Source organism: Saimiri boliviensis, chromosome 15 (genome assembly GCF_048565385.1).
Source record: "Saimiri boliviensis isolate mSaiBol1 chromosome 15, mSaiBol1.pri, whole genome shotgun sequence".
NCBI lineage: Eukaryota > Metazoa > Chordata > Mammalia > Primates > Cebidae > Saimiri > Saimiri boliviensis.
This window is the reverse complement of record NC_133463.1, coordinates 37,979,328-38,556,043: the sequence shown is the minus strand read 5'-3', so window position 1 is coordinate 38,556,043 and position 576,716 is coordinate 37,979,328. Positions and strand designations below refer to the sequence as shown.

At 35.3% G+C, this 576,716-nt stretch overlaps 3 protein-coding genes across 3 annotated transcripts; 1 reads left to right on the top strand and 2 right to left on the bottom strand.

Moving 5' to 3' along the window:
* Window positions 1-40,600: 40,600 nt before the first annotated feature.
* Window positions 40,601-43,863, bottom strand: DCAF4L2 (DDB1 and CUL4 associated factor 4 like 2). Its single transcript, XM_003940504.3, has one exon. It carries the CDS (start codon window positions 43,821-43,823, stop codon window positions 42,636-42,638), a length of 1,188 nt encoding a protein of 395 aa, XP_003940553.1. The 5' UTR covers window positions 43,824-43,863; the 3' UTR covers window positions 40,601-42,635.
* A 156,748-nt stretch (window positions 43,864-200,611) lies between these two features.
* On the bottom strand, window positions 200,612-473,973 carry MMP16 (matrix metallopeptidase 16). Its single transcript, XM_003940505.4, has 10 exons — window positions 473,842-473,973; window positions 334,955-335,103; window positions 324,827-324,949; window positions 313,246-313,550; window positions 278,185-278,346; window positions 276,004-276,215; window positions 242,972-243,110; window positions 224,208-224,358; window positions 215,516-215,631; window positions 200,612-210,301 (listed from the first exon to the last, which is right to left on the bottom strand). Exons 1-10 carry the CDS (start codon window positions 473,971-473,973, stop codon window positions 209,967-209,969), a joined length of 1,824 nt encoding a protein of 607 aa, XP_003940554.1. The 3' UTR covers window positions 200,612-209,966.
* LOC101028999 (small ribosomal subunit protein eS10) lies at window positions 263,696-264,270 on the top strand. Its single transcript, XM_003940506.4, has one exon. It carries the CDS (start codon window positions 263,726-263,728, stop codon window positions 264,221-264,223), a length of 498 nt encoding a protein of 165 aa, XP_003940555.2. The 5' UTR covers window positions 263,696-263,725; the 3' UTR covers window positions 264,224-264,270.
* Window positions 473,974-576,716: the final 102,743 nt, after the last annotated feature.

The following is a 576,716-nucleotide window of genomic DNA, read 5'->3' as shown; positions in this document are numbered from 1 at the left end:
GGTTGGAATGGGTGGGTAACTAAAGAGTGTGGTTGGCAGAACCGGCAGCCATCTGGGGACAATCATGCCAAAATCCCTCTTTGTAGTTGCTGACCATACCTAAGAAAACACCATCATGGTAAGTAAGTTACTTTGTGGAAATAGATCTAAATTCATTAGCTGAGTCTGCATCCTTAGTGACTGAGAACGTTGTGCTATTTAGTCCTGGGGCTAGCAGCACTGTTACTGACTCTTGCATGTGCCCATCTATCAGTTTGAACTATTTTCCAGTATGAGCTCTATCTTCCAATTTTTGACAGGAATAATGAAGGAGAGCACATATTTCATTACTGATGCAGATTTATCTTTTAAAGATGAAAAAGCACCATTTGGTTTATCTCTGCCTGTCTCAGGATGCTTCCTGACAACTTATCAGGAAGCAGTCTGTTACCCAGGTCACGTGCAGCTCTGCCTCATCCCAAACACAGGTTTTAAAACATGGACAGAATCGCCAGATATACATGCCCTGCAAATTAGGGATAAAGCACCATCTGCCTGTGCACTGGCTTCTTCTGCTTTTCATAAAGAGAGCAGTGACTTTGCTATCATTTTCCCCCTTTTTTTTCATTCATGTGCATGACTGGTGAGAAGCTTACACAGACTAATTCCGGGACACACAGTGAAGCTGGTACACAAAAGAAAGCATTTGAAAAAAATGGATCTAGACATTACATTTTCACCCCAGGGACATTTTTTTTTTTTTGTCTGTCCTCTATTATATTTGTTAAATGGCTCACAAAATCAGTGATATTTTAAAAATTCAAAGTAAACAAAAGGAAAATAAAAAGACTAATGTATTTCTATGCTCAAAAATAAAATATTGGTATATTTCCTTTCAGGATAGATTAAAATACAAAAGTAGATAATCAAATAGTTATAAAATTAGGTCATGCTATTTTTATAAAATGTAATAATATTGTATACAGTCACTCTTCTAAGTGTCTTACACAATACCTTACACAATGCAATTATCAAGTAGATATTATTATTATGCTCATTTTATAAAAGATAATTGAGGCACATGTTCTCATTGCTGCTTAGTGGTGGAACTGTGATCTCACCACATTCTTAAGTAATTTGCTAGGCCACATCTACATTATCAAATTCACTGGCAAGATTATCTTAATGGGTGAATTCAGCATTAGCTGGTATAGATATTTGAACCATTCCTTTATTGTAAGGCATGTTAAGCAATAATTTTCAAAATAAGGTAAAATCATGACTCAAAAAGTTTTAAAAATAAACTTGTGATAAAGTTTATTTAATCCACTAAGGAAGAAACTGGTGAGGTATTCAAACATCTTCAAAAAAGAATCAAAACCAGAGAGAGAATGAGAGAGAGAGAGATTTGGAAACCAATAAATAAAAATAAATGCGCAGGCCGGGCGCAGTGGCTCACGCCTGTAATCCCAGCACTTTGGGAGGCCAAGACGGGTTGATCATGAGGTCAAGAGATTGAGACCATCCTGATCAACATGGTGAAACCCCGTCTCTACTAAAAATACAAAATTTAGCTGGGCATGGTGGCGCACGCCTGTAGTCCCAGCTTCTCGGGAGGCTGAGGCAGGAGAATTGCTTGAACCCAGGAGACGGAAGTTGCGGTGAGCCGAGATCGCGCCATTGCACTCCAGCCTGGGTAACAAGAGCGAAACTCCGTCTCAAAAATAAAAATAAAAATAAAAATAAAAATAAATAAATGTGCAAATAGGAACAAAACTAGTCTTTTTCATGGTATGGGAGGGGAGTCAGTTGAACCTCCAGAGGTAAAAATTTACACATCTATAGACAATAATTATTTTGCATCACTATGAATTATCTACAATTTACAGAGTTGAAAATACTTCTGGAATACTATAATGTTGGAGGCTACACAAAAATACATAGTTTTCCATGGACCACAGACGTTCCCCTACAGATCTTTAAATTGTTTCTAGTTTTTGTTATTATAAATAATCTCCAGTAAATAGTTTATATATATATATATATATATATATAGTGCACATATTTATTAATTATAAAATAAAAATTCTGTTTCTTGAATTACAGATACATGCTACCAAATGACCCCCAACAAGGTTATAAATCAACTCCCAAAATTAAGGCTGTAAGTGCCTATTTTTATACACATATAAAGACAGTAGATACTAGATTCTGACTTTTTAATCTCCAAATTTTTATTTCACTTCAACAATGATGAAAGATGCATTTTATGCATCAGAGCAAAATTAAAGTTGCAACATTTTGCAAGCTGAAAGCTTAAAAAACATTGCCTTGGGTAAAAGGACTTCTAAATATTTGAAGTCATTCAATGAATTTATCATAGAACCATGTTCTTTGAGGAGATAATAAAAGGGCAGTTGGTCCATTTTATTATCTCTTTGACAAGAAAGATTACATGTAAGTTACCCATAAACATCCACACATGCTCTTGTTCATTATTCCTACCAATCCACACACATACAAATATACATGAAGATTCAGGAAATAATAAAGAGGAAAGAAAATCATTGTTATATGAATAAATTAGATGAATACTGTCTGTACAAATAAGAATGTCTTATGGGACTTAAAATATACATTGAGTAATTAATACACAGTAAAAATCATAATTTGAGGGTTTAAAAAAGTTAAAATGCTTTAAGGTCTTTGCATAACCAAAAATCTCCAAAAGAATATTCCAAGCATTGTTGAAATACTATGTGTATTCAGTTGAATTGAATCCTCCAAAAAGATATGTTCAAACCCTAACAGCTAGTACCTGTGACTGTGACTGCATTTGGAAATAGGGTATTTACAAATGTAACCAAGTTAAAAAGAAGTCATATTAGTTTAAGGTAGGACCCAATCTAATGACCAATATCCTTTAAAGAATAGAGAAATTTGGATGCAGAGACATATAAGAATGCCATATGATGATTGAGGCAGACAGAGGAGTGTGATACATCTATGAGCAAAGGAATACGAAGGATTACTTGCAACCACCAATAGCTTGGAGAAGCGTGGAACGTATTCTCCCTTAGAACACCAAAAAGGAACCAAATTTGCTGACACTTTGATTTTGGATTTCTAACTTCTGGAATTGTGGGTAAATAATTTTTATTGTTTTAAGCTCCTCAGTTTGTGGTACTTTGTTATGGCAGCCTAGGAAACAAACTAATAGGCAATATTGCCAAAAAAGTTTCCTGACATCCAATCTCAAGATCTCATATTTAATTTTCAGCAAAATTGTACTAAACAATTTTTACATACTTTAAAACTGAGCAAATTTATTCTTTTTTTTACAAAAATGCCCATTGTGACTTTTCATAGATACTCTGAAAGAATTTGTTTTATCTTAGCTCCTTTAAGTTTTTCTCATTTAGATATATCAGATAATCCAGATTTCAGAGTATGTTTGTGCATATGTGTTGTATATTATGTAGCTAAGTCCAGTTTAATCAGTAGAGCCAATCACAAGCTACATTCTTCTAATATTTCCTTTAATTTTATTACTCCATTACTGGCCTCCAAATCCTATTAATATGTTTTCTTAAGATATAGACTCCATAGTCCACAAAGGAAAATAATTGTCATAAATCAGGAAGAATTCATCAAGTTCAGGTTTCATTTATGTCAACATCACTTCCACTCTTGATCCCAATTCATTTCTCATCAGCCAAACTTTGTAGATTTTAGACATCAGCATTAAGTTCAGAGTACAGGTGACAAAGGGTCTTCCACAATCAATTATACAGTTTGAAATAATTTCCTGGTTTGGTCTGACTGAATATACTGCTGACCTTCAGATCCATAACAGAAGAACCATTTGTTTAACCAAGATTTTGTCAGACAAGATGAAGGAATTAGCTGGAAGTCAAGAACCTGACTTCTTTACTTATTAAGATTAGCAATACAAATATACAGTAGCCCAGTAAATCCACATATCACTTACAAGACTCTGTTAAGAAAATCTATAGAAAACCAAGAAAGAATATAGGACACATATAACAATATATTTTATTTGGTCCTTCATATGACATTTGTGCTGCATCATGTTTAAGGTTTTCTATAAAAACACATTTTAATCTCTTTGCAGTAGAAATAAAAAAAAAACATGACACTATTCGAAAAAATAAATTGACACTGAGATTTGGCATATTTAGTCAGTTTTTACTTCAATGCTTAGAAAGAATGGTGTTAATCTCTCTTTTCTTGTCACTGCATGCTATATAAGGAACAGCAAATTGCTTGTATAAAGTTCAAACTAAATATAAAATCGTTTTGTTCAGAATATGCCTTTACTCAGTGGTTAGATGGCATTTTCTAAATGAGCCCTCTAAACAGCATTGAAGAAATTTTCTCTAAAAGAACATTTTCTACCACTTGAAAGGTCATTTTATCTTGTGAATTTTTCTGTCATGCTTGTGAGTGCACTATCTACCTGCCCTAGGGCTTTTTGGCCTCCACCAAAAATAATTGGGCGAATTTAATTTCTTGGTCATAACTCACATGTGCTACTCTCCCTAAGTGACACCGTTAATGTCAGGTCATTTTATGTGGAAAGTGAGTTAAAAATTTGTATATGAAATTGCTGGAAGAGCACTTTTGATCTCTACTTTCCATTCAATATTCTTCTATAGTCTTCTTTTATAAGCAAGAGTAATAAAGCAATGATTAAGAGGGCATGAAAAACACAAGAAACCAAAATGGCAGTAAGCCTTTTAAGCAATGGTTCTCAACTCTTGCTGCATATCAGAATCACCTGGGGCATGTTGAAAAATATTAATGCCTGTGTCTCACTCCTAGACATTTTGATTTATTTAGTCTCGGGTGGGACCCAGGCAGTGGTATACTTAAAATCTCCATAGTAAATCTAAAATGCAACCAGGTTTGATACTTACCTTCTGTACTAGAAAAGTTATCCTCCATTTTTTCCTTGATCACTGAGATCTTTGAGAATTTGTTGAAAGCTATCCTTCAATATCCTCCCAAGTCATACCTTAAAGCCAGGGAGACTATGGATCTCTCCCCCTCTTAAACTGTATCCAATGATGCTTTTAAAAGAATTTGGCATATGCCCAAGTCTCCCAGTGAGAATCTATATTTTAGTGGACAAATAAAATGATAACAATATATTATAGCAGTCTGGATCCAATCAGCTCTAGAACTGTTCAGTGATTTAAATAGGGGAAGGTTAATATGAATAATAACTAAAGTGATAAAAGAGTAACTGGAGAGATAATGAAACTCTGCATGGTATCCTAGGGCTGAGAGATAGTACATAAGGAAGGATGAACGTGGAAAGAGGATCCCTCCTTAAGACTAGGGTACAGACCTCAAGGATAATGTCGAACCCATTGGATAGCAGCAGTTCACTAGTTTGCCAGATGATATGGTTTGGATTTGTGTCCCCAGCCAAATCTTATGTTGAATTTTAATTCCCAGTGTTGAAGGAGAGGTCTGGTAGGAGATGACTGGATCATGGGGGTAAGGATGAACTTCCCGCTTGCTGTTCTCATGATAGCGAGTAAGTTCTCACAAGATCTGGTTGTTTAAGAGTGTGTGACGCCTCCCCTTTTGCTCTCTTTATCCTTCTCCAGCCACATAAGATGTGCCTGCTTCCCCTTCACCTATCACCATAATTGTAAGTTTCCCGAAGCCTCATCAGCCATGTTTCCTGTATAGCCTGCAGAACTGTGAATCAATTAAACTTCTTTTCTTTATACATTATCCAGTTTCAGGTAATTTTTTATAGCAATGTGAGAACAGACTAATACACTAATGTACAGCTGATCTGTGGTTAAGGGACAGAAAGCAAGCAACCCTCCAGGAAGCAGGAAGGATAGATGAGTCACAGCTGTGATTGAAGTGTCACTGAATAACAGGAGTGGAGGCTCCATCATGGCTGGAAACCTACAGCACAGGATGTCCATATGGGGAGGGCTGAAAAGGGAGATCCCTAAGATAATCTGAGGCTGCAAGGTCAATGTGTATTCTGGGCATGTGGCTAAGGCAGAATTCCACTAGATGTCCCCACACCCATACCACCAACCAACAGTATTGCATCAAGATACCACAGGCAAAGCCTTTTTTCATCCAATGTCCCTCCAGCACCTTTTCCTAAGAAAGCTTAACATTCTGCTTACTTTTAAGAAGAAATGTGTAAAGGAATTACACAATCTATTATGACCAAGAAGGCCTTAACATTCCCCTCAGTTTGATTAAACTTTCCATAGATTTCTTCTAGACTCTAGATAGCTGACTTTCCTCTTGTTAGAGCCTTTCCTTTAGAAAACTTGCCATTGTAAATTCTTTTTCTGCTCCTTTGAGATGTAAAATATTCTCTGGGCTCTTGCCAGTTTCACAACACAGGACTCTTTCTCAGGGACTTGGGTGCCATTCCTTTGATATGTACTCATCAGGAGAAATAGCACAGCACCCATAATTCTCAGTCCTTATGGGCAGGGAGGGTTCTAACTTCTGTTAGTGCTGTAAGTGTAAATTAGCATACATGTGTGGTGTAATCATATTGACAACTTTCCCCCTAACTTTTCCTCCAGTACTTTTCCACTAGCTCATTCCAGCACTTAAACTCTCCCAGTTTTTGTGTCTACAGAGTTCAATTTCTATATCGATAGCAATATTCTTGAATAAAGTCTTCTTTGCCTGCTTAACATGTCCTGCTTAAAATTTTTTGAGAATTATTGCAGAGTATATATTAAAACACAAATTTGAACCTCAGAGGCAATAAACTGAAAAGTGATACAAATACTTTCTTTGCGTTTATTTAAAACACGTGATTCAAAACTGACCATTTTCATCATTTATTAAATGTACTGAGCTGTAGTGTTTAAAGAAATATTTCCAAAGTGGCTTTGATTATTTAAAAGCATAGAAGAAAAAGAGAAATTGACACCAATATAATAAACACTAAAGAAAATTAGGAAGGATATAAAGTTTTGCAGTTTTGTTCCTTCTCCATTTTGACATTTCTTCTGTTACAGTCTGAACGTTTGTGCCCTTAGAATTCATATGTTAAAATCCTAATCCTCAAGATGATGATATTAGGAAGCAGGGCCTTTGGAGAGGTGGTTATGTCTTACCACAAAGCCCTCATGAATGAGATCACAGCCCTATAAAAGAGGTCTCAGACAGAGCTGGCATGCCCTTTCCACTATGTGAGTACTGAGTGAGGTGTCATTTATGAAAAAGAGGGCCTTCACCAGAAACTAAATCTGTTGACACCTTGATCTTTGACTTTCTGGCCTCCAAAAATGTGATAAATACATTTCTGTTGTTTATAAGCCACCCAAAATGTGGTATTTGTAATAGCAGCCAGAGTGGACTAAGATGTTTCCTTACTAAAAGTTTTTTCTTTTTTTTTCTTACTGCAAAATTTTTTTTTATTCTGTCAGTTTTTGTAGTTTCCCTCTTGATTTTTCTTTCACTTTTTTTCTTTTCTTTGCTCTCAGTCAAATCCTATCTGCTCCATGTGCCATTCTATCAGGACCTCACTAATTGGATATGCTATTTTTACCCAGGTGTTAATAGCTAAAATAATTATTTTCCTATTGGCATAAAAATTTTAATTTGGTGAATTGCCTTAATGCAAAAAAATGACTATAATGGACATTTCAGACACTAATAAATGTGGTATTTAAGGGCAAGGAAACATATTCAACAGTTTTAGAATAAAATCATTAACTGCATGCTTTCTTAAGGGGTTCCCAAGCATTAAGTTCTAAACCAAGCTTAAAGATGAAAAGAGAAATAATGAAGTCTCACTTCCTACATGGCTATAAAATTTACCTCTTACTAAATCTTTCTTCTGGATTCCCTGGAGTTGTCAAAACAATTATGTGGGACCTCACATTATATAAAAAATACAGTATTTTATTTAAAAAGTATCATAAAAATATAATATTTTATTTATATTTATACATATTTTATATAATAATTATATGAGATTGACCCATAACATAAAAAATCATCAACCTACAACCTTATGGAGCTCCCTACACTGAAGCAAGGCATGTTTGTTTTAAAGCTAAGTGTGAGTAAATAATAGGATGTTCAAGTTGTGCCTGTGTTCAGGTGAGCTGAATGGAACCAATCCGAAATCTGACCAGCAGTGAAAATGTTCTCAGAATGTGCTGCAGCAGGCCTTTCAACTGTGACATAGAGATTATTAAACCTCTGTGTAACATCAGTAGCAAAATCCATACCAGACTAAAGATTAATCCAAAAGAACTCCCTTTATTTCACCCCAGCGAAATGCAACCTATAGTTGCTCTAGGTGGAGAGGTATGTGTTCTGCTAATTCTAAGAAAAATGACTCTACAGATTCCAATACAACCAGCACATATAATTTTTATTTTTTGATGACATTCAGACCAGATACAAGTAAGGAGTAATCCTTGAGGATAATCACTGCAATAAGGCCTCTTATCATCCATGTAAAGGAATTTCTAAATAAATGAATGAATGAATGAGGCATTTTATTTTAGCGAAAGCTGTAATGAAGAGTCATTTAAGAAGATCCCTCTGCATATCTTCAATATACCTTTACTTTAGGTTTAAGCAATCCCATATTATATAGGAAGATAGGTTTCTGGAAGTAATTTCTTTGTTTTCTGGAACTTGATCTCATGTTTTGAATACCCCAACTCTCTCACTTTCTTCAACATTCTCAACTTCCATAATAAGCAAAAGGCATCTTAATTAGAGACATCTGTTATTGTGAAAAATTACTTTGAAATGGGAAAAAGTACTACTGGAAGTCCTGTATAGCTCACTCTTTCAGGTTATCTCAAAATGTCATTGTTTTTGAGCTAATTTTCAACTCTGTAAGTCACAGAAAACTTATAACATAAATAAGTATCATCTTTAGAAATGCAAAACAATAATGTTTGAGGGAGTGCAACTGATGATTGCCTTTACCTGTAGATAGGCTAGATTTGCATCTGAATGTAAATTCATACCAATATTCTTTATTGTCTAAATATGTGTGGTCTTTAAATTCTACCTTCAAACAGTTTTACCTTCTTACTAGTTCTTTCATTAATAAATTAAATAAGACTTCTGACATATGTTAATTATATATATATATATATTAGATTATAACCTTTATTATTATTTGTATTATTTACCTGTGAATAAATTTATCTTTTAATATCCTCTTGCATTTTTCTACAGTCCACTCTCAAGTACTTTGGTGCTATTCATCCATTAAATTATTCACTCTGCTCCACCACCACCTTCCCAAAGTACCAAAAGGAGTACTGCTAAATTTCACCTCGGGAAGGAGATTGTGTGGTCACGAGGGTAAAGATGTCAGGTAAAATCTCTATGTGTCAAGGGGGAAAAAAAAAAAACCAGTTTGACCCCCTCAGGGTAGATTATTGAAAAGGAAATCAAGACTTCTCTGCCTTTAATTATATTACCAATGAGTCTTTTTTATTACCTTTATTTCAATTTTACCCTCTAAGAAGTAGAGAAAGAGGACATATTCTGATATATAAATCTGGCATGTAAGTTAAGGAGGTTGTCCAAGTCAATTAAGAATCAGAAGACATTTGTGATGGAGACAATCAGTTCTAAATTCAAGTTTGCAAGCTTTCATTTAAAACTTTATATAGGTGAAATTCAAGCTAATTTTCTAGAATAGCTCTTTGTTTCTAAGTTTGGGGTTCTATTATGCCTTCTTAAATTCATTTTTATTAAAGAAAAAGAATTGTGGTATATGTACCCTATAATTCTTAAATGTTTTGAAAATATATTTTGAAAATTAAATAAAAACATCTTTAAGGCTTAAAAACAGAATTTTTATTTGCATTCAATTTTTTTACAGCTTAATTGTAATGGAATTTATATTTAATAAAATTCACTCATGTAAAGTACATATTTTAGTGATTTTTAAAAATATGTCTATGGAGTATGTTCCAACCCTCACTATAACCTAATTTTATAATACCTGCATCACTATAAAAAGATAGGCAGTCATCTCCCATTTCCACCCATATGTCAACCCCAGGCAACTACGATCTACTTTCTCTAAAGGAAGGCTTATCTATTCTGAACATTTGTATAAATTAAGTTATAAAATATGCAGTGTTTTATGATTGGCTTCTTTCACTTAGCATGATGTTTTCCAAGTCCAACCATGTTATAGCATGTATCCGAATTTCATTCCTTTTTATGGCAAAATAATATTCCCTTGTATGGATGTACTATATTTTATTTATCTTTTTATTAGTTAATAGAACAAAGTTTTTGTATGAACATGTATTTTCCTCTCTCTTAACTCTATATAACTAGGAGTGGGATTTCTTGGTAATTCTGTTTAACATTTTGAGGAACTACAACAGTTTGCCAAAGTGACTAACAATTTTACACTCCCACCAGCAATGTATAAGGATGCTACATTCTCGTCAAAACATATTATTGTGTTATTTAATTATTATGGTAATTATACTGGACATGTAGTGCTATCTGATTGAGGTTTTTATTTTCATTTTTTAAATAATTAAGGATGGTGAATATCTTTTCTAGTGGTGATCATCAGTAAGCATCTCTGCTTACTGGCCTTTGGTGCTCTGATAAGAAAATGGCCATACAAAGACATAGATACTCAGGTAGAATCCATGATGACAAAGGGGGTGAACAGAAGCATGCAGTTGCAAGCCAATGAATTCCAAATATCGACAGAAAACCACAAAAAGCTAAGAAGAAGCAAAGAAGGATTCCTTAAAGAAAAAGCATGTCCCTGCTGACATCTTGATTTAGGACTTCTAACTTCCAGAATTGTGAGAGAATAAATTTATGTTGTTTTAAGCTGCTTTCAAGTTTGTGTCACTTTACTACAGCAGTGCTAGGAGACTTATACAGATTTTGGTACCTGAAGGTGAGGTGCTACGAAAAAGATACCTACAAATGTTAAGTTTTTTTCCACAATGTTGCAGTGAAATTAGGTAATAGGAAGAGGCTAGAGGAGTTTTAAGTCACATGGTAGATAAAGCTTATATTGCTTTGAAGAGACTATTGGCAAAAAATATGGATATTAAATGTGATTCTAGTGAGTGCTGAAGAAAAAAGGAAACTTTAGAGACAGTTATTATCATTTTAAAGAACAAATATATCAATAAGAGAATATTGCTACAAATATGAAAGTTACAGGGGCTTTTGATGGGGCATCAAGTGAAAATGAGGGACATGCTATTAGAAAATGGAGAAAGGAAAATACTTGTTATAAAATGACAGAGAACTTGGCTGAATTATCTTTGATTGCAGGGAGTGATAAACTAGAATATTTAGTTGAGATTTTTAAGCAAAGTGGAAGATAGAGCTAGGTTGTTCCTTGCCACTAACAAGAAAATGATAGAAAAGTAAGATTAATTAAATAATAAATTACTAAGCAAAAGGAACCAGAATATGAGTATTTTGAATACTCTCAAGTTATTTATATTGGAAAAAATAAGAAAGTATGCTATGGAGAGCTGCACAACCATTTGATAAAGAGATTAGGCATTTGACTTATGGATCCAATGAACCAGATTAGCAGAAATGTTACTTCCTTAAACTGCAACAGCTGAGTTAGGACCAAATAAAAGGAGACTATTTGACAAGACCCAACTGTGTACTGTCTATAAGAACCTTATTTATTTCACCTGTGAAGGCACACATAGCTGGAAAGTGAAGGAGCAAAAAAGATATTCCACACAACTGGAAGCCGAAAGTGTGCAGGATTTGCTATACTTATATCAGACAAAATAGATTTTAAGTCAAAAAACATAAAAAGAGACAATGAAGGTCATTATATAATGATAACATGATCAATTCAGTAAGAGGATATATATATGCACCCAACCTGGAGCACCCAAATATGTAGAGCAAATATTATTAGAGCTAAACAGAAAAATAGACCCCAATGCAATAACAGTTCATGACTTCAATGCCTCATGCACAGCATTGGACAGATTATCTAGGCAAAGAAACATCAGATTTCAACTACACTACAAACCAAATGTGTTTAACAGACATTTGGAGAACACTTCATCCAACAGCTACAGCATACACATTCTTTTTATCCGCACATGAGACAGTCTCCAGGATAGACAATATATGATGCTACAAAACAAGTCTTAAAAACTATTTTTAAAATATCAAAATTATGTAAAGACTGTACCACAAAAAAACTAGAAGCCAATAACAAGAGGAACTTGGGAAACTGTATAAATCCATCAAAATTAAATAACATTAAAATTAAATCCATCAAAATTAAATAACATTTTTCTGAATGACCATTGATTAAATGAAAAATTAAGAAAAAAAATTTAGAAACCAATAAAATGGAAAGACAACATATCTACAGGCCCAGCAAAACCAATGGGCCCAGCAAAATCCAGGCAAGGACACAACAAAAACAGAAAACTATCGGCTGAAATCCTTGATGAATATAGATGCGAAAATCCTCAATAAAATACTAGCAACCTCATGCAACAACATATTAAAAAGATAATGCATCATGATTAAGTGGGATTTATTTCAGGGATGCACGGATGATACAATATGAATAAGCTAATAAAAATAACAGATCACATCAACAGAATGAAGGACAAAGACATGATTATCTCAATAGATGCAGAAAGAGCATCTGGTTAAATTCAACATCTCTTCATAATGAAAATTCTCAACTAACTAGGTAAAGAAGGAATATGCATAAAAACATATATAACAAACCCACAACTAACATCAGACTGAATGGGAAAAAAATTGAAAACCTTTCCTCTAAGATAGAGACCAAAACAAGGATGCTGACTTTTGCCACCTTTATTCAACATAATATTGGTAATCTTAGGTAGAGCAATTAGGCAAAAGAAAGAAATAAACATGGATAATCCCAAGGGACTTTATGTTAGGAAAAATAAGCCAAGCCCAGAAAGACAAATACCCTATGTAGTCTCTCATGTGTGGGAGCTGAAAAAAGTTGGTCTCAAGGAGACGGAGGTTGGAAAGACAGTTGTTTGAGCTAGAGAGAATAGGGGAAATATGAGATAAGGAGAAGTTAGTTAATGGGCACAGAAATAGGATAGGATGGAAGGAATATGTTCTAGCATTTAATAGTACAATAGGATAAATGTAGCTATCAATAGTGTATTATATATTTAAAAATAGCAAAAAATGAATATTTGGGATATTCTCAACAGAAAGAAATAATAAATGTTTGAGGTAATGAATATCCCAATTTCTCTGATTTTATCATTACATATTATATGCATGTATCAAAGATCACATGCACCCATAAATAAACACAATTATTATATATCAATAAAAAGGAAACATATACATAGGATTACCATTTGATCCAGCAATTCCAATTCTGCATACATACCCAGGAGAACTGACAGCAGGATCTCAAAAAGATATTTGTATATTTCTATTCAGAGCATCATTATTCACAATTGCTAAAATGTGGAAGCAATCGAAGCGTCCATCAGATAAATGGGTAAGCAAAATGTGTTATATATATAAAATGGAATGTTATTCAGCTTTAAAAAAAAAAAAAAGAAAGAAATTTTGACACATGCTGAAACATGGATAAATCTTGAGGACATTATGTTAAGTGAAATAATCCTGTTACAAAAACACAAATACTATATTATTCCACTTTAAATGAGGTATCTAGAGTGGTCAAAACAATGGAGACAGTAGAATGGTGGTTGTCAGGGCTTGAGAGAGGGACGATTGGAGGCTCAGTACTTAAGTACAGAGGTTCAGTTTGTAAGATGAAAAGCATTATGGAGATGGATGGTGTCAATGGTTGTACAATAGGAAGATACTTCACACCACTGAACTGTACATTTAAAAATAATTAAGATGATACATTTTATGTTATGTGTATTTTACCACAATTAAAAAATAGGAAACAACTTTTTAAAGAAAGGAGGAAGAGGAAGGAGGAGGAGGAGGAGAAGGAGGAAAAGAAGGGCAGACTTCTGTGTCATCTGGTATTTTACAAGCAGGAAATGCGCCAACAGAATGACTTAGCTCTGAACAAGTGTTATCCTCCAAGAAAAAGAATGAATGTGCCAGGAGGATTATTGTTTTCACCACAGGCCCAGAAAGCACAAACTCAGGGATCAGGGCTGCCATGTCTTTGGTCCCGGAGGCTGGGCTCATCTCCTCCTTCCAGAGGGCAGGTTCACCGTCCAGGACTAAATGCAGGGGCTGTCTCCCAGTGGACTCAGAAGATACAGCATCAGTCACAAATTATTCTCAAACCTTGAAATCTCCTGGAATTTTCCCTGTTTTGTTACATTTGAGACTTGCTTGGGACTCATCACTCCTCTGTTCCTTGCTATTTCAAATGGGAATGTCTGTCCTACACCTGTTCCACCATCATATTTTGGAAGCAGATAATTTGTCAGGTTTCACAGGTTCACAAAGTAGAGAGAAATTTTGCCACAGAACAAATCATACCACAAGTCTCACTTATATTTGATTTAGGTAACAGATGAGATTTTGAACTTAGAGTTGATGATAGAATGAAGCTCATAATACAAAACTAAAACACAAAATGGAAAAACATTTCTCAGAAATTCCATTATCTTACAAAGTCATAAAGAATATAAGATCAATTTCTTCAAAATGACAAAAAATAAAGTGACATAAAAAGGTAATAAGTCAATCATAATAACAAAAATACCTTATATGACTACAATAAAACAAAATTCATGACTAAATTTTTAAAACAAATAAAACATACCTTTCAAACTTTAAAATATACATTCCTATATATGCATAAGTGACAAAGAATTTATAATAACATTTGAGAAAAAATATTTATATAAACAATAATTTAAATACCACATAGCAAAATCCATGGGATGAAACAAAAGCAGCATTTGAAGGGACATGCTTATTTTGGACAAGAATTAACCAAATAATAAACTGTTAAGCATTCTAACTTACAACTTAGAGAACAGTAATAATAATTGTCTATATATTTGAGATAAGTCTCTCAATAAGTATGGCAAAAAAAATAAATACAAATCTAAAATGAATGGAAAGATAAAAGAGACACTGCTTACAACATTATTTTTATTGTGTATTTACACCCCCATAATCTAAAACATCTTATATTTTAGAAAGGTCAATATTTAACAAATATTTGTGCTTACATTTATCTAGGTATTAGCAATACCTAGATATAATGTATCCATTAAAAATGTACTATCTATAATATATCAAAATTTAAAAGCACATAGTATTTCATTTTCTAAAAAGGGGTGTCTAAGGCTTTAAATCAAAATATAAAATTTATTTGAAAAACACTAAAGAAGGTCTACATAAGCCATATTCAGAATAAAATGACAAAAGAGGCCAATTTTTCCAAATTAATTTTGGAATTTAATGAAATTCTAATCATCTCAAAAGGTTGGTGGTTTTTAGTGAATCAGTATTTGATGTGATGCTGACGTAACATAGTCTAAATGGAAAATACACGAATATGGAATCACAGATCATGAACTACTAAAAGTAAGTCACCTATTAAAGACAAATATGAAAAAGAGTAGTTACACAAACTTAAAAAGAAAACATGAGAAAATAACTATCTTTTTTTGTATGGGAAAGATTTCTTAAACAAAACATTTAAAAACTCAATTCCATAGGAATGAGTTGATAAAATACACAGTACTCAAATTAAAATCTTCCATACAGCAACAGACATCTATATAAAAAAAAAAAGAGACAAGCTACATAATGGAAGATGATATCTGTCATGAACATACTAACATGGGATTAAGTATCCATAAAATATTTTAAGAAGAAACTTTCACAAAGGACAAAAATAAATAAGAAAGATGAACAATGGAAAAACAAAATGGGTAATGGAAATGGGAAAGTGTTATAGGAAAAGAAACATTGTATCCTTTCCTATGGAAAAGATGTTTGGCCTCCTAATATTTTGGGAAACGCAGTCACAAGACACAGAGAAATGTCATTTCTCACACATAGATTGGCCAATGATATAAAAAGTCTGATGACAGAAAAGTATTCCTAACAGTAATAGTAATGCTCAAATAAATAAATAAATATTGGTATACATGATAAAATTGCATGATATAGGGTAATAAAAATATATGAACTAGAGCTATATGTGATCACATAAATAATCTTACAAATTTATCTTTGAGGAATATTAGCAACTTATAAAATGGATACAGAGTATGCCACTTTATATAAGACGAACATATATAAGATGCACATGAAAGTCTGTCTCTGTAGCATATATTAATACAATTATATGCAGCAAAAGTGTAAAGAATGCATGAGGATAAGTTCACTGAAGTGATTACCTATACAGGGGAGAAGGAAGAAAACAAAGGTTAAGACATAAAATGAAGTAGAGAGCAGCTTCAGTTCTATCTTTGGTTTCCAAGTGCTTATAATATTATATGTTTCGAGTACTGTTGCTTTCCACAAAATTTCAATATCCTCTTCTTCCATAGAGTAGAATTTAAGCTAGTCATATGGCACAGTAGCCAATTCCTTGCAGTGAGCTGTAGACCTGTAATTCAGGCATAGTCAATAGAATGATATGTATCCATTTCTGGCCTAAGCATTAAGAATGCCGATATGTTACACATTCGTCATCTTCTTTCTTTTTCCAGTGGGATTTAACCAAGGTGTGATATTAAATCAACTTCAACACCAATCTTTAGATGGAGATAGCGGAGACACAAAATTAGTGAATGACTGCAGGGAGAAGTCTATTATTTTTCAACAGCTGCTTTGCAACAGTACCAGTAATATCAGTAGTAACACAAGATGATGAAACAAAATTTTCCCTTGTTATGTCATCTATTTTTGTGTCTATTCATTGCAACTGTTTAGCTTTAGCTAATATTAATAATGAATTTTACTTCTAAAATACTCTATAATATGAGAAAAAGCTTAGGACATTTGCTATTCTGTTCTCAATGTCTTAAGTGGTTTAATGCATTAAGCTTTAAAAATCCAAAATGTATAAAAATAATAATAAAATAATTTTGTTTGTGATATGTACAGAATTTTTACAAATAAAAGTATATAAATAATTAAAATTATTATTAGCTGTGAAGATGAAAACAAATTTTAAAAACTAACAGAGATATGAAATTTAACGTAGTTCTATCTGATATTTCTCTCCATTAATCTCCTAGTGAAATGATAGATATAATTTTGTAAATTAAACTGAATATAATTGCTCTTTGTTAAAAATAAATGCTAACAGACTTTATAAATTACTGCTTCCAATAGCTGCATGTATTTTCATTGAACAATGCAATGTATTCTACCTTTTATAACACAGTAAAAAGAAAAATACTTAGCAACATTCCTTTTCCCATGTTAGTCCAAAAAAGAAGTTATATGTATATCTTGTTCCTCTAATATTACTTCTATATCTTTCTTTTGGAAATGTCCATGTTTCCATTATTTGTGACTCTGTTGTCTGACAGTCAAAAGAGTCACATTTACAGCAAATGTGGGGAACTGCCTAAGGCTGAGCCTAAACAAAGTGATTTTTTTCAGGCATTGGCAAATAATTTATGAAAAATTGATGTTTATTTCATGAAATTCATATGAACACTGAAAGAAAGTGCTTTACCAATTCTTTGAGAACAGCTATAAGGAATGCACTGTATATATTGTATCTATCAGTATCCTTTCAGGAGAACCATAACTTCTCATTTTTTTAAGCAGAACTGAGTCAAGGACAGGTTATTAGAGGTTTTACACAGCGGTCTTAGTAAAATAAGAAGTGCAGGATTTACAAGCAAGCATTCCAGTGATTTCAAATGCTGGCAGCAATAATATGGATGATTCTAACAGAATGCCAGGAAGTTAAAACTCATATCTTAGACTGTCTCTCTTCACACACCTGATCACAGCTGGAGAATGATAGCTTTTATTTTTCTTAGTCTTTCCAACCTTTCTGAAAATGTGCTACTAACTGGACTCTAATAGGAAAATTTGCTGAGAAGGAGCTAAGGAAAATGTAGTTTTCAGACATCATTCTTATAATGTGGTAGAGAGTATGGGAACCAATAGAAATGATGCTGCTGCAGCAACAGGAAATCTGCTACACAGACTGGGTCCATACCCATCTAGCTTCCATGTAGACGAAGCCTGTCTGCAACTGTATGTCATTAGTCATAAAGAGCTGAGACCTCGAATTCTAATAATATTTTTCAGCCTTGTGACTCAGCCACCTTTAGATTACCAAATGATGTATACCAGTTGGCCCTTCTATTTCATTAGTTGTTGTGCATGTGTTGAGTTTCTGTCTGTAAAAACCAAGAGAATCCCAAATAATGCAAACAGAAACAGAACAGTGTAGTGGACTATGAATTTAATATCTTCTTCCTTTGAGTATGGAAAGATAGTGCCTAACAAATAAATGGTGTCTTTGTTAGCTAGAGCTGCTAAAACAAAAAGCCATAGACTTGGTAGCTAAGACAACAGAAATTTATTTTTGCACAGTTCTGCAGTCCTAGAAGTTTGAGATCAGGATGTCAGTATGGTTGAATTTTGATGAGGGCCAGCTTCCTGACTTATACACAGCTGGCATCTCATTGTGTACACACAAGGCCTTTCTTCTGTGCATGTGTGTCAGAAGAAGGAGAGACAGCAAGTTCTGTTATGTATCTTCTTATAAGAGTACTAATTATATTATAATGGTGCCACCCTCATGAATTAACCTTAATTATCTCTCAAAGGTCCAGAGATGGTTAATTTTATGTTTCAACTAGTCTTGGCCGTGTGGTGCCCAGGTAGTTGGTTAAACATTATTTCTGGTTGTGTTTCTTACAGTGTTTCCATGTGAGATTAGCATTTGAATTGGTATACTGATTAAAGCAGGATGTGGTAGAGAGTATCGGTATACTCTCCCTAATGTAGGTTGGCATCATCCAATCTGTTGGGGGCCTGAAAAGAAGAAAAAGTTGAACAAGGTGGAATTTGCTCTCTCTGCCTGACTCCTGGAAGCTGAACATCAGTCTTCCCTTGCACTTAAGCAGAACTTACATGATTTTCTCTCCTGGATCTCAGACCTTGAGACTTGGAATGGAGTTGCCCTTGAACTATATTATCAGCTCTCCTGGGACTCCAGCTTGCAGACAGTAGCTTGTGGGGCTTCTCAGCTATCATAATCACATGAGCCAATTTCTTATTCTATGTATATTATTGGTTCTGTTTTTCTGGAAAACTTTGAAAAATGCAAGCCCTGTCTCCAAATTCCATTATATTGGGTATTAGGGCTCCCATATATAAATTTTAGGGGACAAAATTTCATTCATACCATTCCACCAATAGCTCTGCAAAATTTATATTCTTCTCCCATGCACAGTTCATTCATTCCAACCCCAAATCCCTTAAAGTCTTAACTCATTTCAGGGTCAACTCTCAAATCTAAAGTCCAAGGTCTTATCTAAATAGCTCCAAACCAGTTGAGTGAGACATGAGGTACTATTCATCCTGAGGAAAAACTGCCTCCTCAGCTATGAACCTGTGAAGCCAGACAAATTATGTGCTTCCAAAATACCATGCTGGACAAGCATAGAATAGACATTTCCATTCCAAAAGGGATAAATGGAAACAGGAAGAGGTGATGGAAGCCTAAGTAAGTCAAAACATCGGAAAATTATTTTAGATTTGTAAGGCTCTGGAATAATGCTTTTGGTCTGATTATCTCCCCTCCAAACCCGCTGGAGTGGTAGCATCACCCCCAGAGCTCTGTGGAGCTGCTCTGACTCTTTAGGTAGGGCATAGGTCTTATTGCTACCTCTGAGGGCTGCACCCTCTAAAACTGAGGAGGAAACAGCCTTTTTCCTTAGGCCTATGTTTAGCATGGTAGACCTGGTGATATGTAAGTCACCTTTGGTGTCATGCTTCTCTTGAAGAATAACACATGTTAATGGAAGAATAGCTCTATAGTCCTGTCCTGTATCATGAAGGTCAACAGCCCCATTTCATTTCATCCCATCTCCATTTCCTTCAGTTCAAACAAGAATTGTTTTTGCTTGTATGATCCTATCCCTATTCCTGGCTTCTGCAGAGACTGATAATTAAATACAAAGTTCACACCCGTGACCTCTTTTTCAAATGGTTGTTCAGCCACATGCAATATTCTCTCAAGAACACACTTTCTCAGTTTTTGCAATATAGATAGGCTACAACTTTTTCAAATATCCAAGTTCTGGTTCCTTTTTTGTTTAACAATTCTTTCTTCAATTCATCTCTTTCCTATTGAATTGTATTATAAGCAGTGAGGAAAAGCTAAACCACGCCTTTAAGACCTTGCTTGGAAATATCCTCAACTAATATCAAAGTTTATCACTTACAATTTCTACATTCCATTATATACTAGAACACATTAAGGGTTAAGACCTCAACACATGGTTCAGAAAAAAATCTCAAGAGAAATTTAAAAATATTTAAATGAAATTAAAATAAAACTTTAAAAAATTTGTAAGCTAGAGCAAAAGCTGTTCTTAGAAGAAAAGTTATAGCATTGTATACATATGCAATAACAGACAAAAGATCTAAAATAGAAAAAGAAAGATTCCATCTTAGGAAAATAGGAAAAGAAACTCAAATTTATTCCAAGTAAGCCAAAGAAAAATAAAACAAAATTAAAGCAGAAATCAATGAAATAAAAAATAAGAATTCAATAGAAGAAAGTCAAGAAAACAAAAGCTTGTTCTTTGAAAAGATCAATAAAATCAATAAGACTCTATCCAGTCTAACTAAGAAAAACATAGAGAAGATACAAATTGCTAATAGAAGAAAAAAAAAAATAGAGGACATTACTACAGATCTCATGGACATTAAAAAAGTAATAAAGAAATATTATAAACAAAATCATGGTCACAAATTTGATAACTTACATAAAATGGGCCAATTCCCTAAAAGACACATCTGTGAATTCATACAGTAACAGGCATGTGAATGGGCCTACATCTTTAATGGGCCTATGTCTACCAAAGAAACTGAATCAATAATTAGAAATCTTCCAAGGCAGAAAACATGAGTCTCAGATTAATTCAGCAGTAAATTCTAAGAAGTCCTTAAGGAAGAAATTACACCAATTCTCTGCACTCTCTTCCAGAAGACAGATGCAGAGGAGGTATTTCCTAACTCATTCTATGAGACCAGCATTATCATAATATAAAACCACACAGGGAAATCACAAGAAAACTAAAGGCAAATATCTTTTATGAACATAATGCAAGAATACCCAATAAATTATTAGCAAATCATTTCAACAATGTATAAAAACAATTAAACACCATGACCAAGTAGGTTTACCCTAGTTATAAAAAAAATGTTGATTTTCAACATTCAAAAATCAATTAATACAATCTATCATATCAACAAAATAGAAAAGAAAAATCACATAATTCTATTAACATACACAGAAAAGCAATAAACCTCAACAGGAACTTCACCAAAGAAGATAATTAGTAGCATAAGAAGATGAAAAAATGCTCACATCATTTGTCATTAGGGAACTGCCAATTAAAACAGAGATACCTTCACTTACATATTGGAATGGCTAAAATTTAAAACACTGGTAACACCAAATGCTAGCTAGGATGTGGAGCAGAAAACACTCTTGCTTTTTGGTGGGAATGCAAAATGTACAACCACTTTGTAAGACAGTTCAGCAATTTCTTACTAAACTAAACGTAATCTTAACATGTAATCCATCAATCACACTCTTTGGCATTTAGCCAAAGAAGTTGAAAACTTATGTCCACAGAAAAACCTGCACACAGATGATTATAGAAGGTATACTCATAATAGCCAAAACCTGGAAACAAGCAAGATGTCCTTCAGTAGGTAAATGGATAAACTCTGGTACATCTAGAAAATGGAATATAAATTAGCATTAAAATAAAATGAACTATCAAGCCATGAATATACATGGACAAACTTTAAATATATGTTATCGAGTGAAAGAAGCCAATCTGAAAAGGCTATATATACTACATAATAATATATGTGACATTTGGGAAAGGCAAAACTATGGAGAAAGTAAAAGGTCAGTTGTTGCTGTGGGTTACAGGGAAAAGAGGAATGAACATGCGGAAAATGGGATTTTTAAAGCAGTGGAACTAATCGGTATATCACTATAATAGTGGAAACATGTCATTACACATTTGCCAAATTCATAAAAAACACCAAGAGTGAACGTTAATGTTAACTATGCGTTTTGAGTGATAATGATGTGTCGATGTAGGTTCATAGGTGGTAACCAATATATCACTGCAGTGAGAGATTCTGAAGAGAGAGAGGTTATATACGCATAGGGAGGTACGTATATATGAATGTTCTATACCTCCTGCTCAGTTTTACTGTGGAACTAAATCTGCTGTAGAAAATAAAGTCTATTTTGTTAAAAAAGTTAAACACATACTTAGCTTATGACCCAAAAATTCTATTCATAGAAATGTACTTAAGAGAGATGAAAATATATATCCGCACAAAGATTTACCTGCACATGTTCATAGCAACATCAATCACTGATGTCAAAAATTGGAAACAAACCAAATAATTATCAACAAGCTAATGGATAACTAAATATCCATATCATAGAATGGAACATTATTCAGTAACAAGAGGAAGTGAAATACTGATGCATGCTACAACATGAGTGAACCTCAAAAACCTCATGCTAAGTAAACGAATGTAGGTGCAATAACCACACATTGTATGATTCCATTTATATGAAATGTTTAGAATAAGAAAATCTAGAGGAAAAAAAATGATTAGTGCCTGCCTGGGGCTGGGGTTGAAAAAGAAAATAGCCAACAAATAAGAGGAATATTTTAGAGGGATGACATGTTCTAAAACAGAAATTAAATGGTTGCACAACTCTATAAATTTAAAAGTCATTTACTTGTACACATAAAATGTATGAATTTTATGTTATGTAAATTATACCTCAATTGTGCTGTTAAAAATGCCAACAATTTTTTTTAGCAGTTTACAAGCTGATTCTAAAATCCACAATGAAGTACAAAGGACCCAGACTACCCAAAACAACTTTGAAGAAGAATATATTCTGAAGGCTAACACTACCTAATTTGAAAACTATCAAACTATAGCAATTGATACAGCATGGTATTTGCATGGAGACAATTAAATAGATCAATGACATTAAACAGAGTCCAGACTATGCCCACATATATAGAAAAATGATCCTTGACAAAGCAAAAAGGCAAATCATTGGAAAGGGTAGCCTTTTCAACAAATAATACTGAAATAATGGAATACTCTTATGCAAAAAGTGAACTTTGATCAATACCTTGCACAAGCACACAGTCAAACTTGATCACAGACCTAAATATAAAACCCAAACCTAAAAACCTGCGGAAGAACACCTAAGAGAAAATCTTTGTGACCTTATATTAAGCAAGAATTTTTTAAAAATATATGATATATATAAAACAAAATCCTGCAGGAGGAATACATTCCAGTGTTTTATAGTACTGTAGGATAACCATAGCTATCAATAATATGTATTTTCTAATAGCTAAAAGGAGAATATTGAATGTTCCCAACACAAAGAAAATGATAACTATTTGAGATGATGCATATGCTAATAACCCTGATCTGATCACTATATATTACTTGTATTGCAAAATCACTATGTACCCCAAAAATACGTATAATTATTCTGTGTCCATTTAAAAAATGTTTTAAGAAGAAAACATACAAAACAAATAGGCCATGAACAAATTGCTGATTAACATTAAGCAATTTAAACAAAACAAAATCCATGAAAGAAAATGAATTGGGCTTCATTAAAGTTAAGAAACATCTGCTTTCTGAAAGACACTGGTAGGAGAATTACAAGTTTAGCCACAAACTGGGAAGAAGTATTTGCAAAGCATAGATATGATTAAGAGCTCATACCCAGAATATATGGAGAACATTCAAAAACAATGAACACACAGAAACCCCTAAAAATAAGTCCAACAATTTGAACAGACTCTTCATCAAAAGGATATGTTAAATTTCAAATAAACATATGAAAAGATGCTTCACACCATTAGTGATTAGAGTAAAGCAAATTTAAACTACAGTGACATACCATTACACACCTAACTTTAAAAAACTGATTATACCAAGTGTTGGTTAGGATATGAAGGAAATAGGGCTTCTTTCCCAACTGGTAGAAATATGAAATGCTATAACCACTACCAAAACAGTTTGGCAAATTCTTAAAATGTCAAGCATACAACTACCAGATTATCTTGCCATGTTACTTCTAAGTATTCTCCCAAGAAGAAAGTAATGTCTTCATAAAAACTCGTGCACAAATATTCATGGAAATTTTATTTGAAATAGTCAAACACTGAACACAACAAAAATATCATCAGCAGGTGAATGGATAACCAAACTGTGGCATATTAATACAATGGACTACGACTCAACAATGACAAATCAACAATTACAAATTAACTATACAGTTAACATGGATGGATCTCAAAAATAATTATGCTATGAAAGTTAGATAAAAAAGAAGAGACCCTGCAGAGCCAAGATTTCCAGAAGGAAAAAAAAAGAGTACAAACTGTTTTATTCAATTTTTATAAAACTCTGCAAGGTACAGACTGAACTAGAGTGACAGAAGACTTACCAATGGTTGCCCAGGGAAGGGAAAGAAGAAGGTTGGGAGGGAGAATTACAAGAGAAAATCAGGAAGCTCTAGTGAGTGAGATAGAAGTGTATTATCTTGATAGTGATAATAGTTTCACAGTTGTATGTCTATGTGAAAACTTATCACATTGTAAGATTTAAATATGTGTATTTATTATATGTCAATTATACCTCAATAAAATCATGAGGACATGAGAAATACAAGGTAAATTTAAAAAAGAGATCAAGGGCCAGTTCAAGTAGGCCTAGAAGGGTTTTTAAGGATTTTTAAAATTTTAAGTAAAAGGAGAAATCATTGGAATATTTTAAGAAAGAACAATAAATATTTCAAATAGCACATTATTTGTTGATGAAGTTAGGAGAAAACAACTTGACCAGGGAAGATCATTTTCTTTTACAAGTAGAGTGATCCTGCTGATGGAAGAAGAGTACAATCCCCGAAGAGCTGCTGCCATGAAGACATCGTTTCCTCAAAGGCTTTGAGATTCTCTGGGAGTTACAGAAGACCTTTGAGTAATTGCAGTATGTATGTTTGCACCAGTAGCGTATGTGACTGAAGGCAAAGAGGAATAAAGAATAGATAGAGAATGATTAGGGTTGGTGTCCAGGCAAAAGAAGCTGCCTGACTTCTAAATTTTGTTCATACCCCTCTTGCAAATACCTTACGATTCCAAAATATCTTTTAAAATAAGCTTGGTCCTATCATATTCCAGTAAGTGTACTTTGGACAAATTTTCTGATCTACTGAGAGACTTAGTATTACCCAAATCAACCACCATACTTCTTAATGACAATCTTTTGCCCCTCTGTAGTGTATGAAATGTTGCCTTGAGAATATGTGAACAAGTGAATTCTTCTTCTCTAATGTATGAAAAGTTTAAATTAGCAATAAACCAGAAGGAAAAATACACTGGAATGCAGTAATTATGAACTATTATAAACAGCTGTGCTAAAGTAGAATTTGTATAATTAATGATTACCTAAACACAGTATTAAAGGTTCTCCTACTGTTTTGAAGTACTAATGTAAATCAAATACGTAAAGCCAAGGTCTTGACTCACTAACCAATACAACAGTTTTCCATGTCCTCTTTCCTGCCAATTTACTCAGAATAGCCTGTTTTCCCCAAGAACAGAGGTAAAAAGGACACATCTAATGAAAACCATTTGTAACTAGAAACAATCTTTACTTAAGGAAGAAAAAGTTCAATAAAGTAATTAGGAAGCTAAAAATGCTCTTTAAATTACACCTTTTGAAGCCTTCACTTGATGTGTTTTGCATCCAAAGTTAGTGGTTTATATCCTAGGCTTGTGGAATTGATTTTTATCCTCAGGATACATATGCAAGGTTCTACTTACTAAACAGATCCAGGAATTTGCAGGATTTGACTGACAAAATAAAAGCTAAAATGTTAATCCCATTGCTGACCTTTGTACTACTGCAAAAATTTGCCTTGCCTGGCATTTTAAAAGCTAGATATGTTACTTAGTAATCATGTGTGCATAAAAATAGGTTCATGTGATAATTAGCAAACAGAACTCTACAAAGTATAGACAAAATTTTAATTCTCAACTTAAAACAGAAAATTGTCCACATATTTTTTAATGATATCTCAGAGATGCCCTTGTGGGGTGGGGAGTGTCATTACACTGATTGTTTAAAGTAAGTAATATTTTTTAAAATTTTGTGTTGAAATGTCTTTAATTGGTTTATTTCTATTACTGTTTTAACCTTATTAAAATCCTCATAAAACTAATTTTTGAGGAATGCTAACTCTCCAAAATGTTAGCAAAAAATATGTTTATAATACAAAGTTATTTATTTATAGCACAATTAGAAAGAACACTGCCTTAATAGAGTGTGATAACATCTCAGTGAAGAAAGTCAAAAACTGGGGTATTTATTATGAAGACATGAATTCTTGTTTAAGGTACGTTATTGCAGTGGAAATAGGACTGATCGCAATTCTCTTTTCATATCTATATTTTTAATATTATGGTAGCATCAACTTTTCAATTTATATTTCAGTGTTTTAAATTTCTCTTTTAGTGGTGGGATAAGGATTTTTTGTCCAATAGGTTTTGAATACCCTACCACACTTAGCACCTTGTTCACAGTATATAATTAATAAAGACATATATTAAATTACATATAAATTAAAAATAATTAAAAAGAAAAGATTTTGATGTTCCTTTTTTATTTACTGAAAATGTCACCATCAAAAAATGTTATCCTTAATAATGTATAAAATAACTTTGATACATGTTGAATTTCTTTTAAGACTTCCTCAATTGGATTGAAACATTTATCTTGACTTAATCATTGTGTTTATAATCTCCATTGTAAACACAACAAATTTTCCTAGTCAGAATAATTCAACAATGGCCTACATAATAAATCATCAAGTTCCTCTATCAAAAACCTCTGAAAGCAGAATAATGAGATGTTCTTCAATCAATATAATGAGATGTTATTTGATGGAAATAACCAAATGCTTAATATTAGAGTATTGATAGGTTATTAAGCAATTATGTGATATCTAAAATCAAAAGAAACACTTATAAAAGCAAATGAGAATTTTCTTTGATGAAATTTTCCACAGGAGACTAATTTAGTTTACCCTTAAATGTCTAAGCTCAGGTTTTAATCTTTGCTCCCTGGGTACCATACTTTAGGAACAAGAGTTTTTATTTCTTAAACCCATAGAAGGAATTGGAGTCACCTGTGAATACCTGATATTATACATTCTGGGTAACTCTTACACATCAAGTTCTTTCTATATTTAAGGTTACAAATAGATAACAATTGCAATTGCTTTTTTTTTTTTTTTTTTTTTCTTTTTTTTGACAGAGTCTTGCTCTGTCACTCAGGCTGGGGTGCAGTGACACCATCTCGGCTCACTGCCACCTCTGCCTCCTGGATTCAAGCGAGTTTCCTGCCTCTGCCTCCCAAGTAGCTGGGACTACAGGCATGCAAAACCATGGCCGGCTAATTTTTTTGTATTTTTAGTAGAGATGGGGTGTCACCCTGTTTGTCAGGCTGGTCTCAAACTCCTGACCTCAAATGATCTGCCTGCCTCCCAAAGTGATGGGATTAAGGTGTGAGCCACCATGTCCAGCCTAACAATTACTTTTCAAAACAGCTTTCCACATAAGATTCTTTTCCAATGTTTCTTTTTAATATGAGTTTAATATGCACCTAAAGTAAAATAAATAATTTTTTTAAAAAAATATGAGGAGTTTCACAGAGAAAGTGGACCATCAAATATGCTACATGTTTATCTTCATTCTTCTGTTTTCAGAAGAATTTGTCTAGGCTTTCATGTTGGTAATGGGGAATCAGTCGGCATAAGTTCTAATTTTTCTTAGCTGCAACTTGTTGATTTTTTTTTTTAACTATTTTAAGCCTCTTTTCATTGTCCCATAAGGGAGGAGATCAGACAAGATCTGAGTTTTCCAAACTGTATTCAGCAGGGTATATGTAACAAATAATTTGTCCTTCCTTAGCATAATTCCTTGAATATAGTTTATACAAGATTTTTAATTGCTGAAATGCTGTCATTGCATTTTTTTCTTTTCTACTCAAAGACAGCATAATAAGTGATAGTATCACTATTTCAAAGTTAACTTTGAATTTAGTACACAGGAAGTAAATTGTTCCAAAAGTACTAATCTACTGTGACACACATTATTAGTGTCTATGACACGAGGATGTCATATCATGGTTAAGAGCCAAAGGATTAAATTATTTCTTAAATTATTTCTAAGGCCTGTGAAATCCACAGGGCCTGTGGATTTATGTATTAAAATGTTTATAACATAACATGTCAAATGCAATATATAACCCACAGAAGCACACTCCAAGTAGCATGCAAAGATGTGGGTCCTGTAGTTAACAGGGCACATGACAAGTTGTCGAGAGATAGGGCAAGGGAGAATTATAACAGCAAGTCGATTTTGCTATACCTTCCTGCAGTATCACAAAAACTATCAAACTATCTTGGCTTCAAATGATAACAGTCTTCTATCTCAGGAGGTTTTACTATCACTCCAGCTAATTTGTGCGTAAGTCCATTATTAGCATCTTAGTCTTCTTGCATGACTAAGAATTGTGCAGGGCCATTATGACCTTGGGTGAAATTTCCTACAATCATGGTTTCTGTACACTAAGAGTTTATACTTCGAATTAGGCTACTCCAGGGCAGACAAATAAAAAAAATAACACATATTAGCATATGACTAAAATAACCTAAATTTTTTTTTCATCAAAGTAAGTTTTCCAAAAAGTGTGACTGCAGTGAGTGTAAATGACATTTTAAATATAATAGACAGGCAGAACAAATAAATTTTACCCAAAAAAATAGATTTAATATAAATCACTAGGGCAGCTGTGACTATAACATTAGCAATGTCAACAGAACTTTTTGTGTTCAGCTAAATTATCTAAAAAGAATTTCCAAGAAAGTCTACTCACTTCTGGCTGGACACAGTGGCTCATGCCTGTAATCCTAGAATCTTTGGGAGGCTGAGGCAGATGGATCACTTGAGGTCAGGAGTTCAAGGCCAGCCTGGCCAATATGGCAAAATCCCATTTCCACTAAAAGTACCAAAATTAGTCAGGCGTGGTGGTGGGTTCCTGTAATCCCAGCTACTCAGGAGGCTGAAGGAGGAGAATGGCTTGAACCAGGGAGACAGAGGTTGCAGTGAGCCAAGATTGCACCACTGCACTCCAGCCTGGTGACAGAGCAAGACTCTGTCTTAAAATGTTTTTAAAGAAAAAAGAAAGCCTATCATTTATTTTTTCAATGGAAAGCCTCTCCATTATAGGATTAAGAGCCAATGTTTGCAATTTTCTTTTCAAATTGACCTATCCCAGAGATTCTTGCCTAAGGAGGCTGGAGAAAAGAAAAAAGAGGTACTATGAAAGGATTAAAGGACTTATGGAAAATTATTTCTTTTCCTTTTTATTTATTTATTTATTTATTATTATTATTATTATTATTATTATTATTATTATTTGAGACACAGTTTCGTTCTGTCACCCAGGCTGGAATGCAGTGACACCATCTCAGCTCACTGCAACCTCCACCTCCTGGGCTCAGGTGATCCTCTCACCTCAGCCTCCCGAGTAGCTGGGACTACAGAGGCACACCACCATGCCTAGCTAATGTTTATGATGTTGTCCAGCTAGGCTAGAAACACTGGGCTCAATCAGTCTGCCCTCCAGGACCTTCCAAAGAGCTGGGATTACAGGAATGAGCCACCATTCCCAGCAAAAAAATTCTTGTTCAGAATGATTGCTGTTCCATGTGAGGAATTTGCCAGTCAGTGTGAAGAGGAGCATCAAGTGGTTAGGACTGAGTTTCTCAAAAGCATGAAGACTGTACTCCAAGAGCAATCAGAGAAGATTCTACCTGAAGGTAATATAATGGAGTGGAAGGACACTATAAAAATTTATTAGTTGGTAAAATAGCTAAAAGCACATGCTAGTACAACTAACTAAACGCTTATATAGGCCTTAAAGATGACAGTAAGCTTGTAATGAGGCTCCTCATTATAAAGTGCCTAAGACTGTCATTCTTCTCTGAGAGGAGAGCCCTAAAGTTTCCTCTTATTATAAGTCATATTTTTGTAACCCTGAGAATGGCAATATAATGACCTTACTAGATTTCAGAGTTCTTCCATGAAACAGTGTACACAATGGACAAAGGCTAATTTTCTCCATAATATAACCGATGGGAAGTGAGTTGGTGGGAATAAGAGCTTCCCAGGCTTTAATCTGTTTCTGGTTTTTAACAACTCTTTTGAGGGAAAAGCAGCACATCATTTTACAATGGATAAAAAATGGAACAGATTATGGAAACAGTCTAATAATAACCTGCACCACTTGGAATCATTAGCTAACTTATGCTGCTTTCTATTAAGAGAAGGCAACACAAGTTTTATCCCCATTTTATAAAAGAGAGAAATATTCAGAAGGCCAGCAGCTCAAAGAACATCACATGATATCTGATTTATTACTGAAAATTGTGGGAACAAACCTAGTTTCTGGTCTACATGAAAATACTTCTTCAACTTAAAAATCAGTTGATACTTGATATGCTTGTTTTTCTGCAGATACTGAAAATCATGTCTACAATATTATTTTCTTCTACTTTAAGACATTATGGCACATACATTCACATTTTAATAATATAAAGTTTATTGACATTTAAAGTTAGAAATTATTGTGTGCATATTTTTAAAACTCTGGAAAACAAAAAAAACAAAGTGTCAAAACTTAAAAAAAAATAGAATCCTATCTCTTACCACCAAGAGACAAATACTGTAATTAGTTAATTTTGCATATCAATTTGGCTAGTCTATGGGTGCCCAGTTGTTTCCTACCAACAGTTCTTACATGTTGCTGTAAGGTATTTTATATTTCACTAGACTTTAATAAGGCAGATTACCTGCATAATATGGATGGGCCTTATCCAATCAGATGAAAATCTTAATAGTAAAAACCGTTTTTTTCAGAGAAGGAGGAACTTGGCCTCAAGACTATAAAATAGAAATTCTGCCTGTTTTCAGCCTGCTGGCCTGACCTATAAAATTCAAACTCAAGACTGCAAGTTTAACTTTCACCTGAGTTTTCAGCTTGCTGTTTTATCCTATGGATCTCAGACTTGCCAGCCCCAAAAATCACATAAGCCAATTATTTAGAAAAAAATATTATACACTATTATATACACATGAATAAATAAATATATATGAATAAATATTTACATGATACACATGTATAGATAATATAGATGATATATATGACATATTTACATATGTATAGTAATAGGTATGTGTATCTGTATATATATATAAATATATATACACATATATAGATATATGTGAGTGTATGTGTATACTGCTGTTTGCTGCTGGTAAGTCACAACTAAGTCCCTTTCTGATAACTGTAGTAAGCCAAAAGGTATTAACAGGCAGTGCCCAAGTTTACTCTAGGCATCTTGTTCCCAATGGTGAGTTAAAGTGAAGGTAATACCACAAGCCAAAGAATTCAAGAAACCACTAGAAACTGAAAGAGGCAAGGAAGTATCTTCTTCTAGAGCTTTCAGATGGAGTGTGACCCAGGTGACATGTGATTTCAGATATGCAGCCTCCAGAATTGTGACAGAATAAATTTCTGTTGCTTTAAGCCAGTAACTTGTTATAACAGCCTTGAGAAACTAATATCACTCCCCAAGAAAAATCTTGCATGTAAGTCTATCTGAATCTCATGCTGAGACACATGACCCCAAACAGTGGATGCCAGAAGTGGTCCCAGAAAATAAAAACAATAACATCCCCAAACATGCTATAAGTGTAAAATTGTTACATTTTCACCCATGGTGAATGAAAATGGGATACTGGTGGAAGTTAAGGTGCTAGTTGATGCATATGTCAGGCTTGGGAAATGAGAGAGGAACTGTAACTCTAACAAACCTTACAGAAACATGAAATAAGATAGTTCTTGATGGGAGTTATTGACATTGTGTTGGCAAATGAAGGTTGAGGGTAATTAATCACCAATTAAAGACCTCTTTGGCAGCATCTAAAAGCCAGAGGACCCCCTTGGTAGCATACAAAACCAGAATACCTCTTTGGTGGCATATAAAATGGCTTCTATATCTTGCAACCAGAAGGCAGGAAAAGCTGAAGACATAGTAAGAACTACAGCAGGATGCCCAGATGTCCATGTTATCTACCACCACTACACCAGAGTCTCTCCTTCAGCCCACATTTCGAGAGATATGAGGAATCCTTATAACTAGCTGAAAGAGGAGAGAAACGGCAGAGTTTGGTTTATGGGTAGATTGGCTCAATGTGTGAGTCCAAACCAAAAGTGCATTACAGTTTCCTGTTAATACAGTTTCCTGATGCTATGGTTTCCCAAGTCTCCTATTGAAATGTAATCCTCAGTGTTGGTGGTGGGAGATGATTAGATCATGGGGTGACACCATCCCTCCTAGTACCATCCTCACAAGATGGAGGTAATCCTGTGAGATCTGGTTGTATAAAATTGTATAGCACTTCTCCCCTCACTCTCTCGACCCTGCTTTCACCATGTGACATGGCTGCTACCTGCTTCACCATGATTTTAAGCTTCAGAAGCCTCTGCAGATGTCATAATGCTTCCTGTACAGCCTGCAGAAATGTGAGTCAATTAAACCTCTTTTCTTTATAAATTACCCATCTCAGGTATTTATTTATAACAAAGAAAAAAGAGACTAATACACCTGTCAACTCACTTAAGAGAGGGTACTGAAAGAGAGTGGTGAGGAGAAGTCTATCCAATGGCCAGAGTTTTGGGCAATGCATTTGGTTACATACTTTGTTGGAAAGAGAAGTGTTACAAGGTAAGAATATGCATGGATTCAATTAACAGTGACAAAGGGCTTCATTGATAGTTAGATATTAGGGTTGTGTAATGGAGATCTGTGAACATATCTATCTGAGTGGGACCGAAGTGTGAGGATCCTTGTATCAATGTGTTATTTTCCAACAGTGTGCATCCATTATTAAGGAGCACTAATAAACAAAGTGTACAAAATAGCTCAAGTAGCTTAACATGGCTTGTCTTTTCTGTGAACCATTCCAGTGTTGGCTCCATGTGCTCATGTAACTATGATGTCAGGGAAGGTGATGCCTGGGCTCAGTAACATAGTGTCATAATCATAAGGCCAATCCAGATCCTACAACTACTGAACGTCTAATGTACTAGTCACAGATTAAAAAAAAAAAAAAGTTAAAATTCACCAATAAAGTACCATTACTTTGGAAGCAAGTACCAGACTAGTGTTGGTGGCAAGCTGACTTACTCTGGATTCATTCTACTGTGGAAGGAGAAAGGATCTATCTTGACTGGAAAAACACAGCTATCCCATGTATAGTTTGTGTTTGCTGCCTCTAGGGCCTCAGCTAACACTAATAGTTAAAAGTTTACAGTGTCAGATTCACCTGCACAACATTTCACAAAATGACACCTTGAACAAAGAGATCCATTGACAATGCAAAAATTACACTGGACAAAGTTAATCAGTCAAGAAAACTTTTGTCAAAGCATTTACAATTGGGGAGAGAAGACAGCTGTCTAAGTGAGTGATGTTTTCTGATTACTGGGGTGAGTACATTGAAAAACATGGGAGGATGTTAGAGGGGAGGTTGATCATTGAAATATATAAAAAACATTGAGTTATTCCTCAGTTTCCAAGTGTTTTTTTCTCTGTGATTAGGGCCCCTCTATTTGCCAAGTGGTGCTTATTAAAGGTAGGCTCTTACCCTCCCACCTAGACTGGGAGATAGGGATACTCTATTCCTCAATGATTTTATTTCAGAGGGATGGCTCCCAGTTCCTTAAGACATTCTGGGATGTAAAACTGGCAGGAGGCCTTTTTGAAACATTTATATCTCAAAGGGAAGAGATAGAACTTACTTTTATAAGTTTTCTAAAGTAAGTGTTTTAAGAAAAGGGAGGTCAGGCCCTAGAGGAGGGGTGTCCAATCTTTTGGCTTCCCTGGGCCACACTGGAAGAAGAATTGTCTTGGGTCACACATAACATAAAACTAAAGATAGATGATGAGCTAAAAAAAATTTCAAAATATTTTTATAAGTTTACAAATTTGTATTGGGCTGCATTCAAAGCCATTCTGGGTCACATGCAGCCCACAGGACACAGATTGGACAAGCTTGGTCTACAGTTTGTCTAATAGTAGCTTAGAGGAACATTCTAACAAATAAACTGATGGCATGATAGAACAATGGAATAACCTTTTGACAAGAAGCTTAAAAATTGGCTTAGAGATACAATACTGAAAGAATACAGAACCATCTTCCAGAATGCAGTATATATCCTAAATCAATAAATATCATATGGTATTCTACTCCATAAGTAGAATATCTAGGCTCAGGAAGCAAAGGGTAGCAGTAGGAGATGCTCAGCTTACCATCACTCCCTGTGACTCATTTAGAGATCTGTGATTCTTATCCTTGCAAATTTAATTCTGTGGGAAATCATGATTTAATGATTATAATTCTTCAAATGAAAATACACCTGCAGCATTTTCCCATTCAATGTTGAGGTATAGCACTGCTCTGTCACTTCAGATGTCTCATGCCAAGAGACAGTGCAGAGCCAATGATGTACATCTCTTCTCAACATGTAGCATCACATTAACAGCTTGAAATTGTCCAAAGTGGGAATACTTACACCATGAAAATTGTAAATGCTACAAATCAGGGCTCCCACCCATACCCCTAGAATTGGCTGTTAAACATTTACCAGCACAACACTGACAGCAGGTAAAGAAATGAGTCTCCATCACGCAGGAGTAATTGACATTAAAATCAGGAAGAGAAGGTATTTCACTGGCAATAGCAGTGGTATCTCTTTGGACTCAAAGAACCTTGACCTAATCTGAAGGTCTTGCAAATATCTTGATTATTTCCATGTGTCAGAGAACTAGTTATTACTCCCACACATAGCCAAGGAAAAGCTCCAGATACTTCACCACAGAGTCTCTCAACCTTTTGGCCCCAAAATGTGGAAAGTTTTTTTTCCTCTTTATTTTTCTGAAACCACCGTTCTCTCCACAGCAGGAAGGACAGTGGGAAGGGCCATTTCCTCTAGGGAAAACCCCCTCCCTCACTCACAGGATGCGGTCACACATTTAGAGAGGGATTGTTTTGGGTTTTGTTTTCTTCTTGGTTTGTTTTTTGGTATGGACAAGGCAATTTCTGAAATCAATGTTGTTCTGAATAAAACCACGTGGGGAAAAGCAGCTCTACAATCTAAATCTTTAGGAGAATATTTTCTCTAATTCCACCCGCTCCCCCCTCCAAAAAAAAAAAGGGTTTGGCTGAAGATACACCCAATTTATATTACATTTTTCATCTTACTTCAATTTATATTAGATGAAAAATGTCGATTTATATCAGATGAAAAATGTAATATAAATAGGGTGTATCTTTAGCCAAACATGTAGAATGTATCTATATTCAAAATTATCATTCTTAAATTAGGTAGCTAGTTATGTTACTTTCTTGTAACTATCTTGATAATTTTTTCCAAATCAAAGGATAGCTATTTCACTTGATTTGGCCAAAATTACAAGTTCACTTGCTTAAATAAACGTCCCTCTTTCACTACATATACATAATTAACTTTTTCCTCTCTAAAATCATTCTTTTCATGTGAAGACATCTTAGGTCATATGACAATTCTTACATTTAACATACTAGTTCTTTCCTTCCCCTCAAGCTCTTATAATATAATATTGATACATTTCAAATGATTGTATGTCAGAATGGCATATATAAAATGTGTATTTTCCTATCAAAATGTATTCTTGTATATAGTTTATGTATCAAGTTGCATGTTGTATATAGGAAAATAGTAGAAAATAAACAAATATCTCTGTATGTCTATTAATTTAGAGAAAGGGGACAAATTCCTAGAAATGAAATTACTTTGATTTTAAAATTATGCAAAGTTCTAAAATTTTGCTACATTTTTCAAAGTTAACCTCTACAAGTATCTAAATTTTACATTCCTCACAACTGTGTATGTGCACACTTTTCCCCTTTCCCATTTACAACCAAATTCTATCTTTTAAAAAAAAGTGTGGTGGCAATCATTCTGGCTCCTATAACTTAGGTTCAGATAAATGCAGGAGCACTTAGGAACCATGCATATTAGCATCTTCCTGGTCCCATGAAATTATCCAACTGTAGTGGTAAGGAGAGCCCTAGGTGTATATTATGGACAGAATTGTGTCCCCAACAAATTCATATATTGAAGCCCTAACCCCCAATGTGATTGTATCTGGAAACAGAACCTTTAAAGAGTTAAGTAAGGTTAAATGAGACCGTAAGGGTGGGGTCCTAATTCAACAGGACTGGTATCCTTATATAAAGGGGAAGAGATACCAGGATTGGACACACACAGAAAAGCCACATGAGCACACAGCAAGAAGGCAGTTGCCTGTAAACCAATGAGACATGGTTCAGAAGAAACCAAACTTGCTGACAAGTTGGCCTTGGATTTCCAGCCTACAAAACTGTGAAAAAATAAATGTCTGTTGTTTAAGCCATCAAGTCTGCAGTATTTTGTCATGGAAGCTCTATGAGCCTAATATAGTGCCTGATTATGTGGACAGAATTTCAGCCATGGCAAGAAGTGCTTGGAGAGAAACTGGCATGGTTGTTTGCAGATTAAAGACTAAGGAAGCAACTTTTGAATGCAGTGATTGTGTACATGGGGTGTCACATGTCAAGGCTTCCAAGACAGGAATGTCTACCCAGAAGGCCCACTCCAGTGCCATATGTAGTCCAGTTTGGAAGACATTGTATACATGAGAGAGGCTTCTGGTTCAGAGCAAACCTTTACCAAAACCAGACGCTGCATGGTGAATAATAAAAAAAGAGAGCAGGGACTGAGTTTTGAAGAACTCCAGAGTCCACCTGTCATAAAAGCCCTTCATATGTAGAAAGGGTAAGAAGGATTTTCTGACCAGCTTAGGTTTTCTCAAGCATCAGGTCCCTCACAGTGTGGAAGGGGTGACCCACCAGAGCACCAGGTGGGAGGAGGCCATTCACATTGGACAAAGGCACTATGGAAGTCCTGAGTATTAGAAAGTCCTCAATCACAATAAATACTTGTTAAGCACCAGATAATACATATTGAATAAAATCCTTACGAAAACAGCAAAGGCAGAAAATTACTTACCCAAAAATACAACTTGATTATGCATGCGAGCGTTCACAATGGAGAAACACCTTATATGTACACCCACTCTGGGAATTTCCTTAGCCAGTGCTTCAACTCCACTCAACACAAAACAGTTCATATTAAAGAAAGGTCTTTTGAGTGTATCAAATGGGAGACATCAGTAATCCACAACCCCATACCTACTAAGCACTAGAGAGTTCACACTGAAGAATGTGAAAGGACATTTGGAATACAGCAAATGTGGAAATTTTTTTTTCATATCTCCATCCCCGTTAAACATCAAAGTATCCATAATAAAGAAAAGCTTAATTAATAGAGTGGATATGAGGAATTCTCTAATCATACTCTAAGCCTCTTTCAATAATAGGGAATGCAGCAAAGTCTTATGAGTAAAGCAGATATTGGAAATGATTTAGTAAAAAGACCAACCTCGTTTGACACCAAAAAGTTTACTAGAGAGAAAAGCCTTATGTGGGAAAAGCTTCAACTAAATGTCTGCTCTGATTGAGCAGCAGAAAATTCACAATCCAGATAGGCATTATAAATAAAATAAATTCAGGAAAGTCTTCAGCCAAAGACTTAACTTAATTTGGAACCAGCAAGTGAATACTGGACAAAGACTTTCAGGAATGAAGGGAATGAAACAAAACCTGACATACACCAGAGAGATGCTCTGCAAGCAGCCTTTATAACTGAATCCCATTCATACAAATATGCACACTGGAGAGATACCTATGAGTATTGGATATATTGAACACTTTCTGGAGCTAAGCTGCATGTCCTCACCTGTCCAAGGACTTTACCAGAATTATGTAGCCACTACTATCTGTGACAAAATCAATTTTAACTCTACCAGCTGGCAAGTGTTCATGGTATGCATCAGCAGATTTCTGTACCCTCTCTCCAATTTCTGGAAGAAATTTTGAGTAGCCTAAGCCCATTAGGGGTTCCAGTTTTTGGAACCATTGTTTTACTGATAGGTAAGACCCATCTGTTTTAATTTCTTCTTGTTGTACTGATAGGTAAGACTCATCTATTTTAATTTCTTTTTAGTCACCCCATTGGTGAGGAAGGATTTCTAACTCTAGGGTTATGGAGATAGGTGGCCCCTGGATAGATGAGATTGATAGCAGTTTATTAGTCACATTTACTCACAGCCTGAGGGAGGAGGACACTGCACATTGCACGGGGTCACACAGGTTTGCATTTGAGAACAAAGTGAACAATCAGGGAGACAGGCATTGTAGTTGTAAGATGGTCAGGTGACTCTTGTTTGCCTTGGGAGAACAGGATTGGCTTGTTTTAATAATTCCATGGGCTTGCAGGACCATAAACCTGCTTGTCAGAAATAAGCAGGCACTGTGCCTAGTCTCCTTGATAAAAAGGGTTAACAGGCTAAGAAACTTATCTGTGGGAGCAGAGTGGGAAGAAAAAATATTCATTAGACCATCAGCGTTCCTCTTGACTGCACCAGATGTCAAGGCATTGCATAATAATAGACCTTAATGGCTGAGCCCCCTGGCTTATATTTGTAATTCCAGCATTTTGGGAGGCCTATGTGGGTGGATCATTTGAGGTCAGGAGTTTGAAATCAGACTGGCCAGCATGGTGAAATCCCACCTCTACTAAGAAATACAAAAATTAGGCCAGGCATGGTGGCTCACGGCTATAATCCCAGTACTTCGGGAGATCAAGGCAGGCAGATCAGCTGAGGTCAGGAGTGTGAGACCAACCTGGCCAACATGGTGAAACTCCATCTTTAATAAAAATAAAAAATTTTTAAATTAGCTAGGCGTGGCCTACCTCTAATACCAGCTACTCAGGAGGCTGAGGCATGAGAATCGCTTAAACTGAGGAGGCAGAGGTTACAGTGAGCCAAGCTGAAACTGTGCCACTACACACCAGCCTGATTGACAGACCAAGACACTGTCTCCAAAAAAAAAAAAAAAAAAAAGGGCTTAATGCCTTGATTATGTCTTACATCATAACATCATTAGCTAACAGGACTTGAACATAATTCTACTTGCAGCTTGAAGGGAAGTTTTGTCTTCTTCACGGACGTTGTTGTCTTAGTGATACTTCTCAAGAACAACCTGCTCCACATTGTTCTGGTTTCTGTGATCATAACTAATTTTTTAAAATAATAATTATTAGATTTTTAGGAAGTGTTAGGTTAACATGAAACTGAACAGGTAATATAAACAGTATAAAAAACTGAGCATTTGCCACTTCTCTACTCTACAACTTACCCTATTATTAACATCTTCCATTAGTATAGCACATTTGTTACAACTAATGAACCAATATTGATAATTATAATTAACTGAAATCTATAACTTACGTTAGGGTATATTCTTTGTGTTATACAGCTCTGAGTTTTGACAAATGCATAATGTCAAACATCCATCATTACAGTATCATGCAGAATGATTTCACTACCCTAAAAATCCCTGGCCAGGTGTGGTGCACTTTGGGAGGCTGAGGCGGGTAGATCACAAGGTCACCAGCCTGTCCAACATAGTGAAACCCCATCTCTAGTAAAGATATAAAAAATTAACTGGGCGTGGTGGTGCACGCCTGTAATCCCAGCTACTTAGTAGGCTGAGGCAGGAGAATCACTTGAACCCAAGAAGCAAAGGTTACAGTGAGCCCAGATCACACCATTGCACTCCAGCCTAGGTGACAGGGGAGATTCCATCTCAAAAAAAAAAAAAAAGAAAAAGAAAAAACAAAAACAACATCCCTGCACTGCACCTATTGACCTCTTTCCCCTCCTGCTGAACTCTGGGAAATCACTGATACTTTTAACCATCTCTATAGTTTTGTCTTTTCCATACTTCCATATAGTTGGAATTTTACAAATATAGCCTTTTGAAATTGGCTTCTTCAAAACAAGTACTTATGATTTGTCCATGTCCTTTTGTGGCTTAATAGCTCATTTATTTTTATTGCTAAGTAATATTCCATCATATAAGTATGTGTACTAGTTTGTTTAACCATCACTTTTTGAGGAACATCTTGGTTTGCTTCTAGTTTTTGGCAATTTTAAATAAAGTTGCTACTAACAAAAATTGTACTAGAATAACAAATGAAAACAATACATAATCATTGCTTTATTCGCATTTATTTTATTTGCAAGTGAGGGTAAACAGTTTCGCAAGTTAAGTAGTCATTACATTTTGTCAACTGCCTATAGCTGTTTTTGGACTTCTTTTAAAAGATAACATCTGCAGCTAGTTCTTATTGAATGCTTATAATGTAAAAGAGATAATGTATACATCCTTTAAAACAGTGTCTACTTTATGAGTTAGTTTTATTATCTAAGACATTTTACAATGAAAAAATGGTAACAAGTAAAGCTAACACAATTTCTCCCATCATACATCAAGTGAGTATCAAAAACTAATTTAACTGATTTCAAAAATCTATGCACCTAACCACTCTTCTGCATCTTCTCTACTGATCTATTCCTCTATCAATATGTAATTACTATATTAACCTCATCTATGTCCTGACATCACCTCCGATCTACAGAATTAGATGTTTAATAGTTGCCTAAAACTTGGCATTATTCCCTTCACCTAAAACTTTTTCACTTCAAATCCTCCCCATTTTAGTAAATGACACCACCATCCACCAGTCCTAAAGTTAACAAAAAAGCTGCAATCTTTATTCTGTCTTTCACTTTCTAGATTACTCTCATCAGCAAGTCTTATTAATACTACCTTCAAATGATCTTCCAATGAAATCATTTCTGATTTTTCTTATTATTTTTACGTCTCATATTCAGGTCCGAGCCATCATCATTCCCTTGCCTGACCAATTACAAGAGTGTTCTGCTTTCATATTTTTATTTTTGAGGTATTATATAAAGTGTGAAGTGTATAGACATAGAAAACATGTATGTATCAAGGATCAAGAAAAATAAAACAGCATTTTTAAAGTTTCCCCATGTTACTTCCCAAACAATATCCTAAAAAGAAAAAGAAGAAAAAACCAAACAATATCTGTTCTTCCTTCCACAGTTACCCTGTATTCATAGGTAAGTTTTTACTGCTTTTGAATTTTAGAACTGAATCACTTTGTAATCATTTCTACCTACATTTACAATCAACATGTTGAGATTAATCCACACTGTTTCATATAGCAATTGTGCCTTATTTCATAATATGCTTTATCCAATTGTATGATTACAGCACAAATTATTTATCAATTTTAGCATTTTGCAAAGTCAGATCACTTCCAGGATTTGGCTATTAAGAAGTAGCACTAACTATATTACATGAGTTTTGTGTTTTCTTTTGTCTTTTCTAGCTTGTTTGGTAGAAAACAAGCTCTTTAACACTTTGAATAAACATCTCACAAACTGCTGCTCCTAAATTACAAAAGTCAAGGCCAATTACCTTTGACACTGAGCCCTTGACTCTGACATTCAAGTCATCATTATAGAAACCAGAGCTGCATTCTGGAAGAAACTTTACATTCTGGAAGGTGGCTCAACAAAGGCACGTTAAGGACGGTTTAAAACTTCCATTATTTAAAAAGATCCACTTTTCCTTCCATTGTCTATGGAAAATAATAAAAGAAGAATCTCAGAGATATGCTATTGAGATTGAGAAGGCCAAGTTTAATGATTCCAAAATGTAGCCTCAAAAACTTCTGTAGAAACTGAGAGAAATGATCTCCCCCTCCTCTCCTCTCCCTCTGGACTTCTCAAGCACTGATGTATATATTTCCAGAACCCAGATAGAACTAGTCAAATAGTTTCACCGGTGCATTATTATGCTTCTCTAAAGGGCTTCTGGTGAAAGAAGCAGTTTTAATTTTAGTTTTTACCAATCTTCAGTCCTTAGAAAAGTATTTTTTGTTTAAAAAAAGGGAGAGAGGGTAACTATTCTTAAGGTATTCAATAAGAAAAGGAAGTAATAACCTTTTATGAAAAGGACTTAACTCTCTAAGCCCACAGTTTAACTGAAATAACTTTATAAAACTATCTTCACATAAAAAAGCACCTTACCCCTAGCAGCCAGATGAATGGGATCTACAAACATGGAACAGCTCTTAAAATGCGGTCATAGAAACGGTAATACCATACTCTTTACTTTTTCAAGTCAAATCCACGTTCCTCTGGGCTGCACCCTGAAGAATTAACTGTAGGAGAAACAATAAAGGTCCTCCCGGACAGCCATGAGCAGCCCTGGTGCTCCTCGGAAGCCGCCAAGCTGAGAAGAGAAGGCCACACTGGGAATGTCGTCCTCCGAGGCAGGGTATGGGGAGGGTATAGTTGTGAGCAGGTGGCCATGACGGAGGCTCCAGATTCTCGTGTAGCAGTCCTGGCCCACGGCCGCCACAACACCTTCTTCCTCGTTCACATGCACGGGCAGGTAGGCGGACTTATTCACATGACCTTCATACTGTGTTACACATTTAGTGGCCCTAATGTCCCACAGCTTGATCGTTCCAGTCATGTCTGACGCCAGCAGGCTATGTCCGTCTTGGAGGATCTGCAGAGAGGTCACTGCTGAGTCATGGGACAGACAAAGGGCCTTCCATCCTCTGCCTTGATTTCCACAACGCACATCGATGCCAAAAAGCTCCCCAGAGCGACAGCCATTGAACAACAAAGGAGTCATAATTGCGAACTGCTGGGCCAAGACATCACTGTTAGTCCCAAATGACTGCTGGTGTCCCGTCACCACGTTGGTCAACAGGACCTGCCGAGACAAACCTGTACTGAAGCAGTGATATGCGTGGACACTCATAGACCAGGCACAGGACCAGGCATCCGGGATCTGGAAAGTGCAGAGCATGCCAGGCAGACACATTCCTGGGTAGCTACCTATGAACAGTGACGCTGGGAGCAGCACGGCACAGCTCGGAGTCTCTGCAAATCCCACGAAGCACAGCAGAAGGTGGGAATCCAAATGATTCAGCGAGGCCCAGCATGAAGAATTCACCTTTCGGTTAGGGACGTACAGGTATTTGTGCGAGTATACATTGAGCTCAGGGGTCCTCAGACCTCGGATGGTGATGACGCCATACTTGAAGCCGCCAGCTTCGATTCGGTGCACTGTGAAGAGCTGGTCAGTGTTGGTATTTGCCAGTATTAAGTTAAATCGGACGCCTATCAAAGAGGATGGATCCCAGCTATAAATCTGGACCTTCTTCCGCTGCATGCACCTGACACGCAGCTCACGAGCTAAACGGCAATAGTTGGTGAATCCGAGGAAACCCAGCTGGTTCTTTCGTAGCATGGAAGGTGCATTGAGCGCCACTCTGGCTACTGTTTTCTGCTTGTCCTCTTCCTGGAGCAGTCGCGGTCTTTTGCTCTCCATTTCGATCGATGATCTCCTTCCTAAGAGGAAGTTCCGTACCAGGAGCAAGCAGAAGTACGGCTTCTTACCAGGCACGACCGGTCCCGGAAGAACTTTCCGCTACAACTGCGCCTGCGCAGCATGAGGTCGACCCGGATGAAATTCCTCGTCACCTTGCCGAAATCACGAACGCGCTGACGTGCCCTGATGCAACTCTCGTTAGAATCATGCGATCTGGGCAGGGCACTGTGGTGTCCGCAACCGTAATCCCACCATTTTGGGAGGCCAAGGCGGGGGAATCACGAGGTCAAGACATCAGAGACCATCCCGGCCAACATGGTGAAACCCCGTCTCTACTGAAAATACAAAAATTAGCCGGGCGTGGTGGCAGACGCCTGTAGTCCCAGCTACTCGGGAGGCTGAGGTGGAAGAATCGCTTGAACCTGGGAGGCGGAGGTTGCAGTGAGTGCAGAATGCGCCACTGTGCTCCAGCCTGGTGACCGAGCAAGACTCCGTCTCAGGGGAAAAGAAAAAAAAAAAAAAAAAAGAATCACACCATCTGATACAAGGGTTCCGCTTCTTCTCTCAAGTTTTCTCCTACTCTGTCAGCTACTTTTATTCATTTCTATTCCTGTTTGAAGAATCCTTTCCGCTCCTCTTACACGTCATAATAGCTGTATGCATACCTCGCTTTTATTTACTAAGAAGTGAAATTGAGCCAGAAGTGGTAGCTCACACCTGTAATTCCCCTAAAGTTCATACCTTTAGGAGGACAAGGTGGGCTGATCACGAGGTCAGGAGTTCAAGACCAGCCTGGCCAATAGGGTGAAACCCCTTCTCTACTAAAAATACAACAATTAGCAGGGTGTGGTGGCGCGTGCCTGTAGTCCCAGGTACTCGGGAAGCTGAGGCAGGAGAATTGCTTGAACACGGGAGGCGGAGGTTGCAGTGAGCCGAGATTGCACCATTGCACTTCATCCTGACGCCTGGTGACAGAGCAAGACTCTGTCTCCAAAGAAGAAAAAGAAATATGGGTAGGCGTACATTAGATCATGCAGTTTTGATGTGGACTTTCCACAGAAGTATGGGTTAACACTTTTTCATGTGCTTATTGGTTATTCGGACATCCTCTTTTTTGAGATTCATGTTCAGGTATTCTTTAATTTTCAGATATTTGGAATTTTTCAAGTTACCTTTATGTTGTTAATAATTAGCTTAATTCAACTATGGTCAGAGAACATACATTGTATAAGTTAAGACCTTTGGAATTTCATAAGGCTTGATTTATATTTCCATGTTCACTTGAAAAGAATGCACAGTCTTCAGTTACTTGATGTAGATATACAGAGATGTAGATATGAGTAGAAATATAAATATAGACATATATAAGCAGAGAGGGAGAGAGATATAGTTGGTTAATACATTTTTCAAATTTTTTATAATTATATGTATTTTGTTTATCTCTTCTGTCAGTTTCTCAATAAGACATTTCAAAATCTAGTTAAGATTGAGGAGTTACATATTCTATTAAATTTGTCAAAGTTTTTACTTTATATATTTTAAGTTGATGTTAGGTACATAAAATGTGTAATTGTTTTGTCTTCCTGTTGAATGATTGCCATTATTATTATGAAACATTCTTTTTCAACTTTTATTTTTTAAATCTATGTTCCCTTATATTATAGTATCCTTATCGTTAAACCCTTCTTTGTCCAATAGTTATACATGCAACCAAGATTTCTGATTGATAGTGTTTGCTGTATCTTTTCTCACCTTTTACTTTCAATTTAAATTTGTTCTATTATATAAATGGGTTCATATAAACAACATATTGCTGGTAAGTTTTTATCCAATTTTTACCTTTGCATGTGAGTGTCTAGGCAATTTAATTTTTTAAATAGCACCTTTAAAAATTCTGGAACAGTCTCAGATTTACAGAAAACTTACAAAGATAGTATAGAGAATTCCTGCATACTCCGCACCCAGTTTCCATAGTATTAACATTTTACACTAGAATGATAAATTCATTATGTTAATTAACCAATATTGATACTTAATTATTAACTAAAGTTCATGTTTTATTTGTATTTTCTTAGTTTTCATCCAATGACCTGTTGGGGTTTGAGGATCCCATCCATGTTATAATATTAATCATGTTTCCTTATGCTTCTCTTGGCTTTGACCTTTTCTTAGACTTTTCTTGCTTTTCATGTCCATGACAGCTTGAGTAGTATTGGTCTCATATCTTATAAATGTCTTTCAGTCGAGAGTTGTGTGATGTTTTTCCCATGTTAACACTGGGGTTTTATGTTTCTGGAGGAAGACAACAGAAGAAAATGCCATCCCATTAAGAGTATAGACTATGGACACGACTTATCATCACTGATGTTAACTTTGGTCACCTGACAGGTAATGTTTCTTGAGTTTCTCCACTGTATGCTATAAACATCTCTCCCTCTTTTTTTATACTGTACCCTTTGAAAGGAAGTAGCTTTGCATATCTTTCACTTCAGGAGTAGGGATTTATGCTCTAGTTTCTTGAGGGCAGAGCATCCACATCAATTATTAGGAATTGTCTATAAGGGAGATTTTTGTAGGTGTTTCTTTATTAATTTATTCATTTATTTATGTAGTAGGGCCTCTTGAATATTTATTTTATACTTCATTTATTTATTTGCTAATATTGTTTCAGCTTTGGCCATTGAGAGCTCTTAGGGCACCCATGATTGATTGTCTAAGATCACATAACTACACATAGTGGATATGCTATCCAAACTTAGACTGCATGGCTCCACATACAGTCTGTTTCTGTTTTACTGGAAACAGATACAACTGTTTTAAATTTCTGTTTTACTGAAAAATTGTTAACTGCACTCTATAAGCTTGAGACTACTTGACACCAGACCCTTATCTTAGACTTAAATATGTGATAAAAAAATTACAATGTTTTTCTTACAGCTTGATTTTGATGTGCTATATGTTATGTCATTCCAAAAAAATAGACTTTGGGTGTGGAAATATTTGAAGAAGAAATGGAGAGTTTTTCTAATGGTAACAATTTTTATTAATAGTATCTGAGAACTACCATATATTCTTAGGATTTGTAGACTCCCAAGAAGTGGAACTAAAAGCTTTAACATTAAACAAATATTTTCTTTTAAATTTTTTTTTCATTTCAATAGGTTTTTGGGGAACAGGTGGTATTTGGTCACATGAATAAGTTCTTCAGTGGTGACTTCTGGGATTTTAATGCACCCATCACTCGAGCAGTGTACACTGTACCCAGTATGTAGTCTTCTATTCCTCACCACCTCTGATTTTGATTTACTATATATTTTGTCATTCCAAAAAATAGATTTTTGGTGTGGAAATATTTGAAGAAGAAATGGAGATTTTTAAAAACCAAACTGAGACACACCCACATACCTTTTGGAATGGACAAAAAAAAATGGTGATAATATGGAGCAACATAAACTCATTCATTGCTGGTAAGGATGGATATAAAATAGTACAGCCACCTTGGAAGACAGTTTGGCAGTTTCTTAGAAAACTAAACATATTCTCACCATATGATCCAGCAATCATGCTCCTTCATATTTATCCAAAGGAATTGAAAATTTATGTTCACACAAAAACATCCACACGGATGTTTACAGCAACTTTATTCATAATTGCCAAAACTTAGAAGCAAACAAGATGTCCTTCAGTAGATAGAAGGATAAATAACTATAGTACATCCAGGCAATGGAATATTATTCAGCACTAAAAATAAGTGAGCTATGTAACCATGAAAAAACATAGAGAAAAGTTAAATGCATATTACCAAGTGAAAGAAGCCCATCTGAAAAGGCTAAATACTGTAAGAGTCCAACTGTATGACATTCTGTAAATGCAGAAACTATGGAGGCAGTAAAAAGGTCAGTGATTGCTAGCAATTAGACGGCATGTAAGAGAAGAATATTTTTCTTATCTGGGTATTAAGAGAAGAATGCTTTTCTTATCTAGATATAAAGCACAAATAGAAAATGTTTATAGGTATGAGGAGACTGACTATTTTCTGAAGAATTATGGATAGCACTCATTAATATTTGAAAATATCACTGAGGAGCACAGATTACCTTTATAAATCTTTTCTACTTAATACTGAAACCAGAAATGCATGTATCTTTTAAAATCTAGCTATTTACCTATTATGTTTATTTTTAATCGGATGTTCTGATTACTAAAGGTGGTTTTAATTGTATTATCCATCAGGATGCAGGGAGAAAAAAAGCCTGGAACTTCACTTAATTTCTGTGAAAACACTGTCTTCGGTTTTATAAGCTAATAATTTAGGAGGATAGGTGGTAATCCTTATATGAAACAACACAGTTGCTTGAGTAGCAGGCCATTCATTTATCCTTGGCAAGACAAGGCAGGCTTCATAATCTTAAAAACTCATTTGAATGTACTCAATGAGCATCAAATTGCTTTAAATGGGCTGTCCTGTTATAACATAGATATATTAGCTTTCAGCTATGTCCTTTATCTCAAGACATAGTTTGAACTGTCTTTGAAGAAATGTCCTTTTCTAATAAAACTTAAGTGCAAACTTATATTTCATTGTTCTCTTTCTCACATAATGTACTTTCTTTTAATATAATTCTAGCAGATGGATAGCATTTTCTGTTATATCAATGAGTATGTTTATAAAAACACAAATAAAAATTTATATAGCATATACCTAAAGCCCAAAAGAAGAAACGTAATTCATAAAACAAGTATAAAATTCAGTCTGTGTGAGTGACTGCCTCCATTTTGCCAAAAAACATAACATGAACAGTTGAATATATGGAAAGTTTAGATTGAGATAATATTTGGTAGCAGTAAATGTATGCAACAGTATGTATACATTTTGTATATTAGCTAAATAATCCTTAACTATTTTACTCAATCTAGAATTTTTTTTCTCATCTTGAGTATACTAAAATTGCTCTTATTGTCTATTCTTGATTTTTGGTCAAAACATGAATCACTGTGACATAGAAGAAAGAGATTTCTCTGTTGCCCAGGCTGGAGTTCAGTGGCACTATCTCAGCTCACTGTAACCTCTGCCTCCTGGGTTCAAGTGATTCTTCTGTGGCACCTTTGGAGTATCTGGGATTACAGGCGCCTGTCACCATGCCCGGCTAATTTTTGTATTTTTAGTAGAGATGGGGTTTCACCATGTTGGCCAGGCTGGTCTTGAACTCCTGACTTCAGGTGATCTTTCTGCTTCAGCCTCCCAAAACGCTGGGATTGCAGATGTGAGCCACTGCACCCAGCCAGAGAAAGAGATTTAATTTTGAATCAAGAGATTCAATTTTGAATTCTACGTCTGTCATTTAGTATTGGTAAGACATAACACAAGTAAATTTCTATGTGCCTTGCTTGCTTTTCTCATCTTAAAAATTGGGATTATAATATCTCACTAAATTGTTAGCTAAAAAGATTAGCATAAATGTATGCAAAGTACTTAGCACTAGTCTCAGCACATTGCAAATATGATTAATAATATGGTAAATATTATACCTAAAAGCAGCCATATTTATAAAAACTATTATCCTTTTATATGAACTATTACAATTTCTGCTCTAAAGCATACCCTTTTTGAAGCAAATAAAAGTAGGTCCTTTTTTTTTTTTTTTTTCCACAATAATGAATCTAAGGTATAAAGTATTCACCGGCATTTCATAATGGATTAGTAGAGTGTTACCTATGAATCTTCATGTGTTTTTGATGTAATTCTTCACCCACTGACTTCTCATATTAATCAAATAGCTTACTGTAGATGAAAAGGTCACCTCTCTTGGGGATTTATTAAATTCCATGTGGGAACTTGGAAATGCCCCAACTGTGATTTTGCCAAGATAATCTCTTTAATAAATCTTACATCCTATTTGCTAAAGGTATGCTGTAAAATAGCATGCTTGCTTTGGTGAAACAGAGAAATGAAAAGGCTGTATTTTTAAAACTATGGAACTATTAAGCTAAATTAAGGTAGGTATTTTTAAGTCCTAGTACTAACAGTCTCTTATATGTGCACACACTCACACATGCATGAAAACTTATACTCCATACGTAAGCCTATCAAATTAAATTTTAAAATCTTACTATAATTGATAATGATTTCATAATATTGAGAAGTTTTTATTTTAGAGTAATGCTTCCTCCTACATCTCTTACAAAGCACCAGACTTTCAAAAGTCTTCATAGTTTAATATGGGAAAGATATAAGATACTGTGTTTTTACTCAAGTATTAACTCAGTGGCTTTGCCTTCAGCCTCATTTCTGTTTTCTGTGTAATCAAAGTTGATAAATACTGTTTTTAGAAAACATCCCTTTCCCTTGAACCTATTTTTCTTGGTGTCTTTGTATTTATGTTTTTAATATTAAATTTCATATTATATAGGTCCTATTTATATAAGGCTTAGATAAAATCCATATATCTAGGGGGAAAGTGTCACTCTTTCTACCAGTCGAAACTTAGAAGTCTTTAGTTGGATATTCTTTAGCATTCACTTGTCACTTTAATCATAAGGCACAGAGTTGGCTACTTGTATCTGTGGCTGTAATGTGTTATTCTCTTCTGATAATCCAGTTGTTCTCGTTTTTTTTGTTTGTTTGTTTGTTTTTTTTTTTTTTTTTTTTTGTCTCAGTATACATATATACAGTCCCAGCAAAAAGCATGACTCATCACAGCAATGATTCTCAACAGAAAACTCATGTGGCTCTTGTTTCAACAATGTCTTCCCTTATATACCCAAATATATACTCTGTGATGAAATTTATATATATGTTTTTATTTTTTTTGATGGCAGATGCTGTGACAACCAATATTTTGACTTTTGTGCCTTGCATATAAAATTAGTTGAGAAATATTTGTCCAAGGAAATTAAAGCTTTATAGAAGCAAAAATACTCATGTGGAAATCAATAAAAATTAAGGAGGATATCTTTTAGTGTAATGTCTTAAGGCTTTCATGATGTTGTCTGACAAGTCTGGGTTTAAATTCCTCATCTATCTGTTACTAACTTTACTACTGAACATGTTATTTAAATAATTTAATACTCATTTCTCTAATCTGTAAAAGGTAAACAATAATAATATCTATATTAGTTGTTTTAAGAAGTAAAATAATACAGATATGGTTCTTGGCAAGTGGTAAGTGTTGTATAAATGCTACTGTGATGAAGATGAGCACAATAGGGAAAAGAAAGATGGAATGAGAAGAGAGATTTTTTAAAAACAGAATATATTTCAGGCAAAACTATTTTTTTAAAAAAGAACATATTTCAGGCAAAAGTAACCTACATTGTCACAACTCAGAATACAGGCTACCCGGAGAGTGAATATAGTGACAGAATAGTGCATAATATGGAAATTTAGAAGTCTAGAAATATATTTCTTGATCCAAGTGCTGGTTATGTAGGTTCTTCAATTTTCAAAAATTCATCAAGCTGTATAATTATTATTTAAGCACTTTTTATATGTAAGCTGTACTTCAATAAAAATATTATTTTAAAAAATGTTCCTGACACTCCCACCATCAACTGCTCTGTGCCTTACACATAATATTTACTGTAGTCAATTAACACTTTTGCATGGCACTGCTTACCATTCTTTAGGCTTTTTAAATTATCTTGATTTAAAAAAACATTGTTTTCATGATTCATTTCTCAGACTCTGCCTCTTGAATTTTTTTCCTCTGATTTTTTCATTACTAACTTAATATCCTTCATCATCAAATATCCACTGAAGAGTTATGAAACAGACTGATGTCAATCAAGGGGTTGACATTTTATAAAAATCAGATATTTTGATGAATAGAATCATCATTATTTAAGATAGAGCTGTAAGTAGGTAAATAAATAATCTTAGTGAGGCAATAATAGCCTCATGTTTTTAAATTAAATGACATTACTCAATGCTTTGAATTCAAAAATAATTTAAATAAAAAATATTTTAAGTTATTTTCAATTGCTGATTTATCCTGAAATAAATTTCAAATCCCCCTTCAGTACACGTTTAGTTCGGAAAATTCAATTGTATGCCAAATATGCAAAAATGTATATCTCCCTAAATTAACCCATCTAAAACTCAGTTGTTGTTGTGTTGTACAAGCATGTGCACAGCTGACCATATTTGCTTTTCATTAGCCTCATACTTCAGTAAGGGAGAGACCAATACACAAAAGCAGCTCATTCTACATTACTGGAGTCAGCAAATAGATGAGTAGGATGAACCAGACCTCCTGCCTTCTTCTCACTTCCGTTCTCTCCCACATCACTCCTCAACACACACAGGCACTCCCAAAAGAACAAGCACAAAAGGACAATTATCACATTTTAGTTCCACATTCCTCCTCATTTTTGCATATAGATCTACACATATAAAAGGGTCTGCATGCCCACATGCCATATGCTAAGCAATCCTGGCTTGCAGAGACTGGAGTGCTTGGTGGAATTCATAGATGTGCATTTATTTAAACTTTGCAAGCTCCCAAGGCTCTGCAAAGTTCCTTGAGCTGCCCTTGCATTATCCTTGCAATAAAAATGTGATTCCCATTCTTTGATATATTTTACAACTCTGTTGCATCCTCAACCTCTTCTGATATTTTGAGAAACATAATTTGGATATTAAGCAGTTATCTCTGTAATCCCAACTCCAAAATGTTGGCTTCTTATCTATTTCTCTGAGCAGTTCCATCCTCAGGCTCAAGCACAAATTTATTCTGGTTTAGTGATATTATCCTCCCATCACCAAGCCATTTCACATCCTCTGCACCATCTGTTTGTGGTATATCTTCACTACAGCATTTGCTACCAGGAGGAAAGTATTTAACTGGAGTTCTTTCTTTCCTTGATAAGCACATTATTATAACTTCAAGAGACCTTGAAATTACTGTACATTATATGTTCAGAAATATTAATATTTTAAATGCTTTGGTGTTATGGTAAAACAAGGGATCATCTGCCCTTTTTGTTGTAGGCATACATGTTTTGTCCCATAAGCATTAACAGTAAGAGTTCTGATTAAAATTTGTTTTCCTGTTCTTTCCAACAGCTTGATAACTGTACATAGTCCTGTAAATGGTTGATACCATAATATTGCTGTTTCTAGAGGAGAAAAAAAAAACAACTAGATTTGATTTAGTAAATGTTGATGAAGAAATAAAGCTGATATGAAGACTATATTATAGGTTCTGTGTTAAAAATTAAGGGGAGTCCCTTTCCTTTAGTCTCTATAGTTCATGCAGGTGACTATACTTTGCCAAATAATGGTTGTTTTATTTGTTAGGGAATTCTCCTATTTCATTTTACTTCATCCTAAACTTCACCCAAACCATTTTTCCTCTACCTGTAAGAACACAGTGGCGATTTCTCATTAGCAGGCAATTCCTATGATTCCCTTGCAATTTTACACACACTCATACACACACACACATTTAAAATGGTAATTCTCCATGTAAACTATTAGATAATTTCTGTAATTAATAGATATTGATTATGTTTGTGATTATGTTTGTGAATTAGGGTCTCATGCTGGTAAATGTTTAAATCACCAGCTCTTAGAGGAGGAAGAGGAACAAAACTGATTTGACACCTGTTAGGATTTTCCTGGAGTAAATACTCCTACCATAGCCTAACAATATCACTAACATCATTGAATGTGCAGTTGGGATGATGTCCACAGAGGACAGGTTCTGGGGCAGAAAGTAAAGAAAAAAAGGTGGATTGCACATCTGAAGTGTCAAATAAAAGACACCTGCCTATATATGAAACAATGAATTTTATGAATTAAAGAGATTTAGTAGTTGAAGTTTTTGTGTTGGAATAAGTGATTTTGTTTAAAAATACTCATATTCGATTACTATGATCCAAACATACTTGCCTGGGGTGTGGTGGCTCATGTCTGTAATCCCAGCTGGGGCAGGTGGATCACCTGAGGTCTGGAGTTCAAGTTCAGCCTGTCCAACATGGAGAAACCCCCTCTCTACTACAAATATAAAAATTAGCCAGGCATGGTGACACATACCTGTACTCCCAGCTACTCAGGAGGCTGAGGCATGAGAATCTCTAATCTCTTGAGCCGGGAGGCTGAGTTTACATTGAGCCAAGATCATGTCACTATGCTCCATCCTGGATGAGAGTGAGATTCCATCTCAAATAAATAAATAAACTTAAAAAAAATGCTTGCCTTCTTTCAATCTTGTATGTATGCTAAGGTCTTTTCTATTGAGTCATATACAATTTTTGAACACATAAGGAATTTAAATAATTTCATCATTTTTGTATGGCATTTGACAGTGTTCTCTAAGGTTAAAAAAGCATTTAAATTAATTTTTTACTTAAATTATATTTTAAAATTAATATGTAAAATTTGTGGTATATGAGAAATTTTAATGTAGCTCATTTTACAAATGGTGAACACTATTTCAATTTTTAGTTAATTTTACAAGCATAAACGTAACCTGTTGATAACATAAAATTTATATATTTTATAGTTTAAAATATAAACTTTGATTTTATAATTTTTGTGATTTGATTTTAAATGAGCTGAGGTAGAACATTTCAATCAGCCATTTATAATTGCTTTCCACAAAATACTTTCCAATAAAAAAGTTTAGTAACAATTATATACAGTTTTGATTTTCATATTGGAATGTGGATATTTCATATTGGAGTAATATAAAAATCAAAACTGTATATAATTGTTACTGAACTGTTTCTTAATATTGATATTTGAAATACCAGACATTTTGATATGTCAATCAACAGTTTTGATCAGAGGTATATCAATTATGTTCCTGTTAAAATATTATTTGTGAAATAGTAAATATATTTTCATTTTTATGTTTACTCTTATGTTACTTTTTAACATCAATTTTATGACAAAGGTGGATGTTTTAGTGGAACTAAAGGCAATATCTGACTTCTTCTGTACATATTATATGTCGTCACTTCAAACTCCAGGATAAATTAGCAGTTTTATATACTCTATGTCATAGAATAATGTTCTACTTCACATCAAAGAGTCTGAATTAAAAGTTAAAAAGCACATATATTCTAATCACAAAGTAGCACATGCAAATTATTAGAAAAATATTAAAGCAGAAAAGTTTAAGGAAAATTTATGAAAAGATACATGGTAACCTCATCATTAACATAAACATTTGAGTATACAATTTTCAGTAATTCTATATTTATATACTCACATGCACATAAGTACTTCCTTTAAAAAAATTGTTTTATGGTGTACACTCTGTTTTGTAGACTCTAGCCCAATGCTGTGAATATTTTACAATGGTATTGGAATTCTTTCATAACATGGGTTTCATTTTATATAGGGTTGTCTGTTGCATGAGTAAACTATTAATTTTCTTAAATAATTTCTTTTTTATTCATGATGTAGGTATCTTTTATTTCCTTATTTAAAAAAAACACACACACAGCTAATAACTATTTCTGTCTTTGTCTACATCTGTATTGATGTCTTCGGGAAGATATCTAGAGTATATGTCACACACATTTTAAGACTTTTGATACATAAAAACAAATTCACCTGTGAAAAAGTCTGCCAAACTATACTAACACCAGCAGTATCTTGAGAGTTCCTATTCCTCCATGGGCCTTACTATTTCATCTATTTCATCATTGTCAGTTTTATCATAGCAAGTTTAGATTATTTTCTATGTATCAATTTTTTTGCTTAAGATGAAAATAGCATGTAATCATATAGCAGAGGACAAAAATTCTTTTCTCTACATATACTGTTAGTAACTCTTTATCAATACACTCTCTACCATTAAAAGCATAAAGGATCAAGTTGACCACTTTTTACCACAGTAAGTAAGGATCATATTTACCACTATTTGATGGGAGACTGTTCTACAAAGTTCCCTCTCATTGCTGCATATCTTGCCATCCTTTTGTTCTGGATTATCTTTTCAAAGACATTTGTATAGGAAACAACAATTAGTTAAAGATAAGGTCTCTTTCTGGTGAACAGGGAACACTTAGCAGCCATCCAGAGTAAGAAAGATATGTATTCTTTTGTGGCAAAGGTTGGGTAAGTTAGCTAGTAGCTGTTTTAAAAGAAGGGGGTTTCCTAACCTGGAGTCTCCTCAGCTGTAACACAAACCCACTTGCAATGCACAGCATCCTCTTGGCCCTCCTTCATGTTGTCCCTACTGGACATGGGTGGCAAAAGGAGCCAATGCAAACATGAAGTTTATGATGTCTGCTCTGCTGTGAGCAATAAAGCCTTTTGTCTCTGTTTCAAGAGTCTTGTGTCTTCTGTCAACATCCATGAAACTGTGGCAGGCTAACTTGTTACCTTGCAATTAGGATAAAATCTCAGATATTTTAGAGACACAGTTGAGACAATCTAAGTCTTAGGGATGGACTTGTTGGAATGTAAATATACTTCTAAAAACAATTTAGGCTAGTGTATTATGCTAAACAAATAATTCAGCCTTTTAGTAATCTAGTTATCTTGGCACAGGTAGAGAGAGAGGGGAAAGGAATGAAAAAAAGAATAAAAGTAGAGAGGTAAAGAGGAACTATATAATGTTTGGGGCCATAGATAGGTACTTGACTCTAGCCAGAAAATTTATAATTTATTGCCAGGTACAAAAAAAATCTATAATCCCTTCCCAGAGAAACAACTTAGGCACTGAGCTACCTTGATTCCTGTTTTGGAAAGGATACAAATGAAAATTCCATCAATGGATCAGTAACACAGGTGATATCTATATGCAGAAAATATCACTTTTGAATATGAATCATTGATTTAAAAATGTATTGCTTCTTAAAATATATGATTATACCAGGAAATTTGTATGAGACAAAGTCACCAAAAGGACTATAGATAGGCCTTTAGAAGAAACTGTATTTCCAATCTAAAGCTGGTTCTAGTTTACTGTAATACTGATAGGATGAAGTAGCAGGTGTTGGATTAGTATTTTAATTAATAAAATGTAGAGAGCATTTTGTACATTACTATGTATCAATCATTGACACCAAGGGATTCTCCTTTTGTCCAGAAAAATAAGCAAGTTTCTTAGAAAATAAGTTGTTAGTATTTGCCATATCATTTTTGGTTTACTTATTTCTTTGTTTTGGTTTTGTTGTATGTGTGGTTTTTGTTTGTTTGTTTGTTTGTTGTATTGTTAAAAAATGCAATGTCAGAAAGTATATCAATAAAATAAATGGTGAATGTTTTAAAAGTCGAATTACAGTGATTTATCTTTTGCCTAAACAGAAAAATAATTCAGATGCTTGCTTACTTTATCAAGGGTGTTTGGGACATACTCATTTCCCTCAGTATTTCAGAAACTTCTTACAAAATGTAGAGCTTCTACTTGTTCAAAAAAAATCTTTTAAGATGAAAGAAATAAAGAATGCTAAGAATAGGTCATGTTGTGACTCTATGTTTAGTGCTACATTCTGTTCCCAGAATTAATCTAGGAATTGAAGGACAAACAAAATTAGCAGTAAGCTTCACTTTTACTGTTATCATTAAATGTATCACCTCCTGTGTTTCCTCTTTAAGGTTGATGAAGAGTATATAGATGTGTTATGAATTCACAGTATGGCACCAATTAACATAATGTTCATGACAGTCACTGGATATGGATTAGAAGACCTGGGTTCTCGTTTCAGTAAGGCAATGACATGTATGTGTCTTTTCATCTCTCTGGTACCCATTTGTAAATGCAGAGAGATGATTTCAGTAGTTATTGACACCTTAGGTGACTATAGAACTATATGAGAAGAATATACAAAAGGCTCTACAGGCAGAAGAAGGAACACAAATAAAAACATTTTGCATGTAAATTGAGAGGGATCATCAGCATCTCTAAATCTATAATCCTAGTACAAAGAAGCCCTTAACCAGATCATCCTTAAGGTAATATGATCTAACATTTAGATCTGTCCTAATAAGTCCTTGAAATATTAAATCAATCCACTGATGCTAACAAAAATTATTTCTAAACCAGAAATTGTCACTATGATTAAATCCCTGAAGATTAGATTAAAAATGGTCAACTGCATGTCCTAGATGATAAATATAAATATATCTTGTTTTGCAAGAACAGTGTAAAGAGCTAAAGATGTATCAGGTATAACTAGAATTCCTTCCATTGCAATTTTCAATATTTATAATAAATATAGAATTTGAAGATCTTTTCCACAATTTAATAACAAGATTAAATTTGTAATAATAATATAATAGAAAAATTACCAACTATTTGTATGCTGAATACTGAAGTAACATCTTTAAAATAAAATGTGCACATTGTATATCACCATGGTATTCCAAAATGAATCAGTATTTTGTTATTTCCAACATTTCTGGATACACAAAAAGCGAATTTATAAAATATTCTATCAACTGGAAAGCCAACTCAGTACTATTTATTGAATGCCTACTATATTCAAGATATTAGTATGGGGGAAGCAAAGTATATGTTATAATTATCTATAATTATGGGTGAAGCAAAAGCTACATAAAATGCCACCATATATGTGTGTGTGTGTATATATATATATATGTGTATATATATATATATATATATATATATATATATATATATACATATATATATCATTAAGCAGCTGCTATGTCTCCTTTTTACATACAAGGGCATTTCAGGAGGGGTTCAAACAGGGAGAACAGAAAGGAGGAAAGGCTTTGATTTTAGCAGAGTCCATAGGCTACTCCTGTTAAAGAAACAAAATTTATTTGCTGTCCTGCTGAAAGTCATATTCCTTTATCAATGGAAATTTCTTCTTTAATAATTAAAATGTACACACCTTAAGTGTATTTTTGATTGTGGTTATATGTTTTCTTTTTACTTTGGGGTTCATAATGGCTATCACCAATTAAGCAGCAATGGAAATCTGAAGCAAGGAAATAGACAAATGCACAATGGAACAGAGGATATTTGGAAGTAAAAGAATATAATTTTGCAATCTTAGAAGAGACGATAATTAATTCCACCTGAAGGAATTGAGGGACACATATGGAAAGCTGGAATTTGATCCACCTTATGAAGGACTACTAGGATATTCATTGGTAGAGATGATGAAAAGTAGCATTTCATAAGGGGGAAAACCATGGAGCAGGTACAAAGGAAAGCTCGGGACGTTTCCAAAGAATTCTAAGTTATCCAATTTGCAGTTAAAGCACAAAATTTAGTGGATGAAAAGTAAAGGAAATGTAGATTGAAATTCATTTATGGAGATGTCTGCTAGAGGTGTGCAATGTATTTGATGTATAACGGAATACCCTCAAGGTTCTGAGCAGGCTGGGCACGGTGGTTAACACATGTAATTCCAGAACTTTGGGAGGCCAAAGTGGCAGGATCACTTGAGGTCAGGAGTTCAAAACAAGGCTGGGCAACATGGTAAAACTCCATCTCTATTAAAAAATAGAAAAATTAGCCTGATGTGGTGGCGCATGCCTGTAATCCCAGCTACTCAGAAGGCTGAAGCAGGAGAATCACTTGAACCTAGAAGGTGGACCATGCCACTGCACTCCAGCCTGGGTGAAAGAGACTCCACTCAAAAAAAAAGGTTCTGAGTTTCTGAGCAGATCACCACCGAGGAAGCACTGCCTGAAGTATAATTCCTGCAACAGCCTTCACACTTACCGTCTTTATGCACTTTACCTAATGCCTCTGAGTATGTTTCCTCAACTGTAAACCTGAAATATTCATCATAAAAATTTTATGACAGAGACAAGGTCAAAATGATTTAGCATATGTCAGATCCTAGTATAAGCACAGATTCTATAAAGTTTATTTCCTACTTGCAAAAGTGTACAAAAAAAAAAAACAACTAAGATAAAACATTAAGTGGAACTGCAACTCAGCTATACCTAATGATGAAAGCATTTGAATCAAAGAAAAATGATCACACTGATCTTTATGTTCAATATAGTTCTTAAAAAATTAGTAACACACATGGGCAAAGTATGGTTTTTTTTTTTTTCATAATATAGTAACTTTTTAAAATAAAACTTTCACAAAAGAGAACATTCTATACTCTGGCCAGGCTACATAGCATTTATGCACAATGTGTTAAACTGGCATGACCATCTGTCCAGATAAATGACTCCAACTTTAGAAAAAGAACATATATATTCTGTACAAAATCTTTAGTCCAAAGTTAAGATCTACATAAAGTTCACTGAGGCAGGAAAATGGCAAAATAAAAGTAATAGAAAGTAGATTTTGGTGTTTCTAGGAAAGAAGGATAATAGTGTACAAATCAGCGACTGTTGAGTATTGAGTTTTTGCTATAACAGTCTAAATTCATTCCTTTTACTCATCAGAAATCAATTGTTCTTTTGCAATGTAGAATTTACAACAGTATATTTTTAAAATAATGTAACAGCAAACCAGTCCAAGTTCACAAAATAAATCCTGTATTCACTAGCTGCTTCTTGTATAGCTCATTACCTTTCAAAGTTATATCAGTTTCAGGGAGAACAGAGCTGTTTTCCCCTGCACAGCTTCACAGAAAAAGTATATTTGATGCACTTGATCACTACAGATTTCCAGTGTAGCTTAATTGGTGATGGTCATTATGAATCCAAATGCTAAAAGCAAACACATAACCACAATTAAGAATACACTTAAAGTATACACACTTTAATTATCAAAGTAGGAATGCCTTTTCAACAGGAAAGCAAATAGATTTTGTTTCTTACTATAAATAGGACTAGCCTAAGGACTCTGTTACAGTCAAAACCTTGCCTTTCTGCCCTGTTTGCCATCCATTCTGGAATGCCGCTGTATGTAAAAAGAAGACATATTAGCTGCCTAGGTGAACATCTGTAACCAACTCATATACGCATACTCATGCTTTTGTCATTGTATTCTACCTGATATCCAAAAGTGTACTTTACCCAAATATCATTTCATTTCATTTCTCTCTCTCTCCCCTTCTCTCTCTCTTCTGAGACAGGGTCTTGCTCTGTCACCCAGGCTGGAGTGCAGTGGCATGATCTCTGCTCACTGCAACCTCTGCCTCCCAGGTTCAAGCAATTCACCCAACTTCAGCCTTCCAAGTAGCTGGAACTACAGGTACATGCTACCACGCCTGGCTAGCTTTTGCATTTTTTTTAGAGATGGAGTTTCACCATATCACCCAGGCTAGTCTTGAACTCCTGTACTCAAGAGATCCACCCATCTTGGCTTCCCAAAATGCTACAATTACTGGCATGAGCCACCACCCCTAGCCCTCATTTCTTTTTCTTTTTCTTTTCCTTTTGAGACAGGTCTTGCTCTGTCATCCAAGCTGAAGTGCAGTGTTGCAATCTTGGCTTTCTGCAGCCCAGACTACCCAGGCTCAAGTGTTCCTCCCACCTCTCAGCCTCCGGAGTAGCTAGGACTACAGGCATGCAGCACCACACCTGGCTAACTTTTGTATTTTTGTAGAGAGAGGATTTCATCATGTTGCCTAGGCTGTTCTCATTTCTTATTATTGAATAGGAACAAATCTTAAGAAATAAAATAAGCAATACTTTTAAATTACATAAAAGCAGGTAAAATACACACATAAAACAAGAAAAATAATCGCTATTTTCATCCTTATTTCTAAAGTTTCAGAGTTCAAATTGGGCTCAATTTAGAGGAAAAATCTTCAAAATTGCATCATTTACCCAAATCTCCAGGGTCTGTAAACCTCATGGAAAACAATATATAAGACTGGTTTTGCTCAAGAGATTTGTGGCATTTTTCCCTGTCTCTAGAAATAGTAATGCACTGGAGAATAATGAATCCTCCAGAAGTTGGCACTGCTGAGTCCAGTACCTGCCAGCAAACAGAGGTGCTATTGAAAAATTCCAGCCATCAGCCGGCCCGGTAGCTCACCCGATAATCTGAGCATTTTGGGATGCCGAAGCAGGCAGATCGCCTGAGGTCATGAGATCGAGACCAGCCTGACCAACACGGAAAAACCCCGTCTCTATTAAACATACAAAATTAGCCTGGTGTGGTGGTGCATGCCTGTAATCCCAGTTGCTCAGGAGGGAGGCTGAGGCAGGAGAATCGCTTCAACCTGGGAGACAGAGGTTGCAGTGAGCTGAGATCACACCGTTGCAGTCCAGCCTGGGCAACAAGAGTGAAACCCCATCTCAAAAAAAAGAAAAGAAAAATTCCAGCCTAAAAGTGGATATTCCCAAGAGTCAACAATTGTCATTGTTAAACAAGGGAGTGGACATCTTTTTCTCACCGCTTTCTTCTTTACCTCATAGGGTATCAGCAGGTACTATGCGATGAGTCTGACATAATTATTAGAACCATTTTTGTTGTGAATGACAAGTCTTGCTTATATTACTTTTATATAGAGATCCAGTACCGAAACCACAGAGATCTCTGAAAAACCTGCCACCACAATGACAATTAACTATACTAAAATTACCTCCTTTGCTTTGTTCTAAATCTACAATTTCTCACTTTGTTGGCTCTCTTTTGTAAACTAGCAGAGAAATTGATCAAGCTGTGAGCTCATGAAAGCAAGACAGGAACATGGAACCAAGTTCAGATTTCAATCAGGATGCCAGTGGATTTGTAAACCTTTGGACACCTCTGCCTTCACATAGAAAACTTTTAATAGACTCCTTTCCACAGACAAAATTTTCTTAGAGATAACGTTTATGATTTTGTCAAAGAATAAAGAATAATGGAGACATGATGAGAGTCTCATTACTTTGCCAATTTGTAAAGGAATTTGGACATCAATTAATATCTATTTGGGCATTAGGGAGCAAGTAACATCCTGGAAATTACACTACAAAAGGGGAATCCCAGACTGCATCATTCCATGTATCTGAGAAGCCTTTAGTGACAGAAACAATCTATAATGGTCTGCACGTTGCTGCTACTGAATCATAAATTTCTCGTTTGCTGATTTGTGTGAATCATTTCCATTTTTAAGAAGAGACGGATAGTCAAGCACATTTTCACATATTTCTAATCTGTGTTTTTATACTATGTAGATTCCCATCAAGATATAGTTTAGCTTCAAAAATATGGTTTAACTAGGAAATCCCTGAGCTGCCTCAATAAATCAGAAAGAGAAATTTTAAGAGTTACATGGATACAATTGAACCTTGAAATTCATTTCTACAGGAAATCAATATGATATTTTTGAAGGATTAAGAAAAAATTTAACATGAACATAAACTGTCACTTGTCATAACATTAAATAGACCAAAAGTGACACAAATTATATATACTTGTGCTTTATGAAAGATATTTAATATGTGACAGATGAGGCCATCCTTCTTTGTTTTATGAAAACTTTGCTTAATATTATATGGAAGAGAATCCAGAGACTATACGGTGTGTGTATGCCTCTGTGTGTGTAAGGGTATATTGTGGTAATTAAAACAAAACAAAACAAAACAAAAAAAAAAAAACTTGTGAATATTGTGGTTAAAGGAAACATTTGATATTGAAAAATAATTTAAAATGTACCTTTATCTTCTTCTTTGTGCATATTATCATGTCATTGGGAACGTTAACAATCCAGAAAACAAAATTTACACTCACACTAAGCTTCATAGCAGATGATGGTAACTGGTTATTGGATGGCATATGGAAGGTTTACCATCCTAATGGAGAAAGGGATTATTTGCTAATGGAGATGTAGGTAAGGGGAGTGAGGAGGCGGCAGTGACTTTGGCTGTTGAAGCATTCATATCAAAACATACCTGCTTTTTCATATTGTGTCTATTATGGAGCAGAGTGTATAATAACATTATTTTCACTAAATTAAGATAATAAGACTAACTGTGATTCTCTCCTGTGCCTCAGTCATGTGTTGCTAGACAGTTATAAACTATCAGACAGTAGCTCAATCAGCATGCTGGTTTAATTATATATTCAGATGTTACCATAATGCCTGGAAGTAATGTCCTTCAGAGGCATCCAAATGTTAAACTAAGTGCCTTCACAATTAATTGTCAATCCAGTGATGCTTTATTATGTTCTTCCTTTAAAATCTTTTCAGTATGTGTGTATATATATTTTCATTCATGTGTGCATATAATACCTTGAAAGCTTCATTTTGTGTCATTTACATCAAGTACATCTTCTTTCCCAAAATATATTTATTCTTTTCCTTTATACTCTGTTTAGCATTCAAGCATATCATTAGAAATAAAAGACTATTAAAATAAAATATTTTCATATGGAAGATTCTGGTTTACCTTGATGCCAATATCAGACATTTACTTCATACTTCCTAATGACATCTTAAGAAAACTAGTTGCAGCTGGTTATTATTATTTCTAGTTCATATAAAGGAAACTGTCATTGAGGGGAAAAAAATGTGCCCTAGCAATCTCGCTTTGAAAGGTGGGTTTAGAAATGTGGACTACTAGCAAAGGTTTCAGCCTAGAATCTGGTATACTTCTGGTTTACTTGCTATATTACTGAGGATTGAGTCGGCCAACAAGTATTGGGGAATCCTGATAGTAGTGTTAGATAAACAAAATCTTTTGCTCTCTCATGTGAAACTCCTAGCAGGCATTCCAAGGTGAGCATGGTGCACCACAGTGCAAGGCCCAGGTCCCTTTCTACCTAAACGATCTTGTCCCCCTGGTCTAAGATGTGTTCTAAATATATTGTCTATCTTCCATTCAAAGGAAGCAAAGAAGAAGCAAGCAGTCTCCACAAGCTTGCATGAGTGATTTCCATTTGTATCTCCTTGATCAGAAATTACAGCAGCTTGACAGGTTCAGAAATTCAGTCTCCAACCTGTGCAGCTATATGTCCAACCAAAAATCATGGCTCTCCTTGATCAGAAATTACGGCAGCTTGACAGGTTCAGAAATTCAGTCTCCAACCTGTGCAGCTATATGTCCAACCAAAAATCATGGCTCTATCACCATGAAAGAAAAGGAGAACAAATACTGGAGGACAAGGGCAGTTTCTACTACGAGCCAATGTATAGCATGCAAGTGTAGGACAACGTAAACAAAACCTGTGACCATTTGACATCAAGAATGGAAACAATTTTTCTTTCACATACCATTTTGATAAGACAGCCATTGCATATTATGTTAATAAGAGATTAATATTATCATTTCTGTAGAGTAATGCTTGAACTCAGATACCAATTCAAGGGCTATAAGTCATACATTATTAGAAAATTAAATTGTCTTTAGGTGCTAGAAGATCGTAGCCTATTGTTTCAATTATCTTTTTTCATAAATAGCAAACGATTCCCAAATTTAGCAACTTTAAATAACACAGTTTTATTATCTCTTATAATATTATAAGTGGTCTGAACTCTCCTGGGCAGTTCTGTACCACGTGATGTTAGCTGTGGCTGCAGTCACTGGGAACTCAACTCTGCTGGTATGTCAAGATGATTCACTTAAATGTCTGGCAATTGTCTCTGGCTTTTAGCTGGTAGCTCAGCAGGGGCTGTTGATCAGAGACAGTACCTATCACATTCCTCTCCATGTGCCTTGGGCTCCTCCCCAAATCAAGGCTTGATGCAAGGGACAGGAAGGAAAATCTGCTAGTCATCTTAAGGCTTTGGTTCAGAACTCTCAGAACATCACTTCTGCCATCTTCTTTGGTTAAAACCAGTCACAAGACCATTCCAGACAGTCAAGTTTAGGGGAAGTAAGAAAAGATAAACTCCACCACCTTTGGATGTAGGTAGAAATATGTGCATAAAGCAAGGAGAAAACTTGTTAGGGGCCATCTTTGGAGACTATTATAGCAAACATAATATCTATTATACCAAAAATAATAGAAACAGGACAGAAAAACACAATTAATTTATTAATAAAACTAAAAGAAAAAATTCTACCAGAAAGCGTTGCTTGACAGATGTGATGGCTAATATTAGATGTCAAATTGATTGGATTGAAGGATGCCTAGATAGCTGGTAAAAGTATTGTTTCTGGGTGCGTCTGTGAAGATATTGCTAGAGGAGATTGACATTTGAGTCAGTGGACTGGGAAAGGAAGACCCACGCTCTATGTGAGTGTGTACCATCCAACTGGCTGCCAGCACAGCTAGAACATTGCATATGGAAGAGGGTAGGATAAGCTGGCTTGCTGAGTCTTCTGGCTTTCATCTTTCTCCAGTGCTGAAAGCTTCCTTCCATTCCTCCTGCCCTTGGACATCAGACTCTAGGTTCTTTAGCCTTTGGAAACTTGGACTTACACCAGCGGTTTGCCAGGGGCTCTCGGGCCTTTGGCCATGGACTGAAGGCTTCACTGTTGGTATCCTTGCTTTTGAGACTTCAAGGCTGAGACTGAGCCACTACTGACTTCTTTCTTCCCCAGCTTACAGATAGCCTACTGTGGGACTTCAACATGTGATCACGTGAGCCAATTCTCCCTAATAAACTCCCTTTCATATATACCTCCCTTTCATATATACATATATCCTATTAATTTTTGTCCCTGTGGAGAACCCTAAATAATACAACAGATAATGTCATTGGAAATACCCTTAGGATGTCCCACTTAGGGTCATCCATATTACAAAGATGATCCAGTTCTCTTGTTTTATCAAATAATTCAATTTCTATAAAAACAAACTGCAATCTAGCTTATAAAAATTATTGTTTTCATCTTAATTCAATCAGCATTTCTGGGTGCCTTTCACATTTCAGAAATACATTTCATGTTGGGTTTATAGGTCTTCATCTACTTACCATAGGTTTTGTGTACATTATAGCAGAAAATGCAAAGGTCTAGAGCAAAGAGGGACACCAATTTGTGGAGCTGTGACAAGGTGAAGACTGGTCTATCTCACAACGTCTTCATAGAGGAGACCAGGCAAATAAAACACATGACAGGCTTTCTTTTTCATTTAACCTTTAAGGCACTGAACTAATCCTGAAAGAAGCAGGGAGGATAACCCTTTGGAAATCTGATTTACACATAGTTAAAGATCCCAGATGGTTCACTGCTAATTCTTAGATCCATATTCAATAACAAACTTTAGGAACTTAAAACCCTGGGACAAATTTTAGATAAATTGGTTTATTACTTATCTTTTCACAGAACAAATCTCCCACATCTTGTACACCTGTATTACTTATACACATACTGTGTATCATAATCTGCAAGGAGGCGATAAATGAAGTGGTGCTAATCTGTTTTATGACTTCTCAAGGACCGATTTTTTCAAAAATCCAAGTTCTTAAAAATAAGTTGGAAATCTCAGATCATTTGAAGCCACATGTAAAATTAGTTTCACATTTTGCCACAAGAATGCTTTGTTTTCAAGAAACAGATCTATCCTCCCTGTTCCATAGGTTTTGAATCTCGGTATTCAGTTTTTGTTGCAAATACTTTCAGATGTATAGATACTTCTATAAGTAAAAATAATTTGTCAACAAAAATATTCAGACATCTACTGTGAATATACATTGGGTAAGTTTATTATTTGGTATAAGAGCAAAAAATTAAATCTTGTAAACACCGTCAATATAATATTTGGACTGTGTCGTAATCAACATAAAAATTACTCTTGCCTAATACTTAATGAACATAGGATTTTTGAAAAGCGGAAGGAGAGAACCTTAGTGAACATTCTACCCAAAATAAAAGGAAGATGCTGAAATGGAAAAGGCATTTGCTTGGCTCCAAATACAGGAAGATGTAGATTGGCAGTGTCAATAAAGTTTATCTGTGTTTCATGTAGCCTATAAATGCTATGGGATAGAAGTAATTTTAATTGATTTTGTTGTTTAAAAGACTGTTCCTTATTCTTTATTTACAGCTATGTTTTCAGGCATAAACACTGTAAATTACAAGGTCAATATTGAGTATTCAACATAAAATCAGCTTCTTTGACCTACTGCTGCTTTCAGGCTGAAGTTTTAGTGTAAACCAAGTTTTTGTTCTATATGCAAATGCATCTTTATTAACCTTCACGTTTCAACTTAAGATATATGACGAAATTATTCGTTGAGTTATCACATATAAATAATAAATATACATTTTTACTAATAAGAGTTCTTGACAGATTTTTTGCTTTCTTTTTTCCTGGCAGTGATCAAGTTCTCTCAACCATCCTGTGCTGTTTCACAGCCAACACCAGAAATGGAATCACCCAGACCATTTCCTCTCTACTTTTTTCTGCTTCAAGAGAATTGAACATTTTCACTATTTACCTTCTTTACTTTCACCTGTTTTCCTCATTCAGAACATAGTTGATTCCTTCTCTAGGAAAAAAAAATCTACCTTTGTTCAACCATGTCTCTATTATTACTCAACCAAATGAATCTGTAGTTATCTCAACCAAATTTAACCATTGACAGTTTTGCACTTTAAAATTTCTTCCCTCATCAGAACTAGCATAAATTAATGTAACTTTTACCTCTTAGATTCCAGTTTTTCCCTTTGAAATCACATAGAATAAATTGATGTTTTTTAGAATAGCTTACTAGGAAGAGTAAATGTTTGGAATCAGACTGTGTCTGTTCAAATATCATCTCTCCTCAGCAGACATAAGATTTTGAAAGAAATTATTTACCTTCTCTTTGTTGCTATTTATTTTATATGGAAAATAATAAGAGTATCTAGCTCTTATAATTATATTGAAGATTAAATGAGGAGTAAGATCTTATTTTTAAAAAGCCTAGCATATAGTATAAAAGTATAAGCAACTAAATTATTATTTTTCATATCTGTGAAATATATCATTGCAATTATTATAAATTCAACTCAATTTACCCTTTTCAAAATAAATGTTCTTAGTTTTTTCAATTCTTTGTAATACAACATACTTTCAACCTCTTATACTTACCTGTCAATATCTTATTTGAATCCTGATTGTTTCATCATGCTTGTATTAGCTTCCTGTCCCTGAAGTAACAAATCACCACAAATTCAGTGGCTTGAAGCGATACAAATATATTATCTTAGAGATTTGCAGATAAGAAGCATGAAATGAGTCACTCATCTAAAATCAAGTTGGAGACGTGGCTGTGTTTCTTTCTGGAGACTATAGGACAGAAACCATTTTATTGTCTTTTTCAGCTTCTATAAGCTCCCTGTATTCCTTAGCTCATAGTTTTCTTCCATCTTTGAAGCCAGCAATGGCTTTTGAAGTCTTTTTCACAATTCCATATATTTCCTTTCTGATCCCTCCACCTACATCTTCAGTCATTTAAGGGACATTGTATTATACTCAACCCAACCAGATAAACCCGGATATTCTCCCTACCTTAATCAGCAATTTTAATTCAATCTACAACTTAATTTCCCTTGCTATATAACCTAACATATTCACAACTTCCAAGAATTACAATGTGGATATTCTCAGAGAGTTTTTATTCTGTCAGCCACACCACTCAATCCTATATTTCATTTTTATCTTCATTTTTATTATTTTATGTTGCCTTTGGCTCCATTAATATAATTCACTATCAGTGTCAGTATTTCACGCCTAGTGAGAGGTTCATTGAATGCTTGATTGTTGTAAAAAAAATAGAGCTCAATCTGAATATTAAAGGATGAGAAGGATTTAAATAGATGGAATAGAGAAGAAAGGTCATTGGAGACAGAAGAAATTCATGAAACAATAGTTATAAGAAAGAATAAGCTAAACATAAAGTTCTTGGAGGAAAAGCTTCAGTTTAGAAACTGATAAAAGATAAGGAAGAATGGTTAAAGTGAAGCCAATTATAGATGTCTTTAAATACTAAGTTGAAAAGATTATACATAGTATTGTAATCATAATAAGCAATTATATGTGATATACTTATTTGTATTATATAGACAATTATTTTATATAATATATAATTGTACATTATATATATTTATATTGTATATAATTATAATATATAATATGTATATAATATAAATGATTATATATAATTTCATATTACACACTATTGTAATTATGTAAGTAATTGCTCATCATGATTACACACCATATATATAAATGGCCTGTATGTATATAAATATTTTGTTTAATAACATAAAGTCTTCTTTGCCAAAATCATCTCTCCTGTACTCGCTTTAGCAGCACATATAAAAAATTGTCTCTCCTAGACAAATTTGCAGTAAGCTTAGAAGTCTCTCACTATTTCTTGGATTTAACTTTCTTGTCTTTTTAAATTGATACATAATAATTGTACATATTTTATGGGGTACAAGTGGTATTTTGATACATGCATACAATGTATCAAATCAAGGTAACTGCACCATCCATCACCTCAAAGATGTATCATTTCTTGTGTTGAGAACATTCCAAATCTTATCTTCTAGCTACTGTGAAATATACAATAAATTATCATTGACTATAGTTACTCTACTATGCTATCAAACACCAGAAATTATTCCTTGTAGCTAACATTTTTGAATCCATTAACCTACCTCTCTTCCTCCTTCATCCCCCATACCCTTTTGCCAGACCCTGGTAACCACCATGCTTTATACTCCTTACTTGAGATCCATTTATTTTTACCCTCTACATAAAAATGTTAAAGTCAACTAGTCCTGGGGATGAGGAACTTTTCACTAGAAAATGACTTTCTAAGTTATATCATGAAAGTATTGAGGCTGGAGATTGGCTTAGGGGACTGGAAGAAGCTCATAAACAGGGATTGTGGTTGGGGAGGAGACTGAAGGCCCAAGAACCAAGAACACTGGTATCTGAGGACAGGAAAAGGCGGCTGTCCTAGCTCAAAAAGAAGATCGTGATTTCTCTATTTCTGTAGCTTTTTGTTTATTTGGGCCCTTGGTGGATTACATAATGCCCATCCACAGTGGGGAGAGCAATCTTTACTTAGCATACTGATTCAGATGTTATTTCTTCTGGTAACAGCCTTCCAGACACATCTGGAAATAAAGTTTCACTAGCTATCTTGGCACTCTTATCCCAGTCAAGTTGAAAGATAAAATTTATCATTACACACCTTTCTAATGGAATTAGTGGAATTTTTGAAATATAAGCCCTATAATTATGGTGATCATATAATGTGCCATCTAATATAAGCCCTCATTTCAGACTGAAAGGAAACAGTTCATATATTGAGACAAAAGGAGTAAACTAAGACTTTCTAGGACAAATTAGAACATAAGATACCCTATGCATAACGATGCTGCAATCTGTGTGTGAAAACAAGGTTATTAAGTTTATAATCACTTGTTTAGTGGAATATCATATTGCTGATTATCATAAATGTAAAATTCCTGTATAGAGAGGGAGGGGAGCAAATGTGTTTTCCTAATTCCATTAATATTGTATCAACCTTGATTTGATTGACCATTTCCAGAGGCTGGAGGAAAAATACAATACGAATTTAAGAAGCAAAGCCGTATTGACCCTAGGTAGTTGATATCGGAGAACAGAAGGAAACTATCACAAAAACAGGCTAGCTAAGCCTCAAGTTCAAGAATGTCTCGAGAAGCATAAATTTTGGAAAACAGGCATTATGTGAAAACCTGCTGGAAAAAGGCAAAGGAATTCCATGGAACAGGCAGTGAGAAGGACACAGAGAGTCTTTGATAATGCTGGAAGCTTATATAAGCATTTGAAAGAAGTCTGGAAAAGTAAACAGGAAGGGAAAATGAGCATCATTGAATTGGAGATTTACAATAGTTGAATTTCATAGCATGTAAATTATAACCTAATAAAGCTGTTAAGAAAAAAATTTTTAATTTATGACATAACATTTTGCTTTTATTTCATCATGGCATTTTAGATTTCAGTAACCATATTATTATTATAAAAATTAACTAATGGACACACCTTTTACATGACTTTGTTTCAATAATAGTGCCAGAAAACAGTGATAAATGGCTAATCGTCATATTGAGGAACTGTAGAGACATGTCAGAGGGCTCAGTTATTGCATAATCAATAATTGTGTGCATTATTTGGATTAAGACATCTAAGGCTACTTAACAAAATGTTCAAGTGACCCCAAGCTAAAAGACATTGCTAAGATAGTGACAGAATCAGGATTCAAAATTACTCTGATGACTTGGAAAGTTAGACTAAAACCAATACAGTGAAATTAAACAGAAATAGATAGAAAATTCTACCACTAATTGAAAAGAAAAAAAAAAGTTCAGTGTGTCTTAGTTGAAAGGAGAAATTTTCCTGTTACAGCAGACATGAAACTTAATGATTTCAAGCAACAAAGGTTATTTCTTTCTCATGCCACATGCCTGTCATGAGTGGGCAACAGGGCTCTGTGCATCAGAGTCACCGAAATTTAAGAGCAATGCAGCCCTCTTCTCAGTCATTGCTGGTGATTGTGAGAGAAAGAAAGAAAACTTTGCTAAATGCCTCATCGCTTCTTAAGATTGCCATCCAGGAATTATACATATAGTTTCCTCCCACAATCCATTAGCCAAAGAATGTCATGGAGGCACATCTAATTGCAAGGCAGCAGAGAAGTACCATTATATCTGTGCTCAACAGGTGAATAATCACAAATACGTGGCCACCAGTACTAACACCTATTGTAAACTGCATGAACAACAAAAAAAATTAATGACTGTAGTAAGCAGAATTCTCAGATGGTTCTCAAGTTTTCTGAATCCTACCCTCTCTCCCAGGGATACACCCTGTGAAATCTCTTCCCTTTGAATGTTGCCTGGACCTGTGTGGTACAATGGATATTACCCCATGACTAAATTTTTTTTTACGACCAGGGTTGGAAAATTTTGCATATGTAATTAAGGCGTTAAATCAATTGATTTTGAAATAATCAAAAGGGAGATTATCCTTGCTAGACCTAAGCTAATCAATAGAACCCTCAGAAAGAAAAGGGTCCTGAAAAATAGTGATTCAAAGCACAAAAAGTATTATTCTGCTGACTTTTAAGAAGTTAGTTGCCATCAGAGACAGCTGAAGACATTGGAGCAGCCTTTTGGAGCTGAGAATGACTCTCCCAGCCAACAATAATAAAGAAAATTGGGACCTCAGTCCTATAACTGAAAGAAACCAAATTGTTTAACAACCTGAATGAGCTTGAAAGGCAAAACTAAGCTCTAAATGAGAACACAGCCCAGCTAATATGTTGATTTCAATCTGAGTTCCTGAGAAGAGAACCCACTTTCAAGTCCAGGCTATTGATCCACAGAAACTATGAGATGATGAAATTGCATGTAGTCTTAAGACATTAGCTAGGCTGGGCACGGTGGCTTACAACTGTAATCCCAGCACTTTGGAAGGCCAAGGTGGGTGGATCACAAGGTCAGGAGTTCAAGACCAGCCTGGCCAACATAGTAAAACCTCATCTCTACTAAAAATACAAAAATTAGCCAGGCGTGGTGGCGCATACCTATAGTCCCAGCTACTTGGGTGGATGAGGCAGGAGAACTGCTTGAACCCAGGAGGCAGAAGTTGTGGTGAGCTAAGATCATGCCACTTCACTCCAGCCTGGGCAACAGAGGGAGACTCTGCCTCAAAAACAAAACAAAACAACAACAAAAACATTAGCTTGTGGGAATTTGTTGTACTGCATAGAAAATGAATATAATTACAAAAGAACAAGTTCATAATATATGATGTTTTAAAAGCCAACCACACAAAATACAAAAGACCATTCAATTTTGCTTTTAAAAAGGCATATTGTATATTTGCCTAGGAAAATAATTGTGATGTTTATACAGTTCTGAGTAGAAAAAATTACCAACTGTTTTTCCACTGCTATCACTCCATAAACAATCAAATCAACACTGAAGACTTCTGTGACCAAGTGTGTATGGGATTTTCCCACATACACAAGCAAGCAATTGATTCTACAGTAGATGCTGCTGGGTGTCCTCTAATTCAGCTCCAATACTATCTAACCAGAGACAGCATCAGACCCCACAGGGTGAGGGCTCAGTCTCACAAGACCACCCCTCACATATGATGTCAACTTCAAGCCATAAGTTGTTTTACCTAGGCTTCTGACTGGCTATAAATCTGGGTTCCACAGTCTCTTCTGTTTCGAATAATTTGCTAGAGCAGCTCATAGAACCCAGAAAACACTTACTTATGTTTACCAGTTTAATATAAAAAATATTGCAAAGGACACAGATGAAGCAATGAATAGGGCAAGACATGTGGAAAGGGATCTGGAGCTTCCATGCTTTCCCCAAATGTGCCCCCTCCAGGAACCTCTGCATATTCAGCTGTCCAGAAGCTCTCTGAACCCTGTCCTTTCAGGTTTTTATAGAGACTTTATTACATAACACGGTTGATTAAACCATTAGGGATTGGTGATCCACTTACCCTTCAGCCCCTCTCTCCTCCCTGAAGTTTGGGAGTCCAAAGTGAGACTGAAAGTCCCAACCCTCTAATCATGCTTCAGTCTTTGCAATGACCAGTCCCTATCCTGAAGCTACATTGAAGCTGCCAGCCATCAGTCATGACATCAAAAAAGACATCACTTTGGAGATTGCTAGAATTTTAGGAGTTGAATTCAAGGACATGGGGATGAAGACAAAATATATATTTCACAGCATTATACCAGTCAAATGATAACAATTATGGTGAACACTGGAAGCCACTTTGTCCAATATATGCTGTCATATATATGAAATCTTGTTTTCATAATATCTTCAATGATGATTTTTATCATCAAGTAATTATTATAAATCAAAAATAAAATTCTAGCTCCCCAACTGACTGAATAGATCCCCTTCTTGGCCAAGGGAATTCCAAAGAATCCTGAAAGAGTAGTTCAGGCCACGATGGGAAGTGAGGGTTCAGACATACCTCATTATATCCTCTCTCTTTTGAAATTTAGACATAGCTGACCAGCATTAACCTTAAAACAGAGATCTTAAAACTAACAAACACTCTTTATAGCAATAAGATACCAAATTCCGACCTGCCTCTGGTATAGCATAACATGACAGACAGCAGACCCTGAAAGAAACAAAGTATTTTACCCCAAAATATATTTATTTGACATATTTTGAAATGGCCCTTCAAAGCTGTCACTTGTGGAGAAAATTTATATTCCGTAGAGAATCCCCTTCCCTTTCCAGACCTTTTTCTGATTCTAAAGAGATTAGCTGAGAGTCTGTCACCTTTTAAATGTCTGAATAGGAGATATTTGTCACCTATTGCCTCTAGGGCAGCCACCTATGAGACTTTACTTGCATAATATGAACTGTGGTCTCTACTTCTTATCTTAACCCAGATACTCCTTACTATTGATTCCAGGTCTTTAGATAATAACTTGACTCTTTCCACCAATGACCAATCAGAAAATCTTTGAATTCACCAATGACTCAGACACTCTCAAATCCCCCTTCAAAATGTTCTGCCTTTCCGGACCAAACCAATGTATACCTCACAGATATTGATTGATGTCTTATTTCTCCCTAAAACATAAAATCAAGCAGTTTGGGCACATGTTCTCAGGGCCTCCTAAGGCTGTGTCATGGATTATGATCTTTATCATTGCAAAATAAACTTTGTGTTGATTGATACCTGCCTATCATACTTTTAGGTTTACATAATGAATCAGGTCACTGTTATTTTTCTTTGTCATGTTTTCATGTATTTTCAAAATTTAATAGAGCAAACCTTTTTTTCAAAAGCATATTTGTTCTGTTAAATTTTGAAAATACATGTAAACCTGACAAACGTTTTCATGAAACAATGTTCTAAAACGCAAGTAAAATACATGAAAACCTTTGAAAGGTTTACAAAGAAAAGTAAATTTTGTATTTAGATATGAATAAATAAAATACATTTTTATTAAAAAACATTTTCCAAATTTATGGAAGAGTAGAGAGCAATTTACATTTAGGACAACCTAAATGTAAATGAGGTACAAAATACAATTTTTAAGTGTTTTCTTGAGCTAATATGAGGACAATATTAGCTGCCTGATAAACACTTCCAAGTTGTCTTGGGGAATGTTCGGTTCAGCCTTTGTTTCTAAAGGAGGTTTCCAAAGACAAAAGGAAACAAAGCTGAACTAAGCTGGAATTCTCATTGGTTTTCAGAAAGAACATTGAATAGTGATTAGCTGTACACTACTGAACTTTAACAGGGTAGGAGTTATGCTGTGCAGCATTGTCAGGTCAATTTATGGCTACTTGATGTCAGTCTATCTAAAGCCTACATAGCAAGTAGCTTTAAGAGGTGATAGTTAACTCAAGGAGAAGTGAGATGTTCCTATTTAAATGCCTCTCTGGGCCCGATCATTTAAAGAAGCTCATATTTCTCATGTAAAAAGCTTCTTTTCTTTCTCAACACAAACTGTGAACATGGCCACAATCCAATATGATCTAGTGTTTTAAATGAGACCACAACATAACATTAGCTATCTTAATCTAATAGTCTAATAGTCTTTCTTGCACTGAACTGGATAGTTTAGTATGTTTATCAAATTCCATTTCCCCTTTCTTTTAGTTCACTTGTTTTAACCATATTAATCAATCTCTCTTGAACTTTTACATGATCCTGTGAGTCCTAGTTTGTACAATAGTATTCAAAGTAACATATGCCACTGCATATATGCTAGATCTGACACATAAAAGCCTCCCTTTCATGACCCTCTGTTATGTTCCGTCCTCCTGCTGGCTAAGTAGGAGGTTATCCAGGGTGCCCCCTAGAAGCCTGTGTTAATAATAGCAGAATCTGAGTCTCCGGAAGCCTATTGGAGCTTAACCTGCTAAGCCACCCATTCATCTGTAACTGCCCTAGATGGTTACATGAATGACACATGTATTTCTTTTGTTTTGTGTAATTATATTACACCTTAGGACTGTTATTACAATTAATTGAACACTTACTCTATTCCAGATCATCTGTTGAAATTCTACACACATTATTTGCAATCATCATCATCCTAATTTCACACATGATGAAACCAAATCTCCAGAAATTCTAGTCAATCATCTCAGATTGGCCCTCTAGTTTGATAATAACCAAACAAGGACTGGAACCCAGGTCTTTTAAAATCCAAATCTATTTAAACAATGCCTCTGCTGTATTGCCATAATTTTAGAAGGTTAAAAACAAACTTGACTGAATTCAAGAAAAAGAAACAGAGAATTGCAAAGTGTCCAAACATTTTCCTACTAGAAGCATTTTTAGGAACTGGAGTTATATGACCTGAAGATCAGCTTTAAGTATTTGAAGGCTTGCTATCTGGGAGTAGGAATAACACTCTTCTCTGCAGCAGAGTGGGAGATCTAAGGAAGAATTTCAGTTGAACCTAAGAAATTTTCTAATAACTAAAGCTATCCAACAGTGAGATGTATTGTCTTCATTTATTAAAGCTTCCATTCATTCAACTAACATTGTATTTACATTTTATGTTAGGCATTCCACCAGGTGCAGATGATACTAAGTCTATTAAGACTTGGTTTACGTCATTAATAATTTACTTTCTAGAAGGAAAAACAGCATGCAAAAACAGAGAAATACTAACAGTAGAGAACAATAACTGTAACAATTGCCTGAAGTAGAAAGCAATTGGCCCTATATGACTTTGCTAGGGAAAATGTTCTAAGACACTGCTCTATGGAATAGTGGCTGTTTGATGAAATTTTTGCTACTCCAAAATAAAATGTGAAAAAATAAGAAGCAGAGAGATATTTTCAAAAGGCTAATTTATTCTTTTTGTGAGATTATTTACATTTTTCCTTTTTGATGTTAAATATTCTTATTTATGAAATGATGTGGTGTAGCGAGTGGCTTGTTTTATGTTAATATCTTTACTTTGCAAAATAAAACTTTAGCAACCCCATGTTGCCTCAAAAATTGTTAAATGAAATGTCACCAGCCCATTATAAACCATAGTCTAATTTGAGCTGGATGTTGAAAGCTAAATACAAGTTCGCCAGATAAATGTAGGTTTTCCAGATAGAAGTGTATAGTCACGAAAGCACAGAGATTCAAACCCTGCCTGAATTATATTGTGATTCTTAATTAATTCTCCCTTGCTAGAATATTGAATATCCCAAGGAGAGTGACAAAAACAGTAAGCTGCAGAAATTGATAGGTGCCATGTTCACAGCAACTTTTTGCACCATACTAAGTTTGATACATTTCTATAGGCAACAGGGACCTATCAAAGAAGTTTTCAGGGTGTCAGTCAGTGCAACAGTATTTTTCATATGGATCCTTAGACTGTTATTCAGTGTTCATTCCATTTTCTCTTGTACTTGGGTTTTTACAGTCTGTGATTGTGACATTTTTAGACCTGGCAAGTCTACACAATAAAAAATAACATTCATGTTAGACATCTTTTCCTCCCCTACTCCAAAAACAATACTTTCTTATGGTGCTCTTACTGACTTATTTTTAGTAGAAAAGATGAAAATAACATGATCTTGTTTATGTTTTAGAAAGAGCACAGCCTATGTAGAGGCTGAATTGGAAAGGGACGGTACACTGGGACCAACTGGGTGATGAGTTAGAAGCCTGATGCAGCAGCGAGTTCCCTGCAGTTGGGAAGATTTGCAGCACTAAATATATCATCAGGGCTCACAGCCCTTTCACTGAAATGATCCTTTCAACTCTTAAGAGGATACGATAATTTCCAGCTTAAAGGAACATGGGCCAAGCGCAGTGGGTCACGCCTGTAATCTCAGCACTTTGGGAGGCCAAGGTGGGTGGATCACCTGAGGTCGGGAGTTTGAGACCAGCCTGACCAACATGGTAAAACCCTGTCTCTGCTAAAAATACAAAAATTAGCCGGCTGTGGGGACATGTGCCTGTAGTTCTAGCTACTTGGGAGGCTGAAGCAGGAGAATCACTTGAACCTGGAAGGCAGAGGTTGCAGTGAGCTGAGATTGTGGCACTGCACTCCAGCCTAGATGAGAGCAATTCTCCATCTAAAGAAAAAAAGAAGCCAGGTGCGGTGGCTCACGCCTATAATCCCAGCACTTTGGGAGGCCAAGGCATGTGGATCACGAGGTCAAGAGATCGAGACCATCCTGGTCAACATGGTGAAACCCCGTCTCTACTGAAAATACAAAACATTAGCTGGGCATGGTGGCGCATGCCTGTAATCCCAGCTACTCAGGAGGCTGAGGCAGGAGAATTGCCTGAACCCGGGAGGCGGAGGTTGCGGTGAGCCGAGATCACGCCATTGCACTACAGCCTGGGTAACAAGAGCGAAACTCCATCTCAAAAAAAAAAAAAAGAAAACATAAAAGGAATATGGACATTGAAAAACAGATATATATCTAAGAATACTCATAGTGAAAATTACAGAAAAGTTGCGTTTCAATTTTTGTTCTTGCTTTCCTGTTTTCTCCAGGCTGACAGATTCTGCATACTCCTGCTTTTCCTCTCCTAATCTGAACTTTTTTTAAAAAAAGGAAGCATAGGACACTTCCTGACATTGTATCTTTAAAATGTATGGTATCTTCCTACACATTATGTACCCGCTTCCATGCAAACCTGACTACAGTCTGCTAATGCATAGACAGTCTTATCCAGGCAACATCTATATTGCAAGTTTACTTAAGCTCCTTCAGCAAAATAAATTTATAAAAGAAAATAAGACCCAGAATCACAACAAATCATCATTTTGAAAAGCCTTATTAAATGGATACTTCAAAATAATATTGAATTTAAATCTCTGAAATGATATGATTTGAATGGATTTAAGCATAGCATAGCTATTCCAGCTGAGATTCATATATAATCAATATTTCAATATTTCTTTGCCTAGATGTGAGTTATGTTAGTTTTCCTCAAACCGCAATCAGCACCATCCACAGCTTAACCTCCCCTCAATCAATTACTTCTTGATCTCTAGTACTAATAATCAAGAGGCTATTATAATTGTTTCTGTAGCAGCTAAGATCTCAGTTCTCAGCAATTATTGCTAACTTTTATATTCTATAATAATGAACATTAATCTCTTGTTTTTTTCTCTGTTGGTTTCAATTGCTGAGAATATATAGAAACTATAGCTGATATTATAATACATTGTCAAAATTATTTTCAACATACCAAATCAAGCCTAAAAATATACTGAAAATATAAATAAATTGGTCAATGACACAATAGTTTAAATGTGGGTATTCAAACTACTATTCAGTGTTCATGTTATTTTTAACTTGGGTTTTACAGTTGAGATTATTACCTTTTGAGACCTGGCATCTACCCAATGAAAAATAGCATGCATATTTATACATCTCTTCCTTCTATAGTTCAAAAACAATACTTTTTCAGGATTTGTCTTTGTCACCTATTTCTGCATAGAAAAGATAAAAATCAACAGAAATGTGCATAGCAGCCATTTTGCCAAAAAGCAGGACACAGCAAAGGGAGTTATGAGTCAGGTCTACATTGTGCTCATTCTCATGGTGATCCCAGCATAATGAAACTAAAATCCTACATGGCAAGTTCCCTGGAATTTTACATTTTGATCCTGTTCAGTCAGTAAATGTTATTTTGCTTGGTGCTTAATCTTGTTAAATAAGGAAGAAATTTCCACAAGGTTTGGTACCACATCCAAAACCAACTTTCTCATATGAACATAAACATTGATTCAACGGCTCTAAAGGTCCTGAACTTCAGGGCGTGGGATGAAACTGCTTTGTGGGTTTATGTCTGGTGTTTGCAATTTTTCAATGTTTATGTATCAGAATCTCACCAGCAACTAAGTGACATGTTGGATAAACAAGGTGTTAAATTGAAGTCAAAGTTTGATAATAATCTGAAAAAAAAGCATCATTTAAATTTAAAATAAGCAAGGCAAATACTCATGTGTGATCTTCAGTTAGGTATGTACACAAAGGTCTACAACAGACCTTAGCTTCTCTATATAAACAGGTTTTCCTTCTACATTCACTGTGGTAATGACATGAGGTAACATATGTAACCTCCAAGGTCATGTTCCAACCATAATCCAACCATTCTGGTGGCTCCACGGTAGCAAGCTGTACAGTCTTTGTTTTTAACTTAATGGCCACACGTTATGCCATTTTGTGAGACACAGGTTCATTAGACCTTCTGTTCAAGTGCCTTAAGGCCACAATTCATTTCAACTCTGCAATTACTGGTGACAATTTTTATATGCAGCCAAATTTTTCAATCTCAGTGGGAAGGTTTGCATAATTTGTGGCTTTTTGCTCTTCTTTCTGATAATCTCATGTTGGGGGAAAAACATTAAAGATGCATTCTGGAAAAGTATCCATGCTGCATGTGTCAATTTACTGTTTTTCAAAAGAGCAAACTCTAGGAAAGAGATTATGGGGAAAAAAAGATATCACATATCTGCTTTTTTTAAATAAACAGTTTATATCGGGTTGTGATAGATATAAACCATGAGGAAAATAGCTGGTAACTTTCCTTGTTTGTCATATCATGTAGAAGCACCATTCTTCAAAGCTATTTAGTTATTTGAAATATACTGACTGTAAGTTACACTTTTAGGTAAGTTCTCCTAAATATATAGTGCTTTCGAAATTAATCTTGAAAGCACTCAACTAAATTTTTAGATTATAAGTTATTGTCACTGAGCATCTTCTACTAATTTAAGAGATGCTGAGTCAAAGTCTGTCAGGCAAGAATTTAAATCTCTCTGGCCAAAAACTTGGGGTGAATCCATTAGAAACCTGATGTTACAGAGAAACTCTAATTGGAAGACAAGTAAAGAAAAAGCTATACCTATGCAGGATCCTGGGGTTTGATTTGTAGGTTATCAGTACATGCTGACCTAGAACAGATTTTACAAGAGAGAAAGAGTATGTGCATTTAAATAAACAAATATGAAATCATGTCAACTGACCGTTGTTTTCAAAGATTACAGTCTGAAACCATAAAAGCCTAAGAGACATTATTTCTACCCAGAAATTTTGTAACTGTTTGGGTAGGTTCAAAGTGCTTGAAAAACAGAGATGAGCTAGAAAAACTATGTTGAGAGGTCGCAATATGAATTAAACTTACACATTCAGAAGAAAGAAAAAGAGAGAGAGACACAAAAGACTGAAACGTGGTAGCAACAGTAAAAGCTTTCCTTGAGAACTTAATTAAATTGTTTTGACCAAAATGCATGCATCCTTTAGACTGGAGGAAGAACCATGTATTAATAGTCCCAGAATTTTGGTTGAGGGGAGCTCTGTGTTGACCTGCAAACCCAGAGGTGAACGAAACTGATTTACATTACACACAGCATATTTATCTTTTCTTTTGATCAGCAAAAGGCCAGCAGGGCAGCTGTGTTGCTCTGATTCATAACCAGTGACCTGAGTTCCAGTCTCAGGTAGGCTAGTGACTGGACAGGATATTTCAGATAAATCACTTAGTCTTCATTGCCATTAGTTTTTCTCAGCTTTAAAATGTGGGTAAAACTGATGTTCAAAGACTAGGACAGGTTTCAACAATATAATATGCGACTGTTGGGGCTTTCTAGTAAATATTCACTATAGAATTTGTTAATTATTCATTAATTTTGGGTAGAAGCAGACTTTTTTTTTATGGAGAAAAGGCACAAACCCAAACTCTGGTGATCTTTTGTTCACTGAGGAAAACAAAATGAAAGAATACCACCTGGCATATAATAATTATGAACTCTCTTCCCTGGCCTGGCAATTTCCCCATTGTAACACAGGCTACTGCCACAAATTCCTGGAATTGATTCAATGCACATGTCCTTGTTTCCAAGACCCTAAGTAAGTTGCTAGGATACCATTGGGACCTTTTAGCACTTTATTTTCCTTTTCTCAATATATTGTTGGAGAGGTAAGTCCTTTTATATATTGGAATATAATATATTTCTCAACTTGACGCATAATGTCCTACAAGTCTGTGTTGCATATAACTAGCCATGTTAAATTTAACAGTACTAAGCCTGTTAGGTGATAATTGCTGGCTACATTAGGTCTGTATTCTTTAACAGTTTAACTTTAGGATATGTTTCAGACACTCAGTTTTTGCTGCAAACATTTCCTCAACTACTGACAATTAGTGAACACAAAAATGTGGTAAAGGAACAAAATTTTCAGGTAAAACTGGTGTCATTTATGTCACCAGTTTTTATGTGGGTTCCAAATATTTTAATTATGCTTCAAAAGGAGGTGCTATATTATCCAGGTGAATCTACAATGGTATCATTTTCTAGTTTTCTTTCAAACTAAATGAATAACCATCTATGGAATCTTTAGCCCCACCCTACTTCCACTTTCTATGAAGAAAGAAAAAGGGAAGTGTACATGTTACTTGGCTGTTAAACAACTGAGTTGCCTAGCAACAAAAAACAAGTTTCAAAAGATTAGGTCAATAATGTCCAACTAAATTTAATAACAGTAAAAGAGTATGTCCTTGGTTATCAGACCCCTATTTAGCTTCTAGAGTTCAAATACTTTCAATAGTATCAATTTATTTAAACTTGAATTTCAAACAAAGGTCATGGCAAAATGATAAAACTAGAGTAACACATGATAAATTCATTTCCATAGAACCTCAATGTTGTGGCTTCTCCCCTAATGTTTAGGTTCAAATTTTCCTGTACTTTCCATGACAGGACAAGAATTTGCAGTAGAATTTGAATGAGAGAAGTCTGCTGCATTAAGGTAGTCGGCTGTTTCCTTATCTGAGCAGGCTGAATCTTTCTCAGTTTGGGTCAATGAATATGTGTATGGGGACCATTTGACTGTTGTCTACAGGAAGTCAGATTTACTCAGCAGCTTGTGAATTTTGAATTCACAGAAGATTTTATGGATGATGTAAAAGAGATGATTCAAATCCTATACCTCACGTTAATTGCATTGAGTAATCTGTTTGATTTGGTTTCTTTAACCTATCCTTTGGCCACTTCTCGTGGTCCCTCAGTGCCTTCCTTTGACAAGCCCTCAGCCTTTGATCTGCTGTGTGCCAAGTGTTTCATCCCTTGCCCAATTCCTCTGTCACACTCATCTAGAACTCAGGAAGGCCTAAGGCAGTGTAGCCTTATGTTGCAACTATATAATCGTGGGAGAAAGGGCAATCACTGCCATCACGACAAGAAGTTTAGTGCCATTTCTAAGAAAAATCTCAAGTCCTAGCTTATGTATCACCTGGACCATTTGATTAAAAAAAATGAAAATATATGAGGTTTGAAGAATAACTGTTTGCTAAGACATCAAAGTGAACATGACTGTTTCCTACAGAGATGAGTCCTAGTGTCTAAAATATCCTCTTCTCATCTCATATCCACTGGGATATGAATGTAGATTCACAAAGAAACTTTCTAATTAGTACAAAAAGGGAAATTCTAGGAAGAATGGAACTCATATGAATAGCATGAAAAAAGCCATTCGGCTACCTTTGAATCACAACTTTTTCCTTAATTTCATAACCTTTTCTGTAAACTCAAAACACACAGCAAAAAGGCAACAGAAGCAAGGAAGGAAGAACTAGGAGACCTCAATAGTTGATTAAATTCCTGAGGTTTTCCTACCTAGGGGGTGTTCTGGAATAAAAAACAATTGGAAAAAATAGTCAAACCCTCTGATTTAGTATAGGATCCCTCCTTTCAAATACAAAGATTGGACTGATTCTAATAAGAGTGCTGGGAAATGTCAAACTGATACTGTTGATGCTTCTCTTTCCTATCCATAATACTTCCACACTGAGCACTAGGTTAAATAAAACAGCTATTCTTTTCTATTTTTTCCTTTTTATTTCATTTAAAGAAAAACAAACAGTGCATCATTTGAAATTAACTTGGCATATTAACCATGATCATTGCTACATGCACTGTTTTATTTCTCAGAAGTTCACAGCAGGTCTCTTCTTTCCTATTCTCAGAAGCTGTGCTAAGCCACACAGATCACTTGAGGACTCATATTCTAACCTTCTCCCATAAATTACAGTCAGACCTGAGGAATTAGGTCCTGTTGGCTCTTTCCCAAGACTACAATCAAGACTACTCATCGTTTGCTCATCCTCTTCAACCAATCTATTTCATTGTCTCTTTGGTTTACAGCAGCTTTATCTTACAACTCTCCCAAGTTAGAATTAACAGTCAAGTTTCCCAGAACACTAATCAAAACTAACTTGCAGAAAACACATTATCTTCGGTTTCCTGTAACTCCAATCGGGAAACTAAAAAGACCCGATTCATTTTGCATTGTTCTATTTGGATCTATAACAGATGTCAGAACTTCTCTAATAATATGAGCATTGTCCTTTAAGATGGTCATATCTAGATATTGAGTGCTTTCTCTAATAAAGTTGCCATTATTAAAACTGGGAAAAATGCTTTGAACATTCTGTTTTGGAATTACCCTCAATATCCATTCACATGTAATATGAGGGATATCCACACTACTTTACGACCATGCCTCACAAAGGTCAAAAATTTTCTTAAAAAAATTAAATGGTGTGGTTTAGACATAGTCAAAATTTTGAGTGTCTTTGAGAAATAATCCAGTATGACTATTCAAGACAAAGGCTGTGGAAATCTTAGACCAGAGTTATGAGTTAAAACAAAAATAAAGCAAGCTGTACCTTCTATATGTGCCTGAGGCTATGTCTCCAAAAATTCCCAGTTAAGTGTAAAATATTTAGCCAATTATTTTCTTATGCATTGCCAAAAAATCTTATTTGATTTGGTTACTTATTTTACATTTTTATGTTTTTTATATCCAATCAACTAGTTATAATATCTGTACAAACTTAGTTTCAGGAAAATCTCTGCTTCAGACTCAGAGTTTAATCATTATGATATTAACATAATCAAAATCCTTTCGATAATTTTTATTACTTAAATATTTATTCTAAAGTAAATTCTTTGTAATCATGATGGTTTATCTCAACTCTACAGAGCCTGCAAAAAGCAGTAAGACTTGAAACTTCAGGTGCTTCAGCACCTAAATTTCCTACAATAAAAATTTATATAAAAATTATCTCTTATTTTAAGTTTTTAAATGTTCAAGTGTTTGGGTAACAGTATAAATTATCATGTTCATCTAAAGGGATAAAATACTCTGCAGAAAAGCCAGGAGGATATAGAAGTGAATGTCAATGTCTAAGTTTTATGTGAATGAAACAGAGTGCTGTGTATTGAAATGTCTTGAGGAGTGCAGGCAGCAGTAAAAAAGTCTCAGCAGAGAAAGTGACTCATTTGTTATCAGAATTTCAAGGTCATTGCATTGGTCTATTATGGTAAGCGTGAAATAAATTACTTCTCTTTCAGATTTGACAGTAAGAAGACAATAAAGCGTAAGTGGAAATAGACATACATAGTCTAACACATGTAGTTCAGTTCATTGAGACTGAATTGTACTCAGTCATAACATGACCATGGTTGATTACAGCATTAACAATCTAACCATGCATATTCATATATACAGAAAATGTACATGCGCTCACATACAGAGGATGGACTATGTGATTGAGAACCTATGGCTTATGATACTGTGTCATATTTCTTTAAGGAACATTAACTACAAACACCATTCAGAAGTGAAAGAATCCTTTGCCTACCAAAAATATTCTTGCAAATGGAACAGAGAAATTCAGACATTTGAACAAAAATTAAACATTGAAATGGATAGGTCATGTCAAATATTATTGATGATGATATGTACAAACAATTTATGATGAACACTAGGAATTTTCTTGCTTGCATAATGCAAGATATCATTATTAATATCACTATTTATCATCATTTGTATATGGAAGACCTCAGATATCCTCTTCAAATTAATTGAATTTTAAGTATTTATCTACATAGGATTTGAAAAATTGATTCAAAAACGGTGATAGAGTATGTCTTCTTATCCTAGTGTATTACTGAATGTGTCAAAATCCTGATACATTGAATGTATATTATCCTTAAAAACAATATTTAAAATTTGTTCCACCCTTGCTTATATTTTTGGGGTGAGTGAAGGCATTCCTGATTAGTTAGCAGGCATGACTTTGCTTTCTATAAACAAAAGTCCAACCAAATTGGATCTTATTTAGCCAATAGAAATCTAGCTGTCAAAATCTCCTCCAGTGTTTAATGGTTCGGAGTTTCATTTTCTAAGTGGACATCAAACTGAAGTTTGGCCTAGTCTCCAAGTAAGAAAACTGCCACTCTAAATGTTATTATCTTCATGCTGCAGTCCAGTGATCATCCAGTGTGGTGTAGTAGAATAAATGCAGGATAGGGAGTCAGGACACTAATAAAAAAATCCCAGATGTGGCCCGGAGGAGTGGCTCACACCTGTAATCCCCGAATTTTGGGACACTGAGGTGGACGGATCACAACGTCAGGAGTTTGACAGCCTGACAAAACATGGTGAAACCCTATATCTACTAAAAAAAAAAAAATACAAAAATTAGCCAGGTGTGGTGGCATGTGCCTGTAATCCCAGCTACTCAGGTGGCTGAGGAGAATTGCTTCAATCTGGGAGGCAGAGGTTGCCGTGAGCTGAGATCGTGCACTGCAGCCTGGGCAACGGAGACTCCATCTTGAAAGAAAGAAAGGAAAGAGAGAGAGAGAGAGAGAGAGAGAGAGAGAGAGAGAGAGAGAGAGAGAGAGAAAGGGAGAGAAAGAGAGAGAGAGAGAGAGAGAGAGAGAGAGAGAGAGAGAGAACATCGTAGATGTACAAAACACTCTTCAGAGATAGCTGTGTTCCACTGGTCAACTTTGAGTCTTCTAGCTGTATAACTTTGGCCAAATCACTTGCATTTCTGGCCTTCTATTTGTTTTGCAATATAAAAAAAAATGGAGATTTTATCATGCTTGCATATATCTAGAACAATCCATGCCATAAAGAATAGATTTGAAATGATAGCTGCTGTGATAGTTAATTTTAGGTGTCAACTTGACTGAATTAAGGGATACCCAGATTGCTGGTAAAGTATTATTTCTGAGTGTGTCTGTAAGGGTGTTTCCAGAAGAGACTGATATTTTAATCAGTGAGCTAAGTAAGGAAGATCCATGCTCACTGATGTAATCAGGCACCACCCAATCAGCTGAGGGCCCAGATAGAACAAAAAGAGGGAGGATGAATTCTGTCTCTCTCTTCTGGAGCTGTGGCACCCATCTTCTCTTGCCCTTGGACATAAGAACTCCAGGTTCTCTAGCCTTTGGACTCTAGGACTTGAACTAGGGGCCCACCCCAGATTCTCAGTCCTTTGACCTCTGACTGAGAGGTACACCACTGGCTTCCCTGGTTCCGAGGCCTTCGTACTTGAACTGAACCATGCAGGCTCTAGTCTTCCCTGGTTCTTCAGCTTGCAGAGAGCATATCATGGCACTTCTCAGCTTTTATAATTATGTGAGTTAATTCCCTTAGTAAATCCCTCTCATCTACCTATACTATTGTTTCTGCCTCTCAAGTGAACCCTGCTTCATAAGGTTTCCTTTTATAAAACTATTTTCTCAGTAGTAATATACTTTTTATGTTATTGAATTTATGCACTCCACCTCTCAAATACCTACAAATGCCACACCAGAATTTCCAATGGTGTCTTTGCATTACATCTATTAAGATATGTACATGTATGTGTGTGTGTTATGAACTGAATGTTTGTGTCTTCCTAAATTCATATGTTGAAGCCCTAACCACCAATGTGTCGGTATTTGGAGATGGGTCTTTGGGAGGTAATTACGTTTAGATGACATCATGAAGGTGGGACTCCTATGATGGGATTAGTGTCTTTATAAGAAAAGGAAGAGAATCAAGAACTCCCTCTTCTCCCTACCACCTCCTGCCTCACCCTGTGAGGAGACAGTCAGAAGGTGGCCATCTGCAACCCAGGAAGAAAGGCTTCTGCTACTTGGATCTGGGACTTCCCAGCCTCCAAAAATGTGATAAATTCCTATTGTTTAAGTCACCTGCTCTACGGCAGCCTGGGAGAACTAAAATATAATTACAAACACAGGAGCACACACACAAATACACACACACACACACACACACACACACTCAGACATGTGTATTTTTTTTCAAATTTCAACTTTCAAAAGGAAAAATATAATCCCAATACCCAGCACAAATTTAGCCTTTTCAATCTAAGTCTTTTTCTACATGCCTTTTCTTTGGGTTTAAGGACAATAATTATTTGTCTCTTCTTGTCACTGAAAACTTCTCAAGTTAACCCACAATGGAGAGAAGGAATTTGGATTTTATCTCACAGGTAATAAGAAATCACTTTTCATACTTGGACAGGGAGTTAAAAATAAAGAATATTTGTCTGGCTACTCTGTGTAGGATATCCAAGACAGACCAGAGGTAAGAAAAATGATAAAGGGTAAAATAGAGTTGTGCTTATAAAAATAAAAATAATTGTATTGATGCTTTGGAGTTGAATGTGCCTGAGTTTAGTTCTTACTTCCATGATTACAAGCTCTATGGTATTAAGTCTCGACTTCCCTACATCTTAGGATTCTTCTTAAACTGGGATTAATAAAGATAATCTACTTCAAGGTTGGTACAGGGTTTTATATGCCAGAGCTGTTAATAGTCAGAAGTGATATTGGCAGTCAGTCCCAATGACTAGATCTGTATCCAAGCAGGTATGGAGAATAAATGTGATGGTTAATGCTGAGTGCTGAGCAAAGTGGTTAATACATAGTGCTTAATACATCTGCGATTTGGCAGTTACTGGTGTTATGCACAGAAAAATTGAAGGGAGTTGGCTGTCATAATGTTGAAACTGGTTGGATATAGAGAATACATGAAAAATAAAGCTTAGAAGATTTGATATTTGAGATTTGGGTATCAAATTGAATCTGAATCTACTGGTACTATTAGGTCTTAGAGTATATCAGCAGAATTGTAGGAGGAAGTGAAAAACCATATGCAGATATGTCAAATCCTTTCTTCTTAAGGAAAGACACATGATGATTTTTATGCTTCAGCTGAGAATATTAACGTCATAGTTGAAAACCAAGCAATTGGAGAAGTTGTAGTATGATAACTTCTTGAGACAGAAAATAATAAATTTAGATAAGGTATGTTAAACCCCAGATAATTGAGAGTCTTATTAAGGACTCAACCACCCACCCACTACAAATATAAAAATATCTAACAGAAATTGAAAATATAAGAATATATAAATGGCAAATTAGGGAATTATTAGAACTCAGTAGGTGATTTTATGTGTAAGTATAAGAAAAACCTTGGATGAAATGACTTGAAATTAGGGCAAAAGGGCTTCAGTACATTTTGTGCTTTGTATGAGCAAATTTTTATTTTGTCCAAAGGAAAATTGCATTAAATAATAGAAAGCAGTAGTCACACATAAAATAATGTATTATTAAAGAGCTTTATTTTCTCACACACATTGTTTCCTATGTTCCACATTGATTAAATAAGATAATTAATAGCAGAATATTTGCTTAAAATAACGTAATAATATTGTTAATATGTTATCACAAAAAGACTATTGTGAAACCAGAAATGTTTGATATGGGTTTCAAACATCATATGTTTGTTTGTTATAAGAAGACATTGGGTTATACCATGTTGAGATATTACACTTATTAAAACAAATTATCTCAGAGATTTTTAATCTATTAGTAAGTACTATACCACATGAAAAAGGAGAATTAACTCAAAAGGAGAAAAATATATTTTAAAAAATCTAAAGATAAAATATAACTTTCAGAATTCAAAAGTAATAAAGTTGAGTTTAAAAATATCTGGTAAGAACCTATAGTTGCAAATTAATGAAAGTAAAATGACCTTGGCCAGGTGCGGCACTCCCAGCACTTTGAGAGACCAAGGCAGGCAGATCACATGAGTTCAGGAGTTCAAGATCAGCCTGGCCAACATGGCAAAACCCCATCTCTACTAAAATACAAAAATTAGCTGGATGTGGTGGTGCACGTCTGTAATCTCAGCTACTCAGAAGGCTGAGGCAGGAGAATCAGTTGAACCCAGGAGATGGAGGTTACAGTGAGCTGAGATCATGCCATTGCACCCCAGCCTGGGTGACAGAGTGAACCTCTGTCTCAAAAAAACAAAACAAAAAACAAAAACAAAAAGAGGGAAAGAAAATGGCCTTAACTCATTAAAAAAAAAGTTACCTCTTCTATAGCGGAAATATATTTGCGAACAAACTTTAATTGTTAAAATTGCAAATGTCTGTTTCAGACAATGGTTTTAGATGTTTGTATAAAATAAACCCATATTTCCCTTTGTAATATGTAAATTTGAATCATTTAAAATTAACATTTCCCATCCTCTATTTTCATTTTGATGTTTTGTTTAGAAGGGTTTGTGATAGAAACATGTTTTCCTGTAATCTGCACAACTTAATAAATACTCGTATATTGCTAATGTATATACTGTCTATGTAAGGTTCATCTTTTAACAATGGATGTGAAATTTTATAGATTACAGACCTCAAAACCCTGAGCAGAGGCAGTCTGACTGAAAAACTACATCAATCCAACATAAGGATTGTGGCTTAGACAATGAAAATGTCTTTATATTAATTCAGTCACCTCATTGATTTGTCTACCTGATGACCCTAACCAAATGGACACACAACAATAAATTTGGGTCACTGAAAAACATTTTAACTAAAATTCACCAGATGTTGGCAATCACTCATTCTCAATCCACATCTTATCTCACTGATGAAAGAAGAGAATCCCACAACCCCTTAGCAATTCATTAACAAGTCAAGCAGCTTTCCATGGAGGCAAGCCCTTCGCACGCTCCATGGCCCTTGCTCCAATTGCAATGTTTGTGCATTTTTCTTCAGCACTAAAAAAAGAGAGAATTGGTCCCAGGGCTTCTGAACATTTCAGGTGTTTATAAACTGCCCAGATGGGGACACATGGTCTCTATTACTCTATTTCTGTTTGTGTTACTTTTCTTTTTTCTTTTTCTTTTTAGAGGAATTTACAATTCCTTCCCTACCCAGAGGACAACATGGAATGACTTTCACTTCCTTAATTCCCACAGCCAGTCTGGCAACTCTCTCAGTCCACCCACCCTCTACAGATGCTCAGATGTGTTCCCTCTCTTCAATTCCTTATTACCTTTCACCTGAACTACTGAAAGAGCCTTTTATAAATACTCACATGAAATAGTTTTTTGTTTCATTTGATTTTAATTAATTCATAGAGTTCTATTATCTGTCTGGAATTAAGTTTTAGGACTAGCATAAAGTGGTCACTGAGGTTTACTGTTTTATATAGGGCTATCAGTTAGTCCAGCACAATTTATTGAAAAAGCTTTTCTTTCTCCACTGTATTGTTGTGTTATCATTGTAATGAAATGGAATGACTATATAAGCCTATTTTTACATTCTCTCCCCTCTTCCGTCAAACTACTTGATGATTCTTATTTCAGTAACACAAAGTGTTGACAACTACTAAATTTTGACTACTAAATCTTTATATTCAGTGAAGACAAGAAGTCCACCAACTGTTATTTTTCAAAATTGTTTCAACTATTTTAATTTATTTCTCTGTCCATGTAAATTTCAGGATTGGTTTGCTAATTTAATGAGTGCTAATGTAAATACAAAGTTATCAAACAGTATATTTTAAATATGTGCAACTTATTGTACGTAATACTTTTAAAAAATATTGTAGGTTTTCACTTCCAGGAAGACAGAACAGATGTACTTTTCTCAATTCCATCCACTAAACGAAATGAGAAATCTTGAATTATATATATAAAATAAACATAAAAAGATGGTTGAATGGTAGAAAGAAGGCAGGACCAGATAGGAAATCTGAGACCTGAAGAACAACATGGTAGGGAGTTTCCTGAGTTTTCTTTTTGACTCAGACTTAGAACTGAAGAAGCCAGTAACCTGGAAACATCAATGTGCAGAAACAAAAACAGTAAAATAGCAACAAAAATCAGCTGTCTCTAGCCAAATGGCCAGAAAAGGTGCAGCTCTGCAAGATAGAAAACTTTTAAACAATAACCACTCCATTCAAGCCAAACTCTACACACACACACACACGTACCTCACCCACATCCACATCAGCAAAGTCTGATTTAAGAGCCTGGACTTTCACCCTTACAAGGCTATAACAGCGTAGTCTAAAACCTGAATAGAAGTGGTCAAGAACAGGCACTTAGAAAAAAAGGTCTTTTGCCCCCACCAGACACTGGTGAGGATCCCCCAGAAGCCCTGATGAAGTGGGTCAGAGAAGGCCTAAGGCCTAGTGGAGACCCAGGATTATGACTGTGTGGCTGTGGTGCCACAAGGGGCTATGTGAGAATGAAAATGAAGCATTAATGAGTTACTAAACCCTTTCCAACCAGTGGGAATAAGTGGAAGCTTACTGAGGAGCCGAAACTTCCCTCTCTGCCCACCAGTAATAAGCAGCACACTACCTCAGGTCTTAATGGATGCCACGCGTGGAACCTGGATTTCACCCAACCTGGCAGAAAGGAAGCAGGGACTTTATTCCTCTGCTGGAGGGGTGTCTGAAGAAGCAAGTCAAAAAGAAGTTTAAATAAGATCTAGAGTCTCATAACATAAAACGCCAAACATCTAGTTTTCATTCAAAAACACGTATCACACCAAGAATCAAGAAAACATCGAACAGAATGAAAAGAAAGGAAGTCAACACATACCAACACCCAAATGACAGAGATGAAAAGGTTACTAAAAATTATTTTATTATTTATTTATTTATTTTTGTTTTTTATTTATTTATTTATTTATTTATTTGGAGATGGAATCTCTCTCTGTTGCCCATGCTGGAGTGCATTGGTGCAATCCCAGCTCACTGCAACCTCCACCTCCAAGGTTCAAGCGATTCTCTTGCCTCAGTCTCAAAGTAGCTGGGATTAAAGGCGCCCACCACTATGCCTGGCTAATTTTGGTGTTTTTAGTAGAAGTAGGGTTTTGCCATATTGGCCAGGATGGTCTTGAACTCCTGACCTCAAGTGGTCTGCCTGCCTTGGCCTCCCAAAGGGCTGGGATTATAGGCATGAGCCACCATGCCTGGCTTGAAAACGATTTCAAAGTAGTATCATAAAATGCTTAAATAGGTTCAAACTTATAGTTAGATAAAATGAGTAAAATCTAATATTTGATAGCACAACAGGGTGACTGCATCAACAATAATTTACTGTACATTTTAAAATAACTAAAAGTATAATTGGATTTTCTGTAACACAAATAAAGGATAAATGCTTGAGATGATGGATACTCCATTTACCATCATGTGATTATTATGCATTGTACGCCCATATCAAAATATCTCATGTATCATAAATACATATGTACCCATAAAATTAAATATAATTTTAAAAAATTCTTAAGCAAATACATACATGATTAAAACAAGTAAAGCAATAGGAAGTCTCAGCAAAGAAACAGATGACATACAAAAGAACCAAATGGGAATTGCAGAACTGAAAAATATAATTGAAATTTTAAAAGCTTCAGGAATGAGCTGAATAGCCGAGTGGATGGGATGGGAAAGAGTGTGCGAACTGGAGACAGAAAAAGAGAAAACATCCAAATGCAAAAAAAGAAAAAATGTGGACTTGTTAAATATATTTCCATTTTGTTAATTGGTTCTCTAGTGCAATATCTGTTATCCAAGTGTTAAACAGATTCTGCACTTTTAATTTATATATAATATAATTTGCTGCTACTATTTGAAAGTTGTAATGAGCACACTTTTTTTTACTTTAGAATTAACATATTGTCCCATTGAACAGTATTGTATTAAGGAACTGAACAATTAAATGAAGTAGATGAAAAGATGAGTCTTTTACTGAATATATATATTGTCAAATAAAATATATCAAGTGATTTATTTTCTGAATGAAAATGCACAAATTCATAATTATTGTCAAGAAAACATGGCCTTATAATTCAAATGATGTACATATCTGTAGTAGCAAGTTTGGAAAGCTTTTTCTAATAGCCCTCAGGCACACACCCTATTTCATTAGTGTGTAAAGTTAATTTATTTTGATGAGGAAAATGACATAAACACAAAGTATATGTAACCACTCTTTCAATCTTTTAAGGCATCCTGAAATATTTAATTAAGGATATCTATGGCCTCAGAATTTAAAATCATGAGTGAAAGGAAATTTTTTTTTTTCTCTGACCAATGAAGTGTCATTCAATGCAGCCATCAATAGCTGCTATTCCTATTCTATCAAACATAATATATGCCAAATGGAAGAGTTAAAATGTAATCAAAAGGATTCAATCATTGCTTGTGTTACAAACAGATACTTGAGGAAAACAATCTATATGTGTTCCTTTGTTCCAGTTAAACCTCATTACCAGTATTTTAGCCTCAGCAAAAAATATCCCAAAAGAGAGACCCTAAATTAATGCATTTAGTAGGAACCAGCTATAACAGCATACGCTGGTGCAAGGGCTTACTCATGACAACTTCTGCCAAGAAAAGAGCAACCAGGTATGGGGTGCACATAAGGATTCTGTTGTGCTTATTGTCATAATATTCCACTTAGCCACAAATTGCCAGTGAATGATGCCCAAGTGTCTTCTTGCAATGCTTGATGAAGCCAAGCAAGTCAGGGAAACTACTTCTCTAGTTGGATGATAAAGAAGCAATTAAATTTTTGGAAGATCACTGTGAAATTTTTCTGGCAATGATATATTCCTGAAATGTCTGTAGAAATGTCTGTAAATCACATTTTAGAGAATAACTTCCAACTTTAAATAATGCAGCAATCCAATATTTCAAATTATTCAGAAAAAAGTACAATTTAAAGTTTAAAAAGTATGTTGGAAGGTACAACCCCAATAATCTGTTTTCCAACTTTTGTTTGAATTAAATAATATGGTTTAAAGCAGGACACACCTATGATGGAAATTTCAAAAATAGGAATTAAAACTCTCATCTCCTAATTGTCACTTCCCTTTTTGGATCAGAAATTTGATTGACACTATGAGGTATAAATAAAACTGCATGCAATATAATATGCTGAGAAAATTGCCTAAATCTTACACAAACTTTTTATTGAAGTAAAATTCACATATTAAATTAGCCATTTTAAAGTGAAGAATTTAGCAATATTTAATACATTTACAATGATATACAACCTCATCTATTTAATTCCAAAATATTTCCATCACTCCAAAATAAAATCTCATACCCATTTAGCAGTTACTCCCCAATTTCTTCTTCCCTGCCAGCACCTGGCAACCACCAACCCGCTTTCTTTTTCTATGGATTTACCTATTATGGGTATTTCATATAAAGAGAATCATAGAATGTGTGACCTTTTGTATCTACCATTTTTCATTTGGAATATAGTTTTCCAGGTTCATCCATGTTGTAGCATGTGTCAGTACTTTGTTTCTTTTTTTTTTTTTTTTTTTGAGACGGAGTTTCGCTCTTGTTACCCAGGCTGGAGTGCAATGGCGTGATCTCGGCTCACCGCAACCTCCGCCTCCTGGGTTCAGGCAATTCTCCTGCCTCAGCCTCCTGAGTAGCTGGAATTACAGGCACGTGCCACCATGCCCAGCTAATTTTTTGCACCTTTAGTAGAGACGGGGTTTCACCATGTTGACCAGGATGGTCTCGATCTCTTGACCTCGTGATCCACCCGTCTCGGCCTCCCAAAGTGCTGGGATTACAGGCTTGAGCCACCGCGCCCGGCTTAGTACTTTGTTTCTTTTTATGGCAGAATAATATTTCATTCTATGGATATAACACAATTTGTTGATCCATTCGTCTGTCAATGGACATCTGCTTTATAGCTATTGTAAATAGTGGTGTTGTGAAGATCTATATACAAGCTTTGGTTCAAGTAGTGGTTTTCAATTCTTAAGGGGTATATGCTTAGCTGTGGAACTGCTAGGTCATTTGGTAATCCTGTGTTTTACTTTTTGAGAAACTGCCAAACTGTTTTTCACAGCAGCCAAACAATCCTATCTTCCCACCAGAAATGTACAAGGGTTGCAATATCTTCCTACTTCACCATTTGTTTTGTCTTCAATTATAAACACCTTTTTTTTTTGCTGTTTGAAATCAACAATATATACTTAAGAAATAAACTTATAGAGAGCTGGTTATTGTTGGTCATGTCAAAAGCAATCTAAAATATTTCTGCACATATTGATATTTGTTCTTTCTTAGAATAAATATTTTTTAAAAAGAAATGATGTTATTTGTGAATGAGCATGAGAAAATTCCGGAGTATATTTCTCCAACCTTCACAATTATCTACTAAGAGTGGTTTGTGATGTTTGTTCACATCCAAGCATAAGGATGAAATGTAGAAATGATTTAATTAAAGGGAATGCTTCTGTCCTGCTAAATACTAGAGTATAAAAATAAAACTAATTCTCAAAGTTGGTGTTGCCTTTCAAGATCATTCCTTGAGAAGAGGTTTGAAATTAATCAGTGTTATACATCTCAGTGGCTGCCTCCATCATGTTCTACAGCTTGGATTTCAAGGTTTTTTTTGTGTGTGTGTGACATGTTGAGCACCATCATCCTCCATGTCCTTGCCATCACAGGGGAATAGAAAACATGAAATTAGATTAGCAAAGATTACCATAGAGGTATAAGGGTGAGAATTTCAGATTCAGAAATACAAATGATTAAAAAACATCAAGTGGAAAAATAATCTTGCTTGAAACTGCCAAAGTGAACTTTCAGCTTAGTTGATAGCAGCCGAACAATTCTGCATTCAGGCTGCTGCCAGGATCCTGACCTATGGCAAGTCTTCTTTCCTGTACAGGTTTCACTGTATTAGGAACCTCCTTAGGAGCTGGATTCATGTATCAGAGAAAGAATGTTATATATCCTATTTATTCTTTGTGATAATAGCTTTACGTAGACCCTATTTCCAACCTCACACAATAATCCCATAAAAGAATTGATTGGGGTAAAGGTTGCATTTGAAAAGATGTGTAGTCATAAAAAGATGACCTATTGCACTTGGAAAGAAACATTGGCATTATGCCACATGGGTCAAGAAGCCATATAAAATATGTGAAGTATGTTATTTTCCAATTAGACTATATAAGAAATTTGGCAATTTTATTCATGACATTTTCTATAAAACGAAATCTGTTGAATGTTTTCATCATCTTCTATACTTATGTCTACCTCTCAAAATGGCCTCTTTGGTATTTCAGGATACTTTTCAGGGAATATTCAATATGCTTTAAGCATATGCAATACTCAGTAACCCCTTTAAGCCTCTCACACCCTCTAAACTAAGTGGTCCATGATTCCCTGAAATAAGAGGCTCCCTATTCACCATTTCCTTTGATTGGAAACACAGTATTATTAAACTGGAAGGAGGTTGGAGTGAAGAAGGCATTACAAGAAGGACCTTTAGGAAAGTTGATAGTGCTGAGTCAGCAGTTTTCGCCTTCCTCATATTTTTCTTAGGGCTTTCCATAGCTGAAAGGTGTTTAGAGATAACCTAACCTATTTCTGTATCCATTCTCATGATGGTACGTGCCTAGAATATATAAGAGAATAGCAACTTTTTTTTTTTTTTTTTTTTTTTTTTTACCAGTAAGTCCTCTCTGAAATAATTCTGGGATGTTACCAGGGACTTGGCTATTTCTACTCTCTCCAGTGAATTCAAATAAAGAATGTGAATTTGAAAATGTCAAGTACTCTCCCAAGTCAACTAAAATCTCATCTTGCTAAAAGGTGTGAAAGTTAGTCTTTTAGCATGGAAACAACTTTTTATTCCATTTATTTTAGAAGTTGCTTTTCTAGATAGATGGCAATGCAACTATAAACAATAAACACAGCATATCAAAACTCTATTTGAAATTTAACTCATAAATATTTTGAATTCAATTCACCTCTGCTATTTATAAAACTAAACCCCTTACAATGTTTTCCAAATGGCTGAAACAAAGGAAAACACACATACGCAATCACAAAGTATTTCAAAAGCAACGTGATCAAGGGTTGTATCAATTTTACTTACTCTTTAAAACTGGATATTTATGGGAAAATGAAATGTGATATTTGTTGGCCTATAATGTTTCATCAACTCCTTTTACATCATCTGTTTTGTTGGTTTTTCTATTGGTAGAGTAGGCAAATGCCACTGCTAACTTCTATGAAGGTAGGTTGTAAGCGACTGCAAGGCCTATCACCACAGTATTTTGAAAATTTATTTTGAAAAATAGCACTGATAAAGCCTCTTTCATGCAATTTTTTAAATGTCAATGCCTGAACATAAAGAGCCACAAACTACATAGATACTCAGAGCACGCACATAAGACAACACCAAGGGAACTATATATCTACACAAATTAATATGTCATCAACTTAGAAAGACCTTTCAACAAATGAATAAATTATTTCCTGAGAAGTGAGTTCTCCAAAAGTCCCTGGAAGTTAAAGTGTAGAGATTTTATTACCAATGTCCCAGACATTTTACACTGAGATATTGAACTATGAGATCTTTAAGGTCTCCGGCAACTCCAAGAGTGATGACTGTGGGAGTACATTAAGATTAATGATTCAGGATACTAGAAATACAATTTTTACTGTTTAATTTTTCACCACCACTCTTAATCACATGAAAGCTGGCTTTCATCCATTTAGGTATACCGAAACTGCTCTTTTGGCTGACACTTAAGGTTTTGTTTAAAATTCAGTCGTTATTTCTCTGCTCCATCCTCCTTGACCTTTCTGCTGTGTTGGTTACTACTGATCATCCATTCTTCCTGAAACCCACCTGCCCTAGACATCCCCATTAATATACCGTCCTTGTTCTCCTTCAGTCTTCAATGGTTCCTTCCAGATTTCCTTCATTGTTTCATCTTCTTACGCTGCTCTCAGGTGGTGTAGCCTGCCCATGTGCTTACCTTATATTAAATCTTTTTCTCATTCATTCACAAAATCTCTACTGTGCTGATGGGCTGTTGAATTTTAAAACTTTGAGCCCTATCCTAATTCATTATATGAGTTTTGGGAGGCCAAGCATGGGGGCATTGAGACAGTCTCGCTCTATCCTCAGACTGGAGTGCAGTGGCATAATATCGGCTCACTGTAACCTCCACCTCCCAGGTTCCAGGGATTCACCCTACCTTAGCTTCCCTAGTAGCTGGGATTACAGGTGCTGCCACCACTCCCAGCTAATTTTTGTATTTTTAGTGGGGATGGGGTTTTGCTATGTTGGCCAGGCTGGTCTCGAACTACTAACCTTAGGTGATTCACCTGTCTCGGCCTCCCAAAGTGCTGGCATTACAGGCATGAGCCACCACACTTGGCCCCCCACATAAGTTTTAATCGTGTATTTTCAACCTCTGACTAAAAAATTCTACCAGGTTAATCTGCCATAATCTCAAATTTTACCTACCCTCAACTAATTATTAATCAAATAACTTTTTTTTCAACTTCCTTTCCTAGCGGGGGAACTACCACTCATTCAGCAACACCCAGAACAGTTTTTGTCTCAGATTTTGTGACAACTTTTTGTACTTAGCCTCTTGAATATTTCTCTTCCTCTTTATTTCCCACTCCTGCAATCTTATTCAGGCTATTGCTGCCTAGTAAAGCCTCTATGTTTACTTTCCATTGCACAGCTAAGAGAATTTCTTCCTTTTCTACAGGTCCCACTTTATGTTTTTAAAAATCAGTCCTGGTCTGAGACAGAAGATATCTAAGACCCTAAACAAACTCTACTTAGAGATTATTTATATTGCATTACTTAGGATACAACTGTGCATGGTTGATTACTCAGATTCAGATCAGGGAGGGATAACGCTGATGGAGGAGATTCAATCTGACTGTTGAGATGGCATTTAAAATGTATGGAACACTCCAGTATTAGACAGGCAGTGGATCAGAGGGTTGGGCATGGGCAATATAAAAGGAGAATGTCAGGGATAAGATAAAATACATATAGCTCAAAGACTCCAAATCAGGGAGGCTGAACACCAGGTAACAGCCCCATCAACAAAACTGTGATGTAGAACAGAATTCTAAAGCCTTGGTGGGAGAAAGTGAGCACATGTCCAAGTCACAGTGCTGGGAAGGGGCAGCAGTGGGTGTGTCGTTACCAGCAAAAAGAAACATAATTTTTAGGAAGGAAAACAACTTCATGACAAAAGACGGATAAAGAAAAAAAGGCAATATATATATATATTTTTTTAAGAAGGAAAAATGAGTAACAGGGATAAAAGAGAGAATTAAGCCTTGGGGAAGGAGCAGAAAAAAGGGGCTATAGTAGAGATTGATGGTGTGCCAGTGACTATGGGTTTGGAGAGGATAATGGCTAGTATTCATTCGACATTTACTCTATGCTAAATACTATATGGATATCAGCTCATTTCTCAACAGAATCCTATGCATTAGATACATTACTATACCTATGAAGAGATGATTACAGGTACTTTATTCAAAGTCAAAAAGCTTATAAGAGGGGATATAGCAAGTTGGGACTACAGTCTTTCTGACTCCAAAGCCTATTCCCTTAACCGCTAAGTTATATATCTCCAAAATCTTCCGCAGGCAGAATTTGTTTCGGGGGGTGTAGGGTCCTGATAGAAAAATGAAAGTAAGGTAAAACATGGCCTTATCTGTTGGGCAGAGACAGAAGAAGGGGTTTCAGAATTAGCTTAGCCTGTTTCTCATCTCTCATAAACTTAGAATTCTAAGCCTGTGTCCTAAGAGAAATCATCCACACATCAAGGAATTATGTAGTGGATTCTTAAGTCTTGTCAAGGCAGAAGTAATCAGAACAGAATCATGTCAGCCCAATATTTAGTTAGATACTTAGCTTGTCTGGTTCAAAGATCTATGAATTCCTGTTGAAGCAACGTCTTAATTCATTTTGGGGTTGCTATAACAAAATTCCGGGCCAAGTGCAGTGGCTCAGGCCTATAATCCCAGCACTTTGGGAAGCCAAGGTGGACAGATTACTTGAGGCCAGGAGCTCAAGACCAGCCTGGACATCATGGCAAAACCCCATCTCTATTAAAAAATATACAAATATTCGTCAGGTGTGGTGGATCACACCTGTGGTCCCAGGTACATGGGAGGCTGAAGCATGAGAATCACTTGAACCCAGGAAGCCTAAGTTTGTAGTGACCCGAGATCGCACCATGCAGTCCAGACTGGGAGACAGAGTGAGACTGTCTCAAATAATAATAATAATAATAATTAACTGGGTAGTTTACAAAAAATCAGAAATTTGTTTCTCACAGTTCTCAGGCTAAGAAGTCCATGATTAAGGTGCTGGCAGATTAGGTGCCTAGTGAGAGCCCACTTCCTCATAGATGACCATCTTCTCACTTTAACCTCACGTGGAAAAAGGGTGAAGGATCTCCCTTTTTTAACAGAGTACTCATCTCATTCATGAGGGTGGAGCTTATTACTTCCCAAAGGCTTCACCTTCTCGTCCTATCACCTTGGGGTTAGAATTTTAACATATAAATCTTGCGGGGAGACATAAATTCAGTTTATTGAAGGCAAGAACTTGAAGTTGAATGTTATACCTCAGCTGAGTCTTTGAGGTGTAAAGTGCAGTTGCTGGTAGTTGAAGGAGGAACTCTATTTGCAGTTATATTGAATTTTTTGTCAAACAGTATTTGAGCAACTCCTATGTGCAGGGCTCCAGCATGGGGCTGGGCGCTGTGGCTCACGCCTATAATCCCAGCACTTTGGGAGGCTGAGGTGGGTGGATGACCTGAGGTCGGGAGTTTGAGACCAGCCTGACCAACGTGGAGAAACCCTGCCTCTACTAAAAACACAAAATTAGCTGGGTGTGGTGGCACATGCCTGTAATTCCAGCTACTTCGGAGGCTGAAGCAGGAGACTCACTTGAACCCAGGAGGCAGAGGTTGTACTGAGCCAAGATGTTGCCATTGCACTCCAACCTGGGCAACAAGAGTGAAACTCCCTCTCAAAAAGAAAAAAGAAATTCCAGCTATTATTGCTGTGTAATGAACCATCACCAACTCAGTGGCATTAAACACAGAACCACTGAATTATACTCATGGCTTTTGCAGGAATTTGGACAGTGCATAGTAGGAATTTCTTGATTTTTGTTTCATGGTTTTGAAACAGGAAAAGGTCCCTTATCCTCCTCACAGGGACTGTGGCTTGCTTCTTCAGTGACCTGCTGTTCAAACCTCTAGCAGGAGCATGCAAACAGGCAGGTTGTGGGGCTCTGACCCCACAGCAGTGTCTAGGGGTGAATGATTACAGTTAAAGCCCCAGAGGGCATGTCTTACAGTGTGCTCTTTCAATTTAGCCATTTGTAGGCCACTTGTGTTTGCTCAATTAGACCCCCCTGTGTTATCACAAAGACAGATGGCTTTATCACAAAGACAGAAACCTTGAGTTTCTTGCCTTGGTGTATTCGAAGAATCAGATTACACGTGGGCTTGGAGAATGAGTGCAAGATTTTATTGAATGGAAGTAGCTCTCAGAAAATGAGGGGGATCCAGAAGGGAGATGGAGTAGGAAGGTGATTTTCCCCTGGAGTCAGGCCTCTCAGGGCTGGGCTCCCCCCCAGCTGCCCCAAACTCCATGTTGTTCTGCCAGTTGATGGCCTACTGGCCTGCTGGAGTCTGTTGGTATGCTCTTACACTAGTGCATTCCTCTGGACGTCCAGTCACTTGTGTCTTCTGCCACCAATGTGTTCCTGTCATATCCAGCTGCTTGTGTCTCTGCCCTTAGGGTCTCTGGGTTTTTATCGGATTTATTAGGCACAGGATGGGGGCATGGTATGCCAGGGTAGTCTTGGGAAATGCAACATTTGGACATGAATACAGAAATGCCTGTCTTCACCTAGGTCCATGGGCGTAGACCCTGGGGGTGGAGCCCTAGCCAGGGACCACAGCTTTCCCTTCCCAGCTCTTCTCTGCCCCACTCTTATATCAGTATCTTTTGCATGGTCTAGGAAGGTTTGAAAGATTGAGGATTAGAATCATCCTGAGGCTTTTTCCCTTGCATATCTAGCACCTAGCTTGAGATTACTTGAAGGACAGGCTCAGCTGTGACTGTTGATTAGAGCACCTGTATTTGGCCTAAACTTTTCACAGAATGGTTTCTATGTTTCTATAAAGAATCTCTCAAGAAAGAGCAACTCAAGAGGTCCAGGAAGAAGCTGCTTGGAGTTTTTATGACCTCATTTCAGAAGTGAGGTGTCATGCTATCATTCCATCACTCACTACTGAAGCAATCATAAGCTGTTACAGTAGGTAGCTAGTCAGGCATAAGCAGGGCAGGAGAGGGCTCTGCCTGACCAAGAATGGCAGATGAGCAACAGTGATGGTTAGGCAGTTATCTGTCTTTCTAAAACAATAATTGCTTTCTATAGACAGAAAAAACCTGAAACTGGTGATCAGTAGCTTCTTGATAAAATCTCAGGAGTTGGGTGAGTGAGCTCAAGCATGTGCATTAAGAGGCAAATGGCAGAGTTTAACTGGTAAATGACCTTCTAGGAGCATTTGGCTGGTAATGGAAGAGTGCCTCAAGTGAGCATGCGTACAACTCCAGTAAACACACGGCGCATGCTGCCCTCCCAAGCACTGGGAGGTCATTGCACATGCAGACAGCCCACTCCAAGGGAAGAATCAGGGGAAAAGGGATGCAAGACCCCAGAAGCATGCCAACATATAAAACCCCAAGTCAAAGGTCAAACCATGCACTTTAAGTCGCCCACTTGGCGCTTTTCCAAGTGTACTTTCCTTCTGTTCATTCCTGCTTAAAGTTTTTTAATGAACTTTCACTCCTGCTCTGAAACTTGCCTCAGTCTTTCCTTCTTCCTTATGCCCCTCAGTTAATTTTTTTTTTTTCCCTGTGGAGGCAAGAATTGAGGTTGCTGCAGATCCATACGGATTCAACACCAATAACGCAGATACCTTCCACCATTAGCAAGCCCATGTGGATTCACAGGGAAGGATATGTATCCCATCTCTTCAGAAAAGACAAATAGCTCACTGAGGCGGGTAGATCATTTGAGATCAGGAGTTTGAAAACAGCCTGGCCAAAATTGTGAAACCCCGCTTCTACTAAAAATACAAAAACATTAGCTGGGCATGATATCATACCTGTAATCCCAGCTATTGGGGAGGTTGAAGCTAGAGAATCACTTGAACCCGGGGGGTAGAGTGTGCGGTGAGCTGAGATCACACCATTGCACTCCAGCCTGGGTGACAGAGTGGAACTCTGTTTCAAATAAAAAAAAAAAAAAAAAAGCTCAGAGGAGTCTGAGTCATGTGAGGTTTACAGGCCAAGAGAAATGTGAGTAATGGGGTTTCAGTCATGCTGTTTCTGATTCCTGAGAGCAATTGTTTAAAATTATTTGTTCCTGACTATCTCCCTGTTATCTTCAAGTTCTTGGAATTCATGACACAAAGAATAGCATAGAGTCAATGAGTAGCTTATGTTATTTTAATGTAAGTTCTTGGTAAACATCTCAGGAACTACCTCTTCTTCCCCATTAAGAATCCACTTGTAACTGCTTTTAACTGAGGTCTATATTCAAGGCTATTTGAACCTATGCTTCCAGCTTGCAATCCTCAAGCCTGGTCTAAATAAACTCTTTACTTACATTAATTTTGCCTCAGCTTCTTCCTTTCAGATCGACACTCTGAATAGACATGTCAAAGAACTTTTAAAGCTGCCACAGTCTACCCTCTGGCAACAAATTACTTATATTCTTCCACTACATAAAATATATTGACCCCTTTAAGGCCCGCTAAATGTTTCATCCCATATAAAACAGCGTTCAGCTCAGGCTCAAGGTCCAGGATCTCATCGTCAGGTCTAGGTGTCAATGAGGCTCTTTGGAAGTGACTCACAGGTTTTTCTTTGGTCTAAAGACTAGTGACTAAAAGTCAAGTTATCTACTCATCATGCATCAAATAAACAATGGTGGGAAAGTCCTGCATTTGCGGGGCCCAGTGCAAACATAACAGGCAGGGTCCTTTCTTCAAATATTATTAAGAATTTCAAGACAGTGACAGCAGAGAATTAAGCTAAACCCATGGCCTTTCTTAGGATGGGCCCCGGAGCAATTGCACAGTTCACACACTCATGAGACCAGCCCTTCTTCCATGCAGAAAGTAGGAAAAGATGAAAGAAAGAGCAGTCACTGGTCTATAGGAATTCTGACACCCAGCTGAATCCATGTTGCTATTTCCTGGTCTTGCACTCAGAAGACTATCTGGGAGCTGTTCTCCAGGGCTCTAACTAAGCCCTGCCCTCTGGTATTCTATCTCCACATTCTGAGTCATTCTTCCTTTTCCATACACATAGCTCTTATTTGAGTAGCTTTCTCAGTCTGCTTAGCTTCAAGTAATTCTCTCCGTTTTTCTATTGGCAGACATTTGGGATTCCTAAAGTCTTTTTGTTTTGTTTTGTTTCTATATAACAGTCTGAGATAGAAGAATTCTTTTAAAATGTTGTGGATTTTTTAAAATTTATGAAGTTATAGTATATTCCATTAGACAAAAGTCAGACCTACAAATATTTTTACACAGACCTTTCTCTACTTTGGGTACCCAGAAGCCTGCTGTGAGATAAGACCCTTAAGATTCTTAAAAGTCTTAATATTTAAAGGACAGTATCTGCAAGGCACATCCAAAAAAAACCCTTAGAAAGTCTTTGGCCTTTTATCTATCTCAAGGGGTCTATAAGGGACCAACTTAATTTTTTTTTAAGTCCTAACAAAGGGTTCTATAGTCACACCCTTGACCTCATCTCTGACCTGCCCAGAGGACACGTTTTCTTGACTGCACCCTGGATTTGATCTTTGCCCCAAATACTTTTTTTTAAAGTGAAGATATATTGTATGGGATGGGGAGAATATGAAGCAGTTTTAATATCAAATTCAGTATGTCTTGGGTCCTTATATATCTTAACTTCTGCTTGAAACCTGAATTATTTTCTTCCTTACCTTAGCACTTCTTTCTCTATCTGTAACTGATAATATGCAGCTAAAAGGAGCTGGCTGACACTGTAAATATTCTGCCAGGAAATTTCCTTAATCACCTCCATTAGTTCCTTAGGTATATTTTCTATTTTCCACATTATAGCAGGTAACACTTTTACTCAATTTCCCCCCACTGCTCAACAGAGTTCTTTCTTCCCATTTTCAGTAGCATTTTCTACTTGCCTCTAAGCCTCCCCAGCAGGTTCCCCCTGTCAGGCTTCTGCTGTCTATTTCTTTTGTAGCCTTCAGGCCCTTCCCATTTGCCTGCTCTGAAAGCTACTGCCACTAAGTTTAAGTTCTTTTGTTTCGTGACATTCCATTTCTGATACTCATTTCTGCATCAACGAGGTTCCAATCAGAAAAGTAAAATCAGTGTGAGTGACATTAAACGAGAGATCTTTTATTAGAATTAAAACGTAAACAATTCAGCTTGCTGGCAGAAAAGTCCTTGCAAGACTTTTGTCTCATATTTAGCGTTGAGTCTGACAAGACTGCAGATCAGCTAGGCCAAGATTCAGGAAAGAAAGATGGACATAAGATGGAACAGAGCAGTGACAAACTAAAATCCACCAGGCAAAATAGAATCTGTGAGAACAAACTCGACCCCTTGTGAAGAAGCTGGAAAGATGCAGGGGATGTGTACATGCAGCCGATAGCTTTTGCCATAGAGATGCACTTGCATCTGGCATAGGACTGAGAGCAGATGAAGAAGCAGAGAAGGTGAAAGCTGATAGTCCTAAAGGCCCAGGTGCTACCCACACCAACAGGTGAGCCAGCAAATCAGTGGTAGGGAGGAGCTGCCACAGCGCCTGGTACCCACACTGACCTCCAGAGCTGCTGCTGCTTCTTTTCGCCTTCCAAATCTCACACAAATTTCCCTTGTGCTCAACACTGTCTTGGACCAACCCAGGGAAGGGAATTCTAGGAAAGACAGCTCAGCTAAGTTGGTAGAATACAGAGCTACTATTGAAGACTTTCTGGAAGACATGTTATTTGAATTGAATCTTTCACAAATTAGGACTTAGCCAAGCAAAGGTGGAAAGGCAAAGGGGGTATCATAATAAAAGACATGCATTCAAAGAAGAGCAGGATAAATTCAGAGAAAAAAATGGACAGTAGAGTATCAGCTCAACAAGAGCAGAGATTGGGTCTGTTTCGCTCCACAGCCTACAACAGAATGCTACACTTAGTAGGTCCCCATAATTAGATGTTGAATAAATAATCATGTAGATTAAACACACTGTCAGAAACAGACAGTGGAAGGATTTGAAACGCCAATTTTGCCATGGACTGAATCATGTGAGATCTTATATATGACTCAAAAATAAAAGGTAGGCAAAAGATTGGTGAATTATGGTCTGGTTTAAGAGTGGGTTAAAGCAATGAGAAAGTTTTTTCACCAGTCTCGGCAAAAAATAAAAAAAAAAAGTCTTAAACTAAGGCAACAGAGGGAGACTTTGATATTGGCTGGGAAAAGTGTGAGAAAGCTGTGGCTAAAGCTAAGTTTTAACAGAATGTTCCAAAGTGCCTTTAATAAAGAAATTTTCCTTGCAACTGTTCAAACATTTCTTGTCCCATTTAATGGGAATAAAAACAAATCATTTTGATCATTATTTCTGAGAAAATCTGTTACATCTAATGCTGACCACCACCTGAATATATTAAACTTTTTCTTTCTACTTTTTGTGGCATTTTTTTTTTCGCCCAGTTCTCTCATTTGTGAAACAAAACAGATTTCTTTGTCAGTGGAGCACAGTATATTATATAGGTAGAGTGTTTTTTTTTTTTTTTCTTACACTTGAAGTTCATAATTCCTAAGGGGCCATCCAGCTGAATTTATATTTCCATATGGTTACAGAAAAAATGACCAGCCATTGAGAAAGATAAAGACATTTTCCAGTCAGCCATTAACATCTGAACACATATAATTTGTTTTATTTGGCAGTTGGTCTTTGGTTTTTAAACTCCAAAGCAATGCTAATTTAATAACACAGAAGACAGTTCAATAACAGGAAAACTATTCTGCCCTTACCAGAGCCCCTGCACAATTTAAGATCTTTTTAATTCTCAGTCAAGACAGGCAGAAATCCCTTTGGTCACAGGAGGAAATGGTTTCTGAATCCTCCCTGGCAAAATACAGGAATTACACCCACCTATCATGTATTCATGAGGCCCCTGCTAAACCCATTTAGCAGCCTACATCAAAATTTACCTTCTGGCTGGGTGCGATGGCTCCTGCCTGTAATTCCAGCACTTTGGGAGGCCAAGGCAGGTGGATCATCTGAGGTCAGGAGTTTGAGACCATCCTGGCCAACATGGCAAAACCCTGTCCCTACTTAAAAAAAAAAAAAAAAAAAAAAAAAATTAGCCAGGCATGGTGGCTCATGCCTCATGCCTTTAATCCCAGCTACTCAGGAAGCTGAATCTGGGAATTGGAAGTTGCAGTGAGCTGAGATCATGCCACTGCACTCCAGTCTGTGTGACAGAGGAAGATCCCATCTAAAAAAAAAAAAAAAAAAATTCTGCTGCGGTTTTCTCTGAGAATATTTTCAGGTAAATATGCTCTCTACATATTCTCACTGTTTTTGGCAGAAAAATAACTTGTGATAAGCTCTGGAGGGTGGACTTCTTAGTTCTCCTAGATGTCTTTCCTCTGTTTAACAAAATCAGGGTTCAGGTTTTAGGGCTTCTGGCTTCTCTAAGCAACATGAACAGTTTGTACAAGTGCTGATGCCAATCATAGCCTTTAGCAAGCATACTGGATTGATATGATATCAGATCACAGACATTTAATATATCAGCGTACCTGTATCAATAGGTTGCTCTCTGGATTGCAAATAAACCACATTTCCCTTCTCTAATTGTCTTCAAAGTGTTCTCAAGACTTACTTCCCCCAGGAATCTTGAATTCATCACTCACATTCAATTATCCAATAAGATCACAATTCCCACTGTTTCCCATATAGCCTTCTTACCCTGGAGAGTATCCTTAACACGTGTGAATGTGTGTGTTTGTGTTTCTGCTACCGTTATTTGAAAACATACATAGTCACTACTCAGCAATATTAACATATATTTATGAAGGGTTTTTAAAGCACAGACAATATTATTTTCACACAGATCCATATATTCACCATCATTGGAACTTCATCAGGAAAAATTAGGAAGATTTGAGAGCTGACAGAAAGTGTCAGTGACTTCAGTCGCCAAGATAAAGTAGAGCTGCCAGAGAAGGGGATGGGCTCTGGATCCTAGCTGCAGGGAAATGCAGATTGATGTTTACAAATGGCTTGCATCTTCACATCTTCAAGCCTTGGATGGTGATTTCTTCCTCAGCTGCATTCTGGGTATGGGCGTGGTGTCAAGGTGAAAGGATACTTGATGCAGGCTAATTTTCACTAATTTAAGAAGGCCTGGAGATAGAAGATAAGCTGATGTCTGAAGGACTTCAAGAAAGAACTTTATGTGTGTGTCCAGGGGGTATTCTGGGAGAAAGTGAGAAAGCTTGGAAAGGAAGAGAGCTTGGAGATTTTCCCCTGAGGAAATCTGTAGAGTGAATAGAGATAAAAATTCCTTTTATGTTCCTATTTGTTTGTATTCTTCTTCGGTGGGACAAGCAAGAGGCAAAATTGGAAATTAAGGAAGAATTTTTCCTCTAGCACCAGTCACCAACACTTTCAGCATTTAAAACATTCAGCAGTGCCACATAATATGTTTCCTGTCCTCTGGGAGCTCATAAAATGTCAGGGGATATGTGAGGTAAAATGAAGTTAGAAGTGTACATCACGCTATGGAAGGGAAGCAGGAGGAGCCACAGATTCTAGCTGAATTCCTCCCTGAGATAGCGGAGTGATCATGTGGGAGGTGGCATTTGACTTGAAGATTGCAGCATGAGTAACTGTCTGACTCAGGAGAGTGGGAGAAGGGCTCTGGACACTTGAGTCTAGGCAAAAGTGTGTGGCAAACAACACTTTGTCTCCCCCTTATCCTCGAAGGTAAATTTCAAGTTTTCTAATTCTTTTGTACTTTCTTGACTAGCCTTTATGGGCACACTCAGTATCTTAGAGAATAAAACAGCTGATGGAAACTTGCCCTAACGGTGTTCCTGTGCTTGTCCAGAACAGGAACATTGTCATGGCTTCTTGTTTCGCACAAGGAGTTTCCTTGTACGAGTGCCACTACACACCCTTGAAACCATCATAGCTACAGGGAAAATGGATTCTTTAAATGCTAGAAACTTTGCCCTCAGAGACTTCCTATCATGTCTTATGAATGTTGGTCAGAAAAGCCCAATATTGCTAATGTATAAAGAAGTCTTAGTGAACCCTCCTAAAATATCCCAGTGTTTGAGGACTCAATCCTTTTAAACACTGCCAACAGGAAATGCAAGGTGTCCCTCAACCAATTTTGTATTGGACCCTGTCGGTGTTTACCAGAGTCCTTCAGCCCTGACTAGTCGCAGGGGGGCATCTGCTGTTACCATCCATGCCTCAGCTATTGTCACTACAATCTCTGGCTCATCAGACACACCAGACAGGGTCACATTCAAATTAAGGAACTGTTCTTGACCTAAATAAGAAAACAGCAGGACAACAGTCATATAGGTATCTTCAAGTGTGCAGTATTTAAAGGTTAGATATCATCCATATGGGTGTCTTTTTTGAAAGGAAACTTTTACCTTGTATTCCTCTATAAAATCTGAACAGAATCATATAATAATAACAACATAAAATATTTTGTGATTTTTAAAGTATAGGTATAGAAATTTTCAGATAATTGCCATCTTTAAGATTTTTTTTAAAGTTGAAATATGTTTTCAGAATTATTCTTTTTTATCTTTTTTCATTTTTATTTTTTGTGTTTATTGATGCTTTTGGCAGATTTTGCTTTTGCTTGAATATACTGATGACCATATCTATCTCTTAAATTCTATAGAAAGTCTCACAAACTTGTTCTATAGAAACTAATCTAGGAAGGATATTGAAAAATCATTTCCACATTCCACCTAACTGTCCCTTAGCTTTGCTGCACAATTAATGCAGTCTCCAAATAGAAATCGGAACTGCACTGGAAACACAGAAGAAACTTGCAGCATTTGTTTTTATAATTAAAAAAAAATAGGCCGGGCGCGGTGGCTCAAGCCTGTAATCCCAGCACTTTGGGAGGCCGAGGCGGGTGGATCACGAGGTCGAGAGATCGAGACCATCCTGGTCAACATGGTGAAACCCCGTCTCTACTAAAAATACAAAAAATTAGCTGGGCATGGTGGCACGTGCCTGTAATCCCAGCTACTCAGGAGGCTGAGGCAGGAGAATTGCCTGAACCCAGGAGGCGGAGGTTGCGGTGAGCCGAGATCGCACCATTGCACTCCAGCCTGGGTAACAAGAGCGAAACTCCGTCTCAAAAAAAAAAAAAAAAAAAAAAAAAAAAAAAAAAAAAAGAATAAAAAAATACTTTTGCAGTTTAGCTTGGAGTATAACATAGGCATGGAATATTGCTCATGTAGACATGTATCTTAAAATGAGTTTCCCAAGAAACAGAACACCTTCCTAAGAACCATTTGAACTCTTTCATTTGCTTTAGATGCTGACACCAAAGAGCAAAGCTATGCCAGAGATAATTACTGTGATGTTTATTTTTATATAATTGTATACGTATCAACAAACATTGGTTGCTACGCTTCTGTTTATTCCTATATTTATACCTTTCTGGTCATATGAGGCAAACTTGTATAATGCAATGTGCACAAAACAAAGCCTTCTAAACGAGAATTTGTTGCTCTGCCCCTTTGTACACCAGCTTTGTTTTGTGCAAATTGTTTCTCTTTTTTATACTTTATCCATTAAAAGAGGAATTTATATGAATCAATTCCACAAATCTTCTGCCTTAAAAATATTTTATTGGGTGTGTCCATGTCATTTTATCTAAACTGGCATGAGGACTAAGAATCCTGGTGTTCCTGCACTCATTGGAGCCATGTCATTTTGGTGCGTTGGCCGGAAAGGGAAATTCATTCATCAGACTGAGTCAAGGAAACTTATTTTAAACTATTTATGGACTTTAGTAATTTAGTAAGGTGTACTCCTATCAACAAAATTTGGAGCATGTCTATTTCTCTGCCTGGTTCCTCTAGAATTCGGAAACTGTCTATCTGGGAGCTCTGAGTTTATCTTGGGACCTCAAAAGGAGAGAATCACCCAACTCACAGGTATTGGAGGATACAAAGTCATGGCTGGGCTGGGCTTTAATAGTCTTATCTGAAATTCCTTGTGAAACAGTTTCATCAAAGCCAATACAAAAGGCATATGTGGTAATAACCCTTCTTGCTGCACTTTATGCAAATAATCAGGCCAACTATAGGACTACAGTTTATTCATAATTTGTTTTTACCAAAAATGAGGACTAGAGAGAAAAATTGTGCTCCAAAGCTTATCATACAGTTGTCAGTCCTAGTCTGACTCACTGTTTTCAAGCTTTTTGCCTACATTTTAGACTAACTCTATTTATTCCTATGAATCAAGTAGTGATTTCCTGTAGCTTCGAAGAAAAAGTAAGGGATGGGCAATGTAAAAATCTGGATCAATATACTAGTTCTGGGCAATTTTCTTGCAAATTTTCCCAGGTAATAAAATGAGCAGGGTGCCCATAACCTGGAGGTTTCTCTGTTTAGGAAAATAAAACTAAAGAACTTCATAGAAAAAGGGGGATTCTGTATCTTGACAACTAAAATTGTAAATGGAAATTATCTACCACAACACACTTATGGAAATTGCTATGCTCACTCTATTATTTGCAATAAGGTTATACATGGTAGCACCTTCTAACTGAACTGTTAAACAGAGAGTTTCCATTGCTGTTGTATTTTGCTTGGTTATTATTCTTATAGCAAGGATAATAGTTACTAACAAAAAGGAAGCATGAAAGTTTTACTATCACCGAATCTGCCCGGACTTTTTATTGGGTTTAGTGATGCAGTTTTAAATGAAACATGCTTTTGCATTAACACCTCTAGTAAAGTAAAGGAAAATCTACAGGTACTTAAAAATCAAATCAAAATTATCAACAGGCTCAGGGGAAATGCCGGCTTCAGTCCAAGTGACTACAATCCCTCTTTAACAAATTCCAGTCTTCGTTATGGAATTGGTTAGCCCCTTTATTAAGCCCTCTCTTGCGTATATGTCTTATATTGATATTTGGACCCTGTATACACAATACTGTAACTCAAATTGTTTCTTCTTGCCTAGAAGCAATCAAACTCCAAATGATGCTGTAAACTGAACCACACATGGACATGCCATTCTTCCAAGGACTCTTAGATTGACTCCAGGAGGAGCCCTAGCTGCTCTTCCTCATTGGACACCCCTTTTCAGCAGGAAGTAGCCAGAAGAATTCATCACCTAAAACCCCCTAACAGCAGTTAGTGTGGCATCTCCACAGCCAGGAATCTTGTAGGAGTTTTTACAAAATTATTTTAGGCAGATAGTGAGGAAAAGGGGTCCATGGGAAGTTTTCATTTTTTAAAGCATCTCCAGAAAAGTTTCTTGTAAAGCCCCAGCTCACAGAGCCAGACCAGCAACCTTTGATATGCAAATACAAGCCCTTAGAAATTGTGTCCACCTAAACATGGCAATTCCATGGCCTTCTTGCCTTTTCCCCACATGTTCCTGGCAACAGTGGTCATCCCCACATGTCCCAATGTGTGTAGAACATCACAGTGCCCTGTATTTGCATATTAAAAGGCTGGGGTGGGAGGGCCAGCTTTTACACATGCCTAGTGAAACCAAACGGGTGAGCCCTATGCAAATCAGACACTGCCTCCTCCGGCCTCTTGGTATCTGTGGCAGGTGGGGTTCCCTCTCTCTGGGCTTTGGAGCCTCCCTCCCTCTGTCTCTGTACAAGGGAGCTTTTTCCTTCTCCCTTCCTTCTTGCTCTTTGCCTACTAAACTCTCTGCTCCTTAAAAGTCAAAAATATACATTTTTCCATTTTTAACAGTTGAACTATAATTAATGTCCTGAGCCTCCATAAATCTAGGTAAGTGGTAATTCCTTAATTAAGAGATCACATTTTCCAGACTTGTCAGGAACGCCTACTGAATTTGTGTACTAGCTCTGACTATGCCAACAAAAAAGGAAAACACAACAAAACAAATGTATAATCATCTTTTATTAGAGAAAGAAAGTTTGTGGAAGAAGAGTGTAGGAGAGCTAAAAATATAATCCAAAATTATAATGTAAATAAATTAATTCCATTCTGTTTTCCAAGGCATATGAACCTATTGTGGATTGACAGAGGTCAAGTTGCAGCAGTAATGAGGAATGAAGACGTGTCCCTGGGTAATTAGGCAGAATCTTCTGTGAGCTGAAAGTTTGGATATGAGTATGGGTAGTGGGTGGAAGGGGAGCAGCTCACCACAGGAGAAAGGATCAGAAACCTAGTGCCTCCTTCCCCTCCAAATAGAAAAAGTTTGTTTGCCTCTTCTTAACTTTTCAGACCACTAAGTACAATTATCTGATCAACTGAAATCTGCTCTAAAAGAACGTTTGGCCAGGCATAGTAGCTCAAGCCTGTAATCTCAATATCTTGAGAGGCCAAAGTGAGCAGATCACTTGAGGCCAAGAGTTCAAGACCAGCCTGGCCAACATGGCGAAACTGGATGTCTACTAAAAATACAAAAAATTAGACTGGTATGGTGGCCTGCGCCTGCAAACCCAGATACTATGGAGGTTGAGGCAGGAGAATTGCTTGAACCTGGGAGGCAGAAGTTACAGTGAGCAGAGATTGTGCCACTGCACTCCAGCCTGGGCAATAGAGCAAGACGCTGTCTTAGAAAAAAAAAAGGGGGGGGGGTACTAATTCTGTCTCCTAGTGATTCTCAAGTGTGTGTGTGTGTGTGTGTGTGTGTGTGTGTGTGAATGAAAATGAGAGTTAACACTTTACCCTGGCCTCAGACACGCCCTAAGAAGATCACCTGTATACATTTATTCATTTAATTCTTTGAGCAATATTTAGATTGGTGCAAAGGTAGTTGTTTTTTGCCATTACTTTCAATGGCAAAAACTGGAATGACTTTTGCACCAACCTAAGTATCAGGAAGATACCATTATCATCTCCGTTTTACAGTAGAGACTTAGAGGCTTAAGGAATGTCCTCATGATCTTTCAGCAAGTAGAAGAACCAGAGTTTGAATCTAACTTTAACTGTGTACTTAACCAGGAGGCCAAAAACTGCCTCCCTGTTTCACTATTCTTCAGTGGAAGGAGGGCTGTTTTGAAAGGCCATGACTGCCTTACTGTGGCAAGAGTGAAGGTTTTAAAGGAGATTGCTCAAATTCAATTTCAGTGAAACTTGAGAAACAGAACATGATCACTTTTAAACTTAGATCTAAATACTACTTTTGTTATGCACCTCGATTTTTTATGTAGGTAAATACATGTTTTAACTGAACATGTATTTTCAACAAATATGGAGCTTTGACCATTGTTCAGATCTTATCTGCCCTTAAGTGTAGATTACGTCAAAGTTTGTGTTTTTGAGTAGAAGCCTTGAGAAAAAAAGTAAAGAAAAAGTAAACCTTAGTGTCTTGAGCAGAAGGAGTTTTTAGTATCCCAAAAGTACAGGAGAAATATGGGACCAGAAATTAAATTGTAAATGCTTGGTCAGAATCAAGTTGTAAAAAACTCTTGAAAACACATAAGGACATTTCATTCAAAGAGTGTTTCAGGGTTATCCAGAGATTTTTAAGGAGTGGACTTGCAATATGTAATTACGCTTCCTACATATGATTATATATAGGTTTAGCTACAAGAATGCATTGACCAGTAAACTGATCAGCCTCTTATACCCTGTGCTTAACAGACAGTGTTTTAAATTTGAAATAATAAATCAACAGCACAGAGAAAGCTTGAAAGAAGAAATAAGAGAGTATATGAAAGATGAAAGAGGCCTGACCTGGATTGGTGGTAGTGAGGCGAAGAGAAGGAAACTAACAAGAAAATCTTTATAGACTAAGTGAATCATGTTGATTCAGGATTTTAGACATCTCCTGGTTCATTCTCAGGTTTGCTTTTCCTCTTTCTCTGCCACTGCCTCTCTGCTGTCATGAAAAAGAACACTGAGGTTAAATTTGGAATAACTTCTCTTCTAGATGCTGTGTATCAGGTAATGAGGCTATGAATTTTTGTTGGGCCTTAGTGTTCCACACCTCTGAGATGTGTTAAAAGAAATACTCAACTAACAGGGTATTTATGAAGCTTATGATATGCCAAAAAAGTGGAACAAAGCCTTCCATGATTTGCTTGATCTGAATATGATCTATTATGAAGGAAGTGTGATTTAACTTACAGTCAATGCAAAACCCTTGTGAAAATAAGCATATTATAACACAGATATTCTTACATGTGTATCCATTAAGTATACTTTGTTAAAAAATTTTAAATATAAGAATATTAATAAGCAAAACATTTATAAGTTCCAAACTGTGGGAATACGAAAAGTTAAAAATTTGTGTCACTCTGAAAGGTTAGCTTGACTTATTCAAGCCTTAAAATAATTAGTGAGGCAGGAAAAAAAAAAAAAAACTTTTCTAAAATTCATATGGTACCAAAAAAGAGCCCAAATAGCAAAGCAATCCTGAGCAAAAAGAACAAAGCCAGAGATATCATAATACCTGACTTCAAACTATACTGCGAGGCTACAGTAACAAAACAGTACGGTACTGGTACAAAAACAGACACCCTACACCAATGGAACAGGATAGAGAACCCAGAAATAAAGTTGGACACCAACAACCATCTGATCTTCAATGAAGTTGGCAATAACAAGCAATGGGGAAAAGACTCCCTATTCAGTAAATGGTGCTGGGGTCAGAGCTGCCACATATGCAGAAGATTAAAACTGGACCCCCACCTTCTCCATATATAAAACTTGACAGAGAACTATAAAAAAAAAAATCCTAGAAGAAAATCTAGGAAATACCATTCTGGACACTGGCCTTGACAAATCATTTATGACTGAGTCCCAAAAAGCAATTGCAACAAAAACAAAAATTGATATATGGGACCTCATTAAACTAAAGATCTTCTGCACAGCAAAGGAAACTATTAACAGCATAAGCAGGCAACCTATAGAGCAAGAGAAAATATTCACAAACTGTATTTGACAAAGGTCTAATATCCAGAACCTATAAGGAACCTAATTCAACAAGCAAAAAGCAAATTATTCTATTAAAAAATGACAAAGGACATGAAAAGACACTTCTTAAAAGAAGACACATATGCAGCCAACAAAGATATTAAAAAGTGCTCAACATTTCATTAGAGAAAAGCAAATCAAAACCACAATGAGATACTATCTCCTGCCAGTCAAAATGGCTAATATTAAAATGTCAAAAAATAGCAGATGTTGGTGAGGTTGCAGAGAAAAGGGAACAGTTATCCACTGTTGGTGGGAATGTAAATTAGTTCAGCCACTGTGGAAAGCCATTTAGAGATTTCTTAAAGAACTTAAACTGTCATTTGACCCAGGAATCCCATTACTGGGCATATACCCAATAGAAAATAAATCATTCTACTGAAAGACACATGCACTTGACTGAAAATTGTAGTACAATTCACAATAGCAAAGACATGGAAGCAACCTAGATGCCCATCAACCATGGACTCGATAAATACAACGTGGTACATGTATACCATGGAATACTATGCAGGCATAAGAAAGAATAAAATCATGTTCTTTACAGCAACATGAATACAACTGGAGGCCATTATCCAAAGCAAATTTACTCAGAAACTGAACACCAGAGACTTCACGTTTCTACTTATAAGTGGGAGCTAAACACTGGGTACACATAGACACAAAGATGAGAACAGTAGGTATTAGGAGCTACTAGATCGGGGAGGGTGGGAAAGAGGCAAGAGCTGAAAAACTCTCTGGTTCTATGCTCACCACCTGGGTGACAGAAGTATCCCTGCACCAAACCTCAGCAATGTGCAATTTATCTATGTAACATACCTGCACATGTACCCTCTGAACCTAAAGTAAAAGAAAAAAACAATGAAAACAGTAACAACAAATCAGCGAAGTGATTAGAAATACAGGCTTTGGACCATGATAGGCCTGGTTTTTTTCATTAGTAGAATATGTGGATCTGTATCAATTTCACAAGGTAACTGCAAAGATTTAAAAACATATGCTTTATTAAGATATAACAGATGCTCAATAAATGCTACTTTTTTAGATCTGAAGTTAATATACATTATTTTTTCAAAATCATTATCAATTTGTAGAATCCTATCTGATAAATTTTGAATATTTATTTAACTAAAGTGACTTACAGATGACTCCACAGACATTGTCTACAGAACCAAGGTACCAGTGCACAGGTGTTTTGTTTAATATGAATGTGTCTTCTGAGCCTAGGTCATTACTGATGGAGTTCCAGTTACCAGTTACCAGTTCCAGTTACTAGCTTTGACACACTACAAAGGGCGTATATAGAAGCATTTCAAAAATAGTTACTATCCCAAAGCTTTGTTGGTTGCAAATTTAGTTTCTGTGCTCCCTCCATACTATTTTTTGAAATGTTTATTTTTTTTTTACCAGAAAACTTTTCTCAAAAACATAAACTCCACTTTTAAAAATTAGAATCTATAAAAATGATGAAATTCTAGCCCCAAACATACACATTATTCTTTCTTATGTTTTAAATCATTCATAAAATTTTTATATGACCAGAATGGCCCACAAAAGGTAAATCCATAATTACTTTTTGTATTTTGTCTCTTAACACTTAAGATAAAATATTGCAGCTTTTCTATTTATTTTCTTAGAATATATCCATACCACACTTTAGTAGGGAATCTTCTTTGAGGAATTCTTTCCCGAATTTAAGTTTTGACTAACAAAGGAGTACAATGGATGGCAACATTATGCTTTACATTCGTGATTCTCTAACCAGGCCAAATAGTAATACCACTTGAGAACTTATAAGATACACTTCTTCCAGCAGAACCATCCAACACCATTTAAATCTGAATTCCGGGGATAGGGCCCAAACATGGATTTTATTTTTCTATCCTAGTTTCCCAGATAGTTCTGATTTATAGTGAGGAAAAAGTCACAAAAACATGACTAAATTTTATTTCAGATTTTAGAGAATTCTACACCTACATGTTTAAGTCTTCCCATTTCAGTTCTTTCCCCGCTTTTACTCTCACACAGTTTGTTTGCTACAGGGTTGCTGCCTATGGTTGGCACATTGTGGAATCTGGCTGACAAGACAGTGGAAGAGATAGAAATCCAACTCCTTAAATGCTCACAACCATGCAATCTACCATTCCCCCATGAACGGATGCCCTTGTCCAACTTATTACATAGACTAGCTGCAGCTCTGTGAATATGAATGCTAATTCGTGGGTTTCTGTTTTCCAGTGACTATTGTTCAAAAATTCAATTTCTAACCAAACTCTATGTGTAGAAACAAACAGAAATAATCAGTTAGGTGACTAAGCATTTGTTAATTTGGTTTCATGTTTTTTTTTCTCTACCAATTGAATTCCTATATTAATAAAGGAAGTTGCAACTTGTAGTTCAAAAAATAGTTGTGAAATATTAGACAGCTCATTGGACTAGGAAATAGAAATCCAAAACACTAGTTGCTTGCCTTGTGATTGTGTACAAATCACTCGAGCCTCTAAGCCTTAGTTTCTCCAACTTTGAAATGAGAGAAAAATATATGCTTTCTGGTCAGTCACAGTATTATTATCAGAAAAAAGTTTTCTGGATACCTTTTATAAAATACAGCCATGTTTTTGAACGTCCCCTGCTCAAAAAGCCTTCAATGGCTCCCAGTTGCATGCAAACTGAGCTTGGCTGACAAGGATAATTACCAGGGGATGGTAAGTGTCTCTACCTTACCCCTCAGAGATTTCAATTCTAATTTAGTAGGGCTGTAATGAGACCAAGAAATTCATATCTTTGAAAGCACACTTGAAGATTTTGAATATTAACCAGATTTAGACACTATTCAACTATAGAACATAAAAGCAAGGATGAGGTGTAAGGAAGAACACGGCTGGGGCATCATAGAAACTGAAAGCCCTTTTCCAGTCACCCTCACTTCTAGACACCACACCCAACCTGCTGCTTTCAGCACCATTCAGGATTAATAAATCTCAGTTGAGACTGAGAGCTATGTCATTTGGAAAAGCATTCCTCCCGATTTTAATTACTCCTTCCTTCTGCATCCTGTTAGGCACCATTGCTTTAGTGTATAATTGTTTAATAAAGCTTTATTACAAAGCATGTCATTCGAGGTCATCTGTGATTGGCAATGACCTGCCTTTCCAAGTTTATCTTCACTACTAATCCTCATATATTCCACAATCCAGCTAAATTTGTTTTCCTAAACAGATCCTAAATGTTCCCACCTCTTTGTGTTTGTACATTACTTCCTATAGATTGTCCTTCCACCTTTACCTGTGAAGATTTAGGTATTTGAGTTTGAAGTTCACGGAATTGATGGGGGATCAGTTAAAGCAGGCCCTTTTTAAGAAAATGTATATAAAATTAGGTACAACAGTAATTATGTATTTAGAAGGGGTCCATACAGGTGAGAAGTTCTAAAGTTTAACTACATTAACTTTAGAGTAAATACGTTTTTAACTATTATGAAACTGTATGAACCATTCCAGACCTAGCTGTAAAGCTACCCAGCAGGTACTTTATCTGATCCTCCTTAATAGATTGTGCAATATGTGTTGATTTCTCTCTTCTGGTATTTACTATATCCATTCTTGTAGAGTGCTGTAGTCATACAGGGTAGTATCATGAAAGATTAATGAATAACACTTTTTCTGCAACTCCTTGAACCTTGTGGCTCTTCCCCAGTTCAGAAAGCTGGGATAATGCAAAGTTATAGGTAGGAGAAGTGTCCTACAGCACATTACAGATAATCTAGAAAGAATTCTTAGGTTTTTAATTTAGCCATTCTTAGGACAGTCAGAAAAAACTTAACTGTACAGAGGAGTGTCTACAAACCAAACACATATGTTTTATTCAGTCCTCTCTAAATGAATTCCCAACTTAATCCCCTTATCAGATTCCATCTCCCACTGCTAAGACAGGCAATAGAAACTTAAAAAGCACTGATACGGTTAGGCTTTGTGTTCCCACTCAAATATCATCTTGAATTATAATCCTCAGAATTCCCACATGTCAAAGGAGATACCAAGTAGTGATAATTGGATCATGGGGGTGGTTCCCTCATGCTGTCCTCATGATAGTGAGTTACTTCTCATGAGATCTGATGTCTGATGGTTTTATAAGTGTTTGGTAGTTCTTTTTGCATTCATTATCCCTCCTGCCACCTTGTGAAGAAGTTGTCTTGTTTCCCCTCTGCCTTCCGCCATGATTGTAAGTTTCCTGAGGCCTCCCCAGCCATGCTGAACTGTGAGCCAATTAAATTTCTTTCGTTTATAAATTACTCAGCCTCAGGCAGTGTATTAGTTCATTTCTCACTGTTGATAAAGATGTATCCGAGACTGGGCAATTTACGAAAGAAAGAGGTTTAATTGGACTTACAGTTCCACATGTCCAGGGAAGCCTCACAATTATGGCAAAAGGCAAGGAGGAACAAGTCACATCTTATATGGATGGCGGTAGGCAAGAGAGACAGAGAGAGAGAGATAGGGAGAGAGAGACAGAGACAGAGAGAGAGAGTGAAAGAAAGAGAGAGAGAGAGAGAGGTTTTTTGTTGTTGTTGTTGTTGTTGTTGTTTTTGTTTTTTTTTTTTAGACGGAGTCTTGCCCTGTTGCCCAGGCTGGAGTGCAATGGTACGCAAACTTCACCCACCAGGTTCAAATGATTCTCCTGACTCAACTTCCCAAGTAGCTGGGATTACAGGCACCTGCCACCATGCCCAGCTAATTTTTGTATTTTTAGTAGAAATGGGGTTTCACCATGTTGGCCACAGTAGTTTCAAACTCCTGATCTTGTGATCTGCCTGCCTCAGCCTCCCAAAGTGCTGAGATTACAGCACTGTGCCCAGCCAGAACTCCTCTTTTTAAAACCATTTGCAGATCTCTCCCATAATATGTGGGAATTCAAGAAGAAATTTGGGTGGGGACACAGCCAAACCATATCATTCTGCCCCTGGACCCTCCTAAATCTCATGTCCTCACATTTCAAAACCAATTATGCCTTTCCAATAGTTCCCAAAAGTCTTAATTCACTTCAGCATTAACTCAAAAGTTTATGGTCCAAAATCTTATTTGAGATAAGGCAAGTCCCTTCCACCTTTGAGTATGTAAAATAAAACCAAGTTAGTTACTTCCTAGATACAATGAGGGTAGAGGCATTGGGTAAATAGAGCCATTCCAAATGGGAGATGTTGGCCAAAATCAAGTCCAAAATCCAGTGGGGCAGTCAAATCTTAAAGCTCCAAAATGATCTCGTTTGACTCCAGATCTCACATCCAGGTCATGCTGATGCAAAAGGTGGATTCCCATGGTCTTTGGCAGCTCCACCCCTGCAGCTTTGCAGGGTACAGCCTCCCTCCTGGCTGCTTTTATGGGCTGGCACTGAGTATCTGTGGCTTTTCCAGGCTCATGGTATAAGGTGTCACTGGCTCTACCATTCTGGGTTCTAGAGGACAGTGGCCCTTTTCTCACAGTGCCACTAGGTGGCTACCCTGTAGGGACTCTGTGTGGGGGCTCTGACCCCATATTTTCCTTCCACACTGCACTAGCAGAGGTTCTCCATGAAGGCCCTGCCCCTGCAGCTAACTTCTGCCTAGGCATCCAGGCGTTTCCATACATCTTCTGAAATCTAGGCAGAGGTTCACAAACCCCAATACTTGACTTCTGTGTACCCACAGGCTCAACACTGTGGAAGCTGCCAAGGCTTGGGACTTGCACTATCTGAAGCCATGGCTCAAGCTATACATTTCCCCCTTTCAACCATGGTCACAGCATCTGGCACCCAGGGCACCAAGTTCCTAGGCTGCACACAGAATGGGAACCCTGGGCCTGGCCCACAAAACCACTTTTTCCTCCTAGGCCTCCTGGCTGCTGTGCAGACCTCTGACATGCCCTAGAGGCATTTTTCCCGTTGTCTTGGGGAATTAACATTCAGCTCCTCATTACTTATGCAAATTTCTGCAGCTGGCTTAAATTTATTCTCAGAAAATGGGATTTTCTTTTCTATCACATTGTCAGGCTACAAATTTTCTAAACTTTTATGCTCTGCTTCCTTTACAAAATTGAATGCCTTTAACAGTACCCAAGTCACATCTTGAATGCTTTACTGCTTAGAAATTTCTTCTGGCAGATACCCTAAATCAGGCGTCCCCAAACTTTTTACACAGGGGGCCAGTTCACTGTCCCTCAGACCGTTGGAGGGCCGCCACATACTGTGCTCCTCTCACTGACCACCAATGAAAGAGGTGCCCCTTCCTGAAGTGTGGTGGGGGGCCGGATAAATGGCCTCAGGGGGCCGCATGTGGCCCGCGAGCCATAGTTTGGAGATGCCTGCCCTAAATCTTCTCTCTCAAGTTCAAAGTTCCACATATCTCTAGGGCAGGGGCAAAATGCCACCAGTCTCTTTGCTAAAACATAACAAGAGTCACTTTTGCTCTAGTTCCCAAAAAGTTTCTCATTTCCATCTAAGAGCACCTCATCCTGGACTTTTATTGTCTTTATTGCTATCGGCCTTTTGGTCAAAGTCATTTATCAAGTATCTAGGAAATTCCAAACTTTCCCACATTTTCCTGTCTTCTTCTAAGCCCTCCAAACTGATCCAACCTCTGCCTGTTACCCAGTTCCAAAGTCACATCCATATTTTTTGTTATCTTTTAAGCAACACCACACTCTACAGGTACCAATGTACTGAATTAGTTTATTTTCTGTGGCTGATAAAGACCTACCCAAGACTGGGCAATTCACAAAAGAAAAGTTTAATTAGACTTATAGTTCCACATGGCTGGAGAAGCCTCACAATCATGGAGCAAGTCATGTCTTAAATGGATGGCAGCAGGCAAAGACAGAGAGAGAGCTTGTTCAGGAGAACCCCTCTTTTTAAAACCATCAGATCTCATGAAACTTATTCACTATCATGAAAACAGCATGGGAAAGACTTGTCCCCATGATTCAATTACCTCCCACCAGGTTCTTCCCACAACACGTGGGAATTCAAGATAAGATTTGGGTAGGGACACAGCCAAACAACATCAGGCAGTTCTTTATAGCAGTGTGAGAATGAATTAATACAAGTACAAACTAAAATTCTTAACCCTTCCCCTATTTCACGACTCATTCTTTTACCACTAGTCCTCCACCATCTAAGCTGTTGTTTCTGTCCTGCCACCAGATCATAGGTCTTGCTCCTCTTGGGACCTCCAGACTGGCTTTTCTCTGTTTTTTGGCTCCAAATATCTGTCTTATTTCTAAGAAATCTCGGAGTTTGAGTCAGTGGAGGAAGCCATAGTCCATCCTGTCACTAACTCTTATTTTTTAATCTTTTAAGACCAAGTGAAATGCTACTGCTTCTTCAAAGCTTTTAGGAAATTCATTTATTTATTTTTCTTGGTTGATTTTTTTCATAGTGTGTTTACTCCCATCCATTCCAAACTCTCCAGATTCTTTATGCTTTCTTTCCTCAGGGAGAATTAAGTTGCCAGGCCCCAAGCAGTACTTAACCAAAAATACTATCTTTCTTGGATTTTAAGGAATTAAGTGTTGATCACAAACTCAGATATCTACATGAGCCATGCAAGTAACCAGGATGAAGCAGTATTAGTGTAACTTCCAACTGGCAAACGTACACCCTAATTAAAGAACACAACTCCAAATAATGGTGATCACATGGGCATACCATGTTTTCAGATTTTTCAAAAGAAGGTAAAAATCTGTGTTTAATGGCAAATCTACTGAATTTAAAACAGAAATTCAAATGTATGCTGATCGAAACCAAACCTATATGCTAATTTCAGCCCACAATCCACCAGTTTAGAACCTTTTTCCTAAATGCCTATCAGAGCATTATGCTGAAATGACTGGCCATGGCTAGTGGCAATCACAGAGGAAAAAATTACCTGAGAGGTAAACTGGTAGGAAAATGTGGATTGATTATCCAGTAGCTGAGATCTTCATGCCTTTCTCTGGAGTGGTGTGTGCCAGGGCCCCAACCCTTGGCAAAATTAATTTTCTACAGCTACTGTAAAAACTACCACAATCTTGGTGCTTAAAACAACACAAATTGATTCCCTTATCATTCTGGCGGCCAGAGGTCTGAAATCAGTTTCACTAGGTTAGAGTCAAGGGTTTGCTGCACTAGTTCTTTCTGGAGTCTCTGGGAGAGCATATGTTTCCCTGTCTTGTCTAGCTTCTGGAGGCTGCCTGCATTTCTTTGCTCATGACCCCTCCCTGGAGTCACTCCAAGTTCTTTCTTCCATCATTGCATCTGCTACTTTCTTCTTTGACTTGCTTGTCACTTTCTTATATATATATCCTTGTGATTACATTGACAGACCATCTGGATAATAAGGATAATGTTCCACCTATAAATCCATAACTTAATCACATCTACAAGATCCTTTTGTCACATTAGGTGATACAGGTTCCATGGACTCGGATGTGTATATCTTTCAAAGGGCCCTTTTTCGGCTTACCTCAAAGCACTAAATTGCCTAATAAAGTATTATGTAGGTTTGGACAATGATAGATGATACCTGTCACCCTTTTACGGGTAGCAAAGAGGCCTATTGAAGTTTTCTGTAATCCTAATGAAAGAAACTGGCCACCTAATAACAAGTGAGATAGGATTTTCCTTTAGTCCAGAGGGAGGAAGGCTGGAGAAGCATTTAACTTAATTTAAAGTGTGACACTTCCTGCCTTTGTGAAGTAAAATATATATCTACCACAGGAATGCTGACTTCCTCAAAGGGAGCTTTGCTCTCCTCTGTATTTATTTGGAACCAACTCCGTAGTCTACATACTGCACTGTAAAGCTTGCTACATTTGCTAAAATTGTGTTTACCTGTGTGTCTGTGTTCTGGACTAAAAGTTATTTTTGTGTTAAAAACTATTCCCCAGGGCCAGGTACATTACATAAATATTAAACTGAATCAGTAAAGAAAGAAATAAGCTGAAAGGTAAGAGCATTTGAAAAATGCTGTAGACACTGTGTTTTGATTTTTCATTTTTATACTTTACTAAAAAAAATAAGTGGAGAGCAAGATAGAAGGGCAGAAGATAGTTATTGGGGAGCCTGTCTTTACTCACCTCCAAAACAACCGTCAGAAGGGTTATTTGAATTTTTACAGATCAGAAAATTAGGTAATTTGTCCAAAACTACTTAGGGACTAAGTAGTAAAACTGGATGTAGAGTAGTTATTATGTTGTTCTTGACACCGTATTTCCTTGACATTGCATTCTTTCCTATTGATTTAGAACATGATATTTATGTAGAATTTGTTCATCAGATCTTTTTTTCTAGTTTCCTATGGCTTGGTCAAAGTATGGCTCTATTTGCTGAAAATAGTGCATGCTCCTTTTCCCTCCTGTTTTTGAACTTTCCTCCAGCTCCCACTGCCCCTTCAGGGATGAGGCACAGTTACTTCCTGGGGCCAAGTGGAATCCTGCTGTGTGTGAACACAAGAAAGAAGCTGTGCTGCTTCCTTTCCTTACTCCTTCCCCTGCATAAATCCTGGCTGCTCCAGAGTGTTTATTCAGGCGAGCATTTCTACCCCCCAGGGAGAAAACCAGGCTCATTAAATCCTGAATAGTACTTAGTATTGCTTGGATAATTTTTTTAAAAAGAGGATTTAGTTATGAATATTAGAAAAATAATAATATGAACTGGCACATGAAATGATCTCCTGAGGGAAGTGTTGAAATCCATAAAATTTAAGTTACAAATTTTAGGAAATATGTCAAACAAGCAGATGCTGGCTGAAGAATGAAGTACATCTCTAAATAAGATTCATTCCCATTTCCAGTGATTTTAAAATTCATCCCTTAAATGACCTTAAAGTATATATTTCAGTCATCTCTTCCACTAAAGATTCCTGTTACAATTGGAAGTTCATCCTGATTCTCAGCCTGTTTTCTCATGTAAAGACAGCAAGCTTCGTTGCAATGCAGTGATGAGATTGGACTCTCACTGAAATGTTCAATCCATATTGTTATAATTACTTCATTTCAAAATAATATTTTTTTATTCTTTTAAATAACCAAGATTTCAGATATAGCCCACCAGTTGTCTTGGAGCTACACTGGTGAAATAAATGTACAAAATCACCTTGACAAATCTCAACAATCCTCCACCTTTTTTTTTTTTTTTTTTTTTTTTTTTTTTTTTTTTTTTTTTGCTGGAGTGAAGTTGCCTGAACACAGCTCACTGCACCGTCAACCTTCTGAGCTCAAGCGATCTTCCAACCTCAGTCTCCTGAGTATCTGGGACTACAGACACACACCACCACCTTTTACTAATTTTTTTAAATTATTATTTTTTGTAGAGACGGGGTCTCATCATCTTGCCCAGGCTGGTCTCTTAACTCCTGGGCTCAAATGATCCTCCTACCTCAGCCTCCCAAAGTGCTGGGATTATAGGGCTTAGCCACTGTGCCTACCCAATCCTCCACTTTTAACTACTGAAAAGAGTTGGTAGTCAATAGCAATTATTTCAACAAAATTTTGTTTGAATTTCTAACCTTAATAAATTTAAATTTCTAAGATATTTCTCTCCTAGAGCTTTCTTTAAAGTCTATTTTTTAAAGAATTATAAGAAGAAATATGCTTTACTGTCTGAAGATGATTTATCACAGGTATAGTCACTCATGATTTTGAAGTTTTTATTCTTCATGTAATTTTTAAGTAGCTTTTAATTCATTTTCATAATACTTGATGAATTGTCAAACAGAACTTTTCTTCCAGAAAGACTCATGGCCTAAATGGAATTAAAAAGTTAAAAATTAAAGTATGTGATAAATTTTATTTTTATCATGAAAGCTAGCAATTGCTTAACATTTAGATGATATGTAAGTTATAAATACACAAACAATCCCATAAATATTAATGTTATATTGTAACCTTATCCGTATATTTTACCTCAAATTAATATTTAATATTTAGAAATGTGCTGGTTCAAAATGTTTTTAATAAAAGTATTGAACTAATAATCCTCATGATAATTACATTAATTGTCAATGATTTTTCCTCTTTTAATTATGTTGAAGTTTCTTCACAACTGTTTCTATACACAGAGCTAGAATTTTTCACCATCTTGAAATTTTAGGTACAATTTACATTTCATATGACTGATAAAATTTTACCATATAAAGTACAAAAGAAAATTTCACTCCACATTACATTTAGAATGTTAATCATTAAAAGTAAATATTCAGATATTAAAAATTAATGTGTATGACACATAGTAATCTTAATATCAGTGCTCCTGTGCTTTTAGATATGTCGTTAGCCTATGCAATCACATTAATATTCATTATGCACAAATTCGAGGTTACCAGGAAAATATTGAAGTTGGTATTTGGTTACTTTTGACTTTCCAAAAACTGAAATTGCACCTGAAAAGCAGATTTTGGCCCTAAAGTAGATAGCAGAATACTGTGGCCAAATCCAAAATTGGATGCAACCAAACTAATTTTATTAACCAATAAAAAGGAGTAGCCTACACAATGGAAATTCTCATGTATAAAGCTACTGACAAAAATGTTAAATCTTACTAGTCTGAAATGCAGAATAATAACATGTTTTACCGGCTTTATAATGAATGCATCATAAATTTAATGACATCCTTTTTTTACTCTTTTTTAAGACAGGCTTGCTCTGTCACCCACGCTGAAGTGCAGTGGCACCATCATAGCTCATTACAGCTTTGAACTACTGGGCTTAATTAAGTGATCCTTCTGCTGCAGCCTCCCAAGTAGCTGAGACTACTGGCACATGCCACTGTATGGCTAATTTTTTGTAGATACAGGGTCTCACTTTATTGCCTAGCCTGCTCTCAAACTCCTGGCTTCAAGCAATTCTCCTGCTTTGGCCTCTTAAAGGCTGTGATTACAGATGTGAGCCACCATGCTCAGCTAATAATGTCACATTTTACTAATAGTTCAAAAACGCTATTAAAATACAGATTATGTAAATCAACTGCTCCCTTTATTTTGCAGATTTTAAAAATAATGTTCTTCAATTTCAACCTCACTTCAAGCATTCCGACGTTCATGTAACAAAACAAGCAACAAAATGTATTAGAAGAAAATAGATCTTCTTTATGGGGAGAAGGAACACTGGTAATTTCAATGCTCAAATCTGTGTGTTGCCTACATACAGTAGATTCCCCAGCAATTAAAAAAGTACACTCAAAATGTCAGTAAACCAAGACATCTGTGTTTACATAGTAAAACAAACTGGACTGCATAACAACCATGACAAAAAAAGGCTATGTATCATATCTATTGTGAATACAATCATAAGAAAAGGATATGTACCATATCTATTGTGAATATAATCATGATGCCCTGGAGTTGCTTTTACTGACTCACAAAAGCCAATTGTTAACAATCAAGAACTATGTGAGAATCTGTTGAGGCACTGGTGACTTCAAATCAGCCACAGTGGGAATATATATACTACGGTAATTGGAAAATCAGAGCTTCTTTTTTTTGTTCTTTTTGTAATGGTGGTGATGTTTCATCCTTTGTTTTCAGCAAGACATTTTACCAGCACACCCCTAACTACAACCTAAGTATTCAATTCCAGCATTTAAAAAAATAGGCATGAACTTGATCTTGGGTCTTATTTCCACAATTGTATAAAATTCATAGATGCCAATTTGGATTTCATTTTTTTATACTTTGTATTCACAATTTGTTCTCTTTGACCCTCATCAGAAAAAGCTAGTAACTTTTCGACTTTTAAGTATGAATTTCATGAGATTTTCCACACTGTTACAAAGGGGAAAAACAATTTTTGATCAAAAGAAAAACATTTTAATGCTCCATACAACAGATGTTCAAAGACAGCTTTGGAGTAAACAGCAGTACCATCTGGTTGACCTGTCACCATATGCAGATGGGAAATTGCTACTTAATAGTTTCTATGAGAAGGACAGTATAAAACATTACAGTATTTAATATTAAATGATGTTTGCATACCCAAATTTGATACCATTTTCAGATATTCTTCAATTCACTGATTATTACAATTTATTCCAGACATTATTTGAAAGGAAAAAGAGTAAATTATTTTTTATAATAGATTGTTTATTTTATAATAGATTAAAAGTTTATTTGTATTGAAATAGTATACTTCTTTAAAAAAAAGACGTAATGTGTAAGTATAGATGTCTAGGACAAACAAAACATGAAAGACCTCATCAAGATCTCTAATGCATTATTTATGTAAACTGTTACATAGTTTTCACAAAAATAACCACTTGATCTGGGTTCTGAAGCCATAAAGAAAAAAAATGATTATTATAATCACAGTGAAAAAATTCTCTATTTTAGTGTTCACCTTTTACCACTCTTTATTTCTTATTTATTTTTCCATCTAACAAGAAATAAATTATTGGCTGGGTGCGGTGGCTCATGCCTGTAATCCCAGCACTTTGGGAAGCCAAGGCAGGTGGATCACCTGAGGTCAGGAGTTTGAGACCAGCCTGACCAACACAGAGAAACCCCACCTCTACAAAAAAAAATACAAAATTAGCAGGGCATGGTGGTGCATGCCTGTAATCCCAGCTACTTGGGAGGCTGAGGCAGGCGAATCACTTGAACCCGGGAGGCTGCGGTTGCAGTGAGCAGAGATTGCACCATTGCACTCCAGCCTGGGCAACAAGAGTGAAAACTCATTCTCAGTAAAAAAAAAAAAAAAAAAAAAAAAAAAAAGAAAGAAAGAAAGAAAATCTTAATGATGAGGAAGAATGAGGAAGAATTTTTGAAACTGGAGAAATCTTACTGAAACTAGGAGACCAGAAAGCATAACAAGGTATGCAGCAACAAATGTAAATAAATTTGCCATCTAACATTTAGACTTTCAGCCAGATCTGTTCTTTTCTTTCTTTCTCTTATTTCATTTGTTGTTGTTGCTGTTGTTTTTGAGACAGGATCTTGCTCTGTCACCCAGGCTGGCATGCAGTGGTGTGATTATAGTTCGCTGCAGCCTCAACTTCCCAGGCTCAAGTGATCCTCCTTCCTCAGTCTCCCAAGTAGCTGGGGCTACAAGCTTATGCCACCACAATCAGCTTATTTTTAAATTTTTGGTAGAGATAAGCTCTCACCATGTTGCCCAGGCTGGTCTCAAACTCATGAGCTCAAGTGATCTGCCTACCTCTGCCTCCCAACGTGCTTGGATTATGCATGTAAGCCACTGCACCTGGCCCTAAATCTGTTCTCATTTGTATGAAACTCTATCAACTCTTATTCAACAACTATTTGAAAGATAAAGAACAATGCAAACTGGAAAATCTTAATTATTTGTATATGTGACTTATCGAAAAATAAAGCTGTTTACAAAAAGTAGTGAATCAATTACATTATTAGTAGTTTCCAAATGATTATGAGCATTCCAAAACATCCAATCTCTGAACAATTTTTTCTTTATTTGTGTAAGAAATGACATGTCTGGCAATTTAAAAATGAACTTGATGCACTTCGTAATATGTAATTAATGTGTTGTCAATACGTATACATAATATATGTGATATGCAGTAACTATGCATGCACATATGTACAAAAAACAATAAAATCATAATACTTAAGCTCCCTCTAAATTATTAGCATTCAAGAGAAAATTCCATATAAGGGGTCTTCAGGTACCTCCCCTCCCTAATTCTTTACACATAGGAGTCTTTCAATAATCATTTTATGAAAGAAGGAAGCAATGAATAAACAGGAATTATATTCAAGGTTTGATTTTTACCATTAAAAACACAACGACACACACAAACTCTAGATTACAAATTTTCCATACTATGTCATGTTTTCAAATATATCTCTAACTCAAAGATAGCATCAATGGCTGTATTCACAAAGCTGAATAACCAGAAAGTAATCTGTAGGAAAAAATGATTCATTATGTTGTGCTTCAGTACCCTTACTCTAGAAAGGAGCTTATTCACAGTTAGTTCCACTTAGAACCAAGGCATCTGAAATACTATCTCTCAGTATCCTGGCCTCTAACCATTGTGAGAGAAGATAGGTAAACTACTCTTTTGCTGAAAAGTGTTATCCTCTATGCGATGAAAGAAATAGTGTTGGAACTCGAACAGTGCTTTCCTGTAAAGCCTGTGAAAACACTTTAAGTCCTATAGGAACTGAATCAAAATCTCCTTTTGAGGCCACAGGATATCATTGTAGTGAACTACAGTATCCCTTTCAGCGGATTATACACTATTTAACTGTATTTTTCAGATACACAAAAGAAGCTGTCTGAGTAAGAGAATCCTTGTTTTTTCATGAACACATCCAAAAGACTCTTTTCCTCAAACAAGGCCAGAAGCATTTAGGTTAATCAGTCAGTAGGTCAGTCTGTCAAAGTATTTTTACCTTACTTTATAGTTGGTAACTATATTCAGATGATAAGAAAAAAATCATCAAAATATGCTGATTTAAGGAGTTAAATTAGAGATGTACAAATTACAGAGACTTTTAAATATTAGGCATATTTTAGCAGTACTAATCTGCCTATGCTATTTCCCTTCTGAAGTCAAAATGCTTGTACAGACCTCCAAATATTTATATGAGCTGTTTCCCTCTACCTGAGATGCATTTTTATCTGCTCTCTCTCAGACATTATTTATTCATGCTTTAAACCCTGGTTCATATGTTACTCACTCTAAAACATCTTCACTGATCAACCCTTTCCCTCTTAAGGGTTGATTCTTTCTTTATTTAAATATAATATAAATATAAATTTTTTAGAGCAGTTTTAGGTTCATAAGAAAATTGAGTGCAAAATACAGAAAGTTCCCTTATAATCCCTACCCTCACACATGCACAACCTCACCTCCCCCACTATTGACATCCAGCACCAGAGGTTACATTTATTTACACTTGAGGAACCTACATTGACATATCATCATCTCAAGTCCATAGTTTATATTAGGATTCACTCTTGGTGGCATACATTCTTTGTGTGTTGATAAGTCATAATAATAATAATAATATATCAATCACTATAGTATCATACAGAATAGTTTCACTACCGTAAAAATCTTCTATGTTCTCTCGTTTCTCCCTTCCTGCTAACTGGCTAACCTTGCCAACCACTGATCTTTTACTTTCTCCATAGTTTCTCCCTTGTCAGATTGTCATATAATTGGAATCATCGAGTAGGTAGTCTTTCAGATTGGCTTCTTTCACTTGATAATATGCATTTAAGGTTCCTCCATGTCTTTCATGGTCTGATGGCTAATTTCTTTTTAGTGCTGAATAATATTCCATTGTCTACATACACTACAGTTTATTTGTCTATGCACTACTTGAGGACATCTTGGTTGCTTCCAAAATTTGGCAATTAAAAATAAAGCTGGTATATCCTGTGTGCACTTTTTGTAGATTATTTTTTTGATTCAATATGTACACAACGAGCTGCCACTTTCTTGCAAGCACTATAGCACCTATTGGAACATATGTGATATCTACTATTATATCAGTATGACCTTTAAGAAGATAATGAGAAGTATGGAAACTTCACATAAATATAGCCATAATAATAGTAACAAAGCAATGAATACAACAACATTTATAACAGTAAGATATAGTAGATGTGCCAGACATATTGTCAAGGGCTTGACATGAACACAATGTTTCATTCAATTACATGACATTCTGAAAACTCATAACTGTCTATTCATAGATCTTCAAGGAAAAAGAAGGTTTCAAACAGAAGAAATAAAGTCAACATGACACATACCACAGAGAGGTCAAAAAAGAAAATTACCAGAAAGGTTTTATTGAATTTTGTGATTGGAAGTTTATTAGTAAACTTAAGAAGAATGTTTGGAGAGCTGCTAACAAAGGGCTGGCTGCAGCAGGTTTAGGAGTGAAATGACATAGAGAAACAATATAGAAAGGTAACTGTCACAAGAATCTTGTAATAAAATAATTGCAATAAAAACTAAGGGCAGCAAACATTGGTTGAATGCTTAACTATTTTCTGGAAACTGTTTCTGTGTGTCAGATATTATTCCAACGATTTTACATTTAAAAAGTGACTTAGCCATCACAATAAAACTGTAGATAAATATCACTTTCTTTAACTTGCAGATGAGAAAATAACACTGAAAAACAGAGAAGTTGAGTAATTTGCCCTATGTAACACAATTAGTCCCACAGAAGTGAAAACATAACCTCAGGCAGTTGACTCAAGAGCCTCATGTCCACTTGCTATATATACACCACTTGGCTTATATCATAATAAACATCCCCAGGTAAAAATTGCTCATGCTACTCGGTGAATATCCTAATAGAGTCAATTTGAGCATTATCTTCCAGCACGATTACATTGTAATTTTTTTCTCACCTTTTCAACATTTCAAATAATTGTTTCTGCCTCTTCACCCAACCCCTCAAGAACTTTCCAAAGCAGTTTCATTCTAATTTATTTTAGGTCATTTTTTCTGCACCATAGGTAGGCTATGTAATCTGATGAAACTGCTTTTGCTAGCACTATTATAATATCTAACACCACCACTACTGAAATTATCCTTCAGCAAGGTTCCTTTGGTATTTAAAAACAAATACCTTATTGAGAGAAACCAATGGGCCTATTTGAAATTGAATGTCTCTATGAAACAGATACTTTTATTTGAATCATAATACATAAACAAGACATTGCATTGTGTTGTTGGGGTCAACACAGGCTTTGGAGTCAGATCTACTCAAACCTACCACTTTCTGACTAGGGGATTTCAGACGGCTTTAACTGAACTTAATGATTTTTGTTTCTGTTTTTTAAAATATTCCATGCATACTTCATAGGGAGAGCTAGAAATATTTTTTTAAAAAATCTGTAAATCTCTAAGAATAGGATTTGCAGCTTTTTGCAGGATTCAGTATATATGAGATGGAATTATATTAAATGGACTTAAATAAATGTGTCTTATTTCAGCTTTCTATCTAGAGTACTCATGAACATTGGCTTGATGGATCAACACAACAGCCTAATAAGCTGAGTCTTATTTTACAGATGAAGAAATTGAAGATCATAGGAGTTAAGTGACTTGCTAGAATTTGGAATCTAGTGAGTCCAGGTGTTACAGGTATGAGTGGGGCAGAAGAGGGCTCTCCCCTCAGCCCACAAGAAGATCAGGTGATGGTTCAGCAATTATTGCATTTCTTCTCTAAGAGTGATAAATAGGTAGCCGGTGACAGGGAGAAGCCATTTCCTGATGATCCACACCTTTTAACATTAAAGAGTTAATTAAAGGCAGACCCCAGGGAGAAAAATCTTCCTGGGCAAGCACATTAAGAGGCAAAAATGGCAATAATCTTTGGAGTACATGCCACAGGAAAAAGGAAAAAAAGCCTTAGATGGGCATGTGTGTAACTCCACAAGCACACTGTGTGCACTCATTTCCCAAGGGTAAGGAAAGCACTGCCTATGTGGGATGCCCAGCCTAAGGGAAGAAACATGGGAAAGAGGTTAGCCTATAAAGTTTTGCTGTCTTCTCCTCTCTCTTGGACCTTCAGGCACCCACTTGGGTTTGTTCCAAGGGAATTTTCCTTTTTTGCCTGTTTTAAAGCTTTTTAAATAAATTTCCACTCCTGTTCTGAAGCTTGCCTTGGTCTGATTTTTTTTTCCTGCTTTATGCCCCTCAGTTGAATTCTCTTTTCTGAGGAGGCAAGGACTGAAGATGCTATAGATCTGCATAGATATGCTGCTTTGATAATTTGGAATAACTCAGTTCTCTTCCAACACTAATTCATGGAAGCTAGAATCTAACCATGAATGACTCTTCAAGCAAACAAGAGTGAGATTGAAATGTACTGGCAATCTCTGAAAAACAAAAGCAAAAACAAGCTCTGTCTCTATCTGTATATATATTCACATACCTATATATAGTATATATGTATATTCAAAACATTCAATATTATTTATCTTGAATTCAATCCATTATATTTTAATATTCAATAGCAATATTAATACTCAATATTAACACTCAATATTAACAATATTCAATATTAAGTATTCAATATTATTAATCTTGAATTCAATTCATATTTATATACACATTTTTTGTATAACTGCATTTCTGTGCCTACTCTAAAATCCATTTTAAAAGATCTGAATAATTCAAACACTTCTGTAAACTACACTTCCCTAAAATCTATATTTATAAAATGTTTTGCAGAAAAATATAGCCCAATTATTTTTTCTTCTTCTTGGATACTTATGTCATATACTGTTTCTTACAATGTGCTGCTACTTCCATGCATTTTCAGATTAATATTAATAAGGCAGTCTCAAATGCACTTTGCAATTCTACATCCTTAATTGTTGATTTGCCCTCACTTGAATCATCACAGAGGATTTTTGTCATTGGTTTTAATGTTCATTACTGGCCACTGAAACAAAATAGATTTTACTTTATTTAAATAAATTAGGAGTCTGTATGTTGAGGTTTTTCTGTATTCATTTTATGATTCTCAAATACTTTATTGCGTAAGGAGTATTGTATATTCTGGTTTTTTCCATTTCTCATTACTTAAGGAAAGGGTTTTCATTGCTAACATGGAGAAAATGTTTATAGATGTGATAGAAATAATGATCATAAGGTTACCTTATAGCAACATAAATTCCACCCAGAGATCCATAAACACTTCATTAAAATTATAATACAATTATGTACAGTTTTCATACCCAGAAAACTATGTAGATAAAAATGTAATTATCTTAATATAGCAACATTATTGATTTGCATTAACCACATTAAAGTTGCATAAATATGTGAAACCAAATCTTTAACTCATTTCTGGTGTAAAAGATTTAGAAGTATCCCAAGCTTGCTTGAGGGAAAAGAATAAATACTGAAGAATTGTTCCTTAAATACTTTACTCACTTCTTATCACCTTTATTTTTAAAGGGTTCTAATTTTTAATTACCTAAATATTTTGAATTATCAAAAGCACATCTTTTTCACATTTTTGTTTTTCTGTGTACTATCTACTTAAGAGAGTTATTTCATGGTCACTGCTACCAAACATGCTAATCAACCACGTTCTTTTGTAGCACTGTTTTCCTAGCCTTATTATTTTCCTGGATAGCTCACTAGGGAAGATACTTTGTATCTGATGGAGGTGTTTATGTATGATTCCCAGCAAGACTTTTGGAGAGTACATATCAGTTTCTATTTCAAGAAGGGAACTGATTTAATAGGCAGTGTCATGTTTAAAATTTAAAATTCTGTTTAATTATTAAGATCTGGTTGACACTGTCTGACTGACCCACTTTGGGCCCTGTACTATCACCGTGACATACAGTTATACTTTTAAGAGACTTCTGCTTCATGGAAAGAACTACTACTAGTCTTTGTAAAAATAAAAAAAGGAACTACCTCTGGATTAGAAAAACAAAAAACAAAATGTTTATAGATGTAATAAAAGTAATAATCTTGACGGAAGAGTCTCCACTAAAAGGGGGAAATGCCAGGAATGAATATGACTACAGTTTAACAGTTGCTTTCTTAATAATTTTGTCTCTGAAGAGCAACTATACCAGTGAATGGTTGATGCCCCATTAATTTGCTTGGCCAAATGTGCGTCCTCAACCATTTAATCCAAAAATAGTCAACTGGTAAAAAAAAAAAACAGACGACGTACACAGGCATTTTGAGCTGGTGTATAAAGGTGGATAGATAACAGCAATTCATTTAAATATCCTGGTTCCGTGTGCATGTTAATAGTGACTCAGGAACACTCTCTGATACTCACAGTGTGTCAGTCACATTGGGATTCATTCATCAGTTCCAGGAGCAAGGCAACTTTTCAAGGCTAGGCACTCAACAGGGGGAGCTTTGTGAGCGTCTAGACTCCTCTGCCGGCCACCTGCTCTTCCTCTCCTTGGCTTCCACATAAGTTGCTCGTTCCAGCGATGCTGGCACGTGCTCAATGCCGTTTAGAACAAGATTAATACTGTGATCTGACACAGCTTTCCCGGCAGCCCCTGTCTTGTCTTTTCTCTAACACACTCCACTCACTTCCTATTCTAATATCACTGCTCACACCACAGGGGGAAAACGGTCTCTCTTTCTGTCTTCATGCAACATTTCACCTGAAAATCCTACAGTTATTGAAAGTTTCATCACTTTTGAGATACATACTATAATAAACAAATCCTGACACGATGGACCTGAAAGGGAATTTAACAATAATATGGGGAGAAATACCCTCATCAGTCTATTTATCCTGGCCCCAAATAGTCACTGTATAATTCTATAAAATGTTAGATTCTTAATTTGACAGAGTAGTCTTTTAATCAAAGGAATATTAAATTCGTTAGCCTATGTTTGACTAGAAATCATTCTTGATTATCTATAGGAATAGCCTATACTGACTGTGTTCAGTTGACCATTGGCTTACAAGTTATCACTGTCACAGGAAACAGAAGGATGTGGAGACGTGTCAAACACTTTGTTATTGATTCTCTAATAAAAAGCATATTGCAAATTAAACACAAAGCTGATAACACAGCTAATTGAAAAGAAGTAAGAAAGACAAAATCTCTTAGTGATCATGTCCTCAAGTGGGGAAAATGGCAGATGCTGCTGCTGGGTACATTTTTGGCTCAGTGAATGTTAGCTTAGCTCAGATAAGAATTTAAAAAAAGAAGGGCCAGAGTCAGGCACAGTGGTGTGCACCCATGGTCCCAGCGAGTCAGGAGGCTGAGGCGAGAGTATTGCTTAAGCCCAGGAGTTAGATGTGGCAGTAAGTCATGATCACACTGCTGTAACCGAGCGAGTTAGAAAGAACTCGCCACGCTCTGAGTTCCAAGTTCCAAATTAAGAGTTCTTTATTGATTTCCCGGGTACTGAGAGACGGCTAATGCTTAGAATTCTCTAGGCCCCAAGGAAGCGGCCCGATTATCTTTTGTACCTTGATTTAGGTAGGGGAAGAGGGTACCTAGCTGAAACAGAATTTTACAGAAGCAGAAAAGCAGGTTAGAGGAAGGGGCTGCGGGCACAGGTGGTTTCCATACGATTACCAAGAAGGGGGGTGATCAGGCTCCTTCTACACAATGATCAAAATCTTCCGAAAAGACAGGACTGAGATGGCCAGCCCAAACGACTAACGATGGATTTGACTTCCTGAGATAGGCAGTCTGCACTTTGGACCTTGAAAAAGTTTTCACTCAATCGTCTCGAGTAATAAGGACAACGGGACATACAAATTCAAATGCTAGAGACAAACAGGACAACAGACACGAGACATACAAATCCAGAGGTTAGGAACAAAACAGGACAACAGTCACTGAGATAGATCAGACACTGAGATAGATAAATGATCATGGTAGTTTTAAGGACAAACAAAAGACTGGATCCTTAGACGCAAGCCTCTAAGGTTCCCATGTGCTAACATATGCATTCACACATTTATTCAGAGGTTATTACAGTCTTTTTGCACTCTGTAAACCGTTTAAACCCTGAAAAAAAAATTTCATCTTATGTGTAAATATTTCAAATTAGACAGAAACCAGGGACTCCGTCCTCCAGCGTCTTGCAGTATCATTGGAGCCCGGGTAGGGGGTGCCCTCGTCAGGGCTGAGCCCCTCTAGATTAGGCAGAAGGACAGGACCAGGGACCCCGGACACCCGGAATCCAGAAACTGACAGCCAAAAGTCGACAGAACCAGGAACTCTAGATCCCTAGAATTTAAAGACAGAAAAACCAGAACCAGAACTCTTCCAGAGTCCAAAACCAGAACCAGGACCAGGGACTCCGGGGCACGCAGAGTCCAGAGACCAGAACCAGGACTCTTCCAGAGTGAGTCCAAAACCAGAACCAGGACCAGGGACTCCCGGGCACCCAGAGTCCAGAGACCAGAACCAGGACTCTTCCAGAGTCCAAAACCAGAACCAAGACTGAACCAGTACTCTTCCAGAGTCCAAAACCAGAACCAAGACTGAACCAATACTCTTCCAGAGTCCAAATCCAGAACCAAGGCTGAACCAGGACTCTTCCAGAGTCCAAAACCAGAACCAGGACCAGGGACTATGGGGCACCCAGAGCCCAGAGTCATAGGAATCACCGTAGTCAATTCCAGCGTCCCCGTAATTGGATGATCCCTGTAATTTCCAGGAATAACCAGATGAGGCCTGACTTACCTTCTCAGTGGAGCAGGACCGGGGACTCTGAAGAATAATTTGGTGGAGCATGCCAGGAGTCGATCCGCTCTCCTCCGGCAAGGGGTGGTCTATGCGGCCCTTGAACGTCCCAGGGGGCGCCTCCCCTGTGGTCCGCCTCCTCCCCCCAGGGAGCCGGGAATGAGCCCGCTCTGCACCTGGTGGTAAATTTCACGCTCGGGCCTCCAGAGCGAGTTGGAAGGAATGCCGCGCTCTGAGTTCCAAATTAAGAGTCTTTATTGATTTGCCGGCGACCGAGACGGCTAATGCTCAAAATTCTCTGGCCCTGAGGAAGGGGCCTGATTATCTTTTATACCTTGATTTAGGTAGGGGAGGAGGGTACCTAGCTGAAGCAGACTGTTATAAAAGCAGAAAAGCAGGTTAGAAGAAGGGGCTGCGGGCACAGGTGGTTTCCATACAATTACCAAGAAGAGAGGCAATCAGGCTCCTTCTACACAATGATAAAAGGGAAACTTTTTTCTTACAATAGCAGGGGGGAGGTATGCCAAGCAGGATGCGGTAACAATGGTTACAAGCGTTAAGAACAGTACTCTTCAATGCTTCTAAGTGCAGCATGACCCAGTTATGCTCCCAAGGGGCTGTGGTAAGGAGGGTGAAGCCAGGTTGGAGTTTACAGCTAAAATGGAGTCAGTTATGCTAGCCCAGGGTAGGTTATTACAACGCCACTGCACTCCAGGCTGTGTGACAGAGCAAGACTCTGACTCTTTAAAAAAATTGGGGCACTGGGGTGCTGCCTCATTAACAAATAACAGACATTCATCTAGCAACCCCAGTTATTCATTCATCTCCCAGAAAGTCAAATTTAATTGGAATGGACCCTCCTTTGGTGGGAACTAGATACAGATAATCTTATAACTACTCCCAGGAGATTTAATGTGCCGCTAAGCTTGAGAACTAAAGATCTAGTCTATTCACTGGGCCTCTATACAGGACCTGTTAATAATTGTTTCAACTGGTAGATAGTCATTTGTGTCCAGGTGCGGTGGATCACACCTGTAATCCCAGCACTTTGAGATGTCAAGGCGGGCAGATGACCTGGGGTCAGGAAATCGAGACCAGCTTGGCCAATATGGTAAAACCCCGTCTCTACTAAAAATGCAAAAAATTACCCAGGTGCGGTGGCATGTGCCTATAATTCCAGCTACTCAGGAGGCTGAGGTAGAGAATTGCTTGAACCTGGGAGGTGGAGGTTGCAGTGAGCCAAGATTGCATCACTGCACTCCAGCCTGAGCAACAGAGCAAGACTCCATCTCAAAAAAATATATAAAATAAAAAGATAGTCATTCGTGTGAAATTTCTCAATCAAATATTGGTGATTGATATGTGCTGAATGAACAAGTGAATAAAGGCATTCCTTGAAGAACTATTTATTTCAGAAATATTTAACATATGGCAGCCTTCTTAAATTGGCTGCACAGATAAAATGGTATTCTCTGTGCAGATTTAAGACAGCCAAAAATTCAGGTCATTTGAATTAGATAACTAATATTCTTAGACTCTTCTGATATGTTCTTTTCCATGTATAAGTCAAAAACAGGAATGAATGCAAGTTGTACTATTCCAAGAAATTGCCTTCTCAATCCTGTAATCTTTTTGGTAAAAAGCCTTGATTACGTCATCTTTCCCAAAATACAAGGTTTCCATTGCAATAGCTCCAGCAGCATTGCTATTTAGGATAGTAGATGTTCAGTTCTTTCTCTTCCCCAAGGTTGATGTCTACATGTTTCACCTACTATACAGGTTTCTATGCATCATTAAGAAAAGTTTATACAGAAGCAAATAACTAATGCCAAGAGGAAATACTTTCTAATTTAACATGATGAATTCCTAAATGTTATTTGTATTTCTCTGCATATGCATCATCCTCTGCAATGGTAATTTTTAAATCCACATTTTCTTTATATATTCTTCAAAAACATTATTTTTTTAAGAGTGCTGGAAGTACAGCTATGAATAGCATAGAAAAAGGCCTTGCCTTCAGGAAGATCACATTCAGCTGGGAGAGGGAGGTAATAAGCTAGCTACTAACAAATGAATAAAAACAATCTCAAAAAATCTAATTTAAAACAGTGGTGTTCCTTTTTCCCTTGGAATGCCAAACTATTATATTTCAACATATACATTCTTTCCTTTTTCAGCACTCACTTCACAGAATGATATCTTTAACAACACTCACTTCTCCAGAATGATATCCTGTTAGTTGTTTTCTTTTTTAATTTCAAGGAGCATGTATTGTCTCATAGCTCAAAGAGGTTGTTTGCTTATTTGTTGTATTTGTTTTCTTCCTTCTGAAAGGATACAAGTGGAACAAAACTGAAACTTCTGCAAACTATTGCAACTTAGAGAATCATCTGCTTTCTCCGCCCTTTTTGGGAACATTATCTATCTCTTCTCTTCATATATCTGCCCTCATTCAAAGAAACAATTTTCTTTGTGTACATCTAAATTAATCCCCCATGTATTTATTGGGTAGCTATTATGTGCAAAAGTACACTATGTGCTAAACCAAGTAGATTTGGTCCCTGCCCACATACACTGTAAGGTTCACCAGAGGAGACAGGACATTATAAAAGGAAACACATATTATCAAAATGCGGCAAATACATGAAAGTTCCTCTAAGAGAATGTAACAGGAAAAGCTAACATAGACTGGGCAGTGAAGGAAGGAGTCTTTAAAGAAATGCCTTTGCAAACTAAACTGGGGCTGGGTGGGAGAATTCTCTGGGAATGGCCCTAAAGTGAAATAGAGCTTAGTATATTTGAAGAACTGAAAACTAGGCCATGAAAGTGAATGAAAGTGAGTGAGGGGGTGGGGCATGAGATGAGGTTTCAGGGGTGGGTGGGCAGGAGATCTTGCACATTTTATAGGCTATGTCAGAGTCTGGATTTTATTCTAAGCACAATAGAAAGCCTCTGAACCATTTTAGGCAAGTAATTGGCTTGAGATATATTTTATAGAGATCATTCTGTTAACTTTGTGGGAAATGGATGGAGAGCAGGTAAAAGTAGAAATCGGAAACCACTTAAGTTGTTGGAAGCTTTTCTTGTCCAGTGGAGAGAAGATGGGAATTTGAGTAAAGGCTGGCAATAGAGATGGTAAAAAAGTACTGGGATCTGAAGGGTATTTTGAAAGTAAGCTTTATGGGGTTTGCTGATAGTATGGAACTGAGGGTGAGGAAGAAGGAGGATTCATGAATGACACCCATCCTAGTTTCTGGCTTGCATATTTGCAGTGTGGAAGAGAAAACAGATCTTAAACATGTCATTATGATGAGTGGAACGAGAAATCCATTACACTACAGGCAAGGAGATTAAATTCAGTCTAAATGATGAAGAAAAATCTCCCTGAAAAATTCATGCTTATGCTGAAATTTGCGTGGCAAGAAAGTTTGCTAGGCAAAGAAGTGGCCTTTCTCTTTATGTAAGGACTTTATTTAATTCCTGCTAGTAATTCATTCATTTGCTTCTTATTTCTTCCCTCAGATTTTTAAGATAGGAGGTCTAATTGACTCATTTTATCCTTTCCAATCCAGGCCACAGATCCTGGGTCCATAGCCAGCCTATGTCTGGCTTCTCTTATACCAAATCTGTACAGCAAAAGCCAGTCGAGGTTTCATTTAGAAGAGAAGGTATATACAGTATTGGTAGGATCATCAGATGGACAGCTCTAGAGAAGGAGAGTTCTGGCTCTCTCTCCTATAACATTAATTAATGTGTTACAAGATAACTTACTTGTCTGCTCTGCTTTCCACTTGACCCAGTCGGAAGGAACTCTAATTTTTTTCTCATGTTTAAGAAGGGCCTGGAGGAAAGGTGTGGTTCTCTTCAAACTGCTTCATGTTAAACAGAAAATAAACCATTAGTCATAGATGAATTTGGATATCTGAGACTTAGCAAGTCTGGGGTGGTCAGGAAAGTAACACTCTGAGTTATCATTCCCCTGAGGGGATGACTGGATGGGCAGGGGCTCTAGGGCCTCATCATCTGGTCTGCCAACCCATTTTTCATATACTTCTTAACATCTGTGAATAGTTCAGTGTTCTAAGCAAGGAGTCATTAAATCGGTATTGTTTATGATTGATCCAGAAATCTCTGATCCTGTATAAATTCAAAAGGCAACTAAAAGTTTTCTCATGTGCTTGGTCCAAAAAGTTATATTAAACATTTTTACAACAGATTTCATATCTATAATTCTTGATGATGTTAATAGCATATTTCTTTAAGATTAAGCCACTATAGAATTTCTTTAAAGAATAATAGGGGTAGCTAGGTCAGACCACCAAGGCTAGTGCCCATGTTTTAGACAGACAAAAATGACAACTTGGAATTTGCTGGGATTACTTTCCCTTGGTAGAGCTATTGCTTTGGCTAAAAAGCCAGGCTGAGAACACAGGCAATAAATCATACAAAATGATACCAACTCACGGAGATCCCTCGTGCCTCCTTGTTTTCCACTTAGGCACACTCTTGCTGGATCCTTTTCATAAGCGGAATGAATGGAGGAAGGCACCAGGTGAATGGAGGCTGAAGCTGCAAGCTGCCTAGGGACGTGAGGCCACATCAAATTACTACAAAAGCAAATTCTGCTTGCCACTCATTGCACAGCCTTGGTGTTTTAGTGCAGCAGTCTATGGTGGCCTAAAACAACAGGACTCTATAAATTAGGGCAGTGTTTTCCAATGTTTCCAATGTTATGACCCACATGAAAAGGAGAAAGCAGAAGCAACTCTTTGAAAAGATAGGGACTAGCCTAGGGGCTCTAGCAGCTTAAGGCTTGACCCACCTACTCCAAGGCCTAAGGAAATCAATATCTTGGCACCCTATAAATTCATTTGCAGCACATCAGTATTTTCTGGTGCACCACCAAATTAAAATGAATTAAACAAGGTACTACTTTATTTTCCTTACAGACAAGATGGTGGTCCTGAGATTGTATGGCAGTCAGTAACTGAGGCCAGTTCTAGCTCATAGTTTCAGTATCCCCAGAGCAGTTTCCTTTTCTACGTAATCCAAGGTGGGTCACCACCCACTTCACATTTCAGGAAGCAGAATGAAGGGTCAGGAGAAGGAAGGCATACCCTCCTTTTTTTTAAGACTATTACCTAAAAGTAACACAAATTACTTTCTCGCATACCATCAGTAAATTAAGTGAAATAGCCATGCTTGATTGTAGAGTAAACCGCAAAATATAATCTTTAGGGAAAAAGATGTTTGATTTTTATAAAAATGATATTATGGAAGAGTAAGAATATTGGGAGTCTTTCTGCTGTCTGCCCCTTTGATCACCTATATATGGCTATGCATACACATGCTTAGGATCAAAGGAGCAAACTTTGGTACACATAGGTCATATTCATCTTTAGTCCAAAAGGTAAAACTCAATATTTCCATTAAATTATTGGATTTAGCTCAAATCATAGGATCTTGGTGATATACAGCCACCTCCATGAGTTCCAGAGACCCATTTGGGGGGTCTGGTGACCTCTAAATCAAAAAATAAGTTATGCAAATCTCCTCCTCCTCACAAACACACATGAAATAACTTGTATACAACTGTAGAGTCAGAACAAGATAATTTTTCTAAAAGATTATATTCAGAGAAGGAAGGAATGGGAAATACATAGCAGTTCTGTTTTCGTTATGATGATCAACTCCCACTAGCAGGAAATTGCAAATATGTTTCTGCCTTAACAACTGAGTAAATTTTCTGTCTGTTTCATCTCTGAATCCCCTGGTTTTGTTTTCTTGGAGGAATACCTTCCACATTGTCCACAGGTCCCTGCATTTTCCCCTGGAAAGTCCTTCCTGTGAATTATCCTCGATGACCACATTTGAAGTGAACAATGGAGAGAGTCTGCCCTTCTTGGCGGCCAAACAGCTTTTATAGTCATGTGTCTGCTGTCGCACTTCAGAGGGCGCAGGCATTGCTTAGGTCACTCATCCTTTGGTATCCAGGATTGAAGTTTCTTTGTTAATACAGGACTCTAGAAACTTAATAGGCTTCTAGCATATTTGTTTCCAACAAATTCCATGGGCGTGCAGCCAGCACTGAAGATTTCATATATATATGTAATCCAAAGACTTTATCTTTTTTTATTCAGTAGTCTCTCTGCTTATCTTTCTTGACTTAATAGAAGCTGTCTTAAAGCAATCTGGATATGGGTTTATACGAGAAAGACAATTCCCTTAATATGATTTCTGTCCTCAAGATAACTGCCTTTCTCTGGCCAGAAAATCTTAAACAGGAGGTGTTTAAGAAATAGTTTGAGGTTATCTCATGGTAGCTTCAGAGTCACCTCATATAAATGTTTACTTTAAACTACAAAATCAACTTCAGCATTTACCTTTTAGGACACCCACACGCCAGCCATGCAGCCAATTTGGATTACTGAGTGCAGGCAGAGAGAGTGGCCCTTGTCCTAGCCATGCATATTTGAGTTTATGCTTGCAAGCTGGTTAGTGAAAGCCTGAGTTCATTTTTCCTTTGTAGGATTTGTCAAGAAAATCACTACAAGCCAGTGTCTATGGCATTCAAGACGTTTTTTCAACTATTTTTTCCTAGAGTTATAGTCAGTCTGATTTCCAAGATATCACTAGCAACAGTTTTGCCAAATACTTTGCAAGAGCATTCCAGTTTTCCAGTCAGAAATATTTGTGTTTTTGCTGCCCACCTCTGGACAGGTTAGATAATAGATAAAAAATGTTACCTATTTCAACTTCTGTTATGTGAAGACATTATTTTCAGGTACCATATTTTATAGTAATTAAAATATAAGTCATCTGTTCATAACAAAGATCCAAAATAAAAGAACTCAAATAAGACAGAAATTTATTATTTCTTTCTTAATACCAGTTAGGATACAGGCTGCCCAGGGCTACTTTATAATATTAGAGACCCAGGGTCTTTCCAGAGTGTTGCCCCACCTTTCTTAGTGGGCTATCCTCATCCACATAGCATAAGCTGGCTCACCACTGGAGCCAGAATAGAGAAAGGAGAAAAGAAAAGTGTGCTCTTTTATGATCACGACTAAGAAATAGTTAAAACATCTTCCTTTCATAGACATGATTGGCCAAGAATTAGTAACAAAGACAGAACTGGCTACATGGCATCCTGGGAAATGTAGTTTTTGCTAAGAAGTCATATGCTCACGTTGGAATTCTAATACTAAGGAAGAAGAGAAGAATTTGATTTGGAGGGACTGTGTCCATCTCCTTCACAAGTTCCTTTGTATTTTAAGAATGCCTTATTTAAGAAGAGTTAGTTTTGTTTCTTTTAGTTAAAAAAAAGCTACTACTTACTTGGAGGATTCATGACATTTAGAAATGGAATTTCTGAAAATAGAAAAATAAAATTGAGAAAAGTTCCAGATGATCATCTTCTTTGTTTTGCTTAAGATTTTTTTCTTTCTTTCTTTCTTTTTCTTTTTTTTTCTTTTTTTTTTTTTTTTTCAGATGGAGTCATGTTCTGTCACCCAGGCTGGAGTGCAGTAGAATGATCTTGGTTTACTGCAACCTCTGCCTCCTGGGTTCAAGCAATTCTCCTGCCTCAGCCTGCCAAGTAGCTGGAATTACAGGTGCCCGCCACCACACCTAGCTAATTTTTATTTTTATTTTTTAGTACATATGGGATTTTGCCATGTTGGCCAAGCCGGTCTAGAAGTCCTGACCTCAGATGATCCACCCACCTTGGCCTCCCAAAGTGCTAGGATTACAGGACTGATCCACCGTGCCCAGCCATAAAATTTCTTAATAGATATTTGTTAGGAGCTTAAGCTATGTGAATCATCCTCTGAAACTGGTCCTCTTTTTTATGGCTTTCTAATATTGATATATTTTTAATTCTTGCTACCAAATTTTTAATTAATTTCTTAGCTTAATGAAAGTTGAAGGCTTGTTAGGTTTTTAAAACACACAGAAAGCTGCTATTATATATTGACTTTTTCTAAAACTTGTTCGGTATACAAATTATAGTAACTATTGGGAAAGCTGAGGAGAGAGCTGCAGTGAGCAACTTTTCCTGAATATTTGACATATTTGTATAATTTCTGATTTTCAAATCTGAAAAATTCAATTAACCAGAATGTGGGAATTAACAGTCTATTTAACTGCAGAAAAAGGAGCTTTTTAACTGAATTATAAAATACATGTTATACTATTAATGCTTTACATTAATATAATACTTGACTCCACCCAAGCATCAAGTATATCTCTTACAGATCAGCCAAGTCTTGGTGAGCTCTCGGTATGTCTAATATAGGGAAGTATGGCCATGTCTGAGGGTTCAGGCTTTGAAGTTATAGACTTGACTTCAGACTCCCAGTCCAGCAGTTACATTTACACATCCTAGGAAAATTATTTACCACTCTAAGCCTTCTAGTTCACAACAGTAAAATTCATGTAATAGTACTACTGAAGAGGGAAATTAAATAATAAAAATAGTAGTCTGTAATTGCTTCATAATAAAATAAAGTTTACTGTGTTGTGTTCAAATAAAACCTAACACCCAGCTCTGCTTAAAATTAACTAACTCCCTGTAAAACCTACCTTATCTATTCTCCCCACATTCTAGCAAATTTCCCAAGCATTTCAAGACTCCTGTTTCTCTTGCTGACCAGCTGCAAGTTCACAGGGCAAGATAACCCCAAAGAATGTAAACTGTGTTACTCAAAAAGCTATTTTTCAAATGTAAGGTACATGTTACAAATTAACATTTCTTTGTTCTAGCTGCTACTTCATCCTGGATGTATAAAAAGTACCCCATTTTCTTTGTCCTTTGCTCAGCCTTGGTATGCTAATCCGCTGAGCTGGTAGCCACCTTAATAAAATCCTCCTGTTTCACTCATTGGTCTCTCTGATTTCCTGAATATTCTGCAGCACTACTTGCTGTTCAGATTAATACTAAGTTTAAATGAGATTATCCACAAAATGTATTTAGATAGCCTACAGCAAATGGTAAGTATTTAACATAGGCATACCTTGGAGACACTGCAGTTTTGGTTTCAGATTACTGCAATAAAGCAAACATCACAATAAACCAAGTCACACAAGTTCTTTTTTTGTTTCCAAGTGCATATAAAAGTTATGCTTACAATATATTGTACTCTATTAAGTATAAAATAGCATTATGTCTAAAAAACCATTATTTACCTTAATTAAAATTACTTAATGTTAAAAAATGCAAATGATCATGTAAGACTTCTAAAAATTCTAATCTTTTCAGTTGTGGAGGGTCTTTCCTTGATGTCCATGGCTGCTGACTGATCTGGATGGTGGTTGCTAAAGTCTGGGAAAACTGTTGCAATTTCTTAAAATAAGATGACAATGAAGTTTGTCATGTGGATTGGCTATTCTTTTCATGAAAGATTTCTCTGTAGCATGCAATGCTGTTTCCTAGCATATTACCCACAGTAGAACTTCTTTTGAATTGGAGCTAATCCTCTCAAACCCTGCTGCTGCTCTATAAACTAAGTTTATGAAATATTTCAATGGCTTTGTTGGCACTTCAACAATGTTAACATGATCTTTACGAGGAATAGACTAGATCTCAAGAAACCACTTTATTTGCTTATGCATAAGAAGCAACTTCTCATTTCTTTAGACTTTATCATGAGATTGCAGCAATTCAGTTACATCTTCAGGCTACACTTCTAATTCTAGTTTTCTTGCTATTTCTACCACATCTGCAGTCCACTGAAGTTTTGAACCCCTCAAAGTCATTCATGACAGTTGGAATAAACTTCAAATTCCTGTTAATATGAATATTGCGAACTCCTCACATGAATCATGACTGTTCTTAATGTCATCTAGAATGGTAAATCTTTTCCAAAAGGTTTTTAATTTACTTTGCTTAGATTCATCAGAGGAATCACTGTCTATGCCATTTATTGCCTTACAAAATGTATTGCTTAAATAATATAACAAAAGTCAAAATTACTTCTTAATCCATGGGTTGCAAATGGGTGTTGTGCTAAAGGGATGAAAACAACCTTAACGTTTTTGTACCTCTCCATTAGAATACTTAAGTGGTCAGATTCATTGTCAATAAGCAGTAATATTTTGAAAGGAATCTTTTTTTTTAGCAGTAGTTCTCAACAGTGGGCTTAAAATATTCAGTAAACCATGCTGTAAAAAACAAACTTTGTTGTTCCATTTACAGTGTAGATTTATCTTCATTCTTAAGGGCCCTAGGACTGTTGAAATGATATGTCAAACCATTTGAATCCATAAGCATTGGATTCAACTTAAAGTCACTAGCTGCATTAACCCCTAACAAGAAAGCCAACCTGTACTTTGAAGTTCTAAAAGTGAACATTGACCTCTCTCTAGCTATGAAAGTCCTAAATAACATCTTCTACCAATAGAAGGCTGTCTCATCTACACTGAAAATCTATTGCTTAGTGAAGCCACCTTCATCAATAATCTCTGTTGGATTTTCTGGATAACTTGTTATAGATTCCACATCAGCACTTGCTACATCATCTTGTATTTTTATGGCATGGAGTTGTCTTCTTTCTTTAAACCTTGTAAACTAACCCCTGCTATCTTTCAACTTTTCTTCTGCAGCTTCCTCAGCAGACTTCATAGTATTGAAGATAATTAAGGCCTCGCTCTGGACTATGCTTTGATGTAAGGGAATGTTGTGATGGGCTTGATCTTCTATCCAGACCACTCAAACTCTCTCCATATCAGCAATAAGGCTATTTCACATTCTTATTCATGTGTTCACTGTAGTAGCACTTTTAATTTCGTTCAAGAACTTTTTCTTTGTATTCACAACTTGGCTAACTGATACTGGAAGCCTAACTTTTGACCTCCTTGGCTTTCAACATGCCTTCTTTCCTCACTAAGTGTAATCAAAGATCACTAATCACAAACAATCACAATAGATATAATAATAATACTAAAGTTTGAAATATTGCAGGAATTAACCAAAATGTGACAGAAACATAAAAGTGAACATATACTGTTGGAAAAAATGATGCCAACAGATTTGCTCAAGACAGGGTTGCCATAAACTTTCCATTTGTGAAAAAAAAAATGCAATATTTGCCAAGTGCAATAAAGTGAAGCACAATAAATTAAGTGCAATAAAATGAGATATGCCTGTACTTAGTTTTAATACCAGTGGATAGACCTCTACATATTCCTATGGAAAAATATTTCTAGTAAAATACTACGTGATATAAGCTGAAGACAGAGTAGTACATATTGAGTAACTCTTACATGTAGTTCAAAAATAAGCAAAGCTAATCAATCATTAATGTTAGAAGTTAATGTAGAAGTTATCCTTGCAGTGGGCAGTGATTGGCAGGGAGCAATTAGAAGGAAGGCTTCTAATGTTATGTTAATGTTCTAATTTTGGGTGTGTGTGCCGATTTAAAAAGGCATGCTACATTTGAAAAAATGCATCAAGCTATAGCCTTGTGATCTGTGTGTTAACTTTTTTGTCTGTACGCCATACATCAGTCAATACAAATTTTTTTAATTCTTTAAACAAAAGAGAATAACTACAGACTAGAAATTTTTTCATGCTGTTATTTAAAATAAATAACCTGACTTCTGGGCAAAAGGCATACAAAAAAAGTAGTAGGGCAATAAGATATTTATGTAAAGTATGTATTCTTGAAGACTTCATATTATTTAAAACTTACTTCTAAGAAAAAAATTAAAAGTATTCACATTATTTTTGTCAATTTTGATTCATAAAATAAGATTTTATTACTGCTTTATTCTGAATTATTTTGAACTACCAAAATTTGAACTAACATAAAATGTATGGACTTCATAATTATTAAAATGTCAATAGTAACCAGAAGGGATTGTGTTCTACTCTCTTTGGAGGAATTCTAGGTATCTTATCTACACTATTTAACAGAATATTTGGTAAATGTGTTGACTTTTGAAAGATGGTTACATGCTAATATTTATTAGAGTTTATAAGACAGCAAAGAAAACACAGAAAGATACTAAACTAAACCCAGTATGAAGTTAACTCTGCAATTCAGCTAAATGTCTTCCATATAAGAATCAGTAAAAATAATAGCTAAATTTTATCAAGTATTTATGATGTGCTCAGTCACTTGTCTAAGGAGTTTACCTACATTTTTGCTTTTTAATTCTCACATTCAATCTATGAGAAGTATCTCCCCCATTTCTGAGATCATGAAATGAAGGCAAGGAGAAACTAAGAAACTTGGCCAAGAACACTAGCCCAAAAGGGTGCAAGATTTGAACCAAAGCACCCTGCAACTAGAAGGAGTGAGCATCATTTACACTGGTCCGCCAAGAGCGAGGAAATTCTGGATGTGTATCCCAACCTCCCCAGAAAATCACTGAAAAAATATTTCTACTAGATAAATATGAGTTTTCATGGAGAAAAATGCAAACTTTGTATCATTTTATAAAACTAAAAAGCATGAAAAATTTTCAAGCCTTCTAGGCGGCTGCTCTTTGGTGTCTCTAGATTTCTCCAGCAGATATTATGGTGTAAAATTTTAGGGAGCTCTACATAAAAGTATTCTTCTTAATAAAGCAGTTAAGTGAAGGCAGAAATAAAGAAAATGTGACTTAGTCATGTGGAAGGTAGCAGATAACTAAAGAGATAGTACGTCAAGCAGACTTACGCCTTCAATTGAAAAGAAATTCTATTTTACCTATGAGTTCAATTTACATTTTCTAATTTGTCTTCAGTATTTGGAATTCTATGCCATGCAGAAACAAGAAATGCTTGATTTAAAAATTGATGAACTCTCAAAGAAAGTCTTTATCATTTAGTTGTAAAAATATTTCTCCTGAGGTTTAAGTTAACCTGCCTGATGTTAAATCAATTAACCAATCAACAAACAACACAGTGAGTGAATTTACAATGTGATTGCCCCTATAAAGATGCTGTAGATGTTTTCTAATTCTTTGCCCCAAGGAACAAAATAATAATAAATATTATGTTTCAAACATGAATCAATTGAGCAGTGTGAAAAAATTCTCAACCCCTTTTTCTCCCTTTTATTATGTAGACAAAATAGCTGGCTGAGTTACCGATAAGGATTTTTCACTTTCCACTGATTATTCCAGCTTTGCATAGACAGTGCCTACGACTAATTATATTGCTAGTTGATGTCCTCTGGATTTCTTACACCAGCTTCTGGAACCACAGTCTTTCCTACCATAGGCTCATTTGCCTGTTAGCAAAAAAGCAATGTGGTCATTTTCTTTCCTCTGCTACTGTTAATTACCCCTCTCTCTTTTCGGATCTACCAGCTGCTGTCACTACAATGAATAAACAAATCAATCTTATAAGATACTTAAGAGAGAATTTAGCAAGATGTCCTCAGAATGCAGAGGCGGCAAACTGAGCAAAGATATCATCTTGCCTAATTCAAGTATGGAGTTCAAATATTTAGAAACAAAAGTGTAGGGCCAATAGTCATTCATGAAGACATATCAACTAAAGAATTAATTTTAGAATCTGAAGGGAAGTCTGAATTTTAAATTCTGAATTCTGCTTATCCTGTACATACATAATAATGAAAATACTCCCTAAAAATATAACAATCCTAAATTATATTGCTCATCAGGATGTGAAGCAATTGCATCCCGGAAACATTTCAGTGTTATTTTACATTTTCTAATATTTCATGAACGTGTTTAGCAGGTTATTTAGGAATATTATATATAATTAACAAATAGTAATAAAAATGATGCAATTAATTTAGTCAAGTTATCTTAGAAGCATCTTACACTTCACAAACTGAGTTCTTGGTCTAACGGAAATAATGGGGACATTATTATGAAATATATGTTTAGCGGTGGAATTTTAAGCAGGTTTTGTGTGCTTAAAATGTTTTAAAATAATAAATTAATTTATTTTCTGTGTTCCTAGTTATTAAAAAGAACTTTCCGAATTATTAAAAATAACTTTTTTCCATACCAGAAAGGATATACAAAAGGCTATATTTGGTTGTGCTTTAAAGGATTTTCTCAAAATAAAACTAGTTTAAAAATCGCTGAACACTTCCTTAAAAATAAGTTGGAGTTCTCAACATAAACTTGTTTAGCTCTAGTCTTCATAATAAAACTGAGCTGCAGGTATTATCCTGCCCTTACTTAGTGACGAAGAAACTGAATGGCCTAGAACTCTGAAATGAGAGCTCCCTGGTTAGAAGCTGAAGGGCTTTCCATCTCCACTGTGCATAAACAGACTGTCTATCTGTGGCACACAAACTGCCATGGCCTTCTCCTGAATCCATGACAGACATTGCTAAGCAATTTCAATACTTTTGTGCTCCAAGCTTCCACATGGTCCCAGAATCCTTTTCCACCCAGTACTTCAAAAGCCATTACCAATTGATTGGCATTGGCCTGCAACTTAAAATCCGTTTTCCCTCCCTGGCCCTTGCATTTTCCACTAGAACAGGCTGCCTTTTGAAAAATGACTAAAGAGCGGCTACATCCCAGATGCTCTGAAGTTTAAAATATAAAAACCCAGATCATCATGCAGCTGATTAATGTTTTCAAAGTCTTCTGTGAGTGGATTTTAAATAGATTCCGCTCAGTGCATCAACTACTCTCTGAAAGCATATTTTCCTCTTTGGAAAGCTGCTTTGGGATAGTTCATTAACATGTCATAAAAAAATTGGTAATTTTGAAAATGAAACAAGAGTCCTTTAGTACATTTAAATGCTTTGAAGTAATGTGGACTCTCAGGGGCAGTTGATGATGTGTCAGTATATGGAACGAAGGAACTGAAAAATACATTGGAGCAGGATTGTTGAATTTATTTTGAGGCTTCAAGAAGGATGAGATTAGAAAACAGACAGTGCTGAAGGAAAATCCCCTTAGCTTGAGCAGTTTTGCAGAGGTGAGTCAAGTCCTGATCATATTCTGGCTGTGACAGATTTGTTACATCTTTGGGTTTTGTTTTGTTTTGCTTTTTTGTTCGTTTGTTTGTTTTTGATTTTGGTTTTTTTGAGACTGAGTTTTCCTCTTGTCTCCCATACTGGAGTGCAATAGTGCCATCTTTGTTCACTGCAACCTCCCCCTCCCAAGTTCAAGCTATTCTCCTGCCTCAGCCTCCCAAGTAGCTGGAACTACAGGGGTGCACCACCATGACCAGCTAATTCTTTGTATTTTTAGTACAGAGGGAGTTTCACCATGTTGGCTATGTTGGTTTCTAACGCCTGACCTCAGGTGATTCACCCACCTCAGCCCCCCAAAGTGCTGGGATTACAGGCGTAAGTCACCATGCCCAACCCACATCTGTGTTATTTCAGGTACCAGAGACTGTGACACAGGCAGTGTTACAGGAAAGGGATCCCGATCCAGACCCCAAGAGTGGGTTCTTGGATCTCACGCAAGAGAGAATTCAGGGCGAGTCTGCTGTGCAAAGTTAAAGCAAGTTTATGAAGAAAATAAAGTGGTGAAAGTACAGCTACTCTGTTGACAGAGTAAGGTGTTCCCAGAAGTAAGAGGAGGAATTCATTCATCCTACACACGATGCTTGTATGTATGGGGAGATGTGTTCTGCTACACAGGCTTGTGATAAAGGATTAATTTTCTTAATTACTATATTTTGCAGGGATCAATATTATTATCTTTACAGCAAAATTAGGTGTGCCTTTGTTCTTCAGATATTGGGATATCTGGACACTCCCAAGTCTGGGTCTGTTTGATAAACATTATTAATCATTCCCTTAACTGTAAAGATGTAGAGGCTAGGAAGACCTAACTCTTTGAGAATGCAGCCTAGCAACTCTCAGTCTCATTATTCCTAGCTCTCACTTAAAATGAAGTTGCTCAGGTCTGAATGCCTCTGACAGTGGGGTTTGGTGGAGTGTGCCGGAGGAATCCCGTACTGGTGCTGTCTAGTAGAACTCTCACCATGATAGGGGTTATGATTTAATTTAAGTATTTAGATGCTTTATTACTTTCACTGAAGCATTGTTAGCTTTCAAAAAGGCTTTATGATAACACGATTATGTTTCAATGAGAGCTCATGTATAAACTGTTTTCACAGTTTTATTTCTTTTTCTGGGCTTCTCAGATATGCACTTCCTACTTTTGTCACATTGATAGTTGAAGGGCATCAAAATGGGAGGCTAAAAGATGTCTTCAGGTATGTGACTACATATTCCAGTACATTCATTCTTAACCCTTGTCCAGGTAAGGATGGTGCTTCCAGTGAATTCTATGAAAACATTAAAGAAATATGTAGGCAATGGAGAAAAATACAATTTTGAGTTCCATCCTTTCAACTTTGGTTTATTTGCATCCTTCTAATTGCTCTCTTTATGAGCCGTGAAACTTTGTGGGTGCCATCAGTTGTCCAAATGAAAAGTCAGGTGCATGTAAATCACAGATACTTTGCCTAAACAAAATGTGTTACTAGGTATTTAATTGTCTTCTTTGCCTTCACATAAATTAAAAATCTCGGCAGCTAAAACCCTTTTACCAATTCGATGGGTTTTATAGTGGAGGTTCTTGATGTAATTTAATATTTAAATACTGCTATTTGGTTGGTGTTTCCTCTTTCCAATCTTTGAGGAAATGTGAAGTTTATATGATTTTTCTCTCTTTAAAAAAGTTTTAACACACATAATGATAGGGCAAGAAATGTGAAGGCAACAAGGTAAAAAAAGAGACAAGCATAAATGCTGTACAATGGCTAAGCAGCATGAAACATCTAGAATTTCTGACCATTTTAACAGTTGTCTTTGCGACTGGGATGTGCATAGAGCCCATCTTTGATTTAACAAAAATTTAAAACATTTTCAAATGATGATTTTTATGCTAGAAAAGAATAAATGTTCTTCTCAACTGCCCATGACATCGTAAAGCTTGAACTTTCTTCAGACCTTCAGGAAATGATCTTGTGAGGAGATGCCAGTGTTCTACCCAGGAGAGATTAAGTTCCTAATGATCCTATTTCAGCTATTTTGAGAACAGGGAAAACTCTATACTCTAGTACAAATGTGCATGTTTGTTTGATGTCTGATATCCTTTTCCATTACTAGTTTTCTCTTTCTTCCTAGGCCTGTTTCTGTGACTCTAGGTACCAGAGAAATAAATGTGCTTTCTTCAAAGGCAAATCATGCAAGTCCTTTTTAAACTGTGCCCTTTCGTAGGGGTCAGTCTGTATTTTTCCACATTCAAATAATCTAACAGTTTTCCAATTAGCACTTTCCACTCAAAGCACAGCACATTCTTCAAACTGGCAAACATTTTTGGCTTCTTTTGTCACACATGAAACTGCAAATATTTGGAGTTCTTTTTTTCTTCAATTTGAGTAATAAGATAATTTTATCTATTCGTCCAGAAAATGCACATAGTTTTACAGGGGCTTCGACATCCACCAGTGCACAAAAGTATGGGTAAGTGTCAGATACAAAGAAACAATACGATTAAACTCATGCCTGCACTCATTAGTTCATAACTACACACACTGTCCCATCTCTTCTACAAAAGTAAATCAGGAATTGGTAACAAACCACCAGATAATCAGAGAAAGTAACTCTCTTGAACATGCTTGTTCACTATATAATACAGAGCAACTAAATACTTTATAACATCAGAATTCAATGCATACTGTATTTAAGTTTGACCCTAAATAAATTTCCATGATCTCTAGGAAGAGCACAAAGGTCTTCCATTTATTAAGCGTCTGCTCCATGTCAGGCGCTGCTCTCAATTATTTTGCCCTGATTTCATGGCATTCTAACCACAGCCACAGGACATACATACTGTTATCCTTTTGTTCTTAATGAGGAAGAGGAAAATCACATAGGTGCACACATCTGGATTTGACCCTAGTTTGTCAAATCCAAAGTCTACTCTTGACTCTATTACTTGGTTTGGAGGGTGGGAGATATTGCTCTAATTTATTTTATGTAGTCACTCTTCTAAATATACTAACTTAATCAATGAAGGTTACTTTCAGTTTATGTTCAGAAATGACAGCTACTGAGCCTTGCTGTTAATATTTCCATTTAAACATGTGGCATACTTTGAACTAAAATAGTCTAAAATATCTGTATAGGAACAAAATATACTGGACACTAAGTATATAATATCTCACTGGGCAGACATGGCAAGAAACAAACAAATCTAAAATTGTTGACCAGTAACTTAATTCCAAGTCACTAATTCAAAGGAAGACTTATTCAAAAGGAGAAAAAATTTAAGAAGTCATAAACTGTAAATTTTTTCCTCCTCTTCCTCCTCCACCTCCCCCTCCTCTTCCTCTTCCTCCTCCTCCTCCTTTTCTTCTTTTGTCATGTTAAGGGTGAGGAAAGAGATAAATGATTTAGCAACAAAAAAATTGATCAGGAAAGTACATCTCCACTGACTTACTGAAGATGTAAAGACTTTAAAAATATAAGGTACTGTTTAAAATATGTATCTGGGGCCAGGTGTAGTGGCTGACACCTGTAATCCCAGTACTTTGGGAGGCTGAGGTGGGCGGATCACCTGAGGCCAGGAGTTTGAGATCAGCCTGGCCATCATAATGAAACCCCATCTCTACTAAAAATACAAAAATTAGCTGGGCATGGTGGCAGGTGCCTGTAAGCCCAGCTACTTGGGAGACTGAAACAGGAGAATTGCTTGAACCCAGGAGGCAGAGGTTGCAGTGAGCCAAGATCATGCCACTGCACTCCAGCCTGGGCAACAGAGCAAAACTCCCACTCAAAATAATAATAATCATTAATAATAATAAAATAAAGTAAAATATGTATCTGGATAAGAAAGGTAATTAAAGATTACCTTGAAACAATAAAAGCAATGACTATATTACAATGGTAGAGAGGTGGCTATTTTTTTTCTTTTAACATTTTCATTTTAAGTGTCAAAAATTTTAAAAAGTATTGTTTAAAAACAGTTATTGATATCTAGCCTTCCATATTGCAAATACCATGTGCAAAATTTAGTACCATTTTGCATGTTCTTGCAATGTACATTTATTCCATGTAGTCTTGACTATGTTACATACTTTTAAAAACACAAGAGAATTGTAGGCAATATCTCTTTTATATGATATTCTATCTTGAAAAATATACTAATAAAAAAATTGCAAGGGATTTCTATAGTTAGATTACTTGCTCACTTACCAACATGATCCTCCTCTCAGACTCAGAGGACAAAACATATATATTAAAGTAAATGTATTCTCTATTATTTCAGAAACTTTTATATCTAATATCTAAATCAAATTATTTTTTAAAAAGCTATCTTAAGTGAAGTTTTTCCCTTGTTCCTTCAAATAAATAAAATCAACTATTAAAATATTTTGCTTATGATCAGATGCACACAATTCTAAGAAATTCACTAAAATTTCCCAAAAGTAAGGGTCCACTTGAATTCATTATAAAAATATGTTAATTTTTCCAAGGGAATCTAAAAGCACAGTCTTCCCTAAATTCTTCCTCAGCTTTCTTTTCCATCAGGATTAGATCTAAAAACTTAGAATTTTGCAGCTTGCCCTCATTCTTGCATTCAAATGCGGCAAATTTATATATATTCCTTCACTGTAGCTCCTGGAATTGTATCTTCCATGCAGCCTAATCTTTTTCTCTTACTTTTCTCTACTATCTGTCTGGTAATCATTTATCCTCTAAAACATCTCTGTAACTACAAGAATTGAAAAACTATCCCTGAGCTCACAGCAAGTTTTCTGAAACCTCAAGAAAACCCATTCTTTCATAATTCACAAAGGTAAGTCCTGGGGACCTAGTCTCTATAATAGCTTCTAGAAATCATTTTTAGGGTTTTCTTAAACTCTAGGATATCAATTTCTCCATTGAATCTGATGTCTGAAGAGAGGTCTTCAAGCTTCACTTTTTCCAAGATGTTCTGAAATTAAAAAGCCTAGTTGAGAGAAACTCTCTGGGGAGATTATGTCTTTCTAAGGCCTGTTTAAAATTGACCACTGAGTCTTAGCTCAAAGCTTCACTGCCAGACTAAGGGTTCAGGCACAGGCCTTGGAAAGCCTCGTGATGGCCCTTTTCTCTAATTTCCTGTTTTTGTTTTTGTTTTTGTTTTTGTTTTAATCTATTCAACTTAGCTTACTTAAGAAGTTATCCTTCTACATCATAAAAACTGCTTGTATCTTCAATGATTTTGCTTAAAAGTCACCTCCATAAAACAAATCCATGTAAGTAGAGTTTGATGACAGTGACCCACAAATACCTCTACCACACCACCTCTCATCATTTAGACAGTTCAAGAACCCAACTGAAGAAGCTTCAATCTGTGATTTCTTATTTAAAATCCCCTAGTTACTTGGTATTACTATTGTCTGTAACTGATTGTATCAGTTAATTTCATCACAATGCATATAAAATCATGGTCATATTTGGAAGCCTTATTTGGGCCAGCAAACTTTCCCCACCTGGCCACTCTCAATGAGATTTTGTGTATGTTGTAAATTAAAAATATATTGGACAAAAGAATATGACTAAAATAATGAAAGTCCAGCCTGGAGTGGTGACTCACAACTGTAATCCCTGCATTTTGGGAGGCCGAGGCAGGTGGATCACCTTAGGTCAGGAGTCCAAGATCAGCCTGGCCAAAGTGGTGACACTGTGTCTTTACTAAAAATACAAAATTAGGTGGCTTGTTGGTGGGTGCCTGTAGTCCCAGCTACCCAGGAGGCTGAGTTAGGGAGAATCACTGGAACCCAGGAGGCAGAGGTTGCAGTGAGTCAAGATTGTGCTACTGCACTCCAGCCTGGACTGAGTGACACAGCAAGTATTCGTCTCAAAAAAAAAAAAAAAAAAAAAAAAGTCCATTGACAATCATGTAGTCCTTCAGGAAAATAAAAATTAAAGAAAAAAGAAAATCCAGTGGATGTAGATAAATTTAATTGAATTAAGTAATCATCAATCTGGATTTTTTCCTTTTGTAGCTTGCATGTTCCAAAAGAAATAACATATATTCTTGTTTAATCTCATGGATCATAGTATAGTATCATTCTTTTCTCAGAAGTGGAAAAATATGTCCATGACTATGATTATGACTTTACACAAAGACCATCTAATGAAGTCTTTGTTGATGCTAACTGGCTCATACCAGGATAGAAGTCACAAGAGAGTGGGAGAGGAATGAATTACCCAGGCAAAAATAGCAGTGTGAGCAGGACAAGTTTTTGAGACAAGTAAGATCACAATGAATGCATAGTAGGAGCAATATGTCTTTATAATTTAAATGTTGTGCTGCCTGTGTTTATTTTTCTGTTAGCCAGAGCTAAGATATATATTGTGTTGCCTGTCTTTATTTTTCTGTCAGATGAGGTATATAAGAAAACCTTGTAGAAAATTGAGATTGTACATGACACTTGGGGGAGAGTAACAATGTTTTTCCAGATAATAATGCTCAATGTCTTGTTCCCTCTAATGCCCCTTTAGACCAGTGTACGGACACCTTACTAGGGGTAGGTATTCTATAATTGTGGTCTTGTCCTATATTTAAATTGTTTCATTGTCAATATTTTACAACTTTATGTGCTATGAAAATATTTTGTGAATTTAACGTGGGATTAATTGATATATCTTAATGCCATGACAGTTTTAGAGATCAAAAGATAGATAAAAAGATTCATAATCAATAGCACATGATTTTATAACAAAGCAAGAAATACAATATATAGAACTACCTGAAGTTCTGTTTAGCTCACATTATGAATAGGAAGAGTGTAGTCAGGAGCCATAGCAGATTAGGTAGAAGCACAAAATCAACTCCTTTCTATTCTTTCCTCTGGCAGTCCAGAAAGAGCCATCTCTCTCTGGATGATGGTCAGTATGTGCCTGCTACTGGACCGTACTGACCTTCACTCATATGTTTCTCCCTGATGATCAGACGTCCAATAGAGAACGCAACGTCTGATCTTCCAAGAACAGTATTTACTTAGCATGGCCAAGAGGAGGAGCAGGTGATCCCTATGTCTTTGATGACTGGGATGTAGATGAAATATTCCCACTGGATCAGGCTCTAGTTGAAAGGTTTCTTTTTATTCCAGGATAATTGACATATGGAGTGGCCATGAGGTGGAGGTGGCAAGGAATAGAATTTCATTTATTATAGTTGGAAATATTTTGATTTCTGCCTTATTTTCTGGAGGGGGTAGGGGAGGGAATTTTGCTCTTGTCACCCAGGCTAGAGTGCAATGGCTCAATCTCGGCTTACTGTGACCTTCGCCTCCTTGGTTCAGGCGATTCTCCTGCCTCAGCCTCCCGAGTAGCTGGGATTAGAGGTGTGCACCACCCTGCCTGGCTAATTTTTGTATTCTTAGTAGAAAGGGGTTTCACCTTGTTGCTAGGCTGATATCAAACTTCTGACTTCAGGTGATCCACCTGCCTTAGCCTCCCAAAGTGCTGGGATACAAACATAAGCCATGTCCAGCCAATTTCTGTCTTGTTTTGACAAAGATAGATGAACTTAGCAAACTCTTAATATTTACTATTTCTTTGACTAAAAGTTTCTTCTCAGTTTTACTTGGATACAGCACTGATACTGGTTTCTCCTCACGGATAGGCTTTAGACTATAAATGAGACTCAGAGCAGCTTTATACATTCTTCCTCATCTGTGTAAATTAATCATGAAAGAAAATATTTGCTTTCCCTTCTTTTTCTAAAGGATAACAAAGACAAACAAACAATAACTCTCGGGGACAAGCACAACTGATGTAAAGCCTAAAAATGAGCAAAGGAGACCAGACAAAGAGATGACCTTACTCCCTGAGATTAAGTATCTACAAATGAAATGACAGCCATTTTGTAAGACATTTATTTGTCAAGGCCAATTTATGTAAAGTAATCATGTGCTTCTTTTATAGCGGATTTTTCAAATGTGATAGATGTTCAGTTAGCTTTAGAGTATGGTCTCTTTTTTTAGTAAATGATTGATATGTGTCTATCAAGGTTTGATGTTGAAACATTCTAAATATGTATACATATATACATATACATGCATATATATGTAAATGTAATCACACATTTGAATATAACAATTATTTGTCCATAGGTGTGTTACTAAGCACTCTCTGAAGATCTACCCATGGCTGTGAATATCTCATGTGTATTTAACATGAAAGTGAAGTATGTCATGAATATATACTGAGAACTTAGTGAAGTAGAAGAAATATTATTTTTCTCAAAACATGAACGTTTTCCAATCTCCTTTTTCCAGAAATAAAATTTAGTTATTCTTAAATAACCTGCTATGAGCTGAGCCAACTTCTTTATGCGAAGCATCTATTTAGGGCACTAGCCACATATAGCCACAACCTTTACATAGTCTTCCCTTTGATGTTCTGTACCTCCACATAAAATTGCACACTTGAAATGGATGATGCAAAATGATTCCTCAAAATCATCATAGTTTCACTTGAGCCAGCCTAACCGAGGTTTTTTAATTATTTTATGACTTTCAAACTCAAAGTAAATAAATTCATTTGTTGAATTCTCCTAATTTCTTTCACAAAAAAAAAGAAAATAAAGAAATGTTAACCTACTAAATTGCTTATGACTGGTGGTTCAAAATTATAATTTTTCTAAAAAATAACTCCACTGTGGGAGGAACCAAATTTCGACCTTTATGTGCAGTTACTCGAGATGATGTTTCATTATTTTAATGTTTATAGAATTCAAAGAACTTGAAATTTCTTTTCTATTTAAAACTTACATTGTTATAAATGAAGTACTCTGAGCTAAACAGATGTGTTCCTCGTTTTAAGGCAAATTTTTAACATTGGGAAACTTAGTGAGAAATGATGATGATTATTATTAAAAGACTCAGTTCCTTATTATAATAGTGATCTTTATGCTATATAACAGAAATACAGCTTTAATTTGATTAACTAATATAAGAAAATAACAGACATATTTATACCTCTGAATCACAATATTTCAGAATAAGATCATGTGATCCATTTTGGACACTTTCATCTTACAGATGGTGGAAGGCAGTAGAGTGTAATGGCTAGGAGCACAGATTTTTGGACTCTGACAAAACTAACATTGAATCAGCTCTGACACTTCTTGGCCAGCATCCCTAGATACATTATTAAAATTATTCATTGTACACTTATCATGTATCAAGCACTGTGCTAACCACCTTATACAAATACTCTTATTTAATTCTCACAACTTTATGAGGTAGGTACTATTATTATCTCCAATGCATAAAAGGGGAAATGAGGCTTGGCAAGTTTTAATACTAAAATCCTGTTAGTTTGACACTAAAGGCTATTCTATCATGTGCTGCCCTATTCTGTCCTTTTTCTTCTCTGAGTCGCAATTTTCCCAACTGTTATATTGTATAACTTTAGAGCTTGTTTGTAAAAATGAAATTAGCACATATGTGAAGTTACCTGGAAATAGTGAACTCAAATTCTCAGAAATAGTGAACTTCTATTTCTCAATATCCAGTCCAATCATAGTTTTGTTTTGTTATTATTGTTACACATAGAGTATATCCCTTCTGCTTCATGTTTACTTAATGCCAATCACTATATAATGGCAATTAATTTTATTCATTGAGAACATATTACTTCAGATTTCTTCTACCTTATCACATTTCTTAGGGCACACAAAAAATGATTTAAAGCAATTTCATATTCTTTAAGAAAATGAGATAGCTTTAAATATTTAGAAAAAAAGGAAATGCTTAGCCTGCTCCTATAAATTGGACAAATTGAAGGCAAAGGGAATTAGAGTTTCTTGAACCAAATGGGGACAGAAGCTTTTTGGATATGAATTTTTCATCTTATTTTGCGTTTCTGAGAGCTGTAATTTGGAATTTTCTATAGGAATTTTGAAGTGGTAAAAGCTGGAAAATTAGAACATCCTAAAATCTTGTTACAGTAAATGAATAAAGACTCCACATCATACTGCCTGGTAGGATCCTGTAAATGGGTGCACTCAACTTGCTCTTTTAGAGGGGCTTCATCTTGATAATTTTGCAGGCTCTGAGGAAGAGGCAAAATTATAAGGTGAACTCATCGCATCTGGGGTACGCACAGAATGAACACTGCTTTCGGCAGGCTGCGGAGTGGTGGTGTACAAGGCATTTAACACCTCACAATGAAATAATATGTGGAAAAGTTGTAAAGTGCTAGTCAGCTGAGAGTCATTATGGCTAATGCTAATCCAATTCTATTTCTTTTGCTCTACAATGAAGACTAAAACTGGGAAGCACTTGGTAAACATACATTGACTTACGAATGTATAAAGTAATGAATTCTGCAGTTTTCATTTTCACTTCATAAATGTATTCAGCAAACACTTATTGAGTGCTTAAATGTTTTATGGCCAGAAATATATTTCATTTGCATGTCAAATTAAACATTTCAGAGAGGATAGGAATCACTGAGTATTTATTGAATATCTTCTCTAACTCTGAAATTATTGTCCTAATCTCTACTCTGGCCTCATGCCTCAATTATTCTCCTTTAGAATTCTCAGAAAGCAAGGAATTATTGCTGCACAGCTAGCCACATGCTGCATCCCGCTTTCTGCTGCCAACTGCTTCTGACAAACCTATTTTTGATTTATATTTAGAAATGGGAGACTATATAGAGGTGTGGAAAAGTATTTTTTAAATTATGTTCTGTGAGATTAAAATGTATAACCATTTACATAAAACAGAATTTTAAAGAAATGTTCTGAACTTGTTATGACCATTCATTGATAAGGATCTAAGAATGAGAAGAAATAAAAGGCAAGTCTTTCTAGTCTACATAGAATTTCATTTTTCACCAAATATTGGCTGGCACTGGAATTTATATATATTTATAATATATTTTCTTTATATTAAAACACATTTCACTAGAATTTTTTGACCTATCTTTTAGCAGGTTTATAAAAGTTCTTAAAACTTTTTTAAATTTAGCATTAATTTCATAAACTTACAGTCCTTCCTTTTAGAACTTTTTTTTTCATTAACAGTCTTGAAAAGAATTGGAGTTTTGTTTAACTGCTTTGAGTGGTTATTATTAGCACAGTCTATTAAAGCCCGGTGTTTACCTTCTCAGAGGGAGTGAAGCAACAGGACTGAAGTTTTGATTCATTTGACTTGAATCAAAAGATTGCAACGCAATGAGGACATAGTGCATTTAGCTGGAGTCTGAAGCATCTGTCTGAGCATTCATTTCTATACAATGTTGTTCATAATTGAAATTAGAACTATTTCGCTGTAATGCTTTTTTAGGGTCCATTACTGAAATTGTAACACTAATGTCAGTGTGTGATTAAGGCTTTGAAATACAGAATAGGAGAATCTGCTTCCTAATTGGCAAAGTTTCAGGAGAGGAAGAACACTGACACATTCACATCCATAGACTGAAAGTGCAACGGATTTGTCATGTCGTGTTCTGCAATCCAAGAAAGTCATGTTTGCTGACAATGGATTCATTAGAACCTCTCTCCTACTGCCAACAGGCACAGGAAAAAAATGAAATTTTTCTGGCAGTTCCCAATGTTGATGGAAGAATCAAAGTGGCCTTCAATGGGCCCTTGGTAAAAGGAGAGCTTTGTTTTGTGTTCCAATTGGCCTGAAAACGGTCATTTTGAAACTCAATAAAGGTGTGTGTTTTAGGAAGTCAGGGTTGTTTGTTAATACACTAGGTTCCAGCAGAGGAAGTTGGGTTAAATATGTCACTAGAAAATTTATGATGCATGCAGAAGGTTTCCTGACTTTAGGTCCCTGAGGGATTCTGAATTAATAGAGAAAAATCAGAGGGAAAAGCCTTTATTGTGAGTTGAAAAATAGGATGACTCTGTGAGCTTTAGAATTAATTTGGGACACATTTTCTCAAAATCAAATTTACTATTGCTTTTTTTGAGAATGCTTCAATGATTCAGTTAGTAATTTACTACAAGTAAATCTTGAAAAGTGTGTGTGTTGCTGGGTGCAGGGGTGTTTGTAACCAACATTGTCATTAATACCTTTTGTTTATTGAGTTTGACCAGCATCCTTAGCAGTGGAGGAAGCTACACACACTGTAGCATATTTTTCTTGCATGTTTCCACAAAATGTTACCCTACAGTGATTTCCAATACCCTTCATTCACCGTGTCTTTTCATTCTGCCTCTCTTACTTAAAAAAGTTGTTGGTGATACAAGAAACATAGAGAAAGATCTCTAATATCATAACATAGATGCCTAAGGTTGTTGAGATATAGAACTTTCTCTCTGGGTAATTATCCCCACATCTTCATCATTACAAGAAAACTTTAAAGGTTGTTTTGAATATTTTGCATAATAGTTATAAATTATGTGTTAAGGATTAAATTTATCCATGAAACGCAAAGTGAAATTATTGCACAGTCTAAAGCTATTCATATGTTCAGTTTCTATTGACTGCACTGATTTAGATAAGAATTGAAGTTATTCATGTATCAATTTCAGCACTGAAAAACTGTATAACTGGCATCTCCAAGCATTTAACAGTCTGTGGATTAAAAACAAAGTTAGATTAGCAGTAATAACTCAAGACATTATTTTACCTGAGCTCACAAAGAGCCCTCTTGTTCAATGCTCACAGTGAACAACTGAGTATCCTTAAGATATTGACATGTGTAGCAGCCACACTTGCTGCTGTGATCAGAACATTTGTGCCCCTCATGAATACAATTAGTGCCCTTATAAGAGAGACCCCCAGAGAGATTCCTTGCTCCACCACATGCGGACAAAATGAGAAGGCACTACTTGCAAGCTAAAAAGTAGGTCCTCCTCACTAGACAATGAATCTGCCTTGATTTTAGGCTTCTTGGCTTCCAGAACTGTGAAAAGCACATTTCCGTTGTTTATAAGCCATTTAGTTTTTGGTATTTTTGTATAGTGGCCTGGACAGACTAAGACACCTGCCAGACTTTTAACCCTAGGGTCTTTAAGCTGCCAAAGCTGCTCCATTTTTTATTGAAAGGTAAAGACTGTCCCTCCACCTCTTCTATGATACTAACTTTGAGGACTCTAAAGGCAGTGCTGCTTCTTACTCTTAATTTTGGCGAAGTAGGTTTTTATATATGTTATGTGTGACAGCGAATAATTCGAAATAAATTTATTTTGTTTTTTACACATTATCCATTATCTTAAAGTGAAGAATTTTAGGTAACTTGTCTAAAACATTTTCAATAACACTAAATACTACTTATTTCTTAACAAAGTTATTAAAACTAAGTTAAGCATGTCCAAAAAAAATCCTAAATCTGTTTATCTTTTTCTTTTCATATTTTTTTCCAAAGAAAGACAATTTCATTTTTCCAGTCATTTAGGCCAGAATCATTGAAATCACACTTGACTTCATTCTGTCTTATACCAGATTCTACAAAGCAGCAAATTTTGTTAGCCCTATCCTTAAACTATATCCAGAATATGACCACTTTTTGCTATCTCCATTGCTAAAACTCTGTTCTCAGCCTTCATCTCTTCTGCATGGATTATTGCAACAGTCTTTTTAAAGTGATTCCCTTGCTTTGGTCCTCTGCCTCTAGAATTCGAAAGATTAGGAGTGTTCCTCTCAATACACAAGTTGGATCCTTTGTTTAAAACTCTTCAGTGGAATTTTATCTCACTTAGAACAAATGCCAGAGACTTTACATTGTCCCGTCTTCCACCCCTACCCCAACCACCTACAATGCACCCTCTACTCCTCTTTTTCCCATTGGCTCCACAGCACCCACATGACCCTTTACCAGTTCTCTTAGAGGCCAAGGTGTCTGCTTACTTAGTTTAGTTGGCACAGAACCACTCTCCAACCACCCGTACAGGAAGTGACTCCCACACCTAGCAAACATTCTCCATCTCCTTAACCCGCTTTTTATGTACTTCTTATGTCATTCACCAAACACTCACTACAGACTTAACATGTTTCAGGCATCATTCCGTGTATTAGATCCAAAGCAGTCAACAAAAATAGTCAAAAACTCTGTTCTCATGGAATCTATATGCTGGTGGATCTTAAATTTTGTATAAGAGTATTACATGTGACAAACTATATCTACGTGTTGGTGTTTTTGCTATTTTTAAAAATTATTATTGCTTTTTCTCCCTGAAGGAAGAAAGCTGTATGAGAGCAGCGAATTGCTCTGTCCAATGCTGATCATTATAGCTTAGAATACTGCTTGTCACATGGTAAGCACTAAATAAATATTTTACAATAAATAAGTAAATAAATGGACAGAAATAAACCCAAAATGAGTTCTACCTTTGAGTTTCCTACAGATCAGGATTTGAAAACTGCTTCGCTAACCAACCTACTTTCTAGACAACAGACAAGCTAGAATTCTCACCTATTATCTGGATCTAGAGGTTTCTGGATTTAGAAATGTTTTTCAATGAAAGGTCAATCTCCTAATTATAAATTATAAAAATGTTGATTTTCGATTCATAAAATTATATACATATATATATATATGTTAAATAACAATGTACATTTAAAAGATTGTCATGCACTGGCACTCACAAGGCTAGTAGAAGAATGAGTTCAATGAGCTTTCTAGAAAGCAAATTTCGTTTTAGGTATACATTTCCCAGAAATTTAGCACCTATAAATTTATCCTATATAAATAAACAGAGAAGCCTACAAGGTAGGTGCAAGGGTAGCCATGAAGTTAATATTTATAGTAGTAAAATCTTCAAAGTAATATACATATTCAACAGAAATAATAAATGCAACTGATGGGAGGCTGAGGCACGCAGACCACTTGAGGTTGGGAGTTCAAGACCAGCCTGACCAGCATGGAGAAACTCCAACTCTATTAAAAATACAAAATTAGTCAGGCATGATGGTGCATGCCTGTAATCCCAGCTACTTGGGAGGCTGAGCCAGGAGATTCTCTTGAACCCGGGATGTGGAGGTTGTGGTAAGCTGAGATTGAGCCATTGCACTCCAGTCTGGGCAACAAGAGGAAAATTCTGTCTCAAAAGAAATAAAAATCTTCAAAATCAGATACTTCAGTTATTTTACTGTTTTCCACAGCCTTTTATAGAGCTTTGAACACAGTAGATGCTATGAGACTATTTGCTGTCATAAGTTAAAATGATCATAAATTATCATTTGTTGATTACCTAAGTATTTAATTTGCTGATATGATTTTGATTGTTTCTGGATAATTTCTTCCATTATCTAATATACTTCAGTATTGATGGCCCTAGTATCAGACTAAAAGAGATGGCATTTTTCACACACACACACACACACACACACACACACACACACGTACACTTTGTACATATCACTCTTTATACTAAATGTGCAATTACTACTGTAGAGGAATAGTGAAAGGCTGCTTTCTTAGGTTAGCTGAGACCTTCCAAGCATCATGCAGTGTCTAGTTACCTCCTATTCCAGGATGTCTATATTAGGGACAGAGATTTTGGCAACTTTCAGCATGCCGTATGAAGTGGTAAGAAAATAGATGAGGTTTGAAATTAACCATGCCAGGAAAAATAATGAAAATGTTAGAACTTAAAAGTATTGCCTGATAAATATATTATAAGCCTGTGAACCAGCTGAAGGTGTTCCTGGCTTTGAGTGATGCCTGCCTGTATCCTGCCTTCTTGATAGTCAACGGCCTTGCCCAGCTGAGCTAACAAATTCCCAGTTCTACACTTTGTAATCTCAGTGCACTTGCTGCATACCATTTCCCTTGTTTAATGATAATACACATCACTGCATGACTTTTGTGGGAGATGGTTCAACCTGATGTTAAATACGCAACTTTAGTACCTCTGCTTACATAAAGCATTGAAATGGTCTAGTTCACAAGTGAGGAGTCTTAGAATGAGACGTATGTTTTATCACAAGAAATATGTTGATGACTACATGGACAGCTAGCTACAATTCAATGAATCTGAAGCAAAACCTCTCAAGTTATGTTGCCAGAAGTCAAGAATGTTGATCAGCACCTAAGGCTGTATTTCTTTTGTTTTCATTTTGAGAGACAGCCATAGCAAGGGAAACTCTGAAAAAGCAGAAATATTGCATTTTCATTTTGTTGTCATTTTCCTTTCATTGCTGTTTTATTTTGTATAGCATAAAAATAATTCTGCTGACAGAATCAATTTTTATTATTTTCATTGATACTTTTGGCAAAGCTCATGAAAACCCCAGACTATATTCTTTAGATTTCACTCAAATAAGTTTTCTTAGTTGTTCTTCATTTCTTCTTTTGCTTTCCAACTTTGTTGACAAAATCCATTCCATCAGAACTGAAAATATACCATTCAGCATCTGGGTCCCTTCTTATCTGGGCCCAGGCTTATGAGAGAAATTTTAAACTAAGCAACATGAAATAGTGTTTAACTATATGAGGCCAGCCATCATACTAAACTTTACACATTCTACAGATGAAAGTGAGTTTTTGTAGTTTAACCTCCAAAGCAAGAGCAGCTGGAACTAGAACTATTTTCTTTCTAATAAAGATAAAATCCTATTATAAACAACCCTAGAGAAAACCTGAGTTGTTCCATGTCAGTGGAATTTTACTAAAGTAATACAAGTCTATAAAACACATTCTAGTCTGCATTCATAGAATATGGAAGTGAGTAGGGGCCAGTCTCTCTACAGTGAATTAATACTTGGAACAAGAAAGCAAGCATCCAACACACACACACTCACTATACTTTCCTTTTACCTCTGATTTTTGCTTTCTTTACTAATATTTTGTGAGTAATGTAGACTGCTTAGAGTTTAGACTAATGGGATATTTACAGTTTAGGTTGGTGGAATATGGTGGAAAGGAACTGGGTGGAGGTTGCAGAGGAAATTAAGAACAAAGGGCTTAACTGCAAGAGACCAGTATCCCTATACTTTCCACTATGTAGTAAACTACTGAATGAAGCAATTTGGTAAAAACAGGGACTATCATTTAGAAAGAAAAGCAGATAACACCCAGACTATTCTTTGCAAGAAAACAATGTAATTAGTTTAATAAAATGCTGCTCTTTTCATGGGCCATCAGCCAGGATGTAGGCCTCATTTGGCTGCATGAGAAGGGTTTTGTGCTGATGTTGTGGACTGAGATTTTACCTGTAGTTTCTCTAGTCTTGCCTGATGAACAACACCTTCTTATCTGCCCAGGGCCTTAAAAGCAAAGGATGCAAGTTCTTTATCATATGTATTTACTTGCCTATTGATATCATTTGTGTGGAAGCACAATTCATTTTCACCACTTTATTGCACAGAGAGAAAGAAGGTAGAGACGGAGGAGCTGTCTTTTCTATGGTTCTATTACCAATTTATTAATAAATCTATCATAGCACTTTCCATGGGTTATGTTGTAATGACTACACTTCTCCAAAACATTGTGTACCTTTAGAACTGTGCCTACCATAGTACCTGGAGGATCTCAATTTACAGTTATTTATTAAGGGAGAAAATCTTTATTTCTTTACACATTGTCATGTGTAAAGACATGACAGTTTACACATGACAGTTCTGTTGTCATATGCTCCTCATGTTGTCAGGCTGAACAGCCTAAATGTATTTACTTAAAACAGAATTTGGGAAGTTTCTTTAAAGGAATGGACACCAAGGTTTTAGGATTCAGTTTTGTTTTTTACTTTAAAAAAGTCACATATTAAATAAACCACTGTTAAATATGTGCCAGGTTATCTGCCTGCATAACTCTCTTAAAGCCCATAAAACTCCATCAGGTAAAGATTGTGGTGTCTGTCTTAGAAATAGGAACACTGAGGTTCAGGGAATTGGGTAGCTTATCTAATATCTCTCTATTGCTAAGCAGCCCAGTTAGGACTAGTACTAGAAGCCTCAGTGCAGAGGGGAGAATTAACTTCTCCTCTGGGTATACTCTCCAGGATGGTGACTTTTCATTATGTTTCATGCTGAAACATAGGCTGCTGGCTTTGAAGACAGAGGAAGGGGCCCTGAGCCAAAAATGAAGGTGGCCTTTAGAAGCTGGCAACAGCAAGAAAACAGTATCTCAGTGCGTTTGTGCTGCTTTCACAGGATACTTGAGACTAGGAAATATAGGAATAATAGAAATGTGTGTTCACAGTTCTAGAGACTAAAAAGTCTCTAGAACAGGAAGTTTCTTAGGCTTGTGGAAAAGGTGTTTCAGCAAGTGATATGAAATAAACTATTGAAAAATCAAGTCTGGAAGATCAGAAGAATTTATGTGTACGTGGTGCCTTTTTGTTGTTGTTTTAACTTGCTTGCTCATGCATCAGCCAGAGAATTGACCTCTTTCTCAGGCTTGCTCACTAGTGTAGTAAGATTGGAACCCACATTTTTCTATGACAAAATCCCTGCTCTGATGAACTGCATCATGTTGTTTTCCTACTTCCGCATTCTGATTGAGCTGTTTCTTTAGGATCTACCATTTGTTTCAGTCACCATATCATCTGAAGACTGAAAACGGGAAGAAAGAATGGATGTATGTTTTCTTCCTCCCTGCATATATTTTGAGAAGTGAAGTGGGCTGAATAATGTCTACCCAAAGACATCTACACTGTAATCCATGGACTTGTGATTTTTTAAACTTTTACAGCCAAAGAGAATTTTCAGAGGTGACCAAGATAATGATCTTAAGATAGAGGAGCTTATCCTGAAGTATGCCAGTGTACCAGATAATAATCAGTAGGGTTCTTATAAGAGGCAGGCAGTAAGGCTAGAGTTATTGAAAGAGATGCGACCATGTTAGGCTGCTGACTTTGAAGACAGAGGAAGGGGCCCTGAGCTAAAGAATGAAGGTGGCCTTTAGAGGCTGGCAAAAGCAAGGAAACAGTGTCTCAGTGCATTTGTGCTACTATAACGGGATACTTGAGACTGGGTAATATAGGAAGAACAGAGATATACGTGTTCACAGTTCTAGAGATGGAGAAGTCCAAGATCAAGGCACTGACATTGGGTGAGGATCTTCTTGCTGTATCTTCACATGGCAGAGAGAAAAAGGACAAGTGAGGACTAACATTGTGTCCTCACAGGGTAGAAGAGCAGAAGAGAGCAAAACTAGCGGAAATCTGTGTAACCCCGTTTTAAAAATACCTTAATCCCATTAACAAGGGAGAAGCCCAGATGGCCTAATTGCCTCCTAAAAGCCCTGCATCTTAATACAATTGACCCCCGAACAACACAAAGCTTAGAGGCACCTCATCCCCTTTTTGATACAGTCAAAAATTGAGGTATAACTTGGGACTCCCCTAAAACTTTACTACAAATAGCCTACTATTGACTGGATAACATGAACAGTAGATTAACATATTTTTTTTGTATGTGACATGTTTTGTATACTATATTCTTCATTAAAGAAGGCTAGAGAAAAGAAAATGTTATTAAGAAAATCAATCATTAGAAAGAGAATGTATTTACTACTCATTCAATGGAAGTGGATTATAATAAAGGTCTTCATGTTGAGTTGTCTGATGAAGAGGTGGAAGTAGAGGAGGGGTTGGTCTGGCTGTTTCAGGGGTGGCAGTAGCAGAAGAAGATCTGTATATAAGTAAATCTGCACAGTTCAAATCCATGTTGTTCAAGAGTCAGCTGTACTATCACATAAGCGACACCTGAATTTTGGAGGGGACACATTGAAACCATAACAGGTTTGCCTTAGAGCCTTCAGAAGGAGACATTCCTGATACCTTTGTTTTAGGCTTCTGACTTCCACCACTGTAAGAGAGTAAACTTGTGATTATTTAAACCACTCTTTGTGGTAACTTGTTATGGTAGCAATAGGTTACTACAAAAGAATCACTTCCTTTCTTCTCCTATGAGCTGTGGAAAAGAGAGAAACCTAGCCGGGTTTAATTTCATCAGAAGTATTATATAATCCCCCAAACTGTGAAATAATCATAAGTTTTTGTGAACAATAGATTGAACATATGAGAAATGATTCAAGAACCTAGGTAAAGGTGTGACTTTCTACTTTCCCTTTTTAACTATAATACTTGACACCTTGAGTCTTTTCTGATTTCTGTATCTATACATGAGAGTAAAGCAATGGGCTTGCCCACCTCAAAGAAGAGCTGTTGAGCTTCATTTGTTAAAGCTTGTAAAATGCTGTGAAGATAATAAATGCTAATCTTTATTTAATCAACTAGGCAAGAAGACAATTAAATGAAAGACCAAGAGTGTGCCTTGCAGTATACTATCTGATAGAGTTCTTGTAGCTCAAACCAACAGAGACCTATATTTAAAATACAATTTCCATAATCTACCCATCAAAGTGATAAATTAAGGTTTAAGCCTTCCAATTTCTTGTTTATCTCCACTGCTTAAATTCAATTGCTTTAATTAAAATTGCATTGAGAATGCATTTTCCAATTTAGACGTTCAAAGGCCATTGGGGGTTTTGTTCCATTACATCCTTTTCATCTTATAATGTTTGAAGGATCACCACTTAATTTTCTCAACAATAAAAGGAATTTTTCCTTCTTAAATTAATAGTTATTGTTTCAACTAACACATCATAGAGCAAGTCTGAAAATTGGCAGTTGCTAAATTAGCAGTGAGTAGAGATATTTTAAAACCATTTTAGCTTGGGAATCTATCTTTATGCTGTTCTTGAAACATACAGAGACTTTATTTCACAACAAAAAGAGACACTCCAATTAATAAAGAGAGTATAATATAGTAAGATTATAATATAGTAAGAATACACCAATCACCTGAGGACAATTTAGCATTTGTTTGGTGACCCAAGAAGTCATCTGCATTTTATTATATTTTCAGGGCCAGTAGTCAAGAAGGGGAGAGCAGCAGAAAACCACCAAATACAACCCGCTAGCTTCACATGGGTGAATTTAAATGGTTGTGATGTAACAGTCCCACCCATTCATCCCTTATTTCTTCACTCCAGACATTAAAAACCACCAAGACAAAAGAAATTCATTCCATTTCAAGGCTGTGGCCAACTTGCCTCCATCCTTCCTTCCTTTTTTCTCTTTTCGTTTTAATATGATTCCAGATTTACAGAACATTTCAAGAATAATATAAGGAACTCCTAAATAGCCTTAATCAAGATTCAAAAATTGCTTTAATTCTCTGTTCTCTCTCACTGTCTCTCTCTCTCTCTCTCTCTCTCTCTCTCTCTCTCTCTCTCTCTCTCCCATTTGACAGTTAGGTGGAAACATCATTGATGCAGGATTTTTCTTGGTCTCCTTCCCAGTTGGGGACTTCTGGGTGGTGATGCTGAAGGCCTTGCTTGGGGCACACTACCTGAAACAGGAGGTGCCCCAGCCAATCAGCCTGCCAATTGTAGCTGTGCATTGGTTCCTGAGTTATTGACCTGTGCCCATGAAGAATGAGGACGTGCTGACCATTCAAGGGTGAGGAGGGCGGAAAAGAATTTTACTGAGTAATGAAACAGCTTTTAGCAGAGAGAGGACATGGGCGTGGCCCCCTACCTGAAGCACCCATGTGGCTGGGTCCAGGACCTTTTATGGACTAAGAATAGGGAATGCATGATGATTGGTTTATGAGTATGCAAAAAAAAGTTAAAGTGAAGACACCACTCAAAGGTGGGCACAACTGTAGAGAACCAATTAGGAAAGGGCAGGTGTGTGTAAAATAGGTGAAAGGTTTGGATCAATCAGAGGAAAGTGGGCCAAACAGAAAGACAAATTCTCAATTTGGTCCAAGTATTTAACTTGTAGCTTGTTTTTCAGACTCTAAATTGTCTTTGGCTTTGAGGTAGAGTTTACCCATCCCTATCTGTCTAGGCATTTGGCTGCCTCTGGCTGCTCTTATCATGACCCTTTACTTTTTTTTTTCTTTTTTTGAGATGGAGTCTTGCACTGTCACCTGGGCTGGAGTGCAATGGCACCATCTTGGCTCACTGCAACCTCTGCTTCCTGGGTTAAAGCGATTCTCCTGCCTCAGTCTCCTGAGTAGCTGGAACTACAGGTGCCCACCACCATGCCTGGCTAATTTTTTGTATTTTTAGTAAGCATGGGGTTTCAGTATGTTACCCAGGCTAGTCTTGAACTCCTGACCTCATGATCTGCCCACCTCAGCCTCCCAAAGTTCTGGGATTACAGGTGTGAGCCACCACACCCAGATGATCCTTTACTTTTAAATACTTCATTGTGTATTTCTTAAGTAAAAGTATATTCTCTTACATATTTTCTTTGACAGATTATCCAAATTGAGAAATTTAACACTGAAGCAAAATGTTTTTGAAATTTATAGCGCATATTCAAATTTTGTCAAATGTCTTAATAAAACACTTTCTAGATATTATTTTCTTAGTACACAATCAGGTATTTCAATTAGCTATCATGTCTATGCAGTCTCCTTTCATTGGAAAGAGTCCCTTAGTCTTTGTTTTTGTTGACCCTGGCATTATTAAAGGGTACAGACCAATTATTTTGTAGAAGAGTTCCTGTCTGGTGTTGCCTCATCATTAGGTTGAGGTTACGTTTGACAGAAAAACTGATACATTTTATCCTCAGTGCCTATTAAAAGGCATGCACTATTTTTCCAATATTGGTAGATTTAACATTATCACTTTCTTATTGTGGTATCCATGAGGTTTCTCCATTAAGTTAATACTAGTTTCCCTTTGTAATCAATATGCAATTTGTGGAGAAGATAACATAAGGCCATATAAATATCCTATACCTCATCAAACTTTAATCCTCTGTTTTTTTAATCCATTGATGATTTTTTAACTCCTATATGCTTCTATATTTACTGGCTAGCACCCTACCATAAGAATGTTCTCTTCTACTCCATTTAAATATTTATGTATATATTTCCATCAGTAGGAACCCATGAATTTTTCCTTTAGATGATGTATTATAATCCATTATTATCTCTCTTCTTTTCTACTTAAATTGTTTCAGATTTGACCACTCAGAGCTCTTTCAAGATAACTCTTTTGTCTTTTTGACATGACCCCATCCCTCTGGGAGTACTTCTTTACTTTCTGGCTTAATAGAATATTCAAGATTCTTTTTGTACTTTCACTGCTTCTGCTATAGAATTGGCCTTCTCCCCAAGGAATTATGGTTCATTTTAGTAAATAATGTTATTTTGACAACAAAATTTGAGTACTGTAATTTTGCTCATTGCTACTAGTAGGTCACTGGTCAAAGGCCCTGTCAGTCAACAGAGCTAGAAAATATGTATTTGTATATACATGTATACATACCCGTATCTAAGTGTATTTTCATATCCATCCCTCTGTAAATAAATATTAAAAACCATGAACTCATACTGATAAATTTAATGTCACCCCATCATGGCACAGTCTATTCTGTCCCAAATTGCCAACCTATTCAGTGAAAGAGCTTGAAATTGATCTTAGATTTCTGTGACTCTAATAGTCAGATTCAGAACCTCTTAGAATAAAACTTACTGCCCAAGTCTCATCCATTGTACAGATACACCCTTCACTCTACTCTCCTGAATATTGATTACCCTACTCTAGTGCCTCACATCACTATTCATTCTTTCTGAAGACAAACAGATAATAAGACAAAGTTTACTTTAAATGATCATATCTGACAAAGAGTTACAGTTCATGTTATTATCAAGGTCTAAAAAGAAGGCTTTTAATTATTTTTAATTCATTTCTTGACCTTGATGAGTGTCACAGTAGATTCAGAATTGAATTTGCTCTTGAGTCTACTTCCAGCAACTCTAAAGTGATATTATAGAGCATCCTTTACAGATATATTAATTAGATGACTTCTTCCCAATTTCTGTAAACCAAATGTGCTCTCCTTTAAAATGTGAACTATGTAATTAAAATAAACACACATCACATTATTTCTCCTATATTCATTTCATTCATAACACACTGGAATTTCTTTTTCACACCCGCTTCAACAAACCGTCACTGGACTAATTGAATAAGGAAGTATTTACACACACACACACACACACACACACACACACACACATATATATATATATGTGTGTGTGTGTGTGTGTGTGTGTGTGTAAATACTTCCATATATATATATTATATATATATAATATATATACTGAGAACATCATGAAACTCAAAAGTGAGCACAGAATATTAATTAGTTTCAATCCAAAACATGCAGATTATTTTTAGGACTTCAGAAGCTCTCTAAGATGTCTGGAATCCTCCCCAGTGTTCCCCTAATCATGCAAATTATCAACACAACTCAGTATTTACATCCAGATTTTAGAAGCCTTTTATAGCTATTAGCCTTATTTGCTTAGGAGTCTGTTAAAAGTGTGTATTTGAGTCCAACACTACCAAGACTTCCAGAAATCTGGGGTGATAAAGACTATGACTACAAGAAGTTCAAGCTGAAACTGAGTAAAGTAAGTTGCCAAACAAAGAAATCAACGGTTTAGAAAAGATGGACAATCTATATTTTTAGCAAAGTTGATAGGATTGAAGTGTGAACACATACGTATAATAACACTTACAATGGCACTGTGCCAATATAAACTCAAATACTGCCTGTTTTACTTGTAATTAAAAGCCTGTAAAATAAACAACCCTTTTTAAATACTAATTTTTGTATTGTTTCACTCTGATTAATATTCTAAAACTATTTTTGAGAGATTTAATTTTTTAAAATAAACTGTTTCTGACTGGGGACAAGAGTTAGAGATCAGTTTCATTTTTTCTTCAAATAGATACCAAAAATATTTTACTTCTCTATGGAATTCATTATTTTTCATTAAAAAATACATTTCTGTCCTCAGCAGACATAATGAGAGTATATAGAGCTCTGAAAAAAAGTACTTCATTAATAGTGGAATTCAGAGTAGTGTTTAACTTGTAAATGTACAGTTAACCTTTAAACACACAGGTTTGAACTGTGCAGGTTCACTTCTGCATGGATTCTCTTCATCCTAATACAGCAAGACCAACCTCAACCTTCCTTTTCAACTTCCTTCAAGTGAGGGTGACAGAGATGAAGACTTTTAGGGTGATCCAGTTCCACTTAATGAATATTCTCTCCTTCATTTTCGTAACAACATTTTCTTCCCTCCCCTCCCCACTCCTCCCCCATCACCTTCCCCTCCCCACCCCTCCCTTCCCTTCCTTTCCCTTCCTTTCCCTTCCCTTCCCTTCTCTTTCCTCCTTCCTTCCTTCCCTCCTTCCTTCCTTCCTTTTCTTCTTTCTCTCTTTCCTTTTTTCTTTATTTTTTTCTCTTTCCTTCTTTTGACAGAGTTTTGCTCTTGTTACCCAGCCTGAAGTGCAATGGCATGATCTCAGCTCACTGCAACCTCTGCCTTCTAGGTTCAAGTGATTATCCTGCCTCAGCCTCCCAAGTAGCTGGGATCACAGGCACCTGCTACCACTCTTAGATAATTTCGTATTTTTTGTGGAGACTGGGTTTCACCATGTTGGCCAGGTTGGTCTCAAACTCCCGACCTGAGGTGATCCACTGGCCTCGGCCTCCTAAAGTTCTGGGATTACAAGTGTGAGCCACTGCACCTGGCACAACACTTTATTCTCTAATTTATTGTAAGAATACAGTATATAATACATAAAACCTGCAACTAAGTATTAAACTGTTTATGTAATTGGTAAGGTTTCTAGTCAATTGCAAGCTATTAGTGGTTAAGTTCTGGGGGAGTAAACAGTTAGATGTAGATGTTCGACTGCACAGGCTTAGTGCCTCTAACCTCCACATAATGTAGTGGTCAACTGTAATTCATGTAAGTGTTCTTAAAATTGTTAAACTGAAAAACTCCAGAGAGAAAAAAGGGAAGAAGAACATCCGATTGTGAGACACAAAATGTAAAGGCCAATGACTTCTGCTTAGAGAAATTTGGTTAAAAGACAACATAGACATTGTTCTCTTCCCGTTCTAAAGCTAGAACACTCTATATAAACTCTTCCCACCACTATAGTGAGCAAAAGAGATAACAATTATTTTGATATCTTATCTGTGGTAGGCATTTTGCAGAGACTAGGATCCTGTGCATCAAGCACTACATGGAAGTATATCATAGAAGGTAGAAAAATAAGTAGTTATATATATGTATATATACAGAGTATTTAAAATGGCACTATAACCTTTTACAGAGGGAGAAGAACCAAAAAATGGGTTAGTGGACAGCATAGAAACATAATAATGAAAGTATACAAGTATTTAAATAGTTATAGAATAGAACAGTTCTTTAGCCATATCCAGTTCTGCTCTTAGACCTGGACTCTGCCCTCAGCCCCTGCCTTTTAAGTATTTCTGGCTGTACTTTTCATAACGTGTGGGGTCCACAGGACTGAGCTTATGTGCCCACCTGAAGATGACACATATGCATGCCCAGAGCAGCTGGGCAGCTTTAATCATTCATAAAATCACACTTTTGAATCGTGGTAATTATCTACAAGTGTGTTGACTTAGAATCTATGTTATTAAATCTGTACTGAATAAATGCTAGGAGGAACAGCGAGTAGGGTTTGGGTAGTTGCAATCGCCCTCTGAGAGCAGCTGACAACTTCTCTAGCCTACTTGTTCACTGGACATGGCGTGTGAGTGTATTTTATTCATCCATCTTGGAGTCAGGGTTTGCAGGACAGACCCCAACAGTGGTGATCAATGTCTCACTGGGTCATTGGGGTACCTGAGGGGTAGCCAAGAGATGACTGTGGGTAGCTGGCAGAGGGAGTTTGGAAATATGACTTGTTATGGCACAGAATTGATCTGGGGCAAAAAGAGAAACAGGGCAGTCACAGGCTTGGTTTCATGTGCGTGTTCTCCTCGTGTTTCCCCAGTCTGGGCTGGAACTCTGAGAAGTCAGAGGCAGATGTTTGAGAATTCAAATTCAATCCTAACTTCAAGTCGTTAGAAAGGTAAATTTTTCAAGGAAGAAGACAAGATATGTTATCTTGTCTTGATTGATAATGTTTAATATCAGGTTGGTGCAAAAATAATTGCAGTTTTTGCTATTATTTTTAATATTTAGAGATTTGGTATATTGGTCTCTTTTTGTATTTTGGCCTAGGCCCTACAAATGTTGGGGGTGGGGGACAACTAACAAAATCTTATTTTTAGTTTCACTGACTCCCTAGAGAGAAGAGAATTGTAAGTTAATACAAGGATAAACTAAAAATCATTTCTAATTTGCTGTCTTTTTGTTTTGGTTTTAAGTGTGTGTTTGATTTGTGTATTTGAATAATTGCTTATGTTAACTTTTCATGAACACTATGTGCTTTCTTGTAGAAAGGGCTTTGCTCATGCTCAACTATTTTTTTTTTCTTTTTTTGTCATTATAAAATCCTTTAGAGAGATTCAAATGTCAGACGCCATCAAGATTCTGATGCCCAGGCTGCAGATGAGCTGGTCAGTGCCCTCTTATAGACTGCATGGCCATGTTCTGTGTGACCTATGAGGAAGCAATCCTCTGCTTAAGACCTTGTAATTGTGTAGCTGAAAGTGACTTTGAATAATCTAGTTCAATAATTTTCATTTTACAGATAAAGAAACTTACGCTTAGACATCTCTTAACAGCGATAACCTGTCCTACACAAAAATAACAATGATTTATTTTGCCTAAAGAGTAGAAAGCTCGAGTTTTTAAAGTGATTTTTTATTTTTTTTTTATCCCACTAACGTGTTTAGCTTTGAGATGGAATGAGTATTGATTTTCAAAGTTCTTATCGAAATGCAGATACTTCTAAGGACAAAAGCCTTATGTATTGTAAGCTAAGCTAGTCAATAGCTGAGGTCTTGGAAATTGAACACAGCTCAGGAGCCTGCAGGACGAAAGGCAGGAAGCAGGGGCAGATTGAGGAGGTGTGTTGATCAGTGAGATGGGAGACAGCCAGAAAGTGTAGCCTCCAAGAAAATTTTGCCTAAGGCCAGTCCTGTATGCAGTAAGATGCTGACTGGAGAAAAAGTGGCCCAGTTGTTGGATCCGCAGCACAGAACAGGCCTTGTAGCAAACAGGAAGTGACAAAAATAACTACCTTTTCAACACACACAGCAGCTTTAAATGGTGCACAATGAATTTTTCATCTATCAATTACATTGCAAACTAGAAAGTCACAGATAACAAGGATGCTTCCTTATGTCACTTCAGGGGACTGTTTAAAAATAGAAGATTGCCGGAAAACAGGAGAAGCATAATCAATACTGTGATTAATGGCAGTAATTTCACACAAACATCTGGGCAATTAAATATGCTCTTTAGGAGGTGTTTCGCCTGGTGACTAGTGAAGGAATGAATGAGTTTCAAATCAAATATCACTGTCAGTATACTGAATAATTCACAGCCACAAACAACTTCAAACTGGAACATTCCCAGCTGTCAGATCTATAAAAAGTCTTATTTAAAAGAAAATATACTGTAGGTCAGCTTTTCATTCTGCAATCCTTGTTCATTTTAATTTAAAGACACTCTAACAAGTATATATACACACACACTGTCTATTTGAACTCAAATGTTAGCTATGCATTATGGAAAATAAAAGGACTATGTCACAGTCACATGACTTCTGCTTCCAGCAAAGTTAACATTTTTGTTGACTAAGCAAAGAATATCCCAGGAAACAATTAGCAAGCTATTGTGTTTGTGTTTCCAAACCTGGGCCAACCATAAAAACTATTTGAGATGTTTGTTAAATTCAATTCATCAAGTTGAGTGTAGAACTCAGGAATCTGTATCACCACATATAGTCCATCTTTAAGAAATATTTCAGTACTGTTTCTAAGAAATCATGACATAAAATCAATACCTAAAATACATAATCCAAGAGATGAAACGATTTGACCAAAAAATAGTCCCAAAAGGCACTGCCATGTTAACACCTTATTTTGGGCAATTTACTAAGAGCTGCATTACTACACATATTTTTTTTAAAAATAAAACCTTGTTATTCTAACAATTTCCTCACTGCAACCATCTGTAGAATCTTAGAAAAGAGAAGGGCTTGTAAAATAATCATTTTTACACATGGGAAACAAGAAAGTCAGGGAGATGATTTTCCTGGTCCCGAAATTTAGTTAGCGATTCTCTGGAATTCTATTCAGATCTATTCACTATACCACACTGTCCCTCTCCATAAAAAGTGCTATCATTAGTTAGAACACTTTGGTAGCTTTGCTGCAAGTTCAAATACTTGGATATCTACTAACAAGCCAGCTGACAATGTTATACCTTTTATAGCATTCAAAAAAAAAAGTTCTTACATCTAAAGTATTATGATATTTTATAGTCAGAAAATTCAAACCATGAGCAATGTTATCAGTTAAGCAGATATTGATTTTAATTATGAGAAAGCATTGCTGTGGAAAGAGATTACTCCACTTCTAAAAACTGAAACAATGAAGAATGTCCACCGGTAAATTGGTTACTGTGATTCCAGTCGTGTCCCTTTCAACTTCCAGATCATCTTGCCAAACAATTATCCACCATCTATGCATCAGTGCAGACACTTACTTCAGACCATCTCTCTCCAGGCAAAGTCGAGATTTATCATTTGAAGAATTTCTTTTCCTCACTCTCTTTCAGAGCCACCTCTTAGTTGGACTATTTCACTGCAACAATCCTCTTCAGTAGGTGACAGCCTTTCAAGTAATCCATAAAACAGGTTAAAAAGTTTCTTCCTCAGGCTACTGCTGCAGCTTAAGGGAAGTGTGACCTTGTAGCAGGTGCAGGTGAATCGGGAATGTGTACTGCTTCTTCATGCAACTTGAACATTCAGGGCCTGCTTGGACCTCATCTGGTATATACCACTTCTGCTTGATAATGGAGTTCTACTGGCATTCTTGACCTTATGGCATGGTAGATCAGATATTCAATTAATAAAAAGCGTGAGTGTCTTTGTGGTTTGTGGTTCAGTACCTTGTAGGACACAGTAGAAATTTAAGAATGATTTTTCAATTGAGAACAGTTACTTGCTGAATGGTACATTTTTTTTTTTTTTTACAGAACTTTGAAGACTTTGCATATTACAGATTTCTGTTGATTGAATCTGCCAAATACAGTTTAAGTAGATACACTGGGTTATGACAGCAGTTGTCAATGCTATGGACAAACATTTCTTTCTTTCTTTGAGTCTTCAGCACATCCAGGAGTCTTTTGTATTATCGAGTGAACGGGTTGAAGAACCACATCACAAAGTATTACATGAGTGTCTCTTTTGATGGTAGTGTCTGCAAAGTGCAGCAACTTCTGTGTAAATTTAGAGGAAATATTCTAACACACCCTAAACAATTAGACACCCAGACATTTCCTTGAACAGAGCGTACTTCCTCATAACATTAATTTCACATTTTTTGGCATGCATGCATTTATATCTCCTAGTTCTCCTTAGCTAGGTTCTATGGACATTCTGTCATCAGTGTAGTTGTCAAGTATGAATTCTATATAAGAGGCAGAATGATTAATTTGGCCGGGTGCAGTGGCTCACACTTATAATCCCAGCACTTAGGGAGGCGGAGGCGGTGGATGACTTGATGTCAGGAGCTAGAAATCAGCCTGGCCAACATGGTAAAATCCCATTTCTACTAAAAATAAAAAAAATTAGCTGGGTCTGGGTCTGGTGACAGGTGCCTGTAATCCCAGCTACTCAGGAGACTGAGGCAGGAAAATTGCTTGAACCTGAGAGACGAAGGTTGTAGTGAGCCAAAACTGTGCTAATGCACTAAAACCTGGGAGAGCTGGAGCAAAACCCCGTCTCAAAAAAAGATTAATTTACCCTTAAACTAAATTGTAACACATAATTTGACAGAATATGGTGGCAATGTGGTAAAGGTGTACTGCTATCCTTGCTAAATGAGATAACTGAATTTGATGTTCTATACTTATTGGAATACATTAAGAAATCATCTGCCAGATCAGTGGCTACACATTAAGTGACAGAGACTATACAAATTATTTCAGTAAAGAGATCCACATACGGAATAGGTGTGGCAGTTTAAATTACCATCTATTATCATTATGATAATCTATCATCATTTTCCAGATCCCATTCACATTTTCTACTAGCTAAAGAGGAGAGTTAAATGTTAGTGTGATACCAATCACAATTCTTCAAGTTTTTGATGACAGTCCTAGCTAATTCTTCTGCATTTACTTAAGATGTGTAGTTTTACTTTTGTTATGTAGAGAGAGCATTTGTAGCTTCTATTTGGCCCTACTTACTGTAATCACTCTTCACTTAGGTCTCCGAGATAGAGGCTCTAACAGATGCTAAATGTAATATTCAAAATTCACTAGGGAAATAATCATAGCATATGTTGGAATCAAAGTGGGACTATCTTGAATGAAAATCTCTCTCCATAAGATCAAAGTTGTTATTTAAGACTTTAAGAATGAGAGTTAGAGCAGAGTCAGTGTCAAAATATTCCCGAAAAGTCTGAATATTTACCTTATTTTAGAACATAATTACATTGTGAAATGGTCACAGAAAATTGTGATAACATTAAAAATTTCTTCCTCAAGGATAACTAGGTGCATTGCTTTACCTTCAAATTTCAACAGATGCTGAGTCTATGGACTGATTCAGGTCTGATAACTGGGAAAGAGCTCTAGCTCTCCAAAGAGGTGCCTTGAGTCAGGCCATAAGGGGCTTTAATGGTTAAATAGCTACCTCCAAAGATCCACAAACATAACCACACTGCTCTTGTTCCTGGTGGCCAATGACAGCTACTGCTACTGGCGCCTTTCAAATCTTGGGACCTATTGTCCTCTTTGAGATAGTAAGTTATTTCTAAAGTTGTTTTTCTCATTGGCACCCCTACTTAGCAGATAAGAACTTTTAAAATACTTTTTTAAAGGGGATGTTGCTCTTCTCCTCATCATAGGAAATGATGGGGTATATGACAGGGTATATGAGTGAGTCAGCTATGTGTGGATACAGAATTCTAACACTGCCATCTTATTTAGTCTTTGTATTTCTTCTTCTTTATCAAGGAATTTTTGGCATCTCATTTTTAATTAGTTGAACAAATAATGATTCCAAGCTTACAATATTCCATGCTGTTTGATCTGGCTCATTTGTTACAGAATATGTAGTAGTTAAACTCACATTGGTAAATTCTGCCAATTAAAAAAATGTTTCTCCCTTCTTGGTCTAGCACCTTCAGAACACTTGCCCATATGTATCAGAACCTGGATGGCATACATTTTCTAGTTTTTTGGTATATAAGCTGTTTTCTAAATGTTTGATATTATAATTACTTTCTTCTCAGGGTATGTTAGAATATGACTCTAGGTTTATATCTGGAGACATTAAAATGTGCTAAGAACAAGGCAAAGATTTTATTAACTTGTCTTTACAGGGTAACTCTATTGTAGAAGTCACTATAGAGCCTTTCAACAAGGCAGGAACCACCTCATCAGGTTGGGAAAATGAGATATTTAAACTCACAGTGGGCTGTGAATTGTGAAGTCATGTGAATCCTGTAAGTTCTCCAATATCCCTTCATTTTAATTAGTAGGTTCTGTTCTTTCCCAGCCTTAACCTTTAGGGTTTATGTAAGAGATCTAATGTGGCTATGAATAATAGATGGTGGAATGTGGCAGCATACTGCATCAAATCAGGGTTTTGTTTCTAACTTGCTCAGAACAGTGGCTGCAAAAGGTAAGGAATTCAGAAATATTCCATGCTCATGGTTAGGAATAATTAATATCTTGAAAATGGCCATACTGCCCAAAGTAATTTATAGATTCAACACTATCCTCATCAAGCTACCAATGACCTTCTTCACAGAACTGGAGAAAACCACCTTAAACTTCACATAGAACCAAAATAGAGCCCACATAGCCAAGTCAATTCTAAGCAAAAAGAACAAAGCTGGAGGCATTACACTACCTGACTTCAAACTATACTACAAGGCTACAGTAATCAAACAGCATGGTACTGGTACCAAAACAGAGATATAGACCAATGGAACAGAACAGAGGCCTCAGAGGCAATGCCAAACATCTAAAACCATCAGATCTTTGACAAATTTCACAAAAACAAGCAATGGGGAAAGGATTCCTTGTTTATTAAATGGTGTTGGGAAAACTGGCTAGCCATGTGCAGAAAGCAGACACTGGACACCTTCCTGACACCTTACAGTAAAATTAACTCCTGATGGATTAAAGCCTTAAACATAAGACCTAACACCATAAAAGCCCTATAAGAAAACCTAGGCAAAACCATTCAGGACATAGGCATAGGCAAGGACTTCATGACTAAAACATCGAAAACACTGGCAACAAAAGCCAAAATAGACAAATGGGACCTAATCAAACTCCACAGCTTCTACACAGCAAAAGAAACAATCATTAGAGTGAACTGGCAACCAACAGAATGGGAAAAAATTTTTGCAATCTGCCTGTCTGACAAAGGGCTAATATCCAGAAACTACAAAGAACTAAAACAGATTTACAAGAAAAAAACTAACAAGCCCATTCAAAAGTGGGTGAAGGATATGAACAGACACTTTACAAAAGAAGACATATATGAGGCCAACAAACATATGAAAAAATGCTCATCATCACTGGTCATTAGTGAAATGCAAATCAAAACTACATTGAGATACCATCTCACGCCACTTAGAATGGCGATCATTAAAAAATCTGGAGACAACAGATGCTGGAGAGGATGTGGAGAAACAGAAACACTTTTACACTGTTGGTGAGAGTGTAAATTAGTTCAACCATTGTGGAAGACTGTGTGGTGATTCCTCAAGGACCTAGAAATAGAAATTCCATTTGACCCAGCAATCCCATTACTGGGTATATATCCAAAGGATTATAAATTGTTCTATCATAAGGACACATGCACACAAATGTTCATTGCAGCACTGTTTACAATAGCTAAGACTTGGAACCAACCCAAATGCCCATCAATGATAGACTTGACAGGGAAAATGTGGTACATATACACCATGGAATAGTATGCAGCCATAAAAAATGATGAGCTTGTGTCCTTTACAGGGACATGGATCCATCATTCTCAGCAAACTGACACAAGAACAGAAAATCAAACACCACATGTTCTCACTCATAGGTGAGTGTTGAACAATAAGAACACATGGACACTGGGAGGGGAGCATCACACACTGGGGTCTGTGGGAGGTGAACTAGGGGTGGGACAGTGGAGAGTGGGGAGTTAGGGAGGGATAGATAACATGGAGAGAAATGCCAGATATAGGTGATGGGGAGAAAGGCAGCAAACCACATAGCCATGTGTGTACCTATGCAACAATCTTGCATGTTCTTCACATGTACCTCAAAACCTAAAATGCAATAAAATCTATATATTAAAAAAAAAAAAAAGGAAAATACACAAGAAAAGCCTGACATATCATGGAATACCAGAAAGCAAGGGAGATGGCCAAGACTGAGGTTGCCTCAAAGGACTCAGAGCCATCTGAAGGGGCTCCCACCAGCAAAGATGACTTAATTTGAGCACCCATGGGATAATTATCGGAATGGACTAAAACCCATAAAATGTTTAAATTTACAAATTCATACTGATACTATTTAGAACATTAAATTAATTTTTAAATGATTACTTATTGTAAATCACATTTGAAAGATGTAAAGGACCTAATTCAGTATTTTGAAAACCAATAAATACAGGGCAAAGATAAACCAGTGGCCCCGCTTTCCTCTGCGATCCAAAGCCTAGGAACAATCTATGTGGTTCATGGCGGGGGTATGTGGGGGTGGGGTGGGAGGGATTTAAGCATTGCAGTTAACCAGCAAGGATGGACTGACAGGCTGGAACGTTTCCACTTATCAACCCCTGATAAATGCATGAACCTAACAATGCGAGTGCCACACGCGTGGAGACAATCACACATTTTGTGTCACAAAGAAACAAAACGTGTGTTTTTTTTTTTTTCCTTGCCAGGAAAGAAACCCAAACCTGAATCTCACCAAACCTCCCAACATGACCACCCATCCACAGGAAATCCAGGAGACAAAGTACTCACCATGACACGGTGGCAGGCAGGCCTCCAGCAAGCTCAGACTGTGGGGACTCTGCAGGAAAAGTGGCCTAGTTTCTTTATAAATAAAACAAGGAGGAAAGGGAAGGAGTGAGGCAGAGAGGGAACCCGTAGATTACAAGAGACTTGGGAGGCTTATGGACCAATTACAACGCTGGCGCTTATTTAGATGATTTAAGCAACCAATTTGTAGAGAAAATTGGGAGAAGGCTGAATTTTATCTGTATAAATGATAGTATACAAGAATCATTGCTATTTTGTTTGAATGTGATAATGTGAGTTTTTAATAATGTAATTTTTAAATAAAAGGAATCCATATCTTTAAAAAAATGTTAAGAAATTTATAAAAAGTTCTTAGTTTTCAGTAAATACCTGATACGATTTGTCTGTGTCCCCACCATAATCCCCACATGTTGTGGGAGGGACCCAGTGGGAGGTAATGAATCATGGGGGCAGATACCCTCATGGTGTTTTTGTGGTAGTGAGTTCTCACAAGGTCTGAGGATTTTATAAGGGGCTTTCCCCCCTTTTTCTTGGCACTTCTCCTTCCCGCTGCCATGTGAAGGACATGCTTCTCTTTCTGCCATGATTGGAAGTTTCCTGAAGCCTCCCCAGCCATGCTAAACCGTGAATCAATTTAACCTCTGTCTTTGATAAATTACCCAGTTTGGGGTATGTCTTTATTATCAGCATGAGAATGGACTAATACAAAGCCTGACCCAATAAACTATCAATTTAGCTTACAATTTTCCTTTTTAAATCTTTCATGTGTTATTAGAAGTAAAGTCTGCTGGGCTGGGTGCACTGGCTCATTCCTGTAATCCCAGCACATCGGAAGTCTAAGGTAGGTGGATTGCTTAGCTCAGGAGTTTGAGAACAACCTGGGCAACATGGCAAAAACCAACCTTTACAAAAAATACAAAAATTAACTAAGTGTGGTGGTGCACATCTGTAATCCCAGCTATTCAGGAGGCTAAGTTGGGAGGGTCACTTGATCCCAAGAGGTTGAGGCTGCAGTGAACAGTGATCGTGCTGCTGAATTCCAACCTGGGCAACAGAGCGACGCCCTATCTCAAAAAAAAAAAAAAAAAAAAAAAAAAAGAAAGAAAGAAAGAAAGAGAAGTAATGCCTTCAGTTCATAGTCTTTGAGACGTTTAAGTTTTTCATACAGTTATATAGCAGCAGAGCCTGGGTCTTCTAAACCCTTGCCTTCTATTGTACCCAATTCCAGGTAATGAAGCATAATAACTTAGCTGTTTTCCTCCAGTGTGGCATTAGCTGTCAAATACATACCCCTTTAAGATCGGTGAATTTTTACTATTCAATGTCTAAACAGGACAGATATACAATTTTTAGTCCTTCTATTCCCCCAAGTTGCTACTGACAACCACTTCAGTTCGGAGTTAGTCATATGCCAGGAAACCAACTCTGACTGGCTTTAACCAAAAACAAATTCATTAAAAGACCTGGTGGGTAGTAGCTTACACAGTCACCAGGTGGGTTGGCTGAAAAAGAGGCATTAAATTCCTTTTTGATCTAACTCTCGCCTATATCTTTGAATTTACTTTTCACAATTCCCCTTTATGTACATTGCCCTTTAGTTCTCGAATAATTCAATTCCCAAATGTGCTATGCTCTCAAACCTGTGTGATTTCCCATAAGCTGTACTTTTTGCTTAAAGTGATACTTTTCTACTTTTAAACTCTTAATCTCCTACTTTTGTTCATGCATTACCTTCTTTATTAAGTCTTCTCTGATAATCCCAAGTAGAATTGCCATTGAGAATCTGTCATGATCTTATATCCATTACATGTTATCATATTGTGTACTATATTACATTGTGCTATGCATTTTATGCTATATAACTATACTAATTACAATGAAGTATGATAATTTAAACAAATTTGATTCCCCTGCTTGATTTTGCTTAGCTTAGCCTCTGTTCTAGCAAATATTTGAAATGTAGCAAATATTCAATTAATATTAAATGAAAAGACAAATGAGCCAATAATCATTTTTCACAAAGGATAATTTATGAATTCATAGTAACAGATAACATGTTACTGTTACAAGTATTTCTTTAAAGCATATAAAATTTTCTCTCTCTGATTTTAAATCTCACCCATTTCTTCAGGATCCTCACTTTCTGGTTGTGGAGATGACCTGCAGCTGGTTGGTATGTTGTTCTAATTTAACTTTACTCACTGCTGCTTACCCCATTGATCCTTTCCTTTGAAGAGTATTTCTCACACTCAATAAAATGGAAAAATTTATCATCCCTAAGCTCTTATCATCCAAAAACATCTGACCAAATATCCCCCTAAGGCCAAGCTAACTGTTCTGACAAGCAGTTGCAAAGATTTTCATGACTTCTTTTTCTCTGCCAAGTGAGAGACCACAAAGGCTGTAAAAGAGGAGTAGATAATTGGGAGGAAAAGACTATGCTGGGACGTGGGTGAAAAGAAAAACAACGATCAAATGAGTCTGATTAATCCCTAATGACAGACGCAAAGCAGTGGAGTCATGGTCAGAGCATTCCTATTTCCGTGAAAATTTTGGGCGTTTTCACCACAGGTTGCTTTTGTGATTTAAACTCTCTACTATTGGATTAATAAAGTTACACCATTTAAAACATTGCATAATGGTAAAACAATACCATAAAATATAATTATTCCCAATTCCAGCCCCATTCATATAGTCTTCCTCTGCAAAAATCTTTTCTGATGTTTTGGCTGATTTTTTCCTTGGCATTTAGCATGGCAGAATTCCTAAGTAATACATAAGTATTTTAACTTTATAGCAATATTAGACATCATTTCTTATAATGTTACATGAAGATTAATCTGTCTTCTGTGTCATCTCTTCTGCTTCTCCTCCCTATTCTCTTGTTTTATTATAATTGTTGCTTAAATAAAAATCCAGTTTGCATATTTTCCCGCCTATCGCTAGAACTGAGCATTAATTGGATCTTTATTAGAATTAAAACATATTTCTTAATAAACGCCTTGTTTTTACATTTGCTTCATTTTTTTGGTAACTAATGGGTTAAATCTCTATACACTCCAATTGCCTCTAGGTACAATTTCCCACAAGGCCTATCACATCAAATAATTAATTGGTTTCACTTTGTGTATTGTTTCACTCTGTGTGCCTATGCATTATACTCACACACACATACATATACATAGAATTTCCTTACAGAGTCATTGATTCTCCTATTTAGACTAGTTATTATCTAGGTCTGCTATGCAGGATTTACCTTTGCTTTTATTTTAGGAGTTTTTTTTTTTCTCAAGAAATGAATTCTCTATTCCTTAGATCTTAAGTGTTCTTATTTTTAATTTATTTTCTTGTTTTGATGAAGCCTATTCTAACATATCATTGTAGGCTAAAAATAATGCTATAATGACAAAGTCACGTATAAAAGTTTTTAACATGCTTATCTCTTAATCATGCTGCTCCAGTCTGAACTGCTTATCTTTTATGGTTACTATCAGTATGAACTGCTTATGTGCACAGCTGTAATCTTGAGGTACCCGTCGCCATACTCTTGGCCTTTCAGATAATTCCTTTACTGCTTTCTTTCTTTTCTTCTGTTTTTTAAAACTCAATTTGTTTTGTTTTTACTAAATTCTATGTCTCTTTTTGGACTTCTCATTATTTAGGGAAGCACATCTTTTAGTTGAAAACTGCAACATGAGAGTAAAATACTTTTCAGAACTCACCTGGCTTTATTCTACTCTACAGTTAATATTTGCCTGTATATACACTTATAGATTAAAAATCGTTTTCAATAAAAAATTTGAAGACAACAATCTATAATATTCAAATTGTCAGTGTTCTTTTGAGAAAAAAAAAAAACTAAGGCCATTCCAATTTGTTATATTTGTAAGTGAATTTTCTACCCTGCCTCTGAAAGCTTACATAGTGCTTTCTTTCTCATGCATGATCTGAATTTTTGCTGTGATTTATTGTGTGCCCATTTTTACCCATTAGACTTGACATCTCTAAGTTCTTTCAACCTGGAAACTCAAGTCTCTAAATTCCAGAAAATCTTACCAAATTGTATGGTAATTATTTCTCCCCTTCCTTTTCTCGTTCTCTTTTTCTGGAACTCCAATTACTTGAATGTTGTCCCTCCTAGATCCCATTAATGCAGTCAATGTTTCCAATCAGCTTTTAGTTTACTCCTGTTGAATGACATCAGATAACCAAGGGCTATCTTGGTTATACACACACACACACACACACACATCGAGAGAGAGAGGGAGAGAGAAAGGATTTTGAGATAGAGTCTCACTCTGTTGCCAGGCTAGAGTGCAGTGGTGTCATCTCAGCTAACTGCAGCCTCCGCCTCCTGGGTTCAAGTTATTCTCCTGCCTCAGCTTCCTGAATAGCTGGGATTATAGGCACCCACCATCACACCTGGCTAATTTTTGTATTTTAGTAGAGATGGGGTTTCACCATGTTGGCCAGGATGGTCTGGATCTCTTGACCTCATGATCCACCCACATTGGCCTCCTAAAGTGCTGGGATTACAGGGGTGAGCCCCCATACCTGGCCCAGTATGAAATTTAATAAAAGATAATCCTGCTAGCCATTTGTTGAGAAATTACTGGGTACTGAATTTTATTATCTTTCCTCTTGAGTTGTCAGATTCACTAGAAAAGAATGTTTCACTTTCTGACATAGAAAAATAGAGACAAACAAGACAGAAATTTCAATGCTGATGTTCCTGTGGTGAGACAGAGGAAGAATTCTGCATTGGTCTCAGAATTCAGCATTGAAATATAGAACAGGGGGTTCATCTAATCCTCTGTTTTGATATGGAAAGTCCCAATTCAGAGACTTTATTTTACCCTTTCTATAGACCAAATCTTTGAGTTTTGGGCTAGAAAGAGTGAGTTGATCAATGGCAGGAAGGCATGGACAGGATCTGGGGTACTTAACTCTTCCTTATAGTTGTATATTCTTATTTTAGTCAACTTCATTAACTTCATGTCCACAGCTGCTTAGGTGCGTCCATTCCCCCAGCATTCAGCACATATGTGTGATGGAGTTGCATTTGCTCTCTGCTTGCCCTGCCAGTTTCTATGATTTGGTTTCCTTGGTTCTGCTAAGCCAGTTAACAGGTGTCCCCCTGCTTTCAGCTTCTCAAATGTTGCCATGTTCTCCTCGCTTGTATTTCCTTTTCCTAGGTCTTTGAAAATAAAGAAAATGAAATAGATTTTTCTACAGTTTTAGTAGGGTTTTGGAGAGAAGGAAATTATATACCTGCAGCTGACCTATCATTTGACCTAAAAATTTGATGACAGCTCTAAGGTGCATGTCACACAACAGGTAAACAGGTAAACTCTAGAATGAGTTCTTACGTAAAAATTATTGTAAGTATAATGGTCCAATAACTTTTCAAGGTAACAAATAACTTTAAAAATCAGCTTCTATTGCTGCTTTGAAATGCTTATTCATATCCTTTCTTTCATTCTTGACTTGGCTCTTTCTCTTCGGATCACCTCACCAATCTTTAGTTTCCTCCAGATTAAACACCATGCTTGATACACTGTCCTGTAGACCCAACATTAGACCTGGAACGCATTCTCCTCTGAATAGGTAAAATTACTCCGATTTCGGTCTTTTCATAATGTCTGTTTTATAAGGGAATTTGTCCTATCACCTTATGGTAACAAATATTTATTTGATGTCTATGCACAGATTTGAGAAAGTAGAATTTGTTTTTTGAAAATTTTAAATTCTGATAATTGATCTGCCAACAAAGAGGTTTCCCACTTTATTTGGCTATTCTAAAAAAATTTCCTCTTGGTTTAAAAGATGATTATTAGAAGTAAAAGATTAAGGCAGGGCACAGTGGCTCACACCTGTAGTCCCAGCACTTTGGGAGTCTGAGGCAGGTGGATCACCTGAGGTCAGGTGTTCGAGACCATCTTGGCCAATATGGCAAAACACCATCTGTACTAAAAATACAAAAATTAGCTGGATGTGGTGGCAGGTGCCTGTAATCCCAGCTACTTGGGAGGCTGAGGCAGGAGAATTGCTTGAACTCAGGAAGTGGAGGTTGCAGTGAGCCCAGATTGTGCCACTGCACTCCAGCCTGGGCAAGAGCGAGACTCTATCTCAAAACAAACAAACCAAAAAGAATTAAACGATTACTATAAAAAAGATTAGTCTAAACTTGAGGCTTTCTTTATCATTTAATGAGCAATAAAAATATTTAAAGAACTTTGGAGAAAATAAGTAAGGTGTTAGAAAAAAATCAAGGTCAAGTGCTTAAAATATTTGCTCTTGTAACACAAATGCTTTAAAATATCTTAATTCATAAGATTCTTAGAAAGCGGTTTGGAGAATACAACAATGCAAAATAAAGTTTCTGTAATTCTGGTTATAGTAAAGAATACAATTCAGTTTAGTATAGTAAACATATTTTTAGCTCTGTTCTGTGTAAGGCACTGCATTAGATGCTGTAGCAGGAGAAAAAGAAAAAAAAAAGCAGTAAGAAAAATATAATCCCCAGAGGCTTAGACATTAACAAGAAATTAATTTTAAAAGTTGACCTAAAATTAGAAGCTTTGTCTAAAATGTTGGCTAAGAGTATGTTCATATAACTTAAAAAATTGGAATATTTTTCAAGAAAAAGGGAGACAATATTAACAAAACTAGGAGAATCCTAGCAAAACACAATGCAAACAGATGGCATAAAGTTTCAAAGGTGGGGGAGTTTATATCTATTCACTGAGGTCAGGGAAGATAGGGAAGCTGGAATTCAAAGTAGAGAGCACAGCATGTGCAAAAATATGGATAAGAGATGACAGATAATTGGATGGCTTTAGGTATAAAAATATATAATGATATACCCTGAGGAAAAAATCTTGAAAAACAAGTAGAGAATAGATTTTGAAGGGTCTACGTATAAAACCTTTGTTTTTAAGATTTTAAGAGGAATGATATGATTTGAACTCTAATTTGAGAAGACTGGCCAGAAACGTGTAGACAGAATGCAAAGTAGTGATTGAATAACGCAAGAACACTTAAAAGGCAAGAAATAATGAACCTGAAATAGGATATGAATGCCAAGGAAATCAGATGGAAATGATACCATGCAGAACTAGAAGTAGAATTCATAGATACGGTAGATATTGAACGGGGCATGTGTGTCAAAGGGAGAAGGAGAAGGCCAAGTACTTGTGAAGTTTTAATGGGTAAGTAAACAAGAGAATGTAGTGCCATTAAATAGATTAGATAATTCAGGAGGAATTTTGAAGGAAGAGAAAGGATGGTGGTGAGTTTTAAATTTAGTAGATTGAAGCTGGGAAGCTAAAAAAATTCAAATCAATTTGTCTAGCAAGTGGGTGGAAATTGTGAATCTGAATTTCACAGCACACCATAATCATAAAGCTAAAGCCATGGATGGGAACAAGGGTCCAGAAAACAGGGTAGAAATAAAGGAATTTAAGAACATGGTGGTGGTGGGTGTGGGGTCATGTAAACTCACAAGAATTAGTTAAAAAAGTTAACATAGTGAGGGGAAAATCCTAAACTCTAATGTCTAGAAGCCAATAATGTATTCAAGACTATGAGCTAGGTACTCTACCAGCCTCTGGGGATGAAAAAGGTAGAAAAAAATGAATAGTCCTACCACCAAGGAACTGCCTAGAACAAATATTAATGGCAGAGCAATTATTAGTACTAAATACTGTGAGGAAGTCCAGTAAGATAGGAAATACTCAATTTAGTGATCACCATATATTTAATTTACCTTTGATAAAATTAGTCTAGTGAAGTAGTGAGGAGTGCAACAAAATTATAAGGAAAGAATGAGGGTGTGGAAAATAAAAAAAATGGATTGTAAATTTTTCTTTCAAGGAATAATGCAATTGAGAAATAGAGAATGAAAGAAAAGAAAAAAAAAGGGAGGGAAGAGAGGAAGGAGGAGAAGGAAGAGGAACAGTAGGAGGGGACAGCCAGTGGCCCAATGGGGCAACTAATTTGAGAGGGTGACTGAATGCATCGAATTAGGTTAAAGTTATGCCCATTCAAATACTTTTAAAAAACAATTTAAAATATGCAAACATTATAATCCACTTCAATAAATAATATCTATTCCTACAGTGAGCTAGGTGTATTACTAGACTATCTATATCTTTATTTGTATTCTTCTTTTTCTATATAAGTCGTTATTCTAATTTAGTCCTTGATTGTGGCAAAATCATGTAATATATACCATATAACATTATATTTTGATATTAAATACCAAACAAACACAAAGAAGCTTTGTGTTTGTTTCTAGCTTCTCTCTGACAATAGAAACAAAGGAGACTGATTCTTGGATTCAGATATTTATGGTTTAATATTCTTAATAGTTTTATAAAAATCAAGTTTATCTTTTTTTAAAAAAGCCTTCGACAAATAAAAATAAACTATATTGTCAGGTGGCTCACCCTTTTAGATTCTTTGACATGTTCTAAAAGCCAATAACTCTTATCTGCAGTCTTCCTTGAAACTCTTGATACATCTCCAAATTCCCCAGAACTCATTCTAGATTCAGAGCTCAACTTAACACAAAGGATCTCTATCCCTCTAGTCTACTTTTTATAACTTTAGGCAATTAAATCTCTGTAATCATCTTAGTTAACTCTGCTTCACAGCTCCTCTTTCCTATGCAGATTAAAATTTGTAAGATTAATTTCTTGGTGGACAGGTGTAGCTTGATTTTTGCATAAGAGAACAACCTGTTTGCTTTATTCCCGATATGACTTCCTAAAATTCAGATGACCTTTGATACTATTAGATTTGATCTTCAGAAAGTTCTTGGTTTAGCACTTGATTACTTGCAACTACTTGATATTCTCAGAAAGTGATTTCACAGTTTATCCTGTGTACAAGGTAATTTATTAAGATGTTAGATATGAAAATATTAGTCATTCCTCTTGCTTTCTTTCTGTGAGTTGGTTCTTCTGTTCATGGCCATCGTTTACTATAATCCTTTTTTCTTTTTTTTAATTTAAATGGAGACAGAGTCTTGCTCTGTCACCCAGGCTGGAGTACAATGGCACAATCTTAGCTCACTGCAACCTCCGCCTCCTGGGTCCAAGCAATTCTCCTGCCTCAGCCTCCTGAGTAGCTGGGATTACAGTCACCCACCATCATGGCTGGCTAATTTTTGTATTTTTTTTTTTTTTTGTAAAGACAGTGTTTCACCATGTTGGCCAGGCTGATTCTGAACTTATGACCTCAGGTGATCTGCCCGCCTTGGCCTTCCACAGTGCTGAGATTACAGGTGCGAGCCACCATGTCAGCCAATCCTATTATTAAATGAAAAAAAAAAAGGGGAGGGGGGATTTTTTAGATGGGATTTTGCTAAACACTTAATATAAAAATTAATTTCTGTGATTAAATTTGCCTAGACAACTATGATGTTTAACTTTAAAAATTATACTCACCTATCCAAAATGTTGTCTTTTATTCTTGTCAAGTCTTTGTAGAAACCTTAACATATCCTATGTTCACAGGCATTTGCCTGAAATATATTTGATGCAATGATTATTTATTCTCCTTTATTTGATCACAGTTATAAGCATCTAGGTAGCAACTAAACAATTTCTCCAGCTGATGTGGCCAGTTTAATATACTTACTAATCCAGGTAGATGCACTGGTGATTTTTCCCTAGCTTAGTTTTCATTTTGTTTCATATGGATTAGAAAGACATAGATAGTAAAGGCTACTGTTTATAGATCATATCTTACATATTGGTCATAAATGCATGTAAATCAGTCATTGAGTAAAACCACAATGTCTGTGAACCATTTTTCTGTTCTCTTATTTATTGACAGTTTCTTTTAATTACAACACAATGAATTGATGGTAAATACAGAAGATGCAATAGTATAAAAAGCCATTTAACCCTTCCCTAGGTTAAGACACTTACAGCAGACAAAAACTGCCCCACCCCAAACCCCTCCTTGAATGGAAATAAAATAAATATAAATTAATAAATACAAAACAAATCACTGCACAGCCCTTAACTCTTTGATTGCCACGGCAAGAACCATGCTGATGATTCTAGCTTGTGACATTTGTGTGGTTAAAGGTTGCCGCAGCAGTCAAAGGGTTATAGCATTGTAAACATAAGTACTTTGTGGAAAAGTTCAGTCATGTTAATGGTCTATAGCAATGAGATTAATAGCATGTCCCCTTGACCTTTAATGACGCAACATTATAAGGAGTTAAAAGAGATAGTAGCTTGGTGAGCTGTTACATAAACTAGTCAACCACTTTATTTAACAATGTGCTATGAGGCCTTGATTTACTAATAAAAGACAACTTGTGAATAATAAACACCGTTCAATGCACTGATCAATAAAATCAATGAAAAAATTAATTTAAGCACCACAAAATTTTTGCCTGATTTTATCTGACAGTCATAATACACTTTAGCACCATTTATTTAGCCTTATATTTGCACACAAACAAGCTTTGTGTTTGTCAGTAGAAGCTATCTGAAAAAAATATATGCCAGAGTTAAGATGGTATAAATGTATAGAATTCTGTGTGGGCAAAAAATCACCACAACTTGCACACCTTAAAACTCATTCAGCAAATAAATGTGTTATTTATTTCTTTCCTTGCACACAGAAGACTACATATTATCAAGAACTTAATGAAACAGTGTGAGTATAGTGAGAACAATGCAGAAACTTAGAAGTGAGATTTTAATATTCTCTTCATAACTGAAAACATCATGGGGAATTAAAATAAAGGTAAAGTATTGTCAGACAACCACAAGATAATGGCCTAAATATTTAATTTCCTGGAGTTTCTCTCTGCTTCACAGTTGAATGTTATTTAAATAAAGTCTGCATTAATTTTAATTCTTTTACTTTCCCGTAATCACAATATAGAAAGGAAAAAATTATTTTCATAAGAAGCTATACAATGTGTGTTGTTTAACCAAGAGATAACTTCCCTTTGCAATTACTTCATGTCATTCTGACTCTGAATGATAAACGTCTGTGCAATTTTTTAAATATACGGTATTTATTTGACAAACTAAGTTTATGGGGGCTTTTTCTCCTTTATCTATCTAGTAAATAAATAAATATATATATATATATCTCATATATACTATATATTTCCAAATCTATATTACCAGATAGCTTATATGGATGTCATAAATCTGCATTATCACACTGATCCACCACTGGAATCAAGATAATGTTAATATAGGTATACAAGTTTTAAAACAACTTAAAGACAGGTTACTATACTGATGAAGCAGGCAATTTTCTCAAGGTCAATAATTGATTCTTTATAAAACCATCAACCAACTATGAACTAATTAGATTTTAGTTTTTCTTTAAAAAGTTAAGTTTATTAAAAGTATGTTAGCGCAAAATTGAACCAGTAAACTCCGTTTATTTCCCTCCTATAATATAAAAACAAGATATATTTGTTTAAAATTAGATATCTAAAAAAAATTTCAAGACTTTTAAGCCTAACACAAATCTTTATGGCTGAGTCTCTAAAACCCCTTAAAATAGAGGTCCACAATAGAAATGCTGATACAGTCAAAACCAAGGCAGCAAAAGCTGCCTCTATAACACCCCAAATTCTTTTATTCTATCTCTCTTTCTAGTATATATGCAATTTTACACATAAAGAGAAATAGACCAAAGGATGAAGGTTTTAGGCATTTATGTACCCATGACGTACCTTAAACAGAACACTATACTGAGAGATTTACGTTCCTGTATAATTACTTAAGATACATTCTCCAAAAGCAAATTTTCTTAGCTGTCTTATCAACAGACAATAGCCATCATACTCAGCATTTCTCTTTTCTCAGGGATATAGCTCTATAAAAAGTTAGAAGCCAGTGAGAGAGATTGGGATGTATGTGACCTTTACTAGGATTGTCTTTGCCTGGAATTTTTGAAGAAAAATACTGAGGAACGAAGACATTTCCTGGGTACCATCTCTGATGTACAATGCTGCTCAATTCTGGTTTTCACAAAGTGAAAGGAAAATCAAATCTGTGTTTAAAAAAACAAAAGACAAGGTAGAAATAGAAGGAAATGCAAATATAGACAGAGACTGCATAAGACAACTCAATAAGATGTATCTTTCCCAAATATCTGTATTTTTGGGTGACAAACAGAAGGCAAACAAATAATGATCTTAGAATTGGAGGAGCAGAAAAACCAGGCACACACATACTTGCTTGGAAATTATGATTGTTTGGAAGTAATTAAGATAGTGAAATTTTGTACTTATGAACATATAAAGAAATAATTGATTCCGTATCAGCTATAAAGGAAGTAAAAGCCAAAAATACCTAAAAACCTAATTTTGCTCAGGCAATGGTGTATGCTAAAGAGCTGTGAGAAGACAGCCAATAATGTGGCCTCTGTGATGATATTTCAGTAATAGCAAAAACTATAACACTGATTTAAGGCTAACTCTCACATTACCACCAAAATCGTTCATTCAAGCAAAGTATATTTTATCTTAACAACTGGGTTGTCCATATATAGAGAGGAAACAGGTTCAAATTGGCATTACGTAACAGCAAATGAAACATGCATCCTAGTGACATTTCAAATAGACAGCTCACACCAGGCTTTATTCATCCATATCTTGGCAAGACAGGCCAATGTAGCGACGTACATTCATATAAAGGGTGGCAAGTACACGCAGCACCATATCCTATCCTAGGAAAATGCATCCTACCATGCAGTCACATCTCATCAAAGCTTCATCACATATAAAGTATGTATAAAAAGGCCTGTGTCAAAAAGTATTCTACCTGGGATCCAACCTACCCACAGACGAAATACTACAGAAATGTCTGTATTTTTTTTTCATGGATAAAAACAAGTGGAAAAAATTCCCAAGAAACATCTCTATAATCCAAGTTTATCATTGTATTCTTGTTCATCATTCTTTTCTTTCAGTTTTTCTCTGTGAAATAAAGGTTAATGACATTTTGCTATGAAGCTAAGCTACCCAACATAAGTATATTTTCATATTTATATTTAATTGATTTATTATCCCTTCTTAAGGGCATATACATCCAGCTCTATAGCAGAGCACATGACAAAGTTATATGAATCTGCACAACATTCTAGTTTATGATGTATTTTCCTATACTATTCAATGTGCCTTTTAATGTGAGAGCATGTTGAGTGCACATTGGAATATTACCCCCAGTCCAATGATATATAAAATAAATTCTAAGTCACACTGATCTTTAAGTTGAAAAGGCATAGAATCCTCAGAAATCTCTATAAATAAATGTCTTTCATACATAACTTTTATACTCACTATGCACTGACCACGAGTTCTGGGTTATGCCCTCATTTTCCTTAGAAAGCATTAGTTATGAACGCCTGTGAAGTCTCGGTTACAACACTAAGCTTCTGTGATCTTGTATTCTTACTGTAGTATAAAGAATTAGTATTGTTCTCACAAATGATGCATGTCACGTTCAGTTATAAGCTCATAATTGTGTTTAAAAATTGATAACTGCTATGTGTGTCGTATTTTACTAGAAATTTGACAGGAGTTTTACAATATCATTTTTCCTTTAATTTCTGTGACTGTCTAATCAGTGTTCATTCTTAAGCTTTCTATACTATTGGTTGAACTTTCAAAGTACACATATGTATAAAATATTGAAACATATTTGTAATTGGATGTTATTAATCTTACCTGAAATATTTCAGAATTGTGTCAAAATCACACAAATGAAAAAAATGGAAAATAATTTCAGAAGTACATGAAAGACAGAGGTCATAATTAGATGAGACTAGAACACTAAGGCAACTTCTTTGCTACTATGCCAAGTGTTTTAGGTTACATGATTATTGAGGTAAATTTCTATCTCAGGGAAATGGCTTGTTTCAGGGGATTCTAACATTATATGTCTTTCCAACTGAGGTTACTGAATACCTACCTCTTAGATTTTTAGCCTGTAAGGCAATGCATGAGTATCAGATGTGTTTAAGCATGGTAACATCTAATGACCACTGGCTAAATATATACAATGATATATCACATAATCATCGTTAGTGTGAAGAGCTTAAAGCTGCATTTTTTCTCCAGTATTTTATGCTTGCTAAAGTAAAATTTCTAGTTGTATTATCAAGGAGTGCTATAGATTGTCTTTATATTTAACAAAAGACTCATTTTCCCCCTCCTCCATTTCTATTATATTTATTAAATATAATAGTTTTCATATTTATGGTGTGGTACTATTCCTGGTTGTTGCTTTATTACATAAAATTCTAATTTTTAGACATAACTGTTAAACATTTCCTGATGTAATTATGATTCCCTCCCAGGCAAAGTGGAAACTGTAACTTAGCTACATACGTTCTGGCATCTATTTCCTGTAGTCACAATATATCAACATCATGAAAGTGCATGAAATCCATCTGAATGAGTAGATCCTCTAATATGATTGACTTGACACATTTTGTGATATTACATACTGGCTGAGATTGCTGTAATAGGTCATCAGAAATTTACATTTTTGGTTTAGATAGCATATGCTATTTGACATCTGTGATACTTCGGAATATGCCCTTGAAAGCATCAGAAGTGAAATAAGCTCTTTACTGTGTTTGCTAAAAAAGACCTTACCACCATCCAGAAGATTGTTTCAGTACATGCTACAATCTCACAGACTTGATACTACCAGTAAATAATTCTTTTTATTAGTTTCTGGAAATGATTCCAAAAACTTTAAAATATATATATTTTTGTGACATATAACATCCATTCCTCTTCAGATAGCACTTTGAGTTTAGTTAATATGGACACACTATTTATTCCACTGTAAGATTCACGAAGTGTGGGTGTGTTTTTGTACCACACCAGAGATATCACCATAATATGTAGAACTTGCAAATATTACTACTTCTATCATCCAGTATATATACCATCATCTATGCATTGGAACTAGCAGTGAATTTCAGATGATGTTCTTATCCACCACATTGTGTTTTTTAATCACCCACAGAGAAGTAATGAAAATAGGCATGTAGTATATGAAATGACCAAATTACGTGTTAACAAAAAAAGATTACAGGTAATTTATTAAATATAACACTTACTTATTTCAGTAAGCCAGTCTATATCCTTCATTACTTAGTAATTATTTTTTGGTAATCATTACTTAGTAATTTATTACATCTGATTCAGTAAAGCCTTGCCCTCTGATTTACAACAGAAGTTGTCTTTGCTAGTAACACATAATGCTGTCTAATTTATCTCTATAACCTTTGCAATCAGAAAGAGTGTCTGTATTCACCTGCTCTGACTGCCATGTCAACAGACACTGTTCTGAAATGAGTCAATAGTTAAATTCACAACCTTATCTACAATTCTGATGTGGAATTTCTGTTTTGCAGAAAATTCAAACTGATCAGCTATTTTAATACTTTATTGTGTTTAATAATATGCAGAGCAAAAGTATTTTACTAAAATTCTTAGCTATATGGTCATTTTATGTAAAGAACATTACCTTTACATTCGTGTTTATATTAGATAAAGTAACGAGAAATGAAGCAGAAGGAGAATTATTTTTGCAAGCATGAATGTGTTTTCATTTCGATTTGGGAAACCCTATGTCTGAGCTTTTCATGTTATTAGTAATGATGTGATAAAAATATTTGATGCCTCACATATCTCTATGAATACTGAACTGGCACCTTATATTATTGACCTATGGAAATTTATTTCACATTGGTTTTTGAATCACTATTCTTATGTGCTAGATCAGTTTTCTTTTCACTGTTCCATTTGGATTGAGACTTTTTTCCCCAAACCCCAAGTGGAAGAGGAGTCAGGAACCATACCCACAAAGTACCTGTTGTACAATAAACAAATGGAATCCCAGGGTTTGTGATTACATTGTACTTAATGTTTTCTTATCTCTTGTAATTATACAGCCTGATAACTGAAATGTTCTAGTCAAAAGAGCAGCCATATATGCCTTTGCTTATCATGTAAATCTTGTCTCATATTCAAGTAAATACTACCCAACCCTCATTTATGACATTTGCCAGAATTCAAACATAATGATAGACTCCTTCCTTCTTAATGCTGTGATTATTTTCTAGCCCTTATATGCTTATAATCTTATGACAAATCAGGATATTGTGATGAATGAGTAAAGAGGCAATAGATTGCTTATTCAGTTTCTTTCTCATTTTAGAGGAAAAAAATCCATTTTCAATGCAGGTTGATGGAGTTTCTCAATGATTTGCACATGTCCCAAAATGAAACAGTTCCTCATTTCTATATTTAGCAAAATATAGTTTCCAATTATTTTTTTCTTGACATCAAGGCCCAAAAAGGATTAAACCCTCCCACAAGCAAACACTGTATAAACGAGCTTATGTATATAGTCCTCCATGCTTAGCAGCAGTGACTAACTCTTTATAATATCAGCATCATCTAGAATGGAAGCACTGAAGTAAAGCTACAGGGCTGACTCTGGTTTTCTTTTCTTGCTTTCTTGGCCCTTGCATACATAATCTCCAATATCATCTTAAAATATCGTCTACATTGTATAATATTTCACTGTAAAGCCATTCTTTTCCTGCTGTTCTTTTTTCTTAGCCTCACAGTATATATGCCCAGGTCGTAAGAAATAACAATCTGCAAGGCTTTGCAGCATGCCACCCACAATTATAAAATATTTTCCCCAACCAAATCATAAACATGTAGTTTAACCAAAAGGCATTCTACTTTTCATGCTATGTTGAGTATAAATATAAATTCAAGGCAGCCAAACTATCCATTTCCAAATAAGAATGTATACCTACACTCATTAAAAATCATCTGGAAATGTGTTATATTAGCAAATGAGTAAGAAATTTTTACTAGTATAAAATTCCTGCTTTATATAAAAGCCACACTGGCCATTCAAGTATTTGAGGTTTTTTTTTTTTCTCTATAGTTTTTGTAATTTGTACTAAAATGATGAATTTAGACTTGAAATTATATTAAAATAAAATTAAAATTCACTTCTACCTATAGGGCATTTTCAGAGTGTGCATGTAAAGAGCAAAGTGTCCATCTGCAGATCTGCCAACAACACTCTTTTCACTCTAAGGAAACAGCTCATGCTTACTAGGTTTTATAGAACAACTAATCCAATGGAGAAGCAATACCAGATTTCCTTCAGTTTGTGCCAGTTTGCAAGTTAAAGGTCAAAGGGCAAAGACAAAGAACAGGACTCTTCAAGGAAAATTTTCACAGAAGACAATGTTTAAGTTGTTGTTAATGACAGTCAATAGATCAATAATCAAGTTCAAGGCAAGCTGTTCATTGTTTCAAAAGCTAATCCCCTCAAAGCTGGCTTTCACACAAAGCCAATGTCTGACTCATGGGGTGCATTCATTCTGACCATCTCTAATAAAGTTCACAGCCCAGTGGCTGTAAAGCCTTTCACTGCAAGAAGCAGCTCCTAAAAATCAATAAAGAGGTCTGTCAGTTGCTGACTTTTCTCTAGGAAAAAAATATTGATACAAACCTGCTCTGCAGGTCACATGAAAATGACAATACTGCTGTTAGGACAAATTACACTCAACAATGAAATGCTTTGGTGGTCTCTTGGCTCTGTCAGTGATCAAATGGATGGCTAAATGCCAGAAGCCACACTAACCCTTTGAGAACTATGGTGGACATGCAATAGGTAATGCACTGGAAGATATTCATGCAACTTCAGAGTCATCATTTTAATTCATTTTTAAAATGGCAATGCTAACTGCATATACCAAGGCAAATTGAATTTTCATGCAATGGATTTTAAAACAGAAATTCAGTATGCCTAAAAAAAAAAAAAAAAAAAAAAAGAGTTAGGCTGTTCAGTTTTTCAGATAAAATTTCAGTCTTATGACAGTCTTAATAAAATACTTTTTTTTTATTTGCCAGAAAAAATTTGGCAAGTAGCATCATTTCTGTTTGTTATAAATGCATTTATGTAGTTGTGTAAATCATTTAAAAATCACATGACATTACAGGATATCTGTTTTAAAAACCTGAACTTCTTGAACTTGTGACTGTTTTTACCATTGCCCAGTTCTATAATTTATCAGTTCACAAGACCAACAATCCTAAGACTCTGAAAGCTGGTCTGATAGTTCTCAAAGGGTCACATAGGTATATTACTAGTGTCACAAATCCTTGTAAAGTAACTGTCACAGTAATCCACTTCAGCGACATACTGCTTCTTGATCTGCTTTGTAATGAATATTCCTGACAGACCCATGGAAGGCCTGGGGCAATGGCCTAATACAATTTGGGAAGATTATCACAATGATGGAGGGGTAAGGTGGAAAGAAGAGGTTTAGAAATACTTCAAAAACAATTAAAAGGTCGTGTTTGAAGATAGTTATGAATATAAATGTGATGAAACATTGAGGACATAGCTGAGAACAGCTGTATAAAACGAAAAATGGATGTATTATTAAGGCTGTTACTATATTGCAGATATTTTGGCCCCTTGGTTGTTGGAAAATGGCTGTCCCAACAGTCTAACGTCCTGCATATGTATTCCAAATCTCCCACCTGACAAAATGGTGCGTAGGAGACTATCCAAAGCAGTCAGAGAGCTATCTTCTTTGGAGACAAAGCTGTTTTGGGTCTTCACACTTTCCTGGAAGTTCAATTGTGGGGTTTTTGTTTAAACTCTTTTTTTTCCCTTTGTTTTAAAGCAAAAAAAAAAAAAATCGTGGATTTTTTGATTTGCTTTTTTATAGTCCCCCCAGAAATGGGCTCAGACTTCAGAAGGAAAAATAATATTAGAAATTTTTAAGAAGAATCTTTTCTTCTTTTTTTCCTCTTCTTTAGTTAATCCTGAAATTTGATTGGGCATTGCGTGCAGAGGAAAGGCCTAGAACTGAATGACAAAGAAAGACAAAGGACTGAAGAACAGCAGATACTGTGCATCATGGAAGCTTCCCCATGAGTGTATTTCCACTCATGTGCAGGACCAGCAACCCTCTGGGTTTGAAAGGTCAGCCCCGAATCAGGCTGCCACAAGCCTGCTCCTAGCTAGGAAACAGCATAACAGCTCTTGTCTTGAATCTCAAGTTACCACAAACTCCTGGAAAAGAAAGAAAGAAGAAAAAACCCTACATCACACCCACTCTTGCATAGAGCGTTTACAGTACAGTATGTGGCGGGGTGTTCCTTTCCTCTTGAACTGGAACACAGTGTAAACCAATACAAGGAGGCATAAGGCCAAGATGCAGGGAATGACAATAGCTATGGCTTTCACAGTGCTGGCTGTGTTGTCCAGTTTGATGACAATGTCTACATCATCTGGTGGGCTGTGTCCTTCTTTAACTCTGTCTGTTGGTCCATCACAGCCCATAAAATCTTTGAGGATGGATCTTGGATATCCAGGTTCTACCTTGAGTATCTGGTTGTTGAATTTCCAATACTCTTTTCCTTTGTAGAAATATGTAAAGCCTAGGGGGAAAAACATACACATACACAGGTACCACTTATTGTGAACGTGTATTTGTAGAAAAATGTTATTAAAATAGGCTATGTCTTAAAAGATGTCTTTTAAGGACATTCACTTTCTACAGGAAGAAAGCACTATTTTTGGTTCAGCTGTCTGTTAGGATGGCTGTGGCTGCTGTGCTCCAGGAATGATGCCCTCTAATGCCTATGGAAAACTCAGCCTAGAGAGGGAAATATCATTTACAAAGGACTGCTCAAAGACCGTGCTAGGCAATCTACTAGTATTCCAAGCTAGAAAACATAACCTTATCTTTTTGCTGGCTTATAGGACTGCTGTTACAAAATTAACACATTAATGTTATCACATTAGTGTGATAATATCAACCTATATGGAAAGATGCTGACACAGCCTTATAAACTGAAACCCTGTTTACCCTCAGGCTGTTACTGGGAACATTGTTCAATATATGATAAAGAGGCTTCTCTATGAAACACCTCAAGTGAAATTTCTAATCATCTTAGTATCAGGAATCTGTGCTCCTTCTAAACAACAGGCTTCCTTTTGTAATTTGGATGAGAAATTATAATAAAATATAAATCATAAAACTGGAGAGGCTTTCATTTGTCTGCAAGAAATCTTAACAAGTAAAGAGGATTCATAGCATTTCGTACTCTAACCTCATTTCTGGCTCTAGGTCATAAACATTTTCTTCCTTCTCCTTTTGTCCTCTTTATTTTACTTTATTTAATGTTTAATTTGTGTCACCTAGTTATATTTTATAGAACTTCAAAAGCCATTATTCATTATTTTAAGAATAAAGTTGAACATAAATCTACAATTCTATTTTTAATACTTCCTAGTACCTTACATTTCATGGGAGGAGGTGGGATGTGGGAGGCTCAAGTAACTCAGCAATACATACAATTTATTTTCTAAAACATTATGAATGCATACAATAGACTTTGTAAGCTCCCGATGATTAAACTACAAATGTAGACATTTTTCTTAGGTCTATTCTCCAAATTTTATGTTTTTGTTGGGCACATATCCAGTTTTTTTCTTTCTGTCCACAGTTCATTCATGTCAAGTTTCTATGTGACTATAGTACTTTGACTTAATTTGTCCTTTGAGATAAAAAATCAAAAAATCAAGAAGAAATGTTTTAATTCTATAATTACTTAAAACTATATTTTGGGAGTTATCCATTTTTGATAGAGGGCACAATTCATAGTTTATAGTCATTAATAAAGGTGATTTTTTTTCCTGTATGATTGAGGATTTATTATGGAAGAAGCATTGTGTTAAAGTTTAGTATGTGGTCTCTCTTTTAATCCTCACAAGTAGTCTATCAGGTAGAATTTATTATCCATTCTTTTTAGCCCAAGATATTAAGGATCAGAGACAAAATAACATGCTCATATTCTGGTGAATACAAGTTTTAAATCTTGATCTAGATCTGGAGCCTGGACACTTAATTTTCTAAGACTGGGTGCTTTAGAAGGCTCCTGTCTTTTAAACATCCAAAGGTGTGACAGGTATCATTCTTGAATGAAGAACTCTGAAATCTCTCAAGAAATTTCAAATAGGACAGATGATCACTTCAGGGTCACTTCATTTGGAAATCATTCTGTTCAATGCCATAAAAACCTACTGCTGCTTTTAGTTTCAAAGGACAGTTTTGCAATGGGAGCAACTTGCCAAGTGAAAACAGGTGTATGTAGATTCCAGTTTTTCAGTCGGGAGTTGTATTTGATCACGTTAATAAAATTCAATATAATTACTCAACAAGCTTGGATAAGGAAACCTTGAGGGCCTGCCAAATAACAGTACTTTAGATGATCATAATTGAATGACATTGGTCTAGAATTAGACCTACAAAATGGGTGAATGTACTTCTTATATTTATAAACTGGAAAACAACACCTGGAAGTGTCCTCATCTTCAATTTTTAGCTAAAGCCAATTACTACAGAGCTACTGGGCATTACACAAAAGTTAAGAGGTTTCTATTTACATACTAAGCGGTTCTGCGGGCCAAATTTTACAGTAACACACTCCACATATAAAAGTAGAATTGTAGTTATTGAATACACTTGTTATAAATAAGAAGTCTAGGCCTGATGTGGAGGCTTATGCCTGTAATTCCAGCACTTTAGGAGGCTGAGGCAGGAGGACTGCTTGAGCCCTGGAGTTCAGGAGACCAACCCGGGCATCATAGTGAGATGAGACCACCCCCCCAAAAAAAATGTCTCAAATAAAAAAAAAATGGCTAGCTACTAGGAGATAGATAGTATAAGCATTTGAAAAGAAGTAGCCTAAAATATTGGTAATAGAAATATGTCAAACCTTGATTCTGCAAAATTCATCTTGTTCAATAATTTAGGTCTTTTACATTTATGAAAGGTCAGTGGTTGAATCAATGTTTAGGTATTTATATTTTTTTCCTTTTAAAAGCAGCTTTGACATATATTTTTGTATACATGCTTACGAAGAACAACTTCCGGTGAATTCTTACCTATATTTTCATTGAGAAATTCTGGAAAATAAATTAATGAGGCTATATTTTATTTGATGATCCTTTATGCTTGACTGAACCTTACTGGACTTTTCTATTGTTTCATCCTAAAAATGTAATGAGACATAATTCTCCACAGCTGGTACTATTATACAGCTTAGTAGATGTTCCTTGAGAGCAGTACCTCTGTGTTCTATTTTTGACCCTTAGGTGTTTACTAGTAAGAAGTTGCTATTTAATACATATGAACAAATAAACTGAATCTTGTGGAAATATTTGTTAGAGTCAAACTTACAGAGTATATATTTGTATATAGTCTGTGATAACTCTTTTTTTTTTTTTTTTTTTTTTTTTGAGACGGAGGTTTCGCTCTTGTTACCCAGGCTGGAGTGCAATGGCGCGATCTCGGCTCACCGCAACCTCCGCCTCCTGGGCTCAGGCAATTCTCCTGCCTCAGCCTCCTAATTAGCTGGGATTACAGGCACGTGCCACCATGCCCAGCTAGTTTTTTGTATTTTTAGTAGAGACGGGGTTTCACCATGTTGACCAGGATGGTCTCGATCTCTCGACCTCGTGATCCACCCGCCTCGGCCTCCCAAAGTGCTGGGATTACAGGCTTGAGCCACCGCGCCCGGCCTATGTGATAACTCTTTATCAAAATGTAGTGTAGAGCAGTGGTAAGGCCACTGTACATGTTAGCAAGAAATTGGTTTTACCTGGGCTGTAATAAGCCCTTTTGGTTTACCTTCAAAAAAGCTCCCCCCTTTATTATTTAATTCTTAAAAAATACTTTTTATATCATTGTTCAAGTTTCCTCCTTGGCAACAGCTATTATTTTTAGGGATGATGGCAGTTTTCTGTCTTCTATGTGATCATCTTTCACACTTTTTCATTTCTTTGTCCTTTTCATCCATGTAGTTTCTTAAGTTTTAAGGTAGATTATTAATCTGATTTTACTGCCTTCAGTGTGACTTTATTGTGACTTCCTTCATTCTCTTATTGCTTTCCCTTTTATCTCGGAAAGTTATGTTTTAATCTTAGTCTCACTGTCCTATGGATTTCTTCTTTTGTCACATATAAGTCATACCTTAACTTGGTCTTTTAATTTTCTGAGCCAACAGAATACACAAAAATTATTTTTCTCAGCAAGTACTCTGATAATGACTTCAAGGTTCTTTTTGACTTTGCCTCTGCCTACAGTGTTCCACTTGTGGGACACTATCACACAGAATATAGTAGTATATCATTATCTATGCGGCAGTGCTCAAAAAAAAGTACATGTACTTCAATTTTTTTTATTGGTATGCATTTATCCTGGTTCTCAGTTCATTCAAGTTTATACTAGTATATTTCCCTTTCTTGCTTCCTTCCTTTCTCTCTCTCTCTCTCTCTCTTTTATTCATTTATTTAGGGATAGAGTCTGGTTCTGTTGCCTAGACTGGTGTGCAGTGGCTTGATCTCAGCCAGCTCAATGCAACCTCCTTCTCCCAGGTTCAAGCAATTCTCCTGCATCAGGCTCCTGAGTAGCTGGGACTACAGGTGCACATCACCATGCCTGGCTAATTTATATGTTTTCAGTAGAGACCAGGGTGTCACCATTTTGGTCAGGCTGATCTCAAACTCCTGACCTCAGGGGATCTGCCTATATCAGCCTCTTAGAGTGTTTGGATTACAGGTGTAAGCCCTGTGTCCTGTCAGTGTAGATTTTTCTTAATCTTCCAATATGCCTATGGTCAATCACAGTTTTCAGTGGTAGTGTAGTATGATTTTTTTGTTTTCCCCTGATTCTTTCATTAACCTTGCCTTTTCTTCCCTGCCCATAGATGCACTTAGTTTTGTTCTTACATAAGATGCCTATTTTAGCTTATATTGAAAATACATCACAGACTGTTCATGTTATTGAGGATGTACATAATATATTATTTTCTTATGGTTCCTATTGATGATGAGGTAATTTTTTCTCTATTTCAGAATGTCATTTTCCTTTCCTTGGTTCTGAAATATTACACATAAATTCAATTTCAAATTATAATTTATTTCTATTTAGTAAACCCTGGATGACAAGAGGCATGTTCACATTTCATATCTGCCAAAAGACAGAGGAGTATGGATTATCCATAGTTTGGCTAACTTTCCACTCGGGATCTAGCAGAATCTGAAATCCTGAGTAGCAAGTAAAGGAGGCAGCTCTCAGATTTGTTTCTTGCTGTTATGCCATCATACATCCACTCTATTCTCACTGTATTGAGTTGGAATCTTCCTTGATTGCTGACACTCTAAGCCAAAAAATACATAAAAATTATAATCCTCAATATGCATTATTACCAGATATAATACCTCAACTGGCACCTGTATCTTCCTTGTGACCAGTTCTGTCCCATGTATTTTTATTATAATCTTTACGGGAATTTCAATAGAAAAATAGGTTACTTCAAAGGTATACATACATAACTTCCATATTAAACTATTATCTGTATTTTTTTCTAATGAGTTTTTACAAACTAAAGTAAGTTGAGGTTAAAAAATGTCTAACAGCATAATATTACATGTAAATCTAGGGAAGAAATTTAATATAAATGGAAATATAATATTATATAGCTCTAGTATAGCACTTTCCAATGGTTTAATTTAGCAGAGTGAAAAAGCCTAATGCATTACTAAGACAGCAAACTTATGAAATGTAAAAAACACATGTTGCATACCATTTTCTTTGTGTACAAATGCTCCCTGAGGAGATTCAGGGATTCCTTTCCAGACTGTGATTGGCTTGGGATAGCCAGGGTCCATCGTTTTCATTTCTTCACTGTATCTCCAATATCTACAAAGGATAAAAACACCAACAACAACATATAGGGAAAGGTTATGCATACAAGCAATAATAACTAACATTTATTAGACCTTTGCTGTGTGCTTGACTTAGTTACTTGTGCACCTGTTAATGATTTACAGAACTCCAACTGGCAAGCTCTGATTTAAATCACTGAAATACAATGAGCATAAGGCATTTATTCTGTTTCTTCTCCTGCATATATTAAAAATGGGCAGCTTATTGTCCATATCCTGCCTGTGTTAAAAATAAGTTTTTATTCAGGCTGCTAAAATGAATAAAAAGTGCTAGCTAAGTATATTTATAGTTCATCTGGACATCACCAACCTGCATTTGTGTGTGTGTGTGTGTGTGTGTGTGTGTGTGTGTGTATATATATATATATATATATATATATATATATCTATCTATCTATCTATCTATCTCAGAGGTTTTCATGAGTTTTTAAAAAACCTTTCTTAGGGAGCAGAACATTTTAAAAAATAATTTTAAGTAGAATCTTGATTTATTTATTCATTCAGTACATATTTAATGAATATATATATTAGGTTTCTGGCATTACGGTGTGGCCAGAGATTCAACCTTGCACAACACAGATATGCTGTGGCTCTCACTGATATCACATTATAGGATATGTGAGGATATGGAAAATAAACCAATTTATGAATAAATGCATACTATGATAGGTGGTGATAACAGCTATGAAAAAAGCAAAGCAGATAAAGTTATCTAGGAATATCAAAAGCTATGTTAAACTGGTGGATGGAGAGGTCCTCTCTGATAAGCGGACATCTGAACAGAGAAAAGTGAGGAGCAATACATGTAGTCTTTGGGAGAAGAACATTCCAGGCAGAGGAACTAGGAATTAAAAATTCCTGTGGCAGGCATGTGCTTGGAGTACCTGTGTCTACAAGAGGCTGGGGTGACTGGAATTGAGTTAGTAATGGGGAGACAAGGTGAGAGTGAGAACCAGAACTTAAAATAAGATAAGCCTTTACACTATAGTGAGCCTTTGGTTTTCCTCTAAGAGAGATGGGAAGCCAATATATATTTTGAACAGAGGAGCTTAAACTTATGGCTAATTGTTGAAAAGAATATACTGGTTGCTATGAGTAAAATAGCTTGAAGGAGGTAAGGCAGAAGCTGTAATGCCAGTTGGGATGTCACTGCAATAATCCTCGGACTAGGAAGTCAACAACTATAGCACTGATGATAAATCAAGGGATTTGGGATATATTTTAAAGGAAGAGCCAGAGGACTTACTCATGGATTAGATGTGGGATGTGAAAGAGAAGGAAGCTGAGTATGACTCAAGAATTGTGAGTCTGATTATCTGGAAGAATAATGCTGTCATTTAGTAAGATAATGAAATAAGAGGAGGTAAGTTGAGACAGATTGAGAAATCATGAATCTGGTGTTAGCTACATTAAATTCAGACTTCAAAGTGGAGCTGCTGATGAGGAAACTGGGAATGGGAGTATAGACGTTAGGACAGGTCTTGATTGGAGTACTCAGTGTATAGACGTTAATACAAGTAAAAGCAAAGCTCACCAAGAGACTCTTTTCCCTTCACATGGCAGTCCTTGAGCCACTTTCACAGAATCCTAGACCTCCAAGGAACAAATTGTGAACATCCCTACTTTGGATCATTCATTTTTGTCCATATATTCTAAGACTAAAATGAGTTTATATTTTGAATGGTCACAAAAATTGACAAAATAGGGTAAAATCATTGGGAGTTCACAGTGATATCATCTATTTCGGGCAGCTCTATTGCTCTATGCATTATTTTATTTAATCACAACAAACCCATGAGATAGTCATCATTGTCTCCATTTGAGAGAGGAGAATTCTTGGAGGATGCTGAATGATAGGAATAAGTATAACCATGTTTGTCTGATTTCAAAAGTATCTGCTATTTCACCATAAAGGCAGTTTCCAAATTCGTTTGATGCCACCAAATATGTTTTCCAATTTTATTTGTCAATGCTTTTCCCCTGCTACATATCTATGATGATATACTAAAGCTAGTGTTTCACCAACACATATTTGGGAAATGATACATTTTTTAGAAATTATCTTTGACTTAGCCATTTTTTCTGAAATTTGAAAAAAATAAATACGTTACAGTTCGGATATTCCTCTGCCAGGCCTATGAAGGATTCTTTACCTACAGAGCTCTGGGGTCCTGTGTAGAAGGTTTTGCTACAGATTCCTAGAAACATCACTTGAGTAACATCTGGAATTCCTCCATCCATTGAAGATGCACTTCCTCAATCTTCAATGATCACATAGATGGGAAAAAGATTATTTCAGGAAGTGTTCGAAGAAGTACCCCAAAGAAGAGTTTATACCAAAAGGGAAGCTGTCAGAGGTATTTGTCACAGGTTCTCATCACATGAAAGATGAGAACAGATCTGATGGACAGATCAGGATTAGCTTCTTGGAGATGCACTGAGCTGAAAGAATGGTGCCTGGACTGCATCTTTCTGAAGAGGACAACGAAGTGGAATCATTAGTGCAGCACGCCACCAATTCTAAAATATATTTTCTTTTACATTTTGTGCATGGAAACATTTACTTTTAAATTAAAATACTTAAATAAACATAATTTTTGAATATTCTTGTTACACAGAACATTCTGTGATGAATGGTTAATACAGTTGAGATTTGCTCATAATTTAAAGATCTCTCAAGTAATAATAATAATAGTAATAATAAATAAAATTAGGAATAACTTAAAATCCTGAGGATGATGGTATCACATCCTGCGTGTGATTTAAGTAACAATAATACATACCTAGCAACCAGATTAGTTTTCTGAGAAGTAGTTATGCTTTTGATGTAATAATACCTACACTTTATATAGTGTTTTATAGTTATAAAGTAAATTTATGTACATATGTTATCTCGTTTTGCTTAAATCCCTCAATAGCCTTTATATCACATATTACAGTTTTCTCTATAATAATGTCCTAACGATAGATTTAGTATGAATGGTCACTCAATTCAAGCAATAACAGAGCATTGGGCATCATATTATTCAAAGACAATTGACTTAGTCACCTTTACTGTGTCTGAATGTGGCAGAATTGAAATTCAAATGTTATTGCTAGTGTCTGCCTGTGTTTTCTTCTCTCTCAATGCTGCCATTCAAATAACTTGTGTTCATTGTTTGGTATAGCTTTCCTTTCTCCCTTAGTCTGTTTATTCATAGATTAATTCACTCACTGATGCTTTTCTGAGCACCTATATTATATGCCAGACTCACAGGATTCAGAAAGATCTCATTTCAAGAAAATGTTAATGGAATGTCAATTTTATTACACTCTTTTGTAGGAAAATAATTCTGGTATAAATTTGTCAATATAAAAGCATTTTCCCTCTCCTAGCAGATAATACAAAACAATAATTTAGAGTCATTTTACAGTTTTAAAAAAACTCAACATAGTCTTGACCCCAAAGCTTGTCTGCTTTGTGTCAGCTTTGTTATACATCCAGTAAACTGGAATGCAATCAGAATTATCTATAGTTAGCACTGTCTTATAAAAGGTGCTGAGGCTTATTCATAAATACTGCTTTGTATTTTAATTTCCAACATATTTGAGCATATGACAATATGAACAAAGCTCATTCAACTGAATTTTTCTCCCTGAAAAATAAGCTTATAGATTCAATGAGAAGTATATTAGCATATTCAGATCAGAACACTATGTAAACAAACCATTTTGGGGCTTTAAAATGTAGATTTTTCATGGAAAACATTGACATTTTATGTGGGTGGGTCAGTAAGTGATAAAAGCTATTATAAATGAACATCATAGCTCTTTCTTCTGATTCATCAGTTATCTCTACTGTAGAACTGTGACTTTAGTCAGATGATTCTTTGAGATTTGCATTCTTAATTAAGGCCTCAAAATCCCATTCCTCAGGATCAGTCTTAAAAATGCAACAGAATAGACAATATCAGTCTATTAGTTTTTGCTCTATTTTTGAATGATTCAAAAACATATACATTAAGAAATTACTTTATAAACATACCACTTAAGCTGAAGGAAATAAACGTATTTTTTTTATTTCATTATTAGAGATGATAATTAAGAAAACAAGTCTACATTTTCCTATTTTTATTTGAAAATACCTTAAAATTCTCAACAACTAAGCTTCTTATGAAATATGGCAGTAGAGTCTTAGATATGATTGTGAGATGTTGAGAGATGACTTAGAAACATAGCATTTTAAGCTAAATGTTATGAAGATCAAAACATATCCAAGTACCAAAGCATAGTATATTAACAAAAGGGCAAGTAGGAATCTGAGGTACTGAATTCCATGCTGTATGAAAAATAGTACAACACTAGATATTTTAATCTGAATTTACAGATCTATTTAAAGAACCATCATTTCATCTACTCTCTTTAGCTATCCCTATACTTATTTCCACTGGGCTCCTGCTTTCAATACCATTTATATGTCAATAACTCTGAAATCTGTGCCTCCAACTAAACTTTCCATTAAGATGCAAACTCAATTATCCAACCACCTACTTGACTTCTTCACTTGGTGTATAAACAGGCACCTCAGTTAAGCATGGACATTTCAATTTCTTAATCCCTTTCCCTTAATATTCCTTTCTCTGTTTTTTTTTTTTTTTTTTTTTTTTTGTTATTGTTGTTGTTGTTTTTAACTCTCCAGATAAGGTACTGTCTACTTAATTACTTGAGTGAAAAGCCTAGTAGTTGTCCTGATTTATTTGTTCCTCCTCTAAAATCCAACCCCTGAGGACAACTTGTTATCACACTCAAAATTATCCTGCACCCACCCACTTTACTACTTCTCCACCACTACCATCATGTCTTCCTGCAGTCCTTCAAAAGTCTCTCAGTTACCCTCCAATTTTGGAGCTCATTTTTCAGACAGAAGCCAGCACAATCTTTGTGAATACACATAAGATCATGTCACTTTCCTGCTGAAAATGATCCAGTCCCTCTTCCTTGTACTTAGAATAATCAAACTCTTTGCCATGGGCTATGGGGCCCTGTGTAATCTGGTCCCTATTGACCAGTTTGACCTCTCCTACCACTTTAACCACTATGCTCCAGCAACACTGTTTTTAAACAATCCAAATTCTTTCCTAAGTTATTGCCTTTGCATGACTATATCATCCACCTGCAACACACTGTCCTGTATAGCTTTCTATGGCTAAGTCTCCACTCAGGTGTCCCCTTCACAAGTGAGGCCTTCTTCCAGGTCAACACTAAGTCTCAACCTGTCCTTACCACCAGGAGTCTCTCTCGCAGCAACACCTTATTTTAGTTCTTTGTAGCATTTCTCACTGTGAAAATTACCAAGGTTATTTATTTGTTTACTGTTTTTTATTTGTCTCCTCCAACACAGTCTAAGTATCATGAAAGCAGGAGCTCTGTGGTCTTTTTTTCTACTACTCCATCTTCATTACCTAGTACATGTCACATATTTTGTGTTCCAAAATGCATGTTTGAATCAATTAAATGAATGCTAGGGTAGGACAGGTGCAGAAATCTTAAGGAAGCAGGCAGGCATTAAAGCTACTGAGGATAGAATGGGCTGCCTCATGTTCATACTGTAACAGGCAGTTTAGTGGAGAGGGAAGGGTACCCTTGGGCTGCAATTGAGGGTATCTACATTTTGATAGGAAGTGAACCACATTCAGGGCTGATGTATGACAGCATCTAATTTAAAGATGTGCTTTGTTTGCCTAGTAGATTATTTGAAGTGAACTGGATTTTGAATGCTTTTCTAGAGTTTTTGCACTTTCTGGCTCACAGGAGTACTCGTTATTCGCTATTGCCTTAAATGTACTGCTTTACACAGGTACAGCCATTACTCACCTGAATTACAGCCGTTATTTACCTGATCTCTTTAAGGACCTGAATCTTTTATAACGATTCTAGATATAAAAATCCTTTTTGCTCTTAGTATTAGAGAAATAGAAAACTGTTGACATAACTTTTTGCTTTTTTGTAAGCAGAAAAATGGTAGTTGGTAAAGAGAGGAGAAATAATGAAAAATAAATTTTCATATAAAAGTGACAACTAAATTGTTGTTTCTATGCTTCAGTTAGAGAGTTTAATGTCTTTTCATCTACTTTTAAAACTAGAATAAATTTATTGATAAATGCTGTTGACTCTGGAAATATGTAATTATACAACTATAGAGTAATCTGTTTATAAAACATCTATAACTCGTGACATCTTACATAAGATCACACACATGCAAATTAGTTTAAATCCTGCTTTCAATTTCTTAAAACCTATAAAACTGTAGTTGTTTATATAGAACTTAAAAGTAATAAAGGCATTTCTACACATTTGCCGTATTTGTCATGCAGCTTTTCAAGCACGGAGTAAATGAACTAAAAACCCTTTTCCCATTTGCTATAGTCTTTTTTCTTCTAAATTTTGGCATCTAATCTCCACTGATTTCACAAATTTGAGGGACTTCATGTTTACTCTTTAAACTTAAATGTTCCAATAAGAACTAAATTTAGAGAGTGGAAACATTTTAAATATAATCCCTACATTTGTGGGAAAAAGAGCTATCTGATAATGAAATGGCCATTTTTATTATCATCTATGAAACTAATTAAAACTGTTACATAAAACTAAGCTTCCATTTTCTGTCCTGTATAAGCTAACTTCTTCAAAATATCTCCTCAGCCTTTAATTTCTGCCCTTTTTTGAGAAAAAGAAAAAACGTGCAACTCTGTATAGTACTGAGTCCAGCATGGGTACATTTAAAAGCAGCTGATAAATTTAACAACCTTAAGGGTTATACCATTTTAAAGAATATATTATAAGTCTGTAGAATTATTTTTATTAGTGGTCACTATGCAGTGGCAATGAAGTTCTTCCCATTTCATTCCCTATTACATTGACATCCTGTTAAGAGTCATTATTCTTTATTATTCTTTTTGTGGCTTTAAGTAGCATCTTCTCTTTTAATCGAATTTTTGTTTGGTATATCTCTTTAATTTGTGATTTAGTAAGAAATATTTTAGCACAGCCTAGCCTTATTATAATTAATTAATATCTATGAGCACTTTGCTATGGAAAAATATAGGAATATTGCATATAAAGTTAGTCAAAGAATAAATTTAAAAGTGTACCTTCGTATTCATGGAAACCAATTATAGGATCTTTTGTTCACACATAAAGCTCAATGTTTGAAACTATTTGCTATTAAAAATTGTAAATTTCCAAATAAACAAGGTTTATAACCTTACTTACTTTTCTCTTAGATTTGGAGACTTTGCGTAGGGTTAATTTATGCTAAGATAATATGGCAAACTCAATACTGGCATGTTGGACATTAAAGACTGTATTTTATATGTGTGTATCTTTTTAAAAATGTATGCATAAATGGTAGAACAATGGCAGATTGAAGTCCTACAAACCAATAAAGACTGCTTACGAAGTTCTCATTGTGAGCTAGCTAGTGATAGGGTAATTAAAATTTGATTTTTGATATTTTTCTATTTAATATTTATTTAAATTAATAAAAAACATAGGCTTCAACTTAATTTGTAATATCTGTTAACAATTAGGCAGGGATAGGCTTATATCTGCCTCATAGCTACTGTAAGGTTTTTTGTTTTATTTTTGTTTTTGAGACAGGGTCTCACTCTGTTGGCCAGATTGGAGTACAGTGATACAATTTCAGCTCACTGCAGCCTTTGCCTCCCTAGTTCAAGTGATTCTCATGCCGCAGCCTCCCAAGTAGCTGGAATTACAGGTGTATGCCACCACACCTGGCTAAGTTTTGTATTTTTAGTAGAGACGGGGATTCTCCATGTTGGCCAGGCTGGTCTCGAACTCCTGACCTTAAGTGATCCACCCACCTCAGCCTCACAAAGTGCTGGGATTTCAGGCATGAACCAATGCGCCTGGTCCTTTTTTAAGTTTAAGACTACAACTTTCATTTTGTGAACTCTATGAGTAATATCATAAAAGGAAAAAAAAAGAGGAAAATAAAAATAAAATACCTGGGAAAAAAATATTATGCTTCAAGCTAAAAGTATTTAGCCTAGTAACAGTTTGACTATGGTGTCTAACTAAATGGCTTCTTAAGAAATAGAATCTATGACTAAACTGAAATTCTTCGGAAGTCTTCACAATTTATTGTATACAAAGTATAAAACTTTAACTTTGAGTATGAAAACACAAAAATCCTGTGCTGAAAAGTATTTTTTTAAACAAAATCAGTAAAATTCCCCAAAAAATGCATTGCAAGGATACATATATACACTGCCTACACCGTATTTTGAGCATGTTGCAATTATGGGGAAATGAAAAAAAAAAACATATGCTAGGTATACACATTCATAAAAAAATCACATTAGCTGAATATATTAGAGGAAGATTTATCTTAAATACTATTTGAAATATAAAAAAAAATTTTAATTGCATCAACTCCTGCGTTAAATCCACCAAAATTCATCAATAGCTCATGCCTCTGATAGTTTAGAAATGCTGGCTTTCTAAACACTAGTCAATTAACTGTTTTTCTCATGATAAGTGTATACTGACCTGTCTCCCTTGAAGAAATAGGTTTTCCCAACGTCCTCCCACCAAATGGCTGAATCAATACCATGAGGGGGAATTCCACTTCCAAGGGTTATCAAGTCATGAGGGTAACCAGGTTGAAGAGTTGTGTCCTTGAATACCCAATATTTGTTACCTGTATGAAATAAGTGTAAATGCAGAATATATTAATTTAATGTCAGAAATTAGAATATATCTATTAACATAATACATTTAAACTCATTATATTAAATGTATATTATACATTTAAAATTATTACTCTAAATATATATTAAATATATTATATAAAATCCTTGAAATAAGTTAGAATATTAGTGTTATTTTTGAAATATCATTCCTAAGTGGATATAATGAAAACAACTTATTAATATAATAATAAAACCAAAATTTTGGGAGTGAATTTAAAAAATGAAATACATCTATAACTTTGCCATAAATAAACAGTTCTGAGTTAAGGATGAAGGATTCTTCCCCTAAAATTTAGAGGTCCTACTTGTTTTTAAAGGCTAAATCATTCCTGTATTTTGAGAAATGGGTATGCCCTCAGATTGGCTTCACGATTATAACCTCTACTCAACTGAAACACTTCCTCTGGGCTGGTCCTTTCATTATATAAACATTCACAAGACTCCCTAGTCTTATAAATTCATCCTCCCTTGACCCCATGCCCTCTTCTAACTGTTAAACTCTGTTCCTGTCTTTAAGAGTCTTTAAGAGTGGTAACAGAGGGGAGAAAAATTTTAACCTTAACTGTGTTTGGAATTTCTGGAGCATGGCATGATGATACTAAACAGCAAACAGGCTTTAGTCAGTTTCACTGCTGTTTCACAATTCTCTACAGACAGCATACTTCCTCATGCCTTCCCTGTGCACCTGGCCAACTGCACCCACCATTTCACTTTCTGGTATGCCTATCAAGTTTCAGTCCACTGAAGCTTTTAGTTCTGGAGTCACCAATGCCCTCCAGCTAAACAATTCTCCATCCTTATCTATTGACACAATTGACCATCTTAAGTACTTTCCTCCCTGAGCTACTAGAAAACCATTTTCTTTTGATTTGTTTGTTCTCTAGCTGCTCCTTTCTGGGCTTACTATATTTTACTCAGCCCTTGATGTTTCCTAAGACTCTGTTATTTGCTGTCTTCTCTTTTATCCCAAATAAGGAGGGGTCAGAAACTCAAATAACTACAAGGGCTAAGTTAGGGATGCTAGTAGTAGTGCAGTATCTCCACAAATACTGAGATAGTTCCATAAAAGTCAGTAAATATCCATTATCCTAAAGATGTGTTTCCTTCCTTCCCAAGTCCTCTTCTGGGCCTCCTGAATCATTCTACAATCCAGCAACCTCTTGGATCTCTAGTATCTCCTGGGGTTAATATCTGGCAAAGAAATGTGTCCCGATGTCCTTTCTACAATATTCCAAAACCATCCATAGATGAGAACTATGATAAACTGTACCTTTCATATAATACCTAAGGGTATTCCAAAACATTTAAACAATGTGCTGTTTTAACACAAAACAAGCAAATAAGACCCACACATCTTTAGGCTAGATTTAGTTAGGAATTTCTTCTAGTTTGTAACCATGGGTAATCTCATTTACTCCAAGACCTTCTACCACCATCTGATATCATTTCAGTTAAAACAACATTTATTGAGCATCTTCAAGTATCTCAAGTATCATGGCAGGTACTAAGGATACCGAAGAGGATTAAGACAGACCTGATTGCTACCCTGATTATCCTACGTGACAGCAGAAGAGGCAGATGAAAACCAAATATGCCAATATATAACTGTAGTAATTGAAAAACTAGTGAAGGCTAGGAAAAAAAAAAAAAAGTTGAGAAAAAAAATAAAGAGAACTTACTTTAAGTAAAAAGGTCAGGGAAGACCTCTCTGAAGAAATACACCAAAATCTAAAGAAAGAGAAGGTAATAAATATGCAAAGAATATTGGGAAGTGCATTCAGAGCAGAAGACAGTTTGGGATGATCAACAAATTGAAAGAAGATCAGTAATTTGTAATAAGCAAGTACAAAAACATTGAAAATCAACATAATGCATTGGAATCTTATTTTGAGTGTACTAAAGGCCATCAAGGAGATTAAATTTTTATTGGGTTGTGATTGATTTTATATTTTAAAATGATGATTTTTGGTGAAAAATGTATTATAAAGGGAAGAATGAAAATGAAAGGACCCATTAAGAGTCTTTGGCAAGAATTAATTGAATCATTCACTCAACAATTACTTAGTACATATACCAGGCACTGTTGTAGGCACTACAGATAGAGAAGTAAACCAGAAGGGCAGCATCTCTATCTCATGAAGCTTAGATTTCAGTGAGTGATTATGGAAATATTAACTTGAATCAAACAGATAAATAAATTCAAACTCCAGAGAGCAAAGTGCTATACAAATAGAGAAAAAAAAATGTTATTAAGGTGACAGTGATGGGATCGGGGTTACTTTGTATTAGACACAGGAAAAATCCCTTTATTCAATTGTGACATAATTCAAAGGAGCCAGACCACTGAAGATTGTTTAAGGTAAAGGAAACCTGAAGAATAAATTCCATAATGGGAAGAGGCTTGTTGTACACCTAGAATAGAGTATGATAGGAATGTATAATAATAGAGGTGAGGATCATGTAATCCTGTAGGACTTGAACTTTATTCTAAATGAAATATTAAGTTATTGAATAGTTAAATAAAAAAATTCTTAGACAGTGGTTTGGACCAATACAGCTGTAATAGAGGTGGAAAGGAGAAAATGAAGTCATGACATATTTTGGAGATGGAATTGATAGGCATTGCTGAGAGAAATAAGATAAAGATAATATCAAGAATGGTCCTCAAGTTCTGGCTTGTGTAGATAAGTGAATAACAGTGCTATTTAATAAGACAATGAAGACTAAAGGTGGGTGGGCTGTTGGAAACTTAAATCAAGAGTCTGAGATGTCAGTGAAATATCTACATAAAGAAGTTATGTGGGCAACCGGGTATTTCAGTTTGAAAATAAGTTTGTAAGATACAAGTATAAATGTGGCATTTATAAATTTAGGATGTGTTGAGATTATCCTGAGAAGAGTATATACAGAAGATAAAGAGAAACCAGAACTGGATTTCTAGAAATCTGTGTCCATTAGAAAAGATCACATAAAGGAAGAAAGAGGAGGAGACACATGAGGAGAAAAAAGAGGCAGTATTGAAGACAAAAGTAAAAGAAAACATCAGAAGCCAAAAAGAAAAAAGCGTAATCATAAATGACTATCTCTGGTCCAAATATCTCTTGAAAGTCAACTAGTATCTATAGTTATCTGATAGGATTTTCTACAAAATCCAAATTTGAACTCATCTGAAAACTTTATTTTCCCTCTTTGGGTAGGTGGAATATGAGTTATTCTGTGGCTGACATTAGAAACCTCCCTGTTCATTATTTTCCATATTGAATGGATCATGACATCCAGCTGATTCCAGTTCCCAACTCTCACTTATAACAGTCCTTTGAAGTCTGTTCTTTTTACCGATGGTCCTTTCTATCATTCCTTCCATCATCCCTTCTAAAGGTAATTGCTTTGTCCACAAGCTGTAAGGTAGGTGTCATTGTTCTCCACATCCACTCTCTCTACTATCACTGTAAGACTAGAACCACTCAAAATGCTGTGCTGCAGAGTAAGCTGTGGAGACATGGCTTCATCTGATGATAAGCAGAGATAAGCAGAACTATCCTCGTCTCTATCTTGGGAAGATGATCCAGAGAATACTGAGAGACTGTCCCTCTCAGCAGAGGGAAGTATTTTTTATATAATATGAAGCCTGAGAAGCCAAGATGGCCAGAGAAAGTGGATATTATGAGAAGGTAGAAATTGAATAGATGAGATGGACTAAAAGAGAAAAGAGAAGAAGACGACAAAAGCATCACAAAGAGCAAAGCTATGAATGAGAGAGGGGCCAGCAGGCAAGTGCGGCAAGTTCCTGGCTGTCTGAGTTCCTGTTACACACCCACTCCTTACCATAAGTTCCCCATAAGCTCAACTAACCTTACTGGGTTTATTTTTTATTTTAACTGAATGAGGCTGTGCAACCTAAAATCATGTACACTCAAGCATCATGTAAGTTGTAAGGTGCATCTGAGCCCAAGCCTGTTGGCCAGAATTTTGGCTTTAGCCAGTGGTACCATGCTGTCTTCCAACCATGAGACTTCAGAGGAATCTGTTTATTTCCTAGTTTATTTCAACAGTTTCCTTTCCTGTTTACCTGTCTCTAGTCTGTTTCCCTTTTATCTATCCCCAACAAAGTCAATACAGGAATTTCTTGAAAATGCATACTTGATTTTTGTTCTCTTTTGTTTAAAATTTTCAGTGGTTTCTCACTGAATTCAGGATAAAATCCAAATTCATTATATGTCATTTCAAGGTTCCTTTCAGTATGAGTCTCTTATCTCATCTACATTTCACTTAGCTCCATTTATGGAAAACTAGGATGACACTTTCAAAACGTAGTTTAGCATGATTTCTCTTAAAAGCGTTTCCTATCCGAGTATGGTGGGCATCTTACATTGTCAGAGTACTGGCATTTACCTTAATCTTATTACTTAGTACATTGTATTTTGATGAATCACAAGCCTGCCACCCACTCTAGGCTGTGAGTAACTTGAGGAAAAACGCTACATTGAACACATTATTTTCCTGCAGCACCTTATATATAGGCTTAGAAGGTAGGTGCTTAATAAATGCTTACCGATGCAAAGAGCCATGTTTAATATTACACGACTAATCAAATACAGGATAAAAAAAAATCTAACAAGGCACAATAAAGGCTACAATAGAGGCTACATAAATAACATTGTGGGCATTAGCCTGGAATCTTATTAGTATAGCAATAAAAATAAATTTTATAATCACTAGCAAGTATGAGAAAATATAAGGTATGCCCTGGTATTGTGCTGATAAACCGTTTAAGTGATTATGTTTAACCAAGTGTTGGGAAATACAGTCATAGAAATGCAAACTTATCCTGAGCCCTTGTTTAATCTGAATATTACACACACACACACACACACGCTAACCCCAAAGGCCCAGATGGCTTCCTTGCCAGTGTCAGTGAGTTGGAAAATCCAGAGAGCTGTTTCACAGCATGCTCTATATTTTAGTCAAATCTCTGAGGTATTTAAAATAGAAAGTCTTAAAACAATAGAAGAAAGAGAAAGAAAGGCCTTTTCTGTTGGCCTATACCTCAGTGACCTACTGCACCCTTTCCTTTCATCTCCTTTTTAATCAGGAAGGAGTGCACATTTTCTATACCTCTCATGCTAGCTATTTAGGGTACATCTTGTATCAACTCAATCCAGTTGGTTGTCCCTTTCAAGCAGAAGCACTCTAGTATGCTTTCGATCGCTTCCTTTTGCAGTCCTAAACTTGATTATCATTTGCATGAAAATTTCTTTCAGGCTTTTTTCAGTAATGACACTAGGCTCAACAATAACCAAGATGCCTTGGTATACAGAGCAGGGGAAATAGTTCACAGAAGTTTAGTTTATATAATAGTCCCAGTGTCTTAGTAGAGGATAATGTGTGAAAAAAGAAAAGGAATTATAGTTCTTCTAGAAAATTGTTATTATTCTACTCAAAAAACTGTTGTTGCTGCTGTTTTTAAAAACTATGCTTTGAAAATACTTTCCTCTATTGTTGGTCTAGTATTTTCCATAAACGAAAGGGAAAAATAATCAGTCTTTCACTTTCACTTTTTAATGATCAAGTCCTTTGTAAAAAAGAGCTCGATTAGCTTTTTTATTTTTAAACTGCTAGGAAAAAAGCATTTATATTCCCTTTATGAAAACAAAGCAAAATAGCTTATCAGCAAACATTTGCTGTAATGTTACATAACAGAATTCCAGCAGTTATTCACACAAAATTAAGAAACACCACCTTGCCTGCTGAGTATTTGTGGCATAGAATTCAAGGAAATAACTCAATATTAATTATGAATGATAACATTTATTTTCTGAGTGTTTATTGAGGAAATACAACTATTTAATTCCTTTTGTATCTTGATGAGTTAAGATTTTCATATGAAAAAACTGAAATGACTTTGTTTCTACTTTTTAGTTTTTCAGTAAACTATGTAAGATTTATGTTAGACTCTTTTTACTGTACATATGACAGGTGGTTTTTTAACTCCCCTACCATCAGACAGTCTGGTTCTGAAGGAAAATATTGCCTTTTTGGCAGAATGTAAGTATGCCCTGGATTTCATATGAGTTTGACATATTCTGGAGCAAGTGGAAAAAACTAGTTCTTACAGACATCGTACTTGGCAGAATGCAGAGGAAAATATCAACAAGTTAGAATTAAAGGCCAAAAGGTTTTACAAATAGAAGAATAGCTTCAAAAATATTTAGAGTTGGAGAGGACTTTATAGATCATCTACTGCAGTGGTTTTTCAATGATATTCAACTATCCATCCATCTATTCAATGGATAGATGATATTCAATCATCCATCTATTCCATCTATTCATCCATCTATTCTATTCAATGTCTGTTTATTAAGAGCCTATTACAGTCCATCACTCAATTAGGTGCTGTAGAAACACTGATGAAGGCAACACAAAAGGTTCCTGTCCTTGTGAAACAGATTAGCAGAGAAGATAGACAGTAAACAAATAATCCCCCCCAAATTTTTAAACCAAATGCTGTTTCGATCAGGAAACATGCAGTATCTAATTACCTCCCCGCTCCCCACTCCTCAGAAGGACAATCCTTACTTTGGAGGTTAAGATTTCTACCTGCTTTTTAATCCCCTTGAATTGAGCCACTGTTAATGGTGGTAGTGAACTACATTGTTCAGAGGTACTGGATCAGAAAAGTGGCTGTGAATCCAGCCTAAGACATTCGTTGATTTCCCAGGTCAAAGAAATGGTGTGTCTAAAACCATACTGCCAGGTGCTAATAGGTTTTGCACTGTGGTCCAGGTCTCTTGATTCAGTGCTTATCTTACTATCCAAAATGGATTCTCAGAACAGAACAAGTTACACTCTGGCTTTCAGAATTGCTCATGATTCCCTGCTTCCTGCCTCCTGTATCAACTAATCACATAACATTTTTAATGGGAATGTTTATTAATTAACCCACTGTATCCGCCTCATGCTTGTTCATTGTATCCTGAGTAATCAGATATCTTTTGTGCCTTAATACTAAAGAAATTACAAAAAATCAACTGTATTTTTGTCTCCTCAAAACTATTCATACATTTATATTTTATGTCTTCTATTACAACAGTGGTCAGTAAATGAGGACCACTAGCTGCTACCTGTTTTTGTAAATAACACCTTACCAGCAAACAGCCACACCTACTTAGTTACACGCTGCCTATGGCAGCTTTTACCCTGCAATGAAAGAGTTTAGTAGTTAATGACAGAGTTCATATGGTCCACAAAGCTGAAAGTATTTACTATGTAGTCTTTTACAGAAAGGATCAGAAAACAAAGTCCTTAATGATTGGATTTTTTTCATAACACAGAGGTCTGTACATAGAATACTCAATAATTATTGTTTTTTTGGGCTGATCACATATATAAAATATATAAATGTTCAACATTTATATATTCTTTGAGAAGACATCAGATAATTAAAACAATTGTTAAAAAGAATATATATTTTATTTGTTAGATTATGTTATTTAATGGAGCATTCAATAGCTTTGAAGTCAGAACTAGGAGGTGATGACAGCTCTACCAATAACCAGCTGTAAGATCCTGGGCAAGTCATGAATCTGAGCTCCCCTTTTGTAATTTGTACATAAGATGCTAACTTAATGCTCACCTGGAATTCTGGAAACACTGAGAGATCAAACACATGCAGGCTGAATATGTTTTAGGATGCCCCAATAAATAGTTCTTATTATATAACACAGTATTTCACTGAACAAATTTGCTTACCATCTACTCAAATAAATAAATGATACCAATAGTAAATAATTAAGTAACACTAATCTCTATTTGGGCTCAATATTTGGAATATGTTTTTATTTCCATATTGTTTATAGGTAGGTTGCTCAGGAAATTTGAATAAATGCTCAACACTTGAGGTCCTGTGACTTTTTGCTAGCAGCATTTTGTTTTCCAGATTCCATAATATTAGATAATAAGCAGAAAATTTTGAACGCTTATGCAAGTGAAGTTGCCATTGATGTGTGCAGCTCAGATCTTCCTTAGAGAAAGAAACTGTCATCAGCTGAGTGTCTGGGTCTGATGCATCAGCTGGGCAAAGGCTATAATCTTCAGCATCCTCCAACCAAAGACTGAGCACAGCTGAGTATTAACTAAAGCCTGGCCATTTTTGCTCTGCATGCAAGCCCGCTAAGAGGCATTATTGGATCTGAAGCTTGGCATCAGGTTCACCAAGACTTTGTCACCTACTGCTAATCCTGCTTTCTCCCCTTTAATTTTTCATACATTTACCTTCTTCCCTGACAAATTCTCAACCTCCTAGCTTAGTCTCAGTGTCTGCTTCCTGGGGAACTCAAAAGGGCTCAACAACAAAACAAAATGATGTGATAACAGTTTTTGAAAATGAGAAAAACTTTTAGATGTACAAGTAATACTGATAGGAAAATATTGCAGTCTGAAATATAAATGAAAATAGCCATAATAAAAATATACTATAGAGTTTTTGGATCATTATAATAAGTAGAGGTATATTAGCAATAAAAGTTTCAAATATTAAACATTTGGACCTATGTTTTAGATCAGGCGTCCCCAAATTATGGCCCGTGGGCCGCATGTGGCCCCCTGAGGCCATTTATCCAGCCCCCGCCGCATTTCAGGAAGGGGCACCTCTTTCATTGGTGGTCGGTGAGAGGAGCACAGTATGTGGCAGCCTTCCAACGGTCTGAGGGACAGTGAACTGGCCCCCTGTGTAAAAAGTTTGGGGACGCCTGTTTTAGATGATCATTTCAACATACAATAAAAGCATTAATATTAAAATTCTATAAATATTTATAATTTAAAAAATAGTACTATTCACTTGGTCTATATCTATTTTCACATATACTAAGATTACTAAATATAAATTTCTTAATCTAGTATAACTTTTTATACATCAATTTTCTGTTATATCCTATAAAGAAATAAGTAATCACAGCACTATTTATGGAAAATTTTTCTTTTAGGTTTCCTATTGTACTACATAATGAACAATGTATTTTGACCTCAAATGAACTTCATGAATATTCTCTAAGTGGTTCAAGAAAAATACTTTGTGAGCAGTATAAAGAAATTTCCTGTTTATCAGTACTATTTGAAATAAAATAACAATTAAAGCCATAAAAATGATTTCTTAACAAACAATTTTCTTTGCCATTTTCCAGCACCAAGTATTTTAGACAACTCCTTTCTTTTGATACACAGCTTCTGTACACCATTTTTATTCATAAATTTTATTGACATTCTCTTTTCTACCTCATATATTTTAGTTTCTATGCCATAAGTGATTTGTGCCTCTTGAAATGAAACTGCCAACCAGGGTGATAAGTACTGCTCAAAGTTATTAAGTGATAGCAACAATTTGAATTTTGAGACAACTTTTCAACTACTTGATTTTATTTTGACTGTTACTGATTTTGACAACACTACGATCTTTGTTTTAAAATTTGTTTCCAATTCTTGAAAGCGAATGCACCAGCTCAATTTTCAAGATAGCTTTTTTTGATACTATTACCTAATAACCATTCAGTCTTAACATGCCTAGTAACTGAGAATGTGCATCTGGTGATTATGCTTATAAAATGTTATTCTTTATATGGGATATACCTGAATGATGGAAAGATAGCTAACTAGCACAAAGTGCGGAGTACATTCAATTGCCGGAAAAAAGCATATTACTTCGTCAAGGTGTGATACATTTTCTATTTCTAGGTCTCTCTAAATAAAAAAGAAACACCTTGTGAACATAAATAAAGAAGAATGATTCACTGTTACTTACTAAATATCAAATAGAGGAATAAAGGGGTCTATTCGGACATCACAAGTATAAATGGTGCTAAGTGATAGTCACATACACCAAACCATAAAGTTGGCTAACTTTCAATAAGAAAGGCCTGTGGTTTGTACATCTACACTCAAATCCAAATAATAGCCCTTACAGCAAGCAACTTAACGAGTGAAGGGAAACATTATGCACCACCTTCTTTTAAAAAAACAAAAACAAAAACAACTAACTTAATACTCACTTGGAATTCTGGAAATACCACCCCCACACACACGTATGTCTACACGTGAGGCTGAAAAAAAATATCTAAAATACTTGTCTACTTACTTGTATCTATAATGATTTCACAAAAATTAGAGGGATCTGATAAAAATGTGATACAATGAGAAAACATAAATTAAAAAACAAAAATAAGATGGGTAATTACAGAGCAAAAATAAAACACAAACAATATAAAATAATAGTGAAAAATTATTCAAAATGTGGGCATCAAAAATTTTTTGGTAGTCATTTCTAAGATAAACGCTTTTTAGAGAATACTTTATAACCATTATAAATTGTAGCATCTAAAATTAAGTTGAGATGATAGAATATTTGTAATATTTCTCCAGTAAGTGGATGAGTTCTTTACTAAGAGTTAAATTTTCTTTCTATTGGCTGGGCAAGGTGGCTCATGCCTATAATCCCAGCACTTTGGGAGGCCGATGTGGGCAGATCAGGATGTCAGGAGACCCAGACCATCCTGGCTAACACGTTGAAACCCTGTCTCTACTGAAAATATGAAAAATTAGCCCAGCATGGTAGCACACACCTATAGTCCCAGCTACTTGGGAGGCTGAGGCAGGAGAATCGCTTGAACCTGGGAGGTGGAAGTTGCAGTGAACTGAGATCGCACCACTGTACTCCAACCTGTGCAACAGAGCAAGACTTGGTCTCAAAAAAAATTTTTTTTTTCTATCTACTATTGTCAATAATACTAAAACTTTAATGTAGAGAGAAAAGTTGCTGGGGAATGATGTATCTCAGCTAGGAGGGTACATTGGACTTGATTATCAATGTCCTCAACTAAGACACTAAAATTGGAATAGTATTAATTTGGATATTCATAATTAACAAGCTCTGGAATACTTAAGGAATCAAATTCTACTACCCATGTCATCAGTATATTTAAATGTATAAAATATTTGCATAATCTATTCTAGCATAAATTTATGTGTTTAGTAAAGCTTCTTGTTAAAAAAACAGTCTTATTCTGGTATAACTGACATTCTATAAATTTAACATGTATAATTTATTAAGTTTTGACATAGGTACATACCTATGAAATTATTGACATAATCAAGAAAATGAACATTTCATTATTCTGAGAAATTTTCTTAATGCTCAACTCTTGCCTATCCTCAGGAAACCAATTAGGCACTTTTTGTCACTATAGCTCAGTTTGCATTTTCTAGAATTTAATACAAATGCTATAATAGAGTATGAACTCTTGTTTTGTCAGAATTATTTCACTTCAGCTAAATTATTTTGAGCTTCATCCATGTTGTAATGTGAATCAGTATTTCATTCCTTTTTATTGCGAAGTCTTCTACTATATAGATATACCACAGTTTATTCATTTATGTGTTGAGAATATCTGAATTATTTCCAGTTTTATGTTATCACAAATATAGCTGCTTTGAATATTCACATAGAGGTCTTTGATTACACATAGGTTTTCATTTTTCTTGGGAAAATACCAAGGGGTAAACTGGTTGGATTATACAGTAGCTGTATATTTAACTTTTAAAGAAAACTGCCAAAATGTTTTCTAGAGTGTACAATTTTACTTTCTACCAGCAGTATATAAGAGTTACAGTTCCTTCATAATCTTGTGAACACTTGGTATGGTCAGTCTTCTATTTTAGTCATTCTATCAGGTGTGTAGTGGTATTTCACTGTGGTTTTAGTTTACATTTCCCTAATAACTAATAATGTAAAACATATTTTCATGAGCTTATTTGACATCCATCTATTATCCTTGGTAAAATTTTTGTTCAATACTCTTTGCTCATTTTTATTGAGTTGCTTGCTTTCTTTTTATTGAGTTTTGAGTGTTCTTTACATATTTTGAATAAGAATCCTTCATTATATACTAAGCTTGCAAATAACGTACCCTAATCTGAGGCTTTTTATTCTCTTAAAAAAGTATTTTGAAGAGTAGAAATTTTTAATTAAGTCTAATATATCAATTTTTCTTTTATAAATGGTAATTTTGGCATCATATCTAAGAAATTTTTGCCCAGATCAAGGTCACAAACTTTTATATTCTATGTTTTATCTAGGTGTTTTATAGATTCAGCCCTTAAATTTAGGTTAGGACCATATTGATTTTTTCATATAGTATAGGATATGAATTGGAGGTTTGTTTTGTTTTGTTTTGTTTTACATGTACCTTTGTCAAAAATTACTTGTCCATATATGTTTTCAGTCTATATCCAGATCTCTGTTCTACTAATCTACTTTTTTCTATTTTTATGTCCATGCCAAACTGTCTTGATTATTATAGCTTTAAAATAAGATTTGAAGTCAAGCAATATTTTCTTTTTTCTTTCTTGCTTTTTTTTTTTTTTTTTTTTTTTTGAGACAGAGTCTTGCTCTGTCACCCAGGCTGGAGTGCAGGGGCATGATCTCAGCTCTCTGCAACAATTTGTCTTCCAGGTTCAAGAAATTCCCTTGTCTCAGCCTCCCGCGTAGCTGGGATTGGTGGCATCTGCCACGATGCCCAGCTATTTTTATATTTTTAGTAGAGTTGGGATTTTACCATGTTGGCCAGGCTCGTCTTGAACCCCTGACCTCAAGTGATCCACTCGCCTCCCTCTCCCAAAGTACTGGGATTATAGGCATAAGCCACCACACCCAGCCAAAATCAAGCAGTATTTTCACAGTGGTTTTGCCTATACTAGGCTGTTTGCATTTGTATATGAATTTTGGAATCATCTTGACCATTACTACAAAAGTGCCTGGAAGTATTTTGATTGGGACTGCCCTGAATGCAAACATAAATCTGGTGATAAATGTCATTGTAATAATACTGAGCCCTCTGACCCATGAATAAGGAATATTTGTCCAGTCATTTAGGCCTCCTTTACTTTCATTTAGCAATGTTTTGTTGTTTTCAATGTAGAGGTCACATACATTTTGTTTTTTGTGCAGATTGATCCCTCAGTGTTTGGTATTTTTGAATGCAACTGTGAATGGTCTTTTATTTTAAAATTTCAATTTCTGGTTGTCCTTTGTTAGCATGTGATGGGAGATAATTCTTCATAGGTTTTGTGCTTTTCAGTTTGTCTTTAAAGTAGAGGCACTAACTGCCCTTGTTCTAGAATCCATTTCCAGTGATATTCGAATACCCAATCATCTTGCATTATAGATACAGTATCTCTCTTCACTGAAATGGCAAGGTTTGTTTACTCTCTAGTGTGATAAAGAAAATATCTTCCTTTGGTGAAAAATTTAGGCAAGCTTATCGCTAATTACAGAAAAATTGTAATTCATGATTCCTTTCTTGCAATGAAACTAATTTCATGTAAAGTGTCACCTCCTTTTCGTATCACATTTTTTTTTTTTTTTTTTTTTTTTTTTTTTTTTGAGATGGAGACTCCCTTGGTTGCCCAGGCTGGAGTGCAATGGCATGATCTCAGCTCACTGCAAACGCAACTTCTATCTCTGGGGTTCAAGCTGGTCTCCTGCCTCAATCTCCTGAGTAGCTGGGACTATAGGCAGCTGGGGTTTCACTATGTGAGACAGGCTGGACTTGATCTCCTGATCTTGTGATCTGCCCACTTCGGCCTCCCAAAGTGCTGGGATTACAGGCATAAGCCACTGTGCCCGGCCTCGTATCACACTTTTAAGACTGGGGTTTTGGGAACAAGTACAGATGACTACACTATGGCTCCTGCTTTTGGTTTCTGTCCTTTGCTCTGACTCAGGAATCTCATGTTTTCTGTCAACATCCACGAACCTGAGGCAAGCTAACAGGCTTTTATTAGCTTGCAAGGAAGATAAAAGTCTCAGACCCTTTACAGTTCTTAAAAATATGCAGAAAATACAATTACATCTTTATGAGTCTTGTATCTTGTAACTTTGAGAAATTCACTTATCATTTCTGAAAGCTTTTTGGTTGAAGGCAAAACTATCTCTTTCTACATAGACAATTATGTCCATGGACACAGTTTTACTACTGTTTTATATCAGTCATGTTGTCTGAATACAGCTTTCTTTCCTTCCAATCTGGATTATTTTTATTTATTTCACTAGATAAAACTTGTTACAATGTTGAACAGACTTGAAATAAACATCTTTGTCTTCTTCCTGATCTCAGGGGATATGCAAGATACTGTGAATTTTGCCTTGTTAGGTCAATATCTCTGAATCCCTATAAATATTCTTGAGCTTTGTTCTAGACTGTTATTTGGAAACCATTTGATTGCGTCAGGTCTTATTTTGAAGATTTGCTAAGTGGAATTCAAACAGGGATATTTCTAGGATAATTATTCCCCACTACTGAGGTAAGGCCCTTTTCAATATTCTATCCAATGCCTGTGAACAGGTGGTTGGGGGAAGCAGGTACTGTTGGCCCTCTTTGAATGTCAGGCACTGCTCCTTTTTTTCACACTGATTGATTCATTTTCTAGATTTAAGCAGTTTCCTTACAGACATGAGCTGACCACTACTCTCTCCAACACATATGGGGTCCATCTGCTAATCTCCGGGCCCTCGCTCTTGTGTAGTTCTCTCCTCTGTGTTACTGTCTCCTTTTCACTGAAGTCACCTTGTTCTTCCTGAATTCTCAGCTCTGTCTCCTCAACTCAGAAAGTCTCTGAGCTCTGCCTGGGTTCCCCTACCTTGTGCCACAACCTGTAAATTATTCAGATGGGAAGCTGTGGCAATTTCAGGGCTCATCTCCCTTTATTTCCTGACTCTCAGAATTCACTGTCCTCTGTTTCTTGATGCCCAGTGTTTCCAAAAATCATGCTTTTAAATACTTTGCCCATTTTTTATTTGTTTCAGGAGGAAAGATAAATCTGATTCCTCTTATTACATCTTGGGTAGAAGCAGAATCCATCACTTTATTATACTATTACATAATATATTACATTATATTCTGATATACCATATTTTAACATATCAAAAAGCTAAGATTATGTTCAGAATATAGAATTGGACACATATATAAAGGAAATTTTTATGTTTTTATAATTTATGTACTGACAACTCCCATTCATATGATGTACATGTACACATATAATTTGGCTAAAGTTCAAAAAATATCTAAATTACACCAAAATATAAATTTTTAATTGTATCTACTGGTTTCTTATTTTTCTTATAATTTATAAAGGTTCAAATGAATGAAAGATTTTATGCTTATATTTATATTACTAACACAATAGTTATATTTAATAACTGAACATTTATACACATAGTTGAATCTACACCTTCAAATTCTTATGCAAAATGAAAACAAGGTTAATACTCAGTACCTTTAGGAAATACATAGTTAAATATATTTATATCCAAACATAGACTTTAGTTATATAGGGGAATAAAAGACAAAGATACTCAAATATGTCATAATTTTCTAGTACAGATTAGAAGAAAAAAATACATAAAAGATGATCTCTGTAAAGAGAGAGAAGGGGAAAACCAAGATAAATAATGTAAGGCATAGAGGCTAAATAAAAGAGTAAATTAAAGAAGAATAACTTCTAAATCACTAGTAACAATAGTCTAATATGGTCTAATATGGCTTGCAGAGGTTGAAACCAACTTGTACAGGGCTATAAATACAGGATGGGCCTTGAATCTTATTCTTGGCTCATTCAATCAATCTTTGTCAAGTGTTTACAATATTCCAGGTATTGTTTAAGACAACAAACTATGACAATGGCCTGCTTCTGCACAACCCATGATATAAAAATAGTTTTTACATTTTTAAAAGTTAGAACACAACACAAAATAAAGAAAGGTATATAATGGACATCATATGGGTGGCAAAGCCTAAAATATTTGCTATTTTATCATTATAGAAAAAGTCTGTCAAAGCTCAGTTTAAGATATTGGGGAAAAAACAGTGTATAAAAAAAAAAAAGAATACTTATCCTTTATGGGATTGATATTCTAGTGAGAAAGATAAACAACTAAAATACATAGTTTTTCAGATGGTTTGTCATGAGTAAAGCATAAGCAGGGAAGGGGATCGACTGCTAGCAAAGGGGCAGCAACTGCCTTATGGCCCATAGAGCAAACTGGAGTGACAACGTAGGATGAGGAATGATGTAGGTTTCTGGTCTTTTGAGGGTGATAAGGGCCATAAAGAGCATGTCAAGGAGAAATATTTTGATTGTGATTGTTGTGGTGAGGGTAGTGGAGGGGGTCATTTCACATCAGAAGCCCAGGGTGCTGGGACTGTCACTCCTCTCCTGTCAGTCGTGAGGTAGAGACTAGGGAAGAGTGTGGTCTCACTGGGAACACCTAGAACTTGACTGTGTCTGAATAATCAGTGCTTTATTGAATGGAGAGCTACAGGTCATCACTGGGCTTTGAGAGGGTTTATTTGATGGTGGTGGTGAGAGTCAACTGGAGGAAAAAGCCACCACAGCACGGTCCTCAAAGTGACAAAATTTGTAAGAGTAAGCATTTCCTGAGGCTGACAATGTACCAGAAGAGACCACTGACAAGCTCAACATTCTGGAGGTGACATAAATCTGGGACAAAAGACAAAGTGATTGCTGTCGTAAGCATCATAGCAAAGGAAACACCATACTGAGTCAAGTCAGTATTCAGTGATACTGCTTTTACTGAAATGTTTACTGAGAACCTACTATGCACCCAGCACTTTCAGAAACTGAAAATAAAATGACATGTAGGGAAATATAAACAAGTTCCATCTCTCATGCAATTTCCATTTGAATGGTATGGGTAATTCCAATTTTTTACAAATGCTTTGTGCAAGTTAGAAGGTGGTACTTACATAGAGTGGGCAGGGAGGGCACTGGAGGACAAGCCTTTTATGCTGGCTGTTGAAAGATGAAAAGGAGCTAGCCATGCCGCAAGAGAGTGAGGCACAGCAAAGCGAATAAAAGTGAGAAGGCCCCAAGGCAATAAAGAGCTGTCAGAACAGGAATTTATGACTGTGGCAGTTTCTCCTCAGGCAGTTTTGTCAGAAGGCACTACTGGTCCTGTGAGGAGACAGGGCCTCCTGGGACAGTCTCCAAGTGGAAGGCTTGTCGGGACTTAACCTGCCCTTCTTTTTGTTGCTACTACTCATGGGATCCAGGAAGGGTGTAGGTGAGGGGAATTCCCCTCCAATACTATGTCGCTAAGATTCTCAGCCTTTAGGTGGTATCCTTGCTTTGTCCATAGTGGTGTGGTGCAAGCTCACTTTTTTTATATGCTTATTATAGACAGCAGGAAGGCAAGAAAATTAGCAGCAATCTTACCAGCAGCAACAATAGCTGGCATTTACTGAGGGCTTAAACATGCCGGGCTCTTCACATGTAGTAATTAATTTAGTACTCAAAATAATTCTGAGACGGGGAATAATACAAACGCCTTTTTTTTTCAGATGGGGAGACTGAGGTAAAGAGAATTGAGTAGGTTGTTTAGTTCATAGAGCTAGTGTTTAAAGTTGGCAACATGGCCACAGAATTATCATGTTCTTATAGCTAATGTACTGAACTGCCTCTTTAATTGAAGAACAATCAGTAAAGATAAAGTCCAGGTGTATACTTTAATTTTATATAGGTAGTTTGAGCCTTACTTTAAATATTACAAGTGTTTCCCAAATTCCATGTTTTCATTACCCTCATCATTACTATGAATTATTTTAGTTTGATTCTGGGAATAATTGCTTTTTGAGGGATTAAGATCCCGCTTTGCCTTCCTTCAGGCTCTAGTTCTGTATAAGCTTATTTTCAGGCCTTTAGGCTCTTGGGTAATATGTTCAATCATGTACTTTTACACTCAAGTTCTTCTCAGCTTCAGCTCAAATACATTCCCTTCACAATTCCCTCAGTCCTCCAGCTCAGTCTGCCTCTTGTCTCTGTATTTGCCTCTACAGATTTAAGATCAGTTGTTTTGAATATTAATAAGTTTTGAGGATAAAATAACAGGCAATTGACCAAATTCACTTCATTAGGTAATCTCACTTGCATGCCAGACAGTTGGTAGTAATTGTGAGGTTAAAATTTGGCAGTCAGATACATAACAGACAATACATTTAATGATACTGGTAGGTGGATAATTCTAAATTCTTCTTGCCTTTATTTCTCAGTTTACTAGAATCTGTTTATATAAACTGATTAAATCAAGTAAAATTTCAGAGATTACATGTGAAAATTGGAGTGTAATAGATTTTATTGCTTAAAGCCCACAAGCAACTCCAAATACTCCAAACAAACAAACAAACAAAAAAGCAAACCTTTAGTCAGTGGAGTAACGGCTATTTATGTATTAATTTATTTTTTGGTACTTTTAAGTCAAATCTAAAAGTTCTAAGAGAAAGAGTATCTCTTAAATCTGACATGAGACTACCATATCAGAACAAATAAAACAAAAATTGAAAATTATTTTTATTTCAATTATATTTCTAGTCAACATACTTTATTTCATTAAATCAATTAGTTATTTAATCTCACCTAATGACTTCTGTGTGCACCACAGGGCCCTATACAGAATGACTAAAATATAACATAGCCAGATATAGAAAACATCCTTACCTTTAAAGAACACAAAATTCCCGTCACTATTTTCATAAACTGCATCGATACTAGGAGGCAAGCCCCTCCAGAAGTAAGTAATTTGCATTGGGTATCCATCCATCACCCTGTTGTTTCTCACTCGCCAAAACCACTGGTCCTGCAAACCAAGCAAAGGCATCTCTCAGCAAGCACGTAGGCCTCCCTGGCATTTCACGGTGCTATGGCTGTACGCTTTTGAAATTAAGCTGGTTACTTATTATTGTCTTACATTAAATTAGTCAAAGAAAGAGCTACACAACTTGACCACAATGTTAACAAAAATTTTTGTAGCAAACTTTTTAATGTCTAAGCCATACAGTGTGATTACAAATATAATGTCAACATACTTAATCTTGTCATTTTACATTATCTCCAAGGCTTTCTAGATGGAGGGAGCACAGATAAGTCCCTGCCAGATTTGTGGCTATGTCAGCTTCTTGAATATGAGATCAGCGCTAGGGCCATGCATGCTTCCTAGCATTTTTAGATATATGCAAGATCACCACACCCACAATGCTAAGGATGAAATAGAGTCCATACCTGTCTGTATTCCATGCCTATTGTTGCAAATAGTTATAAAGTAGAGCCCTCTTTCATCATTAAATGTATTTTTGGATGACATATTTATGCACAAAAACCAAGCAAAATTATTTTGAAAAAAAAAAAATCATCACAGAGGATTCTAGTCTGGGTTAATTGCCTTTCCTATCTGCTCTGGGAATACTCTGTATTTCGCTCAGTCATAGCACAGGTCACTTTATACAAAAAGTGTCTAGTCACTCTTATCTCTAGTGAAGAACACATGGCTTGACCAATAGCAGGTTTTTATAACATTGTTGAATTAATAAATGGCCTACGCACAATATGTTTTACCATAATGCTTAATAAGGGCAAAAAAAAAATACCTTCTAAACCCCAAAAAAGATACATCTGATGACACTAAATAGTTTTTTTAATTGAAAATTTGAAAATAATCAAAAGACTACTCTGTTCTAATATTTTTAAAAGTATTTTAATATAATTAAAATTTCACATTATTTAAATTTTCTGTACATACAAGCAATATTTCACTTGGAAGTTAAATATAGCCACTATTTAGACAAGCATAGATCACAAAAATACTTCAGTTTTAATTCTCTGCTTTCTTTCTTGCTCTTTTCACACAACTTATATATTAATAAGTGATTTATTGTAGGGTCTTCTCATGCTTTGGGTTAACATGCTTTTGTTAATAATATGTAAACTGGGTGTTAAAACCATGCCAATCTTCAAATGAAGTATTCTTAAATTATTGTAATGTATATACCAAACCAGACCTTCTAGGATTTATCAATTACTCATATACTCATATGTTCATATGCAGACACACACACACACACACACACACACACACACACACACAATCTACCGAGGATTCTTGGACTTCAGTTAATATGACAACAATGAACTTTCTTTCATGCAAATGAATCCAAATATTAAAATAGTCTTAGGAGCCTTTAATAGTTGTACTTTGTTTTAGTTATCATGCATTGTCTTCTTTTCCAACTTCTGTTATTTTTTTAAAAATAGGAGGAAAGAGCTTAATTAATGGCTCTAAGTTCATATGCAATTCTTGTTCTGTCCCCTAACAACTGTGTCACCTTGGTCAATATACTAGTCACTGAGTTAGTACAAACTGATATCTAATTTATAGCATGATTAACTACTGCAGTACATACAAAGAACTTTCTGAGAACCTGGTACAGACTAGTACCAAAATTTTTGGCTGTTATTATTGTAAAAATTATATTGAAACGAGTAATCTACTTTCCTGTTCATATTTCTGTTTACAGTTTTGTCTCTTGTTCATTGTTTCCTCTTTGGACATCAGCTATACTATGGCTCTAGCCGTGTATCTTATTCCCACCAATTTAAAAAAAGTGTTATTCACCTTTTCTTGATAATTTTCATGGTGCTAGGTGGGGTGGATTAATAATGTTTCAATCCATATGCAGTAAATAAAAGAAACAGATTTTCAAATGCAATGTCATATAAAGGTTGAGACAGAGAAATACACAGGGGCATGAAAACCAAGAATTTTCTGCCCAGAAAATATAAGTCAGTGATATTCAAATAACTTAAAAGAAAAAACAGAATTTTTGTCTAAATATAACAAGGGCTTCTAAGTGGGTGTTAAAACCATAAAAATCTCCAAATAAAGTATTCTTAAATTATTGTAATGTATATACCAAAATAATTAGTAGAAATTAGAATAAACACCAAATGGATACTGATAAAGAAATAACTGATCATGACTATATATGGAACAATGAAACAGAAAGCTCTCCAAGCTGAAGAATGGGAGGAAATCCGGTGAAAAAACCTGGACCACATTCCGATTTTTCCCACAAAGGCCCTTCCCATTGCTATAATCTCACTACATACGGGGCCGGGCTAGTGGCTCTATGGGACAGACACATGTTGCAGTCTGCAGATAGGAATACAAGCCCAACTTGCCACTAATAAGAGGGGAAATGAAAGTTCTACCTCAAGATAAGCATAGTTAATTTGCAAAAACTCAGAAGGTCATGTGAAACTGTAGATGAATTCCACTAGCTTTTGTTGACAGCCTTGGCAGAGAGTCATATAAATTATAGATATTCAGGTGGTGCCTCTATTCAACTTATCCTTAGTTTAGCAGAGAGCAATGGTAAAAATAATTTAGAAAGCATTCTGTCACAGTGAATGTAAACCCATGCCATCGTTACTATAGACTGCCATTTCAGAAACAGGGATTGTGAACACTTGATAGAGAAAGGATACTTAAAATGGTATTTAGGTCTCTGTGAGAATTTTCCTTATAAGTGAGACATTCTCTGACCATCCTATCTAAAACTGAAGTCCCTCACTGCACTCACACAGGTCTGCTGGATCTCTTCACCTCACTTTCCTGTTGTATTTTCCTTCATTACATTTATTGTTGTTTTATACAATACATGTTTTACTAATTTTTTACTAGTAATGTTTTACTAATTTATTATTAGTTCTCTCTCCACTAAGTATATAAGCTCTCTCTCTGATGGCAAGAACTTTGGTCTTTTGTTTACGTATGGTTCCATATTTCCAGAAAAGGACCTTATACCTAATAGGTGGATAATAAATATTTATTAAAAGAAAACAAAATATAAAGAGAAAAGAGCAAAGTAAAAGTAATGATCCTTTTAGAAGCCAAAGTTTTAAAATTAAGTCTCAGTTTTTTTCTCTGTTGTGGTCAAGATGATTTCTTATTTAAAAAATATAAAAGCTATGAAGGGATCACAAGAACATAAACATTATATTGGAATAGGTAGATGTTTAGCATATATTCTGCTTTCTAGAAAGGTATAATATTTAAAGGTCTTTGAATAATAAAGAAAATGCATTTGTTTTCAGCCTTCTAAACAATATAAGTTTGGTTTTTGTTTTAGGTGGGGAGGAAAAGAAACATAATTAACCCTTGGGGAGCTCTAAATCTGCGATTTGTGTGTTGCCTCAAGCTTCTTATCTCCTTCCTTCCTCCTTCCCTTACCTTCCTCCTTCCCTCTCTAGCTCTCTCCCTTTCTCCCTTTCTTCCCTCCCTCTTTGTTTTATCTCTTTCTCTCTCTCTCTCTCTCTCTTTTTGCTACAGCCCTTATAGAAGGAGGTGGAAGGGGAAATAATAATCATAACTAGCCTTTGGGAGGCTGAGGTGGATGGATCACAAGGTCAGGAGATCCATACCATCCTGGCCAACATGATGAAACCCTGTCTCTACTAAAAATGCAAAAATTAGCTGAGTGTGGTGTCACACACCTGTAATCCCAGCTATTTGGGAGGCTGAGGCAGGAGAATCGCTTGAACCAGGGAGGCAGAAGTTGTTGCAGTGAGCTGTGACTGCACTACTGCACTCCAGCCTGATGAGAGAGTGAGACTCTGTCTCAAAAAAAAAAAAAAAAAAAAAAAAAAAAAAAAAAAAAAAAAAAAAAAAAAATCATAGCTAGCTTACCTGCAAAGTCAACCTGTGGAAAAAGCAGTACTTGAACATTACCAAACTGGAATCTTACTTAAACACTAATTTTTCCCTGAAGATACAAGCACTTATGGTCTTATATGTAGATTTATTTTCCATGTAGCAGTAACACATGGGGAAATTCTGTTTATTATTCTTTTACATCCTTTAAAATTCTGGCTCATGTCAGGCATGTTTGCTGAGAACTATATAGAAAAGGCCTACTGTATCTTGTATGTTCTTCACATGTACCCCCAAACTTAAAATGCATTAAAAAATTAAAAATAATAATAAATAAATAAATGAATACGAAATGATGATGTTAATGATCTAACATCAATTGAAACTGCTGTTTTCAGGACTCTTTTAAAAAACTAATCAGCTGAGGCAGGAGAATCGCTTGATCTCAGGAGGCACAGGATGCAGTGAGCCAAGATGGTGCTACTACACTCCACCAGCCTAGAAGACAGAGCAATACTCCATTTCAAAACCAACCAACCAAACAACAACAACAACAAAAACAAAAAAAACTCATCAGTAGAACTGATCTACTTTCACTTCTCTTCTGAATATACATATTCATATATTTAACCAACAACGTTACATAAATCTACAAATGTGTCACGTGTTCAAACTGAACATTTCTAGCAGGCACCAGTTCTTTGGCTCCTCCTCTGACAAGCCACCTCGGTCCTGCTCTGTCTAGTCTTCCTCCTTTCTGAAACAGCATCTCAAATCTCTTTATTTCTCACCATCACCACTGTCACCATCTGAGTCCCAGCTGCCACTGTATTTCACTGAGATGACTGCAATGCCAATGCAAAGCCTCTGCTTTGCCTCCTACTGCATCTAGAATGAAATTCAAACTTGGACTCCTGCCTCCAGCTCCTACGCAGCTACCAGCAGTCTCTCTTGTGCTCACGTTGCTCCAGTTATATCAGCTTCCTTTCAGCTGCTTGACAGAGGAAAGCTCTTTTCTTCCTTAAGACACCTTGCAGGCAGTTTGCCCTACAGTAGGCCCTCTGGTTCTGTGGTTTCACTTTCCACAGTTTCAGTTACCTGTGGTCAACCCTAGTCCAAATATAGATAAGTCCAGTACAATAAGGTATTCTGAAAGAGAGACCATGTACACAAAACTTTTATTACAGTATATTGTTACAATTGCTTTATTTTGTTAGTTATTGTTAATCTTGTTATGTGCCTAATTTAGACATTAAACTTTATCATAGATACGTGTATGTATAGGTAAAAACATAGTGTATATAGGGTCTGGTAGTATCTGTAGTTTGAAACATTCACTGGGGGTCTTGAAACATAACCCAGATAAGAGTGGGCTACTGCACTTTAAATGTTCTTCCTTTTCCATCAATTTAACCACAAATCATCCATTAGTTATCAGCTGAAATACTGTTCCAGAAAGAGGGCTTGCTTGCCCTCTGAAATTAGGTAACACTATGTTATGATCTTAATGTTTGTGTCCTCTCAAATTCATATGCTGAAATCCTAACCTCCAAGGTATTAGGAGGTGGTGCCTTTGAGAGTGATTATGTCTGAAAGACAGAACCCAAATTAACGAGGTTACTGCTCTTATAAAAGAGGACCTACAGAGCTGCACTGCCTCCTCCACTGTGTGAGAACACTGCTAGAAGTTACCATTTATGAAAAGTGGGTCCTCACCAGACATGGAATTAGCTAGTGCCTTGACCTTAGACTTCCCAACCTCCAGAAATGTGGAGAATAATTTTCTGCTGTTTGTAAACTGCCTAGTTTACGGTGTTCTATTATAGCATATCCTGATGAACTAAGACATTCTCTTATAGTATCTCATAGTACTCTGCACTTTGACTTCACAGCACTTACACAATGTGTTACTACATCATTGTATTTGTGACATAATTTCTTCCACCTGCTCCACTGTGTGATGTGCTCCACAGGAATGGGGGCAGTGTGTATTTTCCTTATCACTGGATTACCAGCATGGAGAACTGTGTCTGGCGTATTGTAGGACTCTAACACATTTACTAGACGAATCTCCCAATTTTTTCATCAAATTATCATAAGATGAGTACATATATCTGAGATTGTTTAAAGAAAGGTAGCTCTTTAATATGAGTATTAAGCTTATTCATTAAGATGACATTCTAACCAAGTGAACTAACTAACTGTGAAAAAATTAGAAAAACATTTATGTCTATAAATACATGTTAGCTCACAAGCAATCATGTGTTTTATTTATTTATTTATTTATTTATTTATTTATTTATTTATTTTGAGGCAGAGTCTTGCTCTGTTGCCCAGGCTGGAATGCAGTGGCACCATCTCAGCTCACTGCAACCTCTGCCTCCTAGGCTCAAGCGATTCTCCTGCCTCAGCCTCCTAAGTGGCTAGGACCACAGGCATCTGCCACGATGCCCAGCTAATTTTTGTATTTTCAGTAGAGATGGGATTTCATCATGTTGATTTGGCTGGTCTTGTGCTCCTGACCTCAAGTGATCCACCCACCTTGGCTTCCCAAAGTGCTGGGATTATAGGCGTGAGCCACTGTGCCTAGCCATGCATTGTATTTTGAAGGCTTCTGATGTGGGCATCGTTGAAAATTAAACCGGTTCCTAAGAAAAAAATTGGGTATACAACAATAATGAAAGAAAGACAAAACTGTGGCAACTATATATGTAATGAGGAAGATGATTTATATCTATGCTTAAAAGGCAGAGAAAGAAATGGTGGTCTTCCATTCTGTGGCAGGCCTGCCTTTGTTCTACCTCTTTGCAAGCAGAATGAAATTTCAGAGGCACCCAGCTGGATGCTCTCCACCCAGAGGTAACCCTTGGTAGCTAAGGGAAAACAGAAACAGAAAAATCATTTTGTAATTCCCAATGAAATAACTGGCTTGAACAAGAACCATCACTGAATGTGAACTACATTTCCTCTATTACTGAGAAAGAAAATATTTGCCAATTGCTAAAAAGCTGCCTGCAAAGTAAAAAACAAAACAAATATTTTCATATTGAGGTAACTGTAGATTTATATGAACTTATAAGAAATAATACAAAGAGATTCATTTTCCCTTCCCTCCATTTCCCTCAGTGGTAACTCTTGCCTAACTACAGTACAATTTCAAAACCAGAAAAGTGAGATTGATACAATTTACCAACCTTATCCAAATCTTACCAACTTTACACGCCCTTGTGTGTATTTATGCTAACTTTAATAGCAAACGTGAACCTTTATAAGGCAAAGTTATGTCTGTTGCCACCCTAAGCATCAAGCATTGCATCAGGGATAGTGGACATCTTGCTGTGCGCTCATAATGTGATGCAACACAGAATAGCTGGGCATTTGAAAGTCACAAAATCTATGATGTACCATCATGTAGAGGCAGAACTTGTTAAGCCAGAATCTACCTGGGCCTTCAGACTTAACTTCTTCACATTTAAAAGAGGAATAACTTAAGACAAGCAATCAAATACATTCTAGAATTCGAGATAATTTATAAGACAACTGGCTGGGTCTCAGCAAGAAGAAAAAGAAGGAAAAGAGAAAAGGGGCTGAAAAAAAAAGAGCTCATTAAAAGATCTAAAGAGGCAGCCAAATGCAACATAGACAGTCATTGGATCCTGTATTTAAAAATGAAATTTAAAATACCTACAACTTTTAATGATACCAAACACTTGCACATGTGTGTAGTTATGGAATCTAAATATTAGGTATGAACAGATGTATTCTTGCAACTTTTCTGTATTTTTGAAAAACTTATTAGTAAAAAGTTATACGTAATTATTATGTAATCTTTGTAAGTATTTGTGATGGCTAAATACTAACTAGTAAATATAAGTTTATTAAACCTCCATTTAATAGCCATTTAGATTTGCCACCATAAAAAAGGCTGTAACCAACATCTTTGTTCATTAAAAAAGAAACAAATATATGTTGTGTGGCATGTAATTAAGGGTAATATATGCTTCCTTCGACTGTAACATATGTGGACTGGAAATGTAAAATCTCATATTGTGATACCATGCAAATACCTTATAAATTCATTAATTTAATTTCACATTATATTTTGTTCTCAGATTTACTGCTTACAGAGAATTGTAAAAGGTATTGTAATGTTTAAAGAGAGAGCAAGGATATTTACATTTATTTAACTATATTACCTTTCAACATTGGGAAAGAAAAAGTAAAGTCATAACTCGAAGAAGAAAAAACCTATTAAGGGAGGCTCAATAGATGTGTCTGGCAAAGATAATGCCATTCCAGGGAGCTTTCGATATTTTATCACAAGAGCTGACGTAAGCTGGTTTTGGTATATAAATGTTAGGGGAAAAGCTGTTCAAAGCAACCATCAGAATATACTTTTTCACTAAGACAGTCGTGAATGTCTGCAATGATTTTTCAGGCACAGTTTTCAGGGCTCATCGATCCAAGATTGACCAGACGTGATTCTGTGAGAAATGTAGCAGTACATCTCAATAGGTCAAATCACTTTGGGTACTGCCAGCATGTTTGAAAAATGCTCAAAATGTAGACTTTATTATAGTAGAGGAAGGAGGTGACATATTAACAAGTGATTCTACTAATAATTTTTAGATTCACAAATTTGAAATTTTCCTTAATGTCTTTATTTTCAAGGAAGAATGTCACAGTTACGATTTGAATACATAAAAACTTTTAATAAATGAAGTATTTATTTGTGTTTCAAAGAAAAAGGGAGTTGATATATTCAGAATACTTTGTTTACTGCTTGTACTAAGTTTATATGTTAACGTTTACAGTCTCCAAATATTAAATATTCATTTTTATATTAATTTATATGGAAAAATCTGAAGACCAAAGAGTTAAGTGATATAGTAGATATTGACCCCCTTTTTGATTAATTAGTATTCATTTTAAATTCTAACAGAGAGAGTACTAATTTTAAAGCTTAAAAATTCATACTCATTCAGAAATAATATAAATATTTATTTTTATCCAATTTCTATACCTAAATAATAAATGGTAAAAAGTGTTGCTACACCAAAAATGTAGTTCAGCCCTAGCACAGAAAGAGCGAGCTGAGGAGTAAGTGAAAGATGAATGTGTGCTGACACTCTCATCTTTTTGGATTCTTATATCTTTTTCCTGTTTCTTTTTGAACCTACTCTTGTTTAGAAATTACTTGGGGATGGCTGCAATGAAGAAAAGAAGAATCTCTAAAAAGTTTACCATTGATACACTGCTGTTAGGGAAAGTAGTCACAAATTCCAGGTAAGATGAATCATATATTATTGCTGTATGATATTCTGATTTTTGTTCTCTTCTTTTGAGATCTGAAGATCATGAATATTAGCAAGGTGCTCTAAATATTTCACATACCATATAATTAAATGTTGAAACAAGTAAAAGGTTTCATTCCTTCCATTGTGCTAGCAGTTCTGGATTCAAAAATATCAACTCTTTAAGAATGTATATTCAATCTACACAGGAGGAGAAGCAAACAGCTAATTTCAAAATACTGTATAAAATGCTATTCTTGCTGCTTCTATAAAATGGAAACTACCCTTTAGTGAATATTATGGGCTTAGAAAACAGCTGTATCATTAACACATCTATCAAGAATTATCATCCTTTTATTTTCAAACTGAAGAAAGATGTCTCATATACAATAAAACCCCCGTTCTTGCTGAATATAAGGCCATTTCTATCCAAGGTACATAGGCAATATATTCAGTTTTAGTTCCAACCACGGCCCCAAGCTAAAGTTGTCTCTTCAGTCTCTTTCTATCAAAGCATCATGTTTTGTTTTCTTCACAATACCTACTGTTCTCGGAAATTACCTTGTTTATTGTTCACTTGCTTTTCATCAGAGTATGTGCCTCATCTGCCTTATTAAAACACAGAACCCCTTAGTCCTGGAATAGTTCCCAGCACCATTTGTTGAATGAATGTTCAAAGATAGGGAGAGAAAAACAGAGACAGAGATAGATCAGCAAATCTTTTTCTTGGCCTGGCATTTAGGAAAACTTGATCAATATTCTATTTAGGTGTCCTCACAGAAACTCTCCCTCAGGAACTCTTTCCTGCTCTGACACTCCTAAATTGGCCTGTAGTCCTAGATTGGCCAGGCTACTTAGACCACTGGATGAATAATTTCTTATATATCTATATATACTCATTATATATATGTATAAATATATATATATAAAACATAAAACATGAACATATACATAAAAAGTATATATATAGAGAGAGTATATATGGATATATAAGAAATTATCCATCCAATGGTCTAAGCAGGCTGGTCAGTTGAGGGCTATACGTACATATACAAAATATATGTATTTATATATGTGTGTATACATATTTATATATGTTCATGTTATATATACATATATAACATGTACTATATATAAATATATATATATAAATATATAAATATATATATATACACACACACATATATATAAAACATCTCAATAGGTCAAATCACTTTGGGTACTGCCAGCATTTTTGAAAAATGCTCAAAATGTAGACTTTATTATAATAGAGGAAGGACGTAACATATTAACAAGTGGAAGGAATGAAACCTTTTACATGTTATATATATACATATTTCATATTTAAATAGTTCATTAAATATACATATTTCACATATAAATAGTTCATATATTTATGTCTATAAAAGAAATAAAGAGTCAATAGACTCTACGTAAAAGCCCTGAGTAAGTGCAGAGGCCTCAGTGGGAGGAAACCAGGCAGGGGGGTTTTCCCGGGAGGAAATGCACCATAGGGAAAGATTTTTTTTTTCTTTTAAAGGAACACAAAGTTACTTGTCAACAAATTAAGTGTTAAAGGCCTAGGTAGAATTAGAGATTTGTTCCTAAGAGGTAAGGGTAGACAGGGCAGAGAATTCCCAAGAAATTACAAGGCAAAAAACCCTGAAAGATTCCTAAGTGACTTTGTTTCAGAGTTCAGGAGCAGTTGTTGCCATAACAGGGGAGACTAATCCTCATTACCATTACCTAATTGCTTTATGCTAATATGCTCTTGAAAACATTCCTTCTGCTGTCCCTGTGTGGCTGTGGTTTGTTTACTTAAATACAGAGTTCAAAAGGTAACTGCCCTTCTTAGCACTCAAAATAAGTTCTCAAGGCACAGCTTGCTGTGGAGTAAGATAGCAATCAAGTTCTAAGACAGCCTTGAGGAAAGTCAGGTGATCACAATCATTAAGGAATGGAAAGTACTGTGCTACTGGGTATTTGTTTGTTTGTTTGTTTGTTTGTTTTGAGACAGAGTCTTGCTGGCTCTGTCACCCAGGCTGGAGTGCAGTGGTGTGACCTGGGCTCACTGCAACCTCCGCCTTCAGGGTTCAAGTGATTCTCCTGCCTCAGCCTCCCGAGTAGCTGGGATGACAGGTGCCTGCCACCATGCCTGGCTAATTTTTGTATTTTTAGAAAAGATGGAGTTTCACTGCATAGGCCAGGATGGTCTTGATCTCCTGACCTTGTGATCCACCCACCTCAGCCTCCCAAACTGCTGGGATTACAGGCATGAGCCACCATGCCTGGCCCAGCTGCTGGGTCATTTTTACGGGTTTTACCCACAACTTACTCACTGTGGAAGACAAAAGCAATTGGAGAAAGTTCTAAAAACTAAAAATAAGTCAGTAAGTTTACTAATTATTCAGTAAAATAAAGAAGCCTTGAACAATTATGTCAGTTATCAAATCATTTTTGAAAATCATTCTGAGCAACTGGGAAACTAAAGACAAAAGATAATCAAAATAAAATTGGTGTATAACATTTGAAACTTTGTGAATGTATAGAAGTTTAACATAGTACCAGGTGTCATTTTCGCATAAAAGAGATGATATATCTCTTTCACCAGGCTGGAGGATGCATACATTAAGAATAACTCGAGAAGCCTTTTAAGGTGAGGAAGGATGAAGTTGGCTGAGCTTTCATAGGAAAACTTTAAGTGTGTTATGGAAAAGGAAATTAATATGTATCACAAAAAGGAAAGCACAAAATAATCTATGCTTCATCAGGCTGAAGGTGACGGTGAACAGGAGAAGACATATCTTCTTGGTAAAAGGGGGAATAAGATTTGATGACCAGGAAGCATCCAGGTGGCATGTGGTGGGGATGCATGCTCTAAGAGGTTAGAGTGGTAACTGAGGAGAAGGAATGGCAATTCTAGATGCAACTGTATACAATGTGATATGAATGGAAAGGCAAGAGCTTGATGGCACATCCAATGATATGATCATTGAAGTAGAATGTATATAAGAAAATAGGAAATGAAGGACTAAAAAGAAGAGAAAATGACATAATAATACATGTGGAATTAGAAGATTCCGACAGGCTATGCAGCACTGTGCTATGTCTAAGGGGAAAATGTTCACCTGGAATTAGAAAAGAAAGTGCTAGGGATTTCGGCAGGAAGTCCACTACTGCAACAAGTAGAGAAAAGAAAACACTTGAGTTAGGTAGAGAAGTAAATGTTAAATAATAAAACATACATCCCAGACTGGGGATGAACAAAACAATACGGCAGATAATAATAATAAAATAAACATTCAAATTAGGTTTCAAGCATTAAGAAAGAAAAGGTGAGTTCATGCAAAATATTTACATATATGGGAAAATTCCTTCTTGTTCAATCACATGCATATTATGTTGGGGGATATAGTGAAAAGTTCAAATGTAGTTGAGAATATGTAATTTTCCCTGTATTTCTTCATGAGTAGTCAAATTTATGTGGAAATGAGGAGAGGAAACAAGCTTATTTTGTTGAACAAATTAATTTTTTCTCCCTGCCTTTTGCTTATATGTGAAGGGAAAAATATAGTCCCAAGTACTTTTATTTATTTATTTTTTTGCAAGGTTTTAGAATTTTTCAGCGCTTCTTGATTTTCATTGTGGGATTGAAAAAGAAGTTGCAATGGTAATTAGTTTTATAAACATCATGAATATAGATGAATGTTACTTTATGCCACACATCTAGTCCTGAAAACTTGGTTATTGATTATTGTGTAAAGCAAATACTATTTCAATTGAACTAAAAGAGAATGATATGTAAAGAAATGATATTAAAGAAATGAATCATTTTACTTTAATTTTATAATTACTCTTCCTTGGCAAAATTAAGTAAAACAACATAAAACCATTTTGTAATGAGACATTTTTAATGTTAGATATCTATGGCTCAAGTATTTTTGGATTGAGCTACATTCAGACCATTATTTTCTGAAAGAAAAACTGAGTCAGTGAGTTATACACAAAATGAGTGAGTTAGTAATACATAGTCCATCTAGTTTTTCTTTCCTCTGATTGGTGCTCAAATTCATGAGTAAAAATTGTCAATTCTTTGACAATTTTAAAAATTACTTATATTACTGATTACAATTAAACACGTCTCTATACCATATATGTCTTAAAGAGCTTTACAAAATAGACTTTGTTCTATTCAATTCCAAAGCTGAAGTTGAACACTGAAAACAGGTAAAGGTGGCCCTTGGTAATACTGAAATAGCTTTTGTGGTCTGAATATCTCTCATGTGATCCAAGGTATAGAAAAATAACATTGTTACTATTATTCTCATGAATATAAGCGTATATATTTGAGTTCAATTTGCCAAGCTACACTAATAAAAGTAGCCCATATTGTGTCTGGAATGTCCTGGAAAGGAAAAGACCTTTTCTTTCTCTTTCCTAGTGATCCTTCAAAATGCTTTCTTCACCTACACTTATCTAATTTGGGGGCTCAGTGAACATTATTTTCATACCTATTTTCTGAAGAATGTTTTTAAGATTTAATCATCATAATTAAATCATCAGACATCAAGCAATCATCATAATTAAACATAAGTCACTCATATGATTAAAAATATCAGATTTTCACCTACCCCCAAAGACCAATAAAGAATATAGATCATCTACAGTTTTGCAATATTTTAACACTATTATTCCTTCTTGCTAAATGTTTTTTTCATACAAGACCAATAACTATTTTCCCCCAAAAGATCCTCGTGGATTTTTTCTTCCTTAGTCAAATTCTGTCATAACCATTTCTTACTACTCAGGTGTAACAGAAATTGTGACCGTAAAGCCAAGCACATTAAATGAATGGAGGTTAAAGCTCTTCAATTTAATAGCTTTCTGTATATTGCTCTGGTTCATTTTTTCTGGGTATAGAGTGTTGTTGCACCATTACCTCCTAAGCTACAGAAGAAAGAACACTATTTTAGCATATGTTAAGGAAAAAATGAATGAAAAGGTGGGGCATCAGGAATGTGACTAATTCATTTACATACACATGCACACACACACACACACACACTTGGTTTAAGATACTCTCTCAATCAATGTATTCCCAATTAAGACACAAATTCTAGTTTACCTCTTAGTAGTAGTCCAAAGGCATAACTTAAATTTTTGAAAGAAGTAATCAATTCATAGGTTCCCGAACATTGATAATTATTTAAAATTAATTCTCTAGATTTGTGCTGTCAATATGGTAGCCATTAGCCATCTGCAGCTACAAATTTAAGTTAACTAAATCTAATTTAAAAATTGCTTCCTTAGTTGCACTAGCCACACTTCAAGTGCTTAATAGCAGGCTTGTAACTTGTGGCTACCATACTGGGTAGCACACACATAGAGTACTTTCATCATTGCAGCAAGTTCTGTTGAACAGCCCTGTTCTGGAAAATTACATTTTAGCATTTGACCAGCTATGATTTTTTTCTCATACTTATTTAAGACTCCTGTATGGCTAAGAAAATAAATTCCTAAATGCAGCAGTGATCCAAGACTATGAGAAAATGTCGAGTGAGATAATTCTAAGGCATTAGTGTTTCTAGAGTCAGTTTTCAGCGGAAACACTGTAACTATTGATTAAAAATGTGGAGTGTTTCTACAACTCTACTGGCATAGTCAGTTGAAATGCTAATTGTGGTATCACAGAATCACAGGTATAGGCACTATGGATATAACTCTCAGAATTTTGTTTTTACTTTTTTAGAATCTGACAAAATCCATTATTTAGCTACAGGTCTAATTGGAATGTTCATTTCTTTTATCTTTGCATTGCTGTCTCCTTTATCTGTTTAAACCTCAGCTAAAATATCATCTCTTCAGAAAAGATCCTTCCCATACTATAGTAACTTCCTTTCCACATATCTCAACTGTTAACTTCTATCACACTATCCTGTTTAATTTTCACCTTTGAATTTGTTAATGTCTGAAATACTTACGTATTTTTATCTGATTTTTTACTGTCCTTTCTATCTTCCAAATTAAGCTCACCTTAGGAGGGGGATTTTGTTGTGCTCACTGTGGCATTCCCCTATACTAAAAGTCCACCAGGCAAAGGCAGGCACCTTATAAATATTTATTGCATAAATAAATAAAAAATGCATTAAATAAGAAATGAAGATTAAAGTTATTCACAGCAGAAATGTACTTTTTTGAAACATACAGGCATTTTTTAAATTAAAGAATACATTGTCTTTTCTTTCCCAATTTGATCTTTGCCATTAATATTTACCAAATTTTGTATCGAGATATGATAAGTACTAAGTTACATATTGTATGTGTAAGTATAACATTAAGAAAGTTAAGTAAAAAGTTAGCCTTTAATGGAAAAGATTGATCATCCGTATCTGTAACCCATTCAAGTGGTAGTGAATATCTCTTAGTGAGACTGGCATGCATGCAAATCTATGAAAGAATAACAAAGGTATTTAAGTCTCAGGTTCCAAATATTCTAAAGAAATTCAGTAAAAATGGAGGTTTTGAAAATGGGCAATGCAGACTGTTTATTGCTTAAGAAAACAAAAGGATATAAAAAGAAGATTTTGGTCAGGGGAACTTCAATACTACCTAGGGAACTTTATGTCCTGAAAACTTAACACTTGTAACAATGTACAATATCAACTACATGCTAACAAAACACTGATCAGGCTATCAAAAAATGTTGTTCTAGGGATGCCATTAAGATTGTCTAAGTGCTTCAGAAGCTGCCTTTTGATTATAATGTGGCTTATAATGAAGAATCTTCTTGAGTATAATTAATTTATATTTTTTAGAATTTTAGAATTCTCACTATAAATTGATAAGTTGCCATTTTGGCTTATTGTTCAACCATACCCAGTCTTTTGTGATTTTTGTTTGTTCAGTGATTCCTTTTAAGCCTGAATCACTGTGAGACAACCTGGCCTATAAACCTAAAGACTAGGTCTTGATACACAGTGACCCTTAGTACTGAATGAACTGGCTAGTCACCTTCTTGGCTATGTTTAACATCTTAAAATAGGATGCAATTCTGATTTACACTACTTAATGTTGTTTGGTATCTAGATTTTAGTTGTTCTTTCTACTTCTTTATAAATAAAATTTAATGAAGTTTCTTTTCTTTTCTTTTTTTTTTTTTTGAGACGGAGTTTCGCTTTTGTTACCCAGGCTGGAGTGCAATGGCACGATCTCGGCTCACCGCAACCTCCGCCTCCTGGGTTCAGGCAATTCTCCTGCCTCAGCCTCCTGAGTAGCTGGGATTACAGGCAAGCGCCACCATGCCCAGCGAATTTTTTGTATTTTTAGTAGAGACGGGGTTTCACTATGTTGACCAGGATGGTCTCGATCTCTTGACCTCGTGATCCACCCGCCTCGGCCTCCCAAAGTGCTGGGATTACAGGCTTGAGCCACTGCGCCCGGCCTCAATAAAGTTTCTTAATTAAGAAAATAATTACATAAATGATTGATGATATTTCAAAAATTTTTTTTGTATTTTTAATAGGAGAGGAGGTTATTCTAGGCTTCACTTTGATAGGTGAATTACAAATGCTGACTTGTTATGCCCTGTTTCAAGAGTGTCTGGGTTATGGTTGAACATCAAACACAATCTTAAATGATATTTTCCTCCATTTCTATGTACATACTAGCAATTTCAATGACAATATAAATGTTTCGTAATTGAAATATATAACTAGAGAACTTCAAGAAAACAATCTCTACATGCTATATCAGAATTGGCCCAACACCCACACTGAATTCTCACATTAATATAAAGTGCCACAACATTTATTTAGTATAAGGCAGGTCTGTCTTGGGCTTAGACCAAGGCAGAATGTATTACTGGAAATAACAGAAAGAACTCTTTATTTCACATATAACATAACCACATATTGTGAGTTCTTGGGGAAGTATGATAGTGTATTTTAAATGTGGGATAATTATATTCATTTCTTTTTTCCCAAACATGCTTTAGCTTTAAAATATTCTATGGTGATTTCTTCCACAAAACCCAATAGAATCCTTAAAAAGTAAGAGATAAATAGACAACCATATATTCCACTGACAAATATTACTACCAAAATTATGTACAGACTAACTTATAAAGAAATTAACTATAAATATTTCAAATTATTGATGGTAATTAAAAGAGTGAAAAAAGATTAACTAGTGATACTGGTCACTGATTTTTAAATTAACATTCTTTTTAACATCAGATAAGATGGGCTATTGCTTTATTTTTAAAATTGTTTACTGACCAAAATTATAAACTTGAAGTACACAAAAGAAATAGTGTCTTTCTCCCTTGTGCTATGTTCTGTATAGACTTAAGTTTTTGTAGCAAAGATTCAGCGTTAAAAAGCCTCTTTATACTCATAATTTATAAAATATTTTACAAAATATTTATGATTTGCAATATGTAGCTCTCAAGGAAATACAAGAGGCAGATACACACCAGTAATACATCTCAAAAGAACTTATATCTTTGTTTTCTCCAGCCAAAAATTCAAAAATATAATTTCAAACTAAAATGTCAGTAGTAGGAAAGTTTATCCATTTTCTTTCCAGATCTCATAAAAACTGTGAGCTCCTTGTACTAGAGTTAATGGTTTAACTCTGTGTGTTATGCAAAGCCACTCTACGCGCCAACATGAAAAAGGCCTTTAAAGGGATGTCAGAGCTTCAGAAACTGCTTGTCAAAAGGATTTCAGTTTTCTTTCTTCGGACTTCCTAGCCACTTTCAAAGGCTTATTTCATTCACAGTAGTTTCCATAATATTAATGCATATAGCTTGCAACTGTAATTCAGGGTGGGCCACATGGTTACAAAATTATAGAGTTGATTAGGTATAAAAATACAAGGCACAGCTCTACAGATTTTACAGTACATTAATATTTTACTACTGGCAATGCTTAGTGACATGCAGGAAAAGAAGGCAATAATTTGCTAAAAGACATTAAAAAAAAACCTCTATTACTTTTGCCTTGAAATCTGACTTAAATTTTTGCAAGCTTATTATAACTACAGATAGATTGAAATGTGTGTGGTTTTGTTGTTGCTGTTTGTTTACACTTATTTTTTCTACCAGAAACATAAATCGAAATGGTATGGTACTAAGGGTCTTGGATTCTGGTTTGACTCCGACCTCTGGCATTGGTCTTCTATGCATTAGAGCAAGATTCACAACTCTCATGTCTTACTTCCTCAACCATACCATGGGGAAAGGATATCTGAATGCCTTTTTCAACGTAGGTACGAAGTTGTAGTAAAAATGGGAGAACTGACAAGTTTCCAACTCTGCTTATATCTCTTAGAAAATTCATAAGGAGCACCTATTTTATTTACAGATATTTGAAAGATGAACAATACCACTTGATTCATTAGTGAATATTGTTTTGTAAAGTGATTTTCTGTTCTCATAAATAATATACTTCAAAACCAAGTACAGCTCTTCAATCTGAATCTATGGCTGATTATCTAATGAGGCTTTGACAATGTAAGAATGTCCCTGACAGTACCTTCCTGAATAACCTCATCAAGTTATTAGCTGAGCATTCAAAAGGCTTAAATCACTGATTACCCAGAATGCATTCATTTAATAAATAACTATCTTCCTTCTTCAAAAGCTAGGTGCTATGCTAGGCATTGGAAATGGAGTAGTGAATAAGACAGTGGTATAAGAAAGCCAACTGTAACTTGTTCAAACTTTAAGCTCAAAACTGTATTTTACTATTTATACCTCACAAGATTTCTGAAAAATTGGTAAAGAAAAAAAGTAGTGACAATGTTGTCTGTTTACATTGTTGTGCAATGTTCATTAAACAGATCTACAATTTGTAATCCACAGTTCTAAAACACAGAGAGCTTGACAGAAGAAAGTTATTTATTGATTTTGGTACAAATTTATTTGGCAGACAATATTTTAGAGACTACTTATACCAGTTTTTGGTAATATTTGTAAGTTTCATTGAAAAAATATTAATGGGTTTGATTATGAGTTACCTCCCTAGATGGTATGAGAAGATTATGGAAGAGATAAATCTCTTCAGAGTTTTAGGTAATAGATCTGCAGACCTGTGATTATATTTTAATAACTAATTTTTTATAACTTAATAAAAAGTCTTACTGGGCTATATTGCCTAATCATGACTTCAGTGTCCCTATTTCAAATTTTGAATGCTGATGGCAGTGGCATTATTTTGAACAAAGTTGAGGATTTTATTTCCTGCTCCTTTGATTCTTCAAAGGGTCACTGCCTTTTTTTTTTTTTTTTTTTTTGTCTTTGGTATTTTAAAAATAAACATGATAAATATAACTACTCCAGAAACAAGAAAGTTAAGTTCCTAGTCTTTCATCTGAGGCCTTAGGTATATAATTTACTGTCGGACTGAGTTTTATGTCTAGAGACAGCCCTGTCAGAAAGATTGATTAGAGTCCTTCCCAACAGGCAATGTGGGGACTGATGGAATTTGTTAAGTATGCAGCCCTCATTGGGGAAGTCACACCCTCTTCTGGCAAATATTTTCTAAATATATAGGCATAGGAGGGTGTATTTTAAATTTTTTTAAGGTCCCAGACAGACTCCTCCATGATTGGAAACATGAGAAAACACTCTAACATTATACATTCTAGCATTTAAAACACTGTAAGTGATCATATTTATTATATCCTGCAGAGAGATTTCCTTCAATCTCTAACATTCAAGGATATGGCCTCTGTAGTGACAATTTCTTTCTTCTACTTCTTTTTGTTTTTTGAGACAGAATTTTCCTCCTGTGGCCCAGGCTGGAGTGCAAAGGGACAATCTTGGCTTATTGCAAACTTCGCCTCCCAGGTTCAAGCGATTCTCCTGCCTCAGCCTCCCAAGTAGCTGAAATTACAGGCATGTGGCACCACGCCCAGCTAATTTTTGTACTTTTAGTATAGATAGGGTTTTTCCATGTTGGTCAGGTGGTCTTAAACTCCTGACCTCCAGGTGATCCGCCCACCTTGATCTCCCAAAGTGCTGGGATTATAGGCATGAGCCACCGTGCCTGGCCTGTAGTAACAATTTTATCGAGAGAAAAAACATTCCTAGGGCAAAATCTGCTTTTCCACTCTAGGTTTTAGTTTTACCTCTGTACATGCACTGAATGGGCTCCTCCACATGGCAAATTTTAAAACATTCAATATCACCTGTAATAACCCTTTGGTTGATCTTTATTGAAAAGTCAGTCCTTATAACCTTGATAAGAGTTTTCACAAACTCAATTAGGGAAAATACTTATGATTTCAGTTTAAACAAGTTATTTGTAAGAAAAAATAATTTTTAAGTTGAATCAGGATATGAACTATATTGATACTCAGTACATAATTTGCTGAGGATCTTTTCTTTGTACAGATTCATGCTGCTCAAATATTCTATTAAGAATAGAGGCTTTTCCAGCTCCGGCCCCCGTCCATACAGCCGCCGTGATGTTGATGCCTAAGAAGAACCAGATTGCCATTTATGAGCTCCTTTTTAAGGAGGGAGTCATGGTGGCCAAGAAGGATGTCCACATGCCTAAGCACCCGGAGCTGGCAGACAAGAACGTGCCCAACCTTCATGTCATGAAGGCCATGCAGTCTCTCAAGTCCCGAGGCTACGTGAAGGAACAGTTTGCCTGGAGACATTTCTACTGGTACCTTACCAATGAGGGTATCCAGTATCTCCGTGATTACCTCCATCTGCCCCCAGAGATCGTGCCTGCCACCCTACGCCACAGCCGTCCAGAGATAGGCAGGCCTCGGCCTAAAGGTCTGGAAGGTGAGCGACCTGCAAGACTCACCAGAGGGGAAGCTGACAGAGATACCTACAGATGGAGTGCTGTGCCACCTGGTGACGACAAGAAAGCCGAGGCAGGGGCTGGGTCAGCAACCGAATTCCAGTTTAGAGGTGGATTTGGTCGTGGACATGGTCAGCCACCTCAGTAAAATTGGAGAGGGTTATTTTGCATTGAATAAACTTACAGCTAAAAAAAAAAAAAAAAAAAAGAATTGAGGCTAGGTGCAGTGGCTCATGCCTCTAATCCCAAAGCACTAACTTTGGGATGCTGGGTGTGCAGATGGCTTGTGCCCAAGAGTTTGAGATTAGCTTAGACAACATGGCAAGACCCTGTCTCTACAAAAAATACAAAAATTAGCTGAGTGCCATGGTGTATACCTGTAGTCCTGGCTACTTGGGAGGCTCGGTCACGATCACTTGAGCCAGGAGGTGGAGGTTGCAGTAAGACATGATCACACCACTGCACTCCAACCTGACAGCCAGAGAAAAATGCCTGTCTCAAACAAACAAACAAAAAGAACGGAAACATCAAAAGACTGGGACTTGGGACATAGTCCAAGTCTGCAACCCAGCCTTCCAACCTGCAAGTGAAAAATCAATTATGACAAATGCCATAATTCAGTATGTTAAATAATTATAAAATAATTAAGATTCAAGGAGGCCTTAAAAGTTATATTTAATTTTTCAAAGAATAAATGTTTAACTAAAGAATGTGTAACTGTCAATGAGTGGAAGAAATTTTAGAAATCTGGATAATGGAATTACCCAGAGTTAGCTAAACTAGAACTTAATGGCACACTCCTCCAGAGTGCCAAGTCCTGCCCAAGACTTTTGACACCAATGGCGAGGAGTTAGGGTCCAACTACAGTGTCACAGGGAAGAGTCCACACAAGGACACCCTCACTCTGATACCAACTGCAAGTTTGAGAAATTCCCAAAATTCAGACTTGATAATTCCTGGAATGACTCAAAGAACTCAATGAAAACTATTATACTCATCAGTATGTTTTATTACAGGGAAAGGGTACAGAGAAAATATCAGCAAAAGGAAGAGACACATTGGACCAAGTCTGAGAGGCTTCCATTGTCCTAAGGATGCATTACCATTCTGGTATCTGTGTTTGAGGACATCCATGGGCTACTGTCAACCACGGGTGCCTACCTGAGTTTCAGTGTCCAGAGTTTTTATTAGGTATTCATTATGTAGGCAGGATTGACTAACTGGTTGCCCACATGGTGGACTCAGTGTCTAGGGCTACTTATACCATGTGAATCACTTTAAATCACATGGTTGGTATTTCTGGTATGGACAGTTCCTACCCTATGATCTAGTGCCACCAGCCCCTGCCCCAAACAATGAGAATTGTATCAAGTATGACACAGGTTAACTCCATATATCTGAGGTCCAAAGCTTGGCTTCCTTTAGGGCAAGGCCAATTCTTTATAACATAGCAAATATTTATTTCAAGAGTAAATATTGTGAGTATAGATTAAAAGAATAAATGAAACCAAATACTCAGTTGGAAATGCATAACATTCAATGACTTTTAAGAAGAGAAAAGCAAAGTAGAAAGCAACCTCCTTGTTTATTATCAATGCCCAGCTCTAACCTAACACCTGTCAAAGAAAATCCAAGTATAATATTATGAAAATTAATTTTACAAGTATATAAAGTCAAAAGAAGTATACAAGTCTATATGTAAACAAAATTACCGTTAAACTTGACAAAAATTTTTATATGATGATCAATATTTTGTTCTCATTCTATGAATGATACATAAGTAGACCATTTATAATGAGTTATTTACCTAAAATGCCATAATTATAGCAAAATAAATTTTCCTATATTACAATAAAACAACTTTTTTCCTTAGAAACAAGTGATAAGTTGAAATAAGTGATCTACATATAAGGAATTATTTTTAGAAAACTGAATGTATAGATTCAAATTTTATGTACATGTTCTAAAAGAATATAAAAAACTTTTTTATATTAGGAAAAACAATTATTAAAAGCCAAAGAGATTGAGGAAAATGGGAACTATTTTAAAATTTTTACTAAAATATTATTTCTCAGCCTTGTTTAAAATTTGTCTTATTTTTCAGGTTTCATATAACTTCTGATAATTATTTTTCAACTTTACAGCCTAGAACCTTTTTTGTTTTTAAGACAGCTAAAATCCCCAATATAATATTTTTTTACTTAATATAATTTAAAACCATAAAAGTGACAAAAAAGCATCATACATTTCAAAAAATTCATCCTAAAATGTATACCAGTGATGACAATGTCTAACATCAGTTCAGCTATTTGGAAACATTCAAAATGCTTTCAATATCATGCCTCATTGTGAGATGGGTAGCATAACTGTTATTAATTTGCCTTACTTGATAAGCAATTTATAGTCCAATAACTGAAATTTTTATCTAGATAAAAATAGCCTGGCACTAAAAGAAGTCATGTATCCTGATTGTTAGTCCAGATTTTTTTCCCCTGTAATATGTTCTCTTACGAAAAAACAAACAAAAACCAAAACAACAACAATTAAAAAAAAAAAAAAAAAAAAAAAAAAAAAAACCAGGACAGCTCATTGTTAGTTCAAGTATCTCTTTTTCAGGAAAGCATCTCCCAATATTAATGACCATGTTTTACAAATGAAAATGAAACTATATGCTCTTGTTGCACCTCCTGCCTTCTTTACTTTGCATTTAATGTAGGTAGAATTTTACTTGTCTTCTGATTAGTTGATGAATGTCTATTTGCCATACTGGACTGTAAGCGCTTTAGGGCAGTGGTACTGAAACAGTTACAAAGATTCTCATCAAGAATAGGATACATCTTTCTATTTATCAAAATTGTATTTTGGTGCTACAGTAAATTTTAACTTTTATTCATGGAAGTTCTGCACATTTCTTTATTAAGTGTAGCCCTAGATGTTTTATTTTTTTTTTGTTGCTATTGTGTTGAGATTGTTTCTTTTTCCATATTTTGGTATTAAATAGGATTGAATTCATCTGCATTTAACAAAAAATATAACTGAATTTGTTGAGTAAAATGAAAAACTATTAAGAATAAAAACAAGAAATTCAGAGGTAAGCTGTCCCTAGCTTGGTATATGGAAACTAATTAATTTTTATGTCTCTCTTTCTCATATGATGTCATATATAAACATGATAATCCATTCAAAGCATGTGGAAAAATTATCTTAGGAGCTTAATAGGTGTTGTCTATATTATTATTCTAATATATATGAAATATGAAACTTTTATCAATAATAAAAATAGGATAAAACTAGGTTAATAATTTGGACAAAAATTAAAATCCTCATTTACACCTTATACCAAAGCAAATTCTAGATGAAGTATACAGCTTTAAACTAAAAAATGCTACTGAATGCCAGGTGAAAAAAATATTAAAAGTAATGAAGAATTCTATAAGTTGACTGGTCACACAATTAACACATAAAAGCAACTCTCTTTATAAAGAAATAAGCTTTACAAAGTGTTGGAGAAATGGCTGTCTAACCAATATCCACTCCCTTTTTTCTGCTAATACATTCTTGATGTTGAATAACAAATAATGTAATTTCAGAACACATTTATGCATGATTATAGAGAATTGTCCTGCTTATATTCTAAATTTATACCAAAATAAAATATACATAATAAAATATATTCTAAATTCCAAAATGTGTACCATAAAGCATATATTAAATACTCTGCTTTATACTATTAAAAAGTAATTTTACTGAGTCCAAAACATATCCAAATATATGCTTAAAATATTTAAACTCACCCAAAAACAAAGTGACTGAGAGGGAATTTGGAAACTTAGGTGACTGAGTCCATTCCTACTGACTAATACTTGCCCTAATAGCAAAGAAGCCAGGAAATGTCAATTAAACCATTTAATGGTTTCAAGGAAAAATTTTAAAGTGTAATTATAAACACAAGTGTTTTGAAAATCAATTAATATTGACATTAAAATTCAGTATTACATATAATTCCAGGTGCTCCCTAAAATGTGTACTAAAATATTTAAAAGGCTATGATTTTTTACTACAGGAAAACTGCATTTAATTCTCTGCTTATGATGTCTTGGTGATTGCTCCCTTTGGTGTTATGTGAATCTAGACCCAATTACAACATGCTATTAATATTATCTGGACACTTCCTGGAAGTATGGAATTAAGCTGTGACTCAATGTAATTTTTGATTACTCTGTGCTGTGTGATTTCTGTGAGTATTGTTTTGTTTGTAAAACACTTTTCAGACTCTGCCAACAAAATAGTTTTTAATCATTTCACTGAGTAAAGTGACATGATATGAATAATAACAAACTCTTTCATTCATCTCCTTTTTATCATGAGAATTATGGACATACACTGTAATTTTTATTCAGCTAAATGTTATTTAAAAATAATTTGAAATAGTATCAGAATTTGAATTAAATAATATGATGAATAGTTAAAAATGCTGAGTCTGCTTTGCTACATAAAAGCTACAATTTCCTGAGCTTACAATACATCTGTGATGGAATTTATTAGCCATTATACAAATGAGGAAAGGAAGATCAGATGTACTTAGCAAATATTTGTCTACTATGTTCAAGACGGCAATTTAGCATTAAATAAGAAATTACAGTCTTTGTGTGGAACACAGAGCAAATGGGATCTGACTTGAAGTCTATCTTTAATGTCAAAGAGTTTAAGGATGATCTTATCCAAATGTAGAGAAAGACATACAACTATGCAACAGGAATAAATTGTATCACTTAATTGAGAGTTGGGAGAGAATTTTTCTAAGGGTAGGAGAAAAATCCATCCCACAATATGGGGTTACATAATGCCAAATATATATATAATCCATAGTTAACTTTTTCAAAATTCTACACATATTGCTGTTCCTTTTCATATATCTAGACCGATGAAGACCTGTGAAGCGACAGTCTGGACGGAAACAGAGACTGATGAAAGCCTTCTGCTGCTCTACAAATGACAGCAGAAATCTGGAAAATAAATGAATATTTGGTACTAACAGAGAAAGGCCTTTAGAGCCATCAGTGTTTGAAATGTTCCAGAAACAACTGGGAAGAGAAGTGTGGCTGGAGTTGAGTGAGTAAAAATGAGCAAAATAAGGTAAAGGAGGTAAGATCAGAGAGGTAGGGGGAAATGGGCTGATCATGCAGCCCGGTGAGCAGCCAAAATAACTTTGGCTTTTGTTCAAGTCAAGTACTGAAGCGTTTTTAGCAGTGCAATGGTATGATATGATGCATTGTTTTATGGTGCCAGTCAGCAGGCAGTATGGACAATAGACTAAAAGGCAGTGGCAAGGAAGAAAGCAGAAAAACCAATTTGGAGGCTATGACAATAATTAAGATGTTATGTGGTGGTAACTTGGACTGGGACGGTAGTGGCAGACAGGAAGAAAAGTGGCTGGCTTCTGGAAGTGTTTGGAGATGGAGTCAACAGGATTTGCTGATGAGTTGCATTGGGAGATGAGAGAAAGAGAGCAGTCAAGAATGATATCAAGATTTTTTTACTAAATAAATGGAAAAATGAAGCCCTCATTATTTCAAACAGGGAATACAAAAGCAGAAGGTTTGTGAAGGAGGGTCAGTAGCTTAGTTAAGTGTGTTGAATTTGGCCTTTGAGAGGAAAGGTCAAGTATAAAGTAGAAGAGGCAACTCTCAAGTGCTTCCTATAGCACTTCTCTAGGCTCATAGGTCTGTATCTTGGACTTTTCAAAGCTGACCAAATATAATCACCCTGGTGATTTTCACATTTTGGGTTTTCTCCTTACCACTGATTACACTGCTAAGGTTTTCTCCTCACCACTTATCACACTAGGAAGTTGCTGCATGGACCCTGTGGTTGTTTCTACTGCTCTCTACTAAGTGAACAGAAGACCCATGCTCAACTCAGCCTTCTCTCATGTGTAAAAAGGCCTTTACTCTTTCTGTGTTGTAGGCTTCAACTTAAATAATTTCTGGCTGATAATTACATACTTCCCACTCACTAACAGGATGTAAACATCTTAAGGGAAAAACATATTTTCAACTTCTTTTAATTCCATAAATTTCATGTCATGCATATTTGAATATTCTGTGTGAGCATGATGTGATGCACTAATAAAAGTGATATAAGAAAGACAGAGTTCCAGATTTCAAGAATGCCATAATTTAATCAGAGAAATATACAACAAAGAAATAAAACAAAAACAAACAAAAAATCAATGAAAAGAGTAACTCTTTGTTCATGGGTAGACATTTAGCAAAGAATAAAAAATTTAAATTGATATTAAATACCAAGAGATACTCTATTGAACAGAAGAGTCAAGGGGTTCAATGTTGAGTAATTGTGAAGTGTTTAGTCACCAATGAATATTATGGAAATATAATTCAGGGCAAAATTGTATACCTCTAAACTATTTCTTTCACTAAGCAACTCTGTTCTCTCTCGCTTTCTCGCTGTCTGTGTGTGGGTGTGTCTTTCTCTCCTCTTTTTTTTTTTTTTTTTTGAAGAGGAGGAGTTTCGCTCTTGTTACCCAGGCTGGAGTGCAATGGCGCGATCTCGGCTCACCGCAACCTCCACCTCCTGGGTTCAGGCAATTCTCCTGCCTCAGCCTCCTGAGTAGCTGGGATTACAGGCACCCACCACGCCCAGCTAATTTTTTGTATTTTTAGTAGAGACGGGGTTTCACCATGTTGACCAGGATGGTCTCGATCTCTCGACCTTGTGATCCACCCGCCTCGGCCTCCCAAAGTGCTGGGATTACAGGCTTGAGCCACCGCGCCCGGTTCTCTCCTCTTTTTTATGACACATCTTTTTTATGAAACAAAACCACCTTGGCAAATGAAATTGAGCCATACCCTGTACTTACTTGACTATGTCTCTTCAGTAGAATAAAGAAAGTGGTCATAAATGAGGATGGTCATATCTAAGAATAAACAGTGTGTGATAAATGAACAAACACAAGAATTAGACAAATAAAAAAAGGCAAATGATATCTGCTTTGGGTTGACTTTTTTTTTGGTAAATGATGAAATCCTTTCTTACTCAGAGCCATGAGACTTGTTCTTCTAGATTAACTGGAAAGACATTCACTATACTTTTTTCAACACTGTTCCATGATAGCTTTATCTCTTCAAATTAATCTTTCTAGCTAGTGCTAATGTAAAGCATTCACCTTAGCTTATTCCTTCTAAAGAACAAGTCAGTAACCAAAGATAACTATCCGTTTCTTTTCTTTTTCTTTTCTTTTCTTTTTTTTTTTGACACTAAAGGAACTTCTGATGCTGGATACAATTTTTCCTATTCTCAGCTTCAAAAGAATACAGTTAACCACTATATGCATTCATTCATACATAGTGAAATACTGTGTACTGAAATATGTTCCGCACCTCTTTGGCTAATTCTTGCCTTCTGTTTTTTTTTCACACCACAAAATAACCAAAATATTCAATGTTCTTATATTGTAGTCCAAAGGTGCTTTGAGAGTATTCATTTGGACAATCAGATCGCTGTTGTCAGTTTAGTTACAACAGCTTACACTCTTTAGTGAGTAGTCTTAAAACCATCTTTTCTAAGCTTTCTAGGGTAAGGACAAAGCTTCTTTTGCTACTATCATTTTGTTTCTCTCTTCCTTCTTTTTTTTAGACGGAGTCTAGCTCTGTTGCCCAGGCTGGAGTGCAGTGTTGCAATCTCAGCTCACCGCAACCTCTGCCTCCCAGATCCCAGTTCAAGCAATTCTCCTGCCTCAGCCTCCCAAATAGCTGGGATCACAGGCATATGCCACCGTGCCCAGCTAATTTTTGTATTTTTAGTAGAGACTGGGTTTCGCCATGTTGGCTAGGCTGGTCTTGAACTCCCAGCCTCACGATCTGCTCGCCCTGGCCTCCCAAAGTGCTAGGATTACAGGCATGAGCCACCATACCCAGCCTTTGTTTTCTCTTCTTTGGCATTTTGTTTTGATTCTCATTTCCTTTGATTAGGTGGTTTACATTCTCTAAAGTTTATAAAGCTGCATGGCTTAAAATTTTCATGTATAAGGAAAGAAGGGTGGGTGTGTATGTGTCTCTGTGTGTGTGTGTGTGTCTGTCTGTCTGTAAGTATAGACATATCCCATCTCCTACAGAAACTCGTATCTAAGTGAACTCACTTTAAATAAATGGATACCTGGAAAGTGTAATGTAAATCAAATCTTCTGAGAAGAAGCTCACTACCAAAAGCATTATGCTGAAAGTGCTATTATAAAGAAAGGCTTCTTTCTTACAAGAAAACAAAATTATCTGATGATATTACCTTTTACTTATATCTAGATTTTCTTATTGTTAACTTAAAAATCATGCCTATAGAATTTACATAAATAATACTCATTGAAATCTTTGGGCAAGGAATAACAACTTACCAAAATAAAATGCTTCAGGGATTTTATTTAGGCTGATTATCATCGTATAAAAATAATATTGGTCATAGTTTGATTATATAATTCTTATACCGATATCCCTGTTCATTAGCACTGAACACTGTGAAGGTCACATGAACCAATCTCTGCTATGGGGAAGTAAAAATCTTGTTGAGGAACACATTTCAATAAGAAATAATTCTAGAAGACAGAAATTAATCATATGCTAATTGAATATGGAGAATAAATACAAAAATCACTGGAGAGAATCAGAGAAGATGGGATGGTGAGAACATGCTGTAGAGGAAACATTTGGATGAGCAGAGGCTTGAGAAGCTATTCCCAGACATTAAAGTTTAGGGGAAAGTAAGTGTTGATAGGTAAGGGTTGAGGAGATTAAGATGCTTCTAAATTGTGTAGAGTCTGTAATAAACAAAAGTAGAAAATGAAGTAATATTAGTAAGAGTGAGATCAAACAAGCAATACTAAAAATATTTGAAGAGACAGTCAACAAGGAGCAAAATATGAAAAAGAATGATGTGCATATTGAAGAAATATTGAAATGGCAGAAAGATCAGATATGGGGCAATGGCATTAATTTAGAAGTAAAGGCAGTCTAGACTACGTAAGCATAGAGGAGAAATTAGACTAGTCAGCAGTCATTAACACTGAAAAACAGAATTCCCGGCTCTGTCATGTGTAAGGGCTCTCATATCCTTTTGTGACACAAGTGGAATATCCGTGTGAAGCCTTTCATCCACATGTCCACCATGAAGAATAGAATGTAATTTGCAAGAAACCCAAGTGTGGCCTGTTTTGTTCACTGCTACATATCCAGTGCCTAAAATAATATCTAGCATAGCATATGAGTACAATAAATATGTCTTGAATACTTATCACTTCAAAATATAGTTGAAAGTCTATTTTTCTTTTGAAACTTTTCTCAATTATTTCAGGTGACAAAGCACAAAGCCTAGTGGGGAAAACACGGATTTTGGAATCAAGCAGACCTGTGTTCAGGTACTGACTACTTCTTAGAAGTGTTTCAACAAAACTTTTCTGATTTTCAGTTTTTTAAATTTGCAAAAGAGAATGCTATCCATCTTTCAGTGTTTTTATAAGGTCAGAGATATATAACGGGTACCCAATCTATGGCAACTATTAACTAAGAGCAAGGTATATCACTCAATCATACTTTCTTTACATTTATGCGATGTTGTATATGTCTGAATATTAATGTTTATCACTTTACTCAAGAGAGTAACGTGTCTGTCTTTTCTCCCTCCATATGTAAACTTATTGCTATTCTGCTCACTTCTTTAATGTGCTGAGAAAATTTGTCTCAAAATTCATTACAACTACAATCTCAGTAAAATTTCTTGTTTGATTAGACTTCAGTACTTTCTCTTTGTTTCAGTGTCATGACTTTTACCCTTGTGCATTAAAAGTATTAATGTTCAAGTTTGTCTTCATTCCTGAAATATGAGCTCTGCAAAGACAGGAATGCTAGTTTCTATTCACGCATTCTTGATGCATAGGAAAGTATGCTGGGCACACAGACACATTCTATCAAAGAGATAAAAAAAATAAAAATTACAAAATTTTGTGACAAAATGTTCATTAGGCAAATGGATATTATGAAGAACAAAATGCGTATCAGAACATGTTATCTCCCAAAGAAATTATTCTTAGAAAGAAAGCAATAATTCTTAGAATTACTGAAAAAATTAAATTCAGAGAAATTTTAGAAACTCTGTCCTGTCAGGAATTTTGCTAAAGAAATCCAAGATAATCTCAGAGTTTAGGGATTACTTATATTTTTTGCATACCTGTTTTGTAGGCCTTACTTATATTTTTTGCATATCTGTTTTATATTGAAAATAGCAGCTACTTGAGAGTCTCATCCATGCACTTTTTATCAGTTCCTGATTTCAGAAACCAGTAATCACAGGACCATCTTTTGTTTGTCAACAGCACTTACTAAACTTCTACAATGTGTAGAGCAAAGAGGCTGGTAAAAGCAATCACTACACAGGAAGACACCAGTCTCCTCTGAAATCAGCAACCTATTTAGATAGACAGGAATCATAAAAAAATAATGCATGAAGTCAATTTCACATCATATTCTCAGAGAAGGTTGATGCTTTGGTATTATTGTTATGATATCAAGGTACAAAGCCTGTAATGTTTAAATTCTGCCAATATAATAAAAACAAAACCCGTCAGCTTTCATCTAGTGTCTTGCAGAATAAACAAAAGATTGCACTTTGTGTTCATTCCAACTAGTTGCTGTGGGCTTAGCCACAATGAGTAACAATATGAGTAACACAGAGTAACACAATAAGTAACAAAAGTAAGCTTTTTCTTTACTCTTTGAATCTAAATTTATTAAACTACTTGAAATTGAATGGTGATATCTAATTAAGTATTACAGGGCATTTATAGAACTCAAAAATCTATTCATGTGCTTTAAGAATGCATTGATTTTTTCCTGGAAAGCACGATGCTTTTATGCATGTTATATCAAATCCAGATCTTATTTTCCAATAAAGAAAATAGAGTATTTTATCTAGTAAAAATAATATGAAATCCATATTTTTCAACAATAGCTTCTGCTAGACAGGAAATTTTATGTAAGTAGAATAGTATTTGATTATTTTTATTGATTTATGTCCACCAAAAATGAGAGCACATTATTTTTAAATAAATAATATTGACAAAATGTGGCTCTTTTAACACTCTAATGCCAACATCCAAACTTATTTTCTTCATTAATCTTTAAGACTGGTTTACAAATACTAGGGGATAAAATTATTTTTTAGTATTATACTATATTCACCTTCTAATATTACATAATTTACTTTTGATATACTATTTATTAGTGTTATTTTCTAAGAACCTGACATTAACAGCCTTTTTGCAAATGTAAAATTAGTTTCAGCTTGTATTAAAAAATATATATATAAGTTAGACATAACTGCCTAACAACATAAAAACAATAACATGTATATGTAAAGTTAAAATGATAGTCTCATAGAGGAGACTTAACTCAAATGGCTACCAGTGGACTCCCAAACCAAATGATCAATGCTCCTCCTGTAAAACAATGCTTTAATGATCAAATGAAATTACAGGGATCTCATAAAGATATGTAAGCCACAGATATAATAGCTGTGGTATGCCTGGAAGTGGCTAAGCTCCCAAGCAAATCGTCCCTATTAGTTCCTATTCATGATTCAAATTATGCTATTTTATCTCTTCATAACATGCTGCAATTTTTTTTTACCCTCACATTTTAGGCATTTTAGCTTCTGCTGACATAAATGCATTCCCAAAATAGAATGTTACAGCAATCTTCTGCTAGACATTTAAGCCCATTTGTGCATTTATTTTTTAAAATGCTTTTTTTGAACTTTCTGTGAGAGGGCTGGGAAGGTAGTGTTAGAATGAATGAGAACTTGTTTTCTAAAGCAACACTAAACACTCGCTCTACTGTTAAAAAAAAAAAAAAATCAGTCTCCTACCTTGAACACAAACATCTCACGGCGAAGAATAGCTAGAGTGTTAAAGTTCCCATCACAGATGTTGGGTTTGGCTCCAGGATAGGAGGGTCTGCCGGTGGGAGGCCGAGGAGGTTTTGGCCTGTCATTTTTCCTTGGGTCAGCCGGAGGAATAGAGCGGTGTGGGGGCACTGTCGGTAGAGGTCTTGTAGGTGGAGGAATCTTGTCAGGTGGACCTTTTGAAAATATGAGGACAGTGCTTGGCTCACTTAAAACTGGAATAGAGCTGGAAAATATGCTACAGAGAACAATCACTTATCAGCAGAGGGCACAGACTAAGCGAACTAAGAGGTCTTTAAGATAGCATATTTTCTGAAAAAACAAAATATCTTATCCAAAAAAAGCATTGCTAAGTTTATCTGAAACAGTCCTTATCATGCTAGATTCTGGATCCAGGTAGCTAGGTTTTCTTTGTTAATTTTTACTAAAATTTTTTATAGCTTTACTACAGTTGTTTTTGGAAAAGCTGCCTTCAGATCTTTTTTGGAAGTAGGTGGTGTATAAATAATAAATAAATGGAAAGGAATACTGGAGCCATCTATGTAAGCACCAACAAAGTTAATCCCAGATTTCTCTAGATAATGATTCTCTGCAAATATTTCCAAAAGAGAAATGTTAACTAAGCAAAGTTTATTCTATCTTATGTGTCAAAATTGTTTGATACCCTTTTATTGATTTTCACCATTTTCTTCAAATGAAATGTTTTGATAAATTGCTGGAAGAATGTTTCATTTAAGAAGTGAATCTAAAATACATATTGATTAAAATACCACCAGTAAAATATTAATGTGAAGAAGCATTTCTCAAAAGAGGCTTCTAAATCAAGCCAAAGTTTACATATGTAATTTGGTACAGATGTTAAGCATCGTTCTCAAGAGATTTATGTTTTTAAAAAGAAACATAAAGCTGTTTGGATTTAATATTTAGGTATGGGAAGAATATTCTTTTGCAGACCTTCAGTCTAGACTACTACTTCATGAGGTCATGAGAAAGAGACTTCTTTCAGTGACGCACTTAAGAAGAATTTCTGATGATACACACTTAGACATAGGATAGTTCAATTCAACATAAGAGATATTTAGCACTGAGTCAGACATTTCTCTCTTCTTGGTATCCCAGCAAACTACAGAACAGCACAAAAACTGACCTTTTTTTACGAATCAATTTTAACCCTGAGAGAATATTTACCACTGAGTTATTAAAATTGAAAAAACTAATTAATGTAAAACAAATTAGTGAACTTAAACTATGCTGCTTAAAAATGCAAAAGACATCTTCTGGATATTGGATATTAACATACAGATGACACATATTTGTCTTTGTATTGTAAAAATAAAAGCTTCTCTTCATTAATTTAGTAAAGCCTATTTGCTATATGTAAATTATAACTGTCAAGTTATTAGCAACTATGTGTGAAATAAATGCCTTTATAAAGGTCAATGGTTGTATGAGGAAGTTAGGATTATAGTAAATATGCATAATAGTCTTTCCCTTTTTCTTTTAATTTGCATTCATTGACTGAAATAAATAAAAATGACATTATGATACTAGAAATCTGTTTTGCACTCTGTATTAATAAACCACTACTTGTTAATTTCACTCCCTTGTTTTTTAACTCTTACTCTAGGTCAATAAATCATTTCATGACTTTGGGACGAATTTCTTCTACCATCACATAAGGGTATTTTGTGGACCTTCAAAAGTCTTTGGTCTAAGAAATACCTAACATCATATCTCTCAAACTATGAGTCAATCTGTCAGTTTGTAGAAAAGTCTCAGCATTTTATATATGAAAGTCTTATATTTTTTCCTGTTTTCATTGGTTACATTCATTTATTATATATTTTTATCTGAATTTTAAAAACTAAAGTTTATTAGAACTTTGCAGTAACTGCAGGTTTCAACCAAACTCAGTAAGAAAATTTCATCAGTGCTTAACATTGTTCCCATAATCTATACATTAAGATACCTGGGACCTTTGCCAATAAAATTCAATTGATAGAATAATTTTGCCAGTAGGCCAGCGATATACTTTTTATTTAGTTGTCTATCTTATTCTTAGAGCATCTATCTCAAAGAAGAAAACACAGCAGAAATTCTGGAATTCACTACAGGATTAAGCAAATGGAAACAGTAGTAACTTACCATATATCTTCTGGATGCCCTGCAAATCATCATTAGGTAGTTTGAAGTTGTCTGTTTCCATGTACTGGTAAAATGGAGCCATGATGGCAGTGGGATCATTGGAATGCTCCAATCCCAGAGCATGTCCCAGTTCATGAACTGCTACAAGAAATAAGTCATTTCCTGTGTGAACAAGAAGAAAATAAGTTATTGTAACTAATATCCAAGTACAGAATTGAAAAGGACAATTTGGTGTTATCAACATTTCACCCAAGAAAAATAGGAGGAACTCTTTCCTTCAGCTATTAGTACGGTTTCATCATTGGCTTTCCTACTGGCAAAAATATAATATCCTTCTTTCAAAAAGGGGTCAGTGAGGAGGTGATGATGAGGAAGTCACAGATATTTAGAATACAAGAGGGAAGAACAAATAATAAAAGTTGAAGAGTAGCAGTATCAGAAACTGATTCTACTGCTGTCAAAATACTCTGCTAATTATGAAACACATAATGTAAAATATCTTAGTTTTATGCCTCACATTTAATATAATTCTCACAATTTAGTAAAAAATGTAGAGCAGATACCCTCCTTACTTTTATACAGATGAGTAAAGTAAGACACAAAGATGACAAGTCTTGTCAGGAACAGCAAAGAGCTGAGATTGTGACTCAAGATATTCTGACTTCTAGACTAAAGCTTTAATTTCTTGCTAGCCTAGAATATAGGAATACAATATTGTAAAATAAAATCTATAGGCTAACAGTCATACTAACTAGAATTCTAGTTCTAGCTTTATAAATACCAATTCTAATCTTTTCATACCTAATCTGAACAAAATATATTTATCTTAGAGCTGTTGTTCATCACTGAAAATTTTTACCTGTGGTAAACTTGCAAAGTGAAATCTACTGAGTAAAAAACTCTGCAGAGATATTTGATGTGATTTTATGCAATCAACCCCCTGCTGATGACTTCTACATTTTGCTCAATCCTGGATCATCACAACATACTCATTATGAGAAACAGAGGTGGTCCTACATCTATATTTTTTAATGCAAAAACTTTAGTTGGACAATGTATCAATTAGTTGGGGCTGTTACATTACTCAGGGTTATGTTTCTAAGTGAAAAGTTTAATGTGATTGAACATGAAGGGTAATATTTCACATGAATACCTGCCAGAAATGCAAATATTTAATAATTTCAACAAGAATTATTTCTATGAAAACTCCTTTCCAACCACTTTTTTAAGGTACTGTGATAATTGCCTTCAGAAGACTATTTTTTGAATCCAAAGCCAGGTGAATAACCAATGTAGTCTGTCACAGAGGAATAGATGAAATCATGAGGCTGACTCTTCATATGATATTAGCATGCCAAAAATGAGTCACTGAAACAATACTTCCAGGGGTCTACCTGAATAAAATTATGAATAGAGCATGGTTATTGAGGGTTGTTTAGAGAACATCATAGTCACAGGAAGAAGAAGAAGAAAAAAAAAAAAAAACAGAAGGAAGGAGGAAGTTATTCATGAAGAGTTGCATAACTATGACAATGTTTGCAAGTATGTAATTTAGGGAGAAGACTACTAGGGATTGTCTTGGGACACTCACAGGTGAGAAGATGATTGGAAAGAAAAGAAGCTATAGTCATTTTTAGTTATGAAACAACCCCAATACAAAATGAACACCTTAGTTAAGATACCAATCTGATAAACATGAGGCTTATTGCTACCCTAAATAACACGTTTAGTAGAAGAAGGATAGCTTTGGAGCATGCCCATACCCAGAAAACATGGGTCAACTTTGGCTGGAACACAGTATCATTGGGCTAAGTGAAAGGACATTTTCACCAACAGCAGACCAAATGGCAAAACAAAGATCTATCAAGCAGACAAAGGAGCAAAAGAAGCTCAGGCAGTTGAACAAAGAGTAGAAAACTCAGGAATTGGCATTGAAGTTCACCATGAACAGCTAGTCACACCTGAACTCAAGTCAGAAGACAGTGCTCACTCAGAAAATAGCTTCAGACACTCTTGGCCTTCTTTTAGCAAAACTGATGCAACTTCTTGATCAGAAAGTCCCAGTGTGGACTTACATGGATTATATCTTATTTTAATCTTCAAAAGGAAAAAAAATTCCAACTTTCATTCCCTCCTCCTTGCATATCACCTTCACGAGAATAAACACATCCTGCTCTGTTCCTAGACACATAGGAAGTCAGTCTTACTCTGATGCAGATAAATATTGCTTTCAGTCAAAACTAAAATTTTGGCTAGGAGCTCTGCTGAATTATAAAGACACTTCAAACCTCACACAAGAAAATAGTCTCTTGGTCTCAGATATATTTTTTTCCTTTTTTGGCTAGAAAGATGAATACGAAAAGACAAAAACAACACAGACCTAATAGCAAACAGGTCATAACAGTCAAAGCCATTTTGTTTCATGTATCTGTTCTCTTCAGATCCTTCATGTTTTTCCTAAGCATCATTTTGAAGGGTGGAGTTATTCCTTGTCTAAGGAATAAAGTAAGGCTTTAAAAGAAAATTAATAGGACCAGGATATGAACTTACGACCTGTTGAGTACTCTACAGCATTTTAAATCAGAAACATTGGCCAAGGGCGCCAAGTAATTACCATTCTTCAGATGATTGGCAATAATGTAATTAAATCTTACTTGCAGCTTCACAATAGTTTAAAAGGGTAAGCTGTTCAATAAAGTACTGCCCTGTGATTTGAATTCCACTAGGAACAAAAGTTGTTGGCACACGATGAGCTTCAGACAATTAAAATGCACTGGACCTCTTTCCTAATGATGAAAATAATAACTGCTGCTGTAACTTATCATTAATTCACATTATTCAAAATCCTTAATTGTTATATGCCTTGATTTTATTACCAAGCAGGCAACAAAGGATAAATCAGTCTCTTGGTTCTTAACAGAAATAGCACTTGCTTCTTTTGCAAGATTTTGAGTTTTGAGTTTGTTGCTTTCAATTGTATCTCTAATCTCCTTTCCTTTGTATATTCCAATACAATATTAGAATACTAAACTGTATATTATGAAGGATAATGCATTATTTGTCATGTCTGTCACAATTATGTCTATATTTTATTCCAAGCTCCTTCATCCCTCCATGCATTTTCACATACCGTTCTCTCTGCTGACATATTCTGAATGTTAAAAAATGATCATGTAATATTTTATGCATACAAATTGTTCTGAGTAATTCTAATATTTATAATCCTACTAAAATTTTTGGATATCACCAACATCGTTGGATCTCTCTCTGATGTTTCTGTGTTCCCATAACTTTGGTTCCTCCATTCCTTCCAGAGGTCATCACTACTGCGAGTTCTGAATTTCTCATTGCATTGATTACATTTTTGTTAAATGTATTTTTTTATATTTTGCCTTGCTTATACTTTTATCAACTATGCATGTTTCAATGAATTATAGTTTCTCCTAGTGTTAGAGCTTTGCAAAGTTTATCTTTACATGCTGTTGTCTTCTAAAACTTGTTGAAACTCAACATTTTTTCCTAATCTATGTCCTCTAGCTTGCCTTTGTCAATTGGGCAAAACTTGTTAATATTTTAAAACAAAATTCAAAGTCATCTCCTCTGTGAAGCCTTCTCCAAATTCCCAGGTCAATTCAGTCCCTCTACATCTGTGTATAATTGGCCTTTCTTATATAACTTGATTGTAACACATACCATAATTGCCCTGAAAACTTCTGATGCTCTTAATATTTACTTGTAGTTTAAGAGACTGACAGTAAATTTGAACGGATATCTGATTTTAAACATATGAATACTTAAAATATTACAGTCCATATCTAGAAATAAAAATCAGAAATCATCATCAAACCTTTGATTAGTAGAGATTGCTCCAGTGCTTAGTGGATGAATAAGATGGAATGAGTCTTCTCAACCTGCAGCTCTATCAGACCATGAGTATAGTTGGTTTCCCTAGTTGAGAAGCTAAAGAGATATATGGGAGCCAGCCTCAGAGATGACAACGGTGATCTTCCCCTCCTGATCTCACACTCACATTGTATGAGGGTTTTATCAGTTTGCCACAGCAAAATACGGCAGAAGTGATGGTATTTGACTTCTAAAGTGAGGTCATACGATATATCCATGACTTCCATCTTATCTCTCTTTGTTTCTCTCTCCCCGACCTTCCCCCACACCTGCCCCCTCTACAGCCATGTGAGTTAGCTTGGAAGTGAATTTTCCAACCCCTTCATATGAGTGCAGCTCCAGCCAACATGGGTATCCCTGAAATAACCCTCCTAGCCAGAACCACTTGGCTAAGCTGCTCCTTGATTTCTAACCTTCAGAACCATGTGAGATAATAAATTGTGGCTTTAAGTTGCTGCATTTCGGGGTAGTTTTTTTAATGCAGCAATAGATAAGTGCTATGGGGTATTTTAGCACTCTAACTCCTCTCCATTTGGTTAGGATTAAGAGATGATTCTGAGAAAAACTGAAAAATACAGAAGAAAGGAAGCTACTTTGAAACATGTGAGTGTTTGTATAGCACTTCTGAAATAAACAAGGAATGAAAATATTGTCCATTCCAACCCCCTCTACAATAGCCAAAAGGCTTGGCATAACTTTTAGTCTGAAGGAATGTCTGAGTTTGAAAATTTCCAGAGGTAGAAATATCATCTGTTTTCTTGTCTCCTATGTTTTTTCAAATCTGAAAAACCTGATACATTGTTGTACCTATGCTATTCCTCTGCATTTCACTGAAAAGAGGGCCACTCTCTTGGTGGTAAGAAAAGCGTGGTTCCTGCCAGAGAGCCAGAGAAGTCTGATAGACAGATATGAAAACATAAAGGAAATACTATTTATTGAGCATCTATCATAAACTATAAATGTCACTGAACTTCTTATTGAAACATCATGACCTAAACTTTATTACTCCTGCTTTACCAGTAAAGCTCTCAGAGGCTATGGAACTTGCTTAGTCAGGCAGCCCTTAAAAGGCAGAGTTGGTATTTACATCCTGAAGGCACAGGTCACTTAAAAGGACTTAGATTACAGCTTTGCAATACAGAAGCTGAGAGAAGCTGTTCTTGGGTAAATTATCACACGTCTCTTTCTGACACTATTGCTCTTCTATGGAGTACCTCCAGTCTTTCAAGGTACTCTCTCTTGCCTTCTCCTTGCCCACCATCCCTGCCCTCAATATTTCACCTAGGCTGGGCTGCTGCCCTAATGCCTCAAACTCTAGAAGCATCCGGCTGTCACTCTAAATGCTTTCCCCCAATTGAATCAAACACAGCTCAACTATGAAAATGTTTATTATTGCAATCATTTATTAATTACTTCTTGCAATGCACCTATAATTATGAGTAGCATTTACATGTGTGTCAGATAAATCTTATTGAGCTTTATTTGATGGCAAACCTAACTTATTTTTATATATGCTCAGACTTTTGGAGTCTTTTGTTTTACGCAGGACTATTACTATGTCCCAATACTTGAAGAACTAAAGGAAAAAATAGTTTTTATAATATGTTTTGCAAGTGACAGGATGATAATGAAATATTAATTAATAGTCATATGTGCCAAGTAGGCTCCTAGGTACTCAATGTGTTTATCTACTCCCTGCCATATTAATTAGGTTTTTATATTATTATTGCCATTCTACAGGCTGAGAAACTATGACTTTCATTGACAATGGGACTTGACCAAAGTTATACAGGAAGTGACAGAAACTTACATAAGCCCCCTAACACTCCAGAACTCCAGATCCACAATCAAGAGCTTAGTGTGCTAAGAAGACGCACTTCTCCACTTTTTTCTTAGCCCTAAACATCTTTTCAAGGCTCTACAGAGCATCACAGGAGACTAGAGCCACCCTGTCAAGCCACCTTCAAAGAAAACAGCTGCTGCACAGGAGTTCTTTGTAGGCATCTGTAATAATAGTATTTCTTTTTTTCTACTGAACTAATAATAAACTTAATATTTTACAACTTAGTAACTGCTTTAGTCTGCCCTGGCTGCCATGATATAATACCACATATTGCATGGCTTAAACAACAGAAATTTACTTTCTCATAGTTCTGGAGGCCAGAAATCTGAGATCAGGGCTCCAGCACAGACAGGTTCTGGTGAGGCCGCTTTTCTCTGACTTCTTCAACATCCAGCTTCTCTGTGCATACTCACTTGGTAAACAAAGAGAAAAAGGAAGCTCGCTTGTGTCTCTTCTTATAAGTAAACTAATCCCATTAACTGGACTTTATTCTCATGACCTCATCCAATCCTAATTATCTCTTAAAGGCCTGATCTCCAAATACTATCAGATTGAAAGGTTAAAGCTGCAACATATGAATTTTGTGGCTCTAAACACAAAATTTTTATGAACACAATTCAGTCCCTAAAAATTCCTCAGTCCAATTTAGCTGCTCAAAGAGCTTTTATCATTTTCATTGCTTCTTACTTTTAATTAAGTTTGAAAGTCCTGGAGATTTTTTTTTTTTGTTTTTTTTTACAATTTTTTTTTTAAACAGTATTGCTATAATTAGAAGAAATAGGTATAGTACATGGAATTTCATTTTTTAAAATTATATTTGAAAATATTTCTTCAGCAATTCAAGAGGTTTTTTGGGAATGTTAGAACTGTCTGTTTGGATGTGGTTTCAAGCATGCCTAATAAGTCACAGTTAAACGCTGGGCACTTAAAATACGAGGAAAACAAATTGCCATTTAACAGGTCTTCCCAGAAAAAGTACTTTCAGAAACACGTAAGTATTGAACATTTATAGTCTTTAGTTGAGTAAATATTCAGATTAAATCACTATAATTAAAACCACTTAGGTATATGTTGCTCAGATAAAGTAGAAAACCTAAGAAAATATGTGAATAAACAAGGCCAAACTATGTATTTTATTCCTCTGTGCTGGAGTTTGAATATAAAGTCTGAATTTAATGAATTAGACATGTCCTTACTTAATTCATAAAAGTCTTGCTGAAGAAAAGCAAGATTGGATATATTTAATTGTACCATGCTAAAAACAAAGCCCTTTTTGTTTCCTGTTGAGCTCAGTTAAGATTCTAAGAACATTCTCAGTTCTGTTTCATGTTATTTTTGTGTGTGTGGTTTATCTGTGCAACATTTTTTTTCCCTGGGTAGCTCAGTTTGATTGGTTAGGATGATTCTGGAGGCCCACTTGTCTCTCTCTGCAGCTAGTGCAAAAGAGATCAACTTTACTGATTCCTTTTTTTAAAAAAGTAATCACATAATAAACTGCAAAGCTACTTTTCAGGAACTGATCTGAATTAACTGCCATAATATTATTACTATTTGCATAATACAAATTATTTGTATTCCAATCTGGGTAATATATGCAACAGTTTCCAGACCAGCAACAATTATATAACATAAATTCTTTAAAAAATTCCCAGTTATCTACTATGTGCAAGGAAATATATGCAGAATTATTGAACTAATGATAAACAATTTATCATAGCGTGTAATTGACTTTTCTACTTGGGCCTGGAACTCTAAAGATCAGTCACTCAAGGCTTTCATTCTTCATTTAGGAACTGAGAGCAGTTTAGTAACAAGGAGCTCTTTTGAACTCATAATACTCTCAAAGTATCTGACAAACAATAAAACACAAAACATGAATGCATTAGCAAAGTACTGCATATTATTATGGAGTTATTTCTGCCCTACTTAAGTCCTTTAAGACATTCTGGGGTACAAACTCTCAGTTATAAGATGAATTAAGTTATGGGGGTCTAGAGTATAACATGATGATGATAGTTATCACTACTGTATGTATACTTGAAATTTTCTGTCAGAACAGATCTTAAGTGTTCTAGTCACACACACAAAAAAAGAAAAATGGTAACTATGTGAGGTGAAAATGTGTGAACTATGTGATTGTGGTGATCACTTCCCAGTGTGTTTGTGTGAGTGTGCATATATGTAATCATCACATTCCACACCTTAGATACATATCAAAAATAAAAGATGAACCATATTTAAAATCCTGACTCAACTATTGACTGCATACAATTTAGTAAACTACTAACCTCTCTGCAATTCAGTTTCTTCATTTGTAAAGTGGGTGTGACATCACCTATGACAGGGTTGTTAGTAGGTTAAATATCATCAAGTATATAAAATAGTTTGTATACTCTCTAGAAGATAGTTTACTGTAAAAAGTAGGAATCTCAGTAACAAAAACAACAACTACTTCTACCACTGTGAATATTCCTGTAATCAATAAAACTTATAACAAACTTTTGAGGTACATACTAAATGACATGAAATTGAAGCTCTAGTACACTGGATCACAGAAAGTAAATAGGCTGTTATGTGCCTGAATAGGAATTTAAATATCAGTTCTGACTTTAACAAAACAAGTGCACCAACTGGTTAAACATGGTTACTATGCAAATGTATGTGAGTGATAGAGTAGGGAAATACACTGGGCTCAAGTTCTGGAGAGTTTTGAATGTTAGGTATGAGTGTGATTATTATATAGGAGATAAAAGACTATGGATGAAAGTTTGACATTGAAATGATATTGCTGTAGAATAATTTGACCTCAGTATGCAAATATGATTGGAGTGAAATTACTAATGGCAAAGAAAGCAGTTAGAAGACTGCTTCAGTAGACAAAGGCATTAGGTGATGAGGGCTAAGGTAGTGATGAAGGGAACAGAAAACAGGAGTCAAAATGAGAAAAGGAAGTATGTGAGTGATATAATCATTTGAAATCAAGTTTTTGAACTTAGGGGTTATGACCAACAATAATTATTACATTATTACATTACTGTTGGTCATAACCCCTATATCACCAAATTCCATGTAAAGAGTATCTCATATTTTACTCTCATTATTTCCAAAAACAGAAAAACTTAACTTGGATTTTGATTAGAACTTTCAAGGTTATGATTTTTAAAGACTGTCCATATAAATTTCATATATAAATACTTCACATTATTTTCACAATGTAAGGTATTTTATTGGCTTTTCTCTGCAAATTTTGTGCTTAAATGAATAATTAGTAAGAAATAGTACAAAAGTTTATAAAATGTTTCATACATTTGCTTGTACCAGCACATCTAGATTCTAGTTCCCATATGTATTCTGCTATATCCTTCAAGCACTTTGCTGATGTGAACTTATCCTACAAGAAAAGTGCTTGAAGACTTACTGTTACACCAATGATACAATGCTGCTATACATGAGAGCTGGCTCACAACGAGGAGATGGGTTGGCTCTTTTGGAGGAAGGGCATTGAGCTTACTGTGATGCAAAGATGCAGAACTGGAAAAGGCATGACCTTTCTAAATAGCTTTCCAGTTGCAAGCTCAAGGTCAGCCTTTACCTGCATGCTGTAGAGAAAGGCCTCTGTTTCCTATCAGCCTTTTGAAGCCTTCTTAAAGTTAAAAGTCAGTACAGGCTTGCACAATTGCATATGAGAAGAATAATTAACAAAACAATTAGTGTATTTTGTTCACAAAATTCCTGCTTTTTCGGTATACATATTTGTACATCAGAATTTTTTTTTTTTTACATTGAAAGAATTTCTGATCCTACACTAAAGAAACAATTTGGATTAAAGTATAAATAAAGGGTAACTTACATAGAAATTGAATTTAAGATGTATTTTGTGGCTTATATATTAGATGGCCTTAATTTTCCCCACAGCTTGACTAAACTTTAGACACATTTTTTCCTGACCAGACTTCCCTTTTCTTAAAGCATTAACTATAGGAAACTTTCAAATATAAATTCTTTCCTTGTTCCTTTAAGATGTAAATATTATCCTAGACTCTTGCCAGTTTTACAACCCAACCTAGGAATGTCTTTATCTGGGATGTGGGAGCCATTCTTTGAAATGTAATCATCAAGCAAGATAGAGTCCTTGTCTTCCTGTCTCTATGGGAAGGGAGGAGCCTTATTTTGATTAGCAACAATAAGCAAAAAAACATATCCTAATCACGTTGATGGACCTCCTCTCTATACTTATTAAAACCAATCATGACTATATGTTCCCAGGAAAATATTGGGAAAGTATTTATAGGCTGTGGAAGAAGGGAGTATAAAGGTCTGGACGGTGGTCAGACCCATTTGGGGACATAAAGAGACTTAGGTTTTCTGGTTCATTTCCACTTCCTAAAGGAGAACAAAAGTTGGAGAATAGTTGGATTTAAATTCCTAGCTCTTTGGAACTAGAATAGAGACTCTCACAGAAGGGATGTACAAATTCCAACATGAAGGAAGTAGCAAGAGAGAATAAAGCAGAAATCAATGTTATAGTTGTGTATTTAGTTGCTAGAGTGGGTGTGTACATGGCCCTCAGAGTAAACCAATGCAACATGTTTCTCTGCACCTGGATATACCTACATTCATAGAAGGAACTAACCTCTATTCAAGTAAACTGCTTGTTTTCTGCAAGGAGGAGCAGATTAAATTAGTGATAGAATTTAAAAGTTGAAGGAAGATAGAATTTTAGTTGTTTCCCAAATTTTGCTATTTTCAGTTCATTGCCACCTGATAATTAACTTTTTTAAACTAGAGACTTGATGGCTTAGATGTAAATAATTTCCTGTTTTTAGAAAATAAAGCAAAAAGGAAATAAAAACAACCTATTATACTCAAGTGTTTGCACAGATTAAAAACTGATAAACATTTTTTAATAAAACATTAATAAACAACAGCAAGCACAATAAAAAAGCCTGATAATTTTATCATGACATTTTCAGATATCCTGATGATTTCCCTTTCTTCCCTAAGTGAAGTTTTTCTCTAGAAGAGCCTGTTTTGCCCTCAAAAATGAAAAAAAAAAAAAGTTTTTTTCTATTAATGATTTAGAGTTATTTTTAGTTTTTTCTAAAGCAACCCTCTTTCCATACTCTCCCCAACATGCATTTTTTTATAAAGATTATATAATAGTAAAACTAGACCAAAGTATGTACACAAATATTTAAAAAAAATTATAACCTGAGTAACTTAATATAATCATGTACTTTTTAGAGGTTTCACATATATGTATAAAAATTCATAGACATATAAATACTATATATATATGTCTGTATACATATATATATATATATATTTCTTTTTTGCTAACTGTGTACCTTATACTTGACAGTGGAACAGTTGGCATTAATTTACTGTGTTGGCTGACAGAGTGATTGCCCAGAGCTTGAAATCAACAACTCAGGAATTTCTGACAAAGAGTTATTTATTTTAAATAAGATTTCCCAACTCAGTAAAAGCTATTGATGTTAATAAGAAAAGACAAATGTGTTTGCCTTTCTGTAATTCTTATTTCAGAACAGTAACTTGAGCTCATATTGGTTTTCTAAGAAGCAATGTAATACATGTAAATTTTTCCTTGATAAATTGTCCTTAATGTATGAATTTAAAAAATAATATGCAGAATCACAAATTCGATAATTATTTGTGTAGTCAAAATTAGTGAGGATTAGCTGAGCCACTTTTTCAAGACATTTTGATGTAGTGGACTTTAAAATAGACATGTATATGGCATATATTAGTAAAATCAGAAGATTCATGCATGGCCTAGTGTTCACACAGCAAATTTTAAAACATACTTCAGGATCTTGCAAAAGGATATGATGTAACCTAAGTGTCTTCCTTATCTGCTTTCTTTAGTTTGCATTTAGAGTGGCAGAACTGAAATAGCAAGATAAAGATGGAAATGAAAATTAAAGAACATTTCTTTTTTTAATGACAGATATGCTTTACAATCGTCTGTGATTTATTCCACATATTCTGTAACTAAAATTCATATTTAAATTATTTCAGTGTAGGTGCAGCAAAATATCTTGTCTTATTTTTATTTAGTAAACAAATATTTGAAAGGCCTGGGTTTTCACTTTGGAGTTGGCAGACTATTCTGTTGGCAATGTGGTTAAGAATTTCAAATGTTCTGAGGAATGTTTTCTTTCTAGGATACATGACTTGGATGGAAACCATAACCTAAATGTCTTGTGAAATGTGCGTGTGTGTGTGTGTGTGTGTGTGTGTGTGTGTGTGTGTGGTTAGTAAGTAGAGCAATGAATAAAGCACTTATGCTTCATAATTTTTACAGATTCTAATAAATTTGTATAATAACTTCACTGTAGTCTTGGAAATTTCTTCCAGCAAACAGGAACACTTAAAAAATGTATTAAAAATATTGACTCAAAAAAGGTAAGGATGTAAATCCCTGATTGTGAGATTTATTTTCCTTTTAATTATGTCTTGATTGTAAAGAATGTAATTAATTGGGAAGCAGTTTGCCTCATTTACTAATATCAACATTCATGGGGTACACATTGTGGCCCAGATTCTTCTCACAAAAATCTTTTAAAGTAGATATAATCACTTCAGATAGCACCTGAAGAAATAAAACCTTGGAGTAAATAAGTTAAAAGCTGGTAAATGGTACAGGCAAGTTTGTATCCAGGTCTGTTTGAATACAAAGTCTTGCTTCCTATGTTGAATATGCCTATCCTGCATTATTACACACACACACACACACACAAATCTTCCATAAGCTTCATCACTTAAAGTAAGGTAAAAGATATAAATGTAATTTTATGACACAATTAACAAGAAAAGAAACAATGCTGACACCCAAAAAGGACTACCATTTCCTTTGATGCTCACAGACTGTTAGATTTCATGAATTTTAATAACATACAGCAAGAATGTATGGTCCACTGCATGCCCAACCGGAAACACAGACTATTCACAGGAGATACAAGTGTCTCTGAGGAATTTACTGTGCTCTGCTAGACAACATCTACCATCCTATACTGTATTAATGGAGTGTTAACAAAACACATCATTATCATCACAGTACTTTATTGGCCAAAATTCTAAAACAGTTTCTTATTACAGTTGAAATTACTCATTAAAAACTACTTTTCATAATCTGGTTCAAACTTTCTTATCCAATCCATCTTTCACTATTCACTCACACGTACCTTAATTCTTAACAGTTGCCCTAACAATCCACAGTAATTGTTACCTCTCTTATTTCCTTCATGTGAATATCATAACATACATAAATGTGATAAGGCATCTGCCCTTCTTCTTTCATTGTTTAAAGTTTTAGTATGTTTTATTTTGATCAAACAACCTTAGACGGTCAATGTTAAGAAATGAGAATCAAACTGTGTATGAATGATTCCATTCATTACATCATGTCATTTATTGCTGCAAGGGAAATGTCTTCTGCAGAGGTAGAATTTCCCTCTGAAACTACTTTGACTATTTTCACATAATCCCTCTGGCCTTGTCCTACTCTATTTTGTTAGTCATCCTGACAGTGAAGTGATTTTTACCAACTATTTTAGTTGTGGAGAAATAGTGATTTTTTAAAAATACACCATTAAATTACTCATGGATTCCCTTGTAAAAAGTAGAAAATTAAATATTTAAGATGTACATGAGAATAAATACTTGAGGAACCTTCAAAAAACTTCTTTAAAATAGGATTTTTCAATTGTACTTTGTAAACAACTTCAAGAATAATATTGTTTAAGTTAGCCATTGCTATGTAACAAATCAACATTTTAAAACAAAAGTCATGGGTACTGGGTTGTTCAAGATCAGATTTTTGCAAAGTTTCAAACTCTTGTTTGGAACTGTCGAAAGGGGAGTTGACTTGACTAGGGGAGGCTCTGTTTTCAAAAGCCGAATCAGGAAGTGTTGGAAAGCTTTGGATCCTGCTATCTGTTGGACAGAGATACGGTCTTGACCACATGGGCTCTTTGCAAATGCTGGTTAGACGTCCTCAGGACATGTCATCTGACTTCCTCCACAGTGACTGATGAGAGAGACAAAAAGACTGCCTGCACTGGAACCTGCAGTCATTTACAACCTAATCATGGAAGCCATTCACCATTACTTCTTCCATAGTCTATTCATTATATGTGAGTCACTTTGTCTAGCTTATGCTCAAGAGGAGAGGATTACACCAAGGCATAATTACCCAGAGGTGGTTCACTGGAGGCCATTTGGGGGCTGGTTACTCCAGCATCAATAACAATAGTGAATGCAGCCATTTGAAGCAATTTCTAGGTTTTAGATATTGTACTAGGTGTTTGCACTCATTGTAATAAGTATGCAAGGGACAGTCTTCCAAATATGTTTTTCCTATGAAGAAACTGACAGAAAAGTTAAATAAATAACAGGAATATTGCTAGTCACTGGTAAAGCCAGAATTCAAACACCTAGGTTTACTGTATTCAGTTAACAATTTTTCTCCCCATTAACACTGTGCCTTTTTTATCTTCTATGATAATGATAAATGATCTAAACTATAATAATTTTTATTCCACATTCTGTTTTGGGAATTCATATTACTTAAGCACAGAGAAAAAACAAATTGTATTGAATTATATTGCCATTAACTTTATTTAATTTGATTCAAGGGAACATATTACAAGCTTCAAAGTCTGCTACTTTGCAACATGACACTTAGGTAAAGAAAAATTATAGAGATCTGACTTGCTAAATTTTGAAATGAAGTGTTTGTGCTAAGAACTGTTCTCCCAAAAATCATCCAGAAACACAGGGTCCTCTTTAACACTGTCTTGTCCACTAGGAGTTTGCAATAACCCTCTTCAGTTACTATTCTACAAAGCTTGAAGAATCAGGAGCTAGTGATGAGTAAATTGAACTTTTAATGATTGAGTAATAGTATTTGTTTATATCTGAAGAATATTTTCTCTTTTAAAAAATATCTGAAAATATTTTTGTGTGTTGAATGTTATTTTATTTTAAAATAGCTCAAAACTCATCTTGCATTTTAATATTTTAAAATAAAATCTATAATATTGAAATCTTGAGCATGTAAAAAACCGTAAAAACCATGATTCAAGTTAATTATTCTGTGCTTTGAGATTTGATTGGTAAACATGATTTCATTTGTCTATGAAGAATTTACTCTGTTCCTTTCTGGCTTTTTCAATTCTTTTAAAAGTGCATTCCTCCTGGCAGCTGCGATTTACTCTTTTCTGTTTCCAGTATGTCCTCAGCTTCACTTTTCATTTTTTCTAGAAGGGTTCCATAGCCCAAGTCATACTGGTAGGTGAGGATAAAGCTTAATGGAACAATAGGGACCAGAAAGGTTGGTTTCTTTTTTTTAATTGCTCCAGCTGTTAAAGAGATGGCTGCAAGGCCAAAAAAAGTTCCATTCTGCTATAGCAGTCAGATTCTTTAAATGTTATAATGATGAGTAATCCAGAGTCATCCTTCTCTACCTTTGACAAAGAGATTGTGGAGACATATTTTCATATTAATGACTCTTAAGTCTTAGTAGCCATTTTTTTTGACAAACAAAATTAGAGCTTAAAATAATGATGTAGAATTAAATAGAACACTTAGAACCTGAACTAACAATGTGACAGATTATTAACATATTAATTATAATCACCTTTTTGGTCATTTTGTATCCTACTGACCTTCATCTTGTAATATAATCTTCAACTTGAACCATATAAAAAATCAAAAGAAAGTAGATTGCAATTCAGTATCAGTACAGTTTTCTGTTGTAAATAAAATGGAATGTAAAAACAAAGAAAAGATAACTAATCAGAGCCTCCCAAAGCAGAAAACGATTTAAAAAGCAAGATACTCCTGTAAAGAAATGTAAAACACTTGCAGAAAAATGTGCATATGAATATGTATTTTTAAATTATTTTATAGCATATGCTTCTTAGCAGCTAATTAGAAACTCCAACTCCAGCAATATGTCACCAATTCTCACAAAAATAATAACCATAAGAAATTGCTTTCAAAATCTCAGCATCTCCCTTGGTCCACTAAAATATTACAGACACATAGCTCTTAGATTATTAAAAGCATCTTTCTTCATACTTACATAAATAAACTTTGTTTTTCTTCTCCTTTCTTTATATATCCAATATCCATGAAGGTTTAATTCAACTTCAAACTTAAAGGTATTCAAATGTTTATAAATTATGTACCTAAAACAGATTTTCCCCAAGAACTAATTTTACCCAGAGAAGTACTTGTATTTTCTAAACACTTTGTTTTCTATTTCATAAGCCAATTTTTTTTTTTCATTAAAAAGTGGTTAAGTTTTGGGGTCTTTGGTATTGTACATTGCCAAACACGAGTATCTGAATAATTTTAAACCACACATCTATCTTCTCTATATATATTTTTCTACTTTTCCTCTCAATATATTCCAATTAATTCATCAGGTATTATCCTTTCTAGGGACAATGTTGGTGCTTCCCCTACTAGCTTATTTAATATAAATGTTCTTGGTACTCATCCCTTACTTTTTCTACTACCTTGCTTGGCTAGACATGTGATCCGCTAATCTGTATTTTTCTGCCCCACCTTATGAAACACCTGGATCTGATGCCACTGATATATGTAGGCTTATTTTTATGTCTTGTTCTAAAATATCATAAGTTTGAGAACTATTTAATTGGTAATTCTTCAGTCTGTTCATGTCTGGAAAGTATATGAGTAGAATTTTTCCAAATAAGCTTTTTCATCTTTAAAAAAGGGATAAGAAATAAATCTTTCCTTTTTCTATAATGAATTAACTATCTCACAATTATTCCATTGAATTTTATATGATTCTCTTCCTTTGAGCTACTTTAAAGCTCTTTTATTAATCTTTTAGTCCAAGTTCCTAATCAAAGTTTATTTCAGCCAAACTTAATTCCACTACATGCATTTATTCATTAAGCAAACATTTATTGAGTATTAGATTAAGCACACTGACCTGCCTCTCAATGAGCTTAGTCTGATAAGGGAGACTGATTAATAAACACAAAAATACAAACAGCTAAAAATCACAAAGATATCCATTCAATAGCCATATGCTTAGCATCTAAAATGCTACAAGCACAGTGGCTTCTGAGGTCAATAAAACAAGCTTCCAGTTTAAGTATACAATAGTCAGATAGATGTGTAAGCAAGCTCAAGGGTATTTTACAAGTGTTGCAGGTTCTAAGACAGAAGTATGTACAGGCTAGTAAAGACTCAGGTGAAATGAATGATTCTATTACAATTTTGTTGTGGGACTGAGTCTTGGGCGTTAAAACTGGAGCCAGGGTGACCCAGTTGTTTTCTAATCAAAATGCCTGTGTAAGAAATAATGAAAGCCTGAACTAAGGTAGTAGTGTCATGGATGGCAAGTGTCATGGATATTTGCAATATATACCTATGTATATACACACATATATATATGAAGAGGAGAATCGATGTAACCACGTTATAGTGGAGAGAAAATGAGATAAAAGGCAAACTAACAAATCAAATACAAACCAAAAAAAAAAAAAAAATCCAGGATAACACCAGGGTTATGGTTTGAACCATTACATGATGATAGATTAACAAAGGCAGAGAATATAAAAACCATAGCAGGTCTGGGGACATGAAAAGTTAACTTTGGAATTTATTCAGATGAGATTCCTATGGAACAGTGAAATTAGGGTTTGGAACTCTTGAAGAAAAACTGGCCCAGTATTAATGTTCTTACAAGTTTTTATTATATAAGTAGGTTAAGCCATAGCAGTAAATAAACAGGCAGAAAAAGATACAGAAAGATTAAAAAAGAAAGGAAAATAAAATCCATGGGTCAAAATATAGAGGCACGTGGAAGAAGGAAATCCTGAAGAAGAGTAACTTGGAATAGTTCAAACAGTCGAAGATAGAGTGAGTAGCCTACTGGGAAGTTAAAAAGAGCTAAATGTTTTAATAAAGCAGAGGTTAAATAAAGGTAGATGTCAAGAAAGAGAAGATTTAAAAAGGTTCATGGATTTGACAATTAAGATTTAAGAATGGTTTCTGACAGGAGCCTGGAAAACTCCACTTGAGAGTGAAGGAGGAGTGAAATAGACACTGAGCACTAAAGGAGCTTGACTACAAACTGCAGAGGTCTACCACATTGTGTAGGTTCCCATGGCTTCTTCGATTAAATCAAATTTAAAAATTTAAATAATTTTTTATTAATGTAAAATGTACATAGCATAAAGTTGCACAAATCCTAAGTGCACAGGTTAGTTGATCATCATAAATTGAAAACCCTATGTAATCAATTACCAGATCAAGAAATCAAATGTTACTGGCAATCCATCTGCTTGGGTCTCCTTCTTGGCTACATCCCCAAAGGAATGGCTATAGGATCCCAATAACCACAGATTAGGCTGCTTGTGTTTGAACTTCATATTAAACAAAATAAATATTAAATAAATTAAATTAATTTATATTTACTATGAATTAAGTTCATATTAAATACATTGTACATTTATTAATTTATTATTTTGTGAATAGCTTTTTTAAAATATGCATGTTGTGGGATTCACCCATGAGCTTGTATAAAGTTTGTTCGTTCTCACTACTGTGTAGTATTCTATTGAATAAATAAATAGTTTGTTTTTGGTGTTGATAAATATTGGAGTTCTTCTAGTTTGGGGCTATTAACAACAGCACCACCATGAACATTCTATTACATAAGTTTTCATACACCACACCACATTACACCATCATACTCACTGCCCACCCCCCACTAACATACTTGTTCAACAGTCATGCGTATGTTCAGTTTAAACAGTGATTAACAGTTTTCTAATACATATTCTTGCGTATGTTTATATTTTTTCTCCTTTTCCAGGACTGCATGGAACTTCAATTGTTCCACATTCTCATGAATAATTGTTACCATCAATATTTTTATTAGCTATTCTGGAGGATGAGTGATATCTCATTGCAACTTAGATTTCCAGATTAGTAACGATGTTGACAAATTTTCATATGCTTATTTGTATATTCTTTTCCTCGTGAAATGCTTACTGAAGTCTTTTGTCATTTTTATATTGGGTTACCTATTTCTTTTTGCCATGTTGGAGTTGTCTGTTTACATCAAGGACTGTGAAAGATCTGAGACTTACCCTATTTTAGAGGTACAAAGTTAGTCTGTCATTATTTCGTGGAATGCTAGAAGACAAAATATACCTGAGTCAGAGAGGGAAGATCTTATTACTCATTGCAGAACAAGCATCATGAGCATCAGTATATTTTACTTGTGCCCCATATACCCTGGGAGTGATATGCGTATGTCCAGGTAGATACCTGAAGATTCAGTGTGCTGCATTAGAAAACAAAACCTTGGAGATTATGGAACCAATAGTTTATAAAGGGCAATAAACGGGCCTATTCTTTGTTCTAGAGGAAGTTATTATGCTAATTATACTGGACAGTAAGCTGTTTATTCCAGAGAGATATACGCTATTTGTATCTTTCAAGGCTATTTTTTTTTATACTGACATTGTGAAAAGGTAGCCCAGAGAAAAAGAGTAGCTAGTACCTCACTTGCAAGATGTACAGAAATGCACGATATCCATGAAGAACTGTATTCCAATGGCATAGTCTACATATGATTTCAGCTTTTTGCATTATGGATGGTCAAATGGTAAATATAATGTAAATATTCCAAATACCCCAGTCTTTACCCCCCTTCTCCCCAAATCAAAATACTTCTGGCCACAAGCATTTTGGAATTTTTGGATAAGAAATATTCAACCTGTTCTTCTTCAAACATGTTAAAACCATCAATATAATTGTCTTTTAACTTTCAGTGCTAACATCAATAAGTCAGATGCCAATTTTGTTTTTCCTCTCTTAAATAAAAGTGCCTTAATTTTTTTCTGCCTCTTCTGACTGCATTTAAGAAGTTCTCTTTGGATTTCACTAGTTTTACTATGACATGTCTGAGTAACAATCTTTGTACTCAATCTGATTGGGGTTCAAACACTTGTTCAGTGGTGTGATGTTTTTCATCTGTTTTGGAACCTTTCCTGCAATTTTCTCTTTATATATTGCTTTTATTCATTTTTCTCTATTTTCTCACATTTGAAGTCTCCTAATTTCACAGGTGTTAGATATTTTTTTCATTGTGTCCTATATGCATGTCTTTACTCATTTTGCTCTCTCTCCTTGATTTCTTTGTGTTTAAGCTTGTATATTTTCTGTTTTCTTGATATTGGTAGATGCTAGTCTCTTTCAATTCACATATCTTCTCTTCGCCTATGCCCAATCTTCTATGAAATACATCTCTTGAGTTGTTAATTTCAGTTATTGTATCTTTTTTTTTTTTTTTTTTAGTTCTAGGGTTTCTATTTGATCCTTTGCAATGTATTTCATTTAATGTTGTATTTACAACCTCATATCTACTTTTTAGTTATATGTGTCACAGTTATTTTAAAGACTGAATGATAATTCCAACACCTGAATCATGTGTGTATGTGTTGATTTTTTTTTTTCTAGGTCTAGTTTCTTTTGGATGCCTCACAATCTTACTGAATATCAGGCAGTATTTATACATATTGGGGAGATACTAGATAATATTTTTGTCTATATTCATACTATCCTCTGATAAATACTTAAAATTGGGCAAATTGCCTGTGTCATATTGGAGACTGAGGAATCTGGTTACCTTCTCTTGAAGACCCTGTTCCTAGAGTGTGACTCTCTAGATGTCCCAACTGTGTTTTCCAAAGTCCATTATTTCTAACAGACCCTATACTTTAATTTTCATAGCCTCACAACCATGAGCCAACTGAAGACTTTATTTTGTGTTTCAGTTGCTTTTTGACAGGCTCTTAGTTTTTCATCCAGTACAGTTTGTAAATTTGATAAACCCTGAATGGAACAATACATAGTGATGTAATTTACTTCTTGGTGCTTCCCTACTCTCAGGGATCTTGGTCCCTTAATCCTGGTTTCCTTCATGGCTTCAAACTCCAATTTGTTGTCTCCTTATCTCCAGAAGATTCCTAAAAATTCTTTTGGCTTCTCTGTACCATAGCATCACCCTGAACCTGAAGTCTCAATCAGAATCGGCAAACACCTTAGGATCACCTAGTATGTAAGCTCATTTTTCTTTGGTTCCTTTTTCACCAGGATCTTCACATGTCAGGTCCTGGATATCCTGGCAGTTCTCTCATGTTTTTGAATACACACACCTACACCTACATATACTTGTTGTTTTATCTGTCTTTTCTTGATCTCAATGGGAACATTGATTTGCTATAAGCTCTGTCATCATAGCCAAGGTATTTAAGTTTTTTAGGTTCACTCAATCATGTTTTTGACTTTGTCAGTGAGCAATAAAGGCATTTAAAACTGTTCCTAATAACTTAAATTCTAAACCTATTTTGGGACATAAAAATGTTATTCTGCTAAATTATCACAAGGTTATTTTGGCACCAAATAATAAATTCTTCACTTACAGCTGATTGTTCAGATGCTGACACTGTGTATGTCTCATTTGCATTACTCTTTTTCTGTAGAAAAATTACTACACATTCTCAAAATAGTCACATCTTCCAATTTTATGCTCAATCATCTGTTAGTTCCCCTTATAGCTTTTCAAATTTACCTCAGCATTTTCTTCTTCAGTGAATTTAGGGTCCTTAAAATTTCAGGTGCTTCTCAATATATTCTCTTCTCAAATAATTTACAATATAATAGGTCATTGGAGTATCTCATTATATACACCTAGTCAGGTGGATAGCTATTTCTATACATTCTACATCTCTCCTTTTGGTTATTCCATTTAAACTCAAAGTAATTCACACTGTGCATTACTCAAACCATCATTTAAGACTCTAGTAAAAACCTTTGGAATGAAAAAAAGAGACATGCCATTTGTAATATGTAGGCAGCTTTTGTGTTCTCTGTCTACGTATTTATTGATGTTCCTTCCACAAAACAGGGAAAAAGCAGGGAAAATTGTCAGCTTTTTTTACCCTCTTTTTTATTTTCTGATGTAAGCAGAAGAATCAAAGTTAATAGCATTTCATTTTTATATAGTCATTAGTTACTGAATAAAAATAATGTTAAAGTTATTTTAAAAATTGGCCATGCTTCAATTAGTAATTTGTATATATTTTCTCTACTATTCCTGTATGCTTTTACCTTCATTATATTGCTATACTTAATTGTCTTGAGTTTTCTAGGTAATTTCCCAGAGAACAGAAAAAGTTAAATTCTTATTTTGCTAGGTGATTTTCTAGAAAATAACCTTTTTTCTTTTTTTTAGAAAGCTATGCTATTTATCTAATGGTGTATCACTGATCTCTTAAAAATTTAGTCCATTTTAACAACAATAATCATTTACTATCTTTCTTGAATGTTCTGAGACAGGAATTTGGAAAAGGCTTGGCTAGGGAGTTCTGCCTTGGGGGTCTCTAGGGAAATTGCAATTTGATACAGTCTGGGTCTGCATTCTTCTGAAGACTTGATTAAGACTAGAGTCCACTTCTGGGTAAGTGGCTCACTCACAGAACTTGCGAATTGGTGTTGGCCACTGGTGGAGATTCATCTCTACTTGGGTCTCAGGTCTCATATGGCTTGGGGTTCTGTGAAACACAGTGATTGTACTCTAAAGTCAAATATCTTAAAGAGAAATAAAAGGTAAGAGAGGGAGAGAGAGAAAGCACTAGCTCTAGTTAGAAACTATATCTTTGTTATGACCTAGTCTCAGAAGTCACATAGCATCACTTCTACCACATTCTGTTCATTAGAAGGGAGTCACTAAATATAACTCATATTCAGCAGGAGATGCATTAGACTCTATGTTTCAATGGGACAAGTGTCAAATAATTTTTTGATATATTTTAGAAGCACCACAATAGCCACATGTGCCTTAAACTCTAATTTATTCAATTATGGAAACTGGGAAGATGAAATTAATCTGGTTTATATTGTTGCTATAACATCCTCCTGAATAAATTTTTGTGAGATACTGAATATATAAGTTCCTTTTTAATATTTTTCTATATTTTCAAGTCTTAATAACCTTACTAAGCATATTTCATAACATTTTGATTAGAAATAGCTGCTGCCTACCTGAACTCAGAAAGTCAATTATTTCACATCAAAATTTGTAAAAACAGATAAAATACTCTGCTAAACCAGACTCTATGCTTAAAGAAATTAAGAAATATATTCTACATATTACAATAGGGAAAATTTAAAACTCCAAAAAGACAAAAAGGAGGTTATATGTAAAATGTCATTAAAATTAAACTATCAGTAGGATCAAATTTGAATACTAGCCTCTCCCAATTTATCAAAAAATATTTTTGTGAGACAGAAAAAATTTAATGTAATACGGAGAAAATAATCTATAACTTCCAGTGTGGTACCCAAATAAGTGAAAGGTACTCTCCATAGGCAAGTCAAAGGGAGATAGCCTTCTTAACATTTCTCGTGAAAAAAGTTAGTTTGGCTGTCTCCCAATCTCTGCAAGTAGCCAAGTGGAAGAAAATGAAATATTCAATCAATATCCTTTCTATTTAAAGGCATCTTACAAATTAATGAAAATAACTCATTAGAATAGTCTAATAAACACAAGGCAGAAAATAGAATAGTCTAATAAACACAAGGCAGAAAATTTCACAAAACACATACAATGGAATAATACATACAAAAGTATGTACCTTTCAGTATTAACAAAGTATGTAGATCAGTGGCATTAAATTTTTATTTATTAGATTGGTCATGGTGAAAATTCAGGTATTACTAGAGTTAATACTCAGGCGGACAATTTCGAGTGGCTGAATCTGTGTGCTTGCTGTGTAGCCATCCTATCTAGGTATATAACCTGAATCCCCACCTACAACTATTACCTCACATTATCTAATTCTTTGTATTTCACTTTCCTTATCTGTAAAGTAGGGATAATAACAGAATCTACTTAATAGAGGTGCAGTAAGGATTAAATAAAAATTTGCCTATGGCACATAATAAAATTTAATATTCAGTAATACTATCATTATTAGAATTCAGTTATTATTTTTTACCACTACTTTCATAGTTATTGTTCTGTTCAGGGTCAAGTGGACTGTCCCTCTTATATATTACTGGTAGGAGTATAAACTGGCTCTGGATTTTTGAAAAACAACATTACAACATATTAAGTTATTTTAAAAAGTTCATGCTCCTTTGCCAAATAATTATGTGACTCTATTCCAAAGAAATAGCTAGAGTGGCAAACAAAATTTTATGCACATAAATATGTTCATTCCAGTATATCTAAGAGCTAAAATCAGAGATAACCTGAATTTTGGACATTAAAATGATCTTATTATATTCAATCACATGCCAGAATATTCTGAATCACTAGACATTAGTCATCAGACATATTTTAAAGCTATGTATTAGTCATTAGACATATTTAAAAATTATGAACCATACATAGCAATTGTTCATATAGCTGTCCAGATTTACATCTCTGCTTTATCTAGTAATTAATATATATTTACTATCTACTGAGGAGACTGATTAAATTTATCAGGCCTGCAGTTGTTATCTTTGAGTGAAAGTCTTAAAGATTTTAATACTTTTCTAACTTCCAGTTTTTAAAAAACTTAAACAAAGATATTGCTTTTATGATTAAAAATATTATAAACCATACTACAGTGAAAGATGTACTAGAAATTATGGGTTTAATGTTAAATCAATATGTGCAGTTGGCACTGTAGTTACCAATAAATAAACTAATGTTTTAATATTTATTTTAATATTTATTATTTACTAGGTATTGAAGTAGGTGGACTGTCATATTTAACTGGTTTAAATGGTGACTGTACCCTTTTCAACCACCACCCTCTTCCCCACCCCACATATTACAAAAAGAGAAACAAAGGCTTTGTCAATTTAAAGGGATGTTAAATACAGAAAAATTCTCAATTGTTTTATTGTCAATAGATGTGATATAGTCATTGAGAAAAATTGCAAGTCTTTATCTGAAGACTAACAATCATTTTGTTCTTCATCTTAATAAAATGGAGATGTATGGATATAAATATGTCAGAGTGGGTATCTGCCTATATCCGTATTTTTGTAGAAGAAAGATTTTGACAGAGCCTATTTGGTCAAATCTAAGAAGAACAAGGCAGGCATCAGATTGCATTGTCTTGAGTTAAAAATATCCAGGTAAATTAATGTCACATATCTGGGTCAATCTGAATAGAAAGGGTGGTGGTACTCAGAGCACTACCACGGCAATAAAGAGGTTGAAACTTTAGGAAAATGAAATTTTAAAAATTTGATATGCAATTTTGAACCTTATCATTTGAGATCAACTTAAGCCAAAGAACATATGTATCATGTGAATATAAACCCTTAAGGTCCTGAATTGAGATGGACAGAACATTCAACCTCAGAGAAGGGTGTGGTGATCTTCATCACATTCTTCATCTTATCATCTCAACTTATCAGTGTTGAAATGAAGAGGCTGTGTTCAGAAAAGAATGTATTAAGGCTTAAAAATAAATCATGGCAACTGTTCATATCCTTTGCCCACTTTTTGATGGGGTTGTTTTTTTCTCATAAATTTGTTTAAGTTCTTTGTAGATTCTTGATATTAGACCTCTGTCAGATGGACAGATTGCAAAAATTGTTTTCTATTATGTTGGTTGCTGGTTCACTCTGATGACTGTTTCTTTTGCTGTGCAGAAGGTCTTAAGTTCAATTAGCTTCCATTTGTCTAGTTTGGCTTTTGTTGCCATTGCTTTTGCTGTTTTAGTCATGAAGTTTTTGCCTATGCCTATGTCCTGAATGGTATTGCCTAGGTTTTATTCTAGGGTTTTTATGGTGTTAGGTCTTATGTTTAAATCTTTAGTCCATCTGGAATTAATTTTTGAATAAGGTGAAGGAAGGGGTCTAGTTTCAGCTTTCTGCATATGGCTAGCCAGTTTTCCCAATATCATTTAACAAACAGGGAATCCATTGTTTGTTTTTGTCAAGTTTGTCCAAGATCAGATGGTTGTAGATGTGTAGCATTAATTCCAAGTCCTCCATTCTGTTCCATTGGTCTATATCTCTGTTTCCCTACCAATAGCATTCAGTTTTGATTACTGTAGCCTTGTAGTATAGTTTGAAGTCAGGTAGTATGATGCCTCCAGCTTTGTTCTCTTTGCTTAGATTTGTCTTGGCTATGCGGGCTCCTTTTGGGTTCCATGTGAAGTTTAATGTGGTTTTTAAAAAGAAGACATTTTTTGCAGCCAAGAAACATATGAAAAAAAAGCTCATCATCATTGGTCATTAGAGAAATGCAGATCAAAACCATATTGAGATACCGTCTCATGCCAGTTAGAATGGAGATCATTAAAAAACCTGGGGACAAGAGATGCTGGAGAGGATGTGGAAAAATAAAAATGGTTTTACACTGCTGGTGGGAGTGTAAATTAGTTCAATCATGTGGAAGACAGAGTGGCGATTCCTCAAGGACCTAGAAATAGAAATTCCATTTGAGCCAGCAATCCCATTACTGGGTATATATCCAAAGGATTATAAATTGTTCCATTATAAGGACATGTGCACACAAATGTTCACTGCAGCACTGTTTCCCATTGCAAAGACTTGGAACCAACTCAAATGCCCATTGATGATAGACTAGACAGGGAAAAAGTGGCACGTATACATCATGACATTCTATGCAGCCATAAAAAATGATGAGTTTGTGTCCTTTGTAGGGACATGGATGAACCTGGAAACCATCATTCTCAGCAAACTGACACAAGAACAGAAAATCAAACACTGCATATTCTCATTCATAGGCAAGTGTTGAACAATGAGAACACATGGACACAGGGAGGGGAGCATCACACACTGAGGTCTGTTGGAGGGGAACTAGGGGAGGGACAGCAGGGGGTGGGGAGTTGGGGAGGGATAACATGGGGAGAAATGCCAGATATAGGTGATGGGAAGGAAGACAGCAAACTACACTGGCATATATGTATCTATGGAACAATCTTGCATGTTCTTCACATGTACTTCAAAACCTAAAATGCAATTACATATATATATATATCTGCTTTCCTTATGGCAGTATAAATCATTAATATTTTCATTTAAATTTTACATAATGCTAAGTCTTTCCTTAGATTTCTATCAAATATCTAATAGCATGATCAACAAAATGTTTGTTGAAGGATGAGTATGTAAAAATATATAATATCAGACCTCTATATTAACATCACATTTTATATAAATACTGAATGTTCAGTTTAAAATTTTGTTTCTCTCTTTATGCTATGACTAAATCACAGGAAGTGTAATTAAGAACACATGATTTCTAAAATATTTATAAGAAAATACTTTAAAACTACAGATATAATTTAATACTACAAAGAACATGCATGTAATTAGAATATATACAAAATATTATGTCCTCTATTTTCTTTGATTGTCTTTTAGAAATTTGTATAGCAGGGGTAAAAGCAATGGTTAGTTTTACTTTTTAGTCCTTTGGGAATAATTTTTTTTTGTGTGTAGTGATTTAAAGAATCATTTTCTTTACTTACAGGACATATGTATTTAAGGATTGGATTTTATTAATTTTGCAGTAAATAAAATGACTTCTGAATTGCATACTACTATCTCATTTTAGAAGTGGACATTTTTGCTATTATCTGCCTGCTTATTTATTTTGCTTTAATTTTCCTACTCTTCTACCATCCTTTGAGAGAATCTTGCATTCTTAAGTTGGATTTATTTACTAGATCTTCAATATCTATTCTTTATCTGTGGCTTTCACATCATTTTAACTCTTCATACTTTTCTGGAAATGGCTTACCAAGATTTTCTTCCACATGACAAATTCAGTTTTTACAGTAATAACAGGTTTGCTTTTCCTGTTCCATAGCAAGCTTTTAATGGAGGTACTGAGTTGTTTCCAATATTGTTTTTTTGGTTTGCTTGATAAAATGCTTTCAGTGACAGCTTTTTCTTTCTTCCTGAGTCTCCAAGTAGATGTTCCCTCTCCTTGATTCTTCAGTATCCTTTTAATGATATCATTCTGTTATTATGACTACCTAACCTTGGGCAAGTTAACAAATTTTCTGCCTCAATTCCCTTGCAAAATGGAAGTAATTACACAATTTATTTTACAAATTTGTTATGAGGAATAAATGAGTTAAATAAACAAAACTTATTTAGAGTAGTGTTTGGAACATATTAAATGTGCACTTAAATTGGCACTTAATTTTTTTTCTTTTTTATGTACATTTGATTAAGGCTGATGACAACCCACAGAGAAATTTTTTTATAAGATCTCCTACTTTGCCTAATTTTCTTTTACATGCTGACTAAATAATCTTTTCAATTAAAACCTGGAAAGCAGGCTAATACTCCATGGTCTTAGGTCAATTCCTATTGCTCAGGACACATGCACATGTGTCTAGTATGTACAGCTTTACTGAACAAAGGTAGACTCTTAGGCCCACAGTCTTATTTTCTGATGCATTAAATCAATGGCAAAGCTACACTTTCCACTGTGGATTATAATAGGATATATTTCTGCTGCTTCCATGATATGTAATAAACAGATTTAGGGAGGAGGGTGGGGGTTTTGGCAACTCTTGATTTCAACTGAAGAAGGGGTTATAAATTAAATATTGTCATTAGTAGACAGTGTTTTTTTTTCACATTGTAAGAAATTTACTAAAATTGTACTATGTTAGGCTTTATAGTGGTATGGTTGTAATTCTGCAAAAAAAAAAAAACAGCAAAAACTAAAGTAAAAATCTGTTATTAGTCTTAGATAATTTAAGCAATAAAGCTATTAAATCATTAATTCAGGCCAATTGGATTTTTTACAAAAACTTAAAGACATTGTCTATATTGAATAAAAGGGGCAAAATTTGAAACTTTTATTTCATTTTGTCTTATGTCTAGATTTAAGGACAAAAACAATTTAAAGATGAATTAGAAGGAAAATTTCTACATAGACTATGTAAGAGAAGAGAAATAACAGCTAAATAGTGGTTAATAGGGCAAAATATGTATGAATTATGATTAGGCAACTTACCAACAGATTCAATGTATAAATAAAATCCAAGTAGTATTATTTTACTTCTCAACATACTGTTGTGGCAGACATGGACTAGCTGCTCATTAAACCTGTCACCTTTCTCCTGCCTTCCTTGTGATTAGGTGTGGCCATAGTATCGCATTCTAGTGCAACCAGGGCAGAAATGAAACAGTTTAGTGGGATAGTTGGCCCTCCATACCCATGGCTTTTGCAGCTATGGAGTCAATCAACCACGGACTGAAAATACTTGAACAACAACAAAAAAAGTATGATTGCATCTGTACTGAATATGTACAGACTCTTTAATTCTTGTCCTTATTCTCTAAAGTTATGCTATAACCACTATTTACATAACATTTACATTGTTCTAGGTAGTATAAGTAGGCTAAAGATACGCTAAAATATACAGTAGAATATGCATAGGTTATATGCAAACACTAAACCATCTTATTATATAAGGGACTTTGAGCATCTGCATTTTGGTGTCTGCAGGGAGTTCTCCAATTCTCCACAGATACCAGAGGATGTCATATAAATCCCTTACATAAGCAAATCTATTAACTGCTCCTTAGCTGTTGATACCTGAGGCAACTTCAGAAGTCCTGTGTTGATGTGAAGCCTTCATTATTTTTGATGTCTCTGATAGAGTATTTGGACAGAGTTAGTCTGCCCTACCAACGAGCAAGAAATAAAATCAGTTGTGTTAAGCCATAGGGATTTCTGGTTTCATCTGCTTTCTTAATTAAGAAATCTATATTATATGCATTTGAATGTTCATGATCCATTTATATATTTTTGTAATACTAACACAGTGACATATTTTTGTGAATGTGACTATACCAATTTTTCTGCTATTTTCCAATTGCACACAAGATCTAAAAATAAATAATCAAGTAGAGACTGCATAGTAATCATGTAAGGCTATGTAATTGAAAGGTTTTAAAGAAATGAAGACTATTAAATTTTTGGTTACCAGTCTTGTAAAATGAAACACACTTAGTAAAATGAAGCTCACTCCAGGCAAAAAGGAAAGAAGTCATGTTTTTAAAACAAATACATATAAAACCCTATAATAGTTGTGAAAGCCAAATTACCTTGAGAGAGAGAGTTCTCCATTTTTAAAACAAAATAAGAAAATGTAGTAGAGTTAACATTTTTAGAACTTAAAATGTTGATAAGTTATCTTGTTTTAAAGATGAGTTAAGGTCTTTGACTGCCCACGTCAAGTCCTTCCCTTTTCAAAAACTCCAGGACAGAGGAATCTAGACAATATTCCCACAGTCTGTGGCATTGACTGATAGGCATCTTTGTAAATATCCAGTTGGTAGCTGATCTTCAGTATTGGAGGAGGGGCATGGTGGAAGGTGACTGGATCATGTGGACAGATTTGCACCTTGCTGTTCTAGTGATAGTGACTGAGTTCTAACGAGATCTGATCGAAAAGTGTGTAGCACTTTTCCCCTCACTCTCTCTCCCTCTGTCCTGCCACCATGTGTAGATGTGCCTGTTTCCCCTTAGCCCTTCCACTATGATTTTAAGTTCACTGAGGCCTCCCCAGCCATATCTCCCATACAACATGGAGAACTGTGAGTCAATTAGGCCTCTCTTCTTTCTACATTCCCCTGTCATAGGTAGTCCTTTATAGCAGTGTAAGAATAGATTAATGCAGTATTTAACTCTTTCTTTCCTCAAATATCAAAGTTCAGATTCTATAGGCCTCTAGAAACATTCTATAGCAGTGTAGCTGCAAAATGAGCAGGAAAGTTTGGGAAGGCAAACCTGAGGTAAAACTGTGCAGAGGTAAACCTTCTGAAGACTTAGGTTTACTTCTATACAGGTGTTTTCTGTAGAATGGCACGAAATGGACACCTCAGTTACAGAAAGCTAAAGTCAGCCTAAGTCCGGTTTATTGACTCAAGTATCACACTATGAACATATTTAACTTAAATTAGGTGTATTCAGGAATGAGTGGGCTTGGATGTAGATGTCCATCACTTCACAGTTAATGATGAATTGAATTTAAGGGTTTTGATGTCTCAGACGACATTTTTTATCATCATTTTTCTCTTTTTGTTTTGTTGATAGCCTGCTACAACGCACTGATAACCTTGCTGGTTATCTCCTTATGTTAGGCAGTGAACTTCCTGACAATAAGCAGAGTCACCGCAATGTATTATTTTTAACAAAATTGCAATTAAGTGGTAAAATAGGATATGCCTCTAGATATTTTTCTGTCAAAAGTTTTATATATTATTTTAATAGATAACCTGTTTCAATTCGAGAGTATCTGTTTAAAATTATATTACTGCTATAGACACTTGTCTAATTAGGAAGAATCTTTGTGATATGTTTGTGTGTACAGTAATAGCACCATTTAAACTTTATACTGTAGACAAGGAAACAATGTCCATTGTTGCTCAAAATGAATCTGAACATGGTGTTAAATTTTCCAACTCGCATTCAGGCAATGTATATTTCTCAAAACCACTATTGTGATAGTTTCTATTTTGATTAATTTCCATGTTTTAAAAGAGTTAACGATGTTAACTGTTTTGCTGATTCATTCCACGAAAATAAAACCTCTTAAAAAAGGCATTATTTTTATTAGGGTTGTGTATACATATATATGTGTGTGTGTGTGTGTGTGTGTGTGCATGTGAATGTGTTTATTTTAATAAAACTGTTTCGTAATTCACTTAATGGTCTTCAGCTTGAATTTTCAAAAGGTATTGACTGTTAGCAAATTGATAGGAAAGTAGATAACAATGAATTAAAGGTTACTGGCAGCCTAAGACACTGTTTATCTCTTTTAAGGTAGACAGAATTCAAATTGCCATCATTAGCTGAGCAATATGCTGTGGAAAATGTGCTGGGTACTTATCAAGAGGCTCTCTCATTTGCATTTTTGCTAAATAAACAAGCTGCTCTGTTTCTTAGCTGCTCAAGAGCTGTGAATAGAAGAGAAAGAAAATAATTCAGGCAAGTAAGCCAGGGGGCATTCCAGGACTAGATTAAAGAAAAGAAAAAGTTTATCAATGAAGACGTCAGAATTGTGCCATGTGTATTTGTGATACAAAAAGATAGTCTCACACATAGTTAGAATCAAGGATGTACAAATGAATTAATTCTCCCCACATTCACCAGTACCACAAGCAAAGATAGAGGCTGTTCTTTTGATATATGATCAATACTTCAGCCTGACACTACTCTAGCTACCCTGCTGTTGCTGGTTAAAAGTTTGCCTTTCAATTAAGCAGTAAATCTTTATGGCATTACATCTCCAACAGTCAATTATTGTCTCCCTAATCTCTTGAAATTCTGAAACATTATTATTTTGCAGAATCCTTTCCTTTAGGCTCATTCACCAGCAAAATGTTTTTGTTAGACAGGTAAAGACATAGTTTTCTCCAAATAAAAACTCAAATATTAAGTAATTGTTTTATTTAGATTTTTCGGTCATTTGCCTATGTGTAAAGAATATTACACTTCTAGAGTATGTTAAGACGCATACTTAGCAAATTCCGGAAGTAGACTGATGAATACTCTCAGGAAAAAGTGCATTGTCTTGATTGTATGCCTTTAGTCCATGTCATATTTCAAAATTTTCCCCACATACACATTCCTTGGAAAAATTCTTAAATCATGCAAAACACATAAGCATTCTAAGCACGGATCACATTCAAATCTGTGTAAATATTATCATCTCCTGTCATAAAATCTCCCTGTAGATTTTTTTCCCAAATATTTTCTTTATTTTCAGAGTGTTGGTTGATGCCTAAAAACCAGAGAAGACTGTAATTCCAATTACTCAGAAGGCTAAGGCAGGAGGATTGTTTTATCATGGAGGATGTCAATATTTTAAGACAAAATACAGAGAACTTGATAGACATTTCTTTCATTTAGGGTTTTAATAATTTTAAATTTAAGAGGTCACTAAGCTAAATTAGCACATCTTCAAAACTATAGATTTTTAATTGTTTTAATAATTAGATCCACTATTGCAATAAAAAACAACTTTATCTTTTCAGAATATCAAAAGAAAATCTTTTCACTGAAAGTAAATGCAGTCTGTGTCAGTAAAATTCTACCACTATAACTGCTATTCTTCTCAATCATTTAGAATGCCAAGTGTTTCTTATTTTACTTAAAATAATTTTCAGATTAACTTGAAGTCTGAACTACTTAACTAGAATACCTGTTTGATTTTGAAAAAATAAAACATTTTTTAAAATGATTTATATGTCAAACTGGTAATTCCCATCTACCATGTTCCAGATATTTTATCATTAGATGCTCAGGTATAGAGTAGGTTAAACATGCCTGCATAAACACACTTCTAATGCATACAGACCAGCATGAAAAACAACATAGTAAAAACAAGTCTATACCTTTTTGAACTAATAATTAGCCAGCATGTAAACATACGTCTGTCTGACTTCTAAGTTTTTGGCTCTTCATTCTATAATACTAAAATCTCCCCTAGTCTTCAAACCAGTTCTTAAAACTACTAATTTCATATTATAGCATGTACAACTATTAATAATCATTTGAAAAAATCACTACTACATATTTTATTTTAGAAAACATGAACAGTTATTATATTTTTCTTTGAAATTGATATTATTTTAAATTTAACTCAACCTAATTTATCCTACCCAAAACATGAGAGAACCCTGGGTATCATAAAACTGCAAGGCTATTAATTACACTAATCCAGCTAACTGAACCTTCTTATAAACAAGCAAAGCTTAATACCATGTCTAGGGTCAACTCATCAGGTGAAATTAAGAGTTTTATTATGTGATTTGTTGTCATTAAAGCAATAAACACTTATAGTTGAACAACATTCTACAATCATGAAGAAGAAAAATAAGCCTTGACAATAAAAATTAGAGATATGGCTATATAGAAATCTTATAATTCTACGATCCTGTAACTGTGAATTTTTTAAAACACATAACTGAAATGTGCATTGCTGACTATGAAGAAATATATGCCTTTTAAATTAAGTAATTATTCTCATATTAGGTAACTAAAAATTATTGAGGTTTCTGATTTGTATATTATTTTTGCATATTAGAATAAATGTAAGGTTTAGAAAACTGATGAATATGTTGGGATAGAGTTGGAAAAATTGATTTTTGGTAAAAATGTAATGAAAAGATGTAATGAAAGTAAATGTAAAAGATGTAACGTAAAAGATGTAAAAGATGTAATGAAAATATAATAAATCATGTAGTGTCACAAGATTGGGAGACCAATGGAATGGATGAGAGACAAAAGAGAAGGAGCAAAAATTTACGTGTGTATATATGTTTTCTTAATTTTATTTATTTTTAAAAACAGATGAAAGTCTCTTTAAAAAACAAACAGGCTGGTCTTGAATTCCTGGGTTAAAGGGATACTCCCGCCTTGGCCTCCCAGTGTTGGGATTACAGGTGTGAGCCACTGTGCCCAGCCCACAAAAATTATAGACTAGAAAGGTGATAATAGATTAGAAAACAGGGTGAGCATGGTGGCTCACACCTGTAATCCCAAGAATTTCGGAGGCTGAGGCAGGTGGATAGCCTGAGGTTAGGAGTTCAAAATCAGCCTGACCAACGTGGTGAAACCCCATTTCTACTAAAAATACAAAAATTAGCTTGGTGTGGTGCAGGCACCTGTAATTCCAGCTACTCAGGAGGCTGAGACAGGAGAATCACTTGAACCCAGGAGGCAGAGCTGCAGTAGCGAAGATCTCACCATTGCATTCCAGCCTGGGTGACAAGAGTGAAACTCCATCTCAACAAAGAAGAAGAAAAAAAGAGTAGAAAATAATGTAGAGAAAATATAGTAAAAACCAGACTACAGATGTTAGTCAGGATTAAATTACAAGTAGAAACACTGACATAAGGTGTAAACAAACAGCAGAATTTTCTTAATACATATTTCATGACTTAAAACTGACTATAAAATCTTTTAAGAAATCACATTATGAAGAAAACAAAATTTATGATATAGCATAATGTTCTAATCTTTAATCAAAAGAACACATAGAACTATATCATCTAATGACCCACACAAATTCTTATCCTAACATGCTATGAAAAGGCTTACATATTGCTTTGTAATTTTAAAAGTAAATTTAGGATCTATACCTTAAGTTTGTAAATTTTTAAATGTCTTGAGTATTCTGAAATAATAATAGGAATATTCATATGCAAAACAAACATGTACTTACCATCATGATTAGGATTTCCTAGTGTCCATGGCTCATCTGAGTCAAAATGGGTATCACCTCCAATTCCTGGTCCAGGGAAGTAGGCATGTGCCAAAAATCCTCCCTCTCCATCAAAGGGAGAACTGTCCCCATGGAAACCAGACGCAAAAATAATGGTTATATCCACATCTCGTTTGCCATTTTCTAATTCACTGTAGGGAACTTCTTCAAATGTCAGAGGAGTTACATTCTGCCACACATCAAAGGCACGGCGAATAGCTTTACGAGTCTCAGGGTCTCCTACTTTTGGAGTTACGTTCTTTATACTGAAAGTCAGAAAATATAATAATGAGTATTGTTATGCATAAGCTAACTTATTACAGGTTTTGATTGATTCAGTTAAGTAAAATATTAGAGAAAATAGTCATATTAAATAGGAATAACATGTATTCATTCCTTTTGTCTCTATAGCTAGATTGTGCTACATTGCAATCATTTACTTTTCAGCAGGATAGTATTCATGTACCAAAGTTTTAAATGAAAAGATATCTGTAGAATGGTTAACAGTACAGTAACTGAATCAATCAGTCATTTTACCTTCTGGATGAGAAAGAAAAAGGCAGATTTGCAAAGTGATCAAAGAGGTGCAACAGTTTTGAGGTGAAATACAAATTTCAATTTTTTCTAGTTATAATTTTTAGAGGCACACCATTGTATCTATATACATCAATTTCAAACAATGTATTTATGCTCTTCATGATCTGTAAATACTAATTCAGCATACAGCTACTTCTTAATTTTTAAAGAAATTATCAAATACCAACAATTTCTGATATTCTATTGTTTCTTATTAATTCGTTCTGGTTAAAAATATACTGTGAGTAAACAGCTATTTAATACAAAGATTTAACAATTATATGGATTTAAAGAAGTAACTTGGACATTATGTACTTTAGTTTGTCCTGATGCTAATAACAAATGGATTAAATAACTATAAATGTTGTCCTTGATTCATTTAGCACTAATCAGATGTTTTTTTCTCAGTGTTTTTTCTAATCAACAAAAATGGATCTAGTATGTGTATTTTTTTATATTATAGCACTATAAATTCAAACCATTAATGTAAAAAGCAATGGATATATTTCATAGGAGTCAAAAATAAGTTTCAGATCCATTCAACTAATAATAAAGTTACACTAACAAAATATTTTCGACTCTTTTTTTTCTTACTTAGAGATAGGATCTCATTGTATTGTCCTGGCTGGCCTTGAACTCTTGCACTCAAGCAACCCTCCAACCTCAGCCTTTCAAGGAGTTGGGATATAGGAAGTAATCACCATGCTCAGCTAATAAATAAAATATTTAATTACAAAAAAGAGGATGCCATATTCAGGTGATACATATTAAAATGTAATCATAAAAGAGAACTGAAAGTGATGGTTAAATTATGGCATTTCTAATGCATGTCATTGTATACATAGGATTCAAAATTTTTTGACCTTTTAAGACTTTTTATCGGCATGGAGAAACTTGTAGTATTAATATGCATATTATATTTTTAACCTGATTATATGTCAATACAATTACAAATATTAGGCAGGAATTACATAAACTAATAATGGTATTAATTGAGCATTTACTATGAGCCAGAGGAGCACTTTATAATATCTTTTTTAACCTCCTGAGTAACTCAATGAGATGACTATTTGTATCTATTTTACCAAAAGCGCTGTGGAGATTTATAAGAATTTAGAGCAAAACCTCTAAGTGGCAGGGCTGGGTTTTCAATCCAAACATGTGGGCTAAAAAATCTATTGTCTTAAACCCTACATTAGACCACACACTAAGATAAAGTTATCACTATTTTCTAATAAATATCTAGATCATATTTACATTATTTGGTGGTAAATATCATTCATTGCATACAAAGGAAATAAGGTTATAAACCAAGTGGAAATAGAGTGCAGGCAAGAAAGAAGAAATGGCAAGTGAAAGGCACTGAAGTGACGATATTCTTGTCAGGTTCAAAGAACAGCAAGGCAGCTGGTATACTTTGGTCACAGGGAGAGAGCAGGTGTCAGGATGTGAGGTCAGAAAGTTAGAACGAGACCAAATAAGGTTGACCCCTGTAGGCCACTCTAAAGAGTTTGGATTTTGCTCTGAGAAGGGAAAAACTGGAGCATCCTGAACAGAGACATGACCTTTGACTAATGATTTAATAAATGACTTGAGCCATTACGTGGAAAATATATTAATGTGGGGCAAGAGTTGAAGCAGGGAGACACATCGGGAACTATTGCAAAAATCCAGGTGAGAGATGATGATGCTTTGGACCAGGATGGTACCAGCAGAGATTTTGAGAAGTAGCCGTATTTTGGATATATTTTGAAGATACATCTCCCAAGATATACTGATGGATTAGACATAGGCTATGAAGGAAAAATTAAGAGCTGAGGAAGATAGCGTTTCTTTTTTTTTGACTCGAGGCAAAGGATGGACAGAGCAAAAGAATTAATGCCTGTTCAGGGAGAAGGCTATGCAATATTTTGTTACTGTTTTGTTTGTTTGCTTTAACTTTATGTCATATTCAGCATGGTGCCATAGGCTATTGTTTGAGGAAGAATAAACATCTACACTGAGATAGCACAGACATTTGTCTAGCTTGCTAGTCTCTAAATTTGCTGTCTAATGGCTAAAGAAACATGCAAGGTAATATAACACTGAATTTGGTCTAAATTAATTTTCCTAGTAGTCTTCTATTTTCTATGCACCTTGTGGGATTTCAGAAGTCCCTCAGTCGGCTGATATTCCTATGACATTACTGAAAGATCTTACTACGTAATTGGCACTGTTCCAGGTGCCAGAGATAACAGCTGTGAGCAAGGTTCTGCTCCCATAGTGCTTATACATTCTAGTGATAAGAAATAAATAGCCAGGCACGGTGGCTCAAGCCTGTAATCCCAGCACTTTGGGAGGCCGAGGCAGGTGGATCACAAGGTCGAGAGATCGAGACCAACCTGGTCAACATGGTGAAACCCCGTCTCTACTAAAAATACAAAAAATTAGCTGGGCATGGTGGCGCATGCCTATAATCCCAACTACTCAGGAGGCTGAGGCAGGAGAATTGCCTGAACCCAGGAGGCGGAGGTTGCGGTGAGCCGAGATCGCGCCATTGCACTCCAGCCTGGGTAACAAGAGCGAAACTCGGTCTCAAAAAAAAAAAAAAAAAAAAAGAAAAGAAATAAATAATAAACAGAACAAAAAAATAATTACAGAGGAGATGATAAACAGGATTTCAATGGCAGAAGGAGCCAAAGATGCCTAGCACTGACTTTCCAGCCAGAGGGAATGGTAAGGAGACCAAACAAATGTGGCCAGTTTAGAGAACAGCACTGCTCAGTGATGGATGGGGATACAATGGGATTAATGGATGAGGAGATAAAAATGGGAGTAATCAAACATTTCAAAGTTCACATAAGAGAAGATAGAGAATAGGACTCATGTGATAGCTATGGAGATATGAAGAATTAGTTTCAATATATGTTCTGAGAGAATTGTTCATGGGGATTGGTGATGGATTTGACATGTAATGGAGAAATTGATTTTGATTTCAAATATGGAATACTCTTATAATACAGAAATAAAATCATATTTGTATGGTTTGTAAATATATAATAGTTTTGAGAAAAATGAAGCAAAATAATATAATAAAAACTAATATATGTGGAGTATTAGAAATCTCTTTGCTCTGTATACACTATTAAAGTAAAATAACTTCCAGTGTGTGTTCTCAGTTGTAATGGAGTCATTCATTTAAAAACAAGAGGAGCTAAAGGATTAATATATTGTAAAAATAAAAAATACTCAATATAGTACTATTATATTAACTAATATATTGTAAATACTCAAATTCATCTGGCAATTTAGGTACCTGTCCCATTGGCCATTTATCACACAAAATAACATTTTGGAATTTAGATTTCTAGGAGAAAAATAACTTACTCTAAGTCCATTTTAGTAATATTCAACAATTGGGAAATACAGATCTATTTGATAAAAGTTATATTACTCAATAAGCTTCTATCACTGTCATGAAAAAAAGTTAAACCAAACACAGTTTGGAATTAATGAATTTATTCAACAACTAACTTTTCAACCACTAAATAAATGCATAAATAGTCTCTAATTTAACCTAAGTGAATAAACATTTTTGGTTTAAATACTTCCAAAAATGGAAATAACTCATATAATGTATGATTTAACTTTCCAATCATTTTAAACACTAGGTTTTTCTGAAAGCCTTTAACAAGTTGAGAATCACTGGAAATTTCCCCCTTAAATACTCTCGCTACGATGTTGAGAATGCTTATCTCTAATCCTAAGTTGTTCCACATGCAGAGTACTTTCCAGCCCCTTAAATTTTGACTGCTTTTTGAGAAGAGTACATTAATTTTCCAAGAAGCAGCCAAAAGTGTGGTAGCCAGAAAAGAAAATTGTGTATTGGGTAAGGCTTGGCCAAAAACCAAAGAGAAAAATTAGCATCACCACTGCTTTGTATATCAAAGTAATCTGGTCATTTTAGCTTTTTCTGGGTCACATTATACTATTGGTTTATAATGAGTTTGCTATCAAATAAAACTTAGATTCCACCACTCCCACTCCAACTCCTGTCTACACATTGTCAGGATACAGTTCAGCTATCCTTTCCATGAATAGTTATTTTTTTGAGCTTAAATGTCAGATTTTATATTTTCTGTAAATACAGTTAGAAAAAAGGAATAGCAAATGATTACATAATGTTTTGTATACACCAGGCAATTTCTTAGCACCTTACATACATTAACTTTCAAATGCAATATACTTTTCTCTCTAACTTTAAATAATCTTGTCAGAGCACTCTCAACCAATTTCTGCAATTCGTCCAGTAAATTAAAAGAAGTAAGATAAAAATTGGCATTGATTAAACACTAACCATACTTTAAGCATTATGTTACATTTAAAATTTTTTCCATTATCTTACTTTTCCCCAAGCTTTATGAGGTAGTCACATGGTTTGGCTGTGTCCCTACCCAAATCTCATCTTGAATTGTAGTTCCCATAATCCCCATGTGTCTTGGAAGGGACACGGTGAGAATCATGGGGCTAGGTTTTCCTGTGCTGTTCTCTTGTTAGTGAATATATCTCATGAGATCTGATGGTTTTATAAAGGATGGTTCTTTTATGAAGAGCACATGCTCTCTTGTCTGCTGCCATGTAAGATGTGCCTTTGCTCCTCCTTTAACTTCTGCCATTATTGTGAGGCCTCCCTGTGGAACTGTGAAACTATTAAACCATTTTTCTTTATAAAGAAAGAGGGTTTCTTTCTTTCTTTTTTTTTTTTTTTAATAGCAGAGACTCACAGTTTATAAAGAGCAAAAGCCTCTGAAGCAAAGAGAAGGAAAAACTCCCAACATCCCAGCCTTAGGATTGTAGGGTGGAGAGACAGCTCTTTAAGGAAGAATTTCTAGAGATATTTAAAGACAGGAGGAGACAAAGGAAAAAAAGAATTCTAGAAGAAATTCAGCTAAAACCAACATTAAATGCAAACTCCTAACTAGATAAACAGAAAAGCTCATACCAAAGGATTATTACCTCATTTACTATTACCCAGTACATTCCCACTTTCAACAAGAAATTACAGCTGTTCTATTGCTTGCTTTGCAAAAGGCAAGAGAAAACAGAATCTGAAGAGATACAGAAAGCAACAGAACCAGAGTCAGAGATGGCCAACATTTTGGAAGTTTCAGAATGAGAATTCATAATAACTGATTAATAGGCAAAGGGTTCTAATGAAAAAAGTGGACAACATAAAGAAAACTCATGGATAATATAACCAGAAAGATGGAAACTCTAGGGAAGAATCCAAAAGAAATGTTAGAAGTAAAAAGAACAGAAATGAAGAATGCCTTTGATGAGCTCATCATTAGCTTAAACATGGCCAAGGAAAGAATCTGTGAGCTGTAAGATATGTCAATAGAAATACTGCAAATTGAAATAAAAATTGAAATCAATGTCTAATACATAAATTTAATTTTTATATAGTTGTTTAATTCTTCTGTGATTAATAGGTCATTGAAAATTGAGTCTGTTTATTGTTAAGATTTTTCTTACTCACCTTATGTGTGAAGTTCTGCATAGCCTCACCTATTTCCTATATTCCAACTTTTATTCTTGTGAGAAAAAATTATATTTTTTTGGTGTAAAAAGTTGATTTTCTTTTCTTACCTAATAAAGAGCTTGTGTCAATTTGTAAGCATGTAAAGTTTATCACGGAGTATAGCCTCATGTAAATTATTTTTATATGTTCCCCTTTAAATTTTTCAGTATTTCTGGCTGTTACCGGATATTTCACTTTGAATTAAAGAGAGAGCTGTGATAGAGATTTGATAGGTTGTATCTAATCTCTATGTCACAGTATAATATTAGTTGTGCATTTTTTAGTAAATGCATTAAAGCAGAAAAAAAAAGAGAGAGAATGAGAGAAAGAAAAGAATGATCAAGAACTGGGGAAACAATACACACAATGAAAATACTAGGAGAAGAGAGAAAAACTTTAAGTAACAATGGCTGAGGATGTCCCAAAATTAATAGCAGAAGCTACACCCTATACCTGGGAAACTCAGGAAACATGAAACAGAGTAAATATTAAAAAAAAAATCTATACCTTAGCATATCACATTCAAAGAAGAAAATCAAAGACAAAAAGAAAACCCTGGAAGAAGCTAAGAGGGGTGAAATACCTTATCTGTAGAAGAACAAAAACAGTAATTTTATTAAAGCTCTATTCAAAAACCATGCAAGCAAAAAGAAAGGGGTTTGAAATATTAAGTGTTCAGATAATAAAACCACGAGCCTAGAATTCTGTATCCAGTCAAAAGTGGAGTGAAAAAGTGACTTCTCAGACAAATAAAAACTAAAAACACTTCTTGTTCATAAAATTGCCTTGCCAAAAAGCAAATGTAAGAGAATTTCTTCAGAAAGACGAAAAATGATGTTCATCAGAAATGCCTATCTCTTTAAAAACGATTACCAGGGAAGAAATAAACAAAGGTAAAATAAAATATTTTATTATTCTTATTTTTAATTGATTAACAATAACTATTCAAAATAATAACAGAAATAATGTACTGGGTTATTATAGCACATGGATAAATAAAATGAATGATGAGAATATTATAAGGGACAGAAGAATTAAATTGGAAACTGTTACGAGATACCCGTAATACCTGTGAAGTATTATAGTGTTATGTGAAAGCAGACTTAGATTACTTGCACATATATATTGCAAGCCCCAGGGTCACCACTAAAATAACTATAAAAAGGAGGATAATTGACATGGTAAGAGAAAATGAAAACACGTAAAATGGTCAACTAAAACCAGAGAAGGCACTGAAAGAGGGGAAGACAAAAACAAACATAAAAAAACCAATAGCAACAGCAAACAGTTACAACTATTATAGGTATTAATCCAACTACATCAATAGTCACTTTAAATGTGAATACTAGGCTGGGTGGTGGCTCATTCCTGTATTCTCAGCAGTTTGGGAACCCAAGGCAGGCGGATCATCTGAGGTTGGGAGTTTGAGACCAGCTTGACCAATATGGAGAAATCCAGTCTCTATTAAAATACAAAATTTACTGGGCACAATGGTGCATGCCTGTAATACCAGCTACTTGAGAGGCTGAGGTAGGAGAATCACTCGAATCCGGGAGGTGGAGGTTGCAGTAAGCTGAGATCACACCATTGCACTCCAGCCTAGGCAACTAGCAAAACCGCGTCTCAAAAAAAATAAAAATAAAGTGAATATTAAATATGCCAATAAAAATAGCACAGATTAAAAAAAAAACAAAATGAAACAAAAGCAAAAAGCAAGTCCTACTACATATTTCCTGCGAGAAACCTGCCTTAAGTATGAGAACATAGATAAATTAAAAGCAAAGGTATAGAGACAGATATATTATCTTTACGCACATTAAAAAAAACTAGGTTATCCATATTAATTTAAGATAAAGCAAATTTCACAGCAATGAAAATTATCTGGGATAAAAAGTCATTACACAATGATAAAGGTCTCAACTTTCCAAGAAGATATGACAAAACATAATGTGCAAGTGCCTAACAACATAGCAAAAAAATACGTTACAAAAATTGATAGAACTGCAAGAGAAAAATGCATAAAGCACTACTGTAGTGGGAGACTTCCAATATCCCTCTATTTGATATCAAAACCAAATAAAGATACTATAAAAAATAAGAACTATGAATCAATAACATTCATGAACACAGATGTAAAAATCCTAAAAAAAAATCAGCAAACCAAGTACAACAATCTATAGAAAGAACTGTACATTATGTCAAATTGAGATTTATGCCACCTATGCAAGGCTGATTCAAGATTTGAAATTCTATCAGTGTAATATTTCATATCAAAAGGCAAAAGAAGAAAATTCGTATCATCATATCAACACATGCAGAAAAAGGATTTGTCAAAATCCAACACCCATTCATAAAATATACATTTAGCAAACTAGGAATAGAGGGGGACTTCCTCTACTTGATGAACAACATCTAATAAATAATCTACAGTTTAGAACACTTGAGGTTGAAGAACTATTCGTATTTCTCCTAAGATCAGAAAAGCCAATGAGGTCCATTCTTACCACTTGTATTCAACACTATACTGGAAACACTAGCTAATGTAATGCAACAAAAAAAAAAAAAAAAAAAAAAAGAAAAAAAAAAAAAAGAAAAGAAAAGAGGCAGATTAGGAAGAGAAAAATATATGCAACTGTCTTTGTTTACAGATTATAGCATCCTCTACTTCTAAAGTACAAAGAATTAGCAACAAAAAATCTTCTAGACTAATAAGCAATTATAGTAAAGTTTCAGGATAGAAGGTTAATATACAAAATTCAATTGCTTTTCTATATGCTAACAAATCAAATTTTATATGAAAATCTTTTCAAATCTTATATCTTTTATTTCCTTTCCTTCTTTACCTCTATAAGTAGTTGCTGAATAGAGGAAAGGCAGCAGACATTTGTTGTTCCTTACAGATTTTTCTAACATTTTACATTAATTACATGTGAACTATATAACAAAAATGTATTTATTTTCATAGGTACCATTTTTCTGTGTAACAAAATGTACTTCTTTGCTTTGATTTCTACTTATCAAAAATGGATGGTAAAATTCCTTGGCCACTGCTCTGTATCTATTAATCAGATGAATTTTCTCATTTAATAGTCTATATTACTGCTAAGACAGAAGTTCAACATCTCTCTACTTGACCTACATGCTCATATGCCTCCTAAATTTCCTAATTTCCCTCTATTTTTGGTTTTTAGGTTTCTTCCCTTTGTTTCAGCTCAACAATGCTTTTAAGATATGTTTTAGTTTTAAAAATCTAATATAACTCATACAAGTTTTACCCTAATTGACAGTATATTTTAGGCTTTCTACTCTACTATGTGATCAGAAAAATAATCAATCATTCTTCATTGAAGTCTACAAACGCCTTTCAAGATGTATCCCTGAGCTGAGTGTGGTGGCTCACTCCTATAATGTCCATACTTTGGAAGGCTGAAGCAGGAGAATCACTTGAGCCCAGAAGTTCAAGACCAGCCTGGGCAACATGATGATAAAACCCCATCTCTACAAAAAAAAAAAAAAAAAAGGTAAAAATTAGCTGGTGGTATGTGCCTATAATTCCAGATACTCAGGGGGCTGAGGCAGGAGGATCCCTTGAGCCTGGGAGGCAGAGTTTCTAATGAGCCAGGATCACACCACTGTACCAGGGCCTGGGTGACAGAGTAAGGCCCTGTCTCAAAAAAAAAAAAAAAAAAAAAAAAAAAAAAAAAAATTCATGTTTTCCTCTCAGAAAGCACTATGTCACCACTAATTTCACTTATAGTAAAAAGGTCACTAGACAGGATACATAAATATTATAGGTATTGGGAAAATATCAACTGTATTCCATGGGAACTTATTGGTATAATATTTTCTTAATTCTGTTTTAGAAACGTAGATCACAGAGATGATAAAACATACGTGCAGTAAAAAAATCTTGTGAGCAAATTTAAAGGATGGTGACTACCACCTTCATGGGCTTGATCTAAAGCTGCTTCATCTTTGATTTTTCTTATCTGCAGAAATAATTAAAGTAAGTAGTATAAGACAATAATCTAGGAGCATGTTATGTGAGAAGATAGCATAAGAATATAAAATAAGATGAAAATGTGTTCCCAGGCCAGGCGCTGTAGCTTGTGCCTGTGACCTCAGCACTTTGGGAGGCTGAGGAGGACAGATCATTTGAGGTTAGGACTTTGATACCTGCCTGGCTAACATGGGGAAATCCTGTGGCTACTAAAAATACAAAAGTTGGCCAGGCATGGTGGTGCATGCCTGTAATCCCAGCTACTAGGGGGGCTGAGGCAGGAGAATCGCTTGAATCTGGGAAGTGGAAGTTGCAGTGAGCTGAGACTGTGCCACTGTACTCCAACCTGGGTGATGAAGTGAGACTCTGTCTCCAAAAAAAAAAAAAAAAAAAGTGTTTCCAGAATAACTAAAATAAGTTCAAGTGACATGTTCCAGTTATATTGGTAGAAAACCAATATATCGAGGCTTTAATTTTATCTTTAACCATACACAAAGGGTTTACATGAAGAATAAAGATTATAAAATTATAATTTTTATTCACATAATCTGACATAGATGATTCCTGATATTCTACCCTCTCCCCAAAGTACCTTTCCTCTTCTCCTGCCCACTGGTTTAACAAGTTCTTTCTCTTTCTATGGGTTTTTGTTGAAAAGTTATTTCTTTAGGGTCATCTCATCTTGTTTTCTAGAATGGGTTGGATGACCTGGTTTACATTTCTCTTGCATCCTGTCCTTACTTTTTATAACAAGCATCATACTTACATGACTGTTCAACTTCTCATGAATGTAAATTCCATGAGGACAAACAGGATCCTCATGTATTATTTCTTGCTACATCTCCAGGCCCTAGCATTGTTCTTTGCTCATACTGGGACTCAATAAGCAGTCGTTCAATTAAAAAATGAATAAATGTGATGACCTATTAGTAACAATTGTCACTCTAGGTTGGAAAACACCTTCTGTTATTGAAGATAGAACCACTTGCATAATTAAGAAAAAGATTAAATGCAAAATGGTTAGACTGATATTAAACACTGATTGATAAATTCAATATTTTGTTTAAATGGCAGTTATTTACCTATTTTATTCTTTGATTATTTTAGAGATTATAAGTATTTGCCAAAGAATGTAATATGTTAGAATATTCATCTTAAAGTCACTCATAATATTGGCACTTATTCAAGATCCTGAAATAGTTCACAAAAGAGCCCAAGTGTTTCAAAAACTATCTATGTGGTATCTAATGAACAATTACTCTCCTCTCAACTGCAATTTTAAGTCTCTTACATTAACTTATATCTCTCTCTATAAACATGTAGTCAATGTGCAGAGGATACTATGTGTCAAAACAAATAGTAATGAAAAACGGGGAAAAGGGGAGATTAGTCATGAGTTCTTATACCTGTAAGTGATGTGCTTGTGCTGCCACTTCTGTCCTGTTAATGCATATCGTTTTCGACGAATATGAAATTTGGAGCTACCTCTTGTCTGGTCAGGTACACCACATCGGGGCTTCTTCATCCAGCTGCAAAAAAGGAGCAGTATTTCCAGTTATTTACTAACAACCCTAATCATTAAACTGAAAAGGTAATCAATTAAGAGGTTCATCCAAGACAGTGATGATGAAAACAGCAAACTACAAAGTAAAGAGAACACTCAATTGTCTTGCACTTTGAATCTAAGTAGAGAGCATAGTTTTTCCTTAAGTATCAAGAATCACTGGTTTACTATTTGGATCCTTTAGATAATTTTCTTCTAATTCATTTCGAGATAACTGTAGACAGAGGTACTCTAAAGCTTCTAAAAATTTACCGTTAACAAGATATATAATCTTGGGCAAGTTTTTAATTCCTAGTGTTACTTATAAAATGCCACTACAGAGTATTCTACCTTTAAGATTCAAAAATTATCCTAATCTATTACCTGAATTTAAATCCCAGGATTCAAAAGGTTATATGCTACCCTGTTCTAACTCACATAGCAGTCAACTATTCAAATAACATGTTCATTTCTCCACCTTTTCTTCTTTACATATGATCATTATTTCATTTCCAAGTAGCAGCCACTTGCTTTGAATATTTGATAACAAAATTCAAGGCTTAAAAGATATTTTTCTCAATATGAGGTTTTGCATTAAGGTTTAACATATTTAAATTAGAAAAGGAAACACTTTTAATTTTTGAATCTTAATACATATACAGATAGAATAGTCTAACTACTCTTCTAGAGACCCTCACTGGACCACTGTCACATTTTCTATTTATTCTTGTATCTTACCCAAGTAGACAGATTTTCATGATTTTGGGTACTTTTTTTTAATGCCTTATAAAGTGACTTTACTGTTTATTAGCCCATTTATTTTAATAATTACAAAGGTAAGGCCAAATCTTCATAGTACTACATGGTTCAGAAAGTAGAAACAAACAAACAAAAAATTTTGGAGTATTTACCTTATAATTTCTATATTTTTTAAATGGAAAAGGAATGGTCATAGAAATGACTAAGTCATTTACATGTTAAGTAATATACACATGAAGTAATTTACATGTTATGCAACAAAATCGAATAATCTTTTACAAACATAACAATAACTTCCTGCAACAGTGAAAGAACAACTTTTATTTCTTAAGAAAGATGGCACTTTTCCAGTAAACATTAAAAGATTCTGCTTTCTTATTATGACCCCAGCAATGTAGACCAAGTGGTTACCAGATTTAACAAATTCCATTCTAGCTGAAATGCATTGTAGAGTTACTTCAGAAAATCATTCTTTCCCTTTATTAAAGTCCCCAAACTAATAAAGACATCTTGTAAGTGCAAAATTCTAAGAGTCTACCCAGCCCTATGGGACTAAACTCTCTGGAGGTGAGACCAGGGGCCCCTCATTTTTAACTAACACTTCCAGGTCATGCCTAACACACTGAATTTGAGAGACATTTCACTACACTGTAAAACACTTAGAAGGAATTTGGTATTGCAAGTATCTTGCACAACTCCTAGCATAGAAGAAATATCAAGTAAATATTAATTGACTAGATGGATATGGTTATTTTTATTGTGTAACAGTTTAAGATCTAGATACCGATTCAACTAATAATTATTAATAGCATGTCTATGATGATTTAAATTGCTTTTATATATAGGTATTAATTATATTCTCAAAAAATTATCCCTAAGGTAGGTTACTTATCTTGACTTATCTCATTGAAAGTACTGGGAGGACAAAGAACATGTAATTCTGAAATATGAGTATGTTTACCTAATGTGGGATATGGCTACATTCACATTTAGCTAAGAAAAACATTTAAGTCAACCACCTGTGAAAAAAAATTGAAATGGATAGCTGGATAAAATTTGAAACAATAGAATTAACTATTATCAAAATAAAATGTACTTTCAATGAGGGTATAGTCTCGCAAATTACTTTAGTATGTATAAAATTGAAAAATGAAGGCAGTAATGTCATGCTTTTGTTGGGGCCAGTAGAAGTTTTCTTTGTGAAGTGTGCATCTTCCAAAGAACAGATATTTTAGGGAGGAATATTAGGTTCCTATGCTAAAAGACATCTCTGCTGAATCTCTTATATAAGTCTTGGGCTTTTGCCCACTTTATATAGTTGTTTGCTTGGATTCTAACTATTCGTTCATTTACCTGTCTCATCCTGATTTGTTCACCCTACAATATTTTTGAGCTTTTACAAAATGCTAAGATATTAAAAGAAAGTATGGATTAAAAGGTGAAGAAAGAAAGAGGCTCTTCCTTACTGAGCTCATAACACACAGGTAAGACATGCACAATTTTAAAAGTACAATATAATGGGGTAAGTGCTCTCACACCTCCATCTAGACATCCTGTCATCATCTCTAATGTTATATGTAATACAAAGAAAATCATGATATTCCTGCTCCAAACTTACACCAATTTATCTGATGCCTCATCTCAGCTGAAAGCCTTAACATCTTTTAAAGCCCATACCGGATATCCAGGTACAATCTTCCGCTACTCTCTCCTCACTTCCAGTCAATAACAGTCTAGTTTCTTCTACCCTCAAAATGTCTCTTTCACTCTCAACACTTAGTTCATTTTCATGACTAACAATGCATTTTTCCAAAGCAAAGGCGTGCTCTCTACATGTTCTGAGCATGATGTGCCTTTGTAGAAAGAATCTTCTTCATGCCTATTTAGCAAGGGTGTTTCCTGTCCTCCTTCTTTTCAAAATCCCCTAGAGTTTCTAAAGAGCCAAGCCTCTTCTGCCCTTGTATGCAATGACCTCTGTCTAGAATACATTTTGCACCTTGTTTACCCTGAGAATCCTAATTATTATTAATATTCAACTCACATAGATATGGTTTACCACCCCAATACAGCAGGTCTTATGTGTATCCTGATTTGTATGTGTCTGTCTCTATCAACCACTGACCTGTGAGTGAGGGTAGAGAGCCCAGCATGTGGTCAGTGCCTAGTGAAGTTGCCAATAACAAACATGAAGCAAATGAACTAAGTCTATATGTCTTGTTGCATATACTGGTCATTTCGACAACCCGACATATTTCGTGGACTTCTAACTTTTTCCAACTCTGTGCCTTGAAAAAATGATTATTGTAGAGATATTATGTGGACACTTATATAAAGCAAAATCATGAAGTAGATGATTTACACATAAGAAATAAGCATAACATATACAATTTAATATCAACTAATGATTTAATGAAAGTAACTCTGAATGAAAATTGGTCAAGTTGAGAATACTCTATGTTAACTTCACCAATATTTGTATCCAAATATGCTGGCACAGACATATTAGTGGGTGTTATCTTCTCAAAGTACATAAAATATCACAAATACAATCAAAGCACATCACACTACTGAACATGACACAGAATCTGAGCTAAATTGATCTTCAGGCTTTTGTATATCACTTGGAACATTTTGTATATGACTGGAAACATTTTAATAAGCAGGCAGGTTCTTTCTTATAGAACTTTTAAAGTTCCCAATGGATATAAAGAATGGTCAGTGTTTAACAGGACTCATCAATGCATTAAATGTTGTCTAATATTAAATGCAAAACTGGCATGTTAATATTATTATTCAGTCACAGTCCAGGAGTCAGGTTCATTTCCAGTTGCCCAAATAGATAATATGAATTTATTAGGCACTAAAATGTTAGTAGCATTCAAATTTCAGTTTGATAAATCCCACATATACCTGTTAACACAAAAAGCAGGCATATATAACTATGACTATCTACATATAAAGTTAATATATAAGTGTAATATATATATATTTGCTTATTACCAAATATACTGGCAACTTGGCAAAATCTAGTTACCACCTTTTTTAAAAAAGCTTTCAATAACATACTACTTCAGGCAATACTTTTTTGTGACAGTGTCACTGGTTAAACATAGTTACTTTTTCAGTGTGTCAACACACAAATCATATAACTGTGCTTTTTCTTTTTCTTGACTGACTCACTTGTGAGAAATTTTAAGTTGACATCCCAAAGAAGACAAGACATGGGGAAGGAGCCCTGCAGCATGGGGTAGGCAGTTAACAGTAAAAGGCATTTTGTAATTATCAAGGTGTAAATAACAACATGGCTTCAGTTTTCATAAATATAGTACTGATTTTTAACACTGATTTAATTTTTAAGAAACTAGAGAATTTTAAAATTAGGTGGAAAGATCATTAATGTCTTCATTTAAGTTAACTCAATTTAAAAAGAAAAAAAAATGTCTAGAATCAGTGCTCTTGAGAGGAGTATAAAAACTGAAAGCAGAGATCCTGGTGCCAAACTGCAGAGTTACCACACTGGCTCCACTCACTGACTCACTAGCTCTACAATAATTGTCAGGTTACTGTTTCTTTTTATGTTTCAGTTTCCACATCTATAAAAAGGAGATGATAATATGACCTCTATTTTAAATAATTAAAACATTTTGAACACTTAAAATAGTGTCTAGCAGACAGTAACTATTATTATTTTACAAATATCAGGAAGTAGTTGTACCGCTGGTAGTAGTGGTAGAAGCAGCAACAGCAGCAGCAGCATACAGTATCAGTGTGCTTCACCTCCCTTTGACCTGTATGTATGTTATTTAAAACAGGGATCTTTTTGATACTTTGATATTAGAAACGTAAATAAGCAGCTTCACTGTCCCCTGTTTCATGTAAATAAAGTAGCCAGAAGCTTCTAAACAGTTTGCTGTACAAACACACACACACACACACACAACACAACACACACACACACACACACACACACACACACTATCTGAAAGTGTCCATTAGCTTCAGCAAAACATATTTTTAAAAACTATTTAATAAGTTGGGCATTTATGTCAAACACACAAGACCGCTGACTGCATGACTCTAAGAGGTGTCCTTACGTTATAGTCCGTGCACCAGGTATCCCGTGGTGGCACTGCAAGAAGGCAGTGCTTCAACAAAATACAAAGTAAACACCATCCCTTGCAGCTAGAGCTCTGCCGCACAGTGGCTCTGTGTACATACTCCTATCTTTACCAAGAAAAAAAGAAAACAACTGCCAAATACATATGTTGTACTTTATCAGTAAGTGTTCTAAGAACAATATTCACCAGCATAATATGTTAAATAAGTTTCCATTCTCCATACTTTTTCAAGTTTTAAATAAAAGTAAAAGTAATATTTGCTATTTATAGTAGTCCCTAAATATCCTTCTAGAAATTTTTAAATATGCTTATTTTAATTACTTTTTAAAAATCCTTAGATTTTGTTTATATTCATAAGTCAAGTCCAGTTGTCATGGGAAGATTTTTAAAAGTAAATTAACTTAGGGCTAAAAATGTTGCAGCTGACAGCTCACTCTAGTCTAGAGTTTCTTTTTTCTGCAGACTCATTAACTGCCTGCATAACCACACAGATTATTCACAAGATTGAAATGGCAAAGTTAAAGTACCTAAATACCTGAGCAAGAACAAAAGTGTATTAAGCCACCATGATTTCAATGTGAACACAAGTTCAGTTAGTGTCAGCTCTTACTAATTCTTTGAACTTTTTACTTTCAGAATAGGAACCTAAGGTCCCTGCTTACTAGCTATCAACTTTCCTTCTGCTGCCACTAGAATGAGGACTGACCCATCCTATGATGTGACAGTGTTTTAATGCTATGAGTATTTTCAGAAATAAAAAAAAAGAACATAAATTGCTCAAGAATATATATTTTATATCCAAGTTGAAAAAGAAGATAGACAGTATTCTCTTGGCCATTTAAAGAATAATAATCATAAAACATATTGATAAGCCAAAAATGTTGACGTTCTTGGTATATCTAAATAGGCATTTTATTTATCAAATTAAGAATTCAAATATCACTATAGTTTCATCGAAATGACTTGAAAAAACTACTTATTCAGTCTTAAATAAATTTTAATTAGGTTAAATTTCTGTAAAGTGAGATATCATCCTACCCCAGTTAAGCAAGCTTTTATCGAAACGACAGGCAATAATGAATGCTGATGAGGGTCTAAAGAAAGGAGAATCCTTATACACTGCTTATGGAAATACAAATTAGTATAACCACTATGGAGAACAGTATGGAGGTTCCTTAAAAAACTAAAAATAGAACTATCATATGATCTAACAATCCCACTGCCACAATAGCTAAGGTGTGGAATCATCTGAAGTGTCTGTCAATGGCTGAATGGATAAAGAAAACATGGTATGTTTAAACAATGAAATATTATTCAGCCATAAAAACTAAAATCCTTTCATTTGCAGCAACATGGATAGAATTGGAAAACATTATATTAAGTGAAATAAGCCAGGCACAAAAAGACAAATGTTGCATTGCATGTTCTCATATATGTTGGAGCTAAAAAAAAAAAAAAAAGAATACAAAAAACCTGATGGAGACAGAGACTAGAATTATGCTGCCAGAGTCTAGGAAGGATAGTAGGAAGGTAGGTATAGTAAAGAAGGGGCAGATAATGGGAACAAAATATAGTTAGGTAGAATGTATAAGATACAGTAGTAAATGGCACAATAGGGTGACTACAGTTAAAAACAACTTATTGTATATTTAAAACTAAAAGAGTAGGATTGGAATAACCCTAACATGAATAAATGGCAAATACTTGTAGTTATAGATACCAAACTACCCTAATTTGATTATTATGTACTATATGCCTGTATCAAACATAACATGCACCCTATAAATATATTATATATCCATAATAATTTTAAAAAGTTAAAAAAGAAATATTTCCCCAAGGACACTTGAGTGCATGCCACTGTGTACGTAAAAAAAAGATAAACTAATATGAAAAAATTACTATTAAAATTATAAAACATAGCAGACTCATTTTATTATCTTGCTATTTTTTTGTTTCCTTGCTAAATAGATACAGTTTATGTGTAATATAGATTGTTCCATTCATCAAGAAATTTAAGGGAACTTGCTTATAAAAATTAATTATGCATCTATAAAAGAATCAGTAATGAACTCATTCTGTGGGAGGGAGTAAGTATTATGATCTCTAACACATTTGTTAGTTAATATCAAAGCAATGTAATATGCCATTTAAGATCATACCTTAATTTATTGCTTGAAAATGGTTATAATTTCTTCAATTTAATATAGGGATTACTGCAATTGTCATTACTTTTAATTACCCAATAATTACAAATTCAAAGCATTACATGTCTATCTGCCAAAGGAGGATATAATTATTTAATTTAAAAACAATTGATCTTGACAAGAGTCTAAAATTATATAAGAGTTTAAAGCACTGAAAATGGTTAAGACATTATATTAACACTGAGGAATAATTTAGATCTATAACTATAGTTCATATTTTGTGTAATAAGTGTTAGATAAAAATTCATACCTTATAATTTGACTGCAATATAACAGAGTGTGATTTCAGCATGGATTGTTAGCACAAATTCAAAATTATAAAAGCACAGATGATTGCTTTAATAGCATGATGATGGAGATTATGCTTCCGAAAACAGTACACGATTTCAGCTGAGTAACTTGAGCAATAACACCTTCAGAGTAAAAGTGCAACAGTAGAAAAGAAACAGGCAGGAAGCAAGTGAAGCCACAGGGTTTCTACTGGAAGTGACAATGAGAATGAAGTCTCCAAGCAGACAAGGGAGCAGAGGAGGCATGGCAGGCTAGCAAGGGAAGATGAGGAGGAGTTAACAAGGCTTTCATGGTTTCACCTAGAAATAACTGCCAGGTGAAACACTGTTTGAAGAGAAAGATGCACTGCCAATTCCTAAAAAGACACCAAGAAAATCCAAACCTGAAATAGAACAAGTCTTTGTTCAAACAAAAACAAAAACAAAACAGCTCCAAACCCCAAAACAAACAAGCAAAAAAAAAAAAATCCCTTTGATTTTAAATTATGGGCTGCCTATATAGTTGATCTTTTCTGTATAATGCTATATCACAGAAATTCTGCTTTAACTCCCACACAGTGACACGATCATTTTTACTGGTCTGGAATCTGAGCCACTCTGCCCAAAAAAAGGCCGGTGTCCTTCTCTACGCCTTCGCATTTTTTACATCCTCCTGCCAGAGAACAGTAAACTGTTCGGACCCCTTTCCACATGAAGGGCCCAAATAAATCCTGTGCACATTACTGTTCCATTACCTCCTGACAAAAACCTTTCTCCAGCCACTTTTGGGAAACCAAACCTTTCCATCCCATCCTTCCAATGACCAACAGCTCACAAACCTGGCAGAAAAGTAGACACAACCTTTTCTAAGACTTCACTTTCTTAAATTTAATAACTAGTAATAAATATCACAAACTTCCTTATTATTCTGGCACTATTCAAGTTAGACATTCAAACAACGTAAACTAATTTGTTTCCCAAGTCCTCAATTTATCTGTATTTTTATGAATTGTGTCATATCCAAGAAATGAATCAGAAGCGAACAGCTCTCCATTACGAACAAGAACGCTGTCCACAGCACTTTGCAAAATGCTGGGATGAGGAGTATAATTTAAATAGAATTTGGTATAATATGCAAAACACAGGACTTGCTGGAGGCTTTTGATTAACTTAAAACTATATTTATTTAAGACAAGGGGCATATTATGACTTAAAATGATATTATAGATATTACAGTATTTAAAGAGAATTGCAGTGATTAGAGGGCAGCAGGTCCAAAATATCAAAACTCTATTCCCAATATTTACAACAAGTTTCTAATTGTGGCAGAATACATTCTTTTTCCTCTTGATTCTGTTTCCCAAGATGTAGATCAAAGTTAATATTTATGCATCTCTCAAAAGTGCTAGGGGAGGTAATGTGTTTATATTTTCAAACTGCTTTGAAGTTTAATCTCAAAGCCTTTATTATTTATAAAGGTTTCCCTGCCTTGATGAAATAAAAATATTATGACTAACATCATGCTGCAAACATTAGAAGGCAAAATATAATTTCAAAATTATGTATTAAATTAGTTAGATATGTCAGAATTAATTAAGTATGTCTGAGTCCAGATAATCCAAGTATTTAAGATTTCAAAAGAAAAACAGTATGTCTTTTCTCAAGATATATAGCAGGGCAAGTTCCCCAGATCAAATGTCAAAAGACAGGTTCTGTAACTACTCTGCAGTTCACTTAGCCTTTGACATTTAGTGCCTTTATTTGAGGAAGCAGAGAGAAAAATGTATTATTGTCCTTCTTATTGTGGAAGGCTGATGTACCATGATCAAACTAAGTAAGAAAAAATAAGTAAATTTTGTGAGTGTCAAGGATTCTTTATTTTTCTTTCTTTTTTTAATTATTCTTTAAGTTCTGGGGTACATGTGCAGATCGTGCAGGTTTGTTACATAGGTATACACGTGCTGTGATGGTTTGCTGCATCCATCCCCCTGTCATCTACATTAGGTATTTCTCCTAATGTTATCCCTCCCCAATCTCTCCACCCCCTGCTATCCCTCCACTAGCCCCACCCCAGCAGGCTCCAGTGTGTGGTGTTCCCCTTCCTGTGTCCATGTGTTCTTACTGTTCAACACCCACTTATGAGTGAGAGCATGTGGTGTTTGGTTTTCTGTTCTTGTGTCAGTTTGCTGAGAATGATGCTTTTCAGCTTTATCTGTGTCCCTGCAAAGGACATGAACTTGTTGTTTCTTATGGCTACATTGTATTCCATAATGTATATGTGCCACATTTTCTTTATCCAGTCTCATCAGTACACAACCCACACTGTTGCTCATGGTCACTCTTCTTGTACTGGCTTTAACTGTACACCTACTTCAACTCTCATTCATATTTTCCTTACTACTTTGAAAATATGTTGCTAAAATCAGGTGAGCAAACTTGACATTGAGCTTTAAATAACTAATGAAATCTTGGAGGAGTGGGGCTAAATTAGGTTATATAATCTCAAAGAAAGTTCATGAGACAAATCACTCCATTTGGTGTAATGGAGTAATGGTTGGTGGAGTTCATATAAAGTTTTCCAGACTACTTAGTTTGGCTCAAGGACCAAAAAGAATGGAGTGTAAGTGCCATTACTTACTCAATTGTGTTTCTGTCCACTTTTCCTGTCATGTTAATGCCATAGAACTGCTGCATGGCAGCTAGGGCGGACTGCATGGTCTCTGCAGAGCGCAGCACTGACATTCTGGGGTCAGTCGGTGGAAGGTAGCCGTACTTTTGTAACCAAACCTGCAATAACAAGTACAGTTCCTTTTAGATAAATTTTACAATTTAACAATAGTTTTCTGGTAATTAATGTATGTCTATAATAGAGTTTTATACATTTTCTCCACAAGGGCATACAGTATTTTAAGTGTTTGAATTTTTCTGGTAACATTTATTATATAGGTTAGGTTATTTTAATATAATTGCAGTGATTGTTATGGATCTTTCTGACACACCTTCTAATGCTAATTTAAAAAAGATTAATCATGTGTTGCAAGCTTATAATATGTAATGTACTATAGCAAATACTGGATAAAGACTTAAGATTATTCTTGTCCTCCAGGACTTCAACCTCCCAAAGTGAACTTTTTCAACAGTATAACTCCATTGGGACATTTATGCTGCAAGGGGAAGTTAATGTGCATATACTACATTAAAAAAAAGCCATCTTCCTGAAGTTCACTAGTGACTCCAGCTATGATATGTAGCATCTTTACAGATAAATTGTAGCTAAGGTATATTTTGATGACTTTACTATGTCAATAATATTATTTCTTCATTTATTTACAGTGACTCAGTTTAATATAAATCACATAAGTAACCAAGTTTTTTCACCTATAGAAGAAATACAATTATCATCTTAAGTGTGTTTAGCCCTCTCTTTAAGGGTCTCATGATTTTTATCCCCCACCTTCCTTGGTGATGGGGCCTCTAGAAGGACAGAGAAAGAAGTCAGAGTTGAGCTCACATCCTAATTGTGATTAGAGAAAAAATTCAGAGTCATTGAAGGTAAAAATCTAAAAGTTAATACACACTCAGGGCATTTGGAAAAAATATGTATCTCCACCAGGGAGCAGATGCTTTCTAGTTTTGCAACTCTATGCATCCATTTTATATGCACAATCATATGTTCAGGCCACATCTCATCCTGCTGTCCTTTACCTCAATCTTCTTTCTACAGGACTCTGAGATTTCCTGGAGTTTAGTGAACTACCTATCAAATTTATAAGGGCCAGGTAATTCTGTCCTGGCATAAAGTAGAAGCCTATTTACATAAAGTAAATACCTTAGTGAAAGGTATTTACCAGCACGTGTTTCCCTCCGAATCTCAGTCTATTTATTACATAAATTATCATCCTATAAAATTGTAGCTTTCCCTAATAATCAATATTCTTCCTTTATGAACTTAAACTTCTAAAACAGGAGATAGATTTTCTAAGTGCAATTATTCAGCAAATATGGAAGTTAACTTTCACCAAAAGAAACTAATATTAAATGTATCAAAGTCTTAAAATGTGAAACACAAAGTGGAATTCTTCATGGTATTTCCAAAAACTGACCACCTCAAAAGTACAGTACCATAAGCACATCCCCTTGAAAAAAACATTATTTTAAAACTATTTAAGAAATGAGCAATGCATCACTGTCAGGAAGGTATATTAGTGAAACTTAATCTAGTAAAATCATGTACTATACAGTAAAAGCAAGCCAAAACACTTTTCTCATCTAATCTGTAATGAACAGACTGCCAGGGAAAATATGAATATTCAGTTTCCTAGTTAATAGTGCAGTTTGAGGTAGACTCCATTTTTTTTCTGAATGAAAGAGGCAAAAAATGTTGCTTAATATAAAAGTCAATACCTATTATTATGTAATTTATCAATATTAGAATGTTGCATATTGATTTTTAATAACATACATGCACCAGTATTCTTAAACTGAATGCTTTTTCCATAACACTTTGTTTGCATTCATTTCTTACTCACTGGAGAGCTGACTTGTTGCTAGGTTACTCATGGGTGCTAAGCTACAAGCAATTACGTTTATGAGGACAGCAAAGAAAAAACCATTAACAATAAACTCTATGACTTATGTACAGATAGAGGAACTATAAAATACATAAATGTTAAGTGCACAATGAACAGAATAAAAAGTACATATTTTATTTATGCACTAGCCTTTCAAACAAATGTTTTAAAATAATATAAAAAATGAATTGTGATTTTTCTTCAAGTTTTCTTTTACACTGTCATTTATCATGAAAGGGAGTTTTTTTCTGAGTGACTGAGCAGTGGATCATTATTCTTAATTGTAAAATATTGGGAAAGATATGAGTGCTATCATTTTATGGTCAAGGTTTGTCTTCTGGCAAATCAAGATTGATTTGTCACCTAGGAAACAAACCTTTCTTCCAAATTACAAACTTATAATATCCTTTTTGATAAAAAAATTAAATCGATGAAGTAGTATTTGAAAATGTATCTTTCCCCTTACTCCTAGTATTATGCTATTCAAGGTTAATGATCTGGCATGTAGTCTTTGCATCTTTTTCACTGTTCTTAAAAATACATTTTGAGATATAACTGTATATGTATGTGTATCTATAAACATATATATATATATATATATATATATATATATATATATATGTATGTCACAGATTATACCATACCCTTCCAACCTCATATGTTTTTATTTGAAATATATTCCTGTTTTCAACACTGTCTAAAAATCTTTTACCTACTGGATGATTGCAAATGCTAAATTTGTCTCACAAGATTAGTTGTGCTTTAATGTCTTTTCAATGTTCTCAAATGCACATTATGAATAGTCAAGGAATCATCCATCCTTGTGTGCACTTGGATGAATGATATACAATTTGTATGGGTGATGTTAGCATTAACTTAGAATATACAAAGCCTTCAGCATAATTCTTGCTCAGTATGTCATATTATTATTTTATGCTTACTAAGTACCCTGAATTCTTAAAATTGCTCCTGTTCAACTTAAGATCTGTCCTTGGGATAAGGCAAGATTAAAAATACTGGTGAGGTTGAACTAGTCATAGCTGTAAGGAAATCCAAACAACATGGGGTAAAGAATCATAGAGTGCTTGAAAACTCCCCAAATCCAAAAGCAAATAAGGAAGGTGTGACACATTTGGCAAATTAATTTTTGTTATGTTTTCTTCATTTTGTGCTCACTGGATTGATAAGTGTCATTGAGAACACTGAAAAAATACCAAGGGAGGAACAAGTTCCTTTAAGGAACTTGACTTTACTATCTGGGACTTGCCCCACATCATTATTACTAGAACAACCAACATCAAATGAAAACAACAAAATCTCACCTTGAATTACATTCCTGTTTTACTAACTCATTCAAACATCTTGCTACCAGGTAGACAGAACCAATTTCCTGCACTTAGTGGCTATTCAGCTAGAGGAACAACCAGAAGAATGTTGTTCTCTGCAGAGCAAGATGATATATCAAGCGATAAAAGGTAAACACTTAAATATTAAATGCTGTGCCAATAGATACTGCCTTTGCTAGACTGTAGTATAAATAAGGACTGTCAGGCAAAATTTTCAGCAAAATTCATTAGTTAAAGAATGACTTTGTCACTAATATTTCATGTGCCCATAATGTGAATATCTACATTGACTCTGTTATTCACTGCATATATTAAGCAGTATTCTGAAAAATGATTATATAAAAAATGAAGATAGTAGAAGTTCTCACAACTAAGAGCAAATCTAAGCAGTCATTTTTTAGAATATGTATCCTTATTTATTCCTTAAGGCTAATACTACAACCTAGAGAAATAAAATTCCCCCTATAGTCTTTAAGCTGGTAAGTTTGTCACCATCTTAATATAAAGCTAGATACTGTAATTCATTTGCTTAGATGAATCACAAATGCAAGAACAATTTTAAAACTTCCCCACTGACAGGACATAACATACAGAGAAAACATCTTGAAATACTGACTCTGATTAATGCAGACATCCTTTTCCCCATCAGAAAGAAGAAAAAAAAAATAAGTGAACAGGTGATTAAACTACTGAATATATTAGGGCTAGAAGAGATCCATTTTAGAAATTATAGAAATAGTTGAAGGGGAATATAAGGAAGGCTGTGTTAGGATTTTACTCAATCTGAAAAATCACTTTGCCAGTCCACAATGCGTATTTGTGACTGAATTCATTATTTCAGCTTATTTCAAGTATAGTTAATTTCCACCTAACATGGTATGGCAAATGCAAGCTCCTCGTGCCCAGTGATTATATGATCTGAAATACAGTATTCATATGAAAAGAAAAGGACAGAAAAGGGCAAAGGTGATAAATTTATTTTATAGCATTTATTTAGTAACAATTTCTTACATTTACTTGATTATATAAACATTTTTAATATTTTGGGAAACATTTTTTTTAAATTACTGACTTTACTTCAAATTTTATCATACTAACAAAATATTTAAATCTATGATGTTTAAAATATATCTGATATAATTAACTTTCTCAGATGAAATCCAACTGAAAGAATGCATTTTTAATAGATTACTTCTCAATGTTATAAAATATTAATTTCCTTTTTTCAGTATGAGACTTATAAATGCATTTGCTAAATTTTGTTATAAAGTAAAATTAACAACTAAAAAGAGTTGACCCTTCTATTCTATGGTATCATCAGCAAAGTCAGTAACAATTTAAGGACATTTTTCCCTCAAATACCATATATTTACCGGTTATAAAAAATGGCAGATTTGTGGCATACATTTTCTTGTTGGAAAAATGGCTATAAATATAACTACCTATTAACCAGAAAATTAAACTGATGCTGGAGTAGTCATTCAGAATTGGTCAAATTGAAAATTCATAGGCTAGGTTAGCAGGCAGAAATTAGCCTTTTTCTTCATTCAAAAATCTAAATGGGCTCTAAATCACCATCCCATCCCCAGCATGAATGGATTAATGTATGAATTGCACAAATAGAATTCAATTCATTTAGAATTTTACCATCTCTTAAAAGGCTTCTTAATATAATTCAATTCATTTAGAATTTTATCATCTCTTAAAAGTCTTCTTAAAATGGAAATGAAATAGTGGAACAACCAAAAGCTACTCCACTAAACATCTTCTCAATCAAGAGGCAACCATCATTTGGACAGGAAGAGAAGAAAACAGCTAACTTACTAAAAGTTGTGATAACCATCATGATCATATTTTGCACCTTACTATGAAATTGATTTACGATAGAAGCCAATAACCCTCGGTGTCAAGACTGTGGAGAGGATTTCCAATCTGCATAAAGTGAATTGCACTTTGTACTTAGTAACTGTGGGAGCAAAACCCTCTCAAAGAGTAATGGCTGAACTCCAGTGTTAAAAAAGAGCAGTGACCTTACTTGAAATTCCATTATGGCTGGGCAAAGTGGCTCACACCTGTAATCCCAGCACTTTGGGAGGTTGAGGTAGGTGGATCACAAGATCAGCAGTTCAAGACCAGCCTGGCCAAGATGGTGAAACCCTGTCTCTACTAAAAATATATTTTAAAAAAATTAGCAGGGCATGGTGGTGCATGCCTGTAATCCCACCTAGTCAGGAGGCTGAGGCTGAGAATTGCTTGAACCCGGGAGGTGGAGGTCACAGTGAGCTGAGATCATGTCACTATACAAAAAGGAAGAAAGGAAGAAAGGAAGGAAGGAATTCCGTTATGTGCTAGTCATCATGCTGGAAAGTTGCAGAGGGCTATGATATGCTGTCGACTCAGATTTTACTCTTGTTTTCTTCTGTGTTGTTTAGCTTTTTAAAAGAAAGATTTATACTGTACATGCACACACACACACACACACACACACATACACGCAGTGACAAAACAAGATCCAAATAAAAGCAAAACACAACCAACGATAATAACAAAGTATGTGTATGATACCACAACCCCTGTGTTTCTGAAGTAGACAGAAATAATTACCAAAAAACTAGCTACCTGTAATAATCATGGACATGATTCTACTTTATCTCACAATTAACTAAAAATTCAGAACAGTGAAATCCCCTTCAAATCTTTGTCTTTTCACACAAGCCAAGTGAAGACGAATGCTGAACAATGTGCCATGTGAATGCTCTAAAAGGCACATAGTTGAGAGTCTGTCATGTGAATCACAGACTAAACTCACCTTTATTTACTAGGAGCAGATTCAGTTTCATTGACACCAACAATACAAAGATGAAATTAATCTCAATTAAGCTTGCAAAGTGCGGGTACAAAATGTCCCATTGAGATGAAGGTACAAAATATCAGAACATTTTATACAATGCACACATCCACATATGCATGCATGAGCACAACTGTAGATGAAACCTAACATTAGAAGAAATAAACTTTACTTTTACTTAATGAACAGACTAACCAAACTTCATACATTCATCACCACCAGATGTCCTGAGGGAGGAGTTGGAGTTTCATAGTGTAGAGAGGTTCACACTGTCACCATCCACAGTTAGGGAGATTCCAGAACAATATAACATATACCTATTTTTTCTGTGCCAGGTTACATGGATTTATGAATTATATCATCTTACAAAAAAGACATTTTATAATACTTTATAACAATACTTTATTGTAACACTTTATAATACAAGAAAATATTTTGTGCTATATAGATGTTTGCTGGTTACTTCATAGCAAGATACTTAAAAGTTATCAAACTTAAATGAGTTATGTATTTCCTTTTACAAAAAGACAAAAGTGTTGTCCTTTCCTGGTGAAGACAAGTGGCTGCAAATAGTATACTACTCAGTAGTTATTTTGGGATAAGAGAAACAAAAATCTTTTAATCTATAGCATCAAGATTATAGTGATGTTTTTGCAATACAAGTGAAAGAAATTGCTTTTCAAGAAAAGATATGCCATGCCAACTATTTTTAAAAACAGATGTTTGGAAATGTTTCTATCATCACATGACATTACACTCAAAAAAAAAAATAAATTCATGACCTATTCAAACTGTCATAATTGCCTCCTTTAAAATCCCAGCAACAGAATTTTCCATCTGCAAAATAACCTGCCAAAACAACAGTTGCAGAGGGTTTTAATCCCACTTGCTAAAAATATGAAAATGCAACACCTTTTGACTGGCATTTAGAAACAACTGATAGACTTCAGAGAAGATGATAATTCAACTCCTGAATTTTACCAAAAAATTTTGTATAATTGAGGGATAGAATTACAAAACAAGGCTCATAATTTATAACCAGCTAATGATGCAACTTTTCCAGGATCCTGTGTGGTGTTATTTTTGTCCATATTTTTAAGATAAAGATTATAAATAAACTGATCTTGAAATTGCTGTATTTCAAAGTGTTAAATCAGCATTTTAAAGAAGAATAAGGGTCAGTCATAGAACTCGCAAAGAATAAATGATTAATAATATTTCTAATAAGGACAAAACAATGTAAATTTAATTCATAAGTAAAAAACAATTATTTTAAAACATCATCTTTAGTTCGCCTTAATATTTCTATTATAATGTTGTATAATATACATAATTTTAGTAATTCAGTTCATGAATATAATTATAAATAAAAGAAGGTACATGTTTTAAAAATTAACGTGTACAGTAAAAAGTGTAGAGATCATAAAGCTGATAGAAGCTACATTATTTCTAAAAATGAAGCTATTTCTTAAATTCTCTCCAATGTGCCACACTGACTCTCCTGAAAAGGTGAGAAGACAGCTTATCAATACCTAGATATTAGATTCTATTCTGACTATGACAATTCTCAAGCTCTTCCATCATGCACTACTGAAGCTGCCCACATCCTGCAGAAACAATTTCTTAGAATGCCGTCCAAGCTTTGTATGATTTTGTCTCAAGTATTCTCACGTTGTTTTCCTCCATAGAATCTGTTCTTTGGTCACACTGAACACCCAGTTCCACTCCCCGCAAGTCTCCATGGGAAGAACAACTGCTAACATGCTTTTACTGCCCATGATGTACCAGGCAAGTTACATGCAGTATCTTTAATCTTTATAATAAGTTCTCATATTCAGCACTATAATCTCTGTAATGATGAATTAAAACCCTGCAAAAAAAAATACGTAACTTGCCCAAGGACACATCAATGGTAACAGGAGGAATCAGTATTCAAATAGAGACCTGACTGACACCCAAGCTTGGCTCTGTCTGTTAATCTGGATTGCCTTTAAAAGAGAGGAGACCCAGCTGCCTGTCTGTATGATGGGAAAGCCTAGGAGACCCTATTCATATTAAAAAATGAGAAGGCAGACTGTCTGAAAACAAATCTAAAAGAACCAAGAGTATTTAGTTTTTATGCAAACAAAACACCCCATTTTGCACCATGATAGGACACTGGGCTGTGGCTGCATATGCTCTGAGTATAATACTCTCACTTCCAAAGCTTTTCTAATTGCCAATGCAAAACAGCCTTGCATAGTCCAATTTGCCCAGCCTAATTAATATTCTCATTTCTATGCTAGAATATTTCACTTACGGCCATTTCGGTTTTACAGTTAAAAAAAAACAAAAAACAAAAAACAAAAAACCTGAAATCTCTTTACCAGACACACCCTTTCTTCTCATTTTATTATTTCACAGCACTTTCTTACTGTAGCCTCAAGGTTGATAGTATCTAGAGCTGACCAGCAACCTTGGTTATCTTTTCTAAAATTAATCACTTAAATACAATCTATGCATCTATGACACACTATTTAACTGTAACTCTGACCTCAGCCAAATGTCCAGACTCTGAGATCACAGTGCTGTTTAAATAAAAAATACAGGGGTCATTCTTAATTTCTTATTTTTCCTCATCATGGATACCCAATCCATCATCAGGTCTTAGCTACAATTTTATCTTCAATGAAAATACTTATTTCTACTGCCACTCCTTTGTCAAGGAAACGATCATTTCCCACCAGAAACTACAAGATTCTCCAACTGGCCTCTATGCTTTCATATTGCTCCCATCTCTCTCTTTGTCCAACTAGGGTGAGTTGTCTTTATTTTAAATTGTGGTAAAAAATACGTAACTTAAATTTATCATTTTAACAATTTTCAAGGATACAGTTTGATGGAATTATGTACACTGACACTGTTATACAATCAGCATTACCATCTATCTCCTGAACTTTTGCATCACCCTAAACTGAAAATATATATAGAAGAGTCCACGAATAATATTTTATTCAACAAGGTTTCATTATAATGTTGATGAGAAAAAAAAATCAATTCCCAGCTGGGGCCACCGTTTGTGTAGAGATTGCATGTTCTCTTCATCTTTGTGTGAGTTTTCTCTGGGTATTTAGGTGTTCTCCTGCATCCTAGAGATATGCCTGTTAGAAACTGCCATGTCTAAATGACCCCTGTCGGAGTGAGGAAGTGTATGGGTGAGTGTGCCCTGCAATGGATGACATCTTGTCCAGGATGGGTTCATGTCTTGCACCCTAGGCTGCCAGATAGGCTCTGGCCATATGTGATCCTAAGCTGGAATAACTGGATAAATAATTATCTTACTTTGTATTAATCTTAAATGTATGTATAGCTTACATTTCTTTCAGTGTTTAATATTAGAAGTGTTTCAGTCTTTATTTAGAAGTCTGGTGATTTTTTTGTGACCAGAAATATGCTCTTATTCATATTAATTAACCCCTGATAAAATTGGTTATGTTACATATCATTTTACTTAAAGATGAGTTTTCAAGAATGTTTTCATGATAACATTAAATAAAGACTTACTGTGATTATTAAATAATGACTCCACATTACTGCTTTTCCCAGCCTCTGGTAACTACAGTTGACTTGTGAACAATATGGGTTTCAATTAACTTACACCTAAATTTTTTTCGGTAAGTATATTGGAAGATTTCGGGGGAAGTTTCAACAATGTGAAAAAACTCACAGATGAACCACATAGCCTGGAAATACCAAAAAATTTCTAAAATGTAGGTAAGTAATTAATGCATAAAATACACGTGGTAACTCATCTATTATGTACTACCGAAAATATATACAAACCTATTATAAAAAGTTAAAACTTATTAAAACTTATCCATACAAACACTGACTATACATGATGTTATTATCAGTTGAGAAAAATATAAGCAAACACAAAGAGGCAGTATTAAGTAACTACATAAAATTAACTCAGTACATATTGTACTAATGTAATAATTTTGTAGCCACTTCCTGTTGCTATTGCAGTGAGCCCAAATGTTGTATCTGCTGAAAACACCATATGATGCTAATCATCTCTGTGTGAGAAGTTGTCTCTCCAGTTAATCGCATATCTCCAGTTAATCGCATAAAAAGTGAACTTCTGCAGTTCTTATGTATTTTTATTGTGTTTACTGCAATACTGTAAACCTTGAATAATACCATGGGACCCATACAAAGTGTTGCTAGTGTTGTTGTAGCTATGCTGGTAGCCACAGAAGTCTTGCACTTTTTGAAAAATGCCTTTTAATCTCCTATTGAAAATGCAGCTTGTATGTGGTTGCACGATTACTCTAAGAAAGGCTTACCTATAGATTATAACATGATTTGAGAAAAAGTGAAGTCATTATATGCCAAAGTTAAAGTAAAAGGAAGGTGAAGATTCTAAAGCTGGAGAATTTAATACCAGTAAAGGATGGTTTGATAATTTTAGAAAAAGATTTAGCTTACAAAATGTCAAAATAACAGGATAAGCAGTTTGTGCTGATCAAGAAACAGGAGACTAGTTCTCAGATGTCTTGAAGAAAATAATTGAGGAGAAAACATATTTGCCTGTGTACAATTTTAATGAAGACGAAAGTGCCCTATTCTGGAAAAAAATGCTACAAAGAACATTTATTAGTAAGGAAGAGAACCAAGCACCAAGATTTCAGGCAGGAAGAAATGGGCTAACTCTGTGTTTTTGTGCAAATGCAGTTGGGTTTATGCTCACGACTGCTCATATTCTAAAACCTGCTATCCCATAAGCCTTAAAGGGAAAAGATAAATACCCATTGCCAGTATTTTAGTTATCTGGACAATGAGAATACCGATTGGTTTTATTGATGCTTTGTCCCTGAAGTCAGGAAGTCTGCTGCCAGTAAGGCAAGTTCTTCTCATAATGTTATTTAAAGTTCTTCTTATATTAGAAAATTTCCTTGGCCACCAAGAACCCCATAAATTCAACACTGAAAGTGTCAAAGTGGTCTACCTGCCCCACAAAACAACATCTTATCAAGGGGTCATAAAGATCTTTAAGGCTCACTACACATGGTATTCTATGGAAAGTATTGTCAATGCTATTGAACGGATCCCCAGTAGAGAGAAAATCATGAGATTCTAGAAGGATTACACCATGAAAGATGCCATCATTGTTATATAAAGAGCCATCAATCTTGAAACAATGAATTCTTGCTGGAGAAAACTGTGTACACAGATGTTGTGCATGACTTCACAAGATCTGGATCTTGGAGAAATTCAAGAACTGATAGATATTACATCAGAATTAACAGAAAACAACTTTATAACGATGAGTGCATCTGATCCAGTGACAGATGAGGAAGATGACACAAAAGAAGCAATGCTGGAAAACAAACTGACATTAGACAATCTAGCAGAGAGGTTCCATTTATTCAAAACTACCTTATGGGCTCTTCTATGAAGCAAGCACTGAAACTAAAGCAATCAGTGGAGAAAGGATTGATACCATATACAAACACTTTTAGAGAAAAGGCAAAATAATTAGAAAATGCATTTTTTGTAAAGTACACTGAGTGTCTCCACCTCTTCTGCCTCTGCCACCCTTTAAAGAACAGTCAACCCCTTCTCTTCCTCCTCCTCAGCCTAGTCAATGTGCAGATGAAGAGGATGAAGACCTTGATAATGATCTACTTCCACTTAATAAAAAAGAAATATATATATTTTTCCATATGACTATCTTAATAACATTTTTCTTTATTGTAAAAATATGGTATATAATACCTATAACACACAAATATGGGTTAATCAACTCTATGTTATTGGTAAGACTTCTGGTCAACAAGAGGCTATTAGTAGTTAAGTTTTAGGGAAGTCAAAAGTTATATGCTAATTTTTGACTATGTGGGGATCTGTGCCCCTAATCCCTGAATTGTTCAGTGGTAAAATGTATTATTCTACTCTCTCTCTTTATGAATTTGACTAGTCTTGGTAACAGGTATAAATGGATTTATACTATTTGTCCTTTGGTGTCTGGCTTATTTTATTTAGGATCATATTTTCAATGGTCACACATGTTGCAGTGTGTACAATGTAGCATTTTTAAGACTGGCTAACATCCCATTATATGTATATACCACATTTTGTTTATCCATTCATCTAGCAAAGAGTGTTATGAACTGAATATCTGTGTCTGTTGAAATCCTAACAGCAAGGTGATAAAATTAGGAAGGAGGGCCTTTGAGAGGTTAATTAGCCCTCATGAATGGGATGCCCTTATAAAACACACCTCAGAGAGTTCTCTAGTCCTCTTTCCACCAGGTGAGTGTACTACCAGAAGTTGGCAGTCTACAGCCTGGAAGATAATCTTTCCTAGACTTCCACCAGGCTGGCACCCTGACCTTAGACTTCCAGCCTCCAAAACTGTGAAAGTAAACTTCTGCTCTTTATAAGTAACCCAGTCTATGACTTTTTTACAGCAGCCTGAATTGAGTAAGACAAAGAAACAGAGGGTTTCCCTGACTACTTCACCACCCAAACATATAGCACCCAGTTTGTCTATTGCTGTACTTATTGTGATTACTATATGGTTACTTTGTTTATTTATGGTTTTATTCTGTATCTGTATCTATTTCATTCAACACGATAGGGTCAACACAAACAGCTCCTGGCACATTTTCTGAGCCTGAGTGATAGAATTACAAGGGCTCGCTATGTGGGGCACTCATGTATTACTGTCCAGTTGATAACACAATCAACTGTACAAATCATATTTAGCCATTTTCTGCCCACTGGGTTTACAGTCCAATTATTTATCACCCTACTCTATCCTATACACACAGCTAGACCCCCAGTAGGAAGTCCAGTGCTCCAAGGGTGGATAACATATCTCGTTTTATCACACAGATAGCAAAGGTTAGCACCTTCCCAGGAACATCTGGAAAAATCCTAGGAAATACACAGCAAGGTATAGTAAGAGGTAATAGTGATAATTTAGGCCACTGTTGGGCAAGCACTTTGAGGTTTTTATCTTTATCTTATCAGATTCTACCTTTCATCCCTATGCCCAGAGATAAAAAAATCAATGTGGAATTGTTTTACTGCTTGAAAATTGCTTTCTGGTAAGTACTGATACTCAATGTAAACAATACACTAAGAGCTTAACATTTATTATGCCAGGCACAGAACTAATCTCCTTAACACATTGTCTCATATAATTATCACAACAAGCCTATGAGATTGGTATTATTATCTTCATTTTACAAATGAGGAAACAAGTTGAGAAAGGTTAATCAATTTGTCCAGGCCACAGAATGAGTAGGCAATATCCATGGATACAAGTGTCATTGTAACTTTGAAACAGCTCTTGCTCTTAACAACTTCCAAGAAGCCCAGGTGACAAACCTAGCCTTTATTACATAAGATTAAGGATGATCTACACAGGCCATTCTAGCTCAGAAATGCACTGTCTGGTTTCACACAGTTGAATCTCATTAGTGTACAGGTGGGCCATTTTGCTGGAAGAACAAAATAAAATGCAAACAACGAACAAGTGATATTTTGGAGAGGTTGTTTAAGCTATAAAATATGTTGTCATTATTATTATTACCATTGTAATCCTGTTTAGTTTTGGTGCATACAGATTTGGGGGCAGAATGCTAGACCCTAGGATGCAAAGGTAAACAGTAAGGTATTTGTTATCAAGGAGTTCACAGTTTAACAATCAGAGACACCAGCAGGTATTCTGATAGGGATTTGTATGGGCACTTTGGGTGCACATTGATAGGGCTCCAAATCTCATGGGTTAGAGCACTAGGAGAATGGAAATGGAATCTTAAACACAACTTGAAAAGCATTTCAAAATTTTTTAAATGCCTGAGTTTATAAAGTTCCTCTGACTCCTTTCTATCTTCAAGGTAACCTTCCTAGACCAGGCTCTCATTACTTGCAGTTGAAAATTGCAACACTTTCCTAATTGCCTAATTCATTTCCTTGGCTCTATATTCTTTCAATTTTGACCTACCCTACTAAGTATGGAAAGATTAAGTACCCTAAAATATCATTTCCTTTATTTAACTTCCCTGCGCAGAAAACTATGATTGCTATGATTACCATCATTTATATCTGAAGTGGTTTAAAATTCTTTATCCTTGCATTGAGTAAACTTCAAAAATTCATACATATCTACCTCCACAAGCTCAATTTTCCTAAAGGCTTATATACTACCTGGGCATTATCCAAACTGGGTCACAGAATGTGCCTCCTGGGCATCACCTGTGTTCACACTGGTCCCACATCTCCATTGTCCTGTATATACCAAAGGGCCTTGGTCAGTCAAATCCTAGTCTTCCTTGAAGTCTCTCTCTTTCTTTATCTCTGTTTCCCTCACCTCCGAGAGCATTTAGTGCATAGATGGCTTGCTGAATACTTAACAAGTCAACATATGAGAGGTAATGGTGTGTGGTGGGTATGGACACAGGCTTTAAGTCTGGAGGACACAGAATCAGGGCCTGAATAAGATGCTATAAATTATGATCTTGAACAAAGTAAATGGTATTTGCTAAGTCTCAAATTCTACATCAACAAAATGAAGATATGATGCTGCTGCCTTACATGACTGTGGTGAGAATTCAATAAAATTATCTCTACAAGAATTCCTAGTACAGGGAATAGCACAAAACAACTCAAAACAGTAGATAAAAATTATGTATCTGTCCATGCTACAGTTATATACCTAACATAATATTTCCAAAATATCTAAAGAATACATAAGAATTTTAGGTAACAAACGTGTTAAATTTATTAACAAAAATATCTATGATAACTATACTCACTAAGAAAAAAGCAAAACAAACAAAAAATGTTCCTCTGATACATTATTACTAATAACCATCTCATGAGCCTCTCTGAGATTTCATGACCTTAAGAAAAGGTCCTTTGAACTGTATCCACTCTCCACCATAAATCCTGTTTTCTACTCTCTGATTATTGTAGTAGAATATTATATAATCCTAAAGAAGAATCAGATGAATCCATATGAACAGATAGGAAGAGGTACACATAAAATTCTGGTAAGTGAAAATGCACATGGATATACATAACTATATATTATGCTTGCACATGTATACATATTTTCCATACGTTTAGATAAGAAATTATTAAAAATAGTGACTTCCTGGGAATGAACTTTGTAGGCAAAGGCTTAAGTAGAAAACTCTACTCCTGAATAAAGTTTTCTATGATTGTAAGACTTAGTAAATGTGAAAATTCAGAGGCAAAGTTTGGTTAAAAGGATTTTGTGTGTGTGTGTAACATGCTACCTCACAAACTTTTAAAAGACTGCCTGAAACAATGCTTGCTAAATGGATTTGGGAGCGTGCTGATTAAGCAAACATGAGTTCTGTAATTCTTTAGCAGTATCACTGGACTACTAATCCAGTAAGCACTGTGTTAAGATCCTTCACACTGACTCTTACATGTTACTCATTTGTGTTTAACTTAACATGTCATTCTGACTTGATAAATACTGCAAATTAAAATTTGAGATGGGTCAACCTTGTCATCATAAGATGTTTGAGAATGAGAAAAACTGTTTTATAAAACCGATTTACATGGTTACATGTTTATTCACTTTAAAAATATTCTACCAAATTAATGTAGATTATGTATACTCTACTATCTGGTATAGATGCCACATAACTGACTTCTCTGAATTTCCTAAAACTTAAAGATAGAAGAATTACCAGTTATAAGATCAATTATAATAGTCACAAGATTGATTTACAAAAAGTAAAAATGGTTTTTCTAGTCCCAGTCCTAGATACTATTTTCCCCATGAGCTTTCTAAGTCTATGACCCTTAGGCTAGATATTAAATTCAACATCATAATAACATACCAAAAAAGCAGTAGTCTAGAAAAAGGAGTAATCATTTAGAATAGTGAAAATTAATCATAAATATCAACTTGGAAAATAAATGACTGTTTCTTCTTTTTCTGTTTCCTGATGCTTCTTCCTTCCCATCCCTCAAAAACTATATTCCAAATATTTGGAAATGATCTGCCTATTCCAGTCTCTCTTCACTTAGAGAACTCATCTTCTCCTGAGGGTACTACTACAAACTGAACCTCTCTGCTTCTAACAAGTGCCTAAGATATTGCTGCTTTTCCATACATGGAGGCTGCTAATAACAACAAAAGCAACAACAGCAACGTCTCCGATACCTAAATGTGATAACTCCTCCATGTATAGCTCAAGATGAACTCTCTCCAGAACTCCAGAAATATATCTCATGCTTTTCAGCAAACATTTACCTCTACACATCTCCATAGGTCCCTCACATTCATCAAGCTTAAAACTGAACCTTTTATCACTTTTCATCTGGCTCCCAATGCAAGGAAAACATAGCCCAGTCTTCTGTTATTTATAAAGGTAAATGATACCATCTAATCAATCAAACTCCAAATCTGAAATTATCTAAAACACATTTCTTTTTCTTATCTTTCTCAACTAATCAACCAGTCTACAAACCCAACTGTTTGTGTACAGTGAATACAACTAAGACTCATCTCTCTCTCACTATCCTCAGGCTTAGCTTAGTACTGCAATCTTTTAATGTTTTTTTTCCAGTTTTTTTCATTATATTTTAATGGACAAAAATTGGATCTGTTCATGGTATATAACATGATGTTATGACATAGTATATATATGGAATGACTAGTCAATATAACTAATATGTGCATTATCTCACATATTTTGTGATGAGAGTGCTTAAAATTTACTCTCTAATTTTCAATTATAAATTGCCAGCTTGTTAACTACAGTCACATCTCTTGAACTTAATTCCTCTTGTCTAACTGAAATGTTGTGTCCTTGACAAGGACCTTTAATCTTTTTAAACTGAAAAATGGTAGTGATGTCCTAACATGTCCCCATCTCTAGTCCTGATTCAGCTCCCTGTTTACGGCCAGTGTGGTCATCTTTATAGAGCCTTCCAAACACTTGAAGAAGAGAATAGAATAAGTGAGCCTCCTTCAGTGAAGGAACTATCATTCTAAACTTTAAATCTAAAAAGGTATCCTCAGATAATAAATTAGTGACAAACTTCATTACTGAATAGATAGAAAATTTAAAATAAGAAGTAGCAACTGAATCTAAGAATATTTTTTAAGTGCTATTTGATTTATTTTTCATTTGCTCTTCTAAGATCAGTCTGTCCTTCTCAGCTCTGCAGAGGCTAGAGAGATTGACCTCTAGGGACTCTACTGCCCAGGATTCCTTGCTATTTGACTTCCAGTTGGATTGAGACAATAGGAAGCTCTGACCATAGAGAAAAGAAGACAAGAGAAAGAACAGGTTGAGATATTCGTGCCCCTCCCTAACCTTACTGCCATTCTCTACGATGCCACGTTTCTTGGGCAGTTAATTACCTTTCCATGATGCCAGATCTCACCAGGCTCTGAAACTAAGTGACCTCCCTTTCCCCTCCTACTTCTAAGAATAGTGATGACTTCCTGCTGTTCTCAGCGCAGTTCACCATCTCCTGTAAATTTTCTTAACTGCCCCTAAATCTCAGGAAATAGTTCCACACTGAAATTTTTTTGACTAGACACTTTAGAGGGTTCAATCTTTTTCCTGCTAGGATTCTGACTGACGTGTATTGGCCAATACACATGGCAATTTGAGTGTATTCCATGAACCAAAAAAGCAGCAGTATAGGGTCATCCTTACATATTATCTTGATAGCCTTTAGAAAGACCGTCAGATAATGACCATGCATGCTCAAAAGTATTTGGTATGATTTTCATACATTTATGTCACCTAAAATTCATTTTCACATAGGAAGAATTACATATTTTATCATAAAAGACAATTTTAATCTAGAGCAGTATTCTTTAAACTGTGGTGCATTGACTGGTATGTCTCTGAGGTCTGAGATAAGCAGAAAATAAGAGTAAGTTTTTATAAACTGTTCTAGCAATCTCACATTATGTCCTATTTTTACTGTGTTCTACAAAAGCCTTGATGCACTATAACTTTTAAACATCATAAACATTAAAAGTTAGTTCATCACAGCTTCTTTAAAAAATTAAAATATTCATAAACTTATAAAAATTGTTTCAATACCAAAGTTTTAATTTTTCTGAACCATTGAAGATAAACTCTCAATGACAGGATGCTTCTGTCATCACTGAATATTGTATTTTGTGTAAACACGACCATTTTCCTACATAGCTAAATATAACTATCAATGTCAGGAAATTAACACCAATCCATTATCATTTAATCATCAGATCCCACTTAAAGTTATACAGTTTTCTCAAAAATATTTTTAATAGCACAAGAATCCACTTCAAAATCATGAGTTGCTTGTCGATGCTATGCTAATTTTCTCTGTCTGGAATAGTGCCTCAGTCTTTCTTTGACTTTCATAATCTTCACACTTCAGAATACTACAAGCTAGTTATTTTGGTTAATGTTTATCAAGTTTGGTTTGCTGATATTGTCTCATAATTAAATTTTGTTAAATATATTTTTAAGAAATATCTCAATGTAATGCTGGATGCATCTATCAGGCAGCATACGATTTCAGTTTGTCCCATTAAGTATGTTTACTTTGATCACTTGCTTAAGGTGGTGTCTCCAAGTTTCTCCACAGTGAAGTTACACTTTCCCACTTTGTCAATAATAACAATTTTATTGCATATATACTTTGAATTATATACATATTTGGTTCTCCAGAAACTTCAGATTATTTACTTCTTTATTTATATCTATGTGGACTCATGGCTTGCTATTTTATTAAATGGATTACATTACGTAACTATCATAATGTATTTTGATGCTTATCTGTCTCTGACTCAAACAATTGAAGACCCTTCAAGTTAGTATGATTGTCCTTTCAAAATGTTCCTCTAATTCTTCAAGCATTTACTGGCATTCTGACAAAACAAGGTGTTCCAGGATCATCTTGTACTTTGCCCTGAAATCAGTCATTTCTCTAAGAAGCCAGTTGCTTTTAGTAGATAATGGTATTTAGAAGCAAAGATCAAGGCAAAAAATGTATTCATTGTTATGTGGTTGTCACTAAGCCCAGTTCTCTGAACGTATAAAGCTAAGGAATATATGCATGTATACAAACATATGTTTCTGGCTGCCTATATGCACACATACTCACATATCCATGTGCCCATTTATATTTATTACTATAGTAATAAATACTCACATACTTTCATATACTTAAATCTATATTCATTCCCACATTTATATGTATACATTCAAAACCATGACTTACCATGAATATCTGTAATATTAATCCACCACAGGGTTCAATACAGTTTTCTTCCTCTCTCCATTTCTTACACCCTATTCTGCTAATGTGGAACTGGACTTCATCATCTTTAATGATCAGTTAAAGATGATCAATCCTCCTCTACATAACCAATCTCTTATCTCTGCCAGCACCAGTTCCCCCGTCCCTACATGCCATAGATAGTTGAAGTTCTAATCTGGAGACATTTTCTTTAAAATTAGAAAAAAAAAAAAAAGAACCTTACTATTTCCACTTAATACAAATTTAAAAATAAAATATGAAAATATGAGTGAGAAAAATAGTAATATAAAATGCTTGAAAATTACATAATTTAGGAGAAAACTGAAATAAATCACATGGCTGAGCCAGTAAGTTAGATGCTTGGAGACATATCTTTCAAATCACAAGTAATACATATGTCTATGAGAACTTGTTTCTCAAGTTTCATCCCATATAACCCTGCACCTTGGTTCTTTAGTATGCATGACAAAGCACTGAGAGAAGATAAAAGATGGATTATACCATTTACTTTTACTTATACCATTACTTTGTATTGTTTGATTTCTCTAGACCACTATATTAGGTAAAAGATCTTCTGACCTTCTACTCTATTATCTGCCTATTTTCAGTAAGCAAAACAACCTCTAAGAAAAAAAACTTCGAAAGGGGTATTTCATATATCCATCCTTTTGCAACTGAGAGATGAATTATCAATATCTGAAACACAATACATCCATTTCTTAAAGTCTAGTAATCGGAAAATATGAACTTTTCATTAAAATATGCACCATTCTAATGATGCACAGGAAGCTAAGCAAATCTCAATGACCTAAATTAGGAGCAATTTAAATCTATAGTAAGAATGCAGGGGAAATGGAGGGATTTCAATTAAAGGGCACAAACTTTCAACTGTACGATGACTAAGTTCTTGAGATCTAATATACAGCATGGTGACTTTAGTTAACAATGCATTGTATACTTGAAATTTGCTAAAAGAGTAAATCTGAACATTTCTTACCACACAAGAAAAATTACTAACTATGCCAGGTGATGGATATGTTAACTAACTTTATAGTGGTAATTGTTTCACAATGTATATGTTTATCAAAACATAATTTTGCATACTCTAAATGCATTTAATTTTGATTTATCAATTATAACTCAATAAATCTCAAAAATGAGAGATTGGCATCAATTTGAAAATATTCACTTAATACAGGCAATATTAATGATGCCTTAATGTCAAGAATCTTTTCAGAATATTGACAAAATGCCCTAGTGATTATACACATGCTTAAGAGAAGCACTGCATATTAGTCAAACTTCATAATATGGTATCAAAATAAAATATAAACTACAGAAAAAGACCCAATAATAGTTCATGACTTCATCATCTTTAACCTATTCAGTTATGATCAATCCTCTTCCACATAACCAATCTCTTATCTCTGCCAACAGAGAAACTCTTAAGAATTGGCTAAGTTTTAAAATATGTAGCCCATCATTGTCAGATCACTCATTGAATCAAATCACTAAGTATTAATGGAATGTCAACCATATACAAGGATCTCTAGGATTAAAGCAGACCATAGAAGACATAACTATCTTGGGCCTCACACACCTTCCATTGTGGTGAGGTAAAAAAGGTAATAAATAACGAATACATATGATGATTTAAAAAGGTATATAGACTATGATAGGAGATAAGAGCTACAGGGGGAAACAAAACAAAGCAGGAAAGAAGGGAGGATCAGGAAGGGCAGATTAGCAACAACATAGCCAAGCATGACCTCACAAAGAAGGTGATATTTTTGAATAAACACTGGAGGAAGGAGCATTGCACATCAGGCAAATCTTATGATGTGATACTGAATTAACATCCTAATTACTGATGTTAATTATGAACCTCCCAGGCAGAGGCAATAGCAATCATAAAGGCGAGACAAGAGTATGTCTGTGGAATGGAGAAAGAAAGGAGAAAGAGGAAATGAAGTCGAAAAAGTTCCAGAGAGCCAAGAAATATTAGGCCACGCAGGTTGCTTTAAACACTTTGGCTTTTTTAGTTGTTGCCACATGAGATCATGTCCACTGGAGAATGCATGCTTTATTCTTCCATAAGAACTTTATTTGAGAGGTAGCCTACTGGGGTCAGTGTCTAATTCATTTTGGGGATTCATACAGCCCCATGGTACTCTTAAAAAGAGACACACTCAGCTATGGGACCAATAGCCATTTAAAAGTATAGTGTACAGCCGGGTGCGGTGGCTCAAGCCTGTAATCCCAGCACTTTGGAAGGCCGAGGCGGGTGGATCACGAGGTCAAGAGATCGAGACCATGCTGGTCAACATAGTGAAACCCCGTCTCTACTAAAAATACAAAAAATTAGCTGGGCATGGTGGCACATGCCTGTAATCCCAGCTACTCAGGAGGCTGAGGCAGGAGAATTGCCTGAACCCAGGAGGCGGAGGTTGCGGTGAGCCGAGATCACGCCATTGCACTCCAGCCTGGGTAACAAGAGAGAAACTCCATCTCAAAAAAAAAAAAAAAAAAAAAAAAAAAAAAAGTATAGTGTACAATGACAATATGCATTGAATTAAAATAAAACTTCAAAACATTCAAGAGTTATTTATAAATATTTCAATATCTAGTTCTGATCAGTATGCATATTTGAGTGCAGACATCGTAGCTTCAAATGCAGAGCTTTGCATTCCCAACTGTATACTAGCATCCTTAATGCCATTTTCTTGTGTTGAATTCAAAGAGCTTTGAATTTTGAGTTGAATTTTTCAGAAGCAGATACATTTATCTTTTGAAAGGAGTCAAAACAGTCTTTTCATTTTTAAAATTTCTTACGAAAAATTTCAAAGACAAAAGTAAAGATGATGGTAAATGAATATAATATATTTACACCACCTCTAATAATTATCAATACATTCACAATCTTGTATCTATACCCCTTACTCATTCCTCCATCCAGTTTACTGTGAAGCAAATCTAAGACATCATAAGCATTATAATAGTTCGCTAATGATTTACTTCAGTACTAGCTTTTTATATATACAAATTCTTAAAAATAACCACAATATCATTATCACACCTAAAGAATTCACCGTAATTTCTTAATTTCTTCAATATCTAGGCAATTTCCATATTCCCTCAATTATTTTATAATTTATTTTTATAGCTTGCTTTTACTAGAATACAAATAAATTCTGTGTGGTGTTGTTATTTTTAAGTTTTGTATTTTAGTTTAAAAGATCCCCAAACTCATCTTTCCTTTTTTCTTCCATTTTTGTTGTTGTTGTTGAAGGAACCAGACTGTTCTACAGAAATCCTTTTGTCTGCAAGTTTAGATTCTGCTGATTACATTCCCACAGCATCACTGACCATACTCCCCAGCTCCCTCTGTGTCCTGTAAATTGGTAGATATAGAAAACTGTTCACATTCAGATTGAATGTGTGGATGACTTATTTTTTAGTCTGAACATAGGTAGTGTCATGCATCATCATTATGTATCTCATCAGCCATTGATAATCATTGCCTAGGTACATTTATTCATTAGGAGTTACAAGGTCCTTATTTCTTGGAGACATAATTATCTGTGAGGATGAAAGAAAAGTGTTATCAACAAAAGAAAGAAAATTCACTTCAGTGAAGGCAATGTGAGGTGGATGCTACAGCCAAATTGGCTTTCAGCTCTCTGTTCTACCCAAACTATTGTCCAGTGACTTACAATATCCGTTTTTATATATGTCCAAAAGGAATGTTTAAGATTTTTGGACTAACTTAGAAGATTGAGTACATGCATTTCTGTTGCTCCCTCCTGAAACTCTATTAAATGAGAAAATAAATAAATCCACTAGGGATTGTCTAAAAATCATAGAAGGAAGTTAGATTTGCAAGAATGCAGTCTGGGTGAGCTGTGTACCCAGGTGACTATCATTTAATCAGATGAGGCTTCATTTCCGAGAAAACTTAACCAGAAAGCTTCAGGACTTAGGGATACCAGGCCTGGTAGTGCTGGGGATTAAGGCACAGAGATCGGGCACCAAAATAGCTGGGAGGGGTGAGGAGTGAGTGACATTCTGCTCAGTAAATGGCAATATGCCCTGTCCTTTTTCTCATCTGCGTCCTAGGCAGCCAGGCAGGTTTGTTTTCCTCAGGCCCTAATACTTCCTCAAGAGACATGAAATGTCAAAAGCCAAAAGAAAACTCTTTGTAAATGATCAAATCTGAGAGTACAGGTTACTACACAATGTATGCACAGTGAAGCCCTCCAATGAGCAAGGCTGGCCATGACATTCAACAATCTTTTCAGTGTCTCAGTCTTACGTATACAGCAAGGATCACCAGATAATGGAAGAAAACCTCCAAAATGAGAATCTGAGAAAAGAAAATAACATTTAAAAAGAACCACAAAAGAACTGGACAAAAATGTCAGAAAACAAAGAGAAATCCTTATAATTAATATCCCCAGAGAGAAGAGAATTCTACCAAAAGAAATTTTTTTTAAAACAATTAACTGTCCTGGAAGATTAAAAAATATAATTGCCAAACTAAAATAAAATAATCAAATATGACCAGTAGACAGTATTAATTAACATGACATCCAAAAAACTTACTACAATGAAAACTCATGCAATATAACACAGAACATTTTTTAAAAATCAGAGAATCAGTTAAAGGCTTCTAACTCTTTATTAGCAAACCCAAGAAAGAAAATGAAGAAAAAAGTAATGCTACTTATTTTTGACATTCTCACCCTGTGATTCACTGAGACCTATGTGAAGTTAAAAGCCTATAATCACATACTGATTTCAAATAAATACAAATCAGATCATGAATTCTCTTCCATCAAGGCTTTGGAAGGTTTTTGGTATGATATATTACAAAACATCTGTCTTTTTATATACTTGTTCATTTTTTTTTTCATTTTAGATGAAAATCATCCTCCTGCTTTTTCAGTATCTCCATTAAAATGTTTGATATATTAATATCAAAGTAGCGTTTTATTATTCTGATAGAGTAATTATAAACCAGGAAGGTGTCTCTCACTCCCACCTAAACAGATCTTTCCATGTCTACCCACTCTATGCAGTACTTGGTATTGTAGAGAAAACAAACGTGTAGATGACATGGAATTTCTTTTTCAGGAGTGCACAATCAGGACTTAAAAAATACTATAAATAGCAACCTGCATGAGAAGAAGAGATTAATTTTATCATCCTGAGTTATTTAGGAAATATTTTACCAGGCAGAAGAAATTGAGTATAAACCTGAAAAGTGAGAGATTTTGATAGCTAAAAATAGTGAGAATGACCTCTGGGAATATGTTGAAGGACAAGAGAGCCACAGATGCACATATTATGGAAGGAAAAGTCATGAGAAAAATTTATTGAGTGACAGAGGAAAAGAAAGTTAAAAAAAGTGCTTTAGGTTGCATTGTGGGGGCCTCTGGGGGATTGTGAGGAAGTTACTTCTGTGTTATGATCTGAACACTTAAAACAGTTTCAAAACTTTAAAACACCACTGTTAGTTCTATGTAACTAATGGCAACTTTCACTAAGAAGAAAACTGGTCTGTTGCTATCCTGGGTATCAACATTAGGCTATAAACAGAGTTTCAGTTTAATCTGTAATACCTGCTTTAAAAATTTAATACAAAATTCTGGATACCATATGATATGAATCAGATAACTGATTAATATACATCATCAGATAATAGGTACTTATACTATAAACAGATGGTTTTGGTAATTTTTTTTCTCCATTAATAGTTACCTTTTCCCAGTATATTTATGTCTATTACTTGGAAAAGGATTTTTCTTTAGACAGTTTATATAAAATGATCACCTATACAATTTGCACACAAAATGCTTAGAAGTGAATTTTGATGACTTTATCTCAAACTATTATTTAACTACTTATTTTTACTCTTATTTTTAGACAAATCAGAATAAAATGATCATGCAAGACTATTAGAAACAAAAAGATAAAAATTCAACCAAGTAACCTATGCTTGAACTGAAGCGTTTAGCACATCATTTCTCAAGTTGTAAACTCTACTTTTATGACAAATTTAATGGGAGATCTGTGAAAAACAAAAAGAATTTCATAGTCAAATACAGGTGGTGAATGCTGAGTTAAGGCTAAACACGTTTCTTTCTGAGAACCTCAGAGAGTTAATGTGAGCTGAAAAATCAGCGATAGGATTCACGTAGACAGTATTTTCCAGTCTTCTTTGACCACACAACCTTTAACTTATGTGTTTTTTCCAGCATACCCATTAACATCTCTGAACACAATTTGAGAGAGTTTCTGGCCTAGAGGATTAGATTAACCTCTGATCTTTTATGCTGTTTCCTGAGAGAGGTGTTAAATAAATCCTGACTAACACTTCAAATCTTTTATGAACAAGCACCACCTGTTTAAATATTTGAAATACTTTCATTTTACATTGAGGCATAAAAGATCCCTTTCAAATAAAAAATAAATTCTGAAACTATGTAGTTTACAATTTCACTAGCTTTAATGTGAAATAGCCGTAAGATATTTTATGTTGTTTCAAATAGGTAAAAATGCACTAAAACAGAATAGCTCACACTAATATTATTTAGTTCAAATTAAAACTTAACACTTCAGATGAAATGTTTCCATGACACGTTAAAAATGCATACAGATTGTGCTTATCCATGTTCTGCTCTTAAAATTGATACCATGTGTCAGTTTATCCAAACTAACCTGAATTTATTACCATATTTATTAGGATATGAGAGTTATTTATTACCTTTATAGATACTTCTTTATAATTACTGAAAATACTGATTTAAATAATTGTAACAATCTTTATCCAAAAACAATGAAATACATGAATACACAGAAATAAATATTCATTGAATTAAAAAAATGGGAAAATTAATCCCACCTATTCAGCCATATCTATAATGATCATTTCAATGTATTCACTTTGAATGTTTTCATCTTTGAATATTCATTGACCCATGCACACACCTATAAAAACAGAAACACACACAGAAGTGCTTAACTATTATCAATATATATAAATATTTGAAAGTCTTGATGGTGCCAAATTGCTTTCTAGAAAAGGTATACTATTTTCACTGATTTCATAAGCCATAAGGTTGCTAATTTCCCCCCGGCTTTTGACACCACTCTGAATTACAAGTGTTTTGTCTTTTTCATACTTGATAATGTATCTTATTCTTTCCATTTCTATTTCTTAGATTATTAGGAAAACTGACATGTGTATGTGTGAATGTAGAAATAGTACATTCATCCCCTTCATCCATTTTTCTACTGGTATGTCCCCCATTTTTCTATGTAGTTATTTTACAAACATTTTGAAAAAATTTTCATATACACTGAAAATATTTTCCCAGTTAAATATTTTCCTTTCATGGCAACTAACAGACTCTCATGTGTACACACACACACACACACACACACACACACACACAGACACCAATATATATATCAGGTGTATTAACCCCCTTTTCCTATTTTTTTCAAAAGGTTTAAACCTATTCTTTTTATTTTTTTCAAGTGAAAGTGAGAATTACTTTGTTAAATCTGTGTTCTCCTTTCTATTCTTCCTTCTAGATTTTGACTGTAAGTATAATGAATAGATTTATTAATTTTGGTGAAATTGTTATGATAAAACAGCTATCACTTATAAAAACTGACTATATACCAGGCTACATTCTAAATGCTTTATAACCCTATGGGGTAAGTATGACTACTAATTTAATAACGCCAATGAAGTTATTTAAGGACATTTATTACTTCCCAATAAATAAGTCTTGGACACAGGATGTTAGCTCATACCTTTTAATTGTAGAAGACTCATTTTCAAGTTCTGTGGTATTTAACATGGGTCGTTGAGTCAAGAAGTATGTTTTAGTTTTTAAAAATCGTGTATTAAGTTCAGAAAAATTTTCTAGTTGTTTGCACATAAATCATGCTTGAAAATTCTTAACTCTTTCTATTAGGAATTTATTTTTCTCATAGATTACGGGGCTCCTACAGGCTCCTTCTCACTGCTCAAAAGCCGGCTTTTGTGTCCTTCCCTCTTTGCAATGCATGTCTGAGAGAGCTGTCCAGAATCTCTTCTGCCCTATTTCGGTTGTAGGAGGGTTCCCATTCTGGTCAGCACTGCCACTTTGGTCCCTAGTAAAACATTTGGGAGAACTTTGTTTCCTATTAAATGTTAATGGAAGAGTATTTAAAGAGCCTACAAGTATTTATTTATTTTCTCAGAAACAGTTTGAAGAAAGCATTTAAGAACACTAAAACTATAACTGGACATTCCATATCTAGTTCACTCCAGAATGAACTAGATATTGTTTCTTCTTACTTACAAATAAACAAAAGTGATCTAGAGATAATGAACAAATCAGGCAACTATATTTTGTAAGTAATATAACTTCTTATGTAATAGCTGGACAAAGAAATTAAAATACATAATAATGATGTGCAGTTTGTGAGATCACACTGTGTCTCACAAAGGCAGCTAAGTCTGCTTTCAGATAGTAGGTTAAATCTTGGGGGTAAAGAAAATAACTTAAATTCTTACAATATGCATATAGCAAAATTAATTTTAGGTGTTTAAAAATATTAAATATAAAACATCAAGTTATATTTTTATATAGTAATGCTGAAAGTTCATTACATAGTTCACAAAAGTCTTTCAGTGATTAAAACAGATGAAAAATTATCAAAGAAATAGTTTAGATTTTATAATGTCATATTTAAAAACCTCAAATCTAAAAAATATAGACTATTACAAATATAAGATATTTCAGGAAGCCAATATAACCCTGACATCAACACCTAACAAAGATGTATCTATCTTGGTTGGGTATATGTCTCGCTTGATTCTTCAGACTTCCTCTCACCCAGGGTCAGGCGATGGTAACCCTCCCCACATTATGAATCAGCATCTGAAATGGCCAGCTCCTTTTTCTGGCAAGGGACCACTCTAGTATCCTTATCCAGGGCTCTCTGTTTGTTCTTTCTAATATATAAGCTTGTTGTATTTTCCACTCTTGATCAAAGGGCTTCTGAGACACTACAGTATCTATAAAGTAAAATTTAATTTCTGCTCCCTGGCCTACGCTGCTTCATAAGCAGACCGTTCAAACCTGAAGTACAACAATCACTCTGTCTCATTGACCTTTGAAGATCCCATTCCCTAAAATATGCAGGAACTTAAAAAACAATTGTCATAATTTAAAAAATGTATTTAATAGGCAAAGGGTTAATAGCATTAATAGCAAATGGAATGCTACAAAACCACAATTTAAGAACTGGCAATGACTATGTACAGAAAATTCCTAGAAGAAATACAAATGACTAATGAACATGAAAATATTCAAACACGACTAATCAAAGAAATGCAAATTAAAACAAAATACTGTTTTCCCCTATAAACTTAGCAATGATTAAAACATTACAATCCTCAATGCTAAAAAGGGAGCACTGAATCAAGCATTCTCATATGCTGCTAATGGTATAAATTGGCAAACCATTCTGGAAATGATTTTGGCATGATGTTTCAAGAGTTTTAATTTATGTTCATACCCTTAGATGCACTTCTAGGAGATTATTATAAGAAAATAAAAAGAGAACTGAAACATACATTTCTACAAATATTTCACAAAAATTACTTTTAACAGACTTCAAAATAATTAACTGCAAAACAATTAAAATGATTAAACAGTGATACTTTTTAAATAGACTACTACATGGCCATCAAAGTGATTTTTTTTTTTTTTGAGACAGAGTCTCACTCCGTCACTAGGCGCCAGGCTGGAGTGCAGTGGTGTGACCTCGGCTCACTGCAACCTCCACCTCCCGGGTTCAAGCAATTCTCCTGCCTCAGCCTCCTGCGTAGCTGGGACTACAGGCGTGTGCCACCATGCCCAGCTATTTTTTTTTTTTTTTTTTGTATTTTTAGTAGAGACGGGGTTTCACCATGTTAGCCAGGATGGTCTCAATCTCTTGACCTCATGATCCGCCCACCTTGGCCTCCCAAAGTGTTTGGATTACAGGCGTGAGCCACTGTGCCTGGCCCATCAAAGTGATTTTTATAAACTCTAATGACAAGGTAAAATTCTTATGTGAAATGTTAATAGGAAAATATTAGGAAAAATATATATGGTACCAATGACAAGAAAAATGATTGTCAAAGATAGGACTTAAAGTACATTTATTATAATATAATGTATAGCTCTTTCCAAGTGATATGTTAAATGCAATTTTTACTTACATGCATATAAAATTAAACAGAATAACTTCATACATCTGAGAGTCTATCTTAAAACAAAATATATGGGTAAATAACTGATATACAAAGATGTTCTTTAGACCAATATTTATGATGTACCCCTTTGCTCATGAAAACAGCCTGAAATAACCTGCACGTATCAGAAGGCAACTATTAAATAAACTTTGGAACATTCTTAGTAGGCTATTGTGAAATCAATACAATTATACCTAAAAGCAACACTTTAATAATATAAAAATATTTATTAAAAGCACTACAGGTCAGGCATGATGGCTCATGCCAGTAATCTCAGAAGTTTGGGAAGCCAAGATGGGATACGCACTTGAGCCCAGGAGTTCAAGACCAGCCTCGGTAACATTTTTGACCCTGCCTCTATGAAAAAAAGAAATTGGTGTGCATGGTAGTACACACCTGTAGTGCCAGCTACTCAGGAGGCTGAGGTAGGAGGATCGTTTGAACTCAGGAGGTCACCATTGCAGTGAGCTACAAATGATATGGTTATAACGATGGAAAAATGCAAAGAAGAAGATATATAATAGGATCACTAATATAGAAGTGATATGATAAAATTATCATTACTTTCTTCTGATATTTTGTGAATATGTTGAGTATCCCAGAATATACCTGTATATATAACTCTTTTCATGTTATTATAACTATTTTCCTATTAAAACTATGAATGAGTTTAACAGTTTTGTGAGATGACAACATTCAATGACAACATATATGCTAGGGTAAACTAAAGTATAAACTAAACAAAAAAGAAGAGAATAGTAACAATAACAAAGTCTGAAGTTGAGGCAGCAATTAATAGCCTACCAAACAAAAAAAGCCCAGGTCCAGATGGGTTCACAGCTGAATTCTACCAGTCATATAAAGAGGAGCTGGTACAACTCCTTTTGAAACTATTCCAAACAATCCAAAAAGAGGGAATCCTTCCCAAATCATTTTATGCAACCAACATCATCTTCATAACAAAACCTGGCAGAGATTCAACAAGGAAAGAAAACTTCAGACCAATATCCATGATGAACATAGATGCAAAAATCTTCAATAAAATACTGGCAAATCAATTGCAACAGCACATCAAAAAGCTTATCCATCACAATCACGTAGGCTTCATCCCAGGGATGCAAGGCTGGTTCAACATACGCAAGTCTATAAACGTAATTCACCATATAAACAGAACCAAAGACAAAAACCATATGATTATCTCAATAGATGCAGAGAAGGTCTTTGCCAAATTCAACAGCCTTTATGCTAAAATCTCTCAATAAACTAGGAATTGATGGAAAGTATCTCAAAATAATAAAAGCTATTTATGACAAACCCACAGCCAATATCACACTGAATGGGCAAAACCTGGAAGCATTCCCTTTGAAATCTGGCACTAGACAAGGAAGCCCTCTCTCACTACTCCTATTCAATATAGTACTGGAAGTTCTAGCCAGAGTAATCAGGCAGGAAAAAGAAATAAAGGGTGTTCAATTAGGAAAGGAGGAAGTCAAATTGTTTCTATTTGCAGACAACATGATTGTATATTTAGAAGGTCTGATCATCTCAGCCCAAAATCTCCTGAAACTGATAGCAACTTCAGCAAAGCCTCAGGATACAAAATCAATGTGTGAGAATCACAAGCATTCCTATACACCAGGCGTCCCCAAACTACGGCCTGCGGGCCGCATGCGGCCCCCTGAGGCCATTTATTCGGCCCCCCGCCGCTCTTCAGGAAGGGGCACCTCTTTCACTGGTGGTCAGTGAGAGGAGCACAGTATGTGGTGGCCCTCCAACGGTCTGAGGGACAGTGAACTGGCCCCCTGTGTAAAAAGTTTGGGGACACCTGCTATACACCAATAACAGACTAGCTGAGAGCCAAATCAAGAACAAACTGCCATTCACAATTGCTACAAAGAGAAGAAAATACCTAGGAATACAACTTAAAACGATGTAAAGGACCTCTTCAAGGAGAACTACAAATCACTGCTCAACAAATTAAGAGAGGACACAAACAGATGGAGAAAAATTCCATGCTCATGGTTAGGAAGAATTGGTACCATGAAAATGGCCATACTGCCCAGAGTAATTTATAGATTCAATGTTATCCCCATCAAGCTACCAATGACGTTCTTCACAGAACTGGAAAGAACCACCTTAAACTTCATAGAAAACCAAAAGAGAGCCTGCATAGCCAAGTTAATTCTAAGCAAAAGTTCAAAGCAGGAGGCATCATGCTACCTGACTTCAAACTATACTACAAGGCTATAGTAATCAAAACAGCATGGTACTGGTAACAAAACAGAGATATAGACCAATGGAACAGAACAGAGGACTTGGAGGCAACACCACACATCTACAACCATCTGATCTTTTACAAACCTCACAAAAACAAGCAATGGGGAAAGGATTCCCTGTTTAATAATGGTGTTGGGAAAACTGGCTAGCCATGTGCAGAAAGCTGAAACTAGACCCCTTCCTGACATCTTACACTAAAATTAATGCCAGATGGATTAAATACTTAAACATAAGCCCTAATACCATAAAAATCCTAGAAGAAAACCTAGGCAATACCATTCAGGACATAGGCATAGGCAAGGACTTCATGACTAAAACACCAAAAGCATTGGCAACAAAAGCCAATATAGACAAATGGGATCTAATCAAACTTAAGAGCTTCTGCACAGCAAAAGAAACAATCATTAGAGTGAACTGGCAACCAATAGAATGGGAAAAAATTTTTGCAATCTGCCCATCTGACAAAGTACTTATATCCAGAATCTACAAAGAACTGAAACAGATTTACAAGAAAAAAAGCAAACAAACCCATTCAAAAGTGGGTGAAGGATATGAACAGACAGTTTTCAAAAGAAGACATTTATGAGGCCAACAAACATATGAAAAAATGGTCATCATCACTGGTTATTAGAGAAATGCAAATCAAAACCACATTGAGATACCATCTCATGCCAGTTAGAATGGTGATCATTAAAAAATCTGGAGACAACAGAGGCTGGAGAGGATGTGCAGTAATAAGAACACTCTTACACTGTTGGTGGGAGTGTAAACTAGTTCAACCATTGTGAAAGACCATGTGGCGATTCCTCAAGGATCTAGAAATAGAAATTCCATTTGACCCAGCAATCCCATTACTGGGTATATATCCAAAAGATTATCATTCCATTATAAGGACACATGCACAGGAATGTTCATTGCAGCACTGTTTCCCATTGCAAAGACTTGGAACCAACCCAAATGCCCATCGACGATAGACTGGACAGGGAAAATGTGGCACATATACAGCATGAAATACTATGCAGCCATAAAAAACTATGAGTTTGTGTAATTTGTAGAGACATGGATGAACCTGGAAAACATCATTCTCAGCAAACTGACACAAGAACAGAAAATCAAACACCGCATGTCCTGACTCATAGGTGGGTGTTGAACAATGAGAACAGGTGGACACAGGGAGGGGAGCATCTCGCACTGAGGTCTGTGGTGGGGGGACTAGGGGAGGAACAGGAGGCGGTAGGGAGTTAGGGAGGGATATCATGGGGAGAAATGCCAGATATAGGTGATGGGGATGAAGGCAGCAAACCACATTGCCATGTATATACCTATGCAACAATCCTGCATGTCTTCACATGTACCCCAGAACCTAAAATGCAATTATACATACATATATATAAATATATATATATATATATATATATATATATATATATATATATATTTAAGTAATAAATTCAAACAGGATATGCTCTCTAATCTCAACATGGCTACAGAACATGGTTTCAAAAAGTGAGAGAGAAGGTAGAAAAGACAGGTTATAATTAGGTTACAGTGAAATCTTAGCCATGGTAAGACTATTAGGAGATAAGAAATAATTTGTTTTGTTTAATTTGGTTTTTATATGCAGAAGAACAACAGGGCTCAAGCAATATTTTAGTGACATTTATCTACCAAATGCATTAGATGTAAAAATTCAGAGGCACCCAGTCAGTGAAGGGGCCACAGCTATGACCTAATCACCTAGTGATTGATAGAAAATAAAAAGACAAGACAATTGTGGGAACAACAATTGTCATGTTATTGACAACAATTTTGAGGTAGAATTGCAAATTTTCAAGATTAGTTAATGTGAATAACGAGGGAGATGAAAATTCTACTGATGTGTACATCCAAGTCTAAATGACTGAGTAATGCTGTATTTAAACAATATCGAGACATGCATGGAGAAAATGGAAAATTTAGAATATAGTTAGGAGATTTAATATATCTTATTTCTTCACCTCTGAGTCATTGTGTCTTTCCACCTAGTATAGTAATACCTTGGCAAAATACAAATCCTTTCTCAATAGAAGTAAAGTATTCAGAAATAAAATGTATGAAAAAGCCAATAATATTACATAAAAGCTAAGTGTCACATAACATGGAAACGTCTATTTGTGGTGTCCATCATCATTTTGACATATCTCTAGGACAAGGGTTCTCTAACTTTATTGTGCTTTAGAATCAACAGAGACAGAGCATTTTAAAAACACACATTGCCGGTCTACACCGCTAGGTTTCTCATTCACGAGATGCAGATTCTGCTGGTCTAGGAATGGGGACCATATGTGGGAACCACTGCCCTAGAGCCATATTACCCTGTGAACTGTAAAGATAAACAATTTTAATTCACTGAGGGTAAACAAAATATATCGAAAAACTAACATTTCAAAAGATAACTCTGAAGCAGTCTACATAAAACATCTTTAGTGGGAAGGTAAAATGAAAATTTGAGCATGTGATATTATATTGTTTAGGCATCACAAACTCAAGTCCAGATAACTTAAACTGAGATTTTAAGGTAAGCCTAAATACCTACTGCTGGTCACTAAATAATTTTTTTTAAGTAAAATATGAAAAGAGAAAAAAAAACAAATAAGTCTCCCCTTATTATACATTGATTATTGACACATAACATGCCATTTTATAGGATGTGGGATAGAAAGTCGACCACATACAAGCTATTTGAAGTTTGCATTTAAAAATAATAGCAATGATTAAAAACAACATTAATATCTTCTAAGAAATGTAATATTTCTTAAAATTGGCATGCATTCTTATAAATGCTGGATAAACAAGCTACATGATTTTTCTTATTCATGAATTTGAAACCTATGTACCCATTATTCATGATCTCTCCGTGAGTCATATGAAGTTGCATATATTGCAAAATCTTATAACTCAGCAATCAAGTCACTGTAAGACACGTGGTGAAAGATCTCTGACATGTGCTACCTGTGCAGATAGAGGAAGTCATACATCTTTTCTGGATCTTAGTATTCTTATTGGTAAAACAGACATAAAAACTTCCACCTCAATATACTGCTGAAATGAATTGGACAATATATATGTCAGTGTCCAATATAAAGAAGAACTTCAATAATCATTATTTAGATGTTTTGCTTGATATAGCTCTAATACTAATGATAAAATTTCCCTTTGGATCCTTCTTTGTACCTATGATGGATTTGAGAAAATAAAATGGAATCAATAAAGAGCAGAAAGAGTAAATAGATTCTGTAATGATTCCCTGAAATAAAAGGGGTTTCTCTAAATCAGAACTGAGTCATTCTAGGTATAACCCAATATAAACATAAAATTAATAATTATTTATTCAATAGGAGATTTCTAGTGTGTGCTGCAATTCATTTGATCAGTTTTATCTTATATCTTCCTTATAATCAACTGAAAGTAGAATCCAGAAGTATGAGGCTTCTCTTACTCTAAATCCTTAGGCAGAGAGTTCAGTGTCAGAACTGAAAGTGCTTACAAGGACCCATCCACCCAGTCTAGAAATGAAAGCAAAGTCGCAGCAGAGAGCAGAGACTCAAGACACATGTCACATCTAAGCCATGAAGCTCTGTCTCTAATCAAAGTTCATGAGTGCCACAAAAGGTCACTGGGAGGCCACCTAGGTGACCAGCTAGTAAATATTAATGGTTTATAAGTCTTATTTATACAACCTATATAACACCTGTGAAAATATTCCTGGTAGGTTCTCACCCCTCTATACCTAATATCAACTTGACGCAAATGATTGTAACTTTTTTATTTTAAAATACATTTAAGTTGAAAACAAATAATAAGATGTGATCATTTTTTAAAAAGTTTTCTTTAAAATATTTCTAAATATCATAAACATACATAGGTATTTCTAGGTTATAGTCTTGAAAATGTCATATTCTGATTCATTGTCCTATCTAAAATCCATCAAATATTTGAGATTCTAACATGCTGGAGTGCTAATGAAACTTTTTCCATCAAAATACTTTAAAATTTTGAGTTCATTTTCCTGTACAGACATCAAACCATGAAAAGAAGGAATGGAGTGGAGAGGCAACCAAGAGGTTATCATACAATTACTTCTAGATTTTTTCATCTATGAGGATGAAAGTTCACATATGGGCAAGTAAAGAAGTGGTCCTCCTCATCGATTTAAACCTTGATGGAAATTTAATGTCAATTTAAACTTCCGAAGTACCTTTCATCTCTGATTTCAAAGTGACTTTGTAAGAAATTCAGTTTTACACCTTTAATTGCGTTGACTTAATACACTACATAGAAAATGCCACTCTACAGATGGGAAAACTGAAGCAATCTTCCAATGGGTCAGGGACCTAAAAAAAAAAGCACTATTCATATTCTGTAAAACCAGCAAATAGTTTGCAATTTGGGCAGAACGACACTTACTACATACTAAATAGATTAACTACATATTTTGAGAGTTCTCATTACTATATATAAGATCATTTCTGCCTGATGTAACATAGCTACTTAAAGAACAGGATTAGATAAGGCGATTCACATATGTTCCGTATGGTGAGACTCTTCATAGACAAGCAGAATCACAGTTATCTCCTAGAGTTTCTAAATAATTTTAATCTTAAGAGAAGCACTCAAGTCCTTTAAATATCTCGTGTGAAATATGTGATTACTTTTTAAATAATACTTCACCTGGGAACGAAGCCAATGCAAGTCAGCAACACCTATCCTGTACAGTGAAATGAATCAAATACTGTCAATATAAACAGCAAATGGACTTTCAATATAAGTTGCCTTTTTTTTTGAGTAATAGCTATATTTAGCATCTAGTTACAGCATTGTGGAATAGGCCTAATAAGAAGAGAGGCAAATCTTGCTTTTGGTGAGTTTGAAACCCCATCTTGAAAAGCAGAATATTCACATACGTACTTCCTAAGGCCTACATTGAATCACAGTGTAGTGAATGAGAAGCGTTAGACTCTGAAGTCAGGGGGATCAAGCTTTGAACCCTGGCTATCCCACTTATTAGAATACCTGTGTGACTTTGAGCAACTTACTTGGTGTCTCTAAGCCACCGATTATTCATCTGTTACATGGGGATAATGATCTACCTATTTTAAAATTTACCATTATAATTAAGTCAGATAATATGTGAAAATACTTAGCAGAGTATCTAGTACATAGCAAGTGTTTAACAAATGCCAGATATTATTATTCTAATGACACTCCACTCCTTACTTTTTTAAAAAGAACTTTAAAGTTGCCTATCAGATAAACTATTTGCATCTAAGCCAGAAATTTGAGTTCTTTCACTTTGCAGCCCAGCCGACTTTTCTCGATTTCTATGATACCACTTTTACTGGCAATCCACGCTGAGGTCAAATCAGATAGCTTTCCCTTCTCAGAATTCTCACCTCAACGTCCTATCCTTCCCTCCATAATGTCCTACCCAAAGGATATACCTTTGTTTATCTCCTTTGATCAATTCCAAATGCCCTTCTCATCAATTTAGTGCCTCTTGCGTGATGCAACTCTGATTCCACTAATCAGACACAAGGTCATCTTGTTTTAATTTCAAGAGCACATTCTTTCTGAACAGATGAACACCTTCCACTAAGGAAGCTGAGCTCTTAACTGTCTGGGACTGACCTTTTTTCTTCTTTCAAAGACCAGAGTTGCCTGCACAGTGTCTGCACAAAGCAAGATTGAAACCAATGCTAAACAGCGATGAATGAAACAGACAAAAGAAATTTTAAGAAACAACTTGTCCCTAATGTGAGAACTTCTCATTCAGCAAAGTTGGTTCACTTTTAAACAGATATTTAATGTATGGGATACAAAAGCACTGGCTTTCCAGTTTTATTCATTACTTTAAAGGCCCCCAAAGTTAGTGCCAAATCTAGTTATCTCACAGTGATAATTCTATTTTATAGCCAAATGTGAAAACTGACATACATTAGGTACAATTTCAAGGAGCTAAATCCTGCCTATTGAGAATAATATTATGCAATTAAAGATTTTTTTTCAAAAAAAGAAGCTAGCAATGAATCATTAAATCAGTGTTTCATTAAGTGTATGCTTTAAACTTTCAGAAATAAGATTTATGAACATTTTTTAGAGATGGAAAATTCCTAAATCACTTATTCTTAAGAAAACAATATAAAATGGAGTTGCATTCATATTACCTAACAGTACATATGTAACTTAGAATTTCATTTAGTTAAATTTGTTTATTCATGTGAATTTGTCATTTTGCAACTGTAATTTCATCTAAAATATAAGCTAGAACTTGGGTATGCCACAGAACTAAAATGTGGTATTACTGCTTTTTCTTTTTAAGAAATTAATAAAAGTTAAGTATTTTGGCAAGAGTGTGATATAATCCAAATCAAGTAAACACAATTATTTTTCTTCCCCTCTCATTCCATAAAAAGATTTGGCCTTAGAATTGATGTATCCAAACTCTTTCTGCTTTAATGGCTCAGGGTGCCATGGGTCTCCCCAGAAATTATTTTAAAATTAATGACTGCTTCTGAATTAATAATTTAACCCACTTTTCTGCCTTAACCCTTTGTTAACTGCAGCACATCTTTTGTTTCCTTCAAGAGATATTAGGACAAATATAGCAAATTCAGAGTTAGACTTTGACCTTTACTTAAACATGCCATTAGAGCTGGGGCTCTTTTAACTACAGTGACTCCATAAAACTAACCTACTATAAAGCAGGGAAGTCAAAAAAGGTTACAGACTTATGGAAGAAAGATGTCAACTGGCCTTTCAAAATCCCAAAGCATACACTGCCCTTTATTTCACTTATTCATTGTTTAAATGTCTTTCAGAAAATAATACAATAATAAGTTTACATCATTATCCAAGTTACAGCCTGTAAGTTTATTTTACTCACACCATGGATCAGATGTTATTAAATTGTGACCCCAGAAAGGGCTTCAGGAGGTCCAATTTCCTTGAACTCTAGGAAGATTTTCTTTGTGTTTATTTTTGTATTTAGCCTCTTCAGCTTCTTGAAGGATTCTGTATCACTCACAAAATTTTAAGAATTGCTGACACAGAATAATAAGTGCTAACAGATTAATTTATGCCCAAATGACTTTTTAACAAAAAAGTTTCATATATATTATTTTCAAACCTCATAATATTCAAGTCAAGGAACAAGAATATAACTCCTAGCACACAAGCATAAGTGTCTTTACTCAAACAACTAGATGTCTTAGCAGGGATGCTATAGCAATAAAGTAAACCACCAACTTTCTAAGTCTTAAAAGTGATGATTTATTGGAAACATGAATTTCATAAAGTGGAAATTTGTGCATGGAGATGGAAACTGGAGGTAGACAGTCTACAAAGAGTTCATAAAGGAGAGAACACAGAACAGCACAGTGAGAACTGGTTGAGATCACATGCTTTAGAGTCCAAAATCTGAAGTGTTATCTAAATCTACCACTTACTAGTTAATCATGTGTCCTCAAAATCTGTACCCCCTTAGGTTTCTGAGAGGTTCAAATGCAATGTGCTTACGACACTGAGTGCCTACCTGGTAGGCACTAATAAACTATCAGCTGCTGATGACATTAGCTGCTGGTGGCAATAATTAGGATGGAAGAAGTTTCTGCCTAAAATAAACATTAAGTAGTTAAAACCTAGGGCCAGGCAGAGTGACTCATTCCTGTATTCCTAACACTTTGGAGGAAGAAAAGGGGCAGATTACTAGAGCCCAGGAGTGCGAGACCATCCTGGGCAATATGACAAAAACCTCATCTCTACAAAAACTTAGCAAGGCGTGGTGGTGTGCACCTGTAGGTGGGAGGGTCGTTAGATCCTGGGAGGTTGAGGCTGCAGTGAGCCGAGACTGCACCACTGCCCTCCAGCCTGGGTGAAAAGCGAGATTCTGAAACAACAACAACAAACAAAAGACCAGCCCTACAATCAAAACTTCACATTTTCTCACCTTTCGATGACTCGTTATTCAGATCTGGGCCACTGCTGAGCTCACCTGTTCAAAAATTTACTCATCAGCTTCCCCTTTCAAGATTTCTCATGCTATATAGTACTTAAGGAAAATTAGTATTAGTGGTAATAAAAATAAAATATGTCCATATAGTACTTCACAATTCCTGTGATGCAGACAAGTCAGGCTAGGTTATAAATACTCCTATTTTTAAAGGTAAAAACATTTATCTCCACAACTGCTCAAAGTCTTTTATAAAATAATTTAAAATGACCATAGAAGCATCTGACTGCTTAGTAATTAATAAGTCTCTTAAACTTCAGTTATCACCCTTGTACTGAAAAGACCATTCTCCACAACATTTCTTATAAAATGTCTGCCAAGAATATTAGAGGTAAAAGGGACCTGAAACTCTTTTTGTTCAACTACCTTATTTTATAGATGCAGAAACGAAGGGATGGGCATTATGCACTTTGCTCAAAGTCACACAGCTAGGCTAGTAACAGGGCTGATTCAAATTCACATGCATGAATTTAGTTTTTCCAAACTGCATCTTGGGTGTGACACATACACAGAGCAAGGTATTTGTGAAAGAGATTGAGGCTACTATTGGTGATTTATCTTTGTGTATGCATGTGTTTGTTCTCAAAAGACTGAATATGCATAACTTGTTAACCTAAATGGATGACTCTATTATGACCAATCTTATGTCTTAGAAATGATTTGTGTACTTATTGCAACATTAGTCACTATAAGTACCATAGCACATGAGAGTATCCCTATCACTCTTTCAAAGAAAACTGGGTCATCAGTCAACCTAAAGTTGGCAGCATGAACTTCAAAGTAACATGCACTTCCTCCAGCCTTGCAAAAAAATTACTTATAAAGTGCTGAATTATTTCAGGAAATATAGCTATTATGTTTATGAAAGTTAGGTGAAATATGGTGAACCTGTCACAGGTAGGTCATCTTGCCTGTCTCCTTACCATACCTGCACTAGGCAAGCAATGATCTAGATCATCAATATTATGTATAAGGGGAAAATATACACATCAGAGATTCTGAACAAGACTTGGGCTTGGCCTGGTGCAGTGGCTCACACCTGTAATCCCACCACTTTGGGAGGTCAAGGCAGGTGAATCATTTGAAGTCAGGAGTTTGAGACCAGCCTGGCCAACATGGTGAAAACCCATCTCTACTAAAAGTACAAAAATTAGTTGGGTGCAGCTGAGCTCTGTGGCTTGCATCTGTAATCCCAGCAATTTAGAAGGCTGAGGTGGGTGGGTCATTTGAGGTCAGGAGTTCATGACCAGCATGGTCAACATAGTGAAACTCTGTTTCTACTAAAAATACAAAAATTAGATGGGTGTGGTGGTGGGCCTCTGTAATCCCAGCTATTACGAGACAGGCAGGAGGAGAATTGCTTGAATCCAGGAAGTGGAGGTTTAGTGAACCGAGATTGAGCCACTGTGCTCCAGCCTGGGCAACAATGCAAGACTCTGTCTCAACAAGAGAAAAAAAAAAGAAGAAGAAAAAAAAAGATGTGGGCTCCTTCTTTCCTATCCTTCTGCCTTTTTTATACTGCATATGTGTATTATATCTGTAATAACTTTGAGGCATATGTAAAAGCTTATGATATTTAAGTCTATAATAGCCAATGAGAAAATACCGTGATAGAAAAAAATAAAAATTTTGGCTGGGTACAGTAGCTTGCACCTGTAATCCCAGCACTTTGTGAGGGTGAGGTAGGTAGATCACTTGAGGTCAAGAGTTCAAGACCAGTCTGGCTAATATGGCAAAACTCTGCCTCTACTAAAAATACAAAAATATAAGCCTTGTATACTTCCCATGAGTCTAAAGAGACAACATAAAATCCTCCTTCCTTGCAAGACTCATCATCTTGCCTCACCTCCTTGTCCACCTTCATCCCTCTCTACTCTTCCCTTGATGCTCTCCTGCCACACTACTTTCCTTTCCCTCTGTTCCCCAAATGTGATTACAGGCAGGTGTGGTGGCCTCATGCTTGTAGTCCCAGGTACTTAGGAGGGTGAGGCAGGAGGAACGCAGAAACCCGGGAAACAGAGGTTACAGGGAGTGGAGATTGCGCCACTGCACTCCAGCCTGGGAGACAGAGCCAGATGTAGTCTCGGGGAAAACAACAACAATAACAACCACCACCAACAAAAAAGGAGATTTCAAAATCAATTAAAGCAATTTTTCACTTTTTAAAAACAGGTTAGTATAAAATATCTTCAAGTTTTAACTTGCCATCAAGTGAAATAAATATTAATCATGTTTAGCTTATCTCATTGTAAAATCTATTTGAGGTATATTTCTAAAAATGCAAACCATTATCTTGGCATCTACTGTTAGGTCTCTGGAAATAGCTAAGTGTTATAAGAATTTTTTTTTAAAAAAAGAAAGAAGATTCGTATAGAATTAAACTAAAAAACCTCATGGTTTCCACAGATGTAAACAAAACCTTTACATGACTACTAAGATGCTAAGAATTTCCTCTAAGTGTCTGTTGTTTTTCAAATATAGTCCTTGTGATGAGCAGGATAAACCAGATAATGACATAGCACGAATCCTTTTGGAGCTATTTTAACTGTAATTACTTGTAGCATTCTGCAGCATGTTTTTTGTGTTTTTGTTTTTGCATTCAGCTGGAATAAAAAGTCAAAAATTAACAGTGGTTAGAAGATATATAATTCCTCCCTTCCCAAATAAAACATAAGAACTAATATGCTCTACTTTTATGCATTTCTTAAAACCTGAGTTAAAAATATTTTAGGATTTATTAAAAAATCACTTATCTTACAAAATTAACTTAGATGACCTACATACACACCCTTTAGCCTTTAATGCTGCAGCTCTTGAGGTCTGCCTTCAGAGGGCAGCATAAGGCCCATGCTGCCTTGTATACTCGGGATGTTCACTTACTTAGTGTTGGGAACAGCTGAAGAAAGGAGCCAACTTACACAATGCCCATTGTACAAGGCTGAATGAGGAGCACAGGAAATGAATGGAGGTGAACCCCATCTGTGTCGTGGGCACTTAAGGTCAAGGGGTCACTAACCATCTGCAGTTGTTAATTTTAAGTGCCATTGTGCTAGGTCATGATACCCAGATATTTTGAGGAAAAAATTGAGAATGTAGTATTTTAGTTGCAATCTGAAAGATAAGAATTACACTAGAGAATGTAGTGAAAAATGCCATCAGCAGAGAGGATAACAGGAGTGGTGGCCTTGAGCCAGAAGGAAATTCAGCACATTAATGGAACACCGGGAAAGGAAAACAGTGTGGCAGAGGAGTAGCAAGGACAGAGTAGAACGGGATGAAGGTGGACAAGGAGGTGAGGCAAGATGCTGGGTCTTGCAAGGAATAAGGATTTTATATTTTCTTCTTAAACTATTGGGAAGTATACAAGGCTTATATTTAAGAAGAAGAGGAGCATAATTAGATTTTCTTTGTAAACTGATGACTTTTGTATGTGGATAATGGACTCAGAGGAGATAATGACCAAGTCTAGAGAACTGCTTATTAGGCTACAACAGTAATCTGCAAATTGTTCCAGTTCATCTGTTTCTGAGCTTATTGGCATAAAGGTGATCAAAATATCCTCTTATTATTAGTTCCACTAGTAGCATCTAAAATTACCTATTTCCAATTTATGCCTGCTTTCTATAATTATTCATCTTTGCAGAGACTTTTCTGTCTTTGTTAGCTTTTCAAGAACCAGCTTGGTCAATCCACAGTATTATATGTCTATTATATCATACTCTGATTTTCAACTTAATTTATTATATAATCTTCATTGTGTCATCCTTTCTACATTCTTGAGTGTATTAAGGTATTATTTTCTAACTTGAGTTTTGAACTAGTGAATCTTGAACTTTTATTCTTTCTAATGTAGGATTTGAACTAAGGATTTTTCTGTAATATTTTTTTCTTAAATAGTACTTCAAAAGACCAAAATAGAATTGGGATAGTTCTTAAAAAATAAAAAGACCAAAAACAACAAAAAAGTGCCACTTCTGTTGCCTCCAACATGCATTTATATGTAGTGATCACTTCTACTCTGTGTAAATATTCCAAAACCTTCATTATTATTAATTTCTCCAGTCTTTAGAAGCATGCTTTGAAATTTTAAAATACCTCTATGTCTTTTTTCTTACCATATTTGTTTTTACTTCTAGTTTATTGCAGTATCAGATAAATGCAAAAATGTATTTTATGTGGTGAAGCTAACTTTAGTAAGTCATTTTGTAAAAATGCCCCAAGCATTTTTTTTTTTTTTTAATTTTTACTTTAAGTTCTGTAGTACATGTGCAAATCCTGCAGGACTGTTACATAGGTATACACATGCCCTGGCGGTTTGTTGCCTGCATACTCCCATCCCCTACATTAGGTATTTCTCCTAATGTTATCCCTCTCCAGCTCCCCACTCATTGCTATCCCTCCCCTAGCCTCCCACCCCACAACAGACCCCAGTGTATCATGTTCCCCTCCTTCTGTCCATGTGTTCTCATTGTTCAACACCCACTTATGAGTGAGAACATGTGGTGATGTTTGGTTTTCTGTTCTATGTAAGTTTGCTGAGAATGATGGTTTCCAGATTCATCTATGTCCCTCCAAAGGACACGAACTCATTGTTTTTTATGGCTGCATAGTATTCCATGGTGCAAATGTGCCACATTTTCTTAATCTAGTCTGTTTTGATGGGCATTTAGGTTGGTTCCAAGTCTTTGCTATTGTAAACAATGTCACAATGAACATACATATGCATTTGACTTTCTAATTCATCAATTTATAATCCTTTGTGTATATATCCAGTAATGGGATTGTTGGGTCAAATGATATTTCTATTTCTAGATCCTTGAGGAATTCACACACTGTCTTCCACAATCGTTGAACTAATTTACACTCCCACCAACAGTGTAAAAGTGCTCCCATTTCTCTACATTCTCTTCAGCATCTGTTGTCTCCATATATTTAATGATCATCATTTTAACTGGCATGAGATGGTATTCAATGTGGTTTTGATTTGCATTTCTCTAATGACCAGTGGTGACAAGCATTTTTTCATGTTTCTTGGCCACAAAAATGTCTTCTTTTGAAAAGTGTCTGTTCATTTATTTCACCCACTTTTTGATTTTTTTTTTCTAGTAAAATTTGTTTTAGTCCTTTGTAGATTCTAGTTATAAGCCCTTTCTCAGATGGGTAGCTTGCAAATTTTTTTCCCATTCTGTTGCTTGCCAGTTCATTCTAATGATTTCTTTTGCTGTGCAGAAGCTCTTAAGTTTGATTAGATCCCATTTGTCTATTTTGGCTTTTGTTGCCAATGCTTTGGTGTTTTAGTCATGAAGTCCTTGCCTATGCCTATGTCCTGAATGGTATTGCCTAGGTTTTCTTCTAGGGTTTTTATGGTGTTAGGTCTTATGTTTAAATCTATAATCCATGTGGAGTTAATATTTGTATAAGGTGTAAGGAAGGGATCCAGTTTCAGCTTTCTGCACATGGCTAGCCAGTTTTCCCAACATTTATTTAATCCTTTGCCCATTGTTGTTTTTGTCAGGTTTGTCAAAGATCAGATGGATGTACATGTGTGGCATTTTTCCAAGGCCTCTGTTCTGTTCCATTAGTCTACATCTCTGTTTTGGTATCAGTACCATGCTCTTTTGATTACTGTAGCCTTGTAGCATAGTTTGAAGTCAGGTAGCGTGATGCCTCCAGCTTTGTTCTTTTCTGCTTAGGATTGTCTTGACTAAGTGGGTTCTTTTTTGGTTCCACATGAAGTTTAAGGTGTTTTTTTTCCAGTTTTATGAAGAAGGTCAATGGTAGTTCAATGGGGACAGCATTGAATCTATAAATTACTTTGGGCAGAATGGCCATTTTTATGATATTGATTCTCCTACCATGAGCATGAAATGTTTTTCCATCTGTTTGTGTCCTCTCTTATTTCCTTGAACAGTGGTTTGTAGCTCTCCTTGAAGAGGTCCTTCAGGTCCTTTGTTAGTTGTATTCCCAGGCATTTTATTCTCTTTGTAGCAATTGTGAATGGGAGTTTGCTCATGATTTGGCTGTTTGTCTGTTATTGGTGTGATTTTTTTTTTATTTATTCCTATAGGAATGCTTGTGACTTTTGCACATTGATTTTGTATCCTGAGATGTTGCTGAAGTTGCTTATCAGCTTAAGGAGATTTTGGGCTGAGATTATGGGGTTTTCTAAACATGCAATCACGTCATCTGCAAACAGACACAATTTAACTTCCTCTTTTCTTAATTGAATATCCTTCATTTCTTTTTCTTGCCTGATTGCTCTGGCTAGAATGTCCAAAACTATACTGAATAGGAATGGTGAGAGAGGGCACACTCATCTAGTGCCAGTTTTCAAAGGGAATGCTTCCAGGTTTTGCCCATTCAGTATGATGTTGGCCATGAGTCTGTCATAAATAGCTTTTATTTATTTATTTTTTGAGATACATTCCATCAACACCTAGGTTATTAAGAGTTTTTAGCATAAAGGGCTGCAGAATTTTGTTGAAGGCCTTCTCTGCATCTATTGAGATAATCATGTGGTTTTTGTCTCTGGTTTGGTTTACATGATGGATTACGTTTTATAGATTTGCATATATTGAACCATCCTTGCCTCCCCGGACTGAAGCCTACTTGATCATGATAGATAAACTTTTTGATGTGCTGTTGCAGTCAGTTTGCCTTTATTTTATTGAAGATTTTTGCATCGATGTTCATCATGGATGCTGGCCTAAAATTTTCTTTTTTCAGTGGTATCTCTGCCAGGTTTTGGTATCAGGATGATGTTGGTCTCATAAAATGATTAAGGGAGGATTCCCTCTTTTTGTATTGTTTGGAATAGTTTCAGAAAGAATGGTACCAGCTCCTCTTCATACATATGGTAGAATTCAGCTGTGAACCCATCTGGACCTGGACTTTTTTTGGTTGCTAGGCTATTAATTGCTGCTTCAACTTCAGACCTTATTATTGGTCGATTCAGGGATTCAGCTTCTTTCTGGTTTAGTCTTAGGAGGGTGTAAGTGTCCATAAATTTATCCATTTCTTTTAGATTTACTGGTTTATGTGCATAGAGCTGTATGTAGTAATCGCTGATATCAGTTTATATTTCTGTGGAATCGTTGGTCATAGCCCCTTTATCATTTTGTATTTTGTCTATTTGGTTTTTTTCTTTTTTATTAGTCTGGATAGAGGTCTATCTATTTTGTTGATCTTTTTTAAAAAAGCTACCTCCTGAATATATTGATATTTTGAAGGGTTTTTTTCTGTCTCTATCTCCTTCAGTTTTTCTCTGATCTTAGTTGTTTCTTGTCTTCTGCTAGCTTTTTAATTTGTTTGATCCTTTTCCTCTAGTTCTTTTAATTTTGATGATAGGGTGTTGATTTTAGATCTTTCCTCACTTCTCATATGGACACTTAGTGCTATAAATTTCCCTCTAGACGTTGCTTTAAATGTGTCCCAGTTTCTGGTACATTGTGTCTTTGTTCTCATTGGTTTTGAAGAACATCTTTATTTCTGCTTTCATTTCATTATTTATTCAGTAGTCATTCAGGAGCAGGTTGTTCAGTTTTCATGTAGTTGTGCAGTTTTGAGTGAGTTTCTTAATTCTGAGTTCTAATTTGATTGCACTGTGAGACTGGTTGTTAAGATTTCTGGGTTTTTTTTGCATTTGCTGAGGAGTGATTTACTTCCAAGTATGTGGTCAATTTTAGAGTAAGTGCAAAGTGGCGCTGAGAAGAATGTATATTCTGTGGATTTGGGGTGGAGAGTTCTGTACATGTCTATTAGGTCTGCTTGGTCCAGATCTGAGTTCAAGTATATTCTTGTTAATTTTCTGTCTTATTGATCTAATATTGAGAGTGGAGTGTTAAAGTCTCCCACTATCATTGTGTGGGAGTCAAAGTTTCTTTGTAGGCCATTAAAAACCTTCTTTATGTATCTGTGTACTCCTTTATTGGGTGCATATATATTTGGGATAGTTAGCTCTTCTTGTTGCATTGATCCTTTTACCATTATGTAATGTCCTTTTTTGTCTCTTTTGATCTTTGTTGGTTTAAACTCAATTTTATCAGAGACTAGGATTGCAATCCCTGCTTTCTTTTGCTCTCCATTTGTTTGGTAAATCTTCCTCCATCCCTTTATTTTGAGTCTATATGTGTCTTTGCATGTGAGATCGGTCTCCTGAATACAGCACACCAATGGGTCTTGACTTTTATCCAATTTGCCAGTCTGTATCTTTGGATTGGGGCATTTAGCCTATTTACATATAAGATTAACATTGTTATGTGTGAATTTGATCCTGCCATTTTGATACTAGCTGGTTGTTTTGCCCATTAGTTGATACAGTTTAGTAATTGTGTTGATGGTCTTTACTATTTGGTATGTTTTTGCAGTGGCTGGTACTGGTTGTTTCTTTCCATGTTTAGTGCTTCCTTCAGGAGTTCTTGCAAGGCAGGCCTGATGGTGATCTCTCAGCAATTGCTTGTCTGTAAAGGATTTTATTTCTCCTTCACTTATGAAGCTTAGGTTGGTTGGATATGAAACTCTGGAGTAAAAGTTCTTTTCTTTAAGGATGCTGAATATTCGCCTCCACTCTCTTCTGGCTTGTAGGGTTTCTGCTGAGAGATTTGCTGTGAGTCTGATGGGCTTCCCTTTGTGGGTAACCTGACCTTTCTCTTTGCCTGCCCTTAGCATGTTTCCTTCATTTCGACCCTGGTGAATTTGATGATTATGTGCCTTGGGGTTGCTCTTCTTGAAGAATATCTTTGTGGTCCTCTCTGTATTTCCTGGATTTGAATGTTGGCCTGCCTTCCTAGTTTGGGGAAGTTCTCCTGGATAATATCCTGAAGAGTGTTTTCCAGCTTGGATTTATTCTCCTCATCACATTCAGGTACACCGATCAAATGTAGATTAGGCCTTTTCACATAATCCCATATTTATTGGAGGCTTTGTTCATTTCTTTTCACTCTTTTTTTTTTCTGTAATCTTGCCTTCTCATTTTATTTCACTGAGTTGATCTTTAATATATTCTGCTTGAAGAATTTGGCTACTGAAACTTGTGTATGCTTCGTGAAGTTCTTGTGCTGTTTTTCAACTTCATCCAGTCATTTATGTTCTTCCCTAAGCTGGTTATTCTAGTTAGCATTTCATCTAACCTTTTTTCAAGGTTCTTAGTTTCTTTGCATTAAGTTAGAATATGTTCCTTAGCTCAGAGAATTCTGAAGCCTGCTTCTGTCTTTGTCAAACTCATTCTCCATCTAGTTTTTTTCCCTTGCTGGGGAGGAGTTGTGATCCCTTGGAGGAGGAGAGGAGTTCTAGTTTTTGGTGATTTCATCCTTTTTGCACTTGTTTCTGCCCATCTTCATGGATTTACCTACCTTTGGTCTTTGAAGTTGTTGACTTTTGGATGGGGTCTCTGAGTGGACATCCTTTTTGTTGATGTTGAAGCTATTTCTTTCTGGTTTTTAGTTTTCCTTCTAAGAGCCAGGCCTCTCTGTTGCAGGACTGCTGGAGGTCCACTCCCAACCCTGCTTGTCTGGGAATCACCTCTTGGGGCTGCAGAACAGTAAGGGTTGCTGCCTGTTCCTTCTTCTGGTATCTTCATCCTAGAAGGATACCTGTCAGATATCAGCCATATCTCTCCTTTATAAGGTGCCTCTTTGGATATATGGGGGTCAGGGAGCTGCTTGAGGAAGTAGTCTGTCCCTTATCAGAGCTAAAGTGCTGTGCTGGGAGCTCCATCATTCCGTTTAGAGCTGCTAGGCAGGGATCTTTAAGTCTGCTAAGGTGGAACTCATGACCACCTCTTTTTCTAGGTGCTCTGTCCCAGGAAGATGGGGCTTTATTTATAGGTCCCTGATGTGCTCCTGCCTTTTATAAGAGATGCCCTGCATAGGAAGGAGGGAGTTTAGTCAGAGTCTGCCTGCAGAAGAGTTGCTGAGCTGCTGTGGGCTCTGTCTAGCTGCTGTGTAAACATCCATGAGGTTTTGTTTACACACATAAGGTTAGAAGTACCTCAGTAATGGCGGACTGCCTCGGTAATGGCAGACACCCTTTCCCCCAGGGAGTGCGATCATCCGGCGTCAAGTTCAAACTGCTGTGCTGGCTGCAAAACTCTGAAGCCAGTGTGTTTCAGATTGCTGGTCTTTGCGGGGCTGGGACCTGCGAGCCAGATTACCTGGCTCCCTGCCTTCAGCCACCTCGTTTTCAGGGGAATGCGCAGCCCTGTCTTGCAGGCATTCCAGGCACCAGTTAAAACAGCCACCCAGATTTGTGTGGGTTTTGTGCTGGAAACCCACAGAGCTTGCCGGCTGGTGGGAATCTCCTGGTCTGTGGGCCGTAAAGACTGCAGGAGAAGTGCAGTATCTGAACTGGAGTGCCGGAGTGGCCAGAAAAGCCCCTTATGGCCTCCGTTGGGTAGGAGGAGTTCCTCCAGTTCGATGCACTTCCCGGGTGAAGCAGCACCCCACCCTGCCTCAGCTCGTCCTCCTTGGGCTACACCCACTGTCCAACCAGACCCACTAAGGATGCACATGATACCTCCGTTGGAAATGCAGTGATCACTCGCCCTCTGCATTGCTCTCACTGGGAACTGAGCTCTGGAGCTGTTCCTATTCAGCCATCTTGGCAGAGCTCGTATTCTTGACAAATATGAACATTCGAGAGCAGATGAGATTATTTAGGTAGATAATTTGTATGGTAAAAAAGGAAGGAAAGCTACTCTTCACTTTATTTTTTAAAAATTACTTCTTTGATGAATACAAATTGAATATATTTATGGTGTAAAGGATATATTTATGGTATACATGATGTTTTGATTTAAGTATACATTATGGAATGTCTAAAACAAGCTATTTAACATTTACATTATCTCATACTTATCATTTTTACTGAGAACTCTTTTACCTTTTAATTGACAAAAATAATTGTATATATTTGTGAGATACAGTGTGATATTTTGATACATGTGTACAATGTGTAATGATCAAATCAGAGTAATTGGCATATTCATTACTTTTAACATTTACCATTTCTTTGTGTTGAGTATAGTCAAAATCCTCTCTTCTAGCTCTTTGAAAATATATAATAAATTATTAAGGACTAATTTTAGCTAAGATAGATAGGAAAAGATAGCAAGAGCAATATGATCTTACATAATTATAGGTAAGTATATTAAATATAATATTTTTGAATATCTGATTTTTGCAGTGAACTTAATCTAAATTTTCTTGGGACAACTCGATGTGTACCAACTTTTCAGTTTAAATGAGGTATTAGGAAATGCATGAATTTATTTAAACCAGAGAAACATACATAATATTTTAGTGCTTGGATAGAAAATAAGAAAGATATACAACCAGCTCATCTGGAGATCTTGAAATGAGATAATGTAACAGCGATATTTTTTCCTATTTGACTTTCCTCCATTAATGGAGACAGGAAAAGAGCACACAGTTGTAGGTAATAGTATTTAAACATTAAAAAAAAAAATCAAGATTTATCACTTCATTTCTTTTTTACCTTTGTTTCCTAACATTTATGTCTTTCATTTTGTAGTAGAAGTTCTAGGAAAAATTTCTATATCAGTTGTCAAAAGCTTAGTGCTTATCAACCAGATCCTTTCAAGACACTTCCAGACAAGGATTATAGTGGAAAGGGAGATATTTTAAGCCAAATGATACTTTGCAATAAAGTTAAGTATGCTACCCTTGTGTGAACATAGCAATATAAAGAACCATGGCCTAGAAGATCAGTTAGAAGACTTGAAACCATGCTCTCAAAAACTGCAGAGAAGGACAGTACCACAGAAATGCACTGTCATTGAGTAGACCACGTAACTTACACTCAGTCACAGTAAACGCCCCATTTGAAAGACATGAATGTTGAAACTGATGGTCTGAGTTCATTCTAAAGTAAAAACAGAACTCTGAAATATGAAGTGTAGCAGAACTCTACCATGGACATATAAATCATAATAATAAAGGCCAGCTTAAATACTGCGACTGAAAAATTTTGATTCTTATCCTTCAGGTTGGTGAGTAGACAGGTGTTAATTCTCACTTCCTAACATCAGTGAAGCACATGAGTTAGAAAAGAGTATTATTTGTTAGCATATATTACCCAGATACTATTTTTCTTTTCATGTCCTTGGGTTGACTAGATAGGCATTTATTTGGAAAATGATGGTAAACCTATACGTCTTTAACCTGTCTAAAAGGAAATGCCCTATAATCTCAGAAGCCAAAGTTAAATATACTTGCAAGATGTTTTTCAGGATCCCATGTTCTCAAGATTTTGAGTTCTGAAGTAATTATGTCAAGCTATCATCTGCCTCCCAATCTCAGTTTCAGGCTTGAAGATAGTGTCCGAGAATGAAAGTTGCTGTTGTCAAGGTTTAGGATAGAAAGATAAATACAATATATTCCCAAGGTCACATGTGTTTGCTGAAGCTAAGTATTTAGATTAAAGGCCATCAGGAATCATCCTGCCTGGCATGATCTAGGGAGGCATTTGATGTATTTTTCTCCCACCTTTGCCCACAAAAGTGAGCCACAGGGAAAGGAGACAGAAGGCTCCTCAGAATGTTGAGGCACCAGGCAACACCAGCTCCTGGATCCTCACATCGCTGCCTCAAGGCTCCATTTGCAATGATGGGGACAGTAGCCCTGGCCATTTTAGCCTGAGGCTAAAGATACTTAATTCCTGTCCTGTATATTCTAATTTGTTTCCAGTCAGCATGATTTCACTCAGAAAATGTTGCAGTGGACTCTGGAGGAAGACAGACAGAATGAGATAGATGGTTAAAAGCTGTTTTTTCGGGGAAAAATCCTCAAATTTATGATGGCGTTGCATTAAATACTTGCTTTCTGCTGATGTAGGTAATTTTTTTACATTAATCATTGGAAGAAGGCCCAAATCCTTCAGTGGAGCTCAGAATTGTTTAGTAAGCAGGGATCTTTTGTGCTGCATGTTAACATATTGTATGACACCATTGTTTCATTTGGGCAACTGCCCAGAAGAGATGAGCAATGAACTGCTTTCCAGGTAATAGTCTTTGGGTTGCCTGTCGAAGATAATACAAAGTTCTGGTTGCTAGAATTTTTAATCTTACAGCCATTCATTTGAGTCAAAGCATCAATGGAGAGGGAAGTATAAAAGAAAAGACAGCTGCAATTTTGTATTTTAACAAAGGCAAATCAGTTACTGGGATTGTTTTTCATTAAAGGTAAAAAATAATGAAAGGGTTTTTCTTTCTTTTTTAAATTTATCCAGTGAAAAGTTCTAGTAAAGAACCTTTAGAATTAAGCTGATGAGTTTTCTTTGTTCAAGGCAACAGTTGATTACCACTTTTATCACAAATGGTTCTTCAGCCTGAAGCAAGCACTGCAGCCTATCAAATCACAAGCATAAATGCAAATACCTCAGCAGACTTACTTTTCTGTGTTGTATAACCACTCTACTGACTTCAAAGAACTTTTCTAATTGTGAAACATAAAAATGTAAGATACTGCTATTATTTTGTGAATTTACAAAAATAGGATGTATCACCTACAGAATCTTAAATGTGACTGAAAAGCATCAGTGGACTTGAATGTACAAGCTGTATCAAACTCTGGCAGTAAAATTCTGAAAACTATTTGAAGAGGAGTAATTTAAGGCAAAATAGTAAAAACACATAGAGTTTGCTTTATGGTACATCATTCCTTTCCTTCATGATATATGTAACAGTTTCCTGATAATGATTTTTAAAGTGACATGTACTTGCATTTTTTATGAACCAAACACTCCTATATTTCATTATTAACTGAATTGATCCTAATTACAGTCCTATCCTATATATTATGAGAAAACCAAGACACAGAGACACTATGTAGCTTGCCTAAATTCACACAGCTGGTAAAAAAGGTAGAGCCGGAGCTTAAGCACAAGCAGTGTGGCTCAGAGACTTCATTCTTAACTACCTGGCTACAAGGTGTGACTCTGGGGAAAAGTGATGCACATTCCCAAGTGGAGAGCAATAATAATAAAGCACACTTTTTCAAATAATCATTATAAAGCTATCCTTATTAAACCTCCTGGGGTTTTATCAGTTCTATAAATAAAAATGTATAATTAGCAATATGGGCATTTTCAAGTTCATTTTTTTTTGTCTTCTAAAAGAAATATGAGAGAAAAAGCAAGCATGAAGTTCTCTGTTAATGTATCCCTTTCTTCATAAGGCAAGGGCTGAGAAACAGTTAAGGATGTTACAGGGTAAAAGAAAAAAACAGAGACTAGGTTAAAATCCCCAAATCCAATCTCTGTATGTGACTGCTAAAAGTAATGAAGGGCCAGAAAGATGACATAGCTTCACTTGACATCACACTAAAGTAAACAGAACAGTAATATTAATGGTAGAAAATCTATTCAGATGCATAGATACACATATAAACCATCTGCTATAATCTTAATATTTTTCTTTCTCTAAAATTCTTATATTGAAACCTAATCACCAATGTGATGATATTCAGAGGTGGGGCCTTTGGGACGTAATTAGGTCATATGGGTAGAGTCCTCATGAATTATTTATAAGGGATTAATGCCCTTATAAAAAATGCCCAATAGACCCCTCACTATACCATGAGCTGAGAACACAGACAGAGGGGCCATCTATGAACCTGGAAGTGGGCCCTCACTGGAGTCTGAATTTGCTGGCACGTCGACCTTGAAGTTCTCAGACTCCAGCACTGTGAAAAATAAATTTCCATGGTTTATAGGTTACTCTGTTAATGGTATTTTGCTATGGTAGCCCCAAAGAACCAAGATACCATCAATACACCTGAAAAGCACCCCCAAATTACTCAGCCAGTCTAAGGACTTTGCACATCTAAAATGCAAGACTAAGTTGACCAAAACGACAGCATGCATGAACAGTTTCATCTAAATGGAAGGAATCCTTTACTCAGATAAGCAACTGTAGAGTTCTGGTACTCTAAAGATGGTACCTTTTATAGGTTTTATTTAATAAAAGTATGGTTTTTAGGTGGGAGGAAAGAATTTTGTTCAAAATAGATGATAACATGAGCTTTAATAAAGTGTATCAGAGCTAACAGAAAATACAAAACTCAATTAACCTTTTCTAAGTAGAAAAAAAATACACAATAACAATGTAGTTATCCTAAATTATACGTTTTATAGGGGGTTAATTATGAAATATAAGAAAAACCAGTGTTTTGATAATTTATGCTGAGTAATATTTCAAATAATAATAATTAGTTAAACCTTATTTAAAAGGTGGCATATCTCGAAGTACTTAAACCTCCTTTACAATAATTAGTCTCATATTTTCAGGTCAGTGTACCAATCAATATCTGCATTGTCTTGGGAAAAAAAAATATAAAGGCCATGTGGGTAACTTTATGCCACTATTCTCAATCTCCTCTGCTCTACTGGTTCCCTGCCTTTGACAATACATATGAAGCAAAACATTCCAAAGTCAGATTACATTTTAAGGAATCTTTCTGGTAAGCATGTGTAAAAAGCAACCTATTTCTATTCTGACTAAAATAGTATTTATAATTGATTTGCCAAAATTTTGAGTAATCAGAGGGTAAGTTGTCCATTTTCAGTTAGAATATATTTTATATTTAATGGTTCATTTTCCACATGGCCATTACCCAATCAGAAGGTGTGACTGCAAAACATCACATTCTATAATGCAAATAAGCTTGCCTGTACCGGCTCTGCATTACAGAAAACATTACGGAGTGTTGCAATGATGTGCTTTTATCAAGTGTCTAAGAGAAGTGGTTCTGCTTTGATTTCAGTACAATAAAGCACTGTTTTTAAAAAAAGTGAGGCAATATATAAAGCTATATACATTTCAATTAGGAGAGCATATTTATAAGAATATATTTTGATATTCTAATTTAATATTACTCATTTAGATGATTTGTCAAGTTATAGGCCAAGTATTTTTTTGTAAACATTCATTTTATATAGAAAATTAAATACATCAAATAATTTGGTCATTTCCAATTCAGTTACAGGCCCCCAGACACATCTTACATAGCATACCTACAGAATATTGCATATGAATTTATCTGTGTAACAAGCAAAATGATAAGCCATGTAGCCAGTGTGGTCACCTTGAAGACTGTGTAGCAATCTTATATCAACTATTACGATGTCTGAAAAGATGTTATCAGTTTAGGGGCATATCATCTGTGCATAAAGACATATACAAAAATACACCAAATGATAAATACTACCCAGTCCAACTTTACTTTCAGTAGATAATTGAATGCCTTTGGAAATGTATGAAGTATCCAGAATAGTACCTATTAAAGAGTAATGTACTCCAAACATTTTTTAAAGTATGCTTATAAATGATACTGAATGGGGGAATAAATTTAAGCCTATTATTGTTTAAGGAAAATATTCTAATAAGACATATGTGATACCATTTAATTAGAATAATTTTTCTCTTATCCAGTGGTCATTAAAATCCAGTAATTAAAATATCTAGAGATAGTTGTAAAATAAAAATATGCCATATATTGTTTCTTAGAAGTCAAAAAATAAATTTTAAACAATTTTACATTGAATTTCATTCATTGAATTAAATCTTACCCTGAGTATATTTACTCTTTATCATGTGACTGTAGATAGAATGAACACCCTTTATTTGAAACTGTTACAAAATAACATAGTGAATCAGAGGAAGCAGTTCTTCCAAAGGCCACAGGGAATAAGAATAACCAACTAATGAAGAATAAAGATAACCAAGTCTCCAAGAACTGCAAGGGCATAATGGGGTCATTGAGGGTAGGGGCACAGTCAAAATTCAGTGTATCTTAAATCTTCATACAGGTTTCAAATATACCCAGACGACAGTATTTATTTAATACAGTAAAAAATTGTATATATCGACTTTGTAAAAGATTACCAACAAAAGTCTATTGTGATAACTCAAGTATAAATATTCCACAGGAATAATTTCTACTGTCTTGACTTTCTATCTTGTCATTTTGAGAATTTTGTAACTATTTAAATAATATGAATTGCCATCATTGTATTAGTTTTCGGAAACATGTGACAAAGTGCCCAGAGGGTATAAAGTCGTGATAGCTATGGAGGAAGCACGTGGCACATTCAAGTTAACTCGTGTAGCACTGGTTGTTCCTGTGCATTCTCTATCTCGGTCCCAGGGAAATGTTGACAGACTGGAGGATTCACAGGGAATGAGGCTAGAGGGTTCACTGTTATGGTTTTTAACAAGAACATTTTCCTGCCAACCCAGAAAAATATGCACAAAGTAGAGAGAGATTGATAATAAAAGGCAGGAAAACCCTGGAACAATTTTAGGTGGAGCAATCCAGAGAAGAGTTATGAATACAGAATAGGCAATGTATAGAGCTCAGCTGTACTTTCTCTCCACACTGCTTTGTACATATCTTTAATCATTTCATCTTCATTTCCAGTTGCAGTTACAAAGTTATGGGGGCACATAACAGTGTAGGGGAATCTGTATGATCCTGTACATTCCCTTCCCCTACTCTCTCTACCACACTGGTTAGGTCTCTGAGGTTGTCAAATGTGGTTACACACTAACATAATCAAAGTAATTATGAAAGGTTGGTCCCCATCTTAGATCAAGTGAATTTGAATTGGGGAGTGGGCACCAACGTGTGGATAGTTTTTAAACTTCCCCAAATTGGATAATTCAACATGTTGAAGTATCCCCTATATGCATACCTCCCCAAAATTGAGATACACAAATCTGAGGCTTCGGCTGCATTAGGTGACAGTCTGTTACCATCTACCCACTTACAGCACAATCTCTATAAAAGAAAGATTATGCATTAAACCATCTAGGGCATACAATGCAACAATGGATGCAAGCAGAACAAATATTTGATGTAAGAATATTGAATATCATCAAATAGATAAGAATTTTTGAAATATAAGCATGCTCAAGAAGACTATACAACTGTAGATAATAAACATAAAAGTGAAAATTAAAAATTCACCAGACTAAAGAGCCAATGAGTTAGCATTAAGGAGTGAATTTGTGAGCCAACAATGTAGATTGATTGTGAAATGTTCTCAGGATCCATTAGTAAAGAATAAGAGATGGAAAATGTAAAAAAAAAAAAAAAAAAAAAAAAAAGTTTCAGAGATGTAGAAGACACAGACAGAAATGGCAAAAACTAAGGTCCTCATCAATGGCAGATTCCCATGAGCTCCTCTCCTTCTTCTTTACTGGAAAACCTTCATTCCCAGATCCTCCTGGAATAAATGCTCATGGCTTCCAGTGCCTCTTGTACTACTTCCATTCTGGGTCTCTGAAGTTAGTAATCTCTTACACATCTGATCATCACAATATTCCCAGAGGGACTTACTTAGTGTGGGAACGGGAAAAAGGAGTTATCCTCTAGGGAGAGGCTGATGAGAATAATCTCATTGGTAGGGCTGTATTGGATATAGCTAAAAATAAACATTTACTATGTTTCCCAATTATAATGCAGTTTATATTGCTATGACAAGTATCTAATATTTAAAGAAATTTGTTCATCAAATGTAATCTGTAATTCTATTTGTTTTGTTTTAGAAAAATCTCTTATTTAATCTCCTATAAAATTAAACTCTAAAGAAACAAACAAACAAAAAGGCCAATCATCAATACAACTCTAAATTAGCTGTCTGGGGATAAATCAGGGTTTAGAGTTCCTCAGAGATACTTGGAGCCAACAATGGGGGACACTGAGATAGAAGGGCAGACAAACCACCAAGATATGTGAGACAGCCAAGGTTCAAAATGTCATGCAGCATGCCTGGTGGGAGTGGAGAGGAAATGGACTTGGGAGAAAAGAATTATATCTGATGAGAACAGAGGAAAGTTTAAGAGAAAACACAAAAGTTGGAAGCCAAAGAGGTAAGAAATGAATGTAATATATCCCGATTAAATAAAGTACTCCAATGGGATGCTGAGTAATTGCCAGCTTTGTAATTAGCTTTTAGTTTCATCAGAGACCTCATAAATGGTGAATGGAAGCAGAGTAATGGTTCAAGCAAAGGGCAGTGAGACCTTTCTAATATTCAGTTATGCTCATAGCATTTCCCCAGCCTAAAGAATAGATGCATCTCCTAATCTTTGCAGACAATGTCTAGCTTTCTGATTCCTGGAGTAACTTTCTCACCTTATGTTACAGGTAGCCTTTTACTTGGAGTGATCTAGTATAAGAAACCACATTCTGTTAACAAGGCTGAGAATGTCCTTCCCCTGGCTAGACACGTAGTTCTTGAGAATATAATTTTCCCTTCCTGAGCAAATGCCTCCTCAAGATAGTGGTTTTAGGAAGAAGGCAAGCAAGAACACCAGTGGCTGTAGAACTCCACACCACAAAATCAGGACTGCAAGGGTAGAGGAAATTCATGAGAAAGAGGAGCAAGAGGGTTGGCATATAGTTGGAACTGTGTCCAACTAGGCGTGTTTCTAATATCCCAAATTAAGAGGACCCAACTGGAAAACCAAGTTTAAAATTTTGCCTATTAAATCTCCTTTCTGCTTTTCAATAAGCATTTTATGTAATGTTCCCAAAATATTTTGCTTCTTTTATTTTAGCACTATTTGCAAACATTAAGAATCAGGTTGCATGAGCAAAAACTCATCTCTGTAGCTGTCATATCTTCCTTTAATGTAGCTGTTTCCTGGCCACTCAAAATATGCACTAGCTGGAGAGAACTCATATCCCATTTGTAAATTATACTGTCTTAATATCTCACCTAAACATTGATTCTAGTGCCCAAAATGTTCCATTCCTGCCCCACATATTACTATTTTATTTTCATGATTCAGCTACCAGAAATCATTAAAAACTTAACAGCTCCCTAAACAGAAACCCTAAAAACTCCATATAAATCTACTTAAGAAAGAGTGGCATAGGAATCATGTCTTTCTTAGTTTTCTAGTCTGCATACTTGATACTCTAAATATCTCTTCTATTGAAGTGTTATTATTGGAAAATGAAAATTCCTCAACTTTTCATATTCTTAAATAAAAGCCTTAACATTTTAAATGCGAGACTACCATCAATTCAATTTTTAAACCACTTAATCAAATAAAAACAATATTCGTTTTCCTTGAGATCAACTTATCATTCCTTGAGAAAGCATAGAGGGATCTCAACTATTAAATCAGATTGTTTCATTGCATAGTGACTAGAAATCATGAACAATATTTATCCTATACAAACTATGTATAAGTCCAATTATTAGGTGCTGAAAACAATTCATCTCTTAAAATTCATATTAAACATATATAAGTTTTATTAAGAAACCCCAGAAATTTACCAAAGTAGCTCTCAGTGTCTGTAATTCTTTGGTGTAATCTTCTACATAATCCTCTAGTCTTTATGACACCCTGTTAGCTGTCGTTTTCCCTGCAGGATGCATTGTAATAGGGACTCTTCCACATATACTGGTTCTAGTTCATGATGGTCATTATCTTAATGGACAACTGTAGCATCCAACTGATCCAATTGATTTCTCAATCACTACAGGTAATAGAAATATTTTCATTATTGCCTATACCTTCAGCTATCAAATAGCAGATATTTTATTTACTTCCTTTTTGAACTATTTTCCTAGCTTAGTAAATACAAGTCAATAATCTCTTACATGTCAAACATGGAGGAGTATATAAGATTCAAAAATCAAAAGTCAGGATCTAAATAAAAATGAAGTTGAATAGTACTTTTAATAAGAAAATTTCAGAAACAGGTGTTTTTCCACCTGTTAGCAAAAAAAAGAAAAAAGTAAAAAGAAAGAAATTTAACCAAATTTAACATTTACAGTAATTTAAATTTAACATTGTTTCCCAGAATTTTTAATTATACTCCCAAAATATTCTTAGCTGTATAATAAAAACTAAAGGAACTTAGAATTCTCTTGAGACTATCCAGCCTTAATACATTACCCAAATCAAAGCACTAATGTAGAAACATTTAATACGTAAAAGAATAATGCAAATTAGATAACTAGATTTATCTGGCTCAAGCCAAATAGACTGGAAAAAAACTGCTAAATGAATAGTAGATTTGAACAATAAATGAGCATTTCTCTGGGAACTAGTTCAGATACTTGGTAAACAGTGGAAGTAAAAAGTATGATAGGACAATTCTTTAGAAAAACTGTTGCTCTCTTAATTAAAATTCTGTTTTCCTCCATCTCCTCAGCTTTATGAAATACTTGTCAGTTTTTTGCAGAGGTGCTGGTTTAGAAACACAACTAGAATGTATTTACACACTTATGATAATCATTACTATTTATTTAAATAACACTGTATATTTTTCCAAGTCTTTCATATATGTTTTCTCATTTAGTCTTCAGAATCACCCTCATACACAGGTATTATCCCAGGGGTAGAACATTAACTCCTTATTCCTTAAGTGTGTACTGCACAGTGACTTCATTCCAAAGAGTATAATATGGGCAGCTAGGAAATAGAGTAATCTTACAGTAGGAAAATCTGAAAAACACTCCTTCAGCCAAATGATCAAGATAAATATTAACAGTGGTAAGTCATATTGACAGTATGTACCTTGATATGCTATAATGAAAATGGCAACAGTCCTCTGTGGTCTTCCTTTCCCAAGCCTATAACTTCAGTCTCAATTATGAGAAAAACATCAGATAAATCCCTATTGAGGGGCAGGCTGTAAAAATATCAGACCGATGTGTTTCAAAACTTAGCTTGATTTAGTCACTCTACGTTATGTTACTTTGTATCCCATAAAAACACACAGCTATAACGTCAATAAACAATTTTAAAATAAAAATAAATAATATATAAAAAGAAAAACCTGATCTCGAAATCAGTTTCTCAGAATTCGATTCAGGATATAAAATCTACTCAATTTTTCTCACCTATAAACTAGCTGAATAACAATCATTTTAATGCAAACTAATGTTTTAAAATTCTTTTTCTTCTTCTTGTTTTCTTTGGTAGAGACGTAGTCTTACTGTTGCCCAGGTTTGTCTCAAATTCATGGTTTCAAGCAAGCCTCCTGCCTTGAGATACCATTTGACCCAGCAATCCCATTACTGGGTATATACTCAAAGAAATATAAATTGTTCTATTCTAAAGACACATGCATATGTATGTTCATTGTAGCACTATTCACACTAGCAAAGACATGGAATCCACCAAAATGCCCAACAATGATAGATCAGATAAAGAAAATGTGGTACGTATATACTATGGAATACTATGTAGCCATAATAACGAATGAGATCATATCCTTTGCAGGGACATGGTTGAAGCTGGAGGCCACTATCCTTAGCAAACTATTGCAGGAACAGACAACTAAATACTATATGTTCTTGCTTAGAAGTGGCAGCTAAGTGATGAGAACACATGGACACATGGACACATCCAGGGGAACAACACACACCGAGGCTTATCAGGCAGTGGAGGGTAGGAGGAGGGAGAGGATCAGGAAAAATAACCAATGGGTACTAGGCTCAATACCTGGGTGATGAAATAATCCACACAAATTTCCATGACATACGTTTACCTATATAAAAAACGTACATATGTAACCCCTGAACTTAAAAGAAAAAAAAAAAATGAAGCAATACCCCTGCCTCAGACTTCTATCATGTTGAGATTACAGGTGTGAGCCACATGCATCTATTAGTTTATATTTAATTTGAATAAAAATGTAAAGACAACAAATATAAAATAGATCAATTGATAGCTGAATAAGTAAGTGTCTGAAACTGGTATATAAAAAACGTGTGAAGATGATAAAAAATAAGATTGAGAAGCTGTTTTCATAGCAAAGAGGAAACAAAGGAGATGTGACAACAAAATATAACGCTATATCCTGGCTGGGACCTTGGAAGAGAAAAAGGACATGTGGTAAAAACTAGGGAAATTTTAATAAACTGTGTACATTACTTAATAATAGTGCATCAATCTTAGGCCCTTAATTGTGACAAATGTACTTCATCACTCTAAGAGGTTAATAAAAGGAGAAACTCATTTTGGAGAATATGAGAACTATATGTATTATTATCACAACTTTCCTGTTACTCTAAATCTATTATAAATACAATTATTATTTTTAAAAAATTGGAAAAATTTATGCACTAATTGATATGGCTTGGATATCTGTCCCCACCAAATCTCATGTTGAAATGTGGTTCCCAACATTGGACTGGTAGAAGATGTTTGGGTCATGGAGATGGACCCCTCACGAATGTCTTCATGCCATGATAATGAGTGAGTTCTTGCTCTGTTCATTCATGCAAGAGCTGGTCATTTCAAAGAGTCTGGCAATTCCCCCGTGTCTCTTTTGCTTCCTATTTCACCATGTAATATACAGATCCCCCGTCTCCTTCTGCCATGATTGTAAGCTTCCTGAGGCCCTCACCAGAAGCAGATGTCAGGGCCACACTTCCTGTACAACCTGCAGAACCATGAGCCAAAATAAACCTCTTTTCTTTCTTTTCTTTTCTTTTTTTTTTTTTTTGAGACGGAGTTTCGCTCTTGTTACCCAGGCTGGAGTGCAATGGCACGATCTCGGCTCACCGCAACCTCCGCCTCCTGGGTTCAGGCAATTCTCCTGCCTCAGCCTCCTGAGTAGCTCGGATTACAGGCATGTGCCACCATGCCCAGCTACTTTTTTGTATTTTTAGTAGAGACGGGGTTTCACCATGTTGACCAGGTTGGTCTTGATCCCTCGACCTCGTGATCCACCCGCCTCGGCCTCCCAAAGTGCTGGGATTACAGGCTTGAGCTACCGCGCCCGGCACCTCTTTTCTTTTTAAGTTATCCAGCCTCAGATATTCCTTTATAGCAATGTAACAGACTAACACACACACACAAACTCAAAGACACACACAAGTTGGTATTATCTTAATTTACAGCTGAGAAAACAGAGATTCTTATAGGTACAGTGATCTGTCTGAATCACTAGCAGAGGATGAATTTGAACAACAAAAGGATTTTCAAATCTAAAAGCAAAGCTTTCCTGCAATAAAAGTTGCCTCTTTATTGCACATTCATAGTAAATAAGGACTTGAAATTTCCATCTTAGTTAAAAATGGTATGTTTAACTCTGTAGAAGGTTGGGCAAGAAGATAAGGGCTGATTGTTAGGTGATTTTCTATAGGTGCACAAAACGTATCAGACTTCCACACTCATACACACTGATGGACAGCTGAGCAAGGGTCTGATTTTTCCCTAGCTAAGGCACATGGCTTGGGCAGGTCTTCTTTGAAAGTTGTGGAATTCAATCATTTAGATCCCAATTTCTGCAGTCATGGCTTTAGGAAACTTTTCTGTAGATGCTGGATTCATTTTCTCCTACTGTTATCTTTTTATTTATCCAGAGGTCATTCTTACCTCTTTTCTTGGTTAAACCTCAAGGTTGTCCCAGCTTATCTTTGTAATGTGTCTGTACCTGGTGTCCCTGATCTTATTAAAACAGCTCATCTCCTGTTTTCAGCTTTTTTTTTTAAGGCAGTATTTTTAACCCATTTATTCTTCTTTCACCAATTGTATCTTCAATAGTTGAATATATTCCAAGCCAAACTTAAAATCAGTAACATTCTAAATACTTAATTTTTAATTCCACTGTTTTCTTTATTAAAGACAGGAGTAATAGACTATATTTATATTTGTAAAAATTATTTTATTAATTTATAATTAGCTTGTGTCTAATACGAAGCAATACTTTCAGTTAAACAGGCAAATGGGCTAAAGTTCTGTCTTTTTGAAATCAAAAACTGAATGGTCAAATGGATTTTACACAACAACTCCGAATGTTCAATGATCCAAATATATGTTTATGTGACCTACTGCTTTGTTTCCTCTTTTAAATAAAGTGTTGTTTAGTGTAGGACACTGATCTCTTTCCCACCCTAGAAGAAACGTCCAAGACATTCAGAATTCAATAAACTGTTTTTAAATCAAACCCTGACTTTTTCTGAGAAGAAAGAAAATCTACTGGAGGGTGCATGTTTGTATTACATTGTAATCATCTTGCTATCTTCCCTTCTCCCTTCTCACTATGTTCTTCCATAAACACTCATCACACACACACACACACACACACACACACCCCATCCATCATAGGAGCTATAGTATACACACTTATAACTCAGAGGGTACCTGCTCTATAACCTTCTTAGCAGCAATACAAATGTGTGTCCACATTTTGTGACCAGGTTTTCCTTGCTAAAAGTTTTTGTCAGGTCATCATAGCTAAATATTATTTTATTTCATTTATTTCAGAACCTAGTAAAGCAATTCTGAATATAATATTCAAGTTTTCAAAATGCAGAACTGTAGATTCATTATAATTCTGCCAAATTTCTTTTGTTCTATCCTTAGTAAGCATGACCCCCACCCCCTGCTCTCCATGCAATAATGTCTTTTCCCAGCCTCTAGTGTTTTAAATTCAGTAATTTCATTTTCTCAAATTTTATAACTAGTTGTCACTTTGCATCCTTTTAACAGTTGTTCTTCAAAGCTTCATAAGGCTGAATATGTGGTTTATATTTAAACTTAAGGACCTAAATTCATTCAACAAATACGTGACGCAGTCCTTGCTCTTATGGGATTCAGAATGTCTTAGCATGTTACCTGTGTATACGTAACAGTAAATACACTTGGACAATGCACTTTAGAAACCTGTACAGGGTAGAGTAGAATAGAGAAAGGAGTAACCTTCCAGCAGTTGGAATCATTTGCTAGAGGTCGTATCTATGCTGAGTTTCAAGTATGTGTAAAAAATGTAGGTCAAATCTGGTTTACATTACTTTTGCCTTTTGCTGGCATATGTCATTCTCCTAATACATTTTCAAGTCTTCTAGGTAGATTAATGCTGTCTAAGGGACCTACCAGTTATGGGGCTTAGTATCATTGACAAGAAAGCTCAGTTTAATATTATTTATAATTCATTGCCATGAATTCTGCTAGAATAGAAGCTCCTTTTGTTCACCAATGCATTATAAGCATGGAGTAAGTAGGCATAAACACTATGCATTGAATAATTTGTTAATCTGACTAAATGAACAAATACACTAGCATTTCATTTTATAAACATGAATAGAGTACTCATCCTATGGGATATATTGGAACTCACTATCCTATTAAAGGTGATATAAAAAGAAACAGTGATATAAGTGTTTGCCACATTTACTTTACAATAAAATGGAAGGCAATAGTAGGGTCAGTTAAGTTATTTTTCAACTCTCTGAAAAAAAAAATGCTTCCCAAGAATAGAAGGATAGGCTAATGGTAAGAAACAGTAATAACACAGGAAGGGCATGTAGCTTCACTGCCTGATACATGAAGCTAGAAAAGTAAAAACACAATGACTCTTCTTTTGAGCATTCTTTTTCCCTCACATCTCTTTTTCCCTCCTGATTGTTTGGTCCAGGGTGCCTGTGCTCATACCTCTGCTGTTTTAATAAAATTTCCTTCCTTACCAGCCTTCAAGAAGAAAGATTATTAAAATGCACCTAGTTGTGCACACAAGAGCCTATACTTAAGATCAGTGGCTAAAGTAGGCTTTCAATTTCTAAAACTATGAATAAGTTACCAAAGTGAGTTTCCAATGAGTCAGCTGTAAGGCATACTAATGCCTGTCTAACACCGTATCAGATCTCTCTCTCTCTCTGACTTGAGAAATCACTCTCTGCCTAACCTTATTCTCACCTAAATCCCCCCCGACACTGTGTTAGTTGCCCTTTGAAAACCAAGAAAATCACAAAACAAAGAAAGTCACTAAAAAACGCATGGCCAAATGAAACCTCATATGAAAAAAAGTAGGCCTTTTAAGCAAAAATTGTTTCTCTGATAGCCACACTGCCTGATGCACCATAAATGTTAAATAATTGTTTATAATAAGAGGGAAGACAGAGAGCTTACAACTCAGAAAATTATCTTTTCATTTCTGACCTAGGCAAAATGAATCATGTTGCTATTGTTCACCTATCTCAGCAATATAGAAATGTCATTTCTTTTACAGAGAAGACACAGTGTAAAAGTTGGGATACTGCAGAAAAAAAGAACTATCACATAAAGTGAGTCAAAATATTTAGCTGAGTTCTATTTAACATACGCTAAGTTGCATAGCCATGATTCAGAGGTTTCATCTTCCATTTACAACAACATAATAATTTTGGAATGACCATAAAAATCTAAAGGACCTTCATGAGGAAGCATGCCTCCTTCCTGCCTTCCTTTCCATTCCTCCTTTCACCATATATCACCTCCACATTACAGATGAAGAAAATGAAGACACTGGCACAAATGGATTGAGGGCCTTGTCCTGTAACTGAACTGCCATTTGAACCCATGTCTGTCTAACTCCAGAGACAAGATCTTTGGAGAGCAATAGCTAGATGCTACCTATATATAGTATACATGTAACTATCTAGATACTTTCTAGCATGCCAAAGTTATAACTTTAGAAAAAGATAGGTTAAAGCCAGGAAATTGGATGCATTTTCAATGGAAATGTCTCAAAGACAGTATAGTATGATGATTAAAACAAAGCTCACTGGAGTATTAAAACAGAAGAACAAAATGACAATGTTAACGTTCATATACTGGTGAGGGTGCTGTGTTAGTGTGATTTAAGGCATCTATGTACTACACCTCTACTGTGAAGCAACTTGGTGGCATCTATCACAACCTAAAACAGCAACAGTACTTTAGAGAATCAATCCTAGATAAATAATGTAAACTTGTGGAAAATGTGATATATACAGAAGGATCCACCTTATCTTTATGTATAATAACAAAGCAAAAAAAAGAAAAAAAGAGAGAAAGGGAAAGGAAAAGGAAAAGGAGAAGGGGAAGGGGAAAGGATCCCCAAACACCTAAAGATTAGGACTATAACTATGTTATTGATTAGGACTATAACTATGTTATTGATGGAACACTGATTCCATTCAAAACTATGCAGACATAAAAAATACTGCTTATTTTGAAGATTATTTTCGGGAAAGGTACAAATGCTTATGGAACATATTGGTCCCATAGCTCAGCTCCAGCTACTACTGAGCACCCACCTCACCGATCAATGTCAATGAGAATGTAAAGAATCTGACTTGAAGCAGGATTCCCTAAGTGTTAAGTATGGTAAACTGGTGTGAGTAAGTCAGAATCCAGTAAGTAGATTAATTGTTGATTCCTAAACCCCCCAAATTTTACTTATTTCTACTAGTAAAGGTAGAAAGTATTGGTTTAACTTTGTTGACCAAGTGAGGTGAAAAGCTACGTATTCAAATAATGGACAATATGAGGAACTAGAAAAAAAAACAAGCCCATAGTGATGTTGGAAAGAAAGAAACCAGTAAGGAGACTTGAAGTGATAAAAATTATACTTCTTTTTTCAGCATTTTAAAAGTATTTCCATAATATAAGTCTACTGCTTTGCAAAAAAAATTTTATTTTTAACTGTATTGTCATTCATTTGAAATAGTTCCTTCACAAAACACTCCTATTTAAGGAATGTGTAGTTTTTGTTTTGTTTTTTTAAAAAGCCAAATTAATTAAAACATAATCAAGGCAAAAAAAAAAAAAAAAGACTTATTTTCCTTGCTACTTAAGACTTCAATTTATCTTACTTTTTTTCCAGTTAAGTTTTTTTTTTTTTTTTTTTTTCTGATTTCTAGAGTCAATTATTGAAACTCTCTGAATAGGCTGCCAAAATAAGTATATACTGATATTTTATTTCTCTTTTGTAGAGCTTAACTGAGCACTTATGTTACCAATAAAAGCAGGATATTATCTCTCCATAGTCTAAAATCCTAAATGATTTTATCAGTTTACAAATAAAATTCATAGAAAAGATCTCTACTTCTTCAAAGAAAAAAAGCCAACTAGCCAAAATTATTAGGGAAAAAAATAAACATTTCAATTAAAGACATTCAGATGAAACTGAGCAACTACAATATAGATTAAAATTAGAAAATATATATGAAGTATAAACATAGCTAGATGACTGAAAAATCCTCATGTTTTATTAATGACTTTTGTTATGTTTCTCAGTTAACAGATAAACCATGGGCCACCAGACTTCAATCTATAAATACCTTAAAAGTAAATTGTTTCTACTGAATATGCATTACTGTTTTTAGTTATACATGGCTCCTAATATATTAATTTGCTAACTCTTACATTAGTGACCTCAGATAACAAATGCACTTCCACAAACATCTTGTACTCAAACACCCTGACAGCTCATTTCAGGCAGCCTGCCAAAAGAAAGGAAATACACTGCAATTTGAAATACTAAAGGTATTTAACAGTTTTTTTGAAGATATGCCTCAAATATATGAAAAACTTCCTAGCTTTGTCATGTAGACATACTGATTCTAATTTAATCACTCCCTCTGGTCTCAAGAACACCACTATAAACAATCGTTTTACCAGGATCAAGAGTATGTAGTTATGCACAGTGGGTTAGATCTTTACTGATTCAGGTTATTTAGTTTATTGAGTTTAGAAAACATTTAGAAGACAAACATGCCTATCTTGGATTCAAAAATATCACACGGACAGTTGTATTATCAAGCACAGAAAAATATGTTACTGTATAATCAGTGTGTCAGTTTTATGAGTGAGGAAAAAACAACCTAACAATTTATAATAGCATTATACTTCTAAACTGCAATCCTCTAGACTTTCACCATAGTGCTCATATTTTTACTACTATATTTAATAATATAATCGATGTTTCTGTTTCTACCTCACTATTTCGGATATATTTTTCACTCAGCCACTCAATTAAAACTCCTCACATTCAGATGCTATAAACCACTGGGCAAAATGATCCCAAGGAATGCAGACTGTGAATCATCCTCGTACTTAATACTAGAGGAGCAACTCAAAGCACTTCCTGTTAGGTATGTTATATACATATATACACATATGCACCTACATATCTATACACATATACATATGTATACATATATGTGCATGTATACACACATACACATACCCATGCCATTTATTGACAGAAGAGGATAACCTTTAATGAGTGTATCCTATGTATTTGACACTACATTTAGCATGATACACACATTATATTATTAATATTGAATCTTCAGAGCAACCCTGTGAGGTTATAAATAACTTACGACTCAGAAAGTACTCTGCCCAAGTTTACTTAGGTAGAATGTTAAGTAAGGTCTAAAGACTATGAACTCATTAAGGCAGAAGATAATAGTCCTCTGCCTATTATCTCTCTGATTCTACATTTCAGTGCCTAGCACAAGGCCAAAACATAGATGTTTCAATGTCTGGGAATAAAGTGCTATTTAAACCTCGGTCAATAATCCAAGCCACAGCTCCATCTTCACCAAAAACAAAAACAAAATTACAAAACACGCCAGATTATGTGCAGCAGTGAGATGTATTATTATAGGAAAAGTGTGAGCATAGGACATTTTACCAAATGTGGCATAGTGCACATTTAACTAAAGCAAGAACAGGTAAAGAGTCTTTTTAAAATATTTCCTTTTTGCAGGTTGTGTTTGTATTTGATTTGATTCTCAAGATTTTCCAAGAGCTTGGCATGGTGATTGACTTGTCTACCAATAATACATTTTATACAATTCTAAAGTATTTTTCTGGAACTTCATCAGAAACAGAGGTTAAACTACTCATTTTGGTTTTACTATATATGTACCCATTAGGCAGAAAATACAAATCTGAGGCTCCTTGCTAGAAGTATTGCTTACTACTGAGCATCTACATGTTCAGCTTTGCTGGCTTTTATCAATATAGTGGTAGTTATATAGGCTGTTGTCTGTCTGCTTTCTAGATTTCTGCTTCTTTGGGCTTTGCAAGCATTGTAAACTTCCTTTGATTTAAAACCTTCTTTTCAAGTAATTGGCAATTTTGGAATAAATTACAGTCTTGAATTCAAAAGGAGTTCTGATACACCACTATCTTTGCCGCCACACTTTAATATAAGTTACAGACAGAAAATCAATCATGTCAATCAACAGCCTTTGCTCTGTGCATTATAATAATGTCATTTTCTACTGTCTCAATGAGTGTGCTCAAAAACAATCATAACATAAAGATACAATTTCCTAAAAAAAGAAAATTCAATTTCTTTCCCTTTTTAGACATCTAGCTATACTGATTCACTTTTCTAAAGCCACTTATCCTTTCAGATGTATCACAGTATATATAAACTGTTCTGGCTTATTACTTAGAGCAGGGTTTAAATTACAGGAGAGTCAAGTCAGAGAGGAAATCTATGTGGACAAATCCCCACATATCCAATACATTAGTTTTCTAGGGCTGACATAACAAATATCACAGACTGGGTGGCTTAACCAACAGAAAATTATTGTCTCACAGTTCTACAAGCTAGAAGTGCAATATCAAGGTATCAGCAGGGATGTGTACTTTTGACAGCTGTGAGGAAAGCATCTGATCCAGGCTTCTCTCCTTCACCTGTAGAGGGTTATCTACCCCATATGTCTTTTCAAATCATCTTCCCTCTGAGCATGTTTCTATATCCAAATTTCTCCTTTTTATAAGGAAACCAGTCATATTGGATTAGGCCTACACTAATCACTTAATTTTAACTCATTTACCTCTGTTTAGACCCTACCTTTAAATAAGGTCATATTCTGAGGTACTAGGGGTTGGGACCTTGACATACGAATTTTGCAGGGTCAAATACAATCCATAACATCCCCTATTCAGGGACTGGTCCTTAAAAATCCTCCACAAAACATGTAATATGCATGACTGATACACTTTTCGGTTGGAAACTCCCTACAAAAATGGCATATATATATGTATACACAGTGTGTGTGTGTGTGTGTGTGTGTGTATGTGCATGCATAAACATATTACTTTAGGTCAGTGCTAGACATAGAAAAGTAGTCAACAAATATTTATCAGAAATAGAAGTGTGTGCCTGCCTGTATATGCACACACAGAGACACAGACACCCTCTTTTAGAGATTGAATCTCACTGTGTTGCTCCAGACTGGAGTACAGTGGCACAGTCATAACTCACTGCATCCTTCAACCCCCAGGCTCAAGTGATCCATCTGCCTCAGCTTCTCAAGTACCTGAGACTACAGGCACACATCACCACACTTGGCTAATTTTTAAAACTTTTTTTTTGGAGACAGGATCTTGCTATGTTGCTCAGGCTGATCTCTAACTGCTAGCCTCAAGCTATCTTCCCTCTTATGCCTCCTGAGGAGCTAGGGTTGCAGTCATGACCTACTATCCCCTACAAGTCCATGTTTTTGATCATTTACAAATATCTTACAGATTTTAAAGTATTAGAAATAGAGACTGAGTAATCACTATAGAGTATCATTATGAAGCAAGTACCTCCTAAGTGTCGGGCCCATGCAAGTGATTATCTTAATCTTCGGAAATGATCACTTGAGATATGACTCAGGTTATGGTCAGGCCTGCTATGCTGAGAATCTCCTGGGCATTGGGCACAGCACATACATGATTGACATGCCACTGACCAGTCATCATTACATAGTGGCAGTGTGCTGTCCTTGTGTGATAGCCAAGTACTATTATAACACAGAGCTAATACAACAATATGGCATACCACAGAATTTGTGCTCTAACCTCAGATGTTAGACAGTTTCTACAAACACATAAAAAAAAAAATCATACTAAAGGTTCAGATACCAGGACAAGAAGACCAGTGTTTCCAATGACTTGGCAAGACTGCCTTGCATTGACCTACCAATTCCTGGCCCCTACTGATTCTCTCCTGGTGGTATGTATACCATGATAAAACTTGAGACTTGAGAAACTAAGCTGATCAAATATTTCCTGTTTGATGCTACCTAAAAACCCTCTGCTGTAAGCAGACTCCTTTAACTTTACTACAGAAATGTTTAATTTGGATATAATAAATGCACCTGAGGATTCATTCACACCAGTCCTCAAACTTAGTCCTCAAGCAGACAAACTAAGGGTGGAAATTACCATTTCCATTTTCTCAGATAAAGACACTGAGTCCTAGGGAGGTCAAGTTCACAAGAGCATTCATTGATTTGGCAGAAACGTGGTTTCCATCAATGTCTCTGACTCCAAATCCATTCTGGAATTTCCATGTAGGGTCTCAAACATTCAAGATACTATGAAAGCTAAAAGCTACATGAGGCACCAAGAATTCAGTGGAGAAAAAAGCACAGTTCTTAATCACAGGGAGTTCATAGTTTAATGGGGGATAATGATCATTAACTGGTTAATCACAATAAAGTTCTATGTGTTATGACAGAGACAACCTAGTAAAATATAGGAAAATCTTTTATGCAGACTTGGACAAGTTAGAGAAGTCTCTGCAGGAGAAGTGATGCCTTACATAGGAAAGAATCCATGATTATATTTCCAGCATAGTCTAAAAGTACCTTCAGATAAATAAACAAGCAAACTACCCCGCAAAATCATCTCTTGTTTTCTTAGAATATCATATTTAGCTAGTCCATGACCATAGGAAAATTTGTGCTTTGGAAGCAAATAATGCAACTAGAACAAAAACTGACAAATGGTATTATATTTTAGGTAACTTTTGTGTAACACTGCAAAGAGTTTGATTGCAGAGTTTTCCCAAGTAAGTGAAAGCAAATCTACACTGACAACTGAGGCATTAGATAAACAAAGAAATGGAGTTGAATGGCCTAGTAATCAGGGCAATCTGGGTCTGACTGCTCAGCAATCAGGACCATCATTCTTTACTTCTTAGGACTGCCTAGTCAATTATAAAATGAGAGCTTGCTGTATCTGTATTTCTCAATGGGACACCACTGGCATTCTGCAAGGGAGATGCTTCAATGTGTAGGAGAATTCCAAACATCATAAGGCCGTTAGCATCCCTGACCCTCAAAATGCTAGAGATGCTCCCATTATTGTAACAAAAAATGTGCCTAACACTTCCTAATTCCCTACCGCACTGTGGAGTACAACCCCCAGTGGGAACCAAGAGAGTAAACAGACTAATTTTCCTCCAGGTCTCTGACTCTGTCATCTATAACTACGTTTATATCCATCAGACTAAGGTCATCTCCTTATTAGTGAGTAGGCTGTTCTTTGACATACTTTTCTTAGTTGAAAAGACTGACTTTCAAGTTCAGATTCAATAATATTTTACGAAACAACGTCATTAGTGGTTTTGGAGATTATATAAATTCATTTGGAGTATAAGTTTATCATTTTACAGACCAGATAACCTAGTGAAATTATCACATAATTCATTAACAACCAGGTCTCCTGGTACCACATCCAGGACTCTTTATGCCGTTGTACTTGCACTCATCTGGTGTCCCCATTTTGCTGTGTTCCCTCCCACTTTGGTAAAATGGGCATTTCATAATTTTGAGGAAATTTTCTCATACCGCAGTATTATGAGAAAATTCTGCTTACTGTTCTCAAAGAGACTATCTTCTTAGTACCTTGTAAAAACATAAAGAAAAAAATATGCCTACCCAAGATGAGCAACTGTTCAGTTGTTTAATGGGAGACCCTAGAGCATGAAAAAGTGAACATACTGCAATCTTCTACCAAATTTTATCTTTGGATTTCAATCATGCTGAATCAGTAGCAATTATCTTCAAATTGCTATTTCATGACTCCTGACAACCTTTGCTTTTTATATTTCCTACAAAAACTGGTCGCATGAGTTGAGCATCTATTATCTCTTCTAAAATAGTACCAAATGCAGAAAGATCACAGAAAATTAATATGCATATAGAAGAAAGATGCTGGTGTGATGAATGTTAATTTATATGGCACTTGTGGACAACTAAGATGTCATTCTTAAGTCATTCTCACATTTTGCTCCCTGACATCTGCCAATAAATATTAGGAACATTCATTTTCTTTCCCATAGAAGGACATAGACAGTGAAAGCTAATATTCATATAGTATAGATGAATCACAAAGCAGTTTAGAAAACATGATTAATTGATTCTTATAAAATTTTGTGGTCATCCATTGGCAATTTACAGCTGAGAAATTTGAGAGGAGAAAAAGATAAGTAACTTTCCCAAGACCTGCTACTGTTAGTAGCAGTCAAGTCTTAAATATAAATCATTTCACTTCAGATCTCACACACTTTCCTTACCCAAGACTCTCTCTCATTTGCTGTGACTTCTGGGTATCCCTACAATACTCCAGAGGGGCCTGCTAATATAAAACTTGCACCTAGTAATGTACCTGCCTCCTCACACTAGACTGTGAATTTCTGTAGGATAAGAACCACATCTGCGTTACTTTTATATAGCCAACACTTAGCATAACACCTCACACATAGTGGGCAACCTAGTAAATGCTCACTGAATACATAAAAAATGCCCCCTCAGGGTTAGTTGCATATTTACTCTTTATAAAAAAAAAACAACTAAGAGTCAGTATATCAAAGATAGCACATGGTGAAATGATGCTATTGCTAAATATTGAAAGGAAAGATTATGAGAAGATTCAGGTAATATTTAGTCACTATAGTCAAATTTGCATATTCTCATTAACTGTTTACTAACAGATAAGTAAAAAGTTGAAAATATAGTAATTAGGGCAATATACTTTAAGAAAGTCCTGTAACTGGTTCCAAAATTCACATCATATTCCTATTCAAGGATCCTGTTATTATTACACAGGAACGTGAATGAAGGGGTCAAAACAAAGAAAGCACAGTTTTTAATACAGTTTAAATTTAAAAGGCTAGATTTAAGCAAGGTTTTATCTGTAAAATACAGACCCTACCAACTGTACTAGGATCTCCAGAGAACAACAGATTTATCATAAAAAATTCCTTCATTCGTCCACTCAACAAACCTGTCTAGTTGATGCCAGGCACAAAGAAGACAAGAAGAAACTTCAAGGAATATGCATTTTGGCTCTATGATTTCCATACTTTTTCCAGGCAGTTCTTTTTCCCTCCTCAAATGAAATATTAATAAGAACTCTAATACATAAAAGAGAGAAAACAGAGGCTATTCTGGTTAAAAGGGTTGGGGGGACCACAATAGCTCAACTTCCTTTTTTCCTTAGAAGCCAATATCTCCCCAGAAGTTAATTCATTCATCATTGGTCTAGTCTTCCAAACATTTCAATTTTAAGCAAATATTTTGATTTTCCTTCTCAACCATATACAGATGCACTGCTTGTGTTCACCCCATACCAATAAGTATTTCTTTCTCTATTTCTTCAAAAATCCCACACTTTGTTATTGCTCTTAGTTTTTTAACTTTCTACCCACTCTTCTTCCATCCTCTCCATTCCCAGTGTGTTGCCTCCTGCTCTGAAAGTATTGAACATCAGCCACAGTTCTTTGTTACGTCCCCTATACAAATACAGGCTGAGTTTCTCACAGGACCTTGGGATGGAGGATCTAAGCAGGATTCCCAAAGTGTAAAAAGCAGAAACCCAGACTGAAGCACTCAGTTTTATATAACAGGCAGTAAAGAAGCCACTGCACTTGCGGATAGCAGAGAGCCCCTTACAGAGTTTGCAGAACAGACCATGGGAAAGCACTGCATATTGGGGATGTGCCAAGATATTTCTACATTAGCGTTTACCATCTTAAGAGTGTTTTAATTTTTAATTTTATTCATGGAAAATAGTACTAAGTAGAACCCCAAAGGGACTTCTTCTAAAGCATGTAAGCCTGAACACCATTTACCCTGTCATGGACACCATGGCCTGTCTTTTACTGTGAATGACCTAACAAAATAAAAAGAACAAAACAGTGGGATCTCTATGAGGTAACACCTTCACAGGGCAACAAGGATATTATTGTCACAGAGCTTTGAAGGAAGTGAACAAGTTCTCTGCACCCATCTCAGGGATGAATCAGGGAGACAAAAAAGGGAGTTGAGGGTATTAATGTGTCTATTAAGAAACAGAAAAATATGTTCAATAAAAACAAGCCAGCTGATATTGAGACTACAGCTGATGGCTAGCTGGAATGCATCAGTACAACCTGGCCAATTGTTACTATACAACAGAAGACAACTTTCATCCAGCTTGGAAAACAGCCACTGTCCTAACAACTTCCTAGACATAATCAATGACCCAATAACTAAAGTGTTAATCAGACACCTCCTAGATCCTGATCCAGCTCTTGGAATGTCATTCACCCTACAGGTGCGATCTATTAAAATATTTTCATATTACTCTTGCTGGAGACTCATTTCAAATACAGAAGTTTTTTTGTGATAGAATTTCAAAGGAAAAACAGAGTTCATTTCACAAGCCATTCTTTTATATGCATAACTGTTTCACAGATGCAATAATACTAAAATATCTCATATTATCCTCAGGCATAAAATGTATTTACCTTTTGTTTCTTTTATTTAGTTAGAATCAAGTATACAGCACCTTTTAACACCGACAATATGTGATTAAATTGATGGGCTCATGTTCATATTCAAGAACCTCAACGCTTTTTGAATGGTACTGCCTTCTGACCCAGTTCTTTAAGACAAAGAACAGTATCATGTTTCCAGAGCTCAACATGGTGACTCATGGAGGATCTCAACAAAGTTGAATAAATACATCATAGGACTATTAAAATGCTGTAACTCACAAGTAGAAAATTAAAACCCAAGTCAGGCAGTCAATAAAAAATTTTAATAAATTTTAAAAATCTGATGCTACAATCTCATTTCTAAATTTCTTCCAAAATTTATCAGATTGCTTCTGTGAATACCAGAGAGAAAAAGAACAGAGAGCAAATAATTGGTACAGCAATCAGTGAATAAGGCCTGCAATTACTGTATTCCCACTGCAACTCATATAGTATCTTACATATAATTAGAAGCAAAATAAGAGAAATCACCTAAAAGTCAATGTACAGTTTACAAAAACATTCATAGATATCCCACTGAAAATTCACAATAACTTTTAATGTGCATTTTGTAGATAAGGAAGCAGAGAATCAGAGAAGTTCCCTGTGGTAAGCAAAAGAGATAAGGATTGAGTGGTTATCGAATTAATAAATGCCTGGAGTAAGCCTATATAAAGTCTTTGGCACAAAATAAACATCCATAGGAAACTCCTTTTCATTTAATTGAGTGTCAGATCAATTGTCATTTCCCTTTCAAGATATCTTCTTGAAACACTAGAATAGGCTAAATCTCTTTATTTTGTGCCTCTCCAGTCTTGATTTCTCTTTTAGCATTTATCCACCTTAAATAGTTTTATAAAATTAATTGTCTTCCCAACAGATCTAAAAAGAACTGCCTTACTTGAATCACAATCCAAACAAGTTCCAGACGTCCCAGCAACTATTTGAAAATGTCATGAATATATCTACCTTATTTACCTTTGTATTTACCCAGACCTGGCACAGTGCCTGGCGCTTGCTAGATGAATGAATAATAAATGAATAAGACCAAAGAAGGCACACTTAATTTGGGTTTTAGGCTATGGTTTAAATCCCAAAAGAGCTTAAGATAAAATGAATGAAGTAAAACATGATATTCTGTAGGAGAGTATACCAGCAGCTATCTAATCAGATAGAAAAATAACTGATCATTTATAGATTTAAAAAATGATGGGGAAATAGAAAGTACTTGGAAGAAACTTCAATTACATATGACCTGGTAGAATTCTAATTTACTAAGGAAAAACACTGATGGATTCTTCATGTGCTTTGCACCATTCTTCCATAACTTGGATTATGAAAGCAAATGTAGGAACTTCTCTAAATTTGACTCTAAGAAAATGGTTTGTCGCAGAGTATACAAGGGGAATCTAGATAGAATTATTTTTATATAAGGGCACCATGTGCCACTCATATCAGTCACTGCCGCTCACAGATTTGGATTTTATTTATTTATTTATTTATGAGATAGAATTTTACTCTGTCACCCACGTTGGAGTGCAGTGGTGTGATCTCACCTCACTGCAACCTCAGCCTCCTGGGTTCAAGCTATTCTCCTGCCTCAGCCTCCTAAGTAGCTATAATTACAGGCATGTGTCACCATGTACGGTTACAGATTTGGATTTTAGAAAAAGTTGATTCTCAAAGTTTCAGGTAAAGTATTTTAGTATGATCCCATAGACGGCTGCTAAAATGGGAAAGACCTCAAAACTGAGTCCCAGGTAGAAAACACTGGCTTAAACATGAAATACACAAATGGGCAGCGACAAAACAAACACAAGAGAACTTGGTAGATAATAGAAAAGTTAGTTTGAATATGTACAATTTTTATTTATGTTATGCATTATAGTTATATAAAAAGGCTTTGGAGCTAGAGAAGGCAGGATTTGAACATTAGCTTAGCATCTAACCAGCTAAGAGATATTTAAGTTGGCAGTCTGTCCGTCTATAAAATGGACAGTACCTACCTGAGAAAACTTTGTGAAGATTAAATGGCACAATATATAAAGTACATTAATACATTAATCACATAATTCATGGCACATAGTAAACAGTTAAATGTGCATGTCCATGTATGTGTGCATGTGAGTGTGTACAGGTACAGTGGTGTTGCTGATATCATGTTAGTAGCAGTATTAGCAATCATTTTATCATCCTCATGGCTGTAATGGTGTCATATTAGGTGACACATTATCATTATTATTAGCATCACACCAGCAATATCAAGACGGTCATTATCCCCAATAATCTATACTTTGAACAAGAAAAAAGTTATGTTAATTCATGTCAGAGTAGGACAAATGGCAAATACTACATAAAGCTTAGTGCTTGAAACATATGTGTTATAACAGAATCAAATAAACAGCAGAACATCTTAAATCCTAGTTTGTTTCTGCTTCTCTATCAAGCAAAATGGTCATAAACAGTGAAAGGTAGTACACATGTGATTAGGAGACAGCTAAAACCTGAGGTTAAAAATCAAAAAGTAAGACTAAGAACTGTAGTTCTTACTTTTTTTTTTTTTTTTTTTTTTTTTTTAAATTCAGACAATTTATATTCTGGGGGCAATGGGACAATAGGTAAGTGAATGAGATCACATAACCACAGTAGATAATATTTGTATTGTCACAAGGAATAGGAAAGTGGCCGAAACCAGAGGCATACCAATTGTGAAACCTAGGTTGAAAAGGTTGACAGGAGAGGAATTTTAAAAATTGTAGAGCAGTGAACATGATTGCTAATGAAAATCTAGCAGAGATGTTTTGTAAGCACACAGAGAAGGGAGTAGTGACCACCAAAAGTGAGTATGTCAGGGATACTGATTAGAAGCTTGGAATATCTGACCTCAAGATTTCTTCCCCAGAGACTGCTAAGAATCAAAATTTTATGATTGTATAATTTTAGACAAATCAAAGGAAACAGAACTAGAATAGAACACCAGATCTCAGTCCCCGCTACTAAGCTGGCTTCAAACAGATCATGTCAGAAAAAGAAAAAAAAAAAAAGTGTCCTTCTTGCTTTGAATAGCTAAATAGAAAATAACCTGCCTTTTAAAAAATTGTACTTTCAGTTCCGAGGTACATGTGTAAAACTTGTAGGTTCGTTACTTAGGTATACACGTGTCATGGTGGTTGGCTGCATCCATCACCCCGTCATCTACATTAGGTACTTCTCCTAATGCTATCCCTCCCCTACCCGCCCCCAACCCCCTTGATAGTCTTCAGTATGTCATGTTCCCTTTCCTGTGTCCATGTTTTCTTTTTGTTCAACTCCCACTTAGGAGTGAGAACATTCAGTATTTGGTTTGCTGTTCTTGTGTTGGTGCTACAGGCGTGTGCCACCGTGCCTGGCTATTTTTTTTTTTTTTTTTTTGTATTTTAAGTAGAGATGGGGTTTGATCATGTTGGCCAGACTGGTTTTGAACTCCTGGCCTCATCTGATCTGCCCACTTCGCCCTCCCAAAATGTTGGGATTACAGGCTTGAGTCACCCTGCCTAGCATAGAAAATAACCTGTCTTTGATGTGAGACTAGTTCTCAATCCTCTGAGCTGACCCAGGAATGTGCCATTACACTCTGGTTAATCTTGCACAGAGTGATATATCACACATCAATTATGACATAGAATAGCATTACTGTACATTCTAGCTACAAAATAAATTGAGTAAACTTAAAAAATGGTCATATATCAACATAATGATTTCCTAATTAGAATATTTGAAATTAATTGTCCATTTGTTACAATGTTTTAAAAAAAGTTTTTAAAACTGTGAAAATTTCATGATTCAAATATTTTAAAATTCATATAAAATTGTTGCTGAGTTCTTACAAATACTAGAAACTATTTTTTTATTAAAAAAAATTTTTTTATTGCATTTTAGGTTTTGGGGTACATGTGAAGAACATGCAAGATTGTTGTATAGGTACACACATGGCTACAATAGCAAAGACCTAGAACCAACCCAAATGCCCATCGATGATAGACTGGATAGGGAAAATGTGGTACATATACACCATGGAATATTACGCAGCCATCAAAAATGATGAGTTCGTGTCCTTTGCAGGGACATGGATGAACCTGGAAACCATCATTCTCAGCAAACTGACACGAGAGCAGAAAATCAAGCACTGCATGTTCTCACTAGAAACTATTAACAAGCATCTTCAAATGCAATTTTCCCCTATTAAGGGAGGAAATTTAATGGCAATTTAATGGCATAACAGAATATATGTTTGTATGTTGATGGAAACAACCTGAGAATAGAGAAGTAGAAACAGATGTTACAAGAATAGAAAAGAAATAAGTATAGATCCATGTCTTGATAACATAACAGGAGGGGATACCACAAAGAAGCAACATCATCAACCTTGGTTTTCATAGCTGTTATTTTTATCGTTTTCTTCATCACCATCACCATCATCATCAACAACATTGTTAACATTTATAGACTTTGAGAGAAATACTAGTTTTATTGAAGGAGAAGTAGGTATAAAATAATCATTTTGGACACTAAGAAAGCAAACTACCACAGAAGGAGTAGACTATTTAGCAGAGTTGAGTGTCTGAGATTTATGACAATGAATTTAAAGTGAGACCAATCACCAAATTTATGTTTTTCTTCAGATATGTTCAATTACTTAAGTGCAAGCACAGGATCTGTGTATACCTGAGTTTACCCAGAACTAGAGGCTTGCAGATGAATGTATTTAAAATTATATCAACAACACTTCTCTTGGTAATATCCAAAAAAAAAAAAAAAAAAAGAGGGACAAAAGAAAAAAGAAACAGAAGAGGAATTTAAAGATAATTCTAAGGGAGGGATCATAATTTCTTTCAATTATTATCCAATCTTGCAGGCGTGTTTTATAACAAGCTTCCTGATTGGTCTGATTACTTTTCCAATGTTGCATTTTTTTCTCTCTCACTTACCTTTAATACCTAAGACCACAGATATATTCAGCTCTTTGCATGTTCCTAAATACATCAAAGGTTCTATCATATTTATGCCTTTATATATATATATGTGTGTGTGTATATACATATATGTATATATGTGTGTATATACATATATGTATATATGTGTGTATATACATATATGTATATATGTATTTGTACACACACACACACACACACACCCATATATATTTTGAGATGAAGTCTGGCTATGTCACCTAGGCTGGAGTACGACGGCACGATCTCGGCTTACTGCAACCTCTGCCTCCCAGGTTGAAGCAATACAGGGGTGCATTACTACGCCCGGCTAATATTTGTATTTGTAGAAGAGACGGGGTTTTGCCATGTTGGCCAGGCTGCTCTTGAACTCCTGACCTCAAGCGATCCACTTTCCATTGCTTCCCAAAGTGCTGGGATTACAGATGTGGGCCACCTCACCCTGCCATTCCTTTGTACATACTGTCTCCCTTTCTTGGATTTTCCACTGTTTCTCCCTCTTCATTTGCCAAACACTTAACTGGTCTTTCAAGTCTTGGTTCTGCCATTAGCTTTCTGTGCTCCTGAAGTCCCCAGGGCTTCTTACCTAAACTGTGAGTGTGTATCCTCATCTGCATTTACTAACAGAAGATGGTAATTTTTTGAGAATAGAGACTCTATCCTGTTTAGAGTTATATCTCTTGTAGCCAGTAGTGGGCTAAGGACACTGTAGATACTACAATTACATGTATTGAAAAAAGTAGATAAGAAAAGAAATGCATTGAATAAATGCATGAAGAAACAACTGCTTGAATAAAATAATCTACTTAAGTTCACCTAAAAAGAGCTTCCAGCAAATGAACTGCCCATTGTAAAAGTTACAATCTGTAATTATTAAGTTCTGTGTCTGTGGTAGGTAAATGAGTCTCTTAGGCTTATTCATCTGTGTTCTCCAAGAAAGGGAAAACATTAATATTTGCTATAACTTGAAGTCCCAGGTGATTCTATTAAAGCATACAAAAGAGATAATTACATAATAGAAAATAAATAATCAGAGCAACCCACAGCACTATCAAGAACATTCCTAAACAAACCTGAAAAAGACAAGTTCTAATGATGTGTCACCAAAGCTTTCCCAAAAAGTATCCTGAATATGTATACAAACTCACATTCATGCATCATTATCCAATTCTCTCACCTATCCCTACAAAAGATTACTGTCTTCTAAAAGGAATCACATTAAGGAGTAAATAATAATGAAAAGTCACTACAGTTAAATCAATGGTTAACCAGACAATACACTTGAGAGGGATTCAAACATCTAAGATAGATAGAAACATGAATCATTTAATCTTATAATACCATCTCTGAAAAAGCTATGAGAATCAAAACTATAATCTTCCCATTATTCTGTGTAAACTAAGTAAAGATTAAAAAGACTAATCGTTAATAATTTACAAATTTAAAATAATATGATACACAAAATGAAAGTAAGATTATATGGAATAAAAATATTACTTATTAAGTGATCAAGAATTGTAGAATAAGCATAAGCAGTTTTATAATGCTTTCTCTTAACATCTTTTAAGATGAAGATAAATTACCTTTGTTCTTGAAAAAGGTTTTGAATAATGACTTTAGTCCCACTATAGCTTAGCCATTATTTTCAGTATCCCATTCATCTTTTCAGCCCTTGCCATATATTACTTAATATGAAAATATCAGAATTGGGTCTAATAAACTACATCATTACATCATGGAGGGGCCTTTTATTAATACTCATAGTTACAATTACAACCCCAGAGAACACTGTTTACCTGCATCATAAATAATATCATTGTGAACATTAAAAAAATATATAGCAGGGTTTATCTTCTTAAGCAGATGGGAATCCAACTTTTTAGCCTTGTAACTTATGAATCGGATCTACTTAGGCCAGATCTTCATAAAATCAACTAAGAGCACCCCTAGTCCCTTGAAAATAGTACAATTTTAAAGTTGTCAAAGATATTCCTGTTTTCTAGATGTAACATTCAAATTCTAGTTTTGAGATCCAGTGTACTGTACACATTTTTTAAGACTAGTATTAAAAAATACCTGACCTTCATAAAATCAACTAAAAGCCCTTCTAGTCCCTTGCAAACGATAGAATTTTAAAGGTGTCAAAGATATTCCTGTCTTCTAGTTGTAACGTTCAATCCTATTTTTGAGATACAGTGTACTGTATACATTTTTTAAGACTAGTATAACTTAAGTGTCTTAACATTTAAAGTTAAGCAGTTTATAAAATTAAAACTGCAAGCAAATAAATTATAAAATTTGCAGAATTGGATACAGAAAATGAAGCCATGGTGAGTTTCTTAAGAAAATATGACAACAGTGGGGTACTCCAGCTCAGACACACAAAAGCATAGCTTATATTGCAAAAGGTATGTAGCATCTTATATCCTTAAATTGCAAATGTGTGTGTCGGTAAGTGGGTGTATGCATGTGCACGTGTTTTAATATTCTGCCAATATTCTGTGGTCTTTTGCATCTTTGGTCTCAAGTATTACTCATTTCCCTTGAGGATAATTCCACAGTCTCTACAGAAGCTTAAATAAGATATGAAAGTAATTCTCTGCTTCCTGCACTCAAATGCATTGCTTTGTATCTATGCAAATGTTCAGCCCAGTCTCTTGGAAAATTCCAGAGAAGAACTACCCTAAATAACTGTGAAAACAAAATTAGTTACCCGTGATTTCAAAGAAAATATTTTAAAATTTTCTTTAAATATGTAGGCTTTACAATACTAAAATCTCCTGTTTCACCAGTCCATAGCCTATGTCATAAAAGGAAGTATATAAAACAGTCATTCCTATTCAGATTTTCTTACCCAATACTGCTTGGGGGTTCATAATTATCTATCTCTGAAGAGGAGTTAACAGTCTCATCTCCCAATTATGAATAAGAGAACCTGAGTAAGATTTATTAACCACTCTCCTTTGGCTAAATTAACAAAATGGTAATTAGGTCAAGTTTCATTCTTTCTGTGTCCATGTGTTTTTTTTTAAAAAAGGAAATTATGGCTGGGCCTGGTGGCTAGTGCCTGTAGTCCCAGCACTGTGGGATGCCAAGGAAGGCGGATCATGAGGTCAGGGTATTGAGACCATCCTGGCTAACACAGTGAAACCTTGTGTCTACCAAAAAAATACAAAAAATTAGCTGGGCCTGGTGGTGTGCACCTGTAGTCCCAGCTACTCAGGAGACTGAGGCAGGAGAATCACTTGAACCCGGGAGGCAGAGGTTACAATGAGCTGAGATTGTGCCACTGCACTCCAGCCTGGGCAACAGAGCAAGATTCTATCTCAAAAAAAAAAAAAAAAAAAAGGAAATTATACAGTAATTCAGTTGAATGTACAAATCATAAATATTCAATAATGATACACTAAACTAAAACAATTATTTATTTTGGCTAAACATATTTTTCACTTTAAAGATTTTTACTATACAATGTTTTTCTCTTTGGTATATTGAATATTATTAAAATGAGAAAATCTTAACACTATACAGTTTAAAAGAGAAGTGAAATAAATCTTATAGTGAAATTAACATAAGCAATATATATTAACTATTCTTTTTGTTTGTTTGTTTTGTTTTTGAGACAGAGTTTCACTCTTGTTACCCAGGCTGGAGTGCAATGGTGCTATCTCGGCTCACCGCCACCTCCGCCTCCTGGGTTCAGGCAATTCTCCTGCCTCAGCCTCCTGAGTAGCTGGGATTACAGGCACACACCACCATGCCCAGCTAATTTTTTTGTATTTTTAGTAGAGACGGGGTTTCACCATGTTGACCAGGATGGTCTCGATCTCTTGACCTTGTGATCCACCCGCCTCGGCCTTTCAAAGTGCTGGGATTACAGGCTTGAGCCACCGCGCCCGGCCTTATATTAACTATTCTTAAGCCACCACAGTAAAACTAAAAATGTTCAACTTTTACATTTTAATTGTTATTTCCATTTCAAAATATTTGGAATTCTGAATATGAGAAAAAGCAGTGAAAAAGCTCGGCAGCTCAATTCTAGTTACATTAGATGCATCTTGTCTATATATTTAATTTGTCACTATGGTTATGTGTATCTTCTTCAAATCCCTTTAATTACAAATACTCTATTCAGGTTATTCAGATAAATTCTTGAAGCATCCAGATACACATCTCCATCCAGGTGTGCTATCAAGATGAAGCTCATCTAAGCTGCTGAGAGATTCTAATTAAGAAATACACAGATGCCTTCCAGAGAGCAGACTGGAAATAAAACGTGCATCATCCATTTCTCTTTCTGGATATAGCAGAAATTGTGCTGCAGGCAGCTGCGGATGGTTATTTTAAAAATGAATGTCTACCCTGACTTGAAATATAACACACAAATACCTTTGTGAACCATAAGGGTAATTATGGTCACTTAACTATTACTAAAAAATAAGTTATCAAATTGGTCACTTTTGGATGCTATATTTGACAAGAAATGAATTTTTGGTCTCCACCAAGCTTGCAGTGTGTATAAGTAAGACTAGTGATGCAAAGAATAATTTTTAGCACATTTATTTTCATCTGCAAGACTAGCTCTGTATCATTGGGTCTATGCATTTTCAGAATAACTTTTGAGAAACTAAATTAGACAGGTCTGCCTTACCTCACTAATAGGTGTTCTTCATGCAGTGATATTTGATGTGCTGATATTTGAAGGGTATTTATAAAATCTTCTCCAGCACTACTGATTGCACTGAATTCCCAAAAAATTATTTGGCATCTTCAATGAGTAAGGTTCTAATGCCAGTTACATGTTCCTGAAACTCTCTATTTGGCAGGCAAAATGACTAAAAATATTTGAAAGAAAAGACCAGAAAGGCCAAACACAAATTGTTATCTTGTATCTTTTAAGTCTGTTCCTCCTTCTGGTCTCTTACTTTTTAAACCATTACTACTGAAGCTGAAATCCTGAAACCTGTATTTCTGGTTGTTCTAATATCTTTGTTTACCTTGATTTCCTAGCTAAAACTAAGCCCTGAAACATACGTCTAAAATGTAAGATTCGTAATGGATAGTGAGAACATGTGCACTGCTTGAGATACACTGATGTACAGAGCATGGATTATAAACTGCTACACTGGCCACATTTGGTTCTGAGACCTGTGTGTGTTGTAATATTGCTGCTGCAATATTTTCATGCAGGTTCCTAATTTCCTAGGAGTATGAAGTGATGGGAAGCATAAAAAGTACAAGGCTTGAGTATCCCAATCTTTTTTTTTTTTTTTTTTTTTTTTAGATGGAGTTTCGCTCTTGTTACCCAGGCTGGAGTGCAATGGCGCGATCTCGGCTCACCGCAACCTCCGCCTCCTGGGCTCAGGCAATTCTCCTGCCTCAGCCTCCTGAGTAGCTGGGATTACAGGCATGCGCCACCACGCCCAGCTAGTTTTTTGTATTTTTAGTAGAGACGGGGTTTCACCATGTTGACCAGGATGGTCTCGATCTCTCGACCTCGTGATCCACCCGCCTCGGCCTCCCAAAGTGCTGGGATTACAGGCTTGAGCCACCGCGCCCGGCCGAGTATCCCAATCTTTAAAGTGCTGCAGAAGCTACATTAACTACCATGAAAGGCATGTCAAGGTTATAGCAGCTGTAGAAATGATGCAGGCTCTGAAAGACATGGAAGCGAAACTCTTTTAGACGGCATAGAATTAAAACAATAACAACAAACATACAAGAAGGATGAAGAGGCTTTTGTACATGATTCTGAATTTTACTACTTTCAAATGGAATAATGACGGCAGAGTCATTTTTGTAACTTGATGGAAACAAAGGATTGCATTGGAATAGGAAAGCTTTCACATTCTAGGAAGCAAATTGAAAAGATTTTATAATGTTCTGCTGGGAATAGGATGACTTTATTATCTAGGGGCATTGTACAATCCCAACTGGTAGATTTGCAGAAATACCATAGCTACATAAAATTAAGAAGCAGAGTCATTCCAGGTCAAATTTTTTGGTCCAGTGCTATACTGTCCAATATGGTAGCTACTAGACTCATGTGGCTATTGAACACTTGAAATAAGGCTAGTGTCACATTTTAAAATGTTTAAAAATGAAGCAATGCATAAAAAATGTAAACCATCCCATTAATATTTTTATTTATTATATGTTAAAAGGATAATGTATTGGCTATATTGCATTAAATAAAACATTCTTGATAATGCTTTTTTTCCTTTTTTTAACATGGCTAATGGAATGTTTGAAATTACCTACATAGCTTGCATTCTATTTCTTTTGGTCAGAAATAGTCTAACGTATTGAAGGGATAAAGTAACATCCTTCTAGAAATATTTCAGAGGCTTTTAGAACAACATCAAAGGAAACTTTATAAAAGTTTTGAGGGGCTAAATTGTCACTGCATTGTTCTCATGTAGGAGTAAGGAAGCAGCAGCAAAATTTGGAGATACAACCTCACAAAGTTGCAGGCAGAACTTTTTTGAGACCTAGCTAATTTCTGTCTCAAGTGGGGCAACATCTACTTCACCATAAATGGGGCCACTGCATTTGGTAATCAAAAGGGAAAAACAAAATCTGCCACAAATGCTTAGTATTAGAGGACATTCAATGACTCTCCATATTTCTTTTCAAGGTAACATCCATCCAAAAGGAATTCTAATATGCAACAGCCTTCAGCGAAATACAATGAAGTTTCAGGGAGCTATGGTAAGAAACTACGTAAGAACCATAAGGCCCTGCCTGGACTGACATGTTTAAAAAAAGAGAGACATGTTTAGGAGCCAGAATGCTCATGACCTCAAAACAAGAAGTTCCCAAGGGGCAGATGAACCCCAGTGGTTCAGAATTCACAGATCTCCCCAACATTCTCCTCCCTCCTACATCTCTGGTGATGAAGCAGTCTCCCTCTATAGATGATCTTGAAGAATCTGACTGGAGTTTTACAACTTTCTGAGCTGACAGAATGCTCAACTGCAATTTGTTTTAAGTGCCAATATCTGTGCACTTATGGTCTGCTTTGTATTTTATTTTTACGTGTTACATAATTTAGCAAATCTATCCTGAAGTTAATATTATAATGCGGCTGCGTCCACTTACTTCTTGTAAGCTTTTTGTCCATATAGGGAACAGACATGTTTCAAAAAGTATCCTAAAACTTAAACTCCATCAGCAAAACTTATTTTTCCAATGACATGAAAAGAGAAAAGATTAATTCTGTAGAAAATAAGGAGAACTCTACCCATGCTACTATGATCGAGTTAAAATAACAGAAGATTCAAAATATGAATATACTATCTCCATGTTTTTGAAAGGAATGATTCAGGTCCATGTCTTAAGATATGGATTCAGTTAACATTACTATATTTCATTTAATTATTTACATAGACCAGGCATCCCCAAACTTTTTACACAGGGGGCCAGTTCACTGTCCCTCAGACCGTTGGAGGGCCGCTATATACTGTGCTCCTCTCACTGATCACCAATGAAAGAGGTGTACCTTCCTGAAGTGCGTCGAGGGGGCCGGATAAATGGCCTCAGGGGGCCAGATGTGGCCCACGGGCCGTAGTTTGGGGACGCCTGACATAGACAGATGACAGGTAAATAGAAATTATTTTTTGTTTGTGTGTTGTTTAAAAAAAAAAAAATCTGGCCAGACATGGATGCCTATATTCCCAGCACTTTGGGAGGTCAAGGTAAGAGGATCACTTGAGCCCAGGAGTTCAAGATAAGCATGGGAGACATGCCTCTACAAAATAAAAAATTAACAACAAAATATAGCCAGGCATGGTGGTGGTGCCTGTTGTCCTAGCTACTCAGGAGGCTGAGACAGGAGGATTGCTTGAGCTTGGAAATCCAGAGTGGAGGGTACTATGATTATACCACTGCACTCCATCCTGGGCAACAGAGTGAGACCCATTTTTTTTCACTTTCTGCTTTTCTGAATCCCAACAGTCCTATGATATCTTGCTCAATATTTTAATATAAAAGTACACTGCTATTAGCTTTAACCAACCTCACATAGTATACACAAAATCAGGAGAATACAAATTAATAACGAAATTTTACTCCAGAGTAGGAGCGGAAAGTCATAAACACAGCAAAGCAAAGTGCAAGACTTGGATCAAGGACAAGTTCTTGCAGTTTCAAATTTTTCCTCACTTCTTCCGGTTATCAATACAGATAGAATAAAAAACCGTATCTTGTAAGAATATTTGAAGGCAAAAGAAAAACAAACTATATATATATAAGATTATTTTAACTATTAATAAGAATTCATTTATACTATATTAGGCCTCATCTTAAATTCAGGTAGAGTCAAAATTACAATTTTAAAAAATAAGGTACTGGCTCATAGGAAATCATAGATGACGAGCACAATAGTTAAGAGAGAGCTCCCAAGGGTAAGAAAGCTTTCCAATGTGCTTCTTCATCAAAACATCAGTGGAAGGGTCAGAGGAAGGTGAAACTCATTTTCAAAATCATCCTAGAGGAAACGATGTAATACAGGAATGACTACAGCCTCCAGCTACCATGAGAAGGATACTGAGATTGTTGTGGATGTTAATAACAGAACCAAATTAAAATCCAGGTCTAACGACCCTCTGGCCGGTGATCTTTCCAGTCAGCAGCTCTTAAGCAGGTGTCCACAGTAGTCACCTGTGGCCTTTAATCAATATATTTGCCAGGCTCCCAAAACCCAGAAATCTGATTCCACCTAGCCACAGGCAGCCTGCCCCACACTCTGCAGAAGCACTGCACAAAGCTGCCCCCTAGTCAGGGAGTGGACAACTAGTGCTTTCCCCAGCCCACCATGTTTTCTCAAGTGTTGTCATGCAACACATCTACCTAGGAAATTCTCTTTGCCTCGAAAATGTCTATTCATTCTCCTGAAAATTTCTTTCTGACAGGATCTCCTCACCATGACCTGTCCTAACCACCACAAGCTCTATGTTCACAGTAGGATTTAAAATTTGTATTCAAATACTTCCTGACTGTTATTGGTAACTAAAATTCTACAAATTTTAATAAAGAAATATTAGCAGACTTCAGTATAAAGTTAAAATTAATACTAAAAATTCCAGAGTTTCTCTATATGTATAAAACGGGTTATAGAATATAATATACTGAAAATTATAAATATTCATTCAATAGAATCTATGAGGCTTACGTAGGAATACAGCCATATTAAAAACAAGTAATGTTAACTATGTCAACTCTTTTGCAATGTAGATATGCTACTTTCTTTCTCTTTCCTAATTGCATTGAGTGCAGCTTCTAGGACAATATTAATTAACAGTGAACACAACGCCTTTGAAGTTATTTCCCCCTGAATTAGAAATGTTTCTATTGATCACTGTTTTTCTCAATGCAGGTAAGTAAAGAGGTGATTAAGGAGGTAGCTATATAATTATTTTCAATGAATGTGTTTGTTTTTAAAATAAACACTTACGGGAATTAGTTTGTCAAATGCTTTTTGGCATTCTTCAATAAAACCAAACAGTCTTCCTCTGCAATCTATTAACACAGAGTATTACATGAATAAATTTCTTATTTTAAAACAGCATTTATATTCCTGGATTGTGTTTCAATTGGTTCCACATAGTATTCTTTAAATACATTGTTTAAATCAAGCTAATTCAAGTTTCTTATATGGAAATTTTTGTTGCTAATATTCTATGGCATTCTTTTTTATATATGGCATGTTCAAAGTGATGTGGTATCAATATGGAATTTTGACATAGGGCATCTTTTCACTATCTTTCATTACTAAATATCTCATGCATAATACTCTGGTTCTGGATTAGCGGACAACACATTCTGGGTACACAGAGGCAGATAATTTAATAAACAGTATAAATCTTCCTCTTCTGTAACAGAGTTCCATTGGTTCCATTTAACTGTGGGACTTGTAAGATAAAAGGGATCAAGAGAAGATATTTTACAAAAAGCCATTATGTTCATATTCTTCATTTATTTTGCTTTATTTTCTTTCTCAATTTACTTTACATTAACATAACTAAAACACAGTGTTAATTGCATAAGCATTTGAGTCAGGCAGACCACGCTTCTGAGTATAGGTGCTGAAGCTTACAGATCTGTAACACTGAACAAGTTGTCTGATCTCTCTTTGCTTCAGTTTCTTTATATAGAGTATATAAATAAAAACAGAACTCCAAAACAAAGCTGTTGTGAAGATTAAATGACAGGATAGACATAATGTGGTTAGCACTTACAGGTACTTGACAGGGCCATGACCCCCTTACTTTCTCACCCCCAGACACCTTTCCACTCTATTTACAGATATATGTCCATAATCTATAATAGCCTTTAGAAATGTCACATTGTCTTGTCTAAAATCCTCACCTCCACTAAGTACACATTCTGCTCTTTTCAAATATACCAAAACAACCAAAAATGTTTTAAAAGAAATTTTACTAATAATCATGAGATTATACACTGACCTCTGAGACCTAGAGCATACAAAAATGTATATTTGGATATGTTTTCTCCTGCTAAGAGAGGCAATACACACATAAGCTGCTCAACTGACTACACAACATCATTACCTACATGGCCAGACCAAGCCAACAAGGTGAATCATAATATTTTGCAAAGTATGAAATGGTGCTAACAGTTCTACATTTGAGCATTGAATAAATGTTGAAACAACTGGTGTAAATTGTTAACAATAAGTCCTTGACTTTTCATGAATTGTTTGCCCCAAAACATCATGATGTTTTGTACACAAACAGTATTTTGTCAGAAAAATTGGTTGATGACACTATTAGGACAGTATTGTCTTTACTGGTTCTAATGAAAGTCATTTGAAATGGCAGCAGAAATTGCTCTGTATTATCCACAGCAGCACAGTACTATTAATCCTCCAAATACACAAGCATGGTCTTATCATGCCAGTCTAACAGATTTCACAAATGATGCTGCTTATGTACCAGTCATACAATCATGAGTAAATTGCTCTTGAACAATTTCTGTCAACAGTTGGCTTTTGTTATTAATGTGGCACATATCAAATATGTGCATATCTAGCATATAATTTTAAAAACTGTTTAGTTAGGAAGGATCAGAAGGGTCATCTAACTTAATTCTTTCCATTTACAATGATGATACTGACTTTAAGAGAGAAGTTAGATAACTTGTCTAAAGCTATGTAAACAAACAGTAGTAGAGGCAATACTAGACTGTAGATCTGCTCATTCTAATTCAGTGCTCTTTCAACACAGCCTGTTGTCTCCTTACAGCACTGCAGTTTGTAAGTACTGGGAAGGACATCTCAGAAGCAGATGACAGACAATGGAGATGTCCCGAAGAATGCTGCTGAGTGCCATTTACTCACCATGTGCACATTCAGCCTCTTTCTGCGCTCAAGTTTTTGCATTGCTGCTTCCTAAAACAATTCCACTCCAGTCAATCCTGAACTGCTTTAATTCCTTACTCAAATGTTTCAAACTCTTTTCCCCCAAGGTGCTTCCTTCTTCTCCATGCCCCCCTTTTTAAAAAAAATTTCTCTGCCAGAAACTCTTCCCCGTCGTGTCATCTAGCCTTGAGGTTGCAACAGAAGTGTAAACTCCTCAAGGTAAACTTCCCTGATTCTTGCTAGTCCTTATTACAGGCCTCTGTTAATATTCTCTCATAACTGATTTATGTTCTTTTTGCATCTTATTTATTTATCTTCCTGACATACTATAAATCCCAGAAGGGACAAGAGCTGTTTTTATCTTTCCCACTATTTTACCTTTAGGCAGCGAAACTCAAAGAAGCTACTCCATGAAAAGTTCTTCTTTTTAAAGTATCACACTCACTATGAAAGATGAGCTATTTCTTTTTCCTGGGGAAAAATCCCTTTAATCATGTTAGATATCATACCCCTTACTGCCTTACTGAAGAGATAAAACATTTGATGATCTAGTCCTTATTGTATATTTTGCCTCTCCCCCTCAAATGGATCCTTCCAATGACTTTCCTTTTTTAAAAATTAACATTGCAGTAAAATATATACAATATGCATGTATCATTTTAGCCATTTTAAGTGTACAATTCAGTGGCATCAAGGGCATTTACACTATTGTACAACCATCAAACTATCCATCTCTAGAACTTTTACTAACGGCTTTTAAACAAATTCAATCATTCCTCAAATAAAATGTTTTGTCATTTCATCTGTCACCTGTTATGTCATCTCACCTTCCTCTTGTAACACTCTTTCTCTTCAAAGCCAGCTTTATATCCCATGGTATTTTCCCAGTCACTTCTTGCTCCTAACTCACTCCAATTGGGTTGAGCGTATCATGCTTCCAAACGATTTCAAAAAGTCATTAACAGGTCTCCATAGGGATAAATTCAAGGAGCTCTTTTTAGTTCTCAATAGCCTGATAAACTGTTCACCACTCCTTCCCCCTCAATACACTTTTTCTTTCACTTTCTTGGTCCAGTGCACTGCATGCATCTGTTTTCTCTCCAGGTACTTCTTTCCTATATCCTGTCCATGTTCTTTTGCCTGCACAAAGCCATTCAGTATAAGAATCTCTGAAGACTCTCCCGTAGGATCTCTCCTGTCTTCAAAGTATATTTTTTCCTTTTCTAAATAATGTTCTCCTTATCTTTGGCTTTGGTTACCACCTGTTTTTTTTTTTTTTTTTTTTTTTGGACTCACATGTTTGGATATGACAGTCCAACGGAAACCTTTCCTTTGAGCTTAACTAAGTATTAAGCATTGTTTTTCTGATCATTTTTTACAAAAGCTTAAAACTCCACATGTTCCAAATCAAACTTCTAAAATGCCCCCTAAGCATTTTCTTGCCAAGTTTCTCTACCTCACTGAATGTCATTGTCATTCAACCTGTTACATGAGTCAGAGACCTGGAACTCAATTTTGACACCTTCCACTCCTCCCACTTTCACGCTTTTGACCAACAGCACTAAAGATTTTGCTTTCTAAATTTCCCTCTTAAACCATTCTTTCTTTGCTGTTACTACCTTAAATATAGCATCATCTCCCCATCTGGAATGCTGCAATAGCGTCCACATCTGGCTTATCTACATCCACTCTTGTTCCAACTCAATATTTTCTCCATACTGTAACATATACCCACTTGAGACCTGTAAGAACTTTCCAATGCTTCAAGAATGCCCACTGAGGACTACGAAAGCTTAAGTTGCTCCTAGATTAACGACAAAGCCACTTAACTAGTTCTGCATGCTCTGATCCCCTGTCTGTATTCCAGCCCCAACTTACAATCAGCTAAGAGTCTCTCTCTCAGTTCCAGCCACCCTGGTCTTTTTCCAGCCCTTCGTTCTCAGTGACATCCCTCCTCATTCCTTCTGTATGTTATTCTATCCACCTGGGAAGCTCCCCTACTCTCTTTATATTTTAAATAGATAATTCCTGCCCATTCTTTGGAAGGCAGATCAAATGTCACTAGATAGGAGAAACTTGCCACTGCTAGATCAAAGCTGTTAGTTTTCATCTCATCGAGTGCATCTTCTTCATAGCAGCTACCGCATTACCAATTTTCTATTTACTTCATATATAACCCAAATTCAGATGAACTGATGCAGAGATCATGCCTCTTTTTGCTCATTGTTACATCCCCTCCACCTAATATATCTGGAATATAGCAAGCACCCAATAAATATGTATCAAACAAAATAATGAATACATAAGTGGATAAATGAGTTGTAGGGCCCTAAATATTTGTTGAAAACCCTCATTCTTTCAACAAATAATTAGTCCATTATGTGCTATGAGCAGTATCCTGAGCCAAACTAACATTTATTGATCACTTCCTATGTGTCAGATATGGTGCACAGGGCTTTGAGTAATCAGGCATTATTTCGTGTTTTACTGTCAACAAAAGGCTGTAAGATAGACACCAGCATTAGCTTTCATTTACAAACAAAGGAACTCAGGCTCAAACAAGTTACATGATATGCTAAAGGTCACTTAAACAATAAGTGAAAGAGTAAGAGTAATATCATGATCAGTCAAATTTCAGAGTTTAATTGAGCTCCTTGAATGAATGAAGATATTCATATATTTCAAACATAACACAAATGCATGCACTGTCAACTTCATGAACATATCACAGTTCTAAAGTTAGGCACACCACTTTGTCAACACTAACTCAAAGCCTCATTTGCTTTAGATTTACAAATCTATGAAGTATGATAAAGGGTCATCTTGTACCTAAAATCAATAAACGTAATACACTCCAATAGTTACCAAAACTAATATAACTATTCCATTAGTAAAGACAATTCCCTTTAAGCTTGAGCAACTATATAATGAACACATCTCTGAATTTCCATGAAACCTCACTCTTCTTCCAAATGCAGTTAAGTATTTGCAGCAATTAACATAAACATTGCAGGACACCATTTTTGTTTTTTGTTTGCAGAAAGACCATAGGCACCAGGTGCTATCAGATGACAGCGGTTGTTGGCATCAAATATTTCAAAAGAAGCTGGGAACATACTGAGCCCTATTTAACCTATTCAACCTCATACAGGAGGTTGATTAAGTATGCCACTGAGGTATATGATCTATCATTCCCTAGTTGCCAAACATCAACTAACCAGTACTCTGGTATCTTTGGAGGGCAATAATGTTGCAATATAAAACAGTAAAGAGTCCATTTTTTGTACCTTCCAAATTTGCAAAGATTTTTTTTTTAAATAAAGAAATTGATGTTGGTGAGAATGCTGTAAGACAGAAATTCTCATATATTCCTGTTGGGACTTAAAATTTGCAGGAAAGCAATGTTTATTATGTATCAAGATTTGCCATTTAGTATTTCTGTTTTCTAGGACTTTAGCTCAAGGTCATAATCCGTGATGTAGATGAAAATATATTTACTTATTCACTCTTCTGTAAGTCATTTATCACACTCATTTATCTCTTCATTAAACAAATAGTCATTGGACATTTTCTGAGGGAACAAAAAAGGAGCAAGACAAATTCTGCCTCTATAGGAAGCCACACAAGAAACAAGATAATTTCCATTTGTAGATACAGAAGAGGCAAGGACCTTCTTGCCGACAGAGGGGATCACAGAGCTTCAAGTTAATAACTGACCACAAGTATGTGTTAGATAATGGGGAGGACATTTGAATCAGATGGTACAACTCAGAAAGAGAGAGACAGAGAGAGAGAGTGTGTGTGAACATGAGAATATAGCATACTGGAGGAATGAATAAGAGCAGCCTAAAACTGCAGAATAAAAAGACTAAAAGGAAAATATCATAGGTTACAGAAACATGGGCATTTTTACTATCATCCTTGCATGTTTCTATACTGCCAAAATTTCCTACATTGTACATTGGAGAAAAAGGAGCATTTTAAAGGCCATTAAAAAGTTAGTAAAACATAAAATGATTACAATAGCACATGTAGATGACCCATAAAGTATGTCATCAAACAATTCTTACATCAGAGGACCATTGTGAGGAAGAAAAGAGCAATAGATGTCAAAAGCTTCAGCAAGTAAAATATTTGTACAGTTCCTACACATACAAACACAAAAAGTATTTTTGTTTTAGTGCTAATCGTTTCATACAAAAATTTATTTTAGATATTACTTAAAAATACCATCATTTCTCATTATTTGTGATGACTATATTCTGCATAGTCACTATGTACTCTGAATTAGTGAATACTGAACTGCTACTCCTAGAGGAAACACATACATTAACACACACACACACACACACACACACACACACACACACACACACAGTCATATAATCTTAAATACCCAAAACAACACAGACTGGTAGATTCCATTTACCTCTTTATTACAAAGAAAGGAAAAAAAAAGAAAAAGAGTCACAAGTGTTAGGTAACTTTCCTGAGCCTACCCCACTAGTAGGTGCCAGAGGTGGGACTGAAACTTCCTCCAGTCGGCTCTAGGGCTCTTCCTGGACAATCCCACTATCCTCTAGTGCCCCCTACTGCCTCCATCCTCTGGTCCTGTGTCTGGAAGCTGACATCTGAAGGCAGAACTCTCTCGCCTCATCTGGTCTTAACTGGGAATGTACCTACTGGGTGGCACAGATTTTTTGTCTGCCTGTGCATATCCATAAATGACCAGGAAAATGCCACAAGTGCTGATTTTGAGGTAAAAAATAAATTACCACAAGTGGGAAAATTCACAAATATGGAATCCACAAATAATGAGGATTGAGTGCATATGGAAACACCCATAGTATGGATCAATTCATGCCCCCCTATGATCTATACACAGAGATAAAAGTTGCTCTTTGCTGGCATTACGTGTAGCACAGCAGGAAGAGTGGTCAGCTTGATTTTCATTTAGTAGACATAATTTTCTGATAATTTTCATAACATTTCTGAACTTAAATTTTTTCCTCTGTACAATTAAAAAAATGGATCACATAATTAACCTCTGAATTATGAACTGAATTAACCTCAGTCTATGGCTCACTGAGGTTTTTCCAAGACTAATATTTTCTGTTCTAAAGGTTTTATGACTTCCATATACATGTAATAAATTCAGTTATCTAATAAAAGTTTGATAAGTTCCACCTCACTTGTGAGGGCCAATTTTTTTCAATGATATTAGAATCTACAAAACTCTTAAGCAGAAAACAGAGGTAAGGATGAGAATTCTTGACACATTTTACAAATCTCAAATTTACATGGCAAATCATGACACCTTACCTTATTTGCAACCTTTTGTAAGATGAAACAGAGAAGCAACCATAATCCAAGGTGGATATATGTTTTATTCATATTTTATTTGCATAAGTATAATATAAAACATCCTTAAATACTGAAAAAAATGAAGATTCTCCCATTCTAATGAGTAAAACCTTGTTTAATCTGGCATTTGATGTCAAATAAAAAATAAGTGACAGGCATGGTGGCTCATGCCTATAATCTCACTACTTTGGGAGACTGAGGTAGGAGGATAACTTGAAGACAGGAGTTTGCGATTAGCCTGGCAGCACGGTGATACCACATCTCTCTCTATATATATTTTTTCAATTAGCCAGATATGGTGGTGAACACCTGTAGTCCCAGCTACTCAGGAGGCTGATGCAGGAGGATCACCTGAACCCAGGAGGTCAAGGTTGCAATGAGCCATGATTGCATCACTGCACTCCAGCTTAGGCAACAGAGAGACCCCCAGTTTCTAAATAAATAAATAGAAAATAATAAGGTCAATTTTTAAGACAAACCAAGATTTAAGAATATGTTTTACCTTTGGGAGGCCGAGGCAGGTAGATCACAAGGTCAAGAGATCGAAACCATCCTGGCCAACATGGTTTGGTAGAGATGTGAAATTCCATCTCTACTAAAAATACAAAAATTAGCTGGGTGTGAAATCTCATCTCTACTAAAAATACAAAAATTAGCTGGGTGTGCGCACCTGTAGACCCACTACTCGGGAGGCTGAGGCAGGAGAATTGCTTGAACTTGGGAGGCGGAGGTTGCAGTGAGCCAAGATCACACCACTGATCTCCAGCATGGGCGACAGAGTGAGAATCCTTCTCAAAAAAAAAAAAAAAAAAAAAAAAAAGTTCTATTATACATTTGGCTAAAACTTTTAGAAGCCCAAATTAACCTAGAATTACCCTTGTGTGACAAAACCAGTAGCTACTACCAGACACTACAGGGAGCTATAAGTGAGAGAAGTAAACGAGAAAGATCCTTTCTATACTTTGGATGGACATTTCAAAACTTGAGTCTAATGGTTTTTGTTCACTCTCTGCCCTCACTAGGAGTTAAAAAGTAAACTCAGTGTCTTCCAGTGAGAAAAGAAAGAGGCACACACTTTTTCAAACTAGAGTAGAGGCAAACTGAAACTGTTTTTTCTTAATTGAGTAGAAAAATATACTTGAGGTGAATAAATTAATAAAAGCTGAAAGTGAAAATATAAAGTCCCAGAGAAGGCAAAACCTGAGAATTTTGTAGAATAATCATTAGTAACATATTTTACTGCAAGTTAACATTTAGGGTAAATCAATTTAAAAAATGGGAAGATGAAAGAAAAATGAAAATGTTTTCAATAGATGATTAGTTTTTTAAAACTTAAATAGGTTAACATTTTTTAAGGACTTGATATTTACCAGATGCTTTGTAAGCATTATCTTTAATCCTTGCATTAGTGGTACTGGGTAAAAATTATTATCTTAGTTTTACACATGAGAACACTAAGATACAGACATGCTGAATAATTTCCTTAAGGTTCTACCTAACTAGTATTTTGAGATATTATTTTAACTTAGATCAGCTTGGATACAAAGTCTATTTTCATTCCATTGCATGATAGATGCTGCCTCCTGAAAATAATACTTTGAAATGCAAAATCAATAGTTATTAAGAAAGAACTATGCTAGAAGAATTAACTGTTTTGCTGCAGAGATTAACATTAAATACAAAATTATATTTTTAAATTAGAAGTTAGCAAAATCTTTTAAATCTCTTTACGTTAATTTTTATTCACCTTTTACATTAGTTCACGGTGTCAGTAGTTTTAACTCTTAATCAATTGTGGGATTATGGATCCCCTTGCGAATCTGAGGAAAGGACCCTAAGGATATACCCATGCACAAATACTGCATTCAACTAATTCAGCTTCAGAGAGTTCACAGTAGCCTGATGTCCATATACTCAACCCTCTGTGAACACTAGGTATGGGCCCTAGGCATTAGGTGCAGCTGCTCTCTTAGCTAGACAGATCAAACAGTCTTGAAATACTGCTGGTTTTTATGTACCCAAATTGTAAGATGAGAAAAATGTTAATAAATCAATATATTTTTGAAAAGCAAATACATAACAAAAATCATATGATTGGGAGAAGTGATAAAGATCACTTTCTGATGTTCTAATGAAATAAGTTATATCTAGCATCTGGATAGTTTTTTCACTTACTAGTATTCATGAAAAGCTAAATATGAAAATCCATAAGCATTACTTAATCCATTCACCCCACCAAATATACATAGAAACACTTTGTTGAAAAGATGAACATTTAACAAGAACTTATGTTTGTAAACTTAAAAATAACAAAAACTTATAACCTTTTTTGTTTAATTATGATTCTTTTTTTATATTTAATATACAGTAATGATTGTTTTAACTCCTAGCTGACGACGGGTTTTGAACCTCTTTGAGAACTTGAGGAAAGAACGTCTGAAAAATCCACATATAAAAATGCTATACATGACCTAAGGGAGTTCACAGCGCCTCACTGTCCATCTACTTAAAGCTCTAGAGTTCAATAGGTAATGAACACAGATGTGAAAACTGCATATGACTTTAAGAGTAAATGACATACTACAATAATTAAAATAATTTTGGTTATATCATTATCAACACTGAGTACATCTCAATGATTTTAAGTAGATAAAACAGAATGAGTTGAAACACCTAACACTAAATATAATATTCTAAGTTATGTAAACTAGTTTTTATCTTACTACTTTCTCTCTTTCTACTGTTTCCTCTTATTTCTAATTTAGTTGAGAGTGACCTAAATTATTCCCTTTACCCCAAAACTACTTACTGCTTTTTTTTTTTAAAAGAGACAATGCTAAAAGTTGATGATTAATGGGTAAAAAGTAGCAACTGGTAAGTAGGCCTCTATCTAATTAAATTCATTACCAATTCCAAATATCTGTTAGAGTAACAAAATCCAATTTAGTTAGTATGTTCTTCAAATAGTTACAATTTAAATGACAGTGAGAATAAACACATTCTCAAAATTTTAATCCATTGCTTTTAAAAGGAAGCATTACCCATTTCTTTGAACTTGAACAAATAAAAAAGGTATTATGAAAATCCTTTTTAAGCATATACTATATATATTTAAAGCTAATTTAGTCCTGAAAAGATAGTAAGATAGGCACTATTAATCTATTATCTATAAAATAGGTTAATATTTTTATTTTCTATAAAATATTTTTAATATTTACATTAAATATTTATATTTTATATTTCTATATTAAATACTTATATTTATTTCTATAAAAATATTAACCTATTTTAATGGGTTAATATTTTGTTTTAGAAAACCAAAATGAGCTTCAGACTGTTTAAACAATTTTTCAAGACTGCATTGTACCAGTGAAGTTAGAATCTAATTTAAATCCCTAACAGTCTTTATAGGGGCGGGACCTGCCGGGCCAGATCACTTGGCTTCCTGCCTTCAGCCCCCTTTTTTTCTGGGGAATGAGCGGCTCTGTCTCACTGGCGTTCCAGGCACTGGCTAAAACCCCGCCCAGTTTTATGCTGGAAACCTGCAGCACTGGTGGTGTGGGCACGGGCAAGAATCTCCTGGTCTGCAGGTTGTAAATACCGTGGCGGTTAAGTGCAGTCTCTGAGCCAGAGTGCTGGAACGTCTGTAAAAGTCCCTAATGGCTTCCCTTGGATAAGAGAGGGAGTTCTCCAGCCCCTTGAACTTCCTGGGTGAGACGACACCTTACTCCGCTTCGGTTTGCCCTCCTTGGGCTACACCCACCGTCCTACTGAAATGAATCTGGTACCTCAGTTGGAAATGTGGAGATGACTCCTGTTCTGTGGTCACTCTCGCTGCGAATTATGCTCAGGAGCTGTTCCTATTTGGCCATCTTGGCAGAAGTTTATTGCGGCATTGTTTACAATGGCAAAGACTTGGAAGCAACCCAAATGCCCATCAATGATAGACTAAATAAAGAAAATGTGGTGCATTTGCACCATGGAATACTATGCAGCCATAAAAAAGATGAGCTCATGTCCTTTGCAGGGACATGGATGAATCTGGAAACCATCATTCTCGGCACACTGACACAAGAACAGAAAACCAAACATCACCACGTTCTCACTTACAGGTAGGTAATGAACAATAAGAACACATGGACACAGTGAGGGGAACACCATACACTTGGGCCTGTTGGGGGTGGGGTAGCTAGGCGAGGGATAGCAGTGGGTGGGGTAATTTGAATTTGGGAGGAATAACATTAGGAGAAATACCTAATGCAGATGATGAGGGGATGGAGGCAGCAAACCACCATGGCATGTGTATATCTATGTAACAATCCTGCACGATCTGCACATTTACCCCAGAATTTTAAGTATAATAAATTTTTAAAAAGAAAAATAAATAAATAAATTCATGACAGTCAGTGTCCCATCTCAATCTCTCTTCCTTACATAAAGCTATCTGAGTTATTCTAAATCCTATGAGCCAATATTTTGTGACTGACTACTGTGTTAGACAATTCTCTGGGTGCTCTCTAATTTGATAAGAATGAATGGAAAAGAAAATTAAGTAGCAGTCTGAAGACCACACTACACTTCAAAGCTAGACCAACCATCAGTCAAATTACAATTTACAGTCACTCAATCAGAATAAAGTTACTGAAACTTGATATGCAGAGACATATTTGCATATCTAATTGATCTCCTATAAAGTAGTTTTATAAATTCCAATATTCCATTAACTAAGAAAACTTTATAGTTACATATGTCTATATATGTGTATAACATTATAGTACATATAGACATATATATAAACACACATAACTTTGGTGTTTTCTTTTTAATGGAATATTGGAATTTATTTACATTTTTACTTTTTTCACTTTTTGAGATGGAGTCTCACCCTGTCACCCAGGCTGGAGTGCAATGGTGCAATCTTGGCTCACTGCAGCCTCCACCTCCCAGGTTCAAGTGATCCTCCTGCCTCAGCCTCCCGAGTAGCTGGATTACAGGCGTCCAGCTGATTTTTGTATTTTTAGTAGATATGAGGTTTCACCATGTTGGCCAGGCTCTTCTGGCACTACTGACCTCAGGTGATCCACCTGCCTCAGCCTCCCAAAGTGCTGGCATTACAGGCTCGAGCCACTGTACCTGGCATGGATCTATCTAACATTTCAATATTAGCAATGAAATACATATCCACTTTAGGTTTAACTCCTAATTTCAAGAGAATAGTGCTGTAAGTGTCCCCTTCATCCTACAAAATATTGTGCACACTTTAGGATACGGCATAAAGGAAACAGGAATCAAACCTCGTCTTAATGCACAAATGTGACTAGTAATTAACGAAGACACATATTACTTCCATGTTTCCTCCTGAATTTAAAATAATTCTTCTTTTATTTAGAAAAAAATGCTCTACACCAAGTTTCAATTTTCCATCAGTAACAAATACTTGATTGTTTATTCTGAGAATCCAGAATGTAGGTTCTTTAAAGACTTGAAAAGAGAAAGAGCTGAGAAAATCTCAACAATTTCAAGTGGAAACTGCTATTAGTAGCAGCAATTCACAGTCTAAAAAGTTGAAGATAATATGGAAAAAAAAGGTAATCTATATTTACAGGTTGGACATAGCCCAATAAAACCAGTATTCATAGACTCTCTCAGAGGGAACTTTATACTACAGAGACTATCTTACACTCAAAAAAAAAAAAAAAAAAAAAAAAAATTAAATTCAGTATTTTCTGAGTGATGATCTCAATTTTCCAAAGGGGCTGATTTCATTAAGGAAAGATATTTTCAAGTGCCTTTTTTTTTTTTAAATGGCTGCTCAAATCTAATAAACATGGTGGTTTCTGGAAATAATTCAGAGATGTTCTCCAACTCTTAATCTGTTTTCCTAAAACAGATGTTAGTTAAAGTAGTAAGGTAATTCCGAAAATTGTGTAGTAATTTCTTTGAAGATTATAAGTAAAGCACAGATGGTAGGTAATATGTTGCTTTTACAAGATATATTTTTATGTGCAGGATGATACTACCATGAACCCCCATATTGTGCCATTTTTCTCTAACAATACGTGAAACAGTGCCATAATAGGTACATGAGGGGGACAAATATGAAAAATCAAATCAAAGTTTAGATATAATATTTTGTTTGAATACATTAATACAAATTTCATATATTAACTGTTTATTAATTCTAATAACTAATTGAGACTAGTCTGAATAGAACACACAAAAAGGTGTTCATAATCCAATATTTTTTGCCACCTCAAATTTTCAGGCTCCATCATTCATTCATTTGTTCATTCATTTATTCAACAATTATTCATTAGCTTCTAATAATTACCAGACACTATGCTGGGATGCAAAGACGGGTAAGAATATAACTCTTATCAATAATTCTAAATAAGATCTGTAATAAAACGAATAATGGTTTAAAGAAGCATTTTGCCAAATAATAATTGTATATATTTACAGTGTACAACATGATTTTCTGTCTATATCTACATCATAGGAAGAGTCAATCTAGTGAATTAACATGTCTGTCAGCTCATCAACTTATTTTTTCCAGAATGAGGACATTAAAAATTTATTTAATCAATTTTGAAATATTTTATATACTATTATTAACTGTGGTCACCAAGATTTACTTCTAACACTATAGGGGTACCATTTTTCTTTAGAAATAAAGTAAATTCAGGCCTGGTGAGGTGGCTGATTCTTGTAATCCCAGCACTTTGGGAGGCTGAGGTGGGTTGATTCCCTGAGGCCAAGAGTTCAAAACTAGCCTGGGAAATATGGCAAGGCTCCGTCTCTACTAAAAATACGAAATTAGCCAGGATAACAGGTATGATAGGGATGATACATCTGTCATCGCAGCTACAAAGAAGGCTGAGGCACTAGAATGACTTGAACTTGGTAGGTGGAGGTTTCAGTGATCACTGCACTGCAGCCTGGGTGACAAAGGCCAGATACTGTCTCAAAAAAAAAAAAAAAAAAAAAAAAAAAGCTGGCAATATAGTATACAGAGCTATTTACTCATTTATCAGTTAAGTGGGGCTCTGTCTCTAAATCAATAAATAAATAATACAAAAATAAAGCAAGTTAAAAGTTCAAAATAACTTAATGTCAGTGCCCTGGGAAAGTAAAGTTATGATTTTAAATTAAAAATAAATTTTCAGTATATTAGAAAAATGTTATTCCAACATGGAACTTCAATGTTTTACTGTTTCATATTTGTATCAGATTGATCAATCTGATAACTTATATCAGATTGGCTAAGATATGACTTTATCAAAGGATCAGCTCCCACAAAGCTAAATACACGTGCCTGACACCCCACATGCATATTTAGGTCTGAAATAGTAACCCCCTAGAATAACTGGGAAAAAAGTTTGTTAAAGGTAATAAACTACCACCACCCAAGGCTGCTATTAATGGAAAAAAGAGCAGAGTGCTCTAAGGAAGAAGTGCCAACAGCTGGAATAGAAGTCCTATAGTAGTGTTCTTCCCAAACTCAAACAACTTCTGTATAATAACCAAGAAGGTTTCTGGGACCTCAAAACTGTCCTTTGTAGGTACCTGAGAGAAGAAACCTGACTCTGTCATTATGATTAACCATAGAGATGGGACTCTCTGCATATGGGCCCACTCCAAAAATAATAATGAGTCACTACAGGATTAAGGACTTGATCATTAGAGAAAAAAAAAATGGCAGCACTTCCTCCCAAAGGACTCAGCAGTGCTCTGCCAGAGAGGGCCTTGATACAGTCAGGACAGAGGCTGATTCTCAGCCAGACTCCACTCAGCTAATAAACTGTAAATACTATGCAGTAGTTTCACAAGTGTGCTCTAGAGGAAGACTATTAGGAATCCAGTTCTCATTTTCACATTCATTAGTTGCAAGGCTTTAGCTAGCCAAGTTTCTTAACTTCTCTGTGACTTCAGTTTCCTCATCTGTAAAATGAGTACAAATACACTTCAGAGAGTTAAAAATGGAATGAGGTAATATATATAACATTTAGCACAATGTCTGGCACATTTGCAAAGTACTGAAACAGTGGCTATTTTTGAAGGCAAAGGAGCCAAGTCTAAGAAGAAAACAATTAGAGAAAGGAAATTCAATGCAACCAAGCATTACAATTCTACCACATAAAAATAAACTCAGTAAGCTCAGTTGTGCACAAAACAAAACCCTTGCCTCTCAAAAAGGGTAAGGATAAAATGATGACTAAATAAAGTAAAAAGGTGGTTATAATTACACCTCTGCCTGGCCATGTGTGATGGCTCACGCCTGTAATCCAAGCACTTTGGGAAGCCAAGGCGTGTGGATCACGAGGTCAGGAGATTGAGACCATTTTGGCCAACATGGTGAAACCCCATCTCTCCTAAAAATACAAATATTAGCTGTGTGTGGTGGCCTGTGCTTGTAATCCCAGCTACTTGGGAGGCTGAGGCAGAAGAATCACTTGAAACCAGGAGGCGGAGGTTGCAGTGAGCCAAGATCACACCACTGAACTCCAGCCTGATGACAGAGGCGGACTTCGTCTCAAATAATAATAATAATAATAATAATAATAATAATAATAATAATAATAAAATTATACCTGTGCCTGTTCAAAGTGATTAGAAGGTAAGAAAGACAATAAAAGGTCACCGTTAAGAAAATACAAGGTAAAATGTTGCAGGAACATTTTGAGTACGTTCAGTTAAAACTAATAACAACCATAAAACATTTCCCCACTTCCCTTCCCCAAACACCTCATGTTAGGATAGTTAAGAAGGCACGTTCATGAGATCATCAAAGCGCAGACTGGGAGGCAGAACATGTACTGCTTGTAATTGCCAAATTTATGTGTGGAACAAGAGATGAACCAGAGAATTATGGGCCAATGAACCTGAATTCAATTTAGAAAAAGAAATGGAAAACACGTGGAATTACTGAGATAACAATCCTTCAGGAAATTCTGTAACTGTACTTCCAAAAGCAAGACCAATGGCTTGGCAGCATGAAAATCACACAAGGGGAGGGGAGACGTTTTCCAAAATGTAGATTCTGGAGTTCTCCTCTGACTTCCTGAAATAGATTTTCTGGAGAAGAAGCCAAAGAATCATCACGTTAGACAACTTCCTCACAGTGATTCATCTGCACATGGAAGTGTGAGACCTCTGCTCCATGGCACAGGAAAAAAGTGACCGCAGGAGATGATGAATAATAAATCAAGCATGAATATATCTTTTCAATTTGGTGCTACTTATTCTGTGATTAGCTACATAATGAGAATTATTTATATTGCTTTTTAAGTGATATTTTTACTTCAAATAGACACACATTATATGGTGAGAGTACTCAGTTTAAGGAATCAAGTTGAATTTCAATACCTAGTTATAATTAATTTAAAATAGCTGCTGAGTTTTTTTATCATAAAAACATGTAGGTAAAATTTTCCGGTTCATTTCTAACATCATATTTATAGTTTATAATTTGTTTTGTAAAATTCCATGTTTTTTCTTTTTGGTCTTTATCTTTTAAGATTACACAGTGGGGAAAAAAATAGAGCATGGATAACCTTCCATGAGAGAAAAGTCACAATGGTCAAAGGAATGAAGTTGAGGTTATTCAGGAAAAAGCTCAGTCCTTTTTACCAAACTCTGGAACGACACATGCATCTGTTCCCAATTTGAAGAAAATATTTTGAAAACAGATAAGTTTGTTTTCTCACGGCTGAACCCTTCTGCTCAGAAAGTGAATGGCTTCATGCTTTTGTTTATCCATGGGTATCAATATGAACTTTAAATAAAAAAGACAAAAAAAAAGAAAGTACTTCATACTCCAAATTCTTCAATTAATGCTAGCACTGTATCTCTTTATCCTCAATCTGGATCCCACCTGGAAATAGCAAGATAAAAAGGAAAGGACCACGGTAAATCAAAACCCATTTTCCATCACCCGCTTCTTCCTCACTTTTTAAGAACACTTCTAACAAAAGCACCACAAGAGATACTCCTAAAATACAAAACATGAAAGTGGATAATTCCACTTGCCGATTTTGGAACTATCCAGATATTAAACAAAGCTTATCCCCACCTCAGAACCTTGGATTGTCACTAATTTCTCTAATGAGTTAATTTGAGATGAGTTAGGATGATGTTAATAGGCTGTTTGTAAAGTATACTGCAATGATAAGACTTTGGGGAAAAACATTTAGTCAATTGTATCTCAGACAATAGATAATAACTTTTCTTATCCACAAAACCATTCTTCTTTAACCTGTGAGTCTATAAAGTTGTCTATAAATGTTAGATTATGTTAAAAATGTCAAGTCTTGGAAGCATATTGTCTTCTTTCCTATACTAATTTCATGCCTACATCCCATGTATTTCCAGATTAGATACACAGAAAAAGGTTTAACATTTACTTTTTGTGTGTGATAGGTACTAAACAGAAACTAGAATGCACATTCATATTACTTATATTTATATTTCTTTCCTATAAAAATAAATATAAATGTGTTTCATATGGGGAAATGCCAAGAAACATTCACATTAAAAAGGTGAAAGAAATGTAGACCATATGTAAGTGGCATCTCTAGAAAAGAGTGACCAATATCTCAATAGTATCAACTACCATACTTGTATACAGAAAATCACAAATGCACTCTACCAGGGAAACTGTGATAGGAATCCCATTGTCATCTACTTCTATCTCTTAAACTTTCTATGTTAAATAATTATTAAGCACAAGTAGTACACAGAAGCCCCCTTTTCTGCAATTTTACTTTCTGTGGTTTCAGTTACCTGCAAGCTAAAAGCTTTAAATGAAAAATTCCAGAAATACCAATTCACACATTTTAAATCGTGCACCTTTCTGAACAGCATGATGAAATCTCACGCCATCCCACTCCATCCAGCCCTGGACGTGAATCCAGTGTATTCATGCTGTCTGCACAACCTGCTCATGAGTCACTCAGTAGCTCTCTCTGTTATCATATCACCCCTTCTGATATCACATTGCTTGCATTCAAGGAACCCTTATTTTACTTAATTGCTCTACCTTACTATCAGTTATTGTTATTCATCTTTTACTGTGCATATTTTATAAATTAAACTTTACCACAGGTATATATGTATAGGAAAACAACAACAACAGTATATGCAGGGTTTGAAGGGTTTGGTACTATTTCAGGTATTCACTAGGGAACTTATCCAATGAAGACAAGGGGATACTGCTGAATACATGTCCCCAAGTTCTCACTGTCTGAAAGAGAGAGAATCAGAAAGCACACAAGCCTCCCATGACTGAGAAAAGGCCTTTTTTTTTTTTTTTTTTTTTTTTTAAAGAGCCTGAAGTGAGAGTAACTCTTCTAACAGCTAATGAAATGCCATCAATCACACGGACAAAAATAACCTCAAAGCAATGGTAGATGGAAAATGGAAAAAACAAGAGGAGGAAGACAAACTTTACGATTTTCTATGCATTTGTTTAGAGGCAGGGAGACCCAGAAAGGTGAAAGAGTAATGAAAGAGGAGAGGTATCACTTAAATCTTTATTTTTACCTTTATACTTTAAAATTTATAAATCATTTATCTTGCACAAAAACCAGTATCATCATTTTAAACCTAGCTCAATAAAAAATGAGAATTGTCTGTCATAAGGCCGTATCTAATAATTGTAGAACACAGGACAAATATTCTTCATAGCAATGTTAAGCCTTCTAGTGATAACCTGTTGTGGGGGAAGGGGGCAGGAAGAAAGTCCTTCCTCATGTTCACTCAATATCCCTGCTTCTCATTTCCTTTTTCTACCTCTCCCCATTTTATAACTGCAGTAAGCATTAATAAAGCAGAAGAAAACCTAAAGCAGAAGAACTCCTGAAGTTTAACGGTCTGATCCTCTTCTTTACTTTTTCCTGGAAGCAAGAAAATAGCTATTTTCTTTTAATATCTCTGTGACTTATTTGCCACAAAGCTTAAAAATAAGATGAACATTTCAAGACATATAAGCAGCTGATTTATTTCCAAAAGCTCTCTTTCAATGTATGCACAAATACATATGCTGTGTTTTATGTTTTATCTTTATGAAAATATAGATATGTGCAGGAATATGACATTATGTGTATATAGTTAGAAATGTGTTTAATTGTAACATTACAGATAAATTTAAACAAAGATGCTCTTGTTTAATAGTGCCTAGAACTGAGATGACTGAATCATAGCTATAACATAAACATCTTTGCTACTGAGGAAGAAAATGTATTTTTTAAAAAACTCAATTTGTTGACATTTGAATTATTTGGTAATATCCTAATATTCACTTTTGCTCCATTTAAACTAGTCTTCAGGAAATACACTAATGAATAGCATACCTCAACATTCAAATGGCTGCAACTTTTTACTGTTTCATAAGGTTATTTTTGTCAACAGTGAGATAATCCACATAACAATAAAGTAACAGTCACATATGACAATGATACGTTCTGAAATCTGACCATTGGTATGATGGCAGAATGCCTGCCTTTTGTTCATTCTAGCTCACTTGCTCAGAAACCTTTGCAACAACACTGTAAAGTCCCATTTTCTATCCTGGTTTCTGCCATTAACTTTCTATGAAGCCTATTACAGAGTCATACCTACAACCAGGTTCCCAGATGCCCTATTTAAAAAAAAAAAAAAAAAAAAAAAAAAAAAAAAAAAAAACAAAAAACAAAAAAAAAAAAAACAGATCTATATTATATTTAAGGTCCTAGCACGAAAAATAATTAGGAGGGCAAACGGCTACATTTTCGGCACTTTGCTGAAATCAAATAAAATCAGTTGAATGAAGAAGTTGCCAGAGGGGGGAAAAATATTTCTTACCTCTTGAGGAAAAATGTGGCATATAAGCTCCAAAATTATTGCTTGAGGCCAACCTTATGCCTCTCAGCTGTTTGTTTTCCTCACACTAGTGCAGACCTCTGCCTCATTTAGTCTAATTTCCGTCCCTTGTTATATTATCTGTGCACAAAATGAAGTCCCTGTTGTATTCCTTTGCTGACATTTCACTCTTGCACTCAGGGCAAGTGTCTCCAAATAAGTAACAACCCTAAATCACAGTTTAATCCTAACTTTCCAGAGACATGAGGGAAAATGACAGAGAAAAGAAGGGAAAGAGAAAAGTAGGGAAATGAGTATGCATATGTGTAGGGGATAATTGGAAATGCAGAAGGGGAAGTGGAAACAGATAAAAAGAGTAAAAGGAGAAACAGAATAGCATAGGACAGTACTAGAGGGTCCAAGATGGCCGATTAAAAGCAGCTGCAGTCTCTAACGCTCACAGAGAGAAATGAAAACGGTGGGTGAATTCAGCACCTTCAACTGAAATATCCAGTTTCTTGCACTGGGACTAAGCAAGCAGCTTGACCCACAGAGAATGACGAAAAGCAGGATGGGGCAACGGCCTATCTGGGAGTGGCATGGAGCCAAAGGAACCCCTACCCTAGCCAAGAGAGGCGGTGAATGATTGTGCGATCCCACCTGGGAAACCACACTTTTCCCACAGATCTTTACAACTAGCAGATCAGGAGATCCCTTTGTAAGCCCATGGCACCAGGGCCTTGGAACTGATACACGGAGGTATGTGGAGTCACAGCAGAGCAGTTGCTCAGGCACACGAGTTTTGCCTACCCTCGTCCTGGGATTCCCAGGAAGGAGAGAGATACATAACTCCACACACCTGGAACCAGGGCTGAATCCAGCGAGCCAAGTAGCTTCGTTCTCCAGCCTCACACTTCCACAGCACCTCACAAGTTAAGATTCACTAGCTTGGAATTCCCTCAAGCCACTGAAGACAGGTTTGGGTGGGCCTAAGAAAAACTGAGTTCCCAGGGTAGAAGGATGGCCGCCATCTCTGGGGTTTTGTTCTACTCAGTGGTTCCAGCCTGCCAGCTCTGGAGAGTCCAGCCTGTTCAGAAGAGGAGGGGTCCCCCACAGTCGAGCACAGCTGCCCAACCAAAATGCAGCCCGATTGCTTCTTTAAGTGGGTCCCTGATCTGGTTCCTCCTGACTGGGTGTGACCTCCCAACAGGGTTCTCCAGACACCCCCCTACAGGTTGGCAACAGGACAGTACCCCCTGGGACAGAGGCTTCAGAAGAAGGAGCAGGCTGCCAATTTTGCTGTTACACAGTCTTCACTGGTGATACCTCCAGGTACAAGAAAAACTGAGGCAACTAGGATCTGGAGCAGGCCCCCAGCAAACTCCAGCAGCACTAAAGAAAAGTAACTTGACTGTTAAAAACCACAAAGAAACAGAAAACAACAACATAAAAAGCCTCACAAAACCCCATTCAAAGGTCAGAAGCCTTAAAGATTAAAGGTAGATAAACCCACAATGATGAAAAAGAATCAACACAAAAATGCTGAAAACTCAAAAAGCTAGAGTGCCTCTTCTCCTCCAAATTACCAAAACATGTCTCAAGCAAAGGCGCAGAACTGGACTGGGGCTGAGATATCTAAACTGACAGAAGCACGCTTCAGAAGGTGGGTAATAAGAACTTCACTGAGCTAAAGAAGCATGTTGTAACCCAATGAAAAGAAACTGAAAATCATGTTAAAACAATACAGAAGCTGATAGCCAGAATAGCCAGTTTAGAGAGGAACGTAATTGACCTGATGGAGCTTAAAACACAACATGAGAACTCCACAATGCAATCACAAGTATCAACAGCAGAAGAGACCAAATGGGGAAACAATCTCAGAGCTTGATGGCTATCTTTCAAAATAAGATAGGCAGACAAAAGAGGTAAAAAAGAAAGAAAAGGAATAAACAAAATGTCTGAGAAATACAGGATTATGTAAAGAGACTGAACCTTTGACTGACTGGTGTACATAAAAAAGATGAGAACAGAACCAAGTTGAAAAACATACTTCAGGATATTATCCAGGAGAACTTCCTCAAACTAGCAAGACAGGCCAACATTCAAATTCAGGAACTGCAGAGAACCCCGGTAAGATACACTATAAGAAGATCAACCCCAAGATATGTAATCATCAGATTCTCCATGGTTGAAATGAGAGAAAAAATGTTAAGAGAAGTTAGAGAGAAAGGCTCAGTCACCTACAAAGGGAAGCCTATCAGACTAACAGCAGACCTCTTAGAGGAAACCCTACAAGGCAGAAGAGACTGGGGGCCAATATTAAACATCCATAAAAAAAAGAATTTCCAGCCCAGAATTTTATATTCAGCCAAACTAAGCTTCATAAGCAAAGGAGAAATAAGATTCTTTTCAGACAAGTAAATGCTGAGGGAATTCATCACCATGAGGCCTGTCTCACAAGAGCTCCTGAAGGAAGCACTAAATATGAAAAGGAAAAACCGATACCAGCCAGTAAAAAAAAACCCCTAAAGTATATAGATCAGTGACACTATGAAGCACACATTAAACAAGTCTGCAAAATAACCAGCTAGCATCATAATGACAGGATCAAATTCACACATAACAACACTAACCTTAAATGTAAATGAGATTCATGCCCCACCCCAATTAAAAGACAGAAAATTTACCAAGCAGATGTAAAACAGAAAAAAAGCATGGGCTGCAATCTTAGATTCTGACAAAACAGAATTTAAAACAACAAAGATTAAAAAAAAAAAAAAAAAAAAAAAGAATGGCATTACATAACGGTAAAAGGTTCAATTCAACAAGAAGAGCTAACTATCCTAAATATATATGCTCCCAATACGGGAGCACCCATATTCATGAACCAAGTGCTTAAAGACCTATAGAGACTTGGATACCCACATAATAATAACGGGAGACATTAATACCCTACTGACAACATCAGACAGATTATCAAGACAGAGAATTAACAAAGATCTCCAGGACTTGAACTCATCTCTGAATCAAGTTGACCTCATAGATATCTACAGAACTCTCCACCCCAAAACAACAGAATATCTATTCTTCTCATTGCCACATGGCACTTACCCTAAAATTGATCATACACTTGGAAGTAAAACACTCCTCAGCAAATGCAAAAGAAACGAAGTCACAACAATCTGTCAGACCACAGTGCATTCAGATTAGAACTCAAGATTAAGAAGCTCACTATAAAGTTACATGGAAATTGAATAATCTGCTCCTGAATGACTTTTGGGTAAATAATGAAATTAAGGCAGAAATCAAGAAATTCTTCAAAACTAATGAGAACAAAAAGAATGTACCAGAATCTCTGGGACACAGCTAAAACAGTGATAAGAGGGAAATTTATAGCACTAAATGCCCCCATCAAAAATGTAGAAAGATCTCAAGTTAACCACCTAACATCTCAACTAAAAGAACTAGAGAACCAAGAGCAAACAAAACCCAAAGCTAGCAAAAGACAAAATATAATAAAGATTAGAGCCGAACTGAAGGCAATAGAAACATGAAAAAACCCTCAAAAAATTCAATAAAGCCAAAAGCTTTCTTTTTAAAAATAATAATAAAAATAGACCACTAGGTAGACTAATAAAGAAGAAAAGAGAGAAGAATCAAATAAACATAATTAGAAATGATAAGGGGGATATCACCATTGACCCCACAGAAATACAAATAACCATGAGAGAATACTATAAACATCTTTATGCACATAAACTAAAATACGGAAGAAACTGGTAAATTCCTGGACACATACACACTCCCAAGACTGAACCAGGAAGAAACTGCATCCCTGAACAGACCAATAATGAGTTCTGAAACTGATCAGTAATAAACAGCTGACCAACAACAAAAAGCCCAGGACCAGATAGATTCACAGCTGAATTCTACCAGAGATACAAAGAGTTGGTACCAATTCTGCTGTAACTATTCCAAAAAAATGAAAAGGAGGGACTCTCCCCTAGCTCAATTTACCATGGAAGCATCATCCTGATACCAAAACTTGGCAGAGATACAACAACAAAGAAAACTTCAGGCCATTATCCTTGATGAACATGGTTGTAAAAATCCTCAATAAAATATTGGCAAGCTGAATCCAGCAGCACATTAAAAGCTTATGCCCTATAATCAAGTTGGCTTCATACCTAAGAGGCAAGGTTGGTTCAACATATGCAAATCAGTAAATGTGAATCATCACCTAAACAGAACTAAAGACAAAATCCACATGATTATCTCAAAAGATGCAGAAAAGATCTTCGATAAAATTCAAAATCCCTTCCTGTTAAAAATTCTCAATGAACTAGGTTTTGAAGAAATGTACCACAAAATAATAAGACCTATATATTTGAAACCTACAGCCAATATTATACTGAATGGGCAAAAGCTGGAAGAATTCCCCTTGAAAACCGACACAAGACATGAATGTCCTATCACCACTCCTATTTAACACAGTATTAGAAGTTCTGGCCAGAGCAATCAGGCAAGAGAAAGGAATAAGTGTATTCAAATAGGAAGAGAGGAAGTCAAACTATTTTTGTTTGCAGAAGGCAGCATCCTATAAGATGCAAAAGCATCTTAAGCTGATAAGCAACTTCAACAAAGTCTCAGGATACAAAATCAATCTGCAAACATTGCTAGCATTTTTATACACCAAGCAACCAGAGAAACAAATCAAGGTCTTGCATTTAAGTAATCTGCAACTGCCCCATGCTTGCTTGGTGCACTCCACCCAACAATCTGTGAACTACATTAGCAATTTCCAATAAACTTTTCATGCTCTGTAAGGTAGTTCAAATTGGCTTTTTATAGCATCAAATGAAGAGTCTTGAATGAAAGTCCCGAACAAAATGCTCATATTCCATAAAAAATTTAAACTATCAATTTCTTATTTTATTTGAAAACAAGTTTTGCCCTTCCATCATTGTGATAGTCACGGAAGTACTGAAACCATTAAAAATTAGGAAGGAAATATATAATGTCAAATACAAATATAGGCAATACCAAATTTCAATTCTTGTCATACTAGTCATACTAAATCGTCACCATTAATCTTAATTTAATAGCAATATACAAAGATTCTATAATGAATTATGCTAAATAAAGTAACCAGTATTTTAATTCTGTTTTAGATTAATTATTGGCAATTGAAAACAAATGGGTCTTCATTTCCTTTAGTGAGAATAAAGGACATCATGCCTAGTATCACAATAATTACTTAACACTGCTCTGGAACAACTAGTTACTGCATTTGCCTAAAATTAGAGAACACAAATCAGAAAAGGAGGCAAAATTAAGTGTGAATGATATAGCCATATATCAGACTACTCAAGAGAATCTATGGAAAGAATATATAAAACCTTATGATTATCTTTCATAGGATTATATGAAATTAATATACAAAAATTTATAAATAGATGAAATTCACTGGGTAAATATATCAGAAGTTCCCATTCTAAACTGCAGCATAAGAAAAATGCAGTAACTTCATATCTCAGAAAGCTGCAAAACACTACTGAAGGGAATAAGCAAAAATTGTAAAATAGTTTTCCCAGAAATATTTAAATAAATCTTTGGACAGAATTGTATTCAGAAACAGGCTGAAATGTGTCGAGATTAGCATTTAATAAATACAGCATTTTAATCATTGAAAACACCATAAACTCAATTACTGGCCACAATTCTTCACTTCACCCTGTATCTATATCCTTGCCATCGCCTCATCAGAGACGTAGTGTACATCAACCTCCTTGACTTTGGGCCTTGCCATGCGGCAAACTTCCATTAGGCAAATCAACGTGGGTCAAAAGGACCTATGTTAATTATGAGGCTAAGACTTTGGAGGCATCACATGTGAATGCTTGCTCTATAATCCTTTTGCCATTACCAAGGGAACATGTTCTATTTTGTCAGTGGTTCCGAGATCACATCAGATACATGCAGTAGAACCACCCCAGACAAGCTATGTAAACCATAGGTGCCCAAAGCTACCCATGGTTCCATAGATCAATGGCATTTGTCTTAAGCTATGAAATTTCGTAGTAGTTAGTTGTCAATGAAACCTGAGCAATAGTGAGGGAAAGATGTATTACTCAATATATATAGTGAAGTACCTGTTCAATAATTTTAGGAAAACTGGATTAGATTCCAGTTTCATTATCTACACTAAGAATATTTATGTATATAAAAGATTAATGTAGATAAAAGAAAAAAAGTTGTTTGTTTGAAAGTTTTGAAATGCTAGAGATTTGAAGCATGATACAAAACTAAACGTTACAACGTAAATGACTAATCTTAAAAAATATTAACAAAATCAAAACATCAACGAATTCAATTTATGACAGAAAGGGGCCAGTTTTAATATATAGGGAGCTCTTATAACAATGAAAAAGAGAAGACAAAACAATGACAGAAAAAGGAAGTCTTCATAATTTAAAAAATGCAAATAGTTTAAAACATATACAAATTCCCAATATTTCTATGAATTTACACTTGCAAAAAAATTATTTTTTTATCCAGCAGATTAGGAAAAACTTAAAAGCACTGGCAAGTGTGTGGAACCAAGCATGCCCAAACATTGTTGAGTGACAATTTGGCAGAATCTACTAAAAGTATAAATAAATAAAGCCTTTAATGCAGTAATTCGACTTCTAGAAATTCGGTTACATAAACTAATTAACTTACATGTACTTAGATAAGTACACTGTATTATATTTTAATTACAGAAACAACTTTTAAAATAACTGATTTGTCTAGCAATAAGTGTACAAATAAATTACAAGTTACTAGTTATTAATATCATGAGTACGAAGTTGTTTTATACTCATTGACAGAAAAAAAATCTCCAAAATATATTGTTATGTTAAAAATATACAGAACATTATATACGATGCATTTTTATGGAAAGGAAGGCGGAGGAGGGAGGAAAGTCTAGAAAGTGGGAGGGTAGCACGAGGGAGGGGGAAATTGTGTGCGTGTGTCTAGAAAATTTCTGGAAGTTACTTAAGTAACAAAAAGAAAACCAGTTTCTTTAAAAAAAAAAAAAAGACTGGAAGCTGCAACTCTTGGGCAGATGGCTGTCCTCAAAGAAAAGGCTCCATATGTTTTGTCATTCCTAATACGATCCTATAATAAAAGCCTCATTTTTCTTGTTAAACACAAAAGAGAAAAATGGACTGTTTAATATTCAAAGACTATACTTCCTCTACTTTTCCTAAGTAAGATGTAATTCAAATAGACAGCACACGTATCAGTGAAATACTAAAGAAGGTCTTGCATTCTCTGTTTTTATCCTGCCTGTCACCAATATGAAGGTGTTCAGAAAAAGCAAATCCATCATATATTTAACATTTATTGAGTCAACTCTTCATGGGCCTTCATTATTGTGCCTGTTAGAAGACTACAATCTAATTTTAATGTAAATTACTTAAAAGAAGTTCAAATTATTATGTGATCATTCAGTCAAGTTTTACATACAAATGCACACAATGACAGACAGTGTATTTACTTTTTTCCTCATCCATGTAGCTCAAAGAGGAATGGAAATTAGTTAAGACCTTCATTGAAATACAAGTAAAACCGTTTTTGTTCTTTTCTAAAAATCATTTGGTGAAGTTGCTGTTCAGTAATAGTACTAACTACAACTGAAGTCACTGAACTAGAACACAGCTATTTTCCTCTAATATTTTCCCTGGGTATTCTGATACATATCACTGGAAAAAATGACTAATTTTCAAATATTTTTAAGCCAAGCCAAAAGGTGTTTATATGAATGTTCTATTGGTGAATGAAGATAGAAAGCACTATTTATACCAAAAATTCTGGTGTCATATGATGGAGATAATTTTCTAAAATCTTGAAATCCAAGTTGCTCACCAGTTGACCATTAATAACCAAGATAAATATGATCCGTAATTATTGGAAGTTAAATGTTTCTAATAAAGTAATTGACGTAAACGTAAGGTAAGGGCACCATGCTGTCATCCAGTATGAGCTAAGTTAGTTAAGGAAAAAGACAACTATTGAAATGGATCAGAAAACACTAGTTACATTAGAAACTAACACCCATGAATAGGGATGAAGTAATCCACTCATTTTTCAATGCATATATTTTGAGCACTCTACTTGCATGGGGATGTCTGGCTCATGGAACACACTAATGATCAAGACAAATTTCTTTGGCTCAACACAAATCATAATTTACTGTGAGAGACAGATGTGAATCTATCACACAAATACCTTGTACAATGGATTATTTGTAAAGGCATTCAATTTGTTCTAATGTACTGAATTTGCCCATATGTCCCAGGCAAGAAGAGAGAAAAAAAATTATTTCAGTCCTTTTAAATTTCTGTACTAGCAACTATGAATTTGGCCTACATATTTCTAGACACAGGAAGACCAAAACTTAAAGGTACAAGGAAAAGAAGGAGGTAGATGCTTGGCTTTTTAAATATGTGCCCATGAGTCAAGTTTTATCAATTAATAAGGTATTTAATAATTCTCAACAGTAATTTTAAGGTCCTTTAGCCTTGCATACAGATGCCACTCTCTGCCTTTGAATTAAGATATTAATAAAATGCTCTGTGGTTGTAATTATACAAGATACTTTAAAAATAATAAGATGTTATTATAAATGCATAATGGGGGCATTACTTGGTGGGGGTGAAGATGGAGATTTAAATATGGCTCACTAATGTTTATTCTGGACACCAAAAATGTCCAGAGATTTAAATATGGCTCACTAATGTTTATTCTGGACACCATCTTAGGATGGGGAAGAAATGAAGAAATTAAGCATTTTGATAAAGACTCTAAGGCGGATAGATCTTGATATATCCAGGAAGTAAAAGGGGAACAGCATAGCTGCCAGAGCTGAGATCATCAAAGTTTGATCCAGGAACCTCTGACTATCTTAAAACTTTCAGGAATCAAACAATTTTAATAAGATGTTACTTGCCTTTTTACTGTCATCCACTTACATTTGACAGTTGAGTTTACCACAGTCTATGTGATTTATAACATCAGGAGAGTGAATGCATAAGGAGATATGAGAATCTAGCTATTTTTTTGTGAAGCCAGATATTTAAAGTATCTGGAAAGATGGAAAACAATGTTGCCTTTCTTACTATTATTTTGTTTTGTTATTTTCATAAAAATGTTATTTATAACATGACTGCCATTTTTAAATGAATTTCTAAATAAATATTTTAAAATTCTTTCAAATTTATCTAATACCATAAACATAGATGGATATAAACCATAATAGAAGCTTTATGGGGTTTTCATTAACGTTTAGGAATGGACAGGAATCTTTAATGAGAGGACCACTGCACTAGATCATAGTGACCAGGAAATGAACTCTGAGCTATGGGGGTAGAGAAACGGGTGAGGCTGATAATGAGGGCATGCATGTCATGAAATAATATAACATGTCAACAACAAAGATAATGAAGATTTAAAATAGGGTTGCAACCCAAAATAGACATCAGAAATAAAGAGACATGAGATATATGTTAGAGGAAATGAGGCAAGTGATTAGAAGTAGAGTAAGGGGCAGAAAACTGGATATTTGGTGTCTACTCTTAACTTGAATACCGTGCGGTAGGTGATACCAGCACAGCGGTAGGAAGCAGTTTCAGAGGAAACGCTGAGAGGGCAGATCAGAACATATGTCATTGTAGAAAGTAAGATGGATAAGTAGATGATGGGAATACAGGCTAGAGCTGAGAAGAGAGATGCCAGCTGGAGATAAAAACTGGCAGTTGTCTTCATATGGGTATTTTAAGCCATAGGAATCCAAAGACAGATTTCAGAGTGAGACATGGCCCAAAGCTAAGTCCTGATCAAATCAATCTTTTATAGTTAGACATTTTATTTCTATAGAATAGTGCCATAAAGAAGACTGCAACCTATTCTTTTCCATCTCAATTTAGGCAGCAGCATACATGTAACCACCAGCAGTTATCATTATTAGGTTGGTTACTAAGAACTGGATGACATATTCAATATGCATTTTTAACAGCTCTATTGAGGTATGACTGCTATACAATAAGCAGCCACATATTTTAAGTGTACAATTTGATAAGTTTTGAAATACACAGAAAACTACCACCATAGCCAGGAAAATTAACATATCTATCACCAGCAAAAAGTCTTCTCTGAACTCTATAATCCTTCCCTCCCAGTCCTCCTGCCCGTTTCCCTCAGTCCCTAGGCAATCGTGGATCTGCTTTCTGTTGCTAAAGATTAGTGTCCATTTGGGCCAGGCGTCGTGGCTCATTCCTGTAAAAGCACTTTGGGAGGCTGAGGTGGGTGAATCACCTGAGGTCAAGAGTTAGAGACCAGCCTGACCAACACTGGGAAATCTCATCTTTATGTCTCTACTAAAAATACAAAATTAGTCGGGTGTGATGGTGCATTCCTGTAATCCCAGCTACTCAGGAGGCTGAGGCAGGAGAATGGCTTGAACCTGGCAGGCGGAAGTTGCACACCGAGCTGAGATCACGCCATTGCACTGCAGCTTAGGCAACGAAGAGCAAAACTCTATCTAAAAAAAACAAAAAAAAAGGGGAGGGGATGAGTGTCCATTTTCTATAATTTTATCTAAAATAAATCACACAAGATGTGCTTTTAACTGGCTTTGTTCACTCAGCATAATTATTTTGGTATTCTTTACTATTTTACAATGTATTGGTAGCACATTCCTTTTTATTACTAAGTAGTATTCCATTATATGGATGTGTCAGAGTTTTGTATGTGTACATTTTGATGTTGATGGACATCTGTACTGTATCCAGTTTTTGGGAAGCTTTTAACATTTCATGCAGTATTGCTATGCTGGAGATAAATCTTTCAGATTTTGTGTCTCTGAAAAGTTCTTTATTTTGTCTAAGTACTTGAAATATATTTTCTCTATGTACAGAATCCTAGGTTAAGAGGCTTTTTTCCTTTCTGTATTTTCAAGCTGTTTCTCCACTGTCTTTTCCTTATATTATTTCTGACAAGCATTCTGTATATATTTGTTCCTTTATAGAAAAGGTGTCTATTTTTCTCTGTCTGCTTTTAAGATTTTTCTTTTTATCACTCATGTGAGCAATTTGATTATGATGTTCCTTACTGTAATTTTCTTTTTTTCTTTGTGCTTGGATTCATCAACCTTCTTGAATCTGTGAGTTTATGTATTTTCCATCAAATTAGGAAAAGCATTATTCTTTCCACTTCTCCCTGCTTACGAGACTCAAATTACATGTATACATGTTGTATTAGTCTGTTCTCACACTGGTGATAAAGACATACTTGAGACTGGGTAGTTTAAAAAAGAAAGAGGTTTAATGGACTTACAGTTCCACATGGCTGGGAAGGCCTCACAATCACGGTGGAAAGCAAGGAGGAGCAAGTGACATCTTACGTGGACGGCACCAGGCCAAGAAAGAGAGCTTGTGCAGGGAAATTCTCCCTTATAGAATCATCAGATCTCATGAGACTTATTCACTACCATGAGAACAGCATGAGAAAGACCCCTCCCCATGATTCAATTACCTCCTACTGTGTTCCTCCCACATGTGAAAATTTAAGATGAGATTTGGGTGGGGACACAGCCAAACCATATCACACATATATTAGGTAATGCACAGCTGTCCTATATCTCACTGATATTCTGTTCATTATTAAATTGTATTTTTTCTGCTGCACTATGAATTACTTGTATTTCTGTGACCTAAAGTTTATTAATTTGTTTTCAGTAATGTGTAATCTGCTGTTAATTTTGAGTTTGTTTTTAAACTCATGTATTGTAGTTTTTATCTCTGCAAGTTCAATTTGAATCTGTCTTCCATATGTCAACTTTTGGACATAAAGAATATAGTTCTAACAAATGTTTTAATATTTTTATCTAATTATAACATCTGTGTATTTTTGAATCAATTTAAATATAATAAATTTTCTCCTAGTGTTTTTCTGCTTCTTTGTATGCTTGGCAATTTTTTATTATATGCTAGACATTATGAATTTTACCCTGTTGGATGCTGGATATTTCTGTATTCCAGTAAATACGGCTAAACTTTGTTGTGAAATCAGTTAAGTCACTTAGAAACAGTTTGATCCTCTCTAGTCTTCCTTTTAAGAATTGTTAAGCTGAACCAAAGCACTATTTAGTCCAGAGCTAATTACTTTTCGTAACTGAGGCAAGATACTTCTGAGCACTCTACCCATTGCCCTAAGAATTCAGAGATTTTCCAGTCTGGCTGAAGGGGCCAGGCACTATTGCCAGGCCTTCATAAACATAGGACATAATTCCCTCCAGCTGTTTTGGTTAATTCTTTCCTAGACAACCAGCAGTTACTTAATGGGAAGGCACAGATCAGTTCTGAATTGCATACCTAAAGGGAACCCTCTGCTGATCCCTGGTGTTTTTGCTCTTTGCAGTCCTCTTCTCTCAAGTATTCTGAATATGAGCCACCTTGGTCTCCTTATTCACCCAGCTCCGTTCCTTAATTCAGAGTCTGCTCAGGTCAACCTGGGTTCTACCATCCTAGTGCTATAGCTGGAAACTCTCTCAAGGCAGTAAGTTGAGATAATTCCTAAGGCTCACTGCATTTGTTTCCTATCTCCCAGTGATAACTCCTTTACTACTCAAAGTCCAGTGACTTGAATATCATTGTTTCAAACATTTTGTCCATTTTTTTTTTTTTTTGCTTATTTTGTGGGGGAGGAAGCAGTAAATCAGGAGCCTGTTACTTCACCTTTGTCAAATATTCTTTAATTTTACATTTGAGTTGGGTGTTATCATTTGTATTTTACACATAAGGAAATTGGGGCACAGAGTCCCCAACTTGCCTCACCCAAGATTATACAGCTAATAAAGTAAATGGCTAAGATTTTTATTTTTATTTTTTTTTAGAGATAGGGTCTCCCTATGTTGCCCAGGCTACCTGGGCTCAAGCCATCCACCAGCCTTGGTCTTCCAAAGTGCTGGGATTACAGACATGAGCCACCATACTGTCCTTTAAAATTTTTAAGTATTGCTTCTAAAGCTTTTGCATAGCCATTATGATATGCATAATAGGCCTAGCTCCTTTTCTTGCATTTTACCTTGTTGTACTTCACAGACAATGTATTTTATACAAAGTAAGGTCTGTGACAACCTTCCATCAAGCAAGTATATCAGCACCATTTTTTTCCCATAATATGTGCTCAATTCACGTCTCTGTGTTTCATTTTGGTGATTCTTACAATATTTCAAGCTTTTTCATTAGATGATATCTGTTACGGTGATCTGTGATTTAGTATTTTTTCTTTTTTTTAAACATTTACCAAATTGACTATGGAATGTTTTTGAGAAACATCTTGTAGCATTTAGCTTCTGAGGAACATGTGAGATATGCACGAAAACAGTGACTCAGAAAACTCACCTAGGATTTTAGAATTAAAAAATACAGATTCCCAAACCTCACTCTATGTGAACATTAATCTCTAATGTTACCATTGTAACTGTTTTGGTGTGCCACAAACTCTGCCCATTTATGATGACAAACTTAGTAAATGTGTGTGTTCTGACTGCTCCACTGACTGGCCATTCTCCTGTCTCTTTCCCTCTCCTCAGGTTTCCCTATTCCCTGAAACACAACAATATTAAAATTAGGCCAATTAACAATTCTACAACTGCGCATAAATGTTTAAGTGAAAGGAAGAGTCCCACGTTTCTCACTTGGAATCAAAAGCTAAAAATGATTAAACTTAGTGAGGAAAGCATGTTGAAAGCCAAGATAGGCCAAAAGCTAGGCCTCTTGCACTGAAAAGTTAGCCAAGTTGTAAATGCAAGGGAAAAGTTTCTGAAAGAAATTAAAAGTGGTACTCCAGTGAACACACAAATGATAAGTGAAATAGCCTTACTGCTGTTACAGAGCAAGTTTCAGTGGTCTGAATAGACTAAACCAGCTACAACATCCCCTTAAGCCAAAGCCTCATCCAGAGTAAGGCCCTCAGGCTCTTCAATTCTACGAAGGCTGAAAAGAGGCGAGGAAGGTGCCAAAGAAAGTTTGAAAGCTAGAAGAGGTTGGTTCATGAGGTTTAAGGAAAGAAGCCATCTGTGCAACCTGAAAGTACAAGATGAACTAGCAGTGCTGATGGAGAAACGGCAGCAGGCTGCAGGTTATCCAGAAGATCTAGCTAAAAATCCGATGTAGGCGGCTACACTAAACACCACATTTTCAATATAGACAAAACAGCCTGATACCGGAAGAAGATGCCATCTAGGACTTTCATAGCTAGAGAGGAAAAGTCAGTACCTGGCATCAGAGCTTCAAAGGACAGACTGACTTTCTTGATAGGAGCTAATGCAGCTGGTGACTTTAAGTTGACGCCCGTGCTGATTTACCACTCTGAAAATTTACGGCCCTGAAGAATTAAGCTAAATCCTCCGTGCCTGTGCTCTATCAATAGAAAAGCAAAGCTTGAATGACAGCATATCTTTTTACAGTGCGGTTTACTGAATAGTTGAAGCCTACTGAGAGCTGCTCGGGAAAAAGAGATTCCTTTCAAAATACGACTGCTCATTGACAACATACCTGGTCACCCAGAGCTCAGTGCAGATGTACAGGGAGCTTACTGTTTTCTTCATGCCTGCTAATAAAGCATCCATCCGCAGCCCAGGCAGGGGATTCCAAGATGGCCGAAAGAGAGGCAGCTCCGGAAAGCAGCTCCCAGCCAGAGAGAAGAGAGAGACGCAGAAACCGAGTGGGCTCCACCATTCCAAACCAGGTACCGGGTTCATTTTGTGGGTCTGGTTGGACAGTGGGTATAAACTAAATAGGGCAAGGTGAGGCGAGGTGAGGCACTGCCCCACCCGGGAGGTGCCTGCCGCCGACCGGAGGACGGGGCTCTCCCCCGCTGGGATTTCGGTTCGGATACAGTGCTCCACCCCAGCCCTCTACAACCCTCAGAGCAGGAGGGCTTCGCGGGGCTGAAAAGCCTCAGGGAGCTGCCGGAACAGGGCGGAATAGCAACTTCCGGCCGCGCCACACCGGAAAAAGCCGGAAAGCCAGCTGGACGGATTTGCCCTCCCGCCAGCGGGAAGGGGAACTCGAAACAGGGAAACAGCCCATAGGGCAGGTCGGGTCCCCCTGCCTCCCCTCAAAAAAGTCCAGCAGACTGGAAAAAACCCCTCCCGCCAGAGTTTCGCACCTAGCCAGCGACCAGGAGCTATCCGGCTGGGGGCGGGGGCGGGTCGAAGGCGGCCTAACTTTCCTGAGTAATTAAAAGACACCGCAGCTCCACTGAATCCCTGGCAGCCCAGCAGCGCCCCTGCAGGCAGACAAAGGAAAGGCCGCCTCCCCGAGCCGCTACCTGAGATCAAAACTTTATAAATCCAAGAGATGGGGAGAAACCAGCGCAAGAAGAACGAAACCATCAAAAATCAGAACACCTCTCTCCCACCACGAGATCACAACTCCTCACCAGCAAAGGAACAAAGCTGGACGAAGAAAAGAATGAATTTGACCCTTGACAGAAGCAGGCTTCAGAAGGTGGGTAATGACACACTTCTCTGAGTTAAAGGAACGTGTTCTAACCCAATGCAAAGAAACGAAACACCTTGAAAAAAGGTTCGACGAAATGCTAACTAGAATAACCAGCTTAGAGAGGAAGGAACATAAACGACTTGATGGAGCTGAAAAACAAAGTACAAGAACGTCGTGAACCATCTGCAGCCCATGGATCGGAGGGTAATTTCAACTCTCAAGTCTTACTATAGAAGATATACATTGTGTAAGGCTACAGCTGCCATAGATAGTGATTCCTCTGATAGCTCTAAGCAAAGTAACTTTAATACCTTCTGTAAAAGATTCACCATTCTAGATGCCAATAAGCAGTCTTATGATTCATGGGAGGAGGTCAAAATAACATTAACAGGAGTTTGGAAAAAGTTTATTCCAATCTCTATCGATGACTCTGAGGGAGTGAGAAATGGAACCTGAAGATCTGATTGAATTGCTGCAATCTCATAAAACTTTAATGAATGAGGAGGCTTCTTACAGATAAGCTAAGAAAGAGAGGAAATGTACTCCTGGTGAAGAAGCTATGAATATTGTTGAAATGACGACAAAGGATTTAGATATTACATAAACGTAGTAGATAAAGCAGTGGCATGGTTTGTCAGGATTGATTCCAATTTTGAAAAAAGTTCACTGTGGGTAAAAATACTATCAAACAGTAATGCATGCTAAGAGAAATCTTTCATGAAAGGAATAGTCAATCAATCTGGCAAACTTCACTGTTGTATTTTAAGAAATTGCCACAGCCACCCTCACCTTCAGGACCATTACTATGATCAGTCAGCAACATCAAGACAACACACTCCAGCTGCAGAAGGCTCAATGGTCCTTAAGAATTAAGTACTTTTAATTAAGGTATGTACATTTTTTTTAAAGGCATAGTGCTAGTTCGTACTTAATAGAATACAGTACAGTATAAATATAACTTTTATATGCACTGGAAAACTAAGAAATTTATGTTGCTCACTACTTTGTGAATTTCTTTATTGCAGTGAGAAAATCAAACCAGAACTATCTGTGAGGTATGTTTTACTTCCTTTAGAGGAAGTGAGAAAGTAGTCAAATGAATATTTACATTTTGTAAAATCAGCTAGATTTTTACCTTTGTAAGTTGGTTTAGAAACAGTCCTTCTTTGATAGGGTAATAAACAAATTATGTGAGTGCAGAAAGTTATATACAATAACAATCTTAGGGCCTGAAGATGTTTTTTACATATGTTGGTCAACCGCCATGTTGGAGTTTCTATTCTCTCCATAATAAAGGCGACAAGCAATCATTAGGTCTATTCTCAAACAGTGAGGAGGTACTCAATAACATCTGTGAGACACCTGATCCATTGCTGGACCGATCTATCTCTGAAAAAGATCGCTTTACATTAAACTAAATATTTTTAAAATAATAAACATATTTCCTTTTAGCTTCTACTCAATAAGTGCAATATATAAAAATAACAAATGCTGGAATCCATAAAACACACCAGTCAGTAGTCATAGACACACACATTCCTCCCCTGCAGGGCACTGAAACACCCATCTCTGCCACAAGTTTTTCATTACATCTTCTATATTCTTCAATTCTTTTAATCTTAGAATATATCCAAATCTTCCTGAATACTTTGAAAATCATATTCAGTGGTCAACTGCAATATGACAAATAGTTGGCAGATAAAAATTACAATTTCATATTGTATGTATTTAAGATTATGCCATACATGGATTACCAATTATCTAATGATTTAACAATCATAAATATAAAACTATACTGAGTACCACATAACCAATCTTAAATCAACCAATCAAATCAACAATCCCCTATTCAGTTTTTACTCCAGATAAGGCTGTCTGCTCAAGATAGGTTAATCTTTTTCCACAACACATGTTAGTTACCTCATTTTAGTTTGGAATCCAAACGATGTTAGTAATGGAACTGGATCAAACTATCTATACTTGGAACATGGAAGTTAATTCTCACCTGTATTTATTTGGTTGGAAGCTGGGGTGTGACAGTCAGCCTCCGGCTTTGATTTTAGGCTATTCCACTTCAGCACGTCATAACAATGTAACCTTGGCAAGTTCCTGAACCTCTGTGTTGCAGATCCATCACTTGTATAAGAGAAATAGTTATACTAACTCACAAGATTATAATGTAAATTAATTGTGCTAATATATATGAAACATTTAGAACACTTATTAGGCACATAGTATATGTTTAACCAATGTTAATTAACATTGTTTTTTATTATTAAAATTTAGTGTTCAGAAAAATTCCAGGTATTTCCATGTTGCTGGTTATCTGAGCCTTTTTCTAATCCAGAATGTAATGCCAGAATGAAGGTTTCTATGCTCCCAGTCATCATATTGAATTCAGGGACTGAGACAGCATACTATTCTTACTTACAAAAGAGACTGCTTGGATTGTCTGGATGCTGTCATTATAAAATCCGTGCTACAGATAGGCAATAAAGATTGCATATCCATCACATAAATGGTTAAAACAAGGCTACTTAGGCAATTTGCTTGAATCACCCATGGAGCAAAAAACTTCACTTAATCCATCATACATAAGTAAAACTATAAGTTATATGCGTAGCACTGTTGTAATACAAGAAATACCCAAACCTCCAAAAAGGATTTTAGTCATATCTTAGTAGTGCTCTTGACATTTTCTATGTTTGTCCTTGATTTTATAGAAACCATTGAGTATACATTTGTTTCTGTAAGTTATTTGAAACTATTTTACTTTATTAATGATGACAGAAGGGAGTGGTAAAAATGTGACTTCTCATAATTTTTCCCAACTTCTAAGCCTTGGGTCCTGCAATGCAGGTAAAATACGAAATCCCTAAGATGCCAACTAGATGAAGCAAGTAGAGCATGAGAAGGAACCATAATTGTTTAGAGCAAAAAGGAATGAATGCACAGACATTAGAAATCTAAAATAAAAACAAATATCTAATTATTATAAACAATGAGAAATTACTAACACATGGTAGGAATTCAACTGTGAAAAGTTCCCATGGAAAAATACCTCCACTGACATCTGACCATATCAGCCGCATGCAGAGGCCCATGCCTACATTCCACTGACATCACATCAGGTGCATGCAATCTGGGGACATGAAATGAAGTTTATAAAATGATCCAGCTTCCCCTTTAAAAGGGAAGTTTATTCTTCCTTAACTTAAACGTGGCTAAAACAAATACTGTAAGATTCCATTTCAGTGAGTAGTTTATTTGGGTTTCTTTGGTCATTTGAATATATCACTCTAAGGACTGACTATCTCTCTTGAGAACATTCTTCTGTTCTCAGGGCCCATGACTTACTTCAATAATCCAAAGCTCACTTAAGTGACTAGATTAAAAATCTTAAAAAAATCTTAGTGATACTTATGAGTAGGTTATCGTATTTTAATTAAATGCTGGCATGCCCTAATGCATTAGCATGTGCCTTTGTTATTCCCCACCCCCCACCAAACGTCAAATAATAATCTGCTCAACTAAAAACATTTATTATGCTCCTATTTAAAGAAATCACACTGTTTCACACTTTTGTGGATGTTTCTTACACAAGAATAGGTAAAAACTGTATTTTAAAATCTGCTTTCATTGCAAAGTATTTATTCAATAATGATTAATGGTAAACATTAGAAATTAAAATCACTTTAGTCTCATGAGCTTTTAAAATTGGATTTTTGCTACACATAATCTAAAAGGCATTATCAAATTAAATGTATTCCACCTCTAATCTATAAAACCACAATTATTTCATTAGTCATGTTACTTAAAACAGGAAAACCAAATACACCTACAGTCACTACAATGCACTTTCTGATCTCTTACACACTTAAAAATAAGAGAAATGTAGAGCATTCCTACATTATAACATTCTTTGTTATACTGCCATGCCCAGAATGTTTTTTCCCCAGAGACGTGCTAATTTCTTTCTTAGTTCATCAAATACATATGTAATCACTGGTGCTAAGTGGCTCTCAGTAAACCAGCTTATATTTTAAATCATGAACTGTGTTCATTGAATTCTCCAAAATCTACAATTGGCCATAATTCATCTTGCAGCATCTGATTATAACTAGTATTTGTTCTTGATTTAAAACCAAGTTCTTCCAAGCCATTGGAATCTTTAAACAGCTCAATGGCTCCCTCTAGCCTTTTTTTATATACTACACCAAGAGGTCACATTTTCTCAAAGGTTAGGGGCTACTTCTGTCACATGCAGCTTCTGTCACATGGCTTATCAAGCTATGTCACTATCCAAACCCAAGGATGCACAATGCCAAACAGTTGTGGTAGAACACCAAACAAAAAATATACATTCAGAGTGCTAAATGACAGGAAGCAGCAATCAAATATGGTTTCATGAATAACCTCAAAATCTATATATAACATCCCCAAGTAAAAGAAAAATAAGGCAAATGAAGATGTGAATGTTACATATATTATTACTTAGTATTTGGTCCTTTTACAATGACATTTTTTATTGTTCACATAAACTGCATAGTTTATAAAACAAATGCAATCTAATTTCTCAAAATCAAGTATGTGGTGAAGAACAAAAAACCCTCAAAGAACCACATGCTCAAATTACTTCCCACAATGGGCAAATGGAGATTACAGTATAAGCATTGTATTTCACTATAACGTATATGTATATTTGTATACATATTCAGAGAGACAAATTTATAGTTTGAGACACTCCCTCCCAAAAACTGTTAAAACCTAGATTTTGAACTTATTCCAACTTGCCCTTTTATGATTAAGTACCACTCATAGATGGCATTTATTTTTTGAAATAACACTAAACTATGTTTTTAAAATTATTTTTTAAAGGTTTGCTACCTTGGTCAAAACTACATTTTAAAATTACATATCATTTGCTGCCAATGTATTTACTACTCAGCAGAAGGCTAGGATGATTTCAAAAATAGAACACCCTTTGGAACTACAGATGATAACACATGTTAGATTTAAGTTATACATTCTGTATTTCCTCATGTCATTTAGTTCAGGGAAAAAATTCTGAAATATCTACCTTTGTGATACAGCTGTTACCAAATTTACAGGGTCAATCTTGCTTGCCCCCACTTCTACTATATAAACTAAAGCTTCTAGGCTTACTACTATAAAATTTCAAATTTGTAAATGGCCTTAGTGACAATTTAGTTCACATCTCATTTTTGCAGATGAAGGCATCAAAGAAATGATATTTGCAAGTTCAAAGCCAAGTCAGTGAAGGAACCAGCGTTAAAGCCCGCCTCCTTCAACTTCTCCCCAGTGCTCAGTTACACCACGCTGCTAGCTATCTTACCATTTCCAATGTTATACGGACATGATCTGTTTTTCACTAATTTTTTTATTACTGTAAAACACACTTTAATTTCTTTTTCAGTTCGTTCTTATCCCTCCCATATACATAATTTTTGAAAGACTTTCTTGTTTTTTTGTTCAGAATTTGTGGTGTAACAGAGCTGGCTATGGAAAGGAAGCAACTGGGGTTTGAGCCAATTAAAATAAAATGGCCTACTGAATTATAAAGACCTATTTATTTTCTATGGCATTAGAAAAGATGGACAGATTTCAGCGAACCCAATGTTGTAAAAGAAGGTGTGAGCTGAACTTGATATTCTATGATAGTAACTGATGACAAGACAAAATGTGAAAATCACATTCCTGAACTAAACTGTCTAAGAAAAACCTATGGGAAGAAAATGTACTGATATTAGCTTGGTTGATTTTCAGTACATTATATTTTTAATAAATGGAAAAGTTGTTTAATAAAATTTTCCTAGACCAGTTGATACATCCTAACCTGATAGACTATTTTGTCATTAGATGCTATCATGCCAATTACCTCCTCACCAACCTTTATTTTCTATTAATAATAATGACATGTGGCCAGGTATGGTGGCTCATGTCTGTAATACCAGCAGTTTGAGAGGCCAAGGAGGGAGAAGGACTTGAGCTCAGGAGTCCAAGACCAATCTAAAACACATAGTAAGATTTTGTCTCAATGAAAATCAAAAAACAAACACAAAAAGGCTGAGTATGCTGGTATGTGCCTGTTGTGCCAGTTACTCAAGAGGCTGAAGTGGGAGGATTGCTTGAGCCCAGGAGGTTGAGGTTATAGTGAGCTATGATCATGCCACTGTACTCTAGCCTGGGCAATAAAGCAAGATCCTGTATCAAAATCATAAATAAATAAATCTACAAAGTATTGAGTGCTTAACCATGTGAAGGCATGTTTTAAGCTATTAGCTATTATATACACATACAATACACACACATATATATGATATACATTTATTTAATAATCAAAACAATGTGAAGCAATTACTCAGAGTATTCAGATTTTACAGACAGCTAAACTGAGGCTCACAGAGATTAACTAACTAACTTGCCTCTTAATATAAAAATTGCAGACAAAAAGGATGGAATTAGAAACCAGGCAGTCTAGTTCCAGAATATGTGCTCTTAATTATTATATTTCTATGCAAGAAAAAATAAAGTGATGAGTATAATTACATTCACAGATACTTAAATTGTGATAGAAAGTAATATGAAAATTTATCAATTTTAAATATACATACTGAAAGGTCAAAAACTTCTTGAAAGGAGTGTAAATAAATATCTTACAACACTGAATAAATTTATTTCATTAATTTCAGTGTTCAATTTCTTTTTTAGTCCACAAATAATTCCAATTGGTCCTCTACCAAATAGTCTGAACAAGTACATTGTGAGTAACTGACACAGGTCAGTAATATAATTTTATATAGAGTTATTGATTAATCCATAGAATTATAGCACTGAACAAGTGCACTAAAATCTTCTTACGTTAATTACCTTAATTAAGAAAAGGTAGGAACTTTAGGTTCTTCATTTTTAACCTGATTTCACAAATAGCAGAGCTGTCACTGAACCCAGCTTTATTCTTATTTGGTAGCAAAGAGAACGAAAGACAAAACCCAGCTATATGGAGAGGGATGAACTTGGACTATTGCTCTCCGTGGATTTCTCAAGGGGATATAGGAGAAAGGTCACCTTTCTGGCATATGCTCATCTGTAATGGTTTAATGAATAATTGTAGATCTGAATGAACCTGCCCAGGCAACTCCGAACAGAGAAAGGCATAGTCAAGGTGGGACATGTAGGAGAAGCTAAAGAATCTTTAAACAATTGAGCCTCCTAGTCTGCTTGTCATAGCTTTGTGCCCTTATGAGCACCCTAACTGGCCAGCATATTTGAGATGTCAGGTTCAACCTGCAATCTGGAAGTAGATAAAAACCTTGATGAATCATGCATACATCCCCTGTGGTTGACCAGTTATAAACTGCTATGGTGGAGAATGATGGGCTATATTCAGGAGAAAACCTTTACTCAAGAAGGCATGGTACCACCATTCTTCCACGAGCAAACGAAATAATGCATCTTTATTTTTTTTAAGCAAGCAACAAGAGAAAAGCAAAACAGTGTTCCAATATAAGAATGTAAAATTCTATAAAATATACTTTTTATTTCTGAAATTTCTCATAATCAATTGTTACTAAATGTATTTGCAATACAAAAGTACCCAATGCAAACTCTGACTTTTTAGGTATATGCAGACAATTCTGACAAAGGTGAATAAAGCATAAATCAGTTAAATAAACATATTGCAAGAAAAATTTAGGAAATAGTTGTACTCAATTCATATCTGTCATAAAAGACCCCTTTGAAATCTAAAATGTCTCTGCTTTCTTTAATCAGGAACAACAAAATCAATCTTTACTATATCAAGACTTTTTCTGTCACAAAAGAGTAATAATCTTATGCTTTGATATATGCATCATTTAGAGTTTTATATGTTTTTACTTTACCACTAAATTGGCTGGAAATTTTTTTCCTCACTGGAAATGTATGCCATTGTTTAGAAATTAATAGTAAATATGTTGTTCATATAAATAACATATGACAAATTACTCAGAGTTGATGATGTGAAAGGCATTACTATTATGAATTATACTCTATCTCAAATTTCATAACAAAAATGCTTACAGCATACCAAAAAACCCCACAGGTTCATGAAAATCCCTATGTGAGGTAACTATTTTGGGAACAAAATGATTTTTAAGATAGTAGATATTAAATCATAATTCTTTCTTAATAATTTAGCTGCTTATGACCAATGAACACCTCTGATTGAGACTGCTGTCCAATGACAACAGTTTTTGACTTTTAGTTAATATTAGCAATGTTTTCTTGCATCACGCTAATTATCACATACTGAAAGACCAATGTTAAAAAGGGGATCCAGTGATAGACAAAAATCTTTCCCTAAATGAGTATATACTGAAAACTTTAAAAGTGTTCCACTTGAAATAAAAATAGAGCAATGTATTGAATCTCTGTCATAGTACTACTCCTGGTGGTGTCTGACCCTTTCTTAGCTGTAAGAGATGTTCCTTTTTGCTTCTTAAAAAACAAGCTAAACAAACAAAACAAATGCACCCTCTTTCTATAGCAGGATTTTTATCACCATACTAAAAATATCTCTCACTTTGATAATTGACAATATCAAATATTTATACTCTTAAAAAATCAGACAGGAAAGAGTTAACACGAATATCTGTAGCCAACCGCCTTCCTCAAATCCCCCATTTTCCTGGGAAAAATATACAGTTTTAAACCTTAAATTATAGAGATAAAAAGAATTGGGGTACCACAAATTGTAAAGTTTAGTGATGAATAAATCAATGCAAATTTAGTTGTCAGCATAAAAAGCATCCCTCTGAAGCTTTGCTCCAACTATAATAACTTTCTGTGCTTACTGAAAAAAAAAATTATGATCATATGAGCTTCATGCATGATTGATATCATTATGTTTATTTTAAGGCTACCCTTGAGAATCAATCAAATAAAACATTCCCAGTGTGTATGTTTTGCAACCAGAATGAGGAACACAATATAAGTGTCTCTTCTGGAGAGGAAGTGATGGACTATTCTTCCCATTAGTGTTTCCTATCAAAAAGAAACATCAAATAGAAGCAAATCAGGCAGAAATTTATGTCAGAAAATATCCTGTCATTCTGTGTTCTTCACAATATTTTCATTTCACTAGCAGCTACTCTTACAATCTAAAAATAATAATAAGGGTATCATCACACATAAAGACGCTTATAAATCCAACCAAAATGAGCTCAAGAGCTTAAAAATACTATTTGAGGATAGCACAAACTATGGCATATAATCTGCTGTAAACCATTAAAAATTCCCGTTTTATTAAGTAAGGTTTTAAAGGTCTGAGATGGCACATGACTTCTTATCTGTCATACTTAAATCTGTGCAGTAAATATGAATAGTATAACTTAAATACTCTACAAATGGGAAAATAACTGTTTTCTCCATAAACCATTTTTCCTCACACATCTTACTGAAGAGAAGGGGTCATTGGAATTCAAAATGAAGTAAGTTTTTTTGGTACAATCATAACTTTTTATTGCATAATAACACTGAACCAACTGAGGGATTCCAATATAAATAAATAAAATCTAACTTAAGTTTAGTCTCACAAAAACTCTAATGATCATCAAAACTCATGCTATCCTAATTTCTGAAAGCAAATCTAAGGCTTTCCTAAAGCAGGTAGCCATCAATCCAGACTGTCCTTCCCTTCCCTTGGTGAAAAAGACACAACCTTGCACTTAACTTTTTACCACCTCCCCCACACTCCAGCTCACTACCATCACCACCAATCTGAGGCAATAGGCCCTTCTGTTTATAACATTATAAATAACAGCTTGCCACTTTAATTCCTCCAACCTATGAACTAATCCTTCATTTCAACATTAAATTATCTCTTGATTTAAATGTTAGGTACAAAAATCCATCTGTGGCATGTAATTCTAAAAGTTCAAATTTGCAATCGAAAAAAATCTGGACTTTCAAGCCCCTTTCTCTTTTTATCCAGAAAAAGAAAGTTGTATTTTTCGGAGGGTTAATTAAGCCTTTTTAGTTTTCAAATTGGGGCTTTTGTGTAATTTATTCATACTTCACATCTGTAAGGTCTTTAACTGCTTTGATAATAGCTCTTCCTTTTTCAAATACTTTTTCTTGTACCACCACTTACTACATGAAGTCCTAAGAACAGTTTTTATAAACACGGTTACATTCAGAATATGCCTTTTACACATGGCATTTATTATGCATATTCAGTATATAAATTGGTTACATGAAGCATGCTCAAATACTGTGCAACAGGTCCTACTATTGTGTAAACACACACTCCCAACAAAATGACAATAAGCTTTATAATATCAACAATATAAGAAAAAAATCACATTATTGCTTAAAGAATTATTCATAATTCGTTAGAGAGATCAGAGGACATCAGATCTAATTAAAAGAAGTAAATGTTACTAAGACCCTCTTACCGGCTTTGTATCCCACCGTATATGTGATAAAGTTGTGTTACAGCTCAGGTGTATAAAGCTTTCATTGATTTATTGCACATTACTGGCTTCAGTGCTGACTTCATGACAGGAAGAGTACTTTGGCAGAGGTCTGACAAATCCCTATCCTTAAGTTCCCTTTTGCTTTGTGCCGTCTGTTCCCAAAGCTATCAAAGTAAAGCAAATGACAGTCTAAAACCTCCTCGTTTTGCCACGAGAGTGTGAAATCAAATTAAAAACACACCTCAGAACTATTACATTGGGCCACGTTTATTTTCAATTGGCGGGGGAGGGGGATAGAACACTTAAAAAGAGATGGATTTCATGTCCTCTGTGTAGCCAGATCTAGTTACAGTGTATTAAGTTATGTCTAAATGAGAAAAAGATTCTCAAGTGTTTTATCACAAAGTAATGTTATTAAACACATCTAGTGTTCCCACGCTTTTCTCCAGATTCTTTGCTTTTAACCTCCTTTGTTAGGCATCAAATACTGGGAGAAAGATTTCAGGAACAACACCTAGGCAGCACATGATGCCAGGCAATTAATTCTGTCTTCCCTGAGCTGTTTATCCATCATAAACTCAAGCTGCCTTATTTAGCTACACGGTTGCTATTTGTAGGGCTTCTCCTCCCTGGGTGAAAAGCATGGACCGGCTACAATTGTGTCTTTGAGCGCGCAGCATCGTGCTGCGTGCTGCCGGGGATAACGGATTCTGGGTCTCACACGCATCCGTCACCTAAGACATCCTTAAACTGAACCAGGATCTCCGCAGCTGGAGGGGAAACAGTGTGCTGGGACCCAGGCAGCTCTGAGCTACACGGATCCAAGGAGTGAAGGAACTGTTTCAGGGAGCAGCCCAGGCAAGCGGGGAGGAAGAAAGCCCTCGCACTCTTACCTCCACATTGAAATACTGCTCCGTTCCGCAGACTGTAGCACATAAAATCCAAAGCAAGGATTGCAAGAAAAACACCCCCGAATGATGCACGAAATCCAACCGTCTTCCAGTGCTGAATGTGAGTAAGATCATAGTGAACTGTGCTTCAATGGATGGACGAGCTCCCCTTCGTTTTCTCCCCGTCTCCTTCTCCCTCCCTCCCTCTTTTCCTTCCAAAAAAAAAGTCCTCGGGGTGGGTAAGGAGCCTGCAGGTTCACCCACAGCCGGTCAACGGGAGGAGATGGGGCCCCGCGCTTGACAGCCCCCGAGAAGCAGCGGCGAAGATGGGGTCAGCAGTAGTTCGCTTTCACCATCCTCCGGGGTCAGTCACCGGGAAGGTGGCGGCCAAGTTCACCGGCGGTTCCGGCTCAAAGCGCCGAGTCGCAGCCGCAGCAGCAGCCGCCGCCGCCGCCGCCGCCTCCAGCCCGTGCGTCCTCCTCCTCCGCCGCCCACTCCTCCGCCGCCGCCGCCCCCAGCTCCTGCGGGAAGGGCCTCCGCCGCTCCTCGCTCTCTCGCCTCTGCTTCTCCTTCCCTCCTCTCCTCGCTCCCCTCCAGAATGTTCATCCGTAATCTACATAACTCCTCCTTCCCGGGGTCTGCCAGGCTCTCGGCGCCCGTGGCGCGCGCGCGCGCGCGAACACACACACGCACTCACACTCACACATACCGACACACACACACACACCCACGAGCTTACACACAGCCCGACACACACGCACGCGCGCCTCTTAAAGGAGACGGCTCCTAAAGGCTTTCCACTACGGTAGGGCGCACCGGAGGTATCCGCCCACGGCCGGGACCAGGTTTGAGCAGAGCTCTTTGACAGTATCACACACCCCGCATCCCCGAGGCAGGCACCGAGGAACCTGGGCTGCTGCATTCTTTCTTCTAGCCCACCCCACCGCTTGGCATCTAAAGACGAGTGCGCCCCTCCCCAGCCTTGAGCTGGGTGGGGCTCAGGCTGCACACCCTGCTGGGGCCTGGGGAACGGCCCAAGCCTTGTCCTGGAAAGCGGTTGGCATTCTCCAGGAAGCGGCCCTGGAAGATTAGGGGCGCTGGGATACAGAGGAGCGCCTGGTCACTGAGCGCCACTGGGTGGCTCGGGTCGCTGGCCAGCGCTGACCAAGTTTGGGAAGCCTAAGATGGCAAATCCCGAACGTCCAAAACTTTGTTGGGGTCCGCTGAGCCTGTGTCCCGGTGTCTTCCTGAATCCCCTCTACCATCACTACATTCTGCCTTCCAGGCTTCAGGAGTAGGCACAGGGTTGTGATGGGGGACTAGACAAATACAGACGCGGAATGAAAATGCTCACTTTGCAAGTGAACAGTGGACACACGTACACACTGGGACCCAGGAGAGGTGGTCCTAGGTGTTAAAACATCTGAAGAGAGAGATGGGGACGCTGGAAAGAAACCGGCTGTGGGAGCCAGGGGAAGGGCTGGGGAAAGAAGGAGAGGAGCAGCCTGAGGAAAGGCGAGTAAAGCAGCTGGCAAGGGCGGGAGGAAGAGGCTGCGCGCAGACCGAGCGGGGGAGAGGCTGGCAGGAGCGAAGAGAGCTGCAGGCGAGAGGGGGAGGCTGCTGGAAGGAAGCACCAGCGACCGCGGGCAGGGGAACTTCAGAGGAGGCTGCCAAAAAGGACTGGAGCTGCAGCAGTGAGAGGCAGTGGACAAGGGGGGCAGCAACCACCAGCCCTTGGCAGGTGATGGTTTGGCTGAAAGAGAAGGGGAAAGGAGTGAGGCGAGCATCTGTTTGGGGGCAATGCCAGTAAATGTGCTTCTCCTTGGCAGCCAGCAGAGGGGAAGAGGAGCCCACGGGAAAGAAAAGCAGGCGAGGTTAAGAATAAAGAGTGTTCCAGGTATGACAGCTACCTCGGTGAGGTGGAAGAGAGAATTGACAAGGCAGATTTCATGGGTGAGTTGGAAAAGCAAAAGCAGGACTGCAGGAGTTCATATGTGGTAAGCAGATGGAAAATGCTGAAAAATGGTTTGCCAAAAATTGTATTAGACTGTAATAACTTTTATCCTATAAAAGAAAAAAAGACTGAGGAATGAGACTTTGCAGCTATTGCTGTAAAAATATAAGAAATGCCCACCCAACTTGACCCAAGACCCTCAGGGAGACCTTCCTGACAGTTTGCCATATGTCCAGCGAGTGCTGCCCATAAAGTAATTTTGAAGATGTAATAAAAAAAAAAAAACAATGTCTTATATTGTATAGCATATTAGAATATTCAGAATGTTTCCATACATAGTATCTCATTTAATTCTCACACGATTTCTGAGGATTTTGTTTGTATTTTACAAATGAAGAAAATGATAGCAATAAAATACACCATTTCAGCAAACCATACAAGCCACAGAATTCAGACCTGTTTCCTGACTCCCAGTTCAGTGATTTTCCTGCTATATTCTAGTGACTTTCCAAATAGAAATTCATTCCTGCTCTTAGCAATTTTATAATCCATAGCTTGAGATGACTTATGTAAAAGAAACCACTAGAAGGCAATATGAAAGCAATGTCATTATGTAGAATTTATATAGTGTTCTCTGCCAATATAAGGTAACAAAATGTACTGAAGTATTTGTCAATAAATCAAGACTGATTTTTATGTGTGCATTATATTGAGTAAAGTGCAAAATCAGAGAGGGGAAATTATACAAAAAAATGTTTAAGGTCAGTTCCTAGACTTTCAGATACTATTGAAGGGGAGGAGGTAAAAATAATTTACCCAAGCTGCACATGAGAGAACAGTGCTAAATGATGAAGGCCTTGCTATCTGAGCAAAATATTAGAAGATTTTATCAAGGGAATGAAATGCAAGCTGAGCACTGCAAAACTATCAGCAAGGAATATTTCACCATTAGCAATTTTTTTTTTCTTTGCATGAACTCAGAAAAGAAAGATAGTGTATTTGTGGAGGACAGGTATGGAGAGGGACCTATAATGAAATATTGAGTTAACATTTTTTCAAATAGACAAACAAGGATTGCTAAACTATTCTAGATAGGAATAGGTATCTAGGGAATGTTATCTTCAAAATTATGCATGAGATTGACCATGGGAAGGGACTCCATGCAAAGAAGTAACAATTAAAATAAGGTTTTAGGTTGGGCATGGTGCGTCACACCTGTAATCCTAGTACTTTGGGAGGCCGAGGTGGGTAGAACGCTTGAGGTCAGGAGTTTGAGACCAGTCTGACCAACATGATGAAATCCCATCTCTACTTAAAATACAAAAATTATCTGGGTTTTGGTGGTAAGCACCTGTAATCCCAGCACCTCAGGAGGCTGAGGGAGGAGAATCACTTGAACTAGGAGGCGAGGGTTGCAGTGAGCCAAGATCACACCATTGCCTGGGAGACAAGAGTGAAACTTCATCTCTAAGTAAATAAATAAATAAATAAATTAATAAAGTTTTAGTCCAGCTAGTGAGGTAGCCTAGAAAATCTATGCTTTCAAAGAGCAATCATAAGGTTAAAACAAAACAAAACAAAACAAAACTCTGTTGAAAGTAGCAAATCCTAAATTCAGAAAATAATATCAAATTAGTGATTGGTGAACATGATAGGAATTTTAAATTATTTATAAACAGTTATTAAACTTATTTGTGAGCATTCAATGAAAAATAAGTGAATGAAAGAGTGTTCAAGGTTATAGAAATTCTATGAATATTCAAGGTTCTAGAAATACTAACAGAAAGAAAATACTGTTTTATTTCTGAGATGAGACTCAGAAGGATTCATAGTACAGCGAGGACAGACATATAATAATTATTGCAGTGTTGTAAGACCCAGGTAATTACAAAAGCAAGATGCTGTCAAACAGGGTGGAAGAAGTAGTTGATTTTGTGTTTTTTAATTTTTTTTTTTTTTTTTTTGAGAAAGGATCATAAGATACGTGGTTCTCAAGTGGAATCTCATAATGAGAAATGTTCTAGGCAGATAGGAAAAGGAATAATATTTCTGATCTGTGTGCAATGGAGGAATAAATACACAAAGAGGCATCTGTGGAACTACAAATAGCTTGTCAGGGCTAGAGGCTATGGTGTGTAAAGCAAGGTCAGAGTCATAGGTTGCATGAATAAGGATGCAGGCATCAGATCAGGAAGCATCTTAGGTGCCACATTTCAGGCTGCAGACTTTCTCTTGAAGGAATTCCTAGGAGGAAATAGTTGGATTTTCACTACCTTTATTGTTTGTTTGCTAATTCCATGGAAACAATCAACTTCTAGTTCTCATATATTTTACCTCATGTGTTCCAGTGAGCATGTAATATCTACTGTCTTTGCAGATCTTCTATCTGTGCTTGTCTAATAAGCCTAATGCAACATTTCACATATAGACTCAGATGGTTACCTGCAGAAAAGAAAATTGCTTTTTTGGTCAGATGAGTTTGTTACTCCATCTTTAATCTATTATATATACTTATCTTTTAAGGGCCTAGAATTATGAAGAAGTTCCTGTTCTCGCATATTTAGTAGCGTGAGCTTCTCGGTAGTCTTAGAGAGGGTGTTGTTTTCCTATGCACAATAAAATAAAACATGGAATATCATCTTTCCCTTTATGTTGTGAATGATATCTTTCCTCACAACTCTTGGCAATTGCTGTTTGTGTTTTCTGTCAAGTATTTTCCCTCTTCTCACAATTTCACAAAACTAATGAACAATATTAGAATTACAAGTGAGTAAAGAAAAGAGAAACAAAAGAGAGGAAAATGAAAAGGAAAGCCAAAGAGAAGAAGTAATTGCCTCAGTAAAGGTTAATACCAATTCAATGAAATATTACACAGGAGACAATAAGTATGAGGAAGTAAATTATATGTAAACCTATCAATAGGCAAATGACATATACTTAAAAATGAACAGTTGAGCAATATGCTAGTATGTGTAAATATCTACCTAAAATAACATTAGAGGTAAATCATTTACTATAGCATTTATCGAACCGTTTTGGGGTTTTTGTTGTTGTTGTTGTTGGTTTTTTTAGTAAAATAGAGCCTTTGAAATTAATTTTATAGCTTGGGAAGTCACATCAACCTGTTCATTCTTCCAGCTTATCACTTAATGTGCTTTCTTTCTTATTTGCATTAGTTGAACCTGCAGCATTTTTTAAAATTTATTTTTAAATTCAGAGAATATTGACTTAGTGCCAGCTACTGATATTCTCTCACACATCTGTTATTACCAGGGTCATGCATATGTGGAACAACCAGCTAGAGCCTTATTATTTAAGGTGTGCTACCTCTGGGAACTTTAAGGCCTAGGAGCTTGTTAGAATGCAGAATCTCTGGCTCTATCAAGATACCCCAGTGATCCATAGGCATGGTAAAATTGAGAAGCACTGTTCTAGAATTTGCACACAGAACAGCTTAGTTGCACTGTGTCCACCACCTTAATGTTATTACTGTCATGCCCTAAGTAAAGAGAGCTGAACAGTTCCAATCAGAGTTATGCTTGTGGCGCTGAACTGTTGGCTTATTCCTCCAAAATATAACTGCATGGCTTGAATTTATTGATATATCATCTAACTTTCAGCAATATGGTGCTTTTTTTTGAGCATGCATTCCATCCAAAACAGCTCTCCTACCTGATAAATAAAATAAATTGCTAGCTATTATCACTGCCTATGAAGATAATATATTTTTGTTTCTTTCATTGATTTACGCTCTTCCCCCTCCATAACTATGAATATTTCTCAAATATATTGTCTTCTTTTTATTTTTTTGTTCATTCGTTCCTCCACAGACATTGATTAACCATTGTAAAATATAAAGCAAGTGAAGATTTTAAAAAATAAACATGAAGTGTGTTAAGATAAACCAATTCAATTTGGTTAGATTCTAAGATTGATGAAGTCTTGGACTTTAAAGTTGTTTTTACTTGGATTTCCTTTTGAAATAAACAAGAAGCTATTGGTACAGAATACAGAGACATGATTTTGGTAAAAGTGAGTGAAGAAATGGCTTCCAGTGCCTTCTGTTTTCTTTGTCATGGAGTACCTGAAGTTTGGAGCTCTAAGATGACTGGGAATTATGAGAAACCCACCAGACCAGGGAAAAAAGAAGACAGTGGGCTTCTTATTTATGCTATTAGTCTAGAGGTGGGTCTTGCCAGTTCCCATAGTTGTGCCTATAACCACACAAGACTATTCCTCCAGCAATGCAATTACCTGCTTCCCAGTTACCACGGTCTGTTATAACAAATACCTTGGAGTTAAGGAAGCTTGAAGTCTAACTTTGCTCTTCTCTCACTCTAGAGAGATTCAATTATTACTTCGAGAGTAATTCATATTATAAAACTTAGCACGTCCCCAACCAAGTTTGCCACTTTTTTCTTTAGATGGTATATTCCTTGCTTTTCCTATTTCAATCTAGACCCACTATTCCAGTTAACATGGAACATACCTTTGACTCCAATATTAATTTATGCTCTGTGTTGAATCAGAATCAGTCATCAGTCAGTAGCTATCATGACCCTTGTCCAAAATCACTCTGATTCATTCCTTCAGCTTCATTTGCAGTTTAATAACTGTCCCTTATAAATGCATACTCTTATCATTTCGTGGCTGATCACTGGAGTACCCTCCAATATGTTGTATATGTGTATGTTCTTTTTTGCCTCCAGTGATTCTTCAGATCAGTTCATTGAATCCACTCCAACCTTGACTATTCTTATGTATAATTTTCAGCATAGACATGACATTTATAAATTAGAAGGATTTTTAAAATTTCTTTTCTTCCTCTTCATAATTCATAAGAGGGAATTGAGGCTTAGCAATGTTAAATAAGACATGACTAGTTGGCAAAGGTACAAAACACATATGTATTCTTATTTACAGCTGATTGCCTTTATTTAAAAAAAAAAAAAGATTCATCATATACTTTAGACATGCAAGAAAATACCGTGAACAAACAACCCAGTTTAAGAAATATTTTCATTGCTATTTTTTACCAATACTATGTAAATAATTGTGGTAGACTGAAATTAGATAATATCCTGTGGATTATTAGACATGCCATGGTTTGGTATCTCATATAGTGAGATATATGCCATATATGATGAGAATGATGAACTATGATGAGGAAGGACATTTCATTATGTAGGTGACTAGGAAAATGGAGAAGAAGATTGAGATTCCCTTTAGATACTTGTGTAGCTTTAGAAAAATCATTATCTAAATCATTATCTAAGTCTTTGTTTTATTTTCTTCATCTATACAGTGGGATTTCATATTATTTGGGTAGTTGTGAGGATTAGATGAGATATTACACATGGAATCTTTCTATAAAATTTTAAACACTAAACAACATAAAAGATTATAGCATGTGGCTATTGCATGGTTTACTTTCGGCAGGCAGGCAGCAAAAATTCAGTGAGATTCTGGTTAACCTTTAAAGTGAAGACTCTGTGAGATCATATCTAATCATTTCTTCTGGGGAGTAACAAATGTTGTGTGTTTAACTGGTATTAACAGAAATGATAAAGAAAAGGAGCTATAAAATGACAGTCTTTAACATTGTTATCAAAATATAATTAGTCCCTTTTGCATTATTACATAGTGTATTAAATAACATATTTTGTTAGTTCAGGGGCAAAGAAAAGGAAACGTAAAATAACATGGAGATTAGATTGGCATCAATTGAAATCATAACATCAGAATGAAAATATGTGATATAAAATTGACTATTTTACATTAGAGGCATTGAATTGGAATCTAAACTTACAGAGTTCAAAGAACCTTTTATGAGCTAATTTTCAACAGTAATGAGAAAATAAACATCCAAGTACAATGTTCTTTTTCTACATTTTAGAACAAAAATAAAAGTGAATTAACCCATATCAGTATAGTTATCATCAGAGGAAAGACAAGAATAGAAAGATGAGAAAAGATACCAGACCTTTAAAAGCATTTTGTTTTTTGCATTTGTTAAGCACTCTTCATTTTCTTAATCTGAATGCACTCACAGTTACATAGGTATCTCCACCAAAATATTCACTCATCTAACCATAGCTTTAGTATATTTTGTTGTTTTGTTGTATGCTTTCTTATCTTTAAAACTTTTAACCACACTTATCTTCAATTCTGCCAGTACTGAAATAGAATCAGTCTTATTTTGTTTGTTGTTAAGAAACTTAATATGATAATAAAGTTAGTAGTCTTCTACGTCTTTCACTACCTGACTCACTATATCCCTGTGAGGTGAAGTGTCCTAACGGTCTAATAGTCCAATATGGAATTACTATTTATGTACATTTAAAAAAGCATCCCAAGAGAGTCAATTTCCTTATCATATATGTCAGATGTTACCATGGTTTGATGAATATAATTAATATATCTGTTTTTGGTTATATTGGAGTAGTTGTGCTTCTATATCATTCAATGGGTCAAAAATAAGCGACTGGTTCATTGTAAATTTAAAAGTAGCCATGTCTCAAAACCTAGGGTTAGTGTTAAAATAATTTATTATTTGAAAAAATAGCTACAGTCATTTGAAATGAGCTAAGACAAAGTATTTTACTTATATACTCTAACATGAAAGAGTGTGATTTTAATATAAAAACATAACTCGGTGTCAGTATATCACAATTTGAAACTACAGGTAAAATATGTGACTATTCTTTATAGGATTAAAACTCAGTCATCTAAATAAAAGTGAAAAAAGAAAAGAAAGTCTTAAAATGAATTAGAAAAATTTTGTCTGAAGTATTTATACCCAAGATTTTTGTTAACATCAGATATCTTAATATATTTCAAAGTAAAATAATCACTATCACCTTAGCCCAAGGAATGAGAAAAATATCTTATGCATTGACAGAGTCTTACAGTTTCCACAGGACAACCAAATATTCTACAAATTGTCCACAGATGCAACTTAAGTATTACTATACAGTAATTCTGGAATTAGAATATATGTACATTAAAATGCTTTTGGTATTTTAATTTATTCTCATAATTGCTACACCTGCTCTCAGCATTTATGTTATTTTTATTTTAAAAATTCTTAGCATAATTAATTTAAAGATATATTTTACTTTCTGCCTTTAAAGAGTTTTGCTCAGATGCTTGTTTTATTTAAAAACAAAATAAGATAATGAAGTTAGCTAGATATTGCTTACATGAATATTTTCATTTAATTGGATCGACATCAAACTTAGAATGACTGTGAGAATTCAACTGTTAATACCAACATTATAGGAAAAATTAATTGTGGAATGAGAAGGGACCAGATGCCCCATTGCATGTTCTCACCCAATGAAAGGCAAATCATGCTTAGTCAGTTTGGGATGCTATAACAAAGACATCATAGATTGTGTGGCTTAAACAATGAACATTTATTTCACAGTTTGGAGGCTGGGAAGTCCAACATAAGGACTGGCAGATCCAGTGTCTGAACACCACCTTCTTCCTGGCTTGTAGACAGTGGCCTTCTTGTTGTACCTTCATAGGCAGGGCAGAGAGATAGATCACCTCTCCAGAGTCTCTTCTTATGAGGGCACTAATCCCATTATAAGGGCTCTACCTTCATTACCTACTTACTTCACAATGACCCCACCCCCAAATACCATCGTATTGGGGATTCAGGCTTCAACATATGAATTTTGGGGGTACACAGCATTCGGTTTATATTATTGACTATTTTAAAACAAAGTCATTCAGCTACTTTTTGAACACCACCAGAAATGGGAATACAATTACTTTATAAAGCAAAATATTCAAGGGAGCTTCCAAGTGCATTTGATCTTTGAGATTTTTAAATCAATTTTTCCGTATTTAAATTGTATAGTTTTTTTCATGGCTAAAATCACTTTGGAACGAGGCTTTCTACATAAACACACACACACACACACACACACACACACACACACACACATATTCAGTTATTTTTAATGTTTCGATTCACATAGTGTAAAAACCTTCATTCTCTGCACTTATTCTGAAGAATACTACCACTTCTAATACACTATCAGCAGAGCCATTCAAGTCTCTCCATTTTAAAATGAAATTAAAAGCATGAAGACTCATGATTTGAGATACTCACAAGGAACAGAAAAATGTATCTGTAATCTGTTTATGAACCTACAATGGGTTAAAACAAAGGAATGCATACGATTAGATAGCCCATGTTTTTATTCAGATTTGAATTCTCTCTCTAATGTTCCCAAGTTTTTAATTAAAAAAAAAACCACTCCATTATTACATGACAATTATTTAAATATTTATAAGTTCTTAAATTCTATATTGGAATTGAATGTAAAGCATTCTCTATGCAAATGAAATCTATATTTTCAGAGTATTACATAGTGATATTACTTGATCCTCTGTTATTATAACATAATGGCATAGAATTATTCAATTCTATTTAAAAATTCTCCAAGTTTTGTTATTGATATATATACTTAGCTGTGTCTTAACATTAATCCGAATTGAAGACATTATTTCATACTTGTCAGGTTGTGAACGGATTCCAAAAAGAATAAGATTAATACTTTTCCTCAAGAAAGATATTATAGATTTTCCTGAATGAATATTGGGTTTTTCTATACAACTATACGTTCCTGGTCCTTTTTCCCTTTAGAGTAAATGACATGACCTTTTAGTAAGGAGATATTAGTGAATATTGGGAATTGCACTAAGACAGTTAGTCTGAAGACTGTTTCTTAACTTTGGCTCTGTCTAATTGACTTTAAGCAAGCCTGTCAATGGTTCTGTGCTGTATATATTGTATTTGTGAAATGAAAACTTTGAATCAGATAAATTCTGAAGTGTTTGAAAAAACTCTGTGAATGTCTAAATCGATGCTAACTCAAAAGTTATAATCAATACCTGTCTTGCTAAGAAGTCAGAATTTAAAATATCAAGCTAGATATAATTTAACCTATAACTTTTCCTATTCATTTAGTAAGTTTCAGTATCTTTACTGTGCTAAGTAAATGACAGCATTGTTTCAGGTTACCTGATATAAATTCAGAGAAATACATTGGATTGATAGAATAGTAAGGTAAATTTTTATACATGCATGAGACTTCTTGATTAAAAGCTCCTCTGTGTGTGTGCATCTATGTGTGTCTGTGTATGTATAACATTTGCCTGGCTTCTGCATTGGGGGTCATTATAATGTGTATGACTTTCGAAAAGAATGCTTCTCAACCAGTCAGTGCTGTGTGTGTGTCTGTCTGTGTGTGTCTGTGTGTGTGTGTATTTTGGATAGGTGCAACAACACATAATAAACAGTTCTCCTTATGTATGAATGATATAACTTAAAAATGAACTTCTGTGTAAAAATAGCTTTTTTATGTTAAAATATGTGAAAATGTTCTATCATAAGTACTACTTTTCTGGAAAGAGTACAATATCATGATTTGTTGCTTATTAGCCATTCAATTGCTTAAAATTCAGCATCTGGTTCTCATTACAAACTTAATGTATTTAGTTTTGCTTTTGTATTATCAGTTGCTCAAGTGAATCAATACGATTTCCAAGAATTTTAGAATAAGTCTGTATATTGGCTGATATATGGTGGCTTTTCACATATTTATGAATAAAAGTCTTTTTTATTTCAGTAAAATGATTTAGAAATTGGTTGCATTAAAAGAAATAATACTATGTAATATTCAAGTATTATAAAAATGAAAATAGTTTTATGGTGATAAGTATATATATATATACATATCACTAATATATATCAGTGAAACACTTTGTCACGTTAAATTTAGCAGTTTTTAATCATAGTGTTGTTCACATCATCTTGTTGAACCACTGACATAGTTTTAATATTTAAAATTATACATCATTGTTAACACTGCTTAATTGAAAAACGTATTTGTCAGGCCTATAAAAATACTTAAGGGTTGCCATATTTTGCAAATGAAAATACAGGATTCACAGTTAAATTTGAATTTCAGATAAACAACAAATAATTTGTAGTATATCTTTTGCAGCATTTGGAATATACACTAAAGAATTATCCATTGTTATTTCAAATTTACATTTATCTAGGCATCCTGTATTTTATATGGCAAATCTCTGTAGCATAAAAATATACAACAGGTTAAAGCTTGTTTTCTGAGATATAGATATATCTCTCAGAAATATATATAGTATCACCTCAGTTATCTTGAAGTCAAACTTTATGCTTCTTTAGGCTAAAGAATGAAGTATCATTAGAATTACAGGCAGACAGGGATGTAAGGAATGTAACCAGGAAAGGAAAAGGGAAGAAGAAAATAGCAAACTACTCTGGCTCCATACACATGACTTGTGAACATCTATTAATAGCAACTGTGAAAATAGTCAAACACAAAGTGAGAAGAAGGATTGAGCCTGATGCTCCAAAATTGGTGTACTTCACGCCAGGTGAAAAGCAATACTCATATCAGCAATCAATTGCACAAAACCTGAAAGCAATTTAGGAGAGAGATGGGAAAACAAAACAATAAAAGAGGACTGATAAGAAAGAGAAAAAGAGAGTTACAAAGAGCCAAGGTAATGACAATAGCAGTGGAGATCTTAATAGAACAGGAGATCCAGTGAGTTAAATAAGTTCTGCCATTGTAGAACTATAAAGGGTTGGATTGGTCCTTCATTCTCAAGAACTGACAATAGTATAAGTGTGCCACTCCCTGTAAAGTCACACTGTCATTTGGCCAACTTTGTAGCATACAAAGAATAGAAATGAAGAAGCTCCTGGCAAAACCATTTTTTCGTTCAGGTAATCACAATAGTGTAAATCAGTCTTGCTGAAAATATCCAAATTTCAGTGAAATGAGAGAAGATAAGTAATTTGCCTAAAGTCACCACAGTTAGTAAAGGAGCAAAATCAGGACTCAGCCTATGTTTTATACCAAAGTTACATGTTTATTTTACTTAATACTTTTATACCTACCAACAGTTTTCTTTGCTCAGGAAGAAGAGTCACTATGGTAGAGATGAGTTAAACCATAATGAAGTGGAGATATGTGACTTTCATGGCAGCTTATTCATGAAGAACAAAACCACATTAAGTATGTCATGAAATCCAACAGGTGAAAGATGATAAAATATCCTTATTGTGTTTTCATTCTAATTGAAAAGACATAAATGCAGAATATGAAAATATTTAGGAATGAGTCATGTGACAAATCAAAATGACGCTAAGGTTAACTCTAAGTGCTGAGAAATAAAGACCCATGGAATTGTAGAATCCTGGGTAGTTTATTCCCAGAAGAGTTCAGCAGGAATTGAATATAGAATGTATAAAATATTGGTGAATTCTTGACCATTTGAACATGTACTAATGCTGTAATTAGTAAGTATCCTTGGCACACTGGTCACCTTCTTACAAAATGCTTTTCTAAGTATTTCTGTAAAGGACCTCACAACCCTATATTTATTGTCAGTCACTGTGATTCCAATTGCCATGTTTTATTTTCTTTTTAGTTGTTTACTATCATGGTAAATTATTGTTTCATTTCCACCAGTGCCCCTATTTGCAGCAGAGAAAATATAAGCTTCATGCTTAAATAAACCAATCCAGTGCTTGTAAGAAATAAAATTTTTCTTTGTTTTATGTTCTGGATATGGAGTATGGGTCTCATATTCTCTGATTATCTTGCATTTTAAAACCTAGTCCCTACTTTTGAACTCCCAGGTAATAATTTGAGCATAAAATTCATAGATCACTGTTTTTGTCAAATAATGAAAGTCTTCAGAGATTTGGGGGGCTGGTCATGTGATTATTTAATGTTTAAATAATCAGCAGTTGTTTAAATTATTTAATTGTGTTTAATTTTGAGGGTCTTTATTGTTCATTTCCCTAGTATGTATTGTATCGGCTTAGTTTGCTAAACTTCAAGGGCTGTTACTATTTCATTAAACTGTCTTCTATCATGTATTTCAATACTTTTACATTTTATTTGGTTTCTGCCAGCCAATTACACTTCCTTCCTATATTGCAATTATTAGGAGGTATGATCAATATGTTCAGAAATAATGATGGCTAGTTTTCTTACCTAAGATATCTTGGAATTTTGGCTAGAAAGACACCAGAAAACAGCACACCACCTTCTAATGTGTCTTGTTATTGAGACATACACAGCATGGCATGGTGACAATTAATGGCCAAATTTAAAAATTGTCTCTCTTGCAGTTTTCTATGTAAAGATAATGGAAACAGACATTAAAAGATAATGGAAACAGACTGTTTAGTTCCTAGCAAGAACTATACTAATACCAGTCCCCTGTGAACTAGCTCTTAATGGCACAGTGCTGCAGACAATCAAACTTGCTCACAGCCACCTTAATCCAAAATAAAGCTTACAAAGATAAGTATATTTCCAATCACGTTATTTTGTAACCCAGGAAACTCAAAAGGTTTTAAGTGACTTGCTCAAGGCCAACCCAGCCCCTCTTAACTCTTGCTTAATTATTTTTTCCATTAAATAATTTGTACCTTACATTTAGACACTATAGATCAAAGGACTTGGGAATGTGAACTACATGAAAATATGTCAACAGCTTACTCATGCCAACTCTTCAACCATCATGGATTTCCTTTGTGTCTTTTTCTAGATGAAAATATAGTCATGTGTCACTTAATGATGGGGATATATTCTGATAAATGCATTTCATTTTCATTATAGTTTGAACATTGAGAGTGCACTTACACAAACCTAGATGGTATAGCCTACTGTACATCTAGGCTATACGATATAGCCTACTTCTCCTAGGATACAAACCTATACAGCATGTCACTGTACTGAATACCATAAGCAATTGTAACATAATGGTAAGTATTTATGTTTCTAATCATATCTAAACATGGAAAAGGTACTGTAAAAATGCAGTGTAAAAGACAAAAAAGTGGTACACCTATATAGGACACTTAAACATGAATGGAGCTTGTAAGACAAATTTGCTTTGGATGTGTCAGTTAGTGGTCAATGGATGTGAAGGCCTGGACGTTGCTCTCCACTACTGTAAACACTGTACACTAAGGCTACACTAAATTTAGTATTAGAAATATTTTTCTTTTTTGTAATTCAACTTTTAAGTTCAAGGGTACATGTGCAGGATGCACAGGTTTGTTACGTAAGTAAATGTGTGCCATGGTGGTTTGCTGCACAGATCATCCCATAACCCAGATATTAAGACCAGGATCCATTAGCTATTCTTCCTGATGCTTTCACTCTCCCTACCACCTGCCTTGACAGGCCCCAGTGTGTGTTGTTCCCCCTACATGTGTCCACGTGTTCTCATTGTTCAGCTCCCATTTATATGTGAGAACATGCAGTATATGGTTTTCAGTTCCAGCACTGGGTTGCTGAGGATAATGGCTTCCAACCCCATCCATGTCACTGCAAAGGACAGGAGCTCATTCTTTTTTATAGCTGCATAGTATTCCACAGTGTATATGTACCACATTTTATTTATCCAGTCTCTGATTGATGGGCATTTGGACTGATTCCATCATGCCTTTTCTCTTGTGAGTAGTGCTGCAATGAACGTACACATGCATGTATCTTTATAACATAATGATTTGTATTCCTTTGGGTATACTGTATATCCAGGAGTGGGATTGATGGATCAGATGGTACTTCTGCCTGTAGATCTTTGAGGAATTGCCACAATGTCTTCCACATCCATTGAATTAATTTTTACTCCCACCAACAGTGTAAAAACATTCCTTTTTCTCTGAAACTTTGACAGCATCTGTTATTTTTTGACTTTTTAATGATAGCCATTCTGACTAGCGTGACATGGTATCACACTATAGTTTTGATTTGCATCTCTCTAATGATAAGTGATATTGAGCTTTTCTTCATATGTTTGTTGGCTGCATTTATGTTTTCTCTAGAGGATTATCTGTTCATGTCCTTTGCCCACTTTTTAAAGTGGTTTATTTTTCTTGTAAATTTGTTTAAGTTCCTTATAGACTATGGATATTACATCACTGTCAGATGGATTGATTTGAAAAAAATTTTCTGCCATTCTGTAGGTTTTCTATTCACTGTAATGATAGTTTCTTTGGCTGTGCAGAAGTTCTTTAGCTTAATTAGATCCCATTTATCAGTTATTGCTTTTGTTGCAACTACTTTTGGTGTTTTCATTATAAAATCTTTGCCTGTGCTCATGTCCTAAATGATATTGCCTAGATTTTATTCTAGGGTTTTTATAGTTTGGAGTTTTACATTTAGTCTTTAATCCATCTTTAGTTAATTTTTTGTGTGAGGTGTAAGGGAGGAGTCCAGTTTCAGTTTTCTGCATATGGCTAACCAGTTCTCCCACAACCATTTATTAAACAGGGGATCCCTTCCCCATTGCTTGTTTATGTCAGGTTTGTTGAAGATTAGGTGCATGTAGATATGCTGTCTTATTTCTGAGTTCTCATTTTTTTTTTTTTTTTTTTTTTTTTTTTTTTGGCAGAGTAGCTCTGTCACTCAGGCTGGAGTGCAGTGGCATGATTTCAGCTCACTACAACCTCCACCTCCCGGGTTCAAGCAACTCTGCTGCCTCAGCCTCCCAAGTATCTGGGACTATAGACATGCACCACCATGTCTGGCTATTTTCTGTATTTTTAGCAGAGATGGGGTTTCATCATGTTGGCCAGGCTGGACTCAAACTCCTGAACTCAAGTGATACTCCCATCTTGGCCTCCTAAAGTGCTGGGATTACAGGAGTGAGCTATTGCACCCAGCCCCAAGTTCTCTATTCTGTTCCATTGGTCTCTATGTCTGTTTTTGTACCAAATATCATGCTGTTTTAATTTTTTATTACTGTAGCCTTGTAGTATTGTTTGAAGTCAGGCAGTGTGATGCCTCAGCTTTTTTTTTTATTTCTTAGGATTATCTTGGCTCTTCTGGCTTTTTTTGGTTCAGTATTAATTTTAAAATAGTTTTTTTTTTTTTTTCTAATTCTGTGAAGAATATGGATGATAGTTTAATGGCAATAGCATTGAATCTATGACTTACTTTGGGCCACATGGCCATTTTCATGATATTGATTCTTCTTGTTCATGAGCGTGGAATGTTTTTTTCCATTTCTTTGTGTCTTCTCTGATTTCTTTGAGCAGTGGTTTATACTTCTCATTGAAGAGGTCCTTCACTTCCCTTCCCTTGTTAGCTATATTCCTAGGTATTTTATTCTTCTTGTGGCAGTTGTGAATGGGAGTTCATTCATGATTTGGCTCCTGGCTTGTCTGTTCTTGGTGCATATGAATGCTAGCACTTTTTACACACTGTATCCTGAGACTTTGCAGATGTTTCTTATCAGTTTAGGGATTTTGGGCTGAGACGATGGGGTTTTCTAGATACAGGATCATGTGATCTGCAAACAAAGATAATTCGACTTCCTCTCTTTCTATTTGGATACTTTTTATTTCTTTCTCTTTTTGATTGCCCTGGCCAGAACTTCCAATACTATGTTGAATAGTAGTGTTGAGAGAGAGCATCTTTTTCTTGTGCTGATTTTCAGGGGGAATGCTTCCCGTTATTGCCCGTTCAGTATAGCATTGGCTGTGGGTTTATCAAATGTTACTTCAATACCTAGTTTATTGAGAGTTTTTAACATGAAAGGATGTTGAATTTTATGGAAGTCCTTTTCTGCACCTATTGAGATAATCATGTGACTTTTGTCTTTGATTCTGTGTAGGTGATGAATCACATTTTTTTATTTACATATGTTGAACCAGCCTCACATCCCAGGGATTAAAACAACATTACTGTGGAACATAAGCTTTTGATGTGTTGCTGGATTCATTTTGCCAGCATTTTATTGAGAATTTTTGCATCCCTGTTTGTCAGGGATATTGGCCTGAAGTTTTCTTGTTTTTGTTGTATCTCTGCCAGGTTTTGGTATCAGGATGATTCTGGCCTCATAGAATGAGTTAGAAAGTCCCTTCTCCTCAATTGTTTCTGATCATTTTAGTAGGAATTGTACCAGCTCTTATTCATACATCTGGTAGAATTCAGCTGTTGAGTCCGTTTGGTCTTGAGCATTATTTTTGGTTGGAAGGCGATTTCTTACCGCCTCAATTTTGGAGCTTGTTATTGGTCTGTTCAGGGATTTCATTTCTTCCTGGTTCAGTCTTGGAGGGTGTATGTGTCCAGTTATTTATCTGTTACTTCTAGATTTTCTAGTTTATGTGCATTGTATGGCGTTTATAATACTTTCTGATGGTTGTCTGTATTTCTGTGGGGTCAGTAGTGATATATCCCTTATCATTTCTGATTGTGTATATTTGATTCTTCTCTCTTTTCTTCCTTATAAGTCTAGCTAGTCATCTATTTTATTAATTTTTTTTCAAAAAGCAGCTCCTGGACTCACTGATCTTTTGAATTTTTTAAGTATCTCTAGCTCCTTCAGTTGCACTCCAATCTTGGTTATTTCTTGTCTTCTGCCAGCTTTGCAGCTTGTTTATGCTTGGTTCTCTAGTTCTTTTAGTTCTGATGTTAGATTGTTAACTTGACATCTTTCTAGCATTTTGATGTGGGCATTTAGTCATAAAAAATTTCTCTCTTAACACCGCTTTAGCTGTGTCCCAGAGATTCTGGTATGTCATCTCTTTTTTCTCACTAGTTTCAAAGAACTTGACATCTGCCTTAATTTCATTTCTTACATGGGAGTCATTCAGGGGCAGGTTGTTCAGTTTCCAGTTAGTTGTGTGGTTTTGAGAGAATTTCTTAATTTTGAGTTCTAAATTGATTGTACTGTGGGCTGAGATACTGTTTGTTATGATTTTATTTCTTTTGTATTTGCTGAAGAGTTTGTTTTTTACTTCTGATGACATGATCAATTTTTGAGTAAGTACTGCATGGCTATGAGAAGAATATATATTCTGTTGTTTTTGGTTAGAGAGCTCTATAGATATCTGAGTGAGCCTCATGAGTGAGGCACTTACTGACCTCATGTGTTCTGAACTCTCCTTTTCTCTTCTTTCTTTTTTTCTTTTTCTTTCTTTCTTTCTTTTTTATTCTTTCTTTCTTCTCTCTCTTTCTCTCTTTCTTTTTCTTTTTCTTTTTTAGACAGGGTCTAGCTTTCTCTCCCAGGCTGTAGTGCAGTGGTGCAATCTTGGCTCATTTTGGCCTCTGCCTTCTGGGCTCAAGCAACCCCCCTGCCTCAGTAGCTGAGATTACAGGTGCTTGCCATCGTTCTTGGCTAATGTTTACATATATACATACATATATACATGTATATGTGTCTATATACACATACATATGCATATACATATACATATTTTACATATATACATATATGTGTATATATGTATATACATATATAAATGTAATGTTTACATAAATACATATATTTGTGTATATATACATTTACATATATATGTAATTTTTACATATATATACATATACATGTAAAAATTACACCTATATGTATCCATGTAAAATATGTATATATATATGTATATGTACGTATATATATGTATATATACACATATATATGCATATACATACATATACATATATATACATATTTTACTTGGATACATATAGGTGTAATTTTTACATGTATATGTATATATATGTAAAAATTACATATATATATATATGTATATATAAATTTTTGAGAGATGGGGTCTTGCCATGGTGCCCAGGCTAGTCTTGAACCCCTGAGATCAGGCGATCTGTCCAAATCGGCCTCTCAGAGTGCTGGGATTACAGATGTGAGCCACTACACAGGGCCCTGAATTGTTTTTCAAGGATGTTTGCTTAACGACCACACTTGAAAGACATAGTATCTCACACTGAAACAAGAAGTAGGCTTCCTTGCTGCCCAGCATAATAAGATAACAACTCCTACTGCAGCAGAGGACACATATGCTTACTTCCTTTTATAAAAGATCCAAATTCCCTCTAAGTTTAGAGTTCCTCTTTCGAAGTGCATTGTGTTTGTAGGGATTACATAGGCCTCTTCGTATCTCCCGGTAAGAGCTGGAGTTCCTCCAACCTCTGGAAAAATTCGGATAGTCTGTTACTGACACGAGAAACAGTCTTTTGTTTCTGACCCAGGAGTCTTGTGTCTTTTCCAGCATCCATAAAACTCTTACAGGATAACTTGTTATCATGCAATTTAGGTAAAGATCTTAGACCCTTCACAGTCTTGTAAGACTTATTATTCCATTCTTGCATTGCTATAAAGAAATACCTAAGACTGGGTAGTTTATTTTAAGAAAGAGGTTTAATTGGCTCATGATCTGCAGGCTATACAGGAAACATGATACTGGCATTTGCTTGGCTTCTGGGGCGGCTTCAGAAAACTTACAATCATGGCAGAAGACAAAGGGGGAGGAGGCACATCACATGGCCAGAACAGGAGCAAGAGAGCGAGAAGGGAGAGGTGTTACACAGTTTGAAACAAATAGATCTCACAAGAATTCACTCACTACCATGAGAACAGTACCAAGAGGATGGTGATAAACCATTCATGAGAAATCTACTCTCATGATTCAATCACTTCCCACCTGGCTCCACTTCCAACACTGGTGATTACAATTTAGCATGATATTTGAGCGGAGATACATTTCCAACCTAGCTCATGTTTTGGCAGTGAGCATCGGTTATTGACAGACAAGGCCTAGAAGGGAAAGTATGAGACTTACACAAGCTGATAACAGAATTTAAGGAAAGTCCATGGGAATTGGTAATAAACCCCTGTGGACCAAATTGTATAGTGAGGCTGGAAGTATATCATATGGTTAACAAGGAAGTAAATGGTCCTCAATTTTATTACTTATTAATAAGAATAAGTTGGGGAGGTGGGTGCATGTATGTAGGTTCAAAGGCACCTATCTAAACAGAAGGCTGTAGTTGCTAATTTTGCTCTAGGAAGGGCTGGGTCAGGAGCAAGGAGGAGAAAGGATGAAGGGAGATTTCCTCACCAACATGGAGAGGAACCTCAAGTCCACCATATTTTAACAGCTAGTACTAAGATTGATCGTGAAATGACAGATGGGTTTCCACTTCATTTCAGATGACAATTACAGGGCCGAGCATCTACACTAACAAGAAAGGAGGAAAATTCATAAAAGGCATGGCAGAAACTAGGTGCATCTTTCAAATATTGGCAAATTCATTTCAAAGAAGAGGGGAATGGATGGCATGTAATGCTCATTCTGGAAGAATGGAAATACTTGGTTTTAGCTCAGCACCCTTTGCAGCCTATCATGCCAATTTTAGATCTATTTAAAGATGATGGTAAAACATATGAGGTTTTTTGGTGTTCTATTTTATATGTATATAGAAAACATATATGTATACATTGTTTTATATATCTTTATATAAAAACTGTTGTATACCACTGTTTTATACGTATAAATAAAACATATATTTACACACACACACACACACACACACATACACACACACACACACACACACACACACACACACACACACACGAGCCTTATATGCCATAAGGGACATTTGATCCTTTGGGACAGAATTCCCTGAGAAGAAAAAACTTGTAGAAAACCATTGACTAGAATTAAAGTTCTTATGGCCTCAGGTAGTTCACAATGCTGGCAGTGGTGACTACTGGAGAACAAGAAACAAGTAAGAAGATCCAACAAGCTTCGCTTGTCAAATGGAAGTTATGTATCCAAGAGTACGGCAGGCCAGGCCACAGCAGCTTCTCAGCTGTACATTAAAAGAGGCAGCTGTACTTTGGAGAAATTGTATTCCGCCCTCTGCCTCCAGAAGGAAAACTGGTTTGATAGAGTCCTCAATTTAGAGAGAGTCATCTAAATTCTTGGGCCCCAGTCACTGATATTTTGGTTGCTGAGCTAAAACTCAATGGTGTCCATTAGACTAAATAATCCACTGGATGATTCAGCCTCAGCACCAGCTATGCTCATTTGAAACTGGATGGGTGACAAAGTCTCAGTGGACATAACTCATAACTGGACAAAACTTGGTGAACTTTGCTATAATTTTGCTGGCTTTCTGGCTTTTGCCAGAGGCCTAGGCGTTTGGTCTGCCACATAAACCATGGTTGTTGACCAAATCATCTAGATCATACTTGTAGATGTTCAAAGTAAGAGTATTCTCTGATGATCCCAACTAAAATCCAGCTATTGAATGAACCTGCACCTTTCAGATTGCCGCCTAATTTCATCTTTGTACTAATAGAGTAACACATCCTCCATTGTAGAGTGAGTACATCTTGGAGGACTCTGTGTTTCTAAAACTGACCATTTTAATCAGTGAATAAAATAAACCACCATTGTGGGTTTTGAGCAATAGGGAATAATTTTCTCTTTAAAATTTAGAGAGACAGACTTTTTTTCTGCCAAAAGCAAGACATTGTATAAACTCCTGGTATTGCACCTGTGAAAGTCATTTTGCAGAGATCTTGCAGATGGTATAAGGTGCAGTTTGACTCCTGTCTCTGCCACTTACTAAGTACATTACCTTAAACAAACAAAAAATTCTTAGTGATTTAGTGTTATTTTTTAAAAGGGAGAAATGTGATAGTTTTAAATATCAAAGAAACAACCCTTGTGAGAATGTTTTCCAACTGCAAAACATGCTACAAATATTTGCAGTGCTGGTAGTTATGTACATTTATGCTGTAAAATAGAAACCAAGCAATGTAAATACAGCTTGCCATCTATACATTAAACCTAAAAACATTCAAAAAACAGACCATGATTTAAAATCATGATTTTAAATGTTTATGTGTTTATGATTTAAATGTTTTTAAGTGTTTATGATTTTATTTGTAACACAGTACCATAACCAATACTCTTTGGGGAACCTGGGTGAGGTGCACAACAGCTTAGAAGGAAGGAAAGTTAAGAAGCAAGAGAATGGAAACCAGGACAATGAACTTTCTGTATACCAAAAGCACACTATAGTTACTTATGTAATACACTGTTTTTAGTTTGGATTGTTCATTTTTATACTAGCCCTTAACATTCTATAAAAATAGATGTGGTTTGTCAATTAATATAGATATAAACACTTTCAACTCTTTTTCAAATACATGGCTATGTCAAAAGAACCCTCTACATATTGATAAGAAAACTACCTAAACTTTTGAAATTTAATAATTACTAGTTATTAGTCATTATCCCAATTTCCACATTTAGAAGACCAGGTAAGGAGTATCTGCATAGCTCATTGCAATTCATTTAGCCTGGTATCTTTTTTCTTTTGAAATTACAACAATGACATATTTAATTTATAATCCATGGTACCTTCAACTTTGTCTTTGGTCTATGTACAAAGCTAAGCATGGGTTATTTGTATTACGTAAAAAACCTTCTTAACCTAATTACCTTCTGTTTATCTTTATCGGATTTCATGTTGATTTTATGTACTTTGCATCAGTTATTTCATAAATCACATTTGACCTTCTATTGTGTGTATCTGCAACTTTAACCAATTAAATTAAAAAATAATAATCCTAGACTGTGATTTAAAACAACTAACCTTTAAAATTCCAATGCAGCCTCAAAAATCTATAATTTAAAATGCCATTCACTTTCCACTATACAAAATATAAATCAATTCAAGAAATGGCGTTGTGCTACAATATGCAAAGCAAAGCACTCTTTTGTAAAGAATTACAGGTTTATATAAAATATGTAAGGTTTAATTCTAAAAAACTTTATGAAAGTACAAACAAAGGAGAGCACTGGGCATGGCACAAGAATGGCACAACAGAGGCTGGGCGCGGTGTCTCACACCTGTAATCCCAGCACTTTGGGAGGCCGAGGCAGGTGGATCACGAGGTCAAGAGATCGAGACCATCCTGGTCAACATGGTGAAACCCCGTCTCTACTAAAAATACAAAAAATTCGCTGGGCATGGTGACGCATGCCTGTAATCCCAGCTACTCAGGAGGCTGAGGCAGGAGAATTGCCTGAAGCCAGGAGGCGGAAGTTGCCGTGAGCCGAGATCGCGCCATTGCACTCCAGCCTGGCTAACAAGAGTGAAACTCCGTCTCAAAAAAAAAAGAATGGCACAACAAACAGTCTATAGGGATTTTGGGAGAGGAAAGAAAAACATTCCTCCTATGCTTAATTAAATATATATTTTAAATTTTTCCTGTTGTTTTATCTGTTGAATATAATTCACAAACCACACAATTCACCCATTTAAACAGCACAATTCAATGAATGGCTTTAAGAATATTCGTAGAGTTGTGTATCCATTACCACAATCAATTTTAAAATGTTTTCATTACTCCCAAATAAACATTGCTTCCATTTCAATCCCACATCTGCCCCCATCTAGAGTAGCCCTAGGGAAACACCAGTCTACTTTCTGTCTCCATAGATCTGCCTATTCTGGACATCACATGTGATGTGATGAAATCATACAATAGGTGGTCCTTTTTTTAATGACTGGTGGCCCTTTTTTTATGACTGGTTTCTTTCACTAAGCATAATATTTTCAAGGTTCACTCATATGGTAACATGCCTCAGTACTTTATTTGTTTTTATTGCTGTGTAATATTTTATTGCTTCTCGATTTTATTTATTCATTCATTAGTTCACAGACATTAGGGCTGCTTCCACTTTTTGGCTAACAGGAATATTGCTGCTGTGAACATTTGTGTATAAGTTTTGTGGGCACACATGTTTTCATTTCTCTTGGGTATATATCTAGGAGTGGAATTGCTGGATCATATGCTATTTCCATGTTTAACCTTTTGATAAACTGCCACACTATTTTGCAAAGCAGCTCCACCATTTGCCATTCTCAACAGCAGTATAGGATTCCAATTTTTGCACATCTTTTCCAACAGTTGTTATATTTCATTTTCTTATATATATGGCCACCCTAATGGGTATGAAGTGATATCTCATTTTGGTTTTCATTTGCATTTCTTGATAGCTATTGACTTTGAGCATCATTCAGTGTGATTTGGGGTCATTTGTATGTCTTCTTTGGAAATTGTCTCTTCAGATTTTTTGCCCATTTAAAAAATTATGTATTGGCTTTTTTATATTGAGTCATCTGTTATTCATTCCATTTTGCCTCTTTTCTTGTTGGCTTATTAATGAATTGTATATGTTTTATTGAATCAATTTATCCCCCCTAGTGAGTCATGTCTTAGTTGGGTTTTTGTTGCTTAAACAGAATACCTGAAACTAGTAATTCACAAAGAAAAGGTATTTACTTCTTCCAGTTATGAGGGCTGCAAAGTCCATGGTTGAGGGGCTGTGTCTGGTGAAGGCATTCTTGTTAGTGTGCACTCTGCAAAGTTTCATGGTTGTGCAGGGTATCCCATGGTAGGCCTGCCAAAGGTGCTATATCAGGGCTTCATCTTGTTATAAAGACACCAGTTCTACTCCAATAATAACCTATTAATCTATTAACCCATTAACCTACTAATTCATGAATTGATGCATCCATTCATGAGGACAGAGGTCTTATGTCCTAGTCATCTCTTAAAGGCCTTACCTCTCAATTCTGCCACATTGGAGATTAAATTTCAACCTGAATTTTGGAAGGAAATATATTTAAACCATATCAGGTCATTAGCCATACATTATAAATATTTAACTTACCATAGCCTACCCTCAAATAATATTATACTGCCCATGTATGTATAAGAACATCACAACAATATACTTTCATTTCTCCTTCCATTGTCTTTGTTAATTATACAATTTTATATACATGTCATAAATTCTACAGTGCATTTTTTAAAGTCAGTTGTTTATTAAAGGTACTAGCATTTTTTTTTAAAAAAAGAGTTATAATAGAATGATTTATAATCCTTTGAGTATATACCCAGTAATGGGATTGCTGTGTCAAATGGTATTTCTATTTCTAGATCCTTTTTATAAAGATACATGAACATGTATATTCGTTGCAGCACTGTTTATAATAGCAAAGATTTGGGATCAACCCAAATGTCCATTGGTGATAGACTGGAAAGAGAAAATGTGGCACATATATACCATGGAATACTATGCAGCCATAAAAAGGATGAGTTCATTTCCTTTTCAGGGACATGGATTAATCTGGAAACCATCATTCTCAGCCAATTGACACAAGACGAGAAAACCAAACACCACATGTTCTCACTTATAAGTGGGTGTTGAACAATGAGAACACATGGACAGAAGGAGGGGAACATCACACACTGGGGTCTATTGGTGGGGTTGGGGGCTAAGGGAGGAATAGCAGGGGGTGGGGGGATTGGGGAGGGATAACATTAGGAGAAAAACCTAATGTAGGTGACAGGAGGATGGATGCAGCAAACCACGGTGGCATGTGTATACCTATATAACAATCCTGCAAGATCTACACATGTACCCCAGAACTTTAAGTATAATAACAAAAAAAAAATAAGGGTTGTAGTTACTCATATATTTAACCTATCTTGTGGGGTTTACTTCTTCATGTAGATCCCAATTTCAGTCTGATATCATTAACAGTTTTTCTGAAGTTCTTCCTTGTAGTACAACCTTTCCAGCTTGAAGTTCTGTTAGATTTTTTTGGTCTAAAAGTCTTTACATAATTTTCTATATAATTGTTACATTATTCTGTATTTTTCAGAAATTCAAGGATATATCTTATTGTCTTCTTGTTGCATGGTTCTGAGAAGAGTTCTATCATTCTTGTCTTTGTCCTATACTGGCTGCTTCCAGTATTTTCACCTCATTTCTGACTTAGGGTGATTTTCTTTTTTGTTGTTATTCAGTTTTGTTTGGTTTTGTTTATGCTTGGGGTCTAAGGATCTTCTTATAATTGTGAATTTGAAGTTTTCATTACATTTGAAAATGTTTTAGACATTATTTCTCCAAATATTTTTACCCTCTTCCCCACCTTATCTTCCTGGTTCTCTAATTATACCTCTGTTAGACTATTTGCCATTGTTTTCCTCTTTGTTGAAGTGCTGTTTATCATTCTTTATCAATATTTTTTCTGTGCTTTATTTTGAATTGTTTATATTATTATGTCATCAAGTTAACTGATTTTTTTTCTGTAGTATTTAATCTATAGTTAATCTTTTCCTATATATTTTTTATTTTATATGTTTTTCATCATTAAAAATTCCATTTAGGTCTCTATTATGTTTTCTATTTCTTTTGTTTTCCCATTATTATGTTCATCTTTTCCATTAACATATATAATATATATGTTATATATATACATTTTATATATAAAGAGAGAACAGTTGTTTTAACATCCTTTAATATCAATGTCTTTCATTTGTTTTTCCATTTCTATTGACTGATTTTTCTTTTGGTTAACTTTTCTCTTGGGTTTTGGTTATATTTTCCTGATTGTTTGCATACCTGGTAAGTTTTAGTGGGATACTGCTGTTGTTGGATGCTGAATTTTGTTCAATTTTTAAAAATAAAATGTAGACTTTTTTTCCTGACTTTTATCTTGATCCTTTCTAAGCATTCCTTTAATGTTGTTAGGATGTGTCAAGAGCAGCCTTTATTCTGACAGTCATTTAAGCTCAATACTAAAGTTTAAGCTTTCTGAAGACATTAATGCCCAGTATGAGTCCCTCTACAATGACTAATAGAAAATTAATTGTTTGTATGAGCACTGAGAATTGTGTATCTATGACTTTCTAGTAGTTCTTTTCTTAGGTTTGAGGTTTTTAACTTTTTTTTCTTCTCAATCCCTCCTGCAAAAATCTGTGTCCACCTTTATATCTCCACTGTTAATTTTTCTAACTTATGTCTCCTTCACTATCTATCTAAATTCCACAGGCACTTCTAGGAGATTGTTCTGATGATAATTCCAGTCTTGTTCTTATATTAGTCACTTCTCTATGGTAGCAGAATTATCCTTTTAAGATGAAAATCTAAAGGTTTATTTGTCTTTCCAATTATTTGTCAGTATATTTCTTGAGGACTAGGATGACATCTGGCAATTAGTGAGTATTGTGCTGGTAAATCAGCTTTCATGGGAAAAAATCCAGATATCTAACATTTGCCTATTACTATGGTGTAAATATTTCCATCATGGCCACTTGCAAAGTGCCAATTAATGTCAGTGAATGTAGAATTGTGAAGAGATGCACACAATTAGCTTTCAGAGGCAGTACAATTCAGCTGCAGTACAATTCAGCTTCAGCATGTTTGGTGATTAGTTTGTAGTACATTCTTGATGTATGTTCTTTGAATGAAGGACTTTTATTATCTGTGTTAAAATATAAGTGCATAAAGAGAACTAGATCAGCTATGGGAGAAGTGCTTGAGCCTGAGAGTTCGAGGCTGCAATGAACTATGATCCCAACACCACACTCCAACCTCAGTGGCAGAGTGAGACTCTATTCTAAGATAAAATAAAATGTTATAAATTTTTTAATAAGAGAGAACCAGGGCCAACTAACTACCTAGTTAATGCAGTCTCCAAAAAAGTCAATCCAATGCATGAATCCAATTAATTAGGGAAAAAGAGGAGTCTGAGATTAGAATATGCATATATTAATAGTTTTGGTGTTTAAATAGTGATTTTAGCATGAAAATTAAATAGAACTTTGGTGAGTAGTGTGAAAAATAAAAGTTAGTGGAATAACTTTATGATGATTATTCTGCATTGCCAGTAAGAATTGTAGGGTAGGCAGTAGGAAAGCTTTATAAAATAACTTGAATGAAACTCAGCATGTATAAAACTGTACTTTTCCGTACATAGCACTTTTAATAACTAGAAGGTATTCAAAGCACAGAACATTAGGTCTAAAAATGATAAACCCTTACTAGCAAACATATCATAATGCACATAATAAAGAAGAAATGTTGGAAGACAGCCTACATTAAGAATTTGAGATATGCAAACATGGAAAGTTGTGTTGGAAAGCTGTAATTGCAAAATAATGAGGATGCAAAAGCATTGGCCAATCATCCCTACCATAAATCTTGCTGAGTTTGATTCCCCACTCATATGGTTCCATTTTACTTCACTCACTCAATGCCAAAGTGTACTAATTAAAAATATCTAAGCCTGTGAAGACAGAGAACCACTAAAAAGTAAATATATTGTATTACATACTTTACAGTACCGTGTTATACTCCTTGCTTTCTAGATATTGAGAGTTCCTGAGTGGTCAATAAATCCTGCTCAAACTCCCAATAAAAGATTGATAGGATTTCTGGCTGGGAGATGGGTGGCCTGGGAGTGAGGAAGTTTATTAGATGGGGTTGGAGGAATGACACTAGTTACAAACCTAATCTAATATTCACTTAGGTTAAACTTGCCCACATGACGTGTAAGGGGAATGTAGCCAACAAAAGTTCAGCTAACATTCTGAAAACATGATCTGCCTTTTCTACGTACTTGCTTTTAGTTTGCTTTTCATGAAAACCAGTTATGAAATTACGTATACACTTATGCTTAATTTTTATAAGATCCTAGAATTAAAAAATGAAGAAAATCAGTAAAATCTTATATATAACAAAAAAATTTTATGTCATTTAAAAATATACATGTCCCATTTTTAAAGTCAGTCCCTAATGTCATCTATTAACTCTTAATTGGGTTATTAATAACTCCTGTTGGCCATAATGCCAATATCAGTTACAAAGACATGCCCACTATGGCATCGAGTAACTGCTGGAGATGAGGTGGTAACCTACTCCAAATCTTTATGTACGATTTAAGGTTAAATACTTATTTTCACATAATTTTTTTGGGGAAACAAATTTCACAGTTGTTCTTTGAAGAACACCATTTCAAATGCTGTTTCATATTCATGTTGGAAGGTGCAGCATAGATCTGTTTTTTCTTTTTTTTTTTTTTTCCCAAGTACAGGTCATGAACAATCTCCATGGGAATGTTAGATTTTGGGATTGCCTTGCCTTAAACAGCTGTTTAGAACGTTTTTCCTATTTGTACTCATAACTATTTTATTTTGTTCTTTTGAGGAGTGAGCAGTAAGTCAATAATATATATTTCCTGACACAATATTAGCAGCTCATTTATTACTTAGTGCTCTCAATTGGCTCTACCTCTCCTAAGAGAAAAAGAAGAAATATGTTGAATATAATTCTTTATTTGAAACATTATTAAAAATCTACTAACATTCTGCAAAGGGGCTTGAAGAAGAATTTGCTAAAAATGCATGTTTAATAGTTTTTTTTTTTTTGGTGGGGGCAAACAGAATGAAAATCCTGGGATATCAGCAGCATATGACCAAATAAGAGTATAAATGCATGTCTGGCAAAGAAATATAGTTGGATATTTTCATTTATAGATAATTAACTTATTAAGTTATCCCAATTTAAATCAATTTTATTTTAAAAGAATAGAATGGTTGAAGTAGCATTCCCCTCAGCTGCAAGGCTGACAGTCAGCAGGTTTGGAAATGAAGTCATATGGGAGGCTACAGCACGAGGGTCAAGGCCAGGGCCAGGAATTCACTTCATTTTCATCTATTCTTCTCCTTCAATAAACAAACACACATACATATTCTTTCTCCCCAACTCTTCTACTCTACTCTCCTACAATTAATATTGCCACTATTACAGTTTTCTCAGGTTCATATATTTTATTCCACCTTGATATTTCTCAAAATTTGATCCTCTTACCTACCTAAATCAAATGACCCAAGGTGTTTTTCCAAAATATAAATTCTGAGTTCACACCCGTCCCCCTCCAGAGAGTACCTGAATGAGAACTTCTGGGAGTGGGTCCAGATATTTTCACTTCTAACAAGTACCTGCTGTGATTCTTATAGGTATTTGAGTCTTAAAATTGCTGCTAGTGGTCTTCGGATGAAGCAGCAGGGCCATTTGCAATAACAGCAACATCTTCCACATCATGAGTTAGCCTTGACCTGGGCAAAAACTGTAATAGCAAAAAGAAAACAGAAAGGCTGAATTTGAATTACACCAAAATGAATTACTATACAGTCTAGCAGAATTAAGAGTCTGAAAGACCTCTGGGTTCCTAAATGTTCAATATTACCCCCTCATCTTTGACCCTGAATAAAGTATGATAATCAGCTTAAAAAACACATTTAAAAAATAATGTTACCAAGACATTTTATAAATTTAATGGAAATTGTGTTTTGTCTAAATGCTATGAATAGTATGAAATTTCTCCAAGTTCACTGATTTCTTTTCCACTTATAGATGATAATTAAAACAGATTGGAAAGCAGATCATGTCATTTAAGCTACAATGCTTACCTGAGATGGGAGACCTATAAAAAGAAAGATGAAGAGTGGAAGAAAAGCAGGAAGGAGACAGGAAAGAAGAAAGGAAAGGAAGGAAGGAAGAAAGGAAGGGAGGGAGGGAGGGAAACAGAATATATCCATTGACAGGAAGGAAATGAAGGAAAGAAGGAAAGACGAAGGGAGGGAGGGAGGAAGGAAGGAAGAAAATGGGAAAACTTCATATTCAGAAAATCAATTATTTCCTTTCAAACATTACTTCATTAGATAATTTATCTTGTTATTACAGGGACTTTCCTTTCACAAAATTTTATTGTTTTCATCTTGAAAGAAAAATTTCTCAAACTCCATAGTGTTTCGAAGCATCAACGGAATGATTGTGTTTGGCAAATACAAACAGAAACAAGTAAGCCCATGTTTACCTAAAAACAGAGTCTCCATAATATCTTTTAAAAGTCAAATGTAAAACCATCATTTGTGTCAAGTAAAATGGGCCCTGGCACTAGTCACAGTTAAACAGACGGAAGATTTTATTCAGGTGTAATGCAATAGAGGTCAAGACTATTGCAATAGAGGAGAGAGATTAAACTCAATCTGTTGAAATAAAAGGTGGAGAATTTTTAAGTGTGGGAGTGAGCTAGTGGAAAATTACAGGAGGAAATTGGGGTTGGAGGAGATTGTCAATGTGATTTGGCCATCTGTTTTTGCCGACTAGTATTTGAAGAAGTTAGGCTTATACCTTCCCACAGAGGCTGGAGGATAGGGGCAGTATTTTTCTTCATGATTACATTTGAAAGGGATGGTACCTAGGTCCCTGTGAGAGACATTCCTGAGTAGTAGCATGGAAAGAGGCTGGGAGAGTATTTATATCTTTAAAGGGGCACAGAAAGAATGAACAATCCACAGTGTTTTAAAGTGAATGCTTTAAGAAAAGAGAGGCCAAGATCCTGCTGACAGGAAGAAACCTGTCCAAAGTTTAGTCGTGCTAAAGGGGCCATTAAGGCCATCTCGGTCAATTGCCTTTGTTTCAGTCTTTCAGATGATGAAGAATTTTTATTTATATTTATAGATTTATTTTTTGAGACAGGGTCTCACTCTGTCATCCAGGCTGGAGTGCAGTGATGCAAACACAGCTCACTGTAACCTGGACCACCTGGGCTCATGTGATCCTCCTGTCTCAGCATTCTTAGTAGCGGAGACTACAGGTGTGCACTACCACTGCCAGCTAATTTTTGAATTTTTTTATAGAGATGGGGTTTTGCCATGTTGACCAGGCTGGGAAGAATTTTTATATGCATGAATCCATTGTATGAGACATTGGGCCTCATTAGTCTAAACTATTTCATCTAAGTATTAGGGGCATAGACGATTGTTTAATTCTAAGGCTGACCTAACTGTCCCTATTAAATTATAGATTGTTTTGAGCTATGTCACAATTCTGTTGTGTACTTACAGTGTCTGCTCTTTTGTTGATTTAAGCCTAAATTCTCTCTTTAAGGAATATTTTAGTTTATGATTTTTGGTTAAGGATAACATTTGGCATGGAGCCCCCATAATACAACCTCTCTTGATTTCACACAATTCCTGAGAAGACACTGAAAATCCACCACAACTCCAGCTAAAGAGAGGGAAACAGAACCTATCCATTGACAGAATCTGGAAGAAATTGGTGAAAACAATTAGTGTTCTCACCTTTTGTCCCCTCATTGAAACATAGTAGCTGATAGAGGATTAAACATCATTTCCTACTTCAGTAACTATCACATGGCCCAAACACCCAGGGTCCATAAGAAAAATTCAATAGCTTTCCCTATGGGGAAGTATCCCTATTTAATACTTCCCAGTGTTCTCAATACTGAGAAGATTTTTTTCCCATCCTACTCTCTCACCTCACACACAGTCATTTGGAGCCTCCAAAGCTCAAAAAGTCACAGGCAGAAAATAAGGGTAATTGCTAGTATAAGGCTTTGCATTCTGGAGTGTGTGACCTCACAGGTAAGGTGTTGTCAAAAGTCCTGCCGATTAAAGGTAACATAGTAGTGGTGCATCAGTGCTAAATCAATCAGATGACAACAATATAGCTTGAGATGGAAGCTGTTAACAAATTGTTCATTTTCTAACTCCTGTCACATATTTGAGTTTGGTTCTGCTGATGTCATGCAGAATTATCTCATCCACAATGACCGATCTCTGGCATTCAGTACACATGAAGTTAACGATAAAACTACAACTCCCCTACAACCCAATGCACTGAAGTAACAATGTTGAAGGCATCGTTATCCTGAAATAAGCCCTTTGATCCTAAAAGACAGGGATGGCTAAAGACAACCCCATAACTCCCTCCATGTTTCAGAAAAGAATTACGGCAAGTAACTCAGCCATATGATTTTCAATATGACTTAGATATGACTCAGGGATGGCGACCCTGTTTAGTAGCTATGACAAGTCCAGACATAGACCCTCCGAATTTCCAATATTTGCTCATCAATGGTTAGCTGAACTGTTTGCCCAATTGTTCAGTGGAAACAAGCTTTTTGTTAACCAAACTTTGGTTAAGCTTCTCTCCTACCAGTGCCCTGAACTTAGGCTCACCCTTAGCCTGAACCAGCATCCAGCAATTCTCAATGGCCCATCCTGAGCATAGACTGGCATCTGGGCAAAACATTCACTGATTCATTTAATCATGCCACCCTTTTACTCCACTTCCCCACACTGGGTTTTCTCTAGCCTTGTTTACTCCTCACTATAAAAGAAAATCCTTTTGCATGACTCTGGAGACCCATGAGGATCTCATGGTGGCAGTATTTTCCTTATTGCAATGGTTGTTCTCTCCCTTTTTTATTGGTCCCATTCCCCACCCTCTTGCAATAATCCTTTATAATAAAATCTCTCCTATAAGTAAAAGATAAAATAAAGTCTGTATTTATGTTTTATTTGATAAAGGATCCATCTATATTTGACTCATTTTTTTATCTTTTAGTGTTTTCTTTTGGAGAATTCATTTCTTTCAGAACTATTTCTTTGCTCTTCTTTCTAAGGCATGCCCCCTTACTGGGGCTAGCATTATTCATCCTTTATGCATCCTTTTAGAAATTACTTCCCTCAGGAAATTTTCCCTGGTCTCTTAAGCCATAAACTCCCATGACACACCATGTTCTATATTCTACTTAGCTGTATTTTTATAAAACTGCAGTCTCTTTTAGGGAGCAGTGTCTTATTGTCTCAACACTGAATATAAAGCCAGATACATAGTAGATATGTAATAGATGTTTGTTCAATTAGTATTTTTTCTTAAGCAGAAGACATTTGCCATGACTGTTTCTTCTTTAAGCCCTACTTAATAATTTTATGACATGGGGAGTGGTCTCCAAAAAGCATTTATACTTTCAGTGTGTGCTGTTTCTTTGTTAGAAAATGTGTTTCTGATCAAGGAGAAAGGGAGAAAAGCCATCTTCTCCTCCATCAAGCTGGCCATGTTGCTGTGTTTAAGGCTCTAATATTCCTGAGACACTCAAATTAGTTTTCAGCTCAGTTCCATCCGCCTTGTAAATGATGAAAATTTCTCAAAATCTGGAAGTGGTGTGCAAATCACTCCTAGCTTTTTGGTGGTGTATAGAGTTTCCATAATTTATTCTGTATTTTTTCTGGGTATTCCCTGGAAGTTAGGAAAGGTTGTGTAAAGACCACTAGCTAAAAGACATTTTAAACTACAAACCTAATAAGAGAAAACTGATTGACAATTGACTTGGATGGCTTTGGAATTAACCCTAAGAGAAAGGATTCTTCATTTCCTAACTTCACCCTTGCTCTCATTTTCTCATCAGCTGCCTCTATCCCTATCAAATTGTTGTACAAGAAAGGAGAGGAGAAGAAATTTCAGTCACACTCAGCAAGTGCCTAATGTGTACAAATTTACATAAAATTATGTTATCATATACTACTAACATCGATAAATTACTATTAGTATCTGGACAATTTAGGGTATCAACAGAAATTATATTATACAAATTATTTATGATTTGGTTAATGATTTCTAAAGTTATAATATAGAAAGTCATAAGTTTCAGAAAGAATGATACCAGCTCCTCTTCATACATCGGTAGAATTTGGCTGTGAATCAGTCTGGTCCTGGGCTTTTTTTGGTTGGTAGGCTACTAATTACTGCCTCAATTTCAGAACTTGTTGTTGGTCTATTCAGGAGTTTGACTTCTTCCTGGTTTAGTCTTGGGAGGGTGTATGGGTCCAGGAATTTATCCATTTCTTCTAGATTTTCTAGTTTATTTGCATAGAGGTGTTTACAGTATTTTTGATGGTAGTTTGTATTTCTGTGTGATTGGTGATGATATCCCCTTTATAATTCTTGATTGTGTCTATTTTATTCTTCTCTCTTTTCTTCTTCATTAGTCTGGCCAGTGGTCTATCTATTTTGTTAACCTTTTCAAATACCCAGCTCCTGAATTCATTGATTTTTTTTTTTTTGAAGAGTTTTTCCTGTCTCTATTTCCTTCTGTCCTGCTCTGATCTTAGTTATTTCTTGTCTTTTGCTAGCTTTTGAATTTGTTTCTTTCTTCTCTATTTCTTTTAATTGTGATATTAGGGTGCTAATTTTAGACCTTTCCTGCTTTCTCCTGCGGGCATTTAGTGCTATAAATTTCCCTCTAAACACTGCTTTAGCTGTATCCCAGAGATCCTGGTACATTGTGTCTTTGTTCTCATTGGTTTTAAAGAACTTATTTACTTATTTCTTAATTTTGTTATTTACCCAGTAGTTATTCAGGAGCAGTTTGTTCAATTTCCATGTACTTGTGCAGTTCTGAGTGAGTTTCTTAATATTGAGTTCTAATTTGATTGTATGGTCTGACAGACTGTTTGTTTACACAGAAAAAGAGGGTCTCCTCTCTAACTCATTTTATGAAGCCAGCATCATCCTGATACCAAACCAGGCATAGACACAACCAAAAAGGAAAATTTTAGGACAATATCCCTGCCCATGTGGAATCCTTAATAAAATATTGACAAACTGATTATAGCAGGGTATCAAAAAGTTTATCCACCACAATTAAGTCAGCTTCATCCCTGGGAGGCAAGGCTGTTTCAACATACGTAAATCAATAAACGTAATCCATTACATAAACAGAATCAATGAAGAAACCACATGATTATCTCAATAGATGCAGAAAATGCCTTTAATAAAATTCAATACCCCTTCATGCTAAAACCTCTCAATAAACTAGATATCAATGGAATGTATCTCAAAACCCCTTCCTTACATCTTATACAAAAATTAACTCAAGGGGGACTAAAGACTTAAATACATTTAAGACATTAAATACATTTATGTCTTTATAAGACCTAAAACCATAAAAACTGTAGAAGAAAACCTAGGAAATACCATTCAGTACATAGGCATGGGCAAAGACTTTATAATTAAAACACCAATCCATCTGACATGGGGCTAATATCCTGAATCTATGAAGAACTAAAACAAATTTACAAGAAAGAAGAAAAAACAAAGAACCCCTTCAAAAAGTGAGAGAAGGATATGAACAGACACTTCTCAAAAGAAGACATTTATGTGGTCAACAAGTATGAAAAAAAGCTCATCATCACTGATCAATAGAGAAATGCAAATCAAAACCACAATGAAATACCATCTCACACTGGTTAGAATGCCTATGATTAAAAAGTCAGGAAACAACAGATGCTGGAGAAGATGTGGAGAAATATGCTTTTACACTGTTGGTTGGAGTGTAAATTATTTCAACTAGAAATTTGTTGAAGACAGTGTGGAGATTCCTCAAAGATCTAGAACCAGAAATACCATTTGACTCAGCAATCCCATTTTAGTAGAATGATTTATAGTCCCAAATGATTATAAGTCATTCTACTATAAAAACACATGCACATACATGTTTATTGCAGCACTGTTTACAATAGCAAAGACCTGGAACCAACCCAAATGCCCATCAATAATAGACTGGATAAAGAAAATGTGGCGCATATACATCATGGAATATATGCAGCCATAAAAAAGGGTGAGTTCATGTCCTTTGCAGGGACATGGATGAAGCTGGAAACAATCATCCTCAGAAAACTAATCAATTTACATTAATATTCCATGCAAACAGGCAAGAATACTTACAAAGAAGTATGTAAGTATGCAAGAAAATATGAATCCAGTATAATGTGATGTGGAATCTGTTAAGATGTATTCAGAGGATGGCAATGAAAATGTGTGTGTAGTAGAAAAAGAAAAAAAAGTTGAACAAATATCCAAACTTATGGAAATGTAATGTGCTTAAAGCCTATGGCTACTTATTCTATTATTTATGGAATTGGTTAGAAAATATTCTACCTCTATCCCTTGTAATTGTTGTAAATATGAGCTTCTTTTGCTCTTATCCACTTAACTATTGTCAGTTCTATCAATTTTTGTTAGAAATACATGCTGGATAATCTGATCTGCCTGACTTGTTTAATAAATTAACAGTGGTCAGTTTTCAATGGGATTTTTTTGAGCACATAACCAAAAATTAAGTTTTACCGAACGAATGGGAAAAATTAGCTCAGCCACTATTAATTGAAAACTGAATGGATTTTAATGTTACCAGCAAGCAGAAATAATATTTCTTAATGAATTCAAACTAAAATGAAAATGAAACATAGTGCTAACATGTGGAGCATATGCTGCAGTAATTTCAACAGTGTTTGAATCACTAGTAATATCAAGTTGCTTTAAACACTTTACATGCTGTCAAATGTTGCAACAAGAAGTGAGATCCTGTTCCCATGCTGATTTTCAGTGGAAATATTTCCTGAACTCTAACTACAGGTCCTGCAGTGGTTTTTGGACCTTGATCCAATGGGGAAGAAAATTTTTATATTTGAAAATCCACTTTGCTGTACAATTAAGGAGTTTCCACCTAATCTTCAAATACAAGTGATTAAACACAAGGTAGTGACACAATAAAAGGTGACTATCAAGAGAAGAGCCCAACAGAATCAATATATGACTTCTAAGAGGTGACTATATTCAATTAAAATTATAAGCTCATGGATTGATGTCAGTATTTAACAGTACTTATTTGTGTGAAAAGCCATTTTCTGAGGTAAAATATGTAAATCTTCTTACATAGCAGCAGTAAATTTATCACAAACCGATCCCCACTAAGCAGAATATCTTTAAACAATTTCCCCTGGGCATGGGTGTGTGTGTGTGTGTATGTTTTGGGGGGTGTATGACTGAAATCCCACACTCCTGTCTCTTTGGGCATGATAAATTTCACATACTTTACATAGTTAAAAAATATTCAGATCAAAGGGTTTTTTTTTTCTTTCCAATTTAGATTGTGACTTTCTAATTTTTACAGGACTTTCTTGTTTTCTCTACCTTTTTTTTTTTTTTTTTTAACTTCTGCATCTTTATCCTTCTCTTTGAATATTGCAAGTTTTCATTGTGATATTTGTTTCATCATGTCCTCCAATTTTCTTAAAGCCCTTTGTCTGGCTGCCAACCATTGCATCCTCTTTTATCAATCTGAATTTTTGCCCCTAGCCTTGCAGCACAGTTGTCATAGTGAACTCTAAGAGAAATTGAACCCATTTCTCTCCCCATCCCCCATGTCCTGTGTTTACTAACCTTGTTTTTCTAGATTATTAATTCACTAACTTCTTAAGGTAGGATTCTTGGGAGGTAACAATTATGGATTTGTTAATATTTGGATTTGATAATATTTTTGACTGATTATAAAAATCTAGATAGAGATTTATTTTTATTACTTTGAAGGTTTTTCCCCATAATCTTTTAGCTTTTAGCAGACCTAATTAATTTGTCATTTAAATTATCACTTATTAGTGGGCATTTTATAATGATATTTTCACAATTTTTCAAATCGCTGTAATGCTGACATATTACAATTATACATCTAAGTAGGTTTCTCTCATTGTATTATATTCAGAACTCTCTAGATGCTTTTAATAAGGAAACTTTGGCTTGTCTCTGATAACTTTTCTTTTTTAAGTTCTAATTTTTTAATTGTAAATTCACAAATTATAGTTGTATATGTTTATTGGGTACAAAGGGATGTTATGATTTAGGTATACAGTGTCAAATAATGAAATCAAGTTAATTACCATATTAGTCATCTCATATACTTATTATTTTTGTGGTGAAAACATTTGAAATTTACTCTCAGCAGTTTTGGAGTATACAGTATATTATTATTTACCATATTCATCACTCTGTGAAATATATTAATATAATAAAAAAAAACCCTAATTTTCCCTAATTGGGGTTTTTTACCCTTTGGCCATCATTGTCCCATTCCCCTATACCACTCCAGTTCCTTTTAAACATCATTCTTTTCTCAGCTACTTTGAGTTCAATTGTTTCAGATTCCACCTGTAAGTGAAGACATGCAACATTTGTCTTTCCGTGCCTGACTTATTTCACTTATCTTAATGGTCTCCAATTCCATTCATGTTGTTGCAAATGACAGAATTTCTTTCTTTTTAAAGGCTGAATGGTGTTCTGTTGTGTACATATACTACATTTTATTTATCTGCTTCTCTTTTGATGGACACTTTGATTTCATAACTTGACTACTATGAATAGTGGTATGATGAAAATGGGCATGCAGACCCCTCTTTGGCACACTGATTTTAAGTCTTTTGGCTAAATACCCAGAAGAAGGATTGCTGGATCTTATCGTAGTTCTATTTTTAGTTTTCTGAAGAACCTCCCTGGTTTGCCATAACAGCTGTACTAATGTACATTTCCACCGGCAGTATGCCTAGCTTCCTTTTTCTCCATATCCTCACCAGCACTTGTTGTCTTTTTTGTCTTTTTGATAGTAGCCATTCTAACAGGTATGGAGTGATATCTTATTATGGTTTTAATTCATGTTTGTCTGATGATTAGTGATGTTGAACAACTTTTTTCATATATACCTATTGGTTATTTGTATGTCTCCTTTTCAGACATGTCTATTCAAGTCCCTCACACATTTTAAATTGGATTGTTTGTTTTCCTTCTATAGAGTTGAGTTGCCTATCTATTTTGGATATTAACCCCTTATCAGTTGTATGGCTTAAAAATAATTTATCTAAATCCTTAAGTTGTTTCATCACTGTGTTAATTATTTTCTTTGTTATGCCAAAGCTTTCTATTTTTATGTAATTGCATTTGGCTATTTTTGTTTTTGTTGCTTAACTTTGGGTAGCAACTAAAGAACCACTGCCCAGACCAATGTCATTTCATTTTCCCCCTAAGATCACTTGAGCCCAGGAGGTTGAGGCTGCAGTGAATACATCATGCCAATGTATTCCAGCCTGCCTGGCTGCCTAGATGACAGAATGAGACCCTGTAAAAAAGATATGGGAAGGGGCGATAGCCAGACAGCCAGAAATAAGCCAGAGGTTTCTATATCATGGAAGGCAGCTTTTAAATGAGAGGCAGAGAGGTATGCATTTGATTCAGTAATACAAAGCTCATTGTTTACTCTGAAAATGGCAATTTCAGAAAAGTAGAAAGGCAAGTTAGAGTGGAGTATTTTTAAGGGCAAATGAGAGGTAAGGAAATGGTTGGGAAAATTATGTATTTAAAATTATTATAGAAATTTTATATATGAGAGAAGAGAAAGGGACTGAATGGATATAGGATAAAGGAGGATATTTAAATGTGCTTATTTGTTTGATTATAAAATGAAAGACATTACGTCTTATTATGTTAGACTTCCGACATAAATGCTTGGGCCCACCATTGTGCCTGTAATGTTCTGGATGGCCTGAGACAACTGAGCCACTTGCCATAGTCTTTGAACAGTCTCCTTGGCTTTCTCCAGTATGATTTCAAATTATTAGATCTTTATATGTGTTATGTTTTAAAACATGTGAAGCATGACTTCTGGAGTATAGAAAGCATCTAATAGAGAGATAGAGAGAGCTTAATGATACAGAAATAAGATAAATGATCAAAGTAAAGTCATGAAGAAGGCAGCACATGTAGAATGATTTGCCTTTGCTTAGGGATAGAAACACCACCAATGTCACCCCAATATTTTGAGGAAAAAGGAAAGAAGTTCATGGCAATTGTAGGTAGGTGTGTAGACTTGGTGATGAGAACATAATGGGCATCTCTTTGAATGGTTTCCCCTCTTCATGTAAAATGTAAGGCAAGATTGCATGTGTAAGTGAGGAGGAAAAGGATAGGGCATTTGCAGAGCATGGAAGAGATTTCTAAGAGAAAGAACAATGTTACTAGAGAGAATGGTTTCATGTCCATTTAAGGTGCTACATTTTCTTATCTATTCTGATCAAAGATGCAACATTTGGCTGTGCACAGTGGTTCATGCTTGTAAATCCATCACTTTGGGAGGCTGATGTGGGTGGATCACCTGAGGTCAGGAGTTTCAGACAAGCCTGGCCAATGTTGTGAAATCCCATCTTTACTAAAAATACAAAAATTACCTGGGCATGGTGGCGGGTGCCTATAATCTCAAGTACTTGGGAGCTAAGGCCGAGGAGGGAGAGGTTGCAGTGAGCCAAGGTTGTGCTATTGCACTCCAGCCTGGGTGACAAGAGAGAGACTCCATTTCAAAAAAAAAAAAAAAAAAAAAAAAAAAAGAAAGAAAGAAAAAGATGCAACATTCTTAAATGTAGTTATATAATTATTTGTGTACATTGCTTAAATTCTAACATATCTAGAATATAAACCCTTAGAAGCCAGGAATATTTGTCTCCCTTAAGGCTTCTTTGCTGACACTAGGTGTAAAGTAAGCACACAACAAATTTTACTTGTTGAATAAATAAGTGTGTTAATGAAAGAACAATTATGACTCCTAAAAAAGGCTTTTATATGATCAAGAGACTACTGAGCAAATTACAACATTGGATTTTGGGGGGAAAGCCTCCTTTTGTCCAATTATTTATCTTCTTCTCCATCTTTTCCTCTATTTCTGCCTCTCATCCAAATAATGCATAACCATTTCCAGCCAAACCCATTTAAAAATATTGCTCCCTAATGTAAAGGTTGATTTTCAGCCAAAATGCCTATAACTGACTTAATTGGACAAATCTTAGAACAAATTAAAAATTTAATAATAAATCCTCCAAGTAGGAATCATCTTTCTAGCATAATATTTTAATTCTGGATGGTCTTTTCACAGATAATGCCAAAGTCAGTTCTTTTCCATGAATCCTGTGCTATCAGATTTAAGATATAGCTTTAGCTTGATTGACTCCACTTTCTTTTTTGCTTCAAGGAAACCTGTTGATCTGTTGGCATATTTACTGCTGCCCTTGCAGATATATGAACTATCCCAAGCATAATGTGACCACAGATGGTAGAAAGCTCACTTTAATCAATCTCTTGCTGTGTTTCTGGAATCGCCACTGGCAGCCACAGCTTCCAGCCTGATTGTCAGTGCCCAACATGTGCACACTGGTTCTGTGGGGGCACTCATCTATTTAATTTTAATAGAACACAATATAGCATCTTTATCTTACAGTTTTCAAGAGAGTAAATATTTATTGCTCACTGCTCTCCAGCTATTTCAAGGATGACTATGCTGTCTGAGCAAAGGGATTTCATTGTGTTGGATCCTTCTATATAAAACAAACAGGCAGATGATGTGAAATGTTTTAATCTTCCTCAAGTGACTATAACTTATTTCAAGCAGTTTTTTGCTTCTTTAAACCAATAAAAAAATGAGCATGGTTTGTTACATTAACCAAATGCATATCCTCATTATCTGCTTCTGAGAAACCGACCTCCAACTTTGTTGACCAATCTGGAGTAGAAAATGCTATTTGTTTGTCTGGTTCAGATTTTAGTGGAGAATGCTCTTTCATCCTCACAGCTCTAACACCTGTTTGTGAAATTGAACTGCAGTTTTGGAAGAGATTTTATCCTCTGGTAGCTGCAGAGTAAATGCAGATTTTCTAGCGGCTCTTAGCACCTTGGGGTGAATATCAGGAAAAGTGAGTGGAAAGAAGTGATCTGATTGAATTGAACATGCTTCTTGTATCTATTAGTAAACAACAGAGGCCAGCTTAAAAATTCCCTTGAATTTTGTACAATTCTGAGACAAAAGTATTATTAATTCTATTTGCAAATTCTATCCAAATAAAAAAGATGTATACATTTTTCCTCTGTAAAATTACTACAAATATGGCCGGGCGCGGTGGCTCACGCCTGTAATCCCAGCGCTTTGGGAGGCCGAGGCGGGTGGATCACAACGTCAAGAGATCAAGACCATCGTGGTCAACATGGTGAAACCTTGTCTCTACTAAAAATACAAAAAAAAAATTTAGCTTGGCATGGTGGCGTGTGCCTGTAATCCCAGCTACTCAGGAGGCTGAGGCAGGAGAATTGCCTGAACCCAGGAGGCAGAGGCTGCGGTGAGCCGAGATCGCGCCATTGCACTCCAGTCTGGGTAACAAGAGCGAAACTCCGTCTCAAAGAAAAAAAAATTACTACAAATACTCTGAAATGTGATATTCAAAGATTACATTAACTAAAAACATTCTCTATTAGAGATCCTTCCTACTTATCAAGAATCTGGCCTGGTACGGTGGCTCACTCCTGTAATCCCAGCACTTTGGGAGGTGGAGGTGGAACACATCTGAGGTTGGGAGTTCGAGACCAGCTTGACCAGCATGGAGAAACCCTGTCTCTATTAAAAATACAAAATTAGCCAGGCTGGTGATGCATGCCTGTAATCCTAGCTACTGGGGAGGTTGAGTTAGGAGAATTGCTTAAACCCAGGAGGCGAAGGTTGCTTGCAGTGAGCTGAGATCGCGCCATTGCACTCCGGACTGGGCAACAAGAGCAGTCTCAAAAAAAAAAAAAAAAAAGAATCAGTTATTTTTATAAAAGATTCAGAAATAAATTTAATAATTCCCAAATGCTACCTTAATGTATCCTTTTGTTCTAATTTAATTTCAATATTTTTATGAATTATACTGATGGATAGAATAAAAATAACATGAAAAACCAGAAAAAAAACTAAGAAATACAACATATCTTTTATTTGGGTATCTAGATATCATCCCCATTATGAAAATCAATATAGAAATTTGGGTAGCAATCCTAACAGATAAATATATCCTTTCCAATGTCATGTTAGACTTCATTACTTCATAGGAAAGTGGGGCATCATCATGTTTCAAAAATACTATCAAAAGAAGATCTGGAAACACAGAAGTCATATTAATACCAAGGGGTGATTATTAGAATTATTATGTATTTGCATTGTAACTAGATTTATGAAGACCGAATTATACTTCATATTAATTAGTTAATGTATCAATATTTCTCTAAAGAAATAATGGGAAAATTATTCAAGTAACTCCAAGAAACAATGTAGTATAATTTATATTTAGTTTACATATATATAATTTTGTATGCAACATAACTTTTTTGCTATGTATTTATAAATTATTATTTTAGAGGCTTCAGATACCACTAAAATATTGCATGTTTTGTAGACTTGTCAAATGTCACTGTCAAGTTTATTTTATAATATAAAGCTATGTGCTAATTCAGAACTTGTATGAAAAAAGTTAGCAAGTGTCCTCCTCCTATTGACTTTAAGACAGGCATATATTCAAACAGCTATACTTAAATTTTCATGATCCTGAGCCCTCAAAGTCTTTTTGCCATGTTATCTATCACTAAGCTGAGAAATAGCATTTCTATATAATTTTTGTTAAGTAAATAATTCATTCAAAAAATTAAGATTCTCATTAATTACTTTTGAGGAAAAAAACTGCTCATTATAAAAGATGACATTATTTTTCACTTTATCTGTACCCATTCCTGTCCTTCTCCCTCCCCCAAATCACTCTCTTTTGGTTTCAGATTTCCATCACTGACTGACCTTTTGGTCTAAGGGTAGCTCTCATTCCTCTTCCTACAATGATTGGCACAGCATTGTAGACTTGACCCAATCAGTAGGTGACATTTCTCTAGTCACCAGGAATGATTCATAAATGAGCAGATTAGGTTACTTTATTTAGGCAAAAAAGTTGCATGGCAGGTTTACTGGGATTTATAAAAAGAGACAAAACACATTCCTTCTTTCTCTGGACATTGTAGTGTGAAAATGGGAAGTGTGAATTACAATGGCTTTTTTTTTTCTTCAGTAATCCACCTCCTGATAAAGCCAAATAAGAGAGTAGAACACAGTTAGAAAAAATCACCTAGACATAGCACAGCATGAGAGGCATTAGAGTTAGTCCTGATGAAAATCGTCCTCTGGGTCCTGTGGTATTTCTTAGGAAATACATTTCCTTAGAACTTGGTCCAGTTTAGGTTTTATGTTACTTGTAGATGAAAGTTTTCTAACTGATACATATGACTATTATTAATATTGATTAGACATGGTACTCTAAAGAGGATGCCAAGTATGCTCTATGTGATATTTCACCTGATACTCACATCAATATGAAGCATTGTTATAAGTTCAGTTTTAACGATACAGCCCAGAATCACATAGTTGATGAGTGGTAGAGCAAGGATTCAAGCAAAAATTTGTTTGGCCCCAAATTCTGCAAAGTTATTTTGCCTCAAAACTATTCAGTAATCAGTATATTAGTATTTTTTCAGGAAATTTAAAGAGAAAACCTATGTGAGTACTTATGGATTGAGGATAATATGAAGTATCATTTCAGGGGCACCTCAGTCATTTCTGTCTGGAAGAGAAAAGAGCATTTCTCTAATTCTAATTGATGTTAAAATCCAATTCTATGCATTAGTCCCGCACAACATTTTTAATTACATGTTGCCAAGGTGGCACATTTATTCAGAGCGCTTTGAGTTGAAGTATTTATGTAAACTATATTACTGAGACAGTTGGAGTGCCTTAGGCATAGGGAAATGCTCAGAGGAGAATCAAGACTGCTCTCTTACTGATAAATCTGGGCTCTTGCAATTGGCATAATGAAATAAGAATAGAAAGAAACACACAATCTATATAAACTAATGTCATGCAGAAAACATAAGGTGTTGTCTTTTCATTGGCCACAAGAATGAATGAAGTACTAATGAAATGAGACTCTTGTAGGTAATTGAGACTACATTTCTTCACATGGGAAGATAAAACATTCTCTCAGAAAGATAGGATCTATTCTCTATGTTTTATTTTTTATACTATGTAATTTAATAACCTCTTGAAAAATTTATGGTAGAATTGGAACCTGACTTCTATCATTGTTTCCTATGGAATGTGGATGGTACCCAGGATACAGAAACATCCCTCTGTCCCCTAGAAATGGGAAAGATACAGTCAGAATAAAGCAATAGCTAACATCCCTATTGCTACAAGTATATTTAGTGAGAGTTGAATAGGAAACAAAAGTGATTGAAAATATCTCATTTTAACAGGAGAAAGAGCAAGGAATACATTTATTCATGAGTAGTAGTGGTGAGAATCAGTAAAGTACAGAGGTGCAGATTGGGCTTTGGAGCCAGACTTCCAGGGTTTGAAGTCTGCATGTGTTCTGCCACTTACTAGCCGGGTGGTCTTTAGGAAAACTCCTTCCTTCCCTCCCTCCCTCCCTCCCTTCTTTCTTCCTTCCTTTCCTTTTCTTTTTCTTTCTTTCTTTTTCTTTTCTTTTCTTTTCTTTTCTTTTCTTTCTTTCTTTCTTTCTTTCTTTCTTCCTTCCTTCCTTCCTTCCTTCCTTCCTTCTCTCTCTCTCTCTCTCTCTCTCTCTCTCTCTCTCTCTCTCTCTCTTTCTTTCTTTTCTTTCTCAACATCCTATCTATATGCAGTCATGAGATTTAATTAAACAATTAGGTCAGGTACAGTGGCTTACATCTGTAATCCTAGCGCTTTGGGAGGCCAAGGCAGGCAGATCACCTGAGTTCAAGAGTTCGAGACCAGGCTGGCCAACATGGTGAAACCCCATCTCTACTAAAAATATAATTTAGCTGGGCATAGTGGCAGGCACCTGTAATACCAGCTACTTAGGAGGCTGAAACAGAAGAATAGCTTGAACCCAGGAGGCAGAGGTTGTAGAGAGCTGAGATTGTGTCATTGCACTCCAGCCTTGCTGACAAGAGTGAAACTCTGTCAGATAAATAAATAAATAAATAATGTCATAAGTAATAAACCCTGATATTTTCCAGTAGCAGTAATGATGCTAATAATCACAGAAGTAAAAATGAAATGGTTGCCATATAACATATCATGCACTGACTGAATTTGATGCTTTACATATATTTTCTTATATAATCATGAAATACTGCCTTAATAAGAGAGGGAGATATTATCCATATTTTCAGATGAGCAAGTAAAGAAACAGTGGTCAAGAAACTTTTCCAAGCTCAGATGGCTAGAGAAAGCTGGGATATAAAGTCAGATCTGACTATTGTCAAGAATATGCTATTAACCACAATCCAGGGTATTTTTTTTACATGTATTCTGATTTGAGTTAAAATAGAATATTGAGTGTCATATACAGAGACACAGCTCTCATATATTCACAAATACATTTTCCAAATCTTTTGAACACAATATATTCTCTAGAATACAAGTTGCTCAGTAAGGAAGTGAATTAATGATAGTATCACTTTAAGGAAACTATTAAACCATTGCTATGATTTAAATGGTGTCAGAAAAAATGACAGGCAGTATCAGTCTCTTCCAACAGCTTGCAAACATATGACTCAAGAATGGGTAAGTGCAACAAGGCAAATTTACATCTACGCCTCTGCAACATAAAAGTTCAGAGACCAAAAAATTATATCTCACTAGATAATGAAAGCAGGTACAATTGCCAAAATTTGTATTTAAAGAGTATTGACAAGGATACTGTGCAAAAAAAAAAAAATATATATATATAAGGAATGATGATAGATATTTGCTAGAATGCAAGCTCTAAGCCAGGGATGATTTCTTATCTGTGTTCCCTCACACTACATGTGCTAATGTATCTTTACAGTGAACATCTGGATAAAACCTGGACCACTTCCACCAGCCTACCTGCTTCTATCCCATATAATTCTTGTTCTGGTAGGAGACAAATCTGTGGTCCCAGTTAGTCAGTCCTTCCATCTGTGCCCTGGATTCCATTCCCATTCATTTTTTTCAGGGAAATTGGTTCTGCAATATAGTTTTCTCTCTGTTGCATCAGCAATTTCTTTCTCTCTCTAGTGGATCATTCTAATTGGCACACAGCATGCCTTAATAAGATCTTTTAGAAAAATCATCACATAACTCCACATTAAAAGTGCCATAATCTATTACAAGGCATAATCACTGCCTTGTTTTTCTATTCCTCAATCAAGCAAAACTCCAATAAAAGAGTTCTCTATTTTTAGTTCTCTCTCTTTCCATCCTCTGTTCAGCCTACTCTAAGGGGGATTTTCTCCATTAAACTCCAATGAAAAAGCTGTTTTCAAGATTACAAATGATCAAAGCAAGTGGTCAATTCACTGCCCTATTTTACTTCACTTTTTAACAGCATTTAACAGAAGTGATCACAGTTTTCTTTTCTTGAAACAGACTATTTTCTTACCTTCAAGTATACCCAAGATGCATGATTTTCTTCTTCCTTCATTATCTTCCTTTCAAAGTCTCCTTTGGTGGCTCCTTCTCTACCAGAGATGTAAATATCTTGGTGCTCCAGATGTTTTCCTTGTACAGCATACTCTCGAGCTACAGAATCTCATCAACTCTCAGAACTTTAATTACAACCTATGCATGGATGACATTCAGATTTTATCATTTTCCTCATTACTGAGTTTTAGACTTCTTAGGTTTAAATTGTCAAAACTACTCTCCTAAATATTCCTCATATCAACAAATGCACCAAGCATTGTCATTGATTCCTCACATCCCCTCACATGGCACACTCAATTCATTAGTTAATCTGCTTGGATTCACCTCAAAAATATTTTTGCAATTCAACCATCACTGTTAAAAACAAACTCCTAGCACCTAACATCTTTCACCTCGTCTATTGAAATAGTATCTTAAGAGTACATTTACCTCCATTCATACCTCACTATGTTCTACCATTTGCATAGCAGCCAGACTCTACTTTAAAAAGCAAAAATCAGATTATGTCACTCCACCGTTGAAATCCCTTTGTCCTTAGAATAAATAGAAAAGTCCTCATCATAACCTTCAAGACCACACATAATGTGGTACTGCGTTACCTCTTAGACCAGTCTTGAAACCACTTGTTCATTCTGCTGTTGTCACTCTTGCTTTTTTCTACACAAGATACATTTATTTCCACAGTAAGATTTTATTTCATACCTGAAATATACTTTCCCATTTTTTTGCATGATTAACACCATTAAGGAGCATGTCACCTACTCAGAATCTTTTCCTGATGCTACGTTGCTCATGCCATCACTTTCAGTGACCTCACCTTGTTTCATTTTGTTCTTCACAATATGGAGTTGTTCTTTTTGCTTACATATTCATTTATTTGTGTGTGTATTTACTTACCATCTGTGTCATCCTGATTCTCCACCACTAGAATATAAATCTCAAGATAACATCATCTTGTTTCTATTACTCATGACTGTGTTCAGTGGGAAGCCTCTGGTTCTTCACAAACATTGGAGTAGAAAGGAAATAAAGTGGAAATGATGAAAACTAAAACAAAAATAAAGCATCATTTATTTAGGAAAAATCACAGCCATGTAATTATTAGACTTAAAACTCTTAGGATGTTTACATATAATTTTTCTTAAAGGATGAATGATGCTTAAAGTCTATCATTTCTAGACCACTGTAATGAGATGCAGCAGCCCTTTAACAAAAAGAAGTTATGGGGAAAAGGGGATTTCCAGAAACTCACAAAGTATAAAGCACAGTGGAAACAGATGGAGCATAGACATTTTCTTCTCTCTGCATCTGTCATTCTTCTCCTTTAGAAAGTAGTTTTCTGACAACATTTGGTTCTTTTTTAGTTTTTATATGTTTTTTAGCCTTTTAGGTCTCAGTTACCATCATCACCATCAACACAGAACAGGTAATATTTGTTTAATTATTTCTAGATTTTTTAATTCCATTAGATTAAAAAATCCAGATAAAATGATATCAGTATATTTAATTGATCATTATATTCTTCCTAGTTAGTATGGATCTTAAGACCTAATAAGTATCAAAATATTCTAGAAACTATAGTCAGCACTATATTGTGCTGCCTCCTTAATCCTCATAAAGACAATATAACCTGGTTTATGTTGTTTTCTTTTTCACTGAGATTATGTGTACCAAGGAAACTGAAACATAGAGACACCAATTGTTTTTTCAATAAAAACAATCAGCTTATTATTAAAATGATTGGAAGTCCAATCAAGTTGGTGTGATTCAAATGAACCAGTGTTTTAATCACTAACCCAATAATTCTCAAACTGTAGTGTGCAAAGGAATAATCTAAATAATTTCTTAAAAAATGCCAGATTACCAATTTTCATCTCAAGATATTATGTTCAAAAGTTCTTGAATGAGGTTCATGAATCTCCTTCCCTCCCTCCCTCCCTCTTTTCCTTCCTTCCTTCCTTCCTTCCTTCCTTCCTTCCTTCCTTCCTTCCTTCCTTCCTTCCTTCCTTCCTTCCTCTCTTTCTCTTTTTTTTCCAACAAGGTCTCACTCTGTTACCTAGGCTGAAGTGTAGTGGCACAATCCCGGCTCACTGCAACCTCCACCTCCTGGGTTCAAGTGATTCTCCTGCCCCAGCATCCTGAGTAGCTGGGATTACAGGCATGTACCATCATACCCACTTAATTTTTATATTTTTAGTAGAGAGGGGGTTTCACCATGTTGGTCAGCTGGTCTCAAACTCCTGACCTCAAGTGGTCTATCCACCTCAGCTTCCCAAAATCCTGGGATTACAGGCATGAACACTGTGCCCAGTCAAATCTTGACTTTGGATCATACTACAGTGATTTCATTGAAGGAGGGAAGAGAACCACTTCCTGAGGAAGAGTATAATAATTTACAGTATCCCACTGGACTTGGATATATTGTAGGCATTTAACAATACTAAGTAACAGATAATTAATTTGGGATAGTGAAGTCTTTTGACATAAGGTCATTGTTTAAATTTAAAAAATAGCAACAATTCTCTCAAATAACCTTAAAAAACATAACACATAAAAAAGTTATACATGTACTATAGCAGAAACACTAGAATCAACCCTTTAAGATCATTGCTTCTTTCATAAAATCATATACTTTTAAACATTTACAATAAAATTCTATAGAAAACATAACCTCAGAAATTTGTTAGTTTCCATAATAGCATATTGCTGGGATCTTCTCATATAATCTTAGAAGTGAGTTCACATTACTGTTTCAGTGCCCTTTAAATTAAATGATGAAGCTGATCCCAATCTCCTAAGCAGCCAAGCCTGTCTTTCCATTTCTTTAAAGTATCTAAAAACTTTAGTCACCATTATATTTCCTGTGATTATCTTTATTTAACCTAGTAAAAGACCTCTTTGCTCATTTGTAAAATCTTTTCAGTATTGGAAATGTATACACTAAGTAACAAATGAGGATATAACACATATGAATATGGTTTAGATTGAATTTTTATTTTATTTTAGATATTTATCTATAAAGGACAAATACATTAGTATCACTTTTAAATTTTATCACAAAAACCAGAAAGGGATCATGATCAAAGTTTAAAATCTTTCATGGTTCTTTTGGTAGGTAAGAAAAAAAATCCCAATATTAATCTTTTTAGGATCTATGTAAGGTAGAGGCAGACTCACTCACTCAATTGATAGCTGAAGTAGGAAGAAGAAACTCACATGCTTGCTAATTAGGAGAGCAAAGTTATGAAACACATTGCCAAAAATAAAGAGACAAACATAGTAAGTATAAGAACACAAGGATGCGATCATGCTGTTTATAAATATCTTTTAATTACCTAGCATATAGAGATCAAATTTAAGCAAATATCTTTGTATTGTCACAAGGAGAGAATGCAAATTTACTCAGAACTTGAAAAGATACCTAATTACAGGATATTCAAAAACATACTTTTTCCTTGTTCTTTTTGTGTTTATTATGATGATAAACATATAATAAATACAGCAGGAATAAAATGTGCTATAATTTTCTATTCCTGAGGAGAAGCCATCTGTAATTTTTCAAAATACTGCTCAACTAATAAACAAATATTAGCCACAAATCAAACATGCTGTGTTTGTCATTTTAGAAAACACTAGAATGTATAAAACATATTTCCTGTTGTCCAGTAGCTTAAAGATTAGTTTAATCACTTAACTTCCATACATTTTGCATCCTAATAAATTAATGATCAAATTAATAAAGACAACAATATAATAGGAAGAAGGGATAGATATATGTCAGCTAGATTAGAAATGTCCTCATGGAGAAGGTGACACTTTAGACAAAACTTGAAATGTAGGCTTTGATAATTTGAAAGATCGGAGCAGAAAATTCTAAGTGAAGCAAAAACATGGGTAAAATCATAGAAGAAGAATATGCAATGAATGTGTCAGAGATGAAAACTGGCTACATTGGTAAAAGCTGAAAGCATAGGAGAAAAGAAATAAAATCTCAAAAAAGGCTTACAGCCTAGAGCATTCTGATTGCTGATATAAGAATATAAGAAGATCAGAGGTACTGAATGATTTCAAGCCCAGAAGTACCTTATAAAAGTACAATTTGAAACCATTCTTGTAGTAAAAAAACTGTGGAAATGGGGAGCTACAAGCTAATTCAGAGACAATGAGATTATAGATTATAATAGAAATGTGGAAAGAAAAGACAGACATGATGATATTATGAAGATATCTGGAAAAATACCCTAAGGTGTCCCACAACTCCAGAAACACTTACCATTTACATTTTATTTTTAAAATTTCACAGAAATAGAGAATACTTACAAATGACCATTGTTGTCCTTAAGAAAGTAACCAAACATCTCTGAGGCCTGTTCCTGTCAGACATGATACAAATCTTTACTAAGATTAAATGAGAAAAAGCCACTAATCCCTTATTTAGGCATCTTACCTTGTTTATCTTTGGACACTTAAGTATGCAAAAATAGAGTAGGTAGAAAATGTTTCTTTGTTATACCTAAACACAAAAAAGTTAACATAAATTTCACTGTATTTCTAAATTATCTGCTCCAGGAAGAATAATAACATTGATAGAGCATCCTTTTCTTTGCTGCAGAACACCTATATATTTTGGCCTTCTCTCTTTGGTCTATTCCAGTCAAATAGGGAGCTATTCTAGTTTTGTGTCCTGGGGCCCTTTGAATGAATGAAGAGTCCTCTTTCAGGTGGAAGGCTGTGGGTAGTGGGAGTAACATCCAAAGGTTGTTGAACATACCACACCATTGGGATTAAAGGGCATGTGAAACTCTTAAGAGACCAGTGATTTTTGTTATATTGAATTTTCCATGACTTTGAGAAAAAATCATAAGCTGGCCCTGATTGAGGGGTAACCTCTAAATTTAGCAGATCCCAAAACACCTTGCAAAAGAATGTTTTTAAAAATTGTTATTAAATTAGAATACTATCAAAATGTGGTATTTTAGGTCTTAGCAGCTGAGGCAAAAGCAGAGACATCACAAAAAATACCAGATTTTGTCAAACACCGCATGTTCTCACTCATAGGAGGGTGTTGAACAATGAGAACACGGGGATACAGGGAGGGGAGCACTACACACTGGGGTCTGTTGGGGGGAAATGGGGGAGGGATGGGGGGTGGGAAGGCGGGAAGTGATAGCATGGGGAGAAATGACAGATACAGGCGAGGGGACAGAAGGCAGAAAACCACACTGCCATGTGTGTACTTATGCAACAATCTTGCATGTTCTTCACATGTACCCCAAAACCTAAAATGCAATAAAAAAATAAAATAAAAAATAAAATAAAATAAAATAAAAAATGATATTTAAGAAAAAAAAAATACCAAATTCTGAAAAGATCCTAGTGAGTTCATTTTGGACGTTTGCAATGTGAGATGATGGGGAGATATCAACATACTAAGGGGTAGAAAGATTTTAAGAGATATGAGATTGGATGTCAGCATGAGAGATCTCAAGATGAAAATGTTGAAGTAATCTGCACAGGGGTTAAACTCATATAACTGGATGAGGAGAGAATTCAAAGAAACAATATCAAAGACAGAAAGACTAAACCTTGATGATTTTCCTAAACAGATGTGTGAAAATAATTAATTAATGGAAATAATAATAGAATAGTAATTAATTAATGGAAAGGAGAAGGCAAACCTAGAAGGCAAAAAGAGAATGAGAAAAAAATATTACTGAAGTATGACAGGTAAATATCTATCATTTGATCCATTTAAAGCCAAGAGTATCTTTACCATCTTCCAAACTTTTTAATAAGCAATATAAATACTTAATACTAATACAAAATATAGTAGTTTTACAAAATTATATTACAGAGTGTTTATGTGAACATGTAACGAAAACCAATATGTGAAGCAAGTATGACCATTATGTCTATAATCTTAAAATACTCAAAATGTTCTCCTTGGGTCACATGACATCAATCTGTAAAGTAATTTGTCTTAGTTCATTTGTTGCACATAGTTTTTAGTGGTAGAGAAAACAGCTATGAGGCCAGGCACAGGGACTCACATCTGTAATCCCGACACTTTGGGAAGCCAAGGTAGGAGGATCGCTTGAGTCCAGGAGTTTGAGACCAGCCTTTGCAACAAAGTGAGACCTCATGTCTACAAAAAAGTACAAAAAGTTAGCCAGGTGTGGTGGTGCATGCCTGTTATCCCAGCTATTTAGGAAGCTGAGGTGGGAGGATCACTTGAGTCCAGGAGATCGAGGCTGCAGTGAGCTGAGATCATGCCACTGCAGATCAGCCTGGGTGACAGAGACCCTGTCTACAAAATAGAAAAGAAAAGAAGAAATAAAGAAAGAAAGAAAGAAGAGAAAGAAAACAGCTATAGTTCTTTTTTTCATTGCCTCAATGATTTGAAGTAGACATGGTACAAAGTTCTTATTACATCTCCGTAAGACTAAGTTCCATGGTGTGATGTCTGAGCATCTGATTGTTCTCTTCTCAACAGAAAGCAAGATTTTGAACAGGATGTTCAACCTAAGACCTTGAAAGATTCATTAAAAACCTCCACATTGTGAGAAAGTGAGGCAGAGCCTTAATCTGGAAAATCAAGTTGTCTGTGACATCGAGCATGAGAAAAACTATAGCTATTCTATGTAGATGTATGATTCTGGTTGTTAGGTGTTTAGCAACCAGAGACTCCTGTGTTTCATATGGCATAAAAAGAAGGTATTAAGTTTTGGAGAATCTTTATTTTTTTCAAATACAGATTGTGTTTTCTGTGCCTTAAACTAATATTACATTATGATTGACTTTTCTGCATACAAAAACGGCAGCCTCATAACTGAAGAGAATATGATCTGAAAACCTTTAAATCTTCCATTTACCTCTGAAAATTTAAGAAGTTAAATCTACTTAAATTTTAAGTAGACTTTGTTTTAGTTCATTTGTTGCACATCATTATTAGTGGTAGAGCAAATCATTATAATGGTTCCTCTATCGAGATATATGATTCTGGTTATTACTGAAACCTTCCAGCAGCCACTGAGGTGAATTTGGAAATAAACTTCCTCCCTCAGGTGACTCCAGATAATTGCAGTCACGGCTGATGATTTGATTGCAGACCAGTTATCTCTTTGACATACTGATTTTATTTCATTTACATATATACTCAGAAGGAGGATTGCTGGATCATTTGGAAATCCTCTTTTCATTTTCAGGACATTCTGTACTGTTTCCATAATTGTTGCAGTGGTTTGTATTTCCACCAACAGTGTACTAGGGTTTCCTTTCTCCACATCTTCACCAACACTTGTTATCTTTTTTCTTTTTGATAATAATAGCCATTCTAACAGGAGGTAGTATCTCCTTGTGGTTTTAATTTTCACTTACCTAATTATTACTGATGTTGAATTTTTTTTCAAACACTTGTTCATTTGTATATATCCTTTTGAAAAACACCTATTTAGTTACTTTGCCTATGTTTTAATTGTATTATTTGTTTCCTTGCTATCGGGTTGCTTGAGTTCCTGATATAGAATGAATCTAAGTGTCCATCAGAAGATGATTGGTTAAAGAAAATGTGGTAAATATATACAATGGAGTAGTATCCAACCTATAAAAAGAAGGAAATCTTGTCATTTGTGAGAACATGGATGAAGTTGGAGGCCATTACCTATGTGAAATAAGTTGGGCATAGAACCACAAATAAGAAATGATTTCACTTATATGTGGTATCTAAACAAGATGAACTTAGAATACAATGGTGGCTACCTGGGGCTGGGGGCTGGATAAATGTGTTGGTTAAAGAATATAATATTTCAGTTAGGAGGAATGCAAGAGTTCTGTTATACAACATAGTGACTATATTAATAATTATATATTGTATTCTTGAAAATCACTGAGAATAGATTTTAAGTGTTCTCGCCACAAAACAATAAGTATGTGAAGTAATACCTATGCTAATTAGGTTGATTCAGCTGTTCCATAATATATACATATTCAAAAACATTATATTGTACCCAGTAAACAAATATGATTTTTATTTATTAAAACATTGCTTAACATTTGTGATTTTAAGAGGAATAATGTGATAAATAGGCACACTATACAATCTGTTTCTGCATAGCTTGTATTACTGTGCATTGCATTCAAATGTTGCATCTGATGAATAAATTACTAGAAGTGGGGGGCAGAAAGTCGCAAATGGTCCTGTGCAACTTTACATTTTATTGACATCATCCCTCATATACTGATTGTGTGAGAGCTTATTTTCTTCATGAAAATGTGCATTCAGGTCAAGCCTGCTTTTCCAGAAGCAACAATATTCTGAAGAACAACCATGGAGCTCATTAAAGTATTTTTAAATCTCAAGTTTATTCTACCTTTTTTTTAAAATTTTACTATAAGTTCAAGGATACATGTACAGAACATGCAGGTTTGTTACACGGATATACATGTGCCATGGTGGTTTGCTGCACCTATCAACCCGTCCTCAAGCTCTGCTTGCATTAGGTATTTGTCCCAATGCTCTCCTTCCCCTTTCCCCTGACCCCTTGACAAGCCCCAGTGTGTGATGTTCCCCTCCCTGTCTCCACATGTTCTCATTGTTCAGCTCCCACTTATGCATGAGAATGTGTGCTATTTGGTTTTCTGATCCTGTGTTAGTTTTCTGAAAATGATGGTTTCCAGATTCATCCATGTCTCTGCAAAGGACATGAACTTATCCTTTTTATGGCTGCATATATTCCATGGTGTATATGTACCACATTTTCTTTATCCAATCTATCATGAATGGGCATTTAGGTTGGTTCCAAGTCTTTGCTATTGTAAATAGTGCTGTGGTAAACATATGTGTGCATGTGTGTTTATCGTAGAATGATTTTAATCATTTGGGTATATACCCAGAAATGGGATTGCTGGGTCAAATGGTATTTCTGGTTCTTTATCTTTGAGGAATCACCACACTGTCTTCCATGATGGTTGAACTAATTTACACTCCCACCAACAGTGTAAAAGCATTCCTATTTATCCACATCCTCGCCCACATCTGTTTTTTTTCCTGACTTTTTAATGGTTGGCATTCTATTCTTATTCTTATGATTCTTTTAAGAATTACATAATGGGTGTATAGGATAAGAATTTTTTTTCATTTCCTGTCATTATTTTATTTCTTTTTCACCCTTATGGAAACGGGGTTTTTGGTAGGACATTAGGGAGAATCTTTTAGCATAATAATGCATCGAAAATAGTTACTATTAACAATATGAATATGAGGAACTTGCCTTGCTCTGGGGAGAAGACTTTGGCATTCCAAGCTCCTTCCTTCCTTGCTTAGCCAACTCTATTTGTTTCCTTCCAGAAATATACAGGAATATATCCAGGGTTGAGTGAGGGTGAAAAAAATTCAAAGAGCAAGAAGAGATTTAGGTGAATGTTCAGTAATAAATAGAGATTGAGACAATAAAAGGGATTATCAGATATACTTTCAAACAAGATTCTATGAACAGAAAAGTGATTTGGTAACAAGAACAAGGAAATATTTTGCATCACATTTTGGATGCAGTGTATGTTCATAGTCAGTGGTTAAATAACATCCATTTTATTTTTAACAATGACCAACATCTTTGCACAGCTTTCCAGGCATTGTTAACCCACTTAAGAGAGATATATACATAATATATTGCCATCATTTCCCATTCACTTCTTTCATATGTCAAGTTTTAAATACATTTATGTGTTCCTATTAAATGACATAATGCTTGAAAAGTTTCCTGAGAGTACCCAAACATTGATATTGCTCAATAAACATGAATGATTATCACTGTCATTAAATTTTAGGATAGTACCTTCACTTTTAAAGATATGACTGTAGCAGTTAGAGAAAACTTCAGTTAGTCAGCTTTCAACTGGTGGAATTTTGTTTTTAACCTACAATTCACACTTACTGAAAGAACATAATAGAAAAAAAGTTTACATTTTCTGTTAGCAGAACCTGAAACTGAAGGATATGATTTCATAGGAATTTAGAAATATATCTATGACATTCAACACCAAATCTAGCAGAAGGCAGCTCTTCGAGTCAATGAGCCTTTCTTTCATTCAGTCAATAGCATTTGTGACACACCTTCTGAAGGCCGGGCATTATGCTAGGAACTGAGAAACAGGGAAAGACAAATGAACAAAAGCACTTGAAACCACGATGCTAAGTCTGGAGATGACAGATCTTAACAAATGAGTACAGATCATTAATGAAGTAACTGCAAATGTGAAAATGCCTCAAAAGTAAAATAGGCTTGGAAACCACAAGCTGTAAATAAGTTACTCAGCAGATTACTACAAGCCACTGTATCTCAAAAATGTGTGTGCTGGCTCTATGCCAAAATCAGCAGTTTTCACTCCAAATCATTGAATAAGCATCTTTTGCCTCAACTGTGACAGAATCTCCACTAATAAGGAAGTATTCTAATCCCTTTAGAATTGGAAGGCTTCTCAAGTGCATATGGAACAGAGCTTAACCATCTCATCTACTGTTCTCGCAAGCCTCAGTTTGGTTCCAGGCCTTTGCTTGACAACTTTGGGTTTCCTCTAGCCTCCTGACTACCTGTTGTACCACCCTTGGATGACCAAATGACCCATGTACCATCACTTATATGAATATGGGTGTCTGAATTTTACCATGATAATCCCCAGATTCCAACCTACCACTCAACCACTTGAAGGACTCAGCTTCATATAGGACAATTTGTTCTATAGTTTTTAAAAAAGATCCTAAATATTTATTAGAATGCTTTAATAGTAGTTTTTAAATAACAAAATGGTTTTTCAAAAGATTCTCATGTCAATACTCATTTTATTATTTAAATTCTATAATTATAGTATTATTCTATAACACAATCAATAGTATCGGGGGTAAAACACCCAAGGCTCTAAAAAATTAAGAAAAAAATGATTTTTAGTACAAGTATTGCTTAAAGCTGTAAGTAGACTATATTTAAGAATAATTTTTAGTATTAAGATCAAAGTGTTTTTTTCTGGTTTATCTACCATTCTTTCTGTCCCTTCAGATATTCAGCTAATCAAAGTTTTAATGTAGTAATATGAAATTAATATAGGGATTATGTTTCAAGTCATGAATTGGTTCCAGTAGATTTCAATGTTATAACTTAATCAATTTTATTAAACTAATTTTAAAAAGAAGTTGGAAATTTTATATGTGGCATAAGTAGAATCAGCATTATTAGTTTACGTGTGAACTAGGAAAGCTTATATTGAGGTTATATAACAGATATTAATTAACGTATTTTAAAAACCCAGTATCTAAAACTCATGTATTCTAAGGGGATACGTTTTATCCTACTGACTACAAATATTCAAAGTATGATGTTTTGGGAGTCTAGTTTTTAAGGAAATAAAAGGAAAAAAGAAAAAAGAAGCTATATGGTGCTTATTGTATTTTTTAAAAAGCTTAAATAAAAGTAAGGAAATTTAATTTAAAAGTAAAGCATTCATTTTTTCTGAACATTAAACATAATTAACACACAAAATATTTATTTAAAAGAAAAATTTTCTATCTGCTAAATTAAAGGCAAAAGATTTTCCAACTTTTTCAACAGAAATATAAAATCACTAGTGAATTCCACAAACACATCAAAACTAGATCACTGTCTATTTCAGACATTGGGATAGAGTTAGTATGTGTATAGGGTTAATGAAACCAATTCCCTGTTTTAGGAGGTAAATCCTGAATGCAAAGAAGCAATATAAAATCTTGATGTTAGAAAATGAATTGGGAAATTAATTAGAATTCTGTATTTTATTTTATGTCAATATGCCTGGTTGAAATTTTAATGCTTAACTTATAAACAGAACTCTTTATTCACTCTGAAGGGTTATGAAAAAAATGAGGTAAATATTATTGTAATAAAGATGTTATTTGTAGCTGTTTAAAATTCAGGTTAAATCCTGCAGTAGCAAAATGAACTTTTTAAATAATACATTTGGTCAAACTTGAAATTTGGTCAAACAAAATCCACCATGGTGCTTGTGAACCACACTTTTTAAAGCTGTGGCTAAGATCACAAAGTGGCACTTTTATTGACTGCCTGCCTGTCAATAACTTGTCCATTTCTCAATCAATTCTTCCTCCTTTTATCCTTTTCAGTGCTCCAAAGTTGTCCCACCCACTAATTTTATACTGCTCAGTTACATCTTTTAAAGCTCTAAAGTAAATATTATATGTCACTCCTTGTGAAGATTACTTAGTCTTCTGATATATAGACTTAATTGTTGAATTAGTCACTAAACTTGGCTGTTTGTTCCGTATTCCTTACGCTTTCAGTATCAGAGAGAGTATTTCTTGTCAATTTTAAGAAAGTGTGTAGTTTTTAAAGGAAAAGGGTAAAGAAAAAAGAACCTATGATATTTTCACTGCTGTAGTCAATCTTGTTCATGGGCTGCCTGAGACAGTCACAGAAGTTAAATAAGAAATTGGCCTTTCACATACAAACTGTCTGTTTCCTATTAAGCTTCTGCCCCTTCTTTTTTTTTTTTTTTTTTTTTTTTTTTTTTTTTTTTTGTTATTCCTCTGAAGTTTCTTGGAAGCTACTGATGTGGTGGTAAGAGAAAAAACTTGCTTTAAGCATTCATCACACAAATTAAATTTTAAGTAAAAGCAATTGGTGTTGCTGCTGAGTAAGTTCTTCCTGTAGACAGCTCAGACACTCTGCAAAATTGCCTGCTGACCTACTCCATGGGCCAGAGATGCCAGTGGCTTGACAGCCAATAGTATCTATCATAGGTGACATTTATAGTGGAGAGCTCCTTTCAGTTGTGCCAAAAGTACACAGCAACTGCAAACAGGCTATTTGGGATGAGATGATATATTATATTAAATTATATGCTGCACTTTCAACTGAAAAATGAGCATCCTAAAGAAATAAAACACTCCTGAAACCTAACTTGAAAAAAATGAAAATTCAAAAGTAACAAAATACTTTTATTTTGACGAACTGAGTAGGTAAATATGCATAAATATGGCAACTGCACTTTTATGAAATGTAAAGCATGTCCATCCTTTTAATTCTCAGTTTAATGTCAAGATATATGTGATGTAATCTCCATTTTACAGATGAAGAAATTGAGGCTTAGATAAAGTGATTTGTCAGAGTTGAAACAGCTATTAAAAAAGATTCACATGCACGTGATTTTCACATATTTAGAGCCCATAGCATATTTCTTCCCTTTGTATCATGTTTTACATCTTGTTTAGTTCCAAAGAATCTTAATACCTTTTAGAGGATTAAGTGAATAAATATTTGGTGTGATTTTAAGAGTGCCAGCAAAGTTTCTATTCCCCCAGTGCACCTATTAGCCTGGATTATATACCTACAGATTTGATCTAAATGACCTACAATAGTCATAAAATGTCATATGTCTTGTACAAGATTGTGAAACATTTAAACTGAAACTGACATGATGATTAATCCCCCATCCAAGTACTAATCAAGCCTGACTCTGCTTAGCTTGGGAGATCAGATGAGATCAGGAACATTCAGGTATGACCATAGACCTGATAATTAATCTAATTCTACACCATCCTATTACCCATGGTGGATCTAAGGCCAAGAAAGATGGTATTTTGGAAAAAGTCATTGATCATTTTATTACAGACTTAAGGATAGAAATCTAGCCTTAAATTTCAAGTTCTTGTCTTTGTCCTATATAATTTTACCTTGCTTATGTAGAATTCATAATTTGATATCAGGTCCTACTATGTGGAGACTTTGGTGAATTCATTAATTCGGTCTAAGAACATTTCAGTCCTGTCCTGTAAGTCCAGTAATAGTCATTGTAAGAGACATAATGAAGTAAAGTTTGTTGACATATGAATGAGTAAAAAGTGTCACTGAAGTAATTCTTTAATCAAAACTTTACTCAGTCTGAGAAATATATTGCAGAGAAAAATGACACCTGTATGTTAGCATTGCAGTTATGCCTATCTTTAAGCTTTCAGCACTAAAAAAAATAAGTATAATCAGAGATAGAGACATCATTACATATAATCCATTTCTTTTGGATCTTTACCTAAAATATTTTCAGTTTGATTTTTCTTTGTTTATTTTTATTTTACAAGGAAGAGTAAGTAAACCTTTTATTTTCCTGCTCTCAGCTAGGTTTCTGATGTTTGAACATAGCTCTTATATTAAATAGATGTGACAGTAGAAAATATAATCATTCAGAATTAGCTCTTTGAAGTGGAAATTTATGGCTTATGAGAGGTATTTTGTGGAGGTAATAATGTAATCATAAATTACTGAACCTATCTTCCAGCTTTTCCACCACCAAAGTGTGCCTGCTGAAGTTTGCATTTGAAACTATATTCATCTGAGAGCTTTAGGATTTCTGGGGAAATATACTGTTCCTTGTGTTTCTAGGCATGAGCAAGGAATGTATTGAGGAAAATAATGCACATGCCTACTTGTGTTGCCACCATAGATCTAACGTTAAGTGTCTGGTCCAGACATGGATGCACAGCTCTTGAAGAGAACTGCTTCTAATCCATGTAATTGGAAAGAGATACTTAAAAGTATTAATAATTACAGAGCATATCCTTCCACCTCACACATTAACAATAGCTTACTAGTTCATTTACTAGAGACCAAAATGGTTAAAATCTGTCATGTCATTCAGTGTTATGATCTGGCTCTGTCAAAAAGACATGACATGAAGATGCAATAGAAATACCAAATTGTGGATGGTGAAAGATGAATTATAACATACTTCAAGGGCAATCAGTAAATTGAGAGACCACCAAAATGAATCACTGTTAAATGCACAGCTAAAGTTACCAAACGAAACAAAGCAAAGAAGAAGCAAAGTCCTTAATCTGTGGATTCACCTACTTTATGATTCAGTGAGTCCCATTTTAGGAATATATGAACTCAGGCAAAGATTGTCAATTTGTGTTAAAGTCTTCATAATTATCTATCATAATGTAGCAGTGTAGCTACTAAACTTCTCCTTCATCCTCTATCTTATATACTGGTTAACTATCTAACATGGCCTCTAAACTTTCTCTTTCTGTGTTGCCTTATTAGATATCATAAAACATGTTCATGCAAAATGCCTTTGAAACACAGCTCACTTATTTATAATTTGAGCAAGAACTCTCTGAAAATGTTTTTATTAAAATAATGAATTTAAAGCCAATGTATTATAAAAGTGCACAAAATGAATTTTTATAACATGCATTTAATGTTAGCTGACAAAATTTAATCTTTTTCAACCATTTATTTGTGTTGTTCAGATATTATTGGTATTTGAATGTTTTCAGTATGTAAAATCAAAGATATATTAACCCCAAAAAGAATGTCCTTACCATTTTAACATCTAAGTTAATATTATAAACTTCAAACTTAAAAAAATGCTATCTGAGCTGGCTCTCTGGCCAAAGTTACATCTTAACATCGTTGAAAAACAGATAGAAAATTCATAACTCTTCAATGCAGAGCTTTTGAACTTGTGGCCTTGGCCTCAGGAGAAAATCCAGCATGGTTGAATTAGAATAAAGTAGGGAAAATACTGTCAAGTTCTGTTCATGCTTTTTGACACCCATTGCCCTGAGACAATAACAGATACTCAAAGCTCTTGCTCAGATGTTCTCACTGTAAAAACCCTATGCTTGAGAAGATCTGAGGAAAATGAATAATGATTAACTAAACTTGGACAGTTGTTTTAACCCCATCTAGCCCTCCAAAAACTCAGGTCTGGCAAATTAACGTCTAGTAGTGTGTTTATTTTTTGTTTTTTCCTAATTCCTGGGGAAGGGAGAGTTACAAGGCATGAAGCTTTGGCCTGCACATACTTGTTTGTTAGGATAAAAACTGTCTGACTGTAGTTGTCTAGAGCCAGGGACCCTGAAACAAAGTACTCATCCATTGCCCATCCCCCGAGCTCTCTGGGGCCAACTTAGACCAACCTTCACTTCCTCACAGTGTTTTTCAGAGTAGCTGATACTCCTTGGGGGGGAAAAAAAAAAAAGGCCTTATAGCCCAATAAAACAAGTTTTGAAAAGCACAATTCTTATCAAGATAACACAACAAAGATTTATAGAGTCTATTATAAGACATAAATATTAAAGCAGAAAAACAAACATTTAAAATTAAAACTTAAAACATACTTAGGAGAGGTAAAGAAAGATATTACCAATATAAAACATGAGTAGGAAACTATGAATACAACAGTATTATTAGAAATTAAAAGAATATTTAATGGGCCAGCCTCAGTGCCCCAAACCTATAATTTCAGCACTTTGAGAGGCTGAGGCAGGACAATTGGCTTTGGGGTTTGAGATCAGCCTGGGCAACATAATGAAACCCAGTATCTACAAAAACAGAAACACAAAAGCTATCTGGGTATATGACGCACACATGTAGTCCTAGCCACTTGGGAGGTTGGGTGGGAGGATTGCTTGAGCCAGTAGGTCAGAGCTGCAAAGAACTGTGAGTGTGCCATTGTACTCTAGCGTGGATGACAGAGCAAGATCTTGTCTCAAAAAAAAAAAAAAAAAAAAAAAGGATAGTCTTGAAATGAAGTACATAATTTATAACAACAAGAAATAGAAAATAGGAGTACATGAGGAGATGTATCTATTTAAAATTTAATTTATAATTAAAATTTTTTCTACAAAGAAATGTCCAGGCCTTGATGACTTTAATGTTAACTGCATCCAAACATTTATGAAATTATTCTAATCTTAAACTTTCAGAAAACAGCGAAGGAAGACTGTCCAATTTATTTTATGAGGTCAGTATAGTTTTGGTAGCAAAATCTTGACTTTGATATTATGTTTAATAATGAAATATTACATATTCTTCCATAAGATTGGAAAGAAGACAGAAAAAAATGTTTGCATACACTACTTCTCTATTGTACTAGTCCTTGGCAGAACAAAAAGACAAGAGGGACATAATAGATAAAGTTTGGGGAAAAAAAATAAAACTGTTTATTTACAAATTTTATGACTATATAAGCAGGAAATTCCATGGTATTTACCAAAAAATTTGCTAGAACTAATAAAAGAATGTATCATAGTTTTAAGATACAAGGTCACTATAAAATCTCAATATATTTCTTTATATTAGTAACAAGCAATTAGAAAATAAATTTTTAAGGGTACCATTTAAAATAACACTTAAAATACAAAATATTTGGGAATTAATTAGCAAATCTGTGTAAGACCTTACCCTGAGAACTGTAAAACACCATTGGAGATACTGAAGAAGACTGTAATTTTAAAAAATCATATTTATAAATCAGATAACTCAATATTATTATATTACTAAATTAAAATTAATACTTTTAATATAATTCCAATCAAAATATTTGTTGGCTTATTTGTAGATACTAACAAACTGATCCCAGAATGTTGCCACTCTGAAGTCTCTTACGAAGTTAATAAAGGTCTACTCTATGGCCCAATATTTTTACTCCCAGGCATTTACCAAAAAGAGAGAGAAACAACAACAACAACAATAAAGCTCCACAATTTTAAAATAAATTCATTACAACTTTATACAAAACTATCCAGAGGTCTAAATGTTAGTTATAGCTTTATTGCCTCTTGGCTCACCCTTTTAGACTAATTTGTGAAGATGGATCTTGGCCCTTTCAACATTTTTGCTTATTCCTGCTGGCACTGAATTAGTGTGCAGGGAGACATTGCAGAAGAATAAAAAAAAAGTTTTGCTTATTTGCTCCTGTCGGCTTGCTCAGCTGGGTCCTGCAATGTGTGAGGCTTCTTCAGTGCCGTTTCAGTAGCTCTCAATGGCCAGTAGCACTCAGCTTCCCCCAGCATCCACTTTGGGTGGTTTTTTAACAGAGTGTTTCTGCTACATACAGTACAACCTCCCTGTGCCTAGTGCTTCGTAGCATCTTACAGGTCAGATTTCCAGCAAGTGTTGGTAGGCATAGTTCAAAAAAGCTCTGCCATTTGGTAAGCCACATCCATGCCCTCTCCAGCAAGGTCTGTATCTTGGCCCAAGAGGAATGCCTTCCTTGGGCACTCTAGTTCAGCCCTAAGGGTAGTGGCTGCTCCTTATAACTGCTGTTTCTTTAAGAATTCTCTATTCTTTATTCTCTTCACTTTTTACTAGCCAGAAATTTGCTAGTCTAATTTACTTTTAGAGTTAGTCTTTATTTTATTTTTTTAAAATATATATTTTATTGTACTTTAGGTTCTCGGGTACATGTGCAGATCATGCAGGATTGTTGCATAGGTTCATAAATGGTCATGTGGTTTGCTGTCTCCATCCCCCTGTCACCTATATCTAGCATTTCTCCCCATGTTATCCCTCTCCAACCTCCCTACTCTCCGCTGCACCTCCCCTATTCCCCCCCAACAGACCCCAGTGTGTGATGCTCCCCTCCCTGTGTCCATGTGTTCTCATTGTTCAACACCTGCCTATAAGTGAGAACATGTGGTGTTTGATTTTCTGTTCTTGTGTCAATTTGCTGAGAATGATGGTTTCCAGATTCATCCATGTCCCTACAAAGGACACGAACTCATTGTTTTTGATGGCTGCATAGTATTCCATGATGTATATGCGTCTTAATATTAACTTTGTCTGTTAAAATTATTATGTGGTTTTGCCTTCCTTATTAGACCCAAATTGCTTCAGTCTATCAAGAGGAGAATGGCTAAACAAATTGTAGTGTATTCATACAATAGACTAAAACTAAACAGTAAAATGAACAGAGTACTGATACATAAAACTCTGAAGATAAAAGAAAAAAAATGTTGAGAAAAATAAGCTAGACAAAGAAGAGGTGATTTCATTTATATGATGCTCTAAGTGTGCAAAATTTACTTATTTCTGTTGAAATCAGAATGTTAATTGTAACTGTGTGCACTGGATTTTCCAGAAAGAGGCACATAAAACTATCTTATGAAAGTTGATTAAAATATTATTTACTGTGATAGTGGTTTACATGGAAAACATGTTTGCCAAAACTCACCAAACTGAACTCTTAAAATATGTGCATTTTATTTAATGAAACAAAATATATTGTGGAGAAAATCTATAGACACATTTTTGGCAGTAATATGATAGTTTGCAATGGTTACTGGTAAGGTTGATAACTAAAAAGTCAGTTATATGTAAACATTAAGAAATGACTACATAATGTAAAAGAAAAACAATTTACGGTAGCATCACAAAATAGGAAAAAAATTTAACATGGTGAAAAGAGCTATTTAACAAAAAGTAAATAAAGTAAACTTTATGGATAGAAATACTTAATATTTTGGTGATGCCAATTTCCCCCAAGTTATGACTTAGGTTCATAGAAATTCAAAATACAGTTCAGAAGATATGTGAAAAATTCAATGTGAAAGATTCTACTTTTTAAAAATGATTGTTACAATATTTCTGATTTGGCCTGATTTTCAAAACTGTTCACTGTTTTATCATGTATGAAGTTTATTTCCTTTCTCCTCAAAATCTGGTATTGATGAAATGAATTCAGCAGAAATGATGGTACATGACTTTTGAGATTAGGTGATTAAGGAATACAGCTTCAGTTTGGCTTCTTGCACTTTCTCTCTCTATCCTTCTTTCTCTTTTCATTTATTTCCCTCAGGACATTTTCTCAGATGAAAACTGACTAAATATGTAAACCAGTGAACTAAATATATAAAACATGTTTATTTAGAATTATTACTTCAATGACTTGTTTTTAGAATAAAAAACAACTTGCTATTTTGAATAATTTAATCTCATTTCTGTGTTTTTAAGCTTTTTTTTTTTTGAACAGTTTTTCAATATACTGATATGCCCCAAATTTGATCTTTGGAACAATATATTCTTTCTAACTATTCTCATTTATATAAAAATATCTATCTACTAGTTTTCTATATCTAGCCCAAATCTGTTTTCCATCTTCCAGGGTCCAGCCTTCTTTATGCAGCCATATTCTAGACATCCACAGTAAGATAGCTCATGCAATTTCTCAGAAAGCATGGATGTCTCATCAATATTTTTTACTGATATATTCCCACACTCTTCCACAGTGCCTGACAGAGAGCAAGAATTGAAGAAATATTGGCTGAGAATAAATATATCAGGTTCTGCAATCAACATTTATCTTATTATTTTATGTACACATACATGCCCCCCTTACTCATTATTCTGCACCTGTGGATGGAGCGGCATCCACCAAGAAATGCAATCAAGAAACCCATGCATCTTTGTTAGATTTTTCTCTATTCTGTGATGCTACAGTAAGTTGTGTTTTTCTTTTATATTATTTAATTATTTCTTAATGTTTAGATATGAATTTCAGATATAAATTTTATCCAGTAACCATTGCAAATAATCATTTTACTGCTAAAAATTTGTCTGTAGATTTTCTTCTCAATACTTATTGTTCTATTGAGTAAAATGCACTTGTTTAAACCCTCTTCTAACTCCTACCATTGATTCTAATTTCTAGATATCTTTCAAACCCATCCTCTCTTCTCCTATGTTGCCAAGGCTGGACTCCTGGTCTCAAGCAATCCTCCCACTTCAGCCTCCCAAGAAGCTATGACAATAGGTATTTACCACCATGCCCAGCTTTTTCCAAAGATTTACAATATGTAAATGAGTTGGCCTCTCCTCATATCTGAAGGGTTTGCTTTTGTTATTTTCCCCTCAAATATTAAACTTCATCTGTCTGACTTCAACTGAGTCATCATCATGATTTTTATTTTGGTTATATTTCTGCAGAGGAACTATTCTCTATTCTCTTTAATCTATGTATAGGCCCAGTCGTTCTTCTAACTTCTGACTTTCTTAAAAATCCAGGCTAGCATGTTAAACATATGATTATGCTTCTAATTAGGACACAAAATAGAAACCATTAGGCAAGTATTCCATCAATGTTTCATCACCTGATTTCCAAACCTATCTATATTTGGAGTATTCCTTATCTTACCTCTTATGAAAATCTAAAACTACTTCTCTCTCTCGCTTTTTATGTTTAAAGATGGAGTCTCTCTCTGTTGCCCAGGCTGGAGTCCAGTGCTGTGATCTGGGTTCTCTGCAACCTCTGCCTGTGGGTTAAAGTGATTCTCTCACCTCAGCCTACTGAGTAGCTGGGACTGCAGATGCCCATCTCCATGTCCAGCTAATTTTTGTACTTTTAGTAGAGACAGGGTTTCACCATGTTGGCCAGGCTGGTCTTCACCTCCTAACCTCAAGTGATCCACCCACCTTGGCCTCCCAAAGTGCTGGGATTACAGGCATTAGCCACTGCACCCAGCCTGCTTCTCTTATCGTTCATCAATTAAACTCTGTATGCCATCTCCTAAATTCACAGAAAATTTGTACTATTGTTTAATTGCCTCTCTCCTATATTTTATGACATTGAACATATCCAAGTCTTCACCATCTTAAAAAAAAAACACTCTCTTAATCATTTCTTAACTTTCTTAACCAAATTTTATTAAAAAATAGTGAAAGTACATTCATCAGCTCCGTTTTTACTATGCTCCCTCATTAGCCTTAAGCTATACTCTACCCTATTATTTCATCAATACTGTTCTTAACAGGGTCAGTAAAGTTCTCCAGTGGACTTTTGTTTTCATTTATTTTATGTTACAATTATATTCAACATAATTTAATACTTTCTTTTTAAACAAGCTCTTTCCTTGACTTCTGTTACCCACATACACTTGGCTTAACCATAATGTTTGTGGCTATTCCTTTCCCTTTCTCTACAAAAGCACTAGGTACTAAAGTTTCTAAGGACTTCATTCTATACATTTTTCTTTATCAAGTATTATTTTTCTAGTAATGTTATCTATTTCCATAGGGTCTATTACCAATCCATCTCCCAAATTACATGCCAACTCGGTTTACCTTCACATTGTATTCTTTTTTTAACTCTAGATTCAAATATTGACTGGTTTACACAGTCATTTAAAATTAAGTGTTCACGGTCTTTGATATGCTAGATAATAAACCAAAGAAAAGGGACACAACTGTTTTTCAAATGGAACTATCATCATCAAACACAATTTTGAAATAATGTCAGACACATGGTAGGCAAATAATAATTGACCTAATTAAAAGAATCAGTAAATTTTAGTAAATAATTGATACATTTTCCAACATTGGATAAGTACTTTTTCACTCTTTGAATTTAAAAATCACTTGTTCAACCTTAATTGTGATAACTAAAAATCTATTAAAGGACTATTTTCTCAACTGCTGAATCTAGAAGATAGGCAAGGAATATTAGGCTGATGTCTCATGATGTCTTCAGCTTCTTCTTATTTTTTGAATAGAACAGGACTTTTATGGGTTGGTACATATAATGAATATATATGCCTAGAAAGAAATATTATTTACTAAAGTATCCTAATCATGATATTAGCTAACATCTATTGATGTTCCATCAGCATTCTAAGTGCATTGTGAAAATTAACCCTCATAACAATTTCAAAAGGAAGATATGATTGTGATGATTGTCCATTACTCTAATTTCAATGTTGGAGTTCCTCCAGTGAAAACTTTTGTAACACGCTTTTGCTGTGAGTCAGAATTCACTCAAATTTAAAATGTTCCTAGCTGAAAAGATTTGCTGCTCATCATAAAGCCCCATTTGCAATGTACAGAAATTGTTGGTGTTCATATTCTATGAATCCTAAGAATAAATAAAAGGCATAATTCACTTTGAAATGAAAAATATTTAAAGCCTGGAAGCTCATAAATAGAAGTAAGGTGAAGTGGAAATGGAAAAATAAGGCTTGGGGCTCAGCCAAATACTTTGTATGCTCTTTGCTTTTGAAAAGGATGAATAGAAAGAAACTTACTTCCACCCACTGCACAGTTACCTACACATGTTACTTTGTGCATACGAAAGTAAATTTGTGCCTTTGTATGTACAAAAGTATAATTGTGACCTACAGAACTTATAAAAGCATAGGAATTAAAAATTAGATTACATAGGAAACAAAGTTATAAATTCTCAACTACACTTAGTGACTTTTAAGAAGAGCCCTAAGTATAATTCTCCAGAGGAAATAATGTTAAAATTCTTGGTATATTTTCTTTGAATTACATATTCAGCGTCCTTTGAGAAAATCAGGTGTTTTGTATAGGAATTTGATTATATTAAAAACCATAAGAAAAAAACACATCTAATCAGTCAAGAGTAAAAGAAATAAAATATTGAAATTGGGCAGAATATTTTAGGATGCTTTCAAGATTTGCAGAAAAGTTGTGAAAATGGTAGAAAGTTCTCATATACTTTACCCCCAGCGTTTCTTACTGTTAACATCTTAAATCAGTATGATAACATTTGTCACAACGAGTACACCAATACTGATATACTACCATTAACTAAAGACAATACTTTAATAAGATTTTCTTTGTGTTTTCCTAATGCTTGTTCTTTTTCTATCCAAGATCCCATGCAAAATGCCACATTACACTTGGTCCTCATGTCTCCTGAGGGATCTGTAGACAGTGATAGTTTCTTAGACTATTCTTGATTTTGATGACCTGGCAGTTTCGAAGAGTATTCATCAGGCATTTTATAGACTGCCTTTCGGTTTGGCTTCATGTGATGTTTTCCTTATAGTCTCACCGAGTTTACAGCTGCTTGGGAGGAAGGTTAAAAAGGAAGAGTATCATTCTAATCATATCATGCTAAGTGTACCTGGTATCACCATGACTTAGCACTGGTGATATTAATCTTGATAACCTGGTGGAGGCATTGTTTTTTTAATTCCTCCACTGTAAAGTTACTCTTCCCCCCATCTTTCTGTACTGCACTTTTGGGAAGGAAATCACTGTAAAAGACCACACTTAATGGGGGAAAGCTATGTTCTACGTTTTTAGGGTGTATAGAGTCATTGATATTAACTTTGTATCTTAGGCTGTAATTCAATGTTTCATTATTTATACATCACTCAAATTTCCCATTAGAGGTTAAAGAGAGCTCTTATAAGTGTGTCCCTTTTACATACTCCCATTTGTATATGTGTGCATGTGTGTACATTGGAGCACTTCCTTTCTTTCTGGTACTATAAGGTGTCCCAGCTTCGTCTTGAACATCTCTACCTACAGCCTTAGAATCAGCAGTTTCCTTAAGGAAATCTTTTTCTTTTGAAAGAAATAACGTTAGAAACCAAGATGTAGACACTAGGTTTGCTCATTGCTACCAAGGGACACATTGATTTTTAAAGCCTAATTAAAGGCATTAATATTATTAAGTAAAAAATTATGCCACCAATATTTTTTTCCAAAAATCTGTAAACCACATATGGCATGAAGTTTTTGTTTCATAAAGTTATAAGGATTGTCAGTGATGTTAAAGTATCATAGACAAGAAAAGGGAAAAATATCATATAGTTTTAAATTTCACTTCTTTTCAGAAAATAACTTTCTGATAGCATTTATGCATCTCCATGGAAAAAAGTTGATATGCACTTCCACAGACATTGTTGGATGTTTCCAAAAATTATGACCCTGAATTTAAATTAGTTCAGATGTTGTTACATTTTCGAGTATATTATCTACAGAGAGCTTTTTATTAAGAAGATATGAGATCCTCTTATATAGTAAATCAACTATATTTGAAGAGACAGGATATACGCATTGGAGGAAATACTGACAAATGAGTAGTATATCCCTATAAGATGCATTAGATTTTAAGCACTTCAAGTTATTTTATAGTTAAAAATTTAAATAAAAAAAGGTTCACACTAACGATGGCAATATCCACTTCGATAAGACTTAAAAATATATATATTTCTGACATAAATCAATTTTACAATGGCCTTTATGGCCTAGGTCTCTGGTTCTCAAAGTAATATCTGGAAACTCTTGTTTGTTTCTGAGACCCTTTAAGGAGAGCCACAATATTCAAAGTATCTTCATAATGACACTAAGATATTATTTCTCTTTTTCAATTTTATTCTCTCATAATCTACCATAGAGTTATCTGGGGACTACACTGTCTTGTGATAACATAGCCACTCACTGTATGCAGTGTTTGTGTACAAACTTCGTTTTTATGTTAAACTCTTCCATTTACTGACAGAAAACTGAGAATGGTGAGTCATACCGAAAGCAAGCTTCCACTTAATTTTCAGGGCAGGATGTTTCTGTGGGCCTACATGCAGGTGTGGCAAAAGAAATTTCTTCCAATACCTTTTATTCGCTCTGTGTTTATAAGCTATTTTTAAGTTAAGCTTTTCCATTTACTTAAAGAAATGTAATAATGAGTCATTCTGAAAACAATCTTTCATTTAGTATTTGGGACTGGATTTCTATGTGGGCCTATAAGCACATTTGGCAAAAGAATCTTCTTTGAATAACCAATTCTCTGTGTGAATAACTAATTCTTCACCAGTGCTTATGAACTTTTTTGTGTTAAAATGTCCCATTCACTAAAATATAACTACTAATGATATTTTTATTGAACATTCATTCCAGCCACTCAGATGGCTAATGGTATCTGGAAGTGGCATTATCCTGTAATAACATAGCCACTCCTGGTATGCAGTGTGTGTGTACAAACTTTATTTTTGTGTTAAACTCTTCCATTCACTGACAGGAAACTGAGAAAAGCATATTTGTATGTTTTATAGTGCCTCAGTTTTAGTTACTTACACTACAATATCAATAAACATAACTCACATAAACAAAAGCCTTCTGGAATCCTCAATATTTTTAAGAAAACTGCTGCAGTCAAGCATAGTGGCTCAAGGATATAATCCCAACACTTTGGGAGGCTGAGGTGGGGAATTGACTAAGTCCAGGAGTTCAAGACTAGCCTTGGCAGCAAATGTTCGTAAAGTTATAAGGGCTGTCAATAGTATTAAGATAACATAGGCAAGAATAAAAGGGAAAAATATTACAATGCATAGTTTTATATTTCACTTCTTTTAAGAAAAGAATTTTGTATATTATTTATGGATCTCTACAGAAAAATCTAATATATACTTCACCATGATGGTTGGGTGTACTCAGAAAATACGACCCAAGATACAAATTTGTTCATAAATGGTAAAATTTTAAAGTATGTATTTAAAAAAAAAGAAAAGAAAAGAAAACTGCTGACTAAACAACTCACTACAGAAATTGAAGTCTAGATGTAAGAATGGAAGATGTGTGGTAGGGCAAAGAGATCTGAGACACAACTGAAACAAGAAAGCATATGTCACCACAAATCCTACAGACATCGAAACATGTAGACATTGCAGCAGCAAATCCAATAACTTAGATGAAATGGATTAACTCCATAAGATACATAACTTGCCCCAAATAATACACATTAATAAATCAGAATAACCAAATATCTATTAAAGTACTTGAATCTGTTAAATAAATTCTAAACAAAGACAATTGCAGGCCCTGACTTTTTCACAGGAAAATTCTGTCAATCACTTAAGGAAGAAATAATATTGAATTTACACAAACTCTTTTAGAATATATAGGAATAAGAATCACTAATGAACTTTGTGAAGTTAATGTAACCTTGATACATAATCTGATGAAGACATTACAGGAAAAAATGATAGGTTAATATAAAGACACAAAAATGCTTAAAATATATTAGTAAATTAATTGCGACAGTAAGTAAGGAGAGTATTATACCATGACCAGCTGGAGTTTAGCCTGGGAATAAAATGTTGGTTTACATTTGAAAATATGATTACTAGTATATATATTACTTCAGATTGGAATGATATCATTCCAAATTGGTTAACAATATATTGACCTCAGTTAACATTTTCAATGGGAAATTATGCAATCATAAGAAAGTAAAGAAGGCTTGAAAAACATGATTCAAAGAAAGCAAATGTCAAGCACTCTGTAGATACTGAGGTTTACCCCACTTGCAAATGAGCAGAATTAGCCTGTCAAAGTTTCAAGTGCGTTTGTGAACACTCCTGGATCACATGCAAATGAATTTTATAAAACTTTATCACATGATACTCCTGGATCACATGCAAATGAATTTTATAAAACTTTCGAAGACGCATTATATTCACCAGTCTGGCTCATGTGGGCCATTATAGGGAGCATTGTTGAACAGTGGATTTAACTAAGTGGTTATAATCTTTATGATCTAGGACCATTTTAAACCAACAAGAGATTCTATGCTGTGGAATGAGAATTAAGTTTGAGCTCCTTAGACCACTTTTTGCCTAGGTTGTCACTTGGAGATGTACCAATGAGGAAACCCAAATGCATTTTCCTGAAATTAGTTACTGTCAAAATAAGGTCATGTACTCCTGCAACCTTTTCATTCTCATGATTATCTTGGACATTTCGAAGAAGGTGTAAGCCCTTTCTGGAGACAGCTACACATTCAATAACCAAAGTCTCTGCTATGGTTTGGATATTTGTCCCTTCCAAATCTCATGCGGAAATATGATTCCCAGTGTTGGAGGTGGGCATGGTGGGAAGTGATTAGAACATGGTGGCGGATCCCTCCTGAATGGTTTAGTACCACTCTCTTGGTGATAAGTGAGTTCTCACTCATTTAGTTCACCTGAGATCTTGTTTAAAAGTCTGGGATCCCCTCCCTATCTTCCCCTGCTTCTCCTCTTGCCTCAGCTCCTTACCATGGGCATTTACATGAGTGACTCAGATGATTTGAACAGCAGTTGTAATTTGTTTCCACATTTCATGGACCCCAAGAGAGATTTATTTAATCTGCCAGTCTAATTTTACAATTGGCAGACCAAATATCTAGGCCATTAGCATAGCCAAAGTCAGTAAACTGTATCACAATTCATCAAGAAGAGTACTGGGAGAACTAAGAGAATAACATTGAATTTTTCCTGCTGAGCAGAGTGACCATGTTAGTCTTCACTGCTGTGTAGCCGATGCTGAAGGCTGAACAGCTATGACAGTCCGTTAAATACACTGGAGTCTAGCTTCCTTGAAACATTAGTGAGCCATGCTTTTGCTTCAGGTGAAAGTGAGGAAGAATGATTTCCTCAAATTGCTCTTCAAAGTGATGCACCTGATAGCTCTTTTAGGGAGGCAATCGTTTTGTCCAAGGGGTAAGTAGAAAGTGTTCCCTTTGGAAGTGTTCTTCTCTACTTCCTCGTTGGACAAAATTAACCTTTGGAAATAAAGGTTAATTTATTAACCTTTTAATAAATTAAAAGGTTACAGGCAATTCCCTCACCTGGCTACAGGCAATTCCCTCACCCCCATAATTAACCCAGTAGCCGAAGGCTTCTGTCATATTTGTATATCAACTATATCCACTGAACTCAGGGATATCTATCTAGTCTTGATATCCTCTTGATCTAACATCTAGAATTATTTTATCCATAAGAATGGATTAAAATAAAAGCACATTTGAATTTCAGGTACATCTGCAATGCACGATGAGATAATTAAGAATACATAATTTTTTATTTAAATGATCTCTCTCTACATATAAGACTTAGAGTAAAATTACTTTTTCTCAGTTATATGTACTTAGAAATATTAAGGATTTACAAATTGATAGCCATATCTTTGATTTTTAAATTTACAGCACTGTAACTTTAAAAAATGAGTAATATTTTGAGTCTACTATTATAGTAAATAGGTAGTTTTACCCTTCCAAAAAGTAGGGGGCATAAACAGTGTCCCACGTGTCTTAGAGTGACCCTCTTGCTTTATGAATTGGACACTGGATTGGGGTGCTAGCCTCCGATCTTTCTGACGTTTCCTGTCTAGAGTTGAACTTCTGCTCTAAGAGCAAGCTGAAGTGAGGGCGATTAGAGCTTCGGTACTCAGGGCCAGCTGTACCTAGAATACATCCTCCACCCTGTAAGTAGGGCTGGGTAGTTGAAGGAATTTCTCAACCACTCAGCTGCTTTCACCTGGAATTTAACCTTTGCAACGTGGAACGTGGGCGACAAGAAATGCTAGCAGCTTGCCGTTCCTGGAGAGACACTATAGCCCTTGACTGGAAGCCGGGCCAAGAGCGAGCCTCATCTTTTCCTTCACATCCACCAGGCATGATTTTGTCATGTTGAGTAGAGTGCAGAGGTGAGTGGCTCACTGTTCAAATGCCATAGACTCTTACTAAGATTTGGGAGACTGCCTCGAATTAGTGTTTCTTCATTAATTGTTTGCCCATTGGAAACATTTGGGAGACTTTATTTTCAAAATTTTTATATTTTTGTATTTTTATTCTTTTTAGAGACAGGGTCTTACAGTGTTGCCCAGGCTTGTCTAAAACTCCTGCCCTCAAGCAATTGCTTTGCCTTGACTTTGCAAAGCAGTGAGATTACAGGTGTGTAATCTCATGTTGCCTGGCCTATTTTTAAATTTTTAAAAATAATTTCTATCAATTATGGTTGGTTTGCTGGGGAATAGATCTGTGAAGCTCCTCACACTGCCGTTCCTGTCCTGTGGTGGTTGGTTTGCTGGGGATTAGATCTGTGAAGCTCCTCACACTGCCGTTCCTGTCCTGTGGTGGTTGGTTTGCTGGGGATTAGGTCTGTGAAGCTCCTCACACAGCCGTTCCTGTCCTGTGGTGGTTGGTTTGCTGGGGATTAGGTCTGCGAAGCTCCTCACACTGCAGTTCCTGTCCTGTGGTGGTTGGTTTGCTGGGGATTAGGTCTGTGAAGCTCCTCACACTGCCGTTCCTGTCCTATAGTGGCTGGTTTGCTGGGGATTAGGTCTGCGAAGCTCCTCATGCTGCCATTCCTGTCCTGTAGTGGCTGTTTTGCTGGGGATTAGGTCTGTGAAGCTCCTCACACTGCAGTTCCTGTCCTGTGGTGGTTGGTTTGCTGGGGATTAGGTCTGTGAAGCTCCTCACACTGCCGTTCCTGTCCTGTAGAGGCTGGTTTGCTGGGGATTAGGTCTGTGAAGCTCCTCACACTGCCGTTCCTGTCCTATAGTGGCTGGTTTGCTGGTGATTAGGTCTGTGAAGCTCCTCATGCTGCCATTCCTGTCCTGTAGTGGCTGGTTTGCTGGGGATTAGGTTGTTCCTGTCCTGTGGTGGCTGGTTTGCTGGGGATTAGGTCTGTGAAGCTCCTCACACTGCCGTTCCTGTCCGGTAGTGCTTGGTTTGCTGGGGATTAGGTCTGTGAAGCTCCTCACACTGCCGTTCCTGTCCTGTACTGGTTGGTTTGCTGGGGATTAGATCTGTGAAACTCCCCACACTGCCGTTCCTGTCCTATAGTGGCTGGTTTGCTGGGGATTAGGTCTGTGAAGCTCCTCACACCGCCGTTCCTGTCCTGTGGTGGCTGGTTTGCTGGGGATTAGGTCTGTGAAGCTCCTCACACTGCCGTTCCTGTCCTGTAGTGGCTGATGTGCTGGGGATTAGATCTGTGAAGCTCGTCACACTGCCGTTCCTGTCCTGTGTTCTCCTATATTCTTGAATGATTACTTGAGGTAGATGTTCTTTCTCCTGTAATTTAACATTGCTGCACTTTATTTCTAATCTTGGAAGTTGCAACATATTATGCAGCCAACCTGGACTTTTATTACTTTCTTTTTTGTATATGACTTTTTTCTTTACATTGATGTTTATGAATTTCTTTCCTTTTCCTTGAAATTTATTAATGTTGCCAATGAGTTTGTTAAGGGTAATTCTTCTATAGTATTTATATGTATTAATATATGACTTTCTTTCAAAAAATTCTGTGTTCTTATTGATCTATATGCAAATATAGACAATTATTTTACTTTATTCAGCCTTTCACTGAGTGACTACTACATACATGCTTGTCACTGTTCAGGTAATTTCTTAGAGTGGTAAGTGCTGTGATCATAAGCTAATACAATAAAGTAAAAATATTAGTTTAGAATCTGCAAACAATAGACTCGATTATGAAGAGACTGTATTTTTGTGGATAAAGGATAAGTAGCAAGTCATTCATACCACAAGCAAAGCCATGTCCGAAGTCAAGATAAGTGTGGCACCAGATCCAATTTGGGAGATGGGAGTATTTTAATGACAGAAGGAAGCCTGGTATGGCTAGGACATACTGATTTGGAGAAAAAGAGGTGGAAAGAGATGTCAGAAAGGTGGCCTGGGGTAAGTAATCAGGAAGGTATGGCAAACTATAGCCCATAGACCAAATCTGGCCTGCCACCTGATGTATGGCTGGCTGTCAAATAAGAATAGTTTTTACATTTTTAAATGATGGAGAAAATAAAAAAATAATATTTTGTGAAAGGTAAAAATTTTATAAAATTCAAACTTCATTGTTCATCAATAAAACTGTATTGGAAGACAGCCATGTCTCTTTGTTGGCACATCGTTTATGCCTGTTTTTGTGCTACAATGATACAACCATAGGCCTGCAAAGCCTCATTTAGTGTTTGGCTTTTTCCAGAAAAAAAAAAAAAAAGTCTGCTGACTCCTGTTGTAGGGTATTCTCAGGTCACTAGGGAGAATGAACTTAATTTTAAATTAAATGGAAAGTTTTTAGAGGATGTAAAGTGGGAAAATAGTGATCTGATTTGCTGATGTGCAACGTGGATTGCAGTTGAATGAGCTTTGAAAATACATGCTGGGAGAATAAATAGGGTGAAATGCAGTAAAGCAGTAATTGTAAATGAGATATATTGTGATGTATAAGAGGGCTGTGGAAGAGGGGCTGGGTGGACATGGGCAGAGATTTGAGATGCGTTAGAAATAGAAACCATAGAATGTAAGATGGGATTAAACATAGGTGGATGAATGAATGGGAGGAATCGTGGATGAACCTTGGTTTGGTTTGAGTAGTGGGTAGGGAAAAATAAAAGTTTTAATTTGGATGTAGTGTGCAAAGGCCATGAGGTGGAAATTTTAGGTAGGCAGTTAGTTATATGAGTTAGGCTTATGGGGAATGAGTTCGCTTGAGATATGAATATTTGAGTTGTCAGCACAGAAATGGTATTTATGGGAATCGATGAGCTCATCTGGGAAGAGAAGGGAACAAGGAAGAGAAGCCTCAGGACCTACTCTTGAATTAAGCCAAACTGGGAAATAGGCAAATTCCTTTCACTATCTCAAACAGCAAATGTACAAAATTAATTCATTCCTTTCGGTTATTTAAATTCATCAGACTACTTCAATTTTCTAAGCTTTTAGTATATCATGGCTGTAGATTTCAAGGTGATAGTACATGTTAAATTCTAATAAATAATAGGCCAATGTAAAGAGGAACTTGTCAGCCACATTTTCATCTATATAGGGGTCAGTGGTTTTTTAAAGAAGCAAAAATCAAGACAAGTATTTCCTGATGGTGTTTTTAAAATGAATTTATAATTATTTAAGTTTAGTTTGCTGGCTTTTATTTACTTTGCATTCATCAATGCATTTTAAGGTATTTTTTTTTTTTTTTCTGTCTCGTCTTCTGGCTGCTCTAGCTGAAGACTACGGAGTGGAGGGAGTTAGAGCTTAATGTACCTGGGAAATGAGCGATAAATAGCCTCCCTCGGAGAAGGGGACATGGTGCCTTTAGGGGAATGCCATTTCAGCTTAAATAAGAAAGCTTGGAGAAAGTCAAATAAAAGATTGTACAGATAGAGGACTTTGCTGGCTCAGACACATAGTACCTGAGGGCACAGTAAAAGAAGAAAAGGGTTCAAGGAATAAGTCAGATAAAAGGATGGCGACAACAAACTGAGAATTAAAGTCCTAGTGAAAGTGAATGTCCAGGGAACCGGAGGTTTCTGACTTTGCCAGAGATGAACAGCAAAGCCAGAATTCATTCTGATTAGTCAGGCCAATAAAGGTGTGAGGCCATATTCTTGTTAATTAACTTGTCTACAAGGGTATCTCTATGATGGACTCTCTGGAAGGTACTGCTCCTTCCTTTAGTCTTAAAGGTATGGGAATAGTAATGCTATATTTAAAGCACAAATGAAGGGGTGTTTTCTTTGTTTCTCACAAGAATTGGGCAGATTTGATCATGTCAGTGGGGATCATTTTTTGCCTGTTGTATTCTCTGAATTAAAAAATACATATTTTGGCATAGGTCTCACGCTGCTTATTCCTCATTTTTGAAATGGGACAGGGAAGTAAGCTGTGTCACTTAGCAATTTAAATTTATAAATCTGGAGTAAACACAGTTTTAAATGAATCTTCCATAATTATTGGTGTTCCTCCTTCAGGAAAAAAAAAAATCAGTGGGTAAACCCCCATGTAGCAGATTCTCCTAGTCATACTTACTTCTGCTCCTCTGGCTCTGAATCGCGACTGTCTGAGTGATTGCTTCTTCCATTATCCGTTCACCCGAGCTCCTCCGGGTGTTTCTCCAAGTCAGAGGAGGCAATGTGAAAAGTGGAGATAGCTTGTATAGTATTTCTGCTTTAGCCCTGCTCTTCTGCTATTCTGCAGCAGGAACTTGGCCTTTTCAAAGATGTTCTCTGCTTCTCCCATGATCCACCAATTCTATCAGAATCATTATTCCAAGTAAAAAACATTCCTTGACTAGCTTTTCAGACTTCCGATGAAATCTGTCACTTAAGTGAGATCTGAGCAGGTACTTGGTGGGGAAAAAAAAAAAAAAAAAAAAAAAAAAAAAAAAAAAAACTAGAAATGCCTCTTCTACTCCATTTCTATAGCATCTGATAATTTTACTAACATCCTCATCATCTGATCCAAAGCCCACCAAATTTGGAAAAAAAAATTCTTTTTGTAGTTAAGTTGTTGACATGAATCTTTCCTCATTCCAGTATTTTTGACAATTTTTGTTGTATTTGATGGGTTCCAGACTAATATGTAGACCAAAAATATCATCTGCCAGAGACTCTGAGAGTAGAGACATAGTGTAAAGTAATGGTCAAAGAAAAAGATTCTAGAGAGACTGACTGGGTTTTAGTCATAACTGCAACCCTTTAACTGCAGCCTCATAAACCAACTTATATAGTCTCTCTTTGCCTCAGATTCTTACATATATAAAAGCATAATGAGAGTATCTGCATTATTATTGTTGAGATTAAATATACATGCATGCACACACACACACACACACACACACACACACACACACACACAATTTAGACCAGCACCTAGCATACAAGAAGCACCATATCATTGTTAAATGTTACATTATTATTGCTATTGCTATTACTATTATACTTTAAAATTAATTCTATAGTGGTACCTCTGAATTTTAACTTTCTATTTCAGTTATTTATTTCAGTTTCTCTAACTGATCCGTAACTTTCCCTTCAGGGAGAAAGAACCGTATCTTATTTTTCTTTCTAATTTCCACAGTGCTTGCTATAATGTATTTAATATTGTTGGCAATTCACAAGTATTTGTCATATTAAAATTATTTGAAAGTCTCTGATAATTGAAATTATTGAAAATCTGATCATACATATTTTAAAAGGCCCTTCTTAATCTGCAACAACTAGTAACTTTGTTCTCTAAGACTTTTAAAATTAGTGACATAGGAAATAATATACAGGCACAGTAAAACTGAAAATCAGTAGTGTTTTATTTTCCCTATGACTAGGTATAAAATATACATCACAGGTGTAAACTTTAAAGACTGTGTACAATTATTTGCTAAAATTTTTTATAAAAAGAAGACATTTTTCATTTTGGGCATTTTTCTGTCCTAATAAAAGTGCTTTTACAGAGATTTGTCAGGAAATCATCAGATAAGTGAAAATGAGTTAATTATATCAGTTTTGTTCTAAAAGCATTAGCTTTCAGCCAATTTTAGATTACCTGTCTTCCTGGCCTCAAAATATTAAGTAACTGTCCCAGTAAACAGATATTTCAAAAATGGAACTTTATTAGAGTTAACAATTGGCCTTCATTTTGCTTACCATGCATAGAATTTAGTACAATTTAGTTTATGCCGTAATGATATAAGACTTACAGATACTATGCCAATGTCTGGGTGTGATGTGTAAATTTTTTTTTTTTTTTTTTTTTTTTTTTTTTTTTTTTTTGAGATTGAGTCTTTTTCTGTTGTTCAGGCTGGAGTGCAGTAGCGCAACCTCAGCTCACTGGAGTGCAGTGGCATGATCTCGGTTCACTGTATCCTCTGCTTGCCAGGTTCAAGTGATTCTTCTGCGCTAGCCTCCCAAGTAAGTGGAATTACAGGCACGCACCATCATGCCCAGCTAATTTTTGTATTTTTAGTAGAGACAGGGTTTCACCATGTTGGCAGGCATGTTGGCATTTTAGTAGAGACAGGGTTTCACCATGTTGGTCTGGAACTCCTGACCTCATGTGACCTGCCTGCCTCAGCCTCCCTAAGTGCTGGGATTACAGGTGTGAGCCACTGCACCTGGCCCTGTATTAATTTTTATCTGTCCATAATTTTTGATTGTAAGACATTTTTTGTGTTTTGTTGCAGGTTGAATTATGTCCCCCAAAGATTTTTATGTTGAAGTCCTAACCCCTGCTACCTCAGAGCATGACCTTGTTTGGTAGTGAGTTCTTTGTAGAACTGATTAGTTAAGATGAGATCATACTAAAGGAGATTCCAACATGTCTAGTGTCCTTATCAAAGCAAGAAATTTTGGGCAATGGACAAACACACACACACACAGAGGAAGAATGCCATGTGAAGATTGCAGTTATATTGCCATAAACCAAGGAATTACTACAAGATAGGAGAGACCTTTGGAACAGACCCTTTTCTAGTGACTTCAGAGGGAGGATGGCCCTACCAATGCATTGACTTCAAACCTCAAGCTCCTGACCTGTGAGGCAGTAAGTTTATATTTTCAGCCACTCTGTGTGTGGTACTTTGTTACAGCAGCCCTAGCAAACAAATGCACCGTTGTGTAACTATGCAATTAGCTATATTTTTCTTTCTTTCTTTCTTTCTTTCTTTTCTTTTTTTTTTTTTTTTTTTTGAGACAGAGTCTCTCCATGTTGCCCAGGCTGGAGTGCAGTGGCACAATCTCAGCTCACTGCAACCTCTGCCTCTCAGGTTCAAGCGATTCTCCTGCCTCAGCCTCCTGAGCAGCTGGGATTACAGGCACACGCCACCATGCCTGGCTAATTTTTTTTTTTTTGTATTTTTAGTACAGACAGGGTTTCACCATGTTAGCCAGGATGGTCTTGATCTCCTGACCACATGATCCACCCACATCAGCCTTCCAAAGTGCTGGGATTACAAGCATGAGCCACCGCGCCTGGCCAGCTATACGCTTCTTAATGTGTTTTCATGTTTTATAGGCAAACAATCACTGCTATCTGGATTCTGAAAGACTCACAGCTGGTTTGTTATCAAATACATCCAATACTCTCTGAGCTGTAGGTCCAGTAGCATAAGTTTCCTTAATCAACCTCTTGGCCAAAGCCCCAGCTGGTCCTTCACAAGAGGAGATGCTCTTTGGTTACCCCCATGATTGAGAGCTGAAGGTACTTCCTTCGGTACTTTCACAGTATTTTGCTGTGTGTGGGGTTTCTTTTCATTTTTGTCAGATTGCTTTTGTTTGATAGAAAACATAACATGAGAATTAAAAAAATAAATAAAAGTGACAACTTGCACATCGTTTTACTTTTAAAAGCCCATTAAATCCACTCTGACAATTTGAGACAATGATAACAAAGAGATGTAACTAGCTCAAATTCATGTAACTTCATTATTTACCTTTTGTTTTCTCACAAAGAACATGAAGATACATACTCTTCCTGGGAGATGAAGATATGTATATAATAACATAGTTTTCTGTATAGTTATAAGAAAGCCTTGAGAGGTATTAATTTTAAAAGTTTAAGAATGTCTCTATGTCATAAGAGTTGCTGTTGAAGATAACATGTCTGTTTGAAGTGGCTTTTGCACATTTGGGAGGTATGTTTCACCTCTAACCACCTCAGTTCACAGTATCATTCATTTTGAGCTACACTCACATACACGTGGAGTCTTGATTTTTCACATTTTTAATGCTCCTAAGATAAAGCAGTAAATTGAGAAGCAGAGTAAAAACATCTTCTTATAGTTGGACCAGCAATTATTGTCTACTTCAAATCTTCTGGAAAATATTTTAGAAGAGAAATAGAGAACCAGGATATGAAGTAAATTGTAAATAGGTGGTTCAAACCTATGTCAGGTTCAAGGAAAGGAAAGTGTCTTTCTTGTAAATACATGTCTATACTGCTCTTAAAAAAGAAGAGAGAAGATACAGGCATCTACTGAAAAGGTTCTTTTTTTCTGTTAACATTGTGCTGGTTTTCTTGATCTAATTCTAGATCTTTCCTTAAATAATGGGGCAATCTATTCTACACAGTAGTTGAGTGCTTAACAAACATTTTGCTGACTAGTAGCTATGACAGATATACTTTGGAATTTGTTAAGAGCACAAACTGTGCTGCAACACTTCATTGGGAGTTGTGAAGAAGACTAGAAGAGGCTTTGGAGTTAGGAAAGCTAGGTTACCTAAAAATGCATAAATGGGGATGTTTGCAGAGATAGGTTGAATGATTATGAAAAGCACCAGGACTTTCTTTACGGTCATGAAGTAGTAGAACACTGTGTGTGTGTGTGTGTGTGTGTGTGTGTGTGTGTGTGTGTGCGTGCATGTTTTAATGTAGGTATGGGTCTAGACAATATTGCAAAATAGATGGTTTCATATATTATAAATGTAAATCTGTTCCATGTTTATTATGGATACAATTATAGCATAAATAACATATATTTTGCATACAACCAACAGTCCCCTTTATCTGCAAGGATACATTCCAAGACATCTAGTGAATATATGTACTAATGAATAACAATAAATGTGGATTAACAATGGTAACTATTACTAATAAAATATAGCAATTATATATGAATCTGGCCTCTCTCTATCAAAATGGTTTATTGTTACTGTACTTGCCTATTTTTAGACTTTGGTTGATAGGAGAAACTGAAATGCATAAAGCAAAATGGCAGGTAAGGGGGAACATCTGTACTGCTTACTATCAAGACAACTGCAATTTCAAATTTTACCTACTTATAGAAGATAATTATAGTATTAATACTTAGGTTCCCAGAAAACATAAAGTATTATTTTAATTCATAATCTACATCTACTGAACCATTTTTTGCCAGAGATGCCAAATAAAGTAAAATTGACTAGTTTCTATTTCATTTTATATTATGGTCTCACCCCAACTTCTCTTAAACATTCTGAATGTTAAACAGCTCCAAAATGACCAAAATTATTAATAGTAGAATGATAGCAATTTATGTAGAGGCATTTGTAGAATCAATTAATTGAGCCAATTCTTGGGAAAGATGAGTCTAAATAGATTTTTCAAAATGTATGTAATATATTTAAATTTACTTTTCTCATCTTTTTTAAACAATTGATGTAAAAGCTTTAAGGACTGATTATGTATGAAATACATGATTATCTATAAGATAATTGAGAGTTGGTTATTGTAAAAGAAAATACTTGTTATGGAATCATTTACATTTTAAAAGCTTTTGCTTGAAACAACATGTAATAATTATTTACAAGCCCAGATACTTTTTTCTGGTATCCATTTTGTTTCCCTTTTATTATTGCCTCTTTCTTTTCACTTCCTTTCCCTTCTTGCTTTTATCCGGTTTATTTTCCTATTATGTAGCAAGTGTTACATAAATACCAACAGAACGAAGGTGGTTTCTTCTAATGCCAGTTCACAGGCGTGAGAGTCTTTGAAAGCCTTGTCTTTCAAAGGAAATAATTTTCTTTTAAAGATAGAATTCTGAAGCAGAGATTTCCCCAAGGAGGGTGGAACATTTAAACATTTCCCTTAGCATATAATATTCATGATTGTGCAAGAATTTCTATGCTCTTCTTCTTTGACCCCCTTTTCTCATTGATTTTTGGAAGTAGTTGAACAGTCTAGCATTTAACTCTTACAAATAGCCAAAGTGCAAGCTGTACACAGTTTGCATGCAATGATTACTTTTTAGCTTCTTAACTTTTTAGCAGTCTCATTCTGAATAATTATTTTCTCTTTTTAAATAATAGTAAGGACTCATTTCCTAAATTAAACTTGGTTGTTTCAGAATGATTTCACCAAAAAAATTGTTAGAGTTAATCATTCTGATAGTGTTTCCAAGGCTAAGAGGTAAGCTTTAGAGACCCCCCACCCCCTCAAAAAATAAGCTTTATTTTATTTCCTTCTGCATATGATTTCACAACACTAAGTTTTATGTAGGACAAAGTTTCTCTTCCTGACCAAAATTTAGTTAGGCTCCTGAATCTTCTCCTCATCCTATATGTGTACTTTCTTTTAAATCTAGTTTTAGCAAAGAACCCTACAAAGTTAGTTTAGCAAGAACCTCCACCCTGGATAAGTGATCGCCCTAGAAATTTGACCAGGTTTCTCGTCCCCCACACACCAGGTGATGCCTTTCTTTAGCAGGAGTCCTGTTAGATGAAGTTAGCCAGAATCTTCCTTCTCCTTGATGTTTCCTTTTAGTAATTTTCCAGCCACTGGTCCCCAACCTGCTTCTTGGCTATAAATCCTCACCCTGGAGGCTGTATTCCAAGTTGAGCCCAATCTCTCTTCCCCGTTGCAAAATGCCATTTCAGTTATCCCTTTACTTATTGTGATGGTCCTGAATAGTCTTCTTTGTGCTTCAACAATTATCACTACATAACTTTTCTTTAGCACACGATATCATTCCTAGTGAAAGAAACAAAGACACTTACATTGTCTATCTGTGTGCTCTCTTTAATGAACAAAACCTTCATGTTTCATTTTGTACTAATATTCTATAATTTATGAATATAAATAGTGATCTGCTTTGAAATATAATGTACATTTATATTTTGTGATATTTAATATGAATTTAAATTGATCATTTTCCTTTCATATGTGTGAATGCATATTTAATATAACCAAGTTGAGTTGATAAATTAAGAATATTATGCTTAACAAAAATATTCCATTCACAACTTGAAGCAACTAAAATTTATTATTCTTTTACAATGTGCGCTATAGTTTTAGTAGGCTATTTTAAAGAAAAACTATTATTCATTATACTGAGCCTGTAAGTGGTTTTCTTCAGCATGATATTCATGCAATTTAGTAGCCTGGACATAAATAAAGTATTAATATTAGAGATTCATGAAATTATTTTTGAGCTTCCGGTCAGTACAAATTCTTTTAAAGAGTCACAGACTACATAATCTTAAAGAAAAAAACATTTGAGACCATCAGATTTTATCTCATTTTATAGAAAGGATAAAAATTAGTAGGCTTAAGTATGAACACTTAATTTTTGTACCCTTCAGGCTGCGAATCCAGTTTCCTCAGTTCCCAGGCTCCCATTCCATCTTTTTCTCTTAGAATTATGCATATTCAAATACTAAACAAAAAGACTCAGTTTTTCTTTTTCCCTTCTTTCTTGTTTTTTGAGACACAGTCTTGCTCTGTTACCCAGGCTGAAGTGCAGTGGCACAACCTTGGTTCACAGCAACCTCCGCTCCCAGGCTAAAGCAATTCTGGTTCCTCAGCCTCCCGAGTAGCTGGGATTATAAGGATGTAACACCACACCCATCTAATTTTTTGTATTTTTAGTAGAGATAGGGTTTTGCCATGTTGGTCAGTCTGGTCTCAAAATCCTGGCCCCAAGTGATCCACCCACCTAAGCCTCCCAAAGCACCGCGATTACAGGCATGAGTGACTGCACCTGGCCAAGACTTAATTTTTCAAACAATAAAGTGCATTCTTAGTTCTTACTCCTCTCAAACCTCAATTTTAATAATTGCTTTTCCTTCTCTTCCCCCCTTTTGTACCCTCATTTAATTATCCCAAAATGCTAGCAATTGTAATACTTTTGTCTAATAAAAATAAATATAAAATAGTAATCATTTAATATAACTTTGATAAGATGAAGATTTTTTTTTGCTAAACTATTTTTGTGAATCAGGAGTGGGTGAAGAAGAATTAAGATATATATAAAAAATTAAACCTCACTTAAAAAAATCAAATTTACATAGGCGAATTAGCATACATTAAGATTCAAATATTTACAGTATAGTTGTGATATTTACAAATATTTACAGTGTACAATGTACTTTGATAACTTGTGAAATATATATTCACCCAGGAAACCATCACCAAAATCAAAATAATGAACACATCTATCTCCTTTATAAGTTTCCTCTGTCCTTGATAATCCTGCCCCTCTCTGCTTTATTTCCCTGAAAAAACTGATAATACTTTCTCTCACAATAAATTTGTTTGCATTTCAATTACATTTACAATTTGTAAATGTATAAAAATACTGGAAAAAGAAAATTACCATTTGGTTAATACGACTTGGTTAACACATCAGTAATACTTGTAACAAGCAAGAATCATTAACAGATTCTAAAATAGGTAGGTGAGAGTATGAGGAGACATAAGATATTTATAGTCTCAAAGTATATTCGCACGAGATTGTCAAGGGAAAAAATATTAATTTTGCAATAAAGATGATGGAGAGGATAGACATGAGAAATTACTATAGAAATAATGGTAGAAAACTCATATTTTTTGAAAGACAAAAAAAAAATAGAAATTTAATAGGTTTAGAAAACCCAAAACAGTATACATTTAAATAAAACCATATATAGAGAGAGCATAATTGAGTCATTTTTTTTTACAGTAGGTAGTAAGTGTGACTTGAGAGTGGGAGAAGAGGGCTCCTCCAACCCACTAGGAATGTCAGGCCACCATCTGTGATGGTCAGGTAGTTGTTATATTACCTCTCTAAAATAGTAATTGGTCACAACCAGCACCAGGGACAAGTAGTTTCCCAATAGATAAAAGCACCTGAAATTGGTAATCAGCAGCTTTCAGGAATTGGGCAAGTGGGCTTAATCATAGACATTAAAAGGGAAAATGTTGGAATATGACCTCTGGGGGGCACTCCATCAAAAAAGGGAAGAAAGATTCAAGTGAACATGTCTGCAATTCCAGAAAACCTATTATGCATGCTCACCTCCTAGGAGCTATTAGGTCTTCACACATGCAGGCAGCTCAGTCTAATAAAACAATAAAGGGAAAAGGGGCACAAAACACTAGAAGTCAGTCATATGAAATCCTAGGTTCAAGGTTCAATAGGGCACTTGACCTTTAAGATGACTTCTTGGGCCTCTTCCAAATGTACTTTCCTTTCTTTTATTTCTGCTCTAAAACTTTTTTTTTTTCAACTTTAAAAAAATTATACTTTAAGTTCTGGGGCACATGTGCAGAATGTACAGATTTTTTACATAGGTATACATGTGCCATGGTGGTTTGTTGCACCCCATCAACCTACGTTAGGTATTTCTCCTAATGCTATCCCTCCTCTAGCTCCTACCCCCAACAGGCCCTGGTGTGTGATGTTCCCTCCCTGTGTCCATGTGTTTTCATTGTTCAACTCCCACTTATGAATGAGAACATGCAGTGTTTGGTTCTCTGTTCTTCTGTTACTTTGCTGGGAATGATGGTTTCCAGCTTCATCCATGTCCCTGCAAAGGACATGAACTCATCCTTTTTTGTGGCTGCATAGTATTCCATGGTGTATATGTGCCACATTTTGTTTTTCAGTCTATCATGCCTATCATTGATGGGCATTTGGGTTGGTTCCAAGTCTTTGCTATTGTGAACAGTGCCACAATAAACCTATGTGTGCATGTGTCTTTATAGTAGAATGATTTATAATCCTTTGGGTATATATCCAGTAATAGGATGGCTGGGTCAAATGGTATTTCTAGTTCTAGATCCTTGAGGAATCACCACACTGTCTTCAACAATGGATGAACTAATTTATACTCCCACCAACAGTCTAAAAGCATTCCTACTTCTCCAAGTCCTCTCCAGCATCTGTTTTTTCCTGACTTTTTAATGATCACCACTCTAACTAGCATGAGATAGTATCTCAATATGGTTTTGATTTGCATTTCTCTAATGACCAGTGAAGATGAGCTTTTATTCATATGTTTGTTGGCTGCCTAAATGTCTTCTTTTGAGAACTGTCTGTTCATATCCTTCACCCACTTTTCGATAGGATTGTTTTTTTTTCTTGCAAATTTGTTTAATTTCTTTGTAGATTTTGGATATTAGCCCTTTGTCAAATGGATAGATTGCAAAAATGTTCTCCTATTATGTAGGTTGCCTGCTCACTCTGACGATAGTTTCTTTTCCTGTGAAGAAGCTCTTTAGTTTTATTAGATCCCATTTGTCTATTTTGGCTTTTGTGCCATTGCTTTTGGTGTTTTAATCGTGAAGTCTTTGCCCATGCCTAGGTCCTGAATGGTATTGTCTAGTTTTTCCTTTAGGGTTTTTATGATTCCAGGTCTTACATTTAAGTCTTTAATCCATCTTGAGTTAATTTTTGTATAAGGTGTAAGAAAGGGGTCCAGTTTCAGTTTTGTGCATATGGCTAGCCAGTTTTTCCAACACCATTTATTAAATAGGGAATTTTTTTTTCTATTGATTGCTTTTGTTAGGTTTGTCAAAGATCAGATAGTTGTAGATGTGTGATGTCATTACTCAGGCCACTGGTCTATATATCTGTTTTGTTTCTATTATCATGCTGTTTTAGTGACTGTAGCCTTGTAGTATAGTTTGAAGTCAGGCAGCCTGATGCCTCTAGCTTTGTTCTTTTTGCTTAGGATTGTCTTGGCTCTATGGGCTCTGTTTTGGATTCATATGAAATTTAAAGTAGTTTTTTCCATTTCTGTGAAGAAAGTCAGTGGTATCTTTATGGGGATGGCATTGAATCTATGAATTATTTTGGGCAGTATGGCCAGTTTCATGATATTGATTCTTCCTATCCATGAACATGGAATGTTTTTCCATTTGTTTGTGTTCTCTCTTATTTCCTTCAGCAGTGGTTAGTAGTTCTCCTTGAAGAAATCCATAACTTGTAAGTTATATTCCTAGCTATTTAATTCTCTTTGTACCAATTGTGAATGGGAGTTTGCTCATGATTTGGCTCTCTTTTTGTCTGTAAATAGTGTATAGGAATGCTTTAATTTTTACACATTGATTTTGTATCCTGAGACTGCTGAAATTGCTTAACAGCTAAGGAGATTTTTGGCTGAGATGATGGAGTTTTCTAAATATACAATTATGTCATCTGCAAACAGAGACAATTTGACTTCCTCTTTTCCTATTTGAATATGCTTTATTTCTTTCTCTTGCCTGACTGCCCTGGCCAGAAGTTCCAACGCTATGTAGAATAGGAGTGTTGAGAGAGGTGATGCTTGTCCTGTGCTGGTTTTTAAAGGGAATGCTTCCAGTTTTTGCCCATTCAGTATGATATTGGCTATGAGTTTGACATAAATAGCTCTTATTATTTTGAGATACATTCCATCAATACCTAGTTTATTGAGAGTTTTTCGCATGAAAGGCTGTTGCATTTTGGCCAAGTCCTTTTCTGTGTCTTTTGAGATAATCATGTGGTTTTTGTCATTAGTTCTGTTTATGTGATGGATTATGTTTATTGATTTGCATATGTTGAACCAGTCTTGAATTTCTGGGACACATTTAAAGCAGTGTATAGGGGGAAATTTATAGCACTAAATGCCCCTAAGAAAAAGCAGGAAAGATCTAAAATTGACACTCTAACATCACATTTAAAAGAACTAGACAAACAATTCAAAAGCTAGCAAAAGACAAGAAATAACTAAAATCAGAGCAGAACTGAAAGAGATAGAGACACAAAAAACCCTTCAAAATATCAGTGAATCCAGGAGCATTTTTTTTAAAAAGGTCAACAAAATAGACTGATGGCCAGACTAATAAAGAAGAAAAGAAAGAAGAATCAAATAGATGCTATACAAGATGATAAAAGGGATATCACCACTGATCCCACAGGAATACAAACTATCATCAGAGAATAGTATAAGCACCTTTACACAAATAAACAAGAAAATCTAGAAACAATGGATATATTCTTGGATACATACACCCTCCCAAGACTGAACCAGAAAGAAGTCAAATCCCTGAATAGACCAATAACAAGTTCTGAAATTGAGGCAACAATTAATAGCCTATTAATAATCACAGAAAAAGTCCATGCCGGGTGGATTCACAGCCAAATTCTACCAGATGTACAAAGAAGAGCTGGTACCATTCCTTCTGAAACTATTCCAAACAATAGAAAAAAAGGGAATCCTCTCTAACTTATTTTATGAAGCAGCATCATCCTAATATGAAAAGCTGTCAGAAACACAGCAAAAAAAGAAAATTTCAGGCCAGTATCCCTGTTGAACATTGATACTGGCAAACAGAATCCAGCAGCACATCAAAAAGCTTATCCACCATGCTCTAAAGCTTTTTAATAAATTTTAACTCCTGCTCTGAAACTTGCCTCAGTGTCTTTTTCTTCCTTATGCCTCTCAGTTAAATTCTTTCTTCTGAGGAGGTAAGAATTGAGATTGCTGTAGACCTGTACAGATTCACTGCTGGTAGCTTGGATAACTTCCACCACTAACAGTTTTACTTGTGTTAAGAATATGTGGCACATATACACCATGGAATACTATGCAGCCATCAAAAATGATGAGTTCGTGTCCTTTGTAGGGACATGGATGAACCTGGAAACTATCGTTCTCAGCAAACTGACACAAGAACAAAAAATCAAACACTGCATGTTCTCACTCATAGGTGGGAGTTGAACAATGAGAACACATGGACACAGGGAGGGGAGCATCACATACTGGGGTCTGTCAGGGGGAAATAGGGGAGGGACAGCAGGGGGTAGGAAGTTGGGGAGAAATGCCAGATATAGGTGATGAGGAGGAAGGCAGCACATCACACTGCCATGTGTCTACTTAAGCAACAATCTTGCATGTTCTTTACATGTACCCCCAAACCTAAAATGCAATAAAATAAATAAATAAATAAAATATTAAAAACTCAAAAAAAAGAATATATAAAGAATTCCTACATCTCAATAATAACAGGACAAACAAGGTGCAATGGCTTATGCCTGTAATCCCAGTACTTTGCAGGGCAGAGGCAAGAGGATTGCTTTAGCCCAGAAGTGTAAGATTAGCCTGGGCAACATAGTGAGAACTTGTCTCTCTAAATAAATAAATAAATAAATAACTCAAATGGAGGATCACTTGATCCCAAGAGATCAAGGGTACAATGAGGTGTGATCCTGTCCCTGCATTCCTGCCTGGTTGACAGAGTGACTGCCTCAAAAGGAATAAAAAACATCCTTTCAATTGTAAAAATGTACATTTCACAAGGAAAGTTATATACATGTCCAATAAGAACATGAAAAAAATGCGTAACAGTTGCTAAGACAATACAAAAGGAAAATCAGAATTAGATATCACTATATACCCTTTAGAAAGGTGAAAGTTAAAACAAAATTGGCAACATCAAGTGTTGACAAGGTTATGTCAATATGAAACTTAATTGCTTAAAAACTGTAAATGTTTCCCTAATCCTTTAGGGTAAAATTCACATGTTTTAGCATGCTGTAACCATTTGTCTTAATTTGATACTGGCCCCCATGATATTATTATGCACACACCTTGACTTTCAGGTGAAGAACTTTATTATCTCCATGCCTTGGCAATCTTCCCTCTGCTGATATCTTTATTCTCATTTTTATTTATATAAGGAATACCTTATTCTTCATGTATAAACTTCTCTGGAAATTCATCTGTAACATCTCCATGGAGGGTTAGAAATTCCCCTCTGTATGCTACTGTAGCACTGTATAGAAACTGTTACATTTTAAGAGTCATAACATCATTACATTTCTATTTTACCTAATTTAAATATTATCTTACCCAGGAGATACTATAAACCCTCTTGAGAATAGAAATTCTGTTTAATTTCATGTACATTAAAAAAAAATAAGTACAGTGCCTGAAACATTGGCTCTTAAAGTTGCTTAGAGCTGACTACGTATTCAACATTTATCATTGCTCAATTAACACCACACTGAGTGATAGATGAGTTAATTTATAGGAACAATATTGGCCAGAATTTAATTTTATTATTTTTGGAAACCATAGAAAGAAAGAGAAAGACATAAAAGGAGAAGATTATAAATATATTAATAATATATTTGTGATATAGTCTGGATTTTATATGTTTGTATATGTCTCCAGAAAGAACTGGGATTCTCTGATGTTTACATTTTGCCTTAGGCTTATGTCAGACATTTATTACTTCAAGACCTTCTGATTCAATATTTTTTTGTTTGTGTTAGTGTAATTCCTATGTACCCTGACATCAATGTGGTTGATTCAAATTTTAAACTGTTTGAAACGGAGAGTTCAAATCTTGGTGTCGTTAATTAGTTGAGAAATTTGGATTGTGTTTTGCCTTGGAGAAGAAATAGAATGGTTACTATTTGTGCGTCACTGTAAAAATACCTAGAAATTTCAAAGAATCAAAAATATCACAAATTTCTTATGCTTACATACATTTCAGCCCAAGGGATCTAGTTCTCTGAATAAAACTAAACTAAATTAAAGCAACCACAACAGCAATCTTGCCTCAATGGCATAGGTTTCACTGCATCTTTCCTAAAACAATTCATAAATAAATGAGTAGAACATGTTCCCTTTTCACCTTTAGAGACAACTTCTATTTTAAAGTTTGAAAAGTTGTCCCTTGTTTTGTTCAGGTCTCTATTAAAAGGCCACTTGGTCAAGTGTTTTATAGCCATTGACATAAAAACCGCCCTTTCTCACTCCACGAACCACTGCTTTATTTTCTTCTTAATTAATTACATATTTATTGGCCTTTAATTGCCTGTCATTCCTTAAAAAATATGTTTCATGAAAATAGAAACACTGTTTTGTTCAATGCAGTATTTCTAGTAACATGAATACTGCCTTAGCCTTAAAGAGTATGCAAACAATTTTATTAAGTGAATGAGTGACCTTAGTTAGGTATTTTGGCCTGAAAGAAGTGTAGATCGGTTTGTACTTCATTGTCTGATGGATTAAAAAAATGAATTTTTATCAGGCTATAATTACCCATACTCACTAAATTTATACCAAAGGAAGAAAATTTTTATTTTCTTAATTTTACTCTTACTTTGCCATTTACTAAAATTTGATTTTCTTATCTGTAAAAAAGAAATAATAATACTTACTAGAGATGTTACAAAGTCTATATTTGACTTGAATTTTGCAAAAATCTTCTCTTTGGTGTCAGATACAGATCTGATCTTTGGAAGAATGAATTATTGAATATCCAGTTAAACACATTTTGCCATTTCTAAATCATAAGGTAACCATAATCAATAAGTGTATGACTGTCATATTAATTACCTTTAAAATATTAGTGGTATATATAAGATATATCATTTGGATTTATTTTTAATATCTGCATATTTACCATCTTAGAAGTATAAGCATTCTAGATAACTCCACATGGAAAAAGACAAAATCAAAATATCATTATGTGCTTTACATATTGAAATTTATTAATCTTATGACTTACTGCAAAAATTATGTAAATAATTCTTAAAATAATGAAGAACTTCAAAATAAGCAAATAAAAATAGAATTAACAATACAAATATTGAGAACATATATGTTATATAATTTTAGAAAATATTGTAAACTTTAGGTATTTGTATATAAATATACACATTCTTAGAAACATGTTAACAAGACAGAACAACAATAATATCAGATATAATTTTAATAAGTGTAGAACTAAATAGAGTTCTAGGAGTCATTTTATTAAATCATAATAGACATGTAGTTTCAGAGTACATGTGCTATATACTCATATAATGATATATTTATATAATTATTACAGATTGAATCAGTGGGCTTAGAATATTTATCATCTTAAATTTTAGTCTTTTCTTTATTCCAAAACTATTCAAAATCTTCTTTTCTAGTTATTTTGAAATATACAAGAGATTAATATAAACTATAGTCACCCTACTATCTAACATTATATCTTATTATTTCTTCTATTAAACTGTGTATTTATATCCATTAATCAGCTTCTCTTTATCTCCTCTCCCACCTCCCCTTCTCAGCCTCTGGTAACCAACAATCTGCTCATTGAGATTCCATGAGTGAGAGGATGAGATATATGCCATTTTGTACTTGGCTTATTTCACTTAATGACCTTCAATTCTATCCATGTTGCTGCAAATGAGAGGATTTCATTGTTTTTCATGGCTCAATAATATTTCATTATGTACATATACCACAGTTTCTTTGTCCATTCATTCACTGATAGGTCCTTAAGTTGATTACATATTTTGGCTATTGTGAATAGTGCTGCCGTAAACAATGGAGTGCAGATATCTCTTCAAAAGATTCATTTCCTTTCTTTTGCATATTTGCCCAGCAATGGAATTCCTGGACCATATTGGAGTTCAATTTTTAGCTTTATGAAGAACTGTCATACCAAAGGTTGTAATAGTGGTTGTAGTAATTTATATTCCCACCAACAGTGTACAGGTGTTCTTGTACACTATTCTTGTACACAGTTTTTCACTGCATCCTTATCAGTATCAACTACTGCCTGTATTTCTCATAAAAGCCATTTTAACTGGGGTAAGATAATACCTTATTGCAGTTTTGATTTGCATTTCCCTGATGATTAGTGATACTGGGCATATTTTCATATACTTATTGACCATTTGTATGTCATCATTTGAGAAATGTCTGTTTAGAGCTTTTGCCCATTTTTTATTAGATTATATATTTTTTGCTATTCAGTTGTTTGAGCTCCTTATATTCTAGTTACTAATACCTTGTCAAATGGATAGTTCACACATATTTTCTTCCATTCTGTGGCTTGTCTCTATTTTGTTGATTAGCTCCTTGGCTGTGCAGAAGCTTTTTAGCTTGATGCAATCTCGATTGTCTGTTCTGGCGTCAGTTGCTTGTGCTTTTGAGGTTTTACACAAAAAGTCTTTGCTAAGACCACATTCCTGCAGCAATTTCCCAATTTTTTTTTTCTTTCTTTTTTTTTTTTTTTTTTTAGTAGTTTCAGGTCTCAGATTTAAATGTTTATTTCATTTTATTTTGTATGTTGAGAGATAAGTTTTATTCTTCTGCATGTAGTTAGCCATAGAGGAATCACAGTATTAAATAGAATACATGTTAACAATTCCTTCTCTAATTGTTTAATTCCATTGAGGTCACTAGAGTTAACTTTTTTTTTTTTTTTTAGATGGAGTCTCACTCTGCTGCCAGGCTGGAGAGCAGTGGTGTGATCTTGGCTCACTCCAACCTCCGCCTCCCAGATTCAAGTGAGTCTCCTGACTCAGCCTCCTGAGTAGCTGCAACTATAGGTGTGTGCCACCACACCTAGCTAATTTTTGTATTTTTACTAGAGCTGGGGTTTCACTATGTTGGCCAGGATGGTCTAAATCTCTTGACCTTGTGATACGCCCACCTTGGCCTTTCAAAGTGCTGGGATTACAGGTGTGAGTCACTGTGGCTGGCAGAGGCCACTAGACATTTTTGAAAAGTAAAATTGTATTTTTAAATTCTTCCCATCCAATACAGCTAAATTAAAAGTGCTACATCAATTTCCTGAAAACAGAAAACTTCAAAATGATGTTAAATCATATCCATGATAAATCATCTTTGATCTAGTGGATGAATCCATCTTTGATTCATTGCATTTTAATGAAAATGTAAAGATTTATGGAGAATGGGAAATATGGTTAAAGAAAAATTAAGTACCTAGGAAATAAATCATTTCTCTACCAACCACAGCTGAAAATGAGCATTTATTGTGTGCTATTATAAATGCAGGAGCAATCTAGCAGCTAGTGTGAAGAGACACTAATCTTCTTACAGTATAATTTCACAGGTTTAAAACTTGGCTTATTAAATATTTTAGTAAACAAGTTATAATTATAGTCTGGAGATTATTTCAGGTATAGTCTTTTAATAAAGAGATTTAATTCATAGCTACAACTCAGTCTCTGCTTCTATTAAATACCTTTACTATTCATACTGACCTATTGAGTGTTTGACCAATATTAACAGTTTGTAATAAAGATTACATGATTAACTAACATACAGTACCTTGTTATAAGAAGTGCACAGTTAAGTAAATATGGCTGGTGATCCAATTTTAGAAACATGTAAGTGCTTCAGTGTCAAATGAAGCAATTTTCCTCCTTTGTTCTTTCTAAATTAACAATGTGGAATCTTTTTTCCTAATTCTTGATAATTGTCTTTGCATAAATAATAGTTTACTGTGTTTTCAAAATGAATAAACACTATCTTGTCATGAATTTCCATGCAAAGAATCATTAAAACTGCTTACAGAAACATAAATTCTTATGGGAATAGTCCTTCTAGATGGCTGACCAGAGGCACTTGACGTTCAGCAAAAAGCAAACAAAACAAGAAGTAGATAATCACAGGTGAAATGGAGGATCTAAGAAAGACCATTCAGCAGGGAAATGATGAGGAACATCTAAGGCATGGAAGGACAGAAAAACAAGGCAGCTAGTCCAGAGAACTAAGCAAGGTAGCCAGCCTGGCAAAGATCACCTGGGAGCTATAAGAGGCTCTCTAGCATGGGAGAAAGGTAAGAGATAAATCCTGAATGTTCCACATTTTCACTGTAGACTATTGCAATCCTAGCCATCAGAGAATCACTTGGCCATTCTAGGCCCTGATACTGTTTCAGTATGCTTGCTGCCTGGAATCTGCATAATGGAATTGTTGCAAAGAGAAAACTCATACTCAAACACCTTTAAGACCTAAGCAGCTGCAGCATGGTGTCATTTGGAGAACCCAGGCTCCATCAGAGTGCACTCAGACACTATAAACACTGATTAAAACTGAAGAAATCATGTGAAGACTAGACTTCTGTATACATTCAGAATGAAAGCTAAAGTGTCCTATCCAACAAACCCATAGATACAATTAAAGGAAAAAGTATTTTCCTGTGAAAACCAATCCAAAAAATTGAAAGAAGTTACGATTACATCTGGTATCAATGTAAGGACACAAGAAAAATAAAAAAGCAAAAAAAAAAAAAATTATACCTCCAAAGGAAACAATAATTATCCACAAATAGATTGCCAAAAAACCCCAAATCTATGAAAAGCCTGTAAAATAATTAAAAATAACGTGACCAAAGAAATTCAGTAAGATACAAGAAAACACACATACACAAACAATACAAAGACATCAGAAAAAGAATTCAGGATAGAAATGAGAAATTAACAGATAGATACCATAAAGAACTAAACAGAAATTCTGAAAGTGAAGAATTTAGTGAATGAAATAAAAAATACAACTGAGATCTTTAACAATAGTCTAGATCAAGCAGAAGAAATAATCTCTAATCTTGAGAATTCTTCTTTTGAAATAACCCAGTCAACTCCCTACCCCCAAAAAAGAAAAAGGTAAAAAGTAAAGAATGAAAAAACAATAAAGAAAGCCTATGGGACATATGGGGCACAATAATGTGAACACATATTAAGATTTTGAGTATTCTGAAAGAAGAAGAGTTGGAAAATTACAAAAACCTATTTAACAAAATAATAGCTCAGATTTTTTCATGTCTTGCAAGATATATAGAAATCAAGGTAGAGAAACATTAATATTCTCAATTAGATTCAACACCAAAAGTTCTGAGAAACATTACAGTTAAATATTCAAAAGTCAAATACAAAGATAAAGTTCTAAAACTGCAATAGAAAACCATCAAGACACATAAAGAAAACCCCATCAGACTAACAAGTTTCTCAGGAGAAACCTTAAGGCTAGGATGAAATGGGATAATATGTTCAAAGAGCAGAAAGAAAAGAAATGTCAGCCAAGAATATTATATTCATCAAAGCTGTCCTTCAAAAATGAAGGAGAAATCTTTCCCATAGTAGCAAAAACTGAGGGAATTCATCATCAGTAGATCTACCTACAGGAAAGGCTTAAGGGATTTCTACAACAGGAAGTGAAAGGAAAATATATACCATAATGAAAACACACCAATATATGTATCTTGGTGTTAAAACAGGTGGAATAGACACACAAATGGGAAAAAAAAAAAGTGAAATGTTACCACTATAGAAAACCACTGAACTACAATAATAAACAATGGAACAGGAAGAAAACTGTAAAGGATATATAAAACAATGAGAGAACAATTAACAAAATGATGGAAATAAATCCTCACCTATCAATAATTATCTTGACTTTAAATGGATTAATTCAGCTATTTAAAATAGACAGACTGGATAAGTATGTTTAAAATTTTTCCCAAATACATGTTTCTTACAAGAACCCACTTTACCTGTAAAGTGTATATGCGTTTACATATAGATGAAAAGTAAAAGAATGGAAACAAATATTACACAGAAATGGAAACCAAAAATGAGCAGCAATGCCTGTAGTTATATCAGATAAGACAGGCTTGAAGTCAGCAACAGTAAAAAGAGGCAAAGGTCATTATACAATGATAAAGGGATCAATTCAGCAAGAAGATATAACAATTCTGAATATATATACACCCTGCACTATGAAACACCCAGATATATTAAACAAATATTAATAGAACGTTTTTTGAGATGTGAAGTCTTGCTCTGTCACCAGGCTGGAGCGCAGTGGCATCATCTGGGCTCACTTCAAGCTGGAGTGCAGTGGCACAATCTGGGCACACCTCCACCTCCGCCTCCTGGGTTCAAGTGATTTTCTTGCCTCAGCCGCTCAAGTAGATTGGATTACAAGCATGCACCACCACATCCAACTGATTTTTGTATTTTTAGTAGAGATGGGGTTTCACCATGTTGGCCAAGATGATCTCAATCTCCTGATCTTGTGATCCACCCACCTCGGCCTCCCGAAGTGTTGGGATTACAGGTGTGAACCACTGTACCAAGCCACAAGTATCATTGGATTTAAAAGTAAATAGACCCTAATAAAAAAAAAAAAAGGTTTGGGATTTTAACACCATGCTCTCAGTATTAGACAGATGATCTACGTGAAAAATTAACAAAGAAATACTGGCTATAAACTGTACTTTAGTCCAAATGGATTGAACAGACATTTACAGAACATTGTGTTGAACAACTGCAGAATACACATCCTTCTCATCAGCACATGGAACATTCTTCAAGATAGACCATATGTGTGCTCAGCAATTTTTAAAAAATCAAAATTATATCAAGTATATTCTTAGCCTACAATGGAATGTAGAAATCAAGTCAATATAAAGAAAACTTTGGAAACTCTACAAATACATGGAAATAAAACAATATGCTCCTGAAATACCAATGGATCACTAACAAAGTTAAAAATAAAATAAAATATTTATAGCAATGAATGCCTACATACAAAAGTAGAATGGTTTCA

Excerpts from the sequence above, each read along its gene's own strand:
- MMP16 (XM_003940505.4), bottom strand. The coding sequence starts at position 473,973 with ATGATCTTACTCACATTCAGCACTGGAAGACGGTTGGATTTCGTGCAT. Across the intron at positions 313,551-324,826 it reads CACAAGCACATCACTTACAG|TATAAAGAACGTAACTCCAA; the intron begins GTATAAGAACTC and ends TCTGACTTTCAG. Across the intron at positions 224,359-242,971 it reads GAATTTTGTGTTCTTTAAAG|GTAACAAATATTGGGTATTC; the intron begins GTAAGGATGTTT and ends TATTTCATACAG.
- DCAF4L2 (XM_003940504.3), bottom strand. The coding sequence starts at position 43,823 with ATGGAGAGCAAAAGACCGCGACTGCTCCAGGAAGAGGACAAGCAGAAA.
- LOC101028999 (XM_003940506.4), top strand. The coding sequence starts at position 263,726 with ATGTTGATGCCTAAGAAGAACCAGATTGCCATTTATGAGCTCCTTTTT.